Source organism: Lepidochelys kempii, chromosome 7 (assembly GCF_965140285.1).
Source record: "Lepidochelys kempii isolate rLepKem1 chromosome 7, rLepKem1.hap1, whole genome shotgun sequence".
NCBI lineage: Eukaryota > Metazoa > Chordata > Testudines > Cheloniidae > Lepidochelys > Lepidochelys kempii.
In genome coordinates, this window is record NC_136386.1 from 50,111,268 (window position 1) to 50,654,991 (window position 543,724).

General features: G+C 48.8%; 2 protein-coding genes across 7 annotated transcripts; both read left to right on the forward strand.

The window, feature by feature from the left end:
- Nucleotides 1–4,903: 4,903 nt before the first annotated feature.
- BSN (bassoon presynaptic cytomatrix protein) lies at nucleotides 4,904–469,822 on the forward strand. Of its 2 annotated transcripts, none has more exons than XM_073352634.2 (12): nucleotides 4,904–5,177; nucleotides 19,848–20,247; nucleotides 130,081–130,920; nucleotides 356,855–357,295; nucleotides 375,247–382,068; nucleotides 416,233–418,411; nucleotides 418,736–419,556; nucleotides 420,763–420,862; nucleotides 421,393–421,533; nucleotides 449,926–449,980; nucleotides 463,244–463,449; nucleotides 465,065–469,822. In XM_073352634.2, the coding sequence occupies exons 1-10, from the start codon at nucleotides 5,014–5,016 to the stop codon at nucleotides 449,964–449,966; spliced, it is 11,949 nt and encodes a 3,982-aa protein (XP_073208735.1). In that variant the 5' UTR covers nucleotides 4,904–5,013; the 3' UTR covers nucleotides 449,967–449,980; nucleotides 463,244–463,449; nucleotides 465,065–469,822. The 2 variants fall into 2 exon arrangements, with proteins under 2 accessions (XP_073208735.1, XP_073208734.1); XM_073352633.2 differs by having other exon boundaries at nucleotides 463,352–463,449.
- Nucleotides 469,823–507,261: 37,439 nt separating this feature from the next.
- APEH (acylaminoacyl-peptide hydrolase) lies at nucleotides 507,262–525,411 on the forward strand. 5 transcript variants are annotated; one of them, XM_073352638.2, is made up of 22 exons: nucleotides 507,262–507,379; nucleotides 507,849–507,978; nucleotides 508,894–509,084; nucleotides 514,919–515,009; nucleotides 515,571–515,646; nucleotides 515,916–516,067; nucleotides 516,405–516,542; nucleotides 516,926–517,017; nucleotides 517,458–517,498; nucleotides 518,625–518,746; nucleotides 519,292–519,352; nucleotides 519,765–519,862; nucleotides 520,015–520,066; nucleotides 520,196–520,284; nucleotides 520,856–520,994; nucleotides 521,070–521,153; nucleotides 522,536–522,616; nucleotides 523,151–523,239; nucleotides 523,559–523,749; nucleotides 523,838–523,940; nucleotides 524,692–524,798; nucleotides 525,237–525,411. In XM_073352638.2, the coding sequence occupies exons 2-22, from the start codon at nucleotides 507,949–507,951 to the stop codon at nucleotides 525,340–525,342; spliced, it is 2,133 nt and encodes a 710-aa protein (XP_073208739.1). In that variant the 5' UTR covers nucleotides 507,262–507,379; nucleotides 507,849–507,948; the 3' UTR covers nucleotides 525,343–525,411. The 5 variants fall into 5 exon arrangements, with proteins under 5 accessions (XP_073208739.1, XP_073208738.1, XP_073208741.1 ...); XM_073352637.2 differs by lacking the exon at nucleotides 507,262–507,379 and adding an exon at nucleotides 507,386–507,523 and having other exon boundaries at nucleotides 508,958–509,084; XM_073352640.2 differs by lacking the exons at nucleotides 507,262–507,379; nucleotides 516,405–516,542 and adding an exon at nucleotides 507,386–507,523 and having other exon boundaries at nucleotides 508,958–509,084.
- Nucleotides 525,412–543,724: the final 18,313 nt, after the last annotated feature.

A 543,724-nucleotide genomic window follows, 5' to 3' on the forward strand; every position in this document is an offset into this window, starting at 1 on the left:
CCTTACTCTCACAGATATTGCTCACAGCAAGCAGTAATAACAGTGGGAATATTGGTTTTGCTGAGGTCTAACCGAGTCAATAAACTGCGCCAGCGCGCTTTTAAACGTCCAAATGCACATTCTACCACCATTCTGCACTTGCTCAGCCTGTAGTTGAACAGCTCCTGACTACTGTCCAGGCTGCCTGTGTACGGCTTCATGAGCCATGGCGTTAAGGGGTAGACTGGGTCCCCAAGGATAACTATAGGCATTTCAACATCCCCAATGGTTATTTTCTGGTCTGGGAATAAAGTCCCTTCCTGCAGCTTTTGAAACAGACCAGAGTTCCTGAAGATGCGAGCGTCATGTACCTTTCCCTGCCATCCCACGTTGATGTTGGTGAAACGTCCCTTGTGATCCACCAGAGCTTGCAGCACTATTGAAAAGTACCCCTTGCGGTTTATGTACTCGCTGGCTTGGTGCTCCGGTGCCAAGATAGTGATATGGGTTCCGTCTATGGCCCCACCACAGTTAGGGAATCCTATTGCAGCAAAGCCATCCACTATGACCTGCGCACTTCCCAGGGTCACTACCCTTGATATCAGCAGATCTTTGATTGCGTTGGCTACTTGCATCACAGCAGCCCCCACAGTAGCTTTGCCCACTCCAAATTGATTCCCGACTGACTGGTAGCTGTCTCGCGTTGCAAGCTTCCACAGGGCTATTGCCACTTGCTTCTCAACTGTGAGGGCTGCTCTCATCTTGGTATTCATGTGCTTCAGGGCAGGGGAAAGCAAGTCACAAAGTTCCATGAAAGTGCCCTTACGCATGCGAAAGTTTCGCAGCCACTGGGAATTGTCCCAGACTTGCAACACTATGTGGTCCCACCAGTCTGTGCTTGTTTCGCAAGCCCAGAATCGGCATTCCACGGCATGAACCTGCCCCATTAGCACCATGATGCCTGCATTGCCAGGGCCCATGCTTTGAGAGAAGTCTGTGTCCATGTCCTCATCACTCTCGTCTCCGCGCTGATGTCGCCTACTCGCCCGGTTTCGCTTTGCCAGGTTCTGGTGCTGCATATACTGCTGGATAATGCATGTGGTGTTTAATGTGCTCCTAATTGCCAAAGTGATCTGAGCGGGCTCCATGCTTGCCGTGGTATGGCGTCTGCACAGGTAACTCAGGAAAAAAGGCGCAAAACGATTGTCTGCCGTTGCTTTCACAGAGGGAGGGAGGGAAGGAGGGCCTGATGACATGTACCCAGAACCACCCGTGACAATGTTTTTTGCCCCATCAGATATTGGGATCTCAACCCAGAATTCCAATGGGCAGCGGAGACTGCGGGAACTGTGGAATAGCTCCCCACAGTGCAACACTCCGGAAGTCGACGCTAGCCTCAGTACTGTGGAAGCACTCTGCCGAGTTAATGCACTTAATGCACTTAGAGCATTTTGTGTGGGGACCCACACAATCAACTATTTAAAAACGATTTCTAAAAAAACGACTTCTATAAATTCAACCTAATTTCGTAGTGTAGACACACTCTAAACTTTTTTAAATAGAGTAGCATTTTTTCTAAAAGACCTGCTCTAGGAATTATTTTGGGGAAGTTCTATGGCCTGTATTATACAAGAGGTGAGACTAGATGATCACAATGGTCCCTTCTGGCATTAGATTCAGTTTCCTGGAATCCATGAACATTTTTTCTAATATCTAAACTATATCTCCTGCTACAGATTAATTACTTCTTGTTCTACCTCCAGCAGACATGGAGAACAACTGATCCCTGTCCTCTTTATGCCAGACCTTATATGTGAAGACTGTTATCAGGTGCTCCGCAATCTTCTTTTCTCAAGACTAAATACGTCCAGTTTTTTTAACCTTTCCTCATAGGTCAGGTTTTCTAAACTTTTTATTTTTGTTGCTCTTCTCTGGACTCTCCAAATTGTCCACATCTTTCCTAAAATGTAATGCCCAGAACTGGACACAGTATTCCAGCTGAGACTTAACCAGTGCCAAGTAGAGTGGGACAATACCGCCTGTGTCTTACATATGACACTCCTGTTAACACACCCCGACATTACTTTTTCACAACTGCACAACATTATTGACTAGTATTCAATTTGTGATCCACTATAACCCTCAGATCCTTTTTGGTACTACCACATAGCCAGTTATTCCCCATTTTGTAGTTGTGCATTTGATTTTTCTTTCCTAACTGAAGGACTTTGTACTTGTCTCTATTGAAGTTCATCTTGTAGATTTCAGACCAATTCTCTAATTTGGCAAGCTTGTTGTGATGCTGACAGACCAGACCCATAGACCAATTCACTTGTGTGTGAACATCAAAGAAATGTTAAGTATAATAGTACGCATAGACTAATTCACTCATGTGTTAATAGAGATCAAAGGAAATGTTGACTGTATTGTTTTTGCCTATCTATATCCTGTTGTTTGTTATTGTATTACATACACATTATGTATCTCCTGTAATTAGATAAACCTAGATTAAGGTGTGTGTTTATGAAGAGTGTATTCAAGTGTTAGAACTTCATGAAAACTAATGGAATGGTACTTGATAAGTGAGAACAATACTATTCCTATTATAATGCAATGGCAGGGATTTATATGATGTTTATCCCTGTAACAAGAAATGCTCCCTGGCCCCTCGTCACATTGTTATCTGACAAAGATATAAATACTGATTCAAAGGAATCCTGCATCTCTGGACTGTTTAGATTCAAACCGGATGAAATAACTGAACTTGAAGACAGAGATCCTCAGAGTTATTCAGGGAAAAGACTTTTGGGAAACTGGCAGATTACGACATCTCTACTATCATTTTGGATTTATAGACTTTAACTCGCCTATTAATATATTTTACCTGCTTTAACCTTTCATTTATTTTTCTTAACTAAGAAACATGGGTGGTTCATGGATCGCTGGCTGGGGGAGGCTAGACCGCAACTCCGCCCCTTCCAGCCGAGGCCCTTTTGCCTCCCTGCCACAGCCCAGAGCCCCTCACTGCAGCCACTGGCCTCTGCCCCAGGCTAGTACCCCCAGCCCCAGGGGGTTCCCATCCCCAGAGTGCCAGGCAGGCAGCATGACCTCCCCGACCATAAAGCACCGGGCGGGTGGAGATTCCAGGACCAGCCAGCGCTGCGGGCCACCCACTGAAAAGGGAACTGGGAAGAGTGGGCCAGAGTGGGAAGCAGGAGGGAGCCTGGGGGGTGGGGGAGTTTGTGCAGAGCCACAGCTGGCTGTTTGGGAAGGCAGAGCCTTCCCCAGTCTATGATACCTGCTGCCCATGCTAATAAACATTTAGTTAGTTCACTAGAAAATTGGCTGCCTGCATTGTCTTTTGTAAGATCCAGAGAACTAATTGATCTGGGGTAAGTGACTGATCCTTTGGATTGGAAGTAACCTAATGTGATGTGATTTTTGGTATAGTGACCATTAGCACAAAGTCCAGTTTGTGTGGTTGCCAATATGGGCTAGAGCCCCTAAGGGGACTCTCTGTGACTCCAGGAGTTCACATATATTACTGGTCCTGTTTTCTGTCAGTCTGACATGAGATTGGCACTCTCAGTTTTGAGCCACTCCTGACAGCATGACGCTCATTTTGAATTTTAATCCTATTCTCCAAAGCGCTTGCAACGAGTCCCAGCTTGGCATCACCCACAAATTTTATAAGCATACTCTCCAGGCCATTATCTATGTCTTTAATTAAAATATTAAATAGTATCAGACCAATTACTGACCACTAGATACAACTTCCCAGTTTGATGGCAAGCCATTGATAACTACTTTTTGAGTATGGTTTTTCAACTAATCATGTGCCAACCTTACGGTAATTTCATCTAGCCTACATTTCCCTAGTTTGTTTATGAGAATGTCATGTGTGACTTGGTCACAGGAAATTAGGTTGGTTTAGCATGGTTTGTTCTTGACAAACCCATGCTGGCTATTCCTTAATATCCTCCAGTGTTTAATAATCTGTTGCTGTATTTTCCAGATATTAAAGTTAGGCTGACTGAGTTAGGAAGTTTATTATTCCTCTGTGCCTCTTTGCTCCCCCTTTTAAAGACAGGCACTACATTTTCCCTTCTCCAGTCCTCTGGGATGTCTCCTGTCCTCTATGAGTGCTTGTCCAAGAGGAGGCTGGCAGTGGGGCAGCCCAGAAGTGCCTCCTTTTTCAGCACAAATGTCAGCTGAGGCCTTCACCTTGCATCTAGTGATCTAGTGAGAGTGCCTCACTCTCTACCTCCCTCCTCTCTTACCCTGTGCTCACTCTACCGCCTGTGAGCTCTCCAGCCTGGCTGTGAATTCTCCACCTCTGCAGAGGTGACACTGACACAGGGTGGGGCCGGGCGCTCATGGACGGATGGGTTGCTGGCTCCCATGACTGGGGTGCAAACATACTGCAGGGAGCATGTAGCCAGCATGGAGCCCCTTTGCTAGGCACTTGCACACTCATCATGGTACGTGGGCAGGCAGAGGCTCCCATTGGCTAAGAACATGTGACTGGCTTGGGCACCCATGGGCCAAGCTGAGAACGATGGGTTGGCAACCGGGCAGGGCTTCTATTGGTGGAGCCCTGCGTGACGCTGACGAGCCGGGCTTCCCTGGGCGAGCATGTGCAAGGTAAGGGGTGGGTGGGCCAGAGGGGTTCCCACTGGACAGCAAGTGCCCATGCTCGAGGGATCTGAGGCTCTACGGCCGGGACAGATCGGGACCGATTGGCGCTCTCGGTCTATTGGCTCGCAGCGGGTGGGGTGAGCCCGAGCTGTGATTGGCCAGTCAGTGTACGTGCCCAGGATGGGCGGGTCTGAACCTAGCGCCTGCTCCCATTGGTTAGGCCGTGCGCGTGTCCGAGGCGCGCCCTGTGACGGAACGAGTAGGGCGCGCTCACGGCTGGCGCATGCTCTGTGGCGGGGCTGGGGGTGATGGTGGTGCTGGGCTGATGGCGGCGGCGGAGGCGGCGCTGCGCTGAGGGAGCCTGTCCCGTCCCGCCGGCCCGTCCGCCGCTCTGCCATGGGCAATGAGGCCAGCCTGGAGGGTGGGGGAGCTGACGGGAGGCTCCCGCCCGGCCCCGTCGCCGGACACCCGTCGCCGCTCGGAGCTGCCAAGCCGCCTTCAGCACCAGGCGCCGCCGGACAGCTCCCGGGGAGGGCAGCGGCCCCCGCGTCCGCCGACAGGTGAGCGAGCCCGGCCCGGGGCGAGACGGCGGGGGGCGGCCTGCAGGGAAGGGAGATCTCGGGCCGAGGGGGGGGAGCTTGCGGGGAGGGGGGGTCTCGGGCCGAGGGGGGGGAGCTTGCGGGGAGGGGGGGTCTCGGGCCGAGGGGGGGAGCTTGCGGGGAGGGGGGGGTCTCGGGCCGAGGGGGGGGAGCTTGCGGGGAGGGGGGGTCTCGGGCCGAGGGGGGGGAGCTTGCGGGGAGGGGGGGTCTCGGGCCGAGGGGGGGGAGCTTGCGGGGAGGGGGGGTCTCGGGCCGAGGGGGGGTCTCGGGCCGAGGGGGGGTCTCGGGCCGAGGGGGGGGGAGTTTGCGGGGAGGGGGGGGTCTCGGGCCGAGGGGGGGGGAGTTTGCGGGGAGGGGGGGGTCTCGGGCCGAGGGGGGGGGAGTTTGCGGGGAGGGGGGGGTCTCGGGCCGAGGGGGGGGGAGTTTGCGGGGAGGGGGGGGTCTCGGGCCGAGGGGGGGGGAGTTTGCGGGGAGGGGGGGGTCTCGGGCCGAGGGGGGGGGAGTTTGCGGGGAGGGGGGGGTCTCGGGCCGAGGGGGGGGGAGTTTGCGGGGAGGGGGGGGTCTCGGGCCGAGGGGGGGGAGTTTGCGGGGAGGGGGGGGTCTCGGGCCGAGGGGGGGGGAGTTTGCGGGGAGGGGGGGGTCTCGGGCCGAGGGGGGGGGAGTTTGCGGGGAGGGGGGGGGTCTCGGGCCGAGGGGGGGGGAGTTTGCGGGGAGGGGGGGGTCTCGGGCCGAGGGGGGGGGAGTTTGCGGGGAGGGGGGGGTCTCGGGCCGAGGGGGGGGGAGTTTGCGGGGAGGGGGGGGTCTCGGGCCGAGGGGGGGGGAGTTTGCGGGGAGGGGGGGGTCTCGGGCCGAGGGGGGGGGGAGTTTGCGGGGAGGGGGGGGTCTCGGGCCGAGGGGGGGGGGAGTTTGCGGGGAGGGGGGGGTCTCGGGCCGAGGGGGGGGGAGTTTGCGGGAGGGGGGGTCTCGGGCCGAGGGGGGGGAGTTTGCGGGGTCTCGGGCCGGGGGGGGACCTTGCGGGGAGAGGGGGGGTCTCTGGCAGAGGAGGAGGCAGCGGGGGGTCTCGGGCAGAAGAGCGGGGAGCTCGCGGGGAGAGGGGGGTCTCGGGCAGGGAGGAGGAAGGGAGCTTGGGGGTAGAGGGGGGAGCTTGCGGGGGGGTCTCGGGCAGAGGAGGGGGGAGCTTGTGGGGAGGGGGGTTTTGGGGAGAGGGGGGTCTCGGGCAGAGGAGGGGTGAGCGGGGGGGTCTCAGGGAGAGGAGAGGGGGGTCTCGGGCAGAGGAGAGGGGGGCTTTGGGGAGAGGGGGGTCTCGGGCAGAGGAGAGGGGGAGCTTGCGGGGAGGGGGTCTTGGGCAGAGTAGGGGTGAGCGGGGGGTCTCGAGGAGAGGGGGATCTCGGGCAGAGGAGGGGGAGCTTGCGGGGAGAGGGGGGCTTTGGGGAGAGGGGGGTGTCTCGGGCAGGGAGGAGGGGGGAGCTTGCGGGGAGAGGGGGGTCTCGGGCAGAGGAGGGGGTGTCTCGGGCAGAGGAGAGGGGGGCTTTGGGGAGAGGAGAGGGGGTCTCGGGCAGAGGAAGGGGGAGCTTGTGGGGAGAGGGAGGGTCCCGGGCGGAGGAGGGGGGGAGCTGGTGGGTATGGGGGGTCTCGGGGGGAGAGGCAGGCCCTTTTAAATTGCCAGCCCTGGGGCAACTGCACTTGCACCTGTCGGCGGCCCGGGGTATGGGCAAAAGGGGCAACGATGTTAAAGCGCCGCGGTGGCAGTGCTTTAAAGTAAGCTGTATGGGTCGGTACTGGCAGCCACTTTTTACTGGTACGCTGGCCTGTACCACCTTATTTTCACCACTAGATGGGTGGCCTGTCTGTGGGGAAGGGTGGGCCTAGGGAAGGGGGGCAAGTGGTGCTCTGTGTTCAAGGTGCGAGGGTGGGTCGCAGGCCCTGGGGAAGGCTAGGAGAGAGGGCAAAGGAGTTAATTGTGGTTGGGGAGCTAGGAAAAGGTAGGAGGACAAACCTACCTTCTGTGGAGGACTAGGGAAGAGTGCCAGGGTGCAGCCTGGTGTCAGGGAGAGAGAATGGGGGTGGAATTGAGGAATGGGGTGAGCCGGAAAGAATATATCTCCCTGTTTGCATCCCCTGTGTTTGTGCCTGGGTCTCCAGCCTTTTATTGTTCAATTTATTGCAATGCCAATTTGTAGAACACCAGTGACAATGATTACATCGTACATGTACCCCAAAGATGGCTCCCCTAACTGTAGCTGATTTGTGACATAAAAGAGAAAGGTGGTTATGTAACTTAAAGTACATATATGTAGAGAAATAATTGATGTAAAAGCTTATTGTGATATATACAATGCCATCTTGTCTACTAAAAATCACAAAATAGGAGTGAAATGTTTTGAGAGCATATGTTGAAGAGAGGAATAGGATTGATTGTATTCCTTAAAAAAACCTATAAGATAATTGGATATAATATGTGGGAAAAATGTGTACGAGAAACAGAAAGTTACTTGATGAAAATGCAGCAGACTCAGTTTGGTTGTGCAGTTTGCCTACAACGTGTGGCAAAGTAACTGTGATGATTTAAAATGTCTTGTCCTCATCTATGAATATAAAAGGACTTGCAATCTGGTCAATTGTTGTGGTGTTTGGAATTCAGAAAATATAAAAGGATGTTGTGATAAGAAATCCAAATAGAAAGCCTTTCACATTTCAGCTTGTACTGAGATTTGAACTTAAAATAGGACTAAAATCACTGTTCTCATACTTTTATGATTGAATCAGTCTCCAAATTTGGCTCAATAGCTCTTCAGAGGACAGTTAAATTTTCTATATAGTTTTCTTATTAAAATTGTTACTGACTGTTGAAGAGCAAACCTTTTAAAATGCTCCTTTTGAAATTTTGCCCTATTTTCCTCATGTCTTTGAGTTCCTCTAGCTAAGCAATCATAGACCCTTAATTCTTGTCTCCCCCCCCTTTTCTTCTCTCTCTCTCTAAGTGATAACATAGATATAGTCTGTTTTTGAAATTTTAAAATTAAACACACATGCAGCTATCCTCCTTATTCAGGCCACCCTCATAGATTTACACCAAGATTAGCCAATGGAACTGCTCAGGTCTCCCAGCTATTTCTATTCTCTGATTCTGCCAGTCTGTCTCCCTTATGCATCAACTGGGTGAGCCAGGGGGCCGGTTGAGTGTCAGAAGGTATGGAGGGGTGGTCTCTGGGGGACCATGGAAGAGGTGAGTGGGATGTTTGTAGTGTGCGTGGTGGCAGAATGAATCAGACTTTGAGGGCAGTGAGTAGGGCTTTGGAATGACTGTGGGCTAACAGGAGTGTCTGGGTGGCCTGGAGAGGGAGTGCCTAGTTTCTTTTCCCTGACTCTCTCTCTCTTGAAGGATTCCCCATAGAATCTAAAATCTAGAAATCTAAAAATTTCCTAAGGATGCCTACATTTCAAGGTAATGTCACCTCAGGAAGCCAAGTGCCTTAGCGCTTTGAATGGCAATGCTGCTATGATGGCTCTGGAGCAGCGTTGCAAAGCTCTTCAGCTACTGCTGGCTCAGTGCAGAAGCACCAGTCTCCTTCCAGCTAAAAGTCATTAACACAGTCCTCTTCCTCCACTCTATGGCTTCCCCACAAAAGCTGATAAACCCACCCTCACTTTCCAGCCTGTTGGAAATTCCAATATTTTGGAATCTGATGAACCTGATTCTGGATGGAAAGGCAAAATATAAAAACTTTTTCTGAACAAAAAAGTTCAGAAAAATGTAGATTCCCCCCCCCCGTGGAAAATTCTGCCAAAATCTCTCTTTTCCAATTGAAAATTTAAATTTTGACAAAACTGTTTTCTTATGGTAATGTTTTGTTTAATTTTTTTTGTCCAGACCTATTTGCCACATGTCCCTGACTACATGTCTGCTCTGTTTATGTGACTGCCCCTGAAAGGGCTGCCCACCCTTGGAATAGGCAGCGATGTGGGATGCAGGGGCCTGGGAATTGAGGGCAGGTTGGGGGCCTGGGAGGTAGGTGGGGGAGGGAAGCTGTCGTATCAGAGGAGACTCACTGTATCTTCCAGCTATCAGGGCTAGTATAGCCCTAATCACCTCTCTGCCTCCCCACATCCCCAGGCACCCCCCTCACCCAGTTCTTGGTTCTCCCTACATACCATGCAGAACTGAAATGCTAGGCACTGCAGCCATGTAAATGGGAGATGGGAAGGAACATAGATGTCAGGGGTGGGGAGAGCATGAAGACAAAGAGGGGCTTCTACTTCATCCCACTCTGCAATGAGGGGGGAGATGCACTTTGAGGAAGTCCCTGGGATTTGTCAGTGTGGCTCTTCTCAGGGCTCGTCTTCACTGCACCATTAGCAGAAGCAATAACTTTCCCCTAATCTGACTCCCATACACACACACACACAAATCTCCGTTTCAAGTTAAGTTGTGCTTTAAGCTTGAGCTAGCTGGTTTGGGGGAAGTGGGGGGCTGAAGCTAAAGTGCTGCTGATGCTCAAGTTAGAATAATGCAGTAGAGCTGAAGAAGCTATAACTCATCAGCTGTTAATCATAGAATCATAGAATATCAGGGTTGGAAGGGACCCCAGAAGGTCATCTAGTCCAACCCCCTGCTCGAAGCAGGACCAATTCCCAGTTAAATCATCCCAGCCAGGGCTTTGTCAAGCCTGACCTTAAAAACCTCTAAGGAAGGAGATTCTACCACCTCCCTAGGTAACGCATTCCAGTGTTTCACCACCCTCTTAGTGAAAAAGTTTTTCCTAATATCCAATCTAAACCTCCCCCACTGCAACTTGATCCAGTCACTTCAACTTAATCCAGTCACTTCAATGTAGCTCAGGTGTTTTGTTCAAAGTTATGTACATTTCAGAGTTATGAATAACCTCCATTCCCCAGATGTTAGTAAGGTTCTGCTGAGGTTCTACTGTATTCATACTGATAGATTCCAGGGCTGGAAAGGAGCATTGTGATCCTCTAGTTTGACTTCCTGTATAACACAGGCCATACAGCTTCCTCAAAATAATTCCTCAAGCATCCAGTCTTGATTTAAAATGTGTCAGTGGTGGAGAATCCACCATCACCCTGGATAAATTGTTCAAATAGTTAATTACTTTCACTGTTAAAAATTCATGCCTTATTTCCATTGGAAACATCAATTTTTAAAAACCTGGTGGAAGGGAAATTGAGAAATCCAAAAAGGCAAAACAAGCAAAATGGAACATGCAATCTTTAAACATTTTCTCTAAATCAGTTCTCTAAACCAGGTTCTTAACCTCGGGTGCACGCACCCCTTGGGGGTGCGAGATACCCTTTCTGGGGGGTGCGAGACATGCCAGATTTTTTTAGCAGGCAAATAATTGAAAACACAAATTAAGCACAGGCATGTAACAATTACTTTGTTTCCGCAAACCTATGTATTTATTAACTTTATACATTTTTTTAACGATTACTGTAATAGACAAAAATTATTTTCAAGTTTTTAAGCTAATTGTAGTGAAATTATCTCTCTACAAAATACAGCGTACATGTTGTGGGGTATTTCTTGATGCATGCGCAGATGATGATGTGGCAGTGCCTTGGCTTTGTTTGAATACATATATACACCTCTACCCCAATATTATGCGGTCCTCAGGAGACAAAAAATCTCACTGCATTATAGGTGAGACAGCGTTATGTCGAACTTGCTTTGGCCCACCCTGTTCCTTGTTCCCGGACCGCCCCCTCCAGAGACCCCCATCCCTAATCATCCCCAAGACCGCACCTGATACCCAACCCCCCTGCTCCCTGTCCCCTGACATCTATCTACACACCCTGCCCCCTGACAGGCCCTCACCGGCAGCGGCGGGAATTGGAGCAACGGACACCCACCCATACTCAGCTGTGGCGGGAAGCGGAGCTCCGCGGCTGGGTGCTGGCGGAGTGGGCAGGCTGGGGCTGGACTGTTCCGCTTCCTGCCACTGGTGAGTGTGGGGAGGTTGGGGAAAGGACGCCCTCCGCATTCACCGGTGGCGGGAAGCGGAGCGATGTGGCCCCAGCCCGCTCCGCTTTCCTTGCCCCGGCCCCAGCTGTGTTGCTGGAGGCGGGGTTGGGGAAAGGTCCTGCACTCACCTGTGGCGGGAAGCGGAGCGCCGCGGCTGGGAGCTGCCGGAGTGGAGTGGGCTGGGGCCGGGCTGCTCCACTTCTGCTGCTGTGTCAGAGCTTTACCACGTTGTATGCGAACCCGCCTTATATCGGGTCACGTTATATCGCGGTAGAGGTGTAATTCTATCTCTTTCATTCTATAGTTATGGTATATCTAGGTTAAAGAACTGACGTTCTTCAATGATTTTTGATAAGGGGTGCAAGAATATATTTTGAGAACCAAAGGGTGTAGTAAAGGTTAAGAACCACTGCTCTAAATTAAATCATCTGAAGCCATAGATGAGTCATTTTAAACAGTAGGATGCACTGTTCTGAAGTGTAATTTTTGCTACTTGCTTTATAGCATATAAGCTACTAGGTTGGATTGGGATATTAATTTTGATATTTAGATTGTTCGAAATTATGCATTGTGTTGTCAACTAATTTGTGCTGGACTTCAGAAGGCAGCAAGAGGGTGCTAAAGAAAAATCGCATTCTAAAAGTAATATTTGAACAATGTTTTATAACATTAGCACTAACAATAATATATTTTTAGGCTTTTTGGTGACGTTCAGTTTTATATTAAAGGTTCCAGCTAGACCCAAGCTGTCAAATGTTTAAGCCACTGTGTAATCACTAGGAGCTTGCTGCAAATTGAAGCTGTCTGAATAGTTCAGTGAGGCTGAGGACTACTTATGGGAATCAAGGTGTGGAGGATTGAGCTCTAACTCACATGAGTAGTTTTTGAATGAGTAGTCCCATTTAGTTCAATAGAAGTACTCATAAGACAATAAGGGTTTGTAAGTGTCATGTTAATTGCTTTAGAAATGTAAATAAAATGTTACTGTTTTTTTTCCTCATAAAATTGGGGAGAAAGTAACAAAGTTATAAATGTTTAGGAAACAAAAGCATAATAGTAAAGTGTGAAGGTTGAAGCTAAATATAATCTGAAATGTTTTTAAATAATAAAGAGAGCACATGTGGAAGGATGAAACTTGGGGCTAAATTCTGAACTTATTAACACTGGTGTAAATCTGACCTAAATCCATTTATATTAGTTACAGCTCTGTAAATCAGATGAGATCAATATTAAGTGCAAATTATAAGAGGGAGAGTATGGTACAAGTGAGACTGAAGGAAGCTGAGGAAAGCACAGTTTACATCAATGCTTATGATCTCTTAGCTAACTCACAATTTTCAGGATTGGGACTCTTCTTGCTGTGTGCTTGTACAGTGCCTGCCATAGTGAGGCCATGAACTGTGTTTGGGGCACCTAGGTTCCGCGTTTTCATGTTGCAGTATTGCATGTGGAGCATAGAACCTTCACTACTGCCTTCCATCTTTGCCAGTCTCCTCCTGCAGTCTTAGTTTCTTCCTATGTCATTTTGATAACTTTTTGTGGCTTCTGTTGTGCATTGCCATGTTATCCTTGATCTACATTAGTCTCCCCTTGCCTATGAGTACCAGTCTAGTGTCTTTACTGCTGCAACATGAAAGAAAGCAAAGAATCAAATCAAGTAAAATCTTAAATGAACCAAACTGTACTGTAGAATTTCTATGGATAGTAATTCCATTCTTGAATAATAAGAATATAGCAGTAGGGACATACTACCGACCACTTGACCAGGATGGTGATACTGACTGTGAAATGCACAGGGAGATTAGAGAGGCTATAAAAATAAAAACCTCAGTAATGATGGGGGATTTCAACAATCCCCATATTGACTGGGTACATGTCACCTCAGGACGGGATGCAGAGATAGTTTCTTGATGACACCTTAAATGGCTGCTTCTTGGAGCAGTTAGTCCTGAAACTCAAAAGATTAAAGGCGATTCTTGATTTAGTCCTACATGAAGCACAGGATCTGGTTCAGGAGGTGAATGTAGCTGAACTGCTTGGTAATAGTGACCATAATATAATTACATTTAACATCCCTGTGTCCGGGAAAACACCACGGCAGCCCATCATCCAGATCACTGATAAAGATGTTGAACAAAACTGACCCCAGGACCGACCCCTGGGGCACTCAGCTTGATACCAGCTGCCAACTAGATATTGAGCCGTTTATCACTATTCATTAAGCCCGACAATCTAGCCAACTTTCTACCCACCTTATAGTCCATTCATCCAGTCCATACTATTTTAACTTGCTGGCAAGAATACTGTGGGAGACCATATTGAAAGCTTTACTAAAGTCAAGATATATCACATCATCCGCTTTCCCCATATCCACAGAGCCAGTTATCTCATCATAGAAGGCAATCAGGTTGGTCAGGCATGACTTGCCCTTGGTGAATCTGCATTGACTGTTCTTGATCACCTTCCTCTCCTGCAAGTGCTTCAAAATGGATTCCTTGAGGACCTGCTCCATGATTTGTAGTTCATGTAGTTCCTCAGGTTCTCTTTCTTCCCATATTTTAAAATATGGGCACTATATTTGCCTTTTTCCAGTTGTCGGGGACCTCCCCCAATCGCCACAAATTTTCAAAGATAATGGCCAATGGCTCTGCAATCACATCAGCCAACTCCCTCAGTACCCTTGGACGCATTAGATCTGGACCCATGGACGTGTGCATGTCCATCTTTTCTAAATAGTCCTTAACCTGTTCTTTCACCACTGAGGGCTGCTCACTTACTCCCTATGCTGTGTTGCCCAGTGCAGCAGTCTGGGAGCTGCCCTTGTCTGTGAAGACCGAGGCCAAAAAAAGCATTGAGTACTTCAGCTTTTTCCACATCATTTGGCACTATGTTGCCTCCTGCATTCAGTAACGGCCCCACACTTTCTCTGACCTTCTTGTTGCTAACATACCTGTAGAAACCGTTCTTGTTACCCTTCACATCCCTTGCTAGCTGCAACTCCAGTCATGCCTTGGCCTTCCTGGTTACACCTCTGCATGCTCTAGCAATATTTTTATACTCCTCCGTAGTAATCTGTCCAAATTTCCACTTCTTGTAAGCTTCCTTTTTGAGTTTAAGCTCACCGAAGATTTCACTGTTAAGCCAAGCTGGTTGCCTGCCATATTTGCTATTCTTTCTGCACTTCGGAATGCGGGCACAGGAACAAACCAATGAGGCTTCTTTAAAATACAGCCAGCTCTCCTGGACTTCTTGCCCCCTCATATTAGCCTTCCAGGGGATCCTGCCCATCAGTTCCCTAAGGGAGCCTAAGTCTGCTTTTCTGAAGTCCAGGGTCCGTATTTTGCACTCTCCTTTCTTCCTTTTGTCAGGATCCTGAACTCAACCATCCATTGGTCACTGCTGCCTAGGTTGCCACCCACTTCTACTTCCCCTACCAATTAATTCTTCCCTGTTTGTAAGCAGCAGGTCAAGGAGTACGGCCCCTAGTCAGTTCCTCCAGCACTTGTACCAGGAAGTTGTCCCCAACACTCTCCAAAAACTTCCTGGATTGTCTGTGCACTGCTGTATTGCTCTCCCAGCACATGTCAGGGTGATTGAAATCCCCCATTAGAACCAGTGCCTGTGATCTGGAGACTTCAGTTAGTTGTTCGAAGAAAGCCTCGTCTACCTCATCCTTCTGATCTGGTGGTCTATAGCACATGCCCACCATGACATCACCCTTGTTGCTCTCGCCTCTAAACTTAACGCATAGACTCTCAACAGGCTTTTTCTACAGTTTCAAACTGGAGCTCTGAGCAATCATACTGTTCTCTTACGTACAATGAAACTCCTCCACCTTTCCTCCTGTACCTGTCCTTCCTAAACAGTTTATACGCATCCATGACAGTGCTCCAGTCATGTGAACTGCCCGACCAAGTTTTTGTTGTTCCAATCACTTCATAGATCCTTGATTTGTGCCAGGACTTCCAATTCTTCCTGCTTGTTTCCCAGGCTTCTTGCGTTCGTGTACATGCACCTAAGAAAACTAGCTGATTACCCTACTTTCTCAGTATGAATCAGGAGGCTTCCCATTTTGAATGGGACTGAGGGGGTGGGGGTTAATGGTAGAGGTGCAGTTTCCCATCCTTACTCTTTGGGTGCATCCCTCCAAAAAGTACTCAAGGCTTTATAGCTCATTCCCCTGGAATCCTGCCACCACTTTCGGGTGAGATAGCAGTATTTTATGGCTGACAGTGTTGAATCCTACACAGGAGGAGGATGAGAATGGATGTGTGCCCTCCATTCAACAACACCAGGAGATCACTCATTCCTCTCTTCCTCTGGCCAGTGGTGTCAGAAGACCAAGGAGATCTGTATGGGTGGTTGGGGGCTAGTGTGTCAATCATAGAATCATAGAATATCAGGGTTAGAAGGGACCTCAGGAGGTCATCTAGTCCAACCCCCTGCCCAAAGCAGGACCAATCCCCAACTAAATCACCCCAGCCAGGGCTTTGTCAAGCCTGACCTTAAAAATTCTTAAGGAAGGAGATTCCACCACCTCCCTAGGTAACGCATTCCAGTGTTTCACCACCCTCCTAGTGAAAACGTTTTTCCTAATATCCAACCTAAACCTCCCCCACTGCAACTTGAGACCATTACTCCTTGTTCTGTCATCAGCTACCACTTAGAACAGTCTAGATCCATCCTCTTTGGAACCCCCTTTCAGGTAGTTGAAAGCAGCTATCAAATCCCCCTTCATTCTTCTCTTCTGCAGACTAAACAATCCCAGTTCCCTCAGCCTCTCCTCATAAGTCATGTGTTCCAGTCCCCTAAGCATTTTTGTTGCCCTCCTCTGGACTCTTTCCAATTTTTCCACATCCTTCTTGTAGTGTGGGGCCCAAAACTGGACACAGTACTCCAGATGAGGCCTCACCAATGTCGAATAGAGGGGGACGATCATGTCCCTTGATCTGCTGGCAATGCCCCTACATATACATCCCAAAATGCCATTGGCCTTCTTGGCAACAAGGGCACACTGTTGACTGATGTCCAGCTTCTCGTCCACTGTAACCCCTAGGTCCTTTTCTGCAGAACTGCTGCCGAGCCATTCAGTCCCTAGTCTGCAGCGGTGCATGGGATTCTTCTGTCCTAAGTGCAGGACTCTGCACTTGTCCTTGTTGAACCTCATCAGATTTCTTTTGGCCCAATCCTCTAATTTGTGTAGGTCCCTCGGTATCCAATCCCTACCCTCCAGTGTATCTACCTCTCCTCCCAGTTTAGTGTCATCTGCAAACTTGCTGAGGGTGCAAATCCACACCATCCTCCAGATCATTAAGGAAGATATTGATCAAAACCGGCCCGAGGACCGACCCTTGGGGCACTCCACTTGATACAGGCAGCCAATTACACATGGAGCCATTGATGACTACCTGTTGAGCCCGACAATCTAGCCAACTTTCTATCCACCTTATAGTCCATTCATCTAGCCCATACTTCTTTAACTTGCTGGCAAGAATACTGTGGGAGACCGTGTCAAAAGCTTTGCTAAAGTCAAGCAACACGTCCACCGCTTTCCCCTCATCCACAGAGCCAGTTATCTCGTCATAGAAGGCAATTAGATTAGTCAGGCATGACTTGCCCTTCGTGAATCCATGCTGACTGCTCCTGATCACCTTCCTCTCCTCTAAGTGCTTCAGAATTGATTCCTTGAGGACCTGTTCCATGATTTTTCCGGGGACTGAGGTGAGGCTGACTGGCCTGTAGTTCCCAGGATCCTCCTCCTTCCCCTTTTTTTAAAGGGGCGGGTAGAGTATGATGATAGTGATAGGCTGAGGATCTAGTGTCTTTTTCTGTAATTAGAGTGCTGCTGTCCTTCAGCATGTTTTGGAATTTGATGGGGCCCATGAGCCTTTGTGGATGATCCAGTACCATGGGGTGTTCCAGTTGTGTGGGAGTGGGGAGAGTGCTGACCATTACCTTAATAAGGTGATGGTCTGGGTTGGGATTTGGTTCTAAGACAGTGGCTGGGTTGCTAATATCGTCTAGGTTGACGTTAATCCAAAGACCAGGTCCAGTGTATGATTAGCTATGTGAGTTCAACCAGAGATGACCTATGAGAATCCTAAGGATGCAAGCAAGGAAATAGTTGTTGAAGTTTCACAAGATGATGAGTCAGATATTATTTCACCACTACTGCTGGCAAGGCCTTAGTCATCTGCTTTACAAGCCCTTTAGTCCTTGGAGGTCAGTAAATGAGCAAGAAAGAGACGATAGGTTTAGCTCTGTTTTCTATTGTTAGATGAATGAATTAGAACGACTTTACATAAGAATGGCCATGCTGGGTCAGATCAATGGTCCATCTAGCCCCGGGCTGCCCGAGCTCCCCCAGCCCCGGAGTGTCAGGTGGCTGGGCAGCACAGCTGCTGAGCTCCCAGCCCCGGGCGGCACAGTCCCAGCCCCGGGGGCCAGATGGGTGGTGTGGCCCCAGCCAGCTTGGGCCATGGAAAAGCAGCAACTGCAGGAGGGAGTCTGGGGGTGGAGTGTGGGTGGGGCCATGCCAGGCTGTTTGGGGAGGCTCAGCCTACCCCAGCCTATGATACCCACCGCCAATGTGTTCTCGGTTTAGTAACACTAACTGGTCCCATTAAACGTACAAGTCTTGGTTTTGTGATTAAAAAGTCAGCAAAGCATATTTCAAAAGGAAGTATACAGGGGGTACTAAGTAAGTTCCCTCTGATTCTAGAGGTATTACTGCAACAACTGATGTTTCTCATTTCAAGTGGAGGGAATGTTTCTGAAAACTTTACTCTTCCTAAAACTGGAAGGAACTTTTTAAGTACTACATGTAGTCTGGCAAGTAGAATATGGAAGAATACCATTGTGGCTGCTTCCTTACCAAAATATATATGCAACAAAGAGAAGAGCAAAGCAATCTGGGATTGCATAAAGATTTTCAGCGTGACAAGAAATCATGTGAATATTTATTTTGTATTTATTTGATTGGGGGAAAGGCCTCTTGGAGTTGTCAGAATGAGTGTTAAGTTTTAATAATGTAACCTCTTTATTTCGTCTGGTACAATCTGTAGCCTGCTTCTTTATTCAGAATTTTAAATTTAATGAGGAAAAAGAGATACTGTAGTATTTAATTTCCATGAAAGGATGAAGATTGCAAGAGGGAATTATTTACAACAGTGAACATGCTGTGGCTGTTATTACTCTGATTTCAGGAAAAGGAGCAGATTGCTGCTGGAGATATAAGAAAACACTTAACTAATTCTTTTTGTTAGTCTTCTAAAGAGAATACTCCAGTTTCAGGTGTGTGAAGTCCTGAATTTTGAAATGGGAATACTTGAGATTTAAAGAACACTAATAAACTCTTAAGGAGACAGTAGTTTCAAAAGAGGAGTAAGGGAAAGAAAAGATTTCATCTGATAATATGAAGCACTACATTTGAGGGGAAAAAAGTTCTAAAAGTCAATGTAAAGAAAAATTCAGTTTTACTATATTATTCCTCTGATGGAATGTGAAATTACGTCTACTGTAGGTTATTCCACTTCTACCTGGATAAACTTTATATTTGATTTTAGAGTTAAACTGAAACAATAGGAGGTTCTCACATTTAGATTTTTTGCTGCCTTTTTCTTATTAGGCCTCTACAGTAAGTTCTTCAAGGTATGTGCTAATCTTCTTGGTTAAGACTGTTTTTTTATGTATATATGTTTTGAACTTTAATGTAATTGGCAAACAAATCTTGGTGGTTTTAAGCCTTTTCAGTCTTTGATGCTGATTGGATCAGAACGTTGCATTTAAAGAGACACTCCTCAACATAAAAGTGAAATTTTGTACAGAAATGATGTACAGCAGCCTGGCCAGCTCCTATGCCAACTGCTCCTCACCCAGCATAGGTGATGTGTCTGGGGCAGGATGGTACGTGCCTGCACTCTGCCAGTTTTCCACTGGCATGTGGTCCCTTGGGAATCATAGCCAGGTTGGTGTAAAGTGAGAGCAGGTCTTTGGCTGCTGTAATTTATGATTTATGCTGGGGCAGCTTGAGAATCAAGGAGCCATAACCAGCTGTTTGACTGCCTTCCCACTCTCCTTTGTCAAGTGGATCTAGCAGAGTAGACAATCAGGACTATTATTTTTGAACTATCAGCATTTTGCTCTTTTACAGACTTCTGTTTTTCTATTTTCTCTTAGTACAAGGTGTTGCAAAAGTCAGTTGTGAGGAGATAGTTGGGTGAGTGTTGGCTATCAGCTCAGCAGGAATGACCAGGCCATTAGTGTTCCTGGAAACTGAAGCCAGTGCTGCATTGTGAATTCATCAGCTGATGTTGGAAAAGCGTTAAGCCCTCTCCTGGCAGTCTGCTGCGTACTTCTCATGTTTTCCATGAAACGTTGTGGTGATACCCCAAGATTCCTCTTAGAACACACAGAGTAGCCCAAGTATAGAGAGAAGGTTTAAAGTATGTGAAATTTACTTTGATCTCATCCTGCAAGGTACTGAGAGTCTTAAATTGCCACTGAGTTGAAGGATTGCTTCATTATGTCTCCGGTGGCCTTGGTATATGAAAGTTTGCCATTTTTGTCATGTATTGCATTTTCAGAATTGGCTGTAATCATCGAATCCTCTAAAACTTGGTTTACATACATGTTTTTTAATGATATTTCAGCACACCAAGAAGACCGGCTCAGTCGGATCTCCCTGTTGGAGAGAGATCAGCTTCCCCATCCCTTAAACAGTCTGCCCAGACCCATGAAAGCACAAGAGAGATGCTGAGCCATGGACACGCCAGCCAACAATCAGATGGACCTAGGAGGATGCTCCAGGTGGACGCCAGAATTCAGAGATCAGGACGATCTCCCTCTGTATCACCAGATCGAGGCAGCACCCCTACCTCACCTTATTCTGTCCCACAAATCGCACCCCTTCCAAGCAGCACTCTCTGTCCGATATGCAAGACAACAGAACTCACTTCCTCTCCTAATCAGCCAAACTTCAACACTTGTACACAGTGTCACAACAAGGTCTGCAACCAGTGTGGATTCAACCCCAACCCCCATCTCACTGAGGTAATTGCTTCATTTATTTCAGTTTTTCAGCCTGAAATTTTTGGCTCCAGAGGTAGCTAGTAAGATGGCTCTAACCCCAGATCACCTTTGGTGTTTTTAGGAATCATGGGAAACAGTCAAGTTGGTGTTCTGAGGAAACATTATGTGCTGCCAAATAGTTCAAATTTCAGGCTGTCTTGCATGCTCTGAGCCTTGAGGTTGCATCCTCATCTTCCAGGTTCATGACAGATTAACATCCTTGTTCTTTAACAGTGACGCTGTTGGCTAATCAGTGGATGGTTGTAGTGATCTGAGGACTGTAGAGAAAGAATGGGAAGCGTTTATACGGGAAAAGCTTAGACCTTCATGGAGGTACAGTTTCCATCTAGATTCTTCTTCACCACCATCCAGGTCATGGATTTCCTGACTCAGGTTAGTTCCACTTGCATAGATATGTCATAGGTGTGAAGGGCTATACCATATAGGGATATTCATGAGGTGGTGACCGGTGGCAGAACAAGTATTTGAATGCTGAATATTTCAGATTCTGAGTGATACAGGTGATAGTTTTTGGCTGTGAATGCCTGACAGAATTGGAAGCAGATATTTTCTTCTGACTAGGAGGGAGATAAGTGAGAATAATCATTTGCAAGTTAATGTCTACTTGTAAAGTGTTTCACCAAAGGTGTCTGATGTGGGCTGTGTAAAATTGTAAGCATGAGATTCCCGGGGGCAGATTTGGCAGTGTTTGAAATAGCTGAGTGATGCAATGCTGAGGACATGCTGGTGTGTGGGACTCCTTGAAACCCCTGGTCAGTCTTATTTATCTATGACTTTAATTATGGGTACATGTAAATTTGTAGCTGAAAGAACAAGGTAAATGTACTTTTGTAGCTATTCAGGAGATACAGAATTGAGATTATTAGTATCTATAAAATTTTCCCAGGTAATAGAAAATAATAAAATCTTATGATTTAAGGTAAAATGTTCAAAAGTGCTTATGTGAGTTAGGAACCCAAATACCTTTGAAAGCTATGGGGAGTTGGGCTCCTAAGTCACATAAGTAATTTTGAAAATTGTCCCCATAATTTCAGTGATCAGCCAGTGATTCCTGTGGATTCCCACTTCACTAACAGAAATTTCAGTTTCTAAATGTTGTTGCGTCATATAAGGCCTCATTGCTTTCAATATTTCTTCTTTGGAAAAGGAGAGGTTAGGAGGACTACTATCTCTTGCATAGAAAGTTATATGATACTTATGCCAGCTGCATGTTTCTTTATAGTAATTGGTTAGGCTCACAATAGAGGTCTTTCTACAGCATGGGGAAGTAGACAGATACCGGACGCAGTGTTGGTATGTAATACTCTTTTATAAATATAGAGAGAAGGGTAGCATAAAATCCCTCCTTGGCAGCTGTACTGAATCGCCTTACCTGTAAGGGGTTAAGTAGTTCAAATAACTTTGTTGGCACCTGTCAAGTTTCCTTCCCCACTCTGAACTCTAGGGTACAGATGTGGGGACCTGCATGAAAACCTCCTAAGCTTACTTTTACCAGCTTAGGTTAAAACTTCCCCAAGGTACAAACTATTTTACCTTTTGCCTTTGGACATTTATCGCTGCCACCACCAAAAGTCTAACAGGTATATAATTGGGAAAGAGCTCGTTTGGAAATGTCTCTTCCCCCCAAAATACTCCCAAACCTTACACTTCCTTTCCTGGGGAAGGTTTGATAAAAATCCTCACCAATTTGCATAGGTGAACACAGACCCAAACCTTTGGATCTTAAGAACAAAGAAAAAGCAATCAGGTTCTTAAAAGAAGAATTTTAATTAAAGAAAAGATAAAAGAATCACCTCTGTAAAATTAGGATGGTAAATACCTTACAGGGTAATCAGATTCAAAACATAGAGAATCCCTCTAGGCAAAACCTTAAGTTACAAAAAGACACAAAACCAGGAATCTATATCCCATTCAGTACAGCTTATTTTCTCAGCCATTTAAAGAAATCAGAATCTAATGCATATCTCGCTAGATTACTTACTAAGTTCTAAGACTCCATTCCTGTTCTGTCCCCGGTAAAAGCATCACACAGACAGAGCCTTTGTTTCTCTCCCCCCCGCCCCCAGCTTTTGAAAGTATCTTGTCTCCTCATTGGTCATTTTGGTCAGGTGCCAGCGAGGTTATCCAAGCTTCTTAACCCTTTACAGGTGAAAGGGTTTTTCCTCTGGCCAGGAGGGATTTTAAAGGTGTTTACCCTTCCCTTTATATTTATGACACGCCTCCCCAAATCACAGATAGGGTGAAACGCTGGCTGTGATTTCTTCCTGGAGCTCTTGGAGAAAACAGAGTTAATAAGACACATGCATCTCTAAATATACTACCAAGTATATAAAGACTAACAATATTTTCCACATCTCAAGGATGATTTTAACCAGTTGATTCCGGGAAGCTTTCACGGGAGAGAGCATCAGCTACTTTGTTAGAAGCTCCTGAGATGTGTTGGATGTCGAAATCAAAATCTTGGAGAGCTAATCTCCACTGAAGAAGTTTTTTGTTATTTCCCGTGGCGGTATGAAGCCACTGTATGCAGCATGGTTGGTTTGCAGGTGGAAACGCCGTCCCCAAACATGTGGGCGTAGCTTTTCCAGAGCGTAGACAATGGCGTAACATTCTTTTTCGCTGACTGACCTGTTGCTTTCCCTCTCAGACAGCTTCTTGCTGAGAAACACTACAGGGCGGAATTCTTGATCCGGTCCTTCCTGCATTAAAACTGCTCCCACACCAGCTCGGACGCATCTGTGGTTACTAGGAACGGTTTGTCAAAGTCTGGGGCCCTTAGCACAGGGTCAGACATGAGTGTCGCTTTAAGCTGGTTAAAGGTCTTCTGACACACTTCGGTCCACTGAATGGCATTTGGCTGTTTCTTTTTGGTTAGGTCTGTCAGTGGGGCAGCAATTTGGCTGTATTGCAGTACAAATCACCTGTAATATTCAGCCAAGCCTAAGAAGGATTGGACCTGTTTCTTTGACTTTGGGACAGGCCACTTTTGGATAGCATCCACTTTGGCCTGTAGGGGGTTGATAGTTCCTTGACCCACCTGGTGTCCAAGGTAAATCACTCTGTTTAGGTCTATTTGACACTTTTAAGCCCTAACCGTTAGTCCTGCCTCCCTTATGCGCTCGAAGACTTTTTGTAGATGTTCCAGGTGTTCTGCCCAAGAATCCGAAAATATGGCCACATCGTCAAGGTAGAAAGAAAAGGAGTACTTGTGGCACCTTAGAGACTAACCAATTTATTAGAGCATAAGCTTTCGTGAGCTACAGCTCACTTCATCAGATGCATATCTGATGAAGTGAGCTGTAGCTCACGAAAGCTTATGCTCTAATAAATTGGTTAGTCTCTAAGGTGCCACAAGTACTCCTTTTCTTTTTGCGAATACAGACTAACACGGCTGTTACTCTGAAACCTGTCATTATGCAAGGCACTGCATTTAGCCGTATGGAGTGGAAATCTATCAACTGCAGGCAGTTTCCACAATATGCATCTGATGAAGTGAGCTGTAGCTCACGAAAGCTTATGCTCTAATAAATTGGTTAGTCTCTAAGGTGCCACAAGTACTCCTTTTCTTTTTGCGAATACAGACTAACACGGCTGTTACTCTGAATCCTCAAGGTAGGCGACTGCATATTCTCCTAATCCCGTTAGGAGACCATCTACAAGTCTTTGGAAGGTGGTGGGTGCATTCCGCAGCCCAAAAGGGAGTACATTAAATTCATACAGCCCGAGATGGGTGGAGAAGGCTGACCTTTCCTTGGCAGATTCATCCAGCGGTACCTGCCAGTATCCCTTGTTTAAGTCCAAGGTAGAGATGAACTGGGCCTGTCCCAGTTTCTCTAATAGTTCATCTGTGCATGGCATTGGATAGTTGTCTGGGCGAGTTACAGCATTTAGGTTATGGTAGTCCATGCAAAAACGTATTTCCCCATCTGGTTTGGGAACTAGAACCACTGGAGATGCGCATGCACTGCCAGAGGGGCGGATTACACCCATCTGTAGCATATCCTGGATCTCCCGTTCTATAGCAGTTTTAGCTTGAGGAGACACCCGGTAAGGTTGGACTTTAATTGGGTGAGCATTACCTGTGTCAATGGAGTGGTATGTCTGTACAGTCAGTCATGGGGTGGCTGAGAACATCAGCACGTAGCTAGGGCACAGCTCCTTGATCTGCAGTTGCTGCATAGGCCCAAGGGTCATGGAGAGGTTCACCTCTTCCACGCCACCAGCACTTTTCCCTTCATAGTAGACACCTTCAGGCCACTCGGCGTCGTCTCCTCCCTGGGCTGTAAACTGAAAAACCTTTAATTCTCTGGAATAAAAAGGGCTTTAGAGAATTAATATGGTACACCTTAGGCTTTCAGTTGGAGGTGGGGAACGCTATGAGATAATTAACAGCTCCCAGGAGCTCTTGGACCGTGACTGGCCCTTCCCATGACTCTTCCATTTTATGGGCCTGGAGTGCCTTCAAGACCATGACCTGGTCCCCTACTTTGAAGGAACGCTCTCTGGCATGTTTATCATACCAGGCTTTTTGCTCTTTTTGAGCATCCTGTACGTTTTCTTTCGCAAGGGCTAGAGAGGTTCGGAGGGTGTTTTGTAGGTTGATTACAAAGTCCAGAATGTTAGCTCCTGGAGAAGGTGTAAATCCCTCCCATTGCTGCTTCACCAACTGTAATGGCCCCTTAAGCTCGCGGCCATATACAAGTTCAAATGGTGAAAACCATAAACTGGGATGTGGTACAGCTCTGTAGGCAAAGAGCAACTGCTGCAACACTAGGTCCCAATCATTGGAGTGCTCATTTACGAATTTATGTATCGTGGCCCCCAAAGTTCCATTAAACTTCTCCACCAGGCCATTTGTTTGATGGTGATAAGGAGTGGCAACCAAGTGATTTTTACCCCATGAGCTTCCCAAAGGCTTACCATAGTTCCTGCCAGGAAATTAGTTCCTGCATCTGTGAGGATGTCGGAGGGCCAACCTACCCTGGCAAAAATGTCTGCTAGTGCCTGGCACACACTTTTAGCCCTGGTGTTGCTCAGAGCTACTGCTTCTGGCCATCAGGTGGCAAAATCCATGAAAGTCAGTTTGTACTGCTTTCCTCTGTGTGTCTTTTTCAGAAAAGGACCCAGAATATCCACAGCTACTCACTGAAATGGAACTTCAATGATGGGGAGTGGCTGGAGAGGGGCTTTGACCTGGTCTTGGGGTTTTCCCACTCTATGGCATACCTCACAAGACCGGACATAGGTAGAAACATCCTTGCCCATTCCCTCCCAGTGGAATGACCTCCCCAAACGGTCTTTGGTCCTGTTCGCCCCAGCATGGCCACTAGAATGATCGTGGGCTAAGCTCAAGAGCTTGGCCCGATGCTTAATTGGAACTACCAACTATTTCAGAGGATGCCAGTCTTCCTGGTGTCTACCAGAAAGAGTTTCCTTGTATAAAAGTCCTCTTTCTACAACAAATCTGGATTGATTAGAAGAGCTGAGAGGCGGTGGGTTGCTCCGTGCCACCGTCCAAGCTCTCTGGAGGCTTTCATCTGCTTCCTATTCGGTCTGGAACTGTTCCCTTGATGCTGGAGACATTAGTTCGTCATTGGATTGTGGACTTACGCTTGGTCCCTCTGGAAGCGATGTAGGGGATGGGTCTGTTTCCGTTGACTGTGAACCGCTCTTCACTGGTGCACTATGTTGGGATTCAGGCTCCAGATGAGCTGGTGTGGGGTTATCGGCTGCTGCTGATTCAGGTTTGGTGGGGCCCTCTGGTGTTGGGGTTGCAAGTACTGGGTTCAGTGCTGGCAATGGGTCTGATGCTAGTTGTTCCGCCGGTTCTGGTTCTGGGACTGGCTCTGTCTGGGTCTCTGGGACTGAATCCACTACTGCTGTTGCAGACATTGGCCTCGGGTCCGGGTCCCTCACCTCTGACCGGGTCCTGGTAGAAGTTTCTGGAACAGAGCCAGGTGTGATAGCTGGTTTAGCCTGGCTGCGGGTGACCATTCCCACCCTCTTGGCTAGCTTCATACGATTCGCCAAGTCTTCTCCCAACAGCATGGGGATGGGATAATCATCATGGACTGCAAAAGTCCATGTTCCTAAGCAGCCCTTGTACTGGACAGGCAACTTCGCTATAGGCAAATTGAAAGAGTTGGACTTGAAGGGTTGAATTGTCACTTGGATCTCTGGGTTGATTAAATTGGGGTCCACTAAGGAAGCATGGATAGCCGACACTTGTGCCCCTCCATGCAGTGACCTTGTTCCCGCCCACAGTCACAGTTTCCCTCCGCTCCGAGGGTATCTGGGAGGTATCTGGGCCTGCGGACCTCTGGTGTGATTCCGGTGCAATGAACTGTAATCTGTTGGGGTTCTTGGGGCAGTTGGCCTTTACATGCCCCAGCTCGTAACATTTAAAACATTGTCCAGCTGACGGGTCACTGAGGCGAGGTGGGTTGCTGGAGAACGGTGTGGCAGGACGATAAGGTATCTGGAGGGTTCCTTGGAGGGTAGTTGGGGCCTTGGGCTGCACCCAGTAGTAGGGTGTGGTCTGGGGTTGTCCCTTCTGGTATCTGCTCCAACTGCGACCAGTTTTTTTCTTTTCTGCCACCTCCACCCATTTGGCTCCAATCTCCCCCACCTCGATTACAGTTTTGGGCTTCCCATCTAGGATGTATCTTTCTATTTCCTCAGGAACACCCTTTAAGAACTGCTCTATTTGCATTAGGAAGGGCAAATCCTCTGGAGATTTAATGCTTACTCCTGATATCCAGGCATCCCAATGTTTCACAATGTGGTAGGCATGTCGGGTAAATGACACGTCTGGTTTCCACCTTAGGGCTCTGAACCACCGACAGGAATGCTTGGGTGTTAGCCCCATTCTGACTCTCACCTTGGTTTTAAACAGTTCATCCCGGTTCATTTGTTCCTTAGGCATTTCAGCCGCCACCTCAGCTAAGGGTCCACTGAGCTGCGGCCTCAGCTCTACCATGTATTGGTCTGTACAGATGCTGTACCCAAGGCAGGCTCTTTCGAAGTTTTCTAAGAAGGCCTCAGTATCAGTGCCTGCTTTGTAGGTGGGGAACTTTCTGGGATGGGAAGTGGTACCTGGAGAAGGATTGCTAGGGTTTGTTGGTATATTCTGTTGAGCCTTTGCCTTCTCCATTTCCAGTGCATGCTTTCTTTCTTTTTCCTTCTCCTCCAGTTCTTTGGCCCTTGCCTCCGTAGCTCTCCTGTGGGCAGCCTTTTGGTTTTTTTCTGCCTCCATAGCTCTCCTGTGGGCAGCCTCTTGGTTTTTTTCTGCCTCTTTCACTGCCTCCAGTCTGGCTAACTCCAATTTGTGTTGTGTCTTGGTTTCTGTCATCTTTGCCTCTCTGTTTTTAACTAACCCGAGAGTTAGAAATAAAACAAACAAAGAAACAAAAAACTTGGCTTGCAAAATTTTGCTGTGCTGTAATATGATACCTATATTCTCTGATAGTGATTGTCAGCCTACAGAAAAATCCTAAAAAAAACCCAAAAAAACAAACCAAAACAAACCAAAACAAACAAAAAACCCTAACACCTTTGTCTCCAGGCAAATGGGCAGAAAACCCCTCTAGTTGCTCTTCGGTAAAAAGCAACTTCAGGTCTGTGAAGACTTGTGAATTTCCCTGCAGGAGGTTAACTACGCTGCCTTTAGGTAGAGAAAACTCCAGTTCACAAAAGACAATTCCCTTTTGTCTCTGCTCTGGCACCCAAGCAGAGAAAAAAACCCTCTAACTGCTTTCAGCTTAAAACCTGCTTTCACTGCATATCCCCTGTGAACGCCAGTTTCCCCATTTCTCCTCGGCTTAATCTCTTGCAGTATAGCCTGAGCTCTAGTAACTATAGCAACTCTCAAAGGCTCCTTTGCCGCTGTCTTGTCCAAGGCATCAGCCTTATCATTCCAAAATTTCTTGCTCTCCTCTCGCTTTTGATGGCCTCTTCTAACACATCATATCTTTGGTTTCCCTATATTCCTTTTTAACCAATAATAAATTTTGCTTCCAGTCCTCCTTTTGGACTAGACTTTTTTTCCTTTAGCTGTTTCCCAATTATTTCTTTTCCAAGTCCTAATCCAATACAACAACCCTTGTACTGTAAAATCTGAATCCATATACACGTTCAAGTCAATCCACTGTCCAATTCTTCTCTTCTAACAAATCACTAAGGGCAAGGGTGGATTTGATTTAAATCAAATTGATTTAAATCACTAGTGAGGAAGACTTGATTTAATCATGGATTTTTACATAAAAGTGCATTCTTGTTGGTTGTTATAACCTTTATGCATATTCTTCACAACTCAGAGATAGATGTAGGTTTCATTTTTAGAAGGTACACACTATACATTTTTAAAGTGATTTATTTTGAAAACTTTCCAGATTATTTGTACAGCTATATCAGAAAACAAATGATTTTTCGTAATTTCATTTACCAAAGGCAATTGAAGCAGATAGTTCACCTCCCAGTGATTTCATAAATATCTCCAATTCAACAGATTCATCATTAATATTTGGAAAATTTTCTTGCCATGTTGTTTTAGGAGGAGAACATCAAGAGACAAACATTTAAATTGTTTTATTTAACGAAAACAACGTTATGTATTCTGGATTTTTTTCTTCAACAGCAAACTTGTAATATTTTAACAAACAAAGTATATGAATTTTTTATTTTAGTTGAACATTCTAGTTTTTTAAAATCACGTTTTGTTTTTGCTAAAATTGTTTAAAATAGTTAAATGAAATATTTTAAAAAAATCAACTATTTCAGCCAGGTCAACATGAGAAACATAAAATATTGGCTTCTGCAGCTAACTCAGTCATCTTCACCTTCATTGTCCTGTTTGTTCATAATCTGGAAGAGGAAAAACAAGCTTTCCTGCTTTTTCGGGTCCCAAATGATTTCTCAATTTGGAATGAATTAGTCCAAAGGAAGAAAATATTCTTTCTACTGCGGCAGAAGAAGCTACTGCTGTTAAAAGTGAGAGCATCACTTCAGTAGTCTCTGAACCCAAGTGCTTAACTGACATCCACCAGTTCGCTGGTGTGACTTTCTATAAATCATCATCAGCAAACATATTTCTTAAATGGTTCACCTTTAGCTGTGAAGTTTATTATTGTTGGCATTATGGAGGGATGATTGCTGGATGTCCATGTCATAGCCAACTCCTCTTCTTCAGCAGTTGAGGTTTGACCCTGGTACTGAGTATTGAGAATATTTGCAAGAAAATGAGCTGAAGATAGTGCTTATCCCATTTGTTTTGGGGTTTTTTTTGGTTTTTTTTTTTAGTGCTTGTAATTTTAACTGTTGTTGCATATTTCTCTTTAAGATCTTACTCACTTCCTTCCAAATTTCAACAGTGTCAGCAATAAAACAGCTATTTCCCTGCATTTTGTTCAAGGCTATAGAAAAAGGCTTCAGGGTACTCAGATTGTGTTCAACATTTCTCTTAAGCCCAATGTTGAGAACTTTGGCTGTGAGCGGGTGGAGCAGGTCCTCAAGGAATCCATTTTGAAGCACTTGGAGGAGAGGAAGGTGATTAGGAACAGTCAACATGGATTCACCAAGGGAAAGTCATGCCTGACCAACCTGATTGCCTTCTATGATGAGATAACTGGCTCTGTGGATATGGGGAAAGTGGTGTGTCATAAATATAAAGCCAAGGATAACAACCTTTATGTATGCAGTAACATAAAATCCCTCCTGGTCAGAGGTACAGAATCACTTTACCTGTAAGGGGTTAAGAAACTCAAATTACCTGGTAGGCACCTGACCAAAAGGACCAATAAGGAAAGAACATACTTTCAAATCTGGGGGGGAGGTTTTGTTTCTTTTCTCTTTGTTTGTTCCCTTTCTGGATAGAGAGAGAGATGAAGCAGGTAAGGCATCTTCTGAAAACATACCTGAAATGATAGTTAAATTGCAGAAATTGTAAGTAAAGGCAATGAAATGCATTAGATTATCTTTTGTTTTAGCTTGTGAATTTTCCCTGTGCTAAGAGGGAGTTTTATTCCTGATTTTTGTAATTTTGAAACTGAGCCTAGAGGAGAATCCTCTGTGTTTCAGATCTTTTTATTACCCTGTAAAGTTACCTTCCATCCTGATTTTTGCAGGTGTGATTCTTTTACTTTTTTTTCTTTTTTTGGGGAGTGGGGGGTAATAAAATTCTTCTTTTAAGAACCTGATTGATTTTTAGTGTCCTAAAACCCAAGGGGTTTGGTCTGTGCTCACATTGTACCAATTGGTTAGTATATTATTCTCAAGCCTCCCCAGGAAAGGGGGTGAAGGGACTTGGGGGAGTATTTTGGGGAAATAGGGACTCCAAGTGGCCCTTTTCCTGAATTCGGGTCTAAATCACTTGGTGGTGGCAGCAATACCGTCCAAAGACAAGGAAAAGATTTGTGCCTTGAGGAAGTTTTAACCTAAGCTAGTAGAAATAAGCTTAGGGGGTCTTTCATGCTGATCTTCATATCTGTACCCCAGAGTTCAGAGTGGGGAGGAAACCCTGACACGGTGGATTTGATATATCTTCACTTTAGCAAAGCTTGTGATATGGTCTTCCACAGTCTTCTTGCCAGCAAATTAAAAAAGTATGGATTCGATGAATGGACTATAAGGTGGATAGAAAGCTGGCTAGATTGTCTGGCTCAACGGGTAGTGATTAACAGCTCCATGTCTAGTTGGCAGCCAGTATTAAGCGGAGTGCCCCAGGGGTCGTTCCTGGGGCTGGTTTTTTTCAACATCTTTATCCATGATGTGGATTATGTGATTAATTGCACCCTCAGCAGATTCGCAGATGACACTAAACTGGGGGGAGAGGTAGATATGCTGGAGGGTAGGGATAGGGTCCAAAGTGACCTAGACAAATTGGAGGTTTGGGCCAAAAGAAATCTGATGAGGTTCAACAAGGAGAAGTGCAGAGTCCTGCACTTAAGAAGGAAGAATCCCATGTACTGCTGGGGGCCGACTGGCTAAGCAAGCAGTTCTGCAGAAAAGGACCTGGGGATTACAGTGGACGAGAAGCTGGGTATGAGTCAGCAGTGTGCCCTCGTTGCCAAGAAGGTCAATGGCATATTGGGCTGTATTAGTAGGAGCATTGCCAGCAGATCGAGGGAAGTGGTTATTCCCCTCTATTCAGCACACCTGGAGTATTGTGTCCAGATTTGGTCCACCCACTCTCTTTTTACAGACCCAGTTTGGGAATATTTTAATGAAGTTCCTTTTTACTGCCATTATGGGTTTCCCCTTCTAGCGAGAGAATGGTATGGTAGATCTCAAATCAATGAAGGCTACACTCAGAAAGACCTCAAGACTTCTTTCAGAGTAGTAGCCGTGTTAGTCTGTAACCGCCAAAAAGAACAGGAGTACTTGTGGCACCTTAGTCTCTAACAAATTTATTAGAGCATAAGGTGTCATGGGCTACAGCCCATTTCATCGGATACATAGAATGGAACATACAGTAAGAAGATATATATACACAGCCAGAGAAGGTGGAAGTTGCCATACAAACTGTGAGAGGCTAATTAGTTAAAATGAGCTATTATCAGCAGGAGAAAAAAACTTTTGTAGTGATAATCAAGATGGCCCATTTAGACAGTTGACAAGAAGGTGTGAGGATACTTAACTTAGGGACATAGATTCGATATGTGTAATAACCCAGCCACTCCTGTCTCTATTCAAACCCAAGTTAATGGTGTCTAGTTTGCATATTAATTAAAGCTCAGCAGTTCCTCGTTGGAGTCTGTTTTTGAAGCTTTTCTGTTGCAAAATTGCCATCCTTAAATCTTTTACTGAGTGGCCAGAGAGGTTGAAGTGTTCTCCTACTGGTTTTTGAATGTTATGATTCCTGATGTCAGATTTGTGTCCATTTATTCCTTTGCGTAGAGACTGTCTGGTTTGGCCAAAGTACATGGCAGAGGGGCATTGCTGGCACATGATGGCATATATCACATTGGTAGATGTGCAGGTGAACGAGCCCCTGATGGCGTGGCTAATGTGATTAGGTCCTATGATGGTGTCACTTGAATAAAACTTCTCCAGCGCATAATTAAAGATTTTACAACCTATCCTGAAAAATGATCCCTTACTCACAGATCTTGGGAGACAGACCAGTCCTCGCTTACAGACAGCCCCCCAACCCGAAACAAATACCCTCCAGCAACCACACACCACACAACAAAAACACTAACCCAGAAACCTATCCTTGCAACAAAGCCCGATGCCAACTCTGTCTATTACAGAGAACCATTTAAGGATCCCTTTTATCCTTGCCATCACGTGACGCAAATCTGCTACTATTGGTGCCATAAGAAGAGGATTACTAGTGGCACCTTAGAGACTAACCAATTTATTTGAGCATAAGCTTTCGTGAGCTACAGCTCACTTCATCGAATGCAAGCTGTAGCTCACGAAAGCTTATGCTCAAATAAATTGGTTAGTCTCTAAGGTGCCACTAGTACTCCTTTTCTTTTTGCGAATACAGACTAACACGGCTGCTACTCTGAAACCTATTGGTGCCATAGGGGAAGTGGCTTTGTTAATTTGTCTAAAATCCACTGTCAATCAATTTGGTATAGGGTCCCTCTCCAGTCTCCTGAGGCCTTTAATATGGGCCAAACTGGGCTGTTGTATTCCAGATTTCCCTTTTCAATTACTCCCTGTTGTTCTAATGATTCAATTATCTTTCCAATACCTGCCTCCTGTATGTGGGTATTTACACTGTTTCTGTGGTGGTACTTTATCACCCAGAATTTTAACACATGCCTCAATTCCACCACATTCTGGTTTATTTTTAAGCCATACATCAGGGAACTCTTTTACTCACATATCCTGCTGATCTAGATTAATTTCCTCTACTGCTTTTGCAGTGCACATTCTCTGAATGTGTCCCGCTGTCAGAGCACCCTCCATCCAGCTGGACATATGCCATAAGATTCCATTGGTTAAGTCCAAAACCAGCCAATTCTCCTTTAGAAAAGGAGTCTCTAGAATTACTGGATTGGCCATTTGATCTATCTGCAGCATTTGTTCTCTACAAAAAAAATCCCCAGCCCCCATTCTGGGTATAGTTATTTTCACTGAATAATACATTTTCCCCATCACTCCTTCCCCAGTAAAGGACACTGCTGCAATGATCTCAAATACATACTGAGTCAAGTCACAATTTCTATTTACAATATTTACACCAGCCCCTCTATCCAGTAGAACATCTTTGGGTCCATTATCTCCCACAATGACAGTCATCCTAGGTCTCCTATTTGAGTCCCACCTTAATCTGATCATCATCTCCCACTCCTGGGGACCAATTTCCAGTGGGAGCAACCTGTCACCGGGGCCTCCCTATGGAGCAAGTTTCTTAAAGCCTTCAGTTTGCACGGCTGCAGTTCCTCTCTGCTCTTTAAAAACTTGCTCTTCTCTCATTTGCATTTCTTTGATAAATTCATCAGTGGGTTTCCCATCCCATTTGTCCATATCTACTCCCCTCAACTTTAAATACTTCCAAGCAATGTTTCACATAACATCACCTCCCTTTTGAGGCTCACTCCGACCATGTCACCCTCTACCTCCCTGGAGTGGGGCAGACTGTCCTCTGCCTCAGCCTCCTGATCTATACGTGCTTTCATTTGAATAAGTCACTGCCTCAACAAATGGCACTCTGGATTTTGTGCCATCTACCTGGCTTCCCCCTTTCATCATCCGTTGGCATACTATCCAATGATCCAACACATCCAGAATGGTCAATCCCTCCATTTGGGCCTGGTGCTCCAAACTAGTAGACATTGCTAATAAATTCATGTCCAACCCTTCAAACACATTGATCCAAAATTCCCTTTGATTCAAATCTACTGCCATCAAAGAATTGGGTTTAATATGATTTTTGGCCTCTGCCTCAGCGTTAGTTATTGGTAATATTTTCCCTACCAATAACCCCAATGCAGTCCTCCTCAAGAAGTAATGTCTGGGTGAATCTTCTGGCTTCACACAGTCTGCGCTGGATAACGCCTTCATAGGTCTCTGGCCTATCTCTTTTCCTAACACGATAAACTGCGGCACCTCTTGGTGAGCTGTTGGTTCTTTTGCTCGATCTACCGCTTGCCTGGTCTTTCCAATAGTGGCTGCCATAATCAGCCTAAAAGACTCACTCATATTTAAGTTCTTTGTTCCTGCCAACTCTGCCCAGTGTACTAACCATGTGTCTAGATTCTTTGTATTTACTGGGCGCAATGACTTTGCCATAGAATCATAGAATATCAGGGTTGGAAGGGACCTCAGGAGGTCATCTAGTCCAACCACCTGCTCAAAGCAGGACCAATCCGTAATTTTTGCCCCATATCCCTAAATGGCCCCCTCAAGGATTGAACTCACAACCCTGGGTTTAGCAGGCCAATGCTCAAACCACTGAGCTATCCCTCCCCCCCATTTGCTTGTGAACTGTGAGGGCTGCTCTCATCTTGGTATTCGTGCGCTTCAGGGCGGGGAAAGCAAGTGACAAAGTTCCATGAAAGTGCACTTACGCATGCGAAAGTTTCGCACTCACTGGGAATCGTTCCAGACGTGCAACACTATGCAGTCCCACCAGTCTGTGCTTGTTTCCCGGGCCCAGGATCGGTGTTGCATGGCATGAACCTGCCCCATTACCACCACAATGTCCAAATTGCCGGGGCCCATACTTTGAGAGAAGTCTGTGTGCGTGTCCTCATCACTCTAGTCACCGCGCTGCCACTGCCTCCTCACCTGCTTTTGCGTATACTGCATGATAATGTGCGTGGTGTTTACAACACTCATAACTGCCGTGGTGATCTGAGCGGGCTCCATGCTTGCTGTGGTATGGCATCTGCAGGAGAGCAGAGCAGCAATGGACGCGGCGGGTGGATGAAGCTGTTGACATCAATATGGCGCCCGCACAGAAAAAGGCATGAAACTATTGTCAGCCATTGCTTTCACGGAGGGAGGGAGTGGGGAGCAAGGGGTAGGCTGGCAGCAGTCGGTTCAGTATGACTGCTAGCCATAGTCATCTCCTGGGTGCTCACAAGCAGACGGTGCAGAACGACTGTGGCCGTCATCGTTTCTAGGCAGACTGAATCTCCATGAGATGAAACTTAAGAAGAGAATGACCTGGAGTCACACTCATGTCTGCCCAGGTGCCCCTGACCGACCTCCCTGAGGTCGGCCAAGAGCACACAGGAGATGACGATGATGATGACAACGACTGCTACCTGTCGTACTGCACCATCTGCTGCCACAAGGCAATGAGCTGCTGCTGTGTGGCAATCCAGTACCACGTCTGCCAGCACCTGGGACACGTACGGTGAGCTGAGTGGGCTCCATGCTTGCTGTGGTATGGAGTCTGCTCAGGTAACCCAGGAAAAAAGGCACGAAACGATTGTCTGCCATTGCTTTTACGGGGGGGCGGTGACAACATGTACCCAGAGCCGCCCGCGACAATGTTTTTTTGCCCCATCAGGCATTGGGATCTCAACCCAGAATTCCAATGGGCGGCGGGAACTGTGGGATAGTTACTCACAGTGCAACGCTCCGGAAGTAGACGCTAGTCTCGGTACTGTGGACACACTCCGCCGACTTAATGGTCTTAAGTGGGGACACACACAATCGACTTTTTGGGTGTCTGGGTGAGGAGGCTATGGAACTTGGGGAGGAGGGTGGTTGATTACAAAGGGGCTGCAGTGGCGGTCTGTGCCTTTCCTGCACTTCACCCATAGGCCGGAGCATATCAGTTTGAGTGAGGGAGGTAACCTAGTGACAGAGGATGTGGAAAAAGCTAATGTACTCAATGCTTTTTTTGCCTCTGTCTTCAAGAACAAGGTCAGCTCCCAGACTACTGCACTGGGCAGCACAGCATGGGGAGGAGGTGACCAGCCCTCTGTGGAGAAAGTGGTTCGGGACTATTTAGAAAAGCTGGACAAGCACGAGTCCATGGGGCCAGATACGCTGCATCCGAGAGTGCTAAAGGAGTTGGCGGATGTGATTGCAGAGCCATTGGCCATTATCTTTGAAAACTCATGGCAATTGGGGGAGGCCCTGGACGACTGGAAAAAGGCTAATGTAGAGCCCATCTTTAAAAAAGGGAAGAAGGAGGATCCTGGGAACTACAGGCCAGTCAGCCTCACCTCAGTCCCTGGAAAAATCATGGAGCAGGTCCTCAAGGAATCAATTCTGAAGCACTTAGAGGAGAGGGAAGCGATCAGGAACAGTCAGCATGGATTCACCAAGGGCAAGTCATGCCTGACTAATCTAATTGCCTTCTATGATGATATAACTCGCTCTGTGGATGAGGGGAAAGCAGTGGACATGTGATTCCTTGACTTTAGCAAAGCTTTTGACACTGTCTCTCACAGTATTCTTGCCAGCAAGTTAAAGAAGTATGCGCTGGATGAATGGACGATAAGGTGGATAGAAAGCTGGCTAGATCATCAGGCTCAACGGGTAGTGATTCATGGCTCCATGTCTAGTTGGCTGGCGATATCAAGCTTCCTGGACACTACGGTGCTGATAAGCAATGGTCACATAAACACCACCCTATACCAGAAACCTACTGACCGCTATGCCTACCTACATGCCTCCAGCTTTCATCCAGACCACACCACACGATCCATTGTCTACAGCCAAGCTCTATGATACAACTGCATTTGCTCCAACCCGTCAGACAGAGACAAACACCTACAAGATCTCTATCAAGCCGTCTTACAACTACAATGCCCACCTGCTGAAGTGAAGAAACAGATTAACAGAGCCAGAAGAGTACCCAGAAGTTACCCACTACAGGATAGGCCAACAAAGAAAATAACAGAACACCACTAGCCATCCCCTTCAGCCCCCAACTAAAACCTCTCCAATGCATCATCAAGGATCTACAACCTATCCTGAAGGACGACCCATCACTCTCACTGATCTTGGGAGACAGGCCAGTCCTTGCTTACAGACAGCCCCCCAACCTGAAGCAAATACTCACCAGCAACCACACATCACACAACAGAACCACTAACCTAGGAACCTATCCTTGCAACAAAGCCCGTTGCCAACTGTGCCCACATATCTATTCAGGGGACACCATCATAGGGCCTAATCACATCAGCCACACTATCAGAGGCTCGTTCACCTGCACATCTACTAATGTGATATATGCCATCATGTGCCAGCAATGCCCTTCTGCCATGTGCATTGTCCAAACTTAACAGTCTCTACATAAAAGAATAAACGGACACAAATCAGATGTCAAGAATTATAACGTTCAAAAACCAAAGAGATTGAAGTGTTCTCCGACTGGTCACTTGATTACAGACCTAAAAGTGGCAATTCTTCAACAAAAAAACTTCAAAAACAGACTCCAACGAGAGACTGCTAAATTAGAATTAATTTGCAAACTGGATACAATTAACTTAGGCTTGAATAGAGACTGGGAGTGAATGTGTCATTACACAAAGTAAAACTATTTCCCCATGTTTATTTCCGCCCCTACTGTTCCTCAGACATTCTTGTCAACTGCTGGAAATGGCCCACCTTGATTATCACTACAAAAGGTTTTTCCCCCCTGCTCTCCTGCTTTTCACTCTGGGTTAGGGGTGGGTGAACACTTTATTCAATGAATATGCCTCTTGTTTTCTTCAGGAGTCTGTGAATAGACTGATTTTTACAGATTTGTTCATTATTTACAGATATTTGATAATTGGATGACTCAATCATATTTCAACCTATTGTTTGTTTATGAAATATTCCCCACGATTGTTGCTATGAGTAGTTGTTCTTAGTAGTATTTGTGATGGATTCCCCCCAGAGTGTCACCTGGAACTGGGGTGCCACTGAGCCCATCTGACCCACCAGCCTGGACTCCCTTTACACTGTATTGCTGTGACAGGCCCTCAAGCCGCCTCCAGCACACATACAGGTAGAGAGACACCCAACTGCAGCTAGAGACAGATGTTGAGATCAGCTGTGCATGGGAAGGCTTCAGCTAAGGAACTGCTGAGCTACTCAAGTGCACATCCTCCTCTGGAGGGTAAACCCAAAATTATACCATCTTGCACTGCACAGAGAACTGTACAGCATAAGTTCATGAAATTCGCCTCCTCCCTCAATGTGGAGAGGACTATTTCTGCACCAAGTTATGATTCACAAAAACACTGGTTTTAGACAAAGCAAAAATAAATTTATTAACTACAAAAGATAGATTTTAAGTGATTATAAGAGATAGCAAACAGATCAAAGCAGGTTACCTAGCAAATAATCAAAAATGCAATCTAAGCTTAATATACTAAAGAGATTGGATATAGTTAGCAGATTCTTACCCTAAATGATGATTTAAGCTGGCTGCAGGCTCTTAAGGGGCAAGCTGCACTTGCTTGAAGCTTAAAAGCCCCAGGTATTCTTTTCACAGACTAGAAATCCCTCTAGCCTGGATCCAGCACTCCTCCCCCCCCAGTTCAGTCCTTGTTTCTCAGGTGTTTCCAAGAGTCTCCTTTCAGTGGGAAGTCAGTGAAGAACCACAATGATGTCACTCCCCTACTTTAAATAGCTTTTGGGTGTGGTGGGAACCCTTTGTCTCCAAGCTTAGTTCCCACGCCTTTCAGTGGAAAAACACTGGTATTCCAAGATGGAGTCCAGCACCAGGTGATGTAGTCACATGCCCCTGTAGTGTCATACCACCCATGACTGAAAGCTGTTTATAGTGTCCTCAGAAAGGCTCCCCAGTGGGAGATGAACTTCTTCTAAGACCTATTGTTCCCCCAATAGTCCATTGAGTTGAATGGGCTGTTGTTCCCAGCTAGCCATCTAGACTGACAGTCTTTTGCCTAGTGTGAGTTTCCCAAGTGTGAACACATTTGTAATAGATACATAGACAATATTCCTAACTTCAGATACCAAAATGATACATGCGTACAAATAGGATAATCATATTCAGTAAGTCATAACCTTTACAATGATATCTCACATGACCTATCTTATATAAAATACATCATAGTTATGCCATAACCATATCATAATAATATCTCTATGAAGAATATGGGGCATAGTGTCACAGTATTGTTTGTGTTTTCTGATTAGATGACCTCTGAAGCCCCAAAAGAACATCAAGATGGCTGCACAAAACACTTCCAACATCATTATTTATGTGACTACGTATTTCCATGAATATTTGGGTGTGAATACATTTTCACATGAGTTTTCATGATGCTTTCACTTCCAGGCTCTAGGAAGGCAGAGAGACCATAAAATTTGATACTCCTCCTTGCATTCAACATTCCATGGCAGGATTACATTACCAACATGAAAATAAGAAGAAATAGTCAAGTTGGTAATTCTTCTAAGCAAAAGAAGCCAAGTGGAACAGAAGTTGTGCTTTTCTTTAGCACCTGCCCTATTGTGTGAATGTCTGAAACAGCAGGAGCAGCAAGGTGGGAACTGCAGTAGTTGTTTGACATACCACCTGGGTGTTAATCAGTTTTCAGTTATTTACAACCACAGTGAAAGTAAAAAAAAGAGCTGTTTTCTTGTTTTAACCATGTGAGTATGTCTGTTATACCTGCACATAGATTAAATATACATAGCCCTGGTCTACACTACGGGGTTAGGTTGAATTTAGCCACATTAGGTCAATTTTAAAATGAATGCATCTACGCAACCAACCCTATTCTGTTGACCTAAAGGGCTCTTAAAATCAACTTCTGTACTCCTCCCTGGCGAGGAGAGTAACACTAAAATCGACCTTGCTGAGTCGAATTTGGGATAGTGCAGACACAATTCAATGGTATTGGCCTCCGGGAGATATCCCAGAGCGGTCCAATGTTACCACTCTGGACAGCACTTTGAACTCCGATGCACTAACCAGGTACACAGGAAAAGCCCCCCGGGAAATTTTGAATTTCATTTCCTGTTTGGTCAGTGTTGCAAGCTCAGCAGTAGAGGTGACCATGCAGTCCTCCCAGAATCACAAACAAGCTCCAGCATGGACCAAAAGGGAGACACTGGATCTGATTGCTGTATGGGGAGAAGAATCTGTGCAGGCCGAACTCTGATCAAAAAGAAGAAATGCTAATTATATGCCAAAATCGCACAGGGCATGGTGGAGAGAGGCTACAACAGGAACACACAGCAGTGCCATGTGAAAGTTAAGGAGCTCAAGCAAGCCTACCAAAAGACAAAGGAGGCAAACGGTCGCTCCAGGTCAGAGCCCCATGCATGCTGCTTCTATGATCAGCTGCATGGCATTCTAGGGGGGGACCCTACCACTACCCAACCACTGTCCATGGACACCTGCAAGGGGGGAGTCTCATGCAACAGGGAGGAGGATTTGTGGATGAGGAAGAAGAGGAGGAGGAGAATGCGCAGCAGGCAAGCGGTGAATCCGTTCTCCCTGGCAGCCAGGACCTTTTCATCACCATGGAGTCAATACCCTCCCAAGGTGGGATCCCCAACCCTGAAGCCAGAGAAGACAGCTCTGGTGAGTGCACATTTGTAATTACAGTACAGGGTTTAAAAGCAATAGTGTTTAATGTTTGATTTGCCCTGAAGAATTGGGATGCATTTGCAGCCAGTACAGCTACTGGAAAAGTCTGTTAACATGTCTGGGGATGGAGCAGGAATCCTCCAGGGACATGTCCATAAAGCTCTCCTGGAGGTACTCTGAAAGCCTTTGCAGAAGGTTTCTGGGGAGGGCTGCCTTATTTCATCCTCCACGGTAGGCCACTTTACCACACCAAGCCAGTAGCAAGTAGTCTGGAATCATTGCAGCACAAAGCATGGCAGTGAATGGTCCTGGGTTTTGGTCGCATTCAAGCAACATTCGGTCTATATCTTTCTGTGTTAGCCTCAGAAGAGTGATATTATTCATGGTCACCTGGTTGAAATAGGGGAATTTTTGTAAGGGAACAGGAAAAGGACCCTGTTCATGCTGGGTTGTTTGCACTTGGTATCATCTTAAATTTTACTCTCCCTTTTTATCTCCCCCCAGGTGCAAATATTTTTATGCTCCCACTATCATCTCCATCCCTGAGGTTATTACAGATCAGAAGGAGAAAAAAATGGACTTGCGATGACATGTTTTCCGAGCTCATGCAGTCCTCCCGCACTGATAGGGCACAACTTAATGCATGGAGGCATTCAGTGGCAAAGGCCAGGAAAGTTGCAGTGGGGGAGGTTTAGATTGGATATTAGGAAAAACTTTTTCACTAAGAGGGTGGTGAAACACTGGAATGTGTTACCTAGGGAGGTGGTAGAATCTCCTTCCTTAGAGGTTTTTAAGGTCAGGCTTGACAAAGCCCTGGCTGGGATGATTTAACTGGGAATTGGTCCTGCTTTGAGCAGGGGGTTGGACTAGATGACCTTCTGGGGTCCCTTCCAACCCTGATATTCTATGATTCTATGATTCTATGAAAGCATTAAGTGAGCGTGAAGAGCAGAGGCAGGAGGCGATACTGAGGCTAATGGGGGAGCAAATGGACATGATGAAGCATCTGTTGGAGCTGCAAGAAAGCCAACAAGAGCACAGACCCCCGCTGTATCCATTGTATAACCTCCTGCCCTCCTCCCCAAGTTCCATATCCTCCTCACCCAGATGCCCAAGAACGCGGGGGGACGACGACAGCCAGCCACTCCACTCCAGAGGATGGCCCAAGCAACAGAAGGCTGTCATTCAAACAGTTTTGATTTGTAATGTGGCTACAATAAGTAATGTGGCCTTGTCCTTCCCTCCTCCTGCACTGCACCCCACCCAGGCCACCTTGTCAGATATCTCACTGTTTTTTTAATTAATAAAGAAAGAATGAATGGTTTCAGAACAATAATTACTTTATTTTCTTTGCCAGCTGTGGTCGAAGAGGTGAGGGTGTTTGGCTTACAGAGAATTAAAATCTACAAAGGGGGCGGGTTTCCAGGAAGGAGAAACACACACAACTGTCACACTGTAGCCTGGCCAGTCATGAAACTGGTTTTCAAAGCCTCTCTGATGTGCAGCATGCATAGCTGTGCTCTTCTAATCGCCCTGGTGTCTGTCTGCTCAAAATCGGCCACCAGGCGATTTGCCTCAACCTCCCACCCCGCCATAAATGTTTCTCCCTTACTCTCGTAGATATTATGGAGCATGGAGCACACAGCAAGCAGCAATAACAATGGGAAAGCTGGTTGCGCTGATGTCTAACCTAGTCAGCAAACAGTGCCAGTGAGCTTTTAAACGTCCAAAGGCACATTCTACCATCATTCTGCACTTGCTCAGCCTATGGTTGAACTGCTCCTTACTACTGTCCAGGCTGCCTGTGTATGGCTTCATGAGCCATGGGAGCAAGGGGTAGGCTGGGTCCCCAAGGATAAATATTGGCATTTCAACATTCCCAACGGTAATTTTCTGGTCTGGGAAGTAAGTCCCTTCTTGCAACTGCTCGAACAGTCCGGAGTTCCTAAAGATGCGTGCGTCATGCACCTTTCCCGGCCATCCCACATTGATGTTGGTGAACCATTCCTTGTGATCCACCAGTGCTTGCAGCACCATTGAGAAGTACCCCTTGCAGTTTACGTACTGGTTGGCAAGGTGGTTAGGTACGAAGATAAGGATATGTGTTCCGTCTATCACCCCACGACAGTTAGGGAACCCCATTGCAGCAAAGCCATCCAGTATGACCTGCACATTTCCTAGAGTCGCTACACTTGATATCAGAACGTCAATGATTGCAGTGGCTATTTGGATCACAGGAGTCCCCACAGTAGACTTGCACACTGCAAATTGATTCCTGGGTGACCAGTATCAGTCAGGCGTTGCAGGCTTCCACAGGGCTATCGCCACTCGCTTCTTAACTGTCAAGGCAGCTCTCATCTTGGTATTCCTGTGCTTCAGGGCGGGGGAAAGCAACTCACAAAGTTCAAGGAAAGTGGCCTTACGCCTGCGAAAGTTTTGCAGCCACTGTGAATCATCCCATACCTGCAACACTGTGCAGTCCCACCAATCTGTGCTTGTTTGCCAGGCCCAGAATCAGCTTTCCACTGTATCAACCAGCCCCACTGCTGCCATGATGTCCAAATTGCCACAGCCTGTGCTTCCCGAACGTCTGTGTCCATGTCCTCATCATAATCATCCTCGTGCTGGCGTCTCTTAGCCCGGTTCTGCACATACTCCAGGATAATGTGTGAGGTGTTTACAGTGCTCACAGCAGCAGTGAGCTGAGCGGGCTCCATGCTTGCTGTGGTATGGCGTCTGCACAGGTAACCCAGGAAAAAAGGCTCGAAATGATTTTCTGCTGTTGCTTTCAGGGAGGAAGGGGCGACTGACAACATGTACCCAAAACCACCCGCAACAATGTTTTTGCCCCATCAGGCATTGGGAGCTTAACCCAGAATTCCAATGGGCAGGGGAGACTGCGGGAACTGTGGGATAGCTACTCACAGTCCAATGCTCTGTATATAGATGCTAGCCATGGTATTGAGGACACACACTGCCAACTTAATGCGCTTGAGCGGGGACATACACAATCGAATGTATAAAATCAATTTCTAAAAATCGACTTCTATAAAATCAACCTAATTTTGTAATGTAGACACAGGAATTGTTGTATTGGATCAGACCAGTGAGCCATCTAGCCCACTATCTTGTCATTGACAGGGATCAATACTAGATGTTTCAGAGGAAGGTGCAAGAAGTCCTACAGTAGGCAAATATGGAATAATTGGACCATATGGAAAGATTTTTCCTAATCCCATAGTTAAAGGCTTGTTTATGCTATAAAGCAGGACAATTTATATTCCTTCCAGAATTCTTGTTTCACTCTTTTTATTTTAACCATTACTATTTTAACGTATAGTCTTGTTATGCATACAAATGTGCAATTATTTTTTGAATCCTGCCAAGCAATTGGCCTCAGTGCTATCTTGGGACAATGAGACCCATGTGTTAATTGTGTTGTATAAAAAATATTTTTATCAGTTTTATATATGCAACTATCAATTTCGTTGACTGTTCTTTTGTTCTTGTATTCTGAGACAGTAGTTCCAAGTCTATACTGTCTATTCTATTCATTATTTTTTTTACCTTTTATCATATCCCCCCATATTCATTTCCTCTCTTAAGTATGCCATCTTAATATTTTCAATCTCTCTTCCTGTGGCAGTTTTTTCAGGCCTTTATTCATTCATGTCATCTGTCTCTGAACCTGCTCTACTTCTGCTATAAAGGTTTTCTTATATTTTAAATGGAAATTTGGTGCACAAAGCTGTTAATGCAGAATTAAGGCAGGAATTGTAATATGCAAAAGTTAGCAAATGGAAATGGTAAGGTTCCAATAGCAACATTAAGTCATCTACCTTGTTCACATGTCATAATTAGTATTTTGGATGAGTGTATATGCTGTTAAATGTTATGTGGCAGTGTTAATGTTGCTGTAGGAATTTTAACTTCCCAGTAAAACTTTGTATTTTTCCTGGTTTCCATATGTTTTTTTGCAAATCTTTCTAGAACTTTTCTGGTAATATCAGAACTCCTCTGCAGGTCAGTTGCTCAGTTTCAAGACTGTACAGTCGATTAGGAAATCCTCTTTCTGTACATGTTTTATTTAGTGTTAGTACTGGTACTCCTGTGGCTGTTTGATTTATTGACATTGCAAAATCTTCAACTGCTTGGATTTGCTTTTACTTTTGTATATGAGGGATAATCCCTGGGCCCTGCTAACTTCTGCATTCCTGTTGAATTTTAGGATTTGCAGCAAATTGCTAATTTGAGGCATTAATAATTTTTCCTCAGCTCTCGTCCCCTAATGCCCCTACTCTACTTGTGCTACATTGATGACATCTTCATCGTCTGGACCCATGGAAAAGAAGCCCTTGAGGAATTCCACCATGATTTCAACAATTTCCATCCCACCATCAACCTCAGCCTGGATCAGTCCACACAAGAGATCCACTTCCTGGACACTACAGTGCTAATATGCGATGGTCACATAAACACCACCCTATACCGAAAACCTACTGACTGCTATGCTGACCTACATGACTCCAGCTTTCATCCAGACCACACCACACGATCCATTGTTTACAGCCAAGCTCTACGATACAACCGCATTTGCTCCAACCCCATAGACAGAGCAAACACCTACAAGATCTCTATCAAGCATTCTTACAACTACAATACCCACCTGTGGAAGTGAAGAAACAGTTTGACAGAGCCAGAAGAGTACCCAGAAGTTACCTACTACAGGACAGGCCCAACAAAGAAAATAACAGAAATAGCCATCCCCTTCAGCCCCCAACTAAAACCTCTCCAACGCATCATTAAGGATCTACAACCTATCCTGAAGGAAGACCCATCACTCTCACAGGTCTTCGGAGACAGGCCAGTCCTTGCTTACAGACAGCCCCCCAACCTGAAGCAAATACTCACCAGCAACCACACACCACACAACAGAACCACTAACCCAGGAACCTATTCTTGCACGAAAGCCCGTTGCCAACTGTGCCCACATATCTATTCAGGGGACACCGTCATAGGGCCTAATCACATCAGCCACACTATCAGAGGCTCGTTCACCTGCACATCTACTAATGTGATATATGCCATCACGTGCCAGCAATGCCCCTCTGCCATGTACATTGGTCAAACTGGACAGTCTCTACGTAAAAGCATAAATGGACACAAATCAGACGTCAAGAATTATAACATTCAAAAACTAGTTGGAGAACACTTCAATCTCTTCGGTCACTTGATTACAGACCTAAAAGTGGCAATTCTTCAACAAAAAAACTTCAAAAACAGACTCCAATGAGAGACTGCTGAATTGGAATTAATTTGCAACTGGGTACAATTAACTTAGGCTTGAATAGAGACTGGGAGTGGATGTGTCATTACACAAAGTAAAACTATTTCCCCATGTTTATTCCCCCCCCCTCCACCCCCCACTGTTCCTCAGACGTTCTTGTCAACTTCTGGAAATAGCCCTCCTTGATTATCGCTACAAAAGGTTCCCCCTCCACCCTGCTCTCCTGCTGGTAATAGCTCACCTTAAGTGATCACTCTCTTGTTACAGTGTGTATGGTAACACCCATTGTTTCATGTTCTCTATGTATATAAATCTCCCCATTGTATTTTCCACTGAATGCGTCCAATGAAGTGAGCTGTAGCTCACGAAAGCTTATGCTCAAATAAATTTGTTAGTCTCTAAGGTGCCACAAGTACTCCTTTTTTTTTTTTGCGAATAATTTTTCCGTGTTCTCTGACATTTTTTTCTTGGGGTCTATTGAATCATTTCTCTCCCTTTCCCAGTTATGAGGGTTTTTTAAATCTCTGTTTTCTAAGGCTCCAATTCAACATGCTTAAGTGTTTTGCTGATTTGGTGCCTAAATGCTTGTCTGATGCTGGAATATGATTGATTTTGCTCTGAAACTCTTTGGGGTTATGGAAATTCTTTGCTGTCTCTCTCACATTTCTGTTATGATTCTAAAGCTGTTAATTTGGAAAATTGGGTTCAAACTCACTGAACAGATTTATTATTTTGTGCATGCAAAGAGCATATTTTGGGTTTATTTATTTCACTTAGACTTCATCTTGCTAAATGACTTCCTTTACCAGGATCTCACTTACCCTGAATATTTTTTGAGTTTACTCTCTTTACTGCCTCATAGAGTGTGATGGCTTCTAGATGCAGACATCTTTCCAGATTTAACTCTCAGCTGCACACCTCTGACTTTTTATTTTTGTATTGAAGAGGTAGATATTTATAGTATATTACATACAAAAATCTATGTTACAAGAGTGCTAGGGTTGTAAAGTCAAGCAGAGTTCAAGAAATGCCAGAATTAAGATCAACCTCTTGTACGTATGTGTTATTATAATCTTTAATCGCACTGTTGTTCCTACAAGATGGTGCCTAATTCGGTGTGCAGGATGGACAGTGCTCAGGGAGGGAGAAAGAAGTTACAACATTCCTTTTTATCTTCATCATTCAGTTTGTGGCCCACACCATCCAAACCGTGCACTGAATATGCAATTATTAATTTACTTTTGTAGTTTTCTGTGGATCTCATTACCACAGCGTTGGAGTATCTCACAAATATCAATGAAATTATGTGCACAGCACCTGTGTGAGGTAGACCAGGAGCCACATCTACAGAGAGGTTAAGGCCAAAAGTATATAGGAAGAGCCAATAATTTTAGGTGCCTGTGATGGGGTGACCTGCCCCTTTATAAATGTAGTGGTTCCTAATGGTCAGCTCATCCCTGTCATGCGCCAAGGCCCTTTAAGAGTTTGGGTTGATTAGATACACAAAGATCGAGGAGATATGAGGAGAGAGGAAATACGTAGTAAGTAGTGTTTGGAAGGAATCCTTACTGTATTTTTAAAGGCCTGAGATGAGGAGCATTGCAGAATGGTGGGGCAAGGCTCTCCTCTCCCAGCCAACTGAGATGAATGTTCAGGAAGGGGATTAGCATATATACTCCCCCTGTCACACACACACCCTGGTAGCAAGGGAAGCATCAGCAAGAGAAGATTGGCTTGCTGAACTCTCCAAGCTGGAGGACTACTTGGAAAAAAGGGTCCCGCTGAAGATGAAGCTAAAGTCCTGCAGCTGGCTTGAACCACCACCCCAGCTTCCTGTAGGATAGGTGTGGGGAACTCCTGTCTGAAGGAAGGAGATATTGCCAGGTTGAGCCATAACTCCAGCTCCACAAGGAGGGCTGATGGAAACTCCAGCCTTAAGGAAGGAAACCGTAAGGACAGTTTGGAATATAGCTGCTTGGGTGCCAGGGAAGCCCTGAAAGCAGGGGATGTGAGTAATAGACCATGAAAAGCCAACCGTGAAACCAGGATGTCAGAAGTAGAGGCCCATAGGGTGAATCAGAGGAACATTCTCCACGAGCAGCACAGTAGGAAGCAGGCCAAGGAAACAGTGAACGGTTGGAAGTGGTTGGTACCAACCACTTTAGGTAGAGTCTGGCCTGGAGCCCAGAGAGAGGCGGGGGTCCTGGCTTCCTCTACCAGACCCAGCAAGAGAGTTTATTAAGGCCTTGAGCAAGTGGGCCACACTCAAGGAGGCCAGGGGCTACGTGCCCTCAGCTTGGGCAGCTGGCCTACCAAGGCATTGGACTTCTTTGCACACTGAAAGGGGAAAGCACTACTAACAACCTGGTTGGAGGGCTGAGGTTGTGACAGAGGGCGAATCAGCAAGTTTGATGGTGAAGTGGCCATCAGAGAGAAGGAGGGAAACTCAGGCAAGCTTGTTGCAAGGAGGCTCTGCAGAATGGAACTGACCAGTTAACAGTGCCCAATTTACCTGATTTTTCAGAGGTGCCGAGTAAAAGTAATAGAGGTCAAGGAAGATGAGGAAGGAAGACAGTTCCTGGGATTTGCCAGGAAAAAGTAGTTAGAAATCTTGGTGACAGCAGTTTTATTGAAATGGAGCGGGCAGAAGCCTGACTGGAGGGGAGCCAGGATGGAGTTGCATGATTGAAACTCAAGACTATGTTGGAAAACGACACATTTAATGAATGACAGAACCGACAGGAAGAAGGAAAATAGAGCAGTAGAGGGAGACACAGGTAGGGCTAAGGGTCAGACTTTGGGTATGAGGAAAGTAGGGGATGCAGTCTAAAAAGTCTGGGAAGTTAGAGGAGAGAGTGGTGGTGGGAGGGCAGGGGCATATGGTGGGGTTAAAGGTAGGGAACAGATGAGAAACCTTAGTGCTGGTGATAAAGGAAAGAAGGGAGGTATTCTCAGCACAGATGATGAGAGAGATGGTTTTCTGTTGGATATGTTTGGTGTAAATTCAACAATGATTCACTTTGGCACAGGGACTGCAAAAGGCTAATGGACTAGTTACCTCAAAAGGGGCAGACAGCAGGTGAGTCCTTGCCCTGAACTCTACAGCAGCCAGCAGGACTGGCATATTTCAGAGGGAAGGGCATGCTGCGTCTTCCTAAGGGTGAGCAACTATACTGTCCTATATTCCAGGAAGTTCAAGGAGATACTGCCCCCTTAGTGAGGCCCAGTGCCTCCTGGAGCACTTAACACAGAGCTCTCTGTTAATAGCAGTGCTATGGTTGAAGACCTGCAGGATCAACATGTTCATTTCCATGGCAGTAATGATGCTGAGTTCTGAGTTTTCTGTACAATCTGAATTCCCCATTGCAAAATTCTGTGTTGGTTCAACTGGCTGGCCCAAGATTTGCTACTGTTCTTAGCCCTAATGTGACTTCTTGTCTCACTGTTAAATAATCAGCAAAATTCCAGTATTTATTTAAAAGCTATCATGAGGTTATCCTAGCTAAGGCAGCTTGTTTACAATGGGCAACTGTCCAAGGACAGGTTAAAAATATGCCACGCTGGACTAGTCTGCCAGTAGAGAGAGAGAGAGTATTAGACAATCTGAAATGTTGACTTGTGTAGCAAATTACTGTCTTTATGGTGCAAAATCATTGGGCTTAATACTTTGTTGAAACTCAAGACTATGATGTATACAGACTATCAGGAAGACTGTTATACAGGACAGGATCTACATGTATTAGGAAAGCATTTTGGGGGACCATATTAACTTTAGGAACTGTAGCTTATTATTGTCCTTGCTAGAAAAATGAGCCCATCTATCTAAATGTGCACTCTATATTATAAGGTCACCACTGAGCTTCCATTATAAATCATCATTTAATTAAAAAATAAGTCTCATTTAGGGATGAAAACTTCCACACACTGTGTCACACCAAAGGGTGAATTTTTTTTAAGTTTGAGGAAAATCCATTCAGTTTTTGAGTTATTCATGATGGAAATACATTTATTCTGTTTAAAAAATAAGCCTTTTATGTTTTACTTAAATGTGCATATTGTGCAAAGGAAAAATGTGTCATCGGTTGCAATGAGCTAAGGAAAAATACGAAAGTACAATATAAAGCTATATTCATCATGTCATAAAATAATGTTACACTTGCTTTCTGCTTTGTTATAAGAAAATTCAGATAAATGACCAGATCAAAGTGGAAAGAGAAACCACAGGAAACAAAGAAATAATGACATGCAGAACACAGGATGTTAGCCAGAAGAAATACCACACAGAGCTAGGAAATTGTCATCACACAAGAATGACATCAGCCTGAAACTGTCCCCAGCTCTGTTTCAATAGGCTTGGTAATAATGCTCCCTGTACATAGCTATCTGTCAAACAGTTCTAAAATTAGAGACCAAATTTCATCACATTTGTAGAGTTATTCACTTTGATCATATACTGCACTTCCTAAAGCTGTCACTCAATCCACTTCTATGCATTGGGAGGCAAAGGTGGTTTCCAGTGCTTTAGTGTCTGATATTGTTTCTGAGAATCAGTGTTTTTGTGAATCACTTATTACCTGATCTAAAGTCCATTGAGTTCACTGGGCTTTGGATCAGTTCGTAATGCAGGCCCATCCACATCTCTAACACCTATGAGTCTTTAATTCCTACTTTATATATATTGGATGCAATCCTGACCTCACTAAAGTGAGTTGAAAAACTGTCCTTGACTTTAGTGAGGTCAGGATTTCATGCAGAGTTTGGAGTCAAATATACCTGAAAATTATTTTGTGGTGAAACAGAAGACAGATCCATTGAGGTCTTTTTTGTAACTTGTGTATCTGGGATCCGGAGGGGGCAGGAATCCCTAATTCCTGCCTCCATTTACTTTGAAGTGTTTCCATACTTTGTGGCCTTAGTTAAACAAGCACATATTGGCACGGTGACCTGACAGGGTGCCCTTTTTTTCCTATGCATTTTTGCAAGTCTGGCAATTTCAATACTGATATTGCACTGGGGCCTCCCATCCAAGTACTGCCCAGGCCTTACCCTATTTAGCTTATGAGATCAGAGGGCTGGACATGGGAGTGGTGGAGAGAAGGGTATGAATGTATTGTCTGATTTACAGGGGATTTAGTATATGCTTTTATAAGAGGCCCCATCTCTTCTCTCCCTGTTCCCCAACCACAGCAGGTCACTCTGCATTGTGTTCCATTAAAAAATAAACAACAGTTTTAGAAAACCTGCATGCTTCAGGGATTAAGACAGCCTCTGTCTGTTGGGGATCAGGAGAAAAATTTCCCTGGAGCAGTTTATCTCAGAACTGTCTGTTGCAAGGTTTCTGCACCTTCCCTGAAGTATCTGGTACCAGCTGCTCTTGATGACAGGATATTGGACTAAACAGACTACTGGCTTGATCCAATCTGGGACTCCTATGTTCTTGTGTTTTCCAGCTCTGAATAATTCCATGTTTGAAGCAGCCCTCTACAATCTGGATGGATGTTGTCATAAATATAAAGGGAAGGGTAACGACCTTTCTGTATACAGTGCTATAAAATCCCTCCTGGCCAGAGACAAAACCCGTTCACCAGTAAAGGGTTAAGAAACTACGGTAACCTTGCTGGCACCTGACCCAAAATGACCGATGAGGGGACAAGATACTTTCAAATCTAGAGGGCGGGGTGGAACAAAGGATCTGTCTGTATGATGCTTTTTCCGGGAACAGATCAGGAATGCAGCCTTACAACTCCTGTAAAGTTAGTACGTAATCTAGCTAGAATATGCATAGGTTTTCTTTTGTTTAATGGCTGGTAAAATAAGCTGTGTCTTTTTGTAACTTAAGGTTTTTGCCTAGAGGGATTATCTGTTTTGAGTCTGATTACCCTGTAAGGTATTTACTATCCTGATTGTACAGAGGTAATTCTTTTACCTTTTCTTTAATTAAAATTCTTCCTTTAAGAACCTGATTGATTTTTCATTGTTCTTAAGATCCAAGGGTTTGGGTCTGTGTTCACCTGTAACAATTGGTGAGGATTATTATCAAGCCTTCCCCAGGAAAGGGGGTGTAGGGCTTGGGGAGATATTTTGGGGGAAGACGTGTCCAAGGGGGCTCTTCCCCTGTTCTTTGTTTAAAACGGTTGGTGGTGGCAGCATATGGTTCAAGGACAAGGCAAAGTTTGTACCTTGGGGAAGTTTTTAACCTAAGCTGGTAAGAATGAGTTTAGGGGGTCTTTCATCCAGGTTCCCGCATCTGTACCCTAGATTCAGAGTGGGGAAGGAACCTTGACAGATGTCATGAAGGAGTTCTAGGTTATATTCACGTATTCTCTATTCTTACTGTACAGCATTGCTCATAAGGTTCTCCTCTGCCCTTGGGACCTTACCCGCTATTCATTTTCCCAGCTGTGAAGCAGATTTTAATCTGAGATGCTTGACATGCACACTACATTGCAGCTTGAAAAAGCTGTTTCTATACTCATGCAGAAATATTTAAAGAATATGGAATTTTTTTCTTCTACGGAGCAGGTGTCAGGCTGAAAAATACAGGGGTTCAAAGTGCAAATCACTCTCTTTAATGGGCCACAGTAGACTTATAAAGAATATTATATAACTGGCCTTCAGGAGAGAGGATATAAGAACCTCATAAGGGAGAAATTTTATATGCATATAAAATACAAAACAACTGATGATTGGTTTTATGTCCTCTAACATTAGGGTTTATAGCTCTTGTACCTTTTAATCCTTTCAAATGTAACTGTGGATGTACTTAGTATCCATATAAATGTCTAATTCTTTTAAAAATCCTACTAAATGGTTGGCTTCCAGAACATCTTGTGCCAATGAGTTCCACAGGATAATTATGGCTTGTGTTTTTAAAAAAGCTTCCTTAGGTAGCAGTGCTGCCTACTTGGTCTGGCTGTGGGCCAGTCACTGCCTCAGTTTCTTCTCACTCGGGTTGAATCTCCTGACCTTCCAGCCCTGGTTTGGTTGCTGCAGTGACTTGGCTCTTCACCCAAGTCATAAAAGGAAAAAGTCCACCCATTCCAGGATATCCAAGTCCAAAACAAATAGAAGAGTCTTCCATCCCCAATCTCAAACTGGGCAGAGCCCATCCTTCCTGACAATCAGTCTGTCTTCCCTCTTCAAACTTCAAATGCTGCTCAGTCCACTGTCTGGGCTTTCCTCTCACCCCTCCGGCTCTTCTGTGCTCCTTTTGAGTCTCTCCCTATTTGCTTCTGAGCAGCAACTCCCAGGGCTTCCTCCCTGGAGTCTCCCTGCTCTCCCCATGCTTCTGTCTAATCTCCACCCCAGAGATGTGATTGAGCCACATGATCTACCTGTTATGTGACTTTGCTCATTTGGTCCCCCTGGGAGGTGAGCTAACTGTGTCACAGGTAGGGCTGGACCCATCTCCCTGTAAAGGGACAGTCATCCTGTGACACCTTGTATTCTTAAATTTGCTGCCTTTCCGGTCCATTGAATGTCCCTATCAAAGCGTGCCAGGAGCAAAGCATCTCATGTAGTTAGCCCCTTGCTACTCCTGTAACAGTTAATTGAAGTTCAACTAAAAATGGCCCCATGGGCTTTTAAATGCCACAACAAAATAAGCAATTTGTCACATGCTTTAACTGACGGTTGAGTGAGATTGTTAGGCCCTGCCGTTGGTGTTTTGGGTAAGGACGTGGGAACTCCTCTCCTGTCCACCTTCACCCAACACTTCCCCTTAGAAGAAGCAGGCAAGCCTTCTTATCTTGCTGAGTCCTGATTGGCTACTGCCTCCTCCCAGCCTTCTGGGGCTTTGACTAGATGACCCTTGTAGTCCCTTCTAACCCTATGGTTCTATGATTCTAGCCCCTGGAGGACCAAGTCTTGTTGATTCTACTGGTACCAGAGCCTGAGTGGCTTTTCTAGGCAGTGCTCAAAGGTCTAAACTCCCTTTCCTTCATGTGGGTGTGTCAGGATCATAGAATCATAGAATATCAGGGTTGGAAGGAACCTCAGGAGGTCATCTAGTCCAACCCCCTGCTCAAAGCTGGACCGATCCCCAACTAAATCATCCCAGCCCTGGGTTTGTCAAGCCTGACTTTAAAAACCTCTAAGGAAGGAGATTCCACCACCTCCCTAGTAACCCATTCCAGTGCTTCACCGCCCTCCTAGTGAAAAAGGTTTTTCTAATATCCAACCTAAACCTCTCCCACTGCAACTTGAGACCATTACTCCTTGTTCTGTCATCTGGTACCACTGAGAACAGTCTAGCTCTATCCTCTTTGGAGCCCCCTTTCAGGTAGTTGAAAGCAGCTATCAAATCCCCCCTCATTCTTCTCTTCTGCAGTCTAAATAATCCCAGTTCCCTCAGCCTCTCCTCAGAAGTCACATGCTCCAGCCCCCTAATCATTTTTGTTGCTCTCCGCTGGACTCTTTCAAATTTTTCCACATCCTTCCTGTAGTCTGGGGCCCAAAACTGGACATGGGGGGAGGGATAGCTCAGTGGTTTGAGCATTGGCTTGCTAAACCCAGGGTTGTGAGTTCAATCCTTGAGGGGGCCATTTAGAGATCTGGGGCAAAAATTGGGGATTGGTCCTGCTTTGAGCAGGGGGTTGGACTAAATGACCTCCTGAGGTCCCTTCCAACCCTGATATTCTGTGATTCTATGACAGTACTCCCTGATGAGGCCTCACCAATGCTGAATAGAGGGGAATGATCATGTCCCTCTATCTGCTGGCAATGCTCCTACTTATACAGCCTAAAATGCTGTTAGCCTTCTTGGCAACAAGGGCACACTGTTGACTCATATCCAGCTTCTCATCCACTGTAACCCCTAGGTCCTTTTCTGCAGAACTGCTGCCTAGCCACTCGGTCCCTAGTCTGTAGCGGTGCATGGGATTCTTCTGTCCTAAGTGCAGGACTCTGCACTTGTCCTTGTTGAACCTCATCAGATTTCTTTTGGCTCAATCCTCTAATTTGGCTAGGTCTCTCGGTATCATAACCCTACCCTCTAGCGTATCTACCACTCCTCCCAGTTTAGTGTCATTTGCAGACTTGCTGAGAGTGCAGTCTATGCCATCCTCCAGTTCATTCATGAAGATATTGAACAAAACCAGTCCCATGACTGACCCTTTGGCACTCCACTTGATACTGGCTGCCAACTAGACATGGAGCCATTGTTAGAATATCAGGGTTGGAAGGGACCTCAGAAAGTCATCTAGTCCAACCCCCTGCTCAAAACAGGGCCAATCCCCAATTTTTGCCCCAGATCCCTAAATGGCCCCTTCAAGGATTGAACTCACAATCCTGGGTTTAGCAAGCCAATGCTCAAACCACTGAGCTATCCCTCCCCCCGTCCAGGATCACTACCCATTGAGCCCGATATCTAGCCAGCTTTCTATCCACCTTATAGTCTACCTTATAGGATGGTGAAGCCTTCAGTGGGGGAGGGAGGGGCAGAGAGGATTTTGTACACTCATCACAGTCCCCCATTTTTATTATGAGAGAGGATCACCTAACTTGTCTTCTCTAAACCATTCATTATTTTTGTACATCTCTATCACTTCACCTCTTACCTGGTCTTTTCCCTAAATTAAATATTCCAATTCTCTATCATCTCTTCTCATTTGGAAGTGTTTCCATGACACTAATTTTTGCAGCCTCTGGCTTTGACCTTAATAGGGTGACCAGGGGTAAGAGCTCACTATTGATTTATAGAATGGCATATTTCACTAGTATTCCCTAAACTTTAAATACAGATTACTTGTTTGCCTTTTTGACCACTACTGCATGCTGAGAAAAGGTTTAATTGGGTTGTCAGCAGGGACATGCAAGTATTTTTCTTAGCAGATTATCATTCATTTAGAACCCAGTTGTGTGGCTGAATAATTCAAATCGTTCCTTCCAGTGAACATCACCTTTGCTTCTCTGTGTTTAGTTTCATTTATAGAGATGGTCAAAAAAATGAAACATTTATTTGAAGAAAAATGTCAAAAAATCTGTTGGCTAAATTATTCACAGTGACTAATACAACAAGTATTACTCACGATCCTCTTTAGACACACTCACCAAGATACATCTAGAGAGCCTTAGCTAAGGTCACAGCAAACTACTGCCCTTGAACTTTGGCATCTCTCTAGCTCTCATCCCATATTAAAAAATGCCATATTTAAAAGAATTAAAAATGGGAAAGAGGTGACTGGGAAGTGGAATTTTTGAACCGTGAAAAATTTCAGGTTTTCAAAAAACAAAACCAGTGTCCTGATTTGGAATAAAAACTCAAATGTTTGGGGACTGGACATTGGATGAACAGGTTCAGGGTGAAGAAAATAGAGATATTGGGCTGGGGGGGGGGTCTGTGGGCATGCCTAGACCTCCAATGAACTCCCCTTAGCTCAGAGCCCTTCGTGTACCAGCTCCTGCTCACTGTCTCCTCCATGGCACTTGTGACATTTGAAGGGAGGGCCTGGTCCTGAAGGGCTGTCAGGAGGGCATCCCCTTGCTGTGTTCCTCTGATGACAGCCCCTGCTGGCAAATCATCTGTTGTTCCCTGGCTAAGAGTCTTTCTTACAAACCATGGATGGTTTGTTGGGACCAGACTTGTGGTGGGAGAGACAGAGAACGATGTGGCGCCTGGGAGGCATTTGTGGATCTCAACATGAGACAATGGAAAGGAGAGTCAGAAGGGGAGGGCATGGATAATCTCTCCAAAGCTTACAGGAGGAGCAAGAGGGGAGAGAGCAGTGTGAACCAATGGGCATATGGGGGAGCCAAAGGAATCACCCAGTGAAGTCCCACAACAGTGTCCACTGCTTGGTGGGAAATAGATTCTCTATTCCACAGTAGTTCCCCACTACCGGAGCTCTGCTCTGCCCCTGAGTTTGCACCCCTGCTCTGCCTCTATGTTGAATAAGCTCTTTTGACATGGGGCAAAGCGGTACCTGCAGGCAGCGCCAGACAAGAACTGCAAGCTAGCTGCTGAGCCTGCTTCTCCCTCTATCGAAAGATTCCGCTCTATGATGTGGGGAAATCATGGGGCTCCCAGAGCTGTTTAAAAACATGGCTAGCATTTTTTTTCAACAGTAAAAAAAACTTTTGGCTATGAGAGCTGAACTGATCCGTCCTGAGTCTGAGACTGTGTCTACATAAGTAGGTAAATTGACCTACGCTACGCAACTATTCACATAGCTGGAGTCGACGTACCTTAGGTTGATTTACCTTACTCTTCTCGTCGTGGGTAGAGTACAGGGGTCGACTGGAGGGTGATCTGCTGTCAATTTGGCAGGTCTTCACTAGACCCACTAAATCAACCACCGGTGGATTGATCTCAGGGCATTGATCCCGGCTGTAGTGTAGACATAGCCTGAGACCCAAACATGGAAAATTTTAGCCCAAACGCTTAATGTGTGTCAAAGTTATAAGCAATTGTAAACAGAGGGTTATTATGGGAAGCATTATGCAACCTTAACTCCTAGTAAGTATCGCTGCCAGTTACACCTCTCATACATGGCTGACAACTGCTTTGTCAAACATTATATAAATTCAGTGCATCAGAGATGCATCTGTCAAGTTTTCTTCCCCACTCTGAACTCTAGGGTACAGATGTGGGGACCTGCATGAAAGACCCCCTAAGCTTATTCTTACTAGCTTAGGTTAAAAACTTCCCCAAGGTACAAACTTTGCCTTGTCCTTGAACCATATGCTGCCACCACCAAGCGATTTAAACAAAGAACAGGGAAAGAGCCCACTTGGAGACGTCTTCCCCCAAAATATCCCCCCAAGACCTACACCCCCTTTCCTGGGGAAGGCTTGATGATAATATCCTCACCAATTGGTACAGGTGAACACAGACCCAAACCCTTGGATCTTAAGAACAATGAAAAATCAATCAGGTTCTTAAAAGAAGAATTTTATTTAAAGAAAAGGCAAAAGAATCAACTCTGTAAAATCAGGATGGTAAATACTTTACAGGGTAATCAGATTCAAAACATAGAGAATCCCTCTAGGCAAAACCTCAAGTTACAAAAAGACACAAAAACAGGAATACACGTTCACCTCCAGCACAGCAAATTTTACAAGCCATTAAACAAAAGAAAATCTAATGCATTTTCTAGCTAGATTACTTACTAACTTTACAGGAGTTGGAAGGCTTGCATCCTTGATCTGTTCCCAGCAAAGGTCTCACACAGACAGACAAAACCCTTTGTCCCCCCTCCAGATTTGAAAAAATCTTGTCCCCTCACTGGCCATTTTCGGTCAGATGCCAGCGGGGTTACCTTATCTTCTTAACCCTTTAAAGGTGAAAGGATTTTGCCTCTGGCCAGGAGGGATTTTATAGCATTGTATACAGAAAGGTGGTTACCCTTCCCTTTATATTTATGACAGCATCTCAGCTAAAGAACTTCTGTGTAATGAATAGCAATTAGTGACTTTTTCATCAGTGTTCTGGTTGATGAAGAGGTTTTTGAAAAGATCTGATATTATTTTGCAGAGATGCTGTATCCAAAAAAATCCATCTTGCTTTCTAAGCATTGCTTTTTTTTCCTGTTCCTCTCTTCCATCTTTCACCTACCACTGGTCACCTTTGGGTGTGTAAAGGCTGCAAGCGGATTTGCTTTGAGTAACAGGCTGAAAAGGGAGAGACGTGTCTCAGAGTGGCAGTGTTAGTATTATGGAATATTTTTTATTGAAGTTAGCTCGTGTGCAGCTTCTCAGAGCCTTACTGCAAGCTTATACAACTTTGTTTCTATTATGTGTGTGTGATTGCTCATCAAGAAGACACATGATATGCAAACATGCTGCTGGGAAGCCCTTATTTGAAGGGATGAAGTGCTGATTGAGCTTCGAAAACTATTTGTAGCTTTGATTTAAATGTCACTTTATCTGTGCTGTAAACTTTTTGATCAAAGACAGCCCAAGGAATAGAATTTTTCAGTTCCAAATTTGGTGCATACTGTTAATGTGCTGTACTGTTGGATTCAGCTTTGTTCTCGATTGGAATCTGATGAAAAGCAGGTAAGATCACACTGTAGAGAAATGTGGAAAATGAAATGTAGTGTCCCTTAACAGAACTAAAGCATGTGTAACAGAGCTGTTGCACTAAAAGTGTATCATTAGGGCTTAGAGTGAATCAAGAGTGTTGCCAGCACAGAAGGAACAGATGGAACACTGGGTTTGCAATACCGGATGAGAACATTGGCTCAGGAAGTGTGGTGTGCTGCTTTTGTCTGGGCCAATACCTGATGCTTCAGATGAAAGCAAAGCATTCATAAAGTACCTGGGCAATGAAGCAGTGATGTCCAAGGGGGTTGGAATACTTTCTCTCATTGAGGTGGATCCCTGCATAGGATTGTTCAGTATAGGACCTTGTGAATTTTAATATGCTGTTGAGCAGAAGGATCTTCCCTTTGTATTACTTTTCCTTGTTTTTCCAGAAATGTGCCCAGAAAGCATCTTCATAAGCTGGCTTCCTGTCCAGCTTTTTATAGTGAATTAGCTATCAGGAGCCCCAAGAAACACTCTAAATGAATGAAAAGGATTTAAATAAATTGTAAATACTGCTGCCCCAGGCTTGTCTGGCCAGATAGTCTGGTCATGCTTTTCATAGTGTACATTTGTTTTTTTTCTTTTAATATCAAGGCTCTGTTATGCCTCTGGTCAATCTGACTTGGCTTAGTAGGGCCAAGAGGAGGTGCAACAGTGATGGGAGGCATTATGCCATTGAAGGGTTGTGGAGGAAAGCCCAGTGCAGAAAGAAGGTGTGATCAACACTCCGCCCAGCATAGCCAGCCTGGAGTCTGGCTGGGTGATGCCCAACCCAGAAATGCTCCCTCTGGTGTCAAGTCAGCACTGCAGATAGTGCTAGCTGTGCCCATCCCCGTTTTCATGCCAAGGTGAGGGCAGATGGATTATGCTTGTGCCAATGCACTGAAAGGGAAGCATTCCAACACCCTTTCCAGCACACCCCATAATTTAGCCACAGATTTTGGGGCTGTAACTATTGTTAGATGGATCCCTAACAAGTGGCCCCTATATCCCTCATCATATAACTTATTCATTTGTATTATGATAACACCTAGGGACCTGAATAAGGGGTCCATGGCCCAGTTGTGCTAGGTCCTGTATAAAAAAACAGAAGACAGTCCCTGCACCACACAGCTTGCTAGCTAAGACTATAACAAGACACAAGGCAGACAAGAGGGTGGGAGGACAAGTTAACGGTAAAAGAAGCATGTTTTGATCATTAGCAGGAGCCTGAGCTGATCCCCTGTCTAGCCATTATCAGACAGCAGTGCGCTGTTGATCACACCACAGTTAACTCTTCAGGAGGACAGAGGTAGTGGCTTTACAGTTTTTCCTCTTCTTTCTCTCCTGTGTCTCCTTTCCTTCTCTGGATAGCTGCCTGTGGCTCTTACCCCTTAATTTGCCCCCTTAGGATCTCTCCTTCTCCCAAGGTCTTTTCTTGCCCTCCCTCCTTTAAATTCCACACTCTGTCTCTTAGGGTGTCTCTTCTTGTCCATTGAGCTTCCCTGTTCTCCTTTCCTCACTGAACTCAGCCTTTTACTTTACCTTTTCCCTCGGCCATCCTCTCTCTTTCCAGACTGCCCAAAGACAATCCTCCATTGTAATAATCTCTTACTTCTCCGTGAGCTTCCCCATACTCACCCCTTCTTCCCTCTGCACTGCCTTTTGGTCCAATTTCTTAGCTCCTACTGCCTCTTGCCCACACGCAGCAAGTGGCTAGGGGTAGATGAAGCCACCCACTGCCTGCATGCATATGATAGGAAAAAGGCAAATATAGTGCCCATCTTTAAAAGAGGGAAGAAGGAGAATCTGGGGAACTACAGATGGGTCAGCCTCACCTTAGTCCCTGGAAAAATCATAGAGCAGGTCCTCAAGTAATCCATTTTGAAGAACTTGGAGGAGAGGAAGGTGATCAGGAACAGTCAGCATAGATTCAAGGGCAAGTCATGCCTGACCAACGTGATTGCCTTCTATGATGAGACTGGCTCTGTGGGTATGGGGAAAGCAGTGGACGTGATATTTCTTGACTTGAGCAAAGCTTTTGTGACGGTCTCCCACAGTATTCTTGCTAGCAAGTTAAAGAAGTATGGGTTGGATGAATGGTCCATAAGGTAGATAGAAAGCTGGCTAGATCATTGGGCTCAATGGGTAGTGATCAACGGCTTGGTGTCTAGTTGGCAGTCAGTATCAAGCGGAATGCCCCAGGGGTCTGCCCTGGGGCTGGTTTTGTTCAACAACTTCATTAATGATCTGGATGGTGAGATGGATTGCATCCTCAACAAGATTGCGGATGACACTAACCTGTGGGGGAGAGGTAGATACGCTGGAGGGTAAGGGTAGGGTACAGAGTGACCTTGACAAATCGAACAGTTAGGCCAAAAGAAATCTGATGAGGTTCAACAAAGACAAGTGCAGAGTTCTGTACTTAGGACAGAAGAATCCCATGCACTGCTACAGGTTGGGGACCGACTGGCTAAGCGGTAGTTCTGCAGAAAAGGACCTGGGGATTACAGAGTATGAGAAGCTGGATATGAGTCAACAGTGTGCCCTCATTGCCAAGAAGGCTAATGGCATATTGGGCTGCATTAGTAGAAGCATTGCCAGCAGATCGAGGGAAGTGATTATTCCCCTCTATTTGGCACTGATGAGGCCACATCTGGAGTACTGCATCCAGGTTTGGACCCCCCACTACAGAAGGGATGTGGACAAACTGGAGAGAGTCCAGCAGAGGGCAATGAAAATGATGAGGGAGCTGGGGCACATGACTTATGAGGAGAGGCTGAGAGAACTGGGCTTATTTAGTCTGCAGAAGAGAAGGGTGAGGGGGCGGGGGGATTTGATAGCAGCCTTTAACTACCTAAAGGGGGGTTCCAAGGAGGATGGAGCTCGGCTGTTCTCCATGGTGGCAGATGACAGAACAAGGAGCAATGGTCTCAAGTTGCAGTGGGGGAAGTCTACGTTGGATATTAGGAAACACTATTTCACTAGGAGGGTGGTGAAGCACTGGAATGGATTACCTAAGGAGGTGGTGGAATCTCCATCCTTAGAGGTTTTTAAGGCCCGACTTGGCCTGGCTGAGATGATTTAGTTGGTGTTGGTCCTGCTTTGAGCAGGGGATTGGACTAGATGACCTCCTGAGGTCTCTTCCAACCCTAATCTTCTATTATATGATAACCCTGCTTGGCAGGCAAAGCTCTGCCTCTGGCAGCACCTGGTCCAGCTTCGTGCTGAGCTCCTGGCTGCCCAGCAGCAGGATGCACAGGGAGTCCCTGGAGCCCCGGCGTGAGACGAGTCCAAAGGGCGCCAGCATGGTGCAGTGGGCAGAGCCAAGCCTGAGTGCGGTAGTGCGGGGGCAGCAAGTCCACTCCTCCCTTGTACTTGGGAGTGGAGCAGGAGCTGATGCCCACAAGGAAGGGAAGGAGCGAGTGAGACAGAAGGGAAAAGAGGATGGGGAAGGAACTGTGGAGGAGGGAACTAGAGCTAGTTGTGGCCACCAGCCGCCACACACCTCCCTGCATTCCCAGTGTCCTACCAACCCTCCTGCCGTAGACCCCCAAATATCCCCCACACCTGACCCAAATAACCACCTGTCATAGTCCCACAACCTGTCCCTCCCCAGCCCCCACTTAAGCCCAACCAATCCCCTGCTATCCGATCTCCATAGAAACAGATCCCAACCCCTGCTATCGCCCCAAATAAACCCAAATCCCACAAAACCTCCTCTTGCCACAGCCCTTGACCCATCTCCCCTACCCTCCATGCCAACCCCCATCTTCACAAATAAATGCTCCTATAAAACAACACCCTGCCAAAATCCTACACCAAGCTATCCCTCCACTCTCCAAAGTCCCTCATCCCCACTCCAAACCTTCCCCTGCCACTGCTCACCATCCCACCAAGCCCAATTTCCTTTTAAAACCTCTCCCAGCCCCCCTCTTTCTCCCATCTTCCCAGCCTCTCCACCATCCCTTACTCCCCACGGGACCTTCTGTGTGCTCAACACCCAAATCCATCTGCCCTACAAATCAGTCCAAATGCCCCCAGGTCTTGGCTGCATCACCCCCTCTTCCCTTCTACAATTGTTCCAATCCCCTGTGGCTCACCTAGGAATACCCCACAAGGCCTCTCACCCCTTCAGCACTGACCTGCGCATCCCATTTTCACTTTGGAGTGTTGTGTGGGGCTGGTGACCTTTCCCCCTCTCCTCTGCCCTCTCTCTCCTCATTGTCTTGGGGTAGTCAGATGGCTAGCCCCTCCCTCGCATTTGGAGGAGCCTGCTACAGCAAATCTGTGAGCAACAAGAGCCAGCAGGCCAGAGTGGGACCCGGGCCCAGCCACAGATGATAGGAGCCACTACTGCAGGGTGAGTGCAGAACACGCTCCTTCTCCAGCCCCCTTTCACTCTGGATCGCTCCTCTGCCCAGGGCTGGGATAGAGACAGTGACACTCACATTCTGGACAAGGAACCTTGACAGTTTTACTCAGCCTCTGAACCCCCAAAAATATTTTCACCAGCTGTCTATGCTCCTGCTCCTAGCCCTCTGGGCTCCTATCTGGTGCCATTGCCTTCTCTTCCCACTCCCAGTGTAGTGTTCATAGAATCAGGAGATTAGGATTGGAAGAGACCTCAGGAGGTCATCTAGTCCAACCCCCTGCTCAAAGCAGGACCAACACCAACTAAATCATCCCAGCCAGGGCTTTGTCAAGCCGGGCCTTAAAAACCTCCAAGGATGGAGATTCGACCACCTCCCTAGGTAATCCATTTCAGTGCTTCACCACACTCCTAGTGAAATAGTGTTTCCTAATATCCAACGTAGACTTCCTCCACTGCAACTTGAGCCCATTGCTCCTTGTTCTGGCAGTGATTCAGTGTTCAGTGATTTCAGTGCTTAAGATGCTTGCAAGAGTTCTGCTTTATTCAGTGTTTGGTTCCTTCCAGCTGGCTGTGCATAACAAGAGCTTCAGTGCCCCACCCAGACTCTCTGTCTGGGAAGCTCTGCCCTTTAAGGCACAGCCTCCAGTACCACATCTTCTCTTCCGAGCCAAAACACCACCACTTGAAAACCAATGTTAATATATAACACGCAATTACACATTTTGTCTGAGACCAGACAGGTTTTTTTATCATATTGACATACAAAATCTAGCTCTGTACTTCGCTCCATTTCACTTTTGTCAAATGCTCTAGAATATGTGTTTGCAACCACAAGATCTCTCCCTGGTTTGTATTCTGCTTACAACTTGTACATTTGTAGCTGAAAAAATAATCTCTGTATTTGCAGGAGGGTGTTTGCCAGGCACCTTTGGCAATAGCTGTGGTTTATGGTCCATTTCAGCTAATACAGACGTCCCATAAATAAAGACATGAAACTGCTTAAAGCCATGGACTAATGCCAAAGCCACCTTCTCTATTTGAGCATGTTGTTAGCATCTGTGATGCATGAACATTGGTCTCCAGTTCTGACGATATGCTGTGAAAGGACTGCACCAATAACTTCCTTGGAGGTGCCTGTGAACAATTTAGTTTTGTGGCTTACTGTCATAGTACCTCTTAATACCTCATAAGGCCTCTTTAATTCCTTTGGTTTGTCAAACTCTTTATAAAGATTTGTATCTCATGTCCATTGGATGGCTTTGCACACTAGTGCTCTCAGGTTGTTGGTTTGGGCAGCTAAACTAGGCACAAATTTCCCTACATAGTTCACCATTCCAAGGATCTTTGCACCTTCCCTTGTGCATTGGGGCAGTCATACCAGTGATGGCCTCAACTTTACTGTGATCTACCTGTATCTCTTGCTGGGTTAACTTCTCCCCCAGGTATGTTATTTCTGTTTCCAAATTTACATGTTGTTTATACAGCTTTAGCCCAACAGCTCTCATTCTTTCCAGAATTGCTTGGAGCCTCTGGTCCTACTCCTCTTCTGTTTTTCCCCAGATAAAGCATCGTTTATATAGACCTTAGTCCCTTCCATACCATCAAAAATGTGTTGTATTTTTGGGTGACACACCTCAGATGATGAACACAACTCAAATGGCAGTCTGCCGAAACTGTCTCCCAAAGGGTATGCCGAATGTGCACAGATGTGGGCTCCATTTTTCTAAGGGGACCTGCTTAGAGCCCTGTTGATGCAGAAAAACATTTGGTATCAGTCATCTCTCCAAAAATGTCTCCTGTGTAGGTAGTGAAAAATGTTCCCTTTTTACGTATTCATCTAACTCATTTGAGTTTATACAGAAGTGAAAGGTTCTGTCTTTACTACAAAGACCAACAAATATATGCACTCTGGTTCTTCTACTCACTGTATTGTTCCCAGACCTATGAGCCTATCCAGCTCCTCTTTTAGCTCCCACCTTAGATTCATAGATTCCAAGGCCAGAAGGGACCACTGTGATCATCTAGTCTGACCTTCTGTAGGACACAGTCCAAAGAATGTCCCCACAATAAACCCTAGAGTAGATCTTCTAGAAAGACATCCAGTGTTGATTTTAAAACTGCCAGTGATGAAGAATCCACCATGACCCTTGGTAAACTGTTCCAATGGTTAATTATTCACTGTTAAAAATGTACATCTTATTTCCAGTAAAATTGAGGCCAAAGGGCATATGGGCATAAATTGTGGCATCTTTCAGCTCTGTTCTGTGCTCTGAAACCTTCCCTATCCTTTGTAAAACATCCTCAAACTCTTCCTCAGTTGTTTTGATCTCCTACCCCTCCAGTGAGTACACCCTCTTGATGAAAACTAGCACAAGCCAAGGGTGTATCTGGCCAATGGGAAAAGATGCAAGAAATGCAATAGATTTACATGAGTTTGCAAATGTGAGCAGTGTGTGCACAGCTGTGGACAAACTCATGCAAAGTCATATATAATCTACTGCATTTCTTGCATCTTTCCCCATATGTCAGGCATTTCCTTATGCTGGTTTTCACAGGATGGGCAGCTCCATGTGCTATTTTTGCTGGACTCTGACTTAGTGCTCTACATGCATTTCTGCCCCAGGTCACTTTTTCTTTAGTATTTTGGATTCTCTATCATATCTAGAGCGACAAAGCACTGTCTACCCTCCATAATCTTCAGACTGAACTGGATGACTTCCTTACCTGGAAAAGTCTAATATCTTTGTTAGGGTTTAATCCTTGGTTTTCCTGTAGCCTTTCTCTGAGTTGTTTGTCCTAGATCCCAATCATGATCTGGTCTCTTATCCAAGACTCAGTTACCAACCCTCCCCCCCACCCCTTCAAATAGCAAGATTAACTCTTTGTCCTCTGATTAGTCACAAACTGTTCTGTGGTTTTACCTTCTTTCTGTAACCTCTGATTAAAAACTTATATTTCATTGTTGTGGTGTGCGGTACTCCTCATATTTCTAAGACTGTAAGAATGACAGTATTGGGTCAGACCAATGGCCCATCTAGCCCAGTATCCTGTCTTCTGACTGTAGCTGGTGCCAGTTGCTTCAGTGGGAATGAACAGAACAGGGTTGTTATCAAGTGATCTATCCCCTGTCGCCCAGTCCCAACTTCTGGCTGTCAGAGGTTTCAGGACACCCAGAGCATGGAGTTGCATCCCTGACCATTTAAGTGAATAGCTATTGATGGACCTATGCTCCATAAAAGTATCTAATTCGTTTTTGAATCCATTTATACTTTTGGCAACAGGTTGACTGTGCACTGTGTGAAGAAGTACTTCCTTATGTCTGTTTTAAACCTGCTGCCTGTCAGTTTCACTGGGTGGTTCTTGTATTACATAAAAGGAAAAATAACACTTTCTTATTCACTGTCTCCACACCATTCATGATTTTATAGACCTCTATCATATCCGCCTTAGTCTTCTCTTTTCTAAAATGAACAGTCCCAGTCATTTTAATCTGTTCTTATGTGGAAGCTGTTCCATACCCATTTTTGTTGCCCTTCTCTGTATCTTTTCCAATTCTAATATTTTTTTTGAGATGGGGCGACCAGAACTGCATGCAATATTCAAAGTGTTGGAATAACCAGGCTTTATACAGTGGCAATATGATATTTTCTGTCTTATTACCTTCTTTTCCCAATGGTTCCTAACATTGTTAGCTTTTTTTTTGATTGCCACTGCACACTGAGCAGATGTTTTCAGAGAACTACTTATGATGTCTCCAAGATCTCTTTCTTGAGTGGGAACAGTTAATTTAGACCCTATCATTTTGTATGTATAGCTGGGATTATGTTTTCCAATGTGCATTGCTTTTCACTTGTCAACATCACATTTCATCTGCCATTTTGTTGCCTAGTCACCCAGTTTTGTGATATCCCTTTTGTAACTCTTTGCAGTCAGCTTTGGATTCACCTATCTTGAGTAATTTTGTATTGTCTGCAAATTTTGCTATTTGACTGTTCACTTCCTTTTCCAGATCATTTGCGAATGTATTGAACAGCCCAGGACCCAGTACAGATCCTTGGGGAACCCCATTATTTACCTCTCTCCATTGTGAAACCTGAACCTTTATTCCGACTCTTCGTTTCCTATCTTTTAACCACTTACTAATCCAGGAGGGGACCCTCCTTCTTATCCCGTGACTGCTTTCTTTGCTTAAGAGCCTTTAGTGTGGGAACTTATCAAAGGCTTTCTGAAAGTCCAAGTACACTATATCCACTGGCTCACCCTCATCCACATGCTTGTTCACACCTCAAAGAATTCTAGTAGATTGGTGAGGCGTGATTTCCCTTTACAAAAAGCTGTGTAGATTCTTCCTCCAACTTATTTTATTCATCTGTATGTCTAATAATTCTGTTCTCTACTATAGTTTTAACCAATTTACCAGGTACCGAAGTCAGGCTTACCAGCCTGTAATTTCCAGGATCACCTCTGGAGCCTTTTTAAAAAATTGGTGTCACATTAGCTATTCTCTAGTCATCTGGTACAGAGACTGATTTAAGCAATAGGTTACATACCACAGTTACTAGTTTTGTAATTTCATGTTTGCATTCCTTTTGAACTCTTGGGTGAATACCATCTGGTCCTGGTGACTTATTTCTGTTTAATTTAGGACAGTTCCTCACATTTGTCACCTAAAAAGAATGGCTCACCTGTAGCATTCTCCTCACATCCTCTACAGTGAAGACTGATGCAGAGAATTCATTTAGCTTCTCCACACTAACCTTGTCTTGCTTGAGTGATCCTTTACCACCTTGATCATCCATTGGCCCTACTAATTATTTGGCAGGCTTCCTTCTTCTGATGTACTTAAAAACTTTTTTGTCGTTAGTTTTTGTGTCCTTTGCTAGTTGCTCTTCTAATTCTTTTTTGGCCTGCCTAATTATACTTCTACTTGTGATTTGCCAGAGTTTATGCTCCTTTCTGTTTTCCTCTGTAGGATATGGCTTCCAATTTTTAAAGGATGCCTTTTTGCCTCTAACTGCCTTTGCTAATCTTTTTAGCCATGGTGGCATTTTTTTGCTCCCTTATTGTTTTTTATTTGGGTATACATTTAACTTGAGCATCTATGATGGTGTTTTTAAAGAGCTTCCATGAAGCTTGCAGGCATTTCGCTTGCGACTGTTCCTTTTAATTTCCATTTTACTAGCTTCCTCATTTTTTGTAGTTCCCCGTTTTCAAGTGGAGGGTTTCTTTGGTATTTTCCTCCCTACAGTGATGTTACATTTAATTATATTATGGTTGTTATTACCAAGCGGTTCAGCCATATTCAGAACCTCTTGGACAAGACCCTATGCATCACTTAGGACTAAATCAAAAATTGCCTCTCCTCTTGTGGGTTCCAGCATCTGCTGGTCCAAGAAGCAGTCATTAATTATGTCTAGAAATGTTCTCTGTATCCTGTACTGAGATGACATATACAAAATCCGTATGGGGTAAGTTGAAATCTGCCATTATTATTGGGTATTTGATTTTTGTAGCCTCTCTAATCTGCCTGAGCATTTCACAGTTACTGTCACCATCATGGTCAGTTGGTCGGTTGTGTATTCCTACTGTTCTACTCTTATTATTCAAGCATGGAATTTCTATCCATGGAAATTCTATGGTACAGTTTGATTCATTGACGATTTTTGACACTATATTTGACACTATGCTTTTCTTTCACATATAGTGACATTCCTCCAACAGCAAAACCTACTCTGTCATTCCTATGTATTTTGTACCCTGGTATTTGCACGTCCCGTTGATTATCATTGTTCCAACTTAGTATTTAGACTTCTTGCATTTGTATACAAGTGTAACCCACATACCTTCTGGGTGTAGTTTTCTGTCCCATCCAGTGGCACCGAGACCACTTAAAGAGAGAGAGAAAATGAGTCTGCTCTACAGCCTTAACTAACAGCCAGTTGGCTTTTAGCTCATAGAATCATAGAATATCAGGATTGGAAGGGACCTCAGGAGGTCATCTAGTCCAACCCCCTGCTCATGCGGTAGAGGCTCATTCATTAAGCTCCAGAGGTCCCGGGTTTAATCCTGCCCGCCGACGACCAGGGTCTGTTGGTGTTACAAGTGGGAGCTTGTCCGGGATTCCAACTGGGAAGTCTCTGAAGCTCGGGACGTGCTTCCTCAGCTAGGGGAAGTATGTAACCCACACATCTTCTGGGTGTGGTGTTCTGTCCCATCCACTGAGACCACTTAAAGAGAGAGATAAAATGAGTCTGCTCTACAGCCTTAGCTAACAGCGAGTTGGCTTTCAGCTCATGTGGTAGAGGCTCATGCACTAAGCTCCAGAGGACCCAGGTTTGATCCCACCTACTGATGACCAGGATCTGTTGGTGTTACACAAGCACTTATAAAATTTGTCATTATTTAGTTGTCTTGCTTCATGTGATGTAATTGAATTGGGGATTCTTTCATTTGACTATTTCTCTTCAGCTCCTATCTGTATTTTATCAACTGGCTGCACGTAACAACACAAACTTCACAACCCCCACCCAAACTCTATCTGGGAAGCACAGCACTTAAAGGCACAGCACCTAGTACCACACCCAGTTATCCCTTTGTTCCTTTTGCCTGCTCCCAGTTCCCACCACCCTGACCTCTGCACTCTGCTCCCCGAAACCAAAACCTGCTCAACTCCCGGGAGCTATTGTTGAGGAGATTATTAAGGAGTGCGTGAGGTGGAGTGCCGCCCCCAGTGCCCCACAATGGATGAATGAACTATAAGGTGGATAGAAAGTTGGCTAGATTCTTGGGCTCAGCAGGTAGTGATCAATGTCTCAATGTCTAGTTGGCAGCTGGTATCAAGTGGAGTACCACAGAGGTTGGTCCTGGGGCTGGTTTTGTTCAACATCTTTATTAATGATCTGGATAATGGGATGGATTGGACCCTCAGCAAGTTTGCAGATGACACTAGGCTGGGGGGAGAGGTAAATACACTGGAGGGTAGGGATAGAGTCCAGAGTGACCTAGATAAACTGGAGGTTTGGGCCAAAAGAAATCTGATGAGGTTCAACAAGGGCAAGTGCAGAGTCCTGCACTTAGGATGGAAGAATCCCATGTACAACTACAGGCTGGGGACCGACTGGCTAAGCAGCAGTTCTGTAGAAAAGGACCTGGGGATTACAGTGGACGAGAAGCTGAATATGAGTCAGCAGTGCTCCCTTGTTGCCAAGAAGACCAGCGGCATATTTGGGCTGCATTAGTAGGAGCATTGCCAGCAGATCGAGGGAAGTGATTATTCCCCTCTATTTGGCACTGGTGAGGCCACATCTGGAGTACTGTGTCCAGTTTTGGGCCCCACACTACGGAAAGGATGTGGACAAATTGGAGAGAGTCCAGCAGACGGCAACGAAAATGATTAGGGGGCACATGACTTACGAGGAGACGCTGAGGGAACTGGGCTTGTTTAGTCTGCAGAAGAGATGAGTATGGGGGATTTGATATCTGCTTTCAGCTACCTGAAAGGGGGTTCCAAGGAGGATGGAGCTCGGCTGTTCAATGACAGAACAAGGAGCAATGGTCTCAAGTTGCAGTGGGGGAGATCTGTTGGATATTAGAAAACACTATTTCACTAAGAGGGTGGTGAAGCACTGGAATGGGTTACCTAGGGAGGTGGTGGAATCTCCATCCTTAGAGGTTTTTAAGGCCAGACTTGACCAAGCCCTGGCTGGGATGATTTTGTTGGTGTTGTTCCTGCTTTGAGTAGGGGGTTGGACTAGATGACCTTCTGAGATCTCTTCCAACCCTAATCTTCTATGATTCTATGAACCTCATCAGAAGTTTCTAGAAGAAGCCATTTTTGAGAGGGGGGGCAATAAAGAAGAAAATTTTAATATGAAGTGTGAGCCCTCTCTCTCATAAATGGCTTGTGTGAATCACCTCCATTTTCATAGGATGTTTTCTGCTGGGCCACATACCTCACAAGTTAAATGTGCAATGGAAAGGACATTGGGGCATATCAGGCATATATTGGAAAGGAATACGTAGCCAGCCCTGTGTAATGACAGTGCTCTCACTTCTAATGAATCTGGCAAATGGAGTTCCTGTTCCTATGAAACAGAAGCAGTAAATACTGAACCTTCAGTGTTCAGCAAAGTCTAAGTTATTCTAACGCATCTAATGGCCTTATCGGAGCAATGCAGGCACTGCTTATATCAGTCACAACGCAGGCTTCCATATAGGAGGCAGCAGCAGTATTCTTCCCATTTAATTGTCACTAGCAAGCAGCTAGTCAAAACAGTGTCCCAGTAGAGCAAGAGGTATTGTCATTATATATAACTCAGATTTGCTAGAAATAGCTAGGTTTATGAAGTATTTTCTCTGAGAAAAGCCTGCGAAGGAGGTGACCATAATGATAAATGCAGGCAGCAAAGCTACCTGTAGGCTGTGTTAGTGCTAAACTACAGTCTTGTTTGCATGCACTGTTATGTTTGGATCTAGTAATTGAGAGCTTCCGTTGGGGTTTTATCATTTTGATCTGCCTTTGTATTAGTTGCTTACAGTGCAAAGGTGCTTCCTGTAATCGTTGGCGTTGCAGGGTAATGTGCATCTGCAGGCACTGAATTTCATGGAGGAAGATTGAAAATGGTGGTGCCTTTGCCACTTTGATGCCCTTGGTTTCTCCAAGTGAACAAGCTCTGTGCATAGCGGGTAGTGATCAATGGGTAGTGATCAATGGCTCCATATCTAGTTGGCAGCCGGTATCAAGTGGAGTACCCCAAGGGTCGGTCCTGGGGCCGGTTTTGTTCAATATCTTCATAAATGATCTGGAGGATGGTGTGGATTGCACTCTCAGCAAATTTGCGGATGATACTAAACTGGGAGGAGTGGTAGATATGCTGGAGGGGAGGGATAGGATACAGAAAGACCTAGACAAATTGGAGGATTGGGCCAAAAGAAATCTGATGAGGTTCAATAAGGATAAGTGCAGGGTCCTGCACTTAGGACGGAAGAACCCAATGCACAGCTACAGACTAGGGACTGAATGGCTAGGCAGCAGTTCTGCGGAAAAGGACCTAGGGGTGACAGTGGACGAGAAGCTGGATATGAGTCAGCAGTGTGCCCTTGTTGCCAAGAAGGCCAATGGCATTTTGGGATGTATAAGTAGGGGCATAGTGAGCAGATCGAGGGACGTGATCGTTCCCCTCTATTCGACATTGGTGAGGCCTTATCTGGAGTACTGTGTCCAGTTTTGGGCCCCACACTTCAAGAAGGATGTGGATAAATTGGAGAGAGTCCAGCAAAGGGCAACAAAAATGATTAGGGGACTGGAACACATGAGTTATGAGGAGAGGCTGAGGGAGCTGGGATTGTTTAGCCTGCAGAAGAGAAGAATGAGGGGGGATTTGATAGCTGCTTTCAACTACCTGAAAGGGGGTTCCAAAGAGGATGGCTCTAGACTGTTCTCAATGGTAGCAGATGACAGAACGAGGAGTAATGGTCTCAAGTTGCAGTGGGGGAGGTTTAGATTGGATATTAGGAAAAACTTTTTCACTAAGAGGGTGGTGAAACACTGGAATGCGTTACCTAGGGAGGTGGTAGAATCTCCTTCCTTAGAGGTTTTTAGGGTCAGGCTTGACAAAGCCCTGGCTGGGATGATTTAACTGGGAATTGGTCCTGCTTTGAGCAGGGGGTTGGACTAGATGATCTTCTGGGGTCCCTTCCAACCCTGATATTCTATGATTCTATAGCTTAATGAGCGTTCAGTGGCATCACACATGATCACACATGACCAATGAAACTGTAGAATGTGGGGGCAGCAATCCAGATGTCCCTGAGCATCCCATGAACCCCTCTCACTCCGCTTCACATGCTGAAAGTTGTGAGTGCTGGGTGCTCTCTTCTTGTTCCAGAACATTCCCAATTCATTGAGCTTCCAAAGTGGGTGTTGTGAGGAGTACTGGCAACAGACTGGAGAAGGCTGAGAGAAAAACAAATGTGGCTCTTGTGATGCCGTAGGGGAGCCTGGACCCTCCACGTCCCTTTGCCTAGCATGCCAAATGACCCCCTTCTCCTGATCCAAACCAGGACTAAAACTCTCCAGCCTTTTCCAAGCCATGTCTCCTTTTGGTGAGGGTTAGTAGTCTGCAGTTGGCCAAGTTGTCTTTGCCTTTTACCGTGGGGGATATACTTCTCCTTCCGCCTCCTCCTCTTCTCCTAGATTAATGGTTCTCAACCAGGGATCTGGGACCCCTTGTGGGGCTGCAAGTGGGTTTCAAGGGGTCTGCCAAAAAGGGCTGGCATTAGACTTGCTGGGGCCCAGGGCAGAAACCCAAAGCCCCACCTCATGCGGCTGAAACCTGGGGCCCCAAGCCCTGCGAACCGGGCTGAAATTGAAGCCTGAGCAACTTAGCTTCATGGGCCTCCTGTGTTGTGGGGCTCCGAGGCAGTTGTCCTGCTTGGTATCCCCTAACGCTGGTCCTGGCTTTTGTATGCAGAAAAAAAGTTGCTGTGGCACAGGTGTGCCGTGGAGTTTTTATAGCATATTGGGGGGGCCTCAGAAAGAAAAAGGTTGAGAACCCCTGTCCTAGACGTCTTAGATCTGTGCAAAAGCTTTCATTGCAACTAGATCTTAGATGAAGTGTCCTGCCTCCACTGTGACAAAACCAATGAAACCACCTACAGTGAAGAGGGCAAGGGCTACTGCTAAGTTTTTCTATGTCCTGCCAGTTGAGGTAATTAAATATTCCTCCTGAAATCCCAGCTGATAATGTTACTAATGTTATAGATCACACCCTTAAGGGCCTTGTCCAGAAAGGTACTAGGGTTTTAGACCCTCTATTCTCAACTACCTCTACTTCTACTCTCAGTTTCTTAGATGACAGAGTCTCCCCCAAGAGGTCCTGAACAAGCCCTATCACTCTTCCATGGAGGACCTGCCCACTGTGAGCAGTAATAATATCACAGCTCATCCATTCTGCTGCTTTGAGTTTGCTCTCCCTTAATGATGAGAATAAACTCAACAATGGATTTTCTATCTACCTAGAGGTCTCGAAATGAATAACATCTGAGTACCTGTTTTAATCTGCTTCCCCACTGCTTCAAATTATCCAGATTTATATGAATGCTCTTTCCATAATTTAGCCCTCTCCATTCATCTCTTCCACCCTCCTTCCTTCCCTCCCTCCCCCCCGTGTCGAAAGGCAGCTAACACCTCCAGGCTGCTACTGGCCACTGACATAACCCAGCCGCCTCCCGTCCCCCGGCTGCAGTGCGGGCAGGAACGGGTTAAGCCCTAAGGATGTATTGTGCACCAGCGCCCAGGGAACCGGACTGCAGGGGCTTCAGCAAACCGGCCAGAGAGGTGGCTCAGCAATGGAGGGTATCTAGGGAACGGAGCAGCCCTGTCCTTCTTGGGGGCAGGACCCAGAGTGGGAGAGGGGCGGGTGAAGAGGGTGCTAAGCCCCTGCTCGGGGGACTTCTCTGGAGCCTGCAGGGTCGGGGCGTGAACAGGCTGGAAATTGCTTCCTCCCCTCCACTCCAGAGATTAGCAGAGGGGTGGAGAGAATTCCCCATGCCAGAACTGCGTGGGGCTTTGGCACATGCAGGGCTCGGCTCCTCCTGGCCAGCACCCCGGGCCAGAGGGTCTTGAGCTTTCTTGGTGCCCTGGCCCAGCCAGAGGCAGTGGGGGAAGGAAGGAGCCTGCCGTCCAGGCTGTTGGTGAGCTGAGCATTCTGACCAGGGGCTAGTTCTCTGCACAGCCCTGGGAGTGGGACGCGCCCTGCCGGGGGGATATGGAATCATAGAATCATAGCATCATAGAATATCAGGGTTGGAAGGGACCCCAGAAGGTCATCTAGTCCAACCCCCTGCTCAAAGCAGGACCAATTCCCAGTTAAATCATCTGGAGGAGCAGCAGGAGTGGGGGCATGAAGGGGCAAAGGTAGAGGGCAGTGAGAGAGGGAGCCTGTAAATGGTGGGCAGCAGAGGCAACATGTAACTGGCCACCGCCTGGTGCCTGCCCACCCTCACCAGCCACTGCACCTTGCAGCTCACAGCTAGCACTGGCTGGAAATGGAACGGGGGCAGGGCCCTGCTGGCTGAGAGTCAGCACACAACGGGGGCTGTGCTGACGGACCAGCAGGGACAGTGGCCAGCCCAGGGCCCTGCAGCTTTCCCCCACCACCAGCCTTGCACACGCACCTTTATCATCGGCCACCGGACCCTCTCCTCACTCACCCCGGTGGCAGGCAACTGGCAAGCAGGAATCCGGCCAGCAGCAGGACCCACCAGTACTGATGGAAGGGAGACAGAAAATACAGGACAATTTGCAATTTTTAAGAAAAAGTTGGGACACCTGCAGGAGGGTTTAAATAAAGGACTGTCCCTTTAAAAACGGGACATCTGGTCACCCTATTTATATTTCATTGTAAAGAGGAAACCCATCAGAAGCTGTTGTATCTTGAATCTCAAGTGGCTCCTCCTCAGAATCCCACATGACTTGGAGGGGTCTCGGTTGCTTAGACAAGTTAGATGTCTTGCCCATCTCCCTGAGTTCTGCAACTTTTTCTAGAAGCTTCCATGTGCATGGTAGACATCTTTTTGAGTCAGTGCTCTCCAGCAGTATGACACAGGAGATTTTTCCTGTTTCTTCCCATGAGAATGACAGATTAAAAGATAAGGGCACAAGATCTGCTATATTAGACCAGACCCATGATCCTTCCGGTCCTCTGCTCTCTGAAAGTGGCCAATCCCAGATGCTTCAGAGGAAGGGACAAGAAACCCTGTAGTAGGCAGTTATGAAATGACAAGCCTGTAATGGAAGTTTCTTTCTAAGCCCCATTTTTAGAGCCTGGGCATGCGATTTGGGGTAGAGCTCTTCTTGACCTACTGCTCACAAACAGGGAAGAATTAGTAGGGGAAACAAAAGTGGATAGGAACCTGGGAGGCAATGACCATGAGATGGTCGAGTTCAGGATCCTAACACAAGGAAGAAAGGACAGCAGCAGAATATGGACCCTGGACTTCAGAAAAGCAGACTTTGATCCCCTGGGAGAATAACATGAAGGGGAAAGAAAAGGAGTACTTGTGGCACCTTAGAGACTAACCAATTTATTTGAGCATGAGCTTTCATGAGCTCATGCTCAAATAAATTGGTTAGTCTCTAAGGTGCCACAAGTACTCCTTTTCTTTTTGCGAATACAGACTAACACGGCTGTTACTCTGAAACCTGTCATGAAGGGGAAAGGAGTCCAGGAGAGCTGGCTGTATTTTAAAGAATCCTTATTGAGGTTGCAAGAACGAACCATCCCCATATGTAGAAAGAATAGTAAATATGGTAGGCGATCAACTTCGCTTATCAGTGAAATCCTTGCTGATCTTAAACACAAAAGAGAAGCTTATAAGAAGTGGAAGATTGGACAAATGACCAGGGAGGAGTACAAAAATATTGCTTAGGCATGCAGGAGCAAAATCAGGAAGGCCAAATCAAACTTAGAGTTGCAGCTAGCAAGGGATGTTAAGAGTAACAAGAAGGGTTTCTTCATGTATGTTAGCAATAAGAAGAAGGTCAAGGAAATTGTGGGCCCATTACTGAATGAGGGAGGCAACCCAGTGACAGAGGATGTGGAAAAAGCTAAAATACTCAATGCTTTTTTTGCCTCTGTCTTCACGAACCAGGTCATCTCCCAGACGACTGCACTGGGCAGCACAGTGCACTGGGCAGCACTTTCACATAGTGGAGAAAGAAGTGGTTTGGGACTATTTAGAAAAGCTGGACAAGCACAAGTCCATTGGGCCGGATGTGCTGCATCCGAGGGTGCTAAAGGAGTTGGCTGATGTGATTGCAGAGCCATTGGCCATTATCTTTGAAAACTCATGGCGACTGGGGGAGGTCCTGGATGACTGGAAAAAAGCTACTGTGGTGCCCATCTTTAAAAAAGGGAAGGAGGAGGATCCGGGGAACTACAGGGCAGTCAGCCTTACCTCAGTCCCTGGAAAAATCATGGAGCAGGTCCTCAAGGAATCAATTCTGAAGCACTTAGTGGAGAGGGAAGCGATCAGGAACAGTCAGCATGGATTCACCAAGGGCAAGTCATGCCTGACTAACCTAATTGTCTTCTAAGATGAGATAATTGGCTCTGTGGATGTGGGGAAAGCAGTGGATGTGATATACCTTGACTTGAGCAAAGCTTTTGACACAGTCTCCCACAGTCTTCTTGCCAGCAAGTTAAAGAAGTATGGGCTGGATGAATGGACTGTAAGGTAGACAGAAAGCTGGCTAGATTGTCGGGCTCAATGGATAGTAATCAATGGCTCCATGGTTAGCTGGCAGCCGGTATCAAGCGGAGTTCCCCATGGGTCGGTCCTGGGGCCAGTTTTGTTCAATATCTTCATGAATGATCTGGAGAATGGCATGGATTGTGCCCTCAGCAAGTTTGCAGATGACACTAAACTGGGAGGAGTGGTAGATACGCTGGAGGGCAGGGATAGGATACAGAGGGCCCTAGACAAATTAGAGGATTGGGCCAAAAGAAATCTGATGAGGTTCAGCAAAGACCAGTGCAGAGTCCTGAACTTAGGACAGAAGAATCCCATTCAGTGCTACAAACTTGGGACCGAGTGGCTCGGCAGCAGTTCTGCAGAGAAGGACCTAGCAATATTTGTAGATCAGATCCACTTGTAGTTCAGTTGAATTCATTCATGTTAAGTTCAGAAGGAACCATTACGTTCATTTAGTTTGACTTCCTGCACAGCAGGATAAGATAAGTTGTTCCAATGGTTAATTACTCTCACTGTTGGACCCAACTTTGTATCTGAGCATAGAAAAAACCCCAGATGAGTTAAGGCTGCCATAAGGTTTTAGGGAAGTAAGAGGGCTACTGTAAAAATACCTTTGGGAAAATAAGTCCTTTGGAGAAAGTAGATCTGTTAATAAATGAAAGGATGAAATTTATGATTCAGCAATGGGTGAGGAACTGAGCTCTTTTTAAATCTATCTTCAATAAAATAAAATAAGTTGGGACAATTAGGAAGTGAGGAAGACTTTATACAAATATCTACTAATAAAGGAGAGATACTGTGTTTAGTTCTTCACATTTTATTACCCAAAATATACTGACAAATGTGAGAGAGCTTAGAGAACAGCAACAAAGAGAATTAGGGGAGAAATGGTCTGATTATGAGAAAAGATTGACTGATCTATCTAATCACATTAATTTCTACAGCATTTAGCATCACTGGAATCTAGGTGCTGTGGGTGAGTTAAGGAACAGAGTGACGGTCTGTCCTGAAGAATCTAACAAATTATCTGATATCCTTGGTTTCGGTTTTGGAGTACACTGTAAGATTTTGCTGTTGTGGTATTTTGGGAAATACTTTTATTAAAGAGGGGAGTCTTACAGTATGTGATTTCAAGAAGGTTACAGTAGGTTCTTCAGGTTCTCCTTTGGGAGGGCAGTGAGACAGTGCATACTTTGAATCACTTGAGTTTATACCTGGGCTTGGATGATCACAGCTGCAAGAAGAAGTGGCCTTTCTAATAGTGTGATCCTGCCAAGCTAAGAGTTTGTAGATCAAAACCAGAACCTTAAAGTAGACTGTAGTGGCACAGCTGCCCCACTCCTGCAGAACAGGGGTTAAAAGCAGCCCTGGAGAGGGCTGCAGCTGGGAAAAAGAGTGAGAGCAGCTGAGTGAGTAGCTGACCACAGGTGTGGCCAGCTCCATCAGGGCTCAACTGGCTCTTATAAGAGAGCTGCCGGGCCAGGATGTGAGGAGTCTCTTTCTAGCACTGGAGAGAGAAGGACCTAGCTGCCTGGGAGCAGGATACGAGAGGTAGAGAAGTGCTGGGGAGGCCCAGGCTGCAGGCCTTGTTCACCACCTTTCTAGGTAACCCATTCCAGTGCTTCACCACCCTCCTAGTGAAATAGTTTTTCCTAATATCCAACCTAGACTCCCCCACTGCAACTTGAGACCATTGCTGCTTATTCTGTCATCTGCCACCACTGAGAACAGCTTAACTCCATCCTCTTTGGAACCTCCCTTCAGGTAGTTAGTTGAAGGCTGCTATCAAATCCCCCCTCACTCTTCTCTTCTGTAGACTAAATAAGCCCAGTTCCCTCGGCCTCTCCTCGTAAGTCATATGCCCTAGCCCCCTAATAATTTTTGTTGCCTTCTGCTGGACTCTCTCCAATTTGTCCACATCCTTTCTGTAGTGGGGGGGCCCAAAACTGGACACAATACTGCAGGTGTGGCCTCAAAAGTGCTGAACAGAGGGGAATAATCAGTTCCCTCGATCTGTTGACAACACTCGTACTAATGCAGCCCAATATGCCGTTAGCCTTCCTGGCAACAGGGGCACACTGTTGATTCATATCCAGCTTCTCGTCCACTGTAATCCCCAGATCCTTTTCTGCAGAACTGCCACTTAGCCAGTCAGTCTCCAGCCCCATGGGCAGATTCAGTGGTATGCTCTATGGCCCTGATCCAGCAAAACACACAAAAACATGCTTAAAAAGCATGTGCTTAAGTGCTTTGCTGAACTGAGGCCTAGCTGCTTTGCACAGCCCTAGTAAGGCAAAACAGTCATACACCCATTTAACTGGCCCATTACAGTTCCTTTGTGTCTCTGGGGCAGCGCAAACGTGAGCATGCTGTTGATTGTGGCCCATTGATTGTGTACTAATGGCACAAGACTCTTAGAGTGCTGCTGCCAGGATGATTTAGTTGGGGTTGGTCCTGCTTTGAGCAAGGGGTTGGACTAGATGGCCTCCTGAGGTGTCTTACAACCCTAATCTTCTATGATTCTATGTTCAGGAAGATCATTCATTACAGCCTTGTAGGTGGTAAAAGGCCAACTTGCCTGGAACAGTATCATTTGACCAAAATAATTGACCCAGTGCACCTCTGACCCCTTACTTGATTTCTGAGTGTACCCCCTCAAGGTGTTTGGCCTCTTCCACTGTTGCATCAATGAACTCAGCCTGTTTGGGGCCTGGTTGCTGCCTGTCGCTACATCAACACCTGTCATCATCTTCCCTGCTTTCCTCTGGGAAGTTGTTCCCAAACTCTCCAAGTCCTGCTTGTCCATTCAGGCTTCTGTCCCCGGGGCATCTGTTTGGCCTGCCAGAGCACTAGCATACTGGTCTGGGGCTGCTACCCTGGTCTGCTTCTGGTCAGCTTCATGTAGCAACATCACCAGAGTTGACTTTTAAAGCTCTTTGAAATCTATCTTTCTTTCTTTACACATCTCTATTAACTATCCTTTCCTAAACTTTTAGTAACACATTTTTTTCTGTCTGTTTTTCCAGTTCTATTCCCATAAAGAACACAAGACACATTTCTCTTGCTTTTTCCTGCTACAATATTTGTTTTTTACTCCTGTTGTCACTTATTGGAAATTCATCACTCTCACTGTCCCATTCTGCCACTAATATGTCATATGTTCAGGACTAGCTGCACCTCTGACCCTTCGCTTGGTTGACCTGAGTACACTCCCATCTAGGTCTTAAGCCTTGAGAACCTTTACCTCCCTGAGGAGGAATCCTGCAGTTCTCCCACTCTCAGACCAGGTTTTGGGCTACAGCTCTATATGTACCAATAGTGATTGCTCAGCAAGTTCGATGGGGTTTGGCTCCCTGCAGTTCTTCCCTTCAGGAGTTGTGATCAGTGGTGAATATGTTAATCCAAGCCAGCCTTCTTAAAACAATGTATCATTTAATCTTAACAGTAGAAACAGCATAACAAAAGAAAAAAGATTTTTGAACCAGTGAAACAAGCTATATGCACATCTTCTTACCTAAAGACTTAAGTAGGCCTGTTTTACTCCAGACACAAGGAGCCTACAGGAGCTCAGAGAACATGCACAATCAGATTTTAAATAGCTGCACAATCTGTGTGTGGCATCTCATTCTGGTGATTCACAAGGATGGAACTTATTTGGGGGGTGGAGCTTGGAAGAGGACTCCCCCACCCCCACCCGCACCGCTCCCTAACCCCTGGAAAGGGGCTTGGCTTCTGACCCCTGCACAGAGCAGGGATTCCACCCCGAATCCACCCTCAACCTCACCCTCACCCCAACCCACACCCTCACCCCTACCCTCTGTGACAGGTTGAGTCACAGAAACCCCCTTGGGACTGCCACCTGATGTGCTGAGACTACCTCTGAGCCTGTTTTCCCTGGCAGCTTCAGACTTCAGTACCCTGTGTTTAGTGTTTATTGCATTTCCCAATTCCTTTGTGTACCATGGTAGGTGCTCTGATACAGATTCTTCTACTTCTTTGGAGAAGGCTTTCAATTCAGGAATGTGTTTGAGGCTTTGGCAAGGAAAGGGTGCACTGCAACCATGCCTACCTTCAGCCCCTCCCTCTGGAATTTCTTTGGGTTGGACCCCACCCCTTTGTGAAGTTTCCCAAATGCAAAGTCCCCCCATCCCCCCACCCCCAGGCTTGAAGAGACAGTCTTATCTTTTACAAGGGTAGTTGGGATAACATTCTTTAATGGAGTGCTTTGGATCGATAAGATTCCCTTGTTTACCCCACTCTCTGCTGCCAACAGGTCAGCTGGGTAGACTCTCCCTTCCAGGAGATCTGACCCCCCAATCTTCCCTTAAAACCTGAACCACAGGAGAGGGGTCAGGCATTTTAGATGCAGGTTTTTACCCTCCTGTCATGAATGGGGGAAGGGTAGCAACCTTTATGTATCCTTGGCAGCTGTACTGGATTGCCTTGCCTCTAAAGGGTTAAGCAGTTTAAATAACCTAGTTGGCACCTGACCAGAAGGACCAATGAGAAAAGAAGATACTTTTAAATCTGGGGGGAAGGATTTTTGTTGTGTATGTTGTTCCCTCTCTGGACGGAGGGAGAAGCTAAGCAGGTACAATATCTCCTGAAAATATACCTGGAATAATCCATCTAAAACCACAGAAACTGTGCGTAGGGCAAGGAAATGTGTTAGGTTATCTTTTGTTTTGGCTTGTGCATTTTCCTATGCTACAGAGGTAGTTTCATTCCTGTTTATGTAACCGTGATGCTGAGCCCAGAGGGGAATCCTCTGTGTTTTAAATCTTTTTATTACCCTGTAAAGTTACCTTCCATTCTGATTTTGCAGGTGTGATTCTTTTACTTTTTTCTTTATAAATAAAGTTCTTCTTTTAAGAACCTGATCGATTTCAGTGTCCTGAAGACAAAGGGTCTGGTCTGTGGTCACATTGCTAAGGCAACTGGTTGGTAGTTTATTCTCAAGCCTCCCCAGGAAAGGGGGTGAAGGGGCTTGAGGGGTTATTTTGGGAGGATAGGGATTCCAAGTGACCCTTCCCTGAATATTTTGAGTAAATTACTTGGTGGTGGCAGCAATATCAGTTGAAGGAATTAGTGCCTTAGAGAAGTTTTAACCTAAACTGGTAAAATATAATCTTAGGGGGTCTTTCATGCGGGTCCCCACATCTGTACCCTAGAGTTCAGAATGTGTGGGGGAGAACCCTGACACCTTCTCTTGGGGAAGAGCCTCCCTACAAAAGGTGGGCAGCCCCTCCTGTCCCCCCTCACCTTCCATCGGGACTTCCCCCTCTGGGCTCCCCTCTGGGTCCCCCTCCTATGTCCCCCAAAAGGGAAGGTGACCCTGGTCCAGCTGCGGGCTCACAGCTACCGGCTATGACAGGCCCTTCACTGGACAGCAAAATCCCCTCACTTTCCCTCAGGTTGAGATTGCTTCCAGCTACAGAGTCCTTGGAGTCCATTCCCACTGCAGCAATCACCAGGACCCCAACTTCCATCTCCCGGGTACATGTTTCTGTAAATTGTGTGCCACTGTTGCAACAGTCAGCTCAGCCTGCAAATCCGTTTCCATGTGTACCTTAGCTAAAGGTGCAAGGACTTTGTAACCTCCCACCAGTTCTAATTCTGCCATTTTCCCTGGTAACAAATCCTTCTCCTGGATCAGGTCCTTCCTGACCACAGAAGTTTCTGCACCCGTGTTCCTCCATCCTTGGAGTACTTTGCCATTAAGTTTAACAGCGTGCATATGCTCACTGTTCGGTTGTGTAGAAGCAACCTTTAAAAATCTTGTATGGAAAGAGGCATTAGCCTGGGATACCCCTGTGCTCTGAGAAACAGCATGTCAAGGTTCCTTCTCCACTCTGAACTCTAGGGTACAGATGTGGGGACCTGCATGAAAACCTCCTAAGCTTACTTTTACCAGCTTAGGTTAAAACTTCCCCAAGGTACAAATTAATTTTATCCTTTGTCCTTGGATCTCCACTGCCACCACCAAACTCTAACTGGGTTTACTGGGAAACGTAGTTTGGACACGTCTTTCCCCCCAAAATCCTCCCAACCCTTGCACCCCACTTCCTGGGAAAGGTTTCGTAAAAATCCTCACCAATTTGCATAGGTGACCACAGATGCAAACCCTTGGATCTGAGAACAATGAAAAAGCATTCAGTTTTCTTACAAGAAGACTTTTAATAGAAGTAAAGAAATCACCTCTGTAAAATCAGGATGGTAGATACCTTACAGGGTAATTAGATTCAAAACATAGAGAATCCCGCTAGGCAAAACCTTAAGTTACAAAAAAGACACACAGACAGGAATACTCATTCTATTCAGCACAGTTCCTTTCTCAGCCATTTAAAGAAATCATAATCTAACACATACCTAGCTAGATTACTTACTAAAAGTTCTAAGACCCCATTCTTGTTCTATCCCCGGCAAAAGCAGCATACAGACAGACACAGACCCTTTGTTTCTCTCCCTCCTCCCAGCTTTTGAAAGTATCTTGTCTCCCCATTGGTCATTTTGGTCAGGTGCCAGTGAGATTACCTTTAGCTTCTTAACCCTTTACAGGTGGGAGGATTTTTCCTCTGGCCAGGAGGGATTTTAAAGGGGTTTACCCTTCCCTTTATATTTATGACACAGCAGCTTCATGTATTACCTGCTGCCTGTTCCCACTTAGCCAAAGACGTTTATTTTTGCAGACTAACAGACTAACACGGCTGCTACTTTGAAACCTGTCACTATGCAAGGCACTGAATTTAGCTGTATGGAGTGGAAATCTATCAACTTCATGAAAAAAACTCGTACAGATACAGACAGACATCGTCTTCCTTTCCAAGTGCAAACAGATGGACATCATACCAAAAGGACTAAAGGTAAAAAATCCATTACAATCTACATATCACACAGACTATGCTGAGAGATTGTGCCACCCACTCTCAAAGAAACTGCGAAACCACCTGATCAACATCCTATACAACAAACGGAAAGATTAAGAATGAGCTCTCAAAACTGGATACCTTCATAAAAAAACAACCTTCCACACAAACTTCCTCATGGACAGACTTTACAAAAACTAGACAAGCCATTTACAACACAAACTTTGCTTCTCTACAAAGGAAAAAGGACACTAAACTATCTAAACTGCTACATGCCACAAGGAGCCACAACAGTAGTTCCCTTAACCCACCCAACAATATTGTTAATCTTTTGAGCTATACTCTTAGCCCGGCAGAAGAGTCTGTCGTATCTCGGGGCCTCTCCTTTTTTCCCTCCAGGCCCACGAACATGATACAGTTCTGTGGTGACCTAGAATCCTACTTTTGACGTCGCTGACTCAAAGAATATTTCCAACACACCTCTGAACAACATACTAACCCACAGAATCCTTCCCACCAGCACTACAAGAAGAAGGATTCTGCATGGACTCCTTCTGAAGGTCAAAACAACAGACTGGACTTCTACATAGATTGCTTCCATCGACATGCACGGGCTGAAATTCTGGAAAAGCAGCATCACTTGCCCCATAATCTCAGCCGTGCTGAACACAACACCATCAACAGCCTCAGGAACAACTCTGACATCATAATCAAACAGGTTGACAAAGGAGGTGCTGTCATCATCACGAATAAGTTGGAATATGAACAAGAGGCTGCTAGGCAGCTCTCTAACTCCACATTCTACAGGCCATTATCCTCTGATCCCACCGAGGAGTACCAAGAGAAACTACACCATCTGCTCAAGAAACTCCCTGAAAAAGTACAGGAACAGATCTGTACAGACACATGCCTAGAACCCCGACCAGGGGTATTCTGTTTGCTACCCAAGATCCATAAACCTGGAAATCCTGGACGCCCCATCGTCTCAGGCATTGGCACCCTCAGCAGGATTGTCTGGCTATGTGGACTCTCTCCTCAGGCACTACGGTACCAGCACTCCCAGCTATCTTCGAGACACCACTGACTTCCTGAGGAAACTACAATCCATCGGTGATCTTCCAGAAAACACCATCCTGGCCACTATGGATGTAGAAGCCCTCTACACCAACATTCCAAATAGAGATGGACTACAAGCTATCAGAAACAATATCCCCAATAATGTCACAGCAAACCTGGTGGCTGAACTTTGTGACTTTGTCCTCACCCACAACTATTTCACATTTGGGGACAATATATACCCTCAAGTCAGCGGCACTGCTATGGCTACCCGCATGGCCGCACAGCATGCCAACTTTTTTTATGGCTGACTTAGAACAACGCTTCCTTAGCTCTCATCCCCTAACACCCCTACTCTACTTCCGCTACATTGTTGACATCTTCATCATCTGGACCCATGGAAAAGAAGCTCTTGAGGAATTCCACCATGATTTCAGCAATTTCCATCCCACCATCAACCTCAGCCTAGACCAATCCACACAAGCGGTCCATTTCCTGGACACTACTGTGCTAATAAGCAATGGTCACATAAACACCACCCTATACCGGAAACCTACTGACCGCTATACTTACTTACATGCCTCCAGCTTTCATCCAGGACACACCACATGATCCATTGTCTACAGCCAAGCTCTAAGATACAACCTCATTTGCTCCAATTCCTCAGACAGAGACAAACACCTGCAAGATCTCTATCAAGAATTCTTAAAACTACAATACCCACCTGCTGAAGTGAGAAAACAGATTGACAGAGTCAGAAGAGTACCTAGAAGTCACCTACTGCAGGACAGGCCTAACAAAGGAAATAGCAGAACGCCACTAGCCATCACCTTCAGCCCCCAACTAAAACCTCTCCAACGCATCATCAAATATCTACAACCTATCCTGAAAGACTATCCCTCACTCTCACAGATCTTGGGAGACAGGCCAGTCCTTGCTTACAGACAGCCCCCCAACCTGAAGCAAATACTCACCAGCAACCATACACCACAAAAACACTAACCCAGGAACCTAACCTTGCAACAAAGCCTGATGCCAACTCTGTCCACATATCTATTCAAGTGACACCATCATAGGGCCTAATCACATCAGCCACACAATCAGGGGCTCATTCACCTGCACATCTACCAATGTGATATATGCCATCATGTGCCAGCAATGCCCCTTTGCCATGTACATTGGCCAAACCAGACAGTCTCTACGCAAAAGAATAAATGGACACAAATCTGACATCAGGAATCATAGCATTCAAAAACCAGTAGGAGAACACTTCAGCCTCTCTGGTCACTCAGTAACAGACTTAAAGATGGCAATTTTGCAAGAGAAAAGCTTCAAAAACAGACTCCAATGAGAAACTGTTGAACTGGAATTAATTTGCAAACTCGATACCATTAACTTGGGTTTGAATAGAGACTGGGAGTGGCTGGGTCATTAAACAAATTGAATCTATTTCCCCATGTTAAGTATCCTCACACCTTCTTGTCAACTGTCTAAATGGTCCATCTTGATTTTTACTACAAAAGTTTTTTTCTCCTGCTGATAATAGCTCATCTTAACTAATTAGCCTCTCACAGTTTGTATGGCAACTTCCACCTTCTCTGTATGTATATATATATATATATATATCTTCTCAGGGCCAGCTCTAGGCACCAGCAAAACAAGCAGGTGCTTGGGCCGGCACATTTCTAGCCGCAGCATTCTGGCGCTGGCCATGCTGCCCCTAGAAATGTGTCCCTGCACCCCAGCTTGCCTCCGCCTCTTCCTGCTCCCCTGAGTGCGCCGCCGCTGCTCCGCTTCTCACCCCTCTCTCCCTCCCAGGCTTGCTGTTTTGCACAGCAAGCCTGGGAGGGAGGGAGGAGAAGCCGAGCGGCAGCACGCTCAGGGGAGGCAGTGGTGGTGGAGTGGAGGTGAGCTGGGGCGGGGAGTGATTCCTCTACCCCCCCCCGCTACTTCCTGCACGCCCCCCCAACCCTCGCTCATCTCCACTCCACCTACTCCCCTGAATGCGCTGCCTCTCCCTCGCCTGAGAGGAAGGGGGGAGAAGTGGAGTAGCGGTGTGTTCAGGGGAGCAGGCAGAGCGGAGGTGAGCTAGGGTGGGGCCTTGTGTGGGGGAGCCTCAGGAAGCAATGCGGGGGGAGAATGCGGCACGCCCAGGGGAGGGGGGGGCAGGGATTTGGAGAAGGGGTTGGGAAGGGGCGAAGTTGGGGTGGAGCCGGGGGCGGTGGGGACGAAAAAAAGCAGGGGCGGCCAAAAATTTTTTTACTTGGGGCAGTAAAAATCCGAGAGCCAGCCCTGTATCTTCTTATGATATGTTCCATTCTATGCATCCGATGAAGTGGGCTATAGCCCACAAAAGCTTATGTTCCGATAAATTTGTTAGTCTCTGAGGTGCCACAAGTCCTCCTGTTCCATTTATTCTTCAGGTGCTCAGTGGACTTACAATGGTAGCACCTCTGGGGCTCCTCTGCTTGTGCAGGAGACTTGGGACGAGTAACAGGGGAATGGGGAGGTGAACGCCCAGCCTCCTTTTTCCCAGGGGTAAAGTGGTGATTCTGCTTTCCCCCCACCCTGCACCCCTCGGCCAGTGGTTTGTGTTTAATGGCAGCTTGTGACTGCTCGGAAGAGTCTGCAAACCCAGCCAATCCACCCCACTGCATTCATCTTTTTGTCCCACAAATACTGTTTTACATCATCACTGCACATATTCAGGAATTGTTCCTAAGTAACTAAATCACACATTTCTTCAAGGCTTGTAATGCCTTTTCCCCTCACCCACTTATCTAACAGATCTCTCACTTCATTTACATAAGCCACATTACTCAATCCAGATCCCCTCTTAAAACTCCTGAATTTATTCCTGCAGGTTTCAGGTGTAATCTGAAACTGTTTCAAAACCAGTTTGAAGCATCATCACAGGCATCTTGTTGAATATATGTCCAGAGCTCTTCCAGTCAATTTTGCCATTAACATAGTCATTTTTTGATCATCAGGAATTGCATGGAGTGTGCACAGTCTCTCAAAGGTGATGAAACATTCAGCAATATTACTGGATGCATCATACTGCGGACATAGTTGCTCCCATTTGTGGATTTTTGGGGAAGTGGAGCCAGCTGCTGAAGGGTTTTGTGTCTTCCACTCCATAACAGTCAGTTCATGCTCACCCTCGCCCCTCCCCCTAACTCAATATATGCATAAAGTATACAACACTATAAACTAGTCTAGATACAGTCTTCATCAGTTATTACAGGCAGCTCCAAATCCATCACAATGTTACACCATTGCTCCCTCAGTTGGTCAGTATTCTGAATCAACATTGACTTTCTAGCCATTGGATGGGATGCGATCTAAACCCAAGGAAGCTCAGTTCAGCACGATGCTTAGGGCAGTTACTTGTGGCAACGTTTAGCTGTATTCTATGCTTAATTCTCATTCTCTCTCCTACATCCACTCACCCCCTCTTTGCACTACCCCCACAGCCCCTTCTTCTCTCTCTTGCTCTTCCCCCCACATACATGGCAACAAATGACTCAAAGCCCCCTCTGTGCCGCCTCTGTGGCCTTATATGACGGCTGAAGTGAGACCAGACAAGGAGCAGCAGTCTGGAGATGTCATAGTTTCTCTTGCTGTCTCATTTCTCATTTGCTGATCAGCTTGTTCAGTGGACTGGGTGAGAACAGATGTCACTTCCACACTTTTGTTGGTAAACTGACTGATAGTGGTGGCAGGAGAGGTGCAGGTGCTTCTGCTTAGATCCAGAACAGTTACTAGTACCCCAGCTTGTAGTGCTGATGGAGAATCAAGTCCTCCATCAGCCTTTCTACCCTTTTCTTAGCTACAGATGAGACCAGATGCATGCAATTCCCCTCTGCCAGTGGCTCTGAGTTGGAGAAGATGGTGCTGTGAGAGAAGGAAACCTTATTAAAATCAGAAAGTACCTTGCCAAAATCAAGCATGATCAGAAGAATTATGAAACCATGTGTCAAGTGAATGCATTTATATTTAAACATCCTTATGTTTAAAATAATTTCCAGTTGCTGCTGGCAGTTGCTCAGCAGCTGAACATGGTGGAGTGCCGTTTCTGGTCCTGAGAAACAAGCATTGACTGGTGGGATCATATCATTATGCAGTATGGGATGATGATCAGTGATTGCAGAACTTTCATATGCAGAAGGCCACTTTCCAGGAACTGTGTGTCGAGCTCTCCCCTGCAGTGCAGCGAAGTTGAAATGAGATCTGCTCTGACAGTGGAGAAGCAAATGGTGATTGCTGTGTAGAAGCTTGCAATGTCAGACTGCTACCAGTCAGTGGGGAATCAATTTGGAGTTGGTAAATCCACCATGGGGGCTGTTGTTATCCAAGTATGCAGGGCCATTAATTGCCTTTTGCTAAGAAGTGTTGTGATTTAGTTGGGGATTGGTCCTGCTTTGAGCAGGGGTTTGGACTAGATGACCTCCTGAGGTCCCTTCCAACGCTGATATTCTATGATTCTATGACTCTGGCCAATGTGCAGGAGATACTGGATCGTTTTGCTGCAGTGGGGTTCCCTAACTGCAGCAGGGCGATAGAGGGCACACATATCCCTATCTTGGCACCAGACCACCTTGCCAACGAGTACATAAACAAGAAAGGGATAGTTTTCATTGGTGGCGCAAGTGCTGGTAGATCACCAGGGCCATTTTACTGACATCAATGTGGGATGGTCAGGGAACGTGCATGATGTACACATCTTTAGGAGCACAGGTCTATTCAGAAAGCTGCAAGCAGGGACTTTCTTTCCAGAATGCAAAATAACCATTGTTGATGTTGAAATGCCAATAGTGATCCTGGAAGACCTAGCCTGTCCCTTACTCCAGTGGTTCATGAAGCCGTACACCTGACAACTGGACAGCAGCAAGGATCAGTTCACTAATAGGCTCAGCAAGTGCAGAATGGTGGTTGAATGTGCCTTTGGCTGTTTAAAGGGTTGTGGGAGCAGTTTGCTTACTAGGTTAGACCTCAGTGAAAGAAATATCCCCATGGTTATAGATGCCTGCTGTATGCTTCATAATATCTGTGAGGCAAAGGGAGAGAAGTTTCCATAGAGGTGGAGGTAGAGAGGCTGTCTGCTAATTTTGAGCAGCCAGATACCAGGGCTATAAGAATTGCTTAGAGTGAAGCACTGCATCTCTGGGAGGCTTTGAAAACTCATTTCAGTAATGAGCCACAGTAATGTGTGCTGCTTCTCTGTATTGTGTCTTCCCATAGCGTGAACCTTGCTATGACTGCTGAGTTTTTGTCTTCGGCACATCCCCTCCATTGCTTCAGTTTCCCTGTCCCTCCCTCCCTGCCATTTTAAATTAATAAATATTATTTCATTCTCAAGACACGGACTTTTATTGAATAAACATATTGAACTTAAAGATCACAAATAGAATTTAACATTGGATATATGGTAGAATAAAATTGGGAGGCGAAAAACACATTAATCTTGTCTTTAAAACAGAGTGGCCATGACTGTCACAAATCATTGTATGTGTTGCTTTTATTCTTAGTACCCTCCACTGAGGTTGAGTGGAAGGGAAATTGCATTTGCCCCCTTTGTCTCCTGGAATGTTTGCAAGAGGGGGAGGGGGAATACGGCGATGTTGGAATGTCATTCTGCAGGGGCTGCAGTGGGAGTCTAGCCTCAAGGTGTTTCTTCTGAAAGTCAACCAGATGCCTCAACCTGCCTGTTTGCTCCTTCAGAATCCCCAGCATCTCCTGCTGTGTGCCAAACTCGCTCTCCTGGGCTGCTGTCCTGCTTGCCATGTCCAGTTTTTCAGAAAGAGCAATCCTCCACACGCTCTGCTCAGTATCAGCTTTCCCAGAGGCATTCATAATCTCATTAAACATGTCATCGCACATTCTTTCACCTTCAGCTTATCTGAGAGAGCGTCTCCGCCGGTGTGGAGGAAGCGCTGAAGGCCACACTTTCAGCTGTAAGCCATGAAAAGCACAAAGCAACCATTGTCAGTGCAGACCCAGTGTCTAGTGCAGAGTTGCTATATAAAAATACCCCTTATTTCATGGACATTTAAGGAAGAATATTTTCATTTACACAAGGTATTCATTTAACCAGTTGCTATCCCAGCCATGGTGAGTATGGCCCAGGGGTTTGGGTGCAGGACTGTCAGCAGCATTGGGTGGGCAATCCACAGCACGACCAGAGGTGGCCAGGGGCCCATGCCGCCTCCCATTTGTAACATGAACATTGCCTGGAAATCAGGAACCAGAGCTGACCCTCCCAAACTGCAAGCCTTGGCAGAGGCTACACCGGGGGAGAGGGGGTGCTTGCGGCAGCAAGTGGATACTACTAAATTTCCCTTAGCCCACTGTGGTGCTGCTGCTGCTAGCCATCGCCTGAGGTTTGCAGTTACTAAGGTCAATATTGACCCCTGCGACCCAAAGTACAGCCATGTTTTGGAAACTGTGGGTGAAGGGGCGGAAAATCACAAGGGGAGAGGGAGCACAGGCACTATTTTTCGCTGTCCAAGCAATTGAAATGAAAACTACTCTACAATCTCTGCTAGGTGGCCCTACCTGATATCACTCTCTTGAGGGGAACAGCGGTGGCAATGGAACAGATGCTGCAAGCATCCGGGTACAGACTGGGTCCTTATGCTGCTATGCTGTGTAATGCAATTATGCCAGCTGAATTAATACTGAAGTGGTTTGGGAAAGTGTCCTGCCATGGAAGAAATAAGGCAGCCCTCCCCAGAAACCTTCTGCAGTGGATTGCGGAGTACCTCAATGAAAGTTTCCTGGAGCTCTCTATGGAGGATTCCCAGGTCATCCCTGTATACATAGTCTTTTTTTTTTTTTTTTAATGACCCTGTTTTTCTGCCTGCCACTTATCTTTGGGTGAATAAACAATACAGTGGTTTTGAAAAAGCTCTTGAGTCACTTAAATCAGCTGCTGGTCACCTCTTCCAAAGAGAATTCTCCTGCAGAGGCAAAGCCCAGTTGGTCCTGCTAGAGGAGCCATGGTTGGTAAACTGGGGTGCAAAGAGACAGTTTAACTGTTGGTTCCACCCTGATGAAAGGTGAGGGAAGTGAAGGCTGTCTCTAGAGGGGTGCACTCAATAGGGATTGCAAAAGGAACTAAAGGGCAGCTTGTCCTGTAACTGTAACAGAGAGTCAGAATGACAAATGAGAATTGCACCTATGTGACTGAGAGCAGAATGTGGGCAAAGTCTCAAAAGTCTCTGTATATGGAGACAAGACTCCCCTCCAGAGTCACATAATGTTGTACAAGGTACCTGACCTCAGTTTCTTAGAATCTGAGCCATTGCTGGCTAGTACCCCTGGAAATGAAAACATTGCTTTTGTTGCCCTGGGGAGTCTGATGAGTGTGGCATTAGCATGTCATATCCTTAGCCTCCCTTCCCCACTTGGCCAGATGGTAGCTCTCTCCGTAGAGGAAAAGAAAGCAATGGCACCTCAATGCATTGTATAGTGAGAACATAAAGTGCTGGGGTAGGGAAGAACATTCAAACCTGTGAATACATTTAGTTTATTTCACTAAACTACCAACTGCAGAGCCCACTGCAGTATCTGCTAGTATTATTGTAATGGCTAGGAAGAATTCTTGCCTGCACTTTCAGAGGAAGAAGTAGCATTTATAAGGTGAAGCTCTTGGGAGAAATTGGAGTGGGTCTCACACATAATGCAGAGCCATACATATAGCAAATGAATGAAACGAGGGGAGGGATAGCTCAGTGGTTTGAGCATTGGCCTGCTAAACGCAGGGCTGTGAGTTCAATCCTTGAGGGGGCCATTTAGGGATTTGGGGCAAAAATTGGGGATTGGTCCTGCTTTGAGCAGGGGGTTGGACTAGATGACCTCCTGAGGTCCCTTCCAATCCTGCTATTCTATGATTCTAAGATTTTATTCCATATTACTAGCAGGAAGCTGACCTGCATTTAAAGTCATCACCTATAAACCTATTTACCCAGAGCTTTTTCTAGTGTTATAGCTCTTGTGAATTAAGTTGTTACTGTCCCTCCAACTGACCCCTCCCTCCCTCCCTCCCTCCCGAATGCACACTTTAATCATAAAAATCCAACGTTGTCTTGTATTTCTTCTGCTTCAGGTACAGTGTACTAGTGAGTGGAAACAATTCTGAGCACCAGTGATCTTTGTTGCCTGCAGCTTCCCCTCCATTTCAAGTTGCTATATTAATTCTGAGGAAGACAAAGAATAGTTACCATGACCTGAGGCCTCTTGTTATTTGGATGTCTATCCCTTGCCTCTTTCTTTGGAGTACCAAAAAACATCCCAAATTCTGTTTTCTTGATTGAGAAGGCTGCCATCTAGGTATTGCGGGGTGCAGAATGGGAGGGGGCTCGGAACTGTATATAAAGTACACAGCTACGGTCAGAGCAGCAGAGAGTAAAAACTGGGGTTAGCTTTTCACTGTTCTTGCTTGCGAAGCACAGAGGAAAGAATTCTCTCTGCACACACACATGCCTAAACCTTTCAGTGTATTCCTGAAGATAGGGAACAAAGACCATCTAAACAGGAGCTAGTGAGGCAGCAAATCGCACAAGAAATATTTCCTAATGAACTGGAAGGGCTTGCCCATGTGCCTTCAAGAAATGTTTAGCTAGATACAATAGACAGCTCATTGTCTTGACTCGGAGAACTGCACTGGAAAGAGATGCTGTGTGGTGGCTCTGCAAGGATAGGAGAACACTTACAGTAGCTGCCCATATCGCATTTGTTTCCCTCTTTAACACTGTATTGAAGAAACAGCCCTTTAAATTCACCAGGGACATGGCAGGCCTGATCACACTTTTAGCTATTGAAAACTTTACTGAAGAAGAACTGTCTCACATCTAACTGTGAACCAAGATCAGTAGCAGGGATTTTGTGTGTAATTATTTTTAAAACATTTATTTCATATTTCTGACAGTACCTGGACTCAGCTACAGGGCAAGGAATACAAACCAGAGAAGCAGCTGGGAGTTGCCTTTAAAATTGGCTAGCTCTTAGTTTCTGTTTAAAACTATGTTTACATAAATTGAGAGGTATAGGGGTGTCCCCATCTAGACATATACATGGGGAGCCTCTTCATGCATATAAACAGTGGCTTTGATTCTGATATCACACCATTATATCTTAGGAGTAATGCCACTGAAGTTGATGGAATTACACTGCAGTAAGAGAGAGGAGAATCAGGCCCAGCATATACATCCAAACCCTCCGTGGTCAGGTGCAGCAGGGAGGCGTGAGCTTTATAAATGCCCGCAATAACAGCATTGCCTCCGGGCAGCATGCTGAGAAAGAGGAGAGGTGGAACATAATGTTCAGTTCAGACTGGCTCATGGTGTGACAGTTTGAACCCCCCTTCTGGGATGCCATCTAATGTACTGGGGTTTCACTGAGCCTCCCCTGCTCAATCAGCCTTGCTTTCCTCTCCCTGCTTTGCAGAATTAGGCTCTCCGGCCTCCTGCAGCACACACACACAGGTAGAGCCACACCCCTCTGCAGACACAGACTCAAGTCAGCTCTGTGTGAGAGGACTCCCCCAGCACTCACATGCCCACCCCTTTTAGGAAATAAACCCAAAATAATACTGTCTTGTGCTGTACAGAAAAATCTGCACAGCGCAAGCTCATAAAAATCCACCTTCTTCCTCATTGTGATTTTAAGTGAATATAAGAGATTACAGACAGAACAAAGCAGATTACTAAGCAAATGAAACCAAACACGCAAACTAAGCTAGTTTCACTAAATAAATTGGTTACAAATAGTATTTCTCACCCTAGATATTGTTCCAGGTAGATTACAAAAAGTCTTTAAAGGCAGCTGCACTGGTCTCCCTCTTGAGACCTCAGGTATTATTACTCACAAGCTAGATGCCCTTCCACCTTGGGCTCAACCCTTCTCCCCTCAGTTCAGTTTTTGCTTCCAGGTGTTTTTTCAGTGTCTCTTTGGGTGGGGAGGCAGAGGAGAACCATGATGATGTCACTCTCCTGCCTTATATAGCTCAAAGGCAGGAACCCTTTGTCTTCTAGTAGAAAACCACTGGTATTCCAAAAGGGGAAGAGGGGTATCCAGTACCAGGTGACTTGGACCCATGTCTCTGCATGGCTGTGGCAGCCATTGCTTGTAGGCTGTCTCCAGCGTCCACGGGAAGACTAAGCTCTTTCACAGGCCATTGTCTCTGCCCATTAGCCCTGTCTGCTTTTCCATTGTTGTACCTGAAGAGCTGGTTGGGGGTGACACCCAAAGTAACACATTTGAAATACAGATACATAGTTAATATTCCTAACTTCAGATGCAGAAACGATACAAGCGTACAAATTGGATAATCTCATTCAATAAATCATAACCTTTCCAAAGATATCTCACATGAGCCACCCTGCATAAAGTATATCTCAGTTATGTCATATTCTTATCATAAGCATATTTTCATAAAGACTATGGAGTGAAACGTCACACATGGCATAGCCATGATTGACTGTAGAATCATCTAAGTAATGCAGCATTATTAAATACATATGAAGATCTATTTAACAGCATATCTCGAAGGACTACTATGGTCAGAAAAGTGACTATGTGAATGAAATGGCACCACCTTACTCTATTGCTCTATTCCCTATACATATTCAGTATTCCTGTCCGCTGACTTCAGTGATAAAAATATGTTACTGCTGCTTTTTACTCCCCTTTGCCCTGCAGAGCTACCAACTCTGGGAGAACTGGGATGGATTCTTTTCTGGCCCATGTATCATTAACAGAATGATGAATTATGCCCATATGCTCCCCTTGTGACCATAAGCACTAGGGGCCAGATTTTGGATTGTAGGTGCTTCACTCACATGAATTTAGGCACCTGGGTGCAATCCCACTAGCTACCTGACTACACCTTTAGGCACCTAATGACCTTTGATAATCTGGCTTTAGGTAGGAAACACATTTTGCAGCTTCCTTGGTACCTTATAGTCCAAGCATTCTCCCCACCCCAGGCTACAGGAAGTGCAGAGAACAAAAGGCAGTTGAAAAGCCAGCCCTCTTCCCTAGCCCTTCAGTTGCTCAGCCCTATCGAGGCACTCCGACTGAGTCCTTGTCTCAAACATGGTATTGTGGTAGCCCCTGGATGTGTTCTCCTTCTCCTGCAACTTCTTAGTCTCTGAGGAGGAGCATGATCCTTAAAACTGCTCCTTCCTCTGCCTCCAGCCTTCTTCGACATCTTTTTTTCTGCAGCTCTTGAGAAATGTGGCTACAATTAGCTCCCATTCCTACAACACTTATGCAGATGAGTAGTCCCATTGAGTTCATTCAGACACCTTGATTTGTAAATCTTGTAAGAAGTGGACTCCAGAGGCTAGAAATGATTTTTGTTAGTGAGCTCCATGAAGGGAGGATCTGAGGCTTACTTATAGTACCAAGTGGAAATGGTTTTCAGTATAGCATCAATTTTCACCCTGTCAATGCGTCTGTTCCTAATCATCCTGGATTATCATTAAAGCACTCAGATCTCTTAAAAGAGTTATATTAAGGTTAATCTAGCAGTAATATCTGCCTTACATCCTCCACTTCAGCGATGCAATTTTTTCCAATTCTATGATAGCCTGTTCAAAAATTTGGTGAACACATGTTTTTCTGTCTTTTAAGGATTTTTCCTTTCTGTTAGACTCCTCCTGTCTCTGATAGAACCTGCATTTGAACTTATGTCCACCTGTTCTTTGTATGATTTGTCTATTAAGATAGTCACCAAGAATACTATTACCTCTGCTCCCAGAGTGAGTGAAATTCAAGCACTGATGGCATGACCACTTTATATCATCTTCCAGAAGGACAGAGTTACTCTTCATCCTCATCGTAAATTTCTGCAGAAAGTGGTTTCAAAATTTCTCTAAAATCAATTTATTCACTTACCAGTATTCTTTCCAAGACCTCATTCATCTCCTGCAAAAGCTAATTTCAAAATTAGGCATTTTATGAGCTCTTTTGTATATCACCTCCATAGGACAAAACCATTCTGCAAATCACCCATTTATCTCTTTTGATAATAAATCCAGAGGACAGGCTGTTTCAACACTAAGACTATCAAATTGAGTGTCAGACTGCATTAGAATTTCCTATAAACTGAACAAGTTAACTCTGTCATCTTGTATCAAGGCATGTTCTGTTAGAACTCAGGCAGCTCAAAGCTCGTCAGATGAACTGAAGCTACCTCTGGGGCTTCTGTGTTAAGGACAGCGTCATTATTGTGGGTTGGATGCGGCTTAGCTTCTTTTAGCTCAGGGCACTGATTTCTCAGGTGCTCAGTGGAGTTACACTGAAAACACATTCTTGGACCCTCCTCCTTCACAGAAGGCTTGTGATGGGGATTTCCAGAACGGGAACGATTTTGTGGGGGTGAGTGACTGGGCTTCCAACCACCCTCCTTCCCAGCGGTAAAGCAGGATCTCCCCTTTACACTGGGTTTGTAGCCCTCATTCTGTGGCTTGCACTTATTGGGCATCTGGGCTTGCACAAAAGAATCAGCCAGAGTGGCCATTTCTTTCACAGACAGCCTTCCAGCATGCAAACCACACCCTTAGTGTCTGTGTGCAACTGCAGCTTGCCAGCCACACTTGGGTTACACTCTGGCTCTCACCAGCCTTGGTTATGCCACAGCGCCAAGTAACACCAACACCTCCCCAGTCTTAGATTTCCCCTCCTCCCCCCACCCCTAATGTATGTTCTGTACTGCCCAGCCCTTTCCTGGATAATACAAGTTATATTACGTACATTATTTCTTTAAAAGAATAATATGCACACAACTTGTCACCCTCCCCCCATGTTGTTTCCCAGACACTTCAATTTAAACACACTGGATTAGATAAAACAATAACATAAAGTTATTGACTACAAATAGATAGATTTTAAGTGAATACAAGTCATGAGGCATAAAAGTCAGATACGGTTACAAGAAAAATAAATATAAAACATTTACTTAATACCTAACTTAACAAACTATATCAGATTCAAGCAAAGTTTCTCACCATATACTTTCAGCAGTGTTACTGGTCAAACCCTGTAGGACAAAACCCTTTCTCCCAGAATCCAACAAAGGCTTCCTTTGTTCCATCAGGTGCAGTGAATGTGATGGGCAGGGAGAGAGAGAGGGGAATCTTAGGGTGTCTGCTCATTCTTTTTATAGTCCTTTCCCCCATTTGAGAAGCATTTCCAGCTGGGAGAAAGACAGCAGGCAGTCTGTGTGGAAGGGAAGGCTGTGCTGTTCCTTTACTAAGGTATAGATTTTTTTTGCCCCTGCCCCCTTTCCTGCCAAAGAATGGCCACTTCGCAGGTAATGGTTCATCCGCCTCGTTTACACCTGGGTGAGGCATCAGTTTACCCTTTGTTGCTGAGGAACTGGTTTGGCCAGTCCCCAGATTTCTCTGGAAAACATACTTTTAGTCATGATTTTGGCTTATGTTTATGGTTTTACATATAATGCCGTTATGTGCATTTTGCCATGATACTGTTGATCAACAAATTATGAGTTTTTACATGTTAACCACAAGGCATACCTTGTACAAACAATATTCCAATAGTGTGTAGGGTGTGAACACAGGAGTATATTCTGTCACACTCTCACAAGCATGAGACTCGGGCCTGATCTACACTACAAAGTTCAGCTTAAGCTGCCTTATGTCAACCTAACTCTAAGTGTCTATGCTAAATGTAGCTTCCACCTACATAACTTGCCCTCTATACCGACTTAATAACTCCACGAGAGGCGTGAGAGGTGTAGCACTTAAGCTGATGTATTTAGGTCGATGCAGTGTCTGTGCAGACACTGTGTTACTTACATTGACTGTGGCTGCCTTTCAGAAACCATCCCACAATGCCCCACCCTGGCAATTAAATTCATGCAAGCACTCCTGGTGTGAACATGCACCTCCAACACAAGGATTGTAATGTGGATGCGTAAAACCAATTCAGTTACCATGGTGGCTGTACATTGATGTAACTTAGATTGACTTAATTTTGTAGTGTATACTTGTCCTAAGTCTTCCTCTGAATCCATTTCAGAGAAGTCGAATTCAGTTGTAAGCAAGCCCATCAGCTTGGCCCCTGAGGACTTAGAACCTAGTAAGTCCAACAAGCATGACATGAAAGCCTGTAAACATTAGCCTGTGTTGGTACTGGACCATGCTGCATTGGTACGGTCATCCTTGGAACCTGACAAATCCCAGGATCTGTAAGCACCAATGAAGTCCGATCACTGTCAACTTCAGTCACCGCCCTGCTAGCCAGCTCCAACAGCTCGAACAAGTAGAACCCCTCTCACAGGGGAGATGTGAATCTATTGCTGCTCCACAAGACCTTTTCACTCTCCCAGATCCGGAATCCTCTTCCCCTTCTCCCCTACACCTCCAGAGAGATAATATCATCACTCAGGGAGTCAAATGCTGAAAGGAGTTTGTCGCCTGTTCCATACGCGGAATACCACTAACTGTTCTGCCACTGGAACCAGAATCAGCCTTCTTTTCATCCGGAGATTCCAAACCACCCAATGAACATTTTTTCCTCTATCCTACATATTCTCCCTCGCCCAAAAGATCTGCACAGCTCTAGGACCAACTGCCGCTTCATCTAACTCAGAGCCGTTGGTACTCCAATGTGTGGGGTGCCCTGTGACCACCTATTGACCCCTCCTACTGGCCATATTGGGGATTAGAGACCAATACTCTCCAGCAAGTCAATTCAATCTGCTAAGGGGTCACCATTTGCCTCCAGTCTAAGGGGCTGCTCAGATCTGCACCTAGATCTGACAGAAGAGGAAGAGAAACATTACACAGAGGATCCAGCGGTTCTGTCGGAACCAGTAAGACTGCCATCTTCATCTCCCAATGAATCAGCGACTTGTATGTCTCTTCCCTCCTCCCCCACCCCAATAACTTCAAACAGTTCCAGGACCTTCTTCGCAGAATTGCTGGAGAACTTCAGATTTCTCTTGAAAAGGTCCAGGACTCCTAGCACAAATTCTTACACATCCTCCAGTCATCCAGATCCAAGAGAATAGAGCTCCCCATTAATGATGCCATATTGTAATCAGCTAGGACAGTTTGGCACATCCCTGGCATCTGCGTTCCCACCCCAAAAAGGGCAAAGAAACATTAGTATGTGCCAGCCAAAGGAACAGAATTTTTTTGTTTTCTCGTCCTGCTCCCAACTCACTGGTAGTCCAGGCTGCTTGTAAAAGGGCTAGACAACAATGTCCCTGGTCAGCTTCTACTGATAAAGATGCCTGGATCTGTTGGGGAGTTAGGTCTTATCATCTAGTGTCCAGTTAAGGATAGCCAGTTATCAAGTACTAATGGCTAAATGTGACTTCCTGCATTACTCCAGGTTTGCGGTGGTTCCTGACAGCCTTCCTCAGCAGGACAGAGTTTTTTTTCCAAGCTCTAACAGACAAAGGAAAACTGATAGCCAAGACCACTCTCCAATCTGCAGTCAATAACGCTGATATTTCCTCTAGAGCTATGGCTACTGCCATGGCTCCATGCATCAGAGCTCCCTATGAAGGTCCGGAATATCATTGAGAACCTCCCCTTTGATGAATCTCATCTCTTCAACCAGAAGACAGACGAGTCCCTCCATACCCTGAAGGACTCCAGGACCACCCTCTGCTCATTGGGGATAAGCACGCCTGCCCCTAAGAGGAAGTTTCACTCCCCATTGTTCAGCCCTGAACATAAGGGTCAGCAGTTTTTCCATCATGGCCCTGTGAACCATCATGCAAGAGAAAGAGGGTTCAAAAGTCCTGCTTCCCCACACCCTCTCTAACAGGCTCTACATCTCAATCTCAGGCCCCAGCTTGACATTATTTTTGGTGGGTGCTCAAGAGCTGTGAAACACTAAGCCCACATCTCCTGATCCCTACATGTCATTTGGGGATTGTCTAACATTCTTTTTCAACACCTGGAGTGCAATAACAACAGACCAGTGGGTGCTGAACATCATCCACTTTGGCTATATGATAGAATTGTGTCCCTGCCTCCTCCAAAAAAAACCCTCCCCACCCCCTTGTGGGGGCCACTCTCAGAAGAGTATTCCCAAACAAGAGGTGAACTCCTTATTGTAGCAAGAAGCAATAGAACACATCCTTCCTCAATGCCAAGAGAGAGGGTTTTACTTGACTTACTTCCTGGACCTCCAGTATCTCAACCTCTTCATTCACAAACTAAGATTTTGCATGACCATGCTGACATCTATAATTCTGTCTTTAGAAAAGGGCATGTGGTTTACGGCTCTCGATATGAAGGATTCCTACTTTGATGTAGACATCCTTTCTAACAGTAGAAAGGACTCTACTAGAAGATGTTACTTAGTTAAATAGAAGTGCTTTTCTTCCTGGGCACATCAAAGAAGCATTCTCTTAGAAACTGCAGCTATCCCTCTCGTCTTGGATTATATCCTCTTTTTGAAGACATCAGGTTTGTCCATCAGCTCCTTGCGAGTCCATTTGGTGGCAATCAGTGCATACCATCCAGTTTCTCAGGGCTACTTGGTCTTTGCATATCGACTGGAAAGGCCTCATCAGAACCTTCCCACCTATTCAGAAGCCTACTACACAGTGGGACTTAAACCTTGTTCTCTCAGTACTCACAAGGCCCACCTTTGAACTTTTAGCTTCTTGCTCCATGTCTTTCTTTTCTACAAAGGTCACTTTCCTTGTAACCACCTCCTCAGCTAGAAGGATTGGCAAGCTTGGAGCAATTATGGTAGATCCTCCTTACATAATATTTCATAAGGATAAGGTTTCTTTGCATCTACACCCCAAATTCATTCCTAAAGTAGTTTCAGAATTTCACCTAAATCAGTCGATTCATTTACCTATGTTCTTCCCAAAACCATACACTTCCTCAGAGGAATGAAGACTGCACTTCCTCAATATTTGATGACAGATTCTGCCCCAGGCTGGGTTGTAGAGCAATGGCTGCTGTGCCATTTTAGATTTTAACTGAAAAACATTGTTTTGTCATTTTTTGTTCTGAGTTTGAGAAAAGGAATGAATGAGTATCAGATGTTTGTATGCCTCAAATTTTTAAGGTTTCAGCTGTATCCAGGCCAATTCCAAAACAAAGAACAGAAATTGCATCCAGAGTCCAAAAAGTTGACGATTATCATCATGATTTGTATTATTCACCAGGCACCATCTGTGTGCTCAGCACTGTTCAGAATATTCCAGAAAATGTAGTCCCTGATCCAATGTGTATAAGATGTGTAGCTCTGGATAAGATAGCTCAGATATTTAAGTGTAAAGTGTATAGTTAGCGAGCACATGTTAATATTTATGAATGGAGTGCTGATGTCAATAGAAGTTTTACTTGATTAAGGACTAGAAGATTTGACCCTCCAACTTTCTTTCAAGAGGAAGAGCTGCCCAGAGCTTCTGTGCCTGTTTATTTTCCTTTCCTGCCTGCAGTGACCCTGATATTGCTCAGAAGTCTCAATTTTTTTTCTCAGCTTTAAAATGTGGAATTTTCTTGGTTTTTGCTTTTAAATATTCTCCTGTGAAAACTGAAACTCAGTCACTGTAGTGTTGTTTAAGACCCTACTGACAAGTAACTACCCTTTAAACAGAAGTGAAAGCAGTATTGCCAACTCTTATGATTTTGTCATCAGTCTCAGAATAATTATTGTTTTCCTTACAGCCCCAGCTCCTGGAGTCAAGTGGATATGTGATGATTTCAGCCTTAATTCTTAAAGAAAAATGAAGTTTCTAGCCCTTGTGGCTCTGGAGAAAGCTTCAAAATGTGACTTGAAAGTGTCAGTTTCACTCCTGTTTAAAGTCAGTTTCGATCTAGTCTATTATTTGTAGTTGGGTAACAACCCCTAAGAGCCCCAGGCAGGTGCAGTATAAACTAAGGGGGCCTGGCCCTACTAGGATGTTTCCAAAAGTTAAATGATCTATTCAAAGCTTGGTGAACTGCAAAAAAGTGATAGAAAGTCATCTAGATTTTTCTACAATTGTTTCAATTGTTGTATTCAAGAGTTAGTAACAAAGAAAGAATATAGGTTACAATTTTAAACTTAACCAGTGTCCCTTAAGTGACTTGCCACAAGATGTCAGAACATGTTAGTATTAGAGCTGACTGGGTCTAATATTTATTTAATTTTCTTTCTTTATATAGGAATTAGACACAGTGCTCCTGTCAGCCAATTTCTAAATTGTTATCTGCAAAAAAACCTAGAGTTTTCAGGTGCCTAAGTAGCCCCTGGAATCATAGTTAAAGTTGCCCTCCGCATCAAAATCTGAAATGGCACCTCTGGGGAAACAGTCAGTTAGTCTCCACAAACAACACAGCAGCAATGTTCTGCCTCAATAAGCAGGGAGGAGCACACTCTTATTCACTCTGTCAAGAGGCAACTCTGTTTTGGGAGCTCTGCATTGCCAGCTTGATAGATGTAGAGTCTTACCTTCCATAGGTCCAAAACAATCTGTTGGACAACCTGAGCATATCATTTACAAGTCACCACATGTGGTCTCTTAATTCAGATGTCATCAGATACATCTACCATTGGTGGGTGTTTGCCTACATAGATCTGTTTGTGACAAGTATCAACAGAAAGTGTCAGCAGTTCTGTTCCCTGTAAGGTCACAGCCCAGGTTCGCTGACAGACATAACCTTATTACCATGGTCAGGCATGCTTTACCACTTACCCCACTCATCCATAGGATATTGCTGAAGATGAAACAGGACGAGGCCAGAGTCATACATAGCCTCAGCATGGGCCCCTCAGCACTTGTTCTCCATTCTCCTGCCACTGTCAGTGAAACCTCCAATCTCACTTCAACTAGTCTTGGACCTACTCATCCAAGATCACGGGCGCCTATTCCATCTGAGCCTGCAATCTCTTCATTTAACTGCATAGATGCTCCATGGTTAGATGTTACAGAGTGGTCTTACTTGAAAGAGGTTCAAGAGATCCTGCTAAATAGTAGAAAGCCCTTCTCCTAAGTGGAGACATTTTCCCATCTGGTCCCACCATTACCATGTATCACCCCCCCATTCTTCAGTTCAATGCTTACTAGTTTATTTATTGTACCTGAAACAGGGTTAGTGCTATCAAAGTACATCTGGCAGCTATTTAAGCTTTCCACCCTAAAGTGAATAATCTGTCTGTTTTCTCTAGTGACATGTCCATAATGACATTTGAAAGGCCTAGTCAACTTGTGTCCTTAAGTGCAAAACCCCATTCCACTGTGGGATCTAAACTTAGTGTTGTCAAGACTTATGAGTTCCCTGTTTGAACCTTTGGCTGCTTGTTCTCTGTTACATCTGTCAATGAAGGTGGCATTTTTCGTTGCCATAACCTTGGCCAGAAGAGTAGGAGAGCTGTGTGCCTTAATGTCAGGGACTTCCTATATGATCTTCTTTAAGGACAAATTCATCCAAAGTTTATCGCAAAGTGGTGTTGTCTTCCCATGTCAACCACTTTACTTGCCTGCATTCTGCCCAAAGCCACATTCAAGCAGGGAAGAGGAACATTTTCAGACCCTGGATGTCAGAAGAGCTTTGGCATTCTACCTTGACAGACCAAGGCATTTCCTTAAGTCCTCCCAACTATTCATAGCAGTGGCAGATAGAATAAAAGGAGAATCACTGTCCACTCAGATAATTTTTTCTTGGATAGTCTCTTGTATACACGTGTGCTATGACCTGGTGAACATCATCCCACCTAGCAGAGTCACAACTCATTTGACGAGATTGCAGTTGTCCTTGGTTGCTTTTCTAGCACATGCTCCAATTCCGGACATTTGTAGAGCACAGTACCCTAGTCCTCAGTCCACATGTTTGCTTCCCATTATGCTGTCACTCAGGACTTGAGAGAAGTTGCTAGAGTTGGATGAGTTGTTCTCCAATCTTTATTTAAATAGGCTCTAGTCCCATCTTCTGTTCACAGCTTGTGAATCACCAAGATTGGAATGCACATGTGGCAATCACTAGAAGAAAAAAAAAGCGTTTACTAACCTGTTTGGTAACTGTTGTCCTTCAAGATGTGTTGCACACGTCCATTCCACAGCTCATCCTCCTACACCTCTACATTGGAGATCTAGCAAGAACTAATGGAGGGGGGCTGGAGGCAGCTCTGCCCTATATATATGCCTGCATGCAGTGGCATGTGGCAACAGAGGGCACTCAAGCCACCCAACAGGGAAAAAGTTTCTGATGGTGGTGCACTGGATGCAGACACCAAAAGTAGCATGGACATGTGCAATCACTCAAAGAACAACAGTTACTGAACAGGTTAGTAGCTGTTTTTTCTGTAGCTTCATGCCCCTTGCGAAAGGGGATTCAAGGATTCCTCCTCTGCAGGAGTAGTTCAGCAGTAGAGGTGCCTCTGATCTCTGGGTAACAATTTCAAAGGATAGGTTTTAAAAGTTTGGATGAGAAGATAATGTAAAGAGGAAAGATTTAAATGTATTAGGTACTGGGAGACTCTTTGGGGACGAGAGAACCTGCTCAAAAGGGATGCGCTCTGCCTTTAATCAAAGGGGTCCCGGAAAGCTGACAAGTTTTTAGGACTATTTCAGCTGTGAACTGGGGGAAGCTGATGTGCTGCGGAGCATTCAAGACAATTACATCTACTCGACATGTCAGTAACACAACAGAAATTGCCGTGAAGTAGAGTAATGAGGAGAAATCCCAAGTTATGAGAATGCAATTACAGGAACTTTGGCCTACAGATCAGAATACCAATAGCAACAGCACAATGTTGAGACAGAGCAAAGAGATCATGAAATCTGCTAAATAGTAATAACTTGTGTGATGTTGCCCCCTGTGACGAAGTGGGACTGTTCTTAATGGTTCCTCTGAATAGTGTGCGGGTACCTCAGTTTCCCCTATGCAGTTCTTAAGTATCTAGGTGGTGGGATAAGGGTGTATGATCATTGCAGAGCCCTAGACGGCAGGTGTGTGCAGGGGTCTGGACACAGAGAATGGTCAACACCCTGTTTCCTGGCAACTGATGGCCTGGCCCTTCCCCCCTGCAAGGTGAGAGCTAAACGGTTGGAGAACAAAGGAATCAGGTGACCTCTTGGCCCGGAAAAGGGGAAAGCCAAGAGGAGGAGGGGCTGGAGGGAGTTTCAGTTTGAGGCTGGCTGGGGACATGGAGTCAAGTACAGACGTGGTTGTCTGGCTCACTGCCCCCCAAAATGGACCCAGCTGAGGGGTCCTGTTCTCTGCACCTACAAGCTCTGTGTTAGACCATGTTCCTGTCATCTAATAAACCTCTGTTTTACTGGTTGGCTGAGAGTCACGTCTGACTGCGGAGTTGGGGTGCAGGACCCTCTGGCTTCCCCAGGAGCCTGCCTGGGCGGACTTGCTGTGGGGAGCGCACGGAGGGGCAGAGGATGCTGAATGCTCCGAGGTCAGACCCAGGAAGGTGGAAGCTGTGTGAGCTGTGTGTCCTGCAGACAGTCTGCTCACAGAAAGGAGACTTCCCCAGAGTCCTGCCTGGCTTCGTAGGGAGCAGTTCCAGAGCATCGCCCAGGGACTCCGTGACCCCCCCCCCTAATGCTTTATAGAAATATGCTTATGAGTGTAAAATGACATAAGTGGAATATGTTTTATGCTAGATATGCCATGTAACATATCTTTGCAAATGTGTTCTACTGAATGTATTTATCCTATTCATATGCATGTATCATTTTTATATCTGAAATTATGAGTGTTGGCTCTATGCTTGTATTTAAAGCGTTTGCTGTAGGAAGCACATAAGGCAGATTTGCTCAACACAGTGTGAAGTAATTGGGAGTACTTAGCTAACAATGGGCCTTGAGAGACTCCAATCCACATCTGAGCTTTTCTGGGAATGTTCAAACTAACATGGAAACAATGGCATTGGTCTGTAAAGAACTGAGTCATGCATGGACATGTGACTTGCCCATGTGACTCCAAAACTCCATCTTGTAATTGTGATTCTGCATAGGAGAACACAAGGGGTTTCCACCTACAAGAGAAAGCCTATATAAGGCCCTTGGAAATCCCTCCATTTTGTCTTCAGCTAGTATAAAAGATAGCTTCTCCACCCCAAAGAGCTGTCTGAAAGAAACTGGAACAAAGGACAGTATTTACAGGGTGTGAGTGATTGCTGGACCCAGACTAGGAGGAACTCTAGTCTGTAAAAGAAGCTTATTGGAACATCTTTGAGAGTGAGATTTACCTGCATTTAGTTCCTTACTGTATTTTTTAGACTTGAGTGTTTTATTATATTTTGCTTGGTAACTTACTTCATTCTCTCTGTTACTACTTGGAACTACTTAAATCCTACTTTTTATTTAATAAAATCACTTTTTACTTATTAATTAACCCAGAGCAAGTATTAATACCTGGGGGAGCAAACAGCTGTGCATATCTCTCTATCAGTGTTATAGAGGGCGAACAATTTATGAGTTTACCCTGTATAAGCTTTATACAGAGTAAAATGGATCTATTTTGGGGTTTGGATCCCGTTGGGAACTGGGTATCTCGGTGTTGGAGACAGAGCACTTCTTAATCTGTTTTCAGTTAAGCCTGCAGCTTTTGGGGGTTCAGATCTATGTTTGTAGCAGGCTAGTGTGTCTGGCACAACCAGGCAGGGCACTGAAGTCCTAAGCTGCTAGGGAAAATGGGCTTAGAGGTAGTCTCAGCACATCAGGTGGAAGTCCCAAGGGGGTTAGAATCATAGAATATCAGGGTTGGAAGGGACCTCAGGAGGTCATCTAGTCCAACCCCCTGCTCAAAGCAGGACCAATCCCCAATTAAATCATCCCAGCCAGGGCTTTGTCGAGCCTGACCTTAAAAATATCTAAGGAAGGAGATTCCACCACCTCCCTAGGTAACGCATTCCAGTGTTTCACCACCCTCCTAGTGAAAAAGTTTTTCCTAATATCCAACCTAAACCTCCCCCACTGCAACTTGAGACCATTACTCCTTGTTCTGTCATCAGCTACCACTGAGAACAGTCTAGATCCATCCTCTTTGGAACCCCCTTTCAGGTAGTTGAAAGCAGCTATCAAATCCCCCCTCATTCTTCTCTTCTGCAGACTAAACAATCCCAGTTCCCTCAGCCTCTCCTCATAAGTCATGTGTTCCAGTCCCCTAATCATTTTTGTTGCCCTCCACTGGACTCTTTCCACATCCTTCTTGTAGTGTGGGCCCCAAAACTGGACACAGTACTCCAGATGAGGCCTCACCAATTTCGAATAGAGGGGAACAATCACGTCCCTTGATCTGCTGGCAATGCCCCTACATATACATCCCAAAATGCCATTGGCCTTCTTGGCAACAAGGGCACACTGTTGACTCATATCCAGCTTCTCATCCACTGTAAACCCTAGGTCCTTTTCTGCAGAACTGCTGCCGAGCCATTCGATCCCTAGTCTGTAGGGGTGCATGGGATTCTTCCATCCTAAGTGCAGGACTCTGCACTTGTCCTTGTTGAACCTCATCAGATTTCTTTTGGCTCAATCCTCTAATTTGTCTAGGGCCCTCTGTATCCTATCCCTACCCTCCAGCGTATCTACCTCTCCTCCCAGTTTAGTGTCATCTGCAAAGTTGCTGAGGGTGCAATCCACACCATGCTCCAGATCATTTATGAAGATATTGAACAAAACCAGCCGGAGGACTGACCCTTGGGGCACTCCACTTGATACCTGCTGCCAACTAGACATGGATCACTGATCACTGCCCGTTGTGTTTCTGTGACCCAACCTGTCACAACTTGAACTACCCAAATCTAAACTGGTTAAAATGCTCATATAGGGCAGTCTGGAGAAACAATCAGCATGTGTGATTGTTGGAGAAGAATTGAGGCTCCTGTTAATTTAGTCCTAAATGAAATACTGAAGAAGTAACTTGTGAATATAGTAGCTTGACATTCTTGAGGGAGGCATTGTACCAAAACTGAGCACCATGATCCAAAGGTGGTTGAGCTAGGTCTATCCCATAGCCCTCCTGGCTCCAGCATAGGGTGTGGGGTTGGGGGTATGGCTGGGGAGCAGGCATGGCCAGTTCATTCTTGTAATCTGGGGATCCATAGCTGTGGAATGGCCCCTTGGGAACTTGTACAGCCAAATATAATTTAGAGCACACCTGTGTCAGGAAGGCTAGTCCCCAGCTTGCCACAAAATCAGGGAAGTTGCAGGAAGACCAAAACCCACTTTTGCTCCATCTCTTTCTCAGCTCTGCTGAGATCCTTCAGGCCCCAGCTAGCCCTGCAGCCAATGCCAGGCCTGGAGGGCGGAGGACAGAGAGGATGTAGCTCAATTGGGGGCTGACTGGCAAAGAGACAGGAGCTAGCAGCCTCCCTACTGGAGAGGAAGGGTGTCAAGGTTCCTCCCCCACTCTGAACGCGAGGGTACAGATGTGGGGACCTGCATGAAAACCTCCTAAGCTTCTCTTTACCAGCTTAGGTCAAAACTTCCCCAAGGTACAAAATATTCCACCCTTTGTCCTTGGATTGGCCGCTACCACCACCAAACAAATACTGGTTACTGGGGAAGAGCTGTTTGGAAACATCTTTCTCCCCAAATACTTCCCAAAACCTTGCATCCCACTTCCTGGACAAGGTTTGGTAAAAAACCTCACCAATTTGCATAGGTGACCACAGACCCAAACCCTTGGATCTGAGAACAATGAAAAAGCATTCAGTTTTCTTACAAGAAGACTTTTAATAGAAATAGGAGTAAATAGAAGTAAAGAAATCCCCTCTGTAAAATCAGGATGGTAGATACCTTACAGGGTAATTAGATTCAAAACATAGAGAATCCCTCTAGGCAAAACCTTAAGTTACAAAAAAGACACACAGACAGGAATACTCATTCTATTCAGCACAATTCTTTTCTCAGCCATTTAAAGAAATCATAATCTAACGCATACCTAGCTAGATTACTTACTAAAAGTTCTAAGACTCCATTCCTGTTCTATCCCCGACAAAAGCAGCATATAGACAGACAGAGACCCTTTGTTTCTCTCCCTCCTCCCAGCTTTTGAAAGTATCTTGTCTCCTCATTGGTCATTTTGGTCAGGTGCCAGCGAGGTTACCTTTAGCTTCTTAACCCTTTACAGGTGAGAGGAGTTTTCCTCTGGCCAGGAGGGAATTTAAAGGGGTTTACCCTTCCCTTTATATTTATGACAAAGGGTCACTAGCCTGCAAGCTGAGGCAGCCACCAAGCAGTAAGGACTGTTTCCCGGCCAAGGGAGACTGTGGAGGAGCACTAGGAGCCACTGGCAATGGAGGTAACTGCGTGACTGAAGCATAGAAACATTTTGGGGTTTGGCGTGACCAAACTTATGGTTTCCCCAGCTTATGGTTTCCCCACTCAAAGGTTTATTCATAAAAAGAAGGAAATACAGATGAGAGTTAGAACTGGTTAAATGGAATCAATTACATACAGTAATGGCAAACCTTTTCATGGACACCTTACGTGATCTCCTTTGTACAAGATTTGGTGCCACTACAGGATCTTTGGTGCCACATGGACTCCTGAGGGTTGAAATGACAGTCTGGACCTATACATAGGATGCTTCCGCCGACGTGCACAGGCAGAAATTGTGGAAAAACAACATCGCTTGCCTCATAACTTAAGTCATGCAGAATGCAATGCCATCCACAGCCTCAGAAACAACCCTGACATTATAATCAAAGAGGCTGATAAAGGAGGTGCTGTTGTCATCATGAACAGGTCTGACTACCAAAAGGAGGCTGCCATACAACTCTCCAATACCAAATTCTACAGGCCACTTTCCTCAGATCCCACTGAGGAATACACTAAGAAACTGCACCATCTACTAAGGACACTCCCTACACTAACACAGGAACAAATCAACATACCCTTATCAATATAACCCGACCAGGGTTATTCTATCTACTACCCAAGATCCACAAACCTGGAAATCCTGGACGCCCCATCATCTCGGGCATTGTCACTCTCACTGAAGGACAGTCCAGATACGTGGACCCTCTACTCAAACCCCACGCCACCAGCATTCCCAGCTCTCTCCGTTACACCACTGATTTCCTGAGAAAACTACAATGCATGGTGATCTTCCAGAAAACACCATCCTATCCACCATGGATGTAGAGGCTCTCTACACAACATCCCACACACAGATGGAATACAAGCTGTCAGGAACAGTGTCCCTGATGATGCCACAGCACAACTGGTTGCTGAGCTCTGTGACTTTATTCTCATGCACAATTATTTCAAATTTGGTGACAATATATACCTCCAGACCAGTGGCACCGCTATGGGCACCCTCATGGCCCCACAATATGCCAACATTTTTATGGCTGACCTGGAACAACGCTTCCTCACCTCTCCTCCACTCATGCCCCTTCTCTACCTATGCTACATTGATGACACCTTCATCATCTGGACCCAAGGGAAGGAAATCCAGGAAGAATTCCACCACGATTTCAATAGCTTCCACCCCACCGTTAACCTCAGCCTGGACCAATCTACACGGGAGGTCCACTTCCTAGACACCACAGTGCAAATAAGTGACGGTCATGTTAACACCACCCTATACCAAAAACCCACTGACTGCTATGCCTACCTTCATGCCTCCAGCTTCCATCCCGGACACACCACACGATCCATTGTCTACAGCCAAGCGCTGAGGTACAACCGCATTTGCTCCAACCCCTCAGAGAGAGACCAACACCTACAAGCTCTTCACCAAGCATTCTCAAAACTACAGTACCCACACAAGGAAATAAGGAAACAGATCAACAGAGCCACACATGTACCCAGAAGCCTCCTGCTGCAAGACAAGCCCAAGAAAGAAACCAACAGAACTCCACTGGCTATCACATACAGTCCTCAGCTAAAACCTCTCCAACGCATCATCAGTGATCTACAACCCATCCCGGACAAAGATCCCTCACTTTCACAGGCCTTGGGAGGCAGACCAGTCCTCGCCCACAGACAGCCCACCAACCTGAAGCAAATTCTCACCAGCAATAACACACTGCACCATAGTAACTCTAACTCAGGAACCAATCCATGCAACAAACCTCGATGCCAACTCTGCCCACATATCTACACCACCAACACCATCACAGGACCTAACCAGATCAGCTACACCATCACCAGTTCATTCACCTGCATACCCACAAATGTAATATACGCCATCATGTGCCAGCAATGCCCTTCTGCTATGTATGTCAGCCAGACTGGACAGTCCCTACGTAAAAGGATAAATGGACACAAATCAGATGTTAGGAATGGCAATATATAAAAACATATAGGAGAACACTTCAACCTCCCTGGACACACGATAAAAGATTTAAAGGTAGCCATCCTGCAGCAAAAAAACTTCAGGACCAGACTTCAAAGAGAAACTGCTGAGCTTCAGTTCATTTGCAAATTTGACACCATCAGCTCAGGATTAAACAAAGACTGTGAATAGCTAGCCAGCTACAAAAGCAGTTTCTCCTCCTTTGGTGTTCACACCTCAACTGCTAGAAGAGGGCCTCATCCTCCCTGATTGAACTAACCTCATTATCCCTAGCCTGATTCTTACTTGCATATTTATACCTGCTTCTGGAAATTTCCACTACATGTGGGCGTTCACCCACGAAAGCTTATGCTCCAATATGTCTGTTGGTCTGTAAGGTGCCACAGGACTCTTTGCTGCTTTTACAGGATCTTGGCTACATGGTCACAGATCGTGTCAATAATGTCACACCCCCAACGCAAAATTGATGCAGGAAGGGATGACACAAACATCACAGACTGCATCCCAAGAGCTCCCCATTCTTGGTTCTGCCTTACTACAGCCAGTATTGGGTTAGAAGCCATATCAGTGTATAACAGAAATGGTTTATCAAAGTCATGTTCAATAACATGACTGAATTTCTTTACAAACTCAAGGTAAGACTTGGTTAGAACAATAGCGGATTGGATCTGTTCTTGCAGCACGCTTCCTGTATGTTTCATGTGATCTTGCCAAGAGCTAAAGAACGTAGCTACTTTATCCATACAAGCTCTGGCAAATGTTTAGAACCCAATTAATATCAAGACAATGTAGATATTAATGTTGTCCATAGTATAGGAATCTTGGCATTTAGCTGTGAAAGCAATATGGTAGTGTGTCTCAGTTTCCCTTTTCATACAGCACATTAGGTCTGGAATGTCTTTTCTCCTGTGAAAAGTTCCAAGACTGTGTACAGGCACTAACTGTGCAACATTAGTATAACAAGGCCTTTTAACATAAAGTGTGTTCTCATGTAATCCTTTTAACACGTTCAAGAGTTTTTTCAAAAGATTAGGCACATTGTACATTTTTACAGTTCTTGGTAATAGCAACACATTAGTTACAAAAATTACCATTAGCAATAACAACACATTCATTGCAAGTGTCCATCTACAATCATGTTTGTTATGCCACGCCTTTGGCTCAATACCATTGGGGTTTGGGCCTTTTAGGGTTACCCTGTGGCTTCCCTTTGCAAAATCAAGTTCTCTTTTTTTTCCCCTTGTCCTGAAAGAAACCCTGATTTCTCTTGCTGAACAGAATTCACTGGCTGATTGGATGTGCTTTCTGTGCTAACAGCTATTAGCAAGTCTTTCTTCTTCCTGTCAGCCAGGTAATTTGCATAAACACAGCCACTAGCTTTTAGATTCATAGCTGCTACCAATTTTAAGTCTAGACACTAATTCTTCCCTTCAGCCAGATTGTGTTCTTACCCCGCCCCCCCCCCCCCACACCTTTTTCCTAGAAGGTTGAAAAACTGAAACTTCCTGCTTACAGAAATTCCTTTGCTGGCTAGGTGTGTTCACCCGCTGAAGACCCTGAAGCATAGACAGCTCAATTAAAGAATTAGCCTGGAGACATTCCTCTCTTAACAACCTTGTCTTCTGAACAAACTGGTCAAGCACAGCTACTTGGTTATAGGGCTGTTCAAATTTCTTAACAGCTTTTACTTCATCTGAGACTTTCTCAAAGCTATCCACACTGGATCTTTCAAAAGGAAAGTCAGTGGATTAATTCACAACAGAAAATTTCTGGCTGTTAGGAACTGAAACTTCCTTGATTAACTTACTTCTACACCCTTCAGTTGCAGTAAACTGCTTGCAAAGACTACCATGAGAATTCCTTTTCCTAGGAGCTTCTCTAAGCAACAATTCACCTCTCACAGAAATTCTGCCCTTACCCTCTTTACCTAGGACTTGCTCTAAAGGAACACCTTCCTTAGCAACAACAGACTCTTTCTGAGTCTCACTGACTGTCAGGGTTTCCCCCCTCCCCCCGCCTACTACTCTGAACTCTGCATGGAAGACCCCCTAAGCTTATATTTTACCAGCTTAGGTTAAAACTTCCCCAGGGCACAAATTCCTTTCCTTGTCCTTGGACGGTATTGCTGCCATCACCAAGTGATTTACACAAAATTTCAGGGAAGAGTCACTTGGAATCCCTGTCTCCCCAAAATATTCTCCCAAGCCCCTCCACCCCGTTTCCAGGGGAGGCTTGAGAATAATATACTAACCAATTGGTTAGCAATGTGAGCAGAGACCAGACCCTTTGTCTTTAGGACACTGAAAATCAATCAGGTTCTTAAAGGAAGAAATTTATTTATAAAGAAAAAAATAAAAGAATTACTCCTGCAAAATCAGGATGGAAGGTAACTTTACAGGATAACAAAAAGATTTAAAACACAGAGGATTCACAAAGTCACAAAGTTCAGCCTTTGTCCTTACCCATAACTATTTTACATTTGGGGACAATGTATACCTTCAGATCAGCGGCACTGCTATGGGTACCCGCATGGCCCCACAGTATGCCAACATTTTTATGGCTGACTTAGAACAACGCTTCCTCAGCTCTCGTCCCCTAACGCCCCTACTCTGCTTGCGCTATATTGATGTCATCTTCATCATCTGGACCCATGGAAAAGAAGCCCTTGAGGAATTTCACCATGATTTCAACAATTTCCATCCTACCATCAACCTCAGCCTGGTCCAGTTCACACAAGAGATCCATTTCCTGGACACTACAGTGCTAATAAACAATGGTCACATAAACACCACCCTATACCGGAAACCTACTGACCGCTATTCCTACCTACATGCCTCCAGCTTTCACCCTGACCACACCACACGATCCATCGTCTACAGCCAAGCTCTGCGATACAACTGCATTTGCTCCAACCCCTCAGACAGAGACAAACACCTACAAGAGCTCTATCAAGCATTCTTACAACTACAGTACCCACCTGCAGAAGTGAAGAAACAGATTGATAGAGCCAGAAGAGTTCCCAGAAGTCTCCTACTACAGGACAGGCCTAACAAAGAAAATAACAGAACGCCACTAGCCGTCACCTGCAGCCCCCCACTAAAACCCCTCCAACGCATTATTAAGGATCTACAACCTATCCTGAAGGATGACCCAACACTCTCACAAATCTTGGGAGACAGGCCAGTCCTTGCCTACAGACAGCCCCCCAACCTGAAGCAAATACTCACCAGCAAACACATACCACACAACAGAACCACTAACCCAGGAACCTATCCTTGCAACAAAGCCCGTTGCCAACTGTGCCCACATATCTATTCAGGGGACACCATCACAGGGCCTAATAACATCAGCCACACTATCAGAGGCTCGTTCACCTGCACATCCACCAATGTGATATATGCCATCATGTGCCAGCAATGCCCCTCTGCCATGTACATTGGTCAAACTGGACAGTCTCTACGTAAAAGAATAAATGTACACAAATCAGATGTCAAGAATTATAACATTCATAAACCAGTCAGAGAACACTTTAATCTCTCTGGTCACGCGATTACAGACATGAAAGTTGTGATATTACAACAAAAAAACTTCAAATCCAGACTCCAGCGAGAAACTGTTGAATTGGAATTCATTTGCAAATTGGATACAATTAACTTAGGCTTGAATAGAGACTGGGAGTGGCTAAGTCATTATGCAAGGTAACCTATTTCCCCTTTTTTTTTTCCTAACCCCCCCACCCCCGCAACGTTCTTGTTAAACCCTGGATTTGTGCTGGAAATGGCCCACCTTGATTATCATACACATTGTAAGGAGAGTGGGTTTGTGTGTTGGGGGGGTGTGTGTGAGAAAACCTGGATTTGTGCTGGAAATGGCCCAACTTGATTATCATACACATTGTAAGGAGAGTGATCACTTTAGATAAGCTATTAGCAGCAGGAGAGAGGGGTGGGAGGAGGTATTTTTTCATGCTTTGTGTGTATATAAAAAGATCTTCTACACTTTCCACCGTATGCATCAGATGAAGTGAGCTGTAGCTCACGAAAGCTTATGCTCAAATAAATTGGTTAGTCTCTAAGGTGCCACAAGTACTCCTTTTCTTTTTGCGAATACAGACTAACACGGCTGTTACTCTGAAACATTTCCAATCATAAGATCCTTAGGAATTGTGTTTTTCACTCCCACAATCATGGTGCCCTCAAATCCCTTCCATTTAAGGTGGATTTTAGCCAAAGACACCCTGACAAAATACTCAGATAAGGCTACAACAGTTACACTTTCACCTGGCAAATAATCTTCCTCCCTGACAAGACTTGCTTTAACCAAAGTAATACCTGCTGCAGTGTCCCTCCATGCCATATTAACGATATGACGCAGCAGGGAGGGGGAGTGTTGACCTGGGAATGTGCCCTGGGGATGGGAGACCTGAGAGCCTGTCACCTGAGCCAGGAGGGGGAGCGGGAGGTAACACCTCTGCCCAGGAATGTGGACACAGGCTGCAGGAGAGAGCCTGCTGGAGGAGGGTTAGTTTCAGTTTGGTGCTGGGTGGAGGAACGCAGGGAACCCCAGGGCTGGGGTCTAAGCTCCATGCTCCCCCAGAAGGACTTTACTGAGGGGTCCTGGTTGTACCCACAAACTCTGTTTTGGACTCTGTTCCTGTTGTCCAATAAACCTTCTGTTTTACTGGCTGGCTGAGAGTCTCAGTGAATCCCAGGAAGAGGGGTGCAGGGCCTGGACTCCCCCACACTCCGTGACAACTGGTGGCAGTGGTGGGATGTACTGCACCCCGTGAACGGCGCTTCCTGCAGTAAGTGACTGGGGAACAGTAAAACGAAGGTAGATTGACGGGGACCAGGCGTGCTGAAGATTCAGAGAGAGACAGTTTCAGGGGGTGGTTAACCCCTGGGAGTGTGTGACCAGAGAGAAGGACTTTTGCAGCAACAGGGTCCACCGGAGGATTGCAGCGAGCGGTCCCAGGGGCGGAGGAGTCTGCAGCTTGACCCTGGCAAAGAGGTGGTGACCTCAAGAAGGACTGGCACACGAGGGGTTTTTCCTGGAAACCGTAGAAAGCTGCCCGGCCTGCGAGTGGCCAGCAGGGAGATGTACGCTAAATGCCTTAAGAGTGACCTGGTGGAGCTGTGCAGACAGAGGGGGCTGCACATTGGGAGGTCCACCAAGGAACAGCTGATTGCCCAGTCAGAGGAGAAGGATCGCTTGGATGACCCGATCCCTGTCCCTGAGGGAAGCCGCTCAGTGGACGCAGTGTGGGCCCTGGGGCCTGACTGGGCTGGGAGGGATCAGACTGCTGCCGAGGACATCCCGAGACCCTTCCTACCTATGCCTGGGGAAAGGGTTGGGGGAAGCCCAGCGAATACTGAGGGCACCCTGACCCCGGCAGCCAGCAGGGGATCCTCCCGACAGAGCTCCCCATCCCTGGAGCGGCTGCGGCTGGAATGGGAGAGGGAGATGAAAATGAGGGAGCTGGAGGATCATGAAAAACAATGTCAGCATGAACGTCAGGAGAAGAAGAAACAAAGACAGCATGAACTGGAGCTGGCCAGGCTGAGGAGCAGTGGGGCCCCGGCTGCGGTGAGTGAGGGGGGACCCAAGACTGCAAGGAGCTTTGCTAAGTGCTTCCTGGCCCAGCGGAAGGAGGGGGAGGACATAGATAGCTTCCTGACGGCCTTTGAGAATGCCTGTGAGATGCACAGGGTTGACCCTGCAGACAGGCTCCCGTTTCTCACCCTCTTACTGGACCCCAAAGCCATGGAGGTGTACAGCCGAATGACAGGGGCGGAGGCAGGGGACTAAGAACTGTTCAAACAGGCCCTGCTCCGTGAGTTTGCGCTGACCCCCGAGATGTACTGGAGAAGGTTCCAGAGTCAGCGTAAAACGCCTGAGGTCACATACCTACAACTGGTCAACCGAATGCAGGGATATGCCCGCAAGTGGACAGCTGGGGCCCAAGCTAAAGAGGACCTGCTTGACCTAATTGTACTGAAGCAACTGTATGAACAATGCCCTTCCGACCTGAGGCTGTGGTTGGTGGACAAAAAGCTAGAGAACCCCCAGTATGCAGGGCAGCTGGCCGACGAGTTTGTGAACAGTTGGTCAGGGGGTGGTCCCAAAAGAACAGCCCCCCCCCCCCCCCCCCGATGCAGAGAGAGAGTCACCATGGGACCTCCCAGTGGGGAAATAGGGAGAACCTCCTCCAAAGGGGAAAGCCTGGCGTCGGGCCCCTCCGACCCGCTCAAGGGGACCAACGTGACCTGAGCTGCTATCACTATGGCCAGAGAAGCCACGTACAGACCCAGTGCCCCAGGTGCTGTTTTCCAACCAGGCTGGACGCACTAATCTGACTGCCCACCAGGTGCAGACAGGGTCGCACGCGCTGATAAGATGCTCCCCCTTCCGAGTCACAGGGAAAACTGCTCAGGAGCTGGAAAGAGAGGTCCGGGACATGCTGGCTTTGGGGGTGATCCAGCCATCTGCCAACCCTTGGGCCTCACCGGTGGTGCTGGTCCCCAAAAAGGACGGGTCGGTCCGGTTCTGTGTGGACTATCGGAAGCTCAGTGCCATCACTTTATCTGATGCCTACCCCATGCCCAGGCTTGATGAGCTCCTAGACAAGCTGGGAGGAGCTCGGTACCTTACCACCATGGACCTTACAAAGGACTACTGGCAAGTGCCGCTGGATGCAGATGCCCGGCTGAAATCAGCCTTTATCACCCCTCTGGGGCTCTATGAGTTCCTGACCCTGCCTTTCGGCCTCAAGGGAGCGCCAGCCACCTTCCAGCGCCTAGTGGACCAGCTACTGAGGGGGATGGAGAGTTTTGCCGTGGCATATATTGATGACATCTGTGTCTTTAGCCAGACCTGGGAGGACCATGTGTCCCAGGTCAGACAAGTGCTAGACCGACTCCAGGGGGCTGGGCTGACTGTAAAAGCGGAGAAGTGCAAGATGGGGATGGCTGAAATATCTTACCTGAGCCATCGGGTGGGGAGCGGCCGCCTAAAGCCGGAACCAGCCAAGGTGGAGGTGATCAGAGACTGGCCCGCTCCCCACACCAAAAAGCAGGTCCAAGCCTTTATCAGGATGGCAGGATACTACCGAAGATTTGTGCCCCATTTTAGCGCCATAGCCACCCCCATCACTGAGCTACGCAAGAAGGGGAAGCCAGACAAGGTGGTCTGGACTGAGCAGTGCCAGGAGGCTTTCCGGGCACTGAAGGAGGCTCTGGTCAGTGGCCCAGTTCTGGCAAACCCAGACTTGGACAAGCCCTTTGTGGTGTTCACCAATGCCTCAGACACGGGACTGGGGGCGGTGTTAATGCAGGAGGATGAAAAGGGGGAGAGACACCCCATCGTGTACCTGAGCAAGAAGTTGCTACCCCGGGAGCAACACTACGCGGCCATCAAGAAGGAGTGCCTGGCCATGGTGTGGGCCCTCAAGAAACTAGAGCCCTATCTCTTTGGGCGACACTTCACCGTGTACACCGACCGCTCTCCCCTGACCTGGCTGCACCAGATGAAAGGAGCCAACGCCAAACTCCTGAGGTGGAGCCTGCTCCTGCAGGATTACGACATGGATGTGGTCCATGTGAAGGGAAGTGCCAACCTGATAGCAGATGCGCTGTCCCGGAGAGGGGGCCCCGAACTTCCCCAGGTCACTGGTCAGAGAGACCCCGCTCAGTTCAGTCTCGAAGGGGGGAGAGATGTGATGATGTGACGCAGCAGGGAGGGGGAGTGTTGACCTGGGAATGTGCCCTGGGAATGGGAGACCTGAGAGCCTGTCACCTGAGCCAGGAGGGGGAGCGGGAGGTAACACCTCTGTCCAGGAATGTGGACACAGGCTGCAGGAGAGAGCCTGCTGTGGGGGTTTAGTTTCAGTTTGGTGCTGGGTGGAGGAACGCAGGGAACCCCAGGGCTGGGGTCTAAGCTCCGTGCTCCCCCAGAAGGACTTTACTGAGGGGTCCTGGTTGTACCCACAAGCTCTGTTTTGGACTGTGTTCCTGTTCTCCAATAAACCTTCTGTTTTACTGGCTGGCTGAGAGTCTCAGTGAATCCCAGGAAGAGGGGTGCAGGGCCTGGACTCCCCCACACTCTGTGACACCATACACCTTACTCTATTAACTTCTGCACTGCTAATAAACTCTGTATTATTTTTCCCATATTTAGCTTTAATATGAGTTTTATGGTCAAATTCTTCAGAGACCACAGAAACAGCATTTACACACAGGGCACCAGCGCTGGGCTCTGTGTGGCTTGCCTGTGAGTTTTTATAGGATTAGCATTTACTGTGGCATTTGGGGCTGCCCTTCAGGGTCAGACAATCTGGTCTCATGTGGCCAAGCACACCACAGTGATAGCATGTAACCAGTTTATTTTTGAGGTGAGAGTTCGTACCCTCTGGGCCCCCATGAGCTCCTTTATAAGAGTCAGGGCCAGGTTTACTTTTAAATCCTTCCATCCCCTTGAACTGGGGAGAATGGTGATTAATTTTCCCCTGGGGTTTATACCCTTCCCGAACCCTGTTTTGGGCATGGGCACCTGCAAATTCCACAGCCTGTAGGACTGACTCAGGGTCCCTATCTCACACAGCTGCTCTCACATGGTCAGGAACAACGTCCAAGAACTGTTCCAAAGTTATTAGATCCAGCAGTTTTTTAAAACTCTCATGCGCCTTTGCTCCCACAACCCACATTTTAACAAAACCCATCAGCTTATGAGCACATTCTACAAAAGTACAATCATTAGACATTTTAAACTTTCTAAACTTAACCCTGTAAGACTCAGGAGTGACCTTGAATCGCCTTAACACAGAATTTTTAAACAGCACATAATCTAAGGCTTCTTGTTCCCTCAATTCACTGGCAGGACAGGCGTTTGCTGCTCATTTGGGATCTCATGCAGAACGCATAGGCATTCGAAGGTAGACAAAACCTCCTCTATGTCTTCACTATCTTTGTAAATGGGACAGATCCTTTCCCAGTTTCTTTTGTTGTTGCAGGGAAGCAGAGTAACAGATGACGATGACTTTCTTTGCTCATCCAATACTTGGAGCTGAAGTCTAGCCATCTCCTGTTGCATCTTGTGAGTCTCCTTCTCTAATTCAGCATTTTTTTGCTTTTCCAGCAATAAAATGTTTGCTAGTTTCTGTTCATGCTCAAGTTGCAGTTTATTTGCTGCCTTTTGCATTATAATTGCCTCTGCAGCTTCTGTAGCATCAGGAAAGGGCTGTGCTCCTGTCTCCTGATCACTGACTATTAACAGATCTCTCAGTTCTTGATTTGTAGCTTTATTTTTAAAGCTTATCCCCTTTTCTGAACACAAATCTTCCAGGGCTTTTTTGTCAAGGCCCTCATATGCTCTTTGCTCACCCATTGCAACTCCTCTTTAACCAGCCAAACTCTCAATACCAAAATCCAAATGTGGATAGCGTGGAGTTCTGACCCAAAGCTTAATTGACCTGGTTCTATGGATCCGAGCATGACTACACCACTGTAACAGTGCTGCCCTTGGTGGGACACAACTGTGAGTGCCAATTCTAGACAAATTGCTTAAAGCAGGGCAGTTACATCACAAGGCTGGGGTTCCTTTGCACACCAAGGCAAACCAAATCAGCCTAACAGAGAAGACTTTGGTTTTACCCCACTGGCTAACCATAAGTCACACAAGCAATTCCCTTAGACACTCCAGTGTCCTAGTATCACCACCAGTGCCACTCATTATGGGGATAAATGGTTATGAAAACCAATACCCCAGTAAAAGAAAAAGGTTTCTCTCGATCCCAAAGGACCAAGCCCCAGACCCAGGTCAATATACAAATCAGATCTTACCCAGAAATCACACTGTTGCCAATCCTTTAGAATCTAAAGGTTTATTCATAAAAGGAAAAAGATATAGATGAGTTAGAATTGGTTAAATGGAATCAATTACATACAGCGAAGTTCTTGGTTCAGGCTGGTAGCAGTGGTGGAATAAACTGCAGGCTCAAATCAAGTCTCTGGAGTACTTCCATAGCTGGGATGGGTCATTCAATCTTTTGTTCAGAGCTTCAGTTTGTAGCAAAGTCCCTCCAGAGGCAAGAAGCAGGATTGAAGACCAGATGGAGGAGCTGCAGCAGTCTTCTATAGTCTCTTGTCATTTGGCCTTTCTTTCTTTGTTCCAAAGACAATCATTCCAGTGCATGGCATGAAAAAACCTTAGAGTTCTGTCCATAGGCACGTCCCTGCATGCCTTACAAGGTGTATCTGCCTTCTCTCAATGGGTTAATTGTATAGCTGATTGTCCTTAATGGGCCATCAAGAAGGCTAGGCATTGCTGACACCAAATTGTCTGGGGTGTCACCCAGAATTATAGCATAAATTTGAAATACAGACAGTATAGAGCCAATATTTATAACTTTAAATACAAAAATGATACATGCATACAGATAGCATAATCATAATCAGCAAATCATAACCTTTCCATTGACACCTTATTTGACCTCCTTTATAGAAGGTTTGGTGCCACTACAGGACCTTGGTTGCAACAATGATCTATACGGTCCCAGTTTGTGCCAATAATGTTACACTATCTGAGGCCTTTTCAAAGCTATCCACACTGGATCTTTCAAAAGGAAAGTCGGTGGATCCATTTGTTGCCGGCACCCAGTGCCGAGAGGCTGAACAACAGCTTGAGTTGGTTCGTTACCCGGTGTGCTACACCCAATAATTACAACGGGGTGGAGAAGCAGAAAAGTTTATTTGAAGCTTCAAAAAGGTACAGGGAGATTTGAATTTCAGATCCTGTACAACAGAGCAGGAAGTTACACAGGCTTTTATACATCCTTTTCCCCAGCATACTTATTCAATAGCAAGCTGCTCCAAGTATCCATATAGCCAGCCAATCCAGTTCCCAGCTAGTTCCCTGATTTTCTGTATCATTTGTTAAACTATACATAAAGCTGCTTTATTCAGCATTGTTTTTCCATATCTCCCCTGTTTGGCCTTGCTTAGTTTCAGGCAGTCTGACTCTGCAACATACTGTTGCAGATTCTCAGCATAACTGCTGTGTGTGCCTCCAGGCGGGGGGGCCAAGGACACTTGGGCCTAGCACACAGAGCTGCTGCGAGTGCCTCCAGGCAGGAGGGGGGGGGCAAGGACACCGGGGCCTAGTGCGAGGGGGCTTCATCGACACTCGTGGTCTTCCATCCCCTCGAGTTACCTAGTGGCCATGCCCCAGTGTTCCCAACACATTCACAACAGAAAATTTCTGACTGTTAGGAACAGAAACTTCCTTGATTAAATCACTTCCACACCCTTCAGTTGCAGCAAATTGCTTGCACAGATTACCATGAGGATTCCTTTTCTTAGGAGCTTCTCTAAGCAACAATTCACCCCACACAGAAATTCTGCCTTTACCCTCTTCACCTAGGCCTTGCTCTAAAGAAACACTTTCATGAACAACAACAGACTCTTTCTGGGTCTCACTTACTTACATCCAGGATCACCTTTGACTCATCAGGCGGATTTTTACACACAAAAACTGCTAGGCAAACTGCTAGATTTCATAGTCAAAAGGTCAGCATTCTCCTTTCCTTTGCTACACACAAGTTTAGAAATTTTTCCTTCTTGCTACAGGTTTCCAAACTATCAGTAGGTAACACAATGAAATCACCTTTAGGCTTTTCTTGTGCCCTGGCTAGGATATCACCCTGGTTAGACAGAGTTGCTACACCCTTTCCCAGCGACACATTAGCAACAGGCAAAATAAAAGCACCAGAATTGTCTGGTCTCTGGGATTTTTCTAAGACACTAACTGGATGCAACCTAGCTACAGTGCCATTCTCCCTAGCAGACACAAACTTAGGACCTTTCCCTTCCTGGGCTTTAGTTGAATCCAGAACCAACTCTGAGACAACTGCACTACCCTCAACCATCACAGGCTGAAAGACACCTTCTGTCTGCTCCACAGACAAAGAACTGGAGACACATTCTCCTTTATCAGACACACAGCTTGGGATCTCATTTCCCTTGTCCCAGCACACAGGGCTGTTCACAGACAACTGCTTGGAGACTGGGGTTGCTCCCTCCATAGGCAAGTCATTACCCCTACCAGACACAGGCACATTTCCTTCATTGTCACAATTCTCCATACAGAAAACAGCTAAGGTATAGGGACTCTTATTTTCCACTATTCTTGCCTTCCCAAACTGCTGATTAGACAAAGCCATCAGCTCACAAGGCTGCCTAGGCTCCTCCAAAATTTCCTTGTCCTCCTCTCCCACCAAAAATCTACCCTTTCCTTCCTCAGCTAGGGCTTTAAGCTGACCATCCACTTTAATCTGCTCCTGAGAAACATTTTCCTGACCAATGCGTTCTTTCTATGCTTGATCTAATTCCAGATTCACTTCTGAGACATTAGACAGACATTCAGAAACTTAATTCACAGACAAACAGCTGTTTGCCACCTTTCTCAGGTTAGAGTTACCCTCTCCCTGGCCATAGCAAAACTGGTTAAACACAGACAACTGCTCAGAGTAGTACAACGTACGAACGTTGTTATAAATTGGACTTCCAAGAGGATATAGTTTCAGCTGGTCTTCCATTGCTTATTTGACTTGGAGCCTAAGTCTGGCACCCCTCTCCTCAGCAGCCATATGATCCATGTTCCTTTTATGAGCCCTTTCCTCTCTTTCAGCATCTTCTTTTTGTTTTTCAGCAGCCCTTTCCTTAGCTTTCTTTTCCGGTTGGGCCAAGGTTTGCTTCTCTCTCATTCGAATTTCTGCCAGTTTTTGATTACGTTCAAATTGCAGGTTGTCTCTCAGGGCTTGCCGTTTCATTGCTTCTGCTGATGCTTTCTGGCTCATGGTCACTGCTTTTTAACCAACCAAATTCTCAATACCAAAATTCAAATTTGGATAGCGTGGGGTTCTGATCCAAAGCTTAATTGACCTGGTTCTGTGGATCCTAGCACGACTACGCCACTGTAACAATGCTGCCTCTGGTGGGACACAACTGAGAGTATCAATTCTGGACAAATTGCTTCAAGCAGGGCAGTCACAGCCCAAAGCTGGGGTCTCTTGCACACCAAACCAGTCAAACAGAGAGAACTTCGGTCTCACCCCACTGGCTAACCATAAGTCATACAAGCAATTCTCTTTGCCACTCCAGTTTTCCAGTATCACCACCAGTGCCACTCATAATGGGGATGAATGGTTATGAAAACCAATACCCCAGTAAAAGAAAAAGGGTTCTCTCGATCCCAAAGGACCAAGCCCCAGACCCAGGTCAATATACAAATCAGATCTTACCCAGAAATCATGCTGTTGCTAATCCTTTAGAATCTAAAATCTAAAGGTTTATTCATAAAAAGAAAGAAATATAGATGAGAGTTAGAATTGGTTAAATGGAATCAATTACATACAGTAATGGCAAAGTTCTTGGTTCAGGCTTGTAGCAGTGATAGAATAAACTGCAGGTTCAAATCAAGTCTCTGGAGTACATCCACAGCTGGGATGGGTCATTCAGTCCTTGGTTCAGAGCTTCAGTTTGTAGCAAGGTTCCTCCAGAAATAAGAAGCAGGATTGAAGACCAAATGGAGATGCTGCTGCTGCTGCTGCTGCCTTTTATAATCCTTTTGCCATGTGTCTTGTGCTTCCTTTGTTCCAACCACAAGCCACCCAGCACATGGCATGGAAAAACCTTAGAGTTCTGTCCATAGGCATGTCCCTGCATGCCTTGCTGAGTCACAAGGTGTAGCTGCCTTTTCTCAATGGGTCAGTTGTATAGCTGATGGTCCTTAATGGGCCATCAAGCAGGCTTGGCAGTGCTGATGCTAAATTGTCTGGGGTGTCACCCAGAAGCATAGCACAAGTTTGAAATACAGACAGTATAGAGCCAATACTTACAACTTTAAATACAAAAATGATACATGCATACAAATAGCATAATCATAACCAACAAATCATAACCTTTTCATGGACACCTTACATGACCTCCTTTGTACAAGATTTGGTGCCACTATATGACCTTGGTTGCAACAATGATCTATACGGTCGCGGGTCATGTCAATAATGTCACAGGGCCATGCCCCAAACCGAAGGGATGGTGGTAGGAAGTAGCCCAGGGCAGTGGATTTAGAATCCCTGCTCGGGGTCCCCCTGGTCAGGGGTTGACTCTCAAGACATTGGGCTGGACCTAACGGAGAGGGAGGGCCCAGGTTCACACATCCCATTGCCTAAAAGACTGAGGCACCTTGACTCGGGAAGCAAGGGGCCGGAGGTCGGGTGTACCAACCACTACACTGCCTGGCCCTCCAGGCAGGGCTGGTGTTAGAGGGTGGCAAGCAGGGCAATTGCCAAGGCCCTGCAAAGCTAAGTTACATTCTTCAGCCCTGGGCAGTGGGGATCGGGGTTGGAGCGCCACCTCTACCCCCTGACTCACCTCAGTGGGCCTCCTGGCCTGTGGGTCAGTGTCAAAGCCTCTGCACCCAGCACTGGCTCTGCCCCCAGAGATCAGGTTTCAGAGTAACAGCCGTGTTAGTCTGTCTTTGCAAAAAGAAAAGGAGTACTTGTGGCACCTTAGAGACTAACCAATTTATTTGAGCATGAGCTTTCGTGAGCTACATGCTCAAATAAATTGGTTAGTCTCTAAGGTGCCACAAGTACTCCTTTTCTTTTTCTCCCAGAGATCGTCACACATGCCTGCCGTGGGGGGCAACTCCCTATTTTCTGCCCTGGCCCTAGTGAGTCTAATGCCAGCCCTGCCTCCAGGCACTATGTTACAGGCCTAAACAACCGAGGGATTAAGCAGTTGAAAAGACATGTACGTAAGTGCAAGAAAAATCAGGATTCCCCGTACACACTGAGGATTCCCCACACACTAACTGAAAAAAGATCCATGCATCTCTACAGACAGCTCTGTAAACACCTTTGCTCAGTGTGCAGCAGTGGGTTAGAAAGCTCCCATAATATTAGTGTGTATTAGACAGCAATAGAGAATATAACTGAAATATTATAATACAGTTCTATAAATCAATTGTACACCCTCACTAGGTTCAAACTTGGGAAACCGATTTAAAAAGTAGATAATGGGGGCAAAGGTCCAGAGAAAGGCAACTGAAATGCTAGGTGGTATATGGATTAATGGTTATGAGAAATAGTGGTGTGAGGCAGTCCAGTTTACTCTCTTACAATACAGGAACAATGGGTCACTCAATGAAATGAAAAGGCAACAGATTTAACACGGATCAAAAGGAAATACTTCTTTACGCACCACATAATTAACCTGTGAAACTTACTACTACATATCACTAAGGCTGAGAGCAGAATTTTAAAAAGTCTTGTCATTTACATGAATAGAAATATTTGGACCTAGTAATCATTTTTTTTTTCTGAGCATATTAGGAGGAGGAAAAATACAGTTATAACTTAACTATGCTGTGGGTACTGCCTTGCCATATTTAGCCCTGGTACATCCAGCTAGGATTGCTGTTGGTGTCTGTCCCTCATGGCTATGTGCATGGCTCGCCCATGTAGAAGGTGAAGCTATGTGAGTGGGGTACTAATTTGTACCTTGTACCTTGGTTCTGAATCTCTTGCCGACTGGCGTCAGCTGCACCCACTCTAGCTAGGCCAAGCAAGCTCTACATGCCCTCTGTACGAGCAGAGGTACAGTGTGCCACCTCATGGTTCATTGGGTAGAAGTGCTGGGCACATCCTGTGTCCTGAAGGTCAGGTCAGCAGCAATCTCAGTTTCCAGTTAACAGTCCAGGACTTTTATGGCTTAGGCAGGTCTCATTTGTGAATGGTGTTTTCCTTTTTAGGGCCCTAGCTCACAAAAGCTTATGCTCAAATAAATTTGTTAGTCTCTAAGGTGCCACAAGTACTCCTTTTTTTTTTTAGAGAAGCTGTATGTATGCAGAGCTGATTATCCTGCAAACAGTGTTATATATTAATATTTGTACAGCTGCATGGGCGTCCTGGGGTTCTTAGAATCGAAAGTCTCACAGCTTCTATACAGCCTCTTTAATTAACTTAATGCAGACATTAGTGTGACACAGGGAATGTCTCTCAAGGGGGAAGTTTTTCATTTATCGCCACTTAGCCAAGGCATTTTATACTTTTCATTTCCATACAGTAAATCCTGCTTTGTGGAGTGAAAACTAGCCTTTTGCTTTCACAGTCAACAGTTTGCCTGCCTGGGAGAGATGAAGCTCCCCAGGCAGAGCAGTCAGCATATCTCTGAGCTGTGGCCCTGACTTACTTTTGCCTCTGCCCCCAAAGGAGCCCAGCACCAACTGGTGCCACCCCCTGAAGCCAGTCTCTGCCCACGGAGCCTGCCTGCCATGAAATGCTTCCTGAGGCACTCGCTTGCTGCTGCCTGGGTAGTGCCCAGCTGTGCAGAGGTGGCTTGGCTCAGGGAGCAGAGCAGGGAGGGCTGCTGGGCAGAGAGCTAGGGGCCCGAGTGAGCCGAGCGGCTCCCACCGCCTTCCGATCAGCCGGCTTCTGGCAGGAGGTGATGGTTTTCAAACTGGGATGTGCCCCCCCGGCAGTTCAGAAACCTCTGCTAAATTGAAGGCAGAAATCTGGGGAGGCAGGTGACCCCCGCCCCCCATGGCTCCATTTTTCTGTCCCTGCAGCTTTTCACCCTGGGCAGCTGCCTTGCTCGCTCCACCCTGGTTATGGCTCTGGGCACTGCAACCCCGGAAGTTGCAATGCCCTAAGTGGAGAGCCAAGCCCAGCCAGCCCCACAGCACAGGAGCTGCAGGAGCCGCCACTGTGGGGTGAGTGCTGGACAGGATCCTACTTCCCAGGGGGTAAGAGCCAACCAAACCCACCCCAGGGCCTCCACTCCCAAATCATTTACTGCATTGTGACAGGCCATAAACATTTATAAATGGGTCCTGAGTCCAAAAATGTTGAGAACCACTGCTGTAAGGTATTGGACATACTAGTACAGTGCACTTCTCCGCACATGTCTCTCGCCACAGGTGGGGTACAGTAGAACTGTACCTGAAGGAGCCCTCTGCTCGTGCTTATCTAATAGCAAAATGTTTCTCTGCATAGAGAGGTTTTGATAGTGCCTTACTTATGTTCCTAGAGTTAGCAGAGCCTGAACAGTTAGCTGTGAGGCTGGTAGACAGGTACAGAAAACTGCTTGTTTTGCCATTGGCTGTGTGGATTCTGTCCTTGATCATGGTCAGTATCCATCATTCACTGCATTATCTTTTTTGTCTTGTAGGTGAAAGAATGGTTATGTTTGAATTGCCAGATGCAGAGAGCTTTGGGAATGGACATGACCACCGCACCTCGCTCCAAAAGCCAGCAGCAGCTACATTCCCCTTCACTTTCTCCATCCCACTCCCCAGCCAAACATCCCCAGCCTCCACCCCTGGGAATGACAGGACAGGAGAAACCACCAGGAACTGTGCAGCCAGGTATTAGGCAGGGTGCTGGTGTTCTGCAATCAGAGTCACCAAAATCACCCCAAGCTACAGCACAGAGGGAACAACACAGCCAAGGGCAGCCAAAACCTGCTGCACCTCAGGAAGTGGTGAGGTCTTCCCCTCAGCATCAAGCAAAGCCTTCCACCTGTGACCAGAGACAGACTGTGGGAGACTCCCCAGCAAAGACTTCAGCACCCCCCCACAGTGCTGCAGCACAAGAGCAACTCCAAGAGGGCCTCACAGAAAAGCTCTTCGGGTTTGGGGCTTCTCTTTTGACCCAGGCAAGCACACTCATGTCTGTCCAGCCAGAGGCCACCCTGCAAAGTCAACAGTCCCCTGGCAAAGTGCCTCCAAAAATTGTCTTCAGTGATGCCAGCAAAGAAGCTGGACTCAGAGCCTCAAGTGCTGCATCTGGAGCACAGAGTAGGGCTGGGACTACCCCAGCTACAAAGCAAGGAAAAGCAGCACAAGTCATCAAGCCAAAGGAAGTGCCGAAGGAAAGGGTCTTGTGCCCCCTCTGCAAATCAGAGATCAGTGTGGGCTCCGGGGAACCATCCAACTATAATACTTGTACGACCTGTAAACAGCAGGTCTGCCTCATGTGTGGATTCAACCCAACACCTCATCTTGTGGAGGTAAGGAGGCTGCACACTGGGCTTGACCATCTATCAGTTCACTGGGAATCCTGATTCTGTTCTGAGATTTGGATATTAATAACATGGGAAAAGTCAGTGCATTTTTCTTTCAGGTTTTAATAGACTTCTAAAAAAGCCTTGACAAAGTCCCTCTCTAAAGGCCAATTAATTTGCAACAAGTTAGGGGGCTTTAGAAATGAATCACACCACTGTGGTGCATTACCCCATTGTGTAGACAAGCCCTAGATGTGTACTTGGGCCATGTGTTTGGATCTTGGTTGTGTTGGGATTTTACCATATTTGATTTGGGGTGGCAGGGTAGAGTTGCTGAAGATGGCCTTTGCAGTTTGCTTGGCACATCCTTGTTTGGTTGCAGCCCTTTAATGGCATCTTTGGGTGTCCAAGAGTATAGAATGTGGCTGCTGCCTGCTGCGAGGGCTTGGAGTCCTCAGGCCCTATGGTTATGGGCAGGAGGAAGCAATATGAAGGCAGATTTTATGTTAGGCAGGGGCCTGTAGCAAGACATTTGTACAGCCTGTTATTTCTCAGGACAATAGGGTACTGGAAGTGGATCCCAGCTTTGGGGTCATGCTGTTCAATGGAAGACTGGTGGTGAATAAGTCAGTAATCATCCATGACTTGATAAGGGATGAGGCTCCTTACTTTGGCTGCATAATGCTGCAGGACTGGTTTTGGTGCAGTTGGTTCCATCTGGGAACTAGGTACAGTGTGATGTAAAGGGGGATTGTTGGGGAGATGATGTGGCTGTGCTGTTTATGTCCAATATAAAATGTAAGAGACATCCTGCTCCCAAACTAGCTCTGATAGAGTGCGTCCTTTGGGTATGTAGGATAAAGATCGGATGGAGTACCATTGCTGGTATATGGTTCACCATGTTGCACTGCATTATTCCCTGCACAAATTGCCTCACAGGCAGAGAGGCTGGTAGCATTCGTTGACTTTAACATCCATGTGGATCTCAAATTTCCTGGGCCTGCTCAGGGTTTCCTGGTCACTATAAAGACCAGGGTGGCTGTCCAAGGTGATTGAAAGCTTGGCTCCTATAGGTGGTTGAACTTTGGCTCTGGTGTTTGGGTTAGAGTTAGATTGGGGGATTGACTATTATACCCTTGTCTGTTGCTGTATGATATTAAATCAGTTGTTTTTCATGATTTTAAAGACGTCTAACGAGAAAACACTGAAAAACATCCTATTTGTAACCAGTTCTGCTTAAGTACAATGTATAGTTCGGGTACGCTAGATGTTTTTTTTTTTTTTAATTAAGAATACTGGCATAAAAACAGCAATTTGGACTCAATTTTCACCATTGGTATCAAGCACTGCAATTCCATTGTCTCCAGTGGAGTTGTTCCTGCTTATGCCTGTAGTGAATATGGCTCCTTATTGTTCAGGTTCCAGGTTTTCCTATTGCTAGTGCCACAGGAAGTGGTGCTGCTGATTCAATAGGTGCCACACTCCCCTCTGAGTTAGTAGTAGAGCAATGCTCTTACTTGGTGTTGTGCTGCTGGAGTGTCTGTCATTTGGATGGGATATTAAACCAAAGTCATTTAACGTTGCCATGCACTTTGCCCAAAGAGTACTGATGGTAACCCTGCTATCCTGGCCCAATTCCATTATGAGTAAGGTTGCGATTTTATCACGGAGGTCACGGAATCCATGATTTCCAGAGACCTCCGTGACTTCAGCCTGCGGTGGCTGGGAGCTGCTGGGTCCCCCTGTGGCAGCTGGGAGCAGCAGGCTGCCACAGCCACCTCCAGCGGCAGGGGCCTCCCGGATCTCCGAGCCGCCGCAGGTGGTGGGGGTACCCCGCAGCTCTTGGCCACTGCAGGCAGCGGGCCCCCCCTCCACATCTCTGAGCTACTGTGGGCGGCAGGGGTACCCCCGAGCTCCTAGCTGCCACATGCTGGAGAGCACCTCACAGCTCTCAACCCCTGCAGGCAGTGGGGGCCTCCCATAGCTCTGAGCTGTTGTGGGCGGCAGTGGTATCCCCCAGTTTCTGGCTGCCGCGGGCGTAGGGGAACTCCGGAGCACCAAGCCACTGCAGGTGGCAGAGTTATCCGGCAGCTCCCAGCCACCTGGAGCCCCCGGAGCTTCGAGCCACCATGAGTGGTGGGGGTACACCACAGCTCTCGGCTACCCAGGGCCCCTCGGAGCTCTGAGCCACAGCAGGGGTAACCTACAGCTCCCGGCTACCTCAGGCAGTGGAGGTACCTCACAGCTCCTGGCCACCCAGGGCCCCTGGGTGCTCCAAGCCACCGCAGGCTGTGGGGGACCCTAGAGCCCTGAGCCCCCCAGAGGAGGTGGGGGTCCCAAGAGCTCACAGCAGGGCCCTGCAGGTGCCCAGCCACTGCAGGCGGTATGGGGACCCCACAGCTGAGCTCCCTATTTTGTCATGGATATTTTTAGTAAAAGTCAGGGACAGGTCATGGGCTTCCATGAATTTTTCTTTATTGCCTGTGACCTGTCCCTGACTTTTACTAAAAACATCCGTGACAAAATCTTAACCTTACTAATAAGACAGTAAATATCTTAATGCCTTTATATAAATCCACGGTATGCCCACACATTGAATACTGTGGGGCGTTCTGGTCACCCCATCTCAAAAAAGATATATTGGAATTGGAAAAGATACAGAAAAGAGCAACAAAATTAACTAAAAGAAAAGGAGTACTTGTGGCACCTTAGAGACTAACACATTTATTTGAGCATAAGCTTTTGTGAGCTACAGCTCACTTCATCCGATGAAGTTAGCTATAGCTCATAAAAGCTTATGCTCAGATAAATTTGTTAGTCTCTAAGGTGCCGCAAGTACTCCTTTTCTTTTTGCGGATACAGACTAAGACTGCTGCTACTCTGAAACCTGTCAAAATTAACTAAGGGTATGGAACAGTTTCCATATGAGGAGAGATTAAAAAGACTGGGACTGTTCATCGTAGAAAAGAGACAACTAAGGGTGATATGATAGAGGTCTATAAAATCATGAATGGTGTGGAGAAAGTGAATAAGGAAGTGTTATTTAATCCTTCACATAACACAAGAACCAGTGGTCATCCTATGAAATTAATAGGCAGCAAGTTTAAAACAAGCAAAAGGAAGTATTTCTTCATACTACACACAGTCAATCTGTGGAGCTTGTTACCAGGGGATATTGTGAAGGACAAAACTACAATGGGTTCAAAATATAACTAGATAAGTTCATGGAGGATAGGTCCATCAATGGCTGTTAGCCAGGATGGGCAGGGATACATGTCCATGCTCTAGGTGTTCCTAGCCTCTGATTGCCAGTGGACGATGGGAGTGATCATTTGATGATTACCTGTTCTGTTCATTCCATCTGATGCATCTGGCACTGGCCACTGCCGGCAGACTGGATAGTAGGCTAGTTGGACCATTGGTCTGACCCAGCCTGGCTGTTCTTACGAGGTTTGAATGTTGGAATGAGTATCTAACAATAGTCTTCAGTGAAAATGGGTTTAAATTAACACAACTTTAAAGGTTTGTGAATTATGCACTGGGGTGAGCCCCAGCACATGTGTTCCCCTAAGGAATGATGAGTGGTGTATGTCATTCAGTGTGTATGTCATTCAGTGTGCATTGTAATGCTCCACACCAGCCAGGAATGCTTTCATATCTGGCCTATTTTCAGGAAATCCAGAAACTGAGAAAAGGGATTAACCACCTTGCCCTCCTCCTCATCTCACCAACTTGCCCCCTTTGCTCATGGAACTCAGCTCAGGACTAAGAGTTCTGTTTCCACTGATAATACTTTGTACATCACAAACCTCAGTTAGTGAGGCCTGGCACCAATGCTTTCATATAGGTTGTCACTGTGCCTCAGTGGATCACAACTGAGGATACTGAATTCAGGACAAGCTGCTGAGAAATAGGGCAGACACACCCCAGAATTGGTGGTTATTCTTCCATAAGATGTACCAATCCAGCAGCAAAAGTAAACTTCTGTCTCACCACATTGGATAACAAGAAATGGAGTCTCCTTAGGTATTCCAGTCCTGGATTCAACACCCAGACACTAGACTGGACGGGTGGTTATTTAAAACCAATTTCATCAACCAAAGGGTCCTTTTGATTCCAAAGGTCCAGCCACATACCCAGGTCAATATATAACTCAAATCTTACCCAATAATCACGCTGTTGTGAACCCTTTAGTATCTAATATATAAAGATTTATTTATAAAAAGAAAAAAAGGTGGGAGTTTAAATTGGTTAAAGGAATCAAATGCATACAATAATTGCAAGGTTCTTGGATCAGGCTTAATGCAGTGATGAAATAAACTGCTGGCTTGTTAAGAGTCTGGTTGCTTCCAAATGACTTGGAAGGTCCTTAGTCCCTTGGTTAGAATGCTTCCATTGGTATAAGTTCATAGTCCAAAGTTTTGAGCAGGAAAGAGGCAAAATGGAGATGTTTCTAGGGCCTTTTATAGCTTCTGCCATGTGGAGGGAAACCCATTGTTTTATTCAAAGCCCTCCGCACCGCTTGTGGAAAAAGAGGTAACAAGATGGAGTTTAGTGTCACATGGTCTTGTCACATGCTCTTGCATGATTTGCTAAGTCATAGCAGGGGCCATTACCCATACTCTAGTTCAGGGGTGGGCAAACTACAGCCCACGAGCCACATCCAGCCCACCAGCTGTTTTAAGCCAGCCCTCAAGCTCTCGCTGAGGAGCGGGGTCTGGGACTTGCCCTGCTCCAGCACTCTGGCAGTTCAGTCGTGACGCAGAGTCGGGGGCTGCTCCATGCGGCTCCCGGAAGCAGTGGCATGGACCTGCTTCAACTCTGGCAGCCACTCTGCATACTGCCCCGGCCCCAAGCGCCGCCCCCACAGCTCCCATTGGCCAGGAACCACCTGGCCGCGCCTCCACATAGGAGCCAGAGAAGGGACATGCTGTTGCTTCCGGGAGCCGCTTTAGGTAAGCGCCCCCTGGAGCCTGCACCCCTGAGCCTCTCCCCATGCCCCAACCCCCTGTCCCAGCCCTGATCCCTCTCCTGCCCTCCGAACCCCTTGATCCCAGCTCAGAGCACCCTCCTACACCCCAAAATCTGCATCCCCAGAGCCTGCACCCCCAGCCGGAGCCTGCACCCCTTCTCACTCCCCTGGCCCAGCCTGAAGCCCCTTCCCGCACCCTGGACTCCTCATTTCTGGCCCCACCCCAGAGCCCGCACCCTCAACCAGAGCCCCCACATCCTCCCGCACCCCAACTTTGTGAGCATTCATGGTCTGCCATACAATTTCTATTCCCAGATGTGGCCCTTGGGCCAAAAAGTTTGCCCACCCCTGCTCTAGTTAGAAGGTTCACATGAATGTCCATCAGGTGTGGATAGGCGTCTTCCATGGTCCATTGTGAGTTAAGTGTTCCTTGATGAGCCGTTCAACTTGAATAGTTCCTTCACAATGTTCAGGCTAAATATCTTGTGTATGTTATCACAGGAGCAAACATTTGAAATACAGGTACACAGTTAATATTCATAACTTCAGATACAAAAATGATGCATGCATGCAAATAGGATAATCATATTCAGCAAACCATAACTTTTCCATTGACACCTTATTTGACATACTTTGTACAAGTTTTGTTGCAATTATATAACAGTGTAGATTCTACATAGTCATATTTTAATCAGATAACGTCACATAGGTCACCTGGGATCACCTCCAGTTTCAGATGGAGTAACTCAGGCACAGAGATCAAGTCCCACATTTTCAAAGGTGCCCACTGACTGGGGCTGCCCCAGTTCTTGTGTACCCAGCTTTAGACTTCTTAGGCCAAATTCATCACTGATGTAATCCCACTGGAGCCAGTGGAGTTACACCAGGGATGAATATGGTCACTGGGTCCTAATTTTCAACTATTCCTGTTATCTGCAGTTCCCGTTGACTGCAGATGAGAGGAGAGAGTACCTCTGTGTGTGGTACTGAGGAAATGTAGAGTGCTGCATAAATAGCAAGGAGGGAGAGCCGATTTTCTGAGGCTGCTCTAAAGGGTTAGAACTAGGAGAACCTGGGTGAGAGTGAGCAAAGGCAGTAAAAACATTCCCTGGTGCTGAGGTCTATTACGTCTGCCAAAGGAAGTAACAGGAGCTCCGTTGCTTGGCTCAAAGCACTGGAGGTTATGTGGGGGTGAACAAGACAGAACGAGAAGCAATGGTCTCAAGTTGCAGTAGGGGAGGTCTAGGTTGGATATTAGGAGGGTGGTGAAGCACTGGAATGGGTTATCTAGGGAGGTGGTGGAATCTCCCTCCTTAGAGGTTTTTAAGGCCTGGCGTGACAAAGCCCTGGCTGGGATGATTTAGTTGGTGTTGGTCCTTGTTTGAGCAAGGGATTGGACTAGATGACCTCCTGAGGTCTCTTCCAACCCTAATATTCTATGAATCCTGTACTGGCTGGGAAAGTACAAATTAAGTTGCTTGCCCAGCATCACATAGGACATTTGTAGTAAAAGTGGGAGCGGAACGCTCCCAACTATCTGATATGCTAAAGCTGTGTTTTCTCCACTAGACCTCCATGTTCTCAGGCAAATTTCTTCAACTCTCCATAGCGTAGCTATGTCACCAGTAGAAGGGGCTGCTCATGCATACCTGGTTTTGCAGAGCACTTTGTGGTGATCTGTACTGCAGTGTAAGCATCAAGCATTATTTTTAATCCCATGTTTTAGAGCACCAGTAAGTGAGGTCTCTCTGTGAGCCAGGCTGGCTCTGCAAGGGGCTCAGAAACAGGCTCCTGGTCCCTTTCCCCAAGCTGACTTTGCTGGGGGCTTGGGACTAGGTTGCATCTCCCTCTCCTAGAGCTGCTCTGGGTTTGCCAGGGATCTCAGTATTGGACTGCAGCTTTCTCTTTTTGAGCTGGGCTGGCTCTGCAGTGCTAACAGCAGTGAAAACTTATTTTAGACACTGAGGTCAGCAGATGGGACTCTGAATATGCCAGGGAGCTAATCTGTGGCCATTTCAGACTGTTAAAGGATAATAAATACAGAACTCCTAATGGATGTTATATTTTTGCATTCTGGTTAGTTGAGTATACAGTACGTGACAGATTTTCAACAATTTGGGCATGAGATCAAAATCATGAAGGTTGATTGATCAAAATGACATGAAGCTTTGTGAAGCAGAAGATTCCAAGAGGCATTGCCATGCAACAATCACTGCCAAAAACAGCCAAAAGAAAATACAAACTGAAATGAAGGGAATTTGCTACATCCTCGAAGTCGAAGGTACATGAGGATGGGAACTGGATGTGACAAATAGGGTCCTAACCAGAGGCAATGCCGAAGTCCATCTAGAAGAGACATTGAGCTCCAGTCTACAAGTTACCTGCTACTGTCACTGGTGTAAAGGAAAGTGATAGCTGCACTGTGAGGTGGAGAGTCTCCATCAGATGTTGATGTAGTTGGAATCATTCCTTAATGCTGTTCACTGGTGACAGTGCTATGTAGATTTCACTTACCCTGGCTCCCTTTCCCCACCCTTATCAATATACCTATTAGTACAAGCCTCCAGACTACCCTGTCCTTGCTGGGAGGTACTGCCTGAGGGAACCTGCCTCTGGAGGCTAAGGCAATGGGGCCAAATCCCAGCCCTGGCTCAGAGCCCAGCCAGAGTGCTGTCACTAAGCTGGGCTCCACAGCTACCACCAACTCTTCAGATCCTGCCAGTGGAGACTCTTTACAGCAGCAGCTGCAGAGCTGCTGACAAGACAGAGCCATAGAGACAAAATGACTCCTCATCCATTCCCCCGCTCCCCCCACCACCACCTCCCACCGTGTTGAGTTGTGTCACTGAGGAAAGACATTTCAGCTGCAGGGGTGGAGTAAGAGTGGAGCAGCCCGTGAGAGGAGAGGGGAAAGCAGCTCCCTGCTGAAGGCCAGTGCCAGCTCCATTTGGAGCAGCCAGCTAGGCAGAGTACGGGTCCAGTCTAATGAAGGAATCCCCCATTTCCAGGGTGAGGAGAAGGATGCAGTAGAACCTCCTTCCCTACAAGTCAGTCATAGCTGAAGGTGTAATCAGGTGGCCTGCCCCTTCCCAGTTCAGGCAGCCAGCCAGCCCTGTTCATTTCTCAGACCCAGCTGGCAGAATCAGCACTAGGCATAAGCAAGCTAAGCAATGGTTTAAGGCCCTGAGCAGCTCAAGGGGGCCCCCTATTAGCGTATTATTGTGGGGGGGAACAATATTCCTGCTTAGGGTCCCCAATAGGCTAGCACCACCTCTGCCAGCTGGGAAGAGGTCAGTGGTTCCTATAAAGGGCTGAGAGAGCACACTTGGAAGGGAGCTGCAGGAGGGAGATTGGCTCCCGTGACTAGCCATGGAGCAGAGTGAAAGGCTTCTGGGCCCCAGCAGCCTACTGTGGTTGTGAGTTTATTACTTTGCAAGTTCTTGTTTGCATTAATAAAATAGTGCCCTGGAAGAAGGGCCTGAAAGACTTTGGGTATGACAGAGAGTCCCTCATGGGCTGGGGAGCCAGGCCATCATCCCACATGGGCAGGAAGGAGGGGTGGATTGGTGATGAGCTCCTGGAACTTGGGGGAAACTGGGGCAGTAACTAGCCTGAAGCTAGACAGTGTAGCTGACACTGCTGCCAAGGGGCTGGTTTCTTCCTCTTCTCACAGATATCTCCACCAAGGTTACTGAGTCCCATGTGTAGTAGACACCCTTGCCTAGAATCTGTAGGCTTAGAATGATTTGATTTTTATCGGTAAACCTATTCAATGTGGATTTCATTGTACACCCACAAACCGAGGACAAAATATTTCCATTAATAATAATTGAAATGAACAGATAGGCAAAATAAGAAAAATGCTGCTTGAGATCTTATTACAGTTTGGTTTAAGGATATTTATTTTGCATAATTTGACATGATGCTGGCAATTTGTGTTTGGCTATAAAGCTTGAACTTTTTGTATCTGTGTCTATTGTCATTAAATAATTATTATTGACATCCCCCATAATTTCTTCAAACATGAAAATTATATATACAAAAATAGAAAAATGTGCTTAAAACCCATAATTTTGAGCAACTGTGAAAATGTCAATTAATTAAAAATTGACAAAATGTTTAAAAATAAACACTGATGTTATCTGTCAAAATCATAAATATATAGAACTCTGCCAAGCCTGAGGAGCTGTGTCGGGCCAGAAATAAGGCAAACCGTGCCTCTCTCTAGTTGGCCCTCTTCTGGGCTTCCATGGGTACAGTAAGGAGTGACTGAGCATGTGCACCATAGAGCTACCATGCACAGGAATAAGAGGCCTACGTGGCCCTTGGCTGGGTCAGGATTTGGCCCATGCAGGCTGAATTAATCTCTGTTATCTGACATCTGTACACACCTGGAATCAGTGGGATGAGAGAGCCAATGACATTTCTTTTTTTGTAGGGATCTGAGTTCATATGGGCCTTTTTGTGTTTTCTGTCCATCCCCAGGATGTGCGGGGTGGGAGATTCTTAGCCCTGGGGTATGAGAACTTTGTGGTTCCTATAAGAATACAGTTTAGGGATCCAGTGGTTTTTAAATGAGGTGGCAATCAGGTAACAGGATTAAAGTCTCATCCCCTCCTGCCTAGATTCCCTCCTTGGATCTTGACTTCTGTACAGGGCTTTTGAGCTTGGAATAGCACAGCTGCTGTGGGCAGGGTATGGCAGTTACTCAGGGCAGGGATCCCTCACAGTGGCTTAGGGAAGGCCGTTACCCAGCACAAGCTGAATGAAGCTTTGTGGTATCTGGCCACAACCAGGAACTGCCAGAGGAGCTGTAGTGGGGAGTGGAAAGAAAGTTGGGCTGGGTTCCACCCCCACTGATCCAGCACCTAACAGCTTGCTGCAGCAGGACATTTCCCCTTTTCCTGCACCGGGGCACTATGTAGCACTGGAGCTACTGTAACTCCTAAAGGAGAGGAATAAAGTGGGGGTGGGGAAGGGGGGGCCTGAGCTCCCTCCAGTAACTCCTGGATGCAGCATCCCACCCTCTGGGGGCATCACATGAAGCAGAAGCAGTGGAGAGAAAAGAGACAGGCTGAGCTTCTTACCAGGGTGCAGTAGTCAACCACCCATTTGGGATAACACGCTCCTCCTACAGGCTAATGAGTTAGCTGTGCTCTCATGCTGGAAATTCAGGGTTCAAATCTTGCTGATGCATGGTTGGGGAGGAGTGTTATAACATTACTAAGGTCCAGGCCGCATTGTCTACTCAGGTTCTCATGGAGCAGCCCTCCCCATGGCTTGCAGAAAATCTTGGAGTAGTTCTTTGGGATCCTTGCTTCTTCTTTCTCCTCCTTCTCCCTGCGTCTCAGTGAGCAGCCTAGGGTGTGGTACCCATCCTCCCAAATCTGGTGTGGTGCCCACCCACCAGCGGCCTTACTCAGCCATTACTGATGACCCCCACGTCTCTAATGATATTGTAGTGTTTCCCTCAAGAGGTGCATGCATGGTGAGTGTGCCTTTGCCCAGGCATCTGCTATGGGGATCAGCACTATATTCTGTAACTATCAGATCATTAATAACTCCTGGTCTCCTGCCATTCATAAATGCCCTTGTGATGGGTTGCCCCCTCACCCCCCCGGGATGCCACCTAATGTACTGGGCTACCACTGCACCTGACCCACCAGCCTGGGTTCCCTTAACACTGTACTGTTATGCAGCCTGTCAAGTCCTTTCCCAGGCTTCAGGCTGCACTTTATCAGCACACATACAGGTAGGGACACACCCAGCTGCAGAAACACAGACACTAGCTCTGCCTGGGAAGGCTCAGCTAAGGAACTGTCCAGTTACTCAAGCGCACACCCTTCTCTAGAGTTCAAACCCAAAATTATACCTTCTTGTGCTGAACAGAGAACGGTACAGTGTAAGCTTATAAAATTCACCCTCTCCCTCAATGTGGAGAGAGATATGCACAGCTTTTTGCCCCCCATCCTAGTTATGAGTTGCACAAACTCATTTTAGAGAAAACAAAAAAGTTTATTAACTACAAAAGATAGATTTTTTGTGATTATAAGTGATAGCAAACAGATCAAAGCAGATTATCTTAGTAAATAAACAAAAAAATGCAAACTGAGCTTAACAAACTGGGTAGGGTGAGAATTTGATAATTGGTATCCTGAGTGATAAACAGGCTGGCAGATTCTTAAGGCACAAGTTGCCTTGGCTTTCCCAGGTTTTCATACACAGGCTAAAAATCCTTCTAGCCTGGGGCGATCACTTCCCACAATTCAGTCATTGCCCCTCAGGTGTTTCCAGATGTGTTGTTGCAAGGAGGGTCAGGTTCCCCCAAGATGTCATTGTCCCCCTTTTATATCTTCCCACTTGCTAGAAAGCTATTTTGCTGTGCCCTGGGTCAAACAGTTCCCATGGTGCAGTGCTATCTCTGAGAGGTTTGTATTGTACACAGTTCCTGGGGTAATCCTTGTACTATGCATCCGATGAAGTGAGCTGTAGCTCACGAAAGCTCATGCTCAAATAAATTGGTTAGTCTCTAAGGTGCCACAAGTACTCCTTTTCTTTTTGCGAATACAGACTAACATGGCTGTTACTCTGAAACCTTGTACTTGAGTGCATTTCCTCACTAAGACATTAACATTGTTTGGCCTTTTTACTGTTGTACCTGAAAGGCTGCTTTTGGGTGCTTTCAACCTCATAACATGTTTCAGTAACACATACATAGCCAAATTTCATAACTTCCCATACGACAATAATACATACCATCCAATGAGATATTGCTGTGTAGCAGATCAAGACTTTTAGACTGATACCTCACAAGGCATACTTTGTACAAAATAAAACATATCCTAATTACATGACATGGTGAATATTGGGTGTCAGGGTGTCACAGCCCTCTCCTCATTGCTGCTCAGTAACTCATCAGCTGCTGGCAGACTTACCCACTGGGACAACTGGCATCAGCTCAGACAGCAGGGCCATGCTCAGGGGCAGAAGCACTTTTCACAGGAATCTGGTTGCAAAGGGCACTGAGCTCAGCTAGCATAGCCCCACATTTGGGGAGGGCAGAATCAGGCCAGCTGGAGGATGTGCTGATTCCACAAGTCTCCCAGGGAGCCTCTGACAGCAATGCCGTGGTCAGCCTCCCTACAGGGCATTGCCTTCTGCAGAGCAAAGCAACAGAAATTCCCAGAGGGCCAAAGGAAGGGTTCATTATGGGGAAAGAGTGGAGTAACTGTAGCTCAGCTCAGCTAAGGAACGACTTGCGGGGAGGGCTGTGAGAACTGTCTGTAGACACCTGAAATAGGAAGATTTAGTGTGAGATGAGGAGCCAGAGGGGAAAGGTAGGACAATTGAGGATGAATATCGTGAAGAAAGGGCTGCCAGGGTTGTGGGCTCTGGACCTGATTTAAGTCCCATTTAAGTCAGTGGGGCCCTTCCATTGACTGCAGTGGGAGCAGAACTGAGCTCTGTCAGATGGTGGGCAGATGAACCCAAGAAACCCAGAGAACCATATTGCTGCAGGCCAAATCTGCTCCTATCACTGTGCAGTACAAGGAAGCTGGCTTGTCTCCAGCACAGTTTCCTGTCCAGGGAGGTTGGGCTTTAAGCCCCTGTTTAACTGTCCCTGCAGTTGACCCACTGCACTATAGGACAGATCTCTAACATGCTTGGAACACATCTTGTGGGACTTACCCCACGTTAGAGTTTTTGGCTCTAACTGTGCTTGAAAACTATTTCAAACATGGTTACAGACCGTAGTATGGAGAGGTTCTAACCCTGGGAAGCACTTGAGTCATGTCACTTCATACCTCTCCACTCAGCCTGGGCACCAGTGAGAACAGTAAGAGCACAGGAGAGACTGTCTCCCTGATCTTTGTTCTGAAGCTCAGCACTATGGCAACCACCCACCGCAACCGCCAGGAGGAGCAATTGCAGGGAAAGTGTTGTCCAGCCCTGGCATCCCCAGGATGAAGCATGCTCCTTTGCCCCATCACCATCACTTATCCTGCCTGTGTCTCTTTCCATCCACACTCTGGCTGTCCTTCAACCATTGATCTCCTCTGATAATTTCACAGGGATCAGAGCTTAATGCTCAGAGCTATGGACAATAAGTTTTCAAACTATCCCTTAATTTTTAAAGTCACAAGAAGAGCCATGCAGCCCCCCTCCTGGCCCCCTCTCCCTTTGCAGCTTAGCTGGGCACAGCTCTAACTCTCCCCAACCAGACATCAAAAAGGAAATGAGGGTTTCCTAGGCAGCCATGTAACTAGACAATGTATGAAATTTCATATTTTTTTAAAAATCAAACAAAAATAAACATTTATTTCATCATGTGGACTCTCCACATAGGTCATCATCAGTGTGGGACCTCTAGATTCCCTGAGCAGACCTCTGCCTCTTGAGCCAAATGATTAGCTGGTAGCAGTAGAGCATTACCTTCTATATAGATCAGCCACTAGAGGTGGATGAGACACACGCTTTGCCAGAGGGCTTCACAGCTATTTGTCGGGACTCCATTTCAATTCTTCTGACAAGAAACCTTGTTAATGCACAGTTAAGGTTGCCTGGTATATTGTGCCCGTCCAGAACGTTGAGTTCAGCAAAACCTCAAGCTTCTGAAGACCAGGAAATGAACAGTTAAGGTGCACGCCCACACAACCTTAATTCTGCCCTCTGAGCGCTGCTCCAATACATCCACAGCACAGACTCCCACTCTGCGTTTGCACTGTATAGGAGCTAGCTACACATGCGCTACACTGACACAGCCTAAGTGACAGGAAAAACACCACATCTGCTAAATTTCAGTCCCTTCAACAACCTCTTCACCCTTCTGTGCCATTTATCTTCCATTACCCTCAGATCACTCATCTCCCGTCTAACAGCTGACAATCCCAATGGCAAGAAAACTCCTATTCCCTGCTACTGACAGAACCTACACACAGTGCTGAAATGAGATATGCTGGATCTCTCAAGGTACACATGCACCTCTGTTTTTTGGTCACCCACAGGAGCTCAGAGTCCTCCTCCATCCCCATGCTCCAAGGACCACAGCCCTCCCCAGATCACCTCATGTCATAATCATAGCTCTGGTAAGCTGCTTCAACAAATTGCTCCACTGTTCAGTACAGCTACGCCTAACACAGTAAATGCTGCTGCAGTGCATGCAGATAATTGCCGGTAGCCAATGCCAGTTCCTGGGAGTGGGGTGGGAGAGAGGCAGAGTTTAGGTTCATAGACTCATAGAAGATTAGGGTTGGAAGAGACCTCAGGAGGTCATCTAGTCCAACCCCCTGCTCAAAGCAGGACCAACCCCAACTAAACCATCCCAGCCAGGGTTTTGTCAAGCCAGGCCTTAAAAATCTCTAAGGATGGAGATTCCACCGCCTCTCTAGGTAACCCATTTCAGTGCTTCACCACCCTCCTAGTGAAATAGTATTTCCTAATATCCAACCTAGACCTCCCTCACCATTGCGTCTTGTTCTGTCATCCGCCACCACTGAGAACAGCCTAGCTCCATCCTCTTTGGAACCTCCCTTCATGTAGTTGAAGGCTGCTATCAAATCCTCACTCACTCTTCTCTTCTGCAGTCTAAATAAGCCCAGTTCCCTCAGCCTCTCCTCATAAATCATAAAAAGAAAAGGAGTACTTGTGGCACCTTAGAGACTAACCAATTTATTTGAGCATGAGCTTTCGTGAGCTACAGCTCACTTCATCGGATGTGCCCCAGCCTGTAGGATTCATACAAGGTTCATGTGCTTAGCAACATTCAGGGCACACCCGGAGTGTTGTATAGGAGCTGTGCACACACACCTCCTCTCAAGGGCATGAACCTTGGAATCTCGCCCAGATTACATGAACCATGGGAAGCCTCCCAGGACTGGGCTCAAGACCTGAGAGCAAGGAATGCGGAAGATAGAAATTGGTAAATAAGAATGTTAAACAAAGCCAGGGTATTCCCTTTATCTGTTGGAGAATGTAATGCGTGGGGGGAGAGAAAGAATAAAGGAGAGGGTGGAAAGCTGACGGGCAGAAGCCCGTTAGCAGACCAGCTTGCTTGCTTAAAGCTCTGTGCTGTCTTGTCACTGAACCGAAACACCAGCCCCCTAATAATTTTCGTTGCCTTCCGCTGGACTTTCTCCAATTTCTCCACATCCTTTCTGTAGTGGGGGCTCCGAAACTGGACGCAATACTCCAGATGTGGCCTCACCAGTGCTGAATAGAGGGAAATATTGCTGGCAATGCTCCTACTAATGCAGCTCAATATGCCATTAGCGTTCTTGGCAACAAGGGCACACTGTTGACTCATATTCAGCTTCTCATCCACTGTAATGCCCAGGTCCTTTTCCTGCAGAACTGCCACTTGGCCAGTCGGTCCCCAGCATGTAGCAGTGCATGGGATTATTCCATCTTAAGTGCAGGACTCTGCACTTGTTCTTGTTGAACCTCATCAGATTTCTTTTGGCCCAATCCTCCAATTTGTCTAGGTCCTTCTGGACCCTATCCCTACCCTCTAGCCTATCTACCTCTCCCCCCAGCTTAGTGTCATCCGGGAACTTGCTGAGGATGCAAACCATCCCATCATCCAGATCATTAATGAAGATTTCGAACAAAACTGGCCCCAGGTCAGACCCCTGGAGCACTCCGCTTGATACCGGCTGCCAACTAAACATCAAGCCGTTGATCACTACCCATTGAGCCTGACAATCTAACCGCTTTCTATCCACCTTATAGTCTATTCATCCAATCCATACTTCTTTAACTTGCTGGCAAGAATACTGTTGGAGACCGTATCAAAAGCTTTGCTAAAGTCAAGGTATATCATGTCCACCACTTTACCCATATCCACAGAGCCAGGTAATCAGGTTGGTCAGGCATGGCTTACCCTACGTGAATCCATGTTGACTGTTCCTGACCACTTTCCTCTCCTCCAAGTGCTACAAAATTGATTCCTTGGGGACCTGCTCCGTGATTTTTCCAGGGACTGAGGTGAGGCTGTAGTTCCCAGAATTCTCCTTCTTCCCTTTTTTAAAGATGGGCACTATATTTGCCTTTTTCCAATCGTCCAGCCATGTACCTTAACTCTGGGTTCTAGCCCACAAAAGTTTATGCCCAAATACATTTGTTAGTCTCTAAGGTGCCACAAGGACTCCTTGTTTTTTTCCTGCTTTTACTGGTTTTTAGAAATTAGCACTGTAGTGTCCAGGAAGTAGATCTCTTGTGTGGACTGGTCCGGGCTGAGGTTGATGATGATTAGCACTACAGTGCTAATAAGCGATGGTCACATAAACACCACCCTATACTGGAAACCTACTGACCACTATACTTACCTACATGCCTCCATGTTTCGTCCAGACCACACCACATGATCCATTGTCTACAGCCAAGCTCTACAATGCAACTGCATTTGCTCCAACCCTTCAGACAGAGACAAACACCTACAAGATCTCTATCAAGCATTCTTACAACTACCCACCTGCTGAAGTGAAGAAACAGATTGACAGAGCCAGAAGAGTAGCCAGAAGTCACCTACTACAGGACAGGCCTAACAAAGAAAGTAACAGAACGCCACTAGCCATCCCCTTCAGCCCCCAACTAAAACCTCTCCAGCACATCATCAAGGATCTACAACCTATCCTGAAGGACGACTCATCACTCTCACGGATCTTGGGAGACAGGCCAGTCCTTGCTTACAGGCAGCCCCCCAACCTGAAGCAAATACTCACCAGCAACCACACACCACACAACTAAAACACTTACCCAGGAACGTATCCTTGCAACAAAGCCCGTTGCCAACTGTGTCCACATATCTAATCAGGGTACACCATCACAGGGCCTAATCACATCAGCCACACTATCAGGGGCTCGTTCACCTGCACATCTACCAATGTGATATATGCCATCATGTGCCAGCAATTCCCCTCTGCCATGTACATTGGCCAAACTGGACAGTCTCTATGTAAAAGAATAAATGGACACAAATCAGATGTCAAGAATTATAACATTATAACATTAAAAAACCAGTTGGAGAACACTTCTGTCTCTCTGGTCACTCGATTAGAGACCTAAAAGTCGCAATATTACAACAAAAAAACTTCAAAAACAGGCTCCAACAAGAGATTGCTGAATTGGAATTAATTTGCAAACTGGACACCATTAAATTAGGCTTGTATAAAGACTGGGAGTGGATGGTTCATTACACAAAGTAAAACTATTTCCCCATGTTAATTCCCCCCCTCCCCACTGTTCCTCACATGTTCTTGTCAACTGCTGGAAATGGCCGATCTTGATTATCACTACAAAAGGTTTTTTTTCTCTCCTGCTGGTAATAGCTCACCTTAACTGATCACTCTCATTATAGTGTGTATGATAACACCCATTGTTTCATGTTCTCTGTGTATATTGTGACAAAGCTCTGTCCTTGCCTCCATGGGTCCCGCGTTTCCTAACGGATTTCGCTAGCCTCAGAGACTCACCATGACCCTGCACGTAACCCTTCTCTCTCTAGAGACAAGGGTCACAGTCTACTGAGCCATTTTCATCATAAGCCAGCAAGGGAGGTGAGGAGAAGTTATCCTTCCTTGCACAGTCTCTGTTGTCTCCCAGTCTCAGTGATTAATCAGGGGGCAAAGGGTGGGGGGAGCCTGGGCCCACCCTCTACTCTGGGCTCCAGCCCAGGGACCCTAATAGTATCAGCTGTGGTAGCTGACCTTTTAGAAACATGACATGTACAATTTCCTGGGCTACTTCCCCCACAGCAGCCCTCACTTCCTCAAGCTCCACTTCACCCTTACCTCAGGGCCTCCTTCCTTGTGCCTGATATGGTGTGTACTACTCAGTCTCTCCAACAGCACAACTTCCTCCCACAGCTCCTGACATGCATGCCCACCTGACTAACTGGGAGGCTTTTAACTAGTTTCAGCTAGTCCCTGATTGGCTTCAGGTGTCCCAATCAACCTAGCGTTCTCCCCGCCTTCTGGAAAGTTCTTAATTGGCCCCAGGTGTCTTAATTGACCTGGAGCAGCTGCCATTTCACTTATCCTGGTACCAGGAATTTGTTTAGCCTGGAGCTAATATATCTATCTCCCACTTTTTTATAGCCATCTGGCCTTGCCCCGTCACAATATAAAATCGTCCTACTGTATTTTCCACTGCATGCATCCGATGAAGTGGGCTGTAGCCCACGAAAGCTTAAGCTCAAATAAATTTGTTAGTCTCTAAGGTGCCACAAGTACTCCTGTTCTTTTTGCGGATACAGACTAACACGGCTGCTAGTCTCAAACAGTCTATGGCCCTGCAGCCTCCGGGTTAGGGCAGACAGTTGCACTGGGGGAACTAGCCCTCTGAGCTGGGCAAAATAAAGCACTATGGCACCTTGAACTTACTCTGCTGCTTGTCTGCGCTGGCCGGTGGCCGGTTGCACAGTGGGATACCCACGCCTGGTGCGCTGTACTCTGCATCTATACAAGCATTCTTGGTGAGTACGTGCACCACTGACAAGGATGTGCACAAGTGATGTACTAACTGCAGTGGCTGTATCCTGATGTAATTTAGATCAACATAACTCTGTAGTGTAAACATGGCCTAAATTGTGACAAGTGAGGGGTTGCTCACAGTTTCCTTCAGCTGATCAGGGATTGTTTCAATATTTCAAGAGCACAAGGGCTTTGGCGGATAATCCAGTATGTATGGTCTTGTGGAGAAGGCACTAATCCAAAACTCAGGAGATTTTGTGGCCACATCCTTGGTGGCTGCAAGGGGCTGTGGGATTGCAATAATAGCAGTAAATCGAAAAGGAGTACATGTGGCACCTTAGAGCTAGGTGCCACAAGTACTCCTTTTCTTTTTGCGAATACAGACTAACGTGGCGGCTACTCTGAAACCTAGCAGTAAATCCTGGTTGGTATGATGGGGAGAGTGTCCATCTGAAGAAGGGCTGGGCACAGGGTGGCTGTTGTTTGGGTGGAGGTGGGTTGAGGGGATGGGCTGGAGGGTGGGAGGTACTGCTGATGGATGGTGAGATTGCTGGGGGATTGGAAATATGCTGAGAAAAGGTACGTCTGGGTGGTACGTGGGGGTGATATATCTGCCCACACTGTCTCTTAGGCTCACTTAAGAATGCTATAGAGCTAGCTGAGTGCTTCATGCAGCTTGAACTCCAGGGTCAGGGCAGCGGAGCACAGCACAGTGTGATGGGGGACAGGGCAACAGCTGGAGGAGGGAGAAGAGCTTCTCCTGCCCTCCCCTTAGCTCCCTCCTCTTGAGTCCTAGCCGGCCCTGGGTTTTGGCAATACTGCTGCGGCCCCTTGCCTATCGCTTAGTGACCTGCCTGCATGTGGTGAGCCAACCCATTTGAGAAGGTGAAGCAATGGCAGTGCTGTGACACTGAAACAGGCCAAAGAGCTCAAGCCACAGAAGCCCGGCTTTTCTCAGTCACATGCATGTTAAATGTCCTTGTGGAGCGATCCAAGTCCAGCTGTTAGGAGAACAGTACACCTGAGCCATAGGGTTACCTTTGATTCCACAGCTCAGCCACTCCAAGGTCTGGATCTGTTTTGATAATGACATACACAACACATAGCCTCAATAATTAGTCATTTAGGCATTTGGTATACTGTTTCCACCTGATTTATACCTGCATTACATTGTCAATGGTTGGTGTAATGTGTTGTATAGTTTAATGAGTCTCTGGAATGGGGATTGAAAATCCCAATTTCTTAGAAATGAGGTGTAGACTAAATGCTGCCACAGGATAAAGCAAGAAAATCTAGACTGAACAGTGCATTATTAGCACAGTCATGAGGCAAAACTCAGGAACCACAGGAATATATTCATTTTTTTCTCAGTGAAATGCCTAAAGGGCTTTGCAGAAGAATCTCTGCCTACTTCTGTAATGGTTGCGTAACCTACATGCCTTCTCAGAGATACAGAGTGAAGAACTAAGGCATTGCCAGTCTACTTAGGCTCAACATTTGATTGACTTTAAGATAGTTATTCCCACTGTTGTGGAAAAAATTACCACATGTTGTGTTTGGATCAGAACAGCCTGAGGACCACTTTATTACAAGCATGCACGGGAATGACAGCCAAGCTGCCGACCCCCTCCGAAAGGGAATACAAAAGCTTATATAGCTTAAAACCACAATCAATTACACACACTTCCTTATTAACATTTTCCTTATTAGGAATACATCAAAACAAGCTTTTTCCTGTTATTCACAGTTTGTTCATTTGCGGTTAACGCTTTCCTAACACTAGCAGTCACAACTATATTTCATAAGACTGACTATTAGAAATTGTTCTGTTTAAATTTTCCATTCTCTCTCTTCTCCTGCCCCTTGTACACAGTTATTTTAATCAAAGTTATTTTGGTCAAAGTTTGAGCCTACTCATAATGACAGGTTTCAGAGTAACAGCCGTGTTAGTCTGTATTCGCAAAAAGAAAAGGAGTACTTGTGGCACCTTAGAGACTAACCAATTTATTTGAGCATGAGCTTTCATGAGCTACAGCTCATTTCATCGGATGCATACTGTGGAAACTGCAGAAGACATTATATACACACAGAGATCATGAAACAATACCTCCTCCCACCCCACTGTCCTGCAAATCCAGGATGGGCTATTACCAGCAGGTGAGTGAGTTTGTGTGTGGGGGGGTGGAGGGTGAGAAAACCTGGATTTGTGCTGGAAATGGCCCAACTTGATGATCACTTTAGATAAGCTATTACCAGCAGGACAGTGGGGTGGGAGGAGGTATTGTTTCATGATCTCTGTGTGTATATAAAGTCTGCTGCAGTTTCCACGGTATGCATCCGATGAAGTGAGCTGTAGCTCACGAAAGCTCATGCTCAAATAAATTGGTTAGTCGCTAAGGTGCCACAAGTACTCCTTTTCTTTTTGCGAATACAGACTAACACGGCTGTTACTCTGAAATCTCCCTACAATGTGCATGATAATCAAGGTGGGCCATTTCCAGCACAAATACAGGTTTTCTCACCCCCCCCCACCCCCATACACACACAAACTCACTCTCCTGCTGGTAATAGCTCATCCAAAGTGACCACTCTCCCTACAATGTGCATGATAATCAAGGTAGGCCATTTCCAGCACAAATCCAGGTTTCCCCCCCCCCCCCAAAAAAACAAACAAACAAACAAAAACTCACTCTCCTGCTGGCAATAGCTCATCCAAACTGACCACTCTCCGAGAGTGGTCAGTTTGGATGAGCTATTACCAGCAGGAGAGTGAGTTTGTGTGTGTATGGGCGGGGGGGGTGAGAAAACCTGGATTTGTGCTGGAAATGGCCTACCTTGATTATCATACACATTTTAAAGAGAGTGGTCACTTTGGATGGGCTATTACCAGCAGGAGAGTGAGTTTGTGGGGGGGGGGCGGGGGGGGCGGAGGGTGAGAAAACCTGGATTTGTGCTGGAAATGGCCCAACTTGATGATCACTTTAGATAAGCTATTACCAGCAGGAGAGTGGGGTGGGAGGAGGTATTGTTCCATGGTCTCTGTGTATATAACGTCTTCTGCAGTTTCCACAGTATGCATCCAATGAAGTGAGCTGTAGCTCACGAAAGCTCATGCTCAAATAAATTGGTTAGTCTCTAAGGTGCCACAAGTACTCCTTTTCTTTTTGAGCCTACTCAGTTTTCCCTTACACCCCCCCTTTTGTGCTTTTAGCATAACTATTAGTCTTAAACCTTCATTTTTATTAAACCTTGTATTTTTGATTTTAAATCAGATGGCTCAGCCTTTGGGGTTTTAGTTGAATGCAACGACAATGCATGGTTAGGATGAATATGGAAGGTGCTAGTATTATTACATCCTTTACAACAACAACAACATAATTCTAAACTAAACAACAACGCTAAAAGCATTAACATTCCCATTGTAACAATATGATGGGGTTGTTGTATAGCCTTAGTCACAGAACACAATACATCATACTTAGTACATAAAGTAGACACTCTATAGGCTGTTTGAAAATCATTTTTTTATTTGAGATATATTTTGAAGTATATGAATTGCTTTTGTAATTCAGAGATATTCTAGACCTTTGGCACGAGTGAAAGCAAATTTTGGAATCGATCAGGTACTAAGGCAGTCCAATTAAAGGGTATCTGAAACTTAAGGGCTGATTGTAAAATTTTATCCGCAGGCCAATAAATAATATTGCCTGCAGCGGTGGTGAGATTGAAATGTATGTCTTGCAAAGTGGTGGCCTTAACATACACACAGCTATTGTTTGCTTGGAAAAGCAGGTGTCCTGTCAGGGTAGTTCCTTGTCCCTTACCCTCCCAACAAACATTGTCAGGTACTGTGACAACTTCCCCGGGCTTCAGTTTGTGTACACACTGGAGCTGAGGGGGTTCTAACGGCCAGAGTGTCCATTGACTTCCTATCCCTATCCAAATGTTGGGTGTTATTCCAGGAGCACTGACTATGAATTGGTTAGGCATACCAGGTAGTTTAATTTTCCAAATGTCTTGGTGAATTATCCAATCCCACATGCATCCTCCCCATGGACCCGGCAGGATTCGGTATATGGGAGCCCACACCCCTCCAACGGGTCAGTATGCCTGGAAGGAGCATTGTGAATGTCTTCACTTCCACCCAGAAAGTTTCCAAGTATGTCTCCAGGGCCATAGATTAGATGATACTTCTGAAGTATTTGTAAAGGCAGTGGGCCAAGTTCGATGCTCAAGATCACTCCAAATGGCCATCAGCTGGTCATTCAGGAAATCCGAATTTCTAAACATGCCAGATCCCACTGCAATGCCTTCCCAGCCTCAGTGATATTTAGTACTATTGTTGTCAGCAGTTTCTGGGTTATTGAACTAAGGGCAGAAATAATACATAATTCACCAACTCCAGCCTGCACATGAGTTAACTGTGCTCCACTAATAAGACCTGTGGCCTTTTTCAATTGTCCCAGTTTTTCTTCATGCTGCTGGCCTTTATAAATGTTCCAAACCGCAGCCATGCTATTGGCTTCATCCCATAAGCATCTGGCCAGGTCCCTCTTTTTTTTTCCCTAGAGGCAACCCAGGCCCTTTGCTGAGCTAAATTAATAGCAGCCCCTTTTGAGCAATTTGGATATATAGAGGTGACTGGAAAACTGGATAAGGGCAGTGTGAATGTGACAGTTCCTAGTATAGCATTAATCACAGTCCATTGACATTTTAACCCGTCCTTTCTCTGTGAAGAGCTGCACCACAATTCTTGGTTAGTTACTTGCAAGTGCTTCTGGGAGGCAGCAGCATCGAGTGCATAGGAAAGGGTATGTTGCAATATGGTGCAGGTTAAATTATCAGTTTCTGGGATAATTTTAATACAGATATATTTTTCCGTGGCAGAGCAAGCTCTTTGAGTATATGTTTGATTATTTACTAGTTAGATGATCAAATGACAGTAAGGGCCTACTTCATCCAATACACTGCGGCGTTCAGGAGCGGCCATCATATTTACCCCATCATAGAACCCATTAATCTCAATTTTTGGTTCCTGGGGCTCATTTGTAGTAATATTATCTATTTCTATTTTCATCGACCCATTTGTTTTCCACTCAATTGTTCGCTCATATGAACTATTCTGAACTTTAAAAAAATATTTTTTTAACAAAATTTTAGTAAATCACTAAGATGTGAAGGCCTGGGCCATTGGGTTTCATTAGAATATACAGTATTATCTGTATTCGGGTAAATTTTAGGGGTGGTGACAGAGGTGGAGGGAATGGTGGGAGTAATGTCTATGGCAGCAGGGTGGTTTTGGTATTCATCCTCTGGAAGCCAATTAGGGAGGGTACTTGTCAGTAACCACAGAGCCCAGCCCCCAGAAAAAACCCACCCCACCACTCAACTCCACATTTCCAAGTGCGGTCCCCACAATTCCCTCCGTGCCAATTAACAATACTTTGTCTTTTCCACCAGGGCCAATTCTTAATGTCTTTTGTAGTCAGGAATCCCTGGACTTTGGTGGTTTCAGCAGGGCGAGTGTTCCTTCTTCATTCTTGGAACAGCCGTGGTTTAGCTTTAGGCAGGGGAGAGGTTACTAGCACATCACCCTGTAATGGTTTGGTTCTTCTAGCAAAGTCCAAATGCACAGTAGCTCTGTCAGTGGATAAGGGAGAGGTTACTAGCACTTCACCTTGTTCTTTTCTTCTGCTGTCCAAAAGGAACAGCAGCATCAGTCGGAGGATCATCCCAAGGTGGAGGGATGATAGTCAGTCCTCGGCACCCCACAGCTGTGTTGGTAATTAACAGGATTTGGTAAGGGCCTCTCCAGCACGGGGCCAGGGCGGTCTTTCACTGATGGACCTTTATATAGACCCAGTCTTTTGGTCCCAGCAAGTGGCAAGGGTTGCTCAGGATTCTTGGACAGTGCTTCTTTTACCTGTGTATAAAGAGAGCTGACACATTTCATTAGTGCCTGGCGATAATCAACCATTGTGTCATCCATTAAATGAATGTCCATCTGAGACAGGGCCAGTGGGGGCACAGCCAGTAGTCGCATCAGGAGCCCTGTTAGAATTTCATGAGAGCTGAGTCCAGTCTTTCGATTGGGAGTGGCTCTCATATTCATTAATGCTAATGGGAGGGCATTTAGCCACTTTAAATTCGTTTTAGCACAGATCTTGGCCAGTTTATTTTTCAAAATCCCATTTTGATGTTTCACTGTCCCGGCAGACTGCAGATGGTGGGAGCATTGGAGATTGTGCTGGATCTGTAAAGCTGCACATAACTTGTTATAATTTGTCCAATAACATTAGGTCCATTATCACTGTTGCTACTCACAGGTATGCCAAATCGTGGTACAAAATCCTTTAACAAAGCTTTACAACAGTTTTGGCATCTGCCTTTTTACAGGGAAAGGCCTCAACCCAGTTGGAAAATACATTAACTAAAACTAACACACTTATAATTACAACATTTAGACATTTAAATAAAATCAATCTGAATATTTACAAAAGGTCCCCAGGAAGGGTAATGTGCTGCCTGCCTATCCTTGACAGCTTTACCAACACTATGTTGCTGGCAGATTACACACTGTTGGCAGTATTGCTTAAAATATTCCTTTCTTTACAAATACCCTTGCTGATTGCAGGGAAAACTGAGGAATTACTCCCCATATTTTCCTGTATTTGTTTTATAGGCAGATCAAGTTTCAATGGCTTCTATCTTTACAAGTACTCCTTTTCTTTTTGCATTAACACAGACATTCTCGGCTTGCTTTTGGATTCAAAGTGATCAGCCGCTTAGAGACTTTGTCTCAAAGTTAACACAATTAACACGGCTGTTCCTCTGAAACCTGTCATTATGCAAGGCACTGCATTTAGCCGTATGGAGTGGAAATCTATCAACTGCATGAAGAAACTTGTACAGATACAGACAGACATCATCTTCCTTTACAGTGGGGTGGGAGGAGGTATTGTTTCATGATTTCTGTGTGTATATAAAGTCTGCTGCAGTTTCCACGGTAAACATCTGATGAAGTGAGCTGTAGCTCACGAAAGCTCATGCTCAAATAAATTGGTTAGTCTCTAAGGTGCCACAAGTACTCCTTTTCTTTTCACAATTAACTTCTAACTCCTGCTTTTAAACACACATTGATTTGAAAAGGAAAACACAACCCATTTTGGCTCCCCTTTAGCAAAGTGACCATTGATTACACAGAGCCACCTTAAGACTTAGTGTGGGGCACTGACCACAGCTTTTATCTGCTATTTGTTATCAAAACAGATTTAAAATCTTTTCCCATTTTCCTGGCTTTGACTGCCCTGCTGCAGCACAACTTTGGTCTTTATTTAAAAACATTTTAAATCTTGTAAAGCATTAAGTCACCTTAAGGATTAAATGGTAAATACCAAAATTAAACACTAGTTTCTTTTGTCTGGCAAAAGTATTTTTCAGTTTTACAGTTTTAAAACAACACCAATTTATCTTAAACTTATAAAACAAAGATTGTATACACCAGGAGTGTTTTTTAGCAAATTTGACTAACTTATTCATAGTTAAATGATTCCACTTAAATAGCCTCTTGCCTGGATTATCTACAGACATTCCCAAAAGGAATGGCTGCAAAGAAACCAAGAATTTTCTTTTCATAACACCGTCTTTTAACATTTGTACAAAGTTTCACTGCTTAATTTCCTCCAGTAACTACAAAGTTAACCTCTCACTTTCTTTCTTTTTACTTCCTCTAACTGTGGTTGCCTGCTTGTCTGGGCCCGATCCTTTTTTCCTTGCTGTATTGTTCCTTCCATGGGCACAGGCATTGTTTGACTACCAATTTAGCAATGAGGGTGGGCTTTTCGACTAACCCCTACCCCTCCTGGTCCCTTTCCTTAACAATATCACTCGCAAGGGTCACCCGAATTATCCCCCGTGAGTCTTGCCACCTGGACAGAACGTACATGTAATATGCAGGGGTGCCCTCCCATGGTGAGGGGGGAACTTTCAGACTGTCCCCCATGCATCTTCCAATCATACATGCCCTGTCTGCTTGCGGCTCATAAGCTAAAGAAAATTCTTATTCTCTCACCTTCCCGGGAAAGGGTCCACTGGGGTCAGTGGCTCATAAATAAGGAAAAGTTCCTATCCACTGGATTACAAGATTCGGCTGACCCCCCTTTTATTCATTCATACACACCTATTTACATACACACACATTCATTCCTCATATCCAGATGCATCTTATTTAACAATAACCTTAATCCTTTATGTCCAGACTTAATACAACCTTTCCCTTATTTGAGGCGGTAACAACCCCTCAGCACCGGTGCATTGTAGGAAAGGATAGTAGCAGGGCTAGAGACAACGGGAAAGGTAGGGAGAACAGTAGCATTAACAGCACAGTGAAATGGGAGAGTTACACTCACTGACCATAGGAATAATAGCTTTTCGCTATATTAAGGAGGGGATTACTGGTCAAATTCCTTCCTCAGCCTGTTTTCAGAGAGGGTACTGCTGCACCTTGGGAAGGGGTCTTGCTGGGTTTAGGAGAACTTTACCTGGTTGGGCGGACCCAATGTACCCAACCTGGTCAGCATGATCAGCCCACAAGGAGTGGGGGGATCTTATCCTGTTGCAATGAGGAAGAGCTGGGGTTGGTCTCCCTCTTGGAGCGTCCATGTACATTTTAATTTACATAGCAAGCCTTTCCCAAAACGTTAACTGGTGAGCAAGGGCTGAGGAGGAAGGCATGATGGTCAGACAGAGGACCGATAGAAATGGTCAGAGGTAAAGAGACGGGGTGGGGATTAGGAATATTGCCCACTCCTACTGCAGTTTAAATATAAGTTTATAAGATCTTCAGATGGAGCTGAGGGGGTGCCCCAAAGAGGCCTTAAAGGGTAGAGAGATATCTGCTGGCCAGCATGGGCTTGGAAAACCCAGTTTCTCTTTTGTCTTCTTTAATTGCGTTTTAAGTTTCTCTTGGGAGTCCTTGAGACTCCTCCTTTGAGATTCACAGCGCTGTTTTTTCTGTTTCTCCATACCAATCGAAATATGCATCAAACATTGGCCAGAAGTGCACCTCTGAGGTGCACAATCCTGTCAAGGTTAAAACTTTCCCTCTAGGAGAGACTGTAATTTTGAATCATCCCTGGTATACCAATTCAATTTTTTCAGGAACTTGCAAGTAAAAGGACCGTAATACGTGTATATGTAGTACACAGGTGTGCTTTTGGCGGGATGGTGGCCCCTTTGGACTTAACGGCCCCCATTTTCTCCATTCCTGGCTTCCCAGTATAACAGTTCCTGGTGAGGCGGGGATCCCCTTGGATCCTCCGGTCCTCCCAGTATCCAACCTTCCTGGGGAATGTCCGATCCCCAGTCCCCGGTTCACTCTCACTCGAGTCACTCACACAGGAAAGGCTTATTTAAGACATTCACAACTTTCTTACAGCCTCCCTTCAGCAAAGAGTGTCAGCTAGTCTCAGAGAGAACGGCACCGCTTACTCTGTTGCTTCAGGCAAGGTGACAAGACCAGTCAGTGGCTCATCAGACCACCTTCAGGCAGAGGAGGGGAACCAGAGGAAAGTGGGTGAGGGAATCCAGATAGTCACAAATGGTAGGGGATGGGGTCATACAATCCTAGACCCAGACAGACCCCCTCGCTGGTCATGCCTTGCAGGGGGAAACTGTCTTGGTTGGGGCTCTCATCGTAGCCCACTAGTTGGGGCCACAGAGCTTGCTTTAGAGACACCTCTGGTCACAAGCCAACAGCTTCACAGAGAGCTCTGGGCATCTTCCTGTGGCCCTTTCTCTCACTCAAACATTCACACTGGCACACAAAACAGAGGTCCACCCACAGACCTACCCAGCCATTCCCAGTGGCTCTTCCCGGGGAAACCAGAACCAGAAGGGCGTCAGGCATGTCTGGCAGCAAAATGTCTGAATAGAGCATGCAACTCACCCGAACCCAGAGCCTATTGGCAGTCCTCCACCAGAAACCCACAATAGAGCTTTCAAAAGGTCTCTTACCTTTCAGATGGGCCCTGGGTCTGGCGGGGAACTGCTCGCAGTCCTCCGGTTCTGGGTGTCAGCTGTCTATCCAAATCATGGCACCGTTTAATTGTTGTGGAAAATTTTACCACGCGTTGTGTTTGGATCAGAACAGCCTGAGGCGCACTTTATTACAAGCATGCAGAGGAATGACAGCCAAGCTGCCGGCCCCCCCGAAAGGGAATATAAAAGCCTATATAGCTTAAATCCACAATCAATTACACACACTTCCTTATTAACATTTTCCTTATTAGGAGTACATCAATGTTAGGGGGCTTATTCCTTCATCCACTTACTTTCCTGGTCCTTCTCGCATGAACAGAGAGCAACAATACCCGAAGTCCAAAGGTGCAAACAATTCAATGTTTATTGGGGTGAACTTCCAGCAAGCATGATTCCAGTTTCCTTCCTTAGTGTCCCCCTTCCCAGCTCTGACACCACAGAGCCTTACACCTGTGTCCCTGTTCCCATTCCTGCCCTTAGCCAAACATGATTCCAATTTCCTTACTCCCATTCCCTGTTCCCATTTCCCCCTTTAGCAAAACATGATTCCAATTTTCTTACCCCCATTCCCTGTTCCCATCTCCCTCCCCCCCCACACACCCACCGCCTCCCACCCACACCCACTTCCTCATTGACTACAGATTATATAGTAAAATTTGAGTTCTGCTTAGCTATACCTTAACCAATCATTTTCCTGAAATTTAACTAACCAATCCTAACATATTGTAACTTGATTATGTAACCAATTATATCGCACCACCTTACTTAGTTTACACCCAGCAAAATTAATTATACAGCAGACAGGAACAATCACAGAACCAGACAGAGATTATACAGACAAACAATAGCAAAGTGGGAACTATAATGACAAGACAATACAGAAGTGAGGATTTCACACCCCAGCTATTGATAAGTGAGTTCTTGCCAGACAGGATGCTATCAAACTAAGTTTCCTTTTACATTTTCTAGGCACTTCCCTTTCTCTGGAGGTGATAGGAATACAATCCTGTCCTGATAGTACCTAACAGCCCAATAGCACCTTATTTCAATATGACTAGTTTGGAATGTGAGGATGTGACTGTTTGCTTCCTAGCTTATGGCTGCCTCTGCTGCTTAGCCAAAGGCCTTAGCCTAAGAACAGGGCCTCAGACTGTCACAGTAAGAGAAGGCCCTTACACCAGCAGATAGTGATTTTGATTCTTTCTTTTATACCTCTATAATTAGCCAAGTGATAAGAATACACCTAAATTCTTAGAGTATAGGCCTTTACAGACAGGCCTGAATATCTATATCCTAACAATCAAAACAAGCTTTTTCCTGTTATTCACAGTTTGTTCTTTGCTAGTGTTAGGAAAGCGTTAACCGCAAGTCACAGCTATATTTCATAAGACAGACTATTAGAAATTGTTCTGCTTAAATTTACCATTCTTTCTCTTCTCCTGCCCCTTGTACACAGTTATTTTAATCAAAGTTATCTTGATCAAAGTTTGGGCCTACTCAATTTTCCCTTACATCACAAAGAAAAAGCAGATAAACGTATGATACAGCAGTGGCTGAGCCCCCTCTGGATGGTCCCCAGTCTACTGTATTGGACCCAACCTTTGGCTCACGCATGTTTCTAAGCCAACTAGGTGTGAGCAGCATCCCAACACTGTTTCTAGTTCTGGCCTACAGGACACAGTCCTGGGGTGCAGACTCTTTCCCTCCTTGGGATACGGTACTGCACAGTCCAGCTGCCATAAGGCCTGAAACAGGTGCTGAACCGGCCTAGCCTCCCCAGTCACTTATGTACACTCCCCTCAGAGCTCCACCTTCTTGAGCACTCTGGTTTATAGTTTAAGTTTTCAGGGACATGTGGCTGCTAAAGCAAGGAACACAGGGCTTTTATAAGGGATTCCTTTGACACACCAATGCTTTCCTCATAGACAACACAGGAGTGTTACAGATCTAGGCAAAATAAAACATACCTGAATGCTGTCTTCTTTCTGAGCCCTTCCCGTTCCTGAAAGTCCTTGTGACTTTTCACTACCCTTAGGACAAGGCAAACGCCTCCTACCCCACTCCTCCCCCTGAGAAGTCTCCTTCTAGGGATGAAACGGCTTCCTTGCTCAGAGAGGATTTCACTGTTAAAAGTAGGCTCTGATACCTTGTCTCTTTCTCCTCTTCCACTGGGATTTTCTCAACCCCTCCCCCCCCCACACCACCCCATCCCATCCCACCCCACCACACCTGGAGGCTGCTGTGCAGAGTCATTAAAAGTCAGTGACTCGACTGGTACACCACCATTGTTCTACTAGCATAGGATTATTTGGTGTACTTGGCCCCTTGATTATCTTGTTTCAGTTTCCCAGTCACAGTCTGTTCTTGCTGCAGGATGGAGGTTCTAATCCACACTGAAGGTTGCAATCAGAAATGTTATTTAACAAAACAGAAAGGAATTCATAAATTGACACAGACATATTCCCCAAACAATCACAGTTTACTTATGGGGAACAAAGACCTCCCTGTCCCTGAAAATAAAGATCTGTCCAACTCTGGATCCTTCTTTAACATCCTTAAGCTCCCACTTACACTGAGGGTATGCCCCCTCTCTTCTAGAAACAACTCATATACCTCCAGCACATACTGTAGCAAGCTACACACATATGCAGTATCACAGTACATGCAGCACATTCCTCAGCATCTCACTAGAAGGCAGAACCCTAATGCTGACTTTAGCAACATCAATGCACACATCTGTCAGGCCTCCCATGCTCTAGCAAACTGCAGGATGTGCCATGCATCCGATGAAGTGGGTTCTAGCCCACAAAAGCTTATGCCCAAATAAATCTGTTAGTCTTTTAGGTGCCACCGGACTCCTTGTTGTTTTTATGGATACAGACTAACATGGCTACCCCCTGATGCAGGATGTGCTGTTTTCACAAGGGCAGTAGGAGGTCTCAGTAAAGGGTTTGTGTTACAGTGCAATGGTGACTGTATTATGCCCCAGCAATTCTACATTGCTGCAATGGCCAGAAGGAATGGAGGACTTCCTTAGCCTGCACAGTGGCCAAGCTAGCTCCCAGCAGCCCCAGAATAGGGGAGATGTAAGCCACCTCCCTTCAGTCCCTAAACCAGCTTTAGTGCCCACATAGGGATGAATTTGGCTGCATATCTTCAAGGCCCTTGCTCTGCATAGGCCTGTTTCCCCCTCTGCTTTCACCTCCCCTTTTGCCCTCACTTGCTTCCTCTAGTTGTGCAATTCAGGATTCCTCCCCTCAGTCAGATCTTTTGCCACTGCTGGGATGGTTTTCTCACTGCACTCTGGGCCTCTTTAAAATGCAGCTCAAAGCTTCCATTTCCTGTGCTGCCTCCAGCCTCTGTTCTCACTCCAGCACTGTCTGTTACAGAGGGTATGTCTTCACTAGCAACATTAAAACACTGGCCGTAGCAGTGCTGCCGTGGCAGCGCTTTAACATGGCTGTATAGTCATGGTAAAAAAACCACCTTCATGAGGGGAATAACTACCAGTGCTGGGAGCACAGCTCCCAGCGCTGGTGCCCTGTCTATACTGCCATGTTACTGCGCTGAAACTTGCAGCGCTCAGGGGGGTGTTTTTTCACACACCTGAGCAAGAAAGTTGCAGCGCTGTAAAGTGCCAGTGTAGACAAGCCCAGAGTTTTCACTCGCTGTCACACCTGCCTAGGGTACCATGCATTGTTGAAGCTGCCATGCATTGGAATATAGCCGCATTCAGGATGAATTGTCAATATCAACTGTGCTGTATTATAAATAGTAATTAATAAGCACTAGTACCATTAGTAGTAATCCAAGCTCTAACCTGGCCTAACTGGATCTGAGCAACATGCTTCAAAGCTTAACACAGCAATTTGAGCATTCAGATTTTGGGACGCAGCTCTTGCTCTGCAGGAACCATACACTGTGTTGGTGAATAATGTTTTCCATTAATATTGTAATTTCTGGGGTTGCCTGCTGGCCTGAGTCACAATTGTAATTGAAAGCTGTATTATTAGCTCCAGGAGTAGGGTGACCAGATAGCAAGTGTGAAAAATCGGGATGGGAGGTAATAGGGTCATAAAGAAGCCAAAGCCCCCTAATATCGGAACAGTCCAATAAAATCAGACATCTGGTCACTCTACCCAAAGCAACAGCAGGAACGCCCAGCAAAACTGTCTGAGAATGGGACTAGCAGTAGAATATGACATAGCAAGAATGAAATAACTAAAACTCATTTTATAGGAGGAAGAGGAATTATTGTCTAGAGATTAAAGCAGAGGACTGGGGATTAGGCAAGAGTAGCATCTCTTCCACACACTTGCTGTGTGACCTTAGACAAAGTCACTTAGAATCATAGAATCATAGAATATCAGGGTTGGAAGGGACCCCAGAAGGTCATCTAGTCCAACCCCCTGCTCGAAGCAGGACCAATTCCCAGTTAAATCATCCCAGCCAGGGCTTTGTCAAGCCTGACCTTAAAAACCTCTAAGGAAGGAGATCCTACCACCTCCCTAGGTAACGCATTCCAGTGTTTCACCACCCTCTTAGTGAAAAAGTTTTTCCTAATATCCAATCTAAACCTCCCCCACTGCAACTTGAGACCATTACTCCTCGTTCTGTCATCTGCTACCATTGAGAACAGTCTAGAGCCATCCTCTTTGGAACCCCCTTTCAGGTAGTTGAAAGCAGCTATCAAATCCCCCCTCATTCTTCTCTTCTGCAGGCTAAACAATCCCAGCTCCCTCAGCCTCTCCTCATAACTCATGTGTTCTAGACCCCTAATCATTTTTGTTGCCCTTCGCTGGACTCTCTCCAATTTATCCACATCCTTCTTGTAGTGTGGGGCCCAAAACTGGACACAGTACTCCAGATGAGGCCTCACCAATGTCGAATAGAGGGGAACGATCACGTCCCTCAATCTGCTCGCTATGCCCCTACTTATACATCCCAAAATGCCATTGGCCTTCTTGGCAACAAGGGCACACTGCTGACTCATATCCAGCTTCTCGTCCACTGTCACCCCTAGGTCCTTTTCCGCAGAACTGCTGCCTAGCCATTCGGTCCCTAGTCTGTAGCTGTGCATTGGGTTCTTCCGTCCTAAGTGAAGGACCCTGCACTTATCCTTGTTGGACCTCATCAGATTTCTTTTGGCCCAATCCTCCAATTTGTCTAGGTCCTTCTGTATCCTATCCCTCCCCTCCAGCGTATCTACCACTCCTCCCAGTTTAGTATCATCCGCAAATTTGCTGAGAGTGCAATCCACACCATCCTCCAGATCATTTATGAAGATATTGAACAAAACCGGCCCCAGGACCGACCCTTGGGGCACTCCACTTGATACCGGCTGCCAACTAGACATGGAGCCATTGATCACTACCCGATGAGCCCGACAATCTAGCCAGCTTTCTACCCACCTTATAGTGCATTCATCCAGCCCATACTTTCTTAACTTGCTGACAAGAATACTGTGGGAGACCGTGTCAAAAGCTTTGCTAAAGTCAAGAAACAATACATCCACTGCTTTCCCTTCATCCACAGAACCAGTAATCTCATCATAAAAGGCGATTAGATTAGTCAGGCATGACCTTCCCTTGGTGAATCCATGCTGGCTGTTCCTGATCACTTTCCTCTCATGCAAGTGCTTCAGGATTGATTCTTTGAGGACCTGCTCCATGATTTTTCCGGGGACTGAGGTGAGGCTGACTGGCCTGTAGTTCCCAGGATCCTCCTTCTTCCCTTTTTTAAAGATTGGCACTACATTAGCCTTTTTCCAGTCATCCGGGACTTCCCCGGTTCGCCACGAGTTTTCAAAGATAATGGCCAATGGCTCTGCAATCACAGCCGCCAATTCCTTCAGCACTCTCGGATGCAACTCGTCCGGCCCCATGGACTTGTGCATGTCCAGCTTTTCTAAATAGTCCCTAACCACCTCTATCTCCACAGAGGGCTGGCCATCTCTTCCCCATTTTGTGATGCCCAGCGCAGCAGTCTGGGAGCTGACCTTGTTCGTGAAGACAGAGGCAAAAAAAGCATTGAGTACATTAGCTTTTTCCACATCCTCTGTCACTAGGTTGCCTCCCTCATTCAGTAAGGGGCCCACACATTCCTTGGCTTTCTTCTTGTTGCCAACATACCTGAAGAAACCCTTCTTGTTACTCTTGACATCTCTGGCTAGCTGCAGCTCCAGGTGCGATTTGGCCCTCCTGATATCATTCCTACATGCCCGAGCAATATTTTTATACTCTTCACTTCACTTTTATACACTTCACTCTCTGTGCCTTGTTTTCCATCTGTAAAAATTGGTATCAGAAGATTTCCCCTCCTCACAATGGCTGTGTGAAAATGAACCTGCTCCTGTTTGCAGACAGGGGAGCTTGGGGAAGGTGGGGGGCTGACTGATGGGACACAGTAATGGTGAGGGGCTGACTCTGCTCTGAACCTTGAAACTCCTTGTAACTCACTTTTGAAGTGTGTATATCTTGTTTTCATTTCACAAGAATCCTATTCTAATAAACCCTGAATCCCCTGAGAGGGTTTTTGCTCTGACCTGGGTCTGATGTTTGCTTCCAGCTGTCCAGAGCCTGGCCCAGCCATTGTTAGTATTATGGAAGTGCCCAAAGACCCAGACAGGGCCTAGGCCCCATTGTGCAATGTGCCATAAGCAGACACAGTGAAAAAACAGTCTGTTCCTCAGAGAAGTGCTAGTTGAATTGAAGACCAGTTACAATGAGCAGGAGTAACAACCAGTCAAAGGGAATGGGGAAGGGAAAAGTGGATGGGAAACTGGGAGGCAGTGACCATGAGATGGTTGAGTTCAGGATCCTGACACAAGGAAGAAAGGAGAGCAGCAGAATATGGACCCTGGACTTCAGAAAAGCAGATTTTGACTCTTTCAGGGAACTGATGGGCAGGATCCCCTGGGAGAATAACATGAGGGGGAAAGGAGTCCAGGAGAGCTGGCTGTATTTTAAAGAATCATTATTGAGGTTACAGGGACAAACCATCCCAATGTGTAGAAAGAATAGTAAATATGGCAGGCGACCAGCTTGGCTTAACAGTGAAATCCTTGCTGGTCTTAAACACAAAAAAGAAGCTTACAAGAAGTGGAAGATTGGACAAATGACCAGGGAGGAGTATAAAAATATTGCTCAGGCATGCAGGAGTGAAATCAGGAAGGCCAAATCACACTTGGAATTGCAGCTAGCAAGAGATCTTAAGAGTAACAAGAAGGGTTTCTTCAGGTATGTTAGCAACAAGAAGAAAGTCAAGGAAAGTGTGGGCCCCTTACTGAATGAGGGAGGCAACATAGTGACAGAGGATGTGGAAAAAGCTAATGTACTCAATGCTTTTTTTGCCTCTGTCTTCATAAACAAGGTCAGCTCCCAGACTGCTGCATGGGCAACACAGCATGGGGAGAAGGTGACCAGCCCTCTGTGGAGAAAGAAGTAGTTCGGAACTATTTAGAAAAACTGGACGAGCACAAGTCCATGGGGCCGGATGCGTTGCATCCAAGAGTGCTAAAAGAGTTGGCAGATGTGATTGCAGAGCCGTTGGCCATTATCTTTGAAAACTCATGGCGATCGGGGGAAGTCCCGGACGACTGGAAAAAGGCTAGTGTAGTGCCCATCTTTAAGAAAGGGAAGAAGGAGGATCCTGGGAACTACAGGCCAGTCAGCCTCACCTCAGTCCCCGGAAAAATCATGGAGCAGGTCCTCAAAGAATCAATCCTGAAGCACTTGCATGAGAGGAAAGTGATCAGGAACAGCCAGCATGGATTCACCAAGGGAAGGTCATGCCTGACTAATCTAATTGCCTTCTATGACAAGATAACTGGCTCTGTGGATGAAGGGAAAGCAGTGGACGTGTTGTTCCTTGACTTTAGCAAAACTTTTGACACTGTCTCCCACAGTATTCTTGCCAGCAAGTTAAAGAAGTATAGGCTGGATGAATGGACTATAAGGTGGCTAGAAAGTTGGCTAGATTGTTGGGCTCAGCAGATAGTGATCAATGGCTCCATGTCTAGTTGGCAGCCGGTATCAAGTGGAGTGTCCCCAGGGTCGGTCCTCGGGCCGGTTTTGTTCAATATCTTCATAAATGATCTGGAGGATTGTGTGGATTGCACCCTCAGCAAGTTTGCAGATGACACTAAACTGGGAGGAGAGGTAGATACGCTGGAGGGTAGGGATAGGATACAGAGGGCCCTAGACAAATTGGAGGATTGGGCCAAAAGAAATCTGATGATGTTCAACAAGGACAAATGCAGAGTCCTGCACTTAGGACGGAAGAATTCCATGCACCGCTACAGAGTAGGGACCGAAAGGCTCGGCAGCAGTTCTGCAGAAAAGGACCTAGGAGTGACAGTGGACGAGAAGCTGGATATCAATCAACAGTGTGCCCTTGTTGCCAAGAAGGCCAATGGCATTTTGGGATGTATAAGTAGGGGCATTGCCAGCAGATCGAGGGACGTGATCGTTACCCTTTATTCAATATTGGTGAGGTCTCGTCTGGAGTACTGTGTCCAGTTTTGGGCCCCACACTACAAGAAGGATGTGGAAAAATTGGAAAGAGTCCAGCGGAGGGCAACAAAAATGCTTAGGAGACTGGAACACATGACTTATGAGGAGAGACTGAGGGAACTGGGATTGTTTAGTCTGCAGAAGAGAAGAATGAGGGGGGATTTGATAGCTGCTTTCAACTACCTGAAAGGGGGTTCCGAAGAGGATGGCTCTAGACTGTTCTCAGTGGTAGCAGATGACAGAACAAGGAGTAATGGTCTCAAGTTGCAGTGGGGGAGGTTTAGGTTGGATATTAGGAAAAACTTTTTCACTAGGAGGGTGGTGAAACACTGGAATGTGTTACCTAGGGAGGTGGTGGAATCTCCTTCCTTAGAAGTTTTTACGGTCAGGCTTGACAAACCCTGGCTGGGATGATTTAGTTGGGGATTGGTCCTGCTTTGAGCAGGGGGTTGGACTAGATGACCTCCTGAGGTCCCTTCCAACCCTGATATTCTATGATTCTATAGAAGACAAAGGCAACAATGACAAGGAACATGGAGTTGCTTAGGCTAGCTCTGTGCATGACATATGGTGCTTGAGCCTTTACTTTAAAATATTATAATGTATCAACAGCCTAACAAATATACTGTTAGTACTTGTTGGCTCACTGTCTACTCATTGTCAAGTGGCAGTTTCCCCAGGCATCCTAGCAGATGTGGTGCTGGATGGATTTGGAAGAGGAGAAGGCAGTGCTTCTATGATCTCAGTTAGTTTGATTGGTTGATGGCCTCAAAGGGACAGACAGGACTCCAATGTCCATGCTGATAACAGTTATGTCAGTAGTCTTTGCTATGTTGTTCAGAAGGTGGTGGTGACTCATCGGTAGGACCTGGCAGTATCAGACACTCACTTTGAGGTGATTTTTTTTGTTCCTCTGGAGAAATCCCAGACGGTCATGACTGCTTGCTTTCCTGAAGGGCTTTCCCTAGGTTTGGTTTTGTCAACCTTGTATGTGTGGCCGCGAGAGGAGACTCAGAGTATCCATGCAATAGTGTCGCTAGAGTGCTGCTGATACTCTTCTCTGTGTCTCTGCCTCAGTGAAGTGAGACAGTGAAGGGCTGCTTTTCAGATGTGCTCAGCACCCACAAATCCATTTGAAGCCAGTGGCACATGTGGGTGGGAGGGTTGAGTACCTTATAAAATGAATCCCTTAGTTCCCTTGCTCCTGTAGTAGTTTCTGGTGGAGGTAAGGACCTGGAGGAGAGGCAGATGGCTTTGGCTCAGCCTGGAGAAAACAAGTGTTTTGGCAGGGAAAGTGTTTTGGAGAATTGGCAGAGGCTGTAACAAGGTGGTTCTTGGTCCTGGAATCTTATTGTTTTAATGTCTGTCTCTGGATTCCCAGAAAGGCGTTTTTCATCTGTTGGCCAAGAGAGCGTGACAGTGTCTTTTGTGCTTTGGTCCCAGGAGAAGCCTAGATATGCAAAAACAAACCAAGAAGTGAAACAAACACTTTGGAACCACATCAAGGATTTGAACTTATTTCAGTTCTTGGGTGATGATTTGACCTGGACCAGTTCTGTGTATCTTAGGTACTTCTGTTGTAATAATAACTGAGCTTCTCACAACCTCATTAATGTATCTGTCCTCACATGCCCTTTGTGGTAGGACAGTGCTTTCATCCCTGTATTCCATCTTGGGAACTGAGGCCCAGACAGATTGAGACAGATTTTTAAAGATATGTAGGCACCTAAAGCTGCAAATAGGCCTTGGATTCAAGTTCCCTGGGGTATTTTGAACTTCAGACAGCTGACACAGGTAGAGGACTTTTTACTAACTGAAAAATGTTTGCATGATTGAGTGTAAACATTCCTGAGCCATTTCAGTCTTGAGTTGCTCAGAAGAATGTTAGTGAAACACTTTTTCACTGGAATTTGTCAAAGCTGAAACATTTTATGGAGATGGTTTGGAAAGCAGACCTGCCTGGCTCCTTGGCAGCCTGCCTGGCAGGCTTCTCGGCAACCTGAGCTTCCAGGCTCAGGCTCCCAATTCCTCAGCAGCCCAGGCTCCCAAGGTCCCCTGCTCTGGGATAGCCCCCAAGGTGGGTCCGGGACAGCCTGCCAAGCAGGGCTTCTGGATCAGAACAAATCAAATTTTGAACTTTTGAAATCTTCTGTGGAACAGATTTCCCATTCTCTGCCCATCTCTAATGAAAGCATGTTTTTGCACTGAGAAGACAAGGAAGGAGACATTTGTTTGATATCAGAGCATAAATGCATTCAGGCTCTGCAGACTCATCGCGGCATGCATGCTGTGCGAGGGAACAACTCTTTAAGGACATCTCTGAAGGTGGGGGAGCAAAGTGAAACAATTAGTAAGGGAAGGGTTTAGAGGCCAGCACAGGAAGAGGGAGAAAGAGGAGTTGGATTCAGCAGTCAGTGGAGGGGGTGGGGGTAGTCTGATGGCATACACAGGCTGGCGTGAATAGGAAAGAGGGAGAGGTCTGTGGAGTGCTATCTGCTCCACTCCTGTTAATGCTAATGGGGATTGAGCACCACTTATAACCTTGCGTAAAAGTGAAAATACGAAGAGCAGGGCCTGTCAATGCCCATATGCATTTACGTGAAGGGTGGGGGCATATTCTCCAGGAGCATTTTCTGATCAGAGTAATCTCTCTGCTGTGTGTGTGTGTGTTTGTAACAGAGTTAAACCAGATGAAAAAGCTGCCTCCAAGGGCAGCTCAATACATGCAAATAACTTTTGAACCAACTAACTTATTTCTCAGGGGTTAGATTCTCCTCTCAGCACTACCAGTGTAAATGAGGAGTAATCCAATTGCAGTCAATGGAACAGCTTTGGATTTACAGTAGTGCAGTGGAGTGAAAAGTCTGCTCTGAGGAGTATTACTGTAGTAGTTATAACAAACCAGATGTTAAGTCATCACAGGCAAAAAATTATTATTATATTTTCTACACCGGTTCCCTCTGGACCATTCCCAGTATTCATTCTGGAACTCGGGGGAACACCCAGCACCTCCATGTTAATCTTATAATATGTTTGTGTAGTATCTAATGCAAATTTTGTCATGTTGGGTATCTTCGGAAGGCTCATGATGTACTGAGCATTGTTGTTATGGTAGTGTTATAGTAATTGTAACAGCAATGTTATAGGTTGTAATTTCATGTATATAGTTATGAGGCTGAAAATGTGTCCTCATGGCTTAAAGCAAGCCTGGCAAAAACTTTTCAGAAGCAGAGGGGCAATTCATGCCTCATCAGGGTATGTATGGGACAAACCAAGCCCAGCCTCACAGGAATAAGAACAATGACGCAGGCAACAACAAAGGATCTGTTGGACTCTCAAGTGAGTCACCCCCCGCCCCTTCCTTTGGTCAGTTTGGGATTGTGATGAGGTAATGCTCACCTGACTCTGAAGGGGGAGGGAATCCAAGAGGGGAGAAAGGACATGATAAAAGGAAGAGACATTTGCCATGTTCTTCCTCTCTCTTCCATCTCCATCTACAGACATCACCACCAAGCAACTGAAGCGCTGATCAAAAGGGAGAGCATGGCTGAAGGGCAACCAGACTGCCTGTGGTGAGAAGCATCTAAGTTTGTAAGGGCACTGAAAGTGTTAAGATCAGTTTACAATGCGTTTTGCTTTTATTTCATTTGACCAAATCTGACTTGTTGTGTTTTGACTTATAATCACTTAAAATCTATCTTTGTAGTTAATAAATCTGTTTGTTTATTCTACCTGAAGCAGTGCATTTGGTTTGAAGCGTGTCAGAGACTCCCCTTGGGATAACAAACTTGGTACATACCAATTTCTTTGTTAAATTGACAGACTGATATAAGCTTGCAGCGTCCAGTGGGCATAACTATACACTGCAAGATGGAAGCTCCTAGGGTTCTATCTGGGATTGGAGATATCGGCTAGTGTCATTCGGTTGCACAATCCAAGGAGCAGCTTATATGCCAGAAGTTGTGCATGAACAGTGGAGGAGTGGGGGTTCTCACAAGCAGAGCAGAGTAAGGTTGGCTCCCAGAGTCAAGGATTTGAGTGACCTAGCAGATCACCAGTCCGGATAACACCATAGGGGAACGTCATAGTGGCGCAGTGAGCAGGGTCTATGTGCAGCTTGTTACTCCAAGTGGAGTTCACACTTTAAGCACTGATACTTGTGATTTTAAGTGAGTCTTAAGTGCAGTGGCTAAGAACAGTCAGGAGAAGGTCACAGTTTTGTTATTTTCTGTTTGCTTATTTCAGGGAAGGGAAGTAGGAATAGAAAAGCAGGAAAATGAGTGAAAGCAGTGAAGCGATTGCAAAGTTGGAGCTTTTTAGGCTGCAGGTTGCAGAAAAGGAGAGGGAGCACCAGAGATTATTGCAACTGAAAGAACTGGAGATAAAAGAAAAGGAGAGAGAGAGCAAGCATGCACAAAAACACCAGCTGAACCTGCTAAAGAAGCAGAACCAGAGGCCCCCTACCCCAATGACTCACATCACTCAAAAAATCCACAGGTGGGAACACTTACATCCTGCATACAATGAGGAGGACAATATTGCTGAATATCTGACTACCTTTGAAAGGCTGTATGTAATACATGAAATCCTTGATGATAAAAGAGTTCCTACCCTGATTGCGAAATTAACTGGTAAAGCCCAAAATGTATTCAATGGAATGCCTATTGGAGATGCTTTAGACTATTGTAAATGTAAAGATACTGTTTTGCAAAATTTTCAGATTACCCCCGAAACATATAGAGTTAAATTTAGGAATTGTAAGAGGGATATTGATATGAGTAATGGGGATATGTAAACAAAATGAAAGATTTGTTCGGAAAATGGGTGAGAGGTAAAGAGGTGGCAAGTTTTGAGGGAATTTTGGATCTTGTTGCGCAAGAGCATTTCCTAAGCATATGTAAGGCCGAAGTAAAGCAGTGTCTATGGGATAAAGATGTAAAGACTGTGGATGAGATGGCCTTTTATCCTTTGAATAGACTCAGGCATCTATTGAGGGAAGGCCACAGAAAGAGGGGTTTAGACATGGTGGGAAAGGAGGATCCCATTTTACCCCGGGAAGAAAGAAGGGGGTTCGGAGCCTAAACATTCTCTTACCCCAAAACATTCCTCTACTGGTAACTCCCATCCAAAATCTCTTGTAAAAGCAGAAGGGCCCAAAAGGTGCTATCAGTGTAATTCCACTGATCACCTGAGGAATAAATGCCCTGTGCTAGGAGGAAGCAGACAATCAATAGCTCATGTTAGATCTGCTGTTCTCAACACAGAAACCCCCCAAACAATTGAAACCTATCATATAGGTTTTGTGAGATTAGCCTCTGCAGAACCAGACATGGAGCATATCAAGGCTGTTGAAATTAATGGCAGGAAATACTTGGGGCAGAGGGATACAGGGGCTGAGATCTCTCTGGTTAAGCAGAGTGTGGTCCCAAAGGCGAGTACGTTACCTGGCCAAATGGCAGAGATTGTGGCAAAAGCAGATTCCTCGTACCACTCACTACAATCCATGTGGTGTGGGAAGGTTTGGAAAGTGTTTTGACTGTGGGGTAATGAAACACCGCCCAGTTGACCTGCTTCTTGGTAATGATTTTTTCTGTGTAGCTCAGGTTAAAGTATTTGCCTGCAGCAGGAGAGAGTTCTATGCTGGGACCCCTGAGGGAAAGGGTAACGTTTCAGAAACTGCTGAGAGAATGGGGGAGAGTCTCCTTGATTCTTCTGCAGCAGGAGAAAGCCACATGCTTCCAAGTGGGAGGGTGGTTGACACCAACTCCTGCACTGCAGCTGGAGGCAACACCACATCAGGAAGGGATAGGGGTGTAATGCCTGCCATGGAGAGAACTGTCACAGCTGAAAAAGAGGCAAACCCAGCTCTAGGGAGCATAGAGAAATGTGTCCCAGAGGGGAGCCCAGCGAAAGGGCAGGGAATCTCAGAAACCACTGAAGTGGGTGAGGATACCTGTGACTCTGTAACACAGGGAAGCAGTGCGCTTCCAGGTATGGGAGGGACTGAGACTAGCTCCTTTCCATCAGAGGGCAACATGCCCTCAGGCGCAGGGGCAGGAGAGGTGTTGTCAGTGATTAAGGAAACTGTCCCAGTTGTTGGCTGGCAGAGTTTTGCAGTTAACAAGAGACAAAACGCTTCCTAGGAAGCACAGAGATATGTGTCTTCGGAGGGGGCCCAGAGGAGGAAACTGGGGAAGGAATAGTGAGGGTACAGGAATGTCTCCTCACTAGTCACTTGGGGCAGGATGCCCAGGACACTAGAAGGATGGCTGGGTCAGCATCTGTGCACCCAGGCACTCAGGCTGTGACCCAGATTTTGAGAAGAAACTGTGTAACTGACCTCCTGGAGGGGAGCAGTCACACAGCTGACTTCTCAGGGACAGAGAAAGGGGTGGTGGAGGGTACCCCAATCCAGGTCCCAATTTTTCAGGATGCTATTTCTGATAAGTTTTTGGAAAGTAACTGAATCTTTTTAAATTGAGATGCAACTCCAATGTCTGTGATAACAGAGGAGTTGAGACCAGGAAGTTGTCAGGTGGTAGTTTGTGAGAATACAAATGGTCCAACTCACAGAGAAGGGGGTGTATAGTGAGGCTGTGTGGTGCCCCACCACCCCGCTGAGGGACGAACCCCGGCAGACACCAAAGTGGGCAGAGCCAATGGATCCTGCGCCCGCCCCCAGAGGTCAAGGCACAGGACAGGAAGTAGAAAAGCCCAACCCCAGAGCTCAGTTGGGCAACAGCAGCTGGAGAGGCCAGACGCCCGTGGCCTGGCTCCAACTTGGGAGATCCCGGCAAGCCATGGCCGACCCGAGGACTGGCCGAGGCCTCATGCTGATCGACGCCCAGAGGAGTAGCTAAGCCTACCCCTTGCCAGCTACCCGGAGGAGCCCATGGTGCTGGAACCCTCTGAGGACACCACCCTGACCCAGGTACCCTATGAGGGGGAGTCCAGAAGTGGCCCGGGGGCAGCCGACCCCAGTCTGGCTGCAGCACTGCCAGAGCCAATGTCAATGTGTTGCGGCCAGGATCCCCACTGACACAGCAGCGGGTCTTCGACTGATGCTCGGGTCCTGGGCTGGGACGCAGTGGAGTGGGTGGGCCTGCATTCCCCCTGCCACCCACCTCGTGGGTGGCAGTCTCCCCCTCCCCCTGATTGCAAACCGAATTATACTGACCTGTTTGCTCAGCCCCTGCCTGGGGACCTGAGCCCCTGACTGTTTCTTTGCTGCCCCACCCTGACCCAGGGCCTGGGCTCATACCAAACTGCTTGTGGGACCCAGCCTGAGGGTCTGGGCCATAGACTGGATATTCCCCAACCCAGCCGAGAGTGTAGTGAGGCGGTTGGTGTCCCACCACCCTGCCGAGGGACGAGCCCCAGCTGAGTTCCCTTACAGGGTGTCTTCCCCCAGCCTGGTGAGACACAGAGAGCGGTTATAGGAAAGCTGCTGGGAAAAGGTGTATCTGATCAAAGGGTCAACACACCTAGCCCACAGAACACAGATCATAGTCCTCTAGGAAAAGGGGGCAAGGAAGGACTCAGTGCTGGGAGGGGGAAACACCAGGTAACCCCAAAAAAGGAGCTGGATTTTCTGTATATGTACAGTCCTGGGGTTGGGAGACCGCTCCCCAAAGGGCCAGCCAATATGCAGGATCCCCCTGAATACCTATCTTCCCAGACCCTGAAGCACCAACATTCCAGAAACATGATTAAATTAAGAGCCCATACAAAGGGGGACACTGGAGGAAAAGAAAAGCCAGTGACTGATTACATGGGAAAGAGTCAAAGGACACCATGTATAAACTAACCTCAAACTACACTACAGAGGACGTGATATCATAAAGTTACTTGTAAATGCACATCTGTGATAAAAATTTTGGTATTAATGTTAAATTTTGGGGATAAGAATTTTGACATGGATGTTAAACCTTATGATAATGCTACTTTTCAATTAATACCTGTAAACAGACTTAAAGCTTACCACAGCAGAGAAACCATAACAAACCTGGTTTGCTGCATGAGGGGAAAACTGAGACACGCTGCCTCATGGCCTTAATGGCTGGATGCCAAGAGAACTACAACACAGACTGCCTTCAAGATAGTCAGTGACTAACCCTCTTGCAGTAAACTAAGGGGGCAAGTGTGATACTCTGTACCTCAGGGGAACATCTTGCACCCCCATGTTCATCCTTATAATATGATTGTGTGGTATCCAATGCAAAGTTTGTCATGTCGGGTGTCTACAGAAGGCTCATGATGCACTGAGCATTGTTGTTATAGTAATGTTGTAGGTTGTAATTTCAGTTATATAGTTATAAGTCCTCATGGCTTAAAACAAGCCCAGGCAAAAACTTTCCAAGAGCAAAGGCCCAGGCAAAACTCTAAGAGCAGAGGGGCATTTCTCACCTCATCAGGGCGTATATGGAATAAATCCAACCCAGCCTCACAGGAAGAAAGGACACTGGCCTAGGCAGCAACATCATTATCTCATCATAGTCCCTTGGTCAGTTTGGGACTATGATGAGATAATGCTCACCTGATGGTGAAGGAGGGGGCAAAGCCAAGAGAGAAGAAAGAACATGATGAAAGGGAGAGACGTTTGCCATGTTCTTGCTCTCTCTTTCACCTCCATCTTCAGAAACCACCACCAAGTGACTGAAGTGCTGATCAAAGGTGAGAGCGTGGCTGAAGGGCAACCAGCCAGCCTGTGGTGAGAAGCATCTAAGTTTGTAATGGCATTGAAAGTGTTAAGATCAGCTTAGAATGCATTTTGCTTTTATTTCATTGACCAAATCTGACTTCTTGTACTTTGACTTATAATCACTTAAAATCTATCTTTTGTAGTTAATAAATTTGTTTGTTTATTCTACCCGAAGCAGTGCATTTGGTATGAAGTGTGTCAGAGACTCCCCTTGGGATAACAAGCCTGGTACATACCAATTTCTTTGTTAAATTGATGAACTCATATAAGCTTGCAGTGTCCAGCGGGCATAACTGGAAGCTGCAAGACAGAGGTTCCTAGGGTTGTGTCTGGAACCAGAGATATTGGCTAGTGTCATTCGGTTGCACAATCCAAGCAGCTCACATGCTATAGGCTGTGCGTGAACAGCCCAGGAGTTGGGGTTCTCACAGCAGAGCAGGGTAAGGCTGGCTCCCCGAATCGAGGATTGGAGTGACCTAGGAGATCACCATTCCACATAACACCAGGGGAATGTCACAATCACCCAGTCTGATTACCTGCCTAACTCAAGCCAGAGAATGTGATTTATTTATTGGCAGTATTAATTATATATACTTGTGTCATAAATATAAAGGGAAGGGTAACCACCTTTCTGTATACAATGCTATAAAATCCCTCCTGGCCAGAGGCAAAGTCCTTTTACCTGTAAAGGGTTAAGAAACTCAGATAACCTGGCTGGCACCTGACCCAAAATGACCAATGAGGGGACAAGATGCCTTTCCTCCCCTCCAGATTTGGAAGTTTTTGTCTGTCTGTATGATACCTTTGCCGGGAACAGATCGAGGATGCAACTCCTGTAAAGTTCGTAAGTAATCTAGCTAGAAAATGTGTTAGGTTTTCTTTGTTTTGGCTTTTGAAATTCGCTGTGCTGGAGGAAATGTGTATTCCTGTTTTTGTGTCTTTTTGTAAGACACAAAGGTTTTGCCTAGAGGGATTCTCTGTGTTTTGAATCTGACTGCCTGTAAGATTATCTTCCATTCTGATCTTACAGAGTTGTTCTCTTATCTTTTTTTGTTCTTCTAATAAAGTTCTGTTTTTTAAGACTCTGATTGGGTTTTTTGGGTGTTAAAAATCCAAGGCTGGTCTGTGCTCATCTTGTTTATTTTCAATCCTCCCCAGGAAAGGGGGTGTAAGGGCTTGGGGTGATATTTTAGGGAAATAGGAACTCCAAGTGGTCCTTTCCCTGTTCATTGTCTAAATCACTTGGCGGTGGCAGCGTTTAACTAATCCAAGGGCAAAAACTTTGTGCCTTGGGGAAGTTTTAACCTAAGCTGGTAGAAATAAGCTTAGGGGGTCTTTCATGCGGGTCCCCACATCTGTACCCTAGAGTTCAGAGTGGGGAAGGAACCCTGACAACTTGATTGGTTTTGAAAGTAGTTTGTGTGGGTAAAAGGGGATAAGCAATACATCAATCATGTTACCCTGCAATGTCTGAGCCTTTTCTCAATGTTCCGTTTAACAGGACACAAACGCTAGGGAAATAGAAGAATCCATGTATGATTCAAAAATTGGTCACATCACTACTCTTCATAATGCTACTCAATAGCTTGGTTAGGTTCTTTTTAAGTCTATTAATTTTATCGTGCTGCTCTCCTTCCTCCCCATTCTTACAGTTGAATTTGGAAAAAAGAAAAGGAGTACTTGTGGCACCTTAGAGACTAACAAATTTATTTGAGCATAAGCTTTTGTGAGCTACAGCTCACTTCATCGGATGCATTCAGTGGAAATTACAGTGGGGGAGATTTATATACATAGAGAACATGAACAATGGGTGTTACCATACACACTGTAACGAGAGTGATCACTTAAGGTGAGCTATTACCAGCAGGAGAGTGGGGGGGGAGGGGAAAACCTTTTGTAGTGATAATCAAGGTGGGCCATTTCCAGCAGGAAACAAGAACGTCTGAGGAACAGTGGAGGGTGGGGGTAGAAACATGGGGAAATAGTTTTACTTTGTGTAATGATCCATCCACTCCCAGTCTCTATTCAAGCCTAAGTTAATTGTATCCAGTTTGCAAATTAATTCCAATTCAGCAGTCGCTCGTTGGAGTCTGTTTTTGAAGTTTTTTTGTTGCAGAATTTCGACTTCTATGTCTGTAATCGAGTGACCAAAGAGATTGAAGTGTTCTCCAACTGGTTTTTGAATGTTATAATTCTTGACGTCTGATTTGTGTCCATTTATTCTTTTACGTAGAGACTGTCCAGTTTGGCCAATGTACATGGCAGAGGGGCATTGCTGGCACATGATGGCATATATCACATTGGTAGATGTGCGAGTGAACAAGCCCCTGATAGTATGGCTGATGTTATTAGGCCCTATGATGGTGTCCCCTGAATAGATATGTGGACACAGTTGACAATGGGGCTTTGTTGCAAGGATAGGTTCCTGGGTTAGTGGTTCTGTTGTGTGGTGTGTGGTTGCTGGTGAGTATTTGCTTCAGGTTGGGGGGCTGCCTGTAAGCAAGGACTGGCCTGTCTCCCAAGATCTGTGAGAGTGATGAGTCGTCCTTCAGGATAGGTTGTAGACCCTTGATGATGCGTTGGAGAGGTTTTAGTTGGGGGCTGAAGGGGATGGCTAGTGGCGTTCTGTTATTTTCTTTATTGGGCCTGTCCTGTAGTAGGTGACTTCTGGCTACTCTTCTGGCTCTGTCAGTCTGTTTCTTCACTTCAGCAGGTGGGTAGTTGTAAGAATGCTTGATAGAGATCTTGTAGGTGTTTGTCTCTGTCTGAGGGGTTGGAGGAAATGCAGTTGTATCGTAGAGCTTGGCTGTAGACAATGGATCGTGTGGTGTGGTCAGGGTGAAAGCTGGGAGCATGTAGGTAGGAATAGCGGTCAGTAGGTTTCTGGTATAGGGTGGTGTTTATGTGACCATTGTTTATTAGCACTGTAGTATCCAGGAAGTGGATCTCTTGTGTGGACTGGTCCAGGCTGAGGTTGATGGTGGGATGGAAATTGTTGAAATCATGGTGGAATTACTCAACGGCTTCTTTTCCATGGGTCCAGATGATGAAGATGTCATCAATGTAGCGCAAGTAGAGTAGGGGCATTAAGGGACGAGAGCTGAGAAAGCGTTGTTCTAAGTCAGCCATAAAAATGTTGGCATACTGTGGGGCCATGCGGGTACCCATAGCAGTGCCACTGATTTGAAGGTATACATTGTCCCCAATTGTGAAATAGTTGTGGGTGAGGACAAAGTCACAAAGTTCAGCCACCAGGTTTGCTATGACATTATCGGGGATACTGTTCCTGATGGCTTTGTGTGGAATGTTGATGTAGAGGGCTTCTACATCCATAGTGGCCAGGATGGTGTTTTCAGGAAGATCACCGATGGATTGTAGTTTCCTCAGGAAGTTAGGGTGTCTCGAAGATAGCTAGGAGTGCTGGTAGCGTAGGGCCTGAGGAGGGAGTCTACATAGCCAGACAATCCTGCTGTCAGGGTGCCAATGCCTGAGATGATGGGGTGTCCATCAAGTTGCAGTGGGGGAGGTTTAGATTGGATATTAGGAAAAACTTTTTCACTAAGAGGGTGGTGAAACACTGGAATGCGTTACCTAGGGAGGTGGTAGAATCTCCTTCCTTAGAGGTTTTTAAGGTCAGGCTTGACAAAGCCCTGGCTGGGATGATTTAACTGGGAATTGGTCCTGCTTTGAGCAGGGGGTTGGACTAGATGACCTTCTGGGGTCCCTTCCAACCCTGATATTCTATGATTCTATGATTCTATGATTCCAGGATTTCCAGGTTTATGGATCTTGGGTAGCAGATAGAATACCCCAGGTCGGGGTTTCAGGGGTGTGTCTGTGCGGATTTGTTCTTGTGCTTTTTCAGGGAGTTTCTTGAGCAAATGGTATAGTTTCTTTTGGTAACCCTCAGCAGGATCAGAGGGAAATGGCTTGTTGAAAGTGGTGTTGGAGAGCTGCCTAGCAGCCTCTTGTTCATATTCCAACCTATTCATGATGACGACAGCACCTCCTTTGTCAGCCTTTTTGATTATGATGTCAGAGTTGTTTCTGAGGCTGTGGATGGCATTGTGTTCTGCACAGCTGAGGTTATGGGGCAAGTGATGCTGCTTTTTCACAATTTCAGCCCGTGCATGTCGGCAGAAACACTCTATGTAGAAGTCCAGTCTGTTGTTTCGACCTTCAGGAGGAGTCCACCCAGAATCCTTCTTTTTGTAGTCTTGGTAGGAAGGTCTCTGTGGGTTAGTATGTTGTTCAGAGGTGTGTTGGAAATATTCCTTGAGTCGGAGACGTCGAAAATAGGATTCTAAGTCACCACAGAACTGTATCATGTTCGTGGGGGTGGAGGGGCAGAAGGAGAGGCCCCGAGATAGGACAGATTCTTCTGCTGGGCTAAGAGTATAGTTGGATAGATTAACAATAGTGCTGGGTGGGTTAAGGGAACCACTGAATTTGGGCGTAACTTGTAAGGGCAGGCCTTCACTACCCACCGGATGGGCGGGTAGTGATCAATCTATCGGGGATCGATTTATCGTGTCTCGTCTAGACGCGATAAATTGATCCCCAAACGTGCTCCCCGTCAAATACGGAACTCCAGCAGAGGCAGAAGCGGAGTCGACAGGGGAGCGGCAGTGGTCAACTCGCCGCCGTTCTCACGGCCAGGTAAGTCGACCTACGACCCCAATGTAGACCAGGGCTAAGAATTCATAGATTCCAAGGCCAGAAGGGACCATTGTGAGGATGAAGTCTGACCTCCTGTAGGACACAGGCCAGAGAACTTCCGCAAAATAACTGCTAACCCATACCAGGAGTGTAGGGCAACTTACACCACATCCTTTCTGTACCACCGCCATATTTGTATCTGTTCCTATGTCTGCCTTACAGAATAAGTTCTGCTTACAGGCTCTGTCCACCTGAGACATGTAAATGAGATGCTACTGCTGGGAGACCAGGAAGATGTGTGTTCTGCTGGCCTTCTTCGGCTTTGCTCTCAGATGAATCCCTGGACTTTCCAGGTTTGTCTCCTGCTTTGTTGGGTCCTCCTTGGACTCAAGTCCATCTCAATGGGCTCCCTATCATAACTGCCATGGAATAACCTGATCTATTGATGAAAGTCTGATTGCTCTGCAGAAATATCCTGAGACACTTGCTAAGAATATGGCTGTTCAATGGGGGCTCAGTGTAAGCCTGGAAATCAGCCATAAAAGAAAGTGATGGGAAATCAGGCCTTTCAGGTTAGACCTCGCTGTACGAAAGAGAGTGTGGAAACCTTTACCCAGTCTTCTCAATAAGAAATGGAATTAACAAGGGACTGCTGTACAACCATGTCATGTGCTGAGTTTGTCTGAGCAGTGAAATGGAATAAGCCTATTTCAAAGTCTGTAAAGTTCTTGTGCAGTGAAATTTGCTTTAGCAAATATTGGTTGAAAGAAGAATTGCCAAAAATATACATCAAGACAAAATAAAGTTGATCAAACCAAAATATGTGTATCAATATCCTGCCTACTTTTATAAAATACTTTTATGAAATACTGGCTGGTGGTCTTGCAGTAGGCCTATCAGAATGCACCTTTTCTGCAGTGATCCAATGAGCAGTGGGATGGTGCAGGACTCAGCCCTGCGGTGCCTCCTGATGGTCTCTCAGGGAATTAGCTCTTCCAGCCTCTGAAGTGCCCTCTGCAAGGCCAGTGTCTCGCTGCCGCTGGCCCCTGTGTCCCTCCCAGACCCCGGTGCCCCTCTCCCTGGGGTGCTGTCCCCTGGCAGTGCCCCCACAGTCTCTGGGTCTCCCCCTCCCAGAGGAACCCCCAACCCCCTAACCCCACCTCGCCTCAGCAAGGGCAAGTCATGCCTGACTAATCTAATTGCCTTTCTGCAGAAAAGGACCTAGGGGTTACAGTGGACGAGAAGCTCGATATGAGTCAACAGTGTGCCCTTGTTGCCAAGAAGGCCAATGGCATTTTGGGATGTATATGTAGGGGCATTGCCAGCAGATCAAGAGATGTGATTGTTCCCCTCTATTCGACATTGGTGAGGCCTCATCTGGAGTACTGTGTCCAGTTTTGGGCCCCACACTACAAGAAGGATGTGGAAAAATTGGAAAGAGTCCAGTGGAGGGCAACAAAAATGCTTAGGGGACTGGAACACATGACTTATGAGGAGAGGCTGAGGGAACTGGGATTGTTTAGTCTGCAGAAGAGAAGAATGAGGGGGGATTTGATAGCTGCTTTCAACTACCTGAAAGGGGGTTCCGAAGAGGATGGATCTGGACTGTTCTCAGTGGTAGCTGATGACAGAACAAGGAGTAATGGTCTCAAGTTGCAGTGGGGGAGGTTTAGGTTGGATATTAGGAAAAACTTTTTCACTAGGAGGGTGTTGAAACACTGGAATGCGTTACCTAGGGAGGTGGTGGAATCTCCTTGCTTAGATATTTTTAAAGTCAGGCTTGACAAAGCTCTGGTTGGGATGATTTAATTGGGGATTGGTCCTGCTTTGAGCAGGGGGTTGGACTAGATGGCCTCCTGAGGTCCCTTCCAATCCTGATATTCTATGATTCTCACCTCAGTATATGGCTACTGCCCAGTCACCATCTAGCCCCTGTTCAGTGGGGCAGACTGCAGTATATAAGCCACTCATCACAGGCAAGAGGGGTTTGGACCCATGGACTGCCCCCTGCAACTCCAGTACCATTTTTGGCCTTACACTAGGCCTGAAGCCTGGGGGGTTTCCAGACCAGAGCTCCCCAGCTCCTCTGGCCTTCCCCCTGCCCTGCTCCACCTTAGGTACCTGGGTACACTCCCCAGCAGCCAGGCCCTTCTCCCTCTAAAGGGAGAGAGAGAGACTCTGCTCCTAGCGCACTGCCCTCTTATAAGGGCCAGCTGAGCCCTGATTGGGGCATGGCCACAGCTGAGCCTTCTTCCCCCAATCAGCCTGGGAACTGCTTGCTCCCAGCCACAGTCCTCTCCTGGGCTGTTCTAAGCCCCTCAGGGCAGGAGTGGGTGTCTACCCCGTTGCAAGAGGGAGGGTCAGTCTGCTTGGGCTGCTCTGCTGGCTGAGCTCTCTCCCTCCCTGGAGAGCTGCTGCTGGCTGGGACCCCTTCTGGGAGCTTCTGTTGCTGCTGTGGGGAAGGGGGGCCTTGCCAGCCTGCCCCCGCATCCCCACCCCTCTGGAGGGAGGAGAAGTGAGGACCCCACCACCACCACCGCTATCACCTCTTCTGCCTGGGTCCTCACCTGGCTGGCCACCACCCGCTTGCTGCTGCTGCTCCTAAGCTTGCTGCCTCGTTGAGGAGGAGGAAGACCGCTGCGAGGAATTGTGGAGGGGGTCGTTTATTGGACTGAGTGACTTTAACACCTGTGCTCTTGGGGTGGTGGTAGCCTTTTGCTGCTGTGGGGGGCCAGGGGAGAGACGTAGAGCCTTCCCCAGTCCTGCTGGCCCCCACCATACTTTCTTCCACTGCCACCACCACTCCCTCTTATTGCCACCACCCCCTCCACCAACCCAGCTGACCATCGACACCTGCTGCTCGCCCCTCGACGAGGCTGCTTGCTTCTTCGCCCACCCATCTGGGACTGTTTCCACCAGCGAGCAAGGACTGGAGTGAGCCCCACAAGCACTCATGGGTGCACTCCCCCCCCTTTTTATATGGACTTGGCCCCCTCCCTCAGTTGCATTTGGACGGGGGGGCCTCCCTGCTACCTCCCAGCCCAGTTTTTTTCCTCCCTCCCTACCATAGCTCCCTGGAAGATTTTTCCCTGGTTGTTTGCCTGTCCCACCCTGGCCCTGTCCTAGGTTTCTGAATTTGTTAGTGTGCCTGTCCTGCCCCAATCCTTGCAAATTTGTTATTTCGCCTGTCCCGCCCTTCCCCAGGAGTTTGGTTTCCCTACCCTTGTGCTCTACTCAACCCGCCCTCAGTTGTTTGCTGTTCCCCTTGACTCCCGCAGATCCCTGCCCCGCCCAATCCGCAGTTTGGTGCGCCCATGTCCCCTCCTAGAGCGCTTGTACCCCCCGCCCTTTAAGTTGTTTACCCTGATCACTGCACCCCCCCGATGCCATTGTAGTCCTTCCCCATCCAAGTGCAGCCAGAGGAGCCGGTGCCCTGCCCTGTGACCATGATTGTCCCCCTCTCCTTTATTGTCCCCCTGCTGCTGGCACCCTCTTCCCCTGCCTGCAGCCTAGCGGGGAGAAGTGGTTGTTTCTTCCCTTCTCCCAGTGCCTCCCTGCAGCTCCCCCGCCCGCAAGCTGGTACCCTCCTTCCTGCATACAGCCTAGCAGGGAGGAGTAGTTGGCCCTGTCCCCTCTCCCCTATTCCCAATACCCTGCCTGTTGGACCCTCCTCCCCTGCGTGTCACCTCGTGGGGAGGAGCAGCTGTCCATTGTCCCACCCCCATTTTAGGGCCTCCTCCTGCCTCTTCCCACTATGGAGGAGGATCCCACCCCTACCCCTGGCCCCACCCCTACCCCTGCTCCTGCCCCTACTGATCCCATAGTTCCCCCCTTGTCACCACCCTTGCCCGCCCCAGTGGCTACCCTCTTGGCCACCACAAGCCCACACTCCGTCGCTGCCATGGCTGCCCCTTCCACCAGCAAAAAGGGCCAGGGGAATAAAAAGGGCGAAGGCCCCGCCCAGAAATCAAAAACTCCTGTTGGCGGGACTGCCCTCCCTGCCGCGGCCCTGACAGCTGCCGCGGCCCCTTCTTCCCCAGCCGTTCCCTCCACCAGTTCTGGGGCCACTCCATCCCAGGCCCCCAGAGCGTACGCCCAGGTGGCCGCCTCCTCCCCATGCGCCACCGCGCCATCTGTCCAGACTGCTGCCTCCGGTACCATTCCTGGTGGCCGGGGCCCCTTCCCCTCACTGACCAGGAGGCACCGCGTCCGCTGCCTCTTGGTGCCGTCCTCGCCCCACGTTGAAAAGTATGTGCGGGTGGTGGTGAGGGTGGTAGGGCCCATGGCCATCGTGGCGGCCTCCAAGATGTATGGTAAAGTCGTGTTCTTCCTAGCGTCGGAGGCCGCCATGCAAGAGGCAGTAGAGAAGGGCCTGGCAGTGGAGGGCGTGTTCGTCCCTCTAGAACCCCTGGAGGACTTGGGCGTACGGGTGACATTGATCTCCATCCTGCCCTTCCTACCCAACACTGTCCTGTTGCCTGCCCTCTCCACTCTGGGGGAGCCAGTTTCCGTCCTCAGCCCTCTCCCCCTGGGCTGTAAGGACCCCACCCTCCACCACATTTTGTCATTCCGCTAGCAGGTGCAGATTCAAGTGCTACTGGCAGCGCTTGGCGGGGTGGTGCTCGAGGGGTCCTTTTTGGTGCCCTAACAGGGGGCCCATTACCGGGTCCATTATTTGACGGGGGAGGCCCGGTGCTTTCTCTGCCAGGCAATGGGGCACGTCCGGAGGGACTGCCCCCTGGCCTGGCCTGGAGGGGCGTCCAGGACCCCCAAGACCCAGGAGAGTTCCGGCCCTGTCATCACCAGTGACCTTGGCAGCCCGGCTGCTGCTGCCCCTCTTCCTGTGGAGGGGAGGGCAACAAGATCTTTGCCAGCTGAGGAAGAGGGCCCGCCCTAGTGGTAGGTTTCCCTTCCCCCTCGTTGTCCCGCCCTTGCCGCCTGAGCTCTGGAACAATCGCCCTTGCCCCCTGGCCCTGCCCTTGCTGACCGGCCCTCCACCTCCACTTCAGAGGGCTGGGTGCTCGTCCAGGGGAAGTGTGGCACCCGTAAATCTGACAGAGAGGGAGAGGAGGCCCCCTGAAAGATGTTGCGGGGGGCTGATGCTGTTACATCTGCTGCTGCATCTCCTGCTGGGCTCCATCCGGGGGTGCAGGCCATGATAGCCATGGCAGTGGACGGAGACGCCACCGCCTCCCTTGTTGAGTCCCCTCCTGCGGAGGCCTCTGTAGGAGTTCCCCCGGCCCCTTTGCCATCTGTGCCCCCCACCGCCATTGATACTGGGGCTATTACTGCCCCGGTTGCTGGTGGGGAGGACTCTGGGGCCACGGGGACTGAATTTACATCCATATTTGAGGAGATCAAGGCCCTGGTCTGACCCCGGTCACCCAGGGGGAGGACGATACCCACCCAGCGGGCCTCGATTGGGGCGGTGGTTCAGTTCCACCACCCCCTCCTCCTTTTCCCTGCCCCTCACTCCTAGCTGTAGCCCCTGCTCTGGTCCTGGGGGTGTTCCTGGTCCTCCCTATCTGCCCGGATGTGGACGGCACCTCACCTGAGGCCCCCAAGCCCCTAAGGGCGGCGGCCGGTGCCGAGCGGTCAGGCCTCGAGCCTGTGAGCGTGCCCCCCACCACCTGGACAGAGCAGTGAACCTCCCCTCCGGAGGAGGGCCCCACTGAAGCTTCTGTTGTGCCTGATGCAGTGGCTGTGGGTGACATGTTTGTCACAGCTCCCGTGCCCGGCGTTGGCGAAGACCCCCCTCTAACCCCCCAATCCCGGTCAAGAGGAGCAGCACCCCAGCAGTCTCACTGTCGGGGACAATGAACCTACCCCTGTCCCCACTCCTGTTCCTGTCCCTGCTCCCAACCCCTCTCTTGTCCCGGTCCCAATATCAACCCTTGTCCCTGCTTCCACCCCTTCTTCTGTCCTAGTCTGTGGCCCTGTTCCTGCCCCGATCCCATTTCCGTTCCTGAAATGTTGCTCTCCCCCTTCCCCACCACCTCCCATGCTATTGCTGCCGCAGAGGTTGTCTCGTTCCCGTTACTCACGGACAACCTTCAGGGGGTGGTTTTCGTGTCCCCTCTTCCCAACACTATGGGAGCTGCACTACTCGCTCCACCCCTCCCTCCCCCATGCTGGAAATGGGGACGGGCTGCCCGGTGCAACCGCAGGCCACGAGGATCTTTGGAGGGCCCCACCGGAGGACAGCAGTGGGTTGGCTGCCACGTCCCCCTCTGCGCTGAGGGAAGAGCTTTTGTTAAACTGTGGAGTCTGTCATCCAACCTCTCTGTTTTTTAACTAATTTTACACCCAAGAGTTAGAAAGCAAACAAATAAACAAAAAAAACTTGGCTTGTAAAATTTTACTGTGCTGTGCTGTCCAGATACCTATGTTCTCTGATAGTGATTGTCAGCCTATAGAAAAACCGTAAAAAAAAATAACCTAACACCTTTGTCTCCAGGCAAATAGGCAGAAAAACCCTCTAGTTGCTCTTAGGTTAAAAAAAACAAAACAAACTTCTTCAGGTGTAGGAAGATTGGTGAATTTTCCAGCAGGAGGTTAACTACCCTGATTTTAGGTAGAGAAAACTCCAGCTCACAAAAGACAAGTTCCCTTTTGTCTCTGCTCTGGCCCCAAAGCAGAGAAAAAAAACCTCTAACTGCTTTCAGTTTAAAACCCGCTTTCCAGCAGCCCAAAGAAAAAAAAATACATTTCCTTTTCAAATCTGTGCTTCTGGTTCAAAAAATCTCAAATTGATCTCAAAATGATTTCAAGTTAATCCCACTGCTCTGCCACCATGTCAAGATTCCTTCCCCACTCTGAACGCTAGGGTACAGATGTGGGGACCTGCATGAAAACCTCCTAAGCTTACTTTTACCAGCTTAGGTTTAAACTTCCCCAAGGTACAAACTATTGCAGTTTTTGACCTTGGACTTTTGCTGCCGCCACCAAACGTCTAACAGGGATATAATCTGGAAAGAGTCCGTTTAGAAACGACTTTCCACCCCAAAATCCTCCCAAACATTACATCCCCTTTTCTGGGGAAGGTTTGATAAAAATCCTCCCCAATTTGCATAGGTGAACACAGACCCAAACCCTTGGATCTTAAGAACAATGAAAAAGCATTCAGTTTCTTAAAAGAAAAATTTTAATAGAAGAAAAAGTAAAAGAATCACCTCTGTAAAATCAGGATGGTAAATACCTTACAGGGTAATTAGATTCAAAACATAGAGAATTCCCTCTAGGCAAAACCTTAAGTTACACAAAGACACAAAAACAGGAATATCCATTCCATTCAGCACAGCTTATTTTCTCAGCCATTTAAAGAAATCAGAATCTAATGCATATCTAGCTAGATTACTTACTAAGTTCTAAGACTCCATTCCTGTTTTGTCCCCAGCAAAAGCATCACACAGACAGAGAGAGAGGCTTTGTTTCTCCCTCCCCCCAGCTTTTGAAAGAATCTTGTCTTCTCATTGGTCATTTTGGTCAGGTGTCAGCGAGGTTATCCTAGCTTCTTAACCCTTTACAGGTGAAAGGGTTTTTCCTCTGGCCAGGAGGAATTTTAAAGGTGTTTACCCTTCCCTTTATATTTATGACATCCCCCGAGCTATGGCCCGAGGTGCTGGAGGTAGTCGAGGTTGTGCCAGGTCGCCTGCTGCACGTCCGGGCCTGTGTGGAGGGGCTGATATTAAACCTGGTCAACATATATGCCCCGAACGCGGGCCCGGAACGAGTGCATTTCTATCAGCAGGCATCAGCCTTCCTCGGCACCCTGGATCCTCACAAGTGCCTGGTCCTGGGCAGAGACTTCAACACCACCCTCGAGGACCGGGACCGCTCAGGAGTCGAGACATCCCAGGCAGCCGCGGGCGTCCTCAGGAAGATCGTGGACCATCACTCCCTGGTGGATGTCTGGCGCAACCACCACCCGGACGATGATGTCACCTTTACCTATGGCCGGGTGGAGGAGGATTGGTCACACCACTCCCGGTTGGACTGCATTTATTTTTCGCGTTTCCAGCTGGCATGAGCCCACGCCTCCAGTGTCCGGCCAGTCCCATTCTTGGATCACCACTTGGTGACCGTGACGGCCTCTCTCAGTTCGGAGAGGCCGGGGCCTGCCTATTGGCATTTTAACAACAGCTTGCTGGAGGACGTGGGCTTCGTGGCGTCCTTCTGGGAGGTTTGGCTGGCCTGGCAGCGGCACACCTTTCCCTCAGCATAGCAGTGGTGGGATGTGGGGAAGGTGCACACACGGCTCTTCTGCTGCGACTACACCCAGGGAGCCACCTGGCGGAGGGATGCGGTGATATGGCAGTTGGAGCGGGAGGTCTTTGAGCTAGAGAGGCGTCTGGCCTCTGGCCCCGAGGATCCTCCCCTCCGCACAGAGTACCGGGAGAAGCGGGAGGAGCTTCCGGGCCCTGGAGGACCATCGAGCTCAGGGCACTTTTGTTCGATCCCACATCCATCTCCTTAAGGAGATGGATCGCGGCTCCCACTTCTTCTATGTCCTGGAGAAAAGGGGGGGGGCCAAAAAGCACATCACCTGCCTCCTGGTGGAGGATGGTACTACCCTCACGGATCCGGAGGAGATGCGTGGGAGGGCCAGGGCCTTCTACACTAGCCTTTTCTCCCTGGATCCAACCGATGCTGAAGCCCAACAGTCAGCTTGGGTGACTGAGACTGGCTGGAGCTGCCTCTCTCTCTGGCCGAGATCTTGGAAGCCCTCCACAGCATGCCCACCAATAAATCTCCAGACATGGACAGGCTGACTGTGCAGCTCTACCACGTGTTCTGGGATGTCCTCAGCCCGGACCTTGTCATCATCTGGGCCAAGTCCTTGCAAAGCGGGGTCCTCCCTCTCTCATGCAGGCGAGCTGTGCTCGCCTTATAGACGAAGAAGGGGGACCTCTGCAACCTAAAGAATTGGCTTCCTGTCTCGCTCCTCAGCACGTACTACAAGGTCATAGCGAAGGCCATCTCGCTGCGGCTAGGGTCCGTGCTGGCGGACGTGGTCCATCCCAAGCAGACCTACACCGTCCCAGGCTGGACCTTATTTGATAACTTGTATTTGGTCCAGGACCTCTTGGAGCTGGGATGTAGGGATGGTCTGTCGTTTGCCTTCCTGTCCCTGGACCAGGAGAAGGCGTTCGACAGGGTGGACCACAAGTATCTCCTGGGCACCCTGTGGGTGTTTGGCTTCGGGCCCCAGTTTGTGGGTTTTCTGCAGGTGCTGTACGCTAATGCAGAGTGTCTGGTCAGGCTCAACTGGACCCTGACCGAGCTGGCCAGCTTCGGGCAGGGAGTATGGCAGGGATGCCCCCTCTCGGGCCAGCTGTATGCTTTGGCAATTGAGCCCTTCCTCCGTCTTCTCCGCCAGAGGTTGGTGCTTCGGGAGCCAGAGCTGCAGCTGGTCCTGTCAGCGTACGCTGACGACGTGCTCCTCGTGGTCCAGGACCCAGATGACCTGGTGCAGGTGGAGGCCTGCCAGGCTGTTTACTCAGCAACCTCCTCCGCTCCAGTCAACTGGTCAAGAGCTCTGGCCTGGTGGTCAGGGACAGGTGGCAGGCGAGCTCCCTTCCACCCGTGCTTCAAGCCATTCGGCGGAGCGCAGGTCCGCTGCTCTATCTTAGCATTTATCTATCCGCCAAACATCCTTCTCCTCCAGAGAACTGGCAGGATTTGGAGGCCAGGGTGGGTGAGCGGCTGCAGAGTTGGACAGGACTGTTCCAGTGTCTCTCCCTGTGAGGGAGGGCGCTGGTGCTGAACCAACTAGTCCTGTCCATGCTCTGGCACCGGCTCAACACCCTGAGCCCAGCCCCGAGGATCCTGGCCAGGCTCCAGAGAATGGCTCTGGAGTTCTTCTGGCCGGGGCTGCACTGGGTCTCTGCAGGGGTCCTGAGTCTTCCCTTGGAGGAGGGAGGACAGGGCCTGGTTTGCTTGCGCAGCCAGGTTCATCTCTTCCACCTCCAGGCCCTGAAGAGGCTCCTTTATGGTGCAGGTAGTCCGGCGTGGAGCAAGTTGGTGCACGCCTTCCTCCGCTGCCTCCGAGGGCTCCAATGTGACTGTCAGCTCTTTTTTCTCCATCCAAGAGGTCTTCCATGAGACCTCTCTGAGCTGCCGGTCTTCTACCAGGACCTCCTCTAGACCTAGAAACTTTTTCTGGCAACCAGGTCCTTTGTAGCCACCAAGGGGGTGGACCTCCTCGCGGAGCCCCTGCTACACAACCTCGATCTCCGTGTGCAGGTGGCGGAGTCTCCCTCGGTGTGTCAGAGGTTGGTCCTGGCAGAAACCACCAGAGTCGGAGACCTCCTGGATTACAACAGGGGGGACTGGGTGACGCTCTGCATGCTCGGTCAATGCGTGGGGCTTTCCACCCTTCCAATCCCTAGGCGCGTACTCCAGGAGGTGAAGGCTGCGTTGTCACCCTATTCTCTCGCTTTCCTGTGGCAAGCCCTGTGAGAGGGTGCTCCCCACCCCTCACCCCTGGCCCTCTGGATGTTTTTCTTCGGCCCCTGTCCCGCGAGCCCCCCCACCCCCGGCCTTCCCGCTCCCACACTCCGAGCTGGCTGCATACCCTGCAGCCGGTCTGGTTTCAAACCGTGCCTAGAAGCCATCTGTACACGCTCGTGCTCCACACACTGCACTTTCTCACCCTCGTGGCCCGCCCCGACACCAAATGGCAGAACTATCTTCCACCTCAAGCGGGTGAGGAGCCCTGGTGGGCCAGCCTTTATTCCACCTTTGTCCCGCAGCCCGCCGGGGACATCAGTTGGCAGCTCCTTCATGGAGCCATGAGCATGGGAGTGCACCTGGTGCGGTTCACTCCTATACCTGAAGCCTGCCCCTTTTGCAGTGTGAGGGAGACGCTGGTGCATGCCTATCTTGAATGCGCTAGGTTGCAGCCCCTATTCCAGCTCCTCCAGAACCTCTTGTTGAGGTTCTGGCTGCACTTTTCCCCATACTTATTCCTTTTTGCACACCCTATCCGTGGCCCCACGAAGTCACAAGACCTCCTCAGCAACCTCCTCCTGGCTCTGGCCAAAGGCTCCATCTATAACACCAGGAGGAGGATGGACGAGGGGGTGCTCTGCGACTGTGGGGCCTATTTCTCTTCCTCCCTGGTCTCGCGCATCCAGGCAGAGTTCCACTGGGCAGCGTCCGCTGGCTCCCTTGATAGCTTTGAGGAGCAGTGGGTGCTGGCCGGGGTTCTCTGCTCAGTATCCTCATCCAGTACTCTTGTTTTGAATCTATACCTTCACTCCGATCCCTGGTTTTCATTAGTTGTCCCCCACATTTACCTGGCCCCTGGGTTCAGTGGTCCCTCCCACTAGGCTGGGGGAGGGAGGCTTGCGCCCACCCACCTCCCAGGTTTCCAATAAGACCCTGCTACCTGCAGGAGCCCTCCCTCTTCCTCTCTGGCTGTCCTGGGCTGTTGCTGCTGGCTGGAGCTCTCTTCTTCCCTGGAGGACTGTTGCTGCCACTGCTGCTGAGTGGGGGTGGGGCCCTTGAGGGCCTACCCCCCCACACCTCTGGAGGCAGAAACCAGGACCCCACTACTGCCACCTGCAGGGTTGTTCCTGCCTGGCTGCCAGGGTTGCTGGAGCTGCTGCTTCTGCGGTTGTCCTGGGGAACAGTTAAAGTGTTACTCAAGAGCACACTTTAAGATTGTCTCAACCCCTATCTCAGGCAAAGTCAAGCAACCAGTTGGGAGGAGCAAAGCGGAAGCGTACAGCAGCTGGAGAAAACCCACAAACTGGGATCTGAAGCCAAACACTTGCAGAGTGCCCAGGAGAAGCAAAGTGGTTTGGGGGGGAAGGTATAAAACAATAAAAGACCAAAGAAATGCCTGTCCCTGACCGCAGCACAATCTCACTCCTTACCCCTCCTATGGGGTACAAAATGGAACATGACCCTGAGTTGTGAGAGCTGGGAATGTGTGCATGCATTGCAGGTATATTTGGGCCTGCTAAGAAGAAGGAGGAGGGTGTAGGAAATGGGGAATGGGAAACGAGAATGGGGAACGGGGACACAGGCAAGGCTCTGTGGTGTCACAGCTGGGAAGGGGAACATGGGGTAAATGCTCTGTGGTATCAGAGCTGGGAACGGAACACTGGGAAACAGACTCCGCCAGTGTGTACAGCTATGGATATGTTTGCTTGGAATTAACCCCAATAATCATTATATTGCCTGCACTTCGGACTTCTGGTCTTCAGCTTTCTGTCTGTGTGACAAGAACCAGCGGAGGGGGTGAAGGGAAAGCCCTCTAACATATAAAGGTATTGTGGCACATAGAGATGCAGACAGGTGGCTAATGGAACTTACAAAAGCACCTGGTTTCCACTGAGAGGTGGGCATCCAACCCGCTCAGGTGCTTCTGTAAATGCCACTAGGGGCCTGTCTGCATCTGTAGATGGTGAAATAGGTTTTTGTACAAAAACCTTTCTAAGCTAAAACAAAACCTGGACAATAAATTTTTGGTTAATTTTTCAGGATCTGTACTGACTATTTTGGCTGGCTGTTGGGTCTGAGTCACTTGATGCTTGGCTTCCCTTTCTTCACCTGGCTCTAAAGGACAAAAAGGCACACATCTAAGTGGCTCAGGTGGGGTATATCTGAGGCAGATAAGATAAAGAGCTTGTCTTTGCCTTCTCTCAGGCCAGGCTCCCAAAGAGCAGCAGTGGCCTCTTGGTGGGAGATATACACATGTTTAGATATTGTTATCAGGGATGCTGTCTCATACTGCAGTGACTCAGACAATCAGCCAACAGTCTATGCCCATAACTGCTACAATTTGGGTTATATCTCTTTTCTTAGATATTTTTAAGGTCAGGCTTGACAAAACCCTGGCTGGGATGATTTAGTTGGGGATTGGTCCTGCTTTGAGCAGGGGGTTGGACTAGATGACCTCTTGAGGTCCCTTCCAACCCTGATATTCTATGATTCTATGTATTGTTTCCTCTAGCTACATGCTGCTGATAAAATCCTATTGTAGGATCACACTATGTTGAACAGAAAAATCTCTTAAGTGAGATATACCCAGATGAACCCAGCTGGTGACAATGCACCATGTTGCAGAGGAAGGTGAAAAAGCCCCAAGGTCCCTGCCAAACTGCCCTGGGGAAAATACCTTCCCGACCCCAAATCTGGCAACAATTTAGACACTGAGCATGTGAGCAAGACCCACCAGCAAAGCATCTGAGAGAGAATTCTCATTACCATCTCAGAACATCATCCTACCCTGTCAAGTGTCAGTTGTGGTCATCTCTGATGCATCAGAGAAAAGAGACAAAAAACAAAACGAAACCCAACAACACACACCCCAGAATTCATTAGGAAAAAAAATTCCCTTCCTGACCCCTACTCTTAGTGTGAGCTTTCACATACAGTCTCCTTTTCAGATTTCCAAAATACTTTCCCACACCTTTTCCGAACACAGCATAGACTCCCCCTCCACCACCTCCCTCTCCTATTCCACTGTTCCTTTCACTGTATTAACCAGATAGGGACATTTCAAACAATAACTGAAAACCAAAATTTTTCAGCTCAGTTCCAGCAAGACTAGAGGCATAAGGAACCCATTGAGAGATGAGATGTAGAGCCAAGCACGGTGATGTTGACTCAAGAGAAGCAAGTTTACTTTGTGAACCAGAAGGTGGGACCTGGAGTTAATTTGGGTACTCGCAATATTACAGCAAGGACACTGTTAAGGATTTCTAAATATGTTGCTTGAAATGACACCTAAAAGGAGTGAAATCTGCTGGGAAATGTGTACATTTAACAGTTATAAATAAGTAGCTTACTAAAGGAAACACCATACACTTCTGCATGTTACAAATATGTCCTACTTAATCATTTTTGGTATGCTGGTGTGGAATGTTATCTGGAACCCAAGTATTTTCTATCCCTGATCCGACCAGAAATTGGCTCTCCATTTTAGTGGGATCATAGTAATGTACATTGAGTGCTCTATCTGCATGAGTTCCTTCCACTGCTTGAGAGCAGCAATTAACTCATGAGCATTTCGGATGAAATTTGCCTCTTTCACCTGTACCTCTGACCTCTTTGCTTGCATGAAATCTTAGAGAGCTACTGTGCAGCGCTGAGAACTGAAATTCATACTTGGCCTTTACAAAAGAGGCAGAAGAGCAGCTGAGCCAGCTGAATGCCTTCGCGGTGCTGGGCAGCGGGATCTCGGAGGAACTGCTGATAGACACACATGCCCCATGCTGAGGTGCCCAAGAGCAGGCAGGAAGCAGCAGTAGCCCCAGAAGGAGCCCTGCCTCCTTGCAGCTACCACCAGATAAGCTTGCTACGCATAGAGAAAACCATGAGGCTTTCCAGGCTGCTGAGGCAAAGATAAGGTCAGGCTCAAGAGAGAACAAAATGTCTCTGGATGTTTTTAGGGAGCCTCCTGAGCAAGGGGAAGCAAAGGAAAGTGTAGAGGGAAAGCTGCCTGCCATCCTCTTGCATTTGAATAAATCCCTTTTAGCCAGTGGTGGATCACAACCCCCTTTTAATGGGATCAGTAGGGCTGGCTTTAGACTTGCTGAGGCCCAGGGCTGAAGCCGAAGCCTGAGAGCTTCAGCCCTGAGCAGCAGGGCTTGGCCTTTGACTTCAGCCCCACCGCCCTTCCCCGTGCACAGCGGGGCTTGGGCTGCGCTTCAGCCCAGGGCAGCACAGCAGGTCTTAGGCTTCAACTTCAGGCCCCCTTCCCCACTGCACAGTGGGGCTCGGGCTGTGGCTACAGCCACATGCATGGGGTGGGGTGGCATCTTGTATTAATTTTTGTTATCAGAAGGGAATCTGAGTGCAATGAAGTTTGAGAACCGCTGCTTTACTCACATGCTTTGATTACTGCTGGGGTCCCTCCTGCAGCCGCAGTGACTTCCCACTTGTTCCTGTGACTTCCCCTTGCACTGGCCCAGTCCTCCTCTGCCTCTGGAGAAGTAGGGCTGTCACATGTCTCTCTGGTGCCTCAGGGTGGCTGAAGTAGGCACTAGCACAGAGAAGTGTAAAGGGCCCACTCCTCCGCCATGGGCTGAGCATGCCGTCTCCAGGGGTTACCAGCTCTTGCCGGTGTAGCCAGGGAGCAATGACTGCATTAGGGGCTCAAGTTCTAGGGCCTTGGTAGGGCTCTCCTGCTGGGCTCCCATTAAATCTGGAAACTTGGACAGATGCCGAGGGAGGAGTAAAAAATATTGTTTGAGAATGCAGGGGTGTAATCAGGAAGGCCAAAGCACAATTGGAGTTGCAGCCAGCAAGGGATGTGAAGGGCAACAAGGTGGTGGTCAGGGAAAGTGTGGGACCCTTACTGAATGGGGGAGGCAACCTAGTGACAGATGATGTGGAAAAAGCTGAAGTACTCAATGCTTTTTTTCCTCGGTCTTCACAGACAAAGTCAGCTCTCAGACTGCTGCACTGGGCAGCACAGTATGGGGAGGAGGTGAGCAGCCCTCAGTGGTGAAAGAACAGGTTAAGAACTTCACCTCTACCCCGATATAATGTGGTCCGATATAATGCAAATTCGGATATAAAGTGGTAAAGCAGTGCTCTGGGGAGTGGAGCTGCTTTACCTCGTTATATCCGAATTCATGCTACCGCAAGCAGTTCCTCTGCGCCCCCCCAACCTTACTTGCTGCGGCCCCCCTGCCCCAGCTCACCTCCGCTCCATCTCCACCTCCTCCCCTGAGCGCGCTTGCAGCTCCGCTTCTCCTCCTTCCCAGGCTTGCCGCGCCAATCAGCTGATTGGCGCGGCAAGCCTGGGAGGGGGAGAAGCAGAACTGCAGCGCACTCAGGGGAAGAGGCGGATTGGAGGTGAGCTGGGGCCGGGGGGGGGGGACAGGGGCACAGCAAGTAAAGGTGGGGGGGCACAGAAGAACCGCTTCCTGCCCTAGCTCACCTCCACTCCACCTCTGCCTCTTCCCCTGAGTGTGCTGCTGCTGCTCCGCTTCTCCCTCCCTCCCTTCCTTCCAGGCTTCCCACGCCAAACAGCTGATTGGCGCAGCAAGCCTGGGAGGGAGGGAAAGAGAAGCGGAGCGGCAGCGGCGCGCTCAGGGGAGGAGGAGGAGGCAGAGCGGAGGTGAGCTGGGGTGGGGAGCAGTTCTTCTCCCTACCTCGATATAATGCGGTCTCACCTATAAGACGGTAAGAGTTTTTGGCTTCCGAGGACCGTGTTATATTGGGGTAGAGGTGAATTTAGAAAAGCTGGACATGCACTGCGTGCATCTGAGAGTGCTGAGGGAGTTAGCTGATGTGATTGCAGAGGCATTGGCCATTATCTTTGAAAACTTGTGGTGATAAGGGGAGGTCCTGGACTATTGGAAAAAGGCAAATATAGTGCCCATCTTTAAAAAAGGGAAGAAGGAGAATCCAAGGAACTACAGACCAGTCAGCCTCACCTCAGTCCCTGGAAAAATCTTGGAGCAGGTCCTCATTTTGAAGCACTTAGAGGAGAGGAGAGGAAGGTGATCAGGAATAGTCAACATGGAGTCACCAAGGGCAAGTCATGCCTGAACGACCTGATTGCCTTCTATGATCAGATAACTGGCTCTGAGGATATGGGGAAAGCGGTGGACGTGATATACCTTGATTTGAGCAAAGCTTTTGATACGGTCTCCCACAGTATTCTTGCCAGCAAGTTAAAGAAGTATGGATTGGATGAACGGACTATAAGGTGGATAGAGAGCTGACTAGATTGTCGGGCTCAATGGGTAGCGATCAGCGGCTCGATGTCTAGTTGGCATCCAGTATCTAGTGGAGTGCCCCAGAGGGTCAGTCCTGGGGCCAGTTTTGTTCAACATCTTCATTAATAATCTGGATGATGGAATGGATTGCACCCTCAGCAAGTATGCAGATGACACTAAGCTGGGGGGGGAGAGGTAGATATGCTGGAGGGTAGGGATAGGGTCCAGAGGGACCTAGAGAAATTGGATGATTGGGCCAAAAGAAATCTGATGAGGTTCAACTAGGACAAGTGGAGAGTCCTGCATGTAGCGCAGAAGAATCCCATGCACCGCTACAGGCTGGGGACCAACTGGCTAAGCTTCAGTTCTGCAGAAAAGGACTGGGATACTACAGTGGATGAGAAGCTGGATATGAGTCAACAGTGTGCTCTGGCTGCCAAGAAGGCTAACAGCATATTGGGCTGCATCAGTAGAAGCATTGCCAGCAGATGGAGGGAAGTGATTATTCCCCTCTATTCAGCACTTGTAAGGCCACATCTGGAGTATTGTGTCCAGTTTTGGGTCCCCCACTATGGAAAGAATGTAGACAAATTGGAGAGAGTCCAGCAGAGGGCAACAAAAATTATCAGGGGGCTGGGGCACATGACTTACGAGGAGAGGCTGAGGGAACTGGGCCTATTTAGTCTGCAGAAGAGAAGAGTGAGGGGAGATTTGATAGCAGCCTTCAACTATCTGAAAGGGGGTTCCAAAGAGGATGGAGCTAGGCTGTTTTCAGTGGTGACAGAACGAGCAATGGTCTCAAGTTGCAGTGGGGGAGGTCTAGGTTGGATATTAGGGAAAACTATTTCACTACAAGGGTGGTGAAGCACTGGAATGGGTTACCTAGGGAGGTGGTGGAATCTCTATCCTTAGAGGTTTTCAAGACCTTACTTGACCATGAAGCAGGACTGTCAGGTTCCAGGTAAATGAAGACCTTTAGTATATAGTACTGTAAAATTCAGGCATTTTCCTTTAGAGAGGGAAGTAAGCATGAGCTTGTAGGCTGGTGCCAGGAAAGCAGCTCTGAAGAAAAGCGTTAGCTTTCCAAGGGTGCTGTTAGAACCACTACTAAAAGCTCTTCAGGTGCTTCTGGAAATGATTTTCCCACAAAGCAAATAGTTTCAGCTAATTAAGAACCTGTTTCCAAAGCTCTGAATAATATTTTGCAACTTAAAAATTTTCCAGTGTTTTGGGAACAGAAACTGTTTAAAGGCACAGCTGCTGCTGTCTACCCATCAGAGATATACCACAAGAATTTTCTTTTTCTGTATTTTTTTTTGTACTTGCTGATGTGACTTGAGAAAATAAACAGGGGATCTGGATGTGTAGCTCCAAGGCTGAGCAGCATGATTTCAAAGAGTTCTTACCCCGATGTACTGAGCTTGCAGTGAAATACAGTAGAATGCCAGCTTCAATCCAGCCAAATACACAAAGGTCTAGAGTCATGAACTTATGGTTGTTTGTGGGCTTCCCTTCTCTACAGAATTATCCATCATTATAACACCATGAGAAGGCAAACATAAACCTGAAAAACAGGTAAATGTGGATACCACAAAACTCCTCTTGTAATTTTCATACCTAAGCTCCTGCTATTCTAGTGAAATCCAGCAGGCAGTCCTGTAGCTTTGAGCTTACTCGCAGGAGCATATACAGATTGCCTATAATACAGACCTACTGCCAGACAAAGGGGAAGTTCCATGCTCCACCTCATCTTTATCAAAGAGAGGTGCTGGAGCCAGGGAACATTCTGCATTGCCCCTGCACCCTAGATTTATTAGTATGAAAACATCCCTAGGCTACAGTGGGTCTCCTTCCATTTAGTGGCAGTTACTGGGGTTCTCAGTTTAGTGCACATTATTAAGGTTCTGCTGCAGTGAGTGCTGTTGGTCAGCTCTTTTTATTGTGTTGTCAGAAACTAACTAATTGGGGTCACTGGTGAGCTGCCCTGGGGGCATCCAAGAAAACAGAATTAAAACAGTGCAGGAAACCTTCCACAGCAAGGCTCTATTTCAGAAGCCATCCTCTTTTGCTTTTCATCTGCAAGGTTATATTCCAGTTACCATCCACCCTCACTGGTAAAACAACTCTACTTTAGAAGCAACATTACATGTTTCAGAGTAACAGCCGTGTTAGTTTGTATCTGCAAAAAGAACAGGAGTCTTTGTGGCACCTTAGAGACTAAAAAATTTATTTGAGCATAAGCTTTCGTGGACTACAGCCCACTTCATCGGATGCATAGAATGGAACATATTGTAAGAAGATATATATATATCCACATACATACAGAGAACATGAAAAGGTGGAGTAAGAGACTAATTAATTAAGATGAGCTGTTATCAGCAGGAGAAAAAAACTTTTGTAGTGATAATCAAGATGGCCCATTTTGACAGTTGACAAGAAGGTGTGAGGATACTTAACATGGGGAAATAGATTCAATTTGTGTAATGACCCAGCCACTCCCAGTCTCTATTCAAACCCAAGTTAATGGTATCTAGTTTGCATATTAATTCAAGCTCAGCAGTTTCTAGTTGGAGTCTGTTTCTGAAGCTTTTCTGTTGCAAACTTGCCACCTTAAAATCTGTTACTGAGTGGCCAGAGAGGTTGAAGTGTTCTCCTACCGGTTTTTGAATGTTAGGATTCCTGATGTCAGATTTGTGTCCATTTATTCTTTTGCGTAGAGACTGTCTGGTTTTGCCAATGTACATGACAGAGGGGCATTGCTGGCACATGATGGCATATATCACATTGGTAGATGTGCAGGTGAACGAGCCCCTGATGGCATGGCTAATGTGATTAGGTCCTATGATGGTGTCACTTGAATAAATATGTGGACAGAGTTGGCATTGGGCTTTGTTGCAAGGATAGGTTCCTGGGTTACAAACCTGGGACAGTTCCTCAGATTTGTCACCACTTGCATGACTCTTAGAATCATAGAATCATAGAATATCAGGGTTGGAAGGGACCTCTGGAGGTCATCTAGTCCAACCCCCTGCTCAAAGCAGGACCAATCCCCAACTAAATCATCCCAGCCAGGGCTTTGTCAAGCCTGACCTTAAAAATATCTAAGGAAGGAGATTCCACCACCTCCCTAGGTAACGCATTCCAGTGTTTCACCACCCTCCTAGTGAAAAAGTTTTTCCTAATATCCAACCTAAAATTCCCCCCACTGCAACTTGAGACCATTACTCCTTGTTCTGTCATCAGCTACCACTGAGAACAGTCCAGATCCATCCTCTTTGGAACCCCCTTTCAGGTAGTTGAAAGCAGCTATCAAATCCCCCCTCATTCTTCTCTTCCGCAGACTAAACAATCCCAGTTCCCTCAGTCTCTCCTCATAAGTCATGTGTTCCAGTCCCCTAAGCATTTTTGTTGCCCTCCGCTGGACTCTTTCCAATTTGTCCACATCCTTCTTGTAGTGTGGGGCCCAAAACTGGACACAGTACTCCAGATGAGGCCTCACCAATGTCGAATAGAGGGGAACGATCACTTCACTCGATCTGCTGGCAATGCCCCTACTTATACATCCCAAAATGCCATTGGCCTTCTTGGCAACAAGTGCACACTGTTGACTCATATCGAGCTTCTCATCCACTGTAACCCCTAGGTCCTTCTCTGCGGAACTGCTGCCTAGCCATTCGGTCCCTAGTCTGTAGCGGTGCATGGGATTCTTCCGTCCTAAGTGCAGGACTGTGCACTTGTCCTTGTTGAACCTCATCAGATTTCTTTTGGCCCAATCCTCTAATTTGTCTAGGGCCCTCTGTATCCTATCCCTACCCTCCAGCGTATCTACCACTCCTCCCAGTTTAATGCCATTTGCAAACTTGCTGAGGGTGCAATCCACACCATCCTCCAGATCTTTTATGAAGATATTGAACAAAACTGGCCCGAAGACCGACCCTTGGGGCACTCCACTTGATACCGGCTGCCAACTAGACATGGAGCCATTGATCACTACCCGTTGAGCCTGACAATCTAGCCAACTTTCTATCCACCTTATCGTCCATTCATCCAGCCCATACTTCTTTAACTTGTTGGCAAGAATACTGTGGGAGACCATATCAAAAGCTTTGCTAAAGTCAAGGAACAACACGTCCACCGCTTTCCCCTCATCCACAGAGCCAGTTGTCTCGTCATAGAAGGCAATTAGATTAGTCAGGCATGACTTGCCCTTCGTGAATCCATGCTGACTGTTCCTGATCACTTTCCTCTCCTCTAAGTGTTTCAGAATTGATTCCTTGAGGACCTGCTCCATGAATTTTCCAGGGACTGAGGTGAGGCTGACTGGCCTGTATTTCCCAGGATCCTCCTTCTTCCCTTTTTAAAAGATGGGCACTACATTAGCCTTTTTCCAGTCGTCCGGGACTTCCCCCGATCGCCATGAGTTTTTAAAGTTGATGGCCAATGGCTCTGCAATCACATCCGCCAACTCCTTTAGCACTCTCGGATGCAGCACATCCAGCCCCATGGACTTGTGCTCGTCCAGCTTTTCTGAATAGTCCCGAACCACTTCTTTCTCCACAGAGGGCTGGTCACCTCCTCCCCATGCTGTGCTGTCCAGTGCAGTAGTCTGGGAGCTGACCTTGTTCGTGAAGACAGAGGCAAAAAAAACATTGAGTACATTAGCTTTTTCCACATCCTCTGTCACTATGTTGCCTCCCTCATTCAGTAAGGGGCCCACACTTTCCTTGACTTTCTTCTTGTTGCGAACATACCTGAAGAAACCCTTCTTGTTATTCTTAACATCTCTTGCTAGCTGCAGCTCCAGGTGTGATTTGGCCTTCCTGATTTCACTCCTGCATCCCCGAGCAATATTTTACTTACCTCAGGGCTTTGGTCTCCTTCCCCCGGTGAACCTAGCTTAAAACCCTCCTCACTAGGTTAGCCAGCCTGCTTGCGAAGATGCTCTTCCCTCTCTTCGTTAGGTGAAGCCCGTTTCTGCCTAGGACTCCTCCTTCTTGGAACACCATCCCATGGTCAGAGAATCCAAAGCCTTCTCTCCAACACCACCTGAGTAGCCATTCGTTGACTTCCATGATTCGACGGTCTTTACCCAGGCCTTTTCCTTCCACGGGCAGGATGGACGAGAAGACCACTTGTGCCTCAAACTCTTTTATCCTTCTTCCCAGAGCCACGTAGTCCGCAGTGATCCATTCAAGGTCATTCTTGGCAGTATCATTGGTGCCCACGTGGAGAAGCAGGAAGGGGTAGCGATCCGAGGGCTTGATGAGTCTCAGCAGTCTCTCCGTCACATCGTGAATCCTAGCTCCTGGCAAGCAGCAGACTTCTCGGTTTTCTCGGTTGGGGCAGCAGATAGATGACTCAGTCCCCGTGCGGAGAGAGTCCCCGACTACCACCACCCGCCTCCTTCTCTTGGGAGCAGTGGTCGTGGAACCCCCAACCCTAGGACAGTGCATCTCATGCCTTCCAATCGGCGGAGTCTCCTTCTGTTCCCTTCCCTCAGATGTATCATCTAGTACACTCTCCGCATTAGTACCTGTGGAGAGAACATGAAAACAGTTACTTACCTGTATCTGCGTTGCTGGTACATGGACGCTCCCCTTTCTTCTTCTGGAGGTCACATGCTTCCAATTTCTTCACTGGCCTCCTGTCCCTGCTGCTCAGCCTGCTCTGAATCTTCAGAACATTTGCCTGTAGAAGCATATCCTAATGTCTGTCCAGGAAATCTTCAGTTTCTCTTATGCAAAGCAGGGTCGATACCTGTTGCTCCAGACCTTGAACCTTCTCTTCCAATATGGAGACCAGCTTGCACTTTGTACAGACAAAGTCGCTTCTGTCCTGTGGAAGAAAGACAAACATGGCACATCCAGTGCAGGTCACAACAGCTGAACACCCCCCATCCATATTACCTTCCTTCTACGAGCTCACTCAGGAGTCGGAGTAACTACTCAGAGAAGCTGGCAAGATGTAAGCCTCAGCAGGCTCTCCCCAAGTGAACTCCTAGGCAAACTCCCTCTGTTAGCCGCTCTGCTGTTTGCTGCTCAGCCAGTTCGCAGCTGACGGGCTGACTGGCTTTTATACAGTCAGGCCCACTCGAGGTTCACCTGGAAGAAAGCACTCCCTATTCACACTTTTCAAACCACCAGTCGAGCACACGGTCAAACTGTCCCCACAACAGACACTCAGATACTCACCACCACAGCCTCCTTAATGCAGTCCTTAGCGTACCTTCTCTCAGGCAGATCCCAGGCAAACTCCCTCTGTTAGCCGCTCTGCTGTTCGCTGCTCAGCTGGTTCACAGCTGACTGGCTTTTATACAGTCAGGCCCACTCGAGGTTCACCTGGAACAAAGCACTCCCTATTCACACTTTTCAAACCACCAATCAAACCACCTCTTCTTTAGAGGGGGAAGGAACGAGCAATATTCTATCTGGTGACTGTGGATCTTCCTTGTTGGCCAGGATGAATCAAATTGTACCATACACTCTCTATCGATAGAAATTCCGTGCTCTAATAAGAATATAGCAGTAGGGATATATTATCACAATCCTGGTCAGGTGGTTGGTAGTGACTGTGAAATGCTCAGGGAGATTAGAGAGGCTATTAAAATAAAAGACTCAATAATAATAATGGGGGATCTCAGTTATCCCCATATTGACTGGATACATGTCACCTCAGGACGGGATGCCGAGATAAAGTTTCTTGACATCTTAAATGACTGCTTCTTGGAGCAGATGGTCCTGGAACCCACCAGAGGAGAGGCAATTCCTGATTTAGTCCTAAGTTGAGCACAGGATCTGGTCCAAGAGGTGAATATAGCTGGACCGCTTGGTAATAGTGACCATAATATAATTAAATTTAGTATCCCTGTGGCAGGAAAAACACCACAGCGGCCCAACACTGTAGCATTTAATTTCAGAAAGGGGAACTACACAAAAATGAGGAGATTAGTTAAACAGAAATTAAAGGGTACAGTGCCAAAAGTGAAATCTTTACAATCTGTGTGGAAACTTTTTAAAGACACCATAACAGAGGTTCAACTTAAATGTATACCCCAAATTAAAAAACATACTAAGAGAACCAAAAAAGAGCCACCGTGTCTAAACAATAAAGTAAAAGAAGCAGTGAGAGGCAAAAAGGCATCCTTTAAAAAGTGGAAGTTAAATCCTAGTGAGGAAAATAGAAAGGAGCATAAACATTGGCAAATGAAGTGTAAAAATACAATTAGGAAGGCCAAAAAAGAATTTGAGGAACAGCTAGCCAAAGACTCCAAAACAATAGCAAATTTTTTTAAAGTACATCAGAAGCAGGAAGCCTGCTAAACAACCAGTGGGGCCACTGGATGATTGAGGCGCTAAAGGTGCACTCAGGGACGATAAGGCCATTGCAGAGAAACTAAATGAATTCTTTGCAACGGTCTTCACGGCTGAGGATGTGAGGGAGATTCCCAAACCTGAGCCATTCTTTTTTGGTGACAGATCTGAGGAACTGTCCCAGATTGAGGTATCATTAGAGGAGGTTTTGGAACAAACTGATAAATTAAACAGCAATAAGTCACCAGGACCAGATGATATTCAACCAAGAGTTCTGAAGGAACTCAAACGTGAAATTGCAGAACTACTAACTGTAGTCTGTAACCTATCATTGAAATCAGCTTCTGTACCAGATGACTGGAGGATAGCTGCTGTGATGCCAATTTTAAAAAGGGCTCCAGAGGTGATCCTGACAATTACAGGCCTGTAAGCCTGACTTCAGTACCGGGCAAACTGGTTGAAACTATAATAAAGAACAATATTGTCAGACATATAGATAAACATAATTTGTTGAGGAAGAGTCAACATGGTTTTAGTAAAGGGAAATCGTGCCTCACCAATCTACTAGAATTCTTTGAGGGGGTCAACAAGCATGTGGACTGAGGGTATTCAGTGGATATAGTGTACTTAGATTTTCAGAAATCCTTTGACAAGGTCCCTCACCAAAGGCTCTTACGCAAAGTAAGCTGGCACAGGATAAAAGGGAAGGTGCTCTCATGGATTGGTAACTGGTTAAAAGATAGGAAACAAAGGTTAGGTATAAATAGTCAGCTTTCAGAATGGAGAGAGAGGTAAATAGTGGTGTCCCCCATGGGTCTGTTTTGGGACCAGTCCTATTTAACATATTCATAAATTGCCTGGAAAAGGGGTAAACAGTGAGCTGGCAAAATTTGCAGATGATATAAAATTTCCTAAAGATAAGACCCAGGCAGACTGCAAAGAACTACAAAAGGATCTCTCAAAACTGGGTGACTGGGCAACAAAATGGCAGATAAAATCTAATGTTGATAAATACACACTAATGCACATTGGAAAGCATAATCCCAACTATACATATGAAATGATGGGGTCTAAATCAGCTGTTATCACTCAAGAAAGATCTTGGAGTCATTGTGGATAGTTCTCTGAAAACATTCACTCAATGTGTAGCGGCCGTCAAAAAAATGAACAGACTGCTGGGAATAATTAAGAAAGGGATAGATAATAGGACAGAAAATATCATGTTGCCTCTATATAAATCCATGGTACGCCCACATCTTGACTACTGTGTTCAGATGTGGTTGTCCCATCTCAAAAATGATATATTAGCATTGGAAAAGGTTCAGAAAAGAGCAACAAAAATGATAAGGGGTAAGGAACGGCTTCCGTATGAGGAGAGATGAATAAGACTGGGACTTTTTAGCTTGGAAAAGAGACGGCTAAGGGGAGATATGATAGAGGTCTATAAAATCATGACTGGTGTAGAGAAACTAGATAAGCGTTGTTTACGCCTTCTCATAATACAAGAACTAGGGGTCACCAAATGAAATTAATAGGCAGCAGGTTTAAAACAAATACATACTTTTATTTTTTCACACATCGCACAGTCAACCTGTAGAACTCCTTGCCAGATGTTGTGAAGGCCAAGACCATAACAGGGTTCAAAAAAGAACTAGTTAAATTCATGGACCATAGGTCCATCAATGGCTATTAGGCAGGATAGGCAGGAATGGTGTCTATAGCCTCTGTTTGCCAGAAGCTGGGAATGAGCGACAGGGGATGGATCACTTGATGATTACCTGTTCTGTTCTTTCCGTCTGGGGCACCTGGCATTAGCCACTGTCGGAAGACAGGATATTGAGCTAGATGGACTTTTGGTCGGACCCAGTAGGGCCATTCTTTTGTTCTTAAGTAACCCCTTCTGTTGGAGACCACTATTCATACTTGTTAATGTCTCTCCCCTGGCTGGTGATGTACACTCACAGAGCTGATCTCAGTCTGGGTCTGCAGCTGGATGTGGTCTTACCTGGGTGTGTGCTAGAGAAGGCTTGAGGGCCCGGCACAGCAAGGACAGGGTGAGGAAGCCCAGGCTGATGTAATGGGCATGCTAAGTGGAACCCCATCAGCACATCAGGTGGCATCCCAGATGGGGGGGTCCAACCTGTCACAATGGCAAACTCTGGTCTGTAACACTGGGCATGTCAATACAACGTGTGCTCTGAATGTTTACTAGAAAGTGGGAACTGAGTGGTGCTGTTAGGAATGGTATCATTCCCTGGGTGGATAACCAGACAGAGGGAACAGCAAGAGAACCCACCTAGGAAGCCACCAAATTAGAACTTTGTTCCTGTGTCTGCAAGATATATATGTACTTGCTTTCCACATTTAGGCAGCATTTGTGAGGAGAGGCTGAGGGAACTGGGATTATTTAGTTTGCAGAAGAGAGGAATGACGGGGGATTTGGTAGCTGCTTTCAACTATCTGAAAGGGGGTTCCAGAGAGGATGGATCTAGACTGTTCTCAGTGGTAACAGATGATCGAACAAGGAGTAATGGTCTCAAGTTGCAATGGGGGAAGTTTAGGTTGGATATTCGGAAAAATCTTTTTCACTAGGAGGGTGGGGAAGCACTGGAATCGGTTACCTAGGGAGGTGATGGAATCTCCTTCCTTAGAGGTTTTTAAGGTCAGGCTTGACAAAGCCCTGGCTGGGAAGATTTAGTTGGGGATCGGTCCTGCTTTGAGCAGGGGGTTGGACTAGATGACCTTCTGAGGTCCCTTCCAACCCTGATATTCTGTGATTCTATGATTTAGCACTGATGTCTGAGGATTGGTGAGAGGGGGTGCAATCTGCTAAATGGGGGGCTTGGTTTGCTGATCTAAATAGGAAGGAGCCCAAATTAATGTTACAGCGTACAGTGCACAACAGTCTCTTAATGGTTTAATAAGAGACATGAACAGCCTGTAATAATAGCTGTTTACTTGTCTGGGGTTTGTTATCCTCTTTGTTTAGCTTTTATATACCTAAGCTTTCTGGACATCATTTCAGACTTTAAATACAGTGCTGCCTCCTTTTTCTTAGGAATCTGGATTTTAAAATATGCTGCTCATTTTAATATCTCTTTCCTCTGCCTTTTTGCAGAGTCAGATAGAGAGCCTGATCCAAAGCCCATTTAAGACAAGAAAAACGCTGCTATTGACCTCAATGGGTTTGGGATTAGGCCCTGAGAGAGTGTCCTTGTAAAGGCCTCCGTCTAGCAAAGTGTTTTAAGCACAGTGTGGTTGTGAATAACCCTTGGAACTGTGAACCTCAGTGTAACCAATGTAGTGAGGGTGGGGACAGGCAGTTCCTCCCAGGCTCAGTCACTGCTGGCGGCTGCCTGCAGCCATTGCTGTATCAGTGACACTCAGGTTACATTTTAAAGCTTTTCTTCACAGCCTTGTGAGCTAGAAACTGTTAAATAGTGAAAGCTCAGAATCTGGTACCATCACGTGTCTGGGAGGTGTGGCCCTAGCCTCAAGTCTGTTGTGCAGTGTGCCTCAGTACAGTCCTGAACGCCTAGAAAGGGGGTGTCAAGCGAGAGGAGCCCAGCAGAGCATGTTTGATCAGACTTTGAACATCTGCACGGTTACTGCAAATGGCATCGGATTCGGGCATGGGCAGACTTTTGTTCGTGGGTGGAGGGACACTTGACTCAGGTTCCCCTTGCGCAGATCCACATGAGGAAGTCCAGCCTCCGCTGCTCTCCGGAGCCAGGTGAGATGCAAGGCTGTGCATTCCCACGTGAGGGAGCTGCATGGCAGGCTGGGTATCTTTTGGAGGTGGAAGCCATGTCCCTGTGTGTTACTGACAGACAGCATTTCCTTGAGTGGCTGGAGATTTGTGCCTTACATTGGCATTTCCTTTGATTCTCCAGTCTCAGAGGCCCTCTCAGGTGGTGCTACCTATTAACAAGGTCATCCTCCAGTGTGGGCAGTGTGGTACACCCCTGCCTCCTGTGCCCCCACACCTAAGCGGGTAGAGAGGAGACATTTTGTACTTGCTAAAGGGATGGATTTTCTTTCTCCTCATCCACCCCGCTCCTTGTTATCCACATGGCAGCAGAGCGGGCATGCCAGCACTTGCAGAAGTCTACTTCTCCAGACCGGATGGCAAAGCACATGGGCCTGCTGGGGAGGAAAGTATATTCCTTGGTGGCACTACAGTTCCAGATCACAGATGGGCCAAGGGAGGGGACTGGATACTCAGAAGGGCTCCTAGCTCACATCTGCCTACAATGGCTGCGACACTGGGTATTGTAGTTTTAAGAACGCTTGATAGAGATCCTGTAGGTGTTTGTCTCTGTCTGAGGGATCGGAGCAAATGCAGTTGCGTCTTAGAGCTTGGCTGTAGACAATGATTGTGTGATGTGGTCTGGATGAAAGCTGGAGGCATGTAGGTAATTATAGCGGTCAGTAGGTTTCTGGTATAGGGTGCAGAGTAGCAGCCGTCTTAGTCTGTATTCGCAAAAAGAAAAGGAGTACTTGTGGCAACTTAGAGACTAACAAATAAATTTAGTCTCCAAGGTGCCACAAGTACTCCTTTTCTTTTTGGTATAGGGTGGTGTTTATTAGTACTGTAGTGTCTAGAAAGTGGACCTCTTGTGTGGACTCGTCCAGGCTGAGGTTGTTGGTGGGGTGGAAATTGTTGAAATCTTAGTGGAATTCCTCAAGGGCCTCCTTCCCATGGGTCCAGATGATGAAGATGTCATCAGTGTACTGCAAGTAGAGCAGAGGCGTAAGGGTACAAGAGCTAAGGAAGCGTTGTTCTAAGTCAGCCATAAAAATCACATCACACGATCCATTGTCTACAGCCAAGCTCTAAAATACAACCTCATTTGGTCCGATCTCTCAGACAGAGACAAACACCTACAGGATCTCTATCAAGCATTCTTACAACTACAGTACCCACCTGCTGAAGTGAAGAAACAGATTGACAAAGCCAGAAGAGTACCCAGAAGTTGCCTACTACAGGACAGGCCCAACAAAGAAAATAACAGAATGCCACTAGCGGTCACCTTCAGCCCCCAACTAAAACCTCTCCAGCACATCATCAAGGATCTACAACCTATCCTGAAGGACAACCCATCACTCTCACAGAGCTTGGGGGACAGGCCAGTCCTCGCTTACAGACAGCCCCCCAACCTGAAGCAAATACTCACCAGCAACTACACACCACACAACAAAAACACCAACCCAGGAACCAAACCCTGCAACAAACGCCGGTGCCAACTCTGTCCACATATCTATTCAAGGGACACCAATAGAGGACCTAACCACATCAGCCACACCATCAGGGGCTCATTCACCTGCACATCTATCAAAGTGATATATGCCATCATGTGCCAGCAATGCCCCTCTGCCATGTACATTGGCCAAACCAGACAGTCTCTATGCAAAAGAATAAATGGATGCAAATCTGACATCAGGAATCATAACATTCAAAACCTAGTAGGAGAACACTTCAATCTCCTTGGTCATTCAATAACAGACCTAAAAGTGGCAATTCTTCAACAAAAAACTTCAAAAACAGACTCCAACGTGAAACTGTAGAACTGGAATTAATTTGCAAACTGGACACCATCAGATTAGGCCTGAATAAAGACTGGGAATGGTTGGGTCATTATAAAACCTAAGCCTAATTTCCCCAGTACTAATTTCCCCCTACTGTTACTCACACCTTCTTGTCAACTGTCTGAAGTGCGCCACTCTCATTACCACTTCAAAAGTTATTTTTCCTCCCTTGGTATCCTGCTGTCAATTGAATTGTCTCGTTAGACTAACCTCACATTTGGTAAAGCAATTCACATCTTTTCATGTATTTATGCTTGCTTCTGTATTTTCCACTCCATGCATCTGATAAAGTAGGTTCTAGCCCACGAAAGCTTATGCCCAAATACATTTGTTAGTCTCTAAGGTGCCACAAGGACTCCTCATTTTTTTTGCTGTTACAGACTAACACGGCTACCACTCTGAAACCTACTCTTTCTCTGGCATTGCTTTGGCATCCTGGTCATTATCCGTCGTGGACATCTGCTTTGCAATATCCCCAAAAAGGTTTTATTCTGGTGACTGGCCACAAGAGCTTCCTGAACTAATGCTTCTCCCCAGTTGGCAATGAGAGCCAGGGTCTCAGCACGGCTCCAGGCAGCTATATAAGCCATGGTGTGGAGCTTTTGGAGTGTAATCACAGTTGTATTACAAGAATGGTATACTGGGATCCAGGAGCAAAATGACACAATCCTTCTCAGCATCAGCTTTTAAAGGAGGGAGGTGTCATCCCTGGAACTTGACTCCAGAGCAGGGGAGAGCACTCAGGTAAAGAGGTCAGCAATGGTCAGCCTGCAAAGCATTGTGGGATAGCCATTGGAGGCATGCAAAAAGTGGTGTGCAGCAGTTGCATCCACACAAACAGTAGACCAAACTAATTCAGTTTGAAGCAAGAGGACTGCACAGTTTGGGATAAATGCAGAGTTAGTGTGCGGTGATGGATTGTGTCATGTGAGGATCCTCCATCCTTAACGGTTTTTAAGGCCCGGCTTGACAAAGCCCTGGCTGGGATGATTTAGGTGGGGTTGGTCCTCCTTTGAGCACAGGGTTGGACTAGATGACTGCCTGAAGTCTCTTCCAACCCTCATCTTCTATGATTCTATGTGTACCAAGTGTTTTCAAACCAGATTAACTTGATTTGACCTGGTTTAAACCCTGATGTAGACAAGCCCTCAATTAGCACATAAATGGAGGTCTCTTTATTGCAGATGTGTTGGGGAGGCGGAGATAACCTTTGAGTTCATCCATGTAGTATGAAAATCATCAAATAAACCCATACAGGTTGCTAGGGCAGCTGCTGTCAGGACTGATGCCAGGAGCCAAGGGTAGTAGTCTATGGGGATGTACCTCTGGTGACTTGGCTTGGGACTCCATGGGCTGACAGCAGGCAATCCCTGCCCAAACACATGCAGGTGGCCGCCCTTTCGAAAACAGGGCGGACATGGTGTGTTCTATAATTAGTTTTGCCAAGCGAGTAGCAAATGTGAACTATAACAGTCTTACTATAGAGTCACAGACAGTCCCCTTAGACTCTCCAGTCTATCTGGCCACCTACACAAACTGGACTTAATTGATAAATTGTCACTTATACCACATTCGGGGCAAGGGTTCCTGCGCCCAGGCTCCAGCCTGAGCCTTGATGTCTACACAGCTTTTTTAGCCCTGCGAGCCCGAGTCAGCTGACCCAGGCCAGCTGTGGCCATGCTGCAGGTCTTTTATTCCAATGTAGACAGACCCACTGTGGTTCTATGCAGTTGAAAAGTGAACATGCAAAGAAACTGCTGTGTGTTGGATGAGGAGCAGTGCTTCTAGGGCTGGTTGAACATTTTCTGTCAAAAAAAATTTCTATGAAAAACTCGTGGGGGAATTGATGAAATTACAATTTTTGCAGAAAGTGCCTTTTTTTCTTGAACATTTTCAATTTTGTTTTATTATTATTAGGGCAGTCAAGTAATTAAAAATTAATCGCACGATTAAGTGCACTGTTAAACAATAATAGAATACCATTTATTTAAATATTTTTGGATGTTTTATACATTTTCACATTTATTGATTTCAATTACAACATAGAATACAAAGTATACAGTGCTCACTTTATTTATTTGTGATTACAAATATTTACACCGTAAAAAAACAAAAGAAATAGTATTTTCAATTCACCTAATATAAGTACTGTAGTGCAATCTCTTTATAATGGAAGTTGAACTTACAAATGTTGAAAACGTAAAACTTTAGAGTAGTGGTTTTCAAACTGCGGTTGTGACCCAATACTGGGTTGTGGAATGGAAGGCACTGGGTCGCAGTGGTTCTGGTCAGCACTGCCAACCGGGTCATTAAAAGTCCCGTCGGTGGTGCAGCTCATCTAAGGCAGGCTAGTTCCTATCTGTTCAGACACCGCACTGCGCCCCAGAAGCAGCCAGCAGCAGGTCCAGATCCTAGGCAGGGGGGCCATGGGGCTCCGTGCGCTACCCCCACCCTGAGCACTGGCTCTGCACTCACGTTGGCTGGGAACCAGACAATGGGAGCTGCGGGGGTTGGTGCCTGTGGGTGAGAGCCTCCGCCTAGGAGCTGGGCCTGCTGCTGGCTGCTTCCAGGGTGCAGCACGGTCTGCGGTGCCAGGACAGGCAGGAAGCCTCCCTTAGCATCGCTGCTGCACTGCTGACCAGGAGTCACCTGAGGTAAGCATGAACCCCTGCACCCCAACCCCCTGCCTCAGCTCTGAGTCCCCCCCAAACCCAGAGCCCCCTCCTGCACCCCAAACTCCTCATCCCTGGGCCCATCCCAGAGCCTGCACTCCCAGCCCAGAGCCCCCTTCCATACCCTGAACCACTCATTCCTGGTCCCACCCCAGAGCCCTCACCCCCGCACTCCAACCCTCGGCCCCAGCCCTGAGCCTCTCCCACACCCCAAAACCCTCATCACTGTTGGGTCGCGGGCACTAACAATTTTCTTTAACTGGGTCGCCAGGAAAAAAAAAAGTTTGAAAACCACTGCTTTAGAGCCTACAAGTCCACTCAGTCCTACTTCAGCCAATCACTAAGACAAACAAGTTTGGTTACGTTTGCAGGAGATAATGCTGCCCACTTCTTGTTTACAATGTCACATGAGAGTAAGAACAGGCGTTTGCATAGCACTGTTGTAACCGGCATTGCAAGATATTTACATGGCAGATACGCTAAAGAGTCATATGTCCCTTCATGCTTCAACCACCATTGCACAGGACATGCATCCATGCTGACAATGGGTTCTGTTCGATAATGATCCAAAGCAGAGCGGACCGATGCATGTTTATTTTCATCATCTGAGTCAGATGCCACCTTTTTCTTTTCTGGTGGTTTGGGTTCTGTAGTTTCCGCATCTGAGTATTGCTCTTTTAAGACTTCTGAAAGCATTCTCCACACCTTGTCCTTCTCATATTTTGGACAGCAGTTCAGATTCTTAAACCTTGGGTTGAGGTCTGGAGCTATTTTTAGAAATATCACATCGGTACCTTCTTTGCATTTTGTCAAACCTGCAGTGACAGTGTTCGTAAATCAAACGTGTGTTGGGTCATCCAAGACTGCTTTAACATTAAATATATGGCAGAATGCGGGTAAAACAGAGCAGAGGACATACAATTCTCCCCCAAGGAGTTCAGTCACAAATTTAATTAACACACTATTTTTTTAACGAACATCATCAGCATAGAAGCATGTCCTCCGGAATGGTGGCTGAAGCATGAAGGTGCATACAAATGTTTAACATATTGGCACGTAAATACCTTGCAACGCCGGCTACAAAAGTGTCATGCAAATGCCTGTTCTCACTTCCAGGTGACATTATAAATAAGAAACAGGCAGCAGTATCTCCCGTAAATGAAAACAAACTTGTTTGTCTTAGTGATTGGCTGAACAAGTAGGATTGAGTGGACTTGTGGGCTCTAAACTTTAACATTGTTTTGTTTGAGAGTGCAGTTATGTAACCAAAAAAAAATCTACATTTGTAGGTTACACTTTCATGATAGAGATTGCACTACAGTACTTGTGAGGTGAATTGAAAAATACTATTTCTTTGTTTATAATTTTTACAGTGCAAATATTTGTAATAAAAAATATAAAGTGAGCATTCTGTACATTTTGTATTCTGTGTTGTAATAGAAATCAATATATTTGAAAATGTAGAACATCCAAAAATATTTAATACATTTCAATTGGTATTCCATTGTTTAACAGTGCAATTAATCGCGATTACTTATTTTAATCACAGTTAATTTTTTGAGTGAGTTAACTGCGATTAATCGACAGCCCTAATTATTATTAGAAAACCAACCACCCTTTTTGTTTGTTTTTCTTTTCAACTGGCATTTTTCTGTTGTGTCAGTTTTCTGCCAACATTTTTTGGTTTTCTGGGATTCGAGTGTTTTGATTAAGTCAAAATTTTCCACAGAGAAACTCCAAACTTTTTCTGACCAGCTCTAGCTATTCCATCAGAAGTAGACAATGAGGTATGTAAGACACAACCATCTGACTGAGAGGAATGGGAACCAGCAACATGTCTCCTCCCCGCGCTGCGCTTCATTGCAAATGAAATTTGTGAACCCCCCATGTACGATGTTCAAGAGAAAGGTCCCAGGCATTATTCCAGGACTGTTGCTGGACAGACAGACAATGTGCAAAGCTCTTTTTACTATTGGTAACATTGGCTAAGAAATACATCCTGATGGCATGGACTGTTGAAGATAAGCCCAGCTAGATGTCTCGAATAAATCTAGTTAAAGAACACTTAATCACAGAGTAAATTACATTGCGGGACTGGGATCGATTCAAATGAAAACTAACAACTATACATGACTTCTTTATCAATGAAAAAATAGACTTACATCTCCTGTACAGTTGTATACCAGGTCAAATGAGCAATTGTATTGTGACTTCTGCCTCAGTGGCTTGTTGAAAATATACTGATTTTCAAATACTACATTCCTAGCACCAGTAAGACAAACAAGAGCTCACAGGCTGGAGCCCCACAATGGAGCAAGTTAAGGAAGTATGGGCTGGATGAATCCACTATAAGGTGGGTAGAAAGCTGGCTAGATTGTCGGGCTCAACGGGTAGTGATCAATGGCTCCATGTCTAGTTGGCAGCCGGTATCAAGTGGAGTGCCCCAAGGGTCGGTCCTGGGGCCGGTTTTGTTCAATTTCTTCATAAATGATCTGGAGGATGGTGTGGATTGCACTCTCAGCAAATTTGCGGATGATACTAAACTGGGAGGAGTGGTAGATACGCTGGAGGGTAGGGATAGGATACAGAAGGACCTAGACAAATTGGAGGATTGGGCCAAAAGAAATCTGATGAGGTTCAATAAGGATAAGTGCAGGGTCCTGCACTTAGGACGGAAGAACCCAATGCACAGCTACAGACTAGGGACCGAATGGCTAGGTAGCAGTTCTGCGGAAAAGGACCTAGGGGTTACAGTGGACGAGAAGCTGGATATGAGTCAGCAGTGTGCCCTTGTTGCCAAGAAGGCCAATGGCATTTTGGGATGTATAAGTAGGGGTATAGTGAGCAGATCGAGGGACGTGATCGTTCCCCTCTATTCGACATTGGTGAGGCCTCATCTGGAGTACTGTGTCCAGTTTTGGGCCCCACACTACAAGAAGGATGTGGATAAATGATTAGGGGTCTGGAACACATGAGTTATGAGGAGAGGCTGAGGGAGCTGGGATTGTTTAGCCTGCAGAAGAGAAGAATGAGGGGGGATTTGATAGCTGCTTTCAACTACCTGAAAGGGGGTTCCAAAGAGGATGGCTCTAGACTGTTCTTAATGGTAGCAGATGACAGAACGAGGAGTAATGGTCTCAAGTTGCAGTGGGGGAGGTTTAGATTGGATATTAGGAAAAACTTTTTCACTAAGAGGGTGGTGAAACACTGGAATGCGTTACCTAGGGAGGTGGTAGAATCTCCTTCCTTAGAGGTTTTTAAGGTCAGGCTTGACAAAGCCCTGGCTGGGATGATTTAACTGGGAATTGGTCTTGCTTCGAGCAGGGGATTGGACTAGATGACCTTCTGGGGTCCCTTCCAACCCTGATATTCTATAATTCTATGATGCTGGGTGAGTGAATTTGGGTGTGTTGTGAGCAGAGCTGAGTAAATGATGGATTTTTCATTTTGCTGGGAATTCTAGAAATGGAGAGGGGGCAACTGCTTTGGGTCAAACCAAAAAATTTTTTTTAAATTTTCATTGAATCAAAAATTTTGTTTCAAGTCAGTCAGAATGTTTTGTTTCAACAAAATCTAATCCATTGTTTTGACTGACCATATTTAAACATTTTTTATTTTAAAAAAATAAAATTAAAGGAAATTTTAAGAAAAAATTAATTTTTCACTGAAAAAATATCAGAACATTTCCTTGGCTCTTGGGGAGGAAGCTTTTTAAAAGATGGGCACTACATTAGCCTTTTTCCAGTCATCCGGGACTTCCCCCGATCGCCATGAGTTTTTAAAGATAATGGCCAATGGCTCTGCAATCACATCCGCCAACTCCTTTAGCACTCTCGGATGCAGCGCATCCAGCCCCATGGACTTGTGCTCGTCCAGTTTTTCTAAATAGTCCCGAACCACTTCTTTCTTCACAGAGGGCTGGTCACCTCCTCCCCATGCTGTGCTGCCCAGTGCAGTAGTCTGGGAGCTGACCTTGTTCGTGAAGACAGAGGCAAAAAAAGCATTGAGTACATTAGCTTTTTCCACATCCTCTGTCACTATGTTGCCTCCCTCATTCAGTAAGCGGCCCACACTTTCCTTGACTTTCTTCTTGTTGCTAACATACCTGAAGAAACCCTTCTTGTTATTCTTAAGATCTCTTGCTAGCTGCAGCTCCAGGTGCTATTTGGCCTTCCTGATTTCACTCCTGCATGCCCGAGTAATATTTTTATACTCTTCCTTGGTCATTTGTCCAATCTTCCACTTCTTGTAAGCTTCTTTTTTGTGGTTAAGATCAGCAAGGATTCACTGTTAAGCCAAGCTGGTCACCTGCCATATTTACTATTCTTTCTACACATCAGGATGGTTTGTCCCTGTAACCTCAATAAGGATTCTTTAAAGTACAGCCAGCTCTCCTGGACTCCTTTCCCCCTCATGTTATTCTCCCAGGGGATCCTGCCCATCAGTTCCCTGAGGGAGTCAAAGTCTGCTTTTCTGAAATCCAGGGTCCGTATTCTGCTGCTCTCCTTTCTTCCCTGTGTCAGGATCCTGAACTCAACCATCTCTTGATCACTGCCTCCCAGATTCCCATCCACTTTTGCTTTCCGTATTAATTCTTCCCTGTTTGTGAGCAGCAGGTCAAGAAGAGCTCCTGCCCCTAGTTGGTTCCTCCAGCACTTGCACCAGGAAATTGTCCCCTACATTTTCCTAAAACTTCCTGGATTGTCTGTGTACCGCTGTACTGCTCTCCCAGCAGATATCAGGGTGATTGAAGTCTCCCATGAGAATCAGGGCCTGCGATCTAATAATTTCCATTAGTTGCCAGACGAAAGCCTCGTCCACCTCATCCTCCTGGTCTGGTGGTCTATAGCAGACTCCCACCACGACATCACCCTTGTTGCTCACACTTTTAGTAGCTGTTCTCCAATTGCTCTACCTGTAAAGGATTAAAAAGTCGCTCTGTTAGGTAAAAGGAAGTGAGTGGGCACCCGGCCAAAAGAGCCCATAGGAAGGCTAGGACTTTTTAAACCTAAAACAAGACTCCCCTTTCGTCTGTCTGTTGTTCTCCTGGGGAGAGGTGGACAGGGCAAAGCTATGCTGTAAGAAGCTTGGGCCGGGTTTGAAAAATCATTAGTATCATACGTAGAAACTACTCATTTAAAACCCCAGTATAAAAGAGCAGACTCCCTCGGCAGCACCTCCTGCTGGTCGTCCTTGGGAATTAGCTCTTTTCCAGCCTGGAGCGCCCTCTGCAGGCTGGTGAGCCGCACAGCTCTGACCCCCATGTCCCTCACAGACCCCAATGCCCCTTTCTCTGGGTTCTGCCACCTGGCAGCACCCCCACACTCTACCTCTGGGGAAACCCCAACCCCCACCTTGCCTCAGTCTGGGCTACTGCCAGTCATCACCAAGCCCCCACTCCCTGGGGCAGACTGCAGTGTAAAGACCGCTCATCATAGGCAAGGGGGTTTGGACCTGTTGCCTTCCTCTGACCCCCAGTACCTCAATGGACCTTGGACCAGGCCCTACAGCCTGGGGAGTTGCCAGCCTGGAGTGCCCCACTCAGCCCGCTCCTTCCCCAGCACTGCACCCACCCTCAGTACCCTGTCAAGCAGGCAGCCAGGCCCTGCTCTCTCCCAGCCTGGAAAGAGACTTCTTAGGCCACTAGCTCACAGCCTTTTTATACAGGCCAGCTGGGGCCTGATTGGGGCATGGCCCAGCTGCGGCTGCTTCCCCAGTAAGCCATCCCCAGCCACAGCCCTCTCCAGGGCTGCTTTTAACCCCTTCTATTTTAGGAGCAGGGTAGCCACCACGCTACACCAAGATATGTAAGTAGGTCAGGAAATGTCTAGGAAGATGCAATTAGGTTTATCTCTTTTATTTTGTTATGACTTGTGGATTCCTCTGTGCTAACCCCAGGTGCTTTTGTTTTGCTTGTAACCTTTAAGCTGGATCTCAAGAAAGCTATTCTTGGTGCTTAATTCTTGTAGTTGCTCTTTTAAAATCTAGCAATAGCCTGAGTTCCCAGATATTGTTTTTTTTAATTAATAAAATTTACCTTTTTTATTAACAGAATTGGATTTTTGTGTCTGAAGAGGTTTGTGCATGTTGTTTAATTAGCTGGTGGCAACAGCTGATTTCCTTTTTTTTCTCTTTCTCAGCTCTTCCCTGGAGGAGGTGGGGGGAGAGAGGGCTTGAGGATACCCCACAGGAATGAATTCCCAAGTGAACCTTCCTGGCCTCTCAAAGGGTTTCTGCTCTTGGGTGGTGGCAGTATCTACCAATCCAAGGTCAGAGAAAAGCTGTAACCTTGGGAGTTTAATGTAAACCGGGAGTGGCCAGTATTAATTTTTAGAATCCTTGTGGGCCCCCACTTTCTGCATTCAAAGTGCCAGAGTGGGGAATTAACCTTGACATGTGCAGAGACTGCTAGTGGGGGAGGACGTGGCACAGCTGCACAAGGCAGAACTGAGGCTTCTCAAGAGTCCTTCTCCATTCTGTGTGGTGTGACAAAGTTCCTCCTCTGCCTTGGTGGGTCCAGCGCTTACTGGCAGATTTGCTTTCTTCAGAGATTCATGGCAGCCCTCAGTTTGGCCACTTTTGCAAGTGGCTTAAACCTGCCGTTCACTCAGCTAACCTCGTCACTGGCCAGCATGGGAAAAAGGAAGGAGAACAATCCCCGCAGTCTCTGCTGATCCACCATGTGGGTCGGGGAGCAGCCCAGAGACCTTCCCCTCTGGTGGAACTCATAGTCCAGGTCAACTCCTCCTGTGTCTGATCAGGAGTTGGGAGGTTTGGTGGGAACCCGGGCCCGCCTTCTACTCTGGGTTCCAGCCCAGGGCCCTGTGGAATGCAGCTGTCTAGAGTGCCTCCTGGAACAGCTACAACTCCCTGGGCTACTTCCCCTGGCCTCCTCCCAACACCTTCTTTATCCTCACCACAGAATCTTCCTCCTGGTGTCTGATAATGCTTGTACTCCTCAGTCCTCCAGCAGTACACGTTCTCGCTCCTAGCTCCTCACACAGACACCACAACTGAAGTGAAGTCCTTTTTAAACTCAGGTGCCCTGATTAGCCAGCCTGCCCTAATTGATTCTAGCAAGTTCCTTCTTGTTCTGGAACTGCCCCTGTTCCCTTACCCAGGGAAAAGGGACCTGCTTAACCTCGGACCAAGATCTCTCCCTTCTATCACTCTCCTGTAGTCGGTCCATTCACGTATTCGGGCAGAGTTCCTCTGGGCAGCATCCACTGACTCCCTTGACGCCTTTGAGGAGCAGTGGGAGCTGTTTGGGGTTTTCTGCTCGGTGTCCCCATCTGGTTCCCTTCGTTTGACCCTTTGACCACACTCCTGTCCCTATTATTTCATTAGAATCATAGAATATCAGGGTTGGAAGGTACCTCAGGAAGTCATCTAGTCCAACCCCCTGCTCAAAGCAGGACCAATCCCCAATTAAATCATCCCAGCCAGGGCTTTGTCAAGCCTGATCTTAAAAACTTCTAAGGAAGGAGATTCTACCACCTCCCTAGGTAACGCATTCCAGTGTTTCACCACCCTCCTAGTGAAAAAGTTTTTCCTAATATCCAACCTAAACCTCCCCCACTGCAACTTGAGACCATTACTCCTTGTTCTGTCATCTGCTACCACTGAGAACAGTCTTTGGAACCCCCTTTCAGGTAGTTGAAAGCAGCTATCAAATCCCCCCTCATTCTTCTCTTCTGCAGACTAAACAATCCCAGTTCCCTCAGTCTCTCCTCATAAGTCATGTGTTCCAGTCCCCTAAGCATTTTTGTTGCCCTCCGCTGGACTCTTTCCAATTTTTCCACATCCTTCTTGTAGTGTGGGGCCCAAAACTGGACACAGTACTCCAGATGAGGCCTCACCAGTGTCGAATAGAGGAGAACGATCACGTCCCTCGACCTGCTGGCAATGCCCCTACTTATACATCCCAAAATGCCATTGGCCTTCTTGGCAACAAGGGCACACTGTTGACTCATATCCAGCTTCTCGTCCACTGTAACCCCTAGGTCCTTTTCTGCAGAATTGCTGCCGAGCCATTTAGTCCCTAGTCTGTAGCGGTGCATGGGATTCTTCCGTCCTAAGTGCAGGACTCTGCACTTAGAATCAGAGAATCAGAGAATATCAGGGTTGGAAGGGACCCCAGAAGGTCATCTAGTCCAACCCCCTGCTTGAAGCAGGACCAATTCCCAGTTAAATCATCCCAGCCAGGGCTTTGTCAAGCCTGACCTTAAAAACCTCTAAGGAAGGAGATTCTACCACCTCCCTAGGTAATGCATTCCAGTGTTTCACCACCCTCTTAGTGAAAAAGTTTTTCCTAATATCCAATCTAAACTTCCCCCACTGCAACTTGAGACCATTACTCCTCGTTCTGTCATCTGCTACCATTGAGAACAGTCTAGAGCCATCCTCTTTGGAACCCCCTTTCAGGTAGTTGAAAGCAGCTATCAAATCCCCCCTCATTCTTCTCTTCTGCAGGCTAAACAATCCCAGCTCCCTCAGCCTCTCCTCATAACTCATGTGTTCCAGTCCCCTAATCATTTTTGTTGCCCTTCGCTGGACTCTCTCCAATCTATCCACATCCTTCTTGAAGTGTGGGGCCCAAAACTGGACACAGTACTCCAGATGAGGCCTCACCAATGTCGAATAGAGGGGAACGATCACGTCCCTCGATCTGCTCGCTATGCCCCTACTTACACATCCCAAAATGCCATTGGCCTTCTTGGCAACAAGGGCACACTGCTGACTCATATCCAGCTTCTCGTCCACTGTCACCCCTAGGTCCTTTTCCTCAGAACTGCTGCCTAGCCATTCGGTCCCTAGTCTGTAGCTGTGCATTGGGTTCTTCCGTCCTAAGTGCAGGACCCTGCACTTATCCTTACTGAACCTCATCAGATTTCTTTTGGCCCAATCCTCCAATTTGTCTAGGTCTTTCTGTATCCTATCCCTCCCCTCCAGCGTATCTACCATTCCTCCCAGTTTAGTATCATCCGCAAATTTGCTGAGAGTGCAATCCACACCATCCTCCAGATCATTTATGAAGATATTGAACAAAACCGGCCCCAGGACCGACCCTTGGGGTACTCCACTTGATACCGGCTGCCAACTAGACATGGAGCCATTGATCACTACCCGTTGAGCCCGACAATCTAGCCAGTTTTCTACCCACCTTATAGTGCATTCATCCAGCCCATACTTCCTTAACTTGCTGACAAGAATACTGTGGGAGACCGTGTCAAAAGCTTTGCTAAAGTCAAGAAACAATACATCCACTGCTTTCCCTTCATCCACAGAACCAGTAATCTCATCATAAAAGGCGATTAGATAAGTCAGGCATGACCTTCCCTTGGTGAATCCATGCTGGCTGTTCCTGATCACTTTCCTCTCATGCAAGTGCTTCAGGATTGATTCTTTGAGGACCTGCTCCATGATTTTTCCAGGGACTGAAGTGAGGCTGACTGGCCTGTAGTTCCCAGGATCCTCTTTCTTCCCTTTTTTAAAGATTGGCACAACATTAGCCTTTTTCCAGTCATCCATTAAGCCAAGCTGGTCGCCTGCCATATTTACTATTCTTTCGACTCATTGGGATGGTTTGTCCCTGTAACCTCAACAGGGATTCCTTGACTTGTCCTTGTTGAACCTCATCAGATTTCTTTTGGCCCAATCTTCCAATTTGTCTAGGTCCCTCTGTATCCTGTCCCTACCCTCCAGCGTATCTACCTCTCCTCCCAGTTTAGTGTCATCTTCAAATTTGCTGAGGGTGCAATCCACACCCCAGATTGTTTAGTTGTCCCCCAGATTTATTTGGTGTCCAAGTCCTGTGGATCCCCCTCTTAGGCTGGGGGGGATCCTTTAGCAGTGGATGGGCTTCACCCGCCCACTTCCCGGATCCCAATAGGATCACTCTCCTGTAGTCGGTCCATTCACGTTTCCGGGCAGAGTTCCTTTGGGCGGCATCCACTGACTCCCTTGACGCCTTTGAGGAGCAGTGGGCGCTGTCCAGGGTTCTCTGCTCCGTGTCCCCGTCCGGTTCCCTTCCTTTGACCCTCTGACCCCACTCCTGTCCCTGTTATTTCATTAGTTGTCCCCCAGATTTATTTGGTATCCAGGTCTTGTGGATCCCCCTCTTAGGCTGCGGGGGGATCCTTTAGCAGTGGACTGGCTTTGCCCGCCCACTTCCCGGATCCCAGTAGGGCTACTGCCACTCCAGTTGCTCCCCTGGCTGGGCCAGACACCACCCCTCCTTCTTTGCTACCTGGTTGCTGGCTGGCTGTTGGACACCCCCACCCTTGGGTGCTGCTACTGCTCCAACTACAGCCCCTGGCGGGGGGGCAGGCTGCTGGCCTGCTCCCCAGAGTGGGAGGAGTGAGGGACCCTAGCCCCAGCCGTTGCTGCTGTGGACACCACCACCACCTTAGAGGGGTCCTTTCTGCCTGTCCAGACCACCACCTGGAGTTCCTGGAGCTGCTGCTGTGGAGTTTGCTGCCTGGGGCCGCTGAAGCCCCGAGGAGGAGAAGAAGAGGACCATCTACCAGTGGGGGAGCACCTAGAGACTTTGCAGATCACTGTAGAGTGGGCCTTTTGAACGGAGTAATTTTCAAACTGTGCTCTTCTGGTGGGGGTTTTGACTGTGTTGGTAGGGACACAGGGGGTGTGGCGTTGAGCTGCCCCTGATCCATCTGTGTTCCCCCAACCCCCACCACTACCACCACTGCTGCCCCCTCCACCACCCCCACTGGCTGTTTACCATCTGCCTCAGCTCCTGCCTCTGGACTCAGCTGCTTGCCAAGCCCTATTTCCACCATTTGGGCCAGAAGCAGCAGCCAGGCCAAATTCACTTTGTGCAACCGCACGTGACGCACGTACCGCCCCCCAGACTGCCCACCTCACAGCTTTGCCCTTTGCTACCTACTCCATTTGCCCCTTGCAGCCTTCCCCCCTGCTTTTTTGCCCCAGCCCCCTTTACGAGCTTCAGTTTGTTTGCCTGCCCCACCTGTTTCCCTCTGCAGCCTTTGTTTGTTTGCCCTGCCCCAGCCTCTGAAGCTAGCCCCTTGGTTTCCCTGACCTAACTCCAGGCTGCTTAGCCCCTTGCTCCGTGCTCCCATTCCCCCTCTCATGCACTTGTGCCCCTCCCCATTTTAGTTTGTACCCCTTTCACTGCACCCCCAATGCTGTTGTATCCCCCCTCCCCTAGTGCAGCTAGAGGAGCTGGAATTCCACCCAGTGTTGGTTATTGCCCCTAACCCCTGATTGCCCCCCCCGTCCAGCCCACCCCCTTTGGCACCCTCCTCCCCTGCCTGCAGCCTAGCGGGGAGGAGTGGTTGACCTGCTTCCCCTTTCCCCACTCCCCTCCTCCTTCTGGTGTCTCCACTTCCCACCCTGCTCATAATGGCGGGGGACGAGACAGGTGGTGCCCCTCCAGAAAACCCCACTGCCCCTCCCCCACCTGCCGCTCTGTTGCCCCCCCCAAGCCTCTATCTCCACTGCCACAGCCAAACCACCTGCTACTGCCCCCGCTGGGGCAACGGCAGCGGTGGACACCAGGATGACCTCTGCTGCTGCCACGTCCCTCACCCCCTCCGACCCTGGGGAAGCCCTCCCAGCCGGCAGGAAAGGCCAGGGTAAAAAGAAGGGTAAGGGCCCCGCAAAAAAGACCAAGCCCTCCATGCCAGGGGCTGCCCCCACTGCCGCGGCCCCACCACTGGCCGCGGCATCCCTCCCCGCTGTTCCCTCCACCAGCTCTGCGGGTGTCCCTCCCCTGCCCCCCAGGGCGTATGCCCCGGTGGTGGCAGCCCCCCCGCCTGCTGCTACGTCATCTCTCCCGCCAACCGTCTCTGCTACCATCTATAGCGGCCGGGGCCCCTTCCCGACCTTGACCAGGAAGCACGGCATCCGTTGCCTCCTGGTGCCCACCTTGCCCCACGTGGAGACCTACGTGCGGGCTTTGGCGAAGGTGGTGGGGCCCACGGCCATTGTGGCAGCCTCCAAAATGTACAGAAAGGTCGTCTTCTTCTTAGCATTGGAGGCCGCCGCCCAGGAGGCAGTGGAGACACGCCTGGCAGTGGGGGGCGTGTTCGTCTCCCTAGGTCCGCTAGAGGACCTGGGCGTCCATCTTGTCCTGACCTCCGTCCCTCCCTTTCTTCCCAATGTCGCCCTGTTACCTGCTCTCTCCACCCTGGGAAACCCATCTCCGTGGTCAGCACTCTCCCATTGGGCTGCAAAGACCCCGCCATCCGTCACATCCTCTCGTTCTGCCAGCAGGTGCAGCTTCAACTGCCGCCGGCGGTGTGTGGCGGAGAGGCGCTCGAGGGGTCATTCCTGGTCCCCTACCAGGGGGCCCATTACCGGTTGCACTACTCCGCGGGGGGACCCAGTGCTATCTCTGCCGGGTGATGGGGCACGTCCGGAGGGACTTCCCCTTGGCCCAGCAAAGAGGGGCATCCAGGACCTCCGAGCTCTGGCAGGGCGCCGGCCCTGTCATCGCCGGTGCCCCTGGCTGACCGGCGCCTGAAGCCACCCCTCCTCCTTCCCAGCCCACCCCTGCTTCCGCTCAGGCCCAAGGGGCACATCCCCCACTATGCCCAGATTAGCGGGAGAGCCCCGTCTTTGCTGCTTGCAATCTGGCAGGGCCTGTGGAGGAGGGTGCGGCAGGGATACCGCCGGGCATGGGAGAAGGCCCACCCCAGGGGGAATCTTCCCTCCCTCGTGCTGCCCCACCGTTACCCCCCCAAGTCCCTGAGCCATTGCCCCTGCCCCCTAACCTGACCCCTGCTAGCCAGCCCCCAGATGATGCCATGGAGGGCTGGGCCCTAGTATAGGGGAAGTGGGGCAAGCAGAAGGCTCGAGCTCCGCTCCTTCCATCAGATGCGGAGGCCCCCTGGAAAACCAGAGAGGGGGGCACCGATGCCGAGCCTTCTGCTTTGCCCACAGGTGTGTGCCATTCACTGGTGCCGGCTGGGGAAGACGTGGCAGCACCGGAAGGCAGTATCTCCCCTCCACGGGAGTCCCTCCCTTCCAAGGGCCCCACGGGAGCCCCTTCTGCCCTGGTACCATCTGAAGCCCCTGTGAGCCCCGAGGCAACCGTCGCATCAGGTGCTGGCAGGGAGAACCCCGGAGTGGTGGAAAGTGATCTCCCCTCCATATATGAGGAGATTGAGGCCCTGGATCTGACCCCAGTCACCCAGGGGGAGGATGACCCTTTGCCAGCGGGCCTCGATCTGGGTGATCTCACTCCGGCCCCCCTTTCCCCATGTTCCCTACCCCTAACCGTTGCTTCCACTCCCACCTCTGAGGAGCCCCTGGATTCTTCCATCAACCCAGCCACAGAAGGCACCCCACTGACGGCCGCCGAGCTTGTTGAGGCGACGGCCAGTGCCACGCGGCAGGGACCCGAGCCACCAGGGGCATGCCTCGTTGGTGTGGTGCAATCGACCTCCTTCCCGGGCGGGGGCCCTACAGAAGATAGTCCACCTCCTGATGCTGTGGCTGCCAAACCCACCATAGAGCCTGCGCTCGGCATCACTGAGAGCCCCCTCCCCACCCCCTCAACCCTTGAGCCTGACCAAGAAGTGCCACCACCCAGTTGCTCGGCTCCTGGAACTCAATATCTCACCCCTGCCCCTGTCCCTGTCCCTGATCCTGGCCCTACCCCTGTCCCTGACCCCGGCCCTCCCTCAGGATGCCGACCCTGTCTCTATCCCCTCCCCGTCCTGCGATGTTATTGCCGCCTGGGGCTGTCTCCTTCCCTTTTCCGGCAAATGACCCCCAGGGAGTGGCCTTTGTGTTTCCCTGTCCCAACCCACTAGGGGCTGCTATCTTCCCTCCGCCGCCCCCCTACTACACCAAGGTTCAAGGCGGGCCACATGGCGCCGGCCGGTCGGGTGCCATGTCCGGAGTCCGCCCCTTGCCTACCCGTCTCAGTGGGACTCAGGGCTGTGCCAGGGGCCCCTTCAGAGGATAGTCAGGAGCCAGTAATCCCACCCCCCCATGCACTGTGAGAGGAGCTGCGAGAGTTTCTAGAAGATGTCCGTGGCTCCTGCAACAAGGTACAGCTTGCTCTTCAGCAATGGGGGGACTTTCATCAGATCCTCTGGGCTGCATGGGCCCTTATGCGGGAGGGTAAAAGGACCGGGAAGCAGGTCCGCTGCAGCCTACCAGCAGGTCCGTGGCTTCCGTGACTCGTTGCTCACCTACAGGGTAGGTCACAGTTTGCTGCGTGGCCCAATGGGGGCCACGAGCATCCCTGCCAGTGACGATGCTCCCCAGCCCTCCTCATGGCACCACTCATCATCGCAACATTGAACAGCATGTAGGATGGGTCTCCACAGGTCCCAGGTGCTCTCCTTCCTTCGGGAGGGGGGTACTCTGTGGTTTTCCTGCAGGAGACCCATACGCCAAAGATAGCTGGTGGCTGGAATGGGGGGACAGAGTCTACTTTAGCCATCTCACAGTTCGTACGGCTGGAGTGGTGACCCTGTTCTCCCCTGACCTACGGCCCGAGGTGCTGGGGGTCACCGAGGCTGTGCCGGGCTGCCTGCTGCACCTTCGGGTCTGTATAGAGGGGCTCATGGTCAATTTCGTTAACATCTATGCCCTGACATCAGGCCCAGATTCTATCAGCAGGCGTCTGTCTTCCTCGGCACCTTGGATCCTCACGAGTGCCTGGTCCTGTATGGGGACTTTAACACCACCCTCGAGGAGCGGGACCGCTCGGGGACCGAGCAGTGTCCGGCCGCAACAGACGTCATCCGGGAGATAGTCGAACACCAATCCCTGGTGGATGTCTGGCGCGACCACCACTTGGACGACATCTCGACTTTCACCTTTGTCTGGGTGGAGGCCCATTGGTCGCGCCACTCCTGGTTGAACTGCATTTACTTATCACGCTTCCACCTTTCACGAGCCCACTCCTTCAGCATCTAGCCAGCCCCGTTCTCTGACCATCATTTAGCCACCGTGACAGCCTCTGTCTGCACGGAGAGGCCGTGGCCGGCCTATTGGCATTTCAACAACAGCTTGTTGGAGGATGTGGGCTTCGTGGTGTCCTTCCAGGAGTTCTGGCTGGCCTGGCGAGGGCAGCAGCGTGCCTTTCCCTTGGCGCAGCGATGGTGGGACCTGGGGAAGGTGCGTGCCCGGCTCTTCTGCTGTGACTACACCCGGGGAGCCAGCCGTCGGAGGGATGTGGCGATAGAGCAGTTGGAACTGGAGGTCTTAGAGCTGGAGAGGCATCTGGCTACCAGCCCTGAGGACCCGCCCCGCTGCGGAGTGTGCCGGGAGAAGCGGGAGGAGCTCCGGGCCCTCGAAGATCATCGGACCCAGGGCACCTTTGTTTGATCCCGCATCCGTCTCCTTTGGGAGATGGATCACCGCTCCCGCTTCTTCTACGCCCTGGAGAAAAGGAGGGGGGCCAAGAAACACATCACCTGCCTTCTGGCAGAGGATGGCACCCCCCTGACAGATCCTGTGGAGATGTGCGGGAGGGTGAGACCTTCTACGCAAGCCTTTTCTCCCCGGATCCAACTGATCCTAATGCTTGTAGAGTGCTCTAGGAGGAGCTCCCTACGGTCAACGCAGGTGACTGAGACCGGCTAGAGCTGCCTCTCACTCTGGCCGAGTTCTCGGAAGCCCTACGCCGCATGCCCACCAATAAATCTCCGGGCATGGATGGGCTGACCGTGGAGTTCTACCGCGTGTTCTGGGACGTCCTCGGCCCAGACCTAGTCACTGTCTGGGCTGAGTCCTTGCAGACCGTCGTTCTCCCTCTTTCATGCAGGCGAGCCGTGCTTGCTTTATTGCCGAAGAAGGGGGACCTCCGCGATTTACGAAATTGGCATCCCGTCTCGCTCCTCAGCACGGACTACAAAGTTGTAGCAAAAGCCATCTCACTGCGGCTAGGGTCCGTGCTGACGGACGTGGTCCACCCAGACCAGACCTACACTGTCCCGGGCTGCACCATCCTCGATAACTGTATCTGGTTCGGGACCTCTTGGAACTCAGGTGTAGGGAGGGTCTGTCGTTCGCCCTCCTGTCCTTGGATCAGGAGAAGGCATTAGACAGGGTGGACCATGGGTATCTCCTGAGCACTCTGCAAGCATTTGGCTTCGGACCCCAGTTTATGGGTTTTCTCTGGGTGCTGTACGCCTCCGCAGAGTGTCTGGTCAGACTCAACTGAACCCTGACTGAACCGGTCAGCTTCGGGCGAAGAGTACGGCAGGGGTGCCCTGTCTTAGGCCAGCTGTACGCTCTGGCAATCGAGCCCTTCCTCTGTCTCCTCTGCAGGAGGTTGACGGGGTTGGTGCTGTGGGAACCGGAGCTGCAGCTGGTCCTTTCAGCATATGCTGACGACGTGCTCCTCATGGTCCAGGACCCGGGCGACTTGGCATGGGTGGAGGCTTGCCAGGCCATCTATTTGGCAGCCTCCTCCACCCGGGTCAACTGGGTCAAGATCTCTGGCCTGGTGGTCAGGGACAGCTGGCAGGTGAGCTCCATCCCACCCATGCTTCAGCCATCCTGTGGAGTGCAGCTCTGTCTCGGCGTTTACCTTTCTGCCATGCATCCCTCTCTGCCGGAGAACTGGCAAAATTTAGAGGGCAGGGTGATAGAGCAGCTCCAGAAATGGACAGGACTACTCTGGTGCCTCTCCCTTCGAGGGAGAGTGCTGGTTCTTACTCAACTAGTCCTCTCCATGCTCTGGTACCGGCTCAACACCCTGGTCCCGGCCCCAGATTTCCTGGCCAACCTCCAAACATCAATTCTGGAGTTCTTTTGTTCAGGACTGCGCTGAGTCCCTGCAGAGGTTCTCCATCTACCCCTGGAGGAGGGAGGGCAGGGCCTGAAGTGTCTGCACACTCAGGTCCATGTCTTCCGCCTCCAGGCCCTGCAGAGGCTCCTTAATGGTGCAGGTAGTCCGGCATGGAGCATACTAGCATGGAGCACACCTTTCTGCGCCACTTCCGAGGGCTCTGATACGACTGGCAGCTCCTTTATCTCGATCCGAGAGGTCTTCCATGAGACCTCTCTGGGCTGCCTGTCTTCTACCAGGACCTCCTCCGGACCTGGAAACTGCTTTCAACGACCAGGTCCGTGGTGGCCACCGAGGGGGCAGATCTCCTCCTGGAGCCCCTGCTACACCACCCCCAGCTCCGTGTGCAGGTGGCGGAGTCCCCCTTGGTGTGCCAGAGGTTGGACCTGGCAGAAGTCACAAGAATCGGAGACCTCCTGGACTACGACCGGGGAGACTGGCTGGATCCCCTGACACTCGCTCAACGAATGGAGCTCTCCAGACCTCGTACTCCCCAGCGCATACTTCAGGAGGTGAGGGCTGCTTTGCCGCCCGCTGCTCAGGTTTACCTTGACCGGGTCCTGCACGAGCGTGCGCCCTGCCCACCCTCCACCCCAGGCCCGCTGGACCTTTTCATTGGGCCCCTGCCCTGTGGACCCAACCACGCCCCCCCCGCCCCTTCACTGTGAGCCGACTGCACAAGCTGCAGCCTGTCTGGTTCCAGACTGCGCCAAGGAAACATCTATACACACTTGTGCTTCACACCCTTCACATCCTCACCCTCACGTCCTGCCCCAATACAAAATGGCAGGACCTCCTGCCACCTCTGGAGGGTGAGGAGCCCCAGTGGGCCAGCCTATACTCCACCTTGGTTCCAAGGCCTGCCGGGGATATCAGTTGGCGGCTCCTTCATGGAGCGTGAGCACGGGCGTGTACTTGGCATGGTTCACCCCATCCCAGACACCTGCCCCTTTTGTGGCATGAGGGAAACCCTGGCACATATATATTTGGAGTGTGCCAGGCTGCAGCCCCTATTCCAGCTCCTCACAAATATTTTGTTACATTTTTGGCTGCACTTTGCCCCTCACCTTCTGGTTTATGCACTCCCTATCTGTGGCCCCACAAAGTCACGGGATCTCCTGGTCAGCCTCCTCCTGGCCCTGGCTAAAATGGCCATCTATAAAACCAGAGTGAGGAGGTTGGCCGATGGAGTCTCCTGTGACTGTGGGGTCTATTTCTGGTCCTCCGTCCGTTCACATATCCAGGCAGAGTTCCTCTGGGCGGCATCCACTGAATCCCTTGACGCCTTTGAGGAGCAGTGGGCACTGTCCGGGGTTCTCTGGTCGGTGTCCCTGTCCGGTTCCCTTCATTTGACCCTTTGACCACACTTCTGTACCTGTTATTTCATTAGTTGTCCCCCGTATTTAGTTGGTGTCCAGGTCCTGTGGATCCCCCTCTTAGGCTGGCTGGGGATCCTTTAGCAGTGGGCGGGCTTTGCCTGCCCACTTCCCGGATCTCAACAGGAACACTATCCTGTAGCCATCTGGCCTGACCCTGTCACAATGGCTACACTCCATTCTGCAAGGGCATCACAGTCTGGCCCATAATGACCTCCAGCAGCCAAGCCTGGGCCCTCATCCGAACAGAATTCATACCGCTCACCCTCAGAGGTGCCATTTTATCTACCTTCAACATTTCAAGGTTTTGTGTTTGCTGGAAGATGTTCCCACAGACAAAACAGTAATCCTAGTTAACCGAGCATGGGCAGGTCTACAGCCCTTCTGAAACAACTGCCCAGAGTGCTTGCCTGAGTCACTTGCTATTTACAAAAAGGAGTACTTGTGGCACCTTAGAGACTAACCAATTTATTTGAGCATAAGCTTTTGTGAGCTACAGCTGATGTAGCTGCTGTAGCTTACGAAAGCTTATGCTCAAATAAATTGGTTAGTCTCTAAGGTGCCACAAGTACTTCTTTTCTTTTTGCGAATACAGACTAACACAGCTATTACTCTGAAACTTGCTATTTAGTTCATTTCCCTTAATAAGATTCATTTGAGCATTGGTGTCCCACTACTAAAAGGAATCCAAGGAATCCATTACACTCTCTGTTATGCAGTATCTGGTACCACATCTAGCCAACCAAGGAGTTTAAATGCCATCTTGCATAACCTAATGCCTGAATCCCCACAGGCTCACTTGTGGCTCTTCAGCCCTATTCCCATCTCTGGGGCACAGCAGAGGTAGATCTCCCAATGGGAATTCCATGGGGTCCTGTGCCTGATGCAGGCCCAGTGCCTTCTAGGATCCTCGGGGGTTGTGTTTCACCATTCTTTCCACTGATGCACCATCTGCTCTTCCGTACAAGGAATGGAGATTGGGCATTGGGAAGTAAGACACTGTGAGCTTCAGCTTCAGGGACCTCTTGCACAAGGACTTGGCTTGTTTCCCTGTGGGAGGGAGGCTTCTGCACAGCTGAGCCCTGAGTGGGCCGTACATAATCAACTGGGTTTCAAGCATGTCAGTGCTCCGGTCAATTAAACTAGTAACCAGTGGGATTTGTTTATTATTAAATGGATGAAGTGAGTAGGCCCATGTATTTGTAGGACTTTTCACTAGAATTTATACATATAAACAGTCTTCTGAGTTGCTTCTTCCATACAGAACCTTAAGAATGATATAGTAGCTCCACATGCCCCTATTTTTGTATGATATTTTAAATCGTGACATCTAACTATATTTGCAAGTGATTTAACCACTGTATTGCTGACTGTGTCACCAGAGGTGTGCACAACAGGGTGAATGGAATTTTGCAATCCAGGAAATCCCATGTGACTCTTTGCACATTGACCAGCTCAGCTGTTTTCCTAGTATTTAGGGCACATCTTTTCTTGTACTTGCTGTGTGTTTTCCCTACTGGCAGTTGGATCAGTTACAGCATTTTGCAATTTTTACATTTCTCTCCATCTTCATCTTTTAAAGTGTTCTGTTCTGTTGCTTCCCTGAACATTTCTGCTGTTAAGTATTTCACTGTCTTTAGGTCTCTTCTTCTCCCCCTCCCTGCATGTCCCTCTTCACTCCTGCAGAGCCAGGCCAACATCAGAAGGCACCTTTCAGAATATTTTATGGTACATTTCTTTCTGGGAGCCTGCCAGCTCTGCGCCAATTGGACTTTTAACGGCCTGGTTAGCAGTGCTGACCGGAGCCGCCAGGGTCCCTTTTTGATCATGTGTTCTGGTTGAAAACCAGACACCTGGCAACCCTACCACCTAACTTTGGACAGTAACCAAAGGAAAATGGTGTATCTTCCTCCTCAGTGTCATCTTTGGCAGCCCATTCTGAAGCCTTTGTATTATAATCCCGAATCCCAGGGAACAGAAGATGCAATTGTCCCCCTTGGGGGCCCTGATATTGTTCATTGCTCTTGTCCTATTTCTCTTTTGCTTTCAAAACTGCTTTAATTTCTCCCACTTTTCTTCCTAAAAATAGCTGCATCTATTTAATTACAGGTTTAATTGGTTAGTCTCTAAGGTGCCACAAGTACTCCTTTTCTTTTTGTGAATCTATTTACTTCATCCAAGAAAAGGGTACTTTATCACAGTCTATATGTACCTACAGGGGGAAGAAATTTCTGATAGCAGAAAGGTGCATAATGGGAGCCAATGGTTGGACACTGAAACTAGACAAATTCAGACTAGAAAGAAAGCACAAATTTTCAACTGTGAGTGGTAATTAAACATTGGAGCAGCTTACCTGTGGAGGAGTTGGGTTTTCCCTCACTTGGTGTCTTGTAAATCAAAACTGGATTTCTTTTTAAAAGATATGCTCTAGCTCAAACAGATGTCACGGGCTTGATGCAGAAGTTACTGGGTGAGGGTCTCTGGCCTGCCTTATTCAGGAGGTCAGACTAGATGATGATGATAATGGTCCATTCTGGCCTTAAAATGTATTATCTTTTGTTCAAAGTAAAGCAGAGAGGGGCTGCAATGTGAGCCCCTCATAGCCCTTCTGGGGGAGAGGCCTGCATTCAGAGACTGTATTTATTTTATTCATAGACATTATTTCTAATAATAATGGAAATAGGACTGCTTTAATGTGCTTTGGATATCCTTTAGTTCATGCAAGCAGCATCTAAATGAGGCAATTAGAGCGCTGTTGGGCATGTGGAGGTAAGACACAAAGTTCTCTACAGTTCACACCCCCTAGACCAGCTGTGCAGAGAAAACTAACTAGACCCCTAAATTGAAGACTTTGGTGACAAAAGATGGACAAATGCCCTCAGTCAGGGGGGCTAATATAATACAATATAATTATAATTAATAATATAATCTCCATTGTCTCCTCTGCTTGCTCGCCCTAGCCCACCATAGTCACTTCAGTCTTCTCCAGGTGGAGTCTGCTGCTTTGTTCTCATCCGCATCCCAGTGTCATTCCTGTGCTGGAAAGATGCTCAAACACACACTGCCCAGGCTGGACAAGAGGGCAGTATAAAGCTGCATATCACCAAGCTCCTGAAAAGTCTTCTAGCTGTGCTTCCCCACTGACTGACCTGACACCTCACACATGCATTCAATAAGAGAGATGGCAACCCTACAACCTTGTGGTAGCTCTGTGGGAGAGGAGGATTTACACAACACAGCTCTCTGGGGTCTCTCCAAGAGAGACTAAGCCACCTAAAGGCAGACCAGTCTACTACTGCCCATTACCAGTAAACCCCACCTCCCTCAGTATTGAAGGGAGCTGATAGATCAACAGCAGCATGAACACCTGAACATCCTCCACTTCTAGGAGCACCACAGTTGAAATGTCTTTGCCCAACCCAGACTGCAGTGTCAATTCACAAGGATCAAGGAACTCAGAGGTAACCAGAGTCTGAGCATTCTCTCACTGGCGTCTTTTCCAAATTCTCAACCAGACATGGAAGCCAGGTTAGAGGCCAGTTAAAATTGGCTGGATTGAGTGTCCACCTCTAGAGATGGCTTTTGAGTACAGGCCAAACACATGCTTCGGTTAAAAGCAATCAGCACACAATTTTGTCTCAAAGGGATCATTGGTGCTCTCTGCAGGCAACATAACAAGTACTTTCCCAGTGGTCTTCCACCTGCCCGGAGGGACAAGGGCCCAAAGCACAGGCCACATGTGATGTTCCCCTGGTGTTATCTGGACCGCTGATCTGCTAGATCACTCCAATCCTCGACTCTGTGAGCCAGCCTTACCCTGCTCTGATGTGAGAACTCCCACTCCTGGGCCGTTCATACACAGCCTCTAGCATGTAGCTGCTCCTTGGATTGTGCAACCGAATGACACTAGCCAATACCTCCGGTCCCAGACAAAACCCTAGGAACCTCTGTCTTGCAGTGTTCAGTTATGCCCGCTGAACGCTGCAAGCTTATACGAGTTCATCAATTTAACCAAGAAATTGATATGTACCAGGCTTGTTATCCTAAGGGGAGTCTCTGACATGCTTCAAACCAAACGCACTGTTTCAGGTAGAATAAACAAACAAATGTATTAACTATGAAAGATGGATTTTAAGTGATTATAAGTCAAAACATAACAAGTCAGATTTGGTCAAATGAAATAAAAGCAAAATGCATTCTAAGCTGATCTTAACACTTTCAGTGTCCTTACAAACTTAGATGCGTCTCACCACAGATTGTCTGGTTGCCCTTCAGCCAGGCTCTCCCCTTTAATCAGTGCTTCAGTCACTTGGTGGTGGTGTCTGTAGATGGAGGTGGAAGAGAGAGCAAGAACATGGCAAACATCTCTCCCTTTTATCATGTTCTTTCTTCCCTCTTGGCTTTGCCCCCAGCCCCTTCAGAGTTAAGTGAGCATTACCTCATCATAGTCCCAAACTGACCAAAGGAAGTGGGGTGACTCACTCGAGAGTCCAAAAGATTCTTTGTTGCTGCCTAGGCCAGTGTCTTTGTTCCTGTGAGACTGAGCTGGGTTTGTCCCATATATGCCCTGATGAGGTGTGAACTGCCCCTCTGCTCTTGCAGAGTTTTGCCTGAGCCTGTTTTAAGCCATGAAGACACATTTGCAGCCTAATAACTATATACATGAAATTACAACCTATAACATTACTATAGCAACAGTTACTATAACTGTAGTATAACAACAATGCTCAGTGCATCGTGAGCCTTCCAAAGACACCCGGCATGACAAACTTTGCATTGGATACCACACAATCATATTATTAGGATGAACATGGGGGTGCTGGGTTTTTCCTTGAGGTACAGAATGTCACACCATGACCCCAGGTTCTCCTAGTACATCCAGAATGTCTGTGAGCAACACTGGCCAGCACCCAAGCAGAGAAAACCTAGTGTTTGTCCCCTCCAGATATTGTTCCACCTCTGCAGACAAAGAGAGCTTGGTCTAATTACAGTCAATTTTATCTTCAAAGTAACCTCAGCTTTCCTCAGCATGTAAGGGACTCACATCCACCACAAAGTGCAAACTGCTTAGGTTAATCAGGTGTCCACTGCCATTTGATGGAGACTTTGCAGATCCTTTGGTGGAAGCAAAGAATCTTGGTTCCCTGCACACAGTGTAAGAATTAAACAAAACCTGCATGATGCAATAGGTCAGCTTCTACCTGAGACTTCCACCATCTGTACTTCAACCATCTTCCCTAGACAGCAGCCTTACAGTGGAATCAGCAGCTAAATCCTGGTTTGCTCCACAGTTGCAATGTTAAGCAGAAGACTTTAAACACATGAGTCTAGACAATCCCAGAGCAATATCATTTCACCCACATTGCACAGAAGTCATTTTTTGTTGTTAAGTGCATTCTTTATTCCAGAGGCTATCAGTAATACCCTAGTTAAGGTAGGTCTCAATTTCCACTGAAATGGGAGCTTGCTTGCAGCCCTGTAAGCATGCCCCTTGATTTTGGAAAAATCAAAAACATCACAGTACTCTCCTGTGTGCCACTGAGGTTTTTTTTAATGATTTGTGTGGGGACATGTTGAGTAGGGGGAGAGAGATGTTCACACAAAGCACTAGTATCAAGATTTCAGGCAGCCACATCTCATCTTTTTTTTTAAACCCCTTCATCAAGGCCACACAGCACACAGGCCCCTAGAATATGGTGCTGATTTGTAGACTTGTTCACTTGTGTGCAGAATGCTTTTGGAATGTCTTTAACTTCTAAAATACAAGTGTTATAAAGATTCTTCATTCTAACAGAGATCCAACATGATCCAGTGGCTGGAAGTTGAAGCCAAACAAATTCAGACTGAAAATAAGGTGCAAATTTTTAACAGTGAGGGTCATTAACTGTTGGAACAATTTACCAAGGTATCTTGATGGATTCTCCATAACTGATCATTTTAAAACCAAGATTGGATGTTTCTCTAAAAGATCTGCCCTCGTACTTATTTTGGGAAGTTCTCTGGCCTGTGTTATAGAGGGGGTCAGACTAGATTATCATGATGGTACCTTCTGGCCTTGGAATCTATGAATCTATAACTGGGGTCTGGAAAACATGCCTTAAAGGGAGAAACTAAAGGAACTCAATCTATTTCAGCTGTTGAAGAGAAGATTAAGAGGTGACTTGATCTTGGTCTAGGTACATACACAGAAGACTTCTGACAGAAGAGGACTTTTTAATTTAGCAGGCAGAGGCAGGCTGAGATCCAATGGCTGGAAGTTGAAGCTGAGAAAAATTCAAACTGGAAATAAAGTGCAAATTGGAAATACAGGTTAGTTAACCATTGGAAGAGGTTGTCAAAGCATGTGGCACATTCTCCATCATTTAGAGGGGCCTCCATCACTTCAGGTCACTGATAGGTAAGGCTAAGATTTTGTCACAGATATTTTTAGTAAAAGTCATGGATGGGTCACAGGCAATAAAGAAAAGACCTGTCCTGACTTATACTAAAAATATCCATGATAAAATGAGAAGAGGCTGGGCAGATGCTGGGTGGCTGGGAGCTCTACCCCTCCCCACACCTGCTCCTAGGAGCTGCAGGGTCCCCCTGCCCGCCACGGTGTGGGGAGCCATAGAAATCCCCCTGCAACCCGCAGTGGCAGGAAGCTGCAGGAATCCCACTGCTGCTGGCAGCAGCCAGGGAGCTGTGGGGTTCCTCCTGCCCACCGCAATGCAGGGAGCCACAGAAATCCCACTGTGACCCATGGCAGCTGGGAAGAGCCACAGGTGTCTCCCATGCTGCCTGCAGCGGTGGAGAGGCACAGGGGTCTGCGACACTGCTGGCCATGGCCAGGGAGCCACAGGGATCCTGCTGCTGCTGGTGGCAACTGGGGAGCTTCAGGGGTCCCCCTGCTGTGTGGGGGTTCCTCTGCCTGCCGCAGTATGGCTGGGGAGCCACGGGGGTCTGCCATGCCACCACCAGCAGCTGGGGAGCCGCGGGGGTCCCCCATGCTGCCTGTGGCATCCAGGGAGCTGCAGGGATCCCCATGCCACTGCCGGTGGCCAGGGAGCTGTGGGGATCCCCTGCCACCGGTGGCTGCGGGGAGCTGCTGGGGTCCCCCATGCTGCATTTGGCAGCTGGGGAGATGCAGGGTACCCCCATGCCTATGGCTGCTGGGAGCTTGGGGGCATCGCTGCCACAGGCGGCGGGGGTACGTCACAGCTCCCTGCCACTGCGGGAGGCTGCGGGACCCTGTAGCTCCCAGCCAGCCAGGGTTGAAGTCACTGAGGTCTTTGGAAGTCATGGATTCTGTGATTTCCGTGACGTCCATGACTAAGTCGTAGCCTTACTGATAGATTTCAGGACCTCACTTTCTTTATGGCTAGATGGGCAGGAAGGATCAAAACCTTTGTCTCTTGTACCATAGAGTCATAGTGTGGAACAGATTGAGAGAGTCCTAGAGTCTTTAAATGGAGATGAGATGCCTCTTCCTGAAAGATATGCTCTAGTTCAACAACACATTACGGGGCTTAATGAGGGAATCATTGAGTGCAATTCAGTGTCTCTGCTATGCAGGAGGCCAGAATGGCCCTTTCTGGCTTTAAATCTGTGAGTCTAATGTAAATTGGACATTTGTAGGGTCAGTGGGTTTTAAGTTACTTGGTCCCAAAGACAGTTGCCAGGATGTTTTTAAGGCATAAAAAGATGGACGGTTTTCACACCTCCCCCACTCGAAAACGGGCTCACATTTTCTGAAAAGTCCCCCTTTGAGCTCACACTAAACATGTGAAACTTCAGCCCAAAAGAAGGAAATTTTGAGAAAGCGAAGAATGGAGACACCAGCTTAATGTTAGGTACTGGAATGTAGACATTCTGGTCTAGTGGTCAGAGCAGGCATCCAAGTCAGGGAATGGAATTAAGGGTCAGAACCAGAGTCAACTGCCTAGTACCAGAGCCAGGGGCTAAGCAAGCGTCAGAGCCAGGAATCAAAGCTCAGGGTCAGATACCAAATGACAGAGCCAAAGGTCAAGCCAGAGTTGGAACCAGGATGGGTAACTGATGGTCAGAAGCAAGGCATAAGGACGGGGGGGGGGGGGAGAGGCAAGGATCAGGCACAGAGCAGGAGCATGGTGGGAACTAGGAGTGAAGGCAGGGCAAGGCGGGAGCAGAGTTCACTGCAGCAGCAAGGAATCACCTAATTGCTTAGACAACTTCCTGTGCCTCATTCTGGCTTAAATAACATGGTTGGACTAACTGATGGAGCCAGGCAATGCTCCACCTGGGGCTGCCATGGGTGGTGCTTTGGCTGAGGCTGGACTCCTGCTAGCTTTTTGGTCCAGCAGGTTTTAGCTGACAGCGGGTGGGAATGCACAGGCCTCAGTTTGGGATATCACGCTTGACTACAGCACTGCTATTTTTAATAACCTGAATGATTTGCTTTGCATTTGCTCTGGTTTGTTTAAGGAAAACCTTTTTTGAAGGCCACATGGATAATTCAGGGAAAACGCACCATGGCTGGCTAACACTTTATCTCCTGCATGCACATGTTGGAGCTCAAAGGAGCTCATTGATTTTTCTGCATCATTCCACTTTTGCACAAAGAAAGGAGTGTAAGCTGTGACAAAGCTCTGTCCTTGCCTCCGTGGGTCCCGCGTTTCCTGGCGGATTTCGCTAGCCTGAGAGGCTATCAGCTATGGTAGCTGACCTTTTAGAAACATGACATGTACAATTCCCTGGGCTACTTCCCCCACAGCAACCCTCACTTCCTCAAGCTCCACTTCACCCTTACCTCAGGGCCTCCTTCCTTGTGCCTGATATGGTGTGTACTACTCAGCCTCTCCAACAGTGCAACTTCCTCCCACAGCTCCTGAAATGCACATCCACCTGACTGACTGGGAGGCTTTTAACTAGTTTCAGCAAGCCCCTGATTGGCTTCAGGTGTCCCAATCAACCGAGCCTTCTCCCTGCCTTCTGGAAAGTTCTTAATTGGCCCTAGGTGTCTTAATTGACCTGGAGCAGCTGCCATTTCACTTAACCTGGTACCAGGGATTTGTTTAGCCTGGAGCTAATATATCTATCTCCCTCTACTTTTCTATAGCCATCTGGCCTTGCCCCATCACATATTCCCCCTCTCCCCCTGCTCAACACCATAGAGTTGGGCAACTTGGGACGCCAGGCAGTATGCTCGTGACAGACCATCAGGGTTGCCATGGTGGCATCCAGCCCTGTGCCGTATGTGGAACTGGAATGGTTGGAGGGATAAGAACCACCTGGTAACCCTTGCATTCTTTTCCTTATTCCGCTGCATCCACTGGAGGGGTGCATGGTCCATCACAAGAGTAAATCGCCAGCCTAAGAGGTAGAATCATAGAATCATAGAATATCAGGGTTGGAAGGGACCCCAGAAGGTCATCTAGTCCAACCCCCTGCTCAAAGCAGGACCAATTCCCAGTTAAATCATCCCAGCCAGGGCTTTGTCAAGCCTGACCTTAAAAACCTCTAAGGAAGGAGATTCTACCACCTCCCTAGGTAACGCATTCCAGTGTTTCACCACCCTCTTAGTGAAAAAGTTTTTCCTAATATCCAATCTAAACCTCCCCCACTGCAACTTGAGACCATTACTCCTCGTTCTGTCATCTGCTACCATTGAGAACAGTCTAGAGCCATCCTCTTTGGAACCCCCTTTCAGGTAGTTGAAAGCAGCTATCAAATCCCCCCTCATTCTTCTCTTCTGCAGGCTAAACAATCCCAGCTCCCTCAGCCTCTCCTCATAACTCATGTGTTCCAGTCCCCTAATCATTTTTGTTGCCCTTCGCTGGACTATCTCCAATTTATCCACATCCTTCTTGAAGTGTGGGGCCCAAAACTGGACACAGTACTCCAGATGAGGCCTCACCAATGTCGAATAGAGGGGAACGATCACGTCCCTCGATCTGCTCGCTATGCCCCTACTTATACATCCCAAAATGCCATTGGCCTTCTTGGCAACAAGGGCACACTGCTGACTCATATCCAGCTTCTCGTCCACTGTCACCCCTAGGTCCTTTTCCGCAGAACTGCTGCCTAGCCATTCGGTCCCTAGTCTGTAGCTGTGCATTGGGTTCTTCCGTCCTAAGTGCAGGACCCTGCACTTATCCTTATTGAACCTCATCAGATTTCTTTTGGCCCAATCCTCCAATTTGTCTAGGTCTTTCTGTATCCTATCCCTCCCCTCCAGTGTATCTACCACTCCTCCCAGTTTAGTATCATCCGCAAATTTGCTGAGAGTGCAATCCGCACCATCCTCCAGATCATTTATGAAGATATTGAACAAAACCGGCCCCAGGACCGACCCTTGGGGTACTCCACTTGATACCGGCTGCCAACTAGATATGGAGCCATTGATCACTACCCGTTGAGCCCGACAATCTAGCCAGCTTTCTACCCACCTTGTAGTGCATTCATCCAGCCCATACTTCCTTAACTTGCTGACAAGAATACTGTGGGAGACCGTGTCAAAAGCTTTGCTAAAGTCAAGAAACAATACATCCACTGCTTTCCCTTCATCCACAGAACCAGTAATCTCATCATAAAAGGCGATTAGATTAGTCAGGCATGACCTTCCCTTGGTGAATCCATGCTGGCTGTTCCTGATCACTTTCCTCTCATGCAAGTGCTTCAGGATTGATTCTTTGAGGACCTGCTCCATGATTTTTCCAGGGACTGAAGTGAGGCTGACTGGCCTGTAGTTCCCAGGATCCTCCTTCTTCCCTTTTTTAAAGATTGGCACAACATTAGCCTTTTTCCAGTCATCCGGGACTTCCCCGGTTCGCCACGAGTTTTCAAAGATAATGGCCAATGGCTCTGCAATCATAGCCGCCAATTCCTTCAGCACTCTCGGATGCAACTCGTCCGGCCCCATGGACTTGTGCATGTCCAGCTTTTCTAAATAGTCCCTAACCACCTCTATCTCCACAGAGGGCTGGCCATCTCTTCCCCATTTTGTGATGCCCAGCGCAGCAGTCTGGGAGCTGACCTTGTTAGTGAAAACAGAGGCAAAAAAAGCATGAGTACATTAGCTTTTTCCACATCCTCTGTCACTAAGTTGCCTCCCTCATTCAGTAAGGGGCCCACACATTCCTTGGCTTTCTTCTTGTTGCCAACATACCTGAAGAAACCCTTCTTGTTACTCTTGACATCTCTGGCTAGCTGCAGCTCCAGGTGCGATTTGGCCCTCCTGATAACATTCCTACATGCCCGAGCAATATTTTTATACTCTTCCCTGGTCATATGTCCAACCTTCCACTTCTTGTAAGCTTCTTTTTTATGTTTAAGATCCGCTAGGATTTCACCATTAAGCCAAGCTGTTCGCCTGTCATATTTACTATTCTTTCGACTCATTGGGATGGTTTGTCCCTGTAACCTCAACAGGGATTCCTTGAAATACAGCCAGCTCTCTTGGACTCCTTTCCCCTTCAAGTTAGTCCCCCAGGGGATCCTGGCCATCCGTTCCCTGAGGGAGTCGAAGTCTGCTTTCCTGAAGTCCAGGGTCCGTATCCTGCTGCTTACCTTTCTTCCCTGCGTCAGGATCCTGAACTCAACCAACTCATGGTCACTGCCTCCCAGATTCCCATCCACTTTTGCTTCCCCCACTAATTCTACCCGGTTTGTGAGCAGCAGGTCAAGAAAAGCGCCCCCCCTAGTTGGCTCCTCTAGCACTTGCGCCAGGAAATTGTCCCCTACGCTTTCCAAAAACTTCCTGGATTGTCTATGCACCGCTGTATTGCTCTCCCAGCAGATATCAGGAAAATTAAAGTCACCCATGAGAATCAGGGCATGCGATCTAGTAGCTTCCGTGAGCTGCCGGAAGAAAGCCTCATCTACCTCATCCCCCTGGTCCGGTGGTCTATAGCAGACTCCCACCACTACATCAAGTAAGTACATCAAGGTAATAACGCAGTGTCTCCATAGCCCATTTGACAGCAAGGCATTCTCTCTCAACTACTGCGTATTTCTGTTCTCTTGGGAGAAGCTTTCTGCTTAGGTAGAGGATCGGGTGTTCCTCTTCTCCCACCATTTGCGACAGAACTGCCTCCAACCCCACCTCGGAAGCATCTGTTTGTAAAATAAATTCCCTGTAAAGTCTGGGGCTATGAGTATGGGGTCATTACAGAGGGCCGTCCGAAGGTCTGTAAATGCCCCCTCTGCTGTGTCTGTCCACTTTACCATGTCTGGACCTCGGGCCTTCACCAGATCCGTTAGGGGACTTGCTCTAGTGGCGAACTGGGGAGTAAAACTTCGGTAGTAGCCTACCATGCCTAGGAATGCACGGACCTGCTTCTTTCGGGTCGGCTGGAGCCAGTTTTGAATTGCCTCTAGCTTATTTGTTTGGGGCTTCACTATGCCCCTTCCCACAATATATCCCAGGTACCTAGCCTCTGCTAGCCCTATGGCACATTTAGCGGGATTAGCAGTGAGACCAGCCCGCCTTAAGGTGTGCAGTACTGCCTCAACTTTCTCCAGATGGGTTACCCAGTCTGGCGTATGGATGATGACATCATCTAGGTATGCAGCTGCATAACTAATATGGGGGCGCAGCAGCTTATCCATGAGGCGCTGGAATGTGGCTGAGGCACCATGTAACCCAAAAGGGAGGACGGTGTACTGCAATAGCCCATCTGGGGTGGAGAATGCTGTCTTTTCTTTAGCTTCTTTGGTCAGAGGAATCTGCCAGTACCCTTTTGTCAGATCCAGTGTAGTCTGGAATCAGACACTACCCAGTCGGTCAACCAGTTCGTCGATGCATGGTATGGGGTATGCATCAAACTGGGATATTTCATTCAGATGGCGAAAGTCATTACAGAACCTCATGGTACCGTCAGGTTTAGGCACTAGAACAATGGGACTGGACCACTGACTGTAAGATTCTTCAATAACCCCTAATGCTAACATTTTCTTTACTTCAGCCTTGATTTCTTCTCTTTTGGCTGCTGGGATTCAGTAGGGTCTCAATGTTACCTTGGCTCCGGGGATTGTGTGGATATGGTGATAGGTCTCAGTCGTCCATCCTGGTTTTGTAGAGAACACATCTCAGTTGCGATTAATCATGTCAGCTGCCTCGATCTTTTGGATCAGCGTCAAGTCGGATGATATCCTCACTTGCTCGTGTAAGTTATCCTCCTGGGGAAGGGTCTCCTGCATTACTAAGCATGCCTCTCAAACATGCCAAGGTTTTAGAAGATTGATGTGGTAAATTTGCTCCAATTTCTGGCAGCCTAGCTGCCACACCTTATAGTTCACCTCTCCCGCAGCTTTGATTATTTCGTAGGGTCCCTGCCACTGGGCCAACAGTTTACTTTCTGCTGTGGACTCCAATACCATCACCCAATCCCCTGCTTGGAACCATCGAAGCTTCACTTGGTGGTTATAATGGGTTCGTTGGGTCTCCTGTGCTCTCTCCAAGTATTCCCGTGGCATAACTCAGGCTATCCAATCTCTCATCTGCAGTATATGCTGAACTATGTTCCTTCTGGGATTTGGCTCCTCTTCCCAGGCTTCTCTGGCTATATCCAATATGCACCGAGGGTGGTACCCATATAGTAGTTCAAATGGAGAGAAACCCGTGGAGGCTTGTGGAACCTCCCGGATGGCGAACATGAGGTAAGGCAATAGGGTATGCCAATCTTTCCCATCCCGGCTCACCACTTTCCTCATCATGACCTTGAGGGTCCTATTGAAACTTTCCACAAGGCCATCTGTTTGCAGATGGTATACAGAGGTCCGTAGGGCTTGTACATGGAGCAATGAACAGAGATCTTTCATCAACTTGGACATGAAAGGTGTCCCTTGATCAGTCAATATCTCCTTGGGTAGTCCAACCTGGGAAGAGATCTGTACTAGCTCCTTAGCTATTGTCTTGGAAGCTGTGTTGTGCAGGGGAACAGCTTCCGGGTCCTGGGTTGCATAGTCCAGTACAACAAGCTCATGTTGGTGGCCCCGAGCTGTCTTCTCTAGGGGCCCTACCAGATCCATGGCTATCCGTTCGAAAGGAATCTCTATTATTGGAAGAGGTATCAAAGGAGCCCGCAAGTGCGGGCGAGGGCTGTGTAACTGACACTCCGGGCAAGAGGTGCAGTATCGCTGGACATCTTCATGTACTCCTGGCCAGAAGAACCTCCGCAGGATCCGTGCCTGGGTTTTCTCTACCCCTAGGTGTCCTCAAAACAGGTGACTGTGGGTGAGACTCAATATGGCTTTTTGATGTTTTCGTGGCCACCAGAAGTTGCTGTATCTCTTGCTCCTGCATTTGCACCACGCAGTACAGGAGATCTTTCTTCACTATAAAGTAAGGTCCGGGACCCTGGACCTTTCCGTCCACGGGTATCCCATTGATCTCGGCCACCTCTTTCTTGGTGTTATCATATCTGGGATCCTCCGACTGGTCCCGCCCAAAAGTCTCTCTCCTGGGACTAACCTGCCCAAGCTCCCAGGGGCCGGCTTCTACTTCTTCTAACAGCTCGCCGCAGTCATGGCTGGGGGCAACTTCTGGCTCACCTTCTGTGGTGGAAGTTTCTCTGTTGGCTGCTTGTGTCCATCTGTCTATTAGGGAGGTCTTCTGGCCCTGGGTCAGGATCCGGGTTCCCAAGGCCTCCACGGCCTTCCTCTCTTTTTTTGTCTTCTGGGTTTTTTGGGGGGCTGAGAACAGACCCTGAGAAATCTCAGCAAACATCGGGGGTTGACATTCCCCCGGTGATGAGTCACTGTCCTCAGGGTCCCCACCTCCCTCCAGCCTCTCCAGGGGGAGTAAATTATCAAACCCTGGATAGTCCCTCCCAATGACTACAGGATATGGGAGTTTAGGAACTACGCCCATGGTCACCTCAATGGGGTTTCCCTGAACCTCTATCTCCACTGGGATGGTGGAGTAATGGCTTACAGCCCCATGCACGCACGTCACTGCTACGCATTTGGCTCGTAGCAGCTGACTACTTTTTACCAGCTTACCCAATATAAGGGTGATAGCACTCCCAGAGTCCACAAGTGCTGTAGTCTCTACTCCATTTATCCTCACTGGCCTGTTGTAATTATGCAGGGCTAATGCAACCCCCGCGAGCATGGGACCTCCCAATCCCCCAAGTTACATTGCATAGGCTCCTCGGTGCTGGGACACTGTGCTGCTATGTGTCCCCACTCCCCACATGCATAACATCTATAATTGCTTTTAATCACTCCCCTATCCTGGGGGTTAGGGGGTTTAGTCCCGGGGTTCCCCCCACTCAAGCCAATCCCTTCCTTCTGGGGTCCCCGCTGGTTTTCAGCCCCCCCACCTTCTTCCACCTAGGACTCCCTGGGGGTTTGGATGCCCAACCTTCCAGGGTTGGGGTCAGGTGCTTGCTTCGAAAGAGACCTTCCTTGGGTAGTTGGGTCAGTTCCCTGGCTGTCATCCATCTTTCTACCAGTGTGATCATCTCGTCGTATGTGGAGGGATCGTTCTGGCCTACCCATTTGCGGAGATCTGGTGGCAGTCCCCACATGTAATGATCTATGACTAGGGTCTCCAAAATCTCCTCTGGTCTGCACACCTCGGGCTGTAACCACTTCCGTGCGAGGTGTATGAGGTCGAATAACTGGGACCTCGGGGGTTTGTTCTTCTGGTATTTCCACTCATGGAACCTCTGGGCCCTTACCGCTGCCGTTACCCCTTATCTTACTAGGATCTCTGCCTTCAGACGGGTATAGTCAGTGGCATCCATGGCAGGCAAGTCAAAGTAGGCCTTCTGGGCCTCTCCACACAAAAAAGGGGCGAGAATGCTGGCCCACTACTCCTGGGGCCATGCCTCATGCTGAGCAGTCCTTTCAAATGAGAGGAGATATTCCTCTACGTCATCTCCTGACGTCATCTTTGGCAGACAACCAGTGGCCCTCAGGGTTCGCGTCCCGTCGGACCGCCAGGCTTGGATGGTGAGGATCTTCAGCTGGTCCACTACCTCTCTCAAGAGGGCACGATCTTGGGTCGCCTGGCTCATCAATAATTGATTGGTTTCCTGCTGTAGCTGCATAGACTCCTGTTGTGCCATTGCCTGAACCCGAGTGGCCTCCTGCTGGGCTGCCGTGGCTTGTACCAGAGCTCTTATCACCTCCTCCATTGCAGTACAAAGCAAACAAACAAAACAAAACAAAAACGGAAATTCAAAACCCCAGTGCACTTTTTTTTTAAAACTCTTTCTTCCGCCACTCTGTGTACAAAGTCCCACTCCTGACACCAGTTGTGACAAAGCTCTGTCCTTGCCTTCGTGGGTCCTGCGTTTCCTGGCGGATTTCGCTAGCCTCACAGGCTCACCGTGACCCTGCACGTAACCCTTCTCTCTCTAGAGACAAGGGTCACAGTTTACTGAGTCATTTTCATCATAAGCCAGCAAGGGAGGTGTGGAGAAGTTATCCTTCCTTGCACAGTCTTTGTTGTCTCCCAGTCTCAATGATTAATCAGGGGGCAAAGGTTGGGGAGGGAGCTTGGGCCCACCCTCTACTCCGGGCTCCAGCCCAGGGACCCTAATAGTATCAGCTATGGTAGCTGACCTTTTAGCAACATGACATGTACAATTCCCTGGGCTATTTCCCCCACAGCAGCCCTCACTTCCTCAAGCTCCACTTCACCCTTACCTCAGGGCCTCCTTCCTTGTGCCTGATATGGTGTGTACTACTCAGCCTCTCCAACAGTGCAACTTCCTCCCACAGCTCCTGACATGCACTCCACCTGACTAACTGGGAGGCTTTTAACTAGTTTCAGCCAGTCCCTGATTGGCTTCAGGTGTCCCAATCAACCGAGCCTTCTCCCTGCCTTCTGGAAAGTTCTTAATTGGCCCCAGGTGTCTTAATTGACCTGGAGCAGCTGCCATTTAACTTATCCTGGTACCAGGGATTTGTTTAGCCTGGAGCTAATATATCTATCTCCCACTATTTTTCTATAGCCATCTGGCCTTGCCCCGTCACAAAGCAGATAACAAGATGCTTAAGTTTGAGGGAAGGTACTGTTTGATTTGTAACCTTAGAAGTGCTGGTTATTGATCTATCAGCAACATCAGTGCTGTGAGATGATGACCCACAGTTTCTACCTAGCAACAAGGCTGGGAACATGGAGCCGATTGTCAACCTCTAAATTACCAAGAAAGGCCCAGCACGTGTCTAGAGAGAGAATACATTTTGTACTATTTGTTTGTTCCACCTTCCTATTTCTGTATGTCTCCTTGTCTAGCAGTAATGCTTCTGCTGGCATGGTTGTTACTATGGCAGCTTAGCTTTGATGTTGCAGTCTGGAGGCAGCTATCACACGCATTACAGGCTGATGGGTTTGTAACCATTGTGCAGGCTTCTCTCTTCAGGTAATGGATAAGCTCATCAGTCTTGTCCATCACTAAGCTTGTCCCTGTAAGTACTATAATAAAAAATTGGCTGGACTTGGCAGGACTACAGAATTGTTCTTTTAAGCAAAAGGAATGGAAATGTCACTGTTACTCAGTAGTAATCAGTCAGAGCTGTTCAGCTGGGATTATCCGTTACAAGCTATTTCATCATGTTGATGTTAAAGGCTGTGTTGAGTCAAAATGGTGGACATTATTCTGCTAACTTACTGTGTGCACCCAAAAGAACCAAGCACTCAGCAACAAGGGGCAGGTTGGTACCACCAGCCAGTACCTCGTAGCTTGTAGAAGGATGTTTTTTAACTAAAATAGTTGGTTTTTACTCAGTCTTTGTCTTCAGTCAGCATTTGCTGGAGGAAAGCCATCAGGGTTTGTCCGAGCACTGATGCTCCCTTAGATCCAGCATTTCTTCCCTGTCTCAGCAGTGGATTAAGGATGACTGGTGTAAATGCTGGCGAGAAGAAGTCTGGGATTATATACAGTCATATAACATGTGACCTAGGAATGAATGATTAATGCAGCATGATAGGAGAAAGAGAGATGGAAAGCTAGAAAGAGGATCTGCAGCAGAGCATCACATGCAAGAGGAAGAATCTTATGTACAAACATGAAGGAAACTAGTGGGATACCTCTGGGCATCAGTGGGGTTTTGTGATTGTGAGGGCCCTTTAAGACAGAACTCTGTGTAGCTGAGCTCACTGAGTCCTCCCCTTGTGGTGATGCTGTAAGCAGGGAGGATTCTGAGTCAGTAGCTGGGGAGTGGACTCTAGTACTCTCTGTGTCAGATGGAAGCAGTGTCCATTGCTGTGCCTTTTGAGCAGTCATTTACCTTGGTGCACAGAGAGCCTGAAACACTACCCTTTCTGCACTCCCCTTACACTAGCCAAGGTGTAAGGAAGTGGAGATTGATGGTCTTCCAGATCATCGGAGCCTGGGCACCTAAAGGGGAAAGCAGCAGGTTATTTCCTGAAAGGGAAACAGGGAGAGAGAAGAGAGGGCAATGTACAATGGTCACCATTACTGAAGAATACGTGGCTACAACAATTCATGGATTTTGCAACCAAAGCTCTTGTGCTGTAGCTACCAGAATAATGTGAAAACCTGTGGGTCTGGTGCTGGTACTTGCTGCTTTCATTATGGAGGCACTTTATTGTTATTCAGATGGTTGCTGTAATCCTGCTTCTTGACAGTGACTGTTAGCTGGCAAAGTTAAAGCATGCAACATCGTGCAGTTGGGGACATGAAGATGGCACTGGTCACTCTAGCATGGAGGGGAATTTCATCTAGTGGTTAGAAAGGACTGGGTGTCAGAAGACATGGCTTATTATCCCAGCTCTGATCACGTCTCGCTGTGTGACCTTGGGCCTCTCTGTTCCTCAGTTAATCCCCTCTGTGAAATAAGAACAATAACCGTGCCCTCCTTCCACAGTGGTCTTGTGCAGCTTTTTCAATGAGTGTAAAGCACCATTCAACCTGCAGGTGGAAGGGCCTCTCCAAAAGAAAATGGGGTTGTTTCTTCTCTTCGCATTTTGCTTACTCAAACTCATTTTTGTTTGTGGAGTGTTCTCAGCTGGCCTGGCAGTGTTACTCATGGGGAAGAAAATGGTGTGCTGAGGGGATCTGAGCACAGAATTGGAATTGAAGCTCCTGAGGACGAACTCCAGCTCTGATACCAATTCTCTCCAAGGCCTTGGGCAAATTACATAATTGCTGTGCCCAGGTTTCCTCATGTGTAAAGTGGGGACAGTGATACTTCCCTACTTCCCAGGACTGTTGCACAGATTAATTAGATAACATTTGAACAGGGATGCAGTATAAATGTAGTCAATGTTGCAACTGTTGTCTATTAGATCTCTCCCTCAGCTTATGGCCATCAGTCCCCCACAGTTGGGGGTCCCTCAGAGGGGACAGAACACTGCAAGGTTGCACGTGTGCATTTAATATATGGTCTTCCTCTGGGGGAAGGTCTGTGTTCCCTCATGGAAGTGAAAGGCTGTTTGGCCCCACAACTACCCATCTTCCACGATGCATGCAGATCTTGGGCACCTCAGAGAGGCTGGGGCCATCCATGTGCACTTCCTGTGCATCTGCACTGCATCTCAGTTCCCCCTTCCTTCCTCTGGTTCCTCATAGCATCACTTCTCCCAGCACTGCCCCTTGAGCCTCAGGGGAGTGGGGCAGGAGTTGGTTCCCATCGTGTAATGGGTGGTGGGTAAAGTGCCCTTACCATGAGTTGCTATGTTCCCTTGGGAAGGTCCCCTCCAAACCAAGGGTCTGGAGCTGTGTGTAATATTATTGCTCTTGCTAACTTATTGCCCAGAATGAGCAAAAAAACCACCTGGTGTCTGAATTAAGAAGCATAACCCTTCTCTGTTGCCTTTTCTCTTTCTGTGTGCCCAAGCTACAGCAAGTGAGGTGGGCACTATAGTGGCATACAGAGAGCAGCCAAAACATTACAGTGGCCTGGTGGCTTCTGTGACACTACGCTCCATATTCTTCATAAAAATATTATTATAATATGATTACAGCATATATAAGATGTATTTCATGCAAAATGGGTCATGTGACGTATCATTGGAAAGGTTATGATTGATTATCCTATGAGTATGTATTGTGACAGGGCAAGGCCAGATGGCTATAGAAAAGTAGTGGGAGATAGATATATTAGCTCCAGGCTAAACAAATCCCTGGTACCAGGATAAGTTAAATGGCAGCTGCTCCAGGTCAATTAAGACACCTGGGGCCAATTAAGAATTTTCCAGAAGGCAGGGAGAAGGCTAGGTTAATTGGGACACCTGAAGCCAATCAGGGACTGGCTGAAACTAGTTAAAAGCCTCCCAGTTAGTCAGGTGGTTGTGGATGTCAGGAGCTGTGGGAGGAAGTTGCACTGTTGGAGAGGCTGAGCAGTACACAGCATGTCAGGCACAAGGAAGGAGGCCCTGAGGTAAGGGTGAAGTGGAGCTTGAGGGAGTGGGGGCTGCTGTGGGGAAGTAGCCCAGGGAATTGTATGTGTCATGTTTCTAAAAGATCAGCTACCATAGCTGATACTATTAGGGTCCCTGGGCCGGAGCCTGGAGTAGAGGGTGGGCCCGGGCTTCCCCCTTTGCCCCCCCCCTGATTAATCACTGAGACTGGGAGACAACAGAGACTGTGCAAGGGTGGATAGCTTCTCCTCACCTCCCTTGCTGGCTTATGATGAAAATGGCTCAGTAGACTGTGACCCTTGTCTCTAGAGAGAGAAGGGTTATGTGGAGGGTCACAGTGAGCCTCTGAGGCTAGCAAAATCTGCCAGGAAATGTGGGGCCCATGGAGACAAGGACAGAGCTTTGTCACAATATGTTTCTTTTTTGTATCTAAAGTTAGGAATATTGACTATACATCTGTACTACAAAAGTGTTTGCACCTGGGGAATGCCCACCAGATGTCAGGATGGGCCATGTCAAGGTTCCTTCCCCACTCTGAACTCTAGGGTACAGATGTGGGGACCTGCATGAAAATCTCCTAAGCTTACTTTTACCAGCTTAGGTTAAAACTTCCCCAAGGTACAAACTATTTTACACTTGGACTTCCACTGCCACCACCAAACTTTATCTGGGTTCCTGAAAAAACATAGTTTGGAAACGTCTTTCCCCACAAAATCCTCCCAACCCTTCCACCCCACTTCCTGGGGAAGGTTTGGTAAAAATCCTCACCAATTTGCATAGGTGACCACAGACCCAAACCCTTGGATCTTAGAACAATGAAAAAGCATTCAGTTTTCTTACAAGAAAACTTTTAATATAAGTAGAAAAGAATCATCTCTGTAAAATCAGAATGGTAGATACCTTACAGGGTAATTAGATTCAAAACATAGAGAATCCCTCTAGGCAAAACCTTAAGTTACAAAAAAGACACACAGACAGGAATATTCATTCTATTCAGCACAGCTATTTTCTCAGCCATTTAAAGAAATCATAATCTAACACATACCTAGCTAGATTACTTACTAAGTTCTAAGACTCCATTCCTGTTTTGTCCCCGGCAAAAGCATCACACAGACAGAGAGAGAGGCTTTGTTTCTCCCTCCCCCCAGCTTTTGAAAGTATCTTGTCTCCTCATTGGTCATTTTGGTCAGGTGCCAGTGAGGTTACCTTTAGCTTCTTAACACTTTACAGGTGAAAGGATATTTCCTCTGGCCAGGAGGGATTTTAAAGGGGTTTACCCTTCCCTTTATATTTATGACAGGCCATTAGGAAGAACAATAGATCTTTGAAGATGCTAATCTCCCACTTTCCTGAGAAGTTTCCTGGGATGCTACATCCCAGAAACCTTTGACTCATGGCTGCTTTGACATTGCAAATTCATGTGATCATGTCACCTGGTACTGGACGCCATGATAGAATACCAGTATTTTTCCACGGGTGCGGGGGGATGGGACACAACACACTGGAAAACAAAGGGTTCCCGCCATATGTAAAACCTATTTAAGGCCTTGGAGTGACTTAATCTGGGTTCATTTCTTCACTGAATTCCCACCTCAGGATGACTTCTGAAAACATCTAAGAAACAAGTATAAAGGTGGGGGTGGGGAAAAGGACTGAACCCAGGCAGGGAAGGTGTCTGGCCTGTGAAAGAAATATCTTGAGTTTTAATCTGCAAGCAAGAGCAGTTTGCCTTCAAGAAACTCTGTAATATCCCTAAAACAACATTTAGGGTGAGGAAATTACTATCTGTAACCATTTCTTTAGTGCATTAAGCTTAGTTTGAGTGTTTGTTTTATTTGCTCAGTAATCTGCTTTTATCTGTTTGCTATCCTTTATAATCACTTAAAATCTATCTTTTGTAGTTACTAACTTGTTTTTGTTTACTCTAAAACCAGTTTGTGGAATTCATAACGGGAGATGGGGGGGAAAGCTGTGCATATCTTCCTCCACATTGAGAAAGAAGGCGAATTTCAATAAGCGTACACTGTACACTTCTCTGTGCAGCGCAAGACAGTGTAATTTTGGGTTTACACTCCAGAGGAGCTGTGCACTTGCGTGCTGGGCAATTCCCTAGCTGAGTCTTCCCATGCAGTGCTGATTTCAGTGTCTGTGTCTTTCTGCAGTTGAGTGTGTCCCTACCTGTGTGTGTGCTGGAAGAGGCTTGAGAGCCTGGCTCAGCAGGACAGTGTAAGGGAGCCCAGGCTGGTGAAACAGGCAGGCTCAGTGGTACCCCAGTACATCAGGTGGCACACCAGAGGGTGTGGGGGCAACCGTTACAGATTCCATGTTAGTTTTCCAGGAGTTTCCAGTTTGGGACTGGGAAGCAAAGAAGAAAGGGTTCTTGATTATCAGTGTATATAGAAAAGGAGTACTTGTGGCACCTTAGAGACTAACCAATTTATTTGAGCATGAGCTTTCGTGAGCTACAGCTCACTTCATCGGATGCATACCGTGGAAACTGCAACAGACTTTATATACACACAGAGAATATGAAACAATACCTCCTCCCACCCCACTGTCCTGCTGGTAATAGCTTATCTAAAGTGATCATCAGGTTGGGCCATTTCCAGCACAAATCCAGGTTTTCTCACCCTCCACCCCCCCACACAAATTCACTCTCCTGCTGGTGATAGCCCATCCAAAGTGGCAACTCTTTACACAATGTGCATGATAATCAAGTTGGGCCATTTCCTGCACAAATCCAGGTTCTCTCACCCCCTCACCCCCCTCCCAAAAACCACACACACAAACTCACTATCCTGCTGGTAATAGCTCATCCAAAGTGACCACTCTCCCTACAATGTGCATGATAATCAAGGTGGGCCATTTCGAGCACAAATCCAGGTTTTCTCACACACACCCCCCACCCCCATACACACACAAACTCACTCTCCTGCTGGTAATAGCTCATCCAAACTGACCACTCTCCAAGTTTAAATCCAAGTTAAACCAGAACATCGGGGGGGGGGGGTAGGAAAAACAAGGGGAAATAGGCTACCTTGCATAATGACTTAGCCACTCCCAGTCTCTATTTAAGCCTAAATTAATAGTATCCAATTTGCAAATGAATTCCAATTCAGCAGTTTCTCGCTGGAGTCTGGATTTGAAGTTTTTTGAAGTTTTTGAAGTCTCTGCGTAAAAGAATAAATGGACACAAATCAGATGTCAAGAATTATAACATTCATAAACCAGTCGGAGAACACTTCAATCTCTCTGGTCACGCAATCACAGACATGAAGGTCACTATCTTAAAACAAAAAAACTTCAAATCCAGACTCCAGCGAGAAACTGCTGAATTGGAATTCATTTGCAAATTGGATACTATTAATTTAGGCTTAAATAGAGACTGGGAGTGGCTAAGTCATTATGCAAGGTAGCCTATTTCCCCTTGTTTTTTCCTACCCCCCCCCCCCGATGTTCTGGTTTAACTTGGATTTAAACTTGGAGAGTGGTCAGTTTGGATGAGCTATTACCAGCAGGAGAGTGAGTTTGTGTGTGTATGGGGGTGGGGGGTGTGTGTGAGAAAACCTGGATTTGTGCTCGAAATGGCCCACCTTGATTATCATGCACATTGTAGGGAGAGTGGTCACTTTGGATGAGCTATTACCAGCAGGATAGTGAGTTTGTGTGTGTGGTTTTTGGGAGGGGGGTGAGGGGGTGAGAGAACCTGGATTTGTGCAGGAAATGGCCCAACTTGATTATCATGCACATTGTGTAAAGAGTTGCCACTTTGGATGGGCTATCACCAGCAGGAGAGTGAATTTGTGTGGGGGGGTGGAGGGTGAGAAAACCTGGATTTGTGCTGGAAATGGCCCAACCTGATGATCACTTTAGATAAGCTATTACCAGCAGGACAGTGGGGTGGGGGGAGGTATTGTTTCATATTCTCTGTGTGTATATAAAGTCTGCTGCAGTTTCCACGGTATGCATCCGATGAAGTGAGCTGTAGCTCACGAAAGCTCATGCTCAAATAAATTGGTTAGTCTCTAAGGTGCCACAAGTACTCCTTTTCTTTTTGCGAATACAGACTAACACGGCTGTTACTCTGAAACCTGTCAGTGTATATAGTGTCCCTTCCCATTAGATTTATACCGATGCAGAGCAGGTCTGCTAGGTTAAGAATCCACGGGTGTACGGAGAGGGAGAGTAAAGCCTGTTCTTGATCTTGAGGTTGCCACTTAAACTGGGTTAGCTCCCCTGCTTCAAAGATGAAACAGTGTCCAGTCTGCACACTGCTTGACTGGCCTGCTCATCTCAGGCATGTTCACTGCAATTGACCCCATTCCTCTGGGAATAGTGTGCAGGGGCTAAGGATATGAAACAAAATATGGGAGATACATCCAAAATAGGGCTCCTTTCTTGGCTGGCACCTCCTTACTCCCTGCTTTAATGCTGCAATAAAAATACAGAATGTGAGGTTGCTGTGCATTGACTCTGGACACTGATTGGCTGTCACTGATGTCATGCCTATGGTGGCAGTGTGCCATGAATTCTTCCTCTATATTGGCCTTTCAGGAGGATTGTTACCATTGGGTTAGGGGGAGAGTTAGTGATAAACCTTTGCCCTTGGCAGCTTTGTGAGCAACGTTATCCCTAGAGCAGGAGGTTAGTTGCTGAGCCTCTGCTCTCCAGGGCATAACAGATCCTTTTCTTTACAAATAAAGTTGCATAGAAGCAGTGAAAGTGCACAAGAGTTTGGCTGAAATTTCATAGTGCTCCTGTCCTTGTCTTCTTGCATGTACAACCCTCTAGACTAGGGGCTCTCAAACTGGGGGTCATAGAATCATAGAATCACAGAATATCAGGGTTGGAAGGGACCCCAGAAGGTCATCTAGTCCAACCCCCTGCTCGAAGCAGGACCAATTCCCAGTTAAATCATCCCAGCCAGGGCTTTGTCAAGCCTGACCTTAAAAACCTCTAAGGAAGGAGATTCTACCATCTCCCTAGGTAACGCATTCCAGTGTTTCACCACCCTCTTAGTGAAAAAGTTTTTCCTAATATCCAATCTAAACCTCCCCCACTGCAACTTGAGACCATTACTCCTCGTTCTGTCATCTGCTACCATTGAGAACAGTCTAGAGCCATCCTCTTTGGAACCCCCTTTCAGGTAGTTGAAAGCAGCTATCAAATCCCCCCTCATTCTTCTCTTCTGCAGGCTAAACAATCCCAGCTCCCTCAGCCTCTCCTCATAACTCATGTGTTCCAGTCCCCTAATCATTTTTGTTGCCCTTCGCTGGACTCTCTCCAATTTATCCACATCCTTCTTGAAGTGTGGGGCCCAAAACTGGACACAGTACTCCAGATGAGGCCTCACCAATGTCGAATAGAGGGGAATGATCACGTCCCTCGATCTGCTCGCTATGCCCCTACTTATACATCCCAAAATGCCATTGGCCTTCTTGGCAACAAGGGCACACTGCTGACTCATATCCAGCTTCTCGTCCACTGTCACCCCTAGGTCCTTTTCCGCAGAACTGCTGCCGAGCCATTCGGTCCCTAGTCTGTAGCTGTGCATTGGGTTCTTCCGTCCTAAGTGCAGGACCCTGCACTTATCCTTATTGAACCTCATCAGATTTCTTTTGGCCCAATCCTCCAATTTGTCTAGGTCCTTCTGTATCCTATCCCTCCCCTCCAGCATATCTACCACTCCTCCCAGTTTAGTATCATCCGCAAATTTGCTGAGAGTGAAATCCACACCATCCTCCAGATCATTTATGAAGATATTGAACAAAACCGGCCCCAGGACCGACCTTTGGGGTACTCCACTTGATACCGGCTGCCAACTAGATATGGAGCCATTGATCACTACCCGTTGAGCCTGACAATCTAGCCAGCTTTCTACCCACCTTATGGTGCATTCATGACCCTCAGGGGGTCATGAGGTTATTACATGGGGGGTCACGAGCTGTCAGCCTCCACTCCAAGCCCTGCTTTTCCTCCAGCATTTATAAAGGTGTTAAATATATAAAAAAGTGGTTTTAATTTATAAGGGTGGGGAGTAGCACTCAGAGGTTTGCTATGCGAAAGGGGTCACCAGTACAAAAGTTTGAGAACCACTGCTCTAGACAGTGTCACTATGAGAGTAGGAGAACTACGTGCAGCAGTTTTCTCCTCCTCATAGCCAAATCTAGTGTAGATGTCATTCATTTTCATAATCTGGAATAAAGTGCCCAGGCAAACTGATCATATCAGCTTTGTAGAGTAAGACTCATTTCCACTTTCACACCTGACTGTTGTTCCAGTTCCCTATGTGTGAGCATAATAGCTTGGAATAATAATTCCACAGGAAGCCCAGCTCTTGCTTTTTTCATGGTGTTCGCTTAAAGAGTATCTTCCAAGGGGAGAAGTCTCTTTTGAGCCAGCCCTCTTCTCCGTAATTCTGCTCACCATTTATGTCCAAACGGGGGAGGGAGCATTCTTTCAGTGCTGAGGAATTTTGTTGATTCCTTCATTCATTTGAGGAATAATTGGGGCTCACATCTGATTTCATGGCCCCCACATAGAAAAGGGATTGAGGACTAGAACTACACCTCTCTTCTTTTAACATAAGAACAATCATATGGGATCAGACCAATGGTCTGTCTAATCCAATATCCTGTCTGTCGACAGTGGCCGGTACTGAATGATTCAGGGGGAATGAACAGAACAGGTCAATTATTGAGTGATCCATCCCATCATCCGGTCCCAGCTTCTGGCAGTCATTGGTTTAGGGATATCCAGAACATGGGGTTGCATCAGTAACCATGTTGACTAATAGCCATTGATGGACCTATCCTCCATGAACTGATCTCAGTCTTTTTGAACCTACTTATACTTTTGATGTTCACATCCCCTGGCAATGAGTTCCTTGGATTGACTGTGTGTTCTGTGAAGAAATACTTCCTTATGTATGTTTTAAACCTGCTGCCTTTTAATTTCATTGGATGACCCCCTAGTTCTTGTGTTATGTGAAGGAGCAAATAACATTTTCCTGTTCACTTTCTCCACACCAGTCATGATTTTGTAGACCTCTATCATACCCCCTTAGTCCTCTCTTTTCTAAACTGAACAGTCCCAGTCTTTTTAATCTCTCCTCAAATGAAGCTGTTCCATACCCTTTGTTGCCCTTTTCTGTATCTTTTTCCAATTCCAATATACATTTTTTGAGACAGGGTGACCAGAACTTCTTGCAGTATTCAATGTGTGGGCATTCCATGGATTTATATAGAGGCAATATGATATTTTCTGTTTTATTATCTATCCCTTTCCTGATGGTTCCTAACATTGTTAGCTTTTTTGACTGCCACTGCACATTGAGTGGATGTTTTCAGAGAATTATCCACAATGACTCTAAGAGCTCTTTCTTGAGTGGGAATACCTAATTTAGACCCTAACATTTTGTATGTATAATTGGGATTATGTTTTTCAATGTGCATTGATTTGCACTTATCAACATTTCCCCATTCTCAAGATGTTCTCCGTATTCTTTTTAACAACCAGAAATATCTGGTTGGTGACCCATTTCCTCCATTGGTGTCTTTCTTCTCTTTAGTCCTGTGAATTAGAAGAGGGCCCACAAATGTAGATTACCTTGGAGACTCAGCAACAAAAAGAAGAAAAGAGGGGTGGAAGGGAGTGAGAAAATGTGTCATGAAGTGAAACACAATGAAGCAGCCCTTGCCAAGCCATGAATCTACTGGCGTGAGATCACAGCATATTCGCTAGTGCTGCTTTTAATCACGTTATTTGGGGTTTGAAGGCCACTGGCACATCACTGACACATCATGCAGAGTGACTGGATAGAGTATCAGCTCCATCAATGTGCAAGTGGCTACTGGACTCGACAGGAATAGATGGATGCTGGGAAACACACCAGTCCATTCACATTGGCAAATGCTATTTCCAGCTGTGGACTGAAATAACTACATGGTTTTTCAGCAGGCCTAATCCACTAACTGTGATTCTGCTCAAACATGACTAGTTAATATTAATGAAGTAGATTAGTGTCAAGAAATTGGCTGACAAGTAAACTATGAGGGTCTGTGTGCCTGGTTCTGGTGTTTGCTTTCAGTTCAAAAGGTCAAAGGATCCCATAGTTTAAGGTAGCACACTTACCAAGTGCACCTCTCCTGGAGGGGAAATGAAGGCTGCCCTGTGCTGCCCCACAAACCTTGCTTTGGCACTGAAACTTGCCAGGCTGGGCTTTAAGAACATAAGAATGGCCCTACTGGGTCAGACAAAAGGTCCATCTAGCCCAGTATCCTGTCTTCCGACAGTGGCCAATGCCAGGTGCCCCAGAGGGAATGAACAGAACAGATAATCGTCAAGTGATCCATTCCCTGTCGCTCATTCCCAGCCTCTGGCAAACAGATGCTAGGGACACCATTGCTGCCCATCCTGGCTAATAGCCATTGATGGACCTAACATCCCTGAACTCATCTAGGGTTTTTTTTTAACCCTGTTATAGTCTTGGCCTTCACAACATCCTCTGGTTGACTGTTGATTGTGTGAAGAAATACTTCCTTTTGTTTGTTTTAAAACCTGCTGCCTATTAATTTCATTTGGCGACCCCTAGTTTTTGTGTTATGAGAAGGAGTAAATACCACTTCCTTAAAAGCCGCCAAGAGTCCTGTGGCACCTTATAGACTAACAGACATATTGGAGCATGAGCTATTGGAGTATTCACCCACGAAAGCTCATGCTCCAATATGTCTGTTAGTCTATAAGGTGCCACAGGACTTTTTGCCACTTTTACAGATCCAGACTAACACGGCTACCCCTCTGAAGCTTAACACTTCCTTATTTACTTTCTCCACACCAGTCATGATTTTAAGAGACCTCTATCATATCCCCCCTTAGTCGTCTCTTTTCCAAGCTGAAAAGTCCCAGTCTTATTAATTTCTCCTCATATGGAAACCATTCCATACCCCTAATAATTTTTGTTGCCCTTTTCTGGACTTTTCCAATTCCAATATAGGTTTTTGTCTTGTGATGCAGTTTTTGGAAAAACTTTCATAGAATATCAGGGTTGGAAGGGACCTCAGGAGGTCATCTAGTCCAACCCCCTGCTCAAAGCAGGACCAATCCCCAACTAAATCATCCCAGCCAGGGCTTTGTCAAGCCTGACCTTAAAAAATATCTAAGGAAGGAGATTCCACCACCTCCCTAGGTAATGCATTTCAGTGTTTCACCACCCTCCTAGTAAAAAAGTTTTTCCTAATATCCAACCTAAACCTCTCCCACTGCAACTTGAGGCCATTACTCCTTGTCCAAAATGTCATCAGCTACCACTGAGAACAGTCTAGATCCATCCTCTCTGGAACCCCGTTTCAGGTAGTTGAAAGCAGCTATCAAATCCCCCCTCATTCTTCTCTTCTGCAGACTAAACAATCCCAGTTCCCTCAGCCTCTCCTCATAAGTCATGTGTTCCAGTCCCCTAAGCATTTTTGTTGCCCTCCGCTGGACTCTTTCCAACTTTTTCACATCCTTCTTGTAGTGTGGGGCCCAAAACTGGACACAGTACTCCACATGAGGCCTCACCAATGTTGAATAGAGGGGAACAATTACGTCCCTCGATCTGCTGGCAGTGCCCCTACATATACATCCCAAAATGCCATTGGCCTTCTTGGCAACAAGGGCACACTGTTGACTCATATCCAGCTTCTCGTCCACTGTAACCCCTAGGTCCTTTTCTGCAGAACTGCTGCCGAGCCATTCGGTCCCTAGTCTGTAGCGGTGCATGGGATTCTTCCGTCCTAAGTGCAAGACTGTGCACTTGTCCTTGTTGAACCTCATCAGATTTCTTTTGGCCCAATCCTCTAATTTGTCTAGGGCCCTCTGTACCCTATCCCTACCCTCCAGCGTATCTACCACTCCTCCCAGTTTAGTGTCATCTGCAAACTTGCTGAGAGTGCAATCCACACCATCCTCCAGATCATTTCTGAAGATATTGAACAAAACCGGCCTGAGGACCGAACCTTGGGGCACTCCACTTGATACCGGCTGCCAACTAGACATGGAGCAATTGATCACTACCTGTTGAGCCCGACAATCTAGCCAATTTTCTATCCACCTTATAGTCCATTCATCCAGCGCATACTTCTTTAACTTGCTGGCAAGAATACTGTGGGAGACCGTGTCATAAGCTTTGCTAAAGTCAAGGAACAACATGTCCACCGCTTTCCCTTCATCCACAGAGCCAGTTATCTCGTCATAGAAGGCAATTAGATTAGTCAGGCATGACTTGCCCTTCATGAATCCATGCTGACTGTTCCTGATCACTTTCCTCTCGTGTAAGTGCTTCAGGATTGATTCCTTGAGGACCTGCTCCATGATTTTTCCAGGGACTGAGGTGAGGCTGACTGGCCTGTAATTCCCAGGATCCTCCTTCTTCCCTTTTTTAAAGATGGGCATTACATTAGCCTTTTTCCAGTCATCCGGGACTTCCCCCGATTGCCATGAGTTTTCAAAGGTAATGGCCAATGGCTCTGCAATCACATCCACCAACTCCTTCAGCACTCTCGGATGCAGCGCATCCGGCCCCATGGACTTGTGCAAGTCCAGCTTTTCTAAATAGTCCCGAACCACTTCTTTCTCCACAGAGGGCTGGTCACCTCTTCCCCATGCTGTGCTGCCCAGTGCAGTAGTCTGGGAGCTGACCTTGTTCGTGAAAACAGAGGCAAAAAAAGCATTGAGTACATTAGCTTTTTCCACCTCCTCTGTCACTAGGTTGCCTCCCTCATTCAGTAAGGGGCCCACACTTTCCTTGAATTTCTTCTTGTTGCTAACATATCTGAAGAAACCCTTCTTGTTACTCTTAACATCTCTTGCTAGCTGCAACTCCAGGTGTGATTTGGCCTACCTGATTTCACTCCTGAATGCCTGAGCAATATTTTTATACTCTTCCCTGGTCATTTGTCCAATCTTCCACTTCTTGTAAGCTTCTTTTTTGATTTTAAGATCAGCAAGGATTTCATTGTTATGCCAAGCTGGTTGCCTGCCATATTTACTATTCTTTCTACACATTGGGATGGTTTGTCCCTGTAACCTCAATAAGGATTCTTTAAAATACAGCCAGCTCTTCTGGACTCCTTTCCCCCTCATGTTATTCTCCCAGGGGATCCTGCCCATCAGTTCCCTGAGGGAGTCAAAGTCTGCTTTTCTGAAGTCCAGGGTCCGTATTCTGCTACTCTCCTTTCTTCCCTGTGTCAGGATCCTGAACTCAACCATCTCATGGTCACTGCCTCCCAGATTGCCATCCACTTTTGCTTCCCCTGCTAATTCTTCCCGGTTTGTGAGCAGCAGGTCAAGAAGAGCTCTGCCCCGAGTTGGTTCCTCCAGCACTTGCACCAGGAAATTGTCCCCTACACTTTCCAAAAACTTCCTGGATTGTCTGTGCACCGCTGTATTTCTCTCCCACCAGATATCAGGGTGATTGAAGTCTCCCATGAGAAGCAGGGCCTGTGATCTAGTAGCTTCTGCGAGTTGCCGGAAGAAAACCTCATCCACCTCATCCCCCTGGTCCGGTGGTCTGTAGCAGACTCCCACCATGACATCACCCTTGTTGCTCACACTTCTAAACTTAATCCAGAGACACTCAGGTTTTCCTGCAGTTTCATACTTGAGCTCTGAGCAGTCATACTTCTACCTTACATATATTGCAACTCCCCCATCTTTTCTGCCCCGCCTGTCCTTCCTGAACAGTTTATATCCATCCATGACAGTACTCCAGTCATGTGAATTATCCCACCAAGTCTCTGTTATTCCAATCACATCATAATTCCTTGACTGTGCCAGGACTTCCAGTTCTCCCTGCTTGTTTCCCAAGCTTTTTGCATTTGTGTATAGGCAGTTGAGATAACTCGCTGATCGTCCCTCTTTCTCAGTATGAGGCAGGAGCCCGCCCCTCTCACGCTCTCCTGCTCGTGCTTCCCCCCAGTATCCCACTTCCCCACTTACCTTTGGTCTCTTTCACCCGGTGAACCTAGTTTAAAGCCCTCCTCACTAGGTTAGCCAGCCTGCTTGCGAAGATGCTCTTCCCTCTCTTCGTTAGGTGGAGCCCATCTCTGCCTAGCATTCCTCCTTCTTGGAACACCATCCCATGGTCAAAGAATCCAAAGCCTTGAGGAAAAATCCTGTTGGCTGATTTTTGAGGTCTGAAAACATGAAAAAAGTAATTCTTTCTGCCTCCAGAAAATAACTGTGTTCCTATTCAGCTAAATCAGCAATGGCTGGGCGACAAAATGTCAATCTTCGAATGTCAGGGACAGGTGCTGGGGGAGGGGAGGAGAAGATGTTGGCTTTGAATTACCATAGTTGTTACAGGTTTCAGAGTAACAGCTGTATTAGTCTGTATTAGCAAAAAGAAAAGGAGTACTTGTGGCACCTTAGAGACTAACCAATTTATTTGAGCGTAAGCTTTCGTGAGCTATAGCTCATTTCATCGGGTGCGTAAAGTGGAAAATACAGCGAGGATGTTTTTATACACACAGACCATGAAAAATGGGTGTTTATCACTACAAAAGGTTTTCTCTCCCCCCCACCCCACTCTCCTGCTGGTAATAGCGTATTTAAAGTGATCACTCTCCTTACAATGTATATGATAATCAAGGTGGGCCATTTCCAGCACAAATCCAGGGTTTAACAAAAACGTTTGAGGAACAGTGGGAGGGAGGAAGGAATAAACTGGGGGAAATAGGTTACTTTTTATAATGACTCAACCACTCCCAGTCTCTATTCAAGCCTAAGTTAATTGTATCCAATTTGCAAATGAATTCCAATTCAGCAGTCTCTCGTTGGAGTCTGTTTCTGAAGTTTTTCTGTTGTAATATCGCAACTTTCATGTCTGTAATCGCGTGACCAGAGAGATTGAAGTGTTCTCCGACTGGTTTATGAATGTTATAATTCTTGACATCTGATTTGTGTCCATTTATTCTTTTACGTAGAGACTGTCCAGTTTGACCAATGTACATGGCAAAAGGGCATTGCTGGCACATGATGGCATATATCACATTGGTAGATGTGCAGGTGAACGAGCCTCTGATAGTGTGGCTGATGTTATTAGGCCCTGTGATGGTGTCCCCTGAATAGATATGTGGGCACAGTTGGCAACGGGCTTTGTTGTAAGGATAGGTTCCTGGGTTAGTGGTTCTGTTGTGTGGTATGTGTTTGCTGGTGAGTATTTGCTTCAGGTTGGGGGGCTGTCTGTAGGCAAGGACTGGCCTGTCTCCCAAGATTTGTGAGAGTGATGGGTCGTCCTTCAGGATAGGTTGTAGATCCTTGATAATGCATTGGAGGGGTTTTAGTTGGGGGCTGAAGGTGACGGCTAGTGGTGTTCTGTTATTTTCTTTGTTAGGCCTGTCCAGTAGTAGGTGACTTCTGGGTACTTCTTAATTGATCCATCTTATTTCATTCAAACTTGTTTTTCATTTCTGAGTGTCTTTTACCTCAGGTGTTTGTTTTTTTAGCTTCTTCCAGTTCTTTTTATCACTTCCCCCACTCCTGATACCAAGTGTTGTTTTATATTCAAGTAATCCACTAGTCTTAATAATAATTCATTGCTAGTAACTTAACAACAGTCTTTATTAGATACATTGTTAACATATAGACAGAGCATCTTAACTCAGGTCTATCTGTCAGTCTAACTTAAAACTAACAGTCTCTTTCCGCTGTCAGCTCCCTTGCCCTGGAGGGTCTGTTCATTCTCTTACTACTGCAGTAACACCGTGCACTACTCAAAAAAATACATCATTTACTCTGGGAAAGGAAAGAGCAAAGGGGAGTGAAGCAAGAAAAGGAAAGCAGGGTTAAAAGCAAAAGAGAGATTAATTGACAATGTTACAATTAGATATAGTCCCCTATAGACAGTGGTTAATGGGTAAGAACAGAGCTGAGGTAATATTCTTTATAACTGAAACAGCCCCCTTTTCCTGCACCTCAGCCAACTTTTGCATTGAAGAACGCAGCCTTTGGAGGACCTTTTAAAGAAGAAAAAATATTCCACTGTTAAACTGCGAGTGAGAGGATGAGTGCCACACAGATTCTTAAAAAATAACATATAATGTATATGGAAAAGGAATACTTGTAGCACCTTAGAGACTAACAAATTTATTTGTATATAACTCTCTGCAGCCAGCATTTGGAATACTGATGGGCCCTTTCCTTCAACAGAACTATGAGGTAGTGGCTCTCTAGGTGTTTTCCCACACAGCCTGGAGTCTTCAGGCCCTCAGAGTTTTCCCCACTTTGTTGCTGTTCCATGAGTTACAATGCAGGGTGAACCTTAGTGTGCACACTCCCTCCCCTCCAATCTTCTTATGGAGAGGACTTCAGTTTCTGCAGCGTGGCATCAGAGGTGCAGTGTGTCACCTGATTCCTCAGAGCCCGTGAAGAATGGCAGCCCTACTCTTCCCCTTCAAACTCCGCAGAATCCCCTCAGCTGCCAGCAAGATCGGGACTGTGTAGCCTGGATCCAAGATGGTGCAGCTCACACAGCAGGCACACCTTAATCTTGTATCACACAGCCACAGGGCTGTCTCCAGTTCCCCTATTTATACGCATCTCCCCCAGAGTGCTGATGGGCTCAGCTGTCAGACATGAATATGTGAAGCCTGAAAGACTGCTCATCCTTCATAGAAACCCTGTGCAGTTTCAGCAACAGCTACTGACCATGACCAGTATCTACCACACCCCCAGCTCTTGGTGCCTCTGTGCCCTTCTAAGTGACCTGCCCTGCCCTCCGCACATGTGCCAAGACTCAGAGGATTCAATTAAAATCCATGTCCCCTCCCCACTGCTGCTCTCCCCTCTTTGGAGGCAACAGACATCAAATGCTGCAATATTTGTGGGTCACCAGTGCACAGCTACATTATTCCTCGGATTGCAGAGGACTGGTGCAGTCACAGCCCTCAAGCTGAGAAAGTGCAAAGATTGCTGAGTGTAGTGTCCACTGCAGCAACCTAGAACAACACAGCCTGCATCATGGTCCCCCAGTCTGCTCTGTGCACACTAGCATTTGCAGGACGGGGTGGAATCTCCAAAACAGCTAGCAGAGTTTAACTGCAGCTGATTGGCTGGTGCTTTGTTGAGATTCCCCCCTCTCTAAACCCATTTAGAAACATGCTGCCTGCCCAAGACGATGATGCATGAGTTGTTCAGGAAACATGTTCACACCTGAAGCAATGATACCCACGTGGTGTCCAGGATGGGCCACCCTCTAGACAAAGGGCCCTTTCCAGAAGCATGGCTCTTCTAGCCCTCTCTTGGTCTCTTGATGGTTTTATCAGTGCTCTGCAGTATTAGTCAAAACACCCTTTTTCCCCTTACAACATAGTAATTGGTTTCCAGGCTAAGCTAGGGAGTGAGCGGCTCTTTCATCCAAGTAATTTGTGTCTGAAATGGATTGACCTTTCTATTTGTGCAGTTTAACGTAACTCACAGCTGAAGGGGTTGACAGCAGAGTCATAGGGAGGAAGCATTCAATCACTTCAGATTTCTCTCTGTGTTGAAGAGATTTAGATCCCCCAAGAGAGACTTTTGCATTTCTTCTGCTTTTGGCTGCCTTGACATCTGTACCTGTGGACATAGTAAAAGCCCCTGAGATTTACAACTGCTCCTGGTAGTTTACATTGGCCCGTAAATGGCAATTCTTTGAAAGACAACTTCAGGTACATTGCCTTCTAGGCCCCACACCATGCCAAGGCACAGGGGAGATGGGTTTTACACAAAGGATCTAGGAAGAATTTCCAGGGAGGAGATTATTCATCCCTGTCTCCGCTTTGTGGCTTAGTGCAAATCAATTGCTCTGCTGCTGCACTCCAGATCACTGAGTAGCAGCTGCTGAGCCCTGAACACCCCACACAGGAGGTTTATAGACTTGTGGATCTACATAGAGACAGATCCACTGGATCCTTCCCCATCCCACCTTCACCCTGCCCCAGAGAAAGACACCCCATGGGCTGCCTCTTCTGCAGCAGAATTCCTCTTCTGGGATTAGGGCATTCCATGTCTGTGGGGGCAGGGACATCATATATCCCTTTTTGACATGCAGCTGCTCTCAGCCTATTCACAAATTCCCAATGGCACAGGGCCGGGCCTGTCCTTCTGGAAATCTCCCACTGGCTTCCACTCCTGCCGAGATTTGACCCAAATGCATTGGAAAGAGAAGATGTGGATCAAAGATATTCCATAGCTCAAACAGGAAATATGGGCTGGGTGCAGGAATACCTGAGGGTCTCTGGTCTACGCTGTATAGATCAGACTAGATGGTCATAATGGGCCCTTCAGGCCTCAAAAGTTTTGACTCTTGAGCAGAGTAATTTCCTCATGTGCTTACCAACAGACCCAAACTGTCCTATGAAGGCCAACTGTCTCCCTGCTGCATAGTGGGTGGGCTGTCAGCTCCTTCAGGAGGGATAGGTGATGCTCTGTACCTCGGGGGAACACCCTACACCCCCATGTTCATCCTTATAATATGATTGTGTGGTATCCAATGCAAAGTTTGTCATGCCGGGTGTCTTCAGAAGGCTCATGATGCACTGAGCATTGTTGTGATAGTAATGTTATAGGCTGTAATTTCATGTTTATAGTTATGAGGCTCAAAATATGTCTTTGTGGCTTAAACAAACCCACACAAAACTCTCCAAGAGCAGAGGGGCAGTTCACACCTCATCAGGGCATGTATGGAACAACCCCAGCCCAGCCTCACAGGAACAAAGGACACTAGCCTAGGCAGCAACAAAGGATCTGCTGGACTCTTGAGCGAGTCACCCCCTTCCCTTGGTCAGTTTGGGACTACGATGAGGTAATGCTCACCTGACTCTGAAGGGGTGGGGGCAAAGCCAAGAGGGAAGAAAGAACATGATGAAAGGGAGAGATGTTTGCCATGTTCTTGCTCTCTCTTCCACCTCCATCTACAGACATCACCACCAAGTGACTGAAGCACTGATCAAAGGGGAGAGCCTGGCTGAAGGGCAACCAGACAACCTGTGGTGAGAAGCATATAAGTTTGTAAGGACACTGAAAGTGTTAAGATCAGCTTAGAATGTGTTTTGCTTGTATTTCATTTGACCAAATCTGACTTGTTATGTTTTGACTTATAATCACTTAAAATCCATCTTTCATAGTTAATACATTTGTTTGTTTATTCTACCTGAAACAGTGCGTTTGGTTTGAAGCATGTCAGAGACTCCCCTTAGGATAACAAGCCTGGTACATATCAATTTCTTGGTTAAATTGATGAACTCGTATAAGCTTGCAGCGTTCAGCGGGCATAACTGAACACTGCAAGACAGAGGTTCCTAGGGTTTTGTCTGGGACCGGAGGTATTGGCTAGTGTCATTCGGTTGCACAATCCAAGGAGCAGCTACATGCTAGAGGCTGTGTATGAACGGCCCAGGAGTGGGAGTTCTCACATCAGAGCAGGGTAAGGCTGGCTCACAGAGTCGAGGATTGGAGTAATCTAGCAGATCACCGGTCCAGATAACACCAGGGGAACATCACACGTGGCCTGTGCTTTGGGCCCTTGTCCCTCCGGGCAGGTGGAAGACCACTGGGAAAGTACTTGTTATGTTGCCTGCAGAGAGCACCAATGATCCCTTTGAGACAAATCGTGTGCTGATTGCTTTTAACTGAAGCATATGTTTGGCCTGTACTCAAAAAGCCATCTCTAGAGGTGGACACTCAATCCAGCCAATTTTAACTGGCCTCTAACCTGGCTTCCATGTCTGGTTGAGAATTTGGAAAAGACGCCAGTGAGAGAATGCTCAGACTCTGGTTACCTCTGAGTTCCTTGATCCTTGTGAGTTGACACTGCAGTCTGGGTTGGGCAAAGACATTTCAACTGTGGTGCTCCTAGAAGTGGAGGATGTTCAGGTGTTCATGCTGCTGTTGATCTATCAGCTCCCTTCAATACTGAGGGAGGTGGGGTTTACTGGTAATGGGCAGTAGTAGACTGGTCTGCCTTTAGGTGGCTTAGTCTCTCTTGGAGAGACCCCAGAGAGCTGTGTTGTGTAAATCCTCCTCTCCCACAGAGCTACCACAGGATTGTAGGTTGCCATCTCTCTTATTGAATGCATGTGTGAGGTGTCAGGTCGGTCAGTGGGGAGGCACAGCTAGACGACTTTTCAGGAGCTTGGTGATATGCAGCTTTATACTGCCCTCTTGTCCAGCCTGGGCAGTGTGTGTTTGAGCATCTTTCCCAGCACAGGAATGACACTGGGGTGTGGATGAGAACAAAGCAGCAGACTCCACCTGGAGAAGACTGAAGTGACTATGGTGGGCTAGGGCGAGCAAGCAGAGGAGACAATGGAGATTATATTATTAATTATAATTATATTGTATTATATTAGCCCCCCTGACTCACAGAATCATAGAATATCAGGGTTGGAAGGGACCTCAGGAGGTCATCTAGTCCAACCCCCTGCTCAAAGCAGGACCAATCCCCAATTAAATCATCCCAGCCAGGGCTTTGTCAAGCCTGACCTTAAAAACTTCTAAGGAAGGAGATTCTACCACCTCCCTAGGTAACACATTCCAGTGTTTCACCACCCTCCTAGTAAAAAAGGTTTTCCTAATATCCAACCTAAACCTCCCCCACTGCAACTTGAGACCATTACTCTTTGTCCTGTCCTTTTCTACCACTGAGAATAGTCTAGAACCATCCTCTCTGGAACCACCTCTCAGGTAGTTGAAAGCAGCTGTCAAATCCCCCCTCATTCTTCTCTTCCGCAGACTAAACAATCCCAGTTCCCTAAGCCTCTCCTCATAAGTCATGTGTTCCAGACCCCTAATCATTTTTTCCCCTAATCATCCTTCGCTGGACTCTCTCTAATTTTTCCACATCCTTCTTGTAGTGTGGGGCCCAAAACTGGACACAGTACTCCAGATGAGGCCTTACCAATGTCGAATAGAGAGGAACGATCACGTCCCTCGATCTGCTGGCTATGCCCCTACTTATACATCCCAAAATGCCATTGGCCTTCTTGGCAACAAGGGCACACTGCTGACTCATATCCAGCTTCTCGTCCACTGTAACCCCTAGGTCCTTTTCCGCAGAACTGCTGCCGAGCCATTCGGTCCCTAGTCTGTAGCGGTGCATGGGATTCTTCCGTCCTAAGTGCACGACCTTGCACTTATCCTTGTTGAACCTCATCAGATTTCTTTTGGCCCAATCCTCCAATTTGTCTAGGTCCTTCTGTATCCTATCCCTACCTGCCATCATATCTACCACTCCTCCTAGTTTAGTATCATCTGCAAATTTGCTGAGAGTGCAATCCACACCATCCTCCAGATCATTTATGAAGATATTGAACAAAACCGGCCCCAGGACTGACCCTTGGGGCACTCCACTTGATACCGGCTGCCATCTAGACATGGAGCCATTGATCACTACCCGTTGAGCCCGACAATCTAGCCAACTTTCTACCCACCTTATAGTGCATTCATCCAGCCCATACTTCTTTAACTTGCTGACAAGAATACTGTGGGAGACCGTGTCAAAAGCTTTGCTAAAGTCAAGAAACAATACATCCACTGCTTTCCCTTCATCCACAAAACCAGTAATCTCATCATAGAAGGCGATTAGATTAGTCAGGCATGACCTTCCCTTGGTGAATCCATGCTGACTGTTCCTGATCACTTTCCTCTAGTGTAAGTGCTTCAGGATTGATTCCTTGAGGATCCGCTCCATGATTTTTCCGGGGACTGAGGTGAGGCTGACTGGCCTGTAGTTCCCAGGATCCTCCTTCTTCCCTTTTTTAAAGATGGGCACTACATTAGCCTTTTTCCAGTTGTCCGGGACTTCCCCCGATCACCATGAGTTTTCAAAGATAATGGCCAATGGCTCTGCAATCACAGCCGCCAACTCCTTTAGCACTCTCGGATGCAACGCATCCGGCCCCATGGACTTGTGCAAGTCCAGCTTTTCTAAATAGTCCCGTACCACTTCTTTCTCCACAGAGGGCTGGCCACCTACTCCCCATACTGTGTTGCCCAGCGCAGCAGTCTGGGAGCTGACCTTGTTCGTGAAGACAGAGGCAAAAAAAGCATTGAGTACATTCGCTTTTTCCACCTCCTCTGTCACTAGGTTGCCTCCCTCATTCAGTAAGGGGCCCACACTTTCCTTGGCTTTCTTCTTGTTGCCAACATACCTGAAGAAACCCTTCTTGTTACTCTTAACATCTCTTGCTAGCTGCAGCTCCAGGTGCGATTTGGCCCTCCTGATTCCATTCCTACATGCCCAAGCAACATTTTTATACGCTTCCCTGGTCATTTGTCCAATCTTCCACTTCTTGTAAGCTTCTTTTTTATGTTTAAGATCCGCAAGGATTTCACTGTTAAGCCAAGCTGGTCGCCTGCCATATTTACTATTCTTTCTACACATTGGGATGGTTTCTCCCTGTAACCTCAATAGGGATTCTTTGAAATACAGCCAGCTCTCCTGGATTCCTTTCCCCCTCATGTTATTCCCCCAGGGGATCCTACCCATCAGTTCCCTGAGGGAGTCGAAGTCTGCTTTCCTGAAGTCCAGGGTCCGTATTCTGCTGCTTACCTTTCTTCCCTGTGTCAGGATCCTGAACTCGACCAACTCATGGTCACTGCCTCCCAGATTGCCATCCACTTTTGCTTCCCCTACTAATTCTTCCCGGTTTGTGAGCAGCAGGTCAAGAAAAGCTCTCCCCCTAGTTGGCTCCTCCAGCACTTGCACCAGGAAATTGTCCCCTACATTTTCAAAAAACTTCCTGGATTGTCTGTGCACCGCTGTAGTGCTCCCAGCGATATCAGGATGATTAAAGTCGCCCATGAGAACCAGGGCGTGCAATCTAGTAGTTTCTGCGAGTTGCCGGAAGAAAGCCTCATCCACCTCATCCCCCTGGTCCGGTGGTCTGTAGCAGACTCCCACCATGACATCACTCTTGTTGCTCACACTTCTAAACTTAATCCAGAGACACTCAGGTTTTTCTGCAGTTTCATACCGGAGCTCTGAGCAGTCATACTTCTCCCTTACATACAGTGCTACTCCCCCACCTTTTCTGCCCTGCCTGTCCTTCCTGAACAGTTTATAACCATCCATGACAGTACTCCAGTCATGTGAGTTATCCCACCAAGTCTCTGTTATTCCAATCACGTCATAATTCCTTGCCTTCACCAGGACCTCCAGTTCTCCCTGCTTGTTTCCAAGGCTTTGTGCATTTGTATATAGGCACTTGAGATAACCTGCTGATCACCCCTCATTCTCAGTATGAGGTAGGAGCCCTCCCCTCACAGACATTCCTGCCTGTGCTTCCTCCCAGTATCCTGCATGCCCACTTACCTCAGGGCTTTGGTCTCCTTCCCCCGGTGAACCTAGCTTAAAGCCCTCCTCACTAGGTTAGCTGGCCTGCTCGCAAAGATGCTCTTCCCTCTCTTCGTTAGGTGGAGCCCGTCTCTGCCCAGCACTCCTCCTTCATGGAACACCATCCCATGGTCAAAGAATCCAAAGCCTTCTCTCCGACACCACTGAGGGCATTTGTCCATCTTTTGTCACCAAAGTCAGCCTGTGGTGAGAAGCATCTAAGTTTGTATTCAGCCACGAAAGCTTATGCGCCAATATGTCTGTTAGTCTATAAGGTGCTACAGGACTCTTTGCCGCTAAGTTTTAAGGGTACTGAAAGTGTTAAGATCAGCTTAGAATGTGTTTTGCTTTTATTTCATTGACCAAATCTGACTTCTTGTGCTTTGACTTACAATCACTTAAAATCTATCCTTTGTAGTTAATACATTTGTTCATTCTACTTGAAGCAGTGCGCTTGGTTTGAAGCATGTCAGAGGCTCCCCTTGGGATAACAAGCCTGGTACATATGAATTTCTTTGTTAAGTTGACAAACTCATATAAGCTTGCAGCGTCCAGTGGGCATAACTGGACACTGCAAGACGGAGGTTCCTAGGGTTGTGTCTGGGACCAGAGATATTGGCTAGTGTCATTTGGTTGCACAATCTAAGCAGCAGCTGGCCAAAAGTGCTCACTCACGTAGCTGGGAGCAGCTTACATGCTAGAGGCTGTGCGTGAACAGCCCGGGAGTGGGGGTTCTCACGTCAGAGCAGGGTAAGGCTGGCTCCCAGAGTTGAGCATTGGAGTGACCTAGCAGATCACCAGTCCAGATAACATCAGCGGAACGTCACAGGTTCTAAAATGCAGAACTCAAGTCATGGCATTGAAGGCCCATTCACCTTCCTTGGAAAGAGGGTGGCAGTGGTCAGGCTGCAGCTGTGGCTCCAAATGGCAGGTCTCTCCCAGGAAATGCAGGCCTTGATCCAGGACCTCCCCTTTGATTGAGTTGGTCTGTTCTCGGATCAAACAGATGTCAGGCTGCATGGGTTGAAGGACACTAGGGCTACCCTTTGCTCATTGGGCATGCACATGCCACAATCAGCCAGAAAGCCCTCCCAGCCACTACCACTGCCAAAACCCTGTCAACCTCATTCAGGGATCTACAAGGAGTAGGGATGCAAGTTTTAGTCATTGTCACCCTTTTTCCTCCCGCTCACCAACCCAGCCTGGGGCCGCCAAACACCCAGAGGGCCAGTAGTGATCATTTTGAGGGTGTGCCTGACAGCAACGCCCCAGTCAGTCGATCAGATCCTGCCCGCCTTTTCCTCAACCGCCTCTCTCCCTGCCGTTCATCCTGGTTGCAGGTAACATGGGACCACTGGGTCCTGGACATAGTAGCTCTGCGCTGTACCCTGCCATTCTTGGCCGCCTCTCCTTCCCAACCTCCAATTTTCCCATCCCTCTTCAGGGACCCTTCTCACGAGCAACTCTTCATTCAGAAGGTTGAGAAACTCCTGGGCTTGGGGGCTGTGGAGGAGGTTCCTCGGGACCTGGAAGGAAAAGGATTCTATTCCTGCTACTTCCTAATCCCAAAGGCCAAACAGGGCCTCAGACCCATCCTGGACTTACGTGGCCTCAACAAGTCTCTCAAGAAGTTGAAATTCCACATGGTCTCCCTGGCCTCCATCATTCCTTCCCTGGATCCAGAGGACTGGTACGCCAGAAGGATGCTTACTTTCATGTCTCCGTATTCCCAGGCCACAGACATTTCCTGCATTTCATAGTGGCAGGGCACCACTTCCAGTTCACAGTGCTACCTTTTGGCCTGTCCTTGTTCCCCAGAGTGTTCACGAAATGCGTGGCACCAGTAGCAGCTTATCTGAGACATGGGGGGGTCCAGATCTTCCCCTATCTCGACGATTGGCTCATCAAGGACAGGTCTCCGGAGCAGGTGCCATGGAGCCTTGATCTGGTAAGGTCCATTTGCAATGATCTGGGCCTGTTAATAAACACAGAGAAGTCCATCTTAACGCCAGTCCAATGCATAGAGCAATTCTTGACTCTATGTGAGCCAGGGCCTTCCTTTTGGAAGAGCACTTTCAGGCCATGTATTCGTGGCGATCGGGGGAGGTACTAGACGCTTGGAAAAAGGCAAATATAATGCCCATATTTTAAAAAGGGAAGAAAGAGAACCCGGGGAACTACAGACTGGTCAGCCTCACTTCAGTCCCCAGCAAAATCATGGAGTAGGTCCTCAAGGAATCCATTTTGAAGCACTTGGAGGAGAGGAAGGTGATCAGGAACAGTCATACCTGACCAACCTGACTGCCTTCTATGAGGAGATAACTGGCTCTGTGGATATGGGGAAAGTTTTTGATATGGTCTCCCACAGTATTCTTGCCAGCAAGTTAAAGTATGGATTGGATTAATGTACTATAAGGTGGATAGAAAACTGGCTAGATTGTCAGGCTCAATGGGTAGTGATCAACAATTCAGTGTCTAGTTGGCAGCCGGTATCAAACTCAGTGCCCCAGGGGTCGGTCCTGGGGCCAGTTTTGTTCAACATCTTTATCAATGATCTGGATGATGGCATTAATTGCACATTCAGCAAGTTCGCAGATGATACTAAGCTAGGAGGAGAGGTTGATACGATGGAGGGTAGGGATAGGGCCCAGCGTGACCTAGACAAATTGGAGGATTGAGCCAAAAGAAATCTGATGAGGTTCAACAAGGACAAGTGCAGAGTCCTGCACTTAGGAAGGAAGAATCCCATGCACTGCTACAGGCTGGGGACCGACTGGCTAAGCAGCAGTTCTGCAGAAAAGGACCTGGGGATTACAGTGGACAAGAAGCTGGATATGAGTAAGCAGTGTGCCCTCATTGCCAAGAAGGCCAACGGCATATTGGGCTGTATTAGTAGGAACATCGCCAGCAGATTGAGGAAAGTAATTATTCCCCTTTATTCGGCACTGGTGAGGCCACACCAGTATTGCATCCAGTTTGGTCCCCCCACTACAGAAGGGATGTGGACAAATTGGAGAGAGCCCAGTGGAAGGCAATGAAAAAGATTAGGGGGCTGGAGCACATCACTTATGAGGAGAGGCTAAGGGAACTGGGGTTATTTAGTCTGCAGAAGAGAAGAGTGAGGGGGGGATTTCATAGCAGTCTTCAACTACCTAAAGGTGGGCTCCAAAGACCTAGGCTGTTCTCAGTCTTGGGAGATGATAGAACAAGAAGGAATGGTCTCAAGTTGCAGTGGGGGAGGTCTAGGTTGGATATTAGGAAATACTATTTCACTAAGAAGGTGGTGAAGCACTGGAATGAGTTATCTAGGGAGGTGGTGGAATCTCCATCCTTAGAGGTTTTTAAGGCCCGGATTGACAAAGCTCTGGCTGTGATGATTCAATTAGTGTTGTTCCTGCTTTGAGCAGGGGATTGGACTAGATGACCTCCTGAGGTCTCTTCCAACCCTAATAGTCTATGATTCTATGTAAAGAATCATCTTCTCACCACAGCCCACACGTGCCTGCGACTAATGGGCCACATAGTGCACGTACATGGTCAGCCATGCTTAACTTCATCTACAGCCTCTGCAGGCATGGCTGGCCTCAGTCTATATCCCCAGCACGCATGCCCTGGGCTGAGTGATCACAGTGCCGAGCCACTTCCTCTCATCCTTGGACTGGTGGCTGGATCCTGAGTTGGTGCTGCAGGGGGTTCCCTTCGTGACCTGTCTCCATTGCTTACCCTGATCTCTGATGGGTCAGACCTGGGCTGGGGAGCCCATCTGGGGAAGCTCAACACCCAGGGCTGCTGGCTACACAGTGATCTAGCCCTTCATATCAATGTCAGGGAGCTCAGAACGGTTCACCTGGCCTGCCAAGCATTCTTGCCCCACCTGAAGGGCAGGGCGGTACAGGTGCCGACAGACAATACGGACGTGATGTATTACATCAATAGTCAGGGCGACGCCAGGTCTTTGGCCCTTTCTCAGGAGGCACTCAGCCTCTGGGACTTATGTATGAGGCATGCTATTCATCTGGTGGCCGCCCACCTGCCTGGAACCAGGAACGTCCTGGTGGATTGCCTCAGCAGGACCTTCTCATCTTGCCACAAATTGTCACTTCATCAGGAGGTGATCTGCCTAATCTTCCGCAGGTGGGGGACTCCCCAGATTGACCTGTTTGGATCCAGGCAAAACTGAAAGTATCAGGTGTTCTGTTCTATGCAGGGCATGTCACGTGTTCTGTCTCTGTCAGAGGCCTTCCTGATTCCATGGTCGAGTGCAATGATGTACGCCTTCCCGCCGGTACCATTGATCCACAAGGTACTGCTGAAGGTGAAGCAAGATAGAGCGTCTGTTTTCCTCATAGCCCCAGCGTGGCCTCGTCAACACTGGTTCGGCATGCTGCTGAGTCTTTCGGCAGCCACCATGTTGCAGCTACCTCTTCAGTTGGATCTGCTGTTCCAGAACCACAGCAACCTGCTGCACCTGAACCTGGCATCACTGCACTTGACAGCTTGGCTGCTCCGGGGCTGAGTATGGATGAATGGGAGTGCTCCGCTGGTGTCCAACAGTTCTGCTGGGCAGCAGAAAACCATCCACCAGGGCTACATATGTGGGAAAGTGGAAGCAGTTCACATGTTGGGCCTCGGACTGACACATTTGTGCAGAAGAGGCCCCACTGCAGGACATCCTGGACTACTTACTGCAACTTAAGCACCAGGGTCTGTAACTATCTTCCATCAAGGTACAGCTGGTGGCCACTTCGGCGTTCCACCCTCCATTTTGAGGTCGGTCGGTCTTCGCCCATCCCATCACAGTGCGGTTCCTGAAAGGTCTGGAGCGCCTTTACCCACATGTCCGGGACCCTGTCCCACCTTGGGACCTGAATCTTGTGCTGTCGAGGCTCATGGGTCCCCCCTTTGAGCCCTTGGCTTCCTGCTCCCTCCTGCTTCTCTCTTGGAAAGTTTCCTTCTTGGTCGCTATAACTTTGGCCTGTGGGTGCTCAGATAGGAGCCACCCTATACGGTCTTCTATAAGTACAAGATCCAGCTGTATCCACACCCAGCTTTTCTGCCCAAAGTTGTCTCCCAGTTCCACACTGGTTGGGACATTTATTTACCAGTCCTTTGTCCAAAACCTTATGTGATGGAGGAGGAACATAGGTTGCATACCCTGGATGTCAGATGGGCACTGGCCTTCTACATTGATAGAACAAAGCCATTTTGAAAGTCAATGTAGTTGTTTATTGCTGTCACTGACAGGATGAAAGATTGTCCAGTGTCAGCCCAGAGAATCTCATCTTGGATCGCAGCCTGCATCCACTACTGCTATGAACTAGCAAAGGTGCCCCCACCAGCGATCATGACAGCTCATTCAACTGTGGCGCAGGGCTCATCTGCAGCCTTCCTGGTGCAGGTGCTAATCCAAGAGATCTGTGAAGCCACCACCTGACTGTTCGTCCACATGTTTGCATTGCACTACGCGCTGACCTGCCAGGCTCGACACGATGCTGGCTTTGGCAGAGCAGTGCTGCAAGCTGCAAGACTGTGAACTCTGAGCCCACCTCTGTTAATTCTGCTTGTGAGTCACCTAGAATGGAATCGACATGAGCAAGCACTGAAAGAAGAAAAAACGGTTACCTATCTTTTGTAACTGTTGTTCTGCTCATGTCCTGCCCTCCTTCCCCTCTGTTGGAGTTGTCGGCAAGAAGGAACTGAGAGGGTGTAGGGCCAGCAGCACCCAATATACCGCGGCATGAGCACAGGACTCCAGAGGGCACCACAGCCGACCCTAAGGGTACCTCTGAGGCAAATATCTCTGATGGCCACGCTTGTAGGCGCGCGCACACCTAGAATGGAATGGACATGAGCAACACATCTCGAAGAACAACAATTATGAAAGATTGGTAACCATTTTATCCTTGAAGCTGCTGCATGCCTCTCTGTTCAGAAAACAGACTTATCTCCCTGCCAGAACTCACCACACCCATTCTGACATGTTGTATATGGGAGCAATTGCTGCCACTAGCTATGCAAAAGAAGATACTGTCTGCCAGGTGCTGAGGTTTGAAGAATCAATGGCACCTCATGAAGTGGGCATTGCAAGGTATCATTGCCTAGAGCAGTGATCACAGAAAGCAGATTTGAGTTCTGAGCCTGGCATGGCCACTCACTGAGTGGCCTTGGGTGAGCAAGAATGGGAACACCTTGCCTGCCTCCCAGGGAATCTGTGAGGAGTAATTAGCTAATGATCAGGCAAAGAAGGGGCAACACTCATTATTATATTCACTCACATACCACTCAGGGAAGTGAGCACTCCACATAAAGACTAAAGCCCAGAAATACACTGGCACTGGTTCAGATTTGTGTCTTTTAACAACAACAAGATCATATCAGTAAAGGCTCTTGCTGGCACCTGTGCTTGCTTCATCTCATTTTTATTCTCTCTGGAGCCTACATTGTAGTTTCTTGAGGAGACATCCATTATGCCTTCGAGTCTTTTCATTTCAAATCAGGTCATTGCTCCAGCCAGTTACAAGAGGTAAGGAACAAGGTGGGGTACAGAAGAGTAGCTGGCTATTTGCTAACAAAACTGGCAAGGCTACAACTACTCTTTCTGGGCTCAGTAGTTCAGCCTTGTCTCCTTGTGACCTGGGTTTTAGTTTGTGTCACAAAATGTGTTAGACTAATCTGTCCTCTTCCTGCTTTGGGAACCAAGCATTCTGCACAGTTCAGCACAATCAGCAGTCTGTGCCAAGAATGGAGCAGCATGGTCAGATGGAACAGGCAGAGCTGTGCGGTGCCTCTGGTCTGCATATAGATCCTTTAAGGTGGTGTAAGCGGCTTTACCTAGGAATAATGGGATACAGGTAAGGAGTAGAAACCATCAGCTAATGCTCAGGAAACAGCTTGCTGCATGTGGGATGAATTAGACTGTGAAGTAGGCATGTAGGGAAAGTGGGGGAGCCTCAGTGCTTGAGACATTCCAAATTCTACTTGCCAGAGCACAGCAGACTGACCTCTGCAGAAGGCCATGCCCATGGAGCTCTGGCCCCTCCATGGGTTTCCTTCTCTGCTGAACCCTGACTCTCTCCCCCAGGTGGCTAGTGGCAAAGGCCAAACAAGCAAACTGAAGAAAGTTCACACCCAAACCTGACAGCCGCTCCCTAAATCTCCCTCTTGGGCGATCATGCTGGGTGCCCCCCACTCCACAGACCTGGCAGCCAAGCCTAACAAGAGTCAGCCCTATCTCTGGCAGAGCATCACTGCAGCTCCAGCCTCCCCTATCCTGCTGTTTATATTGTATCCCCTTGCCAAGCATGCTCTGCTGCAAAGGCCCACAAATTCCAGCAGCCCTCAATCAACATTTCAGAGTTTCATAGAATTTAAAGCTAGAAGGACCCATTAGATCATTTCCCAGGATTCCCTCTTGCTGGCTGAGAGAGAGGAACCTTGCACTACTCACAATTCAAGGCTCCAGTCCTGCGTCACAGGCAGAGTGAAGAGCCTAGCTTCCCCTTAAGCTACATCCTACCACCCAGGACCACTTCCTGTTTTCCAGTTACTGCCTCCTTTATGCCAGAGTCTGTGTTTGCAGAACACCCTTACGAATGGGGTACCAAGTCTGAAAATGCTAATAGAACTTGGTACCCAGGGAGTAAGGCAATTGCTACAGGAAACAGTAAGCCTAGGCAGGGAGCTAGAGCTGCTCTCTGTGATTCTTGGCAGGGATGCAAGGGTGCCTGGGATGGGACATCAAGACACTGTAATGGAGAAGTAGGTGATACCAGAATAAGCAAATGAGGGATTTGTGCCTTCAAAGAAGAAGAGTATCTGGCAATTCTTGGCTGGCAATCTATGTCCAGTCTGCAGTAAAATAATGGAGCAGTTATTTACAAAGATCTATAAACACATAAGCATTGGCTTACAAATCATGGCATAAATCTGATTATAGAGTAGGAGGGGGAAGGGTAGGAGGTACATATAATATAGCTAGATAGTAGGAAAACATTTGATACATCTTACTTGAAAATTAATTTTTATTGACTTAGCTATGAGCTCTGTCACCTGTCTTTACCAGAGCATTTAGGCAGCATTTCTAGGCCATGTCTATGGCGTGCTGAGCTGATCCTGTTCTCCTGACTCCACGGCCCCATGTAACCTGCGTCCCGAGATGTGTTGCCAGTTGCCATTTATGTTTTCTGCGGAAGATTGAGACTCTGGGCTGGGGATCAGTCGGTGTAAATAAGTGAAACGCCACTGATTTCAGCAGAGGTGGTCTTCGGTACTTTGAAGGAGCAATGCTGATGTACACCAGCTGACGATCCAGCCCTCTGTTTTTACCAGTCAGACGATGGATGGAGACTCCAACAAACAAACATTAAATCAGGAAGTCATGGAAGGCCACAGTCTAGCCAAGAGCAGGTCCCAGGAAGTGGCACAGAGACAGTCAGTCCAGTTTGGGTCAAATATCACCCCACCCTGACAGTTTAATGCTGAAGCATTTATCAGGTGACATATTGGATGACTTCCTCATTCATTAAAGTTGGTGGTAAATACTATTCAAACTGCTGCTGACACCAAACGGAGTTTGAGACAGTTGCTGGGGAAGTTGAGAGCCAAGGAAGTTGAGAATCCAAGGTTCCTGGAGAAGATGTTCCAGCCTGTGCTGAAATGGAGATGATGCTCTTATACCACAGCTAGATTAGAAAGAACACCAAGAGAAATGGCAGCTGAAGGATCCCTGGTTTATTTAAAACCATGCTGAGTGTGAGGCTCTAAAAGGAACCTTTCCAAAATGATTGTCAGAAGTTCATAATGTTAGTTTAGCTCCTGATTCGGATAGTGAGAGTGTTTTACATATTTTCCAGGCACCCATAGCCCACAATGATGAGCCCTGTGCAATGTCTATTAATAAAGTAATTAACTATGATATTTCACAGCTTTAATTCTAACATCTGGGATTTGGTTTGTGGGATATTTATATTCCTTGTTGATTCTCTTATTTTGTACAGATTTTACCTGGGTGTAGTAATTTATTACATTTTAATTATAGAAACTAATAATGTAGAGCTGAAATAACTGGACTGGATGGGGCAAAATCCTGGAGATTATAGTGCAGGGAACAGTCCTATACTGATTAGGGATGGACTGATGATCTGAAAGGTCTTTCACTTCTATAAGTCTGTGAATAACAGACGGGATGGCTGGTTGGGACTGAGGAGCATCAGCAGAGAGGTGGTATTGGGAAGCCTAGGATTGGTATAGCAGAGGGGCCTTTGGGTTGGAACTCAGGGGCATTGGCAGAGCGGTGGGTGTGTGGGCCCCCCAGGACTTAAATAGCTTGAGGAATTGCAGATTGGGTTTCAGGGACTGTAAAGCTGCCTGCTCTAACTCAGAGCGTGAGTACCAACCTCAGCGCAGACATTTAAGAAGCGGGGTATAAACCCCAGGTTGATTGTGAGCTCTATACTTATATTTCACCAGCCAATTATCATGTGTAAACTCCTCAGGCACTATAGCAACCTAAGCATGGAGTCACAGACAGTCCCCTGGAGTACTCCAACCTGTCTTGCCATCCAGGGAAGCCTGCCTTTGTGATAGATGATCACTCACACCCAGAATCCCAGAAATATTCAAATTACTCCCAGTCCCAAAGGCCCAGTCACTCACCCAAGGTCAGTTGCACCTTAGATCTCACAGCAAAGACAACACGTGTGGTCAGTCCTGCAATAAACTATATAAAGATTTAGTAAAGCAGAAAAGGAAAGAAGAATGTTATTTACAAGGTGAAAGCAGGTAAACATAGATGCACACAAATGAGTTCCAGTATTAAGTTTTGAAAAGTAATAGACGCTTCTCCAATAGCCAAGCTCTATCTGTCCTTTAGGGCTAACTCAGCCCTAATGTTGAGGAGTTCGTGCTATGCCTACTAATCCTTGCCCCTCAGAGTTCAATGAGCACAGAGATCCAGTTCCTTCTTATTATCCCCCTCCTCCCTTGGGTTTCCAGCTGCAAGCTCAGCTGACAGGCGGAATCCACCTGCATGGCCCCTCTTCATGGGCAGTGGGGGGACAACATCAAATACCTTTTGTTATCTGTATTGCCCCACTACAGTCTGTCTGGTGTGATGGGGCATCTGCCCCACACTGGGCTCTAAGCGGTTAATAGAGCCCTAGGGAGGATGTGTAAGAGGCAGCCAATCACAGAAGGGCTTATAGGAGCAGCCAATCAGGGCCAGACAGATCCATATAAGAAGAGATGCAGGGCAGACCAGAGTTCAGTAGCCACCTGGAGTTTGAGAAGGCTCCTAGCAGGGGGAAGGAGTGCCAGTACCCTGGACAGAGCAACTGGCAGTGACCGAGGGGAGCTAAAGATGGCTCCAGGTTGGCTGTAGGAATTCGCAGGCTGAGGCCCTGAGGTAAGGGCAAAGAGAGTGCTGGGGGCCATGGGAAGTGGCCCAGGGAAAGGTACTGAGAGGTTGGAAGAGATGCAGCACGTGACTGCCATCTACAGGGTCCCTGGGCCGTAACCTGGAGTAGTGGACGGGTCCAGGTCCCCTGCCTTGGCACTAGGAAGTGGCCAGGCAATTGGCTGCAGTAGCCACTGAGGGACGTGGCTGGACAGCGGACTGTGATCCTGTCCCCCAGAAGCAGGGAGCACAGAGTGTGGCACAGCCAGAGGGCTGTGTCCTGAAGAGGACACCACAGTCCTTGGGGTGACATGGGTCCTGGAGCAGAAGTGACAGTGGCAAGACATCATCAGAAGAGGGTGCACTAGCAAACAGAGCTCATCCCCAGCACAGCCAGCAAGTGGTGCTGCAGTGGTGAGTGAACCCTGTCACACAGGTCATAACACCTTCTGTTGCAGATCAGCACTTCACACTAGTCAGTGTCTCTCCCCTGGCTGCTGACTTACATAGGCTTGGTTTACAGCACCAACTTAGGTCAGTATAACGGTGTCATCCAACTGTGTGGAAAAGCCACTACCCTGAGCGACCTAACCCCTAGTGTAGACATCACTATGGTGATGGGAGGGCTTCTCCCGTGGACATAGCTGCTGCCTCTCAGGGAGATGGAGTACCTATGCCAACGGGAGAAGCTCTCCTGTCAGCATAAGTAGTGTTTTCATTAACACGCTACAGTGGCGCACGTGTACCGGTGCTGCACTGTAAGTGTGGACAAGCCCATAGCCACAGAGGCTTACAGTGCAGCTACTCAAATATTACCTTACCATATGGGCTCCAGATGCTATAAGTGAGATCATTGCCGGCAGCAATGCACAAGCACTCCATACAGTCTAAACGCATTCCTATACCTATTGTACCAATATTAACACCCTAGTGAGCCACACTGATTCCAGCTACGTATTTGCCAGGGCTTCCTTGAGGCAGGGGGGGCTTGGGATGAGCTGGCACCTGGTCTGCAGTGCCACAGGACATGAGCAAAACTCTGTGGTGGGACGGGGGAAGCCCAGGGCTGGAATAGCAGGAGAGGGTTTCTGGGCAGGATCAAAGAGCAAAAGCAGAGGTATAACATGACATTGTTTAGCCCCAATACTGTTGGCTCCAGCCAGTGCTATCAGGCCCCCACTCCAATGAACATTAGAGTCCGACACAAAATGTAACAAAAAGCTCACTGGATTCTTTGTTAATTAAATGCTGAACCCACCAGTTCTGTCATTTATTAACTTGCCAAGTGACAATGTTGACCAAAATTGTGCAAGAGGATTTCTATTTTAGTTAATTACAGTTTTATGTGTTACCCATTAGTAAATTAAAACAATTACGGGGTGAAAACCCTTTGATGTTGGCAAGCACTGAACTGGCCACATGCCAGCTAATGTAGCACAATTAAGAAAGAAGCCAGGGGTGCACACACACTAGTGTATTGTCCCTGTGAGGTGGCCAGCTCACTAGGAGAGCGCATGCTTTCAACATGCTGCGAAGTAGCAGGGTGCCAGCTACCATGCTACAAATCACAATCATTACTATTGCAGTTAAAATTTCATTTTCTTTCTGTTTTAAATTAATTCTCCATACTGCTGCCAGACAAATTCATTTTGGCGCAGACAATCAGCAGCTGACTCCAGTTCATTGCATAGTTGATAGGTTTTGATTTTCTGCTTGGAGATGAGAGCAGCTCTCCCTCTGTCTGGCTGTCTCCTGGTTTGGTGTATTCTGATGCAGCAGCTTTGTTTTGCAATGCTCAGACACAGAGCCTGGAGTATGCTGCTGTTCGTGATGCTGACTGTCAGGATTAGCTGAGAACACAGCCTGCCTTAAACAGAAAAGAAGAAAGTAAGTTTCATTGCATCAAACGTACATTGCTCCATGTTGAGTGATGGGCGAACAGGCTGTGGTTCATACTGAGTAGATATTTGTATTTGAAGTTTGTAATATTCCAGTGATATCTGAACCTCCACATATCAGCCCCTCCTCACTTAGAGACCTTGGCCTTCTCTCAACAGGACCGATGCTTCCCCACTGGCCTTGCAGCAATGGGGTGTGGTAAGCTGGCCTTCCAGCACTGATTAGCTCTTATTTCGTATTTGGGGTCAGGTGGCTAGCCCTTTCCATACGGTGCGGGGTAGCTAGTGACCTGCTCGCCATCAAATGCAGGAAAGAGCTTTCACAGGGGCGGCCAGTCAGCCCATTCCACTATTCTAATGCAGAGAGACTAGGAGCCATTACCCCTCACCCTGCGGCTACTGGCCCTGTAGCACTTCCAGGACTGGGAAGGGGTAGGGAGCCTTGTACAAGGTTGGACAGGAGACACGGGGGTCAGTAGTGCAGATGGCTGAGTGAGGAGCTGATCTCCCAGGGATGAACAGGCAATCGTCTTTATGCCAACATTTGGCTTCCCAATAGCATCAATAGCCATGCTGTTTGACAAACATGTGACCCATTCAGTCCCCCTCTTCTCCTAGAAATTGCTGACCCTTTGGTCTACCTGCAATTCTTAGTGAGATAAGAGAACAAATAGTGAGTGGAAGAAGCCCTGAAACATCTACAGGTGATGCAGCCATGAGCAAAATCTTAATTTGCTTCTACAGACTACATCTTGCCACCTTGAGCACAGCAGCTTTCTGCCAGGGAGAGGGGGCAGTGAAGGTCCAGAGAGGAGCAGCTACCTATGTAGACACCTGCCTCTGGGGGTCCTTGTGGCACTGGCAGACCAGATGCCAGCTTATGCCAAGGTCCCCATGTTTCTGCTGAACCTTGACAAATACAGGGCTGGAACCAGGCTGGCTCCAACAGAAAGTGTAACCTCCTACCCAACAGGAAAAGGCCTTCAGCACCAGATAGACTATTGAGGGACATTAAAAAGGACTGAAGACTTTGTTGTTTGGCCCTCCCCTCTCCCCCCATGAAGATGAATCATGTAAGGAGATTCCTCCCAACAGCTGAGTTCACAGCTCAGCATACTCAAGAGGAACAGGGAAATAAAAACCTCTAACAAGTGCTAACTGGATTTCTATGCTGATCAGACTCTCAGGGCAAAGGAGTACTAGGCATAAGCAAGAAATCCCCAGTGCTGAACTTGGGTTAGCCCTGAAGGACATGTAGAGCTTGCTTATTATAAAAGTTTCTATTACCTTTTGAAACATAGGATTGGAACTCACTTGTGTGTATCTATGTTTATTTGCATTAACCTTGTAAGTAACTCTCTTGTTTTCTTTTCCTACATAATGAATCTTTAGATAGTTTATTATAGGATTGGTTACAAGCATTGTCTTTGAGGTGAGATCTAAGGTGCAAATGACCTGGGCTCAGTGACTGGTGTTTTGGGACTGGGAGTAACCTGAATACTGCTATGATTCTTAGTGAAGGGACCATCTGTCCTGGGTGGTGAGACAGACCAGAGTATTGCAGGGGACTGTCTGTGGCTCCATGTTCAGGCTTTTATAGTCCCTGAGGAGTTTACACTTGATGATTGGTTGGTTCTCTAAGTGCAGAACTCAGAGCCTATTTGGGGTTTGTGGCCTGCTTCCTAAATATCTGCTCTGAGGTTGGTACTCATGCTTTTGAGCCGCTGCTAGACAGTCTGACAGTTCCTTCTTTGTACCGCCTCAGGGTTCATGGGCTTAGGAGGCCTTAATCCCTTCCCCTTGAGGCAAAGATTTCAAGTGAACTCCATGAGGTCTGCCTAACATGGAGGAGTTTTCCTGCCTCTTTGACCCCTCCTGTGGTTTTCTCTGGGGGAAGGAGGCACTGGCCACTGCTCTTAATGGAGCTGATCTACACGTTAAGTTTCTCTGTATAACTATGAGGTAAGGAGACCGGCATCCTGCTTATTTAAAGTTGATGAGCTGGGCAAAACAGGAAGAGAACCTGGCCTTTCCTTCAACAGGACAAAGGGAGGATTAATGCATAGGACAGAGAGTGTGGGCCTTGTTATCTTTTAGCCTGTCCATGTATGCCAAGGGGAACCCCTGCCCTGGTGACTGTTGCACAGAGCTATACGTTTGCTGCCTCTGCATTGCATAAAGTCTGTGAGGGCTGCTGTACTGGTAACGTGAAGTCTCCTAAATGCTCTGGCTGTACTGCCTATGCCGTGTATCACTGCTGGCTTTCTCTTCTTCTCCTCCATGTTGTCATCATAATGGAACCATTATTTTTCCACCTGGTCCCTGAGCAGCTCTGCTGTCCATTTACTCAGGCACTTGCTCTGTTTTATTCCAGCCTTGCTGTTTCAAAAGCTCTCTCAATTCATTGTATGGGGTTTTTTCTACTCTGCTGGCTTTTTCTGCCTCTCAGCTGCTTTCACATTTGCCTCCCATTCAGAACAACGTGCAATGTTATACTGCTTCTAAAATACCCTGTTAAGTTATCTTCTTTCTGCCTTCCTGCTGCTGACCTAGTGCAATCAATCCCATTGCACTGTCGCTGTCAACATTTGCTGCAATGTTCCTAGCATTCATCTCACAGCAGACAGCAGTGAGGATTGTGGGCCAGAAATATCTCAGGTTGTCATTGCTCTCATTTTCACTGCTCCGGTGACTATGAACACTACGAAAATAAGCCCCTTTCCTCCTCTGACTAATTGTAATTCCCAGTGCACTCTGAAAAACATCTGTTTTCTCCTATTCCCAAACACCTGCTCTCTGCTCTCAGGAGGAGAGCATGGTTCCCAAGCCACTGGGACGGTGGGACACAAGTGAGGCAAGCATCTGGAACCCATTTTTAGTCTGCAGAAGAGAAGAATGAGGGGGGATTTGATAGCTGCTTTCAACTACCTGAGAGGTAGTTCCAGAGAGGATGGTTCTAGACTATTCTCAGTGGTGGAAGAGGACAGGACAAGGAGTAATGGTCTCAAGTTGCAGTGGGGAGGTTTAGGTTGGATATTAGGAAAAACCTTTTCACTAGGAGGGTGGTGAAACACTGGAATGCATTGCCTAGGGAGGTGGTGGAATCTCCTTCCTTAGAAGGAAGGTCTTTTAAGGACTTTTAAGGTCAGGCTTGACAAAGCCCTAGCTGGGATGATTTAATTGGGTATGGGTCCTGCTTTTGAGCAGGGGGTTGGACTAGATGACCTTCTGGGGTCCCTTCCAACCCTGATATTCTATGATTCTATGTGAACCCATCAGAACCCAGTGGTTTAAAATGCAGTGTATTATCACAACAGTGTGCAGCTTGGGCATCCCCCAGCCCCATCCAAGGGAGAGGAGCTAGCAGCTGAGGCTGAGGTCTGCGTGTGGGAAACTGGGAGAAGAGCAGGAGCAGGCACTTTCGTAATCCTCATATCCCAAAATGCTCTCTTCCCAGTCCACAAGGTCCTGCTACAAGGGATATACCTGAGCTGAGACGATACCAGGCCTTGTATTTAGGAGATGGCAGGAGCAGGAGAGTGGGATAAAGGTCCCATTAAAGTGTCCAATATGCTGGACCCATTTCCTGAGTATTAGCTTCCCAGTGAGGTTGTGACCCAGGGACCAGTTGGTGCCAAATGGCAGAGGACATAGGGGGCGCATAGGGTGTTACAGAGATCCCCTGGGTTGGATATCTATATAATAGCGCATTGAAAAGTGGCATGTGAAGTCTCCATTGAGAGCCAGTAGCCCACTGTGCATTACGTACAACAGATAAGATTTAAGGAGTTATGGAGCTATACTGAAAATTATATTCTTAAAATCTTGGCCTGAAGGTGGCTCTCCAGGAGGTGACAGACCTCAGAAATGTTCTTTGCAGGTAGGCAGTAAAAGCCCCTGCCTCTGTCATTTGTGTGTTGTGTGCTTCACACTGTAGACCTATCTGCATACCGATCCAGGTGCAAATTGAGAGATTGTAAAATCTGCAAGAGAGGAAATTTGCAGATAGAAACAAAGAGCAGGGAATGTCCTGTTTCTGAATAGGACAAAGGACTAGTCTGATATATTTTGAAGTGCAAAGACACACACTAAATCATTCACCAAAGAGGCATACTAGTAGTGTGCCTGCCTTGTGAAAGGAGGGTCCCAGACAGCCTGGCTGTAAAATGCTGCAAGGATTTGGGGTTAGCAATAATCTGCAAGATGTGAGATTATTGTGTTAATTAAGTCTGGGCTCTAGAAAGCATGTTATGATTTTATTTGATATGTAACCATTTGTTTTCAATACTTCTACTAGCTACTACTTGAACCTTTGTGCTTTCTTCAAAGAACTTATCCTTGTTTTCGCTGAGTGCTGGGAGTAAAGCAGAGTGGTATCTGTGGTGGGGCTGGTAAACTGGCATGTATGGATGCTTTGGAAGCAGCGGGTCTGTGATCCTGTGCATGTCCAGTGGCCCAGGGGCTGGGCACTGCAGGTTAGGTGCACAGGGCTCGAGGGTGGAGGTGTGCCTTGCTGGTCTGTAAAGTACCAGTGAGGCCTTCAAGGCTAGTGGACAGTGCTTGTGTTGCTGGTGGAGTCAGTAGCTAACCCACAGCAGGCATTGGTAGGGCTCCCCCAAATGAAGGGTAGTGGGTACCTCCAGGAAGCATCAAAGATGGGCAGGCCAAAAGCCGCCATGGCCTCTGACTTTACAAACCCCAAGGCTCTTTCTACACTGCCAAATAACCAACTATGGTAATGAGACGTAAACTAGAGGTGTATTCATGGCCCCCAGCCCCTCGTCAGCACACGCCCCCACAGTGCACTAGGGATCTGGCATGCCTCAAGCTAGACTAACCACTGTGCCATCCTTCACCAGTGTGGTGACAATGGGCATGTGGATTGCTGATTTAATAGCCCCATAGTCCTACCACCAACTCACAGTGTACTGGGCACAGCTTAGGAGGCCTGCCTGGGCTTAGTCTGCTCTCTGCAGCACAGGGGTAAGTTTACCGGAAGCTCTTAGCTGCATAAATAGTGCTGCTATTTTCCCAGTGAGCAGCCTCAGTAACTTGCACATCTCAGAGGAGGGCTTCCTTTGAGCTGGCTGCACTGGCCCAAGAGCAATTCTGTTTGAGCCTATCACAGGTTCTCTACACTCCTGAGTGTCCAGCAAAGGGACAATCATGGACTACCAGCAGCAATTCTGTCCTGTACTTCTCAGGCATCGGCACATGCTTGCAAACCTCACCAGGGGGCCTTATTTTGCCAATGGGAGCCACTGTGTACAACAAACCTCCTCCCAGAAAACCCCACCCTTTTGTTCCACAGCTGGGGTGATGTTCTGAGCTGCAGTCCTCTCCTTGTTCAGGGAAGGATCAGCCTGCTGAGCCTCAATATACTCTTTTGGAGTCTCACTCAAGTTAAGAGCAGACTCTGGCAAAGCAGTGGAATCTCGACCCTTGCCCCCGCAGCCCTCCCTGCTTTCCGTAGACAAGCCAGGTGAGATAGAGCCAAACGCTTTCTGGCTGCGAGTTATGATATTAAGCTGAAAGAAAAGGAGTACTTGTGGCACCTTAGAGACTAACCAATTTATTTGAGCAGCTGAGACATGGCTAAAATATCATTGCCAATTCAAACATCAGTTGGAAGCAGGTTCCTAATGCCTGCAACATCTCCTTTAAACTCCTTGAGTTTGAGGTAGATCTTGGCCTATGGCACAGATACAGGGAGTTCAGCCAAAGCTAATATATTTAAACTCTTACCAGGAATTCTGTCTTCCTCCCTTACCAGATTATCTTTAACCAAAGTGACTTGGGATTCTGTGTCCCTCTAGCCCTTGCAATCTGTGCCATTTACCTTAGTATTTTTAATAAGTTCTTCACTACCCCCTCCCAAGGTTCAGTCCTGATATAGTTCACTAGGACTTCCTCTTGCTCTATGGCTGCTTCGGGGTAATAGAAGTGGCACTCACTGTGGCAAGTGGGGGTGTGGGTCATGAGGTTACCTTAAATTTTGGTCAGTTTGGTTTTATATGGCTGGTAGCCCCACAGTGATGGCAGACTGCCTGCCTTCCCTTTTGGGAGGGAGCTTTAAAATTTGGACTCTCTGGCATTTTTATCGAAGTTTGGGTTAGGTTTATTTCTAATCCCCCCTTCCGTCTTAACCTGGGTGACAGGGGGACTTCCCTTCCCCTGGGATTTGCGCCCCCTCCTTGGACCCTGGATTCAACATATTCATCAGCAGTTTCCGCATCCTCTAAAACTGTGGCTGTTTTTCTTTCCTCACAGATGGCTGCCTTTATCTCATCTGTACCTACCCATAACAATTGCTCCTGGGCCATCAGATCAAATGGTTTTCCATAATCACCTTCTGCCCTCATCCCCATTTTCTCATAAAATTACACATTTTGAGCACATATTCAACATGAATGACATTGTCAAATATTCTGAGGTTTCTGTACTTCAGCTGAAACAACAAGGAGTCCTTGTGGCACCTTAGACTAACAGATTTATTTGGGCACAAGCGTTCATGGGCTATAACCCACTTCATCAGATGCATGGAGTGAAAAATACAGTAAGCGGGTATAAATACACAGCACGTGAAAAGATGGGAGGGTCAGGGCTAACGAGGCCAATTCAGTTAGGATGGATCTGGCCCATTCCCAACAGTTGACAAGAAGGGGTGAGTATCAACAGAGGGAAAATTATTTTTTTGTATTGACCCAGCTACTCCCAGTCTTTATTCGGGCCTAATTTGATGGTGTCCAGTTTGCAAATTAATTCCAGTTCTGCAGTTTCTCATTAAAGTCTGTTTTTGAAGCTTTTTGTTCAAGAATGGCCACTTTTAAGTCTGTTACTGAGCGTCCAGAGAGATTGAAGTGTTCTCCTACTGGTTTTTGAATGTTGCAATTCTTGATATCTGATTTGTGTCCATTATTCTTTTGCATAGAGACTGTCTGGTTTGGCCAATGTACATGGCAAAGGGGCATTGCTGGCACATGATGGCATCTATCACATTGGTAGATGTGCAGGTGAATGAGCCCCTGATGTGGTGCCTGCTGTGGTTAGGTCCTATGATGGTGTCCCTTGAATAGATATGTGCACAGAGTTGGCAATGGGGTTTCTTGCAGGGATTAGTTCCTGGGTTAGTGTTTCTGTTGCATGGTGTGTAGTTGCTTGTGAGTATTTGCTTCAGGTTCAGGGGCTGTCTGTAAGCGAGGACTGGCCTGTCTCCCAAGGTCTGTGAGAGTGAGGGATTGTCCTTCAGGATAGGTTGTAGATCCCTGATGATGCGCTGGAGAGGTTTTAGTTGGGGGCTGTAGGTGATAGCTAGTGCCATTCTGTTACTTTCTTTGTTGGGCCTGTCCTGTAGTAGGTGACTTCTGGGTACCCTTCTGGCTCTGTCAATCTGTTTCTCCACTTCAGCAGGTGGGTATTGTAGTTTTAAGAATGCTTGATAGAGATCCTGTAGGTGTTTGTCTCTGAGGGATTGGAGCAAATGCGGTTGTATCTTAGGGCTTGGCTGTAGACAATGGATCATGTGATGTGTTCTGGATGAAAGCTGGAGGCATGTAGGTAAGTATAGCGGTCAGTAGGTTTCTGGTATAGGGTGGTGTTTATGTGACCACTGCTTATTTGCACTGTAGTGTCCAGGAGGTGGATCTCTTGTGTGGACTGATCCAGGCTGAGGTTGATGGTGGAGTGGAAATTGTTGAAATCCTGGGGGAATTCCTCAAGGGCCTCCTTCTCATTGGTCCAGATGATGAAGTTGTCATCAATGTAGTGCAAGTATAGTAGTGGTGTTAAGGGACAAGAACTGAGGAAGTGTTGTTCTAAGTCAGCCATAAAAATGTTGGCATACTGTGAGAAACCTGTACTTCAGTTGATAGATCTTGGGGTAATCTTAAATCTTTTCAATACATTTTCTTTAAATTTCTATACACCATAGCATTGCCCAACTCCATATCATTAAACTTGTCTGGCTTTCCCAATTAATCTGGTTAAGAGGACAGGCATCTGATTATCTGATGGGATATTGTGTATCCCACATAGTCTCTCAAAGGTGACAGGAATTATTCTTTATAAACTGGGCCAGCTTTCTCCCGCTCCTGTGTGTTGTGGCGGGTTCTCACTGGATGGGAACGCTCCTTTTGCTTCATTGCATTGCATTGATCTTCATTGCTAGAGCATCCGTGAGCCTCCTGTGTGTCCACTCCTCAGCTTCTTCTTTGGCTTTGGCTACTGCTATTTGTTCCATGCGTCTTTGTTGGGTTTTTTCCCCATTTATCTCAGCTCCTTTGGTCTCCGTGATCCGCAGCTCCACCATAGTCCCTGGTGTTCGCATTCTTCCTGGGCTTTTGGGTGCTGTAATTGGGCCAGGTCCCTGTGGCGGGCTCCTGTGTGGCAACTGGGCAGGAAGGCTCTTGGGCTCCACAGTTATTTACTCCATTTCTTATTTTTCTTTTAAATGCACACTACAGCATGCTTTGGTCTGCAGGAGAGAAAGTGAGGGCCACTCTTCACAGACAGGACAGGTTGAAGCAGGCAGCAGGGCCAGGGGCTGATGATCTGCTCTTGGATGGAGAGGAGAATGAGAGTTCAGAACAGACACTTTCAATGAATATATAGTCAGGGCTCCAGAAAAGACCAGCACAGCTGACCCAGCTTTGTGCTCTGCATCTGTAACTGTCTCACCTGCCGGTGTTCCTTATTGGACTGCCCCTTTCAGTTTGGCTTCCTCACATCCATTTCTCAGGTACTGCCCCCCTTCCCATGACTGTAGCAAGGAAAATTGAAACCCCAGTGAGATGCACTTTATGACTCTACAAAATACTGTCCCTAGAGCTCTTGCATTTATAAATATACCACCCTGGGTAGACAGCGCAACTGGCCTGCATGTTTATTTGCATATGTATAGATTCTGGGGGGAAAAAATCTCTCTGTGATTAGCACATTCTTTAATATCAATGCAACAACAATTCCCTCCTCCATAGACTCCCTCATCAGAGCTAATACAAGTAATTCATAAACCATAAGACATGTGAATGCAGCAACCAATCAGAATGATAATACCAACCCTTCACAGCAGCACTTGCCAATAAATATTGCCTCATCAGACATTTCACAACATCCCTCATCATGCAAATTCATAAAATGCGGTTGTGGTTAAAGTTCAGATTTAATACATAAAACAAAACTCCACACTACTACAGCACAGTAATACATAGCCATGTAGTTCCTGGTATGCTTTGTCCATCACTGCTAGTAGTGTCCAGCCCTGGCTCCTGAAGCTTGGCAGTGATCTTGGATACATTGCTAAAGTCCCTCTGAGCCTGGTGGGGTATCCTGCCAGAGCTGGGGCTTCCCTTTAGTATTTCTCTAGCATACTAGCTAGTCTGACTTCTTCTCCAGCAGGTGCTGCTGTGGGTGAGACCCTAGCACTGCTGGGAACAGTGTTAAAAATAATGTTGGAAATTCAGAGCTTCTAGATGCTGCTGTGGGATTAGGGATTGCAAAGGCTTCAAGTTACCAATTTGCTCATGAGGGCAGTATTTTAGGCATACAGTGGGTGCCTATCTGTATTGCTAAGAATCTCAATACTATTGCCAGTCCTGAGCTTCTGACCACTTACCTCCCAGGGTGCTGAGAAGACAATCAGTTAATGTGTGTTCTGCCAGCTGAAAATATAAAGCACTAAATAAGGGCTAATTATTATTATATTAATCAGACATTGTTAATATTTAAGTGGATTTCAAAGCTGTTAGCAAATATGCTAACTGGTACTATTTGCTCTTTTGCCAGGAGCTGCCTAATCTGGTTGGCTGAAACATTCACTGATCAGATCTCCATTACAGATAAGCTCCTTGTTTGGAGAGCGCCTCTGGGTTCCTTCCCTGCTAGAGCTGCATCACAGTCCCACTGGGGAATGAGATGTGGCCACCCTCTTTGCCAGGTTAATGGACTGCCATGGCCTTTTCTCTGTGCCCGGCAGCCTGCCTGCCCAAAAGAAGTTTTTCCACTGTGATTGCGTAGCCAGATGGCTGATTTAAGGTATGCTTGTTGTTAGAATTGACATTTCTGAGCCTAGCTTTGGAAGCAGCCATCAGCCCACTTTGACACTCAGAAGAAAGATACTTAGATTTAATAGCTGAATGTTAAACTTCTTACCAGTCTGACAACAGAGTCTCTCTGTATGATTGCTCAATCATTAGCCAAAAGAGTTTGAAGCTGCCATTCTCCTGCAGTAGCTGAAGAGGCCCAGATTGAAATACACATTCAGAAAGCTGTGCAGGCCAAGCAGAATCTACACAGGGACCACTGCAAAGATCAGTCCCTCGCTCCCTTGTGTCTTTAAAGACATGTTTGCCTGATCTTTTGAAGTGTGCTGTCATTAGTGTCAGTCTTCTACCCTATGTGGCTCTGCAACTGCATAAACTCCCATTAGTATTTTCAGTTATGTACTTAGTTTTTAGGGTATATGCTGTTATTTTGCACATTTTGTAATGTCTTCTCACACTGGTCATGAATAGCTGTGTTCTACCAAGGGAAGACTAGGTGGGATGATGAACTAACATTTCACCTCTGGGTTAGAAGCCTATTCAGTAAAATGCTCGTCTTATCATAAAAGCAGCACACCATGCAGTGCAGCTGGCAATTACTGCTCAAGAGAGGCCTGGAACAGGAAATGCTGGGGCAAAGCTTGTGCTGCTGGCCAGGAAAGAGCTGCATTAGCATTAGAATTGAGGTATATTGTCAGAAGGGTCCCAGAATTGGAAGAGAAGAGACTATTATGGTCAGGATTGAGCAGTAGGGATTTGCACACAGTGCAGGTGTTGCAAGCGTGGATCACAGCAGACCAGCTCAACATGCCAGAGACCCAAATCATAGTTTAATAACTTTGTATTAATTAAGCTGTTGAGCTTGCTCCCAGTGCTGGACACTAGATCTCCCCAGGTGCATCCCAGTGTCATATAAATCCTGCCCTCTGTTCAGGATGCAAGATTCAGCTCTAAACAAAGTTGGGTTGCAATTTATGATACAGCTGTCACTGCTTTACAGTACTGTAGTTGTAGTAACCACAGTTAGTCCCTGGACCACTAAACACTGCGTCAATGCATGGCTTCACTTATGTTGGCCTGTGAGTGATAAAATACCCTCTTGTAACCCCAGTAAATTCAACAGGGCTGCAGGGAAGGAAGTCGTCAATAAGTGGGGAACTTTGGCCCCCTCTTTAATTCCATGGGGGTGTGCCCCCCAAATCCACAGCTTTGGAGAAAGGATCTGCCCCTCTGCATCTCAGCTTCCCATTCTACTGAGCAAGTACTGGTCACCATTGCAGCACCTTCTCATGCTCATACAGGGAGTGGAGAAGAGAGACTGTGCCCTGCAAAGAGAGGGGAGCATCCTGAAGGACTGAGTAGACCTGGGAGCTCTGGGAGTGACTGTGCTTCTCTGACCTACCATACCTCTGGGAGGTCCCCTGGGGTGGAGCTGCTCTACACTTGTCCTGATTCAGGCCCATGCCTGTCTGGCACAACTGAGCCCTAACCTTAGTGTAAAATCCTGGCCCAATTGAAGTCAATGGCAAAACTCCCATTGATTTCAGTGGGGCCACACTTTTCCCTAAAGTTTTTGTTTGCTCTTGCAGGACAGGGTGCGCATCATGTCTGTACTTTGGACTCCTGAGCGAGCCTAGGGAAAAGGATTGCACTGATTCTGAAGGCTGCACCGAAAAGCAGCTGACATTCTACTTCCTGGCTTCCCACAAACCAGGAGATTGCTGTCTAGTGTCAGGGAGAGGCCTTCCCAGCCTCCCAGACTTTGCTGTCTACCAGTCATTTTTCTGTGGGTCTCAGTGCTGCCTCAGTGAACTGCACTGTAATGGCCCAGATTCTGATGGCCTGATGTTACACTCTGTACCCCAAAGCAACACACTGGCACTCCCATATTTACCAGAGTGATAGATGTTTTGTACAAAGTATGCCTGGTGAGGTATCTTTTTAAAAATCTTAAGCTGTTGAACATTCATATCCTGTTGGATTGTATGTGCTATCATTGTATAGGAAGTTATACAGTTTTGCTATGTGTTTGTCACTGAAAAATGTTGTAAGGTTGGAAACACCCACAACCAGCCTTTCAGGTACAACAATAGAGGATCCAGACGTGTTGATGGCCCATTAAGAGGAATCCACACTCACAAGGACTACCCCCGGAACTGTATAAAATGGAGACCTCTCAAAGATAGCATGTAGATAGTGGAGACTGCTTGACCCATGTCATAGCAATGATGCTTCCAGGAAGCTGGAAGAAGCTATAAAAGGGGAAGTGACATAATCACTTGGCCTCTCTCCCCCCACAACTCAACACCTGGAAACGTGTGGAGGACAAAGACTGAACTGGGGAGGTGGTCTCAAGCTCTGGGATCCTAGGCTGGGGAGCTGTGGGAAATTGGCTGGAGTCTCTGTATTGTTGGTTCATGCTTGGCTGGCAAAAGCATTCATGTAACTGAGCTGGGTGCGTCCCTGCCTGTGGATGGCTGCATGGGTGCAGGATCTGGAGAGATTTGCAGTTTATCACAGCTTCACAGTGTGAGAGGGAGCCCAGATTGGTAAGCCAGAGGTTCAGCAGTATCTCAGTTACAGCTTGCACCCTGGGGAGCCCATCACAGTGGCTCACTGCTGACATGACCAGGTTCCCTTTGATGGCAGTAGGAGTGACACCCAACAAGATGGCAGAATTTTGGATATAAAGTTGTATTGGGCAGCCAGCCCTTGGTATGGCAGTGATCTCTGGAGATACATTTTGTTGCTCCTATTCCCTTGTGGATTTTGTTAACTGATTCTCTGAAGTGGATCTAGAAATAGTCCAGGTAATAGATCCACAGCCTTTCAGTTTCAGTTACAAATAAATAATAGCATTGTTCATGGTGGGTGAGAACAGGAAACAATAAGCTTGCTGTCACATTTTAATCACATCAGTCCCTCCAGAAATGGGTTTTGCCTCCGCTGGGACATAAGTGTTCAGACTCATGCACATCTCAGGGGACCTATCCTAGCTAGCCATGCTCCCTGCTGGCCTGTGCTGCCAGGACCTCGCCACTGGCCACTGCCCAATTATGTTAATTAACTTTATGTTAATACTCCATCTGTCTTAATTTAGGAAGAGGGCCCCTGCCCACTTCCCTGGCACCTCCCAGCCTTGCAGAGACAGTAAAGAGGAATGATGCTATAGAAGCTGTACTGCCCACGCACAGGGTTCCACCAGGCCCTCCTCTCTCTGTTTATAGAGGTGCAAGGGGAGACTTTATCTCCTCTCCTTATTATCTGGATTTCCTGTCTGAGCTTGTTCAGCTCATGGACATAGTAACCAATCCTAGAGTGTTCCATGTAGCCATGACCATTCTGTACCAAGTGTACAATGATGCTCCAGCTTCCTCTGAGGAGATCATTTGACTAGAATACACTCGGCAGAAGAGAGTGGCATCTGATGGCTCCTCGTGAATTTCCTAAGAACTTCCTTACTCCCAGCTCTGAATTGTACCTAGTGGCTCACCTGTAGATTTTAAGGCCAGAAGGGACCATTGTAATTAACTAGTCTGACCTGAACACCTCAGGCCAGAACTGGAAACAGAGGCAAAGAGATGAAGTGACTTGGCCAGTGGCACAGAAGGACAGCCAGGAAAGAGCCCAGGTCTCCCAAGTCCCAGCCCAGCTCCTTAGCCGCGAGACCAGCCCATAAGCATCAGATGGGGAATGCTGGCAAAGAAAGGATTGGCTAGGCCATTCCTGAAAACAACCGAAATGTCACACATTTCCATCAGAGATGGAGTCAAATTTATGACAAACAATTAAATTTTCTTTTCCAGTCTGAAATAATTACATAACAGTCTGTGGGGAGGGGAAAATATGATTCAGAAGCAAACTGGTTAAGGTGAAGTCTGAAATAAGAGACAAATGCAATCATTAAGAGACAAAGGGCTGCACTTGCCTTTTCGGTAGACTTTCCTTTCGATTAAGCAGTAATTAAATATTGCTATGCTGAAAGGGGGTTTTACGACCAGCCGAACCTGCAATGTATTCTTAAGATGTTTATGTGACAAGCAAGCTATGTGAACTCAGTCTTACAGCACGTTTCATGGGGAGCTGGAGAGAAGAGGTACCAATGTGCTCACAATCCATAGAGCTCACTCACCTGACATCACATGACCCCTGTGTCCAGAGCAGGAGGACAGAAAGGAGATACTGCCCACTTTCCCCTTTGTGTCCTCTCTTGGGCTGTTTCCTTCCTCCTTGGGGTGCAGTGTGACAGATTTATGTTACCAATCTGCCTGGGGCATCAGGTGATCAGCCTGAGGCTGCAGGATCTTTGGGGAGGAGATGACAGAGCACACCAAGTAACTGAGTTTTAAAGCTTTATTGATAAAAACAACAACCGAGAGTGCTGGGGGGGTGGGTTCCCCACATCACTTAGAGGAAGGAAGAAAGTGTTAGTGCCCCAAGCTCTAACCCACTTTCATACTCACACTCGCACTACCCGAGGCTGGCTAGGCCTGGGTGTAATGTAAGAAGTGGGGAGGGGTGGACAGGAATTCTGTCCTGTGAGCACAGGTCGTCCAGGGTCCGCTGTTGATTTCCAAATTGCTCCAGCTCTCAGGAGGGTTTTAAGTCCTGGGCTCCTTTGGGGGTGTTCCATTCCGCAACCTCTGTTCCTGGTGCTCTTTGTGCCAGTCCAAACTGGCTTTCTGTGGTCTTCTCCGCTTTCCTAAAACACAACGGCTCCAGGGATGCAAAACTCTGCTTCCCCCTCGTCGTCTCATCGATGTTTTCCATCTCTGCAGCCCTGGTTCAGTGTACTTTTTCTTTTTTCATGGCTGGCTGTGGCTGGGTGAGAGATAAATGCAGCTTCAGACTTTTTGTCTAGCACCGTGACCTTGGACTGGGGCCAGCGTCTTATCGTCAGACTGAGCTTGCTAGCTGCAGTGTTGAGTTAACCCATTCTCTGCTCTCTTTCTCCTTCCCCCTTTGGCCTCTCACAGCCTGCAAAAGAATCTTCCACTCACACCTTTGACCCTTCCCAAATTGCCCTGCGATGCTTGCAACAGAGTTAGCAATATACAATGCTGATCTGCCTTCCCCAGGGGACCCCCTGGAGGATGGGGTCCCTGGGGTGTGACAGGAGGTCCAGGTATGGTGTTGCACCTAGTTACTTCCTCTCTGAATTTGGCCCACATCTGCAGGATGTCTCCCAGATGGGGCTTATCCCTCCCTGCAACACCTGAGTGCCTTAGGAGCATTCCCCTTTGAAGACAGTTGTCAGTCCTGCTCCTGCATGTGGTTGTTCTGTGTTCCTGAAGCAGGATGTTCTCGCTTAGGTGTTTTACAGGTCCATTCACTTCTTGACCCACAAGGATGTGAGGAGACATTCCTCTGTTGGCTGAGAGCTGTCTCATTACACCATTCCCCTAAAACAGAATTCACTGGTTCCTGTGTAGCCCAACATCTGTAAATACTCAGAGCTGGCAATGACTCAGGTCAGCACATTGGACAGCAGTCTCCTTATAGCAGCATGGCCTTGCCTTGCAACTGCAGGTAGTCACAGGGATAAAAGACTTGCGGCATGGCTGCAGCTGGCCCGGGTTAGCTGACCCAGGCTTGCAGGGCTAAAAATTGCTGTGTAGACATTTGGGCTGAGACTGGAGCCCATGCTCTGGGAGCCAGGGAGAGTGGAGCCCTCTCCTGAGCCCAAACATGTACACCACAATTTTTGAAGCCATCGAGCCTGAGCCCCATGAACCTGAGTCAGCTGATCCAGGCCAGCCACAGGGTTTTTACCCCTGTGTTAGAGATACCCTATGTCTGGAATGGGCAGGGCTCATGAGATCTCTAGTGACCCTCCACACGGTTCAACAGGGTGAGAAAAGCCATTGTACCAGCCATCTTTTCTGTGATGTTTCTGCCCCTCTTGTGATAGCATGGTCTCTTGGTTAGAATACGGGGGCCAGGATTTGTGGGTTCCACCCCAGCTCTGCCACGGGGCAAGTTCCTGAGGCTCAGTAACACTGGGATAGCAACACTCTCCCGTTTCAGATTGGAACATTTTTTAAGAAGGGATAAGCTGTGAGTATGAGGTGCTACTCTGTCTCCCATTCTCCAGCCAGCAGCAGTGAAGCATGGGCGGATGGCATCGACACCAGCACTGGTCCTGTGTCTGATGGGTGAAAGTTGCAGAGTAACTCCTGCTGGGCTGTAATGAGGACAGCTCTCCTATAACTGAGCTGGTATCAGAAACCACAGCAAACATCCTGATTTCAGTACTGGTCAAACTGAATAGTGCCTTTAAAACAGGGGTAAAAAGCTGCTTTGGGCATGTTTAGTCTGAGCCAGGCCATTTCTCCTGTGGCTGGCACACTCCCACTCTCTACACTAATAGTTTTACAAAAGAGGAATGCCAGAAGAATAGCTTTCACTACTCTGTTGTTAGCAGAACAGGGAAAAGGTTTAAAATGACCAAACATCAAACAGGAAGAAAATGTCAGGAAATGTGTCCAATTCCTGGACATAGCTATGGCAGTAAAAATAGCCCTTTCATAACTTGAAGGGAGCAAATGCTTCTGATCTATTAATATGGAGATCCTGCCTTATCGCTGCAGGCTTTCTGCCACTTCCCTCCCCAGCGGCAAGCTGCTCTTTCTCAGTAGGCCAGGCTTAAAACGACAGCTTCTGCTGTGGATTTCAAGAGACAAGATTGTCTTGTTCTTTTCTGCTCACTGTGCTCTTTGAGGAATGTCTTTGGTGGGGGTGGGGAGTTCTTCCTTTCTGATAACCCAAAGAAAAATCCTGAAGTCTGCGGTCGGGGTATGACCAAACATTCATTTTTCCCAGGAAACTAAACCAGAATAAAGGTGAGGCTGTTGTAGGCCAAAGAAGGGCTGAACTGTGTTAATAATCTGCATTTATAGGTGAGCCATAAACAATATTAGAAATTAGATGAATCTGGAGATGCTGAGGTGTTATAGGATGAGCATAGCAATAAATGTGTCCTAACTATAGTCCCTCTATCAACAAAGTAATTGCACTTTTAAGGTCTGAATGGCAGTATTGTAGTAGGTGCCAAAGATTTTAATTGCATAGTAGTTTACATTCTAATGGCTGTTTTCAGCTGCTCATAATAATGGGAAACATTCACCTTTTGGATTGCAATTGCCCATGCTTGGTGTCTCCTTGCAGAGCTGGAGTTGGGGGTTCCAGTTGCTTCTGGTTTGCTCTGTTCTATGGGACTGTATATCCAGGTTTTCTTTTCAATACTTCTGAATTTTGAAGCCCAGTAGGAGTTTTACCCTCATTTCAGTGGGTGCAGGAGCAGGGCTTAGGTGTCCCTCATGCTCCAGCTGGAGTTGGTGGTGCTCAGGTCCCAGGTGTCTCCATTTGGTCTCTTCAAAAATGAGCTATCCCAGTTCATGGGCACTTTTGAACATTTTGACCTATGTATCATATGCTCCCAGCTTGGGGTGACTTGAGAGCACTCCACACCTCCAGTCCTCTGTAATGGTATTTGTTGTTCTTATCATTACGGTAGTAACTAGGGGTACCCATCATGAACCAGGTCTCCATTGTGCCAGGCACTGTACAAACACAGGCCACTCCATAGGTTATTCAGTTGGGCAGCTCTCTGAGTGTACCCTATTTTCTGCTGACCTTTGTAAAGTCACTGTGACAGGTTCCTCTCCCTGGGAACTGGGGTACCACTGAGCCCTCTGACCCTCCAGACTGAGTTCCCTCTCTCACTGTGCTGCTGTGACAAGCTGAAGACCCACTCCTGGTCCTACACTTCCATCAGCATTCACACAGGTAGGAACAAACCGAGCTGCAGTTACATGCCAGGTCTCTGACTAGCCACTGCATGAACTAACAATAGAAAGGCTAAAGCTGAGTTAACTCTCAGCTCCCCAGGCACATACCCCCTCTAGAGCATAAACCCAAAATTATACCGTCTTGCACTGCACAGAGAACTGTACAGTGTAAGATCATAGTTTGCCCTTCCCCCTGCTCCCCCACATGTGGAGAGGAATATGCAGCAGCCTTTGCCCCTTGAGCTATGATTTCCCATGCATTTCACTCCAACTCACTTGGTTTAGATAAAGCAAAAACAAGTTTATTAACTACAAAAGATAGATTTTGAATGATTATAAGTGGTAGCAAAGAGATCAAAGCAGATTACCTAGTAAATAGACTTAGTTTATGTTTTTGTTTAAGATACTAGAAAGATAGGATATGAATTAGCAAATTCTCACCCTGGCTGAGGATAGAAGCAGGCTGCAGATTCTTAAAGGACAAGCTGCACTTGCTTTACAGCTTGGAATCCCCAGTTGTTTCATTTACAGGCTAAAAATCCCTTTAGCCTGGGTCCAGCACTTCCCTCAGTTCAGTCTTTTCCCCTCAGGTGTTTCCAGGAGTCTTCTTGTGTGGGGAGTGAAGAACCTCCAATGAGGTCACTCCCTGCCTTATATAGTTTTTGCATATGGTGGGAAGCCTTTGTCCCAAACCTCAGTTTGTGGAAAAACACTGACATCCTAAGATGGAGTCCAGAGTCATGGGGCCTGATCACATGCCCTTGCATACCTTGCTGAATCATAGCAGCCATTACTTACAGGCTGTCTGGAGCATTCTCAGGAAGGCTCACCAGGTGGAAGATAAGCTTCTCCTAAGGCCTGTTGCTTTCCCTAATGGCTCATTACCCTGAATAGGCCCTTCTCAACAAGAGACTGAAAGCATCTTGCCTAGTGGGCGTCACCCACATGTAACTACATTTGAAATACAGATACATAGTCAATATTTATAACTTCACATACAAAAATGATGCATGCATACAAATAGGATAATCATATTCAGCAAATCATAATTTTTCCAATGATACCTCATATGACCCATCTTGTACAAAATGCATCATAATTATTCCATAATCATTTCATAATAATATAACTGTGAAGAATGTGGGATGCAGTGTCACAGTCACCATGTGAAAATCTCTTGCCCTATTTAGTCCACTCTGTCTTCCACCTAGGTGATCTATCTTCTCTGTGATCAAGGACATCAGTTTGGTTGGAGTCTTGCTACTCAGTAGTGCATTTAGGAGATTGGTGCCCTTCTGCCACCTTTATCATATGAAGCTGTTCATTTTGCTCTTGCAGGACTGAGTGCTTTGCAGTGCCACAGACACTTGCATGTTGTGTGAGCTGACTTTTTTGATGCAGTGTGAGAGAGATTTCATAGGAGTATTTGCAATAAAAGTCAGACTTGAGCCAGACACACCCAGGCTCTCTGCAGCCCCTTGAAAACATGGCTGCTGGAGGAGGCTGCTTCCTGGGACTCCCTCAAAAGCTACTTCCACCAGGAGTTCCCCACATTGCGGGAGCCAACCTTTCAGCCATTTGTCTTGAGGCTTCTTCTGAGTTTTCAGGGTGGGCAGAGTGGCATAACAGGTATGGGGTTCTGAGCATGCTATTTAATCCTAGGTGGGCAATGTACTGGGGTGGGGACCATTAGAAACTTTAGGGAAAAAAACATACTGTATACATTTTACCCACAGCAGTGAATAACTAGCAAAGCTGATTCCTCCAGACACATCAGCAGGGGTCTACTTAAATCTTGGGAAAATCCCACATTTTTTGTGGGTTGGTCAGAGCATAAAGAGCAAATTTCATGGATGTGTTCATACAGTTGCATATTCCATGCTACCCTTACTTCTGTGCTCCTGCTGGAGGGTTCTGTCTCTTCCACTCCATAACAGCCAGTTCATGCTTCTGGGCCTCAAGCTGGGCCTGTATTTCTTTGTCTCTTAACTCCAGGGCTCTTTTTTCCCTGGCTGCCTCTTCTTCCAAAGCCCTTTTATGAGCAGCTTCCTCCCTGGCTGCCTCTGCTTCCATAGCCCTTCTGTGTGCAGTTGCCTCTGCTTCTTTGAGCTTCAATTGAAACTCCCGGTCCTTTGCCTTCTCTTCTGCTTCCAGTCTGGCCAGCTCTAGTTTAGCAGCTGCCTCACTGGTACTCATTTTCCTGCTCTCTTGTGCTGGGCCACACCCCTCTGCAGTTCACTGAAACTGGGATGCACTCAGCTCAGGGGCTTCCTAGTTAACAGAGACTTTCCCAGCACCCAGTGTTCAGCCTTTCTGGGCAGTCTGCAACTTGTGCAGTTCTAGCTTCTTCTGATCTTCACTCTTACTTATTTTACTTACTTTTCTGTCCCTATTTCCCTTACCTGAAATAAGCAAACAGAAAATAACAAACCAGTAACCACTTTGTCTGTTCTTCAGTCACCACACCCAAAACTCACTTAAAATCACTACCAGTATCTCAAAGCAATCAGCTGTGCACAGATCCTGCTCGACTACGCCACTGTGACGGGTTGGATCACAGAAACCCCCTTTGGGACTGCCGCCTGATGTGCCTAGACTACCTCTGAGCCTGTTTTCCCTGCCAGCTTGGGGCTTCAGATCCTTGCCTGGTTTGAGCCAGACACACTTGCCTGCCCCAAACAAACAGATCCAAGTCTGAACGACATCCCCCACAAGCTGCAGACTTAACTGAAAACAGTTTAAGAAGTGCTCCTGTCTCCAGCACTCAGATACCCAACTCCCAATGGGGTCCAAACCCCAAATAAATCCATAAAGCTTATACAGGGTAAACTCATAAATTGTTCACCCTCTATAATAGTGATAGAGAGAGATGCACAGCTGTTCCCCCCCCCCCCAGGTATTAATACATACTCTGGATTAATTAATAAGTAAAAAGTGATTTTATTAAACCCTACTCTTTGTACTTAAGTGGTTCCAAGTAATAACAGACAGAACAAAGTGAATTACCAAGCAGAATAAAATTCCCTGACTTTAGCAAAGCTTTTGACACAGTCTCCCACAGTATTCTTGTCAGCAAGTTAAAGAAGTATGGGCTGGATGGATGCACTACAAGGTGGGTAGAAAGTTGGCTAGATTGTCGGGCTCAACGCATAGTGATCAATGGCTCCATGTCTAGTTGGCAGCCGGTATCTAGCCGAGTGCCCCAAGGGTCGGTCCTGGGGCCAGTTTTGTTCAATATCTTCATTAATGATCTGAAGGATGGTGTGGATTGTACCCTCAGCAACTTTGCAGATGACACTAAACTGGGAGGAGTGGTAGATACGCTGGAGGGTAGGGATAGGATACAGAGGGCCCTAGACAAATTAGAGGATTGGGCCAAAAGAAATCTGATGAGGTTCAACAAGGACCAGTGCAGGGTCCTGCACTTAGGACGGAAGAATCCCATGCACCGCTACAGACTAGGGACCGAATGGCTAGGCAGTAGTTCTGCAGAGAAGGACCTAGGGGTTACAGTGGACGAGAAGCTGGATATGAGTCAACAGTGTGCCCTTGTTGCCAAGAAGGCCAATGGCATTTTGGGGTGTATAAGTAGGGGCATAGCCAGCAGATCGAGGGACGTGATCATTCCCCTCTATTCGACATTGGTGAGGCCTCATCTGGAGTACTGTGTCCAGTTTTGGGCCCCACACTACGAGAAGGATGTGGAAAAATTGGAGAGAGTCCAGCGAAGGGCAACAAAAATGATTAGGGATCTGGAATACATGACTTATGAGGAGAGACTGAGGGAACTGGGATTGTTTAGTTTACAGAAGAGAAGAATGAGGGGGGATTTGATAGCTGCTTTTAACTACCTGAAAGATGGATCCAAAGAGGATGGATCTAGACTGTTCTCAGTGGTAGCTGATGACAGAACAAGGAGTAATGGTCTCAAGTTGCAGTGGGAGAGGTTTAGGTTGGATATTAGGAAAAGCTTTTTCACTAGGAGGGTGGTGAAACACTGGAATGCGTTACCTAGGGAGGTGGTAGAATCCCCTTCCTTAGAAGTTTTTACGGTCAGGCTTGACAAAGCCCTGACTGGGATGATTTAGTCGGGGATTGGTCCTGCTCTGGGCAGGGGGTTGGACTAGATGATCTCCAGAGGTCCCTTCCAACTCTGATATTCTATGATTCTATGAAAACATGCAAGTCTAAGCCTAATACAGTGAAGAAAGTGATTACAGATAAAATCTCACCCTCAGATGTTTCAATGTTTCAATAAGCATCCGATGAAGTGAGCTGTGTTAGGGGGCTTATTCCTTCACCCACTTACTTCCCTGGTCCTTCTCGCATGAACAGAGAGCAACAATACCCGAAGTCCAAAGGTGCAAACAATTCGATGTTTATTGGGGTGAACTTCCAGCAAGCATGATTCCAGTTTCCTTCCTTAGTATCCTCCTTCCCAGCTCTGACACCACAAAGCCTTACACCTGTGTCCCTGTTCCCATTCCTGCCCTTAGCCAAACATGATTCCAACTTCCTTACTCCCATTCCCTGTTCCCATTTCCCCCTTTAGCAAAACATGATTCCAATTTTCTTACCCCCATTCCCTGTTCCCATCTCCCCCTTTAGCAAAACATGATTCCAATTTTCTTACCCCCATTCCCTGTTCCCATCTCCCCCTTTAGCAAAACATGATTCCAATTTTCTTACCCCCATTCCCTGTTCCCATCTCACACACCCCCATGCCCACCCCCACCCACGCCCCGTCACTTCCTCATTGACTACAGATTATATAGTAAAACTTGAGTTCTGCTTAGCTATACCTTAACCAATCATTTTCCTGAAATTTAACTAACCAATCCTAACATATTGTAACATGATTATGTAACCAATTATATCCCACCACCTCAATTAGTTTACACCCAGCAAAATTAATTATACAGCAGACAGGAACAATCACAGAACCAGACAGAGATTATACAGACAAACAACAGCAAAGTGGGAACTATAATGACAAAACAATACAGAAGTGAGGATTTCACATCCCAGCTATTGATAAGTGAGTTCTTGCCAGACAGGATGCTATCAAACTAAGTTTCCTTTTACATTTTCTAGGCACTTCCCTTTCTCTGGAGGTGATAGGAATACAATCCTGTCCTGATAGTGCCTAACAGCCCAATAGCACCTTATTTCAATGTGACTAGTTTGGAATGTGAGGATGTGACCGTTCGCTTCCCAGCTTATGGCTGCCTCTGCTGCTTAGCCAAAGGCCTTAGCCTAAGAACAGGGCCTCAGACTGTCACAGTAAGAGAAGGCCCTTACACCAGCAGACAGTGATCTTGATTCTTTCTTTTATACCTCTATCACTAGCCAAGTGATAAGAATACACCTAAATTCTTAGAGTACAGGCCTTTGCAGACAGGCCTGAATATCTATATCCTAACAAGCTGTAGCTCATGAAAGCTTATGCTCAAATAAATTGGTTAGTCTTTAACGTGCCACAAGTACTCCTTTTCTTTTTGCGAATACAAACTAACACGGCTGCTACTCTGAAACCTTTCATAGAGTGGGTGCCTTCCTAGTCTGGGCACAATCCTTTCTCCTGATACAGTCTTTGTTCCAGCTCAGGTGGCAGCTAGGGGATTTCTCATGACTGAAGCCCCCGTTGTTCTGTTCCACCCCCTTATATATCTTTTGCACAAGGCAGGAATCCTTTGTCCCTCTCTGGGTTCCCACCCCTCCTTCTAAATGGAAAAGCTCTAGGTTAAAGATGGATTCCAGTTCAGGTGACATGATCACATGTCACTGTAAGACTTCAGTACCCACTTGCCAGTACACACATACAGGAAGACTTACAAGTAAACAGAGCCATCTACAGTCAATTGTCCTAGTTGATGGGAGCCATCAAGATTCCAAACCACCATTAATGGCCCACACTTTGCATAATTACAACAGGACCTCAGAGTTATATTTCATATTTCTAGTTTCAGATGCAAGAGTGATACATTTATACAAGTAGGATGACCACACTCAGTTGATTATAAGGTTTGTAATGATACCTTACAAGAGACCTTTTGCATAAAGCATATTTTAGTTACATTATATTCACACTTATTAGCATATTTTCATAAAATCATATGGAGTGCAATGTCAAACTGTTCTATTTATGTATTGCCACAGCTGTGCATTGGGTTTGCAGGAAAAGAAAAAAACAGAGCTACCTCAATGGGCTCCTGGATGAAGTAAGTTTTAAGAGACTTGAAGGAAGAGATGTTGGAGTTTTGGATGGAAAATGGCCTGGAAATGAGGGCTGGAAACAGGAAGAGGGAAGTCAGTGGTTTGGATTGGGCTAAGCAAAGTGAATAATGTGGGGAGTCAAAGCTAGTTTCTCATCTGAGGAAGGACAGCAACAGATGGGGTAATTAGTACAGCTGGGAGGTGAGCTGGTTGGAATGCGGCTGTAATGGGTAAAAGTGAAATCTGATCATTCCTTCCTTTATGAGACAACAAAGGAACAAGAGATTATTCAAGGAAATCAATGCCTGGTAAATTTAGAACAAATGCTGCTTCTCCCAGCTCTCAGGTAGCCTTGTGGAATTCACTGCAGCAGGAGGTCACGGAGTTAAATACTCAGGCTGAGTGATGACATTGTATAGCCTAGAGAAGGCTAATCAGCTTGCGATTTAGTGCCCACCAGGATTTTCAGGAGGAATTCCCCACCTGTGCACCTAATTGCACAGTTGGGTTGTTCATTATTGGGGCCAGCAGGACAAGTGTCAGAGCAGCTGAAGAGAGCACAGGGCTGTCCCGGGACCCCACCACCAGCTGGACATGCAGAGATGTCACTCTCACCTTGGTGTTGTCTCCGCACTGCACTTGGGAGGTTGGACAACAGTGGCTTCTGGGGGAGATGTTCTGTGTCCAGCAAGGAGGTGATGGGAATGACTAGTCCTTGTGTTGGGAGCAGTGCGGACACTCTATGCACAAGGGTGTCTTAATTCTGTAGCCACGCCAGTGCATGATGTGGAGGCTGCGCTCTCGGAGTGAGCCCCACATCAGAATCCTGGAATTCAGGGTGCTCCCACCTGCAAGCTAAAGCTGGTGCATCACAGGTTATCAAAGTAACTCTCTGTCCTACTGGAACGTGGTTCCTTACTGGATCTGAGAAGACCCAACTAAAGCATTCCTGCCACCTCTGTCACTTAGGGACTATGCAGGCACCTGGATTGGGAGGGTCCCTGTGCTCTGCAACAAGCTCTCTTCACATCTCATTGGGGTTAGCTGGACCCTGCCATTCATGTCTTATATTGTGGCTGCTTTAGTGCCTTGAGTGCAGCTGCAGATAAGGCCTTTGACATTCTTCTTCCTGAACAAATGGGCTTGTTGCTCTTCTCATGAAAACCAGCGCAGGCTCCTGCAGCCCTAGCCCTGGGTTCCCTGCAATGGTCCTCCAGGAGCCCATCTTCACAGTTCCTGGGCTCACTGAGGGGATCAGTATATTCAGGTGTTGTGGTCCCCAGTGGAGTGACTTTGCACAGTCTGCCACTTGGAGTTGCAGACTGTCCATCCAGAACTCAGGTTGTGAGTCCTCCCTGTCCAGCCCTCACATCCTTACCCACTGCAAACAAACACATGGGTGCAAGGTGGCCTCAGGGCCCCCCGGTTACCCTTGAAAGCCATTAACTTTGTTCCCTTGACATAGACCCACCTGCAGCCTGTCCCACTGGGGGTGGGGAGAGGGAGAATATCAAGGGCAATCAGTTGAGCAACCGGGACTTCATGTTCAGGGACTGGCTCCTGAGATCAGAGATTTGGGCAGTCCATTTGTCAAGCTGCTTGCAGGGGCTCAAGAACGTGAGTGAAACCTCAGGGTAGAATTGTTAGGAAGCAGAGCACCAACCCCAAGCTCGCTGTGAATTTTATGCTAAGATTTCACCAACCAATTATCAAGTGTGAACTTCTCAGGTACTGTAGCAGCCTTAACATGGAGTCACAGACAGTACCTTTAAGTACTCCAATCTTGCCACCAAGGTGATCCTGCCTTTGTGATAAATGGTCCCTTACACCGAGAACCACAGAAATATTCAGGTTACTCTCCATCTCAAATCACTAGTCACTTACCCCCGGTCAATTGCACCTTAGATCTCACCCCAAAGACAAAGCTTGTAGGCAATCCTATAAAAAACTCTATGCAGATTTATTCACAGGAAAAGGAAACAAGAGAGTTATTTACAGTCCTGCTACATTTTCCAAGCCTAGTGTTCTGAGTAGGCCTCTTTTCAGAAACATTGCAGCATTGCCAGCTCTCAGGATTTTAACATGAGTCTTTGATGGGGGTTCTTAAAGCCCCAACTCCTGGAGTCAGGTGAGTATGGGAGAACCTCAGCTTTCATTCTTTTTAAGAAGGATGTTTCTGACCCTCATGGCAGTGGAGAAAAGCTGGAAACATAATTGGAGTGCATTGTAGAAGCTCAGAAACCAGAGGCAAATACAACAAGGAAACCATTTTAAAAAAAATCTCATTTTTAAGCCAATCCTTTGATTGTATGCAACCTGACTCAGGATTTTTGAGCTATCAATGCGATGTTGCTCTGCAATGAGCACTGTGCCTCCTCCTTTGAATGAATGTTTCCTTTCAGTTACTCATGCATAAAGTTATTATTTGTTGCAATGCTGAGGCCTCCCCTTTGTTTCTAGATAGGGCTGTTTTCTGCCTTTCTCTGATTTTTTTTATCAAAGGCTAATTTGGAACTCATGTCTCTCAGCCTCTCTCCCTGCCTGCTGGCTGCCCACATCCAGTCTTCAATCTATGGGGGTCAGAAGTGGGCTTTAGTTTTATCTGAACTATGTTCCGCACTTTGAGGAGCCTGAGAACCATTTCATTGCTCCCATACTACAGAGCTTCCAGACCCTGCCTTTCCTCTTCAACTAGTGGCCAAGGTTTTCAGTGGATGGGTGATCGCACCTTCTGAAACCCAGGCACCTTTAAGATGTTCAGGATGGGTTCACCCAAAATTGAGGCACCAAGATTCACAAGTCACTTTTGAAAATCTTGAGCAGTGAATTTGCAATTCTGGAATACCATGAAGGAGGCCAAGCTTCACCCTCACCATCAAAGGACATTCAGCCAGACCCTTTGCCATATCCTGGGACAGAAAGGCAAAGGAGTCAGCCAGCAATCTGTGGTGTAATCCTCAGTAGTTCATTACACTTATACTATGGGCCTATTTTCTATGTCTAGGCTGGATTTTGATTGGTAAGTGCTCCAGTAGGAAGATCACCCACTGTCTGTCTTAGGTGCTGCAGACCACATCCAGCAGATGCTGAGGCAGGCTGTCCTGTTAAGGAAGGCTGTCCTAGGTGGTAAAAAGAGAGACAGCATGGTAAAGAGAAGTTACTTAGCAGTAATGAGTTTTGTCAGAATCCTCTTCCTGTAGCCTACTTCCTTCCCGTCCATCCCAGTTATTTGCTCTTGTGGCTGGATCTGAGATGTGTTTTTTTTCCCTGCCTTTAAATTGAATTGAGCAGGAAGTGGGTGGACAAAACTATTTATAGCCCCTGTGATTGGCAGTCTCCAGTCGCCTCTTTACTGGTGGCTCTGTAATGCTCATTGTTACATCTGTTCTTTCTGTTGGATGAAGCAAGAGGACACCAGCTGGAACAACACCCAGTAAGTACATTTTAGCATCACATACCCTTCTGGTCCCCCTCTCGGATGCTGTTAATTTGGAGCATGTTTCATTTCTACTGCCAGGGAGTAGGAGCATAGAGCCCTGCAGGGAGGGCAAACGGCCTTCCAGAGAAACCTTGTCTTAGTCACAGGCACCAACACTAGCCTGTTCTGGTTCTAGGGAAGATGGCTGAAACAAAACTATCACATTTCCATCCCTTAGCAGGCTGTTAGTGGGGAGGCAAATATACATAGACAAGGAGCACTGGGAGCATTGGAGTGGGGTTAGGTTGGAGGATAGAGCATTGGAAACAAAGAGCACTGTAACCAAACTAAAGAGACATTGAAGAGTTTTTTTTTCTTTTCTGCAGCAGTCTTTGTTATAGTCATAATCACCCAGCATGGGACTATAAGACTGGCAATACGTTGTCAGACAATTGATCCATCTAGGCTAGTGTAAGGGTTCCCTCCCTGCTCTGAACTCTAGGGTACAGATGTGGGGACCCCCATGAAAGACCCCCTAAGCTTATGTTTACCAGCTTAGGTTAAAAACTTTCCCAAGGCACAAATTTTGCCTTGTCCTTGAACAGTATGCTGCCACCACCAAGTGATTTAGACAAAGAACAGGGAAAGGACCACTTGGAGTTCCTATTTCCCCAAAATATCCCCCCAAGCCCTTACACCCCCTTTCCTGGGGAGACTTGAGAATAAACAAGATGAGTGCAGACCAGCCTTGGATTTTTAACACCCAAAAAACCCAATCAGAGTCTTAAAAAACAGAACTTGATTAGAAGAACAAAAAAATATAAGAGAACAACTCTGTAAGATCAGAATGGAAGATAATCTTACAGGCAGTCAGATTCAAAACATAGAGAATCCCTCTAGGCAAAACCTTTGTGTCTTACAAGAAGACACAAAAACAGGAATATACATTTCCTCCAGCATGGCAAATTTCAAAAGCCAAAACAAACAAAACCTAACGCATTTTCTAGCTAGATTACTTACTAACTTTACAGGAGTTGGAGGGCTTGCATCCTTGATCTGTTCCCGGCAAAGGTATCACACAGACAGACAAAACCCCTCCCTCCAGATTTGAAAGTATCTTGTCCCCTCATTGGTCATTTTGGGTCAGGTGCCAACCAGGTTACCTGAGCTTCTTAACCCTTTGCAGGTAAAAGGACTTTGCCTCTGGCCAAGAGGGATTTTATAGCACTGTATACAGAAAGGTGGTTACCCTTCCCTTTATATTTATGACAGCTGGCATGTTTGAAATGAGGACACCATGCTTTGAGGATATGAGCCACAACCCCATACTCAGTTACTTTCACGCTACCTCAGTTACTTTCAAGTTGCAGTGGGGGAGGTTTAGATTGGATATTAGGAAAAACTTTTTCACTAAGAGGGTGGTGAAACACTGGAATGCGTTACCTAGGGAGGTGGTAGAATCTCCTTCCTTAGAGGTTTTTAAGGTCAGGCTTGACAAAGCCCTGGCTGGGATGATTTAACTGGGAATTGGTCCTGCTTTGAGCAGGGGGTTGGACTAGATGACCTTCTGGGGTCCCTTCCAACCCTGATATTCTATGATTCTATGATTCTATACCTCATTATGGGTGTTTGGGCTGACAAACTCTCAAAGCATCATCAGAAGGCGGACAGGTTAGATGCACGGTTGGAAGTTTTCCCAGCCATTCCTTTGTTGATATCTACAATACATTTTGACTGTAAGGCACATCACTCCAGTTATGAAGCAGTTGTCACTAAGTACAGTGAGGGGGGATTTCTTAGCTACCAAAATGGTCTCAAACTAAAGCACACACAGCTAAGAGCTGTGGGGTTGTACCACTAAAACTGAATTTTGGGAATCTTCAGATGTTCTCCAAACCACCAAGGATTATACCGATGCAAGCCAGACTATTTCCAAGTGCACAGAAAATTCTGGGTTGATAGTTTATTTAGTTGTGCAAATGAGTACATGCAGCTCGCTGAATCTAAACCCACGTGTTTTGGCGACATGCCACTTTTGGGGATCCATCTAATTTTACAGTTAGCAGGGCATATTTATTTGTCTGCTTATTTTCAACACCTCTCCTCAATCTGAATGTCCCTGTATTTGTTTCCATCTTCCACAATCAGAGAAGAAAAAATACTATTTGAAAGCATTTTGCTTTTCCACTGAACAAGGCAGTCTTTCAGGACTAGAAATGGCAAAGGTTTAGCACATGAGCTTTCTAAAAATGTTCCTGGCTGCTTGGAAGGAGCTGTTGTTCATCATGCCCATCGTCCTAATGCTGGATGAGTGGCATGTGGCAGTGGTTAAGAGGATGATGATGGTCAAAAACACTGTTTCATTAAATTCTGCTGAAGAGCAAAGCAAGGTGGTAATTTCTCCTCAGCTCTGTGTCTCTCCTGTGAAATTGCTATTTGAGACCTCTCCTTAGTCAAGACTTATCCTGCAATGGCTTTCTAACACCCCATGTGGAGCATGGGATTGGGTAGTTCCAACTGTGCCTCTCACTAGCATTTTCATGATGCAAAATGTTGCCACCACAGATTAACTGAATAGTATTTGTTAGGAAAACTCACCCTAGGCACTTGGAGAAGGAAGCTCTCCCCCTCAGTGCACCTTGTATTGCCACCAGAAGATGGGCTGAAGGACTCTTGGATGTGATTGACCAGTGGAGAATTACACAGCCTTCATCAGACTCTCACTTCTTCGCTGAGCCTGGGTTTGGGGGATCCTGAGTTGGGCAGAGCTATTTTTCTGTGGTGCTTCCTCCTCCTGTCCCCAGCAAATTGTCCGCTGAGCTGCAGTACTCTGCTGGTGTGGAGACAGCTTGCTTGAAGTTCTGACTCAGGTTTTCGTAGTGCAGTAGGGATGCACCAGCATGGTTGTGAGGCCCGAGTTTCCATTGGAGTGTGGAAACTCAAGTGTGGGTTTGGAAATACAAGTCCCCAAGCCTGGGTCCCACAGAGCTGTGTAGACATACCCTGAGAGGATAGGGAAGGCACCTACAAACCCTGCCCAAAGTTAAAGTTGTAGCAAGTGGAATGCAGGAGAGCAAATACACAGGCAGCTGCAGAGCTGGCCTGGGAAAAACAAGTAGCACAGGCTGAGGCCACTCAGAGGCTGGAGTGGGGCAGCAAGACTGTCCAGCTGCAGAGCGAATGCAGATGCAGTCCTGGCAGAGCCATCGCAATGTGCACTACCACTCCCCATTTCCTGTAGGGGATAAAGGCACTCTCCTGATCTGTTTTCTAGTGCAATGGCCTGGTCCAAACCACTCTGCTGCTTGGGTTTTCACTGCATTAATGGAGAAAACAAACCCTTGGAAAAGGTGCCCATTAGTCACATAATTGGTTGGTTCAGCAATCAGTTGATTTCCATATGCAGCCCATGCAAATTCTAGAAAATTTTCATGCACATGGCTGGGTGATCACCTAGCTACTCATGCACATGTGGCAGTCTATGCAATTGGTGTGCATGGTAGATGTGCAGGTGTGTGCATACAGATGTGTGCAGGCCAGATGACAGAAAAGGCAGCCTTTTGTGCATCTGTTTGTCCTTCTGTCACTCCCATCACCATGGTAACCTTCTCCATGTCAGTGGGTTATTTTTACTCCCAATTCCTGCTACACCATCAGTCTCCTGGCGGCACAGCTTACTCCTTCTTAGGGGGAGCAGGTTATAATCATGCGAACTAATGGAGTTTCTTGAAAAGCCAAATCCTCAGCAGCATTAATTGCCCCATTCTCTGATATTAAAACAGAATATCAGAAGCTGGGTGTTCCTTGGAGCCACTTAGAAAGGAAATCCAAACAAGAGCTGTGGTGAGTTTCTCATGGGGTGCCATGTCTGCATGGGAGGGAGTTGATCATGCTGCCCAGTGCCTTCTGCAGCAGAGCAAGGGGTGCTGCTGACCTTGGGCTCCAAAGGGAATCTGTTGAGGGCTTCTCATTCCAAAGGACATGATAGCAGCATGGCATCATGATGCTAGGGGCAGCGGTCTCATGGCTCCTGCAGGTCCTGTAAGCAGAGGAAAGCAGGAAACGGATGGAAGCTTTTTGCCTCTCTAGGTCATGCCCACAGGTGTATGATCACTCTAAAAGGCTCCCAGCTGGAGAGAACAGCAAGCCCCATTATGAGCTTTGTAGTGCAGAATAGTTCTGTAGAAACTCTATAGCAAACCCATCCCTGGTTCCAGCAAGCTGCACCATAGGACTCCAGCAGGATTTAGTGCTCAGCCCTGGAAGATTTTTTGATTTGGTGGCCTCAGTCCTCAGCTCTGGGAGTCCTGTGGGTTTATCGTGGTGTGTTCTGGAGCTGGGAGCAAATGTAAGTAGCCAGTGACTCAGACTCCAGTGTTTGGAAAAGGTCAGGGCTTGTGTGCAACCTAGAGCTTCCTTTCAAAGTACATTTGAGGGCAGAAAGAACTGGCCCAAGAAATGGGGCAGCCTGACCCAGGCTTACTCTAGCAAGTGGGACGGTACAAGCAAATCCCATCCTTCCCCCAGCGTCCTCTGCTGCTTTTCTGGCTGTAAAGTCCCAAAGGAGGCTCATCACCCCATCCCTAGGCTGCTGTAGTAGTGTTAGTGAGTGCACTGGGGGTTGGCAGCCCAGAGAGCTTTGAAATCTTAAACTGACAAAGGGAAATGCCATTTAATGTAGCCATCTGTAGCATAATGGGTCTGGAGGCAAGGAACCATCACAGAGAAACCTAGTTAAATGGCATCATGCCACATCCTGGCTAGCAGAGAGATTGTGGGGTCATAGGGTGTAGAAGTCATCATCCCAGTTTAGAGTGGTCATTAAAGGCAAGAACTACTGAGGCTGAAACTTTTGGAGAAGAGCTCTCCTCCTGCCTCTAGGAGAGCAGAGAGGATGCCACTTGTGGCCAGCTACACCCAGCCACATTCACACAGAGAGGTTCCTCACCCAGCTGTCATTCCCATGCATGTCTCCTCCATATCTTCATTGTGAGATGTATGGTCACTTTGTGCTCGTGCCATGGACTTCTTTCAGTGAAGACATCCTACTCCCCTTGGAGACTTTCGGCCTCCCCTGTCAAACATCCTCCCTGCATAAGACACTCCTTTCATTTGACTCCTTTCAGTATGACTGCTCAGAGCTCCAGTGTGAAACCACAGAAAAATCTGAGAGTCTCTGGATTAAGTTTAAAAGTGTGAGCAACAAGGGTGATGTCGTGGTGGGAGTCTGCTATAGACCACAAGAGCAGGGGGATGAGGTGGACAAGGCAACAAATAGAAGTTACTAGATCACAGGCCCTGGTTCTCATGGAGGACTTCAATCACCCCAATATCTGTTGGGAGAGCAATACAACACTGCATGGACAATTCAGGAAGTTTTTGGAAAGTATAGGGGACAATTTCCTGGTGCAAGTGCTGGAGGAACCAACTAGGGGCAGAGCTCTTCTTGACCTGATGCTCACAAACAGGGAAGAATTAATATGGAAAGCAAAAGTGGATGGGAACCTGGGAGGCAGTGACCATGAGATGGTTGAGTTCAGGATCCTGACAAAAGAAAGAAAGGAGAGCAGCAGAATAAGGACCCTAGACTTCAGAAAAGCAGACTTTGACTCCATCAGGGAACTGATGGGCAGGATCTCCTGGGAGAATAACATGAGGGGGAAAGGAGTCCGGGAGAGCTGGCTGTATTTTAAAGAATCCTTATTGAGGTTGCAGAAACAAACCATCCTGATGTGTAGAAAGAATAGTAAATATGGCAGGCAACCAGCTTGGCTTAACAGTGAAATCCTTGCTGATCTTAAACACAAAAAAGCTTAGAAGAAGTGGAAGCTTGGACAATTGACCAGGGAGGACTATAAAAATATTGCTCAGGCATGCAGGAGTGAAATCAGAAAGACCAAATTACACTTGGAATTGCAGCTAGCAAGGGATGTTAAGAGTAACAAGAAGGGTTTCTACGGGTATGTTAGCAACAAGAAGAAGGTCAGGGAAAGTGTGGGCCCCTTACTGAATGAGGGAGGCAACCAAGTGACAGAGGATGTGGAACAAGCTAATGTACTCAATGCTTTTTTTGCCTCTGTCTTCATGAACAAGGTCAGCTCCCAGATAACTGCACTGGGCAACACAGTATGGGGAGGAGGTGACCAGCCCTCTGTGGAGAAAGAAGTGGTTCAGAACTATTTAGAAAAGCTGGATGAGCACAAGTCCATGGGGCTGGATGCACTGCCTCTGAGGGTGCTAAAGGAGTTGGCTGATGTGATTGCAGAGCCATTGGCCATTATCTTTGAAAACTCATGGCAATTGGGGGAGGTCCTAGATGACTGGAAAAAGGCTAATGTAGTGTCCATCTTTAAAAAAGGGAAGAAGGAGGATCTGGGGAACTACAGGCCAGTCAGCCTCACCTCAATCCCTGGAAAAATCATGGAGCAGGTCCTCAAGGAATCAATTTTGAAGCACTTTGAGGAGAGGAAAGTGATCAGGAACAGTCAGCATGGATTCACCAAGGGGAAGTAATGCCTGACTAACCTAATTGTCTTCTATGATAAGATAATTGGCTCTGTGGATGAGGGGAAAGCAGCGGACATGTTATTCCTTGAATTTAGCCAAGCATTTGATACAGTCTCTCACAGTATTCTTGCCAGCAAGATAAAGAAGTATGGGCTGGATAAATGGACTATAAGGTTGATAGAAAGCTGGCTAGATCATCAGGCTCAACTGGTAGTGATCAATGGCTCCATGTCTAGTTGGCAGCCGGTATCAAGCGGAGTGCCCCAATGGTCGGTCCTGGCTGGTTTTGTTCAATATCTTCCTGAATGGTCTGGAAGATGGCGTGGATTGCACCCTCAGCAAGTTTGCAGATGACATTAAACTGGGAGGAGAGGTAGATATGCTGGAGGGTAGGGATAAGATACAGAGGGCCCTAGACAAATTAGAGGATTGGGCCAAAAGAAATCTGATGAGGTTCAACAAGGACAAATGTAGAGTCCAGCACTTAGGACAGAAGTATCCCATGCACTGCTACAGACTAGGGACCAAGTAGCTAGGCAGCAGTTCTGCAGAAAAGGACCTAGGGGTTACAGTGGACAAGAAGCTGGATATGAGTCCACAGTGTGCCCTTGTTGCCAAGAAGGCCAATGGCATTTTGGGATGTATATGTAGGGGCATTGCCAGCAGATCGAGGGATGTGATCGTTATTGTCCTTAACGGTGTGAAGCCACTTCAGCACAGCATGGTCGGTTGGTATTTGGAAATGCCATCCCCAAACATATGGGCGTAGATTTTTCCAGCGCGTACACAATGGCGTAGCATTCCTTTTCACTAATTGACCAGTGGCTTTCCCTCTCAGACAGTTTTTTGGTGAGAAACACAACAGGATGGAATTCTTGATCCAGTCCTTCCTGCATTAAAACTGCTCCCACACCACGCTCGGACGCATCTGAGGTTACTAGGAACGGATTGTCAAAGTCTGGGGCCCTTAGCACAGGGTCAGACATGAGGGTGGCTTTAAGCCGGTTAAAGGCCTTCTGACACTCTTCAGTCCACTGAACTGCATTTGGCTGTTTCTTTTTTGGTTAGGTCTGTCAGTGGGGCGGCAATTTGGCTGTATTGCAGTACAAATCACCTGTAATATCCAGCCAAGCCTAAGAAGGATTGGATCTGTTTCTTTGACTTTGGGACAGGCCACTTTTGGATAGCATCCACTTTGGCCTGTAGGGGGTTGATAGTTCCTTGACCCACCTGGTGTCCAAGGTAAGTCACTCTGTTTAGGCCTATTTGACACTTCTTAGCCTGAACAGTTAATCTTGCCTCTTTTATGTGCTCGAAGACTTTTCGTAGATGTTCCAAGTGTTCTGCCCAGGAATCCGAAATTGTGGCCACATCCTCAAGGTAGGTGACTGCATAGTCTCCCAATCCCACTAGGAGACCATCTACAAGTTTTTGGAAGGTGGCGGCTGCATTTTGCAGCCTGAAAGAGAGCACATAAAATTCATATAGCCCGACGTGTGATGAAGGCTGACCTTTCCTTGGCGGATTCATCTACTTTTACCTGCCAGTACCCTTTGGTTAAGTCCAAGGTAGAGATGAACTGGGCCCGTCCCAGTTTCTCCAATAGTTCATCTGTGCGTGGCATTGGATAGTTGTCTGGGTGAGTTACAGCATTTAGCTTATACAGTAGTCCATGCAAAAACGTATCTCCCCATCTGGTTTGGGAACTAGAACCACTGGAGATGCCCATGCACTGCCAGAGGGGCGGATTACACCCATCTGTAGCATATCCTGGATCTCCCATTCTCTAGCAGTTTTAGCTTGAGGAGACAACCGATAAGGTCGGGCTCTAATTGGTTGAGCATTACCTGTGTCAATGGAGTGGTATGCCCGTTCAGTCAGTCCTGGGGTGGCTGAGAACATCGGCATGTAGCTAGTGCACAGCTCCTTGATCTGCTGTCGCTGAATACGCCCAAGGGTCATGGAGAGGTTCACCTCTTCCATGCCACCAGCACTTTTCCCTTTGTAGTAGACACCTTCAGGCCACTCAGTGTCATCTCCTCTCTGGGCTGTAAACTGACTAACCTTTAATTCTCTGGAATAAAAGGGCTTTAGAGAATTAATATGGTACACCTTTGGCTTTCGGTTGGAGGTGGGGAATGCTATGAGATAATCAACAGCTCCCAGGCGCTCTTGGACCGTGACTGGCCCTTCCCACGATGGTTCCATTTTATGGGCCTGGAGCGCCTTCAAGACCATGACCTGGTCTCCTATTTGGAAGGAACGCTCTCTGGCATGTTTATCATACCAGGCTTTTTGCTCTTTTTGAGCATCCTTTAGGTTTTCTCTAGCAAGGGCTAAAGAGGTTCAGAGGGTGTTTTGTAGGTTGGTTACAAAGTCCAGAATGTTAGTTCCTGATGAAGGTGCAAACCCCTCCCATTGGTGCTTCACCAACTGTAATGGCCCCTTAACCTCGCGGCCATATACATGTTCAAATGGTGAAAACCCTAAATTAGGATGTGGTACAGCTCTGCTGCAACACTAGATCCCAGTCATTGGAGTGCTCATTTAGGAATTTACGTATCATGGCCCCCAAAGTTCCATTAAACTTCTCCACCAGGCCATTTGTTTGATGGTGGTAAGAGGTAGCAACCAAGTGATTCACCCCATGAGCTTCCCAAAGGCTTTCCATGGTTCCTGCCAGGAAATTAGTTCCTGCATCTGTAAGGATATCGGAGGGCCAACCTACCCTGGCAAAAATGTCAGTTAGTGCCTGGCACACACTTGTAGCCCTCGTGTTGCTTAGAGCTACTACTTCCGGCCATCAGGTGGGAAAATCCATGAAAGTCAGTATGTACTGATTTCCTCTGGGTATCATTTTCGGAAAAGGACCCAGAATATCCACAGCTACTCGCTGAAATGGAACCTCAATGATGGGGAGTGGCTGGAGAAGGGCTTTGACCTGGTCTTTGGGTTTTCCCACTCTTTGGCACACCTCACAAACCGGACATAGGTAGAAACATCCTTGCCCATTCCCTCTCAGTGGAACGACTTTCCCAAATGGTCTTTGGTCCTGTTCACCCCAGCATGGCAACTAGGATGAGTGTGGGCTAAGCTTAAGAGCTTGACCCGATACTTAGTTAGAACTACCAACTGTCTCTGAGGATGCCAGTCTTCCTGGTGTCCACCAGAAAGAGTTTCCTTGTATAAAAGTCCTCTTTCTACAACAAACCTGGATCGATTAGAAGAGCTGAGAGGCGGTGGGTTGCTCCATGCTGCCGTCCAAGCTCTCTGGAGGCTTTCATCTGCTTCCTGTTCGGTCTGGAACTGTTCCCTTGATGCTGGAGACATCAGTTCCTCATTGGTTTGTGGACCTGGGTTTGGTCCCTCTGGAAGCGATGCAGGTGATGGGGCTGTTTCCATTGACTGTGAACCGCTCTCTGCTGGTGCACGATGTTGGGGTTCAGGCTATGGCTGAGCCTCTTGAGTAGGGTTATCTGCTGCTGCCAGTACAAGTTTGGTGCAGCCCTCTGGTGTTGGAGTTGCAAGCACTGGATTTAGTGCTAGCAATGGTTCTGGTGCTGGTTGTTCTGCCAGTTCCGATTCTGGGACTGGCTGTGTCTGGGTCTCTGTGACTGGATCCACTACTGCTGTCACAGACATTGGCATGGAGTCCGGTTCCATCACCTCTGACTGCACCCTGGTAGAAGTCTCCGGAACAGAGCTAGGTGTGACAGCTTGCTTAGCCTGGCTGCGGGTGACCATTCCCACACTCTTGGCTAGCTTCATATGACTGGCCAAGTCTTCTTCCAGCAGCATGGGGATGGGATAAACATCATAGATTGCAGAAGTCAATGTTCCTGACCAGCCCTTGTACTGGACAAGCAACTTGGCCGTAGGCTCATAGACTCATAGATATTGAAGTCAGAATGGACCATTATGATCATCTAGTCTGACCTCCTGCACAATGCAGGCCACAGAATCTCACCCACCCACTCCTGCAATAAATCTCTCATCTATGTCTGAGCGATTGAAGTCCTCAAATCATGGTTTAAAGACTTCAAGGTGCAGAGAATCCTCCAGCAAGTGACCTGTGCCCCATGCTGCAGAGGAAGGCAAAAAAAACCCAGGGCCTCTTCCAATCTGCCCTGGAGGAAAATTCCTTCCCGACCCCAAATAGGGCGATCAGCTGAACCCTGAGCATGTGGGCAAGATTCACCAGCCAGATACCCAGGAAAGAATTCTCTGTAGTAACTCAGATCCCACCCCATCTAACATCCCATCTCATGCCATTGGGCCTATTTACCATGAACAGTTAAAGATCAATTAATTGCCAAAGTCATGTTATCCCATCATACCATCTCCTCCATAAACTTATCGAGTTTAGTCAAAAGAGTTTGACTTGAAGGGTTGAATCGTCACTTGGACCTCTGGGTTGATGAATATGGGGTCCACTAAGGACTGGTGGATAGCCGACACCTGTGCTCCGGTGTCCCTCCACGCTGTAACCTTCTTCCCGCCCACACTCGCAGTTTCCCTCTGCTCTGAGGGTATCTGGGAGGCATCTGGGCCTGAGTACCTTTGGTGTGATCCCGGTACAATGAATTGTAATCTATTGGGGTGGTTGGCCTTTACATGTCCTGGCTCGTTACATTTAAAACATCACCCAGCTGACTGATCACTGGGTCGAGGTGGGTTGCTGGAGAATGGTGTGTTGGGACGATAAGGTGTCTGGGGTTTTCCTTGGGGTGTAGTTGTGGCCTTGGGCTGCCCCCAGTAGTAGGGTGTGGTCTAAGGGTGTCCCTTCTGGTGTCCGCTCAAACTGTGACCAGGGTTGTTCCTCTCTCCTCCCTCCACCTGTTTTGTTCCAGTTTGCCCCGCCTCTCTGGTGGTCTGGGACTGCTCGTATTGATCAGCATAAGAAGCAAGATTTTCTGCTGGGTCCATTTTCTTATCCCATAAACACTGTTTTATATCATCGGACATATTCAGGAATTGTTCCTGAGCCATCAAATCACACACTCCTTCAAAGCTAGTTACACCCTTTCCTTTGACCCATTTATCTAACAGATCCTTCATCTGGTTTACATAAACCATATTATTTAGTCCAGGCCCTCTCTTAAGGGTTAGAAATTTTACTCTGTAATTTTCAGGTGTAACTTGAAATTGTTTTAAAACCAAATCCTTGAATTTATCATAGTCAGAAGCCTCATCAATAGGCATCTTGTTGAATATGTCCAGAGCTCTTCCAGTCAATTTTGCTACCAATGTGGTCATCTTGTGAGCATCAGGAATTTTATGGAGTGTGCACAGTCTCTCAAAGGTGAGAAAAGATTCAGCAATATCACTGGATTCATCATGCTGTGGACATAGTCGCTCCCATTGTTGGGGAAGGATTGTTAGGGTTATTCGGTATATTCTGCTGAGCCCTTGCCTTTTCTATCTCCAGTGCATGCTTCCTCTCTTTTTCCCTCTCCTCCATTTCTTTTTCTTTTGCCTCCATAGCTCTCCTGTGGGCAGCTTCTTCTGCCTCCACCTGGCTTTTTCTGCCTCCCTAGCAGCTTTTTCTTTGGCCGTTTCTGCCTCCCTAGCAGCTCTTTCTTTGGCCGCTTGTGCATCAATCTCCATCTGTCTGAGTTCTACCCATCTTTCATGTTCCTTCTGTCTTTCCTCAGCCTCAAATCTGGCTAATTCCAGTTTTTGTTGGACATTGCTTTCTGTCATCCTAGCCTCTCTGTGTTTAAACCAGCTATACCCGAGAGTTAGAAAGAAAAAAAAAAACCTGCTTGTGAATTCCCAATTTTCTGTGCTGTAACCTGATACCTTTGCCTCTGATAGTATTTTTAACAGAAGGGTTTTTCTGTAGGCTGGGAACACCTCTGCCTCCAGGCAAAGAGACAGAAAACCCTCTAGCTGCTCTCAGCTTAAAAAAAACTCTTCAGGTCTGTGCTTTTCGTTCAAAATGATCTCTGATTCAAAATGATCCCACCGCTCTGCCACCATGTCACAGTTCCCTCCCCACTCTGAACTCTAGGGTACAGATGTGGGCACCCACATGAAAGACCCCCTAAGCTTATTTCTACCAGTTAAGTTTAAAACTTCCACAAGGCACAAAGTCTTTGCCCTTGGATTAGGTAAAACACTGCCACCACCAAGCGATTTAGACAAAGAACACAGAAAGGACCATTTGGAGTCCTATTCCCCCAAAATATTCCCCCAAGCCCTACACTCCCTTTCCTGGACAAGGCTTGGTAATAATATCCTCACCAATTCGTACAGGTAAACACAGACCCAAACCCTTGGATCTTAAGAACAATGAAAAATCAATCACTTTCTTAAAAGAAGAATTTTATTAGAAGAACAAAAAAGATAAGAGAACAACTCTGTAAAATCAGAATGGAAGATAATCTTACAGGCAGTCAGATTCAAAACATTCCCCTCACCGCTGATTTCTCAATGGATGAATAATAGCAGGCAGGTTGTGCAGCCTGGGTGGGTAACCTCATATGAGCTCCTGGAAAGAGAAATGCCTGGCCTCCTTGATCTGATCGGGAGATAACTCGCTGGAGTCTGTTTGCAAAGGAGTTATTGTAGGAACCATCTCAGAAGAGATAAGAACATTTTCTTACCCAAAGCCCCAGGTGACCCTCTGCTACTTCCCCCTTCTCTTCCTGAGCACAGAGTCCCACTCTGCAGCCACCAACCTCCAGCTTATAATGCATCTGAGAGTGAGCCTCCCAGTCTGGGCCCAGAGACTTGTGCCAGTGGGGCTAGGGCGCTGTGCTCCCCCCGCCTCACACAGCTGCCTCTCAGACTAGACAGCCCAAGCTCCACCCAAGTCCCAGTGTCAGCACTGTCTACCCAGCTATTTCTAGTGCTGTAGTAGGAGATCCCAGAACAAATCTGTGTACCCCGGCAGGGAGGCTCGTTCGCAGGTGCAGTGTAGACACACCCTATGAAGGCTGGGTGAGATTTCCATGGAGCACACTTCCTCAGTAGTATGTTGGAGGACACTGTTGAGTGATGTGAGGTGTTCCCTCCTCCTTCCGTCAGGCTTAAGAGCACGTACCCATCAGAGTACTCCCAGACCCAGACTGAGTAAATCTGGGGGTCTCTTCTCCCCACTCTCTTCCTGCTTTGGCAAGATCCCTTTAAAGATCCAGACAGTCCCCAGGGTCCAGCTTCTCGACCACAGCTAAATGCATCATCCATAAGGCAGCAGAAGAGCTGACTGAGGTGGCAGTTTCTCAGTGAGTTGGCCGTTAGAACTGCAGTGCAGTTACACTGTGGATTAACAGCTCATTGATCGCCCCATGAGTGGAGCCAGCAAGAAGGCAGCACTGAGCACCTCTTCTGCCACTCAGCTGAGGGAGCCCAGGGCTTAGGGACAGAGCTTGGATCTGTCTGTGTATGTCAAACAAATCAACTTCAATTAATCATGGTGGCACAGAGATGCCAGCCTGTGAAGGGGTATATCAACTCCTCACTGGATAATCAGCTGTTTTGGACCTGCAAGGCCCACCCACTTTTTAAGATGGGTGTAGTTTGGGGGCAGGGGGCTGCATTGCTGCCTCCACCCCCACCCACACATACACACAAATTGTAAGCCTTGGGCAGGCATGGAGCAGCACAGGCAGGGCTGCTTTTCGTGGTGGGGAGCTGACAAGGTGATCAGCTACCCTGCCGCAAAGCGCAGCCTATGGCACCAGCCTCTTCCCAGTGTGGGGGCTGAGGTGGGCTTTAGCCCCCCCACTCCTTGCTCCTCCTCTTTTCCCATGCCCCACCCCCAGCCAGCCCGGAAGCCAGAGCCGGGCCATGGTAAGAGCTGCCCAGGGAGCCCAGGCTGCTGTGGGCAGTCCCAGACCCTCCACCTGCCCTGGGAGGGAGGCTGGGGGGCCCAAGAGCATCCCCCAGCCCATATCCCTGCCCCAGCGAAGCACAGAGGGTAGGGAATGACTATGGGGAGATATGTAGTCCTGAGCCCTGTGAGTGGGCGACTAGCCTTGAAGGGCCCTAGCTCAGAACCCGGTGGAGTAGGGTGGTACTGGGTTCCCCTTCCCTCCCCTCCCCATGCTTGTCGTTGGGAAATACCACCAGCCCCATGGACTCTTACAACTGGACAGCACTGCTGCCACGAGGGGCAGCTCCATGGACTCTTACCACTGGGCAGCACTGTGGTCATGAGGGGCGGTCCCAGGGACTCTTACTGCTGGCCAGCACTGGATTCTCACCACTGGGCAGCACTGCCACCATGAGGGGCGGCCTCACTGGATTCTCACTGCAAGGTGACGTAGCCGCTGAAGCGAGCAGTGCCTTTTTGGATAATTGTTTTGGGGTCCTACCACCACTGGAGACAAGGGTAACAGCTTGGACTGCTGCTGCTAGGCACCCCCTGTGACGGGTTCCCTGGGGTGCAAGCTGGAACTGGGGTACTGCTGACCCCTCTGTCTTACCAACCTGGGCTCCCTCTCACACTGTGATGCTGTGACAAGCTGCAAACCTCTCAAGGTCCTGCACTCATGCAGCCATCCACAGGTAGGGACACATCTAGCTGAGTTACATGAATGCTTTCGCCAGCCACTCATGATCCAACAACAGCAAGGCTCCAGCTAATTCCCCCCAGCTCCCCAGACATACCCCAGAGCTGTACCCTCTTGCCTGGGTCAGAAGCTTGACCAGTGCAAGTTTATTATCTGGTCTGCCCCTCCCTCAAGGTGGAGAGGACATGCACCAGCTCCTGTTCCTGAGCATATTTCCCTTTGCACTTCAGCGACACACTGTTTTAAGTAAAAAATATGAAACAGATTTATTAACTACAGAAAGATAGATTTTAAGTAATAGTGTACAGATCAAAGTTGGTTACCTAGGAAATAAAACAAATTCACAATCTGAGTTCTATAAACTAGACAGGATTTGAATCAAGCAGTGTCTCACCCAGATAGATGGAATATAGTTCCCTAATACACAGGTTGGAACTCCTTTCCAGCCTGGGACCGCCTCCCAGTTCAGTCTTTGTTCTCCAGATGTGTTTCCAGGTGTTGAGTTGTGCAGGGAAAGATGCCAAGCAATGATGTCACTTCCCCCTTTTATAGTTTCTTCCAGCTTGCTAGAAACATTGTTTGCTGTGATATGCATCAAGCAGTCTCCATTGTGTACAAGCTATCTCTGAGAGGTCTCCGTTGTACACAGTTCCTGGGACAGTCCTTGTGAGTGTGTGGATTCCCCTTAATGGGCAATCAAAACTGTCTGGCCATGCCATTGTTGTACCTGAAAGGCTGGTTGTGGGTGTTTCCAACCTCACAACATATTCCAGTAACACACACATAGCAAAACTTCATAACTCCACATACAATGATAGCACATACAATCCAACAGGATAGTAATTTTCAACAGATCAAGACTTTTAGAATGATACCTCACAAGGCATACTTTGTACAAAACACATCATAGTCATATCACCATGGTGAATATGGGAGTGCTAGGGTATTGCTTTGGGGTACAAGTATCCCACTGCTCTGCAACTTGAGAGGGGCAGTTCCTCAGACCCCCAATGGTCCCTAACACAGCCTTGCCATGAGCAGCTCTGGCTGTGTGAGAATCCTGGGCTCGTTCATTTCTCCCAAAGTCTTGGCAGCTCAAACTTGGAACTTAAACACTCAGGGAGAGATTCTTCAGCAAAGCATGATCATTCTCAGCTGCGTGCTGCAAGGGCGATGCACAGACACCAACCTCCTGCCATCTCATCCCCTTTGGATACAGAGTCTGAGGTGGCATCCCCCAGTGTGTCAGGACAGCACAGTCACCCCTTCAACCCTGTGTCATTCCCACTGGGAACAGATTCTACTGGCTCCTTATTATTTCCTGCCAGGTCAACTTCCTCAGCTGCAGTCCTCACTGTGCTTCTCAGGCAGGGAAGTAAGCTCAGCTGCCTGGCTAAGCAAACTAGGGCAGAGTTCCCAAGATCTGTGCCTTGTGATCTGTGGCTAAGCCCAGCACAGCAGAGCATACATCAGCAGGTAGTCTCTGCTCTATCTGGCGGCGACACCCTTGCATGAGCAGGGAGAGCCTCTCCCACTGACAAAGTGCTGTCCACACCGGCACTTTTCATCTGTAAAACTTGTGTCAGTCAGGAGAGTGGTTTTTTCACACCCCTGACTGATAAAAGTTTTACCGACAAAATGCAGCGTACTCAGGCAGGGGAGGGATCTTCCAGAGGATATGCTACCCCATGTTTCAGAAAAGCAGGAGCACCTTTCAGCATAATTGGGAAGAGAAACAGATGGGAAAATCATTTGGCATCATACTTTGTGCTTCCTACCATTGGGATGAGCAAAATGGGAAAAGATTTCTATCAAGTGTGCAAATTTGCAAATGTGTGTGTCAGAGAACATGACAAGCAGATATACCTGCTTATTCAGAATGAGGGAGGCTGCCTACCCCCGCTGGAGGAGGGTAATGGGTGGTGGGTATAATAGGCCAGGGAAGGCTTAGCAACTCCACCACTCCATCCTTCACCGAGATCCCCACTGAGATCCCCACCGCCCCCTCCACTCCACCACTTCACCACCCCCCGCCCCCGCAGCTCGCCGCATCCCTCCTCCTCAGGACAGGGAGAGCCAGCAGCCTTGTGGTGGGGACTTCAGGATTGGGAGGGGCTAGCGCCCAGGGGGCTGACCCGGTGTTGGACAGGCCTGGTGCTTGGGGCGGGGATGGGGGTTAGTGGCTCGACCTGACACTGGGGCCAGCCCGGCAGTTGGGCAGGCTGGAGGCTCGGCCTGGTGCTCATGGGGGGAAGGGTTGGGGGTCCAGCGAAGGAGGCTCAGCCCAATGTGGCTGGGGTGGGCAGGCGGGCCAGAGCTCCTCCAGTCACAGGGGCCAATCAGGGTTTCTCCTTTTATAGGGGTGGGGGGGTTTGGGGCTCTGGAAGGGCCTTGGGCGGAAGGGGCAGGGCTGGCAGGCTAGTCTCCCCAAAGCTGGGGTTTACCCGCCACCCATGAGGAGGGTACATGTCAGGGGAGGAAATGTAAACCACATAGCTTGTTTTCAGATGTAACATGCATGCCGTGTGCCACAGAATCCTGCAGCCTCTGTGCGTGGCAGAGAGGAGACAGGATTCAGCTCTAATCCTCGTAAAGATTCTTTTTCAAGGCCACTGGAAGCAGACAGTCCCTGTGGCTCCCTCTGGCTGCCCAGATCCCTGACTAACACTGCCTGGGTGCCTAGTGTCCCTAAATCCTAACCTGGCCCTCCTGCTAGCATCACTAGAGACCCTGGGCTCTTAGTGTCATCACACAAGCTTCCTGTGAGACAGCTGTCCAGTGGCACCTTAAAGACTAACAGATGTATTTGGGCATAAGCTTTTGTGGATAAAAAACACACGTCTTCAGATGCATCTGAAGAAATAAACAGAAATAAATCTGTCAGTCTTTAAGGTGCCACCAGGCTCCTTGTTGTTTTTGTGGATACAGCCTAACATGGCTACCCCCGGATACTTGTGAGATAGCTGGCCTCTCTCGATTAATCCCCTGTAAATGGACACCTCTCCGCTTTCCCATGAGTGCTCAGCTTTCAGCAGACACCTGACTGTGCCTTGGATAGTGCTAGTCCTGGGTCTGGCTGGGAGCAGTGTGTTTTCAGGAAAGGCAAGTACCAGAGAGCTGTGATGCACTTGGAAGCCAAAATGAATCATCTGGGATTAATAAATGCTTAAGATTAGCTCCAGGTATGGGGGGAGCTATTGACCGATGGATGGAAAGCACTAGGTATCATTATTATATATCTGAGCAAGGTGTATCTGCAAGCACCTCTCCCAGCCTATCCAGGCCAGGCATTTGTGGTGGGAAAGGAACCAGAGATAGAAGAAGTTGTGACACCTCATCTCCATTTCTAGGTCTGCAGACACATCCAGCATTCAGTGCAAGAGCCTCCCAGAAGGGTGCTTTCTCATTAAGGTGAAATTCCTTTAAATAAGTGATTTGTTCCCCAGATGCAGCAGCAAGGTCTGAAACAGACAAACCAGCAAATGCTGGTTATTTTCCAAAAGCTGCCCCTGAGCTGCACGTGCAGAATGGTGAGTTGTAAGTTTTTGTAATTTGTAAGTTGCACTTTCATGATAAAGCAATTGCACTTCAGTACTTGTCTGAGGTGAATTGTGTGGTTAAAAAATTAACCATGCATTTTGTTTGGATCAGAACAAACCTGGGGCCCCTTTATTCAAGCATGCGCATACAGGGAGAGTCAGCTGGAGCTGCTCTGGGGTAAACAGAAATACAGGAGCTTATATTGCTGAAAACCACAATTTGCCAAACACACTTCCTTCAACAGCATTTTCCTTATTTAGCATATAGTGCAAGCTTCAACAGTAGCTTTGCCTTACTTGCAGTTTAGCAAAAACAAGCTTTTCCTGTTATTGACAGGTGTTTCCTTTGCAGTTAATGATTTTTTTCTAACTTCTAGAGGTTATGGTTATATTTTTTAAGCTGTGCTGTTGCAATTGCCCCACAATGGAATTTTCCTTACTCTCTTCTTAGGCTTTATGTACACAGTTAGCTTGACCAAAGTTTTAGGCCTGATAGTTTAGGCCTACTAGATTTTTCCTTCACAATTGAAAAATACTATTTCTTGTGTTTATCATTTTTATAGTGCAAATATTTGTAATCAAAAATAATAATATACATTGCGTACTGTACACTTTGTATTCTGTGTTGTAATTGAAATCAATATATTTGAAAATGTAAAAATCATCCAAAAATATTTAAATATTCTGGCATTCTGTTATTCTTTAACAGTGCAATTACAGTTACGATTAATCATGATTTTTTTTTATTTCACAATTAATCATGATTAAGTTTTTTAATCATTTGACAGCCCTAGTTAAAACTCAAAGAAAACACATCATTTGAAAGTATGAAAATGTACTGCTAAGGCCTTCAAGCAACCTTAACTGTGCCCTGCAGACATAAGAACAGCTGTACTTGGTTAGACCAGTGGTTCCTCTGGCCAGTATTCTGTCTCTGACAGTGGCCAGTGTCAGACGCTTCAGAGGGAATGAACGGAACAGGACAGTGTTGAATGATCCATCCCATCATCCAGTCTCAGTTTCTAGCAGTTGGAGGTTTAGTGACACCTAGAGCATGGGGTTGTGTCCCTGATATCTTGGCTAATAGGCATTGATCACCTATCTTCCATGAACTTAATGAAATCTATTTTGAATGCAGTTATGCATCTGGCCTTCACAACATCCCCTGGTAATGAGTTCCACAAGTTGACTGTGTGTTGTGTGAAGAAGAACTTCCTTTAGTTTGTTTTAAACCTGCTGTCTATTAATTTATTTAGGTCACTCCTAGCTCCTGTGTTATGTGAAGGGATACTTATTCACTTTCACCACACAAGTCATGATTTCATAGACCTTAAGTCGTCTTTTTTCTAACCTGAACAGTCCCAATCTTTTTAATCTTTCCTCATATGGAAGCTGTTCCACAACCCTAATCATTTTCCTTGCCCTTCTCTGTTCTTTTTCCAATTCTGATAAATCTTTTTTGAGATGGAGTGAACAGAACTGTCCACAGTATTCAAGATGTGGGCATAACATGGATTTATATAGTGGCATTATATTTTCTGTCTCATTATCTAACCCCTTCCTAATGGTTCCTAACATTCTTTTAGCTTTTTTAGCTGCTGTTGCACACTGAGCGGATGTTCAGAGAACTATCCACAATGACTCCAAGATCTCTTTCTTGAGTGGTAACACCTAATGTAGATCCCATCAAATGTATGTATGTATAATTGGGATTATGTTTTCCAATGTACATTACTTTGCATTTATCAACTGTGACAAGATGGCCGATGTTAGTATGGTGGGTCCTGCGCTTTTCTTGGCAGGGGGGCTAAGACGCCACCCCTTTCCCCTGCTCTTGGGCCACTGAGGTCCCCACTAGTGGCCTGGAAAGATGGTAGAGGAGGGAAGCGGGGGAGGGGTCTGGGTATGCTCCTCACTCTGAGCCCCAGCCCCTCTCAACCCCTGTGGGTTCTTACTCTCTTCTCCCTTGGGTGGGGTACCTTTGGTCCTTAGATGCTTGGGGAAGGAGTCTCTCTCCCCTGCTGGGACATGGTCTCCTTTACTTCAGTTCTCTGATCTTTCAAGTCTCATAGATTCATAGATATTTAGGTCAGAAGGGACCATTATGATCATCTAGTCTGACCCCCTGCACAACGCAGGCCACAGAATTTCACCCACCACTCCTGCAAAAAACCTCACATCTATATCTGTGCTATTGAAGTCCTCAAATTGTAGTTTAAAGACTTCAAGGAGCAGAGAATCCTCCAGCAAGTGACCCATGCCCCATGCTACAGAGGAAGGCGAAAAACCCCCAGGGCCTCTTCCAATCTGCCTTGGAGGAAAATTCCTTCCTGACCCCAAATATGGCAATCAGCTAAACCCTGAGCATATGGGCAAGATTCATCAGCCAGATACTACAGAAAATTCTTTCCTGGGTAACTCGGATCCCACCCCATCTAATATCCCATCACAGGCCATTGGGCCTATTTACCATGAATATTTAATTACCAAAACCATGTTATCCCATCATACCATCTCCTCCATAAACTTATCGAGTTTAATCTTAAAGCCAGATAGATCTTTTGTCCCCACTGCTTCCCTTGGAGGGCTATTCCAAAACTTTACTCCTCTGATGGTTAGAAACCTTCGTCTAATTTCTAGTCTAAATTTCCTGGTGGCCAGTTTATATCCATTTGTTCTTGTGTCCACATTGGTACTGAACTTAAATAATTCCTCTCCCTCTCCAGTATTTATCCCTCTGATATATTTATAGAGAGCAATCATATCTCCCCTCAGCCTTCTTTTGGTTAGGCTAAACAAGCCAAGCTCCTTGAGTCTCCTTTCATAAGACAAGTTTTCCATTCCTTGGATCATCCTAATAGCCCTTCTCGATGCCTGTTCCAGTTTGAATTCATCCTTCTTAAACATGGGAGACCAGAACTGCACACAGTATTCCAGGTGAGGTCTCACCAGTGCCTTGTATAACGGTACTAAAACCTCCTTATCCCTACTGGAAATACCTCTCCTGATGCATCCCAAGACCACATTAGCTTTTTTCATGGCCATATCACATTGGCAGCTCATAGTCATCCTATGATCAACCAATACTCCAAGGTCCTTTTCCTCCTCCGTTATTTCTAATTGATGTGTCCCTAGCTTATAACTAAAATTCTTGTTATTAATCCCTAAATGCATGACCTTACACTTCTCACTATTAAAGTTCATCCTATTAATATTACTCCAGTTTACAAGAAGAAAAGGAGTACTTGTGGCACCTTAGAGACTAACCAGTCTCTAGGTGCCACAAGTACTCCTTTTCTTTTTGCGAATACAGACTAACACGGCTGTTACTCTGAAATCAGTTTACAAGGTCATCCAGATCCTCCTGTAGGATATCCCTGTCCTTCTCTAAATTGGCACTACCTCCTAGCTTTGTATGATCCGCAAACTTTATTAGCACACTCCCACTTTTTGTGCTGAGGTCAGTAATAAAAAGATTAAATAAGATTGGTCCCAAAACCAATCCTTGAGGAACTCCACTGGTAACCTCCCTCCAGCCTGACAGTTCACCTTTCAGTAGGACCCATTGTAGTCTCCCCTTTAACGAATTCCTTATCCACCTTTCAATTTTTCTATTGATCCCCATCTTATCCAATTTAACTAATAATTCCCCATGTGGCACGGTATCAAATGCCTTACTGAAATCCAGGTAAATTAGATCCACTGCATTTCCTTTGTCTAAAAAATCTGTTACTTTCCCAAAGAAGGAGATCAGGTTGGTTTGGCACAATCTACCTTTTGTAAAACCATGTTGTATTTTGTCCCATTTACCATTGACTTCAATGTCCTTAACTACCTTCTCCTTCAAAATTTTTTCCAAGACCTTGCATACTACAGATGTCAAACTAACAGGCCTGTAGTTACCCGGATCACTTTTTTTCCCCTTTCTTAAAAATAGGAGCTATGTTAGCAATTCTCCAATCATACGGTATAACCCCTGAGTTTACAGATTCATTAAAAATTCTTGCTAATGGGCTTGCAATTTCGTGTGCCAATTCCTTTAATATTCTTGGATGAAGATTATCTGGGCCCCCCAATTTAGTCCCATTAAACTGTTTGAGTTTCGTTTCTACCTCAAATATGGTAATGTCTACCTCCATATCCTCATTCCCATTTGTCATGCTACCATTATCCCCAAGATCCTCTTTAGTCTTATTAAAGACTGAGGCAAAGTATTTGTTTAGATATTGGGCCATGCCTAGATTATCCTTAACCTCTACTCCATCCTCAGTGTTTAGCGGTCCCATTTCTTCTTTCTTTTTCTTCTTATTTATATGGCTATAGAACCTTTTACTATTGGTTGTAATTCCCTTTGCAAGGTCCAACTCACTTGACTTTTAGCCTGTCTCACTTTATCCCTACATGTTCTGACCTCAATAAGGTAGCTTTCCTTGCTGGTCCCTCCCTTCTTCCACTCCCTGTATGCTTTCTGCTTTTTCTTAATCACCTCTCTGAGATGCTTGCTCATCCAGCTTGGTCTACAGCTCCTGCCTATGAATTTTTTCCCCTTTCTTGGGATGCAGGCTTCTGATAGCTTCTGCAGCTTTGATTTAAAATAATCCCAGGCCTTCACACCTCCAAGCTCCAGTCCTCTCTCCTTCCTCCTTCTCCCTGACTGCCTGAAGCAGAGGATTTTATTAGGTTCCTGACAGGGCCTTAATTGACTGCAGGTACTCCAGTTAACCTGTAGCCACCCTCCCTAGTCTACAGGGAACCACGCCTTAATTAGCCTTGGGCTTATATATTTCCCCTCTAGCACTCTACCACTGCTCCCTGGCCCTCCTGTATCACATATCATCCTTCCCTCCTCCCCTGGCCCCGCTCAACACCATGGGGTTGAGCTACTTGGGACGAGAGACAGTGTGGTGGTGACGGGCTGTCTGCATTGCTGTGTTGGCTTCCGGCTCTATGCTATATCCAGAAGTGGAAAGGCTGTAGGGATAGAAACCATCTAGTCACTCGTGCATTCCTCTCCTTGTTTGTGTGCATCCATTGCAGTGGGGCGTGGTCTGTCACAAGGGTGAACCGCCGCCCAAGCAGGTAGTATCATAGAATCTCCATGGCCCATTTAACTGCTAGGCATTCCTTTTCCACTACGGCCTGGGCAGGAGCTTTCAGCTAAGGTAAAGGATTGGGTGCTCCTCATCCCCCACCATCTGTGAAAGGACGGCCCCAAGTCCTACCTCCGAGGCATCTGTTTGTAGGATGCATTCCTTTTTGAAATCTGGGGCTATGGGCACTGGGTGGCTGTAAAGGGCCGTCCTTAGGTCTGGGAAAGCTTCTTCTGCCACCTCGGTCCACTTAACTGTCTCCGGGCCCCGAGCTCTTATCAGGTCTGTCAGAGACCGTCAGGGTTCCCTCCCCACTCTGAACTCTAGGGTACAGATGTACGGACCCGCATGAAAGACCCCCTAAGCTTATTTTTACCAGCTTAGGTTAAAATTTTCCCCAGGGCACAAACTTTGCCTTGTCTTTGAACAGTATGCTGCCACCACCAATGACAAAGAACAGGGAAAGGACCACTTGGAGTTCCTATTTCCCCAAAATATCCCCCCAAACCCTTACACCCCCTTTCCTGGGGAGGCTTGAGAATAAACAAGATGAGCACAGACCAGCCTTGGATTGTTAACACCCAAAAAACCCAATCAGAGTCTTAAAAAACAGAACTTTATTTGAAGAACAAAAAAAATATAAGAGAACAACTCTGTAAAATCAGAATGGAAGATAATCTTACAGGCAGTCAGATTCAAAACATAGAGAATCCCTCTAGGCAAAACCTTAAATTACAAAAAGACAAAAAACAGGAATACACATTTCCTCCAGCACCGCAAATTTCACAAACCAAAACAAAGAAAACTTAACGCATTTTCTAGCTAGCTTACTTACTAACTTTACAGGAGTTGGAGGGCTTGCATCCTTGATCTGTTCCCAGCAAAGGTATCACACAGACAGACAAAAGCCTTTTCCCCCCCTCCAGATTTGAAAGTATCCTGTCCCCTCATTGGTCATTTTGGGTCAGGTGCCAGCCAGGTTACCTTAGCTTCTTAACCCTTTACAGGTAAAAGGACTTTGCCTCTGGCCAAGAGGGATTTTATAGCACTGTATACAGAAAGGTGGTTACCCTTCCCTTTATATTTATGACAGAGGCGCTGCCCTTGTGGTGAAGTGAGGGATGAACCAGCGATAGTACCCCACTATCCCTAAGAATGCTCGGACTTGCTTCTTGCGGATCGGGCGAGGCCATTCCTGTATTGCCTTCACTTTGTTCCATTGGGGCTTCACCAGGCCCCTTCCGACTACATACCCAAGGTATCTGGCCTCGGCTAATTCTATTGCATGTTTGGATGGGTTAGCAGTGAGGCCAGCCTGTCTAAGAGCATCCAGTACCGCTTCCACTTTCCGCAGGTGCGTCTGCCAGTCAGGGCTATGGATTACCACATCATCTAAATAGGCGGCAGCACACTTGGCATGGGATCGAAGTTCATCAATCGTTGGAAAGTCACGGGGGCGCCATGGAGCCCAAAAGGGAGGACAGTATATTGGAAAAGGCCATCGGGTGTAGAGAAAGTGGTTTTTCCTTGGTGTCCTCAGCCAGGGGGATCTGCCAGTAGCCTTTCGTCAAGTCCAAGGTGGTCCAAGTATTGGGCCTTGCCTAACTGATCCACCAGCTCATCAATACATGGTATTGAGTAGGCAGAAAATTGGGATACCTCATTTAACTTTCAGAAGACATTACAAAACCTCCGGCTGCCATCAGGCTTGGGGACCAAGACAATAGGGCTGGTCCACTGGCTGTGTGAGTCCTCAATCTCCCCAAGTTCCAGCATCTTCTTTACTTCTGCCCTAATTTCTTCTCTTTTTGCCTCTGGTATGCGATATGGTTTTATCGTCACCCTTGCTCTGGGACAGGTGACAATCTGGTGTTGGATCAATGTCATACGGCCTGGTTGTGTGGAGAACACGTCTTGGTTCCACCGGATCATTTCAGTGACCTCTGTTTGTTGTTCTGGGGCTAATTCGGGATATATCTTTACCTGCTCTTGTGGGCCATCTGCCTGGAATGGAGCCGGCAGGACAGCCAGGCACGTCTCCCGATCAAGCCAGGGTTTCAGTAAGTTGATGTGGTATATCTGCTCTGGCCTTTGGCAGTCTGGCTGCTTCACCTTATAATTCACCTCCCCAACGGCTTCCACGGTCTCATAGGGTCCATGTCAACTGGCCAGGAGCTTACTTTCTGTTGTTGGTACCAGCACCAGCACCTGTTCTCGTGGTTGAAATTTCCGTGTTTTTGCCCAACAATTGTAGTAGGTTTGTTGGGTCTCTTGCGCTTTCTCCAAATGCTCTCATACTACAGGGGTCACTTGGGCTATTCATTTTCTCATCTGGGCTACGTGTGCCATGACATTCTTCCCCGGGTTGGGTTGTTCCTCCCATTCCTCCTTCATGATGTCTAATATGCCACGTGGGTGGTATCCATACAGTAGCTCGAAGGGGAACAATTCCGTAGATGCTTGGGGAACTTCTCATATTGCAAACATCAGGTATGGGAGGAGGGTATCCCAGTCTTTTCCATCTTGTGCCACCACTTTTTGGATCATGCTCTTGAGAGTTTGGTTAAATCGCTCAACCAGACCATCTGTTTGGGGATGGTAGACTGAGGTCCGCAAGGATTGGATGTGGAGCAAGGTACATAAGTCTTTCATCACTCTCGACATGAAGGGAGTCCCTTGGTCTGTCAGGATCTCCTTAGGGATGCCTACCCTAGCAAAAACCTGCACCAGTTCTTTTGCAATCGCCCTGGACGTGGGGTTTCTTAAAGGAATGGCTTCGGGGTACCATGTAGCGTAGTCCAGGATGACAAGTATGCTTTGGTGGCCCCGGGCCATTCTTTCTAATGGACCCACTAGATCCATTGCTATCCTTTCAAAAGGAACTTCAATTATAGGCAAGGGTACCAACGGGGCCCTTAACTGAGATCAGGGGCTATGCAGCTGGCACTCTGGGTAGGAGGTGCAATAGCACTGGACTTCTGCCCATACCCCCAGCCAGTAGAACCTCCTTAGGATTCTATCCATGGTCTTGTCTGCTCCTAAATGTCCCCCAAACAGATGATTGTGAGCTAACTCTAATACAGCCCTAGTGTGCTTCCATGGCACCAAGAGCTGTTCTACTACTTTCCCCCATATTGGCACTACCCGGTACAACAGATCCTGCTTGATAATATAGTATGGCCCTGGGCCTTTAGTTTTCCCTTCTACTGGCATGCTATTTACCTCTATTACCTCCTCCCTCATGTTTGCATACAGTGGGTCATCAGCTTGGTCCTGCCCAAAACACTGATGTGCGGGACCAATCTGGCCTGATTCTATTGGAATGGGCTCCCCGCCTTCTCTTGAGGTGCTTCTGCTCGTGTTGGGGGCTGTCTCTGGGTCTCCACGGGGCCTCCTCCCAACCAGTGCAGCTCTCTGGTTTGCCACCAAAATCCTGGTTCCTAATCTTTTGTCTGCCCTCCTTTCCCGTCTGGATTTCCGGGATTTCCCGCAGGGTGAAAATAACTCTGGGGAAAACCCAGCAAAAATAGTAGGGCCATCCATGGGCACCTCAAACTCTGTTCGTGGTTTACTTCCCTCCCCTAATTTGATGGGGGGGAGTAAGCTCTTGAACCCAGGAAAGTCCCTGACAATTAAAGACCGGATAGGGGAGCTTGGGAACCACCACTGCAGTCATCTTGGTAGTGTTTCCCTGGATCTCAATCTGTATTGGAATTGTGGGGTACAAATTTACTGTGCTGTGGACACATGTCACTCCGGTGCTCTTGGCCCGGCTCAGTTGGTCTTGCCCACTAACTTCCCTGAGACCAATGTGACAGCACTCCCAGAGTCCACGAAAGCTATGGTCTGGATGCCGTTCATCTTTACTGGCCTGATGTGGGGCCGTCGTGACCCCCACCAAGCTGATTAGGCTACATTGGTCCCCATAATCCCCCAGATTACATTGCATGGGCTCCTCCCTGTTGGGCCACTGGGCTGCTATATGCCCCAACTCCCCACAGCGATATCTCATTCCAGAGGTTGCCCTCTGTCTTGGGCCCCCTGACTCGCTCCCCCAACCCTCTCCCCCCAGACCCCCAGGTCCTTTTGGGGGCCTCAGGCTGCTCCTTGGTGCCTGTTCTTCCAGCTATGGCTTTCCTGGAGTTCTCAATGACCCAGGGCCTCGGGGTCGGGACTGGTTTCCTGAAACGCCATGTTCCACTTCCTGGGGTTTTGAACACTTCACGGGCTGCCAGTTGTCTCTCAACAAGGGTGACCAGTTCGTCATAGGTGGAGAGGTCTTTCTGGCCTACCCAGTCTTGGAGGCCTGAGGGTAGTCCCCTCATATAGTGGTTCAGCACCAGGAGCTCCATCATTTTCTCCATGCTGAGAGCCTCCGGCGTAACCACTTCAGGGCTAACTGAATTAGGTCAAATAGTTGTGATCGTGGGGTCTTGTCTTCACAGTACTGCCATTCATGGAACCTCCGGGCTCGCAAGGTCGTCATTACCTCTGCCCTGGCCAGGATCTCCACCTTCAGTCAGGGGTAATCTGCCACCTCCTCTGCAGTCATATCATAGTAGGCCTTCTGGGCCTCCCCGCACAAAAATGGGGCAAGGATGCCTGACCACTGGTCTCGGATCCAGTCCTCCTGCAGGGCTGTCCTCTCGAAGGCCAGGAGGTATGCCTCCATATCATCCTCCCAGGTCATTTTCTGCAGATAGTAGCTGGCCTGTATGGTCCATGTCCCGTCATACCCGCAGCTCAGCTCCGTAAGGGCCTTCACCTGGTTCACTAGTTCCTGCAGCATGGCCCTATCTTGGGTGGCTTGGGTCATCAGCAGGTGATTGAACTCTTGCTGCAGCCGCATGGCCTCTTGTTGGGCAGGTGCCTGGACCCGGGTAGCCTCCTGCTGGGTGGCAGTGGTTTGCACCAGTGCTTTGACCAGGTCCTCCATCTTGGGGCAGGGTGGTTGTGACCCACCCTGGATTATGTTCACGGCGCAGCAATCCCACTCTTGATACCACGTGTGACAAGATGGCTGATGTTAGTATGGTGAGTCCTGTGCTTTTCTTGGCAGGGGGCTAAGATGCCACCCCTTTCCCCTGCTCTTGGGCCGCTGAGGTCCCCACTAGTGGCCTGGGAAGATGGTAGAGGAGGGAAGTGGGGGAGGGGTCTGGGTATGCTCCTCAATCTGAGCCCCAGCCCTTCTCAACCCCTGCAGGTTCTTACCCTCTTCCCCCTTGGGTGGGGTACATACCTTCAGTCCTTAGACGCTGTGGAAGGGAGTCTCCCTCCCCTTACTTCAGTTCTCTGAGCTTTCAAGTCTCACAGCACACCTCCAAGCTCCAATCCTCTCTCCTTCCTCTTTCTCCCTGACTGCCTGAAGCAGAGGATTTTATTAGGTTCCTGACAGGGCCTTAATTGACTGCAGGTGCTCCAATTAACCTGTAGCCACCCTCCCTAGTCTACAGGGAACCACGCCTTAATTAGCCTTGGGCTTATATATTTCCCCTTTAGCACTCTACCACTGCTCCCTGGCTGTCCTGTATCACACAACATTGAATTTTATCTGCCATTTTGTTGCCCAGTCACCCAGTTTAGTGAGATCCTTTTGCAACTCTTGCAGTCTGTTTTGGACTTAACTATCTTGAGTAATTTTTAGGGCTGTCGATTAATCACAGTTAATTCACAGGATTAACCCAAAAAATTAATCACACTGTTAAACAATAGAATACCAATGGAAATGTTTTAAATATTTTGGATGCTTTTCTACATTTTCAAATATAATGATTTCTATTACAACACAATACAAAGTGTACAATGCTCACTTTATATTACTGTATTTGATTACAAATATTTGCACTGTAAAATGATAAACAAAAGAAATAGTATTTTTCAATTTACCTCATGCAAGTACTGTAGTGCAATCTCTTTATCATAGAATCAAAGAAGATTAGGGTTGGAAGAGACCTCAGGAGGTCATCTAGTCCAACCACCTGCTCAAAGCAGGACCAATCCCCAACTAAATCATCCCAGCCAGGGCTCTGTCAAGCTGGGCCTTAAAAACCTCTAGGAAAGGAGATTCCACCACCTCCCAAGGTAACCCATTCCACTGCTTCACCACCCTCCTAGTGAAATAGTGTTTCCTAATATCCAACCTAGACCTCCCCCACTGCAAGACCATTGCTCCTTGTTCTGACATCTGACATCACTGAAAACAGCCTAGCTCCATCCTCTTTGGAACCCCCCTTCAGGTAGTTGAAGGCTGCTATCAAATCCCACCTCACTCTTCTCTTCTGCAGACTAAACAAGCCCAGTTCCCTCAGCCTTTCCTCATAAATCATGTGCCCCGGCCCCCTAATCATTTTCGTTGCCCTCCACTGGACTCTCTCCAATTTGTCCTCATCCTTTCTGTAGTGGGGGGCCCAAAACTGGACACAGTACTCTAGATGTGGCCTCACTAGTGCTGAATAGAGGGGAATAATCACTTCCCTCGATCTGCTGACAATGCTCCTACTAATGCAGTCCAGTATGCTATTAGCCTTCTTGGCAACAAGGGCACACTGCTGACTCATATCCAGCTTCTCATCCATTGTAATCCCCAGGTCCTTTTCTGCAGAGCTGCTGCTTAGCCACTCGGTCCCCAGCCGCTAGCGGTGCATGGGATTCTTCCGTCCTAAGTGCAGGACTCTGCATTTGTCCTTGTTGAACCTCATCAGATTTCTTTTGGCCCAATGCTCCAATTTGTCTGGACCTTATCCCTATCCTCTAGCATATCTACCTCTCCCGCCAGTTTAGTGTTATCTGCAAACTTGCTGAGGATGCAATCTATCCCATCATCCAGAACATTAATAAAGATGTTGAACGAAACCAGCCCCAGTACTGACTCCTGGGGCACTCCACTTGATGCTGCCAACTAGACATCAAGCCATTGATCACTACCCATTGATCCGACAATCTAGCCAGATTTTTTTTGTTACATAACTTCACTCAAAAACAAAACAATGTAAAACTACAGGTCCACTCAGTCTTACACTTTGTTCAGCCAATCACTAAGACAAACAAGTTTGTTTACATTTACGGGAGATAAATTTCTTATTTACAATCCTTCTTATTTACAATGTCACCTGCAAGTGAGAACAGGCATTGGCATGGCACTTTTGTAGCCAGCGTTGCAATGTATTTACATGCCAGATATGCCAAACATCCGTATGCCCCTTCATGCTTCAGCCACCATTCCAGAGGACATGCTTCCATGCAGATGATGTTTGTTAAAAAAAGTGTTAATTAAATTTGTGACTGAACTCCTTGGGGGAGAATTGTATGACTCCTGTTCTGTTTTTCCTGCATTCTGCCATATATTTCATGTTATAGAAGTCTCGGATGATGACCCAGCACATGTTTATTTGAAAAAAACTTTCACTGCAGACTTGACAAAATGCAAAGAAGGTACCAATGTGAGATTTCTAAAAATAGCTACAGCACTTGACCCAAGGTTTAAGAATCTAAAGTGCCATCCAAAATCTGAGAGGGATGAGGTGTGGAGCATACTTTCAGAAGTCTTAAAAGAGCAACAGTCCAATTCGGAAACTACAGAACATGACCCACCAAGAAAGAAAATCAACCTTCTGCTGGTGTCATCTGACTCAGATGATGAAAATGAACATGTGTTAGTCCGTGCTGCTTTGGATCATTATCGAGCAGAACCCATCATCAGCATGGATGCATGTCCTCTGGAATGGTGGTTGAAGCATGAAGGGACATATGAATCTTCAGCACATCTGGCACATAAATATCTTGTGATGCCAGTTACAACAGTGCCATGCACCTGTTCTCACTTTCAGGAGATATAAACAAGAAGCGAGCAGCATTATCTCCTGCAAATTGTAACCAAACATGTTTGTCTGGGCAATTGGCTGAAGTAGGACTGAGTGGACTTGTAGACTCTAAAGTTGTACATTATTTTGTTTTTAAATGCAGTTATTTTTTGTACGTAATTCTACATTTGAAAGTTCAACTTTCATGATAAAGAGACTGCACTACAGCACTTGTATTAGGTGAATTGAAAAATACAATTTCTTTTGTATTTTACAGTGCAAATATTTGTAATAAAAATAAAGTGAGCACTATACACTTTGCATTCTGTGTTGAAACTGAAATCAATATATTTGAAAATGAAGAAAACATCCAAAAATATTTTTAAATATGCTATTCTATTATTAACAGCGTGATTAAACGCATGATTAATCAAGAGTTTTTTTAATCGCTTGAGAGCCCTAGTAACTTTGTTTTGTCTGCAAATTTTGTCCCCCTTCTCACATACAGATCCTTGGGGTATCTCACTATTTACCCTCTCCAATGTGAAAACTGAGGATTTGGTTCTAACCTTTGTTTCCTATTTTAACCAGTTACTGATCCCTCTTATCCCATGACTGCTACTTTGCTTAAGAGACTTTGGTGAGGGACTTCGTCAAAGGCTTTCTGAAAGTCCAACTACACTATATCCACTGGATCACCATTGTCTACGTGCTTGTTCACACCTCCAAGAATTCTAATAGATTGGTGAGGCATGATTTCCCTTTACAAAATCCAAGCTGACTCTTTCCCAACAAATCGTGTTCATCTATGTATCTGATAATTCTGTTCTTTAAGAACATAAGAACGGGTCAGACCAAAGGTGCCCCAATGCCAAGTGCCCCAGAGGGAAGTAACGGAGCAGGTAATCATTAAGCAATCCATCCCCTGTTGCTCATTCCCAGCTTCTGACAAACAGAGGCTAGGGACACTATCCCTGCCTATCCTGGCTAATAGCCATTGATGGACCTGTCCTCCATGAATTTATCTAGTTCTTTTTTGAACCCTATTATAGTCTTGGCCTTCACAATGTCCTCTGGCAAAAGAGTTCCATGGGATGACAGTGCATTGTGTGAAGAAATACTTCCTTTTGTTTGTTTTAAACCTGCTTTACTATAGTTTCAACCAATTTGCTTGGTTGAAGTTCGGCTTACCAGTCTGTAATTGCCAGGATCACCTCTGGAGCTTTTCTTAAAAATAGAAGTTACATTAGCTGCCCTCCAGTCATCTGGTTTTAGAGGCTGATCTAAGCGATAGGTTACGTACCACAGTTAATAGTTCTGCAATTTCATATTTGAGTTCCTTGAGAACTCTTGCGTGAATACCATCTGATCCTGGTGACTTCTTACTGTTTAATTTATCACTTTTAGGGCCGTCAATTAATTGCAGTTAACTCACATGATTAACTCAAAAAAAGTAATCGCAATTAAAAAATGAATTGTGATTAATCACAGTTTTAATCACACTGGTAAACAGCAGAATACCACATGAAAATTATTAAATATTTAATAATGATTATTAAATATCCCTAATAGTCACTTAAAATCTACTTTTTTCTAGTTAATAAACTTGATTTATTGCTTCATTTTGATTGACGTGTTTGGGAAACCTCTACTTGAGATAACAAATGCTGGTACATAATCATTCCGACTGTTGGAATGACAGACTGTCTATGAGCTTATATGGTCCAGGGGTCTACTGAGCGGTATAAGATGTAAATTTCTGGGGTGTCAGGCTGGGACTGGGGATATGTGGATGTCACCCTGTGTGTAATTCATGGGTGGCTGAGACAGCATTCATGTAGTCAGCTGGGAATGATTTTACATGCTAGTGTCTGTTCACAGCAAAGCAGAGTAAGAGGCACCCCAGGCTGTAGGGTTGAGGGCACACAGCAGTTCAGCAGTCCAGATTGTACCTCAGCAATCAGGAGTAATGGAGGCCCGACCTCCATGTCAGCCCTCCCATGCCAGAGCAATCAGGGATAAGGCAGATCAGCTGCTCACAACTCATTGTATACATACTATTGCTGAAATCTCTCTCCTCCTTGCCCTTCCATCTAGTTTCTGTGCCGGGGTGTGATAGAGTCATGTGCAATGGCAGTGTGCTTTTACTGCACCTTATTAAGCCAAATACAGTGTGTTTTGCAGTTGTTTGGGGGACTCCTGTATACTCCTGTATACAATGCCTTCTGTTCTTGTTGCCCTGTAATGCATTCTGCATAACAGATTCTGTCTTGTGCTAGCAAAGAGAAATATGTTCACTATGTGGTTGTTTCTCTGCTAGCTGGTACCTTGTAATGCAATGATTAGTGCCTCCTATCACCTTACAATGCTGCCTGTGCTCTGTGTCAGTGCTGTCACACCAGGTTCTTCTTGAACAGACTCTCAGCTCACATGGGGAACCGTGGTTCAGACAAATATCCACTAGGAACAGTCTGGGGAGTCTGTTCAGTGCCCTTATCGAGACCTGATCCCAGTCCCCAGGGAGGAAAGACAGGTGCACTGACTCTGTCCACCACCAAATCCTAGGTCTGCATTGTAACTGAGCTTATTGGCTCCATGAATGTATGCCGGAGGGACCTGGCTTTCCTTGGGCATATCCAATCGGGGTAAATACAAGTGAGCCACAGATTGCTCCCAGAAATGGCCTCTCCCTGCTCTTACCACATTCTGCCCTGTCAGCCAAGGGCTCTGCAACCCTTCATCTTCCGCCTTTGGAGTCCTGCTGATTAGAGATTAGCCTTGAAAGTCTCCTGGGAGCTATCTGTTGCTAACTTGAATGAAAGCATGGAAACTCCAGGACTGTGCAGCCAGAATCCCAGGCAAACCCTGCGAGCAGTCAGCCACCAAGCGCAAGGCACCTTGCAGGCAGCCAGGCCAGGCAGCATAGCAAACAGATCTCTCTTAGCCACAAGAGTAGAAATAATCCATTCCTCTCCTGTCACATTGGCCATTTCTCCTCTCCTTTGAAGTACTCTGCTGAATTAGAATTAATCAGTTCTCATTTGGACAGATATCAATCCCTGAGGAATAGGAGCTGAATAGAAACCAGTTGCAGTTGAGGGGGAATGGAAGGAATATGGTGTGTGTTGTTTTCTGAGTATGAAACACTGCAGGACACTTACCTGTTTAGCATGTGATGATATCACCTGGGACTTTAACACTTAGATACCATAGTGATGGGTAGATTAAAATAATGCACCCTCCCACCGCATCTCCCTGCGTAATACTGCCTGAAGCAGGCAGAAACTGGTGGAAAAGCCCCATTAATTGACCTATTCAGAGTTCTTTTGCTTGTATAAAAGCATTCCAACACAGATAAACTTGTCATGTGCAGCAATGGCAAGTGAACCGTGCTGGTCTTCCTACAGTGGGCCAGCCAATACTACGATGGTACCTCTGAGGGATTGTTGCTGGCAGATCTCTAGAGCAGTGCTTGGGGCCAGGTTAGGTTAAGGGTCATTCCTACATATTCTTGGGACTATTCTAGAGACAGTAATTAAATGGCAAAAAACTTACCATGTGAGAGCTCATGTCCTTCCAGAACATCCAGTTCAGCAAAATTCAAACTTCAGAGAACCAGGAAAGGCAGAGGAAAGATGCTCACCCATGTAACATGTGCTCTACCTCAGGAATCATCTGCATGCAGGGCAGCTGTACTGAGTGGTGAAGGCAAGAGTGGGGCAGGTGGGGAGAGGTATGTGTGACATTCCCCTCTGGTGTTATCTGAACCGGTGATCTGTGAGGTCACTCCCATCTTTGACTCTGGGACCCAGCCTTACCCTGCTCTGCTGAGAGAACCCCCCACTCCTGAGCTGTTCACACACAGCCTCTGGCTTGTAAGCTGCTCCCAGCTACTTGCAACCGAATGACACTAGCCAATATCTCCGGTCCCAGACACAACCCTAGGAACCTTTGTCTTGCAGTGTCCAGTTATGCCCGCTGGACACTTATATATATAAGCTTATATAAGTTCGTCAATTTAACAAAGAAATTAATATGTACCAGGCTTGTTATCCCAAAAGGAGTCTCTGACATGCTTCAAACCAAGCGCACTGCTTCAGGTAGAATAAACAAACTTCGGGGAAGGGGTTGGAATGGGGCAGGGAAGGGGTGGGAAGAGGTGGGCCAGGGCGGGGCCTCATGGAAGGGGTGGTGTGGGGGTGGGGCCGGGGGCAGCAATGGGAGGTGTCAGTGATGCGGCCCTCGGGCCAATGCACTAGTCCTCATGTGGCCCTCATGGTCATTTAAGTTTGAGACCCCTGCTCTAAGCCATGAGGATATATTTTTAGCCTCATAACTATATACATGAAATTATAACCTATAACCTTACTATAACATTACTGTAACAATTACTATAACATCACTATAACAATCATGTTCAGTGCATCATGAGCCTTCCGAAAACACCCAACATGACAAATTTTGCATTGGATACCACACAATCATTTTATAAAGATGAACATGAGGGTGTAGGGTGTTCCCCCGAGGTACAGAGCATCACACCTCCCTGCTTAGTTTACTGCAAGAAGGTTAGTCACTGACTAGCTCAAGGCAGTTTGTGTTATAGTTCTCTTGGCATGCAGCCATTAAGCCATGAGGCAGCGTGCCTCAGTTTCTCCATTCACACACAGCAAACCAGGTTTTTTATGGTTACTGTGCTGTGATAAGCTTTAACCCTGTTTACAGGTATTAATTGAAAAGTAGCATTATCACAAGGTTTAACATCCGTGTCAAAATTCTTATCCTCAAAACTTAACATTAATACCAAAATTTGTATCACAGATGGGTGTTTACAAGTATCTTTATGATACCACACCCTCTGTTTAGATAGTATAGTTTGAGGTTAGTTTGTTCATTACCCATGGTGTCCTTTGACTGTCTCCCATGTAATTAGTCACTGGCTTTTCTTTCCCTCCAGTCTTTCCCTTTGGGTGAGCTCTTAATTTAATCATGTTTTTAGAATTTTGGTGCCTCAGGGTCTGGCAAGATAGGTGTTCAGGGGGATCCTGTACATTGGTTTGCCCTTTGGGGAGCAGTCTCCCAACTTCAGGACTGTACATATGCAGAAAGTCCAGCTCCCCTTTTGGGGTTACCCTGTGTTTTCCCCTCCCAGCACTGAGTCCTTCCCTGCCCCCTAGAGGTCTGTGCTCTCTGGACTAGGTGTGTTTACCCTTTGATCAGATTCAGCTTTTCCCAGCAGCTTTCCCATAACTGCTCTCTGTTTCACCGGTCTGGGGGAAAACACCCCCTTCTCTGTTAGTTGGGTCATTTGTATTCTGGCAAACTACCACCTGGCAATTTCCTGCTCCCAACTCCTCTGTTATCACAGGCATTGGAACTGCATCTTATTTAAAGAGACATGATTACTTTTCAAAAATGTATCAGAAATAGCATCCTGAAAAATTGGGACCTGGATTGGGGTACCCTCCACCATCTCTTTCTCTGTCCCTGAGAAGTCAGCTGTGTGACTGCTCCCCTCCAGGAGGTCAGTTACACAGTTCCTTCTCAAAACCTGGGTCACAGACTGAGTGCCTGGGTGCACATATACTGACACTGCCATCTTCCTGGGTATCCTGCCCCAAGTGACCATTGAGGAGACATTCCTGTACCCCCACTATTCCTTCACCAGTTTCCTCCTCTGGGCCACAACCTAAGACACATTTCTCTGTGCTCCCTAGGAAGGGTTCTGTCTCTTGTTCATCTGCAGAACTTTGCCAGCTAACAAATGGGACAGTTTCCTTAATCACTGATAACACCTCTCCTGCCCCAGCACCTGAGGGCACATTGCTTTCTGCTGGAAAGGAACTAGTGTCAACTCCCCACCCGCACTTGGAAGCACCCTGCTTCCCTGTGTTAGAGTCATAGGAATCCTCATCCACCTCAGTAGTTTCTGTGATTCCATGCCCCTTCTCTGGGCTCTCTGGGACACATTTCTCCTTGCTCCCCAGAGTTGGTTTTGCCTTTGGTTCAGTTGCAACCTGCTGGCAGCTAACAACCTGGACAGTTCTCTCCCTGGCAGGCATTACACCCCCATCCCTTCCTGATGTGGTGTTGCCTCCAGCTGCAGTGCAGGAGTTGGTCTCAACCACCCTCCCACCTGGAAGCATGTGGCTTCCCCCAGCTGCAGAAGAATCAAGGAGACTCTCTCCCATTCTCTGAGCAGTTCCTGAGACCTTACCCTTTCCCTCAGGGGTCCCAGCATAAAACTCTCTCCTACTGCAGGCAAAAACTTTACCCTGAGCTACACTGTCAGCAGTGGGGCGGGGTAGGAGGGCAGTCTGCAGCTTACTGCTGTCTTACTGAGGGCTAGGTTGAAATGGTAGCCAGTGAGTATGGAGAGGTTGTTAAATTTCTCCAGTGTGGTTCTGGGCTGGGGTTCTGAGGCAGCGCAGTGTCTGAGGTAGGGCACATTGCACCTTTCCTTTGCACTGAAAAAGCAGAGTGTGAATGAGTGCATTATGGGTGTATGAGGTGCCATTCCACAGGGTGAGTTAAGGCTGTGTGGGCATGTACCTTGACCCCATAGTTCCTGGTCCTCTGAAGTTTGAGTTTTGCTGAAGGACACAAGCAGATCCCAGGAAACCTTAGCCCTGCAGTAGGGGGGTCTTCCCATCTAATTTTCTAAGTTGTTTTAACAGAAACAACAGTGCTGGTATGAGTTGGTGGTCATTGTGGCCTTTGCACATAGCCTTCAGGCCAAATGGACTAACAACCATGGCCTATCCCCTTCTCCCCTCCCCGTCCCTTCCAGTCCAGCCTCCCCTGACCAAGCTAGTTTCTCCAGGGAGGGGGAGTGTCTCTGATGTGGCTATGTGGAAGTGTACACAGGGTGTCCAACTGGACCCAGCCTTGGAATCTGACTTTCTGCAGTCGATGACAGGAGAACCCCAGGGCTCTTTGAAGACCCACCACCATTTTCTGCAAAGGAGCTGTATCCTGTGCACTGCTTGGCCAGCCTGAGTTTCCCTGCACATTCCTCCACCACCACCACCACGTACTCAGCATAGGAAGCTCCAAGAGGTGTAAAGTGGGCTGGCCCATTCATCTACATGTGATGGTCTTAGAATCATAGACTATCATAGAATCATAGAATATCAGGGTTCGAAGGGACCCCAGAAGGTCATCTAGTCCAACCCCCTGCTCAAAGCAGGACCAATTCCCAGTCAAATCATCCCAGCCAGGGCTTTGTCAAGCCTGACCTTAAAAACCTCTAAGGAAGGAGATTCTACCACCTCCCTAGGTAACGCATTCCAGTGTTTCACCACCCTCTTAGTGAAAAAGTTTTTCCTAATATCCAATCTAAACCTCCCCCACTGCAACTTGAGACCATTACTCCTCGTTCTGTCATCTGCTACCATTGAGAACAGTCTAGAGCCATCCTCTTTGGAACCCCCTTTCAGGTAGTTGAAAGCAGCTATCAAATCCCCCCTCATTCTTCTCTTCTGCAGGCTAAACAATCCCAGCTCCCTCAGCCTCTCCTCATAACTCATGTGTTCCAGTCCCCTAATCATTTTTGTTGCCCTTCGCTGGACTCTCTCCAATTTATCCACATCCTTCTTGAAGTGTGGGGCCCAAAACTGGACACAGTACTCCAGATGAGGCCTCACCAATGTCGAATAGAGGGGAACGATCACGTCCCTCGATCTGCTCGCTATGCCCCTACTTATACATCCCAAAATGTCATTGGCCTTCTTGGCAACAAGGGCACACTGCTGACTCATATCCAGCTTCTCGTCCCCTGTAACCCCTAGGTCCTTTTCCGCAGAACTGCTGCCTAACCATTCGGTCCCTAGTCTGTAGCTGTGCATTGGGTTCTTCCGTCCTAAGTGCAGGACCCTGCACTTATCCTTATTGAACCTCATCAGATTTCTTTTGGCCCAATCCTCCAATTTGTCTAGGTCTTTCTGTATCCTATCCCTCCCCTCCAGCGTATCTACCACTCCTCCCAGTTTAGTATCATCCGCAAATTTGCTGAGAGTGCAATCCACACCATCCTCCAGATCATTTATGAAGATATTGAACAAAACCAGCCCCAGGACCGACCCTTGGTGTACTCCACTTGATACCGGCTGCCAACTAGATATGGAGCCATTGATCACTACCCGTTGAGCCCGACAATCTAGCCAGCTTTCTACCCACCTTGTAGTGCATTCATCCAGCCCATACTTCCTTAACTTGCTGACAAGAATACTGTGGGGGACCGTGTCAAAATCTTTGCTAAAGTCAAGAAACAATACATCCACTGCTTTCCCTTCATCCACAGAACCAGTAATCTCATCATAAAAGGCGATTAGATTAGTCAGGCATGACCTTCCCTTGGTGAATCCATGCTGGCTGTTCCTGATCACTTTCCTCTCATGCAAGTGCTTCAGGATTGATTCTTTGAGGACCTGCTCCATGATTTTTCCAGGGACTGAAGTGAGGCTGACTGGCCTGTAGTTCCCAGGATCCTCCTTCTTCCCTTTTTTAAAGATTGGCACTACATTAGCCTTTTTCCAGTCATCCGGGACTTCCCCGTTTCGCCACGAGTTTTCAAAGATAATGGCCAATGGCTCTGCAATCACAGCCGCCAATTCCTTCAGTACTCTCGGATGCAACTCATCCGGCCCCATGGACTTGTGCACGTCCAGCTTTTCTAAATAGTCCCTAACCACCTCTATCTCCACAGAGGGCTGGCCATCTCTTCCCCATTTTGTGATGCCCAGCGCAGCAGTCTGGGAGCTGACCTTGTTAGTGAAAACAGAGGCAAAAAAAGCATTGAGTACATTAGCTTTTTCCACATCCTCTGTCACTAGGTTGCCTCCCTCATTCAGTAAGGGGCCCACACATTCCTTGGCTTTCTTCTTGTTGCCAACATACCTGAAGAAACCCTTCTTGTTACTCTTGACATCTCTGGCTAGCTGCAGCTCCAGGTGCGATTTGGCCCTCCTGATAACATTCCTACATGCCCGAGCAATATTTTTATACTCTTCCCTGGTCATATGTCCAACCTTCCACTTCTTGTAAGCTTCTTTTTTATGTTTAAGATCCGCTAGGATTTCACCATTAAGCCAAGCTGGTCGCCTGCCATATTTACTATTCTTTCGACTCATTGGGATGGTTTGTCCCTGTAACCTCAACAGGGATTACTTATACATCCCAAAATGCCATTGGCCTTCTTGGCAACAAGGGCACACTGTTGACTCATATCCAACTTCTCGTCCACTGTAACCCCTAGGTCCTTTTCTGCAGAACTGCTGCCGAGCCATTCGGTCCCTAGTCTGTAGCGGTGCATTGGATTCTTCCGTCCTAAGTGCAGGACTCTGCACTTGTCCTTGTTGAACCTCATCAGATTTCTTTTGGCCCAATCCTCCAATTTGTCTAAGTCCCTCTGTATCCTATCCCTACCCTCCAGCGTATCTACCACTCCTCCCAGTTTAGTGTCATCTGCAAACTTGCTGAGGGTGCAATCCACACCATCCTCCAGATCATTTATGAAGATATTGAACAAGATATTTGCATTGTACCCCAAAGGGCTGGTGGGTGCCAGGCTCTCTGTCAGGGTGGCCCTTGAGTGCTGGACAACATGGTGTGCTGATTTGAGCCCTGCTTTGATCTCAGCTCTGCCAGAACGTGTCAACTTTAAGAGAAACTGTTTTTTCCCCAAGGGTGGTTTCTCGGGACCCCATGGTCAAATTTCCCCAAATTTGGGTCACTGGCCATTCCCCATGCTCCAACAAGGCACACCAAAGTTCAACTCAATCTGATTGACTGTATGGATTTTAGAGCACTTAGAAGAGTCAAACTTTAAACAGAATGCTGATCTCAACCTGAACTGTAGCAGAGCTGCCACTCCACTATAATGTGTCAGCAGGAAACAGTCTTTCTCCACATTGCCACTAAAGAGCACCACAGTGCTTGCTGGGCTGCTGGTTCCCATTGCCAAATACATGGTGCTGAAGCCCATTGCTACTCCTGTTCCCATCTGGCAAGGAGCATTCCCCATCCTCCACAATAAGGAACAAGCAACATCTTTCGAAAGGGAAGGGAAGGCAATGTCTCCTGGCATCCAGTTCAGACAAGGGCAGGTTGTGCAGATTTTGGTGTTGAAGGTACTCAGTTAATGCTGCTCTGTGCCTGGCATATTTGGCTGGGTTTTGTGCTTCTTCCCAGTCACCTGTGCTCTCTCATGTGTTCCTGTTTTCCTGCATTAGGACATTTGGGCTAAGCCTCAGCACTGACCTGAATAAAGGAAACAGCCTGCTACGTTAATTATAGTCCATGAGATGGGCTTGTGGCATTTTAACTGTGCCTTTTCCTTTCCTCACAAGAACAAGATGATAGTGAAGATGGCTTTGCTTTGTACGCTCGGCAGGTTTGAGAATCCCAGGGTAGGAAAGGCTTTAGATTTTACTCTCTGCTTTTCAGAAGATATTACAAATGTTTAGCATTTCAATATAGACAGAGAAAATCACTCTTTTGTATCATGGAAACATTCTGAGAACTATACGGAGGTGAAAAATTCTCCGACCGTGGAACCCTGTCAGTAAATTAATAAAATAGGTCTCTGGGGTTCTGCTATCTGCCAAGCATGTAGAATTCAACAGCTAACTTCCAGTCTTCCCTCTGCTCCCCAATCCACCAAAAGGAGAAGGGAAGAACGACAGAAAGGAAAGGGGTGGCCGGCCCAGCCTGCCTGAATGCCACACCATAGAAAAACAAACATTCACCTTAGGGTACGGGTTAGGTTTGAGTGACAGAGTCAAAGCCCAGCACAATGAGGCAGGTAGTGCAGTTAGCAGGGCTGAAGCTCCTGGGTGCTATGTGTGAAATCAGAAGGGTCAATGGATAATGTATCTGCTTGCAGGAAAATGTATCTGCTTATTTGTTAGAATCAGCCTGTTCAACAACAGGAAGCCCCGTAGCAACCCATTGGCTGTGCTCCTGAGGTCTCATTCTTAGCTTTCCACATGCAGCCTGTTCCCCACCAAAAGCCAGTTGTGTGTGGACCCTCATGTGTTAACTTTACTCTCCGTGAAGCCAGAACACTGGGGCGTAACTCCCCTGCATTCCTATGTAACTCCTACTATGACAGGTGTGGGCAAACTTTTTGGCCCGAGGGCCACATCGGCATTGCGAAATAGTATGGAGGGACAGGTAGGGAAGACTGTGCCTCCCCAAACAGCCCCCACCCGCTATCCGCCCCCTCCCACTTCCCGCCCCCCTCAGAATCCCCAACCCATCCAACCCCCTGCTCCTTGTCCCCTGACCGCCCCCACCGGGACCCCACCCCCTATCCAACCTCCCCTGCTCCCTGTTCCCTGACTGCCTTGACCCCATCCACCCCCCTGCCCCCTGCCAGGCCCCCTGACCCATCCAACCCACCCTGTCCCCTGACCGCCCCCTCCTGGGACCCCCGTCCCTAACCTCCCCCCACCAGGATCCCACCCCCTATCCAACCCCCCCGAACCTCCACCCTATCCAACCACCCCCGTCCCCTGACTACCCCCCAGGACCTCCTGCCCCTTATCCAACCCCCCCCACCCCCTTCCATGCCGCTGAGAGTGGCAGGACTGGCTTATTGGAAAGCCTGGGAGGTGGGCTGTGGGGGAGGGCAGACAGCGGGGGAGGGGCTGGAGACTAGCCTCCCCAGCTGAGAGCTCAGGGGCTAGACAGGACGGTCCCACGGCCAAATGTGGCCCGTGGGCCATAGTTTGCCCACCTCTGTACTATGATAATGAGCAGACCCTGGCCCCGTTAGGAGTAATACCAAGGCTGAGGAGATGAGGCCCCGTTGTGTGCGTATGAAACATACGAGGGTTATGACCTCATCAGATCTCACAGGCTAGGAAGCACTGGCTCTGCTACAGTGGCTGACTGAATGGGAAGCCTGTGTGAGCTACCTGTAGTCCTGCCTTGTCTCCACAGAGCTCAGCGGGGCTGTGGCCCTCCACTGTGTGCAGGCCTCACATATCTCAAACGTCTTCAGACGCTGCATCTACTTTAACCTTTGTCTTTACAAAGCCTGCTCCCTAGGGCGCTCTGAGTCAGAAGCCCTCAGACCTGAGAGCAGGAGAGATGCAGTGTCACAAACCCTTGGTCGAGGAGTCGGCCCTAGCAATAATAACTGCAGGGAAACTACTCCAGCCAAGGGGCAGTGAGTCTCCCTGGAGGTCAGTAGGAATTCTCTGCCCCTCTGAACCCTGGCAGAACTACACACTCCACTGAGACCAGCAGTGCAAAGCTCACTAAATTATGGATGATATTTTCTTTCACTGTTTTGCAGAAAAATGAATGGTTGTGTTTGAACTGCCAAACTCAGAGGCTGCTAGAAGGAAGCCTAGGAGACCCTGCTCCAATACCACTACCTGCTTCAAAGCAGCAGCCAACAGGATCCTCCCGACACAAACCAGGGGGAGCTGGTCAACACAGAGGAGGTCCTCAATCTGTAACAGCTCAGAAGTCAGAAATGTCCACTCCTCAGGACAGGAACCTCCTCCAAGGAAAGCATCTCAGGACTTCAGAGCAGAGCAAGCTGCAGGCAATGATGAAAGAGAGCAAGCCCACTGCCCCCTCAGAAGAAAAGCCACTGCCGAAACTTCCTGGTGAGGCTCCAAAAGTTCCTGAAAGTGCATCGCCAAAGGGGAAAAGTATGGCTGCGAAGCCAGAAGCAGAGAGCAAAGCAAGCAAGGCAGTCACTGAGGCTCAGCAAGTGAGAGAGCAGGAGGTAAGCACCCCTTCTCCCTCCTACTTACTCTTACCTCCCACTGGGCTGGCCTGTTCCTGCCAGGGTATAACATTGCCTTGTACTCAGAGCAGGCAGCACCCCCTCCTACCCTAGGGAGAGGTCTGGGATGGAGGCATTAGCTAGCAGTCTGCGGGGGGCAGAGGCTGTGAAACAGAAAGAACATGGTAGCCTCAGAAAAACAGGGGCTTGGCTTTCAGGTCTGACCCAGTAGAGAGCTGGAGAAAGCATGTATAAATGACTGCACTGGGGAAGCAATGTCCCACAGCCCGTCAGAAATGTGTCATGTCTAACACTTTGATTCCAATCCCAATTTCTCTGTCAGCACTTTGGGAATCACTGCATAATCCATTCTAGTAGGTAGTGTCCTTCGGACACCAGACCCAAACATCCAGGAGAGTCAACAACAGGCTGCAGAGAAGGGGAATGTCTTACGGTGACATTAGAGGCTGCTTCCCCTCTCACTCAGATGGTTCCCCCAGTGTAACTCCACTGACCTCAGCTGAGTTACTCCTGCTTTATGCAGTGTGACAAAGTTCCTACTCTACCTTGGTGGGTCTTGCGCTTGGCGGATTTGCCCACCTCGGAGATTCACAGCAGCCCTAAGACACCCTGGTTCGGTGTCAGATCAGGGGATATCCTGATCTGCTCATGTAGGTTATTGTCGCAGGACCCATGCCAGGGTCTTCTCTACCCCCAAATGCCCCCCAAAAAGGTGACTATGGGCAAGACTTAATACAGCATTCTGGTGTTTTTGAGGTACTAGGATCTGTTGTACCCTCTGCCCCTGTACTGGTGCAACCCGGTATAAGAGATTCTTCTTCATTATGAAGTAGGGTCCTGGTCCCTGGGTTTTCCCTTCCATGGGTATCCCATCTATTTCATTCACCTCCTTCCTAATGTTGTCGTACCTTGGGTCTGTAGCCTGGTCCCGTCCAAAATTTCCTTTCCCGGGGCTAATCTGCCCGAGATCTAGGGGGCCAGACTCTGTTGCCTCTACTGGTTCAGAGGCGTTAGGGTGTGGGTCAGACTCGGGTGCTTCTCCCTCCTGGGTGGCCTCCTTTTCAGCTGCTCAAGTCCGCCTACCTACGAGAGCAATCCTCTGGCTTTGGGCCAGTATTCGGGTTCCCAAGGCCTTTGCTGACCTCCTTTCCCTTTTCGGCTTTCTATCCTGTCTGGGAGTGGAGAACAAATCTGGGGATATCAGAAGATTGGGGGTTGACAGTCTACAGTGGATGCCTCACTTACTTCAGGGCTTCCCCCTTTTCCAATTCCCCTACCGGGAGTAAGTCTCCAAACCCTGGGAAGTCCCTCCCTATCAGCACCGGGTATGGGAGTTTAGGGACTACACCTGCTGCTACCTCGGTAGTGTTCCCCTGAATCTTGATTTTTACTGGGATGGTGGGGTAATAACCAACTGTCCCATGGACGCATGTTATCCCCGTACGCTTAGCCCACAGAAGCTGACTACACTTCACGAGCTTCCCCGAGACTAGTGTGATAGCACTCCCCGAATCAACCAGTGCCGTGGTCTCTACCCCATTTAGTTTCACTGGTCTGGTGTACATATGTGGGGTTAGTGAGACCCCCACAAGGTGGATTAGGGAGCATAGGTCTGCCCAGTTCCCCAGGTTACACTGCATAGGCTCCTAAGCATTGGGACACTGTGCAGCTACGTGTCCCCACTCCCCGCAGGCGTAACATCTGTATGGAGTCCGAGGCATTCCCCGGTCTCTTGGTTTGGGCAGTCTAACATCACGATCCTCTTCCACCTCAGTGCTCCGATTCTTTGTGGCTTCTGGTGGGCCTTCAGCCCCTCTCTTTTTCCACCTGGGCTCTCCTGGTGGCCAAGTCACCCGAGCTCCAGGGCTTGGTGCTGCTAGTTTAACCAGGGGTGCTTCTTCCTTAACTAGTCGGGTCAGCTCCTTCGCCGTCCTTCACCTCTCTACCAGTGCAACAACCTCGTCATAGGTGGAGGGTTCATTCTGGCTTACCCAGGCGTGAAGGTCTGGCAGTAACCCTCTCATGTACCGGTCGATGACAAGAAACTCTAGTATCTTCTCTGGACTCCAGGACTCAGTTCGTAACCACTTTCATGCGAGATGGATGAGGTCATATAATTGGGACCGTGGGGTTTTGTTTTCCTGGTACCTCTGCTCACGATATTGCTGGGACCACACTGCGGTCGTTACCCCAGATCTGGCCAGGATCTCTGCTTTCAGTTGGGGGTAGTCTGCCGCAGCCTCTTCAGGCAAATCATAGTAGGCCTTCTGGGCCTCCCCACACAGGAATGGAGCGAGGATGCCAGACCACTGTTCTTGGGGCCAAGCCTCCTGTAGGGCTGTCCTCTCAAAGGCCAGGAGGTACGCCTCTACATCATCCTCCAGTGTCATTTTCTGCAGCCAATTGCTGGCCCTCATGACCCGTGTCCCATCATGGCCGCGGTTCAGCTTTGTAAGGGCCTTTACCTCGTTTACCAGTTCCCGCAACATAGCACGGTCTTGAGCAACCTGGTCCATCAGCAGGCGATTAGTCCCTTGCTGTAGCCGCACTGCCTCCTGTTGGGCGGCTGCCTGGAAACGGGTAGCCTCCTGCTGGGCAGCTGTGGCTTGTATCAGAGCCCGCACTACATCCTCCATTGTGGTGGGGGGGGCCCTCTCCTCCTTTTTTTGTTTTTTGTTTTTTGGGGGGGTTGGGTTTTTTTTTTAAAATCACCCTCCTTCATCCACTGTGCTGCGCACACCAAATCCCACTGCTCACACCAGTTGTGACAAAGTTCCTCCTCTACCTTGGTGGGTCTTGCGCTTATTGGCAGATTTGCTCACCTCGGAGATTCACGGCAGCCCTAAGTTTGGCCTTTTTTGTGAACCCACAGTCCAGGTCAACTCCTCCTGTGTCTGACCAGGAGTTGGGAGGTTTGTGGGGAACCTGGGCCCACACTCTACTCCGGGTTCCAGCCCAGGGCCCTGTGGAATGCAGCTGTCTAGAGTGCCTCCTGGAACAGCTATGCGACAGCTACAACTCCCTGGGCTACTTCCCCATGGCATCCTCCCAACACCTTCTTTATCCTCATCTTAGGACCTTCCTCCTGGTGTCTGATAATGCTTGGTACTCCTCAGTCACAGAATCATAGAATATCAGGGTTGGAAGGGACCCCAGAAGGTCATCTAGTCCAACCCCCTGCTTGAAGCAGGAAGCAGGACCAATTCCCAAAACGTCCTCCAACAGTATGTGTTCTCACTCTCAGCTCCTAGTGCCTCCTGCTCCCAGCTCCTCACATGCACGCCACAAACTGAAGTGAGGTCCTTTTTAAACTCAGGAGCCCTGATTAGCCAGCCTTAATTGATTCTAGCAGCTTCTTGATTGGCTGCAGGTGTTCTAATCAGCCTGTCTGTCTTAATTGTTTCCAGAATGTTCCTGATTGTTCTGGAACCTTCCCTGTTGGGAAACGGAACGTCCTTTGCTTGCTCCTCAGCTATCTGCTTTCTATTCTTTCCTAAAGCCCCCTGGCCTGGATTTTTCTTACTTTTTGAACCTGCCTTCATTCCCCCCTCCGACTGGGCCAGACGCTTTTTGTTTTGGTTTGATTTTTTGTGCTTTTTTTTCTTGCCGTTTATGTGCTGGTCGGCCTCCAGCTTGCCGCCAGCACCCGCCCCCCCCCCCCCCAGTGCCTGCTTTCCGTCATAGCTATTTGCCTTAGCTGAACCCCCCGGAGGAGGGGGGGGAAGATTGCCGATTTTGTTATCCGGAGGGGGGAGTGGAAACCCCCAGACCCAGCCGTTTTGCTGTCTGTTTGGAATGCCTTTCTTATCTCGGCCCGCCGGAAGCCTTGGTACACAGCCAACAAGCCGGAGAAGAAATCACCCAGGGAAACTACAAATCATCGTAAAGGGGGCCGTAAGACTGAGTAATTTTTTGAATTATACTCTTGTGGGGGGGAGTTTGACTGTGTTTTAATTGCGTCTGTGGTGGCACAGGGGGTGTGGCATGGAGCTGCCCCCCGATCCATCGGTGCCCCTAACCCCCCCCACCATTACTACAACTGTCATGGCCCACCCGCCATCCGTCCCTGCTGGCAACCTGCCATCTACCTTCGGATCCAGCTGTTTGCTTTGAACTTTGCCTTTCGGACCGGACTTAACAGCCAACCAAACGAGACTCTTTGGACAAACGTGCGTGGGTCTACACACACCCCCCTCGGACTGCTTATCCCACAGCTTGCCCCTATCACCGGACCCCAATTTCTGTTATTTCCCCCCTCCCAGCCCAACCCATTTGGCATTTCCCCCCCACCCCACCTGCAGCCCAGCAGGAAGGAGCGGTTAATCTGCTTCCCCCTCCCCGCTCCTCCTTCCGGTGTCTCCCTGTCTCTCCCTGCTCACAATGGCAGGGAATGAGAGGGGCGAGGCCCCTCTAACAATATCAGCTGTCCCTCCCCCACCTCCCCCCCGCCCAACCCCCAAGGCCTCCCCCACCACTATTGTTAAAATACTTGCCACCCCCCCCACTGGGGCACCGGCAGCAGGAGGCACCGGGGTGATTACTGCTGCTGCTGCGCCCACCGCCCCCCCAGATTCTAGGAATCCCCCCCAGCTGGCCGGAAAGGCCAGGGCGGGAAGAAAGGAAAGGGCCCCACTAAAACCACTAGGCCCTCCATGGCAGGGGCTGCCCCCACAGCTGTGGCCTCATCATCGACCGTGGTGCCCCTCCCTGCATTTCCCTCCAACAGCTCTGCTAATGTCCCTCCCCCGGCCCCCAGGACGTATGCCCAGGCAGTGACAGGCTCCTCCCTGCCTGCCACCTTGTCATCTCGCCCACCCTTTGCCTCCGCTACCCTCACCAGCGGCCCAGGGCCCTTTCCCCACCTTGACCAGGAGGCACGGTGTCCGTTTACTCCTGGTGCCCGCCTCGCCCCACGTGGAGACATACGTGCAGGCGTTGGCGAAGGTGGTAGGACCCACGGCTATTGTGGCAGCCTCCAAGATGTATGGGAAGGTCGTTTTTTTCTTAGCTTCGGAGGCTGCCGCCCAGGAGGCGGTGGAGAGGGGCCTGGCGGTGGGGGAGGGTGTTTGTCCCCCTGGAGCCGCTAGAAGACCTGGGCGTTCGCCTCGTCCTCACCTCCATTCCTCCCTTTTTACCCAATGTTGCCCTGTTACCCGCTCTCTCCACCCTGGGGAAACTTGTCTCTGTCATCAGCCTTCTCCCGTTGGGCTGCAAGGACCCCACCCTCCGTCACGTCCTTTCGTTCCGCCAGCAAGTGCAGCTTCTACCGCCGGCGGGGGCACGTGACGGAGAGGCGCTCGAGGGGTCTTTCCTAGTCCCCTACCAGGGAGCCCGCTATCGGGTCTTTTACTCCACCAGAGAGGCCCGGTGCTACCTCTGCCACTCAGTGGGGCATGTCCGCAGAGACTGCCCTTTGGCCCGGGGGGGGAGGGGCACCCAAGACCCCCGAGACCCGGCAGGACATCGGCCCCGTCGTTGCCGACGCCCCTGGCTGCCCGGCACCTGAAACCAACCCTGCTCCTACTCAACCCATTGCTGCTCCCATCTGGGCCCAAGAGATACCTTCCCTACAATGCCTGGGCGAGCAAGGGAGTTCCACCCTTGCTATTACCAATCTGGCAGAGCCTATGGAGGAGGGTGTGGCAAGGATATTACCGGGTACAGGAGAGGGCCCGCCCCAAGGAGAACCCCCTGCCCCTCATGCTGCCTCACTGCTACCCCCCAGAATCCCTGAACCATCGCCTCCGCCCCCCGACGCAACCCCTGATAACCAACCCCCAGATGACACTATGGAGGGCTGGACCCTAGTCCAGGGGAAGCGAGGCAAGCAGAAGGCTCGAGCTCCGCTGCATCCATCCAACGCGGAAGCCCCCCGGAAGACGAGGAAAGGAGGCACTGATATTGAGCCTCCCGCTACGGCCACGAGTGAGATCCATCCGCTGGTGTCGGGAGGGGAAGACGGACTGGCATTGGAGGGCAGAATCCCCCCTCCACAGGAGACCCTCCCCTCTGAGACTCCTGAGGATGCCCCTTCTGCCCGGATACCACTCGAACACCCCGCGGACCCCGAGGCGACCGTCGAGGCAGGCCCTAGAGGAGAGGCCCCCGGGGTAGCAGGAGCTGGCCTCTCCGCCGTGTATGCGGAGATTGAGGCCCTAGATTTGACCCTGGTCACCCAGGGAGAGGATGATCTACTGCCGGCTGGCCTCGAGCTGGGCAACCTTACCCCAGCCCCCCTTTCCCCATGCTCCCTCCCCCTAATTGCCTTCCCGGACGAGCACCCTGCAGAAGGTGGTCCACCACCTGATACCATGGCCGCCAAGACCACCACGGAGCCAGCGCCTAGCATTATTGGGAGCCCCCTCCCTTACCCCTTAACCCTTGACTCTGCTCAGGAGGCACTTTCCTTTAGCTGCTTGCCTCCTGAACCCCAGAGCCTTACCCCTGCCCCCACCCCTGTCCCTGCCCAATTCCCCTCCTCCTGCAATGCTAATGCCGCCCCTGGGGTTATTTCCTTCCCGCCTTTCGCAGATTCCCCCCAGGGAGCAGTCTTTGCACTTTCTAGTCGCAACCCATTAGGAGTTGCAATTTTTTCCCTGCCATCCCCCTCCACCCCAAGGTGTGAAATGAATTTAATAACCCCAGCCTGTCAGACGCCCCGTCGGTGGTCCGCACCTTGTCTACCTGCCTTAGCAGACCACGAGGCTGTATTAAGAGCCCCACCAGGGAATACCCCAGAAATCGTAACCCCACCCCCCCATGAGCTGCGGCATGCACTACGGAAGTTCCTAGAACACACCCGTGGCGCCCGCAATAGGGTACAGCTGGCTCTTCAGCTATGGGGGGACTTTGACCAAATCCTCCAGGCCACAAGGGCCCCTATACAGGAGGGCAGGGGGCAAGGAAGGCACGGTGCTGCGGCCTACGAGCAAGCCCGCTGCTTCCGAAACGATCTACTCATCCACAGGATGAGTCACTGGTTGCTGTGCAACCCGCCGGGGGCCCTGAACACCCCCACCAACAAGAAACCCCCACCCCCCAGCCCTCCGCATGACGCCTCTTACTATTGCAACCCTGAATACCAGGAGCTGTAGGATGGCTCTCTGCAGGTCCCAGGTGCTCTCTTACCTTCGGGAAGGGGGGTATTCTGTAGTTTTCCTGCAGGAGACCCATACGGACCCGACCGCCGAGGACAGGTGGCGGCTGGAGTGGGGGGACGGGGTATACTTTAGCCACTCCACGACTTGGCAAGCTGGAGTGGCGACCCTATTCTCCCCCAACCTACAGCCCGAGGTGCTAGGGGTTACTGAGGCTGTGGTGGGCCACCTGCTGCACCTTTGAGTCCGTATGGAGGGGCTCGTGGTCAACCTTGTCAACATCTATGCCCCGCAAATGAGCCCAAAGCGGCCACAATTCTATCAGCGGGTGTCCGACTTTCTCGGCACCCTAGATTCGCACGAGTGCCTGGTCCTGGGAGGGGACTTTAACACCACCCTCGAGGAACAGGACCGCTCAGGGGCCGAGCCGAGCCCAGCCGCCGCGAACATTCTCCGAGGAATAGTCGAACATCACTCCCTAGTGGACGTCTGGCGTGACCATCACCCAGATGACACTTCCACGTTCACTTTTGTCCGGGTGGAGGCCCATCGGTCACACCACTCTTGGTTAGACCATATTTACTTATCCCGTTTCCATCTTTCACAAGCCCACTCCTCCACCATTCGGCCAGCCCCATTCTCCGACCATCATTTAGCCACCATAACGGTCTCCCTCCATGCAGAGAGACCGGGGCCGGCCTATTGGCACTTTAACAACAGCCTGTTGGGGGACGAGAGCTTCGTGACGTCCTTCCGGGAGTTTTGGCTGGCCTTGCGAGAGCAGTGGCATGCCTTTCCCTCGGTGCAGCGATGGTGGGATCTAGGGAAGGTGCGCGCCAAGCTCTTCTGCCGTGACTACACTCAGGGCACCAGCTGACAGAGAAATGCAGCGATAGAGCAGTTGGAACGGGAGGTCTTAGAGATGGAGAGGCGCCTGGCCGCCAACCCCGAGGACCCGTCCCTCTGCAGAGCGTGCCGGGAGAAGCGGGAGGAGCTCCGGGCCCTCGAGGACCACCGGCCCCGAGGTGCCTTCGTTCGGTCCCGCATCCACCTCCTTCGGGACATGGACCGCGGCTCCTGCTTCTTCTATGCCCTGGAGAAAACGAGGGGGGCCAAGAAACACGTCACCTGCCTTCTAGCGGAAGACGGCACCCCCCTCACGGATCCGGAGGAGATGTGTGGGAGGGCCCATGACTTCTACACAAGCCTTTTCTCCCCGGATCCGACCGATCTTGGCGCTTGCGGGGTGCTCTGGGAGGAACTCCCCACAGTCAGCGTGGGCGACCGAGACCGGCTAGAGCTGCCTCTCACCCTGGCCGAGTTCTCGGAAACCCTCCGTCGCATGCCCACCAATAAATCTCCGGGCATGGACGGGCTGACTGGGGAGTTTTACCGCGCGTTCTGGGACATCCTCGGCCCAGACCTAGTCACTGTCTGGGCTGAGTCCTTGCAGAGCGGGGTCCTCCCTCTGTCGTGCAACAAGGTGCTCGCCTTGTTGCCGAAGAAGGGGGACCTCCGCGATCTACGAAACTGGCGTCCCGTCTCACTCCTTAGCACGGATTACAAAATCGTAGCGAAAGCAATCGCGCTGCGGCTAGGGTCCGTGATGGTGGACGTGATCCACCCAGACCAGACCTATACTGTCCCGGGTCGCAGCATTTTTGACAACCTATTTCTAGTCCGAGACCTTTTGGAACTCGGGCGGAGAGATGGTCTGTCGTTCGCTCTCCTGTCTCTTGATCAGGAGAAGGCGTTCGATAGAGTAGACCATGGGTACCTCCTGAGCACTCTGCAGGCGTTTGGATTCGGACCTCTGTGAGTTTTCTCCAGGTCCTGTATGCCTCCGTGGAGTGTTTGGTTAGGCTCAACTGGACCCTGACCGAACCAGTCAGCTTCGGGCGAGGGGTGTGGCAGGGGTGCCCCCTCTCGGGCCAGCTGTATGCTCTGGTGATCGAGCCTTTCCTCTGTCTCCTCCGCAGGAGGTTGACAGGGTTGGTGCTGCGGGAGCCAGAGCTGCGGCTGGTCCTGTTGGCGTACGCCAATGACGTACTCCTCGTGGTCCAGGACCCGGGCGACTTGGCGCGAGTGGAGGCATGCCAGGCCATCTATTCGGCAGCCTCCTCCGCCCGAGTCAACTGGGTCAAGAGCTCTGGCTTGGCGGTGGGGGACTGGCGGCAGGTAAGCTCCCTCCCACCTGCGCTTCAGACCATCCGGTGGAGTGCGGGTCCACTGCTCTATCTCAGCGTTTACCTTTCCACCACGCACCCTTCCCCGCAGGAGAACTGGCAAAATTTAGAGGGCGGGGTGATAGAGCGGATCCGGAAATGGACGAGGCTCCTCCGATGTCTCTCCCTCCAAGGGAGAGCACTGGTGCTTAACCAACTAGTCCTGTCCACACTCTGGTACCGGCTCAACACCCTGGCCCCAGCCCCAGGTTTCCTGACCCACCTCCGGAGATTGATTCTAGAGTTATTTTCGTCAGGAATGCACTGGGCCCCTGTTGGAGTTCTTCATTTACCCCTGAAGGAAGGAGGGCAGGGCCTGAAGTGTCTGTACACTCAGGTCCGCGTTTTCTGCCTCCAGACCCTGCAAAGGCTCCTTTATAGTGCAGGTAGTTCAACGTGGAGCATATTGGCACACACCTTCCTGCGCCGCTTCCAAGGGCTCCGATACGACCGGCAGCTCTTTTATCTTTGTCCGAGAGGTTTTCCACGAGACCTCTCCGGGCTGCCGGTCTTCTACCAAGACCTCCTCCGGACCTGGAAACTGTTTCTAATGACCAGGTCCGTGGCGGCCACCGTGGGAGCAGATCTCCTCATGGAGCCCCTGCTACACAATCCCCAACTCCGTGTGCAGGTGGCAGAGTCCCGCTCGGTGCACCAGAGGTTGGTCCTGGCGGAAGTCACGAGGGTCGGAGACCTCCTGGACTACGACCGGAGAGCCTGGCTGGATCCCCTGACGCTTGCTCGGCGCATGGGACTCCCCAGTCCTCATACCCCCCAGCGCGTACTTCAGGAGGTGAAGGCCGCCTTGACCCCCTCTGCTCGGGCTTATGTCAACCGAGCCTTGCGCGAGGGCGCACCCCACCCATCCTCTACCCCAGGCCCGCCGGACCTTTCCATTGGGCCCCTACCCTGCCGATCCCAACAAACCCCTCACCTTTTCACTGCAAGCCGTCTGCATGAACTGCAGCCAGTCAGTTTTCAAATCGCACCATGAAATATCTATACACACTCACGCTTCACACCCTTCACGCCCACACCCTGGTGTCCCACCCCGATACAAAGTGGCGGGACCTCCTGCCACCTTTGGAGGGTGAGCAACCTCAGTGGGCCAGCCTGTATTCCACCTTGGTCCCAAGGCCCGTCGGGGACATCAGTTGGCGGCTCCTTCACAGAGCTGTGAGCACGGACGTGTTTCTGGCACGGTTTACCCCCATCCCAGATACTTGCCCTTTTTGTAATGTGAGGGAAACCCTGGCGCACGTATATCTAGAGTGTGCCAGATTGCAGCCCCTTTTCCGGCTCCTCACAAATATTCTCTTGCGCTTTTGGCTTCATTTCTCCCCTCACCTTTTTATCTATACACTCCCCATCCGTGGCCCCACAAAATCGCGACATATCCTGGTTAACCTCCTCCTAGCCTTGGCTAAAACAGCCATTTATAAAACCAGAGAGGGGAGGTTGGCCCATGAAGCGTCCTGCAATTGTAGGGCCTTTTTCGATCCTCAGTACATTCACGTATCCGGGCAGAGTTCCTCTGGGCAGCGTCCACCGACTCCCTTGACACCTTCGAGGAGCGGTGGGCGCTGTCCGGGGTTCTCTCCTCGGTGACCCCGTCCAGTTCCCTCCATCTGACCCTTTGATTAAGGGGAAGAGCGAGAGACACCAGCCCCAGCCGTTGCCGCTGTGGATACCATCATTACTGTCATCTAGGAGGGGTCCTATAATACATGGGTGTCTACCCTCCCACCCCCAAACCGCCCACCCTGCAGCCATGCCCATCTTGCTGGGCACTCTCAGGAGAGGGATAATCAGTGACACTGGGCGCGGCCCTAGGTAACTTGAGGGGGTGGAAGACCATGAGTGTCGAGGAAGCCCCCCCGCTCTAGGCCACCAGGTAACTCAGGAGGGTGGAAGACCACAAGTGTCGAGGAAGCCCCCCCGCTCTGGGCCCAGGCTAGCCTGAACACTTCTCCCTCCTGAAAGCTGCTGTGTTATACCTTCTGTTTGCGTTATTTTGTTGCATAGTTTGTTTTGTTTTCTTTAGTAACTCTTTGCAAGTGTTACACAATAAAATTCTTTTCTGTTTCAAAAAAAAACCTTCCCTGTTACCTTACCCAGGGAAAAGGGACCTACTCAACCTGGGGCTAATATATCTGCCTTCTATCACTCTCCTGTAGCCATCTGGCCTGACCCTGTCACAGCGGGTGTTGGGAATTGGGCCCAATGTTTCAACAGTGAAAGAATTCCAGGTAGATGAAGTTATACAAATGAAAGAGTCACTAGCAGCTGCTGCGTGGGGAGCTGAATGATGGGCCAGAGGGCAGGTCAGTACCAGACCGGGAGGGTACTGAAGAGCGAATGGGGGAGAAAGTCCCTGGGAGCATTGAATACCCAAGAGCCACGTGGAATTGGCTGCAGAACTGGCTGGGAAGGGTGGATGGTCTGTGTGGTGCCAAATGGGCTGAAGGGCTAAGCTCTCATTTCTGAGAGCAGGAGACTAGTCTGGCTGCAGCCACCTCCTGGAGCAGAGATTTTGGAAGAGCACAGGAAGGGAATTGCAGTCATAGAGGTGGGAAATGATGCCAGCACAGAGAGGGGTGACTAAGGGTGTCAACTGAGCCTGCTCAGGGAGGGGTAAACTCCAGGAGGATCCTAGACAGCTGTGACTTACCAATAGGAAGCTCTGGGGACGCCAGGATTTCTGGCCTGGGCGTGAGTTAAGGGCTGGGCTAAAGAGAACTTATTACCTGGAAGGAGCAATACAGTCTTTGGGCCTGAGACTGATGGTGCTTGCCCTGCTATGAATCAGGAGTAATGTCAATGAGGTCAGAGCACTTACATGGTGTAAAATTGGTACAGGGAAGCCCCTTGAAGCACTCTCTTGGAAGTCATGCTAGTGCTGGCAGGAGATGAAGTGGAGTAAAGAATGAGTCAGAGGAGGTGGGGCACTGGGTGTCCTCCCCACAGAGGTGCCCCAGCATGAGACAATAGCTGGAGGTGAGAGCCCGGGACTGGGACCTGATGCACGTCCTAATGGCAGAGTCAGGGTCAGCCCAGGCATGAACGTACTGCTGACAGCTGCATGCTGAGCAGCAGAGAAAGCTGTGTGAGTTGGTGCGTTGTTACACATGCCTGCTGCTTCCCCAGGCAGCACTCCAGTGAAGCAGAGCTGTCTCCTGGGCAAACACTAAGGAAACCAACTTCACAAAGGCCTCCTTGCACAGATGGCTGTTGAGACGTCTTTAGTTGAATAACTTCTGTCTGCAAACAGATCAGGGTCACTCTGGGGTAGCTGGGGGTCACCTCTTTTCACAAGTTACAGGTTGGGTCCCAGGTGGTCCATGTTCCACACCTGTTTGGGATCCCAGCTTCAGAGTCCTTCCATGTCCTTCCAGAGTCCTTCCATCGTGCCTAATTGTGGTGTCAATGAAACTGGGTTTATTTCTGTCAGTGGTTGACGAGGATCCTGCATTACTTTCCTGGGATCACCTTGATTTTTCAGAGTGCTTTGCAGAACTCTCAGTCACTGAAATTAACAGCCATTCAATGGCTTCTGTCCCCAGAGGATACTGCTAGTGAACCCTGCTTTCACTGCTTTTTTGTCCAGCTGTGCAGGCATCCAAGGCACAAGAACAGAGATCTTCAACCTCTCACTTTGCAGGGCAGCAGAACTAGTCCCTTCCTGAACTCAGATCTAATTACAGGTTCTCCAAGTTCTATTTGAAGATTAAAAAGTTCAGTTCTGAGGCTGGGCTTGCAGCTACCGCAGAGTTTACTGATAAACACAGCACTCAGCTGAGCAGCAGTTGAATTTATCAAATGGCCTTTTGGACCATTTGCAGCTCTAGGGAGTTTGGCATGAAGAAGGGAGGCAGGGTTTGTATTACAGGCAAAATACTATCTTTGTCAGACAAAGAAAATGTCCATCATCAGGCACTGGCAAAGAAGGAGAGCAGGTGGGACTGGCCCCAACAGTACCAGAAATTGTATGTAACAACACAGCTGGCCCAGGGGTCAGGACTGTCCTGCTCCTCTCTGTCAGCTATAGGGAGGTATTGTTAAATTATTGCTGAGTCCCCAGGGCAGGAGAAGCCCTAACGCCACCTTGAACATAGGCAGCCCTCTAGAGAGAGAGCTAATATCTCAGGTAGACAGGCTCTGGGGGGAGCCACAGCCAGCCTTGGGGAAAAGGAGACCCCTGGGTGATGGGGGGGGGGTCCTTTCAGAGTGTATCATTTGTGTGAGGCCCAAAATCAGGGTTACGGCAGCTGCCCTCAAGGAACTCCTGGAGCATTCGAAATAATTGCATATGAAGAGGCGATTTATTTCAGGGGGGAGGAAACGCTTCCAGTTTTGAATGGCTCTGATTTAATGCTCATAAAAGCATCAAGCCAATAGCACTTGGTCCATAGCCAGGGTTGATGCCAGCAGGTCAGGGCAGCATTTCCCCTCACAAGGAAGCCTTGCTGATGCCCTGTCATCCTGGCCTGCTGCCTCCCTCCCCATTTCCAGCCTTAGGCTCTGACACCCTGTGCTCCTCCAATTAGAGGCCTGCTCGGAAGAGAGAGGCCTGATCTTGCTAAATTATGTGGGAGTTCTATGATGTGCATAAACACCTATGGAGGACTGTAATCCCCATACATGTGACCTGAGACAGGGTTTGTATCTAGCTTTCTATCTGGAGAACACTTACACACTAACCCAAAGCGCTCCCTGTTCCCCCTCAAGTTGTGGTTGTTTGCCATGTGTGTAGACCATTTGGAGACAGTTGACCTGGAACTCTTCCTCAGCACTCCTCCAGGTGACTAGAAAGTTTCCTAGTATTATAATAGCCATTGGCCATGATCTTTGAAAACTCATGGCAATCGGGGGAGGTCCTGGATGACTGTAAAAAGGCTAATGTAATGCCCATCTTTAAGAAAGGGAAGGAGGAGGATCCAGGGAACTGCAGGCCAGTCAGCCTCACCTCAGTTCCTGGAAAATTTATGGAACAGGTCCTCAAGGAATCAATTTTGAAGCACTTAGAGGAGAGGAAAGTGATCAGGAACAGTCAGCATGGATTCACCAAGGGCAAGTCATGCCTGACTAATCTAATTGCCTTCTATGATGAGATAACTGGCTTGGTGGATGAGGGGAAAGCAGTGGACGTGTTATTCCTTGACTTTAGCAAAGCTTTTGATATGGTCTCCTACAGTATTCTTGCCAGCAAGTTAAAGACGTATGCACTGGATGAATGGACTATAAGGTGGGTAGAAAGTTGGCTAGATCGTCGGGCTCAATGGGTAGTGATCAATGGCTCCATGTCTAGTTGGCAGCCAGTATCAAGCAGAGTGCCCCAAGGGTCGGTCCTGGGGCCGGTTTTGTTCAATATCTTCATAAATGATCTGGAGGATGGTGTGGATTGCACCCTCAGCAAGTTTGCAGACGACACTAAACTGGGAGGAGTGGTAGATACGCTGGAGGGTAGGGATAGGATACAGAGGGCCCTAGACAAATTGGAGGATTGGGCCAAAAGAAATCTGATGAGGTTTAACAAGGACAAGTGCAGAGTCCTGCACTTAGGACGGAAGAATCCAATGCACTGCTTCAGACTAGGGACCGAATGGCTAGGCAGCAGTTCTGCAGAAAAGGACCTAGGGGTCTGTGGACGAGAAGCTGGATATGAGTCAACAGTGTGCCCTTGTTGCCAAGAAGGCCAATGGCATTTTGGGCTGTATAAGTAAGAGCATTGCCAGCAAATCTAGGAATGTGATCATTCCCCTCTATTTGGCATTGGTGAGGCCTCATCTGGAGTACTGTGTCCCATTTTGGGCCCCACACTACAAGAAGGATGTGGACAAATTGGAAAGAGTCCAGCGGAGAGCAACAAAAATTATTAAGGGGCTGAAGCACATGATTTATGAGGAGAGGCTGAGGGAACTGGGATTATTTAGTCTACAGAAGAGAAGAATGAGGGGGAATTTGACAGCTGCTTTCAACTACTTGGAAGGGGGTTCCAAAGAGGATGGATCTAGACTGTTCTCAGTGGTAGCAGATGACAGAACAAGGAGTAATGATCTCAAGTTGCAGTGGGGGAGGTTTAGGTTGGATATTAGGAAAAACGTGTTCACTAGGAGGGTGGTGAAGCAGTGGAATGCGTTACCTAGGGAGGTGGTGAAATCTCCTTCCTTAGAGGTTTTTAAGGTCAGGCTTGACAAAGGCCTGGCTGGGATGATTTAGTTGGGGATTGGTCCTGCTTTGAGCAGGGGGTTGGACTAGATGAACTCCTAAGGTCCCTAGCAACCCTAATATTCTGATTGTATTTATTTACATACAGAAACTAAATTAATAGAACTCAGTTTCTGAAATGTATTTACACTTCAGTTGAGTAACCCATCCCCCTTTTGTTAATGTAGCCCTTTGTAATATATTCATATTGGATGGACTGTGTGTTAACTGTTCTTACATACCAGAGAATGTTCGCTTTTAGAAAAGCTGATTTTAGTTTAATCTGGGAAGTATTTTTACTAATGTTCTTATAAATTGCTTATAACCCATTCCTAGAGCCTGGAGGGCAGCTAGTGACCATCCCGGGCCAGAGTTACAAAGTTAAGCACATGTAAATATTTGAGTGTGCCAGTTCCAGATGCATGCACACAGATCAGATATTGGTACATGCCCACAGACAGTGAGGTACCTAACTGGCCAGGTACTCAGGCAAACACATCTGGATTCTTGGTGTGCATGAATGCATACTGCTAACTTCATGAGTTGTTCCTTCCTCAGTACTGGCCAAGTGTTGGTAAGTTAACATAGGAGAGTGTTATTGAAATCATGTTGGTAGCAGGCCTGTTTACTAGCTCTGGGCAATCACCAAACCAAATTCCTAGTAAACCATGGTGTTAATTCTCCAGGCTGCCCGAGAACAGAACACAGTGAAAATGACACAGATGGGCTTTAAAGGGCCTAAACCACCTTCTGGTTACAAAGCTAGAAGCCTTATTTGTACTACATGTCAAGCTTGTGGAGCCCTGAGAGCAGCCTCGGGCAAGCCAGCTGACATTCTTTAAACTGAGGGAATGGTGTCTAAACTCTGGGATTGGAAATGCAGAATACAGCCTTCCAATCTTGCAGGGGTAGCTCTTTGGATTTCCCCTGCCCTGCACTCAGATCTCAGCAAGCACATTTCTGTGGGACTCAGCTCAGGGAGAGGGTTGGAGTACGGGGTCAGGTGCAGGCTATCCATTGGTATCATTGATAAAAATACACAAAGTGAAGTGGATGCATTAGAAATGCAAAAACTGATGTACAATGGAAATGATCCACTGAGTCTGTTCTGAGACAAAGCCAGGAGAAATCCTTCTACTGAAGCTTCTTTTCAGTCTCCATATGCCTGTTTATAAGTTTGCAAAATGTTTGCCCTTTGAAACAATTTAATGACATTTCCAAACTTCCTGATGAAATGTTGTCCGTGCCCCCCCGGCCCCATTCCCTACTAGCTCTGGGTTCGTGGAAAAGCCCAAAGTCACCCTTGTCAACTGCTTACAGCCATCAGAGGAGGAGGTGATTGGGCTCATTGGTGGGAGCCAGAAGGCCGAGCCCTGTGCTCTTCTTGCCACTCAGGGCTTATCTACATGGGCAGTTTGTAGTAAGCTGGGTGTAAAGCTGCTGCACAGTAGCCTGCCATATACTGACTGTTCTGGGGCCCTGCTGATGTGCACTGACAATTCATTAATGTACTTTGATCTAGTCCTGCTTCAAAGAGGGCTAAATCAAAGCACATTAAGGAACCATTCGTGTGCATCAGCAGGGTCCAAACACACAGGGTAGACTGCAGCAGGCTAGTGCAGGGAAGATTCACATCCCAGCTTGCCATGAACTAACTGGTCATGTAGATGAGCCCTGAATGGCCTTAAGAATGTGTCACTTATAGCTAAAAGAAAAGGAGTACTTATGGCACCTTTTGCCATAAGTACTCCTTTTCTTTTTATGGATACAGACTAACACAGCTGCTCCTCTGAAACCTGTCACTTATAGCTCTTCACAGTCATCCACAGTAAGCACATTTAAAATACAGATACATAGTCAATTATAACTTCAGATACAAAAATGATACATGCACACAAATAGGGTAATCATTCAGCAATTCATAACTTTCGCAACCTCTTCTAACTCACATGACCCATCTTGTGCAAAATTCATCATAATTATGCCATAATCATATCACTATGATGAATAGGTGTGCAGTCACAACATACATAAGCCATACTAAGTCCGCAAGAGAGAAGGCTGTGGCTTGCATTTAGTTCTGTATGCCTTGAGGTCTGGCCCCTGGCAGGAGTCCATTGTCTTGCTCAGTTCGTTTGAAAGGACTGTCCACATGTTCAGGAGCTTGGCCTTATGTGAGGGGAGAGGGACTAGAACGCAGGACTGTCCTGCATCCTGCCATGGGGCTTTGAGGACACTGCCACCTGCTCCAGGGGTTGTTTCCAGCTTCCTGCTGTGAATTCTGACACCAGTATGACTCCACATTCCTGCCCATTTCACTGCCAGGCCACCAGGAGGTGACTTCATTTCCCCCCTTGGGTCCATGGTCTAATGTATAATATCTCTTTTCTCTTCCTTGCAGGAGACAGGCAAGCCTTATCCCCATGACCTGTCCCGCAGCCCCCAAAGCCTGAGTGACACTGGCTACTCATCAGATGGCATCTCCAGTTCCCAGAGTGAGATCACTGGCCTGGTGCAGCAGGAAGAGGAGCAGCTGAATGGCACTGGCCTGGAAGACCAGAGCCCTGCCAGTCCTTCTGAACTTACCAAACTGGAGAGTAGTGTGCGCCCCTTGCTGGAGTCAAAGGGCATTTCCCAAGAGCAGAGCAACAGAGGGAGAATGTATCATGAGTTACGGGAAGAGCAGCGACAGAGGCAGAGGCCTCGGTCCCTTTCTATCACCCCCGAAGCCTTTGATTCTGATGAGGAGCTGGAAGACATCATGGAAGAAGATGAAGATTCTCTGGAATGGGAAAACCAGAAGGATCAAAGAGAGAGTGTGGAGTCATCTGACGACTTAGGCAGCAAGCTGCGCCATGACTATGTGGAGGACAGCAGCGAAGGAGGGGTCTCCCCGCTGCCCAGCAGGCTGAAAGGCAGGGAGACAGAGATGACTGATGAGGAGTTCATGAGGAGGCAGATCCTGGAGATGAGTGCAGAAGAGGACAATCTGGAGGAGGAAGAAGAGTACAGTCACGTGAAACACAGTGTAACAAAAAGTGGGCACAAGCCCGACCTGGAGAAAAGCAAAGAGCCAACCTCATCCAAGAGGCGTCTGCCTCACGTCTCTACCAGTATGTATGAGGAGGAGAGGAAAGAGCTGGAAGTTATCGAGGGGGAGGATGTAACCACATCCCAGGGAGGACTGCGGCGCTTCAAGACCATTGAGTTAAATAGCACGAGCAGCTACAGCAGGGACATGGAGCTTAGCCAGGATGCAGATATTAGCCTGGACAGAGAGCCAGAGCTGGAGATGGAGAGTCTGACGGGCTCCCCAGAGGAACGTTCAAGGGGGGAATATTCCTCCACCTTGCCAGCAACTACACCCAGCTACACATCGGGCACCTCCCCTACTTCCCTCTCATCTCTGGAGGAGGACAGCGACAGCAGTCCTAGCCGTCGGCAGCGACTAGAAGAGGTAAAGCAGCAGCGCAAAGCTCGGCATCGCTCCCATGGTCCTTTGCTACCAACCATAGAGGATTCATCAGAGGAGGACGAGCTGCGTGAGGAAGAGGAGCTCTTGCGGGAGCAGGAGAAGATGCGAGAGGTGGAGCAGCAGCGCATCCGAAGCACTGCACGCAAAACTAAACGGGACAAAGAAGAGCTGAGGGCACAGAGGAGGAGAGAGAGATCCAAAACCCCACCTAGTAACCTGTCTCCCATTGAAGATGCTTCACCCACAGAGGAGTTGCGCCAGGCAGCAGAGATGGAGGAGCTGCACAGGTCCTCCTGCTCAGAGTACTCGCCCTCCATCGATTCAGAGGCAGAGGGCTTTGATGTCATAGCCTCCAAGCTGTACAAATCTGGCAGTGAGTACAACCTGCCAACATTCATGTCCCTCTACTCCCCAACAGAAAAAACAAACAGCATCTCCCATTACCCCTCCAGTAAGCCCCTGAAAAGTGCTGAAGAAGCGTATGAAGAGATGATGAGGAAGGCTGAACTGTTCCAAAAGCAACAAGTCCAACAGTCCCAGCAAAGCGCCTACAGCAACACCTACCAACAGGTAGGGTACCACAGTGCAGAAGGCCAAAGCAGTTTTGAATACCAGTACATAGAGGAGTACAGCTACGATAATGGGCATATGGACTCCTGTGCATCTGACTTTCAGCATGAACTTTCAGAGCCAGGAGCAGTGTATGAGGAAATCCTGCAGACATCACAGAGCATTTCCAGGATGCATCAGTCCTCCTCATTTGATTTGGCCCTAGAAGAGGAGAAAAAGAAGAAAGGGAGAGAAGAAACATATCAGGAAAAGCAGTTTCTGAATGCTGAGAGTGCTTATGCTGATCTGATGAAGCAAAACAGCGGTCCACTCACACCAGGAACAAGCCCCACCCAGTTATCGGCTCCTGTCTCATTTTCCTCCTCTGAAGACAGCACAGGCAGGGTAATTCCTGATGTTAGAGTCACTCAGCATTTTGCAAAAGAGGGGCATGATCACCCAAAGCTTCACAGCTCACCGGCAGCACCCAGCTCAGCTCCCAAGGTTATGACAGCTCCCTATACTTACAGCAGAGGCTTCAGCACAGTCACAACTGTTGTTTCTAGCCCAGCAAGTGCTCCACGAATCTACAGTTCTCCATCTCTGAGTGGCTCAGATGTAACACCTGTATCTATCCCTAGCAGAAGCTACAGTCAGACGAAAGGTACCGTGAATTATAGCTCTCAGACAGAGGACGGCTCCAGGAGCCAGATTGCTGCTGAGCTCTGTGGAGCATCAGCAAGAGAGAACCTCCAAAGTAAGAGTGAGAGCAAGACCAATGTCCCTGTGTCATCTAAAATGTATTCCTACTTCCAAAGCCCCAGCCCCCTGCTTTCCCCAACATCTCCTACTCAAAGTTCCACTCATTCTGCTCCAAAAGCAGGGCAGCCATCCAGTAAGGCAACTGCAGAGTTTTCCACTCAAACTCAAAGCACAGTTTTCTCCTATGATATTCCCACTACCACTGGTGCATCAATGTCCTCTCCAATGATTGCTCAAGGGACCCAGACACCCCATCGTGCAAGCTTTCCTCGCCTTGCTAGGCAGCAGTCATCACAAGAAGCTCCATTTATGGTCATCACATTAGCATCAGATGCATCTAGCCAAACCACGCTAACAAGCATGTGCTCCTCAACTTCCCCAGCCTCCTCTCCCACTCGACTGAGCCACCAGCAAACAATGCACAGCTACAGTCAGACAGCAGTCAGCACAACACAGCTTCATCAGGAGCAGCTGCAGTCCACTTATGCCAAGACACAGTCAATAGAAAGAGCCTCTGCTGCCAGTGCCATGCTTCAGAAAGGGCATGCCACTTCTGTTGCTGACAGCATTGCTGGTGTGTACAGCTGGGGACCCCTGCCTGCAGAAAACATCTCCTTGTGTAGAATATCATCAATCCCTGGCACGTCCAGAGTAGAACCTGGACCCAAGCCACAGACCACTAATGCTGTGGACCTACGGACTGCTATAAAGTCAGGCCCAATCATCATAACAGACCAAGGCATGGATCTCACTTCCCTAGCTACAGAGAGCAGAAGATATTGCCTCACTCTGGAACAGACCCCAAGTAGGCAATCCACAACCGTCCAACCCTTAATCATTAACCTCAATGCTCAGGAACAACCCCATGCTATTATAGGCACAACTACTACAGTCAGCATAACTGTCGACTCTTCCATGCTCGTGTCACAACCCAAGCAGCCTTTGGTCTATGGAGATCCTTTCCAGAACAGGATGGACTTTGGGCAAGGGGCAGGAAGTCCAGTCTGTCTGACTCATGTTAAGCAGGTAGAGCAAGCAGTTCAGACTGGCACCTTCCGAGGGAGCATGAGCAGCATTGGCATTTCTGTACCAAGCACAAAGCCAGAAACGGCCAGTCCTCAGCAAACCAAATTTGCAAGATATAATTTGCCTAACCAGATGATGTCTTTGGTGAAGAAAGATGTGCTAATTACTCAGACTAGCAGCGCCCAGAGTGCTGTTAGTATCAGCACCAGTCCGAGGCCAATTCTTCAGGACCAAAGCACAGACCTATATAGAGGGGTGCCAGTGGGACTGAAAACCCAGAGTCCTCCAATCAACCTGGGAGGCAAAAAGTCCCAAACCATGATGGTGCAGATGAATGAGATAGCAGCAGTCCCAGTAACAAAGCTGATCAAAGAACCGCCACCTGCCAGTGCATTGGATCTCACTGGGATAAAGCCTGAAAGCCAGGTGGCATGCTGTGATGTAGTGTACAAATTCCCCTTTGGCAGCAGCTGCACAGGTAGCTTCAACCCCTCCCCCAAGATCCCGGAGAAGAACATTGGGGATGCGGCTCAAACTGGCAAACCGAGCATTCAGTACTATGGAAACAAAGAGCCAGACCTGCCAGAGACATATCCCTACAGAGAGCAAACAGGCCCTATTCCCAGCCTGTACGAGGAGCAGCGGTTCTACCCACAAGGCTTGTTTGGGAGGCTGTATTCATCCATGTCAGATACAAATCTATCGGAAATTGGTCTGAACTATTACCCCCAGAAGGCGGAGCAGCCCTTCCATTCCCCTTCAGGAGACTCTGCTGTGGATTTGACCACAATGAAACATTCCTACAGCATCAGCTTCACTGAGGGGGGCTACCTGGGTCAGGGAATGCAGTACGGCTCGTTCTCTGACCTCCGGCAGCCCACAGATTTGTTAAGCCACCCGCTCCCAATGAGACGGTACAGCTCAGCCTCCAATATCTACTCTGATTACAAGTACTCACCCAGAGGAGACCTGGCAAATTTCCAGGAATCCAGTCTGGCCCAGTACAGTGCCACCACAGCTCGGGAAATCAGCCGCATGTGTGCGGCACTCAATTCCATGGACCAGTATGGGGCTAGGCACTCGAACAGCGCTGACCTTCTGCAGTATGGGCCAGCAGGGGGCAGTGGCATCTCAGCACCACAAGGCATTTCTGCCATCAAACCGAACAATATGTACAATCCCAACTTCCCAGAGACACGCCAGTACAGTCTCTCCAGTGCCCGGCTGGGAGCTGTCAGGCAGATCTTCCCTTCCACAGCCACAGTGCGGGCAGCAGACGGCATGATTTATTCCACAATAAATACTCCCATAGCATCCACCCTTCCCATCACCACCCAGCCAGCTTCTGTGCTGCGGCCAATGCTCCGAGGCTTATATCGACCCTACACCCCAGGCAATATCGCAGCAGTCCCTCTGGCCAGCCTGACCAGAGTGCCTCTAGTTACCCCAAGGGTCCCCTTTGCTACCCAAGGCCTGTATCGCTATTCAGCTCCTAGCAGGTTCCCGTTTGTTTCTACGGCCTCCGTGATGGAAATGCCCATGTACTTGGGGAAGCCTGTTAGCACTACTGCAGCCAGCACGGCTGCAAGCAATGTTAGCCCAGTGTCTGCTGCCAAAGCACCAGCTCCTACTGCAACGAACCTGCAAAGACCTGAGCAGACAGGAGCTGGTGCTCAAGAGGAGGTGCCCATGGCAGCTGCTGGCATGCAAAGTGCCTCAAAAGAGACCAGTCAGCCTCAGCAGCCACCACCCCCAGTCCAAACCCAGCAGGCCGAGGTATCCCAGGCCAGCGTCCCCAGCAAAGGCAGCACAGAGCGAGAGGAGAAGGAAGAGGAACGCCAGAGAAAGCAGCAGGAGCACATCCTCCAGATTGAGAGGGAGAGGGTGGAGCTGGAGAAACTGAGGCAGCTGAGGCTGCACGAGGAGCTGGAGAGGGAGCGTGTGGAGCTTCAGCGACACAGAGAGAAGGAGCAGATGCTGGTGCACAGGGAGATCCAGGAGCTGCAGTCCATAAAGCACCAGGTCCTGCAGCAGCAGCAAGAAGAGCGCCAGGCCCAGTTTGCCCTGCAGAGAGAGCAGCTGGCCCAGCAGCGCCTGCAGCTGGAGCAGATTCAGCACCTGCAGCAACAGCTGCAACAGCAGCTAGAGGAGCAGAAGAGGCAGAAAAGCACCTTCCCCCCTGTGTGTGACCCCGCCGGAAGGATCCCTCCCCAGGCCGTGTCTGAGATAGCCATGGAAATGCAAAGGACCCTGGCCCAAAATGGTCAGTATTGGCCCCCCCTGAACCAGCCCTTCATGGCTCCTGCAGTCCCAGGGCAGGAAGGGCCAGCACCATCCCGCTACTCCGGGCTCCAGCGCCCACTCACCAACTCTACCTCTGAAATATCCCTGCAGCCTGAGGAGCAGTGGGAAGCTAGCCAGGGGATAAAGAAGAGGAACTCCATGCCACGCCTGCGGGACACGTATGACAAAGAGACCCCCCACGAGCCCTACGTGGTGAAGAAGATCACAGACAGCAGCGTGCAGACTGATGAGGAGGATGGTGAGGAGCGCTACTTCCTGTCTCGGCGCCGGCGCTCCCGGCGCAGCACCGACTGCAGCGTGCAGACTGACGAGGAGGACAATGCTGAGTGGGAGCAGCCGGTGCGCCGGCGGCGATCCCGTTTCTCCCGGCACTCAGACTCCAGCACTGAGAGCAAGCAAGACTCCTCCTCCAAAGGCATGGCCAGCATAGGCATCCAGACCAGCAGTGACTGCTCTGTACAGACTGAGCCCGACCAGCTGCCCCGCGTTTCGCCCTCCATCCACATTACCACCCCTGACCCCAAAGTGAAGATCGTGAAGTATATCTCTGCACCAGAGAAGACACAGCGAGGGGAGAGCCTGGCCTGCCAGACTGAGCTGGAAGCACAGCCGCAGCCAGGTATCGTGGTCCCCCAGCTCACTGTGCCTACAACCATAACACCCTACTCCTCCAACCTCCAGCTGGTAAGCACAGGCCCCCTGGACCCACGTGCCATCCGGCAGCAGGCCCTTGGCAAGTTTGAGAAGAAGAAGCCCGATCCTCTGGAAATTGGGTACCAATCCCATTTGCCCGCAGAGTCCCTTTCTCAGCTAGTGACCTGCCAACCTCCCAAATCCCCCCAGGTACTCTACTCCCCTGTCTCTCCTCTTTCCCCCCATCGGCTGTTGGAATCCTCCTTCACTGCCAGTGAAAGACTTAACAAGGCTCACGTGACACCACAGAAACATTTCACAGCTGACTCTATCCAGCGCCAGCAGACCCTGCCTCGCCCCATCAAAACCATGCAGAGATCCTTCTCTGACCCCAAGCCCACCAGCCCAACCTCAGAGGAGTCTGGGAAGGACAGGTTCTCCATATACCAGCACCCTTTACTCCAAGGCAGCCAGGTAAGAGAGATGCTTGTGTGGCTTGTGAGTTGGAGCTGCACGTGCTGCTGTGCATTCCCACTAATATTTCATCCAGCACCTACAGCTCTCTCGCTGTAGTGTCAGTATGGTGGAGAGCTGCAGCAGACAGGAGAGCAGACCTTCAGCTCTGAGAGCAGGCTGCTTTTTCACTGCTCAGATGAGTCATGAGTGAGACTGTCTGACTGTACCCTCATACCCTGTACGGTCTCACCCTATTAGCAGGTATGGGTTTATTAGAAAAGAGGCAGCATTTCCCCCAGGATTAGCCTTGGGGTGGTTGTATCTAGCAGGTGGGCCCAGGTCCTGAAGCCATGCCCTCTGTTCAGCATGTATGCCCACACTGTCTAGAGGTTCCCCTTTGGGGAGTTGTTCTTTGGGAACCCAAGGGAGCTTCTGCTGGGCCTTCACACCTGCCCTCAGGAACGTTATTACACCTGTCTGAAGCAGGGACTGAAGCTGCCTCATTAGCAGCTACTCACCCAGTGTACTCCCCCACGCAGCCATCTCCTGCAGATACATGGAGGCAGTTGCCTGCTGCTTCCTGCTGGAGCTGCATAAGCCAGGGAGGGGCCTGTGGCAGTGAAATAGCAGGGAGCCCAGGGGGCTCCATTCCCCCCCCCCCCGCCCCATGGAGAGGGCTTGGAGGCAGTGGGGAGGGAAGGGAAAGAGCAGGGCTGAAGCTGTCTCACCCGAATGCTTGGAAGACACCCCCACCCCCTGCCTTACAGGAACAGAGTTAGTTTTCACAATTACAACAGGAAAAACATTTTGCAACAGTGGGACCTGGATTGGGGTACTCTCGGTCACTCCTCTCTCTGTTTCCCAGAGGTCAGCTGTATGGCTGCTCCACTCAGGTTAGGACAGTCACACAGTTCCCTCTTAAAACCTGAGCCATAGGTGAAGTGCCTGGGAGAAGTGCCGGGTTTGCAAAGGACTAATGGCTCCATGGAGCTGGGCCCATGCTCAGAAGGGGCCCCGGCCTGCTCTGCCTGCACTGTGCCATGGGACCCTGCCGGCTCCTCCTGCCCACCACTTGCTCCTCTCGGCCTGCCTGTGGCTGGCCGAGGGCTCCTCTCTGCCCCCACAGGGCTCCTCTCTGCCCCCTGGCCCCTGCTCCTCTCAGCCACCTGGCTGGCCCCTAGTGCACCTCTGGCTCCAGGCAGTCTCTGCTTCCCACCACCTGTGGGGCCCCACCTGTCTCCCCAGAGCTGAGCCACCTGGGACTGGTGCAGAAACCTGGCCAGTCTCAGCCATGTGGGGGCAGGGGGAGAGGGGAGAACAGTGTGCGGAGCTTGGCTGGGCCCCTCCAGGCAAGTGCATCTTGAGGGACCCCGGCCGGGGCAGGTCCTGGCCTAGTTGATCATGCCACTCCCAAGTGGCTGGAGTGATTCCCAGCCCTGGCTGCGCTGCCGGCTCAGCCCGGCAGACAGTCACCTCCCAGCAGGGCTGGTGAGTGCAGCCGGGAGGCAGAGCTTGGGGGAGAGGGTCTGGAGGGGGGGGTGCTGGGTTGTGAGGGGCGAGGAGGATCTGTGTGTGTTGGGGCATTAGGGAGTGGGAGTTCTGTGGAGGGTGCTGGGCAGTTGTGGTGGGGCTGTGGGCAGGGATGATGTTATGCAAGGCGCTGTGCATTTGTGGGTGGGTCTGGGAGGGGCGCTGGGGATAGTGGGTCCGGGGGGGGCCTCTGGCCATAGGAGTCGGGGAGTCTCCTTGTACCAGGATTCAGGTACCCAAGGCCTTGGCTGCCCTTCTTTTTCTCTTGGTCTTCCTGCCTTTCCCTGGGACAGGGAATAGCTCCTGGAACATTTCCGCAAAAAATGGGAGGTGAAATTCTGCCGTGGAAGCCTCCTGAAGTTTGGGGAGCTCCTCTCCTTCCAATTCGTCCGCTGGGAGGAAGTTTACAAACCCAGGGAAATCTCTACCTATGAGCACGAGGTATGGGAAGTTTGGGAATACCTCTGCTTTCACCCTGGTGACATTTCCCTGAATTTCAATTTTCACTGGTATGATGGGGTAGTAACTAACAATCCCATGGACACAGATTACCCCCGTATGCCTAGCCTGCGTTAACTGGCTACACTTCACTAATTTACCTGAAATAGGGAGTGCTATCACCCTAGAGTCTACAAATGCCATGGTTTCTACCCCATTCAACTTTACCTGCCTTGTATATTTATGTGGGGTGACTGCAATCCCTACAATATGGAGTAGGCTGCATGGGTCTGCCCTGTCCCCCAGGTTACACTGCATGGGCTCTATGACTTTGAGGCACTGGGCCACTATGTGCCCCAACTCCCCCCACCCATAACATTGATAATAACTTCTAGTCACTCCCCTATCACGTGGGTTAGGGGGTTTAGTCCCAGGGTCCCCCCCACTCAGGCCTTTTCCTTCCTTCTGGGTTCCCTGCTGGTTTTCGGTCCCCCTCTTCTTCCACCTCGGACTCCCTGGGGATTTGGCCACCCAACCCTCAAGGGTCAGGGTCGAGTGTGTGCTTCGTGAGGGGCCTTCCTTGGGGAGTTGGGTCAATTCTCTGGCCGTCATCCGTCTTTCCACCAATGTGATCATTTCATCGCAGGTGGATGGATCATTCTGGCATACCTATTTGCGGAGATCTGGCGGCAGTTCCCACATGTAATGGTCCATTACCAAAGTCTCCAAAATCTCCTCTGGGCTGCATGCCTCAGGCCGTAGCCACTTCTGAGCTAGGTGTATGAAGTCAAATAGTTGGGACCTCGGAAGTTTATTCTCCCTGTATTTCCACTCCTGGAACCTCTGGGCCGTACCGCTGCCGTCACCCCTGATTGTGCTAGGATCTCTGGTCTCAGCCAGGAATAGTCAGCAGCGTCCTTGGTGGGTAGATCAAAATAGGCCTTCTGGGTCTCTCCGCACAAAAAAGGGGCGAGAATGCTGGCCCACTGTTCCTGGGGCCATGCCTCATGCTGAGCAGACCTCTCAAATGAGAGGAGATATACCTCTACCTCATCCTCTGCTGTCATCTTTGGTAGACAACCAGTGGCCCTCAGGGTTTGGGTCCCATCAGACCCCTGGGCCTGGGTGGTGAGGATCTTCAGCTGGTCCATTACCTCACGCAGGAGGGCTAGATCTTGGGTCGCCTGGCTCATTAATAATTGGCTAGTTTCCTGCTGTAGCCGCATGCACTCTCGTTGCACCATCGCCTGAGCCCAGGTTGCCTCCTGCTGGGCCGCTGTGGCTTGCGCCAATGCTCTCACCACCTCCTCCATTGTGGTACAAACAAAAACCCAACACCAAAAACCCTAATGCCCTTTTTTTTAAAAAAACCTCTTTGTTCCACCACAATGTGAACAATCACATATCCTACTTTTGACACCAGTTGTGGCAGAGCTCCAACCTTGTCCCTGTGGGTCCTGTACTTCCAGGCAGTTTATGCTAGCTTCAGAGGCTTACTGCAACCTTCCACGTAGCTGTTCTCTCTCTAGGGCCAGGGATACAGTCTACTGAGCCCTTTTCGTCATAAGACAGCAATTGAGGTTGGTGAGAGAATTCCCACAGTCTCTGTTACTCCTACAGCCTCATGCCAAAACAGTTTAGCCTCCTGACCTGACAGGGGCCTGTTTTCCCCTCCCAGGAGGTGTTTCTTTAGTGGTGGGTTGGGGGGAACCCAGGCCCACCCTCTACTCCGGGTTCTAGCCCAGGGACCCTAACGGCAGCAGTTGTTGGCAGCCAACCTTTTACTGCCAGAGTTGCTACATTTCTCTGGGCTACTTCCCCACAGCTCTCCTGCTTCTTCCTTCTTCTCCCTTACCAATGACTTGCAGGTGTCTTCATTAACCAGCCCTTCAGCTGCACTTCTACTCCTCTCTGCCTGACTGGAGTGAGCCCTTTTATATTATCAGAGGGGCAATAATTTGAGTCAGGTGGTCATTTTAGCTTAATGGCCTCACCTGACTCTTTGCAGGTTAATTGGAGTCAGGTGTTCTCATTAGCCTGGAGCAACCCCTGCTCTAGTCAGTCAGGGAACAGAACCCTGTTCATCCAGTGGCCAGTAGACCCGTCTTCAGCTCCTCTACTGAACCCAACTGGCCTGGAGGGAGGAGGGAGACTGCTGCTCCTGTTGCTAGACCGTGGGCCCTTGCTGCTGCCGCCGCTGCCCCGCTCCCCTGGCCAGGCTGGATGCCATCCACCCACCCCGCTTCTCTGCTACCTCGTTGCTGGCTAGCTGCTGGACTCCCCCACCCACCCACCTTTGGGTGCTGCTGTTACTGCTCCAACTACAGCCTCTCTGGAGGGGGGTTGCTGGCCCGCTCCCCAGAGGAGTGAGGGACCCCTACCCCAGCCGTTGCTGCTAGCGCTGCTGTGGACACCATCAACACCACCTGTGAGGGGTCCTCTCTGCCTGCCTGGCCACTGGGCGGCTGCTGCTGCTGCCTTTGCTGCTGCCTGAGAGCTGCCAGACCCCGAAGGGGGAGGGGACGAGGCCATCTGCTGCTGGGGGAGCACACAAGGACTCTGTAGACCACTGTGGAGGGGGCTTGAAAGCTGAGTAACTTTTGGATTGTGCTCTTGTGGTGGGGGTCCTGACTGTGTTTGTGGGGACACAGGGGGTGTGGTTTGGAGCCTGCCCCCCCAGTCCATCAGTGTGTCCCCCCGCCCACTGTCGGTGCTGCCCCCTCCACCACCCCTAGTGGACACTTACCATCTGCCTCAAGCTCCTGCTTCTGGGACTCCGCTGCTTGCTTGGCCTGCTGCCCCCTTTCACCACCTTTTGGGCCTGCAGCAGCAGCCAGCCCACACTGACTCTTTTGCAAGCGCCTGTGGGCGCACGTGCCCCCCCTCGCCCCATCCTGGACTGACCCCCTTCAGCAACCCCCAGCTTTGTCCCTGGCTCCCTGCCCCATTTTGCCCCTTGCAGCCTTTTTGCCCTCCCCTTTACCCCAGCACCTCGCTGGCTTCAGTTTGTTTGCCTGCCCTGCCCTTCTCCCTCTGCAGCCTTTGCTTGTTTGCCCCGCCCTTGCCTCTAAAGTCAGCCCCTAGGTTCCCTGTCCTGCCTCCAGCCTGGTTCTCCCCCCTCCCCATGTGATAGCCCTGCCCTGATTGGCCCCTTATTCATTGCGCCCATGCCCCCTCCCGTGCGCTTGTGCCCTTCCCCTGTTTGGGTTTGCCCCGATCTCACTGCACTCCCCGAATGTTGTTATGACCCCCCCTCCCCTAGTGCAGCTAGAGGAGCCGGTTTTCTACCCTGAGTCGGTGACTGTCCCCAACAAGCCCTCAAAAGCCCCCCTGTCCAGACCATCCCCTTCGGCGCCCTCCTCCCCTGCCTGCAGCCTAGCAGGGAGGAGTGGTTGACCTGCCTCCCCTTTCCCCTCCTCTTTCTGGTGTCCTTCCCTCCCTCCCTGCTCATTATGGCGGGGGATACGATGGGTGGGGCCCCTCCAGCAGCCCTAGGTACCCCTCCCCCACCTGCCCCTCTGTCACCGCCCTGAGCCTCTACCTCAGCCGCTGCTGCCAAACCACCTGTCCCCGCTCCTGCCAGGGCACCTGCAGCGGCGGACACCGGGGTGACCTCCGTTGCTGCCACGTCCCTCCCCCCCTTAGATTCTGGGGGAGCCCCCCCAGCCGGCGGGAAGGACCAGGGTAGGAAGAAGGGGAAGGGCCCTGCCAAAAAGCCCAGGCCCTCCATGGCAGGGGCTGCCCTCACTGCCGCGGCCCTGCCACCGGCTGCGGCCTCCCACCCCGCTGCTCCTTCCTCCAGCTCTGCGGGTGTCCCTCCCCCGGGCCCCAGGGCGTACGCCCAGGTGGCGGCAGCCCCCCCGCCTACCATTACATCATCTCTCCCGCACGCCGCCTCCGCTACCAGCTATAGCGGCCGGGGCCCCTTTCCCACCATGACCAGGAAGCATGGCGTCCGTTGCCTCCTGGTGCCCGCCTCGCCCCACGTGGAGACCTACGTGCGGGCGTTGGCGAGGACGGTGGGGCCCACGGCCATTGTGGTGGCCTCCGAAATGTACGGGAAGGTAGTCTTCTTCCTGGCATCGGAGGCTGCTGCCCAGGAGGCGGTGGAGAAGGGCCTGGCAGTGGGGGGAGTGTTCGTCCCCCTCGAGCCGCTGGACGACCTGGTCCTGACTTCCGTCCCTCCCTTCCTTCCCAATGCTGCCCTTTTACCTGCCCTCTCTACCCTGGGGAAGCCCATCTCTGTTTTGAGCCCTCTCCCCTTGGGCTGCAAGAACCTTGCCCTCCGTCACATCCTCTCGTTCCGCCGGCAAGTGCAACTGCAACTGCCGCTGGCGGCGCGCGACAGAGAGGTGCTTGAGGGGTCCTTTTTGATCCCCTACCGGGGGCCCACTACCGGGTGCATTATTCCAGGGGGAGGCCCGGTGCTACCTCTGCTGGGCGATGGGGCACGTCCGGAGAGACTGCCTCTTGGCCCAGCAAGGAGAGGCATCCGGGACCCCCGAGCCCCGGCAGGGCGCTGGCTCTGTCATCGCCACCATGCCTGGCTGCCCGGTGCCCGAAGCCGCCCCTCCTCCCACTCAGTCCATCACTGCTCCCGCTCGGGCCCAAGGGGCACTCCCCCCAGCACGCCCAGACCAGCGGGAGAGCCCCGCCTCTGCCGCCTGCAATTCGGTGGGGCCCCTAGAGGAGGGTGCGGCGGGGATACTGCCAAGCGTGGGAGAGAGCCCGCCCCAGGGGGACTCTTCCCTCCCTCATTCCACCCCACCGCTGCCTCCCACGGTCCCTGAGCCATCGTCCTCGCCCCCTGACCCGACCCCTGTTAGCCGGCCCCCCGATGATGCCATGGAGGGCTGGGCCCTAGTCCAGGGGAAGCGGGGCAAACGGAAGGCTCGAGCTCCACTCCTTTCCACCAATGCGGAAGTCCCGCGGAAGACCAGAAGGGGGGGCGCCGATGCCGAGCCCTCTGCCTTGCCTGCGGGCACATACCATCCCCTGGTGCCGACTGGGGAAAACGTGGCAGCACGGGAGGGCAGTACCGTGCCTCCCTTGGAGTCCCTTCCCTCCAAGGACCCCGATGGAGCCCCACCTGCCCCGTTACCATCCGGAACCCCCGTGAGCCTCGGGGCGAGTGTCGCTTCAGGCACTAGCGGGGAGACCTCTGGGGTGGCGGAAGGAGAGCTCCCCTCAATTTACGAGGAGATTGAGGTCCTGGGTCTGACACCAGTCACCCAGGGGGAGGACGACCCTCTGCTAGCGGGCCTCAATCTGAGCGACCTCACCCCGGCCCCGCCTTCCCCATGTCCCCTTCCCCTAACTGCTGCCTTTGCTCCTGCCTCCGAGGGTTTCCAGGGCTCCTCCATCTGCCCGGCCGTGGGTGGCACCCTGCTGTTAGCCGCCGAGCCCACCGAGGTGACCACTGGTGCACTGCGGCTGGGACCCGAGCCCCACGGGTTGCCCCTCGAGGGCGTGGGGCAACTGACCTTCTTCCCGGGCGGGGACCCCACTGACGGTGCTGTGACTACTATGCCAGCCGTGGTGCCAGAGCCCAGCATCATGGAGGGTTCCCTGCCCCACCCCCACCTCCCAGAGCCTGATTGAGAGGGGCCATTTTTCAACAGCTTGGCTCCTGGGGCCCAGGATCCTGCCTTGCCCCTCTCCCTGGCTCTGTACCCAACCCCTGCCTTGCCCCTACTCTGGGTCTCTGCTCTGCCCCTGTTGTCAACCCCGTCCCTGTCCCCCCCCCACCTCCCATGCTATCATTGCCGCCCCTGGGGCCGTCATCTCGTTTCTAGAAGATAGCTCCCTGGGAGCGGCTACTGTAGTTCCCAGTCCCGACTCACTAGGGGCTACTACCTTCCCTCCGCTGCCCCCAATCGAGCCAGGGTTTGAGGGGGGCTGCGTGGTGCCAGCCCATCGGGCTCCACATCGGGGGTCTGCCCCTTGCCTGCCCGTTTCAATGGGCCACGGGGCTGTGTCAGTGGTCTCTCCAGAGGACAGCGGGGGCTAGTGGCCCCAGCCCCCCATACGCTGTGGGAGGAGCTGCGGGAGTTCCTTGAGGACATCCGGGGCTCCCGTAATAAGGTGCAGCTCGCCCTGCAGCGATGGAGGGATTTCCATCTAATCCTCCGGGCCGCGAGGGCCCTCATGGGGGAGGGTAAAAGGACCGGGAAGCAGGCCGCCGCCGCCGCCTACCAGCGGGTCCGCCACTTCCGTGACTCCCTACTTACCTACGGGGTAGGTCACAGATTGTTGCGCGGGCCGTTGGGAACCGTGAGTATCCCTGCCGGCGAGGATCCCCCCCAGCCCTCCTTAGGGAACCTTTCACCATCATCATGTTAAACACCCAAGGCTGTAGGATGGGTCTCCGCAGGTGCCAGGTGCTCTCCTTCCTTCGGCAGGGGGGGTACTCTGTGATTTTCCTGCAGGAGACCCATACAGATCCGGCCGCCGAAGCTAGCTGGCGGCTGGAATGGGCGGACAGGGTCTACTTTAGCCATCTCACAGTTCGTACGGCTGGAGTGGCGACCCTGTTCTCCCCCGACCTAGGGCCCGAGGTGCTGGGGGTCGCCGAGGCTGTGCCGGGCCACCTGCTACACCTCTGGGTCCATTTGGAGGGGCCCGTGGTCAATCTTGTCAACGTCTATGCCCCGACATTGGGCCTGGAGCGGCTGCGTTTCTTTCAGCAGGCGTCCGCCTTCCTCGGCACTTTGGATCCTCACGAGTGCCTGGTCCTGGGCGGGGACTTTAATACGACCCTCGAGGAGCGGGACCGCCTGGGGACAAAGCAGTGCCCAGCCGCCGCGGACGTCCTCCGGGAGATAGTCGACCATCACTCCCTGGTGGACGTCTGGTGCGACCACCACCCGGATGACGTCTCGACGTTCACTTTTGTCCGGGTGGAGGCCCGTTGGTCGCGCCACTTCCGGTTGGACCGCATCTGTTTATCACGTTTCCATCTTTTCACAGGCCCACTCCTCCAGCATCTGGCCAGCCCCTTTTTCCGATCATCACTTAGCTACCATGATGGTCTCTCTCTGCGCAGAGAGGCCAGGACCGGCCTATTGGCATTTTAATAACAGCTTGTTGGAGGATGTGGGCTTCGTGGTGTCCTTCCGGGAGTTCTGGCTGGCCGGGCGAGGAGTACAGCAGGGGTGCCCCCTCTCGGGTCAGCTGTATGCTCTGGCGATCGAGCCCTTCCTCTGTCTCCTCCTCAGTAGGTTGACGGGGTTGGCGCTTCGGGAGCCGGAGCTGCGGCTGGTCTTGTCGGCATACGCCGACGATGTACTCCTCGTGGTCCAGGACCCGGGCGACTTGGCGCGGGTGGAGGCTTGCCAGGCTGTGTACTCGGCAGCCTCCTCCGCCCGGGTCAACTGGGTCAAGAGCTCTGGCTTGGTGTTAGGGGACTGCTGGCAGGCAAGCTCCCTCCCACCCGTGCTTCAAGTCATCTGGTGGAGCGCAGGTCCGCTGCTCTATCTCAGCGTTTACCTTTATGCCACGCATCCATCTCCGCCGGAGAACTGGCACGGTTTAGAGGGCAGGGTGGTAGAGCGGCTCCGGAGATGGACAGGACTACTCCGGTGTCTGTCCTTTTGAAGGCGGGCACTGGTGCTCAATCAACTAGTTCTGTCCATGCTCTGGTACCAGCTCAACACCCTGGTTCCGGCCCCAGATTTCCTGGCCAAACTCCGGAAGTTAATTCTGGAGTTCTTCTGGTCAGGACTGCACTGGGTCTCTGCAGGGGTTCTCCATCTACCCCCTGGAGGAGGGAGGGCAGGGCCTGAAGTGTCTCCACACTCAGGTCCATGTCTTCCGCCTCCAGGCCCTGCAGAGGCTCCTTTATGGTGCAGGTAGTCCAGCATGGAGCATATTGGCACACGCCTTCCTGCGCCGCTTCCGAGGGCTCCGATATGACCGGCAGCTCCTTTATCTCCATCCGAGAGGTCTTCCACGAGACCTCTCCAGGCTGCTGGTCTTCTACCAGGACCTCCTCCGGACCTGGAAACTGTTCACAGCGACCAGGTCCATGGAGGTCTCCATGGGGGAAGATCTCCTCGCGGAGCCCGTGCTACGCAACCCCCAGCTCCGTGTGCAGGTGGCAGAGTCCCCCTCGGTGCACCAAAGGTTGGTCCTGGCAGAAGTCACCAGAGTCGGAGACCTCCTGGACTATGACCAGGGAGACTGGCTGGATCCCCTGATGCTCGCTCAGCGCATGGGGCTCTCCAGACCTTGTACTCCCCTGCGTGTACTTCAGGAGGTGAGGGCCGCCCGCCGCTTTGCCGCCCGCCGCTCGGGTTTACCTCGACCGGGTCCTGCGAGAGGGCGCGCCCTGCCCACCCTCTACCCCAGGCCCTCCGGACCTTTTCATTGGGCCCCTGCTCCGTGGACCCGACCGACCCCGCCCCCACAGCCCCTTCACCGTGAGCCGGCTACGTGAGCTGCAGCCGGTCCGATTCCAGACCGCGCCAAAACAACATCTCTACACGCTCGAGCTCCACACCCTTCAGGTCCTCACCCTCGCGTCCCGCCCTGACACAAAGTGGCAGGACCTCCTGCCACCTCTAGAGGGTGAGGAGCCCCGGTGGGCCAGCCTCTATTCCACCTTAGTTCCGAGGCCCGCCGGGGATATCAGTTGGTGGCTCCTTCACAGGGCCATGAGCAGGGGCGTGTACTTGGTGCGGTTCACCCCAATCCCGGACACCTGCCCCTTTTGCGGCATGAGGGAAACCCTGGCACACGTCTATCTGGAGTGCGCCAGGTTGCAGCCCCTATTCCGGCTCCTCACGAATATTTTGTTAAGGTTTTGGTTGCACTTTTCTCCTCACCTCCCTATCTACGCACTCCCTGTCCGTGGCCCCACTAAGTCGCGGGACCTCCTGGTCAGCCTCCTCCTGGCCCTGGCTAAAGTGGCCATCTATAAAACCAGGGTGAGGAGGTTGGCCGACGGAGTCTCCTGCGACTGCGGGGCCTATTTCCAATCCTCTGTCCGTTCACGCCTCCGGGCAGAATTCCTCCGGGCGGCATCCACTGACTCCCTTGACGCCTTTGAGGAGCGGTGGGCGCTGTCCGGGGTTCTCTGCTCGGTGTCCCCGTCTGGTTCCCTTCATTTGACTCTTTGACCGCACTCCCATCCCTGTTGTTCATTAGTTGTCCCCCGTAATTATTTGGTTTCCCTTAGGCTGGGGGGTGCGATCCTTTAGCAGTGGGCGGGCTTAGAGTAGCAATAGGGCTACTCTGCTGTACCCAACTGGCCTAGGCTATCACAGTGTGTGTGTGTGTGTGTGTGTATGTGTGTGTGTATGTGTGTGTATATATATATATATATATATATATATATATATACTTACGATATGTTCCATTCTATGCATCAGATGAAGTGGGCTGTAGCCTACGAAAGCTTATGTGCTAATAAATTTGTTAGTTTCTAAGGTGCCACAAGTACTCCTGTTTTTTTTGCAGACAGATTAACATGGCTGTTACTCTGAAACATAGCAGAGATGGTGAGTTTGTAGTTGCCAAAAGTCCTTTTAGAAATAGTCCATAGGTTATAGTCCAATATCCATATTCAGGGTGACTCCAGTCAGTGACTGGGGATCTCAATTCTTATGGCTTGGGGTTTCCCTTTCTTGAAACCCAAAGCAGATCTGAGATAGAACAGGATGGTGTCCCAGGGTTTTTATACATTTTCCAGCAGCCTCTCTCTGCCTGAGAGAATAAGTTTAATCTTCTGTCTCCCAACCATCCTGTCAATTAGCATAATGTAATTTATCCATTAAACTGTTCATATACAGTTTATCACAACCTTCAAAGAGACATATAGACAATAATACTATTTCACTCAAGTGTCATCATAAATGTTAATACTCCTTTTTTGATCTTTGAATCAAGCTATAGCAATAGACAAGACTTGATTGCTTACATCACAAGACCTGAACAAACAGCTACCCTTCTGTCTCTAAAAATGCAGGCTTGCATTTCAAAGCTCTATTCATTTACATATCTTCCTAACAAGTCATTAGAGTTCAGGCATGGGTCAGGTCAGTCTGTGAGTTAATTAACTCTTTCTAGCCCTGTGTCACCTTTCAATGAGATATTATATTACACTCACAATGTCGCGGGGGTAATCTGAAAACTTTGCAAAACAGTATCTTTAAATTTACAATAGTCTAAAGCATCTCCAATAGGCATTCCATCGAATACATTTCGAGCTTTACCAGTTAATTTTGCAATCAGGGTAGGAACTCTCTTATCAGGGATTTCATGTATTACACACAGCCTTTCAAAGGTAGTAAGATATTCAGCAATATTGTCCTCCTTGCTGTATGCAGGACATAAATATTCCCATTTGTGGATTTTTGGAGTGATGTGAGTCACTGGGGTAGGGGGCCTCTGGTTCTGCTTCTGTAGCAAGTCCAGCTGTTGTTTTCTCCCTCTTTCTCCTCTCTCTTTCTTTCTTCCATAGCCCTTCTGTGTGCAGCCTACTCTCTGGCTGCCTCTGCCTCCATAGTTTCCCTGGTCACAGCTGCTTCTTTGAGCCTCATTTCTGCCTGCCACATTTGAAACTCGCGGTCCTTTGCCTTCTTTGCTGCTTCCAGTCTGGACAGCTCTAGTTTTGTAGCTGCCTCACTGGTAGTCATTTTTCTGCTTTCTTGTGCTTATTTCCCTCACCCGAAACAAACAGAACATAACAAAACTGTGACCTCCTCCTGACTGTTCTTAGCCAGTGCACTTATGACTCACTTAAAATCACAAATATCAGTGCTTAAAGTGTAAACTCCACTTGGAGTAATAAGCCGCACGTATACCCTGCTTGCTGCACTACTGTGACGTTCCTCTGGTGTTGTCCAGGACCGGAGATATTGGCTAGTATCATTCAGGTTACACAATCCAAGCAGCGGCTGGGAGCAGCTTACATGCATGTGAACAGCCCAAGAGTGGGGGTTCTCACAGCAAAGCAAGGTAAGACTGGCTCCCAGAGTTGAGGACTGGAGTGACCTAGCAGATCACTGGTCCAGATAACACCATGGGAACATCATGGGGTGACACCCAAAGTAACACATTTGAAATGCAGGTACATAGTTAATATTCCTAACTTCAGATACAGAAATGATACAGGCATGCCAACTGGATAATCACATTCAGTAAATCATAACTTTTCTAATGATATCTCACATGAGCCATCTTGCATATAGTATATCTTAGTTTTGTCAGATCCATATCATAAGCATATTTTCATAAAGAATACGGAATGAAACATCACAGGCAGTCCCCAGCTCAGCAGCAGAGGAAATAACCCCAAGGGCTTGTTAACTGAGCTGCTGGTAGTTGAGGCCAGAGAGGCCTGGCACACCTAGCTCCTCAGCAGCAGGGGAGGCTCCTAAACCAGTTACTGCACCTGCAGGAGAGGAGACCCTCCACTACAGGATTATCAACAAGCCAGGAAAGCCCTAGCAGCGCCACCTAGCTGTGCCCTGCACACCAGAGCGAGGCCCTAAAAACTCAGCTGCTCCCCTCACACTGCCTGTACCACTGCACTGGGGCATTTGCCGCCTTCCTTTTCGGGCTCAGCAGACCCTAGGCAGAGCTGGCAGAAGGGGTCTTCTCTTGTAGACAGACCCTCAGCAGGCTTGTTCTCATTTTCCCTCAGTCTGTATTAAACACTGCTTCAGAATGAAGCTCTGAGAGTGAGTGAGGAGATCCTCTCCCTGATGATCTCTCCAGTGCACGCTGGAGCCCCCAAAGAGAGTCATGCCGGGAGCATAGGCACAAACTGTGTTCTGCCATCTAGTGGCCATCAAGAGATGACCGACTGTGGCAGAACTAGGCATATGCTAACTATCCAGAGAGCACCCAGGCAGCATGACAGAGGGACATACAGAAGCCAGATTGCCAAGCAGGCGCCACCTTGCAAGGTACCCCAGTATGCTGGGCATGGTGTAGTCCACCTCCCCTGAGGAGAATCTTCAGCTGCCTACTGGATCTTGTCTCCACTTCCTTGAGAGCCATCTCTGTGCTCTCAGCGCACAGATCCGAGACAGGGACACATCAGTTTGGAATGGTGAATATATACCTGTGGCCACCTGAACTCATTCTAAGAAAGAGAGCATAGGCCGATGCCAGTCGCCCACTGCGGAAAGCTGTCCCCTTCCATGTTCTGTATCAACCCCATGCATTTGGAGGGCCAGGAGGGGCTAGGCGCAGGCCCAGGGAGAGCCAGCACTGCTCCACTCTACAGACCAAAGGAGACTGAGAGCAGGTAAGGGCAGCACTGATCAAAGGGTCTTGCTTGCAGGTGGCTGGGCTGGAGTTGGAGGTGCTTGCGGTGGTATCCAGAGCCGGATAGTGTGTTTAACTGAGGGCTGCCTGGAGCAAACTGCCCCTTATCCTGTTGCTTTCTTTGAATTGGGCCCAGGGCCTACAGGGAACTGAGGTGTGTGTGTGTGTGTGTGTGTACATATGCCTGGCAAAGAGCAAGCAGGGAGGAGGAAGTGTCCCTGTAGCAGCCCATTCTAAAGGCTGGTTGACTTTTTACAAAGGGGCAGAAGCAGGGAAGGCAGGCACCTGCAGGAGAGACTCTTTTTGGCGTCCACTCTGTGCACCAGGACACTGTTCTGCACAGGGAGGAGGCCAGACACATTTGGCCTGGCTGGTAGCTTCTCTGTTTCCAGTGCCTCTGACAGCACTTTAGTTACAGCCCCTGTCCAGTGAGGAGGATATGGGCCTTTGCCTCTCCACCTACAGGATGTTCACTGCAGTCCATTTGAGCCTTGGGATAATTGTTCTTGTTAGCTAGCTCCACCCAAGCAGTAGTTGTCTCCCATGCTCCTGAGTGCAGAGCTCATCCCTTCAAAAGGAGACAGCTGACGCCTGAGTGGCTGCAGTGTTTTACCAATGGTTCACATCATCTGCTTCAGGCCGTGAACATAGCTGGTTATCACATGGTAACTTTTCACTATCCTGCCTTCTAAAGCTCATTTCGTTCTCTGAAGCTGAATGTGGCAGAGCACCATTGTCATGTTTTCTGGGGGTAGAGGTGGCTGAAATGAGAACGTTTTCTGTTGGGCATCAGAAAGGCATGAGGAACAAAGAGCACAGCTGTCAGTGTGCATACAGACAGTGACGGATTAGCCTATAGTGTGCATACAGGCCATGCCCAGGGGCCCTGGCCTATTGGGGAGCCCTGCACCCCAACCCACTCTGCCCACCTGGCGCTCCTGCCAGGGAGCAGGAGAAGTTCCCTGTCCCGACCCAATCCCCAGCAGGAGCATTGGGTGGAGGGCAGAGCGGGGCAAGCCCTCGTGCCCTGACCCCATTTCCCCATGACATGTACGGAAGGGTTGGGGGACTGCAGGCCCAGGGCCCCACAAAAGCTTAATCAGCCTCTGCATAAAGGAGACATCACATAATGCAGTTTTTAATGCTCAGGCACTGCTGAGCTGAACACACCCTATCTGTGTGCCACTCTGCTCAAGCCGTGCTCCCTCCATGAACCCCTTTGCTTCAGGGTGACCCTGTTTCTTGTATTTAATCTAGTAAATTGGCACAGGAGTTCCCTGGGCAGGGTTCAGGCTAACTCCCTTGCTAGGCAAGGTCAGAACAAGATGCACAGTGTCAGCTTTCCTCCAGCATGTGCAGATATAGTAATTTCTGAGAGAACTGAGACATCCTGCACATGGATTTTTGTTCTAGTGTTTCTGTTTTGTGAAGCAAACCAAATAGTTCCTAAGGGAGTGAACAAATCAGGGATATTCTATAAACACACCAGCCTTCAGTAGCAATGAACCTCATTATGGGAAGCTCTTCTAATAACAAGCTATTTTCTGCAGACCTGTTCTGTGTTCGATGGCAGGTAAAGGGACTTCGGAGTATATCAGAGAATAGGATGCTTCCAGAGGGTTAACAGTGTTGGCACCTTGGACATGGCTGTGTGCAGCTAACAAGAGTGTGGCTTTGAGAGAGATCTAGGACTGCAGGGACAAATCTTTCTTTCTCAGCCAAGCTGTTGTTCTACTGTTAGTACTTGACAGAGGTACAAAGCTGAGGACTGGAAGCTGGGTGTCTTCCCAGTTTGTCAAGCCAAGCTGAAGATGTCTGCGAGGCCTCTCCCCACATGGAGGAACACAATATGGTATAAATGAGTCATGCTAAGTGGAAGAATACTTTCTCTGACTTGCTGTGCATAGGTTTCCCCCGCCCCCTGCTGCTGTGATTAGCAGATAGGTCCTGAGGCAAGCAATCCCGTAATGATTTTGCATTCATTTACTGTTCCAGTTGGGAAGCAGGCAGCACCACTCATCCTCTGAGCAGCCCCAGACCTCGCATCAGTTCTGACCCCTCTAGCCTATTCATTCTCTCTGATTAGAGAAAGCTGTTTTTGTTACATGGAATTATCCAGGGCACATTAAATGGGGTGGAGTTAAAGCAGACAGCATTTCCCAGCTATAAGGAGCATCATATCCTGTGATGGCCCTGGAGTTGTATCGCTGCAAAAGGCAGAAGTGGAGGAGGCATTGCTGGGGTGTTTTGGGGATCACCCAGACCAGTGAGGGGTTCTGGCACCAACTGCCTTGGAACCATGGGTGCCTTTATGCCGTGCAGCTTTAGTTCAGAGCCCTGACACCAGTAACCTGCCCATCACCACAGGCTCTCACCCGGCTCCCACCAGCGTAGTTACTTCTTGCAAGATGACCCCCAGGAGCCCTCCCAGTCCTGAGTCTCCCCAACTGCATCTTTCCCAAGTTCTTAGCTCCCAGACACTGACTTGGCCCCTCTGGTTCATCACTCCCGAAGACAGGACACCAGCCTGCAGTTTGCTTTGGTGCACACACTCGACACAGTTTGCACACCAGAGACCTGCAAGGGGTAAAAATAAATGGGAAGTTTATGTAATGGAAAAATCACAGCTTCAAAGCTGAAATGCCAAAGGAAGCAATAGGTACAAGTCACACAGGAAATAAACAGAAAGGTGCACCCTCAGGCTTCTCCATTCCAAAATAGATAAACAAATTCCTTTTCTAGTTACCCACTGCCTGTGAACAGTCTCCCAGCATGCCTCCAGCCGTAGAGGGACCCAGCATTTCACACACAGCTTCTGCCTAGATGCTGGCCTTCAATTGCTGGATAAATTTCACTTCAAATCCCTTCCCTTTTAAAAAAAGGTTTGCAGGGTGTTTTTCTTTCTCTTAGACTGTGGTGGTTCATGGTTATTCAGAACAGGAGGAAATTCCCTCTTGACCTGATAGCCAGGATGCCTCAGTGTCTTCCCCCCCCAGATGTTCTGGTTTAACTTGGATTTTAACTTGAAGAGTGGTCAGTTTGGATGAGCTATTACCAGCAGGAGAGTGAGTTTGGGTGTGTATGGGGGTGGGGAGGATGTGAGAACCTGGATTTATGCAGGAAATAGCCCAGCTTGATTGTCATGCACATTGTGTAAAGAGTTTTCACTTTGGATGGGCTATCACCAGCAGGAGAGTGAATTTGTGTTGGGGGGTGGAGGGTGAGAAAACCTGGATTTGTGCTGGAAATCACTTTAGATAAGCTATTACCAGCAGGACAGTGGGGTGGGAATAGGTATTGTTTCATATTCTCTGTGTATATATAAAGCCTGCTGCAGTTTCCACGATATGCATCTGAGGAAGTGAGCTGTAGCTCACGAAAGCTTATGCTCTAATAAATTGGTTAGTCTCTAAGGTGCCACAAGTCCTCCTTTTCTTTTTGCGAATACAGACTAACACGGCTGTTACTCTGAAACCTGTCTTCCCATTAATGCTAATGACTCATCATCATCTTTTCCTAGGTTGTACAATGCTAGGCAGTTGGAGCTAGGCTCATCTGGCTGGGGAGGCAGCCCGTCCATCTCTAACTGCCCACCACACTGCTTCTAGGTGGAGCTGAATGGTTCAGCCCAAATTACAAGCCCATTGTACACATATAGTGCATACATTCATAACCCCACTCTGTGAACATATCTCAGCATTCCCATTGAGTTCAGAACATGACAAGCTTTCATAAAAGACTGTAATCCATATACCTGTATAGTCTGTCACGGGTATTTCTATTAAAAGTCATGGATCAGTTGCAGGTGGGGTGAGGGAGGGGAAGGACTGAAAACCCTGAGCCCCGCCAGCTGAGGCTGAAGGCATGGAGGTCACCTAAAATCACGGAATCTATGCCCTCCGTGATGGACTCATTGCCTTATATATAATCAATGGATTCAACAGCTTATTCTTTGAGGTTCAGCCCCCCTATTCCCCCTGGGTGTCTGGACCTGGCTGGCATGCTCAGACATAAGCTAAACACAGCTTGCAGTATCTTGCAGCAGCATCTCCACAAAGATGCATCCTGCGATGCAGTGTAAACATGGTCAGCATGCTAAGCCAGTCAGCTGCATCGCTTATTCTCTGGAGCTGGATATACTGCAACCACCGTCCAGAGATCCCTGCACTGGTGGGAACAAGCATTTGGATGGAAACAGCGGAGTCACAATGAACAGAGGGGATGTTGGCCGGAGCTGGCACCCGGGGGTGAAGGCATCTGCCCTGCAGTCATTGGTCTCCTGCTGGGCTAAGTATGGCTCTAGACGTGCAGATAGGCAGGATGGCAAGAAATGCCTTCCACTTTTGGAAGTGAAGAAGGCTGTGGCCACTCCACGCAGAGAGGACCTGGCCACACTGCTCTGCCTTTGTTACTTCCAGCTTTGATGAACACAGCATGCTCCACCTGGGGCTGATTGCAGAGCCCAGGGAATCACAGGGTTAGATGGGATCATAGAGGTCATCTAGTCTAACCCTCTGCCAAGATGCAGGATTTGTTGCATCTAAATCATAGAATCATAGACTTTAAGGTCAGAAGGGACCATTATGATAGTCTAGTCTGACCTACTGCACAACGCGGGCCACAGAATCTCACCCACCCACTCCTGTAACAAACTTCTAACCTATGTCTGAGCTATTCAAGTCCTCAAATCATGGTTTAAAGACTTCAAGGTGCAGAGAATCCTCCAGCAAGTGACCTGTGCCCCACGCTGCAGAGGAAGGCAAAAAAAACCCAGGGCCTCTGCCAATCTGCCCTGGAGGAAAATTCCTTCCCAACCCCAAATATGGCGATCAGCTAAACCCTGAGCATGTGGGCAAGACTCACCAGCCAGACACCCAGGAAAGAATGCTCTGTAGTAACTCAGATCCCACCCCATCTAACATCCCATCATAGGCCATTGGGCATATCTACCGCTAATAGTTGACGATCAATTAATTGCCAAAATTGGGCTATCCCATCATATCATCCCTTCCATGAACTTATCAAGCTTAGTCTTGAAGCCAGATATCTTTTGCCCCCACTGCTTCCCTTGGAAGGCTGTTCCAGAAACTTCACTCCTCCGATGGTTAGACACCTTCGTCTAATTTCAAGTCTAAGCTTCCTGATGGCCTGTTTATATCCATTTGTTCTTGTGTCCACATTGGTACTGAGCTTAAATAATTCTTCTTCCTCCGTAGTATTTATCCCTCTGATATATTTATAGAGAGCAATCCTATCTCCTCTCAGCCTTCTTTTGGTTAGGCTAAACAAGCCAAGCTCTTTGAGGTTTTTAAGGTCAGACTTGACAAAGCCCTGGCTGGGATGATTTAGTTGGGGATTGGTCCTGCTTTGAGCAGGGGGTTGGACTAGATGACCTCCTGAGGTCCTTTCCAACCCTGATATTCTATTATTCATATTCTATGATTCTTTGAGCCTCCTTTCATAAGACAGGCTTTCCATTCCTCAGATCATCTTAGTAGCCCTTCTACTAGTCCATTCCAGTTTGAATTCATCTTTCTTAAACATGGGAGACCAGAACTGCACACAATATTCCAGATGAGGTCTCACCAGTGCCTTGTATAATGGTACTAACACCTCCTTATCTCTGCTGGAAATACCTTGCCTGATTCATCCCAGGACCGCATTAGCTTTTTTCACGGCCATATCACATTGGCGGCTCATAGTCATCCTGTGATCACCCAATACTCGGAGGTCCTTCTCCTCCTCTGTTACTTCCAAGTGATGCGTCCCCAGTTTATAACAAAAATTCTTGTTGTTAATCCCTAAATGCATGACCTTGCACTTTTCACTATTAAATTTCATCCTATTACTATTACTCCAGTTTACAAGGTCATCCAGATCTTCTGTATGATATCACAGTCCTTCTCTGTATTGGCAATATCTCCCAGCTTTGTGTTATCCACAAACATTATTAACACATTCCCACTTTTTGTGCCAAGGTCAGTAATAAGATTGGTCCCAAAACCGATCCCTGAGGAACTCCACTAGTAACTTCCTTCCAGCCTGACAGTTCACCTTTCAGTGTGACCTCTTGTAGTCTTCCCTTTAACCAGTTCCTTATCCACCTTTCAATTTTCATACTGATCCCCATCTTTTCCAATTTACCTAATAATTCCCCATGTGGAACCATATCAAATGCCTTACTGAAATTGAGGTAAATTAGATCCACTGTGTTTCCTTTGTCTAAAAAATCTGTTCCCTTCTCAAAGAAGGAGATCAGGTTGGTTTGACATGATCTACCTTTTGTAAAACCATGTTGTATTTTGTCCCAATTACCATTGACCTCAATGTCCTTAACTACTTTCTCTTTCAAAAATTTTTCCAAGACCTTGCATACTACAGATGTCAAACTAACAGGCCTATAGTTACCTGGATCACCTTTTTTCACTTTCTTAAAAATAGGAACTATGTTAGTAATTCTCCAGTCATATGGTACAACCCCTGAGTTTACAGATTCATTAAAAATTCTTGCTAATAGGCTTGCAATTTCATGTGCCAATTCCTTTAATATTCTTGGAAGAAGATTATCTGAAGCCCCTGATTTAGTCCCATTAAGCTATTCAAGTCTGGCTTCTACCTCGGATGTAGTAATATCTACCTCCATATCCTCTTTCCCATTTGTCGTCCTACCATTATCCCTAAGCTCCACATTAAAGACTGAGGCAAAGTATTTGTTTAGATATTGGGCCATGCCTAAATTATCCTTAACCTCCACTCCATCCTCAGTGTTTAGTGGTCCCACTTCTTCTTTCTTTGTTTTCTTATTTATATGGCTACAGAACCTTTTACTATTGGTTTTAATTCCCTTTGCAAGGTCCAACTCTATATGGCTATTGGCCTTTCTCACTTTATCCCTATATGTTCTGACCTCAATAAGGTAGCTTTCCTTGCTGATCCCTCCCATCTTCCACTCCTTGTAGGCTTTCTGCTTTTTCTTTATCACCTCTCTGAGATGCTTCCTCATCAAGCTTGGTCTACAACTCCTGCCTATGAATTTTTTCCCCTTTCTTGGGATGCAGGCTTCTGATAGTTTCTGCAACTTTGACTTAAAGTAATTCCAGGCCTCCTCCACTTTTAGATCCACAAGTTCTTCAGTCCAATCCACTTCCGTAACTAATTTCCTTAATTTTTTTAAGTTAGTTCTTTTGAAATCAAAAACCCTAGTCACAGATCTATTTTTGTTTATCCTTCCATTTAGTTTGAACTGAATTAGCTCATGATCTCTTGAACAAAGATTGTCCCCTACAACCATTTCTTCTATGAGGTCCTCACTACTCACCAAAACCAAATCTAAAATGGCATCCCCTCTAGTCGGTTCAGCAACTACTTGGTGAAGGAATCCATCAGCTATCGCATCCAGGAAAATCTGAGCCGTATTATTATTACTAGCACTTGTCCTCCAGTCTATATCTGGGAAGTTAAAGTCTCCCATGATCACACAATTCCCATTAGTATTTACTTCTTTAAAAACATTAAAGAGGTCTCTATCCATATCCAGATCGGATCCCGGCAATCTATAGCACACCCCAAGCACTATCCCAGGGGAGTCTCTAATAGTTTTCTTCCCCAATGTGATTTTTGCCCAGACAGACTCTGTCTTATCCATTCCATCACTTCTTATTTCTTTACATTCTACCTCATCATTGATATACAATGCTGCTCCACCACCTTTGCCTTTATTTCTGTCTTTCCTAAACAGCACATTCCCTTCAATACTTGTAGTCCGGTCATGACGACTATTCCACCATGTTTCTGTATCCCTATGATATCTGGTTTCACTTCCTGCACCAGTAGCTCTAGTTCCTTCATTTTGTTACCACGGCTCCTCGCATTAGTTTACAAACATCTTAATTTTTGCTGTTTGGCCTCGCTCACATTCTGTACCCGATTAGGCACAGTCATTCTACAGCCAGTATCACCTATTTGACTGGCATGTAAACTCCCCTTCCTCCTTATGTCCATTCTCCTACCCACGGCTGTATCCTTTCTTACTTCATTTTCTTTCCTCTCAATGTTAAAATCCGGTGTGGAGATTACCTGGACATCTCCCAACCATCTCCCCCAGATTCCTAGTTGAAAGCTCTCTTGATCAGTTGTGCCATTCTCCATCCTAGAAGTCTATTTCCCTCCCTACTCCTGTGAAGTCCATCCCAGGAGAACAGTCCTCTGTCCATGAATGCTTCCCAGTGGCCATACATCCCAAAGCCCTCCTTATAGCACCACTGCTTGAGCCATCTGTTGAGCATCATAATCTTTTCACACCTTTGTTGCCCTTCTCTAGGAACAGGCAGAATCCCACTGAAGATCACCTGAGCCTCGATTTCATTCAGTGTCTTCCCCAGCCTGGCATAGTCTCCCCTCATATCCTCCAGCAAGAATCTAGCTGTATCATTTGTTCCCACATGAAGGACAATCAGTGGATTCTTTCCCGCTCCCGTTAGGATCCTCTTCAGCCTCAGGTCCACATCCCGTATCTTAGCACCCGGCAGACAGCACACCCTTCTGTTCTCTGGATCGGCTCTTGTTACAGGCCTGTCTATTCTTCTCAGAAAGGAGTCCCCAATCACGTAGACCTGCCTTTTCCTGGTGATGGTGGCATTCTTCAGTCTATCCCCTGTTCCCTCTGGCTGCATGTCCTCTCAATTCCTATTCTCCCTTGCAATCCTCTGCAACCCATCCTGCATCCTCCTGGAGCTCATATATGGTATTGTTATCTCCATTGACTCTTGCCCTCTTCTATAGGACTAGCTGCTCTTCTCTTTTTCCTTGCCCTCTCACCTTCAGTGACCACCTGCTGTGCCCCTTCTTCGTTTTCCAATTCCGCAAACCTGTTCCTGAGCTCTGTTTCTCCTTCACTAGCCCATCTTTTCCTCTGCCTGGTTCTCTTAGTCACATGCTTCCACTGTCCACTTTTCTCACCCAGCAGTCTCCCCTCAGAGTTCTTTGGTCCTGCTTCCATCTGCAAGTCTGAGCTTTTCCCTTCAGCCTCCTCATGTCTTTGCTCCATCATCTGCTCAAACCCCCTTCTAAACTCAACCAGAGTTTCCACCTGCATCTCCAATCCTCGAATCTTTTCTTCCATCAGCTCTATCAGGCAGCACTTCATGCTGACAAATCTCTTTTCAGGTACCCCCTCCAGGATCATGTACATGCCGCAGCTTCTACATCCAGTCATCTGCATTGTGTCTTCCACTACTGGGTCACTATCACTGCTACCTCTGTGTCTGTCATAGCCTTCTCACCTAAGTCCTGTTAGTCCGGAAAACACAAACCAAACCAAAACACCACCACCCACAGCAAAACAAACCCCCAAAAAGCACCAAAATACTGCCAGACCACCATACACTCCCTTCACTAGCCTGTCTGCTCCTTTGCCTGGCTCTCTTAGTCTTCCCCCCACACTCCCCTTACAGACTCCAACTCAAACTCCCGTTTACAGCTCTGGTTCCTGGCTCCTGTGCCACTACAATTGTCTGTGCTGCTGCCTGACTGGCTGGCTACCTTTATAGGACCCCTATCATCATCCAAGACAGATGGCTGTTCAGCCTCCTTTTGAAAACCTCCAGTGAAGGAGCTTCCAAAACCTCCTTAGGCAGTGTCAAGGTTCCTTCCCCACTCTGAACTCTAGGGTACAGATGTGGGGACCTGCATGAAAACCTCCTAAGCTTACTTTTACCAGCTTAGGTTAAAACTTCCCCAAGGTACAAACTATTTTACCCTTTGCCCTTGGACTTCCACTGCCACCACCAAACTTTATCTGGGTTCCTGAGAAAACGTAGTTTGGACACGTCTTTCCCCCCAAAATCTCCCAACCCTTGCATCCCACTTCCTGGGGAAGGTTTGGTAAAAATCCTCACCAATTTCCATAGGTGACCACAGACCCAAACTCTTGGATCTTAGAACAATGAAAAAGCATTCCGTTTTCTTATAAGACGACTTTTAATAGAAGTAAAAAATAATCACTTCTGTAAAATCAGGATGGTAGATACCTTACAGGGTAATTAGATTCAAAACATAGACAATCCCTCTAGGCAAAACCTTAAGTTACAAAAAAGACACACAGACAGGAATAGTCATTCTATTCAGCACAGCTATTTTCTCAGCCATTTAAAGAAATCATAATCTAACACATACCTAGCTAGATTACTTACTAAGTTCTAAGACTCCATTCCTGTTCTGTCCCCAGCAAAAGCATCACACAGACAGACACAGACCCTTTGTTTTTCTCCCTCCTCCCAGTTTTTGAAAGTATCTTGTCTCCTCATTGGTCATGTTGGTCAGGTGCCAGCGAAGTTACCTTTAGCTTCTTAACCCTTTACAGGTGAAAGGATTTTTCCTCTGGCCAGGAGGGATTTTAAAGGTGATTACCCTTCCCTTTATATTTATGACAGGCAGTCTGTTCCATTGTCCCACTGTTTTTATAGTTAGGAAGGTTTTCCTGAGATTTAATCTAAATCTCCTATGCCACTGGTTCTCAAACTGTGGGTCAGGATCCCGAAGTGTGTCACAACCCCATTTTAATGCGGTCACCAGGGCTGGCATTAGACTTGCTGTGGCCCGGGACCAAAGCCCGAGGGCTTCAGCCCTGGGCATCGGGATTCAGGTTACAGGCCCCCTGCCTGAGGCTGGAGCCCTTGGGCTTCAGCTTTGCCTCTCCCCGACCCCCCTCCTGGGGTCATGTGGTAATTTTTATTGTCCGAAGGGGGTCACAGTGCAATGAAGTTTGAGACCCTGTCCTATGCTGTAGTTTGAACCCATTGACTCTTGTCCTGCCCTCCTCTGCAGCAATAGAGAACAACTTTTCTCTCTCTCCGTCTATTATAGCAGCCTTTCAAGTATTTGAAGACAGCTATCATGTCCTCCCCTTAATCTCCTCTTTTCCAAACTAAACATATCCAGTTCCTTCAGCCTTTGCTCATATGACATGTGTTCCATCCCTTTGATCATCTTTGTCACTTGCCTCTAGATCCTTTCCAGTTTCTCTGCCTATATATTGGTGACCAAAATTGGACACAGTACTCCAGCTGAGGCCTAACCAGCACCAAGTACTATCGCCTCCTGTGATTTGCATGCTCTGCCTCTGTTAATGCAACCTAAAACTGCTTTTGCTTTTTTTGCAACAGCGTTGCATTGCTGACTCATGTTGAGGTTGTGATTCACCACAATTCCCAGTTTTCCCCCATTCTGCATTTGGTTTTTCTTCCCTATGTGTAGCACCTTACATTTGTCTTTGTTGAATTTAATTTTGTTGGCTATAGCCCAGTTCTCCAATTTATTAAGATTGCTCTGAATTTTATCTCTATCCTCCAAAGTGTTGGCAACCCCTTTTAGCTTTGTGTCATCTGCAAACTTGATCAGTCTGCTCTCTATTCCTACATCCAGATTATTAATAAAGATGTTAAATAACACTGGGCCCAGAACAGATATCTCTAGAACCCCACTTGAGACCTCCCTCCAATCTGACATCATTCCTTTAATAGTTACTCTTTGTTTGCAGTTCTGTAACCAATTTTGTATCCACTTAATGGTAGTTCCATCAACCCTGCATTTCTCCAGCTTACTTAACAGAGTGTCATGTGGGACTGTGTCAAAAGCCTTGCTGAAGTCTAAGTATATTATGTCCACTGCATTCCTCCATCTACCAAATCCTGTCAAAGAAGGAAATCAAGTTGGTTCAGCATGATTTCTTCTTGGTAAATCCTGCTGACTGCTAGTGATCACCCCTTCATCCTCCAGGTATTCACAAATGAAATGTTTTATCCATTGCTCTAGTTGCTTCCTAGGAATTGAAGTCAGGCTGACGGGTCTATAGTTCCCCTGCTCCTCCTTTTTCCCCCTTTTAAAGATGGGCACTATGTTAGCCTTTCACCAGTCTTCCAGGACCTCTCCTTATCAGACTAAAGAGCCTGGGTAACACAATGATGGTTGCCTTGGAAATGCTGAGAGCAAGACCTTTTCCAAGTTAAGGAAGTATGGGCTGGATGAATGCACTATAAGGTGGGTAGAAAGCTGGCTAGATTGTCGGGCTCAACGGGTAGTGATCAATGGCTCCATGTCTAGTTGGCAGCCGGTATCAAGTGGAGTGCCCCAAGGGTCGGTCCTGGGGCCGGTTTTATTCAATATCTTCATAAATGATCTGGAGGATGGTGTGGATTGCACTCTCAGCAAATTTGCGGATGATACTAAACTGGGAGGAGTGGTAGATACGCTGGAGGGGAGGGATAGGATACAGAAGGACCTAGACCAATTGGAAGATTGGGCCAAAAGGAATCTGATGAGGTTCAATAAGGATAAGTGCAGGGTCCTGCACTTAGGACGGAAGAACCCAATGCACAGCTACAGACTAGGGACCGAATGGCTAGGCAGCAGTTCTGCAGAAAAGGACCTAGGGGTGACAGTGGACGAGAAGCTGGATATGAGTCAGCAGTGTGCCCTTGTTGCCAAGAAGGCCAATGGCATTTTGGGATGTATAAGTAGGGGCATAGCGAGCAGATCGAGGGACGTGATCGTTCCCCTCTATTCGACATTGGTGAGGCCTCATCTGGAGTACTGTGTCCAGTTTTGGGCCCCACACTTCAAGAAGGATGTGGATAAATTGGAGAGAGTCCAGCGAAGGGCAACAAAAATGATTAGGGGACTGGAACACATGAGTTATGAGGAGAGGCTGAGGGAGCTGGGATTGTTTAGCCTGCAGAAGAGAAGAATGAGGGGGGATTTGATAGCTGCTTTCAACTACCTGAAAGGGGGTTCCAAAGAGGATGGCTCTAGACTGTTCTCAATGGTAGCAGATGACAGAACGAGGAGTAATGGTCTCAAGTTGCAGTGGGGGAGGTTTAGATTGGATATTAGGAAAAACTTTTTCACTAAGGGGGTGGTGAAACACTGGAATGAGTTACCTAGGGAGGTGGTAGAATCTCCTTCCTTAGAGGTTTTTAAGGTCAGGCTTGACAAAGCCCTGGCTGGGATGATTTAATTGGGAATTGGTCCTGCTTTGAGCAGGGAGTTGGACTAGATGACCTTCTGGGGTCCCTTCCAACCCTGATATTCTATGATTCTATGATTCCTCAGTGACCATTCCAACATCTCAGCAGGAGTCCAGCCCACTGCTCCTTCCAGAATCCCTTCCCAGCTTCCCTCTTCTTCCACATCTGGTTCATCTTCCTTATGCTCACCTTCAAGTCTGTACAATCCCACATCTTCTCTCCCTGGGCCCAAGCCCCTTCCTCTTCTATTCCTTCCCTCTATGCATCGTCTTGGGCAGGGGACAGGTACTGCCTCCCATGAGCCAAGTGCCTCCCACCCCAGCTCCAGATTCCTTTCTGCCTTCCTGTGCAGAGCCAGAACCTCCCCACCCACGGCATTCCACGCTTGTGCGCTGGCTGAGCACCCATTTGATGGCAGTCTCCTTGGGACAGGGTCCCTGGCTGTCAGTGCGCATTGTGATGTGGCCTGTGCTGCTGTGGAGACAATACTAATTAATCAGCCCATTGAACATCCAGTTTTCTTTTTGTCCCCAGAGGAATTCCAAGCGAGGAAGGAGGAAGGTCCCTTGCTGTCATATTCAGTTGGAGCCCTGACACTAACGGCAACTCCTTCTCCCCCCATCAAAAACTTTTGGCTTGACAGTTGGAATTCATCTCTTGGTCGGGAGCCAGTGCACACTGGAGACACATCTCAAACAGTTGGTGTTGCAGGCACTTACGCAACGCATACTGTGAGCCAAATGCACTGGCTTCTGTGGGAGCTGCTGGGAGCTCAGCACGTCTGAAAACCAGGTCACTTCCTTGGGGGCCTGAATGTGGAGTTGGGAGCCTAACTTTGGGCTCCTGATTTTGGAAAACATGATATATTAAAGGAGTATAGAGTTGGTAAGGAAAGTCCATCAGCTTCCAGTTAATGGAGGCCAAGTAAAGTCTCATGTAACCAAACTGGCTGGCCATTTTCAAAGGTTTCTAAACCAGAATCCTGACTCTCGAGGCCTTTCAGTTCCAGGAGGAGCTGGATTTGAACTGTCACATCTGATCACACTACTATAGTTTGAGTCCCAGGTTGTATCTGGCTCCAGAGTGCACCTGTTTTCCAGTGCTAGTTCAGATATGGCTGAAATATCATGAATGCAGCTATCTGAGGTGGCAGATCTCATGAGATCACCTGAGACTTCCACTGTTTGGGGCTGAACTTTCACAAGAACTAATTTTGGGGTAGTTGCTTCATGGCAATTGGATGGGCTGACTTCAGGAGAGTCTTTTACAAATTCTCTCAGTGCGGAGAGCAGCTTGTTCCTGATGCAGTGGTGATCTCACACACCTAATCCTCCTTGCAGTCCTCTGGAGCTGTTCCTTTGTGCTTTGGGAGATCACCCTGGTGGAGAATATCATGCAGAGGAAATGTGCTGTGACAGACACAGAGTCAACTGCTTGTCATGCTTTCCACATGCCCACAGTAATGTTACTGTTCTACCTCATGGCATGAATTATCTGTACAGCCCGTCATGCTGTGGCATAACCTCTCCACAGAAGACTGTCCCCAGACGGTGCACCAAGAATCTCTCGTTCATTAGTGCTCCAGCAAAGAATATTTGAAAAGGTTGACTTCAAGTGACAGCCTTGACACAAACACACACATGCATAATCAGCAATCGTTTCATCCCATGCTGGGCATCTGGGAATTGGAGGACATTTGGTTGATTTCATTACTGTGTCAGAAAGTGGAATTATTCTTTCCAGGCGCCTGTGCAGGTACATAAGATACTCCGGAGGGAATTCTGTGCCAAAAAATTAAAAATTCTGCACACAATATTTTAAAATTCTGCAAAATTCTACAAGTTTTATTTGTCAATAAATAAATGTGGAGGTTCCAGCATGCCAGGGGGGCTGAGGATGCAGGGGATGAGGTTCAGCAGAGTGGGGTTTGGGTGTGGAGGGCTGGGTAAAGGGGGTTCTGGGTGTATGGGATGAGGCTTGGGAAGGGTCTGAGTATGGGGGGAGGGGTCTGATGCAGGGGGTTGGATGCGGAAGGATGTGGAAAAATTGGAAAGAGTCCAGCGGAGGGCAACAGAAATGATTAGGGACTGGAACACATGACTTATGAGGAGAGGCTGAGGAAACTGGGATTGTTTAGTCTGCAGAAGAGAAGAATGAGGGGGGATTTGATAGCTGCTTTCAACTACCTGAAGGGGGTTCCAAAGAGGATGGATCTAGACTGTTCTCAGTGGTAGCTGATGACAGAACGAGGAGTAATGGTCTCAAGTTGCAGTGGGGGAGGTTTAGGTTGGATATTAGGAAAAACTTTTCCACTATGAGGGTGGTGAAACACTGGAATGCGTAACCTAGGGAGGTGGTGGAATCTCCTTCCTTAGATATTTTTAAGGTCAGGCTTGACAAAGCCCTGGCTGGGATGATTTAATTGGGGATTGGTCCTGCTTTGAGCAAGGGGTTGGACTAGTTGACCTCCAGAGGTCCCTTCCAACCCTGATATTCTATGATTCCATTCAGCACAGCTTATTTTATCAGCCATTTAAACAAAACAGAATTTAATGCATATCTAGCTAGATTACTTACTAAATTCTAAGACTCCATTCCTTTTCTGTTCCCGGCGAAAGCATCACACAGACAGAGAGAACCTTTGTTTCTCCCCGCCCTCCCGCTTTGAAAGTATCTTGTCTCCTCATTGGTCATTTTGGTCAGGTGCCAGCGAGGTTATCCTAGCTTCTTAACCCTTTACAGGTGAAAGGGTTTTTCCTCTGGCCAGGAAGGATTTAAAGGTGTTTACCCTTCCCTTTATATTTATGACACTTGTACAGGATGGTTTATAAGAGAAGGAGTTTTTTGACCTGATGCTTCTCTGCTTTCCCCAGAGAACACACCAACAAAGCCTTCGCTTCCCCCCCACACGCACCGCCCACACAGATTTGAAAGTATCTTCTTTCCCCATTGGTCCTTTTGGTCAGGTGCCAACCAGGTTATTTGAGCTTCTTAACCCCTTACAGGTAAGGAGGAATTCTAGGCTACCCTTAGCTGAATGGTTATGACATCCCTGTGCTGACCCAACTGCATGTGTGGGTTCTGAATGGTCTGTTGCCTTTTCACAGTGTCTTGCCTGCTGGGGCTCATTACCTGGTTCTCACTTGCCAAGCTGTAAAACTGCTGAGCAAAGAAAAACTGATTAATTCCCACAGGGGCTGAGTTAAGATTAAGATTACAGGAGTTAAGATTACATGGGCTCCCCTAATTTGGGCATTTCCTAACTTTTGTATGTTTGGTTTGGCAACCTAAATGATGTTCTTTTAACGCACTTCCGTGTAACGTCCTATGGTTTGTAAAAAGGCAAAACCAATTCCCGGTATTTGCAACAGTCACACTGCTCCCACCATGCATTAGCGGCAGGGTTGGCACCCTAAACTTGCAGCACAGACCTCTACCACAGAGCAAACAGACCTGAGCTGGCAGCAGGAGAAGGCTGTGGACTAGCCACTAGTTGAGGCCACATAGCACACTGACACAGTGTGGTACATTTGCAGGAGGTGCCATGTTTTACAGACACATGTTTTATATAGATCAAGCACAAAGATGTGGCAACTTCATTCCTAGAGACAGGGTGACTGAGACCTGGACCTGCCATCTTAGAGACTTGGGCTCTGGTCCCCGCTTGTGGAACCCCACAGCAGGATGTGAATCCTTGTCAATAAGAATGGTGAAGGGCACACCCTGATTAATCCTAGTCAGGAGAAGTGAGCCTAGAGCTCCCAGCTCTGAGTACTGTCCCCTAGGCCAAAGGGAATTGTGTTGAGGGGTTGGAAGTTGATGATCATTCATGTTACCTGTGTCCCACCCAGAGGTTCAGTGGTCTGGCCACTGAATAGGTACACGGGCATGCATGTGTGATTTTGCTGGATTGGGGATGGGTTTTGGCAGCAAGTGAGGAGCAAACTCTGCTGAGCAGCACAGTGGTGCTGGAACTGGGGGGTAGGGACGCAGGGCCCATCCACTTCTTACCGGGGCAGACCCTCCCCTTTTCCCCCCAAGACCCCACACCTGGCCAGGCAGTGGGGAGCCCAGCCAGTTGTAGGAGCTGTGTGGACTCTCCACCTGCCCGTGGTGCAGAGGGGAGGCCAAAAGCAGCCCCCAGCCCATGTCCCACCCAGGGCAGGTGGAGGGACCCAGGCTGCCCATGCAGCATGGCTCTTGCCCCAACCAGGCTCTTGGCCAGATTTGAATGGCTGTTCAGAGGCCAGCAAAAGCCCAAAAGCACTCCTGCTGCAAACTACACAAAGGTTGGAGCTCTCTAGGGAAGAGCTGAAAGTATTTTAATATTGGCACATTAGGTGATCTTCATCCTGGGGTCACTGCCTCTCACACTGCAATAGAAAACACCCTTTTCCTTAATTCCAGCCCATTTGGTCATTTGTAGCTGATCATTTTTACACTCTGATTTATAAAACTGTTCCTTTCACAGTGCCCCAGGGCCCGTGTACTAAACACAGTGTGTGTTTCTGTATCACAGCGCACAGCAGACAGGACTAGCGGAACCCTAGAAAAGCTGGCAAAAAGCAATGAGCTTGTACCCTGCCCCTGAGGTGACCAGGCCCAACTGAGGAAGCAAATTCCAGAAGTGGGAAAGGTAGCGGGGGCTCTGTTCAAGGCAGCTGGGAGGTCACTAAGCAGCAAGGTAGTTATAGCTCTGGCATGTGCTGGGACCACTTGCCTCGTGTTTCTAGCAGCCCACCAAGCATCTTGATAACACAGTTGCTTTGGTTAAAGCGCTCTCTGCCTTGTACCAGCTCCATCCCCAAGTGGCTGGGTCACCGAAGATCACCATGTCCTGATGCTGAGTAGGGGCACTTGTAACACTCCATGCTGATGCCATGTCACCATGCAATAGAGTCTTAGTGGATGCCATTTGTCATTAATGTCAGTAAGAGCACAAGCAGGCCCATCCTCAGTAGACACAATATCGTGATGTGACAGTATGTCATCATGTGGGGTGACATCAGCACACTCATCATGGGGCTGAATGGGGCCAGAGCCAGCAACACACAGGTGGATTTCAGCTAGCGGCCATCCAATCTCATCTCAGCGCTCAGGAGGGTTGGCCGGGAACGCAAAAGACAGAGTCCTTTGAACAGGCTTTGCCCCCATCATGCATGGAGCTGTGTGGATTGTTGTCACCTTGTCAGGGTTCAGATTCACACATTCTCCAGGCAACATTTCTTCTTTCTGCTCATGGCACAGGTCAAAATGATGATGTGCTAGCAAGGAGTCCTGCCTGCTCCTCCTATGGAAACCCACCCACTTCCAAAGTGCATTAAGCAAAATTGGATTAAAGTCCACTTAAATGCTGAATAAGAGCATCCACACAGTGGTTTAATCCTGTTAGTTCATTCAGATTAACTGTCCTGAGTGTCCTTCTGTGGGGAAGCCCACACAGAACTGGAGTAGGCGAATGCTTTCCCCATCCCAGTTTTCAGTGCTGCCCTTCTGGATCCCCCAAATCCCATGCCGTCCCTTCTGCCTGTGACCTACTCCTCAGCCACCCTCCATAAATCTCCACAGAAGACATTAGGGGTGGTTGGTATTCTCACTAGGCTTCTGCCTCGAAGACTTGGCCTTTGCCTTAGTTGTTCAGCTAATGTAAACTGTGGCTTGTTGGATTCCATCACCCTTAAAGGCTGAGATAAGATTTGAGGGTCAGAACCTCAAGGGAGATCTCCTTCCATAGGACCAGCCCTTGTGTAATTTTTCATCCAACCAGTCAGGTTATTTTGCAGTGAAAATAGATCACCTAAAATTCTCAGGTCAGCTCACAAGATGTTTCAGAGCCACAGAAAAGTGCCTTTTGGATGGTGTCCCTGCTCCCATCCCAGGCATTTGCACAGCTGTGTGTTTGGAGGGTGTCCCTGCTCCCATCCCAGGCATTTGCACAGCCTCCTTTCAGTCCTAGGAAGGGTTTAACATACATCTCTGTATTGTAGTTTAACTGCCAAAGCCTTCCCAGGGGCCTTCTTATTGGACCCTAGAAAAGGTTTGCCACCCCAACAACTCCCCCCAAGGCCTGTGGGCAGCAGTCTGTAGCAGAGCTATGATAGTCCCACAGGAAAAGATGTTTCTCCGCCATCCCACAAGTTACAACTGTCCCCTTACGAGGCATTTTTGACTTAATTGTTTGAAACCTCAGAACCAGTTTGGATTGTTTCTGTTCTGGATCAGTTTGGGGAAAAGGGTAAGGTTGTCTCTTATTTTTTCTCATTGCTGGTGTGGTCATTTCCATGTGCAGAGTGATAGTGCAGCAGATACATACGTCACAGTACAACCGACGTACATGCTAATCAAAAGGCAGCAATGACCAACAGCAGAGTTCCTCCAAGCCTATGGCTCTGCAGGCTCACCTGGTTAAGGTGTGCCAGTTTCACAGCTAACTGTGCACAAGGCATTGATGTGGCCAGCATCACGTTTGACCACCTCTGACTGCCACTGGGTGACTTGGATGTGGCGTTTCAGTGTGCAATCAAGAAAAACTCAGCTCCCCCAACCTTCAGGATTGTAGTTAAGTGCCTTACCCACTCCACCACACAGCCACGAGCACTGGACAGCTGTTCATTTCCCACTGAAGGAAGCAGGGGATGAGGAGTCAGGCCTCTTGGACTCTATTTCCAGTGCTTACTTTCACTCTGTGATATTGGGCAGCTGGTGGCCTGTCCCTGTACCTCAGTTTCCCCATTTCTCCACTGACTGCAGTGATAACATGGGGATATGCCAAGACTTAAGAAATGAATGTTTAAGCACTTAGATAAACTCTGCTGAAAGACACTGCGGCAGGGCAGAGTTCTTACCTCTCCATTTTCCCAAGGGAGTTGCAGCACTCCCAGTGTCTAGGTTAATGCCAGTTTCAATTGTTTTCTAGATCTCCGCTTTGCAGTCAAACACTCTGATGCGGAAGGTGAAGCGGACACTGCCCAGCCCCCCTCCGGAGGAAGCTCACCTGCCTCTGGCCAGCCAAGCCCACTCCCAGCTGTACTTGCCCAGCTTCATGCAGAAGGGGGTAGGAGAACAGGCCACTCAGGTAACCAAAGCCAGCCTTCTCAGAGACATCGACCGTGACCTGAAGCTGGTGGAGCATGAGTCCACGAAGCTGCGGAAGAAGCAAGCAGAGCTGGATGAGGAAGAGAAGGAGATTGATGCCAAGCTGAAGTACTTGGAGCTGGGCATTACTCAGAGGAAGGAGTCTCTTCTGAAGGAGAGGGGAGGGCGGGATTATCCTTACCCGAGGTGCCTGGGCGAGAACCGGGACTACATGTCTGATAGCGAGCTGAACAATTTACGCCTTTCCAGCTATGAGGGCAGCAGTCTGCTCAGCAGGCCCAGCACTGCCCCCACTAACCATTACACTGACTTCTCCAGCACACAGTACACATCAGCCTCCTCCTATGCCCCTTACCCATACCCAGCAGCCCCACCTGGCCCTGCCGCCTTCCAGCAAACACGGCTCCAGCCCCCCCACTACCCTGTGGTCAGCAGTGGCACATCTCAGAATGGCTTCCAGGCTGGCCAGCTCCCCGCCTTCCCCTCCCAAAGTACATATCAGACACACAGCTTCCCTCCCAGTACCGGTTACCAGCCCCAGCTGGGCTTTCAGAGCCATCAAGGCTTCCGGCCGCCTCATCACTACCAAGCTCAGACCACATATCCCAACCAGCCACCCTCACAGCCAGCACAGAGTGCCCTCTTCCAAACTCAGGCAGATGTGCACACCATGCACCAGAAGCCATGGCAGACATCACTAGCAGACTTGGAGCAAAAGATCCCCACCAATTATGAAGTGATTGGAAATCCCACCGTGGTGATCTCCTCAGCAGCCCCAGAAGTTACATACAGCCCCACGACAGTGACCAGCAGCTATGCCCAGCACACGGCCCCAGAGGCCAGGCCAGCTGACCAGAGCAATGCCATGCAAAGCCCCTCAGCCAGTTACTCTTCAGATTCTCTGTACACAAACCTGGAGCAGAACATTCCCCGCAACTATGTGATGATCGAGGACATCAGCGAGCTGACCAAAGAGAGCACTGCAGCAGACAGCCACAAGGGGGAGATGCAGGTGCAGAGCAGCACTGGCCACCAGATCAAAGAGAAGAGTGAGCTGGTGGAGATGGAAGGCTCCAGCAGAACTTGCTGCTACTCCAAAGCAGAGGAGGAGTCAGAGGAGGATATGTATGATCAGCATGGTGCCGACCATAGGGGGAAGAACAGCTACCACAGGGGTATGGAGAGCAATGGCAGGATGTCAGGCAGTTCCAGCAGCCCCTGCTCCTATTATGGGGACGATTATCGGCACTCCGCACGCTCAGACAAGCATGGCTCTGGACTGGGAATGCAGAAACATTCCTCCAAAAACCTGGCCCCTGCTGTCATCTCATCCAAGCGCAGTAAACACAGGAAACAAGGCATGGAGCAAAAGATCTCCAAATTCTCCCCCATAGAAGAAGCCAAAGATGTGGAGTCGGACCTGGCCTCCTACACAGTGACTACGTCTATCAGCAGCAGCAATGTGGCATCCAGGGCAAAGAAGCTTCAGGACGAGATCACCTACGGCCTCAAGAAGAATGTGTATGAGCAGCAGAAATACTATGGCGTATCCAGCAGGGATATGACAGAAGAGGACGATCGAGCGTATAGCACTGGAAGCAGATCTAGATCGTCGGGTTATGGGACAGAGAAATCATCAAGCCGCGATGCCAACAGCAGAAGCAAATCCTATGAGAGAGAGTGCATGGAGAAGCCTCAGAAAGGAAGCTCCAAACCATCTTCCCTTAATATGAGTCAGAGTCGAGGGCGGCCTCCGATTCGTACACAGACCACTGAAGAGGAAAGTCCCATCAGCCCTTTAGGAAAGTCTGTGGGCATGTCCCGCTCCTCAGGTGGACCTCTCCCTCAGTCCTCTGGGGACAGCTGTTCCCAGTTCTGCTCCAGCCACTCGTTGCCTGATGTGCAAGAACATATAAAAGATGTGCCAAGGAACCACTCTTACAAGCATGAAGAAGGTTACATCATGGATGATTCACATTGTGTTGTTTCAGACAGTGAAGGTAACAGTTACCTGTGGTGACATACCCCAGAGCATGCTCCTATGGGTCATTTGCAAAGACAGTCTCACAGCCTGCGTTTGCGTACCATGTGCCTTTCTCCCTTCTTCCACTGCATGTTCCAGGTGTCTGGTGGTAGTATGTCAGTGTTCAATGCCTGCTGCATGTAATGATGTGTTGTATTTGTTGGGGAGGGGTCTATGACGTGTCCCAGATGCATGTTATAAGCTGCTTGCATTCTTTTATCTCATTGCATGGCTTCAGTGTGGGGTACGCTCCCACCACGGGACCGAGAGACTGACTGTACTCTGTGTTTGGTTTCTGAAGCCTATCATTTGGGTCAGGAGGAGACAGACTGGTTTGATAAGCCCAGGGAAGCTCGCTCAGAGCGGGTAAGGTACTACACTGGCCACTCCTCCTCCCAGAAGAGACCTCCCATCAAACACACCTTTCATGATTACGATGAGCCTCCAGACGAAGACCTGTGGCAGCACGATGACTATTCTCAGGCACGTCACTCTTCTTCCAAAGACCACCGGCACCATGGAGAGTATGGAAGGCACTCAGCCTCTTCCCGCCACCCAAGTGATGAACAGCCCAGGAGGACATCCAAGCAGCATGCCCGAGACCAGGGCCGTCATGAAGTCCGCACACACATGCAGCTATCTGCCCAGAAGAAGGCCCAGCAGTCAGACACGAGAGCCCAGCCAGCTTTCCCCTCCAGCTCAGTGGAGTACTCGCAGCAGTCCCAACAGCTGTCCAGCTACCACCATACCTCAGAGTCCCAGAAGTCCCAACGGCAGGCTCAGCATGGGCCACTGCCCCAACAGCCGAAAACAGAGCCCTTGCTGCACCATTCACAGCAGCAGTTGCAAACAAGGCAGCAGCAATCCGGGCAGCAGCAGCTGCCATCCAGGCAGCAGCAGCCATCAGCCAGGCAGTCTCCACAACAGCAAGCAGGCCCTTCGCAGCAACCTCCTCAGCCACAGAAGGAGCAGCAGCAGCAGCAAGCTAGGATGCAGCAACAACCGGGGGCTCAAGGACCACCCTCTTCGCGGCCACCACAACAACAGCCCATCCAGTCCCAGCATGTCGGGAAGCCCCAGTCAACCCTCCCTGCACAGCCAGGCAGTCACCAAGTAGGGCTAGTAAGTGTGCCATTGGTTCATCACTTACACAGCAGGTGCCCAGCTGATGGCTTGTCCTGCAGCACTGGGGATGGCACCCTAGGAGAATCTGGTTGCCCAGGAAGGAGGCAGAGGCTGGGAGCCCCTGCTGCGTCCCAGGGCACAGGCTATGTACTGTCATGAGCTCCCCCAGTCCACAGCAGCACAGCGGAGTACATCATCCAGTGAGGAGGGCCCCCAGCTGCTAAGCAGCTGATGTGTTCTGTCGCACAGGAGACCTACTTAGGATGTTCCACAGCAGGAAAGGCGTTAAATAATGGAGATCTCGGGAGCAACAGAGCTGAGGCTGTGCCGAGATTGGCACTAAGAGCAGAAATAAAATCCCACCGTTTCACCCTTCATTGCCTGACTTCAGGCTCCAGTTGTTCAGTCAAAAACACCTGGAGCTACTCCTTCCCCCTCCCCCGGCCCCACTTGGCCAGGACAAGCCAACAACCTTACAGCACAATAAGCCAATTGCACTGTTCAGGTCTGCTGGCTATTTCCATTCTCCAGTGCAGCCAGCCTGCCTCCTGGGCTCACCTGCTGGGCACCCAGGCAGGCTGAGCATGGAGGGCATAGGGGAGAGATGAGGCTGGGAAGATCAGGGAGCTGGGAGAAGCCAGGGGGGAGGGAGTGGGGAATGTGGGGATCAGGAGAGAGAACAGATGGGAGGGGCCCTGTGAAAGAAGCAAGGATTTGGGGTGGGGGGAGGGAGGAGGGGATGGGATTGGGGAGCTGGGCAGAAAATCCATGCTCCCATATTGGTGCAGAGGCCTCCCCCCTGCCCAGCTACCTCCTGAGCCAGGCCTAGCACCTGCCCCCTGAGGAAGTGCAGCAGAGGGAACAGCTGACTGGATGGAGTTGGCTGTGGATTGCAAGGGATGACAGAGGCTGGGCCATTGCCTTGGGGAGCCAGGCTGGCTTGCAAGGTAGGCCTTTGTGTGTGGGAGGAGATGTGCATGTGTGTGACTGGGAGCAGGGGGTGTCAGGGTGGGTTTCCCAGGAGGCAACATGCGTGATCCTGGGTTGATATAGTCTTTGACCTGTTGCGAGGGCTGGATTGTCTGCTGGCACTTACTGATGTGCCCCTGGGACTGCTGTTCTACCAGCCCCATGCCCTACCTGCCTGCCCGCCCATGCGCACAGAGACCAGGGGAATTCTGAAATATGCCTTTCATGTTACAGCCAAAAGCGGATCAGGTGGATACGCCCAAACCCACCACAAAAGTGCCACCACCGCATGGGAGAGCGCCCCAAGCACAACCACTGGGAACGACTGCAGCAGGTCAGTGAGCCAGACCAACACATTGGGCCCTGCCAGGCCACCTGCGCCCATGTTGGCTGGCAGTGCCCATGGTACTGAAGGAGCAGCCAGGCACCAGCTGTATTTGCCAGAGCCATGGCTGCCTGGTCTCTTCAAAGAGAAGATCCACTTTTATCCCTCCCTAGCACATCACAGCATTCAGAGGCTGAGATCACTCGGAGCCTGGAAACAAATGCATCCCGCTCTTGTCAGGCTATGGAATGGGGCCAGATCCCCAGCCTACCAGTGGGTGGTCACAGTCTCTCAGGGCAGGAGAGGGGTCAGCAGTGACCCAGGGTGGGTTGGCATCCCCCGGTCAGGGAAGCAGATGTGCAGAAGGTGCCCAAAACCAGCCTGCCCTAATCTGTACCAGTCATGCCACAGACTCCTGGCAGCTGAAAGCACCTGGGCTCTGGCCCCACCTCTAGTAAGTCACATAGGCACTGCCCGTGTCAGGGAGGGGCTGTGGCTGGGTTCTCCTCCTTACTATGGTTCTATATATTCCCTGGCAGGTATTAAAGTGGGTCAGAAGCCATCAGGGGCTCCCCCACCAACTGGGGCAGCAGCTGGACAGTCCGGGGTGGATGGAGAGAGCGTGTTCTCCAAAATCCTGCCAGGAGGAGCCGCAGAACAAGCCGGCAAACTGACAGAAGGTAAGTCTATGTCTACACTTGCAGAGTTTTTTCACTGACCGTTTTGTCAATGATAGAAAAGTGCTAAAAGAAAAGCACTGTTTTGTGTTCACATTGTTTTCCACAGGCTTCAGAGCGTGTTTACTTATGCAACACTTGCATTGCAGATGAGAGGAGTGCACTGTGGAAGCTATCCCACTATGCACTGCTCCTGGACACAAAGCAAATCATTATTGTGGCAGGGGTGGATGTGTGTGTGTGACAGTCGCTGGAAGCAACCAGTCCTAAGGCAGGGGGAGGGGGAAACCCCAACCTCAGCCCCCGCCTCCCTCCCTGACTCTGCACAGCACATTCTGTCTGCCTGCCTCTGTTTGTATCGTGGGAGGCAGCAGGAGCATTCCACAATAATTATTTGTTTTGTGTCCCAGAGAAGTGACAGCACCAGCTGTCAAAACGGAGCTAAAGGGAAGGGGCGCATACCTGCAGGCAGGACTGTTGAGTTTCAAAGAGCAGGCACTCCCGCGCTGCATTGTGGGACAGCTCTGGAGGGCAATTAGACCAGTAAAGCAATCAAGAGTCTTCACTGGCACATCAGCGCAAAAGCATCAACACAAAAAGACTCATTGGGGTGGTTTTATTTTTGTGCTGAAACTGCTGAGTTTCAACGCAAAATGTAGATTTCAGTGAAGATACTAGTGTGTTTTTTGCGCAAAAACCTGACTTTTTGCCCTAAAACTGGCAAGTGTAGACATAGCCTAAGAGTGCCAGCACCTGGCTAGACAGTGTCCAGAGACGGCCACACAGCCCACGGGACCTGGCGCCATGGAGACATGTCGGCACAGGGTCTCTGCTTTGCAGATCAACAGAAGGGACTCGCTGCAGACTGTGCAGGGGCTGACACAGCTCAGAGGTGACCCAGGTGCTACAGGCCTCTGACTGGCTGCTCGTTAAGCATTGAGACAAGGCCAGCCACTTCAGGTGAACCATAAGGTGGCCTTGTGGTTCACCAGGAAGAGCTGCTGTTTCTGGAGCTGGGGGGCTACAAGCTGGACTGTTGAACAGCTGTGTCCCCTCAGTTCTCCAACCGGAGTGTCGTTTACACTGCTTCGCTGTGAGAGCAACGACTCCTGGCCTGCTCACAGCCAGCCTCCAGCATGTAAATTCCTCCCAGATACACTGCGGAGCAACACCACAAAATCCCAGTCCCAGACTTTCCCCTGGAAATGTGCTGTTTTGTACTGCCCCGCACCCTCCTGGACAATACAGGCCCATAGAAAGTCCATCGTTTTATGAATAGAAAATGGTATGCACAAACCCGGTTATCCCAAATGGAATTTCCAAAACACTTCAATTCAAACACTCAGGTTTAGATAAAACAATAAAACAAGTGTATTAACTAAAGAAAGATTTTAAGGGATTACAAGTAATGAGGCATAAAAGTCAGAATTGGATACAAAGAAATAAAAGGTAAAATGCAACTAACGCCTAATTTAATAAGCTAAATACATTCATAGAATCATAGAATATCAGGGTTGGAAGGGACCTCAGGAGGTCATCTAGTCCAACCCCCTGCTCAAAGCAGGACCAATCCCCAATTTTTGCCACAGATCCCTAAATGGCCCCCTCAAGGATTGAACTCACAACCCTGGATTTAGCAGGCCAATGCTCAAACCACTGAGCTATCCCTCCCCCCAAAGCGAATCTCTCTCACACCACATGTTTTAGCAGTCTTACTGGTTGGACTCCTTTCAGCGGGGACCCCTCCCACCGTTCAGTGTTACTTTCCATGTCTTTCAACCATTGTTGATTCCGTGAGCAGAGAGAAAGGGAGGAATATTTTGGGGTGTCCATTCCCCTTTCTTATAGCTCTCTGTTTTTTTTGAAAACCACCTCCAGCTGAGGTTCAGGCAACAGAAAATCTGTTTGGACAGGAATCTAAAGCTGTTCCTTTGTCAAAATGTAAATTTTTACCCACATCCTCTTTCCTGCCAAAGAATGGCCAGTTAGCCAGGTGATGGTCCATTTGATCCTGTTGACATCTGGCGGAGGCATCAGTTTGCCATTTGTCTCTGAGGAACCAGTTTGTGGCTATTTTTCCAAACTTGGAACATCTCAAAAACATCATATAGTAGAATCTCATAACTTACATACAACGATGTCACACAAACTTTACCAGGACAATAATGATCAGCAATTATGAGTTTTCAAAGACATACTCACAAGGCATACTTTTTACAAAATTTATCATAGTCTTTTAAAAGGGTGAACATAGGGGGACAGACTGTCAGAAGAGTCGCTGCTGGCTCTCACTGTGTTGAATGTCTGGCGGCCGGAAGTAAATTAGATGGGAAGGACAAGATCAGGAAAATGGGGCAGTATTGAACCTGACTCAAGTGACGGGGTGGAGGAGACCAGAGCCACAGGGGAAGCTACTTAGTGAGAATTTGATCAAAGGACCTGCCGGGGGATTGCTAATGAAGTCCCCACTCATGCTGAGAAACAGGTAGGTGGCACTTTGCGGACTTGTGCCCAACCTGATGGCATTCCCCCTGCCAGACAGTGGGACACTGGGCCCTGCCCTGCTGGACAGACCAGGCCAGAGCTCAGCACTCAGCAATGGAGACCCAGCTCCTCCTGCTGCATTTGTGCCAGGAAAGGCTGCGCTGACCCCAGTGCCTGAGTCCAGCAGAAGGTCCTCTGCTGGGATTGTGCCTCACTAAGTCCCTCAGAAGAGCGGGGCTTAGGCCTCTCGGCTAATTCCCCAGTCTGGCACTTCGACTTCAAAAGGATCCCACAAGAATTCTAAAAATTAATACTAGCCACTCCCAGTTTATATTAAACTCCCAGGTTACAGCTTTTCTCTGACCTTGGATTGGTAGATGCTGCCACCACCCAAGTGTAGAACCCCTTTGAGAGCCCAGGAACACGCACTTGGGAATTCCTTCCTCTGGGGTACCATCAAGCCCTTTCACCGCCACCGCCACCCCTCCCCGCATCTAAGGAAGAGCTGAGAAAGGGAAAAAAAGGAAACTGGCTGTTGCCACCAGCTAATTAAACATGTGAACAAACCTCTTCAGACACAAAAATCCAATTCTGTTCTTTAAAAAGAAAGAAAATACATCTGGGAACTCAGGCTATTGCTAGAGTTTAAAAGAGCAACTACAAGAATTAATTACCAAGAAGAGCTTTCTTGAGGTCCAGCTTAAAGGTTACAAGCAAAACAAAAGCACCTATGGTTAGCACAGAGGGGTCACAAGCCATAACGAAATAAAAGGGATAAACCTAATTGCATCTTCCTAGACATTTCCTGATCTACTTACATACCTGGGCTTTTAAATGAGTAGTTTCTAGATATGATACTGATGATTTTTCATACCTGGCCCAAGCTTCTTACAGCATAGCTGTTGTCCTGTCCACCTCTCCCTGAGAGAACAACAACACACAGGCAAAAGGGGAGTCTTTTTTCAATTTTAAAAAGTTCTAGCCTTCCCATAGGCTCTTTTGGCCAGGTTCCCACTCACTTCCTTTTACCTATGCATAGCAGTGAGACTTTTTAGCCCTTTATAGGTAGAGCAATTAGAGAACAGTTACTAAAAGGGATTTTATAGCTACTGGCTGACTGGGTGTCCATAAAAGGGACCTACCTCATCCCTTCATTTATCACACGCCCCCCAAATCACAGACAATGTTGGCCAGCCTGGTTCAGGTCCACGCCATCTGGGATTTCTTCCTGGAGGTTTAAGAAAACAGAGTTAATAAGATACATGCACAATTGTCTGTAATACGCAGCCAAGCCCAAGAAGTATTCGGCCTGCTTCTTTGACTTAGGGATGGGCCAATTTTGAATAGCATTTACTTTAGCCTGTAGGGGGTTGATAGTTCCTTGACCCACCTGGAGTCCAAGGTAGTTACCCTGTTTAGGCCTCTGACATTTTTTTTGCCTTAACGGTTAATCCTGCCTCCCTTATACTCCAGAAGACAGCTTGGAGGTGTTTCAGGTGTTCTGCCCATGAATCTGAGAATATAGCCACATCATCAAGGTAGGCTACTGCAAATTCTCCAGATCCCACCGGAAGGTTATTTACCCGTCTCTGGAAGGTGGCAGGTGCATTTTGCAGTTCGAAAGAATGAATGAAGCACATTCCAGTTACATTATATTCACAATGATTAGCATATTTTCATAAAATCATATGGAGCACAACACCACACTTAGTCCTTTGCCTTCTCTTCTGCTTCCAGTCTGGCCAGCTCTAGTTTTGTAGCTGCCTCACTGGTAGTCATTTTCTTGCTTTCTTGTGCTTATTTCCCACACCTGAAATAAAATAGAAAATAACAAACCAGTAACCACTTTGTCTGTTCTCCAGCCACCACACTTAAAACTCAGTTAAAATCACTACCAGTGTCTCAAAGCAATCAGCTGTGCACGGATCCTGCTCAACTACGCCACTGTGACGGGTTGGGTCACAGAAACTCCTTCAAGACTGTTACTAGACATGCTGGGATACCACTGAGAATAAACCCCCCTGCCAGAAAAGGCTTCCCGGCACGCCCATCTTGCTGAGGTAGACACACCAGTTGGCTCCAGCAGACCAAGAGGTTGGGCCACGCCCTCCTGCAGTTCACAGAAACTAAGATTCACTTAGCTCAGGGGCTTCTCAGTTAACAGGGACTTTCCAAGCACCCAGTATTCAGTCTGAGAGTGTAAATCCTGAATATGTCTGTTTTACTCTGTATAAAGCGTATACAGGGTAAACTCATAATTGTCCGCCTTCTATAACAATAATAAAGAGATATGCACAGCTGTTTGCTCCCCCAGGTATTACTTACTCTGGGTTAATTAATAAACAAAAGTATAAAAAGTAGGATTTAAGTGGTTTCAAGTAATAACATAGAAAAAAGTAAGTTGTGAAACAAAACAAAAAAAAACACATGCAAGGCTAACTTAATACACTAAAAACAACAAGGAGTCATTTTTTGGGGCATAAGCTCTCTCAGACCTTGGGAGACAGGGCAGTCCTTGCTTACAGACAGCCCCCCAAACTCACCAGCAACTACACACCACACAATAAAAACACCCAGGAACCAAGCGCTGCAACAAACCCCGGTGCCAACATTGCCCACATATCTATTCAAGGGACACCATCTGAGGACCTAACCACATCAGCCACACCATCAGGGGCTTGTTCACCTCCACATCTACCAATGTGATATATGCACATGCCAGCAATACCCCTCTGCCATGTACATTGGCCAAACCGGACAGTCTCTATGCAAAAGAATAAATGGACACAAATCTGACATCAGGAATCATAACATTCAAAAATCAGTAGGAGAACACTTCAATCTCCCTGGTCACTCAATAACAGACCTAAAAGTGGCAATTCAACAAAAAAAGTCAAAAACAGACTCCAACGTGAATCTACAGAACTGGAATTAATTTGCAAACTGGACACCATCACATTAGGCCTGAATAAAGACCGGGAGTGGCTGGGTCATTACAAAACCTAAACCTAAATTTCCCCCATACTAATTTCCCCCTACTTTCAAAACTTCTTGTCAACTGTTTGAAATGGGCCACTCTTATTACCACTCCAAAAGTTATTTTTCCTCCCTTGGTATCCTGCTGTTAATTGAATTGTCTTGTTAGACTGACCTCACACTAGGTAAGGCAACTCCCATCTTTTCATGTATTTGTACCTGCTCCTGTATTTTCCACTCCATGCATCTGATGAAGTGGGTTCTAGCCCACAAAAGCTTACGCCCAAATACATTTGTTAGTCTCTAAGGTGCCACAAGGACTCCTCGTTGTTTTTGCTGATACAGACTAACACGGCTACCACTCTGAAACCTTAATACACTAAGGATCTAGTTAAAAATATTAACTTCTCACCTTAGATGTTATCTCAGGTACAATCCTTTTCAGACCAACATTGTAGTTTATGGCCTGGGCCCAGCAATAACTCACACCCCCATAGTTACAGTCCTTTGTTCCAGTTTCTTTCAGGCATCTCTTTGGGATGAAGAGGCCATCTCTTGAGCCAGCTGAAGATAAAATGGAGAGGCTTCCAGGTCCTTTTATATTCTCTCTTGTGGGCGGAAACCCCTTTGTTTTTCTGTGCAAAATCACAGCAACAAGATGGAGTTTGTAGCCACCTGGGGAAGTCACGTGTCCATGAATGATTCAGCTTTTTGCAGGCCTACACCACTGTATACATGTTAGTTTGAACATGTCCAGGAAAGCTCAGATGTGGATTGGTGTCTCCCAAAGTCCATTGTTAGTTAAGTATTCCCAATTACTTGAATAGCCCCTTCACAATATATTGGCCAAACCTCCCTTATGTGTTTCCTACAGCAAACACTTCAAATACAAGCACAGAGCCAATGCTCATAACTTCAGATATAAAAATGATACATGCATACAAAAAGGATTAATATATTCAGTAGATCATAACCTTTGCAAAGATATGTTACATGCCATATCGAGCACAAAGCATATTTCAGTTAGATTATATTTATACTTATAAGCATATTTTCATAAACATTGTGACAAAGTTCCTCCTCTACCTTGGTGGGTCTTGGGCTTATTGGTAGATTTGCTCGCCTTGGAGCTTCACGACAGCCGTCAGTTTGGCCATTTTCGTGAACCCACAGTCCAGGTCAACTCCTCCTGTGTCTGACCAGGAGTTGGGAGGTTTGGAGGGAACCCAGGCCCGCCCTCTACTCTGGGTTCCAGCCCAGGGTCCTGTGGAATGCAGCTGTCTAGAGTGCCTCCTGGAACAGCTATGCAACAGCTACAACTCTCTGGGCTACTTCCCCACAGCCTCCTCCCAACACCTTCTTTATCCTCTCCATAGGACCTTCCTCCTGGTGTCTGATAATGCTTGGTACTCCTCAGTCCTCCAACAGTATGCATTCTCGCTCCTAGCGCCTCTTGCTCCCAGCTCCTTACACATGCACCACAAACTGAAGTGAGGTCCTTTTTAAACCCAGGTGCCCTGATTAGCCTGCCTTAATTGATTCTAGCAGCTTCTTGATTGGCTGCTGGTGTTCTAATCAGCCTGTCTGTCTTAATTGTCTCCAGAAGGTTCCTGATTGTTCTGGAACCTTCCCTATTACCTTATCCAGGGAAAAGGGACCTACTTAACCTGGGGCTAATATATCTGCCTTCTATCACTCTCCTGTAGCCATCTGGCCCGACCCGGTCACAACATATAGGGTTCAACATCATAGTCAGTATGTGCAGCTTTCCTCTTGGTGTCTTCTTAGGGAAAGGACCCAGAATATTAACAGCTACACACTGAAATGGAACCTCAATGATGGGGAGTGGCTGGAGAGGGGCCTTGACCTGGTCTTGGGGCTTTCCCACCCTCTGGCACACCTCACAAGACTGGACATAGGTAGAAACATCCTTTCCCATTCCCTCCCAGTGGAATGACTTTCCCAAATGGTCTTTGGTCCTATTCACCCCAGCATCGCCACTAGGGTGATTGTGGGCTAAGGTCAAGAGCTTTACCCTATACTTAGCTGGAACTACTAACTGTCTCGGAGGATGCCAGTCCGCCTGGTGTCCACCAGAAAGGGTTTCCTTTTATAAGAGTCCTCCTTCAACAACAATCCTAGATGTATTAGAAGAACTGAGAGGCAGTGGGTTGTTCTGTGCCACCGTCCAAGCTTCCTTGAGGCTTTCATCCACTTCCTGCTCTGCCTGGAACTGGTCCCTTGATTCTGGAGACATTAGTTCCTTGCAGGGTTGTGGACTTGGTCCCACTGAAAGCGATGCATGTGATGGGGGTGTCTCCATAGACTGTGAGCCGCTCTCCACTGGTGCACTAGGTTGTGTTTCAGTCTCCAGGTGAGCTTCTTGCCCCGGTTTAGCTGCTGCTTCAGGTGCACGCTCTGTGGCACCCTTTGGTGCTGGCTCTCCTGACTCTGGTGGGGTTGCAAACACGGGCTCTGGTGCTGACAGCTCTGCCAGTTCCGATCCTCGGGCTGGTTCTAGCTGGGTCCAAGGAACTGGATCTACAACTTCTGCCACAGACTCTGGTCTGGGGTCTGGTCTCACCACCTCTGGCTGGGTTCCCAGGCCTATGATATCAGAGGACACAGACTGGGTCCTTGTAGGAGGCTTAGGAATGGAGTTAGGTGTGGAGCCTGTTTAGCCTGGCTGTGGGTAACCCTTTTTGTTAGCCTCACATGGTTGGCTAAGTCTTGTCCCAGCAGCATGGGAATGGGATAATCGTCATTGTCAAGGTTCCTTCCCCACTCTGAACTCTAGGGTACAGATGTGGGGACCTGCATGAAAACCTCCTAAGCTTACTTTTACCAGCTTAGGTTAAAACTTCCCCAAGGTACAAATTAATTTTACCCTTTGCCCTTGGATTTCCACTGCCACCACCAAACTTTATCTGAGTTTACTGGGAAACGTAGTTTGGACACGTCTTTCCCTCCCAAATCCTCCCAACCCTACCACCCCACTTCCTGGGGAAGGTTTGGTAAAAATCCTCACCAATTTGCATAGGTGACCACAGACCCAAACCCTTGGATCTTAGAACAATGAAAAAGCATTCCGTTTTCTTACAAGAAGACTTTTAATAGAAGTAAAGGAATCACCTCTGTAAAATCAGGGTGGTAGATACCTTACAGGGTAATTAGATTCAAAACATAGAGAATCCCTCTAGGCAAAACCTTAAGTTACAAAAAAGACACACAGACAGGAATAGTCATTCTATTCAGCACAGTTCTTTTCTCAGCCATTTAAAGAAATGATAATCTAACACATACCTAGCTAGATTACTTACTAAAAGTTCTAAGACTCCATTCCTGTTCTGTCCCCGGCAAAAGCAGCATACAGACAGACACAGACCCTTTGTTTTTCTCCCTCCTCCCAGCTTTTGAAAGTATCTTGTCTCCTCATTGGTCATTTTGGTCAGGTGCCAGCGAGGTTACCTTTAGCTTCTTAACTCTTTACAGGTGAGAGGATTTTTCCTCTGGCCAGGAGGTATTTTAAAGGGGTTTACCCTTCTCTTTATATTCATGAGAGTCATAGACTGCAAAGGTCCATATTCCTGACCAGCCCTTGTACTGGACAGGCAACTTGGCTGTAGGTTGCACTCTCACTTGGGCCTCTGGGTTGATGAATCTGGGGTCCACCAGGGATTGGTGGATAGCGGACACCTGTGCTCCAGTGTCTCTCCACGCAGTAATCTTCCTCCCACCCACACTCACACTTTCACCCTATGTCAAGGCAAATGCCTCCCCCTTCATTTATCACAAGGCCACACTGGTCCTCAGTATTTCCTATTGGCTACTGAGGCAGCTTGCCACTCAGTGTGTTGGCTTCTGTGGGTCCCATTTTCAGCGCCTGATTCTCCCCATGAAGTGTATGGGGTGCCCAGGCCAAATGGGGCTGTGGATCACACTGAGGACAGCTTGCCCAAAAGCTAGACATTGCACTGCTGAGCACAGTCGCCAGCTTCCAATGGTCCCCAGGGCTGCTCAATCCCCTGCTCCACCCCAGGCCCCTTTCCCCACCTGACCCCTGACCCCCAAACCCCACCCCACCTCTTCCTGCCCCCACTCCATCTAGGGTTGCCAACATTCCAATTTTAGAAAACTGAACACCCCTGCCCCACCCCCTGGCCTGCCCCTTCTCCGAGGTCCTGCCCCTTCTCCAAAGCCCTACCCCCACTCACTCCATCCCTCCTCGCTCTGTCCCTCGCTCATTTTCACCACACTGGGCAGGGGGTTGGGGTGGGGGGGTGAGGGAACCAGCTGGGGGAGTGGGCTCTGGGAGGGAGCTTGGGTGCGGGAGGAGGCTCAGGACTGAGACATGGGGTTGGGGTGTGGGAGGGGCATGGGGTGCAGGCTCTGGGAGGGAGTTTGGGTACGGTAGGGGACTCAGGGCTGGGACGCGGATTCGGGTGCAGGAGGAGGTGCAGAGCTGGGACAGGGGATTGGGCTGCGGGACGAGGTGTGGGGTGCCAGCTCTGGGAGGGAATTTGGGTGTGGGAGGGGGCTTTGGGCTGGGGAGGTGGTTGGGGTATTGGAGCAGGTGAGGGGTGAGGACTTTGCGAATTAGGGTGCAGGAGGGGGTTTCAACCTGGGGCAGGGGGTTGGGTTGCAGCAGCGGGTTTGGGTTGCAGGCTCTGGGTGGTGCTTACCTTAGGCAGCTCCCAGAAGCGGCCAGCATTTCCTTCCAGCTCCTAGGCAGAGGTGTGGCTAGGTGGCGCTGCATGCTGCCCCCATCCTCAGGCACTGCCCCCGCAGCTCTCATTGGCCACAATTCCTGGCCAATGGACGCTTCAGAGCTGGCAGTCAGTGCGGGGGCAACACACGAAGCCCCCGTGGCTGCATCTCCACCTAGGAGCCGGAGGGAAATGCCAGCCACTTCTGGGAGCCATGCAGAGCCAGGGCAGGCAGGGAGCCTGCCTTAGCCCTGCTGCACCGCCAACGGGACTTTTAACGGCCTGGTCAACAGTTCTGACCGGGGCTGCCAGGATCCCTTTTCAACCAGGCATTCTGGTTGAAAACCAGACACCTGGCAACCCTAGCTCTGCCCCAGGCCCTGGTCCCACCCCTTTTCCCAAGCTCCCCACCCCCGCCCCGCCTCTTCCTGCCCCAGGCCCCATCCCTACCCCTTCTCCCAAACCCCCCACTTCCCCTTGCCTCTTCCCATCCAGTCCCACCCCCTCCCCCAAGCACCCCATCCCCCCTCCTCCCCCGTGACTCCTGCATGCTGCGAAATAGCTGATTGCAGTGGGAGGGAGGTGCTGAGGAGGGTGGGGAGATCTGGCTGCTGGTGGGTGCTAAGCACCCTCTAATTTTTTTCCATGGGTGCCCTCAGCTTATGCTGCTGAGTCTAAGTCCCCTTTGTGGCTCTAGCCCTTGTAGACTGGAAACAAGCTGTCCCTTAACCTTCTCTTGGGCACACTGCCTTGCTTCGTCTCCTTTAGTCACTGTCAGGCTGCTTTCCCTGACCTGCAGTCTTTCTTACTGCTCTTTATTGAACCCTTCCCAATTTGTAATGTGTGGGCATCAGATCTGGACAGAGTGCCCAAGAAAGGTCTTACCAGTGCTGTAAACAGAGAAAATCTCCTCTCTCTATTCCCTGCGTATACATCCGAGGATCACGTTAGCTCTCTTAGCTAGAGCATTGCCCTGCGAGGTCATGTTCACCTGGTTTCTATTACGACCATGAGTCCCTTTCTGAGACGCTGTGCTCCAGGTCCTGGACCCTGTTGTGATGGGATCACCAGGGTGCAATCTGGGACCATGGAACCACTGTGCCCTCTTAACTCTCCAGCCTGGGCTGTCTCTCACAATGCTTTGCTAGTGACAAGCAGCAAGCCCCTCCAGGCGCTGTTATACTTAACACAACCGCACGTGGAGCCCCACAGCCAGCTAGATTGCATGAATGCTCCCAGAGCCACTCATGAATCACACAGAGAAAGGCACTAATCAAAATCCCCCAGCTTCCAATCTTGTACCTCAGGAACATACCATCTTGCACTGCTCAAGACGAGCAGTGCAAGTTTATTAATTGGTTCACCATTTCATCAACAGAAAGTGGATATACATCAGCCTTTGTAAACCTGAGCAAACACTCTTATCAAACACTTCAGGCAAACTCACTGGTAAAGATAAACAGTTAAAGAAATGTATTGACTACAAAAGATAGATTTTAAGTTATTATAAGTGATAGGCAAAAAATCAGAGTTAGTTACCAAAATAAAATAAAATATAAGCACGCAGTCTAAACTCTCAACTCTGTTAGACCGGGGGACATCTAGATTTAAGCAGTTTTTCTCACCCCACTGGATATTGCAGTCCTTAATATACAGATTTTATCCTTAAACCTGGGCTGGTTTCCTCTGTTGGAGTCTTCAGTCTTCTGAGTGTCTTTGTTGCTTGAAGCATAGGTGGGGGAAGAAGAAAGGCCAAGCATGGGGCCCTTGTGTTCTGTTTATACCCTTAATCCCAAGTGCTTGGAGAACACAAGTCCTGGGCATCCTATCCCAAGTGACCAGTGAGGAGACATTCCCATACTCCCACTATTCCTTCCCCAGTTTCCTCCTCTGGACCACCCTCTAAGACACATTTCTCTGTGCTCCCTAGAAAGGGGTCCGTCCCTTCTGCAGCTACAAAACTCTGCCAGCTAACAACTGGGACAGTTTCCTTGGTTACTGACAACATCTCTCCTGTCCCCGATCCTGAGGGCATGTTGCCTTCTGGTGAAAAGGTGCTAGTCTAAGCCCCTCCCATACTTGGAAACATGCTGCTTCCCTGTGTTACAGAGTCACAGTAATCCTCACCCACCTCAGTGGTTTCTGAGATTCCCACTGTGATGGCCTGGACACCCTGGGGTGTCACTTGGTGTGCTGGGATGCCACTGAGTCAGACTATTCTGCTAGCCTGGGCCCCCTTTTCGCCTGGTCTATCTGGGATAGGCTCCCCAGCCTTTTCCAGCCAAGCACGCAGGCACGGCCACACCCACCTCCACAGAAAGACAGAGATACGCTCTGGGAAGGCTCATCTTAAGGGGCTTGCCACAGCACCCAGGTGTCCACCCCACCCCCCGCTTGGAGTACAAACCCAAAATCATACGAAATTCGCCTCTTCCCTAATGTGGAAGAGGGTATGCACAATTTCTCTCCCCCCTGTTAGAAATCACATACACTGGGTTGTATTATAATCCAGAAATACATTTATTAACTATAACAGGTGTATTTTAAATAGTTAAGGAGGTAGCACACAGAACAAGGCACATTGTCTTGTCACCAAGTTAAAGAAGTATGGGCTGGATGAATGCACTATAAGGTGGGTAGAAAGTTGGCTAGATTGTCGGGCTCAACGGGTAGTGATCAATGGCTCCATGTCTAGTTGGCAGCCGGTGTCAAGTGGAGTGCCCCAGGGGTCGGTCCTGGGGCCGGTTTTGTTCAATATCTTCATAAATGATCTGGAGGATGGTGTGGATTGCACTCTCAGCAAATTTGCGGATGATACTAAACTGGAAGGAGTGGTAGATACGCTGGAGGGCAGGGATAGGATACAGAGGGACCTAGACAAATTGGAGGATTGGTCCAAAAGAAATCTGATGAGGTTCAATAAGGATAAGTGCACAGTCCTGCACTTAGGACGGAAGAACCCATTGCACAGCTACAGACTAGGGACCTAATGGCTAGGCAGCAGTTCTGCGGAAAAGGACCTAGGGGTTACAGTGGACGAGAAGCTGGATATGAGTCAGCAGTGTGCCCTTGTTGCCAAGAAGGCCAATGGCATTTTGGGATGTATAAGTAGGGGCATAGCCAGCAGATCGAGGGACGTGATCGTACCCCTCTATTTAACATTGGTGAGGCCTCATCTGGAGTACTGTGTCCAGTTTGGGGCCCCACACTTCAAGAAGGATGTGGATAAATTGGAAAGAGTCCAGCGAAGGGCAACAAAAATGATTAGGGGTCTGGAACACATGACTTATGAGGAGAGGCTGAGGGAACTGGGATTGTTTAGTCTGCAGAAGAGAAGAATGAGGGGGGATTTGATAGCTGCTTTCAACTACCTGAGAGGTGGTTCCAGAGAGGATGGTTCTAGACTATTCTCAGTGGTAGAAGAGGACAGGACAAGGAGTAATGGTCTCAAGTTGCAGTGGGGGAGGTTTAGGTTGGATATTAGGAAAAACTTTTTCACTAGGAGGGTGGTGAAACACTGGAATGCGTTGCCTAGGGAAGTGGTGGAATCTCCTTCCTTAGAAGTTTTTAAGGTCAGGCTTGACAAAGCCCTGGCTGGGATGATTTAATTGGGGATTGGTCCTGCTTTTGAGCAGGGAGTTGGACTAGATGACCTCCTGAGGTCCCTTCCAACCTGATATTCTATGATTCTATGACATTACTAAGAAAATAAAACAGATCACGCAAACTAAGTTTAAAACACTAAAGAAAATAGTTACATGTGAGTTCCCACCCTAAATATGACCCTTCCAGCCTGGGCCTAGTTCTTTCCCCCTGTTCAGTCTTAGTTGTTTCCAGCAGTCATCTTGCATGGGGTAGCAGGTGAGAACTGACTACCCGGATTACCTCACTCCCCACCCTTAAATAGGATTTGCATAAGGTAAGAGTCCTTTGTTTCCTAGTTTAATCCCACCCCCCTCAGCTTCTCGTGGAAAAGTACAGAACTCAAGCTGGGTTCCAGAATCAGGTGACATGGTTACATGCCTCTGTAGGGCCCTTGTAGCCTGTCAGGGTTCCCTCCTGTCAGGGTTCCTTCCCCACTCTGAACTCTAGGGTACAGATGTGGGGACCCGCATGAAAGACCCCCTAAGCTTATTTTTACCAGTTTAGATTAAAAACTTTCCCAAGGCACAAATTTCACCTGTAAGGATATCAGAGGGCCAATCTACCCTGGCAAAAATATCTGTTAGTGCTTTGCACACACTAGTATCATAGAATCATAGAATATCAGGGTTGGAAGGGACTGCAGGAGGTCATCTAGTCCAACTTCCTCCTCAAAGCAGGACCAATCCCCAACTAATAATCCCTACCAGGGCTTTGTCAAGCCTGACCTTAAAAATATCTAAGGAAGGAGATTCCACCACCGCCCTAGGTAACGCATTCCAATGTTTCACCACCCTCCTAGTGAAAAAGTTTTTCATAATATCCAACCTAAACCTCCCCCACTGCAACTTGAGACCATTACTCCTCGTTCCATCATCTGCTACCACTGAGAACAGTCTAGATCCATCCTCTTTGGAACCCCCTTTCAGGTAGTTGAAAGCAGCTATCAAATCCCCCCTCATTCTTCTCTTCTGAAGATTAAACGTCCCCAGTTCCCTCAGCCTCTCCTCATAAGTCATGTGTTCCAGTCCCCTAATAATTTTTGTCGCCATCCGCTGGACTCTCTCCAATTTTTCCACATCTTTCTTGTAGTGTGGGGCCCAAAACTGGACACAGTACTCCAGATGAGGCCTCACCAATGTCGAATAGAGGAGAACGATCACGTCCCTCGATCTGCTGGTAATGCCCCTACTTCTACATCCCAAAATGCCATTTGCCTTCTTGGCAACAAGGGCACACTGTTGACTAATATCCAGCTTCTTGTCCACTGTAACCCCTAGGTCCTTTTCGTCAGAACTGCTACCTAGCCATTCAGTCCCTAGTCTGTAACGGTACATGGGATTCTTCCGTCATAAGTGCAGGACTCTGCACTTGTCCTTGTTGACCCTCATCAGATTTATTTTAGCCCAGTCCTCTAATTTGTCTAGGGCCCTCTGTATCCTATCCCTACCCTCCAGCGTATCTACCTCTCCTCCCAGTTTAGTGTGATCTGCAGACTTGCTGAGGCTGCAATCCACACCATCCTCCAGATCATTTATGAAGATATTGAACAAAACTGGCCCCAGAACCGACCCTTGGGGCACTCCACTTCATACCGGCTGCCAACTAGACATGGAGCCATTGATCACTAGCCCTGGTATTGCTTAGAGCTACTGCTTCCGGCCATCAGGTGGCAAAATCCATGAAAGTCAGTATGTACTGATTTCCTCTGTGTGTCTTTTTTGGGAAACGACCCAGAATATCCACAGCTACTTGCTGAAATGGAACCTCAATGATGGGGAGTAGCTGGAGGGGGCTTTGACCTGGTCTTGGGGTTTTCCCACTCTTTGGCACACTTCACAAGACCGGACATAGGTAGAAACATCCTTGCCCATTCCCTCCCAGTGGAACAACTTCCACAAATGCTCTTTGGTTCTGTTCACCCCAGCATGGCCACTAGGATGATTGTGGGCTAAGCTTAAGAGCTTTACACAGTACTTAGTTGGAACTACCAACTGTCTCTGAGGATGCCAGTCTTCCTGGTGTCTACCAGAAAGTTTCTTTGCATAAAAGTCCTCTTTCTACAACAAACCTGAATCGATTAGAAGAGCTGAGAGGTGGTGGGTTGCTCCGTGCCACCATCCAACCTCTCTGGAGGCTTTCATCTACTTCCTGTTCGGTCTGGAACTGTTCCCTTGATGCTGGAGACATCAGTTCCTCATTGGATTGTGGACCTGGGCTTGGTCCCTCTGGAAGCGATGCACGTAATGGGACTGTTTCTGTTGACTGTGAACCGCTCTCCGCTAGTGCACTATGTTGGGGTTCAGGCTCTGGCTGAGCATCTTGTGTAGGGTTATCTTCTGCTGCCGGTGCAGTTTCGGTGGGGCCCTCTGGTGTTGGGGTTGCAAGCATTGGATGTAGTGCTGGCAATGGTTCTGGTGCTGGTTGTTCCACCAGTTCTGGTTCTGGGTCTGGCTCTGTCTGGGTCTCTGTGACTGGATCCACTACTGCTGTCGCAGACGTTGGCATAGGGTCCGGTTTCATCACCTCTGACTGGGCCCTGGTAGAAGTCTCCGGAACAGAGCTACGTGTGACAGCTTGCTTAGCCTGGCTGCAGGTGACCATTCCCACTCTCTTGGCTAGCTTCACATGACTGGCCAAGTCTTCCCCCAACAACATGGAGATGGGATAATCATCATAGACTGCAAAAGTCCATGTTCCTGACCAGCCCTTGTACTGGACTGGCAACTTTGCTATAGGCAAGTCAAAAGAGTTTGACTTGAAGGGTTGAATCATCACTTGGACCTCTGGGTCGATGAAGTTGGGGTCCACTAAGGATTGGTGGATAGCTGACACCTGTGCTCCAGTGTCCCTCCATGCTGTAACCTTCCCACCCAAACTCACAGTTTTCCTCTGCTCTGAGGGTACCTGGGAGGCATCTGGGCCTGAGGACCTTTGGTGTGACCCCGGTGCAATGAACTGTAATCTGTTGGGGTTCTTGGGGCAGTTGGCCTTTACATGCCCCAGCTTGTTACATTTAAAACATCGCCCAACTGACTAGTCACTGGGGCGAGGTGGGTTGCTGGAGAATGGTGTGGTGGGACGATAAGGTGTCTGGGGTTTTCCTTGGGGTGTAGATGGGCTGCCCCCAGTAGTAGGGTGTGGTCTGAGGGTGTCCCTTCTGGTGTCCGCTTAAACTGAGACCAGGGTTGTTCCTCTCTCCTCCCTCCACCTGTTTTATTCCGGTTTGCCCCACCTCTCTGGCAGTCTGGGACTGCTTGCGTTAATCAGCATAAGAAGCAAGATTTTCTGCTGAGTCCATTTTCTTATCCCATAAACACTGTTCTATATCATCATCGGACATATTCAGGAATTGTTCCTGAGCCATCAAATCACACACTCCTTCAAAGCCAGTGACACCCCTTCCTTCGACCCATTTAGCTAATAGATCCTTTATCTGGTTTACATAAGCCACATGACTTACTCCAGGCCCTCTCTTAAGGGTTCGAAATTTTACTCTGTAATTTTTAGATGTAACTTGAAATTGTTTTAAAATCAAATCCTTGAATTTATCATAGTCAGAAGCCTCATCAATAGGCATCTTGTTGAATATGTCCAGAGCTCTTCCAGTCAATTTTGCGACCAATGTGGTCATCTTGTGAGCATCAGGAATTTTATGGAGTGTGCACAGTCTCTCAAAGGTGAGAAAAGATTCAGCAATATCACTGGATTCATCATGCTGTGGACATAGTCGCTCCCATTGTTGGGGAAGGATTGTTAGGGTTATTCGGTATATTCTGCTGAGCCCTTGCCATTTCTATCTCCAGTGCATGCTTCCTCTCTTTTTCCCTCTCCTCCATTTCTTTTGCCTCCATAGCTCTCCTGTGGGCAGCTTCTTCTGCCTCCACCCTGGCTTTTTCTGCCTCCCTAGCAGCTTTTTCTTTGGCCGTTTCTGCCTCCCTAGCAGCTCTTTCTTTGGCCGCTTGTGCATCAATCGCCATCTGTCTGAGTTCTACCCATCTTTCATGTTCCTGCTGTCTTTCCTCAGCCTCAAATCTGGCTAATTCCAGTTTTTGTTGGACATTGCTTTCTGTCATCCTAGCCTCTCTGTGTTTAAACTAGCTATACCTGAGAGTTAGAAAGAAAAAAAAAAACCTGCTTGTGAATTCCCAATTCGCTGTACTGTAACCTGATACCTTTGCCTCCGATAGCTGTTCCCAGCCTACAGAAAAATCCGTTTGTTAAAAAAACTAACACCTCTGCCTCTAGGCAAATAGACAGAAAAAGCTCTAGCTGCTTTCAGTTAAAAAAAAAAACACACCTCTTCAGGTCTGTGCTTTTGGTTCAAAATGATCCCACCGCTCTGCCACCATGTCAGGGTTCTCTCCCCACTTGAACTCTAGGATACAGATGTGGGGACCCACATGAAAGACCCCCTAAGCTTATTTTTACCAGCTTAGGTTAAAAACTTTCCCAAGGCACAAATTTTGCCTTGTCCTTGAACAGTATGCTGCCACCACCAAGTGATTAAGACAAAGAACAGGAAAAGGACTTTTGGAGTTCCTATTTCCCCCAAATATTCCCCCAAGCCCTTACACCCCCTTTCCTGGGGAGGCTTGAGAATAAACAAGACGAGCACAAACTAGCCTTTGATTTTTAAGACCCAAAAAACCCAATCAGATTCTTAAAAAAACAGAATTTTACTAGAAGAACAAAAAAAGATAAGAGAACAACTCTGTAAGATCAGAATGGAAGATAATCTAACAAGTAGTCAGATTCAAAACATAGCGAATTCCTCTAGGCAAAACCTTAAGTTACAAAAAGACACAAAAATAGGAATACATATTTCCTCCAGCACAGCAAATTTCACAAGCCAAAACAAAGAAAACCTAACACATTTTCTAGCTAGATTACTTACTAACTTTACAGGAATTGGAGGGCTTGCATCCTTGATCTGTTCCCGGCAAAGGTATCACACAGACAGACAAAAGCCTTTTCCCCCACTCCAGATTTGAAAGTATCTTGTCCCCTCATTGGTCATTTTGGGTCAGGTGCCAGCCAGGTTACCTGAGCTTTTTAACCTTTTACAGGTAAAAGGACATTGCCTCTGGCCAGGAGGGATTTTATAGCACTGTATACAGAAAGGTGGTTACCCTTCCCTTTATATTTATGACATAGCCATTCTTCACAGGCTGACCCACAGGAAGATTAAACTCTTTTACAGTCCACTGTCCTTGTTGTTGGGCCATCCACGCTGTCTGGCTTTTCCATTGTTGTACCTGAAGTGTTAGCAGTGGCGTCATCCAAAGTAGCATAGTTGAAATACAGATACATAGACAACATTGCTAATTTCAGATACAGAAATGATACAAGCATACAAATAGGATAATCACATTCAGTGAATCATATCCTTTCCAGTGATATCTCACATGAGCCATCTTGCATAAAGTATATCTCAGTTATATCATATTCATATCATAAGCATATTTTCATAAAGAACTGCCTCCGCCTTCTCTGGGCTCCCCTCTGGGACACATCTCCCTTTGCTCCTTAGAGCGGGATCCGTCTCTGGTTCAGCTAACAACCTGGATAGTTCACTCCCTGGCAGGCACTACATCCCCATCCCTTCCTGAGGAGGTGTTGCCTCCAACTGCTATGCAGGAGCTGGTCTCAGCCAACCTCCCAGCTGCAAGGATGTGGCTTCCCCCTGCTGTAGAGGAATCAAGGAGGCTCTCTCCCATTCTCTCAGCAGTTCCTGAGACCTGACCCTTTCCGTTGGGGGTCCCAGCATAAAACTTCTTGCTGTGGGAAAATACCTTAACCTGAACCACACAGAAAAAATCATAACCAAGAAGCGGGTCAACTAGGAGGTGTTCCATTACCCCCACGGTTGAAACACTTTCCAAATCTTCCTATACCACATGGATTTTAGCTAGTGGTATGAGGAATCTGCTTTCATCGACCCCCACAATCTCTGCCAGCCAGGTAATATACTAGACTTTAGGACCACACTCTGCTTAACCAGAGAGATCTGGGTCCCTGTATCATTCTGCACCAAGTACTCCCTGCCATCAATTCTGACAACCTTAACAATGCTCCATATCTGGTTCTTCAGAGGCTAATCTCACAAAACCAATATGATAGATTTCAATCACCTCGGGGGGGTTTCTGTGTTGAGGACAGCAGAACTAACATGAGCTATTGGTTGCCTGCTTCCTCCTAGCACAGGGCATTCATTCCTCAGAAGATCGGTGGAATTACAATAGCACCTTTTGGGCTCTTATGCTTTTTACAGGAGATTTGGGGTGAGGGTTAGAGGAATGATTTTGGGGAGGTGAGCACTCAGCCTACCAGCCACCCTCTTTCTTTATAGGGATAAAACAGGATCCTCCCTTCCCACCATGTTAAAGCCCCTCTTTTGGTGGTTTGCTTTCAAGAGATGCCTGGGTCTCTTCAAAGGCATCAGCTAGAGATGCCATCTCATCTAAAGATTTTTACATTTTTGTCCCATAGACACAGAAATGCTCTTGAGCAATAAGATCAAATATTCCTTCAAAGCTTGTAACACCTTTGCCCCTCACCCATTTTCCCATCATATCTTTCATTTTGTTCACATATTCGCCATGACTCATACCAATATCCATCCCTCTTGAGATTCCTAAATTTAACGCTATATGTTTCAGGGGTAATCTGAAACCTTTGCAAAACATCCTCAATGGACACACATTTCATTGAACACACTTCGAGCTTTACCAGTTCATTTTGCAATCAGGGTAGGAACTCTCTTGGCATCAGGGATTTCATGCACTGCACACAGCCTTTCAAAGGTAGTCAGATATTCAGCAGTATCGTCTACCTCATTGTATGAATGGTCCTAATTGTGGATTTTTGGAGTGATGGGAATCACTGGGGTCGGTGGATTCTGGTTTTGCTTTTCTAGTAGGTCCAGTTGGTGTTTTCGCTCTCTCTCTTTCCTTTATCTCCAGTTCTTTCAGTTCCAATATTCTATAGTGCTCTCTCTCTCTCTCTCAAAGGTCCAACTTTGCAATAGCTTCACTGCATTCACTAATTTTCCTGCTTTTCTGTCCCTACTTCCCTTTCCCAAAATAAACAAACAGAAAATAACAAACCGGTAGCCTCCTCCTGACTGTTCTTAGCCACACTTAAAGCCTCATTTAAAATCTTTATGCCAGTGTACGAAGTGCAAATCTTGCTCAATACAACAATATCTGTATTTCACCCTGATTGCTGCACCACTGACGGGCTCCCCGGTGTGAAGCCTGGGACTGTGAAAGTGCTGTGCCCCCTTAACTCTCCAGCCTGGGCTGTCTCTCAAAATGCTTTGCTAGTGACAAGCAGCAAGCTCCTCCAGATGCTGTCATCACTCAGAACAAACACATGTGGAGCCCCACACCCAGCTAGATTGTATGAATGGTCCCAGAGGCACACATGAATCACACAGAGAAATGCACCAGCCAAATCCCCCCAGCTCCCAGCCTTGTACCTCAGGATATACCATCTTGCACTGTGTGACAGGTTGGGTCACAGAAACCCCCTTGGGACTGCCACCTGATGTTCTGAGACTACCTCTAAGCCTGTTTTCCCTGGCAGCTTGGGACTTCAGTACCTTGCCTGGTTGTGCTAAACATGCTAGCCTGCTACAAACACAGACCCAGATCTGAACCACATCCCCAAAAGTTGCAGGCTTAACTAAAAACAGCTTAAGAAGTGCTCCTGTCTCCAACACCCAGATACCCAGTTCCCAATGGGATCCAAACCCCAAATAAATCTGTTTTACTCTGTATAAAGCTTATACAGGGTAAACTCATAAATTGTTCACCCTCTATAACACTGATAGAGAGATAAGCGCAGCTGTTTGCTCCCCCAGGTATTAATACTTGCTCTGGGTTAATTAATAAGTAAAAAGCGATTTTATTAAATATAAAAAGTAGGATTTAAGTGGTTCCAAGTAATAACAGACAGAACAAAGTAAATTACCAAGCAAAATAAAACAAAAACACACAAGTCTAAGCCTAATACAGTAGGAAACTAAATGCAGGTAAATCTTCCCCTCAGAGATGTTCCAATAATCTTTTTTGACAGGCTAGTCTCGGTCCAGCAATCACTCACACCACTGTAGTTACTGTCCTTTGTTCCAGTTTCTTTCAGGCATATCTTTGGGGTGGAGAGGCTACCTCTTGAGCCAACTGAAGACAAAAAGGAGGGGTTTCCAAGAGCTTATATAGTCTTTTTCTTGTGGGTGGAAACCCCGCTCTTCTCCTGTGTAAAATCCCCTCAACAAGATGGAGTTTTGCAGTCACCTGGGCAAGTCACATGCCCATGCATGACTCAGTTCTTTACAAACACCATTGTTTACATGTTAGTTTGAATGTTCCCAGGAAAGCTACAATATGGATTGGCGTCTTCCAAAGTTCATTGTTAGTTAAGTACTCCCAATTACTTGAATAACCCCTTCAAACTATGTTGACCAAATCTGTCTTATGTGCTTCCTTCAGCAAACACTTTAAATACAAGCATAGAGCCAATGCTCATAACTTCAGATATAAAAGTGATACATGCATACAAATAGGATGAATATATTCAGTAGATCATAACCTTTGCAAGGATATGTTACATGGCATATCTAGCATAAAACATATCCCAGTTATGTCATATTTACACTCCTAAGCATATTTCTAAAAAGCATTATGGGGTGCAAGGTCACACACTGCTCAAGGCAAGCAGTGCAAGTTTATTAATTGGTTCACCACTTCATCAATGGGAAGTGGATATACACCAGCCTTTGTAAACCTGAGCAAACACTTTTATCAAACACTTCAGGCAAACTCACTGGTAAAGATAAACAGTTAAAGAAATTTATTGATTATAAGTGATAGGCAAAAAGTCAGAGTTAGTTACCAAAATAAAATAAAATAAAATATAAGCATGCAGTCTAAACATCCAACCCTATTAGACTGGGCAACATCTAGATTTAAGCAGTTTTTTTCACCCCACTGGATATTGCAATCTTTAATATACAGATTTGTTCCTTAAACCTGGGCCAGTCTCCTCTGTTGGAATCTTCAGTCTTCTGAGTGTCCTTGTAGCTTGAAGCATAGGTGGGGGAAGGAGAAAGGCCAAGCAGGGGGCCCCTGTGTTCTGTTTTATATCCTTAATCCCATGTGCTTGGAGAACACAAGTCCAGGCATGTCTGGTGGTCATTGCTGAATCACAAGATGAAGCAATATCCTGGTGTGTCTCCTGTGAGCGAGTCATTGAATTGTAACTCCTCTTCTGGACAATGGCTGGTGATGTCTGTTCAGCACCCACCCAGGTGTTGATTACCTCTTCCCTTGTCATTGTCTCTGGGGAGCTAGTATCTGGGTGCTGCCCAAACCCACAGCATGCAACACATTCTCATAACTTCATATGCATTAATGATGTACTTATTTAGATGGGACAGTGGGTTTCAGCAGATCATAACCTTTCCTATGATACCTCACAATTATATATAAATGAGGGGGTTACAGGGCGCTCCCCCAAGGTATAAAATGTCATACCTATTTGGTAGGGATGGCCTGCATTCTTTGTTCCTAGATGAATGCCGTTGCATTGAGCTGCATTAAGACATGTTGTTCAGATAGGATTAGTCTGCTGTAAGACATTTGACTCAGTCTCACACAAAATCCTAAATAAAAAATATAAGCACTATGCACAATCCGTGTAGCATCCTGGCAAGGTGGAGGCGCTGCAGCAGGTTAACAGGTCCTGGCTGGTCCTGTGGCTGCTTGGGCCAGAGTATAAAAGGAAGGGGAAGGACAAGATGCCTTCTCCTCATGGGGCTGGCTAAAGCCTCCACATTCTCCCCAGTCTTTTCAGTGGATTTACTTTGTGAGTGTTTGGGTAAAAAGCAAGCCCGGGCCAAGGCTGTAAAAGCACTGATGTCTATAGGGCTAGTTCCATTGCCTGCCTGGGGAACCCAGCTTGGTATCTTGATAGCTTTTTTAGCAAGTTTGGTTGTTAAAGATCACAGTGCTGATGTAAGGTTCTTAGACACCTGAAAGGCTTTTGACTTGGGACTGCATGACACTTTGAGTAAAAACTAGAATGATATAAAATGAACATGGCACATGATGAATGGATTAAATGCTGGCTGGCAGATAGGGCTCAAAATGGAACTGAGAATGGGGAATTGAGTGGGTGTGTGTTTCCGGTGGGTCCCCCAGGGTTTGGTTCTTGGCCCTATGCTATTTAACATGTTTATTGATGACCTGGAAGAAAACGTGTAATCATCATCGATAAAGTTTGCAGATGATCCAAAAATTGGGGGAGTGATAAATAATGAAGAAAACAGATCACTGATATGGATCACTTGGTAAATGGAGAGCAAGCAAATAATATGCATTTTAATACTCTATCCTGGGAAGCAGTGACTCTGAAAAAGATTTGGGGCAATGGTGGATACTCAGCTAAATATGAGATGCCTGTGTGACCGGTGGCCAAAAGGGCTAATGAAATCCTGGTGTGAGCGCTCTAGAATAGTGTGTTCAGTTCTGGAGTCCACAACTCAAGAAGGATGTTGATAAATTGGAGAGGGTTCTAAGAAGAGCCACGAGAACAGCCTCACCTCAGTCCCTGGAAAAATCATGGAGCAGGTCCTTAAGGAATCCATTTTGAAGCACTTGAAGGAGAGGAAGGTGATCAGGAAAAGTCAACATGGATTCACCAAGGGCAAGTCATGCCTGACCAACCTGATTACCTTCTATGATGAGATAACTGGTTCTGTGAATATGGGGAAAGTGGTAGACGTGATATATCTTGACTTTAGCAAAGCTTTAGCAAAGCTTTTGATACAGTCACCCACAGTATTCTTGCCAGCAAGTTTAAAAAGTATGGATTGGATGAATGGACTACAAGGTGGATAGAAATCTGGCTAGATTGTTGGGCTCAATGGGTTCAACATCTTCATTAATGATCTGGATAATGGGATGGATTGCACCCTCAGCAAGTTTGTGGATGACACTAAGCTGGGAGGAGAGGTAGATACATTGGAGGGTAGGGATAGGGTCCAAAGTGACCTAGAGAAATTGGAGGATTGGGCCAAAAGAAATCTGATGAGGTTCAACAAGGACAAGTGCAGAGTCCTGCACTTAGGACTGAAGAATCTCATGCACTGCTACAGTCTGGGGACCGACTGGCTAAGTAGCAGATCTACAGAAAAGGACCTGGGGATTACAGTGGATGAGAAGCTAGATATGAGTCAGCAGTGTGCCCTTGTTGCCAAGAAGGCTAACGGCATATTGGGCTGCATTAGTAGGAGCATTGTCAGCAGATCGAGGGAAGTGATTATTCCCTTCTATTCAGCACTGGTGAGGCCACATCTGGAGTATTGTGTCCAGTTTTCGCCCCCCCCCCCCCACTACAGAAAGGATGTGGACAAATTGGAGAGAGTCCAGCGGAGGGCAAGGAAAATGATTAGGGGGTTGGGGCACATGATTTATGAGGAGAGGCTGAAGGAACTGGGCTTATTTAATCTGCAGAAGAGAAGAGTGAGGTGGGATTTGATAGCAGCCTTCAACTACCTAAAGGGGGGTTCTAAAAAGGATGGAGCTAGGCTGTTCAAAGTCATGGCAGATGTCAGAACAAGGAGCAATGGTCTCAAGTTGCAGTGGAGAGGTCTAGGTTGGATATTAGGAAAAACTATTTCACTAGGAGGGTGGCGAAGCACTGGAATGGTTTACTTAGGGAGGTGGTGGAATCTCCATCCGTAGAGATTTTTATGACCCAGCTTGACAAAGCCCTGGGTAAGATGATTTATTTGGAGTTGGTCCTGCTTTGAGCAGGGGATTGGACTAGATGACCTTCTGAGTTCTCTTCCAACCCTTATCTTCTAGGATTCTATGATTCTATGAATGAGTAACTAAACCATCCTTCGGTTATCTGCCAACACTCCCCCTCCCCCGCAGCTGCATGTCACCAGCACATGTTACTCACAAGGACTGTACATTTTCTTCCAAATCATTGGTAAAGATCTGGAACAGCAGTGAGCTGAGAACAGATCCCCACAAGAACCCCCCCGCCCCCACTGGCTGATGATTTCCTGTTGACAAGCTGCGATGGCTGTCCACCCCACACAGGACTGGAAGGGGATAAGGTGGCCAGGCAGGCCAATTAGCTGCAGAGGCTGCACCTGGAAGAGGAACTTCATAGCAAACAAATATTTCAGCCGGGCTCCTCGGGCTGGCAGAGAAAGCGCTAACACCCTCCAATGGCTGGACATTGAAGCTGGACAAAGTCAGTCTGGAAATCAGGCTTACATTTGCAACAGCTGGAAGAATTAACCATTGGAGCCATTTACTGGGGTCCTAGTGGATTCCCTGGCACTGTCAATTTCTAACTCACAACTGGCTCTGCTCTAGGAAGTGTTGTGGGGCTGCTCTCTCACCTGGGCCAAATTGGCTCAACCGAGCTTTTCACAGGAACCCTTCTGGCCTTCAAAGCTGGAATCTATATAAATAAACTCCAGTGCAATTCCTGTGAATGAGGTTCTAGAGTAGGGTTGCCAGGCATCTGGTTTTCAACTGGAACACCCAGTCGTAAAGGGACCCTGGCGGCACCAGTTGGCACCACCAACCTGGCCACTAAAAGTCTGGTCGGCAGCACAGCAGGGATCCGGTGCTAAGGCAAGCTCCCTACCTACCCTGGCTCAGTGCGGCTCCCAGAAATGGCCGCCAGATCACAGCAGCCTGTAGGCTCATGGGTGGCCAGGGAGGCTCTGCCCATGCCCCAGGTGCTAGCTAAGCAGCTCCCATTGGCTGGGAACTGCGACCAATGGGAGCTGCAGGGTTGGTGCCTGCAGACAAGAGGGCAGCATGCAGAGCTTCATTGGCTGCCCTGCATCTAGGAGCGGTAAGCGCTGCCAGGACCCCACACCTACTCCCACACTAAAACTCCCTCCCAGAGCCTGCACCCCACAACCCCTCCATACCGCAACCCCCTGCCCCAGCCCTGAGCCTACTCCTGCATCTGAAACCCCTCATCCCTGGCCCCACCCCAGAGCCCACACCCCCACCCAGAACCCTCATCCCCCTGCCCCGCAACCCCCTGCCCCAGCGCAGAGCCCTCTCTCACACCCTGAACTCTTCATTTCTGGCCCCACCTGGAGCCTGCACCACCAGCCCTTTAGTCATACTCCCCATCCCAACCCCCTGCCCCAGCCCAAAGCCCGCTCCCACACCCCAAACCCCTCACCTGTCCTCACCCCAGAGCCCGCACCCCAGCCAGAGCCCTAACTCTCTTGCTCCAGCCCAGTGAAAGTGAGTGAGGGTGGGGGAGAGCGATTGATGGAGGGAGGGGGGGTGAAGTGAGCGGGGGTGGGGCCTCTAGGAAGGGGACAGGCAGGGGTGGGGCCTTGGTGGAGCGGTGTTCAGTTTTGTGCAATTAGAAAATTGGCAACCCTACTCTAGGGAGCAATCTGGATTGTATGGGGTGTGGCTACATTGCAATGAGACCTGTGGCTGGTCCATGTCAGCTGATGCAGGCTCATGAGACTTGGGCTGTGGGACTGGAAAACTGCAGTGTAGACATCAGGTCTCGGACTGGTGGCTAGGCTCTGGGACCCTCTCCCATTGCTCTATTTTGCAGAGAACCATGTTGACTGGGGTTAATCATGCTGCCACGTATTTATTCTTTGCTACTTCTGTCATCCATTCCATGGCTTTGTCCAACCGTTTGCCCAACCCTGTTTGCCTTTTCCAGGTGGTGGCTCAACATTAGCATATGTCCAGTCCCCTGGGTCTTGCCCTGTATATCATCAGAGGGGTAAAGGGAGGAGGGGGAGGTAGGGCAGGCTCAGAATTTCTCCCTATTTTGTTCTTATGTTGTAGATAGTGTTGTTTTACAAACAATCAAGCAATTGCAGAGCCAACCTGGCTGTCACCGAGAAGCCAGGGTTACAGCAGAAAGAGCTAGTGCTAGCATGGGCTGGATGCAGGGAAAGCAGCTTTGCTGTCAGAGCCCAGAGCTGCAGTGGGGTTACCGGGAGCTACTCTCTCACTCCCCTGCAGGCCATACCCTGACCCCAGACAATGCCCAGACCCCAGGGCAACAAAAATGATTAGGGGTCTGGAACACATGACTTATGAGGAGAGGCTGAGGGAATTGGGGATGTTTAGTCTTCAGAAGAGAAGAATGAGGGGGGATTTGATAGCTGCTTTCAGCTCTCTGAAAGGGGGTTCCAAAGAGGATGGCTCTAGACTATTCTCAGTGGTAGCTGATGACGGAACGAGGAGTAATGGTCTCAAGTTGCAGTGGGGGAGGTTTAGGTTGGATATTAGGAAAAACTTTTTCACTATGAGGATGGTGAAACACTGGAATGCGTTACCTAGGGAGGTGGTGGAATCTCCTTCCTTAGATATTTTTAAGGTCAGGCCTGACAGAGGCCTGGCTGGGATGATTTAGTTGGGGATTGGTCCTGCTTTGAGCAGGGGGTTGGACTAGATGACCTCCTGAGGTCCCTTCCAACCCTGATATTCTATGATTCTATGAATGATGATACCTCACAGTGCCATTGCATGCCTCACCGCCCTCTTTTCTTTGCCCATCACAGCGGTGTCAGCATTCGGAAAGAAATTCACGTCGTTCTGGTGAGGAAATGCTGCAAGGTGAGTCACACTCCACTGCCCCGATGCCCCATCCCATGGCCATCCTGATGTATGAACCTTTGCCTCCCCACAGCTACTCTGACACACCAGTCCTCACCTCCCCAAAGCCGCCGCAATGCACCAGCCCTCGTCTCCCCACAACTGCCCTGACGAACAAATCCCACAGCCACCCAACATCCCAGCCAACACCACCCCTCAGTGTGCCAGCCCTTACCTCCTCACAGCCACCCCAAAGCACCAGCCGTCACATCCCCACAACTGCCCCAATGCGCCAGCCATCGTCCCCCACCAGCCGCTCTGATGTGCCAGCCCTTGTATCCCCACAGCAGCCCCAAAGTACCAGCCCTGGCCTCCACACACCTATCCTGATGCGCCAGCCCTCACCTCCCCGTAGCCACCCAGATGTGCCAGCCCTCACCTCCCTACAGCTGCCCCGAACCACCACTCCTCGCCTCCCCACATCCACCCTCAACCACAAGCCCTTCCCTCCCTGTTGCCACCCCGAAGCACCAGCCCTCAAATACCCACAGCCACCCTGACAAGTCAGCCCTCGCCTACCTACAACAACACTGATGCTCCTGTCCTCACCTACCTACAACTGCCCTGACGCACCAGCCCTCACCTACCCTCAGCAACCCCAATGCGCCAGCCCTCGCCTCGCCTTGCCCTGATGCATCAGCCCTTGATTCCTCACAGCCACCCTGATGTGCCAGCCATCGCCTCCCCATAACTCTTCTGATGCGCCAGCCCTGACTTTCCCAAAGCCACACTGATGCACCACCCTCGCCTCCCCAAAGCTGCTCTGATATGCTAGCCCTCGCCTCCCCGATGCATCAGCACTCGCCTTCACACAGCAGCCCCAATGCACCAGCCCGCCCCTCCCCACAACAGCCCCAATGCACCCGCCTTCACATCCCCACAACAGCCCTGACACACCAGCCCTCGCATCCCCACAGCCACCCTGACATGACAGCCCTCGCCTACACATAACCACCCTGATGTGGCAGCCCTCACTTCCCCACAGCCACCCTGATGCACCAGTCCTCGCCTCCCCATGGCCGCTGTGACGTGCCAGCCCTTACCTCCCCACGGCCACCATGATGCGCCAGCTCTCACCACCCTGACGCTCCAGCCCTTGCTTCCCCACAGCTGCCCTAACATGCCAGCCGTCGCTTCCCCACAGCTGCCACAATGCACCAGTCCTCGCCTCCCCACAGTTGCCCTGATGCACCATCCTGTGGCCACCCAATGTGCCAGCCCACACCACCCCCCAGTGTGCCAGCCCTTGCCACCCCATCAAAATCCCAAGGCACCAGACCTCACCTCCCAACAAGTGCCCTGACGTGCCAGTCCTCACCTCACCAGAGCCACCCTGATGCGCTAGCCCTCACTTCCCCATTGCCTCCCTGACACACCAGCCCTCGGACACCATGGCCCCCCCAAAGCACCAGTCATCGCCTCCCCACAACCACCCTGATGTTCACCTCACCTCATCTCCCTATAGCTGCCCTGATGCACCAGCCCTCACCTCCGCATAACTGCCTGACGCACCAGCCCTTGCCTGACCATAACTAACTTGACAAACCAGACCTCACTTCCCCACAACCGCCCTGATGCAGCAGTCCTTGCCTTTCCACAACCGCCCTAAACCACCAGCCCTTCCCTCCCCATTGCCACCCCGATGCACCAACCCTCCCCTCCCCACAATGGCCCCAATGCACCCACTTTCACCTCCCCACAATGGCACTGACGTGCCAGGCCTCACATGCCACAGCCACCCTGATGCACCAGCCCTCGGCTACACACAACCGCCTTGAGGCGCCAGCCCTCACCTATACACAACTGGCTTGATGTGCCAGCCCTCGCCTACCCACAAGTGCCCTAATGTGCCAGTCTTTGTTTCCCCACATCTGCCCTGACATGCCAGCCCTCGCCTGCCTACAGCTGCCCTGATGTGCCAGCCCTCGCCTCCCCACATCTACCCCAACGTACTAGCCCTCGCTTCCCCACAACCACACTGATGCACCAGCCCTCGCCTCCCCACAACAGCCCTGATGCCCAGCCTTCCCCTCCCAACAGCTGCCCCGAACCACGAGACCTCGCCACCCCACAGACACCCTGACATGCCAGGTCTTGCCTCCCCATGGTTTCCCTGATGCACCAGCCCTCGACTCACCACAGCTGCCGTGACACGCCAGCCCTTGCCTCCCCACAGCCATCCCGAAGCACCAGCCGTCGGCCCCCCCATAGTTGCAGTGATGCGCCAGCCCTCACTTCCCCACAGCCACTCTGACACGCCAGCCCTTTTCTCCCCATAGCAGCCCTGATACACCAGACCTTGCCTCCCCACTGCTGTCATGATGTGCCAGTTCCGCAACATACCAGACTTTCCCTCCGCACAACCTCTGAGGTCGCAGCCCTTGTCACCCCACAGCAGTCTTTACGTGCCAGCCCTTGCTTTCACACATCCGCCCTGACGCTCCAGCCCTCACATCCCCACATACGCCCTGATGCACCAGCCCTGGCCTCCCCACAGCCACCCACATCTGCCAGCCCTTGCCTCCCTATGACTGTCCTAATGCGCCAGCCCTCACCTCTCCATAGCTTCCCTGATGCACCAGCCCTCCCTTCAGCACAGCTGCCCTGATGCTTCCCCGCAGCCACCCTCATGCCTCAGCCCTCACTTCCCCATGGCTGCCCTGATGCACCAGACCTCGATTCCCCACAACCACCCTGACATACCAGCCCTCACCTCCCCATAGCTGCCCTGAAGTGTCAGCCCTTGCTTCCCCATAGCCACCCTGATACACCAGCTCTCGCTTCACCATAACCTCCTTGACATGCCAGCCCTGGCCTCCCAACAAATGACCTGACACAACAGCCCTCTTTTCTCCACAGCCGCTCTGATGCGCCAGCCCTTCTCTCCCCACAGCCACCCTGATGCACTAGCCCTCACTTCCCCACAGCTGCACTGACATGCCAGCCCTCACTTCCCCAGAGCCGCCCTGACACGCCAGCCCTCACCTCCTTTCAGCCACCCTGATGCGCTAGCTCTCGTATCCCCAAAACTGCCCTGACACAACAGCCCTTGCCTCTCCACAGCCGCCCTGATGCACCAGCCCTCTCCTACCCACGACCAATGTTCCCTCTAATTTTTGACAGGCCGTGTGTGCAAAAAATTTCTTCTGTGGAAATTTTTGACAGGCCATGTGCGCAAAAAATTTCTGTGTGTATTGTGCTTCTCCGCAAATTTTTGTGAGCGCGGTGTTTTGCCGTGTGCGCTGGCTTTAGGATCTGTGTGCGTACACACACACACACAGCTTAGGGGGAACGGTGCCCATGACTGCCCTGAAACAACAGGCCTCTCCTCACCACAATCACCCTGACACGACAGCCCTCGCCTCCCTGTCCTGATGTGCCAGCCCTCATCTCTCCACAATCGCCCCGAAGTACCAGACCTCGGCACCCCACACACAACCTGATGAGCCAGCTCTTGCGTCCCCATGGCTACCATGATGTGCCAGGCCCCAACTCCCCACAGCTACCGCGACAAGCCAGTCCTCGCTTCACCAAAGCTGCCCTCGCTTGCCAACACTTGCCTCACCACAGCCACCCTGATGCGCCAGCCCACGGCTACCCAACCTGCCAGCCAACACCACCCCTGTATGGCAGCCCTCACCACCTGATCACTGTCCTGAATCACCAGCCCTGTCCTCTCCACAGCCTCTGGGAACCACAAGCACTCACCTTCCCACAGCCACTCCAACGCTCCAGCCCTCCCCTCCCCTCAACTTCTCTGAACCACAAGCCCTCGCCTCCCCATGGCAGCCCTGATGCACCAGCCCTCGCCACTCTACAGCCTCCCTGACACACCAGCCCTCACCTTCCCAAAGCCACACAGACACGCCAATTCCTGCCTTCTTAGAATTGTCCCAGCACACCAAAACTCACCTCCCCACAGCCACCCTGATGCACCAGCACTCACCTCCCCACAGCTGCTCTGATGAGCCAGCCCTTGCCTCCCCACAGCCAGGGCTGGTGCATCCAAGTGGCTGTGGGGAGGGGAGGGCTGGTGCATTGGGGCAGTTTTGGGACTGTGAGGGCTGGCATGTAAGGGTGGTTGTGGCGAGGCGAGGCCTGGAGCATGAGGGTGGCTTTCGGGAGGCAAGGGCTGGTGTGTCAGGGAGATGTGGGGAGGTGAGGGAAGGCGCACAGGGCAGCTGTGGGGAAGTGAGGGCTGCCATGTCACAGTGGGTTCTGCAGAGGGAAGGTCTCGTGCGTCGGGGCAGTTGTGCGGAGGCAAGGGCTGGTGCATTGGGATGGCCAGGGGAGGCGAGGGCTGGCACATCAGGGTGGCTGTGGGGACGCGAGTGTTGGCAAGCAAGGGCAGCTTTGGTGAAATGAAGATTGGTATGTCAGGGTAGCTGTGGGGAGTCGAGGGCTGGTACATCACGGCAGCCATGGGGAGTCAAGAGCTGGCTCATCAGGTTGTGTGTGGGGTGCTGAGGTCTTGTACTTCTGGGTGAGGGAGGTGATGGCTGGGCCTCAGGGCGGCTGCGGGGAGGTGAGGGCTGTCACGTCAGGGCTACTGTGGTGAGAAGAGGGCTGTTGTTTCAGGGCAGTCATGGGGAGGTGAGGGCTGGTGCATGAGGTTGTCTGTGCAATGGCAAGGGCTGGCACGTCAAGGCGTCTGTGGAGAGGCACGGGCTCTTGTGTCAGGGCAGTTTTGGGGGGGCGAGCGCTGGCGCCTCTGGGCGGCTGTGGGGAGGCGAGAGTTTACGCACCAGAACAATTCTAGGGAGGCAAGGGCTGATGTGTCAGGGTGGCTGTGGGGTGGTGAGGGCTGGTGCACTGGAGCGGCCATGGGGAGGCGACTGTGGTTAGGAGAGGAATGTAATTTCAGGGCAGTCATGGGGAGGCGAGGGCTGGTGCATCAGGGCAGGCTCCCCACAGCCGCCCTGACGCGCCAGCCCTCGCCTCCCCACAGCCGCCCTGACGCGCCAGCCCTCGCCTCCCCACAAGCCCCCGATGTGCCAGCCCTCCCATCCCCACAACTGGCTTGACACACCTGCCCTTGCCTCTCCACAACTGCCTTGAGATGCCAGCCCTCGCATCCCCACAACCCCTCTGACGTGCCAGCCCTCTCCTCCCCACAACTGCCATTATGCGCTGGTTGTCACCTCCCCACAACTGCCCCAACGCGCCAGCCCTCGCTTCCCTACAGCTGCCCTGATGCACCAACCCTCCTCTTCTCACAGCCACCCCGAAGCACCAGCCCTCACCTCCCCATAACTCCCCTGAAGCACCAACCCTTGCCTCTGCACAACCGCTCTAAAGTGCCAGCCCTCGCCCTCCCCACAGCCGCCCTGACATGCCAGCCCTCGCCTCCCCACAGCCACATTGACATGCCTGCCCTCGCCTCCCTGCAGTCACCCTGAGGCACCAGCCGTGGCCTCCTCACACCCACCCTTACATGCCAGACATCACACCCCATACAACTGCCCTGAACCACCAGCTCTCGCCAGCCCACAGCCACCCTGATATGCCAGTGCTCGCCTCCCCACGGCTGCTCTGATGCAGCAGCCCTCGCCTCCCCACAACTGCCCCAATGCACCAGTCCTCGCTTCCCTACAGCCGCTCTGATGTTCCAGCCCTCATTTCCCCACAGCCATCCCGAAGCACCAGCCCTCACCTTGCCATAACTGCCAGACACGCCAACCCTCGTCTCCCCACAGCCACTCTGAACCACCAGCCCTCACCTCCACATTACTGCTCTGATGTGCCAGCTCTCGCCTCCCCACAACTTCTCCAATGCACCAGTCCTCTCTTTCCTATAGATGTCTTGATGTGCCAACCGTCGTCTTCCCACAGCAGCTCTGAACCACCAGCCCTCACCTCCCCGCAATTGCCCAGAACCAGCAGCCCTTGTCTCCCCATGGCCTCCCTGACATGTCAACCCTCAACTACCCACAACTGCTCCGACATTCCACTTCTCACTCTCACTTCCCCACAGTCACCCTGACGCACCAGCCCTCGCCTCCCCACAGCCACCCTGAAGCACCAGTCCTCGCCTCACCACAAGTGTACCAATATGCCAGCCCTCGCTTCCCCACAGCCGCCCTGAACCATTAGCCCTCACCTCCCCACAGCTGCCTTGACGTGCCAACCCTTGCCTCCCCAGAGCCGCTTTGAAGGAGCAACCCCCCCCGTTTCCCACAGCTGCCCTATGCGCCAGCCCTCGGCTCCCCGCTACTACTCTGACATGCCAGCCCTTGCTTCCCCAGAACCACCCTGATATGCCAGCACTCGTCTCCCCACAGCCACTCAGAAGCACCAGCCTTCGCCTCCCTACACCTGCCCTGATGCACCAGCCCTCCCCTTCCCGCAGCCACTCCAAGGCACCAGCCCTACCCTCATCACACCTGCCCTGATGTGCCAGACCTCATACCCCTGACAACTGCCCCGAACCACCAGCCTTTGCCACCTCACAGCCAGCCTGACATGCCAACCCTCACCTCCCCATGGTTGCACTGATGCACCAGCCCTCGTCTCCCCACAACTGCCCCAACACGCCAGCCCTCACTTCCCTACAGCCGCCCCAATGCGCCAGCCCTTGTCCCCCCACAGCCACCCTGAAGCACCAGCCCTCACCTCTCCACAACCACCCCAAAGCACCAGTTTTTGCATGGGCTTGGTTTAAGCCATGAGGATACATTTTAAACCTCATAACTATGTACATGAAGTTATAACCTATAACATTACTTTAACAATTACCATAACATCACTATAACAACCATGCGCAGTGCATCATGAACCTTCCGAAGACACCAGACATGACAAACTTTCCATTGGATACTACACAATCATTTTATAAGGATGAACATGGGGGTGCTGGGTGTTCCCCCAACGTACAGAACATCACACCTCCCCTCTTAGCTTACTGCAAGAGGGTTAGTCACAAAGGCAGTTTGTGTTATTGTTCTCTTGGCATCCAGCCATTAAGGCCATGAGGCGGCGTGCCTCAGTTTCCACATTCACACACAGCAAACAAGGTTTTTTATAGTTTCTCTGCTGTGATTAGCTTTAAACCTGTTTACAGGTATTAATTGAAAAGTAGCATTATCACAAGGTTTAACAGCAGTAACAAAATTCTTATCCCAAAACTTAATACCAAAATTTTTAATACGGATGGGTGTTTTTATACTATGCCCTCTGTTCAGATATTCTAGTTTGAGGTTAGTTTATTCATTACCCATGGTGTCCTTTGACTCTCTCGCATGTAATCAGTCACTGGCTTTTCCTTCGCTCCAGTGTTCCCTTCTGTATGAAGAAAGAAAAGGAGCACTTGTGGCACCTTAGAGACTAACCAATTTATTTGAGCATAAGCTTTCGTGAGCTACAGCATGCATCCGATAAAGTGAGCTATAGCTCACGAAAGCTTATGCTCAAATAAATTGGTTAGTCTCTAAGGTGCCACAAGTACTCCTTTTCTTTTTGCAGATACAGACTAACACGGCTGTTATTCTGAAACCCTTCTGTATGGGCTCTTAATTTTTAATCATGTTTCTGGCATTTTGATATCTCAGGGTCTGGCAAGATAGGTGTTCAGGGGGATCCTGCACATTGGCTGGCCCTTTGGGGAGCCATCTCCCAACCCCAGGACTGTACATATTCAGAAAATCCAGCTCCCCTTTTGGGGTTACCCTGTGTTTCCCCCTCCCAGCATTGAGTCCTTCCCTGCCCCCTAGAGGGCTGTGATCTGTGCTCTCTGGGCTAGGTGTGTTTACCCTTTGATCAGATTCACCTTTTCCCAGCAGCTTTCCCATAACTCTTCTCTGTGTTTCACCAGCCTAGGGAAAAACACCCCCTTCTCTGTCAGTTGGGTCATTTGTGCTCTCACAAACTACCACCTGGCAATTTCCTGCTCCCAACTCCTCTGTTATCACAGGCATTGGAACTGCATCTTGATTTAAAGAGACACAGTTACTTTCCAAAAAAGTATCAGAAATAGCATCCTGAAAAATTGGAACCTGGATTGGGGTATCCTCCGCCACCCCTTTCTCTGTCCCTGAGAAGTCAGCTGTGTGACTGCTCCCCTCCAGGAGGTTAGTTACACAGTTCCTTCTCAAAACCTGGGTCACAGCCTGAGTGGCCGGGTGCACAGATGCTGACCCAGCCATCCTCCTAGTGTCCTGGGCATCCTGCCCCAAGTGACTAATGAGGAGTCATTCCTGTACCTCCAGTATTCCTTCCACGGTTTCCTCCTCTGGGCCCCCTCCTAAGACACATTTCTCTGTGCTCCCCAGGTAGGGTTCTATCTCTTGTTCATCTGCAGAACTCTGCCAGCTAACAAATGGGACAGTTTCCTTAATCACTGATAACAGTTCTCCTGCCCCAGCACCTGAGGGCACATTGCTTTCAGCTGGAAAGGAGCTAGTCTCAGCCCTCCCTCCCCCCACACATACTTGGAAGCACCCTACTTCCCTGTGTTAGAGTCACAGGAATCCTCATCCACCTCAGTGGTTTCTGTGATTCCATGCCCCTTCTCTGGGCTCTCTGGGACACATTTCTCTCTGCTCCCTAGAGTCGGTTTTGCTTTTGGTTCAGCTGTAACCTGCTGGCAGCTAACAACCTGGACAGTTCTCTCCCTGGCAGGCATTACATCCCCATCCCTTCCTGATGTGGTGTTGCCTCCAGCTGCAGTGCAAGAGTTGGTCTCAACCACCTTCCCACCTGGAAGCATGTGGTTTCTCCCTGCTGCAGATGAATCAAGAATACTCTCTTCCATTCTCTCGGCAGCTCCTGAGACTTAACCTTTCCCTTGGGGGTCCCAGCATAACACTCCCTCCTGCTTCAGGCAAATACTTTAACCTGAGTTACACGGAAAAAATCATTACCAAAGAGCAGGTCAAATACGAGGTGTTCCATTATCCCCACAATTAAAACACTTTCCAAACCACATGAATTTTAGCTAACAGTATGAGGAATCTGCTTTCACCCACCCTCACAATCTCTGCCATTTGGCCAGGCAACATACTGGCCTTTGGGACCACACTCTGCTTAACCAGAGAGATCTGGGCCCCTGTATCCCTCTGCCCCAAGTATTCCCTGCCATCAGTTTGGACAGCATTAACATGCTCCATATATGGTTCTGCAGAGGCCTCACAAAACCAGTATGATAGGTTTCAATTGCTTGGGGGGTTTCTGTGTTGAGGACAGCAGAACTAACATGAGCTATTGTTTGCCTGCTTCCTCCTAGCACAGGGCATTTATTCCTCAGTTGATCAGTGGAATTACACTGATAGGACCTTTTGGGCTCTTCTACTTTTACAGGAGATTTGGGAGGAGGGTGAGAGGAATGTTTTTGGGTCAGAGAATATTTAGGCTCCCAACCCCCTTCTCTCTTCCCAGGGGCAAAATGGGATCCTCCCTTCCCACCAGTTTGAAACCCTGGACCAGTGATCTGCTAGGTCACTTGAATCCTTGACTCTGGGAGCCAGCCCTACCCTGCTCTGCTCAGAGAACCCCCACTCCTGGGCTGTTCACACACAGCCTCTGGCATGTAATCTGCTCCTTGGTTTGTGCAACCAAATGACACTAGCCAATACCTCTGGTCCCAGACAAAACTCTAGGAACCTCCATCTTACAGTGTCCAGTTATGCCCGCTGGACGCTGCAAGCTTATATGAGTTTGTCAATTTAACAAAGAAATTGATATGTACCAGGCTTGTTATCCCAAGGGGAGTCTCTGCCACACTTCAAACCAAAAGTGCTGCTTCAGTTAGAATAAACAAACAGATTTATTAACTATAAAGATAGATTTTAAGTAATTATAAGTCAAAACATAACAAGTCAGATTTTGTCAAATGAAATAAAAGCAAAATGCATTCTAAGATGATCTTAACACTTTCAGTGCCCTTATAAACTTAGATGCTTCTCACCTTCAGCCAGGCTCTCCCCTTTGATCAGCACTTTAGTCACTTGGTGTGGTGTCTGTAGATGTAGGTGGAAGAGAAAGAGAGATCATAGCAAATGTCTATCCCTTTTATTATGTCCTTTCTTCTCTCTTGGCTTTGCCCACCCACCCCCACCCTTCAGAGTCAGGTGAGCATTACCTCATCGCAGTTCCAAACTGACCAAAGGAAGGGTGGGGGGGTAAATCCCTCGAGAGTCTAACAGATTCTTTTGTTGCTGCCTAGGCCACTGTCCTTTGTTCCTGTGACTCTGGGCTCGGTTTCTCCCATACCTGCCCTGATGAGATGTGAACTACCCCTCTGCTCTTGGAGAGTTTTTGCCTGGGCTTGCTTTAAGTGATGAGGATACATTTTCAGCCTCATAACTATATACATGAAATTGTAACCTATAACATTACAGTAACGTTACTGTAACAACTACTATAACATCGCTATAATAACCGTGCTCAGTGCATCATGAGCCCTCTGAAGACACCCACATGACAAACTTTGCATTGGATACCACACAATCATTTTATAAGGATGAATATGGGGGTGCTCAATGTTCCCCCAATGTACAGAGCGTCACACCTTCCTCTCCCCACAACCACTCTGAACCACCAGCCCTCGCCTCCCCACAGCCTCCCGCATGTACCAGCCCTCGTCTTCCCACAGCTGCCCCGAAGCACCAGCCTTCGCCTCCTCATAGTCCCCACAAAGCACCAGCCGCACCTCCCCACAACAGTCCCAGTGCACCAGCCCTTGCCATCCCACAGCCATCCTGACATGCAAGCCCTCACCTCCCCACAGCCGCCCTGACGCGTGGGCCCTAGCCTCCCCACAGCCGCTCTGATGCACCAGCCCTCACCTCTCCACAGCTGCCCTGACATGCCAGCCCTCTCCTCCCCAGAGCCTCCCTGACATGCCAGCCTTTGCCTCCCCACAGCCACCCGGAAGCACAAGCCCTCACCACCCCACAGACACCCTGATTTGCTAGCTGTTGTCACCCCATGGCTGCCCTGATACACCAGTCCTCGACTTCCCACAACTGTCCCAACACGCCAGCCCACACCTCCTGACAGCCGCCCTGACATGCCAGCCCTCGTATTCCCACAGCTGCCCTGAAGCACCAGCCCTCACCTCCTCACAATTACCTGGAAGCACCAACCCTCGCCACCCCACAGCTGCCCTGACACGCCAGCTCTTGCTTACCCTCAAGGGCCCTGACGTGCCAGCCCTCGCCTCCCCACAGCCACCCTGACACGCCAGCCCTCGTCTCCCCATATCTGCCCTTATGTGCCAGCGCTCCCCTCCCCATGGTCGCCCCAATGCCCCAGCCCTCGCCTCCCCACAATCACCCTGACGCTCCAGCCCTCACCTCCCCAGAGCCTCCCAGATGCTCCAGCCCTCGCCTCCCCACAGCCACCCTGACGCTCCAGCCCTCGCCTCCCCACAGCCGCCCTGATATGCCAGCTCTCACCTCCCCACAGCCACCCTGACGCTCCAGCCCTCGCCTCCCCACAGCCGCCCTGATGCACCAGCCCTCTCCACCCCACAGCTACCCTGATATGCCAGCTCTCGCCTACCCACAACGGACCTGACATGCCAGCCTTCGACTACCCACAGCTGCCCTCACGCACCAGCCTTCGTCTCCCTACAGCCACCCTGACGTGCCAGCCATTGCCCCCTGTAACAATGCTGGTTCTGGCAGGACCCAACTGAGAGTACCAATTCAGGACAAATTGCTTAAATCATGGCAATAACAGCCCAGGGCTGGGGTTCCTTTGCACACCAAGGCAAACCAAACCAGCCAAACAGAGAACACTTTGGTTTTACCCCACTGGCTATCCAGAAGTCATACGAGCAATTCCCTTAGACACTTCAGTTTCCCAGTATCACTACCATTGCCACTCATTATGGGGATGAATGGTTATGAAAACCAATACCCCAGTAAAACAAAAAATGTTCTCCCAATCCCAAAGGACCAAGCCCCAGATCCAGGCCAATATACAAATCAGATCTTACCCAAAAATCATGCTGTTGCCAATCCTTTAGAATCTAAAATCGAAAGGTTTATTCATAAAAGGAAAAAGATATAGATGAGAGCTAGAATTGGTTAAATGGAATTAATTACATACAGTAATGGCAAAGTTCTTGGTTCAGGTTTGTAGCGGTGATGAAATCAACTGGAGGTTCAAATCAAGTCTCTGGAGTGCATCCATAGCTGGGATGGGTCATTCAGTACTTTGTTTAGAGCTTCAGTTTGTAGCAAAGTCCCTCCAGAGGCAAGAAGCAGGATTGAAGACAAGATGGAGGAGCTGCAGCAGCCTTTTATAGTCTCTTGCCATGTGGTCTCCTTTCTTTGTTCCAAAGACAAGCATTCCAGCACATGGCATGAAAAAACCTTTGAGTTCTGTCCATAGGCATGTCCCTGCATTCCTTGCTGAGTCACGAGGTGTAGCTGCCTTCTCTCAATGGGTCATTTGTATAGCTGATGGTCCTTAATGGGCCATCAAGCAGGCTAGACAGTACTGATGCCAAATTGTCTGGGGTGTCACCCAGAAGCATAGCACAAGTTTGAAATACAGACAGTATAGAGCCAATACTTATAACTTTAAATACAAAACTGATACATGAATACAGATATGCTATCTGTATCATAACCAGCAAACCATAACCTTGTCTTAGACACCTTATACAAGATTTGTCCCAGTTTATGTCAGTAACGTCACACTCCGCACAACTGCCCCAACACACCAGCCCTTGCCTCCCCACAGCCACCGTGACACACCAGCCCTCATCTCCCCACAACCACCCTGACAAACTAGCCCTCGTCTCCCCACAACCACCCTGACAAACCAGCCCTTGCCTCCCCACAACCACTCTGAAGCACCAGCCCTCTCCACCCCACAACCGCCCCAAATAACTAGCCCTTGTTTCCACACATCCACCCTGGTGCCCCAGCCTTCTCTACCCTACTATTGCCCTGCTGTATTGGCCTTGCCTGATGTTCCGGACTAGGTGTGTGGGCTTTAAAGTGTCTGAGGAGGATGGGAATGGGTGAGAGCTTCCTGAGCAACGTCTGCAGAGGCCTGGGAATCAGCCCATCCAGCCCCCATCCATTCCCCACCAACCCATTCCCCGACTCCTTGGCCCCCATTAGCCCCTGCCACTTGCCCAAGTCACTGTCCCTCCAGCCACTCACCTGCTCCATACCCCACCAGCTGCCACCCACCATGTGCCCCCTCATTCTCCACCCACTCTCCAGCCCCTGCACACTGCACTGACCTCCCATCCTCTCTCCTGCCCAGTAACCCACCTGCTATTTGCTGACTGCACCGCCCTGCTCAGGCGGGAATTGCCTGGGGGTGCCTCTCATTAGATGCCCCAACCCCCCCACCACCCTCTTCCGCCGACAGGAGGCTGGGAAAGCGGGTGGCGATCTAGTCTTCGCAGTGGAAAAACCTATGAAGAAACCAGTGAATTCAGCAGGCAACGTTGGACTCTGGGTATAACAGTGAGTGCCCCTGGGTACAGCCGTGAAGGTGGGGTCTGCTTGGGGTACAGCTGCAAGGGGGACTGCTAGGGATGCAGCTGCATGAGGGTCTGATGGTACAGCTGCATGGAGGTCAGGGGTACAGCCACATGGGGGTCAGGGTACAGCTGTGAGGGGAACTGCTGCTTTTTGCCTTTTGCAGATTGGATTATGTGGAAATTTAGTGCTCATGAAATTAATGCCCATGGGCAGGGTCAGGCACACAACAAGCTTCCTCCCCCTGCTCTGCCAGTGCCTCTCAAACACCCGCCTTGCAGCCACCAGCTAGCCCAGCCCCATTCCACAGCCCCTGCTAGCCCAGCCCTGGGCTCCCCACTCTCCCAGCTCTGTCGGAGCCCTCTCTCCCAACCCACAGACCTCTGACATTCCAGCCCTGGGCTTCCCCCTCCCCCAGCTCTGCTGATGCACCTCATTCCCAACCCACAGCTCCCTGCTGTTCCTGAAAAGAGTATGCCTGTCGCTGAAGCCCTGTGTGGGCTTTGTGCTGATACCAGAATGCTCATTTCCCATGTGCCATGAGACTCAGTGCATTGGAGAGCAAAATGCCTGAGCACTGAGAAGACACTGGGCCAAGGTGTGGTACATTTGCTGTATGATGAAGCTGGCAGGGCGAAGATGGCTGGAAAAGGGCAGTGCCCCCCAAGCCAGGAGTGGATGGGCCATTTGAGAGGCCCTTGTCCCAGTGAGAAGAACAAAGTGTGTGAGGGGCTCAGCCTATCACTCCCTTCTCTGGGAACCAGACCCTGCCCCATGCCATCTCCTGGGCATGGCAGCCAGGCAGCTATTGCCCTAGGCTGCTCAGTGTCCAGGCTGGCTCCCCCAGCCCTGCTCTCACCAACATTCGCACCCTATGCGGCTGTTCACACGGGTACAGCAGAGGGTCTGACAGGGCAGACTGGTCCCTGTGGTGTGGGCACTGCATAGAATGTAATAACAGTCCCTGCCTGGGAGAGCTGGGAGTGAGAGATGGGACTGCCGGCCCATGTTTCCCCACAGAGATGAGTTGATCGCTCTTTGGCTGCCACTGCCCCAGCACCCTCCCCACCAGCCCTTTGCCAAGGGGGACTGGATGACACTGTAGCTGCTGAATCATGGCATGCCCAGGCCACTCCTCCTGCTTGGAGCATTACCCACTGCTTGGGTGTCTCTGGGCTGCTGAACCCCTGCCTGGCAATGGGTAGCTGAACAGCAGAGCTATGGCAGGAGAGCTGCGGGAGCCTGGCCTGGCTTGCTGGGGAGGTGGCGGGGCTGCAGTGCCAATTTGCAGAGGGTGAAATGCACAGCTCTGAGCCCAGATTTAAGCTAAGGGCCCACTGGGGCTGGGCAGTTCATTGGGTCAGGAGTTCCTCAGCCATCTCCTTGATTGTAAACAGGCTACACACTCCTCCCACTGGCCACTGTGCCTGCAGAGAGCTGTTCCCAAGCTAGAGGACTGTGTGTGCCAAGGGGGGCAGGAGGAGCAGGAGTGATAGCAAAACACTTGGAGCTCTGTCATGGATCAGGGCCCATTGCACCAGGCGCTGCACACACACACAGTTGTCAATGATCTCTCTGTCTCTTTCTGTCTCTCATCAAGCTTTTGAAACCATGGAAACCACTAGGCTGCTTCACAGATTGCAAGGCCAGAAGGGCCCAGCGTGACCTGGAAGGCCGAAGAGACGATGTTGGGTCTCACTGAGCAAACCAGGCCTTTACCTGTAGCAAGCTTCTTCAGAGCCTTGAGGCAGCACTGCAGGAGGACATTGACCTCTTCTTGGCTCTGTGTACTGTCTGGAGCAAGCCATGGGAACACCCACACAGCTTAGTGTCCATCAGGAACATTGCCAAATCATGGGCCTGTACCACAACGTGACTGTCACAGAGGTGCGGTTTGCCCTGCTCTCAGAGGATACTTCTGAGCTTGTGCAGGACTGGTCCCTCCTGTGGTCTCCTTGGGCCGGGGATCTGATGGGGGGACCACTGGCCCATTCTTGAGATTATACACAGAGTTGCTCACTGACTGAATCTTAACTCTAGTTTCTTCATAGGTTTTTTTCCCTCTCTCTGAGCCATGTATGAGTCTAGGGCTGGCAGCTGAAGGCTCCAATCTCCTTCACATTCCAGTTTGCCCCATTGGCCCCTCCGCATGCTCAGCATTCCTGTACTCTCACCATCCCTGCAACGGAAAGTGTTCCACACCCCCATCCGGGGGATTGAGAGAACTTCAATTAGGACCTAACACTGTTTCCTTACTGAGATACGAGGCCATAGGACTCTGAAAGGCAGTGCGTAAACTGGCTGATTTTTCCCAAAGCAGATACTGGCCAGGCATGTCTCTCAGCCGCCCCAAGCCATCCTGAAGCCATTCTAAAGCATTCAAATGGCAGTGCTATCCATTGGTAACATCACACATTGTTTTATGTATGCCCGGGTATTATTTTTATTTCCATAACAGCCTTAATCATTCCACTTTGATTTACATCTATACCTCATCAACACCCAGGGGCTGGGGGTTTCTTGTTTCTTTTTGGTTTGGTTTCCTTTGTATTGAATTCTCTTTCCTTTCTGCTTTGTGCTGAGTTAGCACCCAGGCTGTTGTCTGTAGAAGCAATAGAGTCCAGAAGGCTATAACGAGCACAAGATCAGGAGAGCGCTGCCTCTGCCATTCTCCTTCTTATTACTGTGCAATTCAAGTCCTTCTTAAGCCATTGCATGCTCAGAAAGATGGAGGAGCTACTCACAGCAAAATGTTTAACCTGCGAGGATAAAGTTCCTCAGACCGTAACCCAGGAGAGCAGAATGAAACCAAATGGAAAGCTTGTTTCACCGTAGAGAAATCAGCAAGTGTACAAATATTCTGGTTTTCATTTGTTTGTGTTGTCAGTTTCCTGCCAGTCTCTTGTTCATGCTGAGCATGCTCAAAACAACAGTTCATTGGTGTGATCCATCAGAGCTTCCATCCACCTTGGGTAACCGCGAGCTAGTCTCATGTCTAATGTTCTATGCAATGAAATACAAAATTGAAAAAATCCTGTTAATATTTACTAAGTTCAATGTTCTGTATAAGGATTTAATTGCAACTGTGCTATTGATACTCGATAGTGATCTTTATAGCAAACACCCATGTGTATAACATTTCAATTAGTGGCATGTTTGACCCATCGAGGGACACTTTGCCAAAGGCGTGTGACTGTCCTGTAGTAGAGCATGGCTTGCTACTTTTCTGCATGCTATCATTTACGTTTAACGCTTGCAGTTCTTTGCTTGGAGGATTTTTTTCTCATTGGTTCATCTTCGATGTTGAATGCTAGTAGCAGATTTATGCACTTGTTTTTGATGGCACAGTCCCAGTGTGAAGCAGAACATCCTGCAGCTGATGAGTCTGAGTTCTCTGCCTCTTGCCCTGCAGTGGCTAGCAGGGTCCAATACACAGCACCACCAGGGGTTCCCTGAGATAGACCTTTGTCCAGCCCTGGCCCATTTCAGAATAGGCAAGCAGGCAACAGGTAGGGTGGTGGGGGGAGAGAAAGACAGTATGGAACAGCTCTGGAAATTGGTTTTAGAATTTCTGCACTGAAACCTCCCTGCCCTGCTTTGTGAGGCTGAGAGGTCTCATAGTGGTGTCGGCTCTCAATGCTGCTCCTTCCCGTGACTGAAGAGCCCTGAACAACTACCCCAGGAATCCATGGAGAGAGGACTAAGCATGGCCCAGTAATAGAAAAGCGAAGCAGACTGCCCCACAGTTGCAATGCCCTCCCTGCCAGTAGCCACCTGGCTGAGCCCTGTGTTTTCACAAGCTAGATGAAGACTGTAAAGCCCTTTCAGGCAAGCGGGCATTGCAAAGAGACGGGGCCGGAGCCTTCTCTGTGGCCCTGGGCACTGTGAGCCTGTGGGGACTGGGCAGGACCCGGGGGTGCCCACCACATAACTCATTCTGCAGTGTGCACCAGCTTGGCTGTGCCAGATTGGTGAGTGATCGGCCCAGCCACATTCTCCTTCTCGGATCCCAAAGCACCTCCGTCCAAGAAGCTTGGGCTCTGCACTCTGCTTAGGGCTTGCTGCACTGTCCTCCCATTCTCTCAGCCAGGGGTACCCGAACCTGCCCAAGCCAGGCTTATGTCAGCAGCCTGCCCCAAGGCCAACATTAACTGGGGCAGAATGAATCCACCCTCCCTGTTAGTAGAGAGGTGCCACTGACAGAGACTACAGGTCCCAGTATGCAATGCTCTGTCTTGGAGCTGGAAATGGTTACCACCATGGGCCTTGTTGTCTTGAAAGAGGCACTTCAGCCATCCTTGCAGAACAGCAGGCACCAAGTGATCCCATATATGGTTCCAGGCACAGATGGTTGGAACGAGCACCAGCATCTGCACTGTTCTGGGTCGGGTACCATGGCCAGGTTGGGATCTTGTGCACATGCCAAGACACCCCTGAGGAGTGGCTGGAGCTGCTGCACATTGACACTGGGTGACCTGCCAAACCAGACTCTCTCTGCGTTGCAGAGACCTTCACATCACAGAGGGGAGCCCCCCAGGGCTGTGACACCCATGCTGCAGCTGGGAGGAACCCCAGGCTCTGTAGACAGCTGCTGAGATCCGAGCCGTGAGGCCCTGATTCGATGGAGACCATGGAAAGGAATGGGACCCCCCCCCATTATTGATCGCCATGGGACCCCGGGAGGGTGCAGCTGATACCCCATGTCTGAGGTCAGGGAGCATGGAGGGATGTTGCAGAAGCTGCATGTTTCTGGGATCATGTGCAGGCTCAGAGCAGTGTTCTGCCTGGGCATGGCATGGGGGTGGGTCAGTACTAGCTGTGGATCTGTGCAGATTACTGTGGCCTTGTCTACAGGGGGTGGGTATTTTGACAGGTAGCACTTCTGTTGGCTGCTCAGTGGCTGGTGTGAATCGGACCATTGGGCTCACTCTAGTTCACTGCAGCCAACTGCTTGCAGTGCCATAGTCACTGACTGAGCCTCTGGGTGGTATATCGGCACAGAGGCCACGTTCTGATGGCCATGGAGGCTGAGTTCTCCTCTCGCCATGCAGGGCTCCTTGCTGGAGACTCCGGCACATGGCGGGAGTGCTGGGGGTCTGAGGGGGGTTGCACCATGGCTTCCCAGGTCACATCAGCTCCCAGGATAGAGGGCATCCACTTCTAGAGCTCTTGATGCAGCATCTTTCACCAGCACCACACTCATTGTAAGCCAAGGCCGGCCCAGCACTTGGAGCGTCACTGTCGCTGGGGGATTGGGAGTCAGTCCCTCCCCAGCTGTGCCAGGAGCATTTCCCTCCCACCTCCTGCTTAGGTGCTGCAGCTCAGACAGGAGGCAAAGCCAGGCCCCTGGCCTAGGTGTGCCAGAGCGAGGGGGACAGAGCCCTTTGCCTGGCCAGGCTGTCGGAGAGTGCAGAACAGCAGTCCCCAGGTCAGAGCTTAGCAGGGTTACCCTGCCCAACATGGCACTGCAGACATGGCCACACTGCAGTTGGCAGGCAGGCAGTTAGTCATGGACCAAGTACAGCTGCTGGGCACTAAGCCTGCTGATCTGCACTAGCCACACTCGTGGGCAGCATGGTGCCAGCCCAGCAGGTGATGCAGAACAGAGAGATCTCACTCTCTTAACATCCTGCCCATCCTGGGCATTGCCCAGGTGTGCCCACTCTCAGCCTTGGCTGCCAGGGGCTCGCTTGGGGTACTGGTTTAGGTAGACGAGTCAGCTAGTCCTGAACACAGAGCCTCGCTCTTGGGCTTCTGCTGTTTTGCGCCTTCGAAGGGGGCAGGCATGGCTGTCCTTGCCCCAGGCAGCAGGATGTTCCCCAGCAGCAATGCTCTAGGGCCCTCTAAGGCGATTTCCCCCCAATGACAAGTGCATAGTCTGCATATGCTTCTCCAGGGCTCTAGCTGGGCTCTTGCCCTCCGCTGGTTTGCTCAGCAGTGGCTGAACCAGCCCCCTCCATTTCTGCCATGTAAATAGTTGTACAGTGTGGAATCTCCAGTGGTACTGACAACAAAACCCAGCAAGGCCACGGAGTGCCTCTCGCTGCCCAGCACACTGGCCACACGTCTGTGGTGGGCTCGCTGCGCTGACCACTCTTGCCATCCGCTCCCCGTGCTCACATTCCTGGGGGCTTTCCTTTGCATTGGTTTTTGGAGCGGGGAAGGGGTGCTGTACAAAGCTCAAACAAAAGAACAAATTGCCAGTTGTAAGTGAAATGACCTTGTGAATGGTGTGTCGTCCTGCTGTGCTCTGTGAGAACATGTATTTCAGTGTGCCACCTCCTGTATTGTGACCCCCTCCGAGACGTTGCCCTACAAGGTATTTCTGTGGGAACAGAATAAAAGGACTTGCTAGAAATCAGAGGGTGCCATGACTTGATGTGTACCAAGTGAGATTACACAGCAAAGTGGGGCTGGAGCACACTGAGGAGAGCCGGTCAGCCCAGAAGGTGACAGGCACTAGCAACTAGCAGCTGCTGGATTGAGCTGAATGGGCATGACCAGCAGCACTGGGGTCCCCAGTGAGCAAGTCTGGGTTCAGCCGGGTTTGGTGGAACAATGGCTTTGCCCCCGAGCACAGCTGTGTTCATTGTGGGACAGGTGGGGAGCAGAGTTGCCTGCATCCCTGCTCTGCTGGATCCAAGCCGCAGCCTGATGAGGCTATGTCTATACTACCGCTGTAAGTCGACCTATGTTACGCAATTCCAGCTACCTGAATAATATGGCTGGAGTTGACGTACCTTAGGTCGAGTTACCAGGGGGTCTACACTGCGGGGGGGGTCAGTGGGAGAAAAATGGAATGGGTTACCTAGGGAGGTGGTGGAATCTCCTTCCTTAGAAGTTTTTAAGGTCAGGCTTGACAAAGCCCTGGCTGGGAAGATTTAGTTGGGGATTGGTCCTGCTTTGAACAGGGGGTTGGACTAGATGACCTCCTGAGGTCCCTTCCAACCCTGATATTCTATGATTTACCTTCTCTTCTCATCAGGGGTAGAGTATAGGGGTCAACTGGAGAGCGATCTGCTGTCGATTTCGCAGGTATTCACTAGACCCACTAAATTGACCGTTGGTGGATCGATCTCAAAGCGTTTAGCTCCACTGTAGTGTAGACATATGAGTCACAGGGGACTCTTGGCTAAGGGGCTGGCTACCTGGTTCGAGGAGACTGGCTGTCATGGAGTTACAGGCTGGGTGCTCTGGAACTGCCCTGAATGAAGTCAGGCAGGACTCTGGAGCAGCGTGTCTCCCCTCAGGGCCACTCTCTCCAGGGCAGCCTGCTCGCCTTCAGCACCTCCTGTGTCTGACCTCGGAGCATTCAGCTCCCTGTGAGCTCCCCTACAGCAAGTCCCCCTGGATGGGCCCTGCACACCACTTCACAATCAGCAGTGACTCCGCCAGCCAGCGTAGTGAAACAGAAGCATTCATTAGTTGACAAGAACACAGCGTAGAGCAGAGCTTGTTAGCACTTGTGATCAATTGGATCACAGAAACCCCCTTTGGGACTGCCACTTGATGTGTCTAGACTACCTCTGAGCCTGTTGTCCCTGCCAGCTTGGAACTCCAGTACCTTGCCTGGTTTGAGCCAGGCACTTGGATCTTGCTGCAAACATAGATCCAAGTCTGAACCACGTCCCCGACAAGCTGCAGGCTCAATTGAAAACAGCTTAAGAACTGCTCCTTTCTCCAGCACTCAGATGCCCAACTCCCAATGGGCTCCAAACCCCCAAAAAATCCAATTTACCCTGCACAGCTGTTTGCCCCCCAGCTATTAATACATACTCTGGGTTAAGTAAAAAGTGATTTTATTAAATACAAAAAGGAGGATTTAAGTGGTTCCAAGTAATAACAGACAGAACAAAGTAACATAACAAAACAAGCAAAATAAAATAAAACACGTAAGTCTATGCCTCATACAGTAAGAAAACTGAAAATAATTAATCTCACCCTCAGTGATTTTCAATAGGCCTTTTTTTCACTGAAGACCTTCCTAGTCTGGGCCCAATCCTTTCCCGCGGTAAAGTCCTTGTTCCTGCTCAGGTGGTAGCTAGGGGATTTCTCATTACTGCAGCCACTTTTGTTCTGTTCCACCCCCTCTTATAGCTTTGGCACAAGGCGGGAATCTTTTGTCCCTCACTGGGTTCCCACCCCTCCTTCTCAATGGAAAAATACCAAGTTAAAGATGGATCCCAGGTCAGGTGACATGATTATATGTCACTGTAAGACTTCATTACCTGCTTGCCAGCACACAGGTGTACAGGAAGACTTACAAGTAAATAGAGCTATCTACAGTCACTTGTCCTGGTTAATGGGAACCACCATTAATGGCCCAAACCACCATTAATGACCCACACTTTGCATAATTACAATATGACCTCAGAGTTATATTTCATATTTCTAGTTTCAGATACAAGAATGATACATTTATACAAATAGGATGAGCACACTCAGTAGATTATAAGCTTTGTAATGATATCTTACAAGACACTGTGCATGAAGCATATTCCAGTTACATTATATTCGCACTCATTAGCATATTTTCATAACATCATATGGAGTGCATCAGACACATAAAGCAGGGTTACAGAAAAGTTCATCTTGGGGGGAATCCAGACCCTTCGGCTGTCCCAGCGTGTCTCAAACCAGGAGACTGACTACCCTGCAGCACCCTGACCTTAGTGCTTTGTCTCTTTTCCAGACAAAAACGTAACCTGGTCTCCACCTCTGTCCTTATTCCAACTTGTCGCAGCTGGCTGGCTCTTGGTAGAGGGGTCCTGGCCATCAGTTACCAGGTTACAAAGTGTACGACCATCAGGGCCAGATCCAGCCTGTGGACCCGGGGCTGTTAGATTTTGTTGGGCCCCTGTATACAATTCTTTTTCCTGGGATGGAGTTTGGTTCAGGAGGGGTCTGGGGCAGGGGATTGGTGTGCAGGAGGGTGTGCAGGGTTCTGGGAAGGAGTTTGGGTGCAGGGATTCTGACTTGGGGCAGGGGAGATGGGTGCAGGAAGGTATGTGGGGTCTGGGAGGGAGCTTGGGTGTATGAGGGGATTCTGATCTAGGGCAGGGGGTTGGGGGTGAAGGATGGGGTGGAATGGGAGCCAATGGGATGGTGCTGGGGGCAGCGCACGGAGCTCCTCCCTCCTCTAGGGGCCACAGAGACTTGTCAGCAGCCAGCTGTTTCCAGGAGCGGTGTGAGGCCATGGCAGGCAGCCTACCTGAGCTCCCCTTTTAGAGCCCTGGAGAGCACCGACTGTGATTTATTTTTCCTAGGTCCCTTTTGAGCCTGTAACACAGGGGAAACACACAGTATTCATGAAAAACATTAAGAAAAAACCCTCCCACTTTGTCACATCTCTCCCCCTTTGAGTCTGACGTGAGCAAGGTCAGTTTAGCCAGTGACCTGGGGAACTTCAGGCCCCGTCTCTTCATGACAAAGCATCAGCTATAACATTGGCACTGCCACTCACATAGCCCACCTCCATGTCATAATCCTGGAGCGCCAGACTCCACCTCAGGAGCTTGGCGTTGCCCCCTTTCATCAGCGCAGCCACAGCAGGGACGAGTGGTCAATGTACATAGTGAAGCACCATCCAACTAGATAATGACTGCAGCTTTTTAAGGGCCCACACCAGGGTGAGACATCCCTTCTCTAGACCACATAGCTCTGCTCCAGGAGCAGCAGCTTCCTGCTCAGGTACACGATCGGTGTCTCTCCCCCTTTGCATCAATTTGCATCAGCACTGCATCCAGCCCACTGTCTGAAGCATCAGTGAACACCATGAAGAGTTTGTCAAAGACTGGGCTTACCAGAACTGGGCACTTGACCAGAGCCTTCTTCAGAGCACAGAGTACTCAGTCCAGACCACTTTATCTGGCTTACCCTTCTTACATAGCTCAGTGATGGGAGCATAGAGCGACCTAAAATGGGGTACAAACCTGCCATCCCCATAAAGGCCTGGACCTGTTTCTTAGACTTGGGAGTGGGCCAGTCTCTGAGCACCCCCACCTTGGATGGCTCTGGCTTTAGGCAGCCACTCCCCACCTTGTGGCCCAGGTGCAACACTTCTGCCAGCCCGCCCTTTTCAGCTTTAACAGTCAGTCCTGCATTGCAGAGGTGACCCAGCATCCCCTTCACCAGGGATATATGAGCCTCCCATGTCTGGCTAAAGTTATAGATATCATCAATGTACGCTAGGGCAAAGCAAGTCCTCTATCCCACTCAGTAATTGATCAGTCCGGCACTGGGAGGTGGCAGGTGCCCTCTTGAGGGTGAAAAGCAGGACCAAGACCTCATAGAGTCCCAGAGGAGTGATAAAAGCAGACTTCAATCTGGCATCTGGCTCCAAAGGCATCTGCCAGTAAACCTTGATGAGATCCATAGGTACCAAGCTCCCCACAACTTGTCTAGGAGCTCATCAGGCCAAAGCATGGGTTTGGCATCGAACACGATGATGGCATTGAGCTTCCACACAGAACCAGATAGACGCGTCCTTCTTGGGGACCAGCACCACGGGCAAGGCACTGGGGCTGAAGGACGGCTGGATCACCCCTAAAGTCAGCATGTCTCTGACCTCTCACGCCAGTGGGACAGCTAAGTTAGTGAGGGAGGCAGAGGATAGCTGGTCAGAGAGGGGAATTGATTCCAGAGGAAGGTTGGCCCCTGTCACAGGGAAGCGCTCCACTAGGTGATCTTCCCTCTTCTTCTCCCACTGGCCACACACAGCCAGCACCAACTTCTGCATGTCACAGTACGGCTTTATCATGTTGACCTGGTACCCTTGGTGGCTGAGAGCACAGTTGGACAGTTCCACATAGTTCACCTCATTCAGCTGTTTGATACCCTTAAAGGGCCCATCCCAGGCGGCTTGTAGCTTATTCTTCAGCACTGGGATGAGAACAATCACTTGGTCCCTGGTGGCATGGGAGCGAGCCTGGTCCCCGGTGGCATAGGTACGAGCCTGCGCTGAGTGGTTGTACCAGACCTTCTGCTTCCCTTGGACCCGAGCTAGGTTCTCCCTGGCCAGACCCATGAGCTCAATGAGCTTTTCCCGGAATATTAGTATGTACTCCAAAACTGACTCCTCAATGGAAGAAGCCTTCCTCTCCCATTCATCCCTCACTAAGTCCAGAAGTCCCCTCACTCTCCTCCCATAGAGCAATTCGAAAGGGGAGAACTCCATAGATTGCTGGGGTATGTCTTGGTATACAAACAGCAGGTGGAGTAAATCCAGTCCCGCAGATGCTGGTCGATAAAAGTCTTCAGCATAATCTTGAGGGTCCCATTAAACTTCTCCACCAGCTGGTTAAACTGAGGGTGATATGCAGAGGCCCAGGTGTGCCAGACCCCACATTTCGCCCACAAGCACTGGAGCAGGGCTGGAGTTGCGCCACATCACACGATTTACTGCCTCAACACCAACACCCTGGCAGGGCTAGTGCCATGGCCCCCTGTGACATTCTATACCTTGGGGGAGTATACTATAACTCCATATTCCTCATTTTCATATAATCATGATCTTACATATAAAGCATGCTTTGTATGGTATCAGGGGAAAGGTTACGATCTGCTGAAAGTCATTTCTCTATCCATACCTGTATTCCATTAATGCATATGAAGTTATGAGAACTGTGATGTATGGTTCTCTCTAAAACATACTGTAAACTGGGGAGGCAGTCCTATTAGTTCCCCAGAGGCAACAGAAAGGAACGTAACCAACACTTGGGTGGCGTTTCAAACAACCCATCAACAACCATTGTCCAGCAAGGGAGCCACAATTCAATGACTCACCTGCATGAAACCATACCAGGAGAATTGCCCAACCTTGCCCATTGCTCAGCAATGCCCCCAGACATCCCTGGACTTGTGTTCTACAAGCACATGGACTGAGGTTATAAAACAGACACACAGGCCATGCACTGGGCCTTTTCCTGCTGCCACGCATGCTGCAAGCAACTAAGGGCTTGTCTACACTGGCACTTCACAGCGCTGCAACTTTCTTTCTCAAGGGAGTGAAAAAACACCCCCCCACACAATTTGCTGCAAGTTTCACAGCTGTAAAGTACCAGTGTAGACAGTGAACCAACGATGAGATTGGCCCAGGTTTAAGGAACAAACCTGTAAATTAAGGACTGCAATATCCAGTGGGGTGAGAAGAACTGCTTAAGCTAGTTGCTGCCCAGTCTAACAGGGTTGAGAGTTTAGACTGTGTGCTTATATTTTATTTCTTTTGGTAACCAACTCTGACTTTTTGCCTATCACTTAATATAATTTAAAATCTAACTTTTATCATCAATAAATTTGTTTAATTGTTTATCTTTACCCATGAGTTTGTATGACGTGTGGGGCACATCTGCTCAGGTTTTGCACTTTCCATTGTAGAAGAGGTGAACCAATTACTTAATTTCCACTGGCCATCTTGCGCAATGCAAGACGCTATATTCCTGAGGTACAGTGCTGGGGGGATTTGGCTCCGATGCCTTTCTCTGTGTGATTCATGAATGGCTCTGGGAGCATTCATGCACATAGGTGTGTGTGGGGCTCCATATGCTACTGGGTGGAGTAATCAGAGCTCTTGGAGGGGTCTGCTGCTGGTCACTAGCAAGGCATTGTGAGAGACAGCCCAGGCTGGAGAGAGTTAATGGTCCTAGGCTGCACCCCGGGAGGCAGACCGTCACACACACCCCATTGTCCCCCCAACTCCGGCACCTTGGCAGGGCTAGAAAAATATCCCCTGCCCTGCTCCCCCACACCAACCACTGAGCAGGGCTAGTGCTGCAGCTGCATCTGCTCCGAGCACACTGAGACTGTCCTGTAGTAGGTTAGGTCTGGGTATTCGTCTGGCTCTGCACCACGTGGGGACTGGTCCTGGCTGAGGTGGATGGTGGGATGGAAATAGTTGAAACCATCGTGGAATTCCTCAAAGGCTTCTTTTCCATGGCTCCAGATGATGAAGATATCATCAATGTAGCGCAAGTAGAGTAGGGGCGTTAGGGGACGGGAGCTAAGGAAGCATTGTTCTAAGTCAGCCATAAAAATGTTGGCATACCATTGGGCAATGCGGGTACCTATAGCAGTGTCGCTGACTTGAGGGTATATATTGTCCCCACTTTCTGCCACATGCTGCAGTACTGCTTCCTTGGCCTGCTGCCCTTGGGAAGTCACAGTGTAAGGTCCCTGCACAGGTTTCTAAGAATGCTGATTTGGTGTTCTGCCATTATCATTTGTAGAGCCTGTGTCAAGCTGGCTTGCAAAGTGTTAGTACCAACTTCAGGGCAGACTGTTAAAACCAGGGCACAAACCCCACATTGGTGAAATCTAGTTATAGAACTCACAACCAACCAATACCAAATGTAAACTCCTCAGGCACGAAAACAGTCTAAGCATTGCCACCCAGGGAAGCCTGCCTTTGTGATAGACGGTCCCTTACACCAAGAATCACAGGAATATTCAGGTTTCTCCCAGTCCCAAAGGATTGACTTACCCCAGTCAATTGCACTTCAGATCTCACATCAAAATTCAACATCTGTAGCTAATCCTGTAATAAACTATATACAGATTTATTAAAAAGAAAAAAGAAAAGGAGTACTTGTGGCACCTTAGAGACTAACCAATTTATTAGAGCATAAGCTTTCGTGAGCTACAGCTCACTTCATCAGATGCATATCGTGGAAACTGCAGCAGACTTTATATATATCCAGTTTGACCAATGTACATGGCAGAGGGGCATTGCTGGCACATGATGGCATATATCACATTGGTGGATGTGCAGGTGAACAAGCCTCTGATAGTGTGGCTGATGTTATTAGGCCCTGTGATGGTGTCCCCTGAATAGATATGTGGGCACAATTGGCAACGGGCTTTGTTGCAAGGATAAGTTCCTGGGTTAGTGGTTCTGTTGTGTGGTATGTGGTTGTTGGTGAGTATTAGCTTCAGGTTGCGGGGCTGTCTGTGGACAAGGACTGGCCTGTCTCCCAAGATTTGTGAGAGTGTTGGGTCATCCTTTAGGATAGGTTGTAGATCCTTAATAATGCGTTGGAGGGGTTTTAGTTGGGGGCTGAAGGTGACGGCTAGTGGCGTTCTGTTATTTTCTTTGTTAGGCCTGTCCTGTAGTAGGTAACTTCTGGGAACTCTTCTGGCTCTATCAATCTGTTTCTTTACTTCTGCAGGTGGGTATTGTAGTTGTAAGAAAGCTTGACAGAGATCTTGTAGGTGTTTGTCTCTGTCTGAGGGGTATATAAAGTCTGCTGCAGTTTCCACGATATGCATCTGATGAAGTGAGCTGTAGCTCACGAAAGCTTATGCTCTAATAAATTGGTTAGTCTCTAAGGTGCCACAAGTACTCCTTTTCTTTTTGCGAATACAGACTAACACGGCTGTTACTCTGAAACCTGTCATTAAAAAGAAAACAAGGAAGTTGTTTATGAGATTAAAGTAGGTCAGCATATATACAATTGAGTTACAATTTTAAGTTTCAAAAAGTAGAAGTTTCTATAATAAGCAAGGTCTATAGATCCTTTAGGGCTAACCCAGACTGAGCAGTTAGGGATCCCTGTGCTTAGAAAACCATGTCCCCCAGAATCCAAAGAGCATTGAGATACAGTTCCTTCTTCTTAGAGATTTTTATTCCTTTTCCCCTGTGTGCTTTTAGCTGTGATCTCAGCTGATGGGAGAAATCAGAAGAACATAAAAATGGCCATACTGGGTCAGACCAAAGGTCCATCTAGCCCAGTATCCTGTCTGCCGACAGTGGCTAATGCCAGGTGTCCCAGACGGAATGAACAGAACAGGTAATCATCAAGTGATACATCCCCCGTTGCCCATTCCCAGCTTCTGACAAACAGAAGCTAGGGACTCCATCCCTGCCCATCCTGATTAATAGCCATTAATGGACCTATCTTCCAGGAACTTATCTAGTTCTTCTCTGATTCCAGTTATATTTTTGTCCTTCACAACATCTTCTGGCAAAGAGTTCCACACGTTGTCTGTGCATTGTGTGAAGAAATACTTCCTTCTGTTTGTTTTAAACCTGCTGCCTATTAATTTCATTTGGTGACCCCTAGTTCTTGTGTTATGAGAAGGAATAAATAACAATTCCTTATTTACTTTCTCCACACCAGTCATGATTTTATAGACCTCAATCATATCCCCCCTTAGTTGTCTCTTTTCCAAGCTGAAAAGTCCCAGTCTTATTCATCTCTCCTCATATGGAAGCCATTCCATGCTCCTAACCACTTTCGTTTCCCTTTTCTGAACCTTTTCCAATGCCAATATATCTTTTTTGAGGTGGGGCATCCACATCTGAACACAGTATTCAAGATGTGGGAGTACCATGGATTTATATACAGGCAATATGATATTTGTTGTGTTATTATGTATCCTTTTCTTAACGATTCCCAACATTCTTAATGATTCCCAACATCACTTTTTTGACTGCCACTGCACATTCGTGGATGTTTTCAGAGAACTATCCATGATACCACACAAGAAAGATCTGGGCCTCAACCACTAATTTAGACCCCATCAGTTTATATGTATACATGGGATTATGTTTTCCAATGTGCATTACTTTGCATTTATCAACATTGAATTTCATCTGCCATTTTGTTGCCCAGTTACCCAGTTTTGAGAGATTCTTGTAGCTCTTCACAATCTGCCTGGGACTTAACTATCTTGAGTAGAGGATGCCCAGAGGGAACTCGAATGATGGGGATTTTCTCTGAGAACAAACAGTGTCTGGGAACAAGCAATGACCCCACCCCTACCCAGAGGCAGGGGACGGTGCTAGTCACCCGAAAAGGTCCCGCTTTGAGATCCAGAGGGACAACCTCTACTGGGGTGGTCAAAGACCCCCCAGACACAGGAAGACATCTGAGAGATGCTGGTTCTGTGAAGGCTATGCTGTGGCCTCCTGCACTTGGCCCACTTGATGCCCTCGGCAGTATACCTCCGTAGAAAATACCCTCCAAAGGCTGGCCCAATGGTTTTTCTAGCCAGGCATCCACCAGGAGGTACAGTAGAACCTCAGAGTTACAGACACCTCGGGAATGGAGGTTGTCCGCATCTCTGAAGTGTTCGTAACTCTGAACAAAGTATAGTTCAGGCTCCAGATCCAGTAGCTGACACTGCAGGCCAGGCTTCAGCAGCAGCTGAGCTCCCTACTCAGCCCCAAGATGAGTTTGCAAGCTTGTCCCCCTCCTGGCAGGGTGTGTGTGTGTGTGTGTGTGAGAGAGAGAGACAGAGAAAAAATAGTGCATCCCCCTCCTGGCCAGAGAAGGGGGTTAAAAACAGTGCATTCGCCCCCCAGTTGTGGGAGGGGAGGGAGGATTGAATGCAGTGCAGACCCCAGCACTGCTCCTGCTCTGCTGGCTGGTTCCAGCTGCCTTGGGCTGGCAGCATAGCATCTCGCTGTAAGTGGCTGCCCTGCGCATGGGGGTGAGGATGGGGACAGACTGCCCAGATGTGCCTACCTTTAAGATGCAATACGAGCACAGTACAGTATTTTATTGTTTTTATTTTTTTGGTCTCTGCTGCTGCCTGATTGGTTGCTTTCAGTTTCACTTGGTGTCCGGTTGACCAGTCAAGTCCATAACTCTGGAGTCCATATCTTTGCAGTTCTATTGTAAAGGATTACAGTGCCTCTTGCCCAGAGTGCCAGCGGCCTGACCGAAGGGAGTACCCAAGCCACCCCTCATCCCCTTACCTGTGATATGGGTCCCATTTGAATGTATCGGCCTGGACCTGGTGGGGCCAATGAAAAGGAAAGGGGTGGAAAACTTCTACATTCTGGTGGTTATTGACTATGCCACTGGTACCCCAAAGCTGTCCCTTTGTGGACAGCTACAGCAACTAAGATCTCCGATGAGCTAGTGAAAGTCTTCACCAGAATGGGGATACCATGAGAGATCCTAACTCATCAGGGTACCAACGTGGTATCCTGTCTGAGGGCTGAATTCTGCCGCTTACTTACCATATGGGCTTTCAAGACGTTGGTGTACCACCCTCAAACTGATGGGCTGGTAAAGCATTTCAACCGGATGTTGAAAATGATGTTGCATACGTTTGTGGAAAAAGACGCTCAGCACTGGAACACTTTACTCCCAGCCCTGTTCACTATGCTGGAGGTATCCCAGGCATCAACAGGCTTCTCACCCTTTGAGCTCCTCTGTGGAAGGCAAACCTGTGGCATTCTCGACCTCCTTTGGGATAATTGGGAGGAGCAAGAAACCTGGGTCACAGGTTTGGTCCACTACGTGTTGCAACTGCATGAGCAACTCCATACTTTGGGGACAAATTATGTTCATCTATGTGTCTGACAATTTTGTTCTTTACTATAGTTTCAGCCAGTTTGCCCAGTGCTGAAGTCAGGCTTACCGGCCTGTAATTGCCAGAATCAACTCTAGAGCCCTTTTTAAAAATTAGCGTCACATTAGCTATCCTCCAGTCATTTGGTACAGAAGCTGATTTCAATGATAGGTTACAGACTACAGTTAGTAGTTCTGCAATTTCACATTTGAGTTCCTTCAGAACTCTTGGATGAATACCATCTGGTCCTGGTGACTTATTGCTGTTTAATTTATCAGTTTGTTCCAAAAGCTCCTCTAATGACACCTCAATCTGGGACAGTTCCTCAGATTTGTCACCACTTGCATGACTCTTAGAATCATAGAATCATAGAATATCAGGGTTGGAAGGGACCTCTGGAGGGCATCTAGTCCAACCCCCCGCTCAAAGCAGGACCAATCCCCAACTAAATCATCCCAGCCAGGACTTTGTCAAGCCTGACCTTAAAAATATCTAAGGAAGGAGATTCCACCACCTCCCTAGGTAATGCATTCCAGTGTTTCACCACCCTCCTAGTGAAAAAGTTTTTCCTAATATCCAACCTAAACCTCCCCCACTGCAACTTGAGACCATTACTCCTTGTTCTGTCATCAGCTACCACTGAGAACAGTCCAGATCCATCCTCTTTGGAACCCCCTTTCAGGTAGTTGAAAGCAGCTATCAAATCCCCCCTCATTCTTCTCTTCCGTAGACTAAACAATCCCAGTTCCCTCAGCCTCTCCTCATAAGTCATGTGTTCCAGTCCCCTAAGCATTTTTGTTGCCCTCCGCTGGACTCTTTTCAATTTTTCCACATCCTTCTTGTAGTGTGCGGCCCAAAACTGGACACAGTACTCCAGATGAGGCCTCACCAATGTCGAATAGAGGGGAACGATCACATCCCTCGATTTGCTGGCAATGCCCCTACTTATACATCCCAAAATGCCATTTGCCTTCTTGGCAACAAGGGCACACTGTTGACTCATATCCAGCTTCTCATCCACTGTAACCCCTAGGACCTTCTCTGCAAAACTGCTGCCTAGCCATTCGGTCCCTAGTCTGTAGTGGTGCATGGGATTCTTCTGTCCTAAGTGCAGGACTGTGCACTTGTCCTTGTTGAAGCTCATCAGATTTCTTTTGGCCCAATCCTCTAATTTGTCTAGGGCCCTCTGTATCCTATCCCTACCCTCCAGCGTACCTACCACTCCTCCCAGTTTAGTGTCATCTGCAAACTTCCTGAGGGTGCAATCCACACCATCCTCCAGATCATTTATGAAGATATTGAACAAAACTGGACCGAGGACCGACCCTTGGGGCACTCCACTTGATACCGGCTGCCAACTAGACATGGTGCCATTGATCACTACCTGTTGAGCCCGACAATCTAGCCAACTTTCTATCCACCTTATAGTCCATTCATCCAGCCCATACTTCTTTAACTTCCTAGCAAGAATACTGTGGGAGACCGTGTCAAAAGCTTTGCTAAAGTCAAGGAACAACATGTCCACCGCTTTCCCCTCATCCACACAGCCAGTTATCTCCTCATAGAAGGCAATTAGATTAGTCAGGCATGACTTGCCCTTGGTGAATCCATGCTGACTGTTCCTGATCACTTTCCTCTCCTCTAAGTGTTTCAGAATTGATTCCTTGAGGACCTGCTCCATGATTTTTCCAGGGACTGAGGTGAGGCTGACTGGCCTGTAGTTCCCAGTATCCTCCTTCTTCCCTTTTTAAAAGATGGGCACTACATTAGCCTTTTTCCAGTCGTCCGGGATTTCCCCCGATCGCCATGAGTTTTTAAAGATAATGACCAATGGCTCTGCAATCACATCCGCCAACTCCTTTAGCACTCTCGGATGCAGCGCATCCAGCCCCATGGACTTGTGCACGTCCAGCTTTTCTAAATAGTCCCGAACCACTTCTTTCTCCACAGAGGGCTGGTCACCTCCTCCCCATGCTGTGCTGCCCAGTGCAGTAGTCTGGGAGCTGACCTTGTTAGTGAAGACAGAGGCAAAAAAAGCATTGAGTACATTAGCTTTTTCCACATCCTCTGTCACTAGGTTGCCTCCCTCATTCAGTAAGGGGCCCACACTTTCCTTGACTTTCTTCTTGTTGCTAACATACCTGAAGAAACCCTTCTTGTTACTCTTAACATCTCTTGCTAGCTGCGGCTCCAGGTGTGATTTGGCCTTCCTGATTTCACTCCTGCATCCCCGAGCAATATTTTACTTACCTCAGGGCTTTGGTCTCCTTCCCCCAGTGAACCTAGCTTAAAACCCTCCTCACTAGGTTAGCCAGCCTGCTTGCGAAGATGCTCTTCCCTCTCTTAGTTAGGTGGAGCCCGTCTCTGCCTAGCACTCCTTCTTGGAACACCATCCCATGGTCAGAGAATCCAAAGCCTTCTCTCCAACACCACCTGCATAGCCATTCATTGACTTCCACGATTCAACGGTCTCTACCCAGGCCTTTTCCTTCCACGGGAAGGATGGACGAGAAGACCACTTGTGCCTCAAACTTCTTTATCCTTCTTCCCAGAGCCACGTAGTCCGCAGTGATCCGCTCAAGGTCATTCTTGGCAGTATCATTGGTGCCCACGTGGAGAAGCAGAAAGGGGTAGCGATCCGAGGGCTTGATGAGTCTTGGCAGTCTCTCCGTCACATCGTGAATCCTAGCTCCTGGCAAGCAGCAGACTTCTCGGTTTTCCCGGTTGGGGCAGCAGATAGATGACTCAGTCCCCCTGTGGAGAGAGTCCCAGACAACCACCACCCGCCTCCTTCTCTTGGGAGCAGTGGTCGTGGAACCCCCAACCCTAGGACAGTGCATCTCATGCCTTCCAATCGGCGGAGTCTCCTTCTGTTCCCTTCCCTCAGATGTATCATCTAGTACACTCTCCGCATTAGTACCTGTGGAGAGAACATGAAAACGGTTACTTACCTGTATCTGCATTGCTGGTACATGGATGCTCCCCTTTCTTCTTCTGGAGGTCACATGCTGCCAAATTTCTTCACTGGCCTCCTGTCCCCGCTGCGCAGCCTGCTCTGAATCTTCAGAATATTGTGCCTGTAGAAGCATATCCTGACGTCTGTCCAGGAAATCTTCAGTTTCTCTTATGCAAAGCAGCGTCGATACCTGTTGCTCCAGACCTTGAACCTTCTCTTCCAGTATGGAGACCAACTTGCACTTTGTACAGACAAAGTCGCTTCTGTCCTGTGGAAGAAAGACAAACATGGCACATCCAGTGCACGTCACAACAGCTGAACACCCCCCATCCATATTACCTTCCTTCTACGAGCTCACTCAGGAGTCGGAGTAACTACTCAGAGAAGCCGGCAAGATGTAAGCCTCAGCAGGCTCTCCCCAGGTGAACTCCCAGGCACTCTCCCTCTGTTAGCCGCTCTGCTGTTTGCTGCTCAGCCAGTTCGCAGCTGACTGGCTTTTATACAGTCAGGCCCACTCGAGGTTCACCTGGAAGAAAGCACTCCCTATTCACACTTTTCAAACCACCAGTCAAGCACACGGTCAAACTGTCAAACTGTCCCCACAACAGACACTCAGATACTCACCACCACAGCCTCCTTAATGCAGCCCTTAGCGTACCTCCTCTCAGGCAGATCCCAGGCAAACTCCCTCTGTTAGCGGCTCTGCTGTTCGCTGCTCAGCTGGTTCACAGCTGACTGGCTTTTATACAGTCAGGCCCACTCGAGGTTCACCTGGAACAAAGCACTCCCTATTCACACTTTTCAAACCACCAATCAAACCACCTCTTCTTTAGAGGGGAAAGGAACGAGCAATATTCTATCTGGTGACTATGGGTCTTCCTTGTTGGCCAGGATGAATCAAATTGTACCATACACTCTCTATCGATAGAAATTCCATGTTCTAATAAGAATATAGCAGTAGGAATATATTACCAACCACCTGACCAGGATGGTGATAGTGACTGTTAAATGCTCAGGGAGATTAGAGAGGCTATTAAAATAAAAGACTCAATAATAATAATGGGGGATTTCAGTTATCCCCATATTGACTGGATACATGTCACCTCAGGATGGGATGCCGAGATAAAGTTTCTTGACATCTTAAATGACTGCTTCTTGGAGCAGCTGGTCCTGGAACCCACCAGAGGAGAGGCAATTCTTGATTTAGTCCTAAATTGAGCACAGGATCTGGTCCAAGAGGTGAATATAGCTGGACCGCTTGGTAATAGTGACCATAATATAATTAAATTTAGTATCCCTGTGGCAGGAAAAACACCACAGCAGCCCAACACTGTAGCATTTAATTTCAGAAAGGGGAACTAAACAAAAATGAGGAGATTAGTTAAACAGAAATTAAAGGGTACTGTGCCAAAAGTGAAATCTTTACAATCTGCGTGGAAACTTTTTAAAGACACCATAACAGAGGTTCACTTAAATGTATACCCCAAATTAAAAAACATACTAAGAGAACCAAAAAAGAGCCACCGTGTCTAAACAATAAAGTAAAAGAAGCAGTGAGAGGCAAAAAGGCATCCTTTAAAAAGTGGAAGTTAAATCCTAGTGAGGAAAATAGAAAGGAGCATAAACATTGGCAAATGAAGTGTAAAAATACAATTAGGAAGGCCAAAAAAGAATTTGAGGAACAGTTAGCCAAAGACTCCAAAATAATAGCAAATTTTTTTAAAGTACATCAGAAGCAGGAAGCCTGCTAAGCAACCAGTGGGGCCACTGGATGATTGAGGCACTAAAGGCGCACTCAGGGACGATAAGGCCATTGCAGAGAAACTAAATGAATTCTTTGCAACGGTCTTCACGGCTGAGGATGTGAGGGAGATTCCCAAACCTGAGCCATTCTTTTTTGGTGACAGATCTGAGGAACTGTCCCAGATTGAGGCATCATTAGAGGAGGTTTTGGAACAAACTGATAAATTAAACAGCAATAAGTCACCAGGACCAGATGGTATTCAACCAAGAGTTCTGAAGGAACTCAAACGTGAAATTGCAGAACTACTAACTGTAGTCTGTAACCTATCATTGAAATCAGCTTCTGTACCAGATGACTGGAGGATAGCTGCTGTGATGCCAATTTTAAAAAGGGCTCTAGAAGTGATCCTGACAATTACAGGCCTGTAAACCTGACTTCAGTACCGGGCAAACTGGTTGAAACTATAATAAAGAACAATATTGTCAGGCATATAGATAAACATAATTTGTTGAGGAAGAGTCAACATGGTTTTAGTAAACGGAAATCATGCCTCACCAATCTACTAGAATTCTTTGAGGGGGTCAACAAGCATGTGGACCGAGGGTATTCAGTGGATATAGTGTACTTAGATTTTCAGAAATCCTTTGACAAGGTCCCTCACCAAAGGCTCTTATGCAAAGTAAGCTGGCACGGGATAAAAGGGAAGGTGCTCTCATGGATTGGTAACTGGTTAAAAGATAGGAAACAAAGGTTAGGTATAAATAGTCAGCTTTCAGAATGGAGAGAGAGGTAAATAGTGGTGTCCCGCAGGGGTCTGTTTTGGGACCAGTCCTATTCAACATATTCATAAATGGCCTGGAAAAGGGGTAAACAGTGAGCTGGCAAAATTTGCAGATGATATAAAATTTCCTAAAGATAAGACCCAGGCAGACTGCAAAGAACTACAAAAGGATCTCTCAAAACTGGGTGACTGGGCAACAAAATGGCAGATAAAATCTAATGTTGATAAATGCACACTAATGCACATTGGAAAGCATAATCCCAACTATACATATAAAATGATGGGGTCTAGATCAGCTGTTATCACTCAAGAAAGATCTTGGAGTCATTGTGGATAGTTCTCTGAAAACATTCACTCAATGTGCAGCGGTCGTCAAAAAAATGAACAGATTGCTGGGAATAATTAAGAAAGGGATAGATAATAGGACAGAAAATATCATGTTGCCTCTATATAAATCCATGGTACGCCCACATCTTGACTACTGTGTTCAGATGTGGTTGCCCCATCTCAAAAATGATATATTAGCATTGGAAAAGGTTCAGAAAAGGGCAACAAAAATGATTAGGGGTAAGGAACGGCTTCCGTATGAGGAGAGATGAATAAGACTGGGACTTTTTAGCTTGGAAAAGAGACGGCTAAGGGGAGATATGGTAGAGGTCTATAAAATCATGACTGGTGTAGAGAAAGTAGAAAAGTGTTGTTTACGCCTTCTCATAACACAAGAACTAGGGGTCACCAAATGAAATTAATAGGCAGCAGGTTTAAAACAAATAAAAGTATGTATTTTTTCACACATCGCACAGTCAACCTGTAGAACTCCTTGCCAGAAGATGTTGTGAAGGCCAAGACCATAACAGGGTTCAAAAAAGAACTAGATAAATTCATGGACCATAGGTCTATCAATGGCTATTAGGCAGGATGGGCAGGAATGGTGTCTATAGCCTCTGTTTGCCAGAAGCTGGGAATGAGCGACAGGGGATGGATCACTTGATGATTACCTGTTCTGTTCATTCCGTCTGGGGCACCTGGCATTAGCCACTGTCGGAAGACAGGATATTGGGCTAGATGGACTTTTGGTCTGACCCAGTAGGGCCATTCTTTTGTTCTTAAGTAACCCCTTCTGTTGGAGACCACTATTCATACTTGTTAATGTCTCTCCCCTGGCTGGTGATGTACACTCACAGAGCTGATTTCAGTCTGTGTCTGCAGCTGGATGTGGTCTTACCTGTGTGTGTGCTAGAGAAGGCTTGAGGGCCTGGCACAGCAAGGACAGGGTGAGGAAGCCCAGGCTGATGTAACGGGCACGCTCAGTGGAACCCCATCAGCACATCAGGTGGCATCCCAGATGGGGGGTCCAACCTGTCACAATGGCAAACTCTGATCTGTAACACTGGGCATGCCAATACAACATGTGCTCAGAATGTTTACTAGAAAGTGGGAACTGAGTGGTGCTGTTAGGAATGGTATCATTCCCTGGGTGGATAACCAGACAGTGGGAACAGCAAGAGAACCCACCTAGGAAGCCACCAAATTAGAACTTTGTTCCTGTGTCTGCAAGATATATATGTACTTGCTTTCCACATTTAGGCAGCATTTGTGAGGAGAGGCTGCGGGAACTGGGATTATCTAGTCTGCAGAAGAGAAGAATGACGGGGGATTTGATAGCTGCTTTCAATACCTGAAAGGTAGTTCCAAAGAGAATGGATCTAGACTGTTCTCAGTGGTAACAGATGATCGAACAAGGAGTAATTGTCTCAAGTTGCAATGGGGGAAGTTTAGGTTGGATATTCGGAAAAATATTTTTCACTAGGAGGGTGGTGAAGCACTGGAATGGGTTACCTAGGGAGGTGATGGAATCTCCTTCCTTAGAGGTTTTTAAGGTCAGGCTTGACAAAGCCCTGGCTGGGAAGATTTAGTTGGGGATTGGTCCTGCTTTGAGCAGAGGGTTGGACTAGATGACCTCCTGAGGTCCCTTCCAACCCTGATGAAAAGGGATTTTATAGCTACTGGCTGGCTGGGTGTCCATAAGAGAGCTATCCCCCACTTCATTTATCACAGCACACAATGCAGGGTTTAGCTTCCTCCCCAAGAGCCAAGGAAACGTTCTGATATTTTTTCAGTGAAAAATTAATTTTTTCTTAAAATTTCCTTTAATTTTATTTTTTTAAAATAAAAAATGTTTAAATATTGTCAGTCAAAACAATGGATTGGATTTTGTTGAAACAAAACATTCTGACTGACTTGAAACAAAATTTTTGATTCAATGAAAATTAAAAAAAAAATTTTTGGTTTGACCCAAAGCAGTTGCCCCCTCTCCATTTCTAGAATTCCCAGCAAAATGAAAAATCCATCATTTACTCAGCTCTGCTCACAACACACCCAAATTCACTCACCCAGCATCCCATAGTGGGGCTCCAGCCTGTGAGCTCTTGTTTGTCTTACTGGTGCTAGGAATGCAGTATTTGAAAATCAGTATATTTTCAACAAGCCACTGAGGCAGAAGTCACAATACAATTGCTCATTTGACCTGATATACAACTGTACAGGAGTTGTAAGTCTATTTTTTCATTGATAAAGAAGTCATGTATAGTTAGTTTTCATTTGAATCGATCCCAGTCCCGCAATGTAATTTACTCTGTGATTAAGTGTTCTTTAACTAGATTTATTCGAGACATCTAGCTGGGCTTATCTTCAACAGTCCATGCCATCAGGATGTATTTCTTAGCCAATGTTACCAATAGTAAAAAGAGCTTTGCACATTGTCTGTCTGTCCAGCAACAGTCCTGGAATAATGCCTGGGACCTTTCTCTTGAACATCGTACATGGGGGGTTCACAAATTTCATTCGCAATGAAGCGCAGCGCGGGGAGGAGACATGTTGCTGGTTCCCATTCCTCTTAGTCAGATGGTTGTGTCTTACATACCTCATTGTCTACTTCTGATGGAATAGCTAGAGCTGGTCAGAAAAAGTTTGGAGTTTCTCTGTGGAAAATTTTGACTTAATCAAAACACTCGAATCCCAGAAAACCAAAAAATGTTGGCAGAAAACTGACACAACAGAAAAATGTCAGTTGAAAAGAAAAAAAACAAAAAGGGTGGTTGGTTTTCTAATAATAATTAGGGCTGTCGATTAATCGCAGTTAACTCACTCAAAAAATTAACTGTGATTAAAATAATTAATCGCGATTAATTGCACTGTTAAACAATGGAATACCAATTGAAATGTATTAAATATTTTTGGATGTTCTACATTTTCAAATATATTGATTTCTATTACAACACAGAATACAAAATGTACAGTGCTCACTTTATATTTTTTATTACAAATATTTGCACTGTAAAAATTATAAACAAAGAAATAGTATTTTTCAATTCACCTCACAAGTACTGTAGTGCAATCTCTATTGTGAAAGTGTAACCTACAAATGTAGATTTTTTTGGTTACATAACTGCATTCTCAAACAAAACAATGTTAAAGTTTAGAGCCCACAAGTACACTCAAAGAAGAAAAGGAGTACTTGTGGCACCTTAGAGACTAACCAATTTATTTGAGCATGAGCTTTCGTGAGCTACAGCTCACTTCATCAGATGCATACCGTGGAAACTACAGCAGACTTTATATACACACAGAGAATATGAAACAATACCTCCTCCCACCCCACTGTCCTGCTGGTAATAGCTTATCTAAAGTGATCATCAAGTTGGGCCATTTCCAGCACAAATCCAGGTTTTCTCACCCTCCATCCCCCCACACACAAATTCACTCTCCTGCTGGTAATAGCCCATCCAAAGTGACAACTCACAATTCATTCTCCTGCTGGTAATAGCCCATCCAAAGTGACAACTCTCTACACAATGTACATTGTACAATGTACATCTACATTGTGTAGAGAGTTGTCACTTTGGATGGGCTATTACCAGCAGGAGAGTGAATTTGTGTGTGGGGGGGTGGAGGGTGAGAAAACCTGGATTTGTGCTGGAAATGGCCCAACTTGATGATCACTTTAGATAAGCTATTACCAGCAGGACAGTGGGGTGGGAGGAGGTATTGTTTCATATTCTCTGTGTGTATATAAAGTCTGCTGCAGTTTCCACGGTATGCATCTGATGAAGTGAGCTGTAGCTCACGAAAGCTCATGCTCAAATAAATTGGTTAGTCTCTAAGGTGCCACAAGTACTCCTTTTCTTTTTGCGAATACAGACTAACACGGCTGTTACTCTAAAACAAGTACACTCAGTCCTACTTGTTCAGCCAATTACTAAGACAAACAAGTTTGTTTTCATTTACGGGAGATACTGCTGCCTGCTTCTTATTTACAATGTCACCTGGAAGTGAGAACAGGCGTTTGCATGACACTTTTGTAGCCAGCGTTGCAAGGTATTTGCGTGCCAATATGTTAAACATTTGTATGCACCTTCATGCTTCAGCCACCATTCCGGAGGACATGCTTCTATGCTGATGATGTTCGTTAAAAAAATAGTGTGTTAATTAAATTTGTGACTGAACTCCTTGGGGGAGAATTGTATGTCCTCTGCTCTGTTTTACCTGCATTCTGCCATATATTTAATGTTAAAGCAGTCTTGGATGATCCAACACGTTTGATTTACGAACACTGTCACTGCAGATTTGACAAAATGCAAAGAAGGTACTGATGTGATATTTCTAAAAATACCGCTGTGATATTTCTAAAAATAGCTACAGACCTCAACCCAAGGTTTAAGAATCTGAACTGCTGTCCAAAATATGAGAAGGACAAGGTGTGGAGAATGCTTTCAGAAGTCTTAAAAGAGCAATACTCAGATGCGGAAACTACAGAACCCAAACCACCAGAAAAGAAAAAGGTGGCATCTGACTCAGATGTTGAAAATAAACATGCATCGGTCCGCTCTGCTTTGGATCATTATCGAACAGAACCCATTGTCAGCATGGATGCATGTCCTGTGGAATGGTGGTTGAAGCACGAAGGGACATATGACTGTTTAGCGCATCTGGCATGTAAATATCTTGCAACGCCGGTTACAACAGTGCCATGCAAACACCTGTTCTTACTTTCATGTGACATTGTAAACAAGAAGTGGGCAGCATTATCTCCTGCAAACGTAACCAAACTTGTTTGTCTTAGTGATTGGCTGAAGTAGGACTGAGTGGACTTGTAGGCTCTAAAGCAGTGGTTTTCAAACTTTTTTTTTCTGGCGACCCAAATAAAGAAAATTGTTAGTGCCCGCGACCCAACGGTGATGAGGGTTTTGGGGTGTGGGAGAGGCTCAGGGCTGGGGCTGAGGGTTGGAGTGCGGGGGTGAGGGCTCTGGGGTGGGACCAGGAATGAGTGGTTCAGGGGATGGAAGGGGGCTCTGGGCTGGGGCAGGGGGTTGGGGTGCGGGAGGGGGTCAGGGCTCTGGGCTGGGAGTGCAGGCTCTGGGATAGGCCCAGGGATGAGGAGTTTGGGTGCAGGAGGGGGCTCTGGGTTTGGGGGGGGCTCAGGGCTGAGGCAGGGGGTTGGGGTGCAGGGGTTCAGGCTTACCTCAGGTAACTCCTGGTCAGCAGTGCAGCAGCGATGCTAAAGGAGGCTTCCTGCCTGTCCTGGCACCGCAGACCGTGCTGCACCCTGGAAGCAGCCAGCAGCAGGCCCAGCTCCTAGGCGGAGGCTCTCACCCACAGGCACCAACCCCCGCAGCTCCCATTGTCTGGTTCCCAGCCAACGCGAGTGCGGAGCCAGTGCTCAGGGCGGGGGTAGTGGACGGAGCCCCATGGCCCCCCTGCCTAGGAGCCGGACCTGCTGCTGGCTGCTTCTGGGGCGCAGTGCAGTGTCAGAACAGTTAGGAACTAGCCTGCCTTAGATGAGCTGCACCACCGACGGGACTTTTAATGACCCAGTCGGCAGTGCTGACCAGAGCCACTGCGACCCAGAGCCTTCCATTCCACAACCCAGTACTGGGTCGCAACCACAGTTTGAAAACCACTGCTCTAAAGTTTTACGTTTTCAACATTTGTAGGTTCAACTTCCATTATAAAGAGATTGCACTACAGTACTTATATTAGGTGAATTGAAAATACTATTTCTTTTGTTTTTTACGATGCAAATATTTGTAATCACAAATAAATATAAAGTGAGCACTGTATACTTGCTTTAAACAATTTGTCCTGAATTGGTACTCTCAGTTGGGTGCCGCCAGAGGCATCATCATTACACTTTTCCACGCAAGGTGGGAAACTGAGGCACGGTGGAGATGCGTTTTTGCTTATGATTGCTTGTTTCTGAGTGTGGGTTTGTTGTTTTCCCAAACTAATTCTGCATTCCCTTTCCCTTTCATGAAAAATTCTCTTTTATTATACACAGACTTACATTTTCCCAGATTATTGGGGGGGGCCCACAAGCCTGTTCTGTTTTGTATTTTTAGGAGGAATCCCTAGATGTAGACCTTGTTGCTGCCAACTCCACCTGGCAGAAGAGTGACATATATAAATAGCTAATAACTATCTAATAATGCATACCTTAAATTCTCATTCCAACTACTGCATTGCCATAATTTACGTTCCATATACCAACTATGTCACTACCTGGAGAGACAATTTTACCATCACATCACCCTGGAGTGAGGCATCACTGTTGTCATTCCTCAAATAACCCTTCTCCAGGCAGGTTGGCTAATCTCTAAGGGTATGTCTACACAGCAAAGAAAAACCTGCGGATGGCCCATGCCAGCGGACTCAGATTCATGGGGCTCGGGCTGTGGGACTGTTTCACTGCTGTGCTGACATCTGGGCTGGAATTCTGTGGCTGAAAAAGATTCCTTTCATGCCAGCTATCACTGATTTACTACTAGTACTGCGCAGTGTGCAAATTTGTGTGACTATTTCTCTATTAAATAGTGCTTTGCTTGCCAGATGAATAGCTCAATTCTTGCCGTCTCATAAAACCTTTTTGGAACTGGATGAGATCTCAGCACCTCCATCTGTTGGCATAGCTTATACTTCAAGCATGAAAAGCAGTTTCCTGCCACATAAGTAATGTCATGATGGATCCACAGTCAATGCCTCATCTCTCTTGCTCATTGTTTGCACTTCTCAGTTCCTAAATTACCCTTGCAGCTCTTCTGTAGCATTTCTTTCCTGAAGTTCATTGGTATTACAAGTTTGCCGCCCTTGAAAATCACCCCATCCTGGTAAGATCATGTCTGCAATTACAATAGTCTTTTATACTTTACTCTTTAAATCCCTACGGTGCAGTCATTTAGTGGTTTGCCAAGTGATGGTATCAGGGGCTTGTGGACCATTTCCACTTCCACTGTCTGACCATAAATGTATTTATTGAATCTCTCACAGGCAAAGAAGAGTCCTAAAAGCTCCTTCTCAATCTGTGCATATCTGTTCTGCATTGATCAATCATATGGATACACAAGCCATTGGTTGCAAACAATCGTGTTTCTGCAAAATCACTGCACTTAACCCAGATTGTGAAGCATCTGCTGAAACTTTAATAGACCTGCCTGGTGTGTAGACCTTCACAACTGGCTCTTGTATTAGTTGTTTCAAACAGTCTCATAAATCCTCCTGTTCTCCATCCCAATACCTCAGACCCTACCACATTCTCTATCCATTTTGGTCAATTTCATGGTCATTGGATTTTTAAAATACTAAATTTCATTATTTCAGCTATTTAAATCTGAAATTTCATGGTGTTGTACTTGTAAGGGTCCTGACCCAAAAATGAATTGTGCGTGGGTTGCAAAGTTATCGTAGCGGGGGTTGCGGGATTGCTACACTTACTTCTGTGTTGCTACTGGCAGCTGCATTACCTTCAGAGGTTGGCAACTGGAGAATGGCAGCTGCTGGCTGGGAGCACAGCTCTGAATGCAGAGTGATCACAAGCACCAACGCGAAAGTAAGGATGGAATGGTATGGGTATTGCCACCCTTACTTCTGCGCTGCTGCCTGCAGAGCTAGGCCCTCAGTCAGCAACCGCCATTGTCTGAAGGCAGCACAGAAATAAGGGTTGCAATACCGCAATCCCCCCCTCCCCCCCGAAAATAACCTTGTGATCTCCCTGCAATTTTTCTTCTTTCTCCTTGTAACGGCCTTGAAAATTGTTATCATGGCCCCCTTCAGTGGTCTCTTCTCCAGAGTAAACAAACCCAGTTTTTTCAATCTTCCCTCATAGGTCATGTCTTGTGGACCTTTAATAATTTTTATTGCTTTTCTCTGGACTTTCACCAATTTGTCCACATCTCTCCTGAAAGGTAGCTCCTGGAACTGGACACAATACTCCAGTTGAGGGCCAATCAGCGCAGAGTAGAACAGACTAATTACGTCTTGTCTCTTGCTTACAACACTCCTGCTCATACATCCTAGAAGGATCGCTTTTTCTTTTTTTGCGAGTGTTAAACTGTTGACTCGTATTCAGCTTGTGATCCACTATGACTCCCCAGATCAGTTTCTGCAGTACTCCTTCCTCAGCAGTCATTTCTCATTTTTTATGTTTGCAATTAATTGTTCCTTCCTAAATTGAGTACTTTGCATTTGTCCTTATTGAATTTCATCCTATTTTCTTCAATTCTCCAGTTTGTCCAGATCATTTTGAATTTTAATCATCCTCCAAAGCACTTGCAACCCCTCCCAGCTTGGTATCATCCACTCTCTGTGCCATTATGTAAACCACTGATGAAGATATTGAACAGAACTGGACCCAGAACTGATCCCTGCGAGACCCCACTTCATATGCCCTTCCAACTTGACTCTGAATCACTGATAACCAAGGCTCCATGTTTGTCACAGAGGTCACGGATTCCGTGACTTCTGCAGCAGCCCTGTGCAACTGGCCCAGGAGCTGCCTGAGCAGCCCCAGGACAGTTGCACTGGCTGCTACTGAGGTAATCTCAGGTCCCCCTCATCCCCCTGCCTCTTGGGGCCCTCCAGTAGAAGTTTGGGTGTGTGGGGGGCAGGGATTGGAGCTGCTATTTACCTGGAACGGTGGGGGGCTCCCCTCCCTCAGCTCCCCATGCTACCTCTGCCGGCAGACAACCACTGCTCCTGCAGCTCCCACTGGCCATGGTTCCCAACCAATGGGAGCTGAAGAACCAGGGCTAGGGGAGGAGTGGAGGCAACACATGGAGATAGGGAGCTGCGGCCACCGCTTCTGTCTGCCTCAGCCCCACCAAACCCCTGCCCCGCCAGCACCCGCACACCCCCTTGCTGCATTTTCCCCCAGCACCCACGTCCCCGGCGAACCACATCTCCCCCCCCCATGTTTCCTCCCCAACACCCACCGCACTTCCCCGGGCCATGCACCCCCTCCCAGCACCTACCACGCTTCCCCAGGCTATGCTCCCCTTCCCCAGCACCTGCAATGCCCCCTGAGCCGCCCCCTTCCCCCCCCCCCCAGTTTTAATCAAAGATATTTTTAGTAAAAGTCACGGACAAGTCTGTGAATTTTTGTTTACTGCCCATGAACCTGTCCGTGACTTTTACTAAAAATACGCATGATAAAAACTTAGCCTTACTGATAACTACGCTCTGGGAATAGTTTTCCAACCAGCTATGCACCCACCTTATAGTAGCTCCATCTAGGTTGTATTTGCCTAGTTTGTTTATGAAAAGGTCATGGGAGACAGTATCAAAAGCCTTAATAAAGCCATATTTACGGCTTCCCCCTTCCACAAAGCTTGTTATCTTGACAAAGAAAGCTATTAGCTCTTAGATGTTTGTAAACTGGTTGCTTAATTATTTGTTCCATTATCTTTCCAGGTACTGAAGTTAAACTGACTGGTCTGTAATTTCCCTTATTTCCATTTTTATAGATGTGCACTCTTCTGTCTTCTACAAGTTTTCAAAGCTAATAGCTAATGGCTCAAATACCTCCTCAGTCAGCTCCTTGATTATTCTAGGATGTATTTCCTCAGGCCCTAGTGACTTAAAGACATCTAACTTGTCTAAGTAATTTTATCTTGTTCTTTCCATATTTTAGCCTGAGATCCTACCTCATTTTCGCTGCCATTCACTAAGTTAGACATCAAATTGCTACTAATCTTTTTGGTGAAAACTGAAACAAAGCAAAACTTTCATGGGCAGTAGCCAGACTCTCTCATTACATTTTCTTACTCCCGCACACCTAACTCCTCAACCTGGGTATCTTCAGCTCAATGCTCTTCTCTTTTCTGCATTTGGGATCTTCAATTAGCACCTCATTAGCACTACAAAGGTAGTTTTTCCTCTGTTAACTCCCCTTCTTGTCAACTGTTGAGAATAAGCCACTTCCACCTTAATTGAATTGGCCTCGTTCACAGCGACCCCTCCCCCCCCCCCCCGCCGCCACATACACACACTTGTAAGGCGACTCCCATCGTTTCATGTGCTGTAATATATATACTGCTTATTGTATTTTTCACTCCATGCACTGAAGAAGTGGGTTTTAGCCCACAAAACCTTATGCCCAAATAAATTTGTTAGTCTCTAAGGTGCTACACAGACTTCTTGTTGTTTTCATCCTACCAGTGAAACAGTTTTTCCTAATATCCAACGTAGACCTTCCCCACTGCAACTTGAGACCATTGCTCCTTGTTCTGTCATCTGCCACCACTGAGAACAGCCTAGCTCCATCCTCTTTGGAACCCCCCTTCAGGTAGTTGAAGGCTGTTATCAAATCCCCCCTTACTCCCCAGTTCCCTCAGCCGCTCCTCGTAAGTCATGTGCCCCAGCCTCCTAATCATTTTCATTGCCCTCCACTGGACTCTGTCCAATTTGTCCACATCCTTTCTGTAGTGGAAGGCCCAAAACTGGACACAGTACTCCAGATGTGACCTCACCAGTGCTGAATAGAGGGGACTAATCATTTCAATCTGCTGGCAATGCTCCTACTAATGCAGCCCAATAAGCCATTAGCCTTTGTCATAATTATAGGGGAATGTATGCAGTATCATAAAATCCCTTCTTGGCAGCTGTACTGCATTGCTTTACCTGTAAGGGGTTAAGCAGTTCCAATAACCTAGTTGGCACCTTACCAGAAGGACCAATGAGAAAAGAAGATACTTTCAAAACTGGTGGGGGAAGGACTTGTTATGGTTCTCTTTTGTTGTTGCCTCTCCCAACGAAGGGAAAAGCCAAGTAGGTACAGTATCTCCTGAAAATATACGTGGAATAATCCATCTAAAACCACAGAAATTGTAAGTATGGCAAGGAAATGCATTAGGTTATCTTTTGTTTTGGCTTGTGAATTTTCCTATGCTACAGAAGTCATTTTGTAACTGTGAAGCTGAGCCCAGAGGGGAATCCTCTGTGTTTTAATTCTTTTTATTACCCTGGAAAGTTACCTTCCCTCCTGATTTTGCAGGTGTGATTCTTTTATTTTTTTTCTTTATAAAGTTCTTCTTTTAAGAACCTGATTGAATTCAGTGTCCTGAAGACAAAGTATGGTCTCTGCTCACATTGCTAAGGCAATTGGTTGGTATATTATTCTCAAGCCTCCCCAGGAAAGGGGATGAAGTGGCTTGGGGGTGGGATATTTTGCGGGGATAGGGATTCCAAGTGACCCTTCCCTGAATTTTTGTGTAAATCCCTTGATGGTGGCAGAAATACCGCCCAAGGACAAGGAAAGGAATTTGTGCCCTTGGGCAGTTTTAACCTAAGATGGTAGAATATAAGCTTAGGGGGTCTTTCATGCAGGTCCCCACACCTGTACCCCAGAGTTCAGAGGGGGTGGGATCTTGACAGCATTCTTGGCAACAAGGGCACACTGTTGACTCATATCCAGCTTCCCCTCCTGTTCATGGAACAGTCTTTCCCTTAGCACATTCTCTTCAATGCCACAAATAATTCTCTCTCTGACCAGAGACACGATCAACTCAACAAAGTCCCAGGTTTACTGAGTCTTCTTAATTCTACTCTATGGTGTCATCAGTTTTTTGCCTGAATATAGAAATATTTTCTCTCTCAAAAGTCTCATTCTTCTTTGGCATTCAGTGTTCCTCAAATTTAGTCAGTATTTTATTAAACTTCCTGCTTTCACCTTCTTCCAACTTAGGCCTGGTCTACACTACAAAATATGGTTGGCATGACTATACTGCTCCATACTACAAGCAGCACAGTTAACCAACTTAAGTCCCATGTAGATAGCACTGGGTCAACGGAAGAAGTCTTCTGTCAACTTAGCTACTGCTTCTTATGGAGATGGATCAGCTGTGCTGACACTACCTCCCATCGCTGCAGTGGAGCAGCTGTGCCATTGTAGCATTTAAAGTGTAGACAAGCCCTTAAAGTTATTATAAATTTCCCATGCTTCCTCCCCCACAATGTGCAAAGAGAGAGAGAATTTCAATTTGTCATTTTTCTCCTTTGCCCCAAATGGCTGCTAAATACATTTCAAATCTATGGATTTTTTTTCTGGTTCTCTGCAACATTGTCTGACATTTGCAGACTGCATCCATTTTGGCTTTCTTCCTGTCTTAAGCTAGTCAACATACTACTGTGTTCATAAAATACATACAAAAGCCTTTATCATTCTGTTTGCTGCTCCACGTGTTCATGTTCCTGTTCCCTCTGCTTTCAGTGTCAAACCCAGGACTTAACCTCAAAACTCCTGAAAGTCTCATTCTCATTCGGTACTTCTGACACCATGTAAAGGTCTGGGGGTTCATTAAACAACAAACCAGTAAATGAGAAAAGAGTAAAACTTTTAATAAAATGTATGCAGGGTATGAATGAGTTCTTCCCTGACATCTAGTGATGAGCTGGGGGAGAGAGGACTTCAGGAGACTACCTTGTTTGCATAGACATGTCCACTCTGCTTAGGTGCACAGCATAATTTGGGCAAAGCAGCTCCATCATCACTTTTGGCTGGTGTTGGCTAACAAATCACTTTGTTATTGGGGCAGTAGTAATAAAGGGTGTTATCCTTGTGTGAATAAAGGGCAGCAGAACCGTGCTTGGCATGTCCTGATTGAGCGGTTCACTCTTAACTGAATTGTACTCACTAAGCAGCAGGTAGTAAGTGGCAAAGAGCATTGTAGGTGAGAGAGGGTGGGGACAGGTGTTTCTACTGTGTGGGTTCTGCATAAGGATATTAGACTTCATTTGACCCTCCTCTTCTCTGCTATGTAGTTGCTGCACCTCTCTAAATAGTTCTCTTAATAAAGAGGAGCACAGACTCCTCTCCTGTTGTCACCTGGCCTGTGGTGCATGAAATACTAGCGCATGGTTGGGTTCTGGGGCAAGACATTCGCCTACAGCTGGACTGCAGAGTGCTGTTGGCTGTGACTGATCACAGCCAACGAGACACTGAATCGATCAGACTAGGGTGTCTCAGCAGAAAACTGCCACTGCTGAGAAAGCCCTAAGGCTTTCCCGATGTGTAGAAAGAATTGTAAATACAGCAGGCGATCAGCTTGGCTTAACAGTGAAATCCTTGCTGATCTAAAACACAGAAAAGAAGCTTACAAGAAGTAGAAGATGGGACATATGACCAGGGAGGAGTATAAAAAGTTGGAGTTGGAGCTAGCAAGGGATGTTAAGAGTAACAAGAAGGGTTTCTTCAGGTACCTTAGCAACAACAAGAAGGTCAAGGAAAGTGTGGGGCCCTTACTGAATGGGGGAGGCAACCTAGTGACAGAGGATGTGGAAAAAGCGAACGTACTCAATGCTTTTTTTGCCTCTGTCTTTAGGTTCCCAGACTACTGCACTGGGCAGCACAGCATGGGGAGGAGGTGACCAGCCCTCTGTGGAGAAAGAAGTGGTTCAGGACTATTTTGAAAAGCTGGATGAGCACAAGTCCATGGGGCCGGATGCCATGCATCCGAGGGTGGTAAAGGAGTTGGCAGGGGAGGTCCCAGATGACTGGGAAAAGGCTAATGGAGTGTCCATCTTTAAAAAAGGGAAGGAGGAGGATCCGGGGAACTACAAGCCAGTCCCTGGAAAAATCATGGAACAGGTCCTCAATGAATCGATTTTTGAAGTCAGCATGGATTCACCAAGGGCAAGTCATGCCTGACTAAACTAATTGCCCTCTATGACAAGATAACTGGTTCTGTAGATGGGGGGAAAGCAGTGGACATGTAATTCCTTGACTTTAGCAAAGCTTTTGATACGGTCTCCCACGGTATTCTTGCCAGCAAGTTAAAGAAGTATGGGCTGGATGAATGGACGATAAGGTGAATAGAAAGCTGGCTAGATCAAGGGGCTCAACAGGTAGTGGTCAATGGCGCCATGTCTAGTTGGCATTTGGAATCAAGCGGAGTGCCCCAAGGGTCGGTCCTGGGGCTGGTTTTGTTCATTATCTTCATTAATGATCTGGAGAATGGCATGGATTGCATCCTCAGCAAGTCTGCAAATGACACTAAACTGGGAGGAGAGGTAGATACACTGGAAGGTAGGGATAGGATACAGAGGGACCTAGACAAATTAGAGGATTGGGCCAAAAGAAATCAGACAAAGTTCAACAAGGACAAGTGCAGAGTCCTGCACTTAGGATGGAAGAATCCCATGCATTGCTACAAACTAGGGACTGAGTGGCTAGGCAGAAAAGGACCTAGGGGTTATAGTGGACAGGAAGCTGGATATGAGTCAACAGTGTGCCCTTGTTGCCAAGAAGGCTAATGGCATTTTGGGCTGTATAAGTAGGAGTATTGCCAGCAGATCGAGGGACGTGAACATTCCCCTCTATTTGGCATTTGTGAAGCCTCATCTGGACTACTGTGTCCAGTTTCAGGCTCCACACTATAAGAAGGATGTGGAAAAATTGGAAAGAGTCCAGTGGGGGGCAACAGTAATGATTAGGGGGCTGGAGCACATGACTTATGAGGAGAGGCTGAGGGGACTGGGATTATTTAGTCTGCAGAATAGAAGAAAGAGGAAGGATTTGATAGCTGCTTTCAACTACCTGAAAGGGCGTTACAAAGAGGATGGATCTAGACTGCTCTCAGTGGTACCAGATGACAGAACAAGGAGTAATGGTCTCAAGTTGCAGTGGGGGAGGTTTAGGTTGGATATTAGGAAAAACTTTTTCACTAGGAGGGTGGTGAAGCACTGGAATGGGTAAGCTAGAGAGGTGGTGGAATCCCCTCCCTTCGAGGTTTTTAAGGTCAGGCTTGACAAAGCCCTGGCTGGGATGATTCAGTTGGGGATTGGTCCTGCTTTGAGCAGGGGGCTGGACTAGATGACCTCCTGAGGTCCCTTCCAACCCTGATATTCTATTATTCAATTCTATGATTCAAAAGGGAAGGAGATTGCAAAGATGGTCCAGCTGCCCCACCTAAACGGCAACCCCAGGCATGCAACTCTAGGAGAGAGATGAAGGGCCAAAGCCACTAGATTGCTGGGGACTGCGTGGCAGGGAGGCATGAACCAAAGCAGCAGAACAAAGGGAGCTGGACAGGACCCGCAACAGCTATCTCAGGACTCATCCAGTTCTGAAACCCTGTGGGTCTTTGGATGAGTTAAACCGTGGGCTCCCTATGGCCCCAAACAGCCATACCAGGCCATGGTAACAGCCATGCATCATCCAAGCTATGCCCCCAGGGCACTCAGAATGAGGAGTCACAAAGAAAGGGTGCTGACAAGGCCCAGTTTCAAACATTGCTTTGTATTCAGCAGCTGCCTCACTGGCCATTACCTGTCCCCCAGCTGCCACAGATTGTAACCAGCACGTGCATGGGGTCGGGGACCAGAACCCCTTTTCAGACCTCAGTACTGTTCTTCTCTCATGAGCCCAGCTCTGCCTGGGAAGGAGCAGAGCTCAAGTTCTTTTATTATGGAATTCCTTTGATCTCTTGACACTGGAGGCCATTTGAGAACAGGGATGGAAAGACTGCTCCAAACTGAGCCAGGCACCTTAGCTCCATCTCCCTGGACCAGCCCATTTCCTCTGCATGTTCCCTGTGAGCAGGAGCTGTCCTAGGCAGCGCATTGTACCTCGAAAGCAGCAAATGCTGCGTAGGGAGTTCTAGGCAGCTCTCTGTGCCACGTGCGTTACAGAGCATGCTGACTGGGCTCCGATCATCATTCCTCTCGGTTGCTTCATCAAACTGTCCCACAGGCGGCTGTTTGTTTTTATCATGGATTCAGATTCCTTTGCTCCCACATACTTGCCCTACAGATTGTCAGGGTATGCTACATTGGAAAGAACCTTGTTTGGAGACTGTTTGCTGGGGCTCTGCCCCCAACTGGCTATCCCAGCACTGCCCACCACAGGCTTCCTGCACCTTCCTCCGAGGCACTTGGACTGGACATGTCAGACAGGATCCTGGACTAGCTGGAACCCTGATAGTGATGCAGCAGGGTGGTTCCACTGACCCCCAGCGCCCCCTGTCCTGTGACTGAGACAATCCAGCCCCACATGCACACAGGGGGCAAGTCACTAAAGAAGTCCCCAACATTTATTTTGTTTGCAAATTTCATTTAAAACTTGCTCCCCCAAATCAAGGAGGTAACTCCCTAAAAGCTACCTGCTACATTCATCAAGGGCCCCAGGCATCACCCCTAGGGGCAAAGGTGCTCTACTGTTACCCCTGATGGCAATGGGGCAGACAGACAGTCTGCAACTCCACCTTCCTGCCCTTGGATGGCACTTAGCCAAGGCCCTGGCCCCTTGAGCTCATCAACGATCACAAGGGGATCAGCCCTGCGGTCCAGGCCAAACATCAGGCCTACTTCCCCCACTCTGCCTCCCTATGGGCCCTGGCAGGTCACAAGAGACGTTTCCTTCCTGTGACCCCAGCAACCAGCTGCTGTGTCCACCCTGGAGGAGGCTGCTGCTTGGTGGCTGGGAGTGATCCTCAGAGCCAAGCCAGTTAGCACTCTGCACTGGGAAGCACTGGAGAAGTGTCATTTTCTGTGCAGACTCTCTGGCCTCAGGCTACTTTGCATGCACCAAGGCTGTGGCAGCCACTAACTGTCCTTGAGACCCTGAATGCCAACTCCACAACTCCTCGCCAGCCAGCTAGGTAGGGCATAGGATTCCACTCAAGAGGGTGTCTAACCAGGAACTGCACTCTGTGACATCATGAGGGTGGCGAGGCCGAGGAATGACCATCACAAACTCTGCCATGACTCCACGGAGATGGACTGCACTAAGGCAAAGTGCATAGGGAGGCCATGGAAGCACAGCAGTGCAGCTAGGAGTGGGAGCTAGGCAGTCTGTGGTACAGGCTAAAGGAGCAAAAAGTACTGCTCATCCCAGGACTCTGTCCCTTGGAGCAGTTCTCTTGGGGGAGCTATGTGCGATCACTGGTGTCCACAGAGCTGTCCTCAGCAGTACAGTAATGGGCTCTCCCTGTGCTCCAAACTGGCAGCTGCTTGCCATGCAGTGGGTGGGCGGGGGGAGAATGGGGACACTTTGCTTGGGGGGACAAGCACTAGTTCTCAGGGCCAGGAGAAGTCCAACCCCCACACACCCTCCAGCCACTATGCTCCTGTTGCTCAGCCTACAGCTCCCTGCTTCTTGGGACAGGCTTCACTCCTGCTTCTTTCCCCCACCCCCACCACTTGCTGTTTATCACCATCCCTGGCCTGTGCTCCTTCTACCCACCCCACGCGGATGCAGCTCTCACTCAGCACCTGCACAGCCATCTGGCTGGCATCGGCTGCTCAGCTCTAGTTAGAGATGTGCAGGCTGGTGAGGAAATGCCAAATTAGTGTGTCACTCTGCAATCCATGGATTGCCAGGTGCCCATGGCAGCTTTCCACTTGGCTTCCCAGTTCCCAGCCTAACCTTGCAATGCTGCTGGCTGGAGCAGTGGCAGAAACTCCAGCTCAGCACTCAGGGTCCCAGGAGACCTCTGTCATCAGCAAGCTGGGGACAAAGAGACTGACTGAAGCCATTCCCTGCTACAGGCCAATTCATTAGAATTCACAGCAGGCCCGAGAGGCTGCACAGCTTTAACGTGGGCATGGCGCCGCCTGTGCTATTCCCAGCTCGGACTGGCATGCAGACAGCCAGACCCACACGCAGCACTCAACACCATGTAAGACGCCCACAGTAAGACTCTGCTGCAATGTCCCAGCCAACCTGCCTGAGCCCCAGGAAACCAGATCCCCATGGCTAACAGAAAAAGGGGCCGGACCCACTCCAACAAGCACACTATGACCCACACCCACAATGCACCACTCAACCTCTCTCCCACTAGAATGGCTGGGCAACCCCACCCTGGCCAGCTCTACATGCTCTCCGGTGGCACCAGTGCAAAGACTCGGGATCTGGCCAGCACGTCTCGAAGATCTGCTCAGAGGAGGGCTGCCTACGCTCTGCCACGCTGCAGCACAGCCTGGGGAGAGCTGACAGGACGTGATCTCTAGCGTAGAAGCAGCCACGGCACAAACCCAGAAATGGCACACAGGCCTCCCAGTGGGGCTGTTGACTATATTGAAAGACAGCCTAAGAGACATCCACTCTAAGCGAGCCTTCCTTCTGACATGGAAAAACTGTGTGCTCGGCCCTGATGCAGGCCGGTGCAGTCCCCAAAAAGGGACTCAAGCAGTAAACTGCGCATACTGGATCCTGACCCACTCCTGGCTGCCAGGGACAGCATGCGGCAGCCGTGGCCAAGCCTGGTCAGGGGTGCTTTGGTGACAAGAACCAGTGGACTTTGGAGACCGTCCCAGCCAGCCCAGGGCTCTGCCCTGCATGGAGCTGAGCCTGGCCTTGTTGGGCATCACCACGGGCAGCACAGGACTGGGGCTTCTGGGGCCAGGCCGGCCCTGGGGGGTGCTGTGCTCCATAGGCACCAACTTCTAGTGGCACCAGTGGGTGCTTGACCCGCCTCTAGCCCCACCCTGACTCCACCCCCGCCCTGCCCATTCCAACCCCTTCCCCAAAGTCCCTGCCCCAACTCCGCCCCCTTCCCAAAGTCCCCGCCCCCATTCCAACCCCTTCCCCAAATCCCTGCCCTGGCCTCACCTCTTCCCTGAGCATGCCACATTCCCCCTCCTCCCAGAGCTTTCTACGGCAAGCGGGCAAGCGCTGGGAGGTAGGCGGAGGAGCGGGGATGCTGCACACTCAAGGAAGAAGGAGGAGATGAGGCGAGGCAGCAGCAAGCTTGGGTGCTGGTGGGTGCAGCGTACCCACTAAATTTTCCCCATGGGTGCGCCAGCCCCGGACCACCCACAGAGTCAGCACCTATACTGGGCTCCCGGGGTGTCACCCATCCTGCTGCCAGGGCAGCCTCACCTGTCGGCTGGGCCAGCAGGGCAGAGACTGGCTGGCAATGCGGGGGGAAGGCCCGGAGTCGCAGCCCGACACTACAAGGGCACGGGAGAGCAGTGAGCCGAGCGACCCCCTGCGGCCAGGGAAGATGCGTGCGCGAGTAGCTCCCACCTCGGGGCTGCCGCAAGGCCGGACCCACCCCCCCACACCCCGCCAGCCCTACCCCCCGCCTTCGGCTCTAGCGCCTTGCCCCGCCAGCACCCCACCACCCCCCAGCTCTGCCCCCAGCCAGCACCCCACCAACACCAGCCCCGTCCCCCAGAGCGCCCCACCCCGCCCCACCCTGTCTCCTCCAGCCCGGCCCCACCACCCCCCAGCTCTGCCCCCAGCCAGCACCCCACCAACACCAGCCCCGTCCCCCAGAGCGCCCCACCCCGCCCCACCCTGTCTCCTCCAGCCCGGCCCCACCCCCCCCAGCTCTGCCCCCAGCCAGCACCCCACCAACACCAGCCCCGTCCCCCAGAGCGCCCCACCCCGCCCCACCCTGTCTCCTCCAGCCCGGCCCCACCCCCCCCAGCTCTGCCCCCAGCCAGCACCCCACCAACACCAGCCCCGTCCCCCAGAGCGCCCCACCCCGCCCCACCCTGTCTCCTCCAGCCCGGCCCCACCACCCCCCAGCTCTGCCCCCAGCCAGCACCCCACCAACACCAGCCCCGTCCCCCAGAGCGCCCCACCCCGCCCCACCCTGTCTCCTCCAGCCCGGCCCCACCCCCCCCCCAGCTCTGCCCCCAGCCAGCACCCCACCAACACCAGCCCCGTCCCCCAGAGCGCCCCACCCCGCCCCACCCTGTCTCCTCCAGCCCGGCCCCACCACCCCCCAGCTCTGCCCCCAGCCAGCACCCCACCAACACCAGCCCCGTCCCCCAGAGCGCCCCACCCCGCCCCACCCTGTCTCCTCCAGCCCGGCCCCACCCCCCCCAGCTCTGCCCCCAGCCAGCACCCCACCAACACCAGCCCCGTCCCCCAGAGCGCCCCACCCCGCCCCACCCTGTCTCCTCCAGCCCGGCCCCACCATCCCCCAGCTCTGCCCCCAGCCAGCACCCCACCAACACCAGCCCCGTCCCCCAGAGCGCCCCACCCCGCCCCACCCTGTCTCCTCCAGCCCGGCCCCACCCCCCCCCAGCTCTGCCCCCAGCCAGCACCCCACCAACACCAGCCCCGTCCCCCAGAGCGCCCCACCCCGCCCCACCCTGTCTCCTCCAGCCCGGCCCCACCACCCCCCAGCTCTGCCCCCAGCCAGCACCCCACCAACACCAGCCCCGTCCCCCAGAGCGCCCCACCCCGCCCCACCCTGTCTCCTCCAGCCCGGCCCCACCCCCCCCAGCTCTGCCCCCAGCCAGCATCCCACCAACACCAGCCCCGTCCCCCAGAGCGCCCCACCCCGCCCCACCCTGTCTCCTCCAGCCCGGCCCCACCCCCCCCCCCAGCTCTGCCCCCAGCCAGCATCCCACCAACACCAGCCCCGTCCCCCAGAGCGCCCCACCCCGCCCCACCCTGTCTCCTCCAGCCCGGCCCCACCCCCCCCAGCTCTGCCCCCAGCCAGCACCCCACCAACACCAGCCCCGTCCCCCAGAGCGCCCCACCCCGCCCCACCCTGTCTCCTCCAGCCCGGCCCCACCCCCCCCAGCTCTGCCCCCAGCCAGCACCCCACCAACACCAGCCCCGTCCCCGCAGGTGCCCCGCCCCGCCCTGTCTCCTCCAGCCCGGCCCCACCAACACCAGCCCCGTCCCCGCAGGTGCCGTGCCCCGCCCCCCGTCTCCTCCAGCCCGGCCCCACCTCCAGCTCTGCCCCCAGCCAGCGCAGCGCCCCGCCCCGCCCCCGGCCCTGCCTCCAGTGCCTAGCCGACCCCCCAGGCTGGTCTCCGGGCTCCGAAGGGGGGCCGCGTTCCGTTCATCGCCACGTCTGGCCCGATGCCCCCGCGCGGGGCCGGCGCACGCTCTCGCTGTTGACAGGTAGCGGGGACACACCCGCCCTGCGCGCGCAGCGCTCTCGGGGCCGGCCCGGACCCTGGCCAGTAGGGGCCCCGTCCTCCGGGCCGGAAGTGCCGCGTCAGGATCCCCAGCGTTCGGAGCAGCGTCAGCGACATGGAGTCGCCGGTGAGGGGCTGGGTCCACCGCCTTCCCGCAGAGTCCCGCGGGAGGGGCCTTGGTTGGCAGGGCAGGGACTGCGGGTGAAAGCTCCACCCCCCGCCGTGACCTCTGTGTGACCCACAGGGCCACGACCCCTTCCCCCACGCACAGCCCCCAGGCTGCGTTCCCCGTCCCTGAACCCGCGTCCGTGCCCGCGGTGTGCCGAGCTCTGCGCCCAGCCCTCCGTGCCCGCGAGCTCCCCGCTGCCCTGGTCCTTCCCTGCCCCGCTGCGCGGTGCCCGACTCGGTGCCCACTGCCAGCCTGCCTGTGCTGACGGGCCCTTCCTGCGCAGGTGCTGAGGAGCCCGGAAGAGATAGCGGCGCTGTACCGCGAGCTCAGCCAGTGCCCCTCGCTCTGCAGTGCCTGTATCGGGCCCGAGGTCACCACTCAGTATGGGGGCAAATACTGCAATGTCTATACAGGTACCGACTCTGTTGCGCCCTGCGCGTTCCAAGCCCCTCTGCCCCAGTGCGGGGAGAGCGGAGGGCAGAGGGGCCCCGAGGGCAGAGGGCAGCTGCATTGTTCCTAGCTTTGGTTCGGCCTTGCCATGGGAGGCCCCCCAGTTCCCCATCTCTGAGGTGAGGCAATGGGCCCAGGCTGTCTGCTTGCCAAGAGTCAGTCTCAGAGGAAAGCACCCCAAGACCCTGCTTGGGGCTCTTCACATGTGTGAAGGGATTTGTGGCTGTTGGGTCCCATCGGATCAGCATGCCACCCCCTGGGTAGGCTCCCTGGGCTTGGGCTCAGCCCTCCCATCCCTGCAGCTCGCTCCACATGTCACAGCAGCATCCCACAGCACCTCCAGTCCTGACCTTCCCCAGTTAAGGGTTCCGCGGCCCTCCGCGTGGCTTCCCTAACCTGACCAGCCCTGCTTCCTGAGCCACTGCTCCCGGCTCTCCAGACTTCTGTCTTCTGTCCACTCAGAGGCCTGACTGAGCCTTGGGACCTGCCCATTGCCATGTGACTTGCTCCCTTTCTCCAACTGGAGGGGTGGGAGAAGTGTGCCCAGATAGGGCTGGCCCCAGCTTCCTGGGACAGAAGCTTGACTGCTGTCCCCATGTGCCAGCTGGGGAGCTGAGGCCCAGACAGTGACAGCTGATTTTCAGAGATGTCCCCCGTCCCAGCTGCAAAGTGCTAAGTGCACTTGACCATCAAGCCATAAGGGGCTGGGCCACGATCACACAGAGCTGGGGTTGAGCCCAGATCTCCTGAGCCCTAAGTTGCTGCCTTAGCCACAAGCCCAGCCTGCTTGCAGGTAGCATAGAAAGTGCCAGGAGTGCAGGCAGGCAAGGTGCCCTGCTCTGCACACAGGCCATCCCATGTGGTATCTTTGCTCTAAGGCCAAAGGAGAGGGGAGCAGTGCCGGTCCGGGGCAGGCAGCAGCTGACTGCCCTCTCCTTCCAGAGTGGTCTCAGCAGGACCTGGAGAGAGCCGAGAGCGTGAAGTTCTGCCGCCAGTATCTCATCTTCCATGACAGCCAGGCCATTGTGTACTCGGGCCCCTCGGGCACCTGCAGTGAGATCAAGGGAGAGTGAGTGTCTCCGCCCTGTGCCTTTGCCAGCACCCACCATGTGCCCATCGCCACCCCCACAGCTCTGCTAGAGCCTGACCTGGCTGGCTGCCCAATGTGGGCGTGGTTGGCAGGAGGTGGGGGCTGCCCTGCCATGGGATGTGGGCAGCTGGGGAAGAGCTTGGGCTGTGTTGCCACCTGCCCTGGTGCTGGGGACTCCAGCAGGAGGGACAGAGCCAGAGTGTGGCTCTGCACCTGGCAGAGGCCCCCTGCTCAGAGTGCGGGGATGAGGATGTCCTGGGGGCCTTATGTCTAGCCCTGAATTGCCCCTAGCTCCCAGGCTACTGGTTGGGGAGGCAGAGTCTGCCATTACATTGCCCTGTCCCCTCCTCTGTGTCCTTGGGGGGCTCCAGGCTCAGTTGCCTGCAAAAGGCCATTAGCAGAGGGCGGGGCTCTTGGCTGCACCTGTTCCCACCCCCTGGAGGAGGTATCTGGGCCACCTCTAGCCCCCTGCTGCTTCTCCAGCTTTGCAATGGGGAACCCCATGTGCCAAACCTGTTGTCCCTGCCTTTTGCTGCGCCTGCTGGGAGCACTTCTCCATTGTGCTGTGTCCTGGTGTGTGTTTAGACGGGATACAGGAGACAGAGGGTTCACATGACCCAGTCCCTGGCCAACAATAAACTGTGTTAACCGTGGCCTGGGCTTTAGGATCTGGAGACCTCAGCTTGCATAGCCCCAGGGCAAACAGCCCAGCAAACACCCCTTTAACTTGTACTGAACATCCAGAAAGGAAGGGAAACAGTTGAAGCTTTTGAAATGGAAGGGATTGAGTCAGGCTTTCATCGTAATAACACCCCATGTTCCCTTTCCCTTTGGCAGGAGAGGGCTCCTCGTGCCAGACAGTCTCGTAGACAGGGTTATAGCTGGTAAATAACTGTTTGGGGAAAAGAGAAGCAGTGAGTTGAGATGGACTGGGGTAACTGCTACTGCTCAAGTCTGATCCTGTTTGCTAAGAAGACAACAAGCCCAACGCACCAAAGATAGAGCGGAAAAGAACAACAAAAAGAGAGATTCAGCATCTGTCTCTGGGGCTGACTTCATTGCAACCTCACTGCTGGAGAAACCCAGCCCCAGCCCATGCCCAAGAGCTGGCAAACTCGTACTAGCAAGAGGCGGTTTGGCGTAGTGCTTTTAGCTCAGTTACAGGCTTACAGTGGTGTTGCAAAGTATGCAGGCGTGGCCAGCTCAGCCACACTCTTAATAATTAGGAAGAAAACAGAGAAGGCTAGGAAAGAGAAAAAAGGTGGAGAGGGCAAAGGCCGCAAGGGGGAATGAGAGAGGGGGGGAAAGTCTCACGTCCCAGCTGGGGTTGCAATTCAGCCGAAGCCAATGGAAGTGGTGCTGGCCTTTGGACCCCTCTCTTTGGCCTGGCCTGGTCTGGTCAGGGCAGCTCGCAGGAGCAGGAGGTTCCAAGGAGACCCAGCCACGATGGTGAAGCTCACTGCAGTTGTTGTCGCCAGACAGTTGCTGCTCTGGCTAATTTCATAAGAACATAAGAATGGACATACTGGGTCAGACCAAAGGTTCTTCTAATCCAGTATCCTGTCTTCCCACAGTGGCCAGTGCCAGGTGCCGCAGAGGGAATAAACAGAACAGATAATCATCAAGTGATTGCCCTGTCACCCATTCCCAGCTTCTGGCAAACAGTCTAGGGACACCATCACTGCTCATCCATCCTGGCCAATAGCCATTGATGGACCTATCCTCCATGGATTTATCTAGTTCTCTTTTGAACCCTGTCATAGTCTTGGCCTTCACAACATCCTCTGGCAAGGAGTTCCACAGACTCACTGTGCGTTGTGTAAAAAAATACTTCCTTTTGTTTGTTTTCAACCTGCTACCTATTAATTTCATTTGGTGGCTCCTAGTTCTTGTGTTATGGGAAGGAGTAAATTAAACTTTATTTACTTTCTCCATACCAGTCATGATTCTATAGACCTCTATCATATCCCCCCTTAGTCGTCTTTTTTTCCAAGCTGGAAAGTGCCAGTTTGATTAATCTCCTCATACGGCAGTTGTTCCATACCCCTAATCATTTTTGTTGCTCTTTTCTGAACCTTTTCCAATTCCAATATATCTTTTTTGAGATGTGGCGACCACATCTGCACGCAGTATTCAAGATGTAGGTGTACCATGGATTTATATAGAGGCAATATTATATTTTCCATTTTATTATCTATCCCTTTCTTAATGATTCCCTTGATTCTGTTAGCTTTTTTGACTGCCGCTGCACATTGTGTGGATGTTTTCAGAGAACTATCCACAATGACTTGAAGATCTCTTTCTTGAGTGGTAACAGCTAATTTAGACTCCTCATTTTATATGTATAGTTGGGGTTATGTTTTCCAGTATGCGTTACTTTGCATTTATCATAATTGAATTTCATCTGCCATTTTAACAATGAGGAGTCTGGTGGCACCTTAAAGACTAATAGATTTATTTGGTCATAAGCTTTCGTGGGTAAAAAACCACTTCTCCAGATGCATGAAGTGAAAATTGCAGATACAGGCATAAATAAATATTGGCACATGAAGAGAAGGGAGTTCCTCAGCTATCATCTCCTAGCACCCCTCCTCTACTTATGCTACATTGATGACATTTTCATCATAGGATCCATGGGAAGGAGGCCCTTGAAGAATTCCACATGGATTTCAACAATTTCCACCCCACCATCAACCTCAGCCTGGACCAGTCTGCACAAGAGAGCCACTTCCTGGACACTAAAGTGAAAATAAGTGATGGTCACATAAACACCACCCTATGCCGGAAACCTACTGACCACTATACTTACCTACATGCCTCCAGCTTCTATCCAGGACACATCACACAATCCATTGTCTACGCAGCCAAGCCCTAAGATACAACCACATTTATTCCAATCCCTCAGACAGAGACAAACACCTACAAGATCTCTATCAAGCATTCTTAAAACTACAATACCCACCTGGGGAAGTGAGGAAACAGATTGACAGAGCGAGACAGGTACCCAGAAGTCACCTACTACAGGACAGGCCCAACAAAGAAAATAACACCACTGTCCATCACGTACAGCCCCTGGCTAAAACCTCTCCAGCACATCATCAACGATCTACAACCTATCCTGGAAAACGATCTGCCACTCTCACAGGCCTTGGGAGGTAGGCCAATCCTTGCTTACAAACAGCTCCCCAACCTGAAGCAAATACTAACCAGCAACTACATACCACACCACAGAAACACTAACCCAGGAACCAATCACTGTAAGAAACCCCATTGCCATCTCTGTCCCCATATCTATTCTAGCGACGCCATCAGGGGCTCATTCACCTACACATCTACTAATGTGATATGTGCCAGCAATGCCCCTCTGCCATGTACGTTGGCCAACCCGGAGACAGTCTCTACGTAAAAGGATAAATGGACACTAATCAGTCATCAGGAATGGTAACATACAAAAGCCAGTAGGAGAACACTTCAGTCTCCCTCAACAGATTTAAAAGTAGCCATTCTTCAACAAAAAAACTTCAAAAACAGACTTCAAAGAGAAATTGCAGAGCTACAGTTCAAAACTTAACACCATTAATTTGGGCTTGAATAGCGACTAGGAGTGGCTGGCTCACTGCAAAAGCAATTTTCCCTCTCTTGGTATTGACACCTCCTCATCAATTATTGGGAGTGGACCACATCCACCCTGACTGAATTGGCTTTCAAAACTGGTTCTCCACATGTAAGGTAACTTCTTTCTCTTCATGTGCCAATGTATATTTATGCCTACAATTTTCACTCCATGCATCTAAAGAAGTGGGTTTTTTACCCATGAAAGCTTATGCCCAAATAAATCTGTTAGTCTTTAAGGTGCCACCAGACTCCTCGTTGTTTTTGTGGATACAGACTAACATGGCTACCCTTCTGATGCTATCTGCCATTTTGTTGCCCAGTCACCCAGTTCGGAGAGATCCTGAAGCTGGATATGAGTCAGCAGTGTGCCCTTGTTGCCAAGAAGGCCAATGGCATTTTGGGATGTATAAGTAGGGGCATAGCGAGCAGATCGAGGGACGTGATCGTTCCCCTCTATTCGACATTGGTGAGGCCTCATCTGGAGTACTGTGTCCAGTTTTGGGCCCCACACTTCAAGAAGGATGTGGATAAATTGGAGAGAGTCCAGCGAAGGGCAACAAAAATGATTAGGGGACTGGAACACATGAGTTATGAGGAGAGGCTGAGGGAGCTGGGATTGTTTAGCGTGCAGAAGAGAAGAATGAGGGGGGATTTGATAGCTGCTTTCAACTACCTGAAAGGGGGTTCCAAAGAGGATGGCTCTAGACTGTTCTCAATGGTAGCAGATGACAGAACGAGGAGTAATGGTCTCAAGTTGCAGTGGGGGAGGTTTAGATTGGATATTAGGAAAAACTTTTTCACTAAGAGGGTGGTGAAACACTGGAATGCGTTACCTAGGGAGGTGGTAGAATCTCCTTCCTTAGAGGTTTTTAAGGTCAGGCTTGACAAAGCCCTGGCTGGGATGATTTAACTGGGAATTGGTCCTGCTTTGAGCAGGGGGTTGGACTAGATGACCTTCTGGGGTCCCTTCCAACCCTGATATTCTATGATTCTATGATCCTTTTGTAGCTCTTCACAGTCTGTCTGGGACCTAACTATCTTGAGTAGTTTTGTATCATCTGCAAATTTTGCCAGCTCACTGTTTACCCCTTTTCCCAGAACATTTATGAATATGTTGAATAGGACTGGAGCCAGTACAGACCCCTGGGGGATACCACTGTTTACCTCTCTCCATTCTGAAAACTGACCATTTATTCCTACCTTTTGTTTCCTATCTTTTAACCAGTTACCAACCCATGAGACCTTTCCTCTTATCCCATGACTGCTTACTTTGCTTAATAGCCTTTGGTGAGGGACCTTGTCAAAGGCTTTCTGAAAATCTAAATACACTATATCCACTGGATCCCCCTTGTCCACATGCTTGTTGACCCCCTCAAAGAATTCTAGTAGATTGGTGAGGCATGATTTCCCTTTACAAAAACCATGTTGACTATTCCCCAACAACTTATGTTAATCTATGTGTCTGACAATTTTGTTCTTTACTCTAGTTTCAACCAGTTTGCCTGGTACTGAGGTGAGGCTTACCAGCCTGTAATTGCCAGGTTCACCTCTGGAGCCCTTTTTAAAAATTGGCATCACATTAGCTATCCTCCAGTCATTTGGTACAGAAGCTGATTTAAATTATAGGTTACAGACTACAGTTAGTAATCCTGCAATTTCACATTTAAGTTCCTTCAGAACTCTTGGGTGAATACCATCTGGTCCTGGTGACTTATTACTGTTTAGATTATCAATGTGTTCCAGAACCTCTAATGACACCTCATTTCCCCCCAAATCTGTTTGTTTTCCAGCCTCCAAAGGCAGAGGGGTGGAATAGCCCATTGACCACCAATTAGGCCAAATTTCCGACTCCAGGTTTGGTCCACTGATTTCTGGTCCCCACCTTCTCGTGGTTACCAGGTGTGGCCGGAACACCCAGTCCTTTGGGGACCTTTGTACATATTTTCTTGTTCCGTTTTGGATAACAGGTCACTGTGACAGCTTGGGAATGTTCACTCTCTTGCACGACTGAGCTCATAGGCTCAATTGCAGACCCCGTTATCACAACAGGCCCCAACTCCACCTCTCCCAACACCCCTGTGGGGTGAGTTAGCACGTGGGTCCAGGATCCTATGGACTCCCTGAGCCCTGGCCATGCCTCTCCTGTCCCCAGGCCATGCCATGCCCCCAGGCCCACTCCAGCCTGTCTCCCCCTGCAGGCTTCTGAGCAGGGAGTCTCCCAGCGGGGCACTTAAGGCCGTCTTGCGGAAAGCCAGCCCTGGCAAAGGCGAGGAGAAGCAGTTTCTTGAGGTGAGTCGATATGAGGCTGGGCCCACTAACACTGTGGGAAAAGCCCTGGGCAGAGTGAGGGCAGCCCTCAGCATTCTTGCTGTCTGGGGCCGAGGTTCCTTCCTGGCCTGACCGTGCTCAGGACTCAAGGAAGGGGCCCCTGCCAGCCCCTGCTGCTGACGGCCCCTCCTCAGGCCTGGCTTTGGGGTGGAGGGATCCGTTCTCTGTAGTTCCAGCAGGCCACTAGGGTGGGAATCTTTGTGGCTCTCCCCTCAGCGTTTACCAGGCATTGCTCATGGCACACTGGGGCCCAGCCTCGTGGGATCCTGGGCTGGTGTGGGGCAGGATGGACAGAGCCATGGCCAGCCCACTCCTTCTCTTCATGGGTGGAGCGAGCCCATGCAAGGTGGGGCCCTGCTGCCCACTCTGCAGCCAGGCAAACTACCACCCCAGCTGGCAGCTGTTGCCAGCAATACCCACCACAGTCACCTGTTCCCCCCGCCCTGTGCTGCCATTCCCCTGCCACCTGCCCTGTGGCCCCACAGTCCTGGGGCCTGGCCCCTGATGTTTTTGTTCCTCCAGATCTGGGATCAAAATCGCAAAGTGAAGAGCGTCAACCTGACTGTGTTGGAGAAGCATGGCAATGTCTATGAGGATGGTGAGGCTGGGTCCCTATGGATCCACCTTTTTCCCTGCATTGGCTGGCAGGGAATTGGGGGAGGGGGTGGGGCAGGGCAGGATATGGGGATGGGAGGGTGGCCAAGGGGGCCCTGTGGCCGTCTGGCCGGGCGTGCGGAGGGCGGTGAAGGGGGCCCTGCAGCCGTCTGGCCAGGTGGGGGAGGGTAGGGTCGGTGAAGGGGGTCCCCAGGGCCTGTGGTGGGGGCACTGGGCCATGCTGCCCAACAGGGTCTGATCAAACTTCCCCAGATCAGTTTGGCTGCCTGTCCTGGTCGCACTCGGAGACCCACTTGCTCTACGTGGCTGAGAGGAAACGGCCCAAGGCCGAGTCCTTCTTCCAGAGCAGAACCCCGGAGCTGAGCAGCAACTGTGCTGATGAGAGACGAGACAAGGCTGTCAAGGTGTGTGGGGCGCAGCTGGAGATCGCGAGTTGGAGCTGTGGGTGGGCCATTCGTCCCACCCCCACAACTGGTCAGAAAGTCGGGCATGGTGCTAGGGCCCTGAGCAGAACTCCCAGCTCTGCTGCTGAGTGCTGTGCCATGCTTCCCTAGTGGATGCTGAGCCTGCCCATCCCCCACACACTGGGCCTGTGGGGCAGGAGATGGCATTCCTGTGGGCTCTGGCAATGTAAAGAGCCAGATCTGCCCTGTATCTGAGGCACAGGGCTGTCCTGCCCCAGAAAGCAGGAGAGTTGGGGGGTGTCCCAGGGGAGGGGGCACTCATGGCTCTGTGTTCCAGGGGGAGCAGTTCGTGTACCATGACGACTGGGGCGAGGCACTGGTGGGCAAGAGCATCCCAGCCCTGTGCATACTGGATGTGGAGAGCGGCAATGTCTCGGTGCTGGAGGGTATCCCGGAGCACATCTCCCCTGGGCAGGTCAGCGCAGGCGTGGGGAGCCAGGCACTGGCAGTACCTGACTGGCACCCGCTGGCAGCCCAAAACAGCCCCCAAACACCTCTCTACCTGTTCCCTCTGATGCAAGCTGCCCCTGCCAGCACCCACAGGTCACCCAGTTTCCATGAGGGGCTGATGTGCCTCAGCAGGGGAACCTGTGCCCCAGGATGCCAGCCGGTAGGACGGGGCCCTGGTTTGGATCTCGGGAGGGCACTGCTCATTGCTTCATTCCCTTAAACAGAGCGGGAGAGTTTCTAGCTGCTCTTGCGCCCCCTCCGACACTCTTCCCCCCTCACCAGGTTCTCCTCCCACCTTCTCTTTCCCCACCCCTCTTGCTCACTGGCGCTCTCCCACTTTGCCTGCAGGCCTTCTGGTCCCCTGGCGACACGGGTGTGGTGTTCATAGGCTGGTGGCATGAGCCCTTCCGCCTGGGCCTGCGGCACTGCACCAACCGCAGGTGAGTGCCCTGTGCTGCTGCCAGCTGCCCCTTCCTGAGCGCTGGGGAGAGGGGCCTCCCCATTCCCAGGTGTGGAGCCATGTCCCTCGGGGAAATGCCCTTTGAGGCACCTTTGGGCTGGGGCTGTTCTGCTAGGGCAGAAGGCCGGACTGGGCCTGACCCAGCCCTGCTCTGAGAGCTGGCCCCAGCTTGCGGGCATCTGCTGCAGCCTCCTCTGAAGGAGACCACTGCAAAGGGAGGGGCTGTTGTGGGGCTGGGGCTGCCAGACTCAGCCTGAGGAGCCACAGCTCCGATCTGCCAGCTGGGAGCAGGGGCCATCTGGAGGGGGAGGAGTGGGGGCTGGGCTGGCCACTCCTATCGGGTGTAGGGCAGGAGGGTTGGGCAGTTGTGGGGAAGCTATGGGGCCCGTGCAGTGACGGCTGCCCTCCTCTGGTTCCCAGGTCAGCGCTGTTCTATGTGGACCTGATGGGAGCGAGGTGTGGTGAGTCGCTGCTGCTTTCTGAGCCAGTGCCCTGCCCGCATGCCCCCTACCTGCCTGTGCCCTCCCTGTGTGCCCCCTGCCCCTGTTCTGCCCACATGTCTCTGTCCTGCCTGCGCCCTGCCCACATGCCCCCTGCCCTTCTCACGGTCCCCATTCTGCCCATGTACCCCCATCCTACCTGCGGGTATGTCCATGTGCCCCTTGCCCTACCTGCATGCCCCCTGCCCTGTCCAGGGTCCCCACTATGCTCATGAAACACCGTCCTGCTGTGCCCTGCCCGCACTCCGCCCTGCCAGTGGTCCCCGCCTCGCCCATGTGACCCCATCCTGCCTGCGCCCTGCCTGCGCGCCTCCCATTCAGCCCGTGCCCCACACTGCCCATGTGCCCCCTGCCCCACCCACAGTCCCCACTCTGCCCATGTGCCCCCGTTCTCCACCTGCCCTGCCTGTGTGCCCCTTGCCCAGCCCACGGTCCCCGGTCTGGCTGTGTGCCACCCACCCTACCCACACCCCACCCTGCCCGCGGTCCCCGCTCTGCCCACATGCCTCTATTCTTCCCACGTCCTACCAGCGGTCCCTGCTCTCCCCACATGCCCTCATCCTGCCTGCGCCCTGCCCGCGTACCCCCTGCCCTACCTGCATACCCCCTGCCCTGCCCACGGTCTCCGCCCTGCCTGTATGCCTCCTGTCCTGCCTGTTCCCTGCCTGTATGCTTGCCCCCTGCCTGGATGTCCCCTGCCCTGCCAGTGGTCCCCACTCTGCCCATGTGCCCCCCGGTCTGCCCATGCCATGCCCTACCCTTGTGCCCGCTGCCCTGCCCACGGTCCTTGTTCTGCCCATGTGCCCCCATCCTGCCCGCAGTCCACGCTCTGCCCATGTGCTCCCTGCCCTGGCCTCGTCCCCTCATCCTGCCTGCGCCCTGCCCCCGGGTCCCCTGCTCTGCCTGTGCCCCCTGTCCTGCCCATGTGCCCCTGTCCTGCCTGTATGTCCCCTGTTCTGCATGTCCCCATGCCCCCGTCTGGCCTGCCCCTGTCCAGCCTGACCTCTGCCCTGCCCACCTGCCCATCCTCCGCCATGATTGCCCCCCTATCCTGCCTGTGCTCACACTCTTCTCCATCCCTCTGCAGAGCTGCTGTCAGACGACACTAAAGCTGTGTGGTCCCCACGCCTGAGCCCTGACCAGTGCCGCATTGTGTACTTGGAGAACAGCGCACTCGGGCCCCACCAGCAGTGCAGCCGCCTTCGCGTGGTGAGTGGGTTCCACCAGGTTGGGGAGCCAATGCCAGGGGTTGGGTGTCAGGCTCTCTGGGGCCCAGCCAAGGCCGTGTGGGCCATGTCTTCCAGGGGCACTTCCTGCTGGGAGCCAGCCTTCAGTCGCACTGCATAGGCCTGGTGCTTCGGCTTCTTCAGCAGCCTGTGCTGCCATAACCGAAAGTCTGTGCACGCAGCGGCACAACGAGAATCCTCTTCCCTGGGCATGTCGCCCTGACACTTGGGCCTGGCCCTGCTCACTCTGCTGGTGCCCCCTGCTCCCCACAGGGTCACACCTATCATCCCCCCAATAAGGCACCGGAAGGTGCCTATGGCACAGCGCTGCTGCTCCCTTGGGTGCCCGGGGGGAGCTGGGACAGGCCTGCTGGGGTCTAGCTAACCCAGGTCAGGCTCCCCAGCACGCTGGGCCTTCCCATGAGCAGCCACCAGCCCTGCCCTGGATCCCCCAGAAGGGAAGGGGCAACATTGCAGAACAGAGCCCCACGCTGCTGCCCCTGAGTGCCAGGCGGCCGTCTCTTGCAGTACGACTGGTACACGAAGGTCACCTCCACCGCACTGGATGTCGTGTCCCGGCACAGCCAGGGTGAGTAGTCGGCCAGGTTCACTGGGGACGAGGGAGGAGCTGGGCAGCGGGATGATGAGACAGGCTGAACACCCAGGGATCTGGCGCTGTCTGCTCAGGAGGGGCCAGAGCTGCTGGGACCAGGAGGGGCTGCGTTTTGGGAGTGAGGGGTGCTGGCAGAGCTGGGGGGGGCAGGGGGCTGTGGATCAGGAGAGAGGGGCGCTGGCAGAGCTGGGGGGCAGCCCAGGGCTGGGCTAGCAGGGGCTGCGAGTCGGGAGTGAGGGGCACTGGCAGAGCTGTGTGGGCAGGAGGCTGAACAGGAGCTGCGTGAGAAGCTTGGTTCCCTGTTGCTGGCCATTGGTGCGAGTGCCCTGTGCCAGCCTGGCTGGTGTGCAGGGGGCAGTGCGCTGAACCTGGGGCCCTCTCCTTGCAGGAACGTTCACAGGGATCTATTGCCCAGCACTGCCTGGCCTGTGCTGGGCAGCCGATAGCCAGAGAGTCGTGCTGGACACCGCTCAGCGCAGCCGGCAGGTACTGGGGTCAGGGACTGGGGCAGGGCAGTCCCACAGCTGTGCTGCCTGCGGGCATATGCAGAGCCCGGGGCCCAGGCCAGCCCTGAGCAGAGGGGCTGGGGGCGTGCTGGGCCCTACCTGGCTCTGACGAAGCTCTTGGTGTCCTCCTAGGAGCTGCTTGTGGTGGAGACTCTGAGTGGCAGCGTGACCTCCCTGACGATGGGTAAGTACCCGGCAGCCTGCTCTGCTCACGGTGTCCCTGGATGCCTGGTGGGAGGGGCTGGGAGCCCTGCTGCTCCCAGACTCCTCCTGTGAGCTCCAGACCGTGACCCGGGCATCTGTCCCTTTGCAGGCGCCCCCCTGGGCAGCTGGTCTCTCCTCACCATTGACCGGGATCTCCTGGTGGCCAGGTTCTCGACCCCCAGCTGCCCCCCAACACTGGTAAGGGATATGGGCTGGGGAGGGAGACTGTGCCGTGACCTTTCACCCCACACGCAGACTCAGGAATAAAAATTTACTGGCTGCATCCACACCATACCCAAGCCAGCATCCCAAAGCATCACCCTGCTCAGGCTCTGGGCTAGCAGGGAGCAGTGGGGCAGGCGTGAGGGGCACCAGCAGAGCTGGGTGATGGAGCCGAGGGCCAGGCTAGCAGGGGACAGTGGGACAGGAGTATGGGGCATCAGCAGAGCTTGGGGGGTGGAGCCCAGGGCTGGGCTAGCAGGGGGCAGTGGGGCAGGAGTGAGGGGCACCAGCAGAGCTGTGGGGTGGAGCCCAGGGCTGAACTAGCAGGGACTGCAGGTACTGGGGCTGCATGCAGGTTGCCTATTCGGTCAATGCTGTCAGTCTCTCCTTGTCAACGCCCCCATTCCAGCTGCAGCCATTTCCTCCCCAAATGCTGCCAGAAGATGTCTGCAAAGGCCCCCGCCCGAGCATCCTGGCCCCCCTTGGGTCATGCCCCCACTCCCCGAGCATGCTGCGCCTGCCACTGATGGGCTCTTTCCCCTGGCAGAAGGTGGCCTTCCTCCCCGGGGCCGGGCGGGAGGCCCAGGTGCACTGGGTATGTCTGGAGGATGTGACCCCCATCCCGGAGATCAGCTGGGTGATCCGGCCCCTGCAGCCCCCCCCGGATCAGGAGAATCCGCAGTACAGTGAGTGCCGTCGGGGGTGCGGGGCTGGGCTCTGGGGGCTGGCGCTGACGCTGACATCACACTCTTCCTTTGCAGAGGGTATTGATTTCGAAGCCATCCTGCTGCAGCCCAGCAAGGGGCTAGGGCTGAGGAAGCTGCCCCTGGTGGTCATGCCCCATGGTGAGACCCCTGCCTGGCGTGCCCCTCCCTTCTCCCCCCGGCCCCCCCACCACAGGGACCCCCACCCTCCCAGACTGTGTAGGTCTGATTAGGCCTAATTATGAAGCTAGAGCCGAGTGTTGTGCTGTCAGATCTGGCTCTCCCCGACCCTTGTCAGTGCTGCCACCTTGCCCTGGGGCTCCCCATGCCTGCCTATCTGCAGCTGTTCCCCTCCTGCTGTGGGGCCAGCTGCCCTCCTGTCCCATGGGGTTGTCATGGCAGCTGCAGGCCACTGCCCCTTCACTGGACTCTGACTCCCAGGCACATGCCCCACCCCCCCAGGCAAGGGGGCATTCGCCAGCAGCCACAATGCCAGCCCCATGGCAGGGGAAGGGGAGCGGCCCCAACCCAACCAGCGCCTGACACTGACAGGCGGGTCCCTCTGGGTTTGGGTTGGGGGCAAGGTTCTGCCCTGGTGGTCATGTCCATGGAGAGTCCCTCCCTAGGCAGCTTGCATCAGTCCCTAGGAAGATGAGGGGCGATCAGGTCAGATCTGAGTGAGGCTCTGCAGCCTGGCATATGGGGTGGCAGCCTCACTCGGCTTTGGCACCTGCTATTGATAGTGCAGGGAGCCACGTCCCTGCTTGCCCAGGCCCAGATCCCACCCTCGGCACTGCTGGCGTCATCACAGCGGCCTGGCAGCACCCACTGGGCTGAGTCTGGAGCAGGGTCAGTGTGGGGATGCCGTTCCCTGCATGGCAGGGACAGAGCTCAGGGAGAGGTGGGACCGAGAACTGTCCCCCAGCTGCATGCAGGTCAGAGTCTACCCAGCCCCACAGGGAGCACAGCAATGCCACGGGCCTAGGCCCCCAAACCCCTCAGCCCCGCGGGGAGCACAGCCACCCCAAAGGCCTAGGCCCCTCAGCCCCAAGGGGCGCACAGCCACCACACAGGGATCATAGCCACCCCACAGGCCTGGGCCCTCCGACCCCACAGCCCCTTCCCTCTTCTTTTACTCTTTTGTCCCCATGGTAATTGTTTTGGAGGGTTGGGGGGGCCTCTGTTTCCAGTTTTGCCCTGGTCCCCAGAGCTCTGTCACTGTGTTGAGCGTCTTGTCCCCGGTTCCCAACCAATCCCTTGTGCCAACGGTATCGTTCATTCGCCATTCAGGGAGTGATTGGGGCCAGCAGATGCCCCCTGGTCCATGCTTCCCTGAAAGCCTCTGTTCAAGGCAATCGTGTGTTGGGGGAGCCTAGCAGCTCAATCACTTTGCTCACCCAGCTCCTCCCCGTCCCTGCCAGACACCACATCCCAACAATTACACTACACACATGCTATGAGCCCCTTCCCTCTGGACTCTGCCCCATGGTCCAGCCCCTCACCCCTCTGCCCTCACCTTGCAGGAGGCCCACACTCTGTCTGCACGGCCAGCTGGATGCTGTACCCCGCGGTGCTCTGCAGGATCGGCTTCGCCGTGCTCCTGGGTGAGTCCTGCCAGAGCCACGGGAGCAGGCATGGTGCAGCCAAAGCCTGGTGAAGTGGCTATGGGCTCCCTAGGCCTGGCCATGCTTGGCCCCTGCCAGCTCCCTGGGCACGGCACCCTGGGGAGGAACTGCTGGGCCAAGGCTTACTCTGAGGGTGCCCTGGAGCCCCTGGAGAGGGCTGAGGGCACATCTGGGCCACGGCACAGGGAGGCTGAGCTCCCAGAATGCAGCACCAACATGGGGATGGCCATTCAGGGCAGGGCCCGGGCACCATCAGCATCCCTGGGACAGCCAGCAGGAGGGCGCAGTCCCCGGGCCAACCCAGCCCCACAGTACTCAGCTGCTTTCCCTTCACCCTGGGTTGCAGGCCTGCAGCTGTGTGCCCCTTGGCCAGGGGTGGGGTCTCCTGGCGGCACCCTGCTCCCAGAGCATGGCAGGGGGCTAGCTGTGGCAGGCCAACCCTGTACCCTTGTGAACCCCTGTTGCTGGGGGGCTGTCAGGCACTCTCCCATCATGCTGAACTCTCTCCCACAGTGAATTACCGCGGTTCGCTGGGCTTTGGCCAGGACAGCGTCGCCTCCCTGCCCGGGCACGTGGGCTGCCAGGATGTCAAAGACGTGCAGGTAGTGGCTTCCCCCTCCCCCCCCCAGCTGCCCTGCAGGGGCTGGGACAGTGTGTGACCCACAGCCAGGAGACCAGGCTGCTCCCTCTGGGCACCTTCCGCCCAGGGACTTGGTAGGGGGAGATGGGCTCAGCCAGCTTGTCAGGTCCTGGCCCCATCCCAGCCCTGCCCCCCTGTCCCCTCCCTGGGCGATCCCTTCCAGGCCCTGGCTGCCCCCTCCTTGAGACTGCCCTGGCTTCCCACCCTGCCCTGAGGCTGCCCTGTCTCAGGCCCTGGTGCCCTGGCTGCCCCATGGCACTGCCCCTCTCATCCCATTGCAGTATTGTGTGGAGCGGGTGCTGCAGGAGGAGCCCCTAGACTCGGCGCGTGTGGCACTAGTGGGTGGCTCACATGGGGGCTTCCTCGCTTGCCACCTCATCGGTCAGTACCCAGGCACCTACCAGGCCTGTGTGGCAAGGAACCCGGTCATCAACATGGCCTCCATGATCAGCAGCACCGACATCCCAGACTGGTGAGTGCCTGGGGCTAAGACCCTCCCCACCCCCTGCACCAGGTGCAACCTGGATCCTGCCCTGAGCCGGGCTCTGTCTCCTCTGCAGGTGTCTGACTGAGGCCGGCTTCCCCTATGCGCCCGACACCCTACCGGATGCCTCCCACTGGGCAGAGATGCTCCACATGTCACCCATGCAGTACGTCGCCCAGGTATGGACCCCACCCCCCTGCTCATAGACCCCAACCCCTGCTCAGAGACTGGTCAAGCTTCTGACCAGGGCAAGACAGTACAGCCCCGGGATCCTAGGTTGGGGAGCTGGGAGGAATTGGCTGGAGCCTCTCTGTTGTTGGATCACGAGTGGCTTACAAAAGCATTCATGTAACTCAGCTAGGTGTGTCCCTGCCTGTGGATGGTTGTGTGAGTGCAGGACCTGGAGAGGTTTGCAGTTTGTCACAGCATCACAATTTGAGAGGGAACCCAGGTTGGTAAGACGGGGTCAGCAGTACCACAGTTCTAGACTGCATTCTGGGGAACCCGTCACAGGGGGGTGGTCACCTGATTCCTTTGTTCTCCAACCTTTTAGCTATCACTTTGCAGAGGGGGAAGGGCCCAGGCCATCAGTTGCCAGGAAACAGTCGGCCATTTATGTACCCTGGCCCTTTGCTCTGCAACAATTACACTCCCTTAAGAAATGCATAAGAGAAATTGAGGCACCCCTACAGTATTCAGAGGAAACATTAAGAACAGTCCCATTTTGCCACATCTTCCTTAGAGGTTTTTAATGTTAGGCTTGACAAAGCCCTGTCTGGGATCATTTAGTTGGGGATCGGTCCTGCTTTGAGCAGCGGGTTTGACTAAATGACCTCCTGAGGTCCCTTCCAACCTTAATATTCTATTCTATGGTGTGGGTCCCCTAGTGCTGGCTGTGGGACCCAGATCTCTGCCCTGCTCTTCCCCCAGGTCCGGGCACCTGTGCTTCTGATGCTGGGAGAAGAGGACAGGCGTGTCCCCCCCAAACAGGGGCTGGAGTACTACCGTGCTCTCAAGGCCAGGGGCGTCCCTGCACGGTGAGCCTGCGGGGGGCAGGACATGGGGATCAGCTGGGAGGAGAGAACTGATTGGTGCAGGGGCCATGGCTGGGGCGGGAGGGAGGACAAGTTGGGTGCTCAGGTGCAACAAGGCCAGTGGGGCTGGGATCACCAATGGAACAGGCTGGCACCAAGGGAGGGAGCAGATCACTGGGGCGGGGGGAAGCTGGAGTTGTAGGAGGGAAGCTGGCTGGAGGCTCAGATGGCTGCGAGGAGTTGGTACATCCCAAATGGCTGGGATGGTCCTGGTGCAGGGGTCCTGGGGGAGCAGGTGGGGGGTCCTGGTGCATTTCTTGATGGGTGGGGGGGTCTCTGGAGAGGTGGCAAGGGGTCCTGGTCCATGCCCAGGTATATGTGTGTGGGGGTCCTGGAGAGCTGGTTACAGGGTACCTTACCAAGTCCTCTCCTTCTCCACAGGCTGCTGCTGTACCCCAGGAACAGCCATGCGCTCTCTGGCGTCGAGGCTGAGGCCGATGGCTTTATGAACATGGCGCTCTGGCTGCTCCAGCACCTGCAATGCTGACAGAGGCTGGGCTTCGCCTCTGCCCGAGCCCTGTAACCTGCATCCAATAAACCCACTGCTCATCTTGTGTCCCTGAGGGCGTAGCGTGCCCCTGGGGGGAGGGGATGGGTCTCCACTGCAGCGGGGGGCCCCCTTCACTAGCAGGCTGTGGGGCTAGGGTGGGGGAGGAGGAGCCACCAGCGCCCCTCCTGCAGAACTGGGAAGGGCCCTGGGGGAGGAAGGTGGGAGGTGTGCCAGTACTCGCTCTCCCCTCACCTGGCTGGCTGGCTTTACACTCCACCTGCACCTTGCGAACAGCCCATCCTGTAAGCCTACCCCTTGTGGGGTGCCTCACAGCCCTTGCTCTAGGATCAAGCCCTGGAGGAACCCCTCAGTGGCCAGCACCCAAGGTCCCCCCCTCATCTGCCAGGGCAGGCCACACATTCTCACCGCCGCCTGCCCACCCTGTTCTGCTGAGCCAGAAGCCTGGGGGAGACTTTCACCCTCACCCTCCCAGCCCACAGCCAGTGTTGGCAGTGACACCCGGCAGCCTTGTCCAGTCAGAGCAGGATCTCTGACTCACCGGGACCAGCTAAGGCTGAGACAGCTTCACCCAGCCATGGTGCCCTGCAGGCAGGTGTTGGCTCTGCCCCAGGTGAGTGCTGCTGAGTCGGCTCTTACCCCTGACATCTTGGGCCAGTGCCCTCAGGGCCAGGCTGACTTCAGACGCCCCACCTGTCGGCCTCCCAGGGCTGGGAGTTAATTGTGCCATCCCTGGGGCTCCCATTTTCTTTCCAGGTCCTCCAGGCAGTTCACTGACCCTGCTGCTCATGACTCCTGCTCTGTCCCAAGAGTGGTATTTCAGCCCCTTTGCAGTGCCGCCCTGTGGATGTGAAGTCCAGAGGGAAACTGATGCATGCACAGGCATCAGAAAAACTGCAGAAAATTTCCACTTTGTGACAGCAGAAAGCAAGATTTCCCCAGCCCTGCTGTCAGCAGCTAGTGCTGCCTCATTGGCAGGATACTTGGTGCATGGACCACAGCTGGGCTGAGTCAGCTGGAGCTGTTTGGGCAGGGAGGAGAGTGGGGACAGGCAGTGTCACTATAAGGCTTTTGTGTATCACTGGGTGGGGTCCATAAAAAAAGAGCAGCTTGCTCCTGGCCAGCCTGAGCTTCAGCCACTGTCTGGCCCTAGATAAAGGGCAGCAGGTCTATGCAGATGTTGGCATAGCAGAGAGGTGGCACTATGAACAGGCAGCAGGATGGGCAAGTGGATCCAGACTCACCGCCAGAGCGAAGAGAGGGGCCAAGGGCAAAGTCAGGAGGGGGGTCCTCTGCCCCAGGTGAGTGATGGGAGATGGAGAACCAGGAGCGGATGGAGCCGAGAGGCCTGGGCTATGGGCAGGAAAGGGGGCATGGCAATCCCAGTCTGACAATACCTGTGCTCATTGCTCTGGTGCAGGAGGGCCTGATGTGAGCCGAGGACAGGAAGCTGAACCCAGGCAAAGCAGGTGTAACTGTTTCACGCTGAGGGGAATTAGTCACTGGAGCCATTGTTGTGGTGCAGTCTCCATTGCTGGCAGTTTCTAGCTCCAGCTGGGCTATTTCTAACAACTCTGCTAGGAATTGCTGTCTCTGGCCTGGCCTTGCAGGGCTCAGCCTAGCTGATTGCAATGGGCCCTTCCGGCCAGGGAAGCTCTGAGCTCCGGTTGGACCAGGGTGCAACAGGAACTGGGGCTCTGGCGACCAGGGCTCCCTTTTCACTGCCTACGTCCCTACAGGCTGGCCTACCAAGCCCGAGGTCTCAGTCCCTGTCTACAAGGGGCTCATGGCCCAGTGTGGCTCAGGCCCTTGGCAATGCCTCCGGCCCCCAATGCCAGCTCCACGACAACACTACTGGGCCTTAAACATAGTGATCTCTGTGGGGCTCCTTGCAGCAAGTGCAGCCCAGCCAGACCCTTGTGCAAGGCTGGATTGTCCACTGGCTGAAGCCTTGGAAGGTCCCTGGGCTCAGGACTGAGAGGCAAAGCCATGACAGCTGGTGTCGATTCCCCTGCTGGCTCTGGGTCCTTGTCCTTATCTCAGGGCAGCTCTGAGCCTAGCCACCAGGTGGTCTCCAGCAGGGCACCCACATCCCACCTGCCAGGTGTCCTGCTGGGTGGTTACTCCTGTGCTTCTCAGCACCACAAGGAGCATCCCTGAGCCATGTGCAGTGTGTCACCCCTCTGCAGGGCACTGCCCATCATCCTGGCCCCTTCTCCCAGCTGTGCTGCCCCAGCATACACCCCCCCACACACACACACAGATCCGCACTGCCCTACCCTAAGCAGGGCACTGTGAGCCCTGCTTGCATCATCTAGACTGGGGGAGGGGAGGGCGGTACTAACATCTGTCCTCACCGCCCATTGCTGAGCCTTGCCAGGGGCCTTTCCATGGTGTCTGTAACTTGTGTGTGTGTGGGGGGGGGGGGGGGTGTTCCTTGCCAAGAATGGGGAAACCCTTCCGCTAAGTCTTCAAAGTTCTTGATCTCATTTCCTTCCTGCTGCCTCCCCGGCACCCTCTGCAGCCCTTGGATGTTCTGTGACTCTACGAGCGTGGGGCAGGCCTGGTACCCAGGGTTTTCAGAACCCTAAGCAGTGGTAACTTAACAGTTTCTCTCCAGGTGCTGTCAGGAATAAATCAATGGGGACACAGCTCCTCTGTCTGATAAATGATTGACACAAACAAGAGTGCTTTTACCTACAACTAACTTTTTTATAAGGTCTTTTGCACACATTCTCCCCTCCCCTCCCCATATGCTGTAGCAGTGGGGTTAGAGCCAGCCAAACATTTATATATACCTAACATCTGAAATGGTTTCAAGGAATCAAAACCAGTCTTCCAGGTTGGGGGTCCCAGTGGGGGCACCAGGCTCTGCTGTATGTGGGGTGTTAGGTGGCTGATGGCTACAGGGGCCGCATCAGCACACATCCACTATCCCCAAGAGGAGTAGGAGTCAGGCTGCCCATGGGGATGGGGATGGGGACAGGGAAATAGGGAGGGGGGCAGGGTGTGGGACTCCAGGTCTGCCCTGATCTCCTGGGACTCTGGCACTACCCAGAGAAACTGAGTGGATCAGTAGTGGGCCCTTCCTAGAGCTCTCTTCCAACCAGAGTGGGGTCCTGCTGTCCACGGAGCCATGAGTGTGGCGGGAGCTGCCTCGCCAGGGTGCCTTCTCATGGCCAGAGGGTTAGAAACAGTGAGCCCCATCACAGTAGATACGGCTGGGGTGGCTAGCTATTATAGCACCCCTGCTGGGCCAGTCTGGGACTGCAGGAGCTGAGAGCTCCCTCTTGCAGACCAACAGTATCGGTGCTATCCCCCCTCAGCTTTGTGTTGAACCCCTTCTGTGGGATAGACTCCCTAGAGGCTCATACATCCTTCAGGGCTGGCTCCTGAGGCTGAACATCTGCGACTCTAGCCCGCTCCCCGCATCCTTCCTTGAGTGTTGCCCAGCGGAACCGGCCACCTCGGAGAGATGGTCATACTCTGCAGGTATCAGTGCATCTCATCCAGCATGTGCAGTGACGTTCCCAGTGTGCTGTCCAACCAGCAGGGTTTATTAGTCACTGGACACAGAGCACAGACCAGCTTTTGGTTAGCACAGAGAGAGCAGGGTAAAACATCAGCCATACTGGGCAGCCAGGGCCCAGCCAAGCTGTCATGAACCCCATGGTCTTAGAGAGCTTATTCCTTCACTCTCCCACTTCCCTGGTCCTTCTCGCATGAACAGAGAGCAACAATACCCGAAGTCTGAAGGTGTAAACAATTCGATGTTTATTGGGGTGAACTTCCAGCAAGCTTAAATCCAAGTTCCTTTTTCCTTATTTTCGAATCCCAACTTACTTCCTGTTTGCCCCTAATTTATACAGTAATATTCTTAGCTATACCTTAACCAATCATTCTGCTGAAATTTAACTAACCAATCCTAACATATTGTAATATGATTAGCTAACCAATTATATCCCACCACAATAATTAGATTACACCCAGCAAAATTAATTATACAGCAGACAGAAACAATCACAGAACCAGAAAGAGACCATGCCAATAAACTATAGCAACGTGGGAACTATAATGAGAAAACAATACGGAAGTGAGGATTTCACAACTACATCTATAAAGACATAAGGGTTTCCCAGCTGTGTCTACGGATAAGTGAGTTCTTACCAGACAGCAAACTATCAACCTAAATGTCCTTTTACATCTTCTAGGCTCTTCCTTTTCTCTGGAGGTGATAGATTGGATCACCTTCCTAACAGTCCCATATTGACTAGTTTGGGATGTGACCGTTCGCTTCCCAGCTTTGGCTGCCTCTGCTGCTTAGCCAAAGGCACTGGCCTAAGAACAGGGCCTCAGACTGTCACAGTGAGAGAAGGCCCTTACACAGATTCTTTCTTGTATAGCTCTATTACTAGCTAAATGATAAACATATACCTACATTCTTAGCGTATAGGCCTTTACAGACAGGCCTGAATATCTATATCCTAACACATGGGTCAGGCTCTCTCTGATTCCTTGATCAGTTCCCAGGCAAATGCCATGACTCATGCAGCCAGCTCCCACCCTCCCACTATCTCCCCACCTCACACCTGGCCACTATTCTCGGGCTAGGGTCTGAGCAGGTGGGGAAATCTGGCTACCTCCAGGGCATTGGTCGTTAGGTGTCCGTGTCCTGGGGACTGGGTTTGTCAGTGTCCTCTCAGAGCCTCCATTGATATAGGTCTGCTTTGGCCAGTTTTAATTTCTTCTTCATAAAGATCTTCATAAATGATCTGGAGGATGGTGTGGATTGCACTCTCAGCAAATTTGCGGATGATACTAAACTGGGAGGAGTGGTAGATACGCTGGAGGGGAGGGATAGGATACAGAAGGACCTAGACAAATTGGAGGATTGGGCCAAAAGAAATCTGATGAGGTTCAATAAGGATAAGTGCAGGGTCCTGCACTTAGGACGGAAGAACCCAATGCACAGCTACAGACTAGGGACCGAATGGCTAGGCAGCAGTTCTGCGGAAAAGGACCTAGGGGTGACAGTGGATGAGAAGCTGGATATGAGTCAGCAGTGTGCCCTTGTTGCCAAGAAGGCCAATGGCATTTTGGGATGTATAAGTAGGGGCATAGCGAGCAGATCGAGGGACGTGATCGTTCCCCTCTATTCGACATTGGTGAGGCCTCATCTGGAGTACTGTGTCCAGTTTTGGGCCCCACACTTCAAGAAGGATGTGGATAAATTGGAGAGAGTCCAGCGAAGGGCAACAAAAATGATTAGGGGACTGGAACACATGAGTTATGAGGAGAGGCTGAGGGAGCTGGGATTGTTTAGCGTGCAGAAGAGAAGAATGAGGGGGGATTTGATAGCTGCTTTCAACTACCTGAAAGGGGGTTCCAAAGAGGATGGCTCTAGACTGTTCTCAATGGTAGCAGATGACAGAACGAGGAGTAATGGTCTCAAGTTGCAGTGGGGGAGGTTTAGATTGGATATTAGGAAAAACTTTTTCACTAAGAGGGTGGTGAAACACTGGAATGCGTTACCTAGGGAGGTGGTAGAATCTCCTTCCTTAGAGGTTTTTAAGGTCAGGCTTGACAAAGCCCTGGCTGGGATGATTTAACTGGGAATTGGTCCTGCTTTGAGCAGGGGGTTGGACTAGATGACCTTCTGGGGTCCCTTCCAACCCTGATATTCTATGATTCTATGATAATTACCCAGCCCAGCTCAGTCAGCCAGATGACAGTCATGCCTCTGTCTCCTAGCCTGCCCCATAAGCAAACAGCCCTTTCCCACCACTGGGCAACACTGTGATATATCGGGGAAACTGAAGCACATATATGCTTCATAAAAATATTATAGAAAAGTCCCACTTTGTCAACCCCTCCAGAGCCAGGGCTCCTGCCCTGCCCCACAGCGCCCCCTGCTGGGAGAGGCTGGAGATGGCATAGCTGTGTGTCACGAGCACACAGGCTGAGGGCTCTGGAACAAACCCAGGCAGGACCCTCTTCAGTGTGACTCCCCGCAGGGCCATTCTCACCAGGGCAGGAAGCCTCCTTTGATTCAGTGCCTCCTGAGACCAACCTTGGACCATTCAGCACTCTGCACACCGTGAGCTCCCTGCAGCAAGTTCCCCTGGGGATGGGGCACCTGGGGAAGCCTTACACAGCTCCAAAGGGGTGCCTGCATCCCACTCCGCACTCAGCCAGTGTTGTAAAAGAGCAGGAACACAGCATAGGAAAGGTCTTTGTTAGCACCGAACCCAGAAAGTTACATTTAAGTCCATCTTGGTCAGACCCAGTGCTCCAAGCCCTGATTCTCCCCCCGAGACCCAAACATGAAACTGAGTCGTACTTGCAACAGGCTATACCAAGTCATGCCCAGTTGCCCCTCCTCCAGCCTTTGTTACTCTTCCCGGGCAAATAGGGTCACCTGGCCTCCACTGCAGTAATTTGTTCTCCTTCTTGAAACTGGCTGGCTTCTTGAAGAGGGAGTCCTGTTCACCCCCACACACACACCCTGCCATCAGTTACTAAATTACAAAATAGCCGGCCCAGGCAGCTAGACAACAGTCACACCTTACCCTCTAGAGGTATCTGAAAAGAACAACACCCTTGTCCCACCACCTGTGTTAATACTGCACCACATAGGGAAAACTGAGGCACACACCATATTCATACAAAACAAGAAAATCCTCTGCTTTGACACATTGGAGCTCCCTCCACAGCAAGCACTCCTACCCTGCTTCCCACAGTGGCCCCTGCTGGGAGTAGGGGGGGTTCCAATTTTGGTTAGCGGTATTCCTGGAGGTTTCATCACATGACATAATCTTTTAATTAAAGACTTATCTTTAATTCCTGGGGACTCCAGGATAGTCCAGGAGGGTTGCGCAACCCTAGCTGGGAAAGGCCGGGACATTGGTGACTTCTTTCTGACTCATCTTCTGGTAGTTGCTCATTGTAAAGTGACAGGCCCCTCCCTTACCCACAGTACTCTGCCTCCAGGATTGGCCAAAGGGAGCAGGACGGCACACGACACTGGCCATTCAGCAACAGTGCTTATGGTCAGTGGCTCATCCCTGAGTCTGCTAAGAATGAGTGCCCTGCACATAGTCGTGCATCCCACACTGGGCTCTGGCTGGACTTGTCACTTGCCCTGCTGCCTCGTTCCAACACAAGCACCTTAGCGCCTGGCTTTCTCTGCCTTGCACATCCCTGCAACACTCTCAACCGTGCTCTCCAGCACCCCACAGAAGAGGGCTGCTCAGGCGAAATTTTTAGGCCCAGCCAGGACCTGAACCAGACCCAAGGATGCCAAGTTGTCCAGCCGAACCCAACCTGTCGCTCCAAACAGTGCCACCTGTTCTCGGAGGTCCGATGCAAGTCGCATTAGCAGACAGGGCAGCACATTCAGTCCCAGACCTCACATTAGTTGTAAGAAAGGCCACAGGCTGGGAACAGTGGAGAAGGTGCTCGGCCAGGTTTATTGTCAACAACTTACGATTCTAGCAACCCAATGGCACCAACTCAGTCAGCGCACCAGGACCTTGACCGCCCCCAGGCTGGCCAACAAAGCCTCTGCTGTGACTCCCCCTTTTATATTATATACTGATACAAACAGGTTATGGCTCACGTTCCTGATGTGTCTAGTTACCAACCTGCTCCAGGGACCTGCTACTTTGAGCAAACCAAGTAGCAGGTCTTGGTGTGTTTAGGTACCACCTCTTGACATTTGTTTCAGTAGTTAAGTGAGAGCTCTGTGCCATCCTCTCCGGTCAGGAACGTGCTCACTTGGTGCTAGCTAATATACCGAAGTCTTTTTGTTATTCTGCCAAGGTCAGGCCTGTTCGGGCTCACAGCTTTTAGCTCACGCTTGTTAGTGACGCCTAGAGCTTCAGCCAGGCCTACATGCCTCTCCTTTTTGTCTTTTATGGGGAGGATATTTGCCCATCCCAGAGAAGTATAGTGCACGCACTGAAGATGACCCAGTGGGCTAACCACTGTATCTTGGCTATTTGGCTCTACCCATCCATTTATTCATGCTCCATGTGTTAAATGGTGTGCACATTCCCTCGTGCCACCTGTGGCCAGTTTCCGTCAGTCAATTGTTCTTAGTTCCATGTGGTGGCTCTGTGAGCATTTGGTTGTGTCCTTTGGTTCAAGTCTTACAGACCGTTTTAAAGCTGGGAGAGGCACTATCACAATGTGTCCTGCTGTGTGCACAGGGAGTAACCCAGACGTCGGACGAGCAATGACATCACAAGTGCAGCCTTCATGTAAACACTATTTGTAATTAGTTACTACACAGTGCTTTCCATCCCTGTTGTATGTTACTCTCCCTGCTGGTTGGTACGTCGGGCAAGCTGCACCAGGCAGGAGACAGGATCGGCTAGCTTCTCCCTGCCATTGCATAAGCCTCAAGCCTTGTGGCCACAAACTGGAGTTGCGAATCCAATAGCATTCCTGGCATAACAAGGGGCATACCGTGCTGTTCAGGTTTGCATCGCTCTGAGATACAGCAGGCGATGATGAAGTGCAGTTGTTTCTTGTAGAGGTGGCCACATGAATTGCCAGGAATCAATTTATAAAATACTGCTTTCTCAGGAGTCAATGCTGGTAGCCAGAGATTGAATAAGATTGTTCTGAATAATACAGGTTTCAATTAGCATAAAGTGTCTGTGACCCCAAATTTTTACGGGTGCTCACAGGAGATTTGTCTACACAATCTGACACATTGCCGGTTCACCACGTCCATCTAGACTAGTATTTGTCTTCTGACAGTGACCAATGCCAAGTGCCCCAGAGGGAATGAACAGAACATTCCCAACTTCTGGCAAATAGAGGCTAGGGACACCATCCCCGCATGTCTTGCCTAAAGTTTTTCCTCGGGTAGTTACTGCCTTTATTTGTTCTACCGGGTCTGTGTCTCTAGTGTGGTTACTAGTAGCAGCAGCTTTAGCTAAGGCCTCAGCTCTGTTGCTCCAGTGTGCTGCTTCTGTGTGATATTTCTGATGCCCCTTTCTGTGAGTCTCCCTAGGTGTCTCCAGTTCTTTCCTTGATCAGATTTGACATTTGTCTCCCTTTGTCTGAATGAGAAATGGAGCGCCAATCTGTAGCTACCATTTCTCTATTCAACCAAACGGGGAGCCACAGAGTGATTGCTCTGGCTGTCCAGTCAGAGTCAGTGTAACAGAAGTGTCCTGGGATTCATAAGCTAGGACAGCTCTAACTGCCTCCACCTCAGCTGCTTGGGAAGAATGGGGGCGAGCTGGTCCTTGGAGCATCTCTCCCTCATTTACACGGATGGCTCCATACCCTGTTCGGGGATGACCCATAGGGTAGAAACTTGAGTTATCTGTAAACCAAATTGCAACCCCCTTCTGCTTAGCGTCTGCAAGCCTCATGCCTCCCTTGACTGGCCACTCAAGGTGTTTTACCAGGGGGAGGGGGCAGGTATGCGCCTTTCTTTCTATAATTAGCACACAGTGGGCTGGTGAAATGGCTGGTTGATTTTTAAACTCGACTGCTCAGTTTACTAGGGTGAGGGTCTATTGAGCAATGCGGGGGTTAGAGACCTGGCCGTCCTGTATTTTCCCCAATATGACGTGCTTGAGTGGGGAATATACACAGTCTGAACAATGACCTTTGACCCTCCAATAATAAATTCCCAATGCGTGAGGCTCCAGACCAACGCAAGACACTCTTGTTCACAGGCGGTAAAGCCTGGCTTTGTTTGAGCCGGGAGCCTGGAGTCATACGTAATGACTCTGAGCTTGTCACATTGCCTTTGGTTGAGAGTGGCTCCAATGCTTGTCTCTGAGGAGGCCAAATGAATCACAAAGAGCAGGGCAGAAGCACTAACCAAATCTTGTTTCAAGGTGACCAGGGCACTCTGTTGATCTAGTTACCTTGTGAGCTGGGCAGCCTCTAACTAGACTCCTAATGGAACCAAAATTAGCTCTGATATTCCACAGTGGAGAGAGGAAGAAATGCAATTAGCATGTAAGGCCCTCACCCAGAGGCCCACACCACCAAGTATTAATACTTGTCCCCAGCCTCTTTCAATTCACAGAGCTTTGGAACCCATGACCCTTGCCTAGCGAGTGCTACTTAGGTGATGGTGAGTTCCTCCATCATAACAAAAGGCCAAGTACAGTTCCAAGCACAGTTCCCATAATCAGGGTAATAACAATTTATTCTTCCTGCCCCAATAACAGAGACACTGGGGATCCCACAGCAGCCAAAGTGACCATTTGGACAGCTATGGCCTCATTCTAGGCGGGGTGGGTGTGCCTATGCAAATGTGATCAGCCCCTGAAGTTCTTTTCCACAACTTGCCACACCTCACCACCAGATGTCAGGGTGGAGCTCATCCTCACACTGCTTACATTAAAAAAGGTAAATTTTATTAATCAAAAGAGAAAGAAAATACATCTGGGTCTCAGGCTGTGGCTAGATTTAAAAGAGCCACTACAAGAATTAGCTTCCTTGAGGTCCATCTTAAAGGTTAGCAGCAAAACAAGAACAACTAGGGTTAGCACAGAGGAATCCACAAGCCATAATGAAATAAAAGGGATAAACCTAATCATGTCTTCGTAGACATTTCCTGATCTACTTACATATGTGGGGTTTTAAATGAGTAGATTCTAGTTATGAGGCTGATGATTTTTCCATACCTGGCCCAAGCTTCTTACAACATAGCTCTGCCCTATCCACCTCTCCCCAGGAGAACAACAGACAGACAAAAATGGAGTCTTTTTTCAATTTTAAAAGGTCTAGCTTTCCCAGTGTCTCTTTGACTAGGTGCCCACTGACTTCCTTTACCTCATAGCAGTGAGACTTTTTAACCCTTTACAGGTAGAGCAATTGGAGACCAGCTTTTAAGAGGGATTTCATAGCTACTGTCTGGGTGGCTGTCCAAAAAAGGGAACTGCCCCGCACCCTTCATTTATCACAACCTGCTTCATAACTTTTCCAGGGACTGAGGTGAAGGTGACTAGTCCATAGTTCCCCAGATTCTCCTTTTTCCCTTTTTTAAAGATGGGCACTATATTTGCCTTTTTTCAATAGTCCAGGATCTCCCCCAAGGACCATGCGTTTTCAAAGATAATGACCAATGGCTCTGCAATCACATCAGCCAATTCCCTCAGCACCCTCAGATGGACATGTGAGCATTAATGCACTTTAGTTGGGTGTGGGGTGTCCACATGTGGTTGTCCTGAGTGATAATGGCACCTGTAGGGGTTTGATACTGATCACTAGCAAGGCATTGTGAGAGACAGCCCAGGCTGAAAAGAGGCTGCACCCCGAGGGGCTCCCGTCACCGTGTCGCAGTGAGCAGGGTGAAATACACAGTGTGACATTCCCCTGGTGTTATCTGGATCAGTGATCTGCTAGGTCACTCAAATCCTTAACTCTGAGAGCCAGCCTTACCCTGCTCTGCTGTGAGCACCCCACTCTTCATGCACAGCCTCTGCATGGATTGTGCAACTGACTGACACTAGCCAATATCTCTGGTCCCAGACACAACCCTAGTAACTTGCATCTTGCAGTGTTCAGTTATGCCCCTGGACGCTGCAAGGTTATATGAGTTTGTCAATGTAACAAAGAAATTGATATGTACCAGGCTTGTTATCCCAAGGGAAGTCTCTGACATGCTTCAGACCAGACGCACTGCTTCAGGTAGAATAAACAAATACATTTATTAACTACAAAAACATAGATTTTAAGTGATTCTACGTCAAAGCAAAAGAAGTCAGATTTGGTCAATGAAATAAAAGCAAAATGCATCCTAAGCTGATCTTAACACTTTCAATGCCCTTACAAACTTAGATGCTTCTCACCACAGACTGGCTGGTTGTCGTTCAGCCAGGCTCTCCCCTTTGATCAGCGCCGCAGTCTCTTGGTGGTGATTTCTGTAGATGGAGCAGGAAGAGCATGAAAAATGTCTCTCCCTTTTATCATGTTCTTTCTTCCCTCTTGGCTTTGCCCCCCTCCCCCCGGACTGCAAGGTCAGGTGAGCTAATGCTCATCATAGTCCCTAACTGAACAAGAGATGGGAGGGTGGGGGACACACTTGAGGGTCCTTTGTTGTTGTCTAGGCCTGTGTCATTTGTTTCTGTGAGGGTGGGCTGTGTTTGTCTGATACATGCCCTGATAAGGTGTGAACTGCCTCTCTGCTTTTGGAGAGTTTTTGCCTGTGCTTACTTTAAGCCATGCAGCTATATTTTAAGCCTCATACATGAAATTATAATCTATAACATTACTATAACATTATTGTAGCAAGAATTACTATAACATCACTGTAACAACAATGATCAGTGTATCATGAGCCTTCTGAGGATATCCAAGATGACAAACTTTGCATTGGAGACCACACAATCATTTTACAAGGGTAAACATGGGGGTGCTGGGTGTTCCCCTGAGGTACAGAGCATCACACTGGGTTACAGAAGGTGGTTGTGGATACACTGTGGCTCCTCAACAAGGCAACTCAGTCAGGGAAGAAATACATTCTGGCGCTGATAGCTTTCGCTAATCGCTACCCAGAGGTGGTGGCTTTATTCTCTGTCGAGGCAGACACTGTGGCAGATTAGACCATATTCAGCAGAGTGAGGTTCCCCTGGGAGGTCCTTACAGACCAGGGCTCCAATTTCATGTCAGCCCCTCTCCAGTCTAGTGGGAAAACTGTGGGATCCGGCACACCTGGGCTTCTTCATATCATCCTCAGTTCAATAGGCTGGTGGAGAGGTTTAATGAGACCCTAATGATGATGCTGAAGACTTTTATGGACCAGCATCTGCAGGACTGAGATAAGTATTTACCCCACCTGGTGTTGCATAGCGAGAAGTGCCCCAGGAACCCATGGGGGGGGGTCCCCTTTCGAGTTGCTGTAGGGGAGGAGAGTGAGGGAATCCATGGACTTGGTGAGGAATGAATGGGAGGGGAAGGCCTCTCCTGATGGAAAATCAGTGGTGAAGTATGTACTGACTTTCTGGGAAAAACTCGCTGAGCTCATGGGTTTGGCCAGGGAGAACCTAGCCAGAGCCCAAGGGAGGCAGAAGTTCTGGTATGACAGTTCAGCTCATGCCTGCTCCTATGACACTGGGGACTATGGGTGGCTCTCATCCCAATGAGGAATAATAAATTACAAGAGGCCTGGGATGGGCCCTTTAAGAGTATCAAACAGTTAAATGAGATGAACTATGTTGTTGCTCACAGCGACCGAGTGTACCATGTCAATATGATGAAGCCATACTTTGACAGGGAGAAGCTGGTACTGGCCAAATGCGGGTAAGAGGGAAATGGAACTCTTCCTTGTGACAGGGGCCAACCTCCCTCTGCAATCAATTCAGAGAAGTGTTGCATTTGTATCTGCAGCTGTTGTCCAACTGTCCTGGGTTCACTACCTAGGCTGCCTGTTGGGTGACGATGGGAGCCAGCCTTCCCATCAGGTGTTCCCTATTCAGAGTCACTGGAAAAACAGCCTAGCACCTGGTGAGAGAGGTCAAAGACATGCTGGCTTAGGGTTGATCCAGCCATCCTCCAGCTCTTAGGCCTAGCCCGTGGTGCTGGTTCCCAGGAAAGACTGTTGATCCAGTTTTGTGAGGACTATCAGAAGTTCAATGTAATCACTGTGTTTAGTTCTTAACCCATGCCTAGGCCTCAAAAACTCCTAGACAAGTTGGGGAAGACTCAGTACCTCACTATCAGGGATCTCACCAAGGGCTACCAGCAAGTGCCTTTGGCTCCAGGTACCAGGTTGAAATCTGCTTTTATAAGCCCTCTGGGGGCGGGGGGTCTTGATCCTGCCTTTCAGCCTCAAGGGGTTGCCTGCCACCTCCCAGCATCGGATGGACCAGTTACAGAGGGGGATGGAGCACTTTGTCCTGGCATATATTCGTGATATCTGTGTCTTTAACTAGATGTGGGAGGGTCATGTGTCACAGGTGAAGAGGGTGCTGGGTCGCCTCTTGGATGCAGGACTGACTGTTAAAGCTGAAAAGTGTAATGGAGGGGGAGGCTTGCAGAGGTGTCGTACCTGGGCATCAACGTGGAGAGTGGCCACCTAAAGCCAGAGCCAGTCAGAGTGGAGGCACTCAGAGATTGGCCTGCTCCCCAGACTAAGATGGTGGAGGGTTGTGTCGCACTTTAGCTCCATATCCACCCACATCACTGAGTTATGCAAGAAGGGTAAGCAAGACAGGGGGTCTTGGCTTGGGCAGTGCCAGAGGGCTCTCTGTGCTCTGACGGAGGCTCTGCTCAAGTGCCCAGTTCTTGACAAACCTTTATTGTATTCATTGACGCCTCAGACACCGGGCTGGGCGCGGTGCTGATCCATGCCAATCTGAAGGGGAAGAGACACCTCATTCTGTACCTGAGCAAGAAGCTGCTGCCCAGGAGCAGAGCTATGCAGCCATAGAGAAGGAATGCCTGGCCTTGGAGTGGGCTCTTAAAAAGCTACAGCTATTTGGGTGCTATTTCACTGTGTACACAGACTACTTGCCCTGGCGTGGCTGTGTTGGACCATATGAAAGAAGTTCTGTATTAAAATCACAAATAGTTTGATTCCCCATAGTTTAAATTCCAGGGTATTACTAATTAAGAGGTCTCTTGGTTTTTGGTACTCTTTCTCTCCCTCTATGTGTGAAACTTGCAAGCTGCTAATTGCGTTAGTACATTCTAAGACAGAGTCTGTTCTCAAAGCAATTCACACAGAGAGAGACTCAAAGCAATACTCTGTAACAACAGAAACAGCACCCAGAGACTCCCCGCCCTTTTGTTGTATTAACAATTGTGATTAAAATAGAGATAGAGGATGTATGTGGATGGATGCTTGGTGTGGATAATAAGTGAATGATCAGGGAGGTGCCAGCCTAAGAATCCAGTGTCCTTCGGCTGAAGAAGGCGTCAAGTGGAAATAAGCAGAGGACCCCCGGAGGGCAGACTGGAATCCACCCAACAGCCTCAAGAATGGGAGAACCAAAGAACAAGATAACATCTAGCAGCACAGAGCCGGCAGGAATGTGCCATCTGCTGATTGATTCAGCAACAGCATGATGAAGAAATTCCCATAGACTGGCCTAGGAAGAAATTCCTATAAAAATGGACTCTAGAAAGTGAGAACTTTGGGGGGGTCTGATTCTGCAAACCAACTTCCAGGAGCATCAGATGTGCATCTGACAAGGCCCTGCTCCTTCCCCATGTCCAGGCCACCTGGCCAGTGGCTTGGCATGAGCAACTCTAAGGCTGGTAACTATGATAACAACCTTGCAGAACCTGTGTGTGTGTGTGTGTGTGTATGAATGAATGTGTGAATAAATATGAGATTGAATGGAATGTTATAACTATAACTAACTGCTTACTATGATTCTTTCTGTATTCACAATAAATGTGGTATTTTGCCTTTTCCCCTTTAATAAGATCCTGCTGGTTTTTAATTTATTGGTATAACAGCTGCACCAGATGAAAGGGGCCAATGCCAAACTCCTGAGGTGGAGTCTGGTCTTCTAGGATTATGACATGGAAGTGGTCCATGTTAAGGTCCAATATTATAGCTGATGCTTTGTCCTGGAGATGTGGGGGCTAAACTTCCCCAGGGCACTGACTAAAGTGACCCGCTCAGTTCAGTCTCAAAGCACAGAGAGAGAGGTGTCAGTGTGGGTTTTTTTCTTTATGTTGTGTAATGGGGCAAGGCCAGATGGCTATAGAAAAGTAGTGGGAGATAGATAGCTCCAGGCTAAACAAATCCCTGGTACCAGGATAAATTAAATGGCAGCTGCTCCAAGTCAATTAAGACACCTGGGGCAAATTAAGAACTTTCCAGAAGGCAGGGAGAATGCTAGGTTGATTGGGAAACCTGAAGCCAATCAGGGACTGGCTGAAACTAGTTAAAAGCCTCCCAGTTAATCAGGTGGGTGTGGATGTCAGGAGCTGTGGGAGGAAGTTGTGCTGTTGGAGAGACTGAGCAACACACACCATATCAGGCACAAGGAAGGAGGCCCTGAGCTAAGGGTGAAGTGGAGCCTGAGGATGTAGGGGCTGCTGTGGGGAAGTAGCCCAGGGAATTATGTGTCATGTTTCTAACAGATCAGCTACCATAGCTGATACTATTAGGGTCCCTGGGCTCAAACCCGGAGTAGAGGTTGGGCCTGTGCTTCACCCTTTCCCCCATTAATCACTGAAACTAGGAGACAACAGAGACTGTGCAAGGAAGGATAACTTCTCCTCACCTCCCTTGTTGGCTTATGATGAAAATGGCTCAGTAGACTGTTACCCTTTTCTCTAAAGAGAGAAGGGTTACATGGAGGGTCACAGTGAGCCTCTGAGGCTAGCGAAATCCACCAGGAAATGTGGGACCCATGGAGACAAGAACAGAGCTGTCACAGTTGTATGTGAGTCTTACTGTTTTGTATGAAGACACAGTTTCCCTGTGTATTGCACCAATGCCTAGATGGGAATAAAAGTGTGTGACTTTGCTGACTCTGGGTCGGGGGGAGGCTGCCCAGCTGTCTGCATGTAAGCGATGGATGGTGCCTTCATAACCGGAGACCCAGGAGTGGGATGCAACCAGGTGACACTTTGCCAGGGAAGCAAGACAAAGACCAAGAAGAGGGGCAGTGGGTGTGCTGGAGGTCAGGCAGTTGGAAGGGGCAGTTGGCTGTTTGGGACCCGGAGGTGGGAGTCGAAGGCGCCATGCCCTGGGTCCCCCCAAGATAGACTTTGTGGAAAGTTCCTGATTTCTGTGCTAAGAAGCTCTGCTTTAGTCTATGTTCCTGAGGGTGAGATTTACCTGAATTTAGTTTCTTACTGTATTAGGCTTAGACTTGTGTGTTTTGTTTTGTTTTGCTTGGTAATTGACTTTCTTCTGTCTGTTGTTATTTGGAACCACTTAAATCCTACTTTTTATATATAATAAAATTACTTTTTACTTATTAATTAACCCAGAGCAGGTAATTAATTCCTGGGGGAGCAAACAGCTGTGCATATCTCTCTGTCAGTGTTATAGAAGGCAAACAATTTATGAGTTTACCCTGTATAAGCTTTATACAGATTAAAATGGATTTTTTGAGGTTTGGATCGCTTTGGGAACTGGGTATCTGGGTGCTGGAGACAGGAGCACTTCTTAAGCTCTTTTCAGTTAAGCCTGTAGCTTTTGGGGGATGTGGTTTAGACCTGGGTCAAGCACAATAGGAAAGGCACTGAAGGCCCAAGCTGCCAGGGAAAACAGGCTTAGAGGTAGTCCCAGCACTTAAGGTGGCAGTTCCAAAGGGGTTTTCTGGCACCTAATCTGTCACAGGGGGCTCTGCCAAAAGCTAAGCAGGAACTGACTGGCGTGGCTGGTGAGAATGGTGCGCAGGGGCAGTGGCTGTGGTGCTGCATGACATGATGGATACGGGGTGCAAAACTGCTGCCTAGAGACTTGTCCGTGGCGGCGAGGTGGATTTTGGGGTGACTCCAGCTGCACCGAGGAGACTGGGCTTGGATGCTTGTCTGGACCAAGTGGAGACGTGAGCTCTGATACACACAAACGAGCCCACGGACAGTGCCTTTGGCTAGGAAACAGCCTGGATCTGTAGAAGAGCAGAGGGACCAGCCCAAGTCACCCATCACAGAGCGGGGGGGTCTTACAGCTCTGTGAACTAGCTACAGGCTGGAAGGCCAGGCCACTAGTGGAGAGCCAAGTCCCATGGTCAGGAGTCAAATTCCAGGTTCATACGGTTTTTCTTTGACTTCTTCCCGTGGGTTTCCAAGCCCCATGGGTCTGGCTCCAGCTCTGCTAAATAAACTTCTGTCTGTTTTTCCTAGATACGGCTGAGAGGTGAATGCTAAGGAGAGGGTGAACTGAGGTGAGACCCATGACTAGGTGACCCGGCTCCCTGCAGGCCGTGGACTAGGGTGCACGGGGGGGGTGAGGTGGGGGCGGGGTGTGTCCAGAAAAGGGCAGGGCACTTGTGTGTCCCATGATGGGGGGGTGTAAATTCCCAGCCTGCTGGGGAAAGACCAAGGCTTGTGGAGCTCGGGGGGGTGCACCTGTTTGCCAGCAGCCGGCTGAGCTGGGAGCCTCCCCTTGGTGGACACAGACCTGCTCCCTCCTGCTGTGGGCGGGGATTTGGGTCACAGCTCCTGTTCTATTGGCAAACTTAGAAACATGAACCAGCTCCTCTATCTCCACCATGTCGCCTAGGACCCATGTGCTGACGGGCCAGTGGGCCACATGCTTCCCTGCCCCCACCCAGGGACTGCCTCCTGCCCCCCCCCAGCACTCAAGGACCTTTCCCCTCCTCCTTTTGCCCCCCCACCATTAGCTCCAGCCCATCACTGCCTTCTCCCAGTGATGCACGTGGCTGCAGCATACAAAGGCTCCCAGTGAGAC

Bases quoted from the DNA above. Each gene is read 5' to 3' on its own strand.
- BSN (XM_073352634.2), top strand. From the start codon at position 5,014: ATGGGCAATGAGGCCAGCCTGGAGGGTGGGGGAGCTGACGGGAGGCTC. The intron at 419,557-420,762 runs GTAAGTGTGCCA...TTCATGTTACAG, and splicing joins GCAGTCACCAAGTAGGGCTA to CCAAAAGCGGATCAGGTGGA. The intron at 420,863-421,392 runs GTCAGTGAGCCA...ATTCCCTGGCAG, and splicing joins ACTGGGAACGACTGCAGCAG to GTATTAAAGTGGGTCAGAAG.
- APEH (XM_073352637.2), top strand. The intron at 515,010-515,570 runs GTGAGTCGATAT...TTGTTCCTCCAG, and splicing joins AGGAGAAGCAGTTTCTTGAG to ATCTGGGATCAAAATCGCAA. The intron at 523,240-523,558 runs GTAGTGGCTTCC...ATCCCATTGCAG, and splicing joins AGGATGTCAAAGACGTGCAG to TATTGTGTGGAGCGGGTGCT.